Source organism: Salvelinus alpinus, chromosome 28 (genome assembly GCF_045679555.1).
Source record: "Salvelinus alpinus chromosome 28, SLU_Salpinus.1, whole genome shotgun sequence".
Classification (NCBI taxonomy): Eukaryota; Metazoa; Chordata; class Actinopteri; order Salmoniformes; family Salmonidae; genus Salvelinus; species Salvelinus alpinus.
In genome coordinates, this window is record NC_092113.1 from 15,334,178 (window position 1) to 15,910,893 (window position 576,716).

The 576,716-nt window shown below is 44.0% G+C and overlaps 17 protein-coding genes and 1 pseudogene across 50 annotated transcripts; 14 read left to right on the forward strand and 4 right to left on the reverse strand.

The window, feature by feature from the left end:
* The first annotated feature begins 18,078 nt into the window (after nucleotides 1–18,078).
* On the forward strand, nucleotides 18,079–22,571 carry LOC139557992 (olfactory receptor 5AN1). The gene is made up of 2 exons (XM_071373363.1): nucleotides 18,079–19,198; nucleotides 22,495–22,571. The coding sequence occupies exons 1-2, from the start codon at nucleotides 18,079–18,081 to the stop codon at nucleotides 22,569–22,571; spliced, it is 1,197 nt and encodes a 398-aa protein (XP_071229464.1).
* A 7,552-nt stretch (nucleotides 22,572–30,123) lies between these two features.
* LOC139557267 (phosphatidylinositol 4,5-bisphosphate 3-kinase catalytic subunit gamma isoform) lies at nucleotides 30,124–40,630 on the forward strand. Its single transcript, XM_071371830.1, has 11 exons — nucleotides 30,124–30,325; nucleotides 30,529–32,536; nucleotides 32,929–32,994; nucleotides 33,164–33,389; nucleotides 33,590–33,684; nucleotides 34,771–34,917; nucleotides 35,054–35,144; nucleotides 35,228–35,358; nucleotides 35,572–35,683; nucleotides 38,828–38,985; nucleotides 39,130–40,630. Exons 2-11 carry the CDS (start codon nucleotides 30,542–30,544, stop codon nucleotides 39,385–39,387), a joined length of 3,279 nt encoding a protein of 1,092 aa, XP_071227931.1. The 5' UTR covers nucleotides 30,124–30,325; nucleotides 30,529–30,541; the 3' UTR covers nucleotides 39,388–40,630.
* Nucleotides 40,631–46,319: 5,689 nt separating this feature from the next.
* LOC139557268 (uncharacterized) lies at nucleotides 46,320–52,716 on the forward strand. The gene is made up of 8 exons (XM_071371832.1): nucleotides 46,320–46,639; nucleotides 48,341–48,546; nucleotides 48,732–48,959; nucleotides 49,492–49,720; nucleotides 50,039–50,158; nucleotides 51,115–51,212; nucleotides 51,760–51,857; nucleotides 52,044–52,716. Exons 5-8 carry the CDS (start codon nucleotides 50,052–50,054, stop codon nucleotides 52,254–52,256), a joined length of 516 nt encoding a protein of 171 aa, XP_071227933.1. The 5' UTR covers nucleotides 46,320–46,639; nucleotides 48,341–48,546; nucleotides 48,732–48,959; nucleotides 49,492–49,720; nucleotides 50,039–50,051; the 3' UTR covers nucleotides 52,257–52,716.
* Nucleotides 52,717–69,589: 16,873 nt separating this feature from the next.
* On the forward strand, nucleotides 69,590–116,122 carry lamb2l (laminin, beta 2-like). The gene is made up of 35 exons (XM_071371833.1): nucleotides 69,590–69,760; nucleotides 70,278–70,349; nucleotides 88,522–88,691; nucleotides 91,252–91,387; nucleotides 91,574–91,647; nucleotides 91,850–92,038; nucleotides 92,159–92,222; nucleotides 92,366–92,568; nucleotides 92,920–93,040; nucleotides 94,300–94,488; nucleotides 94,684–94,863; nucleotides 94,962–95,074; nucleotides 95,222–95,301; nucleotides 95,811–95,967; nucleotides 97,986–98,126; nucleotides 98,691–98,852; nucleotides 100,787–100,908; nucleotides 102,893–103,013; nucleotides 103,287–103,479; nucleotides 104,177–104,320; nucleotides 106,182–106,413; nucleotides 106,548–106,711; nucleotides 106,826–107,050; nucleotides 107,271–107,485; nucleotides 107,576–107,672; nucleotides 108,603–108,975; nucleotides 109,187–109,371; nucleotides 109,798–110,045; nucleotides 112,023–112,238; nucleotides 112,446–112,590; nucleotides 112,691–112,898; nucleotides 113,109–113,250; nucleotides 113,334–113,510; nucleotides 114,684–114,849; nucleotides 115,193–116,122. The coding sequence occupies exons 1-35, from the start codon at nucleotides 69,715–69,717 to the stop codon at nucleotides 115,327–115,329; spliced, it is 5,607 nt and encodes a 1,868-aa protein (XP_071227934.1). The 5' UTR covers nucleotides 69,590–69,714; the 3' UTR covers nucleotides 115,330–116,122.
* Nucleotides 116,123–116,520: 398 nt separating this feature from the next.
* On the forward strand, nucleotides 116,521–163,151 carry lamb2 (laminin, beta 2 (laminin S)). The gene is made up of 34 exons (XM_071371834.1): nucleotides 116,521–117,697; nucleotides 117,925–118,005; nucleotides 137,145–137,314; nucleotides 137,452–137,587; nucleotides 140,095–140,168; nucleotides 140,953–141,141; nucleotides 141,361–141,424; nucleotides 144,116–144,315; nucleotides 144,480–144,600; nucleotides 144,753–144,941; nucleotides 145,194–145,373; nucleotides 145,567–145,679; nucleotides 146,267–146,346; nucleotides 146,444–146,579; nucleotides 146,691–146,849; nucleotides 149,253–149,380; nucleotides 149,531–149,666; nucleotides 150,213–150,405; nucleotides 150,517–150,660; nucleotides 150,923–151,154; nucleotides 151,254–151,423; nucleotides 156,528–156,752; nucleotides 156,890–157,107; nucleotides 157,304–157,400; nucleotides 158,888–159,260; nucleotides 159,412–159,596; nucleotides 159,762–160,003; nucleotides 160,135–160,338; nucleotides 160,494–160,638; nucleotides 160,827–161,034; nucleotides 161,586–161,727; nucleotides 161,819–161,995; nucleotides 162,084–162,243; nucleotides 162,501–163,151. The coding sequence occupies exons 2-34, from the start codon at nucleotides 117,975–117,977 to the stop codon at nucleotides 162,635–162,637; spliced, it is 5,358 nt and encodes a 1,785-aa protein (XP_071227935.1). The 5' UTR covers nucleotides 116,521–117,697; nucleotides 117,925–117,974; the 3' UTR covers nucleotides 162,638–163,151.
* A 339-nt stretch (nucleotides 163,152–163,490) lies between these two features.
* On the forward strand, nucleotides 163,491–196,803 carry usp19 (ubiquitin specific peptidase 19). 17 transcript variants are annotated; one of them, XM_071371846.1, is made up of 25 exons: nucleotides 163,491–163,920; nucleotides 166,729–167,029; nucleotides 174,209–174,337; nucleotides 176,146–176,282; nucleotides 176,471–177,004; nucleotides 177,124–177,460; nucleotides 177,685–177,844; nucleotides 177,946–178,017; nucleotides 178,128–178,243; nucleotides 180,648–180,835; nucleotides 181,015–181,207; nucleotides 181,373–181,506; nucleotides 181,672–181,845; nucleotides 181,954–182,064; nucleotides 182,750–182,860; nucleotides 182,966–183,208; nucleotides 183,321–183,439; nucleotides 183,609–183,752; nucleotides 189,116–189,462; nucleotides 189,613–189,723; nucleotides 189,852–190,095; nucleotides 190,302–190,454; nucleotides 191,025–191,191; nucleotides 191,846–192,021; nucleotides 195,309–196,803. In XM_071371846.1, the coding sequence occupies exons 2-25, from the start codon at nucleotides 166,873–166,875 to the stop codon at nucleotides 195,447–195,449; spliced, it is 4,398 nt and encodes a 1,465-aa protein (XP_071227947.1). In that variant the 5' UTR covers nucleotides 163,491–163,920; nucleotides 166,729–166,872; the 3' UTR covers nucleotides 195,450–196,803. The 17 variants fall into 17 exon arrangements, with proteins under 17 accessions (XP_071227947.1, XP_071227949.1, XP_071227950.1 ...); XM_071371848.1 differs by having other exon boundaries at nucleotides 189,116–189,456; nucleotides 189,879–190,095; XM_071371849.1 differs by having other exon boundaries at nucleotides 180,654–180,835; nucleotides 181,672–181,830; nucleotides 189,116–189,456; nucleotides 189,879–190,095.
* A 217-nt stretch (nucleotides 196,804–197,020) lies between these two features.
* LOC139557274 (uncharacterized) lies at nucleotides 197,021–205,154 on the forward strand. Its single transcript, XM_071371853.1, has 5 exons — nucleotides 197,021–197,685; nucleotides 197,983–198,377; nucleotides 199,861–200,021; nucleotides 202,566–202,698; nucleotides 202,838–205,154. The coding sequence occupies exons 1-5, from the start codon at nucleotides 197,370–197,372 to the stop codon at nucleotides 203,012–203,014; spliced, it is 1,182 nt and encodes a 393-aa protein (XP_071227954.1). The 5' UTR covers nucleotides 197,021–197,369; the 3' UTR covers nucleotides 203,015–205,154.
* A 7,033-nt stretch (nucleotides 205,155–212,187) lies between these two features.
* Nucleotides 212,188–371,275, forward strand: LOC139557275 (kelch domain-containing protein 8B-like). 4 transcript variants are annotated; one of them, XR_011671359.1, is made up of 8 exons: nucleotides 212,188–212,457; nucleotides 240,634–243,047; nucleotides 312,614–312,778; nucleotides 319,117–319,341; nucleotides 350,199–350,300; nucleotides 361,063–361,323; nucleotides 363,171–363,444; nucleotides 363,786–371,275. XR_011671359.1 is itself a non-coding variant. In XM_071371855.1 (6 exons), the coding sequence occupies exons 2-6, from the start codon at nucleotides 242,657–242,659 to the stop codon at nucleotides 361,257–361,259; spliced, it is 1,080 nt and encodes a 359-aa protein (XP_071227956.1). In that variant the 5' UTR covers nucleotides 212,188–212,457; nucleotides 240,634–242,656; the 3' UTR covers nucleotides 361,260–371,275. The 4 variants fall into 4 exon arrangements, 1 of the variants encoding a protein (XP_071227956.1); XR_011671358.1 differs by having other exon boundaries at nucleotides 212,188–212,462; nucleotides 361,063–363,444; XR_011671357.1 differs by having other exon boundaries at nucleotides 361,063–363,444.
* LOC139557964 (general transcription factor II-I repeat domain-containing protein 2A-like) lies at nucleotides 259,118–259,843 on the forward strand (annotated as a pseudogene).
* LOC139557993 (E3 ubiquitin-protein ligase PDZRN3-like) lies at nucleotides 369,017–398,561 on the reverse strand. The gene is made up of 6 exons (XM_071373364.1): nucleotides 398,204–398,561; nucleotides 389,145–389,386; nucleotides 388,741–388,849; nucleotides 388,313–388,408; nucleotides 386,754–388,208; nucleotides 369,017–369,373 (listed from the first exon to the last, which is right to left on the reverse strand). Exons 1-6 carry the CDS (start codon nucleotides 398,252–398,254, stop codon nucleotides 369,017–369,019), a joined length of 2,310 nt encoding a protein of 769 aa, XP_071229465.1. The 5' UTR covers nucleotides 398,255–398,561.
* A 2,817-nt stretch (nucleotides 398,562–401,378) lies between these two features.
* On the reverse strand, nucleotides 401,379–412,090 carry LOC139557276 (peptidase inhibitor 15-like). Its single transcript, XM_071371856.1, has 5 exons — nucleotides 411,662–412,090; nucleotides 404,161–404,385; nucleotides 403,274–403,383; nucleotides 402,948–403,039; nucleotides 401,379–402,669 (listed from the first exon to the last, which is right to left on the reverse strand). Exons 1-5 carry the CDS (start codon nucleotides 411,827–411,829, stop codon nucleotides 402,284–402,286), a joined length of 981 nt encoding a protein of 326 aa, XP_071227957.1. The 5' UTR covers nucleotides 411,830–412,090; the 3' UTR covers nucleotides 401,379–402,283.
* Nucleotides 412,091–424,853: 12,763 nt separating this feature from the next.
* On the forward strand, nucleotides 424,854–431,891 carry LOC139557277 (tyrosine-protein phosphatase non-receptor type 7-like). 7 transcript variants are annotated; one of them, XM_071371862.1, is made up of 12 exons: nucleotides 424,882–425,063; nucleotides 425,946–426,043; nucleotides 426,174–426,234; nucleotides 428,146–428,317; nucleotides 428,415–428,604; nucleotides 428,676–428,781; nucleotides 428,875–428,960; nucleotides 429,786–429,923; nucleotides 430,039–430,149; nucleotides 430,309–430,466; nucleotides 430,892–431,005; nucleotides 431,513–431,891. In XM_071371862.1, exons 4-12 carry the CDS (start codon nucleotides 428,208–428,210, stop codon nucleotides 431,679–431,681), a joined length of 1,182 nt encoding a protein of 393 aa, XP_071227963.1. In that variant the 5' UTR covers nucleotides 424,882–425,063; nucleotides 425,946–426,043; nucleotides 426,174–426,234; nucleotides 428,146–428,207; the 3' UTR covers nucleotides 431,682–431,891. The 7 variants fall into 7 exon arrangements, with proteins under 7 accessions (XP_071227965.1, XP_071227958.1, XP_071227960.1 ...); XM_071371857.1 differs by lacking the exons at nucleotides 425,946–426,043; nucleotides 426,174–426,234 and adding an exon at nucleotides 425,157–425,227 and having other exon boundaries at nucleotides 424,880–425,063; XM_071371859.1 differs by lacking the exons at nucleotides 425,946–426,043; nucleotides 426,174–426,234 and adding an exon at nucleotides 425,157–425,227 and having other exon boundaries at nucleotides 424,881–425,063; nucleotides 428,700–428,781.
* A 238-nt stretch (nucleotides 431,892–432,129) lies between these two features.
* Nucleotides 432,130–435,796, forward strand: LOC139557278 (ADP-ribosylation factor-like protein 8A). The gene is made up of 7 exons (XM_071371865.1): nucleotides 432,130–432,593; nucleotides 433,157–433,237; nucleotides 433,469–433,542; nucleotides 433,667–433,760; nucleotides 434,024–434,091; nucleotides 434,183–434,253; nucleotides 434,341–435,796. The coding sequence occupies exons 1-7, from the start codon at nucleotides 432,471–432,473 to the stop codon at nucleotides 434,394–434,396; spliced, it is 567 nt and encodes a 188-aa protein (XP_071227966.1). The 5' UTR covers nucleotides 432,130–432,470; the 3' UTR covers nucleotides 434,397–435,796.
* Nucleotides 435,797–440,784: 4,988 nt separating this feature from the next.
* On the reverse strand, nucleotides 440,785–444,236 carry LOC139557279 (G-protein coupled receptor 37-like 1). Its single transcript, XM_071371866.1, has 2 exons — nucleotides 443,376–444,236; nucleotides 440,785–442,533 (listed from the first exon to the last, which is right to left on the reverse strand). Exons 1-2 carry the CDS (start codon nucleotides 444,042–444,044, stop codon nucleotides 441,706–441,708), a joined length of 1,497 nt encoding a protein of 498 aa, XP_071227967.1. The 5' UTR covers nucleotides 444,045–444,236; the 3' UTR covers nucleotides 440,785–441,705.
* A 6,310-nt stretch (nucleotides 444,237–450,546) lies between these two features.
* On the forward strand, nucleotides 450,547–500,619 carry LOC139557280 (inositol 1,4,5-trisphosphate-gated calcium channel ITPR3-like). Its single transcript, XM_071371867.1, has 58 exons — nucleotides 450,547–451,013; nucleotides 464,278–464,348; nucleotides 467,047–467,168; nucleotides 467,263–467,349; nucleotides 469,017–469,175; nucleotides 470,273–470,371; nucleotides 470,726–470,809; nucleotides 470,960–471,106; nucleotides 471,260–471,355; nucleotides 471,470–471,529; nucleotides 471,629–471,768; nucleotides 471,929–472,028; nucleotides 472,106–472,266; nucleotides 472,486–472,627; nucleotides 473,181–473,342; nucleotides 473,476–473,648; nucleotides 473,733–473,852; nucleotides 473,977–474,165; nucleotides 474,336–474,587; nucleotides 474,692–474,836; nucleotides 475,006–475,150; nucleotides 479,215–479,411; nucleotides 479,553–479,673; nucleotides 479,781–479,835; nucleotides 479,927–480,092; nucleotides 480,358–480,528; nucleotides 480,633–480,707; nucleotides 482,626–482,745; nucleotides 482,860–482,982; nucleotides 483,072–483,272; nucleotides 483,539–483,790; nucleotides 483,985–484,110; nucleotides 484,190–484,315; nucleotides 484,493–484,613; nucleotides 484,783–484,964; nucleotides 485,174–485,322; nucleotides 485,630–485,738; nucleotides 487,118–487,208; nucleotides 487,280–487,455; nucleotides 489,080–489,242; nucleotides 489,445–489,635; nucleotides 489,828–490,028; nucleotides 490,193–490,303; nucleotides 490,691–490,786; nucleotides 490,949–491,050; nucleotides 491,174–491,257; nucleotides 493,292–493,402; nucleotides 493,712–493,904; nucleotides 494,018–494,137; nucleotides 494,263–494,435; nucleotides 497,297–497,461; nucleotides 497,666–497,855; nucleotides 498,233–498,334; nucleotides 498,535–498,653; nucleotides 498,832–498,997; nucleotides 499,077–499,237; nucleotides 499,412–499,573; nucleotides 499,849–500,619. Exons 1-58 carry the CDS (start codon nucleotides 450,922–450,924, stop codon nucleotides 499,972–499,974), a joined length of 8,043 nt encoding a protein of 2,680 aa, XP_071227968.1. The 5' UTR covers nucleotides 450,547–450,921; the 3' UTR covers nucleotides 499,975–500,619.
* A 732-nt stretch (nucleotides 500,620–501,351) lies between these two features.
* LOC139557281 (sorting nexin-21-like) lies at nucleotides 501,352–504,121 on the reverse strand. Of its 3 annotated transcripts, none has more exons than XM_071371868.1 (4): nucleotides 504,004–504,121; nucleotides 503,126–503,408; nucleotides 502,666–502,823; nucleotides 501,352–502,577 (listed from the first exon to the last, which is right to left on the reverse strand). In XM_071371868.1, the coding sequence occupies exons 2-4, from the start codon at nucleotides 503,394–503,396 to the stop codon at nucleotides 501,807–501,809; spliced, it is 1,200 nt and encodes a 399-aa protein (XP_071227969.1). In that variant the 5' UTR covers nucleotides 503,397–503,408; nucleotides 504,004–504,121; the 3' UTR covers nucleotides 501,352–501,806. The 3 variants fall into 3 exon arrangements, with proteins under 3 accessions (XP_071227969.1, XP_071227971.1, XP_071227970.1); XM_071371870.1 differs by having other exon boundaries at nucleotides 503,126–503,418; nucleotides 504,004–504,116; XM_071371869.1 differs by having other exon boundaries at nucleotides 503,126–503,467; nucleotides 504,004–504,101.
* A 475-nt stretch (nucleotides 504,122–504,596) lies between these two features.
* Nucleotides 504,597–524,716, forward strand: LOC139557282 (deoxyribonuclease gamma-like). Of its 4 annotated transcripts, none has more exons than XM_071371874.1 (9): nucleotides 504,597–504,817; nucleotides 506,133–506,287; nucleotides 522,160–522,260; nucleotides 522,441–522,530; nucleotides 522,859–522,971; nucleotides 523,050–523,162; nucleotides 523,317–523,474; nucleotides 523,613–523,709; nucleotides 523,864–524,716. In XM_071371874.1, the coding sequence occupies exons 2-9, from the start codon at nucleotides 506,147–506,149 to the stop codon at nucleotides 524,011–524,013; spliced, it is 963 nt and encodes a 320-aa protein (XP_071227975.1). In that variant the 5' UTR covers nucleotides 504,597–504,817; nucleotides 506,133–506,146; the 3' UTR covers nucleotides 524,014–524,716. The 4 variants fall into 4 exon arrangements, with proteins under 4 accessions (XP_071227975.1, XP_071227972.1, XP_071227974.1 ...); XM_071371871.1 differs by having other exon boundaries at nucleotides 504,604–504,890; XM_071371873.1 differs by having other exon boundaries at nucleotides 504,614–504,822.
* Nucleotides 524,717–527,521: 2,805 nt separating this feature from the next.
* On the forward strand, nucleotides 527,522–538,491 carry LOC139557283 (minor histocompatibility antigen H13-like). 4 transcript variants are annotated; one of them, XM_071371876.1, is made up of 14 exons: nucleotides 527,522–527,894; nucleotides 528,858–528,893; nucleotides 529,699–529,797; nucleotides 530,096–530,178; nucleotides 530,288–530,376; nucleotides 530,491–530,576; nucleotides 531,087–531,212; nucleotides 531,483–531,540; nucleotides 531,816–531,899; nucleotides 532,562–532,598; nucleotides 532,697–532,799; nucleotides 532,919–533,004; nucleotides 536,317–536,485; nucleotides 537,100–537,318. In XM_071371876.1, the coding sequence occupies exons 1-13, from the start codon at nucleotides 527,667–527,669 to the stop codon at nucleotides 536,456–536,458; spliced, it is 1,257 nt and encodes a 418-aa protein (XP_071227977.1). In that variant the 5' UTR covers nucleotides 527,522–527,666; the 3' UTR covers nucleotides 536,459–536,485; nucleotides 537,100–537,318. The 4 variants fall into 4 exon arrangements, with proteins under 4 accessions (XP_071227977.1, XP_071227979.1, XP_071227978.1 ...); XM_071371878.1 differs by lacking the exon at nucleotides 536,317–536,485 and having other exon boundaries at nucleotides 537,100–538,491; XM_071371877.1 differs by lacking the exon at nucleotides 528,858–528,893.
* The last annotated feature ends 38,225 nt before the right edge of the window (nucleotides 538,492–576,716 follow it).

Sequence of the window (576,716 nt, forward strand, 5' to 3'; positions counted from 1 at the left end):
ATTCTCAAATGTTCAATTTTTAGCACCTTACTTTCATTTAGCATTTCAGTCTAGAACCAATTATCCATAAACAGGACGCACAGTATTGAAAAGGTCCATGATAGATAATCAAAATCAAACAACATTATTTTATGTCTTTACATGTTTCATAAAAATATTGATTATTTCCAAGAAGTCATGAAGGAAGATGGGGCTATTTATTTGCTCCTTGAACCATTGGTTCAACAGGAACAATATGACAGAGATTTAAAACACCTCCAGGGGGAGTTGATAGTCAATCACAGCCATGTCCCACCACTCTGCCACAATACTGATTCATCCATCTTCAACAATTCCTTGTACTGACCCCCTCTGGCTGCCATGGTAAAGATCCTTCCAAAGTCATGACTAGTCACTATGGTTACCCCGTGACACGGATATAAATATGCAGGCATTCCACCTATCAATTACTCACTTTGTCACTTTCAATCACTTTGTCACCATCTTCTGTCTAGCCAGCACCACTGTCTCAGTAACGTTTGGTGACCATGGTGGCTTTGAAAAACCTAACCAACATCGAACACAACGACAACGTGAATTGAAATGCATACAGTACATATAATACTGCATGATGTTTGGTATATGGTAAATGCAACCTAATATCACTCTCATAAAAGCCAATCCAAAAAACTGAATTGAAAAAAGAGTGACTAGTGTGTGTGTGGGCCACAACAACATAATATGAGCCTTAAACATCAAAATCCATACCAGGTATCCATCAGTCCAGCTTCAGTTCCACTCCATTTCCCACAATGAAAAAATATCTGAAAATATTTTTAAAATCCGATCACATCTGTGGAAAATCAGAATGAGCGAAACAATCCTAAGACATCTGCTCATTAAAATATAATGATCTTCTTTCCCTCTTTGTTTCACCCCCTACGGACTCTTTCTACAGTATGTTGGCTGGCTCCGCTGCAACAGACAACAGACAGGTTCATGGAATTGCAGGGAAGAGTGGCTTTCTGATACATGGTTGATACACAGCTTTATGAGTACGCAATAAGTACCCCCTCATCTAGCTACTCTTTGTCTGAATATGATCCGGATTGGGCATGAAGCACTTGCTGCTTACTTCAATCCAACACAACCTCCACCTCAGTCATACCGCCTACCCCTTTCCTCCTTAAGTTCCCTCCTATCCCCCATATTTAACTTAAGGACAAGAGTAGCAGTCTCAATGACATTTATTATGGCAAGGGTTCAACTGGCAATCTTAACAGTAGATCTAACACACACACACACACACATTAGGATAGTGTTCTATGTGGAATGGGCTGGGCATGAGGCAGGGGGGATTTGTACCGTCTCCCTCACATACATGTGGGCTACCAGCTCTGTCTGTTAACCAAGCGATCAAAGTCAACAACCACCCCTCCCCACACACGCACACACAGTGCTAAATGTACAGTCCTAAATTCAGTCATAAGCTAAGGTACTCATACAAAATACATTACTACAGTTTCCACAAACAAATCCACTTGCACATTGAGATGCCTTAAAGCACATTGACACATACTTAGATGAAATTCAATTGTTATTTAGTCATATGCACAAGGTCACAGGTGTACAGTGAAACACTTAAGCTCCGATCTCCAACAGTGCAGGTGTGAATGAAACAATAATACAAAATTATAATATATACATATTTACAACTGTGTCAATGATAAATGTAAATGTCCATTAGGGTGTGGGCAGGGTAATTGTCCCATGAGGAGGGGGGGGGGGGGGCTGACTAGTGGTGGCTATTCCGCAGCCTGATGGTCTGGGGGTAGAAGCTATTGACCAGTCTGTTCATTTGAGCCATGCTCATGCTCCTGTACTACCCGCGTCTGAGCGAGGTGAACATGCCGTGACTCGGGTGGCTAAGGTCCCCGATGATCTTCTTGGCCTTCCTGTGACACCAGGTCTTGTAGGTGTCCTGGCGACCCGTCATTCAGGGCAGGTGGGGCAGAGCCCACCTGTTTTGAGACCACATTTTTAGCAGAAAAATAATTGTAAAAATAAATATTTATTGGGGCTTGCCTGTTTTGCATGTTATTTTGGCATTAATATGTGCCACATATCAGTTTGCAAACGATGTAAAAAAATAAATATATCATTGAGTTTATAAAGCCACATACAAACATGGTCTCTTTTTTTCATTCTTGAGGAAGGCAGCTCCAAAATGCAGGTGTTTCAGCCGAGCTCAGTGCTTTCTGTGGTGGTGGGGCAAGCCAGCAGAAAATACGGAGCGTTGTGCCGTGATTGGCTCAGTGTTCTGGCACTCATGGGGACACTACGTCACCGCCAAGTCTAAAGGTAGACCTCGAAAATTCTAGCTCTTGGGTGCTGCCATAGAGTTACATTACAAGTGCCCATCCAAGAAAGCTCAAGGTCATTGGCCACAGATAAAATGACGTCAAATCACGTTATATGTACAGTATCTTTGATTGGACAGATCATGTCAACATGCTACTTTCAAAATCTTAGCTAGCAGTCATCATCATGAATCAAGTCGACAATCTACTGGCAAATCCTTTTTAATCCTTGTCATATGAAGATAAATAATTATAGATAAAACGTATCGGTGATCATCGGCCATTGGACATACACATTACACAACAAGTTGGAAATCGCAAATTCAACACTGAGTGGTTTGGAAGGAATCAGTGACAGTGGCTGTGTGGTCCCAAATCTGGGATTAAGGGTCTCTTTTCCAAGTTTAAAATGATAAACATTCAACATTAGCCATGCTGTCAATGAAGCATGATTTGTGCTGCGCTCAAAACAACTGTTAACTCGGACTTGAGAACTTGACTTCAGTGAGTTGAAGACAACTGGGAAGTTGGGAATAAACGAGCTCCGGTTGGGAAAATACATTTTGAACGGTAATCCAACTCGGAATTGTAAATCCGGTCTCTTTCTAGAGCCATGACCTGAAGATCAATGATGTCATCATGATGCGACCTTGTTTTTTTTTCAGAGTTCCCAGTTGTTTTGAAAGCACCATAACACCAGAGAATGACAGACTCTGATGACAAAATTTGCCCATGAAGGACCGCTGTGCCACCTTCCTGTTCAAGTGAGCACAGGACAACATGGTGAGTCCAAAAATGTCTTGTATGCTGCTGCAAAAATTATGTAAAATGCCAGGGAGATATGTATACTGTAGCTAAGAATGTAATACTAATTGTATGTTGTGTAGTAAGATGTTAATAGCCCATGTGCCTCACCCTAATAATTTGGTCTATTTACTCCTCTTAATGTAGCCTGCTGTTCTGACTTGGTGGTACACATGTAGCCTCTAACCGGTTTTTGAGAAATGTAATCATTGAATATTGTAAGAGCTTTCATTGTCTGCTTATATGCGCCCTTTATTTATCCTACGGTTCTGACTTGGTGTACAAGGAGAAAACTGTAATGGCCCATGTTCTGAATTCTGTCGCTGTACATTTCAAAAGTGCTGAACAAATACTTATATTGACTACGTCCGTCCTAGCTCGCTCATTAATGTCTTAATCGAAATTCTGGGTTGCCTCTTATCCGCTTGTCGTCCCCTTATGCCAATTTTGTACATCTCAATTGTCATTAGAAACCACATTTGTTTAAGCAAGTCAGCCATATCAGCTATGTTTTTTTTAATGCAGTAAATGAGGCTGAATGAACTGTTTCGCTGCCAGACAAGGCTTCGCTGATACCCAGGTGTAGCAGTGGTAAGATGTTTAGACTGCTGTTTGGACAGCTTTATGTCACCGTTATAGTGCAATTAATGTATTAGTGTTGTGTTGTGTAGTGGCTTTGCTGGCAGGCATCCCACTTTTAGTTTTTTTTGCCCCACCAAGATTTACATGCTAAAATCGCCACTGCCTGGAGGGCAGGCTGTGTGCATCTAATGGTGCGTTCGGCTGAGCGTACCACCCTCTGCTTATGTGATGTATTTATTACAAATAACTCACATGGACTCACCGGTGCACAAAGATACAAACACACACTAACAGGCATCTATCACTGTATCTTTAGATGATTACAGTAACACAGAGATGACATGAAAATAGAGCTCTGGCCACTCACACCAGTGGTGGGTTTGGCGTAAAAAAACTTGGTCCTGGGGACCCCAGGGGTGCACATTTTGGTTGTTGCCCTAGCACTAAACAGATGATTCAAATAATCAAACTTGAATATGAGTTCATTATTTCAATCAGCTGTGTAGTGCTAGGGCAAAAACCAAAACGTGCAACCCTTAGGGTCCCTAGGACCAAGTTTGGGAAACGCTGAATTATACAGTGCATTCAGGAAAGTATTCAGACCCCTTGACTTTTTCCTAATTTTGTTACGTTACAGCCTTATTCTAAAATGGATTACGTTGTTTCCCCCCCCCCCCTCAATCTACACACAATACCCCACAATTACAAAGCAAAAAAATATTTTTTATAAATTGTTTTAAAATAAAACTCAAATATCAAATTTACATAAGTATTCAGACCCTTTACTCAGTACTTTGTTGAAGAACCTTTGGCAGCGATTACAGCCTGAAATCTTCTTGGGTATGACGCTACAAGCTTGGCACACCTGTATTTTGGGAGTTTCTCCCATTCTTCTCTGCAGATCATCTCAAGCTCTGTCAGGTTGGATGGGGAGCGTCATTGCACAGCTATTTTCAGGTCTCTCCAGATATGTTCAATCGGGTTCAAGTCCAGGCTCTGCCTGGGCCACCCAAAGACATTCAGAGATTTGTCCCAAAGCCACTCCTGCGTTGTCTTGGCTGTGTGCTTAGGGTCGTTGTCCTGTTGGAAGGTGAACCTTCACCCCAGTCTGAAGTCATGAGCGCTCTGGAGTAGGTTTTCATCAAGGATCTCTCTGTACTTTGCTCCTTTCGTCTTTACCTCGATCCTGACTAGTCTCCCAGTCCCTGTCGCTGAAAAACATCCCACAGAATGATGCTGCCACCACAATACTCCACCGTAGGGATGGTGCCAGGTTTCCTCCAGACGTGACACTTAGCATTCAGGCCAAATAGTTCAATCTTGGTTACATCAGACCAGAGAATCTGGTGAATGTGGCTTCCGTCTAGCCACTCTACCATAAAAGCCTGGTTGGTGGAGTGCTGCAGAGATGGTTGACCTTCTGGAAGGTTCTCCCATCTCCACAGAGGAACTCTGGAGCTCTGTCAGTGACCATCGGGTTCTTGGTCATCTCCCTGACCAAGGCCCTTCTCCCCCAATTGCTCAGTTTGGCTGGGCGGCCAGTCTGGGAAGAGTCTTGGTGGTTCCAAACTTCTTCCATTTAAGAATGATGGTCACTGTGTTCTTGGGGACCTTCAATGCTGCAGACATTTTCGGGTACCCTTCCCCAAATCTGTGCCTTGACACAATCCTGTCTCGGAGCTCTACGGACAATTCCTTCGACCTCATAGCTTCGTTTTTGCTCTGACTTGCACTGTCAACTGTGGGACCTTATATAGACAGGTGTGTGCCTTTCCAAATCATGTTCAATCAATTGAATTTACCACAGGTGGACTCCAATCAAGTTGTGGAAACATCTCAAGGATGATCAATGGAAACAGGACACACCTGAGCTCAATTTCTAGTCTCATATCAAAGGGTCTGAATACTTATGTAAGTAAGGTATTTCTGTTTTTTATTTTTAATACATTTGCTAAAATTTCTAAAAATCTGTTTTTGAATTGTCATTGTGGGGTATTGTGTGTAGATTGATGAGGAAAATGTTTTATTTAAAAACGTAGCAAAATGTGGAAAAAGTCAAGGGGTCTGAATACTTTCCAAATGTACTGTACAGGTAGCTGCCAAAATAAAGGAAACACTTGAGTAAATGAGGGATACAACGTATATATTGAAAGCAGGTGCTTCCACACAGGTGTGGTTCCTGAGTTAATTAAGCAATTAATATCCAATCATGCTTAGGTTGACCAGTTTCCCATTATTTTGGCTACCATGGCTGGAAGAGATCTCAGTGACTTTAAAAGAGAGGTCTCAAAGGAGCATTATGGGTTTAAAGGGTATGTGTGTCTCAGTCACCAGATCTCAACCCATTTGAACACTTATCGGAGATTCTGAAGCGGTGCCTGAGACTTTGTTTTCCACCACCATCAACAAAACACCAAAGTATGACATTTCTCGTGGAAGAATGGTATGTATCCCTCCAATAAAGTTCCAGACACTTATATAATCTATGTTCTGGCGGCCCAGCGCCCTTTTAAGACACTTTATTTTGGCAGGTACCTGTATATGACTGTATATTACAAAGAGAAGTCAGTTTGCACATGCCTTAAATAGGCATAATATCCTGAGAGTGACATGACATGATTCAACCACAGAGACATACACTGAGTGTACAAAACATTAGGAACACCTTCCTAATATTCAGTTGCACCCACTCAAATCGTCGGGGCATGGACTACAAGGTGTCGAAAGCATTCCACAGAGATGCTGGCCCATGTTGATTCCAATGCTTCCCACAATTGTGTCAAGTTGGCTGGATGCCCTTTGGGTGGTGGACTATTCTTGATACACACGGGAAACTGTTGTGTGTGAAGAACCCAGCAGTGTGGAAGTTCTTGACACACACAAACCGGTGCACCTGTCACTTACTACCATACCCTGTTCAAAGGCACTTAAATATTTTGTCTTGCCCATTCACTCTGGATGGCACACATACACAATCCATGTATCAAGGCTTAAAAATCTGTCTTTAACCTGTCTCCTACCCTTCATCTACACTGATTGAAGTGGATTTAACAAGTGACCTTAATAAGGAATCATAGCTTTCACCTGGATTCACCTAGTCAGTCTATGTCATGGAAAGAGCAGGTGTTCCTCATGTTTTTGACACTCATTGTATATTACAGTAAATGAAACCACTCTATTTAACCTCCTTCATTGCTTTAGTCAGAGGGTTTTGTACAGACACAGTAACAGCAGAGTCCCTAGCTGAATACATTTAGATATTTAAACAGCCTCAAAATTATAACAATAGGAATTATCACTAGCCATAGAAATAAGACAATTTGTCCAGCAATACTTTGGCTGCTTTAACACAGGCAACCCAGTTCAGATCTTTTGCTAATTACTTGGCATATTTGATACCAATCTGATCTTTTCACTAATGTGTAAAAAATAAACAACCTCATGGAATCTTATCTTTTCAGTTCAGATTTATACCACATCCATATGTGGATCTGAAACCTGATATAATTCTGATGCTCCATATGCGACCTCAGTCCAGATGGATTTTTTTTGTGGCTTTCTTTTTGGCTTTTTCCACATGTTCTGCCAGTACCAAGACAACTATCCCCAGATTTAAAGGAACAATGACAGGAAACGAGTATTGCATCTGTGTCCTACTTCAGAGACTGCATCAGTGTGAATGCGCAAATCTGATATGGGTCACATTCAAAACTGAGTGTGGACAGAAAAAAAGGATACATCAGAATTGGGTTCTTAGGGTGGCTGTGTAAACACAGCCTTAGTGGCTTGCGTAAAATTCCTTAACTTTTTACTGCAGTGGGCAAAATCAGGGTAGCACAGTGTTTCTTGGTAGCCTTAAACAAATCTACTTTGACACAAAAGTATACAACTCACACACATGGTTATGGCCTTAAAAAAATAAGACACCTGTACATGTCAGATATAGAGTTGAAATGTATTACATGTTGAGTTCACATCCCGATATTACACTTTATATACATCACAGAAGACTGAAATATTACAAAACTGCTTGACATAAACACACCAGAAACACCAGATTTTCTGCATAAAAAAATAAATAATGTTTATTAATTATGAAAAATATTAATAACATTCCACCCATGAGGCCACTAGGACATCTGACTGCAGAAAAGGGCTACTGTTGGGGCAATGATTTTAATGTGTGCGTGAAAGTGAATGTCAAATTATGAAGTCCACATATGAAGTCTTTATCTACATTTCTCTTGTGCAGTGTGGTTCACAAGTATGCAGTAAACTACTGCGTAACATGGTTAGGAAAACAAGGTCTTTGTGCACCAGGTGCAGATTCAGTGACCTGTCATCACGGACTTTGAGCTACCCAAAGTGTAACAACACACCTGTCTGTTTAGCTTCTAATCATCCAACCTACCTCGTAAATAGCAGTCGGAGTCTATCTATCTCCTCTTTCCCTCATACCAAGGAGAGGGCTCAGTTAACACATCCCCTCCTATCTATCCCCCCTCTCTCCTCCCTCTCTCCTCTCTCTCGCCTTCCTCTCTCCTTCCTCTGCTGCCTCCCTTCCTGGGACCACTGATGTCACCTCTGCTAGTCCAAGTGTCTAATCTATCCTTGACAGACGGAACCAGCTGATCCCGATGCCTTCACCCTGCCTCTTCTTCACTCTCTCTCCCCTTCCCTTAACCCCTCCCCATCCTCCTCTTTTTCTCACTCTATTCTTGGACATTTCCAAGTAAAGCAGCTGGAAGCTCGAGACCTACCACATGACGTTCCAAACTAAATAAGGCTAGTGGAGGCATGTGTACTCCTCCCCTCCGTCCCTTTCACACTTCCCAGTCCTAGGAGACGGCTTAGTGGACTGACAGCTAGTTGCCCCCCACAGGAGTCAATGTTGTATTTATAAGCAGGAGGACAAAGAGTAGGACTAGAAGAGGCAATATACTGTATCAAATCCATCATTATATTGTGTGGAGGATTTATTTTCTGTGCCTACTTTGATTAAGTGTGTTAATTAAATAAGCAGCAAACCTTATTGTTGTCATGGAGACAGCTGGGTTTCTTTGCTGTCATGACGCCCACATTGTCCATGATGAAACAATAAGGTGTAAATGCCTCTCCATCAAGTGGAAGGAAGAATCCAGTGGTTCATTTGGAATAAACATGTTTAGAAATCACAGGTCAGGTGTATTCAGGACCATTTTACAGTTGAACCCCCACTTAAAAATTTGATTTGAAGATACTTTGAGATTATTGGGGCGTGACATTTAGAGTTTGCTAACTGGGGGACATTGAATTACATTGGTTTTTGGTTAGAAAATGCTAATATCAACTGTTGGTGGCAGTGGCTAACCATAGGATGGATTGCAGTCTCTCCTTGTCCATAAGAAACAAACATGTAAATACGTATGTAATTATTTGCGGTGAACTATCCCTTTAAAATACCGTAGGACCGTAGAATATGCTGCCTAGAGGGAGCTATCCAAGAGGGTTGGCCACCCCTTTTCTATGTTTCCCAAAAACTGGGGGTTTGAATATGTTCATGCAACATTTTATTTACACAAATTAGCCAGGGGCTACAACAAAAATGTGTGCTGCCAAGGGGTACTCCAGGACTGGAGTTGGGAAAGACTGCTCAAACATAGGCAAGATCTTTTGCATTTATGCCTAACATTTCTGCCTAGCAACTTGTGCACAATACTAAAATGGCAAAACAGGATATTTCAACAGGACATTTCAATTTTGCCTATTCTCATTTTGTCTATATTCAACACTGTCCGTAAATGAACGCTGGTTTTAATGTCCAGTTGGAAACACTGTGTAAACTAGGGTTGAATGGCAGGAACCCAGTTACCGAGATTTACCACTCCCTTTTCCCGGGATAAATAACTGTGAGAAACTGGTAAATTATAATAAATTATTTATATGAACAGCATGGCGTGAAATGCAATTGTTAAACTATATGCGATGTCTAAATCTGCCTTCTCTACGGCCTCTGCATGATGAATGAGGGCGAGGACAGACAGCCTTGTGACAGGTAGGCCTAGATTTGCTGCAGCATAGTCTAATAATGTAGGAGAATATAACACATTAGATCTTGTAAAAGATAATACACTCTTTTTTTTTGTACATTCATATTTGAAATGTAAGAGAAAGGTCTTAATGTATTATTCCAGCCCAGGCACAATTTAGATTTTGGCCACTAGATGGCAGCAGTGTATGTGCAAAGTTTTAGACTGATCCAATGAACCATTGCATATCTGTTCAAAATGTTGTATCAAGACTGCCCAAATGTGCTTAATTGGTTTATTAATACATTTTCAAGTTCATAATTGTGCACTCTCCTCAAACAACAGCATGGTATTATTTCACTGTAATAGCTACTGTAAATTGGACAGTGCAGTTATATTAACAAGAACTTAAGCTTTCTGCCCATATCAGATATGTCTATGTCCTGGGATTTTTTATGTTACTTACGACCTCATGCTAATCACATTAGCCTATGTTAGCTTAACCGTCCCGCGGGGGGGGACACCGAGGTAAAAAAAAAACACTACTTGGAGTCCCATGCTCTTGGAGTCCCATGCTCTTGGAGTCCCATGCAGGAAAAGCTAGACTAGAACAGCTTGCTGGACATGATTTTTTTGCATTTCTTATACCAATAGACTATTCGAAGAGGGAAGCAAGCTCTTGTTTGCTGAATGTTATATACAACAGCCAATAGAACTCACGGGTTGTTTGAAAGAAGAGCGAACGCGCGATGGCGGTAGGCTATAGCAGTTATTTATTCAGACCCATAACCATTCAATCTTTGTGAAGTGAAAGCCTTCTGCATCTAATTCTAGTCCTATATTATTCAAGGATGTCATTAGAATGATGAAGATAATGACAACGAAAATTATTTCATTTAACTGTTGAAAGCGAGGAAGGAATGAAGCAACAAGAGAGAAAGAGGAGGTAGGCTAATAACATTAGGGGAAATATTATGAACGGTATATACTGTATGCGTCAGCCTACTACTGATTATACAAATAGGGCTTTTGTATTTCAAAATTCAAATTAAATTAGCTAGCCTATACTTGTAACTTTGTATGCCGCATGTGCTGCACCACAATTGCATGTTCTCCCTGTTTTATAATGGTTTGAAAGATGAGCATAATTCCAGTCCATATCATACAGTATAATAGAATATTGTACAGTAATACAGTTCACACTCAAAAAGATTAGCCTACTGGAGCTTGTTTCATTTATTTACCCAATAGAGCATATAGCTAGCTACATCTATGGGCTTTTATGTTTTTCTGTTGTGTTCCAATTCATCCCAAAGGTGTTCGATTGGGTTGCGGTCAAGGCTCTGTGCAGGCCAGTCAAGTTCTTCCACACCGATCCCAACAAACCATTTCTGTATGGACCTTGCTTTGTGCACGGGGGAATTGTCATGCTGAAACAGGAAACAGGAAAGGGCCTTCCCCAAACTGTTACTACAAAGTTGGAAGCACAGAATCGTCTACAATGTCATTGTATGCTGTAGCGTTAAGATTTCCCTTCACTGGAACTAAGGGGCCTAGCCCGAACAATGAAAAACAGCCCCACACCATTATTCCTCCTCCACCAAACTTTACAGTTGGCACTATGCATTGGGGCAGGTAGTGTTCTCCTGGCTTCCGCCAAACCCAGATTCGTCCATTGGACTGCCAGATTGTGAAGCATGATTCATCACTCCAGAGAACTCGTTTCCACTACTCCAGAGTCCAATGGCGGAGAGCTTTACACCACTCCAGCTGACGCTTAGCATTGCGCATGGTGATCTTAGACTTGTATGTGGCTGCTTGGCCATGGAAACCCATTTCATGAAGCTCCCGACGAACAGTTATTGTGCTGACGTTGCTTTCAGAGGCAGTTTGGAACTCGGTAGTGAGTGTTGCGACTGAGGACAAACGATTTTGTACACGCTACGCGCTTCACAATTCAACGGTCCCGTTCTGTGAGCTTGTGTGACCTACCACTTCATGGCTGAGCGGTTGTTGCTCCTAGATGTTTCCACTTCACAATAACAGCACTTACAGCTCTAGCAGGGTTGAAATTTGACGAACTGGTGACATCCTATGATGATGCCACGTTGAAAGTCACGGGTGTCCACATACTTTTGGCCTTGTAGTGTATGTTGTAAGAATTTCGATATCACAAACAGAATTGGGTTATAAGCAGTTTTAAGAGGACGTCATTTTTTCCAGAGCGCCAAAAAGTAACTTTTTCAAATTGCAGTCACATGCAGGAAATAAGTTTTGGTTTCTATATACTGTTGAAGTCGGAGGTTTACATACACTTAGGTTGGAGTCATTAAAACTCGTTTTTCTACCACTCCACAAATTTCTTGTTAACAAACTATAGTTTTGGCAAGTCGGTAAGGACATCTACTTTGTGCACGTGTAACGGATGTGAAATGGCTAGCTAGTTAGCGGGTACGCGCTAGTAGCATTTCAATCAGTTACGTCACTTGCTCTGAGACTTTAAGTAGGGTTTCCCCTTGCTGTGCAAGGGCCGCGGCTTTTGTGGAGCGATGGGTAACGACCGTGCTTCGTGGGCAACCGTTGTTGATGTGTGCAGAGGGTCCCTGGTTCGCGCCCGGGTCGGGGCGAGGGGACGGTTTAAAGTTATACTGTTACATTGATGCTGTTGACCCGGATCACTGGTTGCTGCGGAAAAGGAGGAGGTTGAAAGGGGGGTGAGTGTAACGGATGTGAAATGGCTAGCTAGTTAGCGGGTACGCGCTAGTAGCATTTCAATCAGTTACGTCACTTGCTCTGAGACTTTAAGTAGGGTTTCCCCTTGCTGTGCAAGGGCCGCGGCTTTTGTGGAGCGATGGGTAACGACCGTGCTTCGTGGGCAACCGTTGTTGATGTGTGCAGAGGGTCCCTGGTTCGCGCCCGTGTCGGGGCGAGGGGACGGTTTAAAGTTATACTGTTACACACGACACAAGTAATTTTCCCAACAATTGATTACAGACAGATTATTTCACTTATTATTCACTGTATAACAATACCAGTGGGTCAGAAGTTTACATACACTAAGTTGACTGTGCCTTTAAACAACTTGGAAAATTCCAGAAAATGATGTCATGGCTTTAGAAGCTTCTGATAGGCTAATTGACATAATTTGAGTCAATTGGAGGTGTACCTGTGGATGTATTTCAAGGCCTAGCTTCAAACCCAGTGCCTCTTTACTTGACATCATGGGAAAATTAAAAGAAATCAGCCAAGACCTCAGGGGGAAAAAATTGTAGACCTCCACAAGTCTGGTTCATCCTTGGGAGCAATTACCAAACGCCTGAAGGTACCACGTTCATCTGTACAAACAATAGTATGCAAGTATAAACACGCAGCTGTCATACCGCTCAGGGAGGAGACTTGCCTATCTCTGTTGCCTAGAGATGAACATACTTTGGTGCAAAAAGTGCAAATCAATCGCAGAACAACAGCAAAGGACCTTTGAAGATGCTGGAGGAAACAGGTACAAAAGTATCTATATCCACAGTAAAACGAGTCCTATATCAACATAACCTGAAAGGCCGCTCAGCAAGGAAGAAGCCACTGCTCAAAAACATCCATAAAAAAAGCCAGACTATGGTTTGCAACTGCACATGGGGACAAAGATCGTACTTTTTGGAGAAATGTCCTCTGGTCTGATGAAACAAAAATAGAACTGTTTGGCAATAATCACCATCGTTGTGTTTGGAGGAAAAAGGGGGAGGCTTGCTAGCTGAAGATCACCATCCCAACCGTGAAGCACGGTGGTGGCAGCATCATGTTGTGAGTGTGCTTTGCTGCAGGAGGGACTGGTGCACTTCACAAAATAGATGGCTTCATGAGAAAGGAAAAGTAGGTGGATATATTGAAGCAACATCTCAAGACATCAGTCAGAAAGTTTATGCTTGGTCGCAAATGGGTCTTACAAATGGACAATAACCCCAAGCATACTTCTAAAGTTGTGGCAAAATGGCTTAAGGTCAACAAAGTCAAGGTATTGGAGTGGCCATCACAAAGCCCTGACCTCAATCCTATAGAAAATGTGTGGGCAGAACTGAAAAAGCGTGTGCGAGCAAGGAGGCCTACAGACCTGACTCAGTTACACCAGCTCTATCAGGAGGAATGGGCCAAAATTCACCCAACTTATTGTGGGAAGCTTGTGGAAGGCTACCATAAACGCTTGGCCCAAGTTAAACAATTTAAAGGCAATGCTACCAAATACAAATTGAGTGTATGTAAACTTCTGACAAACTGGGAATGTGATGAAAGATATAAAAGCTGAAATAAATCATTCTCTATACTATTATTCTCACATTTCACATGATTAAAATTAAGTGGTGATCCTAATTGACCTAAGACAGGGAATTTTTACTAGGATTAAATGTCAGGAATTGTGAAAAACTGAGTTTAAATGTATTTGGCTAAGGTGTATGTAAACTTCTGACTTCAACTGTAGTATCAGAAAGAGCAGAATTTAAGAGATTAGCTCTATTTCAAAATATAACTTTTTCCATGAAGCACATGGCAACAGATAGCCTACAGTAACATAAAATAATGGAAATGCTATTGTGTTCTTTGAAATAATATTTTTTTTGTATTCTGATGTTACCCAAGACCTTCATAAATACAACCAAAGGTTTATTTTTCCAATAGCATATATGAAATGTATTTATTAGACTGTTGGCTCAAAGGGTGGTCCCTCAAGGCCCGGCTTTTCTAGTGTCAACCACCTAAATGTACATAATTGTAAAGCCCTTGTTATTTTGTAGCTTTCACAGTCATGTCTGAAGATTATTATTGTGGGGCTTGCGAAGCAAAATCATCGACGTAATAATAATTTTTATTATATAGTTATACTTTAGCACTCAACTCCTACACCGTTTAAGATAGAAACGCAGTTCAAACTTTACAACGTGTCGACTGGTCTGGATTGAGTAACTTGTATTTTGTTTGCCCTTCTTTTTGTCAATCTTTGTTCACTTTAATGGCATTTCCTCAACATTCTAATGAATCACTTCCAATATTCCATTCACTGTAAAATAATGCAACTTTTGACACAAATCAGCTACTTTGACTGCTTTGCAACCACTTAGACAGTCTTTGTTAACTTCTCTGCTACTCATCTGGCGTTTGAACAAAAATATATTATTCTGATAATTGTAAAGCCCAGCTGTTTTAGTAACTGCATCAACAACATTTCCTGTAACGTTTTTGCAAACAACTGCCGTTTTGACCACTCCCCCAAAAGGTCAGACAAAAAAACTACTAGGAATAGCTTCGAACAATCAATAGAACGAGCTGTTTTAGTAACCCAGAACAGGCTGTTTTCGTTACCCATCAACTGCATTACTTACCAACAACAACTGCAGATTCCAAAAAAACGACATCACATTTTGAAGTTCATTTTCCTTGCTTTGTCTAACAAAACTATCATGAATTTAGCAAATACGTTTTGTGGGTCATAGTGCAGTATTTATTTAGTTTAAAACAAAAACGTTTGTTGTTAGCTAGCATGTTTCTCACAATGGCTTTAGCAGTGTTGCCAAGGCTACTGTTGCCTAGCAACACTTAACTCGGAGGGAGAGAACATCTTCATTGCTTGACAAATTCCCATGATCTGTGAATCTGTTTTGGACCGAACAGCTAGAGCTAAGATTTCTAATGCTTCCCCGTGTAACGGTCCTGACCTGTTTTATGTTGTTTTTGTATGTGTTTAGGTCAGGGCATGTGTTTTGGGTGGGCAGTCTATGTTATCTGTTTCTATGTTGGTTTTGGTTGCCTGGTATGGCTCTTAATTAGAGGCAGGTGTTTTGCGTTCTCCTCTAATTAAGAGTCATATTTAGGTAGGGTGTTCTCACTGTTTGTTTGTGGGTGATTGTCTTCCGTGTTTGTGTATGATGTTACACCATACGGGATTGTTTCGGTTTGTTCGTGCGTTTTTGTAGTAAGTACTTGTTCGTTCGTTCTGCGTGTGTTATGTCAGTTCGTCGTACTAAGTCTGTCTATTTTCGTTTTGTTATTTTGTTAGTTTATTCAAGTATAGTTTGTTTCGTTTTGTCTTATAAATAAAATTCATCATGTATTCACAACCCGCTGCGCCTTGGCTCGATCACTACTCCACCTCTTCTTATGAAGAGAGAGAGGAACGCCGTTACACCCCGGTCTAAATGACCTGGAATAGTACAGGAAAGATTTCTAATGCTCACTAGTAGAGCTCTGCTACCCGACCCGAGCACGACGGGCCCCAACATTATACATCGGGCTAGGGTACAGGTAGGGCTCAAGTATCACTAAATTGATCACTAACATTTTGAAGCTGAGTCATTTGCTTGGGCTCTTCTGCACAGCACACTCATATCTGACTAAGATCACAACATGGTGTCAGAAGTGCTTCAACCTCGTCAAAAATATAAAGCAGGAGGGGTAACGATGCTTCGTGGGTGACTGTTGTTGATGTGTGCAGAGGGTCCCTGGTTCGCGCCCGGGTCAGGGCGAGGGGACGGACTAAAGTTAGAATGTTACATTGGTGCCGTGACCCGGATCACTGGTTGCTGCGGAAAAGGAGGAGGTCGAAAGGGGGGTGAGTGTAACCGATGTGAAATGGCTATCTAGTTAGCGGTGGTGCGCGCTAATAGCCCTTCAATCGGTGACGTCACTTGCTCTGAGACCTTGAAGTAGTGGTTCCCCTTGCTCTGCAAGGGCTGCGGCTTTTGTGGAGCGATGGGTAACGATGCTTCGTGGGTGACTGTTGTTGATGTGTGCAGAGGGTCCCTGGTTCGCGCGAGGGTACGGACTAAAGTTATACTGTTACATAAGCAATTTAAATAATTTCACTATTTGAATAATTTACCAGAAAAATATTTTTACTGAGCTATAGCAAGCCCCACAACTTTGCTAGCTTATTATGTGATTAGTGATTCATTTACATTTGTCCCTCATTTTAAGGTCAACCTTATTATGTGAACTGAACTCTCGTTTTAATATTACTACTCCTTTTGTATTTTTTATTCAAAAGAAACATCTAATAGTCAAATCATAGAGTAAAAGTAGGTGAGCTGGTTCTACTCTTTTTGGGCGTTTTGTGGTGGAAAACTGTGAGTCAAGCATAAGTCAACCGTGTTACCCATAGATAGGCTAGAAATTTAAACTTGCAAGGGAATTTATGGTTATTTAAGATTAAATCATCAACCCTGTTATGGTCAACACAATTTTTGTTTTGTTAGCAAATTAGACTACCCAAAATGCACTCTTTTTGTCACGTTCCTGACCTTATTTCCTTTGTTTAGTCTTTGTTTAGTTGGTCAGGATGTGAGCTGGGTGGGCATTCTATGTTTTGTGTTTCTATGTTGGGTTTGTTGTTTGGCCTAATATGGTTCTCAATCAGAGGCAGGTGTTTGTCATTGTCTCTGATTGGGAACCATATTAAGGTAGCCTGTTTTCACTGTTTGTTTGTGGGTGATTGTTCCTGTTCGTGCGTTCATGTGGTCTATGTTCTCTAGTTCAGGACTGTAGCTTCGTTGGTTTTCGTTTGTTTATTGTTTTGTTCGTCTTGAAGTATTCTAATAAATATGGATACATACCACGCTGCGCTTTGGTCCTCCTCTCCTTCTACTGACGAAAGCCATTACACTTTTGGTGCATTGACCCAATTGATGTGCAGGATTGCTGAAAATATAGATTTGAACTAGGCCTACAAATAAGCTAAACCCTTGATAATTATTGTGTTGAAAACGAGTCACACACAAACTTCCACGCATCATTTCGAATTGCATAGTAATAAGTAAGTAATTATATGCACACAGCTGCCGCAGATGAGATACAGCTTTTTTAGGATAGTGCATTTTCTATTTATAACCAAACGAGAATATATTCAATACAATTACTTAAGCCATTGTTAAATCAAGCAAATCCATTTGTATATAGAAGGCTAGTAGATAATGACAATGTCAATTACAAGGATGGTGATGATGATGCTGTTATAATGTATTATCAAACCCATAAAGATCAATATCATGTTGATTAAGGAGCCATCGATATAACGTCTTTACAATTTGAGTAGAAGGTGTAACTGTAGCTTATAGCTAATGAGTAATAAAAGTATACTAAATAAAATATACATTTAAACATGTAGCCTACAAGGGACTGTAGCTAAATTAGCAACAGATAACATGAATGTCTGCAACCACTGATTCTACAGGTGGATTTTGTGTAACGCACAGCCTTAGCATCCTTCTCCAGCGCGCCAGTGGGTGATCGATACAGAGAGAGAGAGAGAGAGAGAGAATAAAACAATGCGCTCAGCTAGGCCACTGCACATGAGTTCCTAAATCATGAATTCCAGTCAGGTGTTCAACCGCACCAGTCCATGCATTGCGCAACCTTTCGAGAACGGAACGGATGACAATCACATCTTCGACCTCGGTGGATGCCTCTTTTTGTCCATGATGCCATTTGATACTGAAGTAAATGTGCTGATTTGTGTGTTCTTGATGCTCACCATCCTCTCTTTGGCTCTTAACGGATTCACTTTGTTGGGACTTGGACGCTCAGAGGGCCTGTCTTGGGAGCCACGCTATGCCCTGTTGAAGAACCTGATTCTGAGTGACATTGTGCAAACCATCAATTTGGGCCCGTTTGCGACTCACTGCTTATGGCAGAGAAGGACAATGAACTTGGACACCTGGTGCCTCATCCAGTATTTCACCGGCAGCACCTGTATCTTCTGCACACTCATCACCATCACCTGCATGGCCATTGAGCGATACCTGTATGTGTGCCATGCCATCCACTACCTGTCCATCCTCACCCCACTGCGCCTTCGCCTCACTATCAGCCTCACCTGGTTCTTGTCCATCAGCGTTGGCTGCATTAACATCACCCTACTACACCTGGGGGAGGGGGGATATGGCACAGCAACCTCTGGACTCATATGTGAGCCTGACACAGTGGAACGCCACATGGGTTTCCCCAGGGCAGCGGCTATCACCCGCAAGCTGGTGGGCTTCATCATCACCCTGCTCTGCCTCCTCAGCTACGTCTTTGCCTATGTGCGGATGTACCAGGACGCCCGCAACGTTGTGGTGCCCTTCAACACGGTGAACACGCAGGCACGCAACACTGTGCTTTTCTACTGTGGTATGCTGTTCTTGCAGCTGCTCCCTATGTTCCTCAAGATCACCTCAGATGCTCTGTGGGAGCTGGAGGGCACAGGGGCCATGATGGCTCCCCTGACGACTCTCTCTGGGGCTGGGACCTCGCTGTCGGCCGGCACCCTGCACATTGCCCTCGTGGCTCTCATCCTGGTGCCTCCCTGCATCAACCCCCTCATCTATGGCCTCCGCAACTGGGAGGTGCGTCAGGCGTTGCCCAGACTCTTCTGGTGGAAGGGTGAACGCCCTGAGCTAGACATGGACAGGAATTGGGTATCCCAGATATGGCAACTGAGGAGAGGTACGATGAGGAGCATTGAAGTTGGGAGGAGAGATAAAAACCTGGGAAGGAAATGTACAATGGTTATCAATGATACATAGTAAGGACAAAGAGTACAGTAGGGACCAAAATGACCAGTTTTATAATATTATACTGACTGTTATTGGTGTATTGTTTGTGTAGTGTAAACTGAGGCACTTGATATTGTATTTTAATCATTTATTTTCATTGACAAGGTTCTCATTCTTTTGCTGTATGCTCTTTCAATATCTCATCATGAGTGGCTCTCAATAGTGGTGTAAAGTAACTAAGTCAAAATGAAGTCCTAAGTAAAATCAATTGTTGTATCTGTACTTTACTATTTCTATTTTTGACTACTTTTACTCCACTACATTCCTAAATAAAATATGTACCTTTTACTCCCATACATTTCCCTGACACCCAAAAGTTACCTTTCGATTGCTCAGGCAGGACAGCAATATGGTCCAATTCATGCACCTATCAATATAATGCGTTGTCATCCCTACTGCCCTTGATCTGGCGGACTCACTAAACACAAATACTGACTTCACAGGAGGTTGGTGGCACCTTAATTGGGGAGGATGGGATTGTGGTAATGGCTGGAGCAGAATAAGTGCAAATGTATCAAATACATGGTTTCCATGTTTTTGGTGCCATTCCATTTGCTTCGTTCCAGACAATATTATGAGCAGTACTCCCCTCAGCAGCCTCCAATGACTGACTTTGTAAATTATGTCTGAGTGTTGGAGTGTGCCACTGGCTGTCCCTAAATAAAAAAAACAAGATAATCATGCCATCTGCTTTGCTTAAATAAGGAATTTGACGTATAGCATTTACTTTTTTGTTGTTGACAGTTGAGTACTTTTTCCACCACTGAACTTAAGTACATGTCAAATCAGGTACTTTTAGACTTTAACTCTAATAGTATTTTACTGGGTACTTTCTATTAAAGTATCTTTACTTTTACTCAAGTATGACAATTGAGTACTTTTTCCACCACTGGCTCTCAGTCTTGCATTTGAAAATGTTTTCACTGTACTCAGGCAGAAAGTGAAAGAAAGATGTTGTGCCTGTGTCCCCAGATTCTGTTACCTAAGCAGTGAGGATGAGACAAAAACAGTGTGATGTGGGTACATGTTTAAAGTCATAGATGCACGTTTTGTTGTATATTTTATTTAATGTTCTGAGAGTATGATTGTTTTCATTTTATTACAGGAGCAGCTGCCTTCTTGTCCAGGTATTTCATTTATTGATTTATATTTGTGGGATTTCCTGGATAGAAACTGTCATAACATGTTCCATCAGCCTTGATACATACTCACTTGCTGTTTGTAGTTATTTTGCTCAAGTTACACAAGGTCAGGTGATTTTCAGATGATCACATCTGGATTATTCAAGTTCAACATCCAATTTCAGTTTTTTTCTTTGAATAAAATTAAACATGTTTTTAAACTAATCTGTTGGCATAAATGGGAGTACATTTTATATCTCAAATGAAATTGTCTTCAGTTGAGAGATGTTTTTACCATGACAGGTTTGTCTTTATTCTCTGTTTGTGTCCAGTTGAAGCATTCTATTTCAGTTTCATTGAAAGACAACATAATGAACCTATATTGTTTTATGCACTTCTGATTAATACACATAATCTGTGGTATAGATGAGTGTTGTCAGGGTTTATTCATCAACAGATTGTCCTGCCACATTTTCAAACATAATAATCTACTGCAGGGTTCATCAACTAGGTTTGGCATCGGTCCAAATTGTTTCTGAGCTAATAGTCGGCGGGCCAGAACATAATTAGTAATTATAATTAGCACAATGAATTGGCCTACACTACAAATGAAACAAAATGTTAAACACATCGGATTAGTACATAATAAACTCAGTGAAAATAACATAATAATTTCAATCTGAATAATGTCATAAAATCTCCATGTCTCTATTCAATTATTATCTTTGTCTATTTCTCTGTGCATTGATTGGTGGGGAAAACAGGTCTACGTAGGCTACTGTATGCTACACCATTGTTTTTAACGTCAACATTCGTTCAGAACAATTAGATTGATAGCAAGAGAAAATGTGCTCTCAAAAAGTATCAAAAGAAAGGTGGATAATGAAAATCGAAGTTTCAGGGAATTATGTACAGAGATGTGTTCACCTTACCATATTTTCCCAATGCCAAGCAAGTGTGTTTTATTTACAATGAAAATGTCGCTGTTTGCGAATAATTAAATATCAGACGTCATTATGAATCTAAACATGGAACTTTAAAAGTGGCCTCCCGCTCCAGACAGAAGCGTTAACTGCAAGCTACACACATGGCTTTTTTGGCTGACCAATTCTGTCACTTAAACGGGTTAAATCTGCAGTTATAAGGAAGAGGGAAAACAGAAGCGGACATGGTGGAAAAACTTGAGGCCTTTACTAGGAAGCTTGAGTTGTTTGATTTTCATTTGGAAGGCTATTGCACTTCAGCACAATGAAGAACGCCAGGCAGAGGGACCAGACAACTTCTCCACCAGATTTGAAGACTACAGCATGCCCAAAGATATCATTGCGTTTGTACGTGATCCTCTCAAAGTCCACCCAGGTGGATAATTATCCTCTCGTGCTAAGAAAACAATACCCTCGCTGGATGAGGCCGCAATTCAAACTGAGCTAATTGAATTCTAGACATCGAGCCATCTCAGGGGTGCACTCGGGAGTGCTGAGTCTTTGTGTGCGTTTTGGTTGGTATGCTCAGAGGAATACAGCACAAGAAAGAAACGTGCATTTTATTTCCTTACAATGTTTGGATTGATTTACGCCAGCGAGTCGTAATTTTCCTATTTGAAAGCAGTATAGATTAATGACAGGAACTTGCTTTCACATAAATCAATCGAGGATTGCCGCCTGTGCATCAAAATCACATCCATCTCACGCGACATCCACAAGATCGTGTCCGAGGGGAAATCCAACTTTTCCCGTTGAGTAACTAACTTAGTGGCCTATATGACTGTAATTATTAAATACTAACATTATTATGAATGCTTATCCAGAGATATTTAGGTCTCAAGTTGACAGTATTTTCTGTTTGTTCAGTCGTTACAGGAGCAAGCTATCCCGATACAGACATGTCACGCCCTGATCTGTTTCTCCTGTTCCTGTGATTGTCCACACCCCCTCCAGGTGTCACTTATTTCCCCCAGTGTATTTATTCCTGTGTTTCCTGTCTCTCTGTGCCAGTTTGTCTTTTATGTTTAGTCAAGTCAACCAGTGTGTTTTTCACGTACTCCTTTTCTATTCTCTTTTTATAGTTCTCCCGGTTCTGGACTACTTTCCTGCCTGCCCTGACCTTGAATCTGCCTGCCCTTCGGTACCTATTGGATTCTGATCTGGTTTTGACCTTTTTGCCTGTCCTTGACCATTCTCTTGCCTACCCCTTTGGATAAATTAACATTGTAAGACTCCTACCATCTTCATCCTGTGTCTGCATCTGGGTCTCGCCTTGATACAGACATTCAGATACAGACATCTGCTGTTTTTCTTTAAATTATTGTTTTATGTAGGAAGCTACATTTTTGGCCAGTTGCAATTGTAAATATGCCTAATAAAAAAATCCCACTTATATTAGGACATATATTTTTTTCATTGTGAAAGATGCTGTTAAGCCTCATAGCCTACCTCAGCCTGTTAAGTTATTTTATAAATGTCTAGGCTCGGAAGAAATGGACTCCAATTAAGCCCTCTTGTTATTTGTAAAGTCAAGATTATTGTTGAAATGGATTACTTGACTGATGTAGGATTTCTCCATCTGTTGCTGTGCAACACTTGCATAACAAGTTAGCTATATTTTCAGCACCAGGCGCTGTTCACCTATGGATTGCGCTGCGGTTGCAGCTGTACGTTTCAACACCACAATATGCTCCATTGCATGCTTTAATAGTCTCCTGCATTCTCTCTCCTCGTGAATTAACTCTTATGTTGCGGTTCAATTTTACGCATTTCCACCTTTTGAGTTGTCTAAAATACTATTTGGCCTCTCTTTTTCGCCATTCAATTAAATTTATTTTCCTCATTTAGGGTCATGAACCTACCTTCAAAATGTGGACACACTGATGTGTTGTGGAATGTGTGTGTAGATTTGGTATAAAAATATGTTGTGGGTCATTTTGACCCGGAGGCTTTCATGTGTATAGATATTTGCACAGGTCCAAAATAAACAAGTGTCTTTGATGTATTTTGTTTTGACTGGTTCTGGTTGCACTTTTATAATGATGTTTGTGTGAAAATCCTTCTCAGTGCGAGAGCAGCAGATCTCTGACACAAACACTCAAATGAGCTCCAAACAGATAATGCTTGTTTGTGAGAAAGGAAATATGTTTAACAAATAGTTATTAAATAGAGTTTTTGAAATGAAATGTTCTTGTATTTCTTCTTTCTAAAAGGTCTGTTAAGACAAAATAAAGTTTTGGCTGTTTTTACTTCATTCTTTACTGTGTGTGTTACTTACTGTGTGTGTGTGTGTGTTTAAACTGCGAGTCAATCTGACCCATACCACAATGGACGTAAAATTGTTTTCAGCGAAGCACAAGGGTTAAGTTCAATGTAACTTTTGCATTATTTAGGTAGGGTAACTTCCTTTTTGGGAAATCGCATTTGGGAGTTTTTGCATCTCGGTTCCGATATATTTTTTAAATGATTAGATGTATTTTTGTATGAAAAAGAATATTCATAATTCATTTGGGGGGCCAAATAATATTGCTGGTGTGCCGGATTTGTCCCGCGGGCAGCCAGAACCCTGATTTGAACCCTAATTTGCTAGATCTATTGTGGGGCCGCAGGTATGCTAGTGGTTAGAGAGTTGGGCCAATAACTGAAAGGTTGCTAGATCGAATACCCAAGCTGAAAAGGCGAAAATCTGTCGTTCTTCCCCTGAACAAGGCAGTTAACCCACTGTTCCTAGGCCGTCATTGTAAATAAGAATTTGTTCTTAACTGACTTGCCTTGTTAAATAAAGTAAAATGTTTATTATTTTCATGCAGATGAGAGTGTCAGTGGATATTGCATGATAATTGATCATTGTCTATTTACAATCACTACCCTGTTGCCTGGTAGAATTTAGGAATAATTTGATCTGCTGCTATTTTACATATGTCCTCTCTTCTTCTGCAGAGCCATTGAAACTCTCCTGGACCCCATAGTGGTACATGCCTGTTATCGCATAAACATGGACACTGCTCCACCAACAACTATGCCCAAATGCTAAAACAGTCATTCCAGCTGGACCAACTGGTTATCAACTGGAGAGATGTGATAACCTCGGGGCTAGAGAAGTGCAGTTTGAATGTCAGGGCTGAAGGGAAAAAATATGGTGGGAGTAAGCCAGAGGGTTGCTGGGTCGTTCCATGAAATGAGTGACTTTTGTGTCCCTTTAATATTTTAAGTAGAAATTGTGCGTCAATTTTGAATTTTAAAAGCCTGTTATATAAAATCAAGTTCCCTTTATTCAGATTTCCAATATGAATGAAAACTTACTAAAGTGCTGAAAATTCAGCATTTTGACATGTTGCTCTGTGCACCCTCTGTAACTTCTAGGACGATTTTAACCCACTTAACCCCAACATTTCTCCAAGTTGTTTGAATATGATGAAACGATTCCTTTTGAAATATATATGTTTTACCAAGTTATACTTCTCAAAAGGCACTAAATTGGTGGGAAGACCCTGCTGGCATCAAAATCTGAGTTGCCAGATACTGCTGTTGTGTCCTGTGCCCTAACCTACACCAGGTGCACTGTGTGTGTGTGTGTGTGTGTGTGTGTGTGTGTGTGTGTGTGTGTGTGTGTGTGTGTGTGTGTGTGTGTGTGTGTGTGTGTGTGTGTGTGTGTGTGTGTCATATGTGTGTTCAGCCTAGTCTCATAGACTAGATATAACACAGTAAACATAAATCCACAGTAAACATAAATTACGTTTGGTATGGTTACATAAGCCAGAAGATTACTTTTTGCAAAAAAACGAAAGTCGGGTGGTTGGTCGTGCTGGGTGGATGGGTGGGCATATAATGTGAACGTCTAGCAACCCAAAGGTTGCATGTTTGGCTCATCATGGACAACTTTAGCATTTTAGGTAATTAGCATGTTAGCTAACCCTTCCGCTAAACCTAACCTTAACATAAAGATGCCGACACCGACAATTATGTTATACGAATAACAGCAATAAAGCACAAGTATAATTCAAATGTATATCAACATGATCTTCTTAGTAGATTTCTATAATGTAGCATTGTAAATTAACTACAGTCAGGTCCAAAATGATTGGCAACACTGATAAAGATGAGCAAAAAAACGTAATAAAATAAATAATACAAATACTGAGCTATATTGCATGCTCAAAATTATATATATTTTTATTCTATTATTTTATACTTACACAACTATTTACAATACTCCGGCACCCTCCGCTTGCGAGATCAATGAGCCTTTTTCTAAAATGTTTCATGAGATTGAAGAATACATTGGAATTCTTAGACAATTCCTCCTTTCAGAATCTTTCCAGATTCTTGATATCCTTTGTCTGCTGATATGGACTGCCCCCTTCAATTCAAACCACAGGTTTTCAATGGGGACACTGAGTCCGGACACTGAGATGGCCATCGCAAAATGTTGATTTTGTGGTCAATTAACCTTTTCATTTTCATTAACATTCATTTCTTTGTGAATGTTGATGTGTGCTTTGGGCCAAAGAGCTCTATTTTCATGTCATCTGACCATAGCACTGGTTCCAATAGTTTCTCTCAATAAAATCTTTTTTTTCTGGCAACACTTCCAAAGAGCTTATTGGCATGGAGGTGGTGTCTAATTGTAGATTTGGAGACTTAGTGACCCGAAGATGAGACCAAGTTCTATAATTCTCCAACTTTGGCCCTTAGATTTTTCTTTGCCTCCCGAACCCCCATGCATCCAATACCAGGCAAGTTTTCCACTGTTCCAGTAATTGTTCCCATAATAGTGGTAAGTGGTATATTTGTTTTTGAGCATTTTTTTTGTACCCATTGCCTGATTTATAAAGGTCAACACCCATTTGTCTCTTTTAGTTTGTGAGTTCTTTGCCACATGTGAAAGGGATTTTACATGTGTGTTACCTCATTTTTATACCCCAGAATACAGTTCCTTAAACTGGGATTCATTTTAAAAAGTAGAATGTTAATGCAGATTTAATTTAGTTTGTTTTTATTTATAATAATCTTTAGGGGTGCCAATAATTTTGACACCTATCTTTTTGAGATTTCTTTTTTTACTTAATGGGATCCGCCCCTTTTTTAAACATTTTCGCCTAAAATGTCATACCCAAATCTAACTGCCTGTAGCTCAGGCCCTGAAGCAAGGATATGCATATTCTTGGTACCATTTGAAAGGAAACACTTTGAAGTTTATGGAAATGTGAAAGGAATGTTGTAAAATATTACACAATAGATCTGCTAAAAGATGATACAAAGAAAAGAAAAAAACGTTATTTTGTATTTTTTTTGTACCATCATCTTTGAAATGCAAGAGAAAGGCAATAATGTATTATTCCAGCCCAGGTGCAATTTAGAATTTGGCCACTAGATGCCATCAGTGTATGTGAAAAGTTTTAGACTGATCCAATGAACCATTGCATTTCTGTTTAAAATGTTGTCTCAAGACTGCCCAAATGTGCCTAATTTGTTTATTATTAATAACTTTTCATGTTCAAAATTGTGCACTCTCCTCAAACAATAGCATGGTATTCTTTCACTGTAATAGCTACTGTAAATTGGGCAGTGCAGTTAGATTAACAAGAATTTAAGCTTTCAGCCCATATCAGATATGTCTATGTCCTGGGATTTTTTCTTGTTACTTAATCACATTAGCCTACGTTAGCTCAACCGTCCCTTGGAAGGCACACCGATCCCGAATAAGTTTTAATCTCTTTCTCTGAGCAATAATTGTATTAGTATAAATATTTACTATTTACTTTTGACTCATCTTTATCAAGGTTTCCAATAATTTTGGACCTGACTGTATGTTATGAAAATGAGTGGGCTGATGGCAGGCATTACAATACAGCTTTATTGTTCATCAAAATGGAAATCGGTATTTTTTGTGTATATTGTGCGATTCCCAAAACACCATGGTCTCAGGGCATTTCGTGTTATTATGTACATAAATCCAAGACACTCCATTTAGTATAATATGTTATGTTTTGTATGGTATTTATTCATTTGGGGATGTCCATCATCCATTTTGTATGATTTATTACGAATAACAATTCGTATGACTTGTTACGAATTGCAATTTGTTCAATATGTTACGAAATTGTAATTCATACAATACATTACGAATTTCAAAAATGTACAATATGCTACAAATTCCAATTAGTTGTGGCTAAAGTTAGCTATGTGGCTAGGTGGCTAGGGGTTAAGGTTAGGAGTTAGCTAAAAGTGTACTGGCTAAACGGGCATTAAAACCTCTTAAGGAGGTTTTAATGCCGGGACGGTTGTTGCTCAATATGCGATAATGTGAATAGAAAATGTTGTATACAACAGCCAACTTTCTGGGACATAGACATGTCTTAATTGGGCAGAAAGCTTAAATTGTTGTTAATCTAACTGCAGAAAACGGCTGTTTTTTTGTTTGTATTATCTTTTACCAGATCTAATGTGTTATATTCTCCTACATAATTTCAGATTTCCACAAACTTCAAAGCGTTTCCTTTCAAATGCTATCAAAAATATGCATATCCTTGCTTCAGGTCCTGAGCTACAGGCAGTTAGATTTGGGTATGTCATTTTAGGCGTACATTTAAAAAAAAGGGTCCGATCCTTAAGAGTTTTTATTACCCGTTTACCCAGTACCAGAGCCAGCCTCTGTAGTCTCAAACTGGCTCACATAAAGCTGGCCAAACAAGACTCGGCTAACATTTGACGATGAACTAAAGACTTGCCTTGATTTAATGCCATAGTAATTTGAGAACAATGTGAGAAATGAGAGCCAAGACAAGAACAGACCCCAGGTCATTTCAGATCTGCTTCATCCGCCTATACAGTGTATAAGCCAGGGGCTGTACTGTGTTGTTACCATGGTACTCTAATTCATCTCTTGAAGCCATGAAGTAAGTTAATAGTGGATTCTCAACCATTTCCATTATCAGGATACGTTAGCAGTTGAAGTGATTACGTCAGGAGCACTATGACAACATGTAAAAAAAGATAAGATGAATACATTAGAAATCTAAATGTACATTGAGAGCTGCAATTGTTAGCTACAATGTAACCATTTGTAAGGCATTCTCACTGTGGCTGTTTTCCTTTTCATGAATTTCCTTGTACGATCAGGTAATAGTGTGGTCGCTGCTCACAGAGGGTGTTTTCACATATACTGTAGTCCTCTTTAAAATAATCAATCTCAGAATAAATAGAAGAATAATAACTGCATATTAAATAATGCTGTTATTGAAAATTGTACACCCAATGTAGGCTACTGCCCCTTTAAGAGCAAGAGTTGATGTTGCACCCTATGTTGTCATTCTCACCAAATATGTTGTCTTCTCACACTATTCAAACCCCACAATCAATCAACAGCTTATGAAGCTCTCTTAGCCTATAGATCACATATTGCAAACAAGTAATCTTGAACTAAAGCGCCACACATATTTTGGAATATCTGTTCATCCTTGACAATCACTAATCAACAACCAAAAAGAGCACATCATAATTTTCTCTCTTTTGTGGCACCAATGTGAGGGGTTACGGCAAGGTAAACGGTGTTGCAGTAGTCTAGTGTGGTGCGGGCAGAGTACGAATTACATTGAGTATACAAAATATTAAGAACACCTGCTCTTTCCATTACATAGTCTAACCAGGTGAAAGCTATGAGCCCTTATTGATGTCACTTGCTAAATCCACTTCAATCAGTGTAGATGAAGGGGAGGAGACAGGTTGAAGAAGGATTTTTAAGCCTTGAGACAATTGAGACATGGATTGTGTATGTGTGCCATTCAGCGGGTGAATGTGCAAGACAAAAGATTTAAGTGCCTTTGAACGGGGTATGGTAGTAGGTGCCAGGCGGACCGGTTTGTGTCAAGAACAGCACCGCTGCTGGGTTTTTCACGCTCAACAGTTTCCCGTGTGTATCAAGAGTGGTCCACCACCCAAACTGCATTGGAGTCAACATTGGAGTCAAAATGGGCCAGCATCCCTGTGGAATGTTTTTGACACCTTGTAGAGTCCATGCCCTGATGTATTGAGGCTGTTCTGAGGGCAGAAGAATGGGGGGGTACAACTCAATACTAGCAAGGTGTTCTTAATTCTCGGATGCTTTCTCTGGTGAGAGTGATGTGTCTTGCTTTCGGCGCACTTCTCAGTCAAATGATCAATATTTAGAGGCCTCCATAAAGTTTGACTTTTGTTGCCTTTAGAGGAGCTCATGTCTAAATTCAGGAACTTAACTCTCCCGTAATTCACACTCTGGGTACGGGAACAATGACAAGTGAATCTGAGGAGCTTTGTGTTCACATTGCCCTAAAAAAGGGAACCGGACCGTGGAATTCAAGCGAACCGAACTCGGAACAGAACTGGGACCACCTCTAGAGATGCTCTCACTTCGGTTCGCTTCAGGGGCTCTTTTGAGTGGTCTGAGTTCCTTTGGAGTGGTCACACTGCACAAAACATTAAGCGAACTGCACTGAGTTCACACAAATTGGCTGAAAGGGACCAAGTATGAAAACACTCACTAAAAAATCTTTTGCATGCCAGGATGGAAAGCACTTGAGCTATGAGTGACAACAAGCTAAACAGGTTTGCACAAATGTACAAATGCTTTGTTATTGTCTCTGTACTTTCATGCGTGCATGTTTCAATCCACAGGGACTTCACTGGTAATGCTTCCTCTGTTAGGTTACCTATCAGTTTACAGTAAACTCTTATCAGACCACAATAGAGGAACTCCTTATCAGGCCATTACAAGGATTTATTTCTCTTTGACTTGACTTATGGGTAGCAACTCTGAAAGGAATGAGGAAGTATCCAAGAATTACAGAAGGGGAAATTTTATTTAAGTACGTACACACGGAGTCAGTCATTTATTGTTGCTGTGGTAAAGGAACCAGGAAGGACAAATCTGTTCAGGTGAGATTTTTTGTAGTTTATCTGAAAGTAAAGCTTTCTATCATCAAGTAAGATGTCATTCTAATCTACAATTTCAGATGAACTGTCTCATTGAAAGGTGGGAATTATGTGTCGGCTGTTGTGTGTGTACGCCTGGGTGCGGTTAATGCACAGTATCAAAACAAGGAAAGCTTTTAATTCTAGATCATTGTTTTTCTTGTTAGTCTAGGAGATTGAATGGCGACTGAATCTAACTCTGGTCAAGGCATCAGGGAATATGCAGATTTTGCAACAGATATGTCCGGAGCCAGCTGCTCTGAGAACAGCCTGGGGTTCATCTGTGAGTTACGCCCAGGGAAGGGCATCCAGGCTGGGGAGAGGCAAGAGAAAGTCCTGGTAGTGGTGAGGCTACCAGCACAATGCAGTGTACATCAGCTACGTCTTCGTATCTGCATGCAAACTCAAGAGCTGAACTGCCATCCCGATCCATTAAGCCTGTTGGACCCTGAAAAGTTTGTACTGCTTTACCCCAAGGGAGAGGACTGGTATGAGATCTTTGACGACTGCCAGGTTCTCCGGACACTGGATGTACCATGGTCACGTGACTCCCGGGGAAGGCAGGTAGCACACATAGTGGTGTCGCCTCAGCCAGATGACACAGAGGAGAGGCAGAGCCACCACCGTACCCTGGTCAACCTGATTGGCCATGACCTGGATACAGTAGCAGAAAATAGGCTCGGCGAGCTCAGCTTCACACGCAGGAAGCTGGCTTCTCCCCGCCAGGAAGAGCTAAGAAGGCGGGATCCCAGGGCCTATGCAACAGAGCCATGGACCACCTCAGCCCCCATCCCAAAAGTCCAGGAGGAACAGCTCAGCCGAAAGATATCAGTCAACATGCATTACAATGACGTGTGCTTCAGTGTAAAGGTGGATTTTAATATATCACCTGAAGGTCTCATCAAGGTCTTCCGAAAAATCATGGTAGACCATGCTCTGGAATGTGAGTCTGGTGACATGGTTCTCAAGGTCTGTGGCAGGGAGGAGTTCCTCTCTGGAGACTTCCCTTTCTCTGACTCCCTGTGGGTACGGCAGTGTCTGAAGTCCATGCAGGCGCTCCATCTGTCTGTGGTCCCCATGGCGCAGCTTGATGAGGACACTGTGAGGGCCGAAGACTGGCCCCTTGTGGACAGCTTCACTGGGCTTTCCAGCTCCCACGAAGAGCTGGCCCTGGAGGGAAAGGATGTGGATGACATCCTCATGATTTCACTCTGGGACTGCAACCGCAAGTTCAGAGTGAAGCTCCTGGGCTTCGACATACCCCAACCCCCTGGCAAGCCTCCTCAGTTCATCCACGTGGAGGCCTCTATCCTCTACGGGAGCAAGGTGGTAACCTCTGTTTGTTCCACACCCAAGGCCTTTGCTGATGAAGTTCTGTGGAACGAGTGGTTGGAGTTTGATATCCTCCTCAGGAATCTTCCCCGTGGAGCTAAGCTGGGCCTGATCATCAATGCTTGCACCCATGATAGCGCCGCAACAAAGGAATTCAAGTCCCCATCCTCTGGTCTTAAAGCTCCAGACCACCAGAGAGGGAAGGGAAAGCTGCTGTACTTTGTGAATCTCCTTCTGATAGACCACAGGTCCGTCCTTAGCCAAGGGCCACACACCCTTCACATGTGGGCCTATCCCGAGCTGGAGGAAGATGCTTTTACCTATAAGGCGGATAAGCTCTCCTCTGCCACCAACCCAGACGTGGCAGAATCCATGGCTATCACCTTCCTCCTGGACCGCTACAGTTTCCCTGTGGTTCTCCCTCACAGCACAACCTCCCCTGGATCCTGCTCCTCGCCTGGTCAGTCTTTCCCCTCATCCTCACCCGACTCCAGCTTATCTGATAAAAGCCTGTCTCCCATCGCGAGCGACCCGTTTGCCAGATCCTCCTCGTCCCCAGTGACCACAGACAGGGCCCGTCTGAGGAGGTTCAGGGAGGAGAGTGTTCAGTATGCCTCCAACCTCCCCCAGTTCCTGCGCAGCGTAGACTGGCTAAGACCCAGCTCTGTGCAGGATGTCCACTGGCTGCTGAGTCACTGGGAACCCCCAGACCTGGATGTCTCCGTGGCCCTGGAGCTCCTCAGTGTGGACTTTGCTGATGAGAGGGTCAGGAAGCTGGCTGTCCAGAGACTGGAGAGCTTGTCTAATGATGAGATGCTGAAGTATCTGCTGCAGCTGGTGCAGGTACGTTGAATAGGGGACGAATATGGAATAGAAGGAATCATATGATTGATTTGTCCTTCTGTACATTGAAAAAAACAAGTTGAAATAAGTCTTTAATTATAGGATATCTATGGTTAACAGGTTATTTTACAGCCTGGTTATTACCTGCTATTTCTTAGAACTGGACAATTGTATTATCTCTGTTAAGTCTACATCCATTGTATTCGGTGCATGTAACTTAACATTTTATTTGATAGAATACAAGAGAGTAACAATTGTTACCAAGAAGTCACTCATTCATGTTGCTCAGCAAACATTGACATAGCACAAAGGGCAGCTTTTCACTGCACACTGGGATGCACACTGGGATGTTTGTGACCAGTATTGTGTTATTATTTCTTTCTTTTCCATAGACTCTCAAAGTGGAGCCTTACCATGACAGCTTCCTGACTAGATTCCTCATCCAAAGAGCTCTCAGAGTATGTGACCTGTGTGTGAACTTCTATGTTTTAGTTTCCAAGGAAATTATTGACTGTGATTTATTGGGGTCACGGGAGTGAACCTGTACCTTGCTATGCTTGTAATGCATAAATAACATACATTAGCTATAGTAAGATATACTTCAATTAACTTTCCTCTGGCGTACAGAGCAAGAGAATTGGCCACTTCTTCTTCTGGTACCTGCGCAGTGAGGTGGCGGGCTGCCCGTTCTTCCGTCAGCGTATGGCTGTGGTGCTAGAGGCCTACCTGCTGGGCTGTGGCCAGGCCATGCTGAGCAGTTTCATCAGCCAGGTGCAGGCTGTGGAGGCCCTACATGAGGTTGCCAGTGTGGTCAAGAGACTCTACCCTGACAAGACGGACCTCCCATCCACAGGTGGGGTTCTGGCCTGGCTCCACTGGGATGTAGAACAGAGAAAATGTCATAGAATATAAATAGAACAAATTCCATTGGGTCAGAGTGGAAGAAATATATTGCTGTGAACATTGGAATGGTCATACAGTTGCCTTTGGAGTGTTATAAAATCAAATTTGATCGAATCATATAAAGTTGGTAACAGATTGTTTGTTCCCCAGCTGCCCAGAGGCTTCAGGAGCTCCTGAGGACATGTAATCTCCCATCAGACTTCCAAGTGCCCTTTGACCCACGCATCAGAGCAGGCAGAATCCTGGTAAGGTTAATTCAGTGTCTGTATGGCAGGAAGGGACATTTTAGCCAGAATGTGTTGTTGCTGTCAGGGTCACAAAAACAACTTACTGTGATTCTAACCCCCCATGTATTTTACACTCTAACCTCAATGAGTCCTGAGGTGAAATTGAACCTGATTTATCTTCAAGGTCCTGAACAGTCATTCTGATTCCCATGTAAAATATCCTTTTGAAGTACATTTTCTCTCATGGCTAACTACCAGGAAGTTTGAAAAGACAGGCTGAGTGGGCATGGAGCTTATATTCATGAGCTCGCATTGACTGACAGCTCTTTGAAACGCCTATATCAGGAAACGTGGATATAGTGTAGTGAGCAATGTTGCAGTAAAAATATCTCAATCAAATATGGTTATTAACAAAGCAACTCAAACAACATTGAAATTGCATCAATTGTGTAAAAAAAATTATATCTCCAATTTGACATGTCTCTTGTGATGCGGTTCACAGCAGCAGTGATGGATATGTTGACATGACAACTGCGTTAAGTTTTGAACGATCCTTCCCTTCTATTTTGTTCCATGCTGGCTGAAGACCTAGCTAGCCAGTAACTAGCAAACACCAGACACAGATGAAAAGGGAAACATAAGTATCTTTGCCATAGATGAAGTGTAAACTTTTAATTATATTTGCTGACACCCTACAGTTAAATTTTGGCACCAGTAGAGTAGCTAACTAGCTATGTAAACCACGCCCCTCTGCAAACACACCTCTGATGTTGGCCTTCTCCGATGTTGGCCTTCTCCAATGTTGGCCTTCTCCGATGTTGGCCTTCTCCAATGTTGGCCTTCTCCAATGTTGCCCTTCTCTAATGTTGGCCTTCTCCGATGTTGGCCTTCTCTGATGTTGGCCTTCTCCGATGTTGGCCTTCTCTGATGTTGGCCTTCTCTGATGTTGGCCTTCTCCGATGTTGGTTCATGAAAAACATGATTTTGACTGTTCATGACCTTTAATAATTCCTGTTGTTGGTTGTCATTTCATATTATAATATGTTAAAAGTCGCTTCCCTCTGGCCAATCCCATTCCCAATCCTCCAATCCCCACAACTCTAGCTGGACAGATGCAAGGTTATGGCCTCCAAGAAGAAGCCTCTGTGGCTTGAGTTTTCCTCCATGGACTCTCCATGCCCCTCTGGTCCCCCTGTAGGCATCATCTTCAAACAGGGGGATGACCTCCGACAGGACATGCTGGTGATTCAGGTGAGTAAAGACTAGCTAAATGATCGGTGGAAAATACGATACTTAAAAAGTGATTATATGACTTAAAACGTATCTTATTTCGTTGTTAGGTAATGTTTGACTTATATTTGATTGATCATTTGTATGATGTTTCCAGACACTGGTGGTGATGGATTCTATATGGCAGGAGAAATCACTGGATCTGAATCTTGTGCCCTATGGCTGCATCTCTACAGGATACAATATAGGTCATTAACAATAGTTCAATATTCAGTCTCTAATTGAAAATGCACTGTGTCACAATCATTGATAACCACTTATCTGTTTTCAGGCATGATAGAGATTGTGAGAGATGCCGTCACCATTGCTGCCCTGCAGAGGATCCAAGGAGGCACAACAGGAGCCTTCAAGAACGATGCCCTGTTTGAGTGGCTCAAGGGGAAGTGTCCACTCCAAGAGATTGTAAATAACACATAAATATCACAATTTCTTCCCTCATTTCAATATGGATCAATAGCTATACCTCCTATCTCCACGAATTGTTTTTCAATCTTAGACATGATACAGTAGTTTATGAGAGACTGTACAGAAGTCATTTCGCTTTTCCCCAGTGACATTGTGACATTTTATGCTCATGCTTTTACAATTCCCTGAACTTCTCCCACCTAATCTCAGCACTATCAGGCTATGGAGAGGTTTGTTAACTCTTGTGCTGGATACTGCGTGGCCACGTATGTGATGGGGATAGGGGACCGCCACAATGACAACATCATGATTACAGACCAAGGTAAGAATGAGAATAGTATTATACCTTTCACTAACAGAAAAGAAGAATGGAAGACACAGCATAAAATAGTGTTATTTTGTCCCCCCAAAATTTGATGAATGCATTCTGGGTACTCGCACTCAAACCATGAAAAGGAATACAAAGGAGGCCGAGATGCAAAAATAAACGTAATTTAATACATGCTCGAAAGTATAATTAAAGGTGCTAGTGCAAAGCACCAAAAAATTCTAAACAGAAAACAGCACATATTTCAGCTTATATGGCTTCATCAGTCCGTACCAGTGCTTGTAGAGCACTGATGAAGGCATAGAAGCCTAAACATATTTATTCTCCCACGCAACGGTAACCTTCCATTGTAGCCTGAGTGCAGACCCATCACACATATGGATTGGAAAAAATAGATGCATCCATTGGTTCAATATTCTCCAGTGTTTTTATTTAGTTTTAGCAGCCCGAGAGCCTAGTCCGGTACTGGCAACCTAATTGAATCCAATGAATTGCACTATGCAGGTTTTCATTTTGACAAATAACTTCCATTAACAAGAATCCTTAACATAATTTGAAAAATGTACCAATATAAATAATTATAATGGTTCAAAATATGTACATCTGTTGTTGATTTGTCATCAACCATTTGTGTGTTGTGTGACTAATTAGTGCACCAATTAGATGTACTAACTGCAGTTAATTTTGCCAAGCTGCTCAAACATTCACAGTCGGTGTGAAGGCAACATGGTTGACTAACACAGCACTCGATATACACTGTTCAAAAAAATAAAAGGGAACACTAAAATAACACATCCTAGATCTGAATGAATGAAATATTCTTATTAAATACTTTTTTCTTTACATAGTTGAATGTGCTGATAACAAAATCACACAAAAATTATCAATGGAAATCAAATTTATCAACCCATGGAGGTCTGGATTTGGAGTCACACTCAAAATTAAAGTGGAAAATCACACTACAGGCTGATCCAACTTTGATGTAATGTCCTTAAAACAAGTCAAAATGAGGCTCAGTAGTGTGTGTGGCCTCCACGTGCCTGTATGACCTCCCTACAACGCCTGGGCATGCTCCTGATGAGGTGGCGGATGGTCTCCTGAGGGATCTCCTCCCAGACCTGGACTAAAGCATCCTCCAACTCCTGGACAGTCTGTGGTGCAACGTGGCGTTGGTGGATGGAGCGAGACATGATGTCCCAGATGTGCTCAATTGGATTCAGGTCTGGGGAACGGGCGGGCCAGTCCATAGCATCAATGCCTTCCTCTTGCAGGAACTGCTGACACACTCCAGCCACATGAGGTCTAGCATGGTCTTGCATTAGGAGGAACCCAGGGCCAACCGCACCAGCATATGGTCTCACAAGGGGTCTGAGGATCTCATCTCGGTACCTAATGGCAGTCAGGCTACCTCTGGCGAGCACATGGAGGGCTGTGCGGCCCCGCAAAGAAATGCCACCCCACACCATGACTGACCCACCGCCAAACCGGTCATGCTGGAGGATGTTGCAGGCAGCAGAACGTTCTCCACGGCGTCTCCAGACTCTGTCACGTCTGTCACATGTGCTCAGTGTGAACCTGTTTTCATCTGTGAAGAGCACAGGGCGCCAGTGGCGAATTTGCCAAACTTGGTGTTCTCTGGCAAATGCCAAACGTCCTGCACGGTGTTGGGCTGTAAGCACAACCCCCACCTGTGGACGTCGGGCCCTCATACCACCCTCATGGAGTCTGTTTCTGACCGTTTGAGCAGACACATGCACATTTGTGGCCTGCTGGAGGTCATTTTGCAGGGCTCTGGCAGTGCTCCTCCTGCTCCTCCTTGCACAAAGGCGGAGGTAGCGGTCCTGCTGCTGGGTTGTTGCCCTCCTACGGCCTCCTCCACGTCTCCTGATGTACTGGCCTGTCTCCTGGTAGCGCCTCCATGCTCTGGACACTACGCTGACAGACACAGCAAACCTTCTTGCCACAGCTCGCATTGATGTGCCATCCTGGATGAGCTGCACTACCTGAGCCACTTGTGTGGGTTGTAGACTCCGTCTCATGCTACCACTAGAGTGAAAGCACCGCCAGCATTCAAAAGTGACCAAAACATCAGCCAGGAAGCATAGGAACTGAGAAGTGGTCTGTGGTCACCACCTGCAGAACCACTCTTTTATTGGGGGTGTCTTGCTAATTGCCTATAATTTCCACCTGTTGTCTATTCCATTTGCACAACAGCATGTGAAATTTATTGTCAATCAGTGTTGCTTCCTAAGTGGACAGTTTGATTTCACAGAAGTGTGATTGACTTGGAGTTACATTGTGTTGTTTAAGTGTTCCCTTTATTTTTTTGAGCAGTGTAGGTCTTTGGTGACCTTTTCACTCATGTCAGGTTCACCTTTTCTGTATTATCTGTTTTTTGTTTGACAAAATCTAATTTGTGCACAGTGTTCAAAGATCAAAATAAAGATGAGCATTTGTATGTATTCTGAGCAGATTGAAGCATGTACATTTAGTTGTCAGTGACAACTGTTTTTTATATTAAGTTTTACATGCAGTGCCTGCAATGTAAAAATAAAATCAAGGCAAGGTCATCAGTCTCAATGAAACAGCCTGTCCCTTTTCATATCCTGTCCCTTGTGCTTCTGCATCTGTCACGCTCGGACCATAGAGAGCCCTTGGTTCTCTATGGTGTTTAAGTCAGAGCGTGACTAGGGGGGTGTTCTAGTCATTCTATTTCTATGTTGGTGGGTTGTATGGCTCCCAATTAGAGGCAGCTGGTAATCGTTGCCTCTAATTGGGGATCATATTTAGGAAGCCCTTTCTCCCACCTGTTTGTGGGATATTGTTTGTGCATGTGCTTGTTGCACCATGTATGTCATGTTTCGATATCAGTTTATTGTTTTGTTGGAAGTTTCACTGTGAATAAAAAAAATTGGAATTCAAGTCACGCTGCGCCTTGGTCCGTCCATTATCAAGAACGTGACAACATCTGCATTGCTTGCTCTTTGGGGTTTTAGGCTGGGTATCTGTAAAGCAATTTGTGACAACTACTGATGTAAAAAGCTCTTTATATAAAATACATTTTGTTGATTGATTCACTGTCCTCTTGATATGGTGAGTGGAGTGTTAAAAATGTAAAGCATGTTTCCTGCTCCAAAGGGAATCTGTTTCACATTGACTTTGGCCACATCCTGGGGAACACCAAACGGTTCCTGGGGGTTAACAGGGAGAGGGTCCCCTTTGTCCTCACTCCCGACTTCCTCTACGTCATGGGCAGGATCAAAGGTCAACCCAGTCTCTACTTCCAGAAGTTCAGGGTAAGCGGCCTATCTGAAGGTCCTCACTTTCTTTTAAATGTGAAGGCTAAATAACTGTTGGAGTTATTATTTTGTCTATCCTTGTCTTCTGAGTTTGTATGTGTGTGGTTGTCAAACGAGTGGTTATTCTCTCCCCACTTGCAGGACACATGTACCCAGGCCTACCTGTCCCTGCGCTCCCACTCTCGCCTGCTGGTGACCCTCTTCTCCCTCATGCTCTTGACGGGGATCCCTGAGCTCAGCGCTGCAGAGGACATGCGCTACCTCCGGGACGCACTGCAGGACGACAAGGGGGAGGACAACGCACGGGAACACTTCCACCAGCAGATAGCAAAGTGCGAGGAACTGGGCTGGACGGTTCAGGCCAACTGGTGGATCCACATGTTGGCTGGCATTAAGTAGAACCAACTTCCAGAACCCCATTTATGCCTGAGATTCATATGATTTTATAATTTGTTTTTAAACCCAACAGAATCAGGTGTTACACAACAGACTGGCATTGACAGGATATAGTACTCAAGTGTCAGGCCAAATTCAAATCCTGCATGAGGGAGTGTTGCTGTTGTCCACCTGTGCGATATGCTCCAGCTGATTAGAATAAATTGGTATGATAGCATGCGGACAATCTATTACTTCCTTAATGATATCTACTAAACCCAAATCATATGAACTGTATGTCCTTCATCCTTTAATAATGCTTGGGTTAAATCTCTGAATTATAATTGGCTAAGGGTATATAGATGGGTAATATAGACTGTAATTAATGTTGCACAAAGCCACATTCTTATTCATCACTGAATGCATCAAGAAAACAACAAAGGATGAATACAGGAATAAGATGTTCGGTCCATATACATGAATGCAGACTTCCGCAAGCCATATTACCCGACAGACATTAAAGATGTCGCTATGCAGACATCGCTCTGCCATTTCCTGGTTGCTAAAATTCTAATAGTTCACCTAATCTCAGTTTGTGACAAAACAAGCGAGTGTAGAGAATCATTGTACTATCTAACCCACTGTGACATACCCTTTCCCTACCACAAATATAGTATTTTTGTTCAAAACCGATAGTAAAAGACACAAACAAAACTTAGGAACGGGAAACATAAAATAGCACACACAGAACTGATCTACCGCTTCTTAGACTTGCTTATATTTATATTGAGAATGACAGATCTATAACACACATTTCTATGTGATTTTGTTTGGGTTGCCAAAAAACTTACTTTTTGAGTCTTAAAGTAAGAATTGTCTTGGCAACATGCACAGTGAGCTCTAGAAGTATTGGGACAGTGACACCTTTTTGTTGTTTTGGCAATGTACTCCAGCACTTTGGATTTGAAATGATACAATGACTATGAGGTTAAAGTGCAGACTGTCAGCTTCAGTATATCGGGGGAACTGTTTAGAAATTACAGAACTTTTTGTACATGGTCCCCCCCATTTTAGGGGACCAAATTATTGGAAAAAATTAATTTGTGTATTAAAGTAGTCTAAAGTTTAGTATTGGGTCCCGTATTCCCAGCACGCAATGATTACATCAAGCTTGTGGCTCTAAAAAGTTGTTGGGTGCATTTGCTGTTTGTTTTGGTTGTGTTTCAGATTATTTTATGCCAAATAGAAATGAATGGTAAATAATGTATTGTGTTATTTTGGAGTCACTTTTATTGTAAATAAGAATAGAATATGTTTCTGAACACTTCTACATTAATGTGGATGCTACCATGATTACGGATAGTCCTGAATTAATTGTGAATAATAATGAGGGAGAAAGTTATAGACACACAAATATCATAGCCCCCAAAAATGCCTACCTCCCCTGTTATTGTAATGGTGAGAGGTTAGCATGTCTTGGGGGTATGATATAAAATGCTAACCTCCCCTGTTATTGTAATGGTGAGAGGTTAGCATGTCTTGGGGGTATGATATAAAATGCCTACCTCCCCTGTTATTGTAATGGTGAGAGGTTAGCATGTTTTGGAGGTATGATATAAAATGCCTACCTCCCCTGTTATTGTAATGGTGAGAGGTTAGCATGTCTTGGGGGTATGATATAAAATGCCTACCTCTCCTGTTATTGTAATGGTGAGAGGTTAGCATGTCTTGGGGGTATGATATAAAATGCCTACCTCCCCTGTTATTGTAATGGTGAGAGGTTAGCATGTCTTGGGGGTATGATATAAAATGCCTACCTCCCCTGTTATTGTAATGGTGAGAGGTTAGCATGTCTTGGGGGTATGATATAAAATGCCTACCTCCCCTGTTATTGTAATGGTGAGAGGTTAGCATGTCTTGGGGGTATGATATAAAATGCCTACCTCCCCTGTTATTGTAATGGTGAGAGGTTAGCATGTCTTGGGGGTATGATATAAAATGCCTACCTCCCCTGTTATTGTAATGGTGAGAGGTTAGCTTGTCTTGGGGGTATGATATAAAATGCCTACCTCCCCTGTTATTGTAATGGTGAGAGGTTAGCTTGTCTTGGGGGTTTGATATAAAATGCCTACCTCCCCTGTTATTGTAATGGTGAGAGGTTAGCATGTCTTGGGGGTATGATATAAAATGCCTACCTCCCCTGTTATTGTAATGGTGAGAGGTTAGCATGTCTTGGGGGTATGATATAAAATGCCTACCTCCCCTGTTATTGTAATGGTGAGAGGTTAGCATGTCTTGGGGGTATGATATAAAATGCCTACCTCCCCTGTTATTGTAATGGTGAGAGGTTATCTTGTCTTGGGGGTTTGATATTTGTGTGTCTGTCTCACACAAATAACTTTCTCTCTCATTATTCAGAATTCATTCAAGACTCCGTAATCATGGTATACTGAACAAAAATATAAAAATTCAACAATTTCAAAGATTTTACTAAGTAAATATAAGGAAATAAGTCAATTGAAATAAACGAATTAGGCTCTAATCTATGGATTTCATATGACTGGGCAGCGGTGCAGCCATGGGTGGGCCTTGGAGGGCATAGGCCCACTCACTTGTGGGTGGGCCTATGCCCTGGCCTATGCCCTGGCGTGGTTACACGTGGTCTACGGTTGTGATGCCGGTTCTCTACGTACTGCCAAATTCTCTAAAACAACAATGGAGGCAGCTTATGATAGAGAAATGAACATTCAATTCTCTGGCAATGGGCTCTGGTGGACATTCCTGCAGTCAGCATGCCAATTACACGCTCCCTCAAAACTTGAGACATCTGTGGCATTGTGTTGTGTGAAAAAACTGCATATTTTAGAGTGGCCTTTTATTGCCCCCAGCACAAGGTGAACCTGTGTAATGATCATGCTGTTTAATCTGCTTGTTGATATGCCACACCTGTCAGATGGATGGATTATCTTGGCAAAGGAAAAATGTTTACTAACAGGGATGTAAACAAATTTGTGCCCAAAATTTGAGAGAGATAAGCTTTTTGTGCATATGGAACATTTCTGGGATCTTTTATTTCAGGTCATAAAACATGGGACCAACACTTTACATGTTGCATTTATATTTGTGTTCAGTGTAGAATCCACATGAATGTAGAAGTGTTTAGAAACATATTCTATTCTTATTTACAATGAAAGTGACTCCAGAATGACGCAATACATTATGTACCATTCATTTCTGACCGTGAGTGTTAGTAAGGAAAGTGACTAAAGGAAGTGAGAGAGAGTGAGATTATGCATGCATAATTTACATTTTACATTTAAGTCATTTAGCAGACGCTCTTATCCAGAGCGACTTACAAATTGGTGCATTCACCTTATGATATCCAGTGGAACAACCACTTTACAATAGTACATCTAACTCTTTTAAGGGGGGGGGGGGGTTAGAAGGATTACTTTATCCTATCCTAGGTATTCCTTAAAGAGGTGGGGTTTCAGGTGTCTCCGGAAGGTGGTGATTGACTCCGCTGACCTGGCGTCGTGAGGGAGTTTGTTCCACCATTGGGGTGCCAGAGCAGCGAACAGTTTTGACTGGGCTGAGCGGGAACTGTACTTCCTCAGAGGTAGGGAGGCGAGCAGGCCAGAGGTGGATGAACGCAGTGCCCTTGTTTGGGTGTAGGGCCTGATCAGAGCCTGAAGGTACGGAGGTGCCGTTCCCCTCACAGCTCCGTAGGCAAGCACCATGGTCTTGTAGCGGATGCGAGCTTCAACTGGAAGCCAGTGGAGAGAGCGGAGGAGCGGGGTGACGTGAGAGAACTTGGGAAAGTTGAACACCAGACGGGCTGCGGCGTTCTGGATGAGTTGTAGGGGTTTAATGGCACAGGCAGGGAGCCCAGCCAACAGCGAGTTGCAGTAATCCAGACGGGAGATGACAAGTGCCTGGATTAGGACCTGCGCCGCTTCCTGCGTGAGGCAGGGTCGTACTCTGCGAATGTTGTAGAGCATGAACCTACAGGAACGGGTCACCGCCTTGATGTTAGTTGAGAACGACAGGGTGTTGTCCAGGATCACGCCAAGGTTCTTAGCACTCTGGGAGGAGGACACAATGGAGTTGTCAACCGTGATGGCGAGATCATGGAACGGGCAGTCCTTCCCCGGGAGGAAGAGCAGCTCCGTCTTGCCGAGGTTCAGCTTGAGGTGGTGATCCGTCATCCACACTGATATGTCTGCCAGACATGCAGAGATGCGATTCACCACCTGGTTATCAGAGGGGGGAAAGGAGAAGATTAATTGTGTGTCGTCTGCATAGCAATGATAGGAGAGACCATGTGAGGATATGACAGAGCCAAGTGACTTGGTGTATAGCGAGAATAGGAGAGGGCCTAGAACAGAGCCCTGGGGGACACCAGTGGTGAGAGCACGTGGTGCGGAGACAGATTCTCGCCACGCCACCTGGTAGGAGCGACCTGTCAGGTAGGACGCAATCCAAGCGTGGACCGCGCCGGAGATGCCCAGCTCGGAGAGGGTGGAGAGGAGGATCTGATGGTTCACAGTATCAAAGGCAGCCGATAGGTCTAGAAGGATGAGAGCAGAGGAGAGAGAATTAGCTTTAGCAGTGCGGAGCGCCTCCGTGACACAGAGAAGAGCAGTCTCAGTTGAATGACTAGTCTTGAAACCTGACTGATTTGGATCAAGAAGGTCAATCTGAGAGAGATAGCAGGAGAGCTGGCCAAGGACGGCACGTTCAAGAGTTTTGGAGAGAAAAGAAAGAAGGGATACTGGTCTGTAGTTGTTGACATCGGAGGGATCGAGTGTAGGTTTTTTCAGAAGGGGTGCAACTCTCGCTCTCTTGAAGACGGAAGGGACGTAGCCAGCGGTCAAGGATGAGTTGATGAGCGAGGTGAGGTAAGGGAGAAGGTCTCCGGAAATGGTCTGGAGAAGAGAGGAGGGGATAGGGTCAAGCGGGCAGGTTGTTGGGCGGCCGGCCGTCACAAGACGCGAGATTTCATCTGGAGAGAGAGGGGAGAAAGAGGTCAAAGCACAGGGTAGGGCAGTGTGAGCAGAACCAGCGGTGTCGTTTGACTTAGCAAACGAGGATCGGATGTCGTCGACCTTCTTTTCAAAATGGTTGACGAAGTCATCCGCAGAGAGGGAGGAGGGGGGAGGAGGGGGAGGAGGATTCAGGAGGGAGGAGAAGGTGGCAAAGAGCTTCCTAGGGTTAGAGGCAGATGCTTGGAATTTAGAGTGGTAGAAATTGGCTTTAGCAGCAGAGACAGAAGAGGAGAATGTAGAGAGGAGGGAGTGAAAGGATGCCAGGTCCGCAGGGAGGCGAGTTTTCCTCCATTTCCGCTCGGCTGCCCGGAGCCCTGTTCTGTGAGCTCGCAATGAGTCGTCGAGCCACGGAGCAGGAGGGGAGTACCGAGCCGGCCTGGAGGATAGGGGACATAGAGAGTCAAAGGATGCAGAAAGGGAGGAGAGGAGGGTTGAGGAGGCAGAATCAGGAGATAGGTTGGAGAAGGTTTGAGCAGAGGGAAGAGATGATAGGATGGAAGAGGAGAGAGTAGCGGGGGAGAGAGAGCGAAGGTTGGGACGGCGCGATACCATCCGAGTAGGGGCAGTGTGGGAAGTGTTGGATGAGAGCGAGAGGGAAAAGGATACAAGGTAGTGGTCGGAGACTTGGAGGGGAGTTGCAATGAGATTAGTGGAAGAACAGCATCTAGTAAAGATGAGGTCAAGCGTATTGCCTGCCTTGTGAGTAGGGGGGGAAGGTGAGAGGGTGAGGTCAAAAGAGGAGAGGAGTGAAAAGAAGGAGGCAAAGAGGAATGAGTCAAAGGTAGACGTGGGGAGGTTAAAGTCACCCAGAACTGTGAGAGGTGAGCCATCCTCAGGAAAGGAACTTATCAGGGCGTCAAGCTCATTGATGAACTCTCCAAGGGAACCTGGAGGGCGATAAATGATAAGGATGTTAAGCTTGAAAGGGCTGGTAACTGTGACAGCATGGAATTCAAAGGAGGCGATAGACAGATGGGTCAGGGGAGAAAGAGAGAATGTCCACTTGGGAGAGATGAGGATCCCAGTGCCACCACCCCGCTGACCAGAAGCTCTCGGGGTTTGCGAGAACACGTGGGCAGACGAGGAGAGAGCAGTAGGAGTAGCAGTGTTATCATTGGTAATCCATGTTTCCGTCAGTGCCAAGAAGTCGAGGGACTGGAGGGAAGCATAGGCTGAGATGAACTCTGCCTTGTTGGCCGCAGATCGGCAGTTCCAGAGGCTGCCTGAGACCTGGAACTCCACGTGGGTCGTGCGCGCTGGTACCACCAGGTTAGAGTAGCAGCGGCCACGCGGTGTGAAGCGTTTGTATGGTCTGTGCAGAGAGGAGAGAACAGGGATAGACAGACACATAGTTGACAGGCTACAGAAGAGGCTACGCTAATGCAAAGGAGATTGGAATGACAAGTGGACTACACGTCTCGAATGTTCAGAAAGTTAAGCTTACGTTGCAAAAAATCTTATTGACTAAAATGATATAGTACTGCTGGCTGGTGAAATAGGCTAGCTAGCAGTGGCTGCGTTGTTGACTTTGTTTGAAAGTGTAGCTGGCTAGGTAACCTCGACAATTACTCTAGACTACACAATTATCTATAATAGTACATATATACAATATAGTGTGTGTGAGGGGGTCTAATCTATTTGTGTACATGTTTGTCCGTCACTTGTATGTGTAGGCCTACTATAGTGACAGGCAATATGGCAGCATGATGCAGACAGGGATTGTTTCTCAGAAACCCTCATTTTGAGAGTTAATTTAAGCTGTGTGGGTGGAGCCTCACAGAGGCTTGTGATAGTAGGACTAGGGCACTTAGGGGTACCGTGGTGTAGTGAAGGGGGCAGCATGGATCTGCCTCCTCTACTCACTCTCCTCCCTCTTTTTGATGCTCTCTTTTAACGACCCTGGTTGCTTAGCTCGCTCCTTCATCGCCTGTTTCATCCATCTATCTGTCTCCTTTGAAACAATTTCCCACAAATTCTAGTTTTTAGTTTTCCTAATCTCTTCCATGTTCTCTACTGTCCTTTTCTGTATTGTCCCTCTCGTTAAATCTCTCCTACCCCCCTTTCCTTCCCCCCCTCCCTCTCCCTTTAGTGTAGTGTTTCTGTGTCACTGTGTCAGAGCTGCTTAGTGGTTTGACTGTTACTGGCCCTGTTCTGGAGCACTGGGTGCCCCCACACCACGGGGCAAAGCTCAGACACCACCGCCACCACCCTGCCTATTGCATCAAGGGGTAAGTACATGTCTCTCTTCTAGGATATCCAGTTCTAGCGAAATATGAAAATGGGGTTGTATTTAAGTCATTGAAGTCTATGGGTGTCCATCCATGTAGAAGAGTAACAGTTTGGGCAAAAAGGACTATATCCTCTATATCCACCATAGCACATTGACAGAGTTACAGGGAGCTGTAGTTGGATATTAAAACACAGGTGCCGTTCATTAGATAGTTCTGTTTTAGGTCACCATTCAGGGGCTTTTCTCCGAACAATACCAGTGGTGTGCCAGTAAGAAATGTGTGTGAGTCACAGGGGTGGCACAGTGTGTGTTGCCATGGCATGCTGCGGCTTTGTGCAGGGTGTTGGACTCTGTACTGTGCAAGAGGTGGCTGTCTGAGAGAAACTGAAGCTGGGTGTTGTTGTTTTAGAGTTGATTGCTTTCCTTGAATCAATACTCCTCCACTGTCTTCCTTACACGGGTTTGTTTGTTTGATTATAGTCATGGCCTCTAGAGGAGTCTCACATGGTGGTTATTGTGAGAGATTAACATTAAAGGTATGATGGACAACTTCTCTGTTTGATATTATAACTATAGATATATGAGACTAATCAAAGTAACCGAGGCTGGGGTGTGGTTAGTGAAGGTCCTCTAAGGTCTCACATGGTGGTAACTGCTCCTTGTGAGAGATGGACAGGTATGATGGACAAGTTATGGAGGCCAAGTTGAAATTGATCTCCCTCCCTGTTTCACAAACGATGTTCCGTCTATAGATATATGAAACAAGGATAGAATGATGAGATTCATGGTCCAATTACTCACTTTTCTAATGTATAACAACAGCATTTGGGTGCAAATCAAATCGTTTTTAATTAATGGACATAGAGTAACCAAAGTTACTTTTTTTCTTTTGCATGATTAAATAGCACAGAACAGGATGTAGACCAATATACTGTGTATGAAGGATTAAAAAGACGAAATAACCATTATAGGCCCTGCCCGTACCATTATTTTTGACAGCATAAGAGGGAGAGATCGGTTTTGACTGAAATATCTATGGTGTGTAATTACTAGGTTGTCAGAATCTTCTCAGTTGTTTTGTTCTTGCAGCCTTCCATCTATGTGCAATTATTATGAAAAATGTAGCCTACTTTTGCGTCATTTTGTCAAATATGTGATAGCTACTGGTTAAATAACAGTAATAATCAAGTCTTGATGGTCACTTTAAACGGGGCTGTCCTAACCATATACTGTGCACAATGCTATACTAGACATGCAGGTAGCCAGGGCGTTATATATTGAGACCACCGCCCTAGCTCTCCTGCCCTCCCCCATCACAACCGGTCTTTGTCACCACGTGGAGATGAGAACGCTCCCCAGGGTGGGGCATGTTATTAGGGGGCGAGACACTGCCTGTGAATATCCATTAGGATGAGCACAGGTGAAGATTGAGAATGAAATGAGAATGAACTAGTTGAGTGATTAATCAAGACATAATTCTATTTTGTGTGAGAATAATGAGCCCCATAGATTTCTTTAGATTTTCTCCAGCCTCAGATCTCTCATTGTTGGCATCTTTCCGGGAATGAATCCTCCTTGTTCACCTACATGGATGCCCGTGGTTTATATATGTCATTACCAGAGGGAATGGAAAAGTTAATGAATATATACTGTATGTGATGGTGTGTATGTTCCTCTTCAATGTCGTGTTCTCTTGCAGGGACCCTGCTTTGAGCTGCAGCGGCCCGTGGCTAACCTGTTATGACATGGTGCAGCGTCCTCTCACCTCCCCATGACGGGGGGCTACTGCAGGGAAGGCCCCACAATCACCCTATATTTTGGAGGGAAATGCTAACTGACACCAGCCCATGGGAATGTCCACTGGAGGTACCCCCTTCACATCCTCCCGACCTCAGTCTGACCTATGTAAGTGCTCTGCAAGGGAGTGGACACAGGAGAGAGACACACAGATAGATACACAGCCACTGATAGATTAGCCAAGCCAAAATGACACTATTATATGGGCATACGTTTCTTTACCGACTATAGAGTCACATTTTTGTTTCGACTATTGCTGGCCTTTAATTTGGCCTTCTGTTTCCACTTTCCAGGGATGTGACAAATGCTGCCTGGGATCTGTGACCTTTGCCTTTTCCCAGCATGACTGATTTCCTCTGGTGTTCAGAGTGGACTGGGGTTTTCTAGCACCATTTTAAATCAGTTATGTTGATGGGGCATGGCACCTCTTAGTCAACACAGAGAGAAAGGGAGACCTCAGCCATCAAACTGTTCCAGCTATCTCCAGAATCTCATGTTATGGCAACTCTGCCTAGGGCTAGGTAGATGTTTTAATATATTTATAGAGGGGCGGAGATATGTCATTACTGGTCTAACATTTAATTGAAACGGTTACATTTAATGTCACAACAATTTTGGCATGGAGAAAATGGAGTGGATCAAAGCAGTGTTTGCATGTGAGAATCTGTATGCTAATTATGTGACAAATCTGACTAGTGGTTTCTTACTTTCTTTCTGTTTCTGAATTTGTTAAATTACGGTATTCACTGCATGTCGTGTTTTTCTTCCAATAAGCATTAGGCTTTCTGTCTTACTCAGCCTGTAATGTAAGATGACTTTCTCACCCCCTCTCTTGTCGTCTCTCACTAATGTATTTATTCTGTTACCTTTTGACTAGTGATTGGTTTGGGATTAACAGGGCGAGTTTGGGCGCGCAGTCTTGGTTAATAATTAGACTGGAACAGACTCACACACGCACATCCTGTCAGATGGAGGTCTCTCCATCTGACAGGATGTGAGACAGTGAGAGAGTGATTGAGAGTCAGGAGAGCTTTTGTATTCTCTTCCAACAAGGGGAATCAGGTGCTCCCCGCAGCCTGGCAACCATCACCTCTCTGTGGGCGTAACAACAACCCGCTGCCCCTAGAGTAACAGGGCCCTGTGGAGCTGCTGAGAGATGCAGTGTCTCTACACTGACCGCTGATGTGAAACAGAGGCGTTTCTCTGTTTCGTAAAAACAGCCCAGCAGCAAACTGCGCACACACAAAGCCCCGCACAGCAGCTTTCATCACCTAATACAGAGGTAGGTTTTACATATTAGCTATCTGTTTGAATTGGTGAGGTCCTGTCACCTCTCTATTTCATGTGATAATGAGCACAGTGTTAAATGAGGACAGAACAGCTAGGGATTTGATTGTGTAATTCTTCCTGTAGACGGGAGAGATGAGGGAGTGCATGATCTCTGATGTGTGATTACTTTGATGTTTATCTTTGTTGCTGTTACGCTGGGTATAGATTATAGACGACAGATGAGTTGGAAATGACAGAAAATAACTAATACATTCAACCAAATACAAATAATATGGTGTTGACTGAGGACTCCATCCCTGTGCCTGTTCAGCTTCCCTGTCGATATGAGCACACAGGGTATTGAGACAGATGTTCTGGGGCCCAGTCACAGCCCGTCTGAACCAAACACTGTGGCTGGAACTGAACAGGACTACTGCCTCTACCTGCACAGGTACTGGATGTTCGTGTGTTTCTTTGGGTTTAAGTAAGTGAGTGTAGATCTGTATGCTGCACATACAGTATATTGGAACCATATGCATACTGTGTGGATGTTAAATGTACCAATTATATCTGTTTACTTACAGCTAATTATTATTCTTTTTTAATTTTTTAATAATTTTTTAATAATTTATTACAAAAAACACAAGGAAGGAGTAACATTACACTATTAGAACATGAAGGACAAACAATACAGCATCAAGACACTATCAAACATGTATCAGTATTTCCGCAACAGAGCCATCCTTACGTGTGAGGGTGCGTGTGCATGATAGTGATATAAAATATATGTCATAGTTTCCTTTTTCATGATCACAATCTTGTGAAACCTGAACCCTCCAAGATCCCCCCACAGTTCCCCAATAGCTGTTCCTCAACCATTCAAGACCCCTCCCACAATCCCCCCCCCCCCCAGGAAAAAAAACAAAAAAACAATGAAATCCATTCCCCACCCCCAAGAACCCCCCAAATGCACCAACAACCAAGAGAATGAACTAAAGAGAAGAAGGGAAAAGACAGAAGAAAACAGCAAACAACAATGCAATTTTTAAAAAACATTTTTTTAAACAAAGGACATCAAGGACAACTGAAATCATAACAGCAATGCCAACTGTATATGTTTGTGTGCATGTCTGGCACTATTACATGTATGTGTGTGTAATAGTAATTATTAGTGAATTAGTGTTTATGGGTGTGAATTGTATGTCTTCTCAGGTCATTGTTTCAGAATGCATGAATTCATCTCTGTGGGTATCATACAATTTTCACAACAATCCGCTTTTATATAATGTCGGCAATATAATTGGACGGAAGTGTTTGTTTGTGTGATGCAAAGTATGGGTTGATATACTGAGGGCATGGTGTGTGTGTATGTATGTGTTTGTTTGATCAGCTGCTGTCTCTCGGTAGGCTGTTCGGGAAGGAGACAGCTGAGTACTTCCTCAACCCATCTCCTGTCCACACTTCCTCACCCACCTGGTACACACTACTGATGAAGAACATGGGAGGTAACTGTTATAATACAAAAGTACATCTTTGCTTTTAGGTGACAATGTTATATGCAAATGTACCCTTTTTTGGTGGCGCAACTGGTTGGAATGTTTCCAGAAGGCATTCAAGTGTGTTCTAACTGGAGCGGGAGGAAGTGGTACAGCCCAGCTAAGCAAGCACTGTGATTTCCACCATTTCACCTTTCTGAAAAGTCCCATTATCTAGCCTAGTGGTTCAACAGACTAATTCCCACTGCTAATGTATTTATTGCCATCTAGTGTCTTGCAGTGTGTTGTCTGTAGCTTTTCATGTGACCAGTGTGCCTCTGTGTTATGTATTTATTGTGTTGTGTAGCCAGAAGAACTAACCCTCTGAGCCTGGTTCCTCTCTAGGTTTCTTCCTAGGTTCCTGCCTTCTAGGGAGTTTTTGCTAGCCACTGTGCTTCCCTCTCTGCATTGCTTGGTCTTTGGGGTTTTAGGCTAGGGATCGTTAAAGCTCTTTGTGACAACTGCTGATGTAAAAAGGCCTTTATAAAATACATTTGATTGATTGATTGTGTGTCAGATGAGGTGAGTGCTGAGGCCCTGTGGGACAACTTGAGAGAACACTCCACCAGACGACTCAGAGACCTAGAGGAGAAGGAGGAATCTGAGTCTCTTGAGGTCAGGCTAATTATTCATTACACTAATTACAGTAATAAGTACTAATGAGTAATGGCCCTGAGCGTTTCCTGGTTAGGGTCACATTGTCAGCAAAAGTCAGGGATAAAAATGCAGAACAAAATATGTTTGAGGTTGATATTTCTCATACACAGCTATGACTTCACTTTCCTGTCCCTTTGTCCACAGTTGGTGAAAGTCTCTGTGAACCAGGATGGACAGAGAGAGCGGGGTCACCTACGGCACCTGGCAGGGGTCAGGTATATGTTCAACCTGGCCCAGCTCCACCAGGTTTACTCTGCCCATGTTCTCTCCCTCAACCATCCAGCTCTGCTCCTAGATGACCTGGAGGAGCTCGAGAGACCACATAGTTACCTACCTATCTCACAAATAAACAGGTGAAGGGAAACCTAGCATTTTTAAATAAGCATTAGCTAGTGCTATTGGTAATATAACTACTGTTTATTATACTTCCAAAAGCCTTGCTAATTGAAAATCATTTAATCAGATGTAGAGACCAATCTTGGGTCAGAGTATCATGCATCTTTTTATATTTGTGTTATTAAATGTGCTTATGCTGTGTTATTCGTATTGAAACAAAAATCCCTTTGTGTCAGTGAAATTTGAATTTGTGTGTAATGCTGGGACAAATATTCCACAAGAGGGCAGTCCCAGATTAAGAAGATGAATGTTTAGTTGAATTTATGATGGTAGTTTTCACTTTAATATGACAAGCTATACTTTCAAAATTGTATTTCTATAATTTCCACTAATAGTTTTCAACAAATAGTCATTATTTTATTTGTGAAACTGTGTATTATTTTGTGAGTTTGTAATTAAAAGTGACACGTGGCAAGTGTAATTGATTGAATCATTCAATGTCCAAAATAATAATAAGTATTATCAATCAAAATCCCCATATTGATCCTAAATGTAATCTAAGTGGATACCATAAACTGTCAGCTGAATGAAAAGAGCTATGAAGCATCTTCACTCAAGAGCATTGCTTTATACTGTATCTTTGTGTGCTTGTATGGTTGGACGTGGAAGAGTGTGTGAGTGTGATTGTGCATCCATGGCTGGAACCTGAAATATGTCAACTCAGCACTCTCCAATGACCCCTGACCTCTGTTATAGACAAATCATTGAATCCTACTACTCACTGCTCCGGTTCTCAGGGCAACGAGCCTCCTTACCAGGCTCCTGATTGGTGGTATGCAGGCCCAAAGGATAAACACACTAAACATAAACGTCTGATTGCAGCCAAACACGATCAGTATGAAAGCAAGAAGGTACTTTAGATTTCATAGTGGTTAACTTTCCCTTACCATGGCCATGCATCAATCACCTGGAAGAGTACAACTCTGTGAAATTACAGCCCGAAAACCCACAATTTGACATCCCTGAAGCGTGTGTGATGGTGTCCGTCCATCATTTATTAACTGTGCCAATACTGCCACTGACTTCATGGAAGTGTGGAATTCAGACCTATATAGCCTTGAGCCCACAAATCCTAAAAATACACTAGATAATACAAAATATAATACATTTTGCAGTCCTACGGACTACTGTATGTACGGAGCAGAGTTATGCACGTTACTCCAAAATAGCAATTTGACCCTCACTAACAAAACCAATAAATCCATTCTTTGCCCTCACCTGTCACATTAACATATTTTTACACCTAGGGTGGAGAGGAGGTATATTTATAACAATTCCTGGTCCAGCTAGCTCTAACAGCCCTCTCTACCGTGTTGGTGTTATGATGAGGGAATGTGAGGTATGCTGGGGCAGGACTTGGTTATGGATCCTTAGTTGTATTTGTCTGTGACTGGGACAACTCCAAACCCAATACAATAAATCAATACAGTCATGAACAGCAAACTACATAACAGATTTACCACACTACCCATCCCCACACAATATCACCCCCATCAGCCCTTGAACAACAGACAGCTCTCTTGTTCCTGTGCTCTGCAGAAGTCTGTTTTCTGAGGTTTATCTCCCAGTCAGATTTGGCTGGCACCAGATAATGAGCTTGTTGATGGCTTTTGTCATCATCATTCTATAAAGATGTTTATATTCCTCATAACAAAATACCCAGCTGCAGTACTTACAACAGGCTTGCATGGAGGCACTAAAAAAGCAAATACAAAATTATTTCTGACAAAGGAAATTACCCATAACCTAACTATTAAGAATTATCACGGGAAATGAACTAATGAAACACGTTTCCATTTTCATTTCTGATCCTAAATTTGTAACGAATGGGCAGATACCTGTCCTGATCAGAGTTATTGGGGAGGAGCGGGAAATTAATATTTGTAGAAAGATTACAGACAGGGAGAGGCAGATGGAAAAAGGAGCAAGTGACTATTACGGGAAATGATAATAAACTAGGTATAGGGAATTGCAATGTGTATCAAACAAACCGAGCCTTTGTCCTTCTTCGTCCAAGTTTAACTTTGATCTCCTGCACGATAAGGTAAAATTCTGTCGTCATAACGTTAGCCTATAACCTACCTGCTACCTGACTGAAAGACCTCGATGTCGGGGGTTGAACGGTGTAGTACTGTAGCCCAGTCTGTATAGCGTCGGGGTGGCGCCCATACCTAACAGAAACCTACCTTGTTTGTACAGTAGGGTAGGCCTACATATATATATATATATTAACTTTGATAAACGCTGGTTTCGACTCCTCCTCCTTTCTGTACAGTACTGGACTGCAGACCAAACTGTACACTGGACTCATATAGGTGGTCGAGGCGAGCTAGGAAGCAGAGACAGTGGATCAGAGAAAGTTGTGAACAGGTGAGAGTACTGCACATTTTTACCTTTCGTTTTAGCTGTAGAATTAAACTTCACTGCACTCTTTATTTCTCAAACACTTATCAGTCATTTATGGTAATAAATCATTGCTGTTATGCGACCGTTTATCATGACCTGTGTTTGTAGAACCCAAAGGAAGTGTACATAATAGGATAGAGTGTTCTAAGTGACATTGATTTATGGGAGGTACTGTATCCTACTCGTTATAATCAATGTAATAACTTCCATAGTTTGCATCTAGTTTTCATGCAGATGGATATTAGGTAGCTTGTAACTTAGAGCATAACACATAAAGTGATTGAGCTTGCTATGGATAATCAGATATTGACAATCAGGAGCTGCAGAGGTATCTCATCTATGGTCAAATATTGTCATCGAAAGATATGGGAGGGAGGAAGATCATAGGCCAACACTCCAGCTCCCAGTCCTAACCCCTGGTCTGTTGACTGAGATTTTAGTAAAGGGAACAAGGCAAGTTGAGATAAAAATGGAAGGAAGATTACAGTAGTTATGCAAATAATGACATTCATGAACATTCACTGAAGGATACAATTTCCCAGGAGTTTGGTCTTTCTCTATACCCATTTCTAACTTCTTCCTTATATTTGCTGTCCGGTTCACACGATACCATGTTCCTGTTTTATTACTGCTTGACACTAGAGCAGCACTGCTCTGTGCTGTGCATGGCCCTCTGCCACTCCACTGGCCACAGGGTCAGGGCGAGCAGATTACTGACACCATTTCACACATTCCACTGGGATTAGGAAGATACTCAAATGAACATTGAAAGGGGGATCTCCTGTTCAATCACAGTAAAGATTTTAGATTGATTAGGGAATCCCCAATGTATATGTAGGACTGTTCTATGACATGAGGCTTTAGCTGGAAAATAGCCCTTATAAATCCTTCTTACTTTTGTCTGTTAACTGTGACATGAGTTGGACAAAATTGACCATCACTCTTAGGTTTGTGGACCCTGCTGGCACTTATATGCAAATGTACCCAATCAATGGCACTGTTTAGATTGCCTGGCGACTCTCACTGAATTGTTCCGCAGCTCTACCGCTCGCTACAGACTTCAGTCTGAGACAGCCATCGTTGAAGTCATTTGTGGTGATGTCAAAAGGAGGGATGTTGTACAAAACAAAGTAATCAGCTATTGGATCATCTCTAACCAATCAGAATATCAAAGCCAATGACGAATTTTCAAACGCTGCTTTACCCACGTGTGTTCTGGCTCTGGTTCAACCCGGTTTCTGGTACCAATCATACGATCTAAAATGAATTTCCAGTCTAGAAATCTTCAGAGAGGTACTCAGATACAGACTCATTGCGGAGAAGCCACTAACGTTCATGGGTGTGGCGTAGCGTTTGGTTGGAGCAAGGAGTTTGGGTAGCCAGGCAACTGTTTAAACATCTGAAAGGTTTCCATGGCCTCTGTCTGTGGGCTTAGTTAGTATAAGTTTAATCAGCTCCTGGTTGGTATTTAGCCCCACTGCTGTGTGTGTCACTAACCTAAGGGGTTCAAGAGATCTGCAAGTCTTGGCCCCAAGCAGCCCTGGGAGGGCGTCAGCCTCATCTCTCATCCCAGCCCGTCAGCACCTGCTGCCTCAGCCTTTGCCCTGTTCTGCTCTGAGGAGCTAGTGTGTGGAGAGGGGCCCCTTGCAAAGCCCAAAAACACTGTATCAATATGTCTTTGATATTTGAGATTCTTTCTGGGGTTGTGATTCAAACTTAATCATGTTCCTTGACTGAAATCACCCCCTTGTTTCCTCCTGACATGGGACTTGGGACTTGTATTAGTGATTAGTCTGTCAATTACATCTGGCTTCGGTTCGGCTTACAGTGTGACTCCAGACAGCTGTTCAGCTACAATGTAAAGAGATAATTGAAGATAAGCCCCTGTCTGTCAAATAATGTAATGTACCCTTGGCAAAACCATGTGATTAAAGCTGTCTGATGGAATAATACATGACTCACAGTTGAGGCCTAGTCTGTCTTCACAGAAGATGTCATCTTAACTCTTTGATAAAGTGATCTTCAGGAAATCCATTTAATTATCAGTAAAATCACACTCACACACACACACATGCTCGCACAGACGCACGCACATGCACATCCTCTGATGATCTGAGCTGATGCTAATCTCCAGGGAAATGCCTGATTGCGTCTGAAATATATCTCACTAATAACAGGAAACCATTCAAACTTGCAGCCACACCCCTTTGTGAAGGAGCTGTCAAAATACTACGCCTGTCTCCCATGTAAGCTGTCCAAGCCGTTGTCTTCTCCTGGTAACTCTGAATAAAGACAAACTAATAGAATAATACACATATGCTCACCCTGATGTTCTGGAAATGAAGTCTCACTATATTCTCTCTTGGTGACTGAACAACTGATTTGCATTATGGCGTTGTGCATACACTTAGAATTCACCAACTTCGGTTATAATCCATTTGACAGAAAGTCAGAGGCAGTAGTCTTTAAGCTACATGTCCCTAAAGTGCCCTCAACTTCAGCCCAGACACAGAGCACATCTTTCACAATGTCTTGAATGTTTTATTATTACAAAGAGATAGGAGAATGTCCAGGTAACTGCCAAAATAAAGGAAACACTTGAGTAAATGAGGGATACAACGTATATATTGAAAGCAGGTGCTTCCACACAGGTGTGGTTTCTGAGTTATTTAAGCAATTAACATCCCATCATGCTTAGGGTCATGTATGAAAATGCTGGGCAGGCCATTATTTTGTCTACCATGGCTATGCCAGTAAAGATCAGGAAGGCCCGCACACTGTTTAAGCTCCCAATTCACTGCTTTACTGACTACGTTTCGATCCAAAACGGATCTTCGTCAGGTCAAACAGACTGAGTGCTCACTTCCCAGAATGCACACATTTCCCCTCATATGACCATTACACACATGACGCATGGTGGGTGTGGAAACCATTAAATTCACTTTTGCGCATAGTCAATCATAATTAATCCCAGAGGTACATGTGGTCATAAAGGATGATGTACGTACAAATGGGTTCAAGGTAAAACCTAGGCAACAGTAAAAAAAAAGTAACATGTTGGAAACTGTTGGAACACCCACCCATGTGACCATTACACGCAGGACGCGCGGTGGCCGTAGAAATAATTCCAGTGACCTATTTCATAAACAACTTGTGTACCTCTAATAATTTCATATCAATGAAATGGGCACATGTTACAGAATCTAATATATATGTACAAAATGACCAATTGGAGATCTAGAAGGCAGGACAATAGGATGACAATACCCCCATCCGCAGGACACGAATTGTCACGATTGTCCATGGGAGAGAAAGCAGACCAAGGCGCAGCGTGTGAGAAAAACATCTTCCCTTTTATTTAGGAGATGAATGAACGAAGCAAAACAACAAATAGACGACCGTGAAGCTATAACCGAACAAAATGCAAACATGCAACCTAGACACAGACACAGACCTAGACAATGAACAGAACTAGACAATGACCCAACAAAAACCTGATGCCTATGGCTGCCTAAAATATGGCTCCCAATCAGAGACAAATGAACGACATCTGTCTCTGATTGAGAACCACTCAGGCAACCATAGACAACCCTAGAAACATACTCAACCATAGACATACCTAGAAACATACACACAACCATAGACACAGCTAGACAACTATACTAAACATAAACCCAACTACTCTAATAAACCCCCTAAACCTTACATCCACCCTAGACACAACAAAAACCACATACATTCCCCATGTCACACCCTGACCTAACCAAAATACTTAAGAAAACAAAGAATACTAAGGCCAGGGCGTGACATAACCCCCCCCTTAAGGTGCGAACTCCGGGCGCACCAGCACAAAGTCTAGGGGAGGGTCTGGGTGGGATCCGTCCACGGCGGCGGCTCCGGCGCTGGTCGTGGTCCCCACCCCACCATAGTCTCTACCCGCCTTCGTAGCCTCCTCCAAATGGCCACCCTCCAAATTAACCCCACCGGACTAAGGGGCAGCACCAGGATAAGGGGCAGCACCGGACTAAGGGGCAGCACCAGGATAAGGGGCAGCTCCGGACTGGATGGCGGATCCTGGCTGGCTGGCGGATCCTGGCTGGCTGGCGGATCCTGGCTGGCTGGCGGATCCTGGCTGGCTGGCGGATCCTGGCTGGCTGGCGGATCCTGGCTGGATGACGGATCTGGCTGATCCGGTCTGGCGGAAGGCTCTGGCTGATCCGGTCTGGCGGAAGGCTCTGGCTGATCCGGTCTGGCGGAAGGCTCTGGCTGATCCGGTCTGGCGGAAGGCTCTGGCTGATCCGGTCTGGCGGAAGGCTCTGGCTGATCCGGTCTGGCGGAAGGCTCTGGCTCATGGCAGACGGACGGCTTTGCAGGCTCATGGCAGACGGGCGGCTTTGAAGGCTCAATACAGACGGGCAGTTCATGCGGTGCTTGGCAGACGGGCCGCTCTGACGGTGCTTGGCAGACGGGCCGCTCTGACGGTGCTTGGCAGACGGGCCGCTCTGACGGCGCTTGGCAGACGGGCCGCTCTGACGGCGCTTGGCAGACGGGCCGCTCTGACGGCGCTTGGCAGACGGGCCGCTCTGACGGCGCTTGGCAGACGGGCCGCTCTGACGGCGCTTGGCAGACGGGCCGCTCTGACGGCGCTTGGCAGACGGGCCGCTCTGACGGCGCTTGGCAGACGGGCCGCTCTGACGGCGCTTGGCAGACGGGCCGCTCTGACGGCGCTTGGCAGACGGGCCGCTCTGACGGCGCTGGGCAGACGGATGACTCAGACGGCACTGGGCAGACGGATGACTCAGACGGCACTGGGCAGACGGATGACTCAGACGGCACTGGGCAGACGGATGACTCAGACGGCACTGGGCAGACGGATGACTCAGACGGCACTGGGCAGACGGATGACTCAGACGGCACTGGGCAGACGGATGACTCAGACGGCACTGGGCAGACGGATGACTCAGACGGCACTGGGCAGACGGATGACTCAGACGGCACTGGGCAGACGGATGACTCAGACGGCACTGGGCAGACGGATGACTCAGACGGCACTGGGCAGACGGATGACTCAGACGGCACTGGGCAGACGGATGACTCAGACGGCACTGGGCAGACGGATGACTCAGACGGCACTGGGCAGACGGGCAGCTCTGACGGCACTGGGCAGACTGGCAGCTCTGACGGCTCGGGGCAGACTGGCAGCTCTGACGGCTCGGGGCAGACTGGCAGCTCTGACGGCTCGGGGCAGACTGGCAGCTCGGGGCAGACTGGCAGCTCTGGCCGGCTGAGACGCACTATAGGCCTGGTGCGTGGTGCCGGAACCGGAGGTACCGGGCTGGGTACACGCACCTGAAGGCTAGTGCGGGGAGATGAAACAGGGCATACTGGACCCTGGATAAGCACATTAGGCCTAGTGCGTGGTGCCGGCACTGGTGGTACCGGGCTGGAGACACGCATCTCAAGGCTAGTGCGGGGAGAAGGAACAGGGCATACTGGACCCTGGATAAGCACCTTAGGCCTAGTGCGTGGTGCTGGAACTGGTGGTACCGGGCTGGAGCGGAAAGGTACTACAGGAGGTGCAGGACTAGGGAGGCACACAGGAGACCTGGTTCGTGGGACTGTCATTCCCAGACGGTTAGCACGCAACTCAGGACGAGCATGGAGAACTGACTCAGGTAACATCACCTCCCGCACACGCTCTGTCGGGTGGATGTCGTGCCTCACGCACCAACACAGCAGCTTCCTCCTTTCACTCTCCTCCAAACTCCTCAATAAGTCCTTAACAGTCTCTGTATTATTTCCATTGCTCACCTCCAGTATTAGCACACTTGGCTCTGGTTCCCTCCTTTCACGCTGCTTGGTCCTTCTTGGTTGGGTCATTCTGTCACGATTGTCCATGGGAGAGAAAGCAGACCAAGGCGCAGCGTGTGAGAAAAACATCTTCCCTTTTATTTAGGAGATGAATGAACGAAGCAAAACAACAAATAGACGACCGTGAAGCTATAACCGAACAAAATGCAAACATGCAACCTAGACACAGACACAGACCTAGACAATGAACAGACCTAGACAATGACCCAACAAAAACCTGATGCCTATGGCTGCCTAAAATATGGCTCTCAATCAGAGACAAATGAACGACATCTGTCTCTGATTGAGAACCACTCAGGCAACCATAGACAACCCTAGAAACATACACTCAACCATAGACATACCTAGAAACATACACACAACCATAGACACAGCTAGACAACTATACTAAACATAAACCCAACTACTCTAATAAACCCCCTAAACCTTACATCCACCCTAGACACAACAAAAACCACATACATTCCCCATGTCACACCCTGACCTAACCAAAATACTTAAGAAAACAAAGAATACTAAGGCCAGGGCGTGACACGAATGGTCACTGAATGGCTTGATGAGCATGAAAACAATATAAACCATATGCCATGGCTGTCTCAGTCACCAGATTTCAACCCAATTGAGCACTTATGGGAGATTCTAGAGTGGTGCCTGAGACAATGTTTTCCACCACTATCAACAAAACACCAAATTATGGAATTTCTCATGGAAGAATGGTTTCACATCCCTCCAATAGAGTTCCAGACACTTGTAGAATCTATGCCAAGGTGCATCGAAGCTGTTCTGGCTCGTTTTGGCCCAACGTCCTTTTAAGACACTTTATGTTGGTGTTTCCTTTATTTTGTCAGTTACCTGTATAATGTATGACTTATTCTGTATGTGGTAGTGGTGGTCTTGATGGGCCAGGTGGGGTTAGCTCTAATGTTTCTATTTGGCTACTGTTTGGTCTTGCACTCTGGTGAGCACCTTGTAGACCTCAGGAGTGCTGGCCTGTTGGCTTAAAGAATAGTAGATGTGATATTTTACCTGCAGCGGCTTAGTTAGCTTGCATTGAGATGCTGGATCTGATACAGATCATTACCGTTAAGGGGAATGGAAGGACACAAACAAGTTGTTGTATGTCTGTCATACAGATACACTCTGTCTGCATCATTGAAGATCTGGGCCAATTAGGCTACTGGGGAGATCGCCACAGAAAGATATTTCAGATTATCCTAGATTTAAACCTGGAGATGTCTTTTCAAATCGTCGTATATCAATCGCAGCTCTAATCGTAACCCTGTTGAAGACACAACAGCAGTTGCCATGCAGACGGTATATGATTATGTCATGTAATTTGTCAGGGAAGTGGCTCCTGTGTTTCCAGTAGTGTATGTTTGAAGTTCTCAGGGGATTATAAAGTATTTGAAGTGCGGTTTTAATCATTACATAGCTATACTGATTCCTTCTGTTGGGGATGTCACTTTTGGGTGGTCTGTCTCCTTCCCAGCCGGACTGTATGGAGAGGCCTATTTGATCAGGGGGAATCTAGACAGGTTATTTGTCATAGTTTTACTTACAGTACAAAGAGTCAAAGTGCATTAAGTACAAACAGGTTAACAATGACATACAATGTGTAGGCTACTAGTTTGTTCAAGGACTCACAGCAGTATATTTGGGTTAGTGATAGATAGCAGGACTCAGGTCAGCTCTGGAAAGGGGTTTAAATGTCCTGAGGGTCATCCAGAGACTAAACACTGATCCTGATCACTCACCATTTTACTCCTTCACTGTTAAATGTTTCATTGACGTTGTTTCAGCGTTGAATTTGGACCATGTTGTTTGTGAAGGTTGCCACGCTGAGTCATGTGCCTTTATAAAGAAAGAGACTCTTCCATCATGACCTAATGTGAGTGAACAGCAACCTGATGTTGCCAAGCTCTGTCGTACTTGGCCTGCTGTCACTCCTTTTGCCTCTGCCTGTCCTTTTACTTTTGGTCTGATGGCCGCATACAGAATGGATAATCTTTGTAATTTATCGAGATGGTCAGTTAATAAGAAATAAGTCGGACTGACATAATTAGTTATTTTAAGTGTTAACCTTTCTTTGAATTATGTCGCAGTGAACATTGACTCTAAAGTGGTAAAATGTAACTTTTTGGGCGACCTGACCAAATTCACACTGAAATGTGAGTTAAAGATCTATCATTCTACTTGAAAGCAAGTCTAAGAAGCAGTAGATCTGTTCGATGTGCGCTCTTTCTATGCTTCTTGTTCTTAAGTTTAGTTTTTGCATCTTTTACTTTTGGTTTTGTACAACAGCTTCAAACAGCTGAAAAAAACATATTTTTGCTTATGGAAAATATATTTCACAGCAGTTTAGATGGTACAATGATCTTATTTTGCCACATAACTATTAGCGTTTTAACAACCAGGAAATGGCTGAGCGATTTCTGCTTAGTGCAACTTTAAAGAAATGTGTTATTGAATGGTTGCCTATGCACAGCTGTTATTGAAATGAGTTCATTATGATGTGTACATTTCATTCAGTACTGTTCTGAAGCACTATTTGTCCATGAAAATACAGCTGGTGTCAATACAAATTAATATCACTTTATTCCGTCTACATGACACATGCACACACACACACACACACACACACACACACACACACACACACACACACACACACACACACACACACACACACACACACACACACACACACACACACACACACACACACACACACACACACACACACACACACACACAGTCTTGTACAGCTAACCTTGTGGGGACATACAATTCAGTCCCATTCAAAATCCTATTTTCCCTAACCCCTAACCCTAACCCTAATCCTAACCCGTACTCTTACCCTAACCCTAACCCTAACCTTAACCCTAACCCTAACCCTAACACCTAAACTTTATCCTAACCCTAAACCTAACCCTAGCTCCTAACCCTAACCCTACAACTAACCCTAGCTCCTAACCTTAATATTTAACTTAATTCTAACCCTAACACTAATTCTAACCTTAACCCTAAACCCCCTAGAAATACCATTTGACCTTGTGGGGACTAACAAAATGTCCCCAGCTGGTCAACTTTTTGTTCGTTTACTATTCTTGTAGGGACTTCTGGTCCCCACAAGAATAGTTAAACACATCCACACACACACACACACACACACACACACACACACACACACACACACACACACACACACACACACACACACACACACACACACACACACACACACACACACACACACACACACACACACACACACACACACACACACACACACACACACACACGCAAGGCTTATCATTATTGTGTTCTAGGATATGGAAGCAAGGGATTATTTTGTCTAGTGTCCCCAGGTTACTTTATCGTTCATCTGACTTTTACTGGGGAGGCATAGCGGTGAGCACTGTTCCAATGGCATGTCTCCCTCCTGTTAAAATGTGTGTCAGTGTGTGTGTGTGTGCGCGTGCGTGCGTGTGCACTGAATATACTGAACTGAAGTATGACAGTATTACCTGGATTGGTTTTAAAGTAACTGTCCAGGGAAAATTTCACTTTTTAAAGTTCATATTCTGTTAACATACCCAAATAATGCTGTTGACTCATATTTTTGTCTAAAGCATACATTTGAGAAAAAAACACTTAGAAAAGTGGACCTCAAACAGACCTGAGGAGGACGAGCTGGCCAATCAGCGGTCTACTCGCATTAATATTTTTAATGACCGGTATACACCCACATTCTGTTGTTGGGGTACGCCCACACCATTCCAACACAGAAGAGCTGCTTTTTAACATACTTAATAAAAAATTAACAAATTGGAAGGAAAACTATTTCACTCATATTGCAATTAATTATAGGCAATATTTCATAGAAATCTGGAAAAACTGGACAGTTACTTTAAGACCCTCCAATTTTTTTCAATCAACTGTAGTCTAGGCCAGAGACCTGGACATGTTCTTGGAAGTTCAGGATAAAAGGCTAGCAGAAGGAATATAGTGTTGAGGGGGTTTTGACCTGTGTGTTCACTGTGCTTTACCGTACCACCACCACCCTTAGAATGGATGTCTTACAATACCTATTTGACGGAAGGATGAATGAGGTCATGTATTGCTCTTTTATTAAAAGTGGAGAGCTCCTCTGTGGAGCCATTTAATTGGCATTTTAATTCACAGAGAGGATGTAGTTGGCTGTGTTATCCCCTCCCCACTAGTCTGTGAACAGGTGAGCTATAGACATCTCTGTCTTGATTGGGACTCGATCGGTTTACCATTATGTTCTCAATGTCAACACACACATCCACTTTTTGGCAAAAAAACACATGCAAGATCAAGATCAGACCATAGCGACATGCTTATAAAATCGCTGTTCCTCAGGTTCTGAATCTGCTGCGGTTGCCCCGCATCGGACTCCATCTCATTGCCCTTTCATAGAAAGGGTCAAAGGTCATGTAACCACAGAGCAGTGAATGTGAGGGCGGCTTTGTTCCGTTGTGTGGTTTCTGTGGTTTGGCTGGTTGACACACAACCTTACTGCCATCTCATACAAAGGTTTAACCCAGTGGTCACCAACAGGTTGATCGCGACCGACTGGTCGATCTCCAAACTTTTCTGTAAAACACCTAATGATAAAGCCTTGCGTTCCTATATTTATTTTTATTTGTCTCATGCTGTTGGTGGTAGGTGCACCCGATTCAGCTGCCCTGCACGCCGGGTTGTGGAATTCTTCACATTTTGAAATATTTCTGAAGGTACAAACTCTGCCTTCCCTGCGGGCCCAGAGAGCAAATCAAGTGCACTATAGGCCTACCGCTGGCCAATCGGATGGCTCAAAATACCGTGTCTGCAGTAACCTAGCGGGCGTAAAAGAAAGGTTACAGCAAAGTTGATACTGTGAGATTTCAAAACTTTTAAAACTATGACTAGAGTCGACTGTCAACGAATACAGCCATGTGTTGCTGTTGTTCTCAGTGAGTTCATGTTTAAGTGCTTACTCAGCGCTGTCCGCACTTTTTATTCAACACTTTTATAAGTCATAAAAATGTGCGTTCTTCCCTACTTCCACTCGTGCTGCAACCAGCACTACAGCTGTAATGAATGAGTAGGAAAGTGTATCGATAGGCTTGCTCCGTTATTATTAGCAGAGGAATATTTCACCTTCTGTTCATAGGAGTAAAAACATGGATTTGTGCATGAGGCAGAAATAATGCGGTGCGACTACAGTTTCGCCATCAGCTGGAAGACGGTGTCCCTTTTTGCTCAGCGTCAGCAGAGGAAAGGGAGAGCGGCGGGACATTGAGAGGCGGACCCTCAGTCTGCTGCTCTAACACTCCGCTGAGACTGACCATCAGATGCGCAGGCATCCATCAGCCCAGTAAAATACAAATAAAATAAAATAATTTAAACGTATGCTCACTCAGCTGTGCCTCACAAGTAATAAAACAACTGATCTATTACCGGTGTGATCATATAGTCTACCTCAAAATGTTTATATAATTTTTTTTTTTTAAATGGTCCGAACAACAATGGATTGGCAGAGCAATTCAAGCAAAGCTAATATGCGGTGATAATGTATTGGGCCTATAGCCTAGCCTACTGCACAAACCTCATTGCTACAGAACTGTTTTTAAAAGGTTAATGTGGCATAGACTTACGTGTTTTAAGTCATATAAAAGAACAAATCTGAGCGGTAGATCTCAGCTTGCATTTGGACTCAGAAAGTGATCTTGACTCAGAAAAGGTTGGTGACCACTGCTTTAGCCCTCAACCGGCTGGCAATGGAGTTAGAAGTAGACATGAAAACAAATCTTCACTTTAACTTGATTGGTCAAATCCCCCAGCCCTCCTGCAGCAATTAACATAATTTGTATCCATTGTTTTGGGTTGCTGCAGTTCAGTGTTGTGGCACTCTGACTTTGCCCACTCAGAGGTCTGTAAGAAAACTCCAAATCAGTCACCAAAGATATGGGATAAAAGGCAGGAATTCAGTTGGTGATGGATAAATATTGCACATTTCCTGTTAGTAGAGACCTTGAAGAGTAGAAATATGAAAATAAATATTTAAAATGTAAAAAGGCTAAAAAGCAATATATATTTTAAATGTGCTCATCCAGGGGGTTGATATGTCAGTGACAAGTATGGTGAACTAATATGGTATATATATTTTTTGTGAAAAATAGGATTGAATTGTTGAAAACACACTATATTAGGCAACATAAATTGACCCATGGAGTAATTTAATCAATATTCAGAAGGGCCTTTAAGGTCGCCTATAAAAGAATGCCTATAACAGTAATTAAAAACTGCACTTTGTAATTTATTATCTAAAAATGCAGTCTGAATATGTGGGAAAGATGGTGGAAGAACCTGGATCATTTGAAATGTAAAAAAACCATTTTGATAAACATTGCACTATATAAACTAAACGTATTCATTTCAATGTAATTGAATATTCATGTTTGGATGTGCACAATTATCATAATTACTCTTTTAATGATGCTTACCTACCCATAAAAGCCATTGAAGCAGACCTAAAGTCATTGTTGTAGTATTATTGAGATGTAAGGTAATGCAAATTGCCATTCTAATATGGCATTGCTGGTATGATCCTCTTTTGACTTCTCAACAGCCTGGTAGAGCTCTGTTATTCCCCAAATAAACATAAAGTTAAAACAAATATTGGAAGTTGTTATTTGCGTTGTTAGTAATAGTAATTTAATGTTCAACATGTTTTTGAAGAAGAGACAGTTAAAGGGCTATTAGGCATGGTATATGAGAGTCCCTCCCACCTTAGGTATGGAACTGAAAGGATTTCATGTTATTGGAAACCAGTTTCTCTGACTTTGTCAGAGTTTAGTCAACTACTGTATGTCCTATTGATAGAGACATACTGTATCAACTTAAAGTTGTTGTGCCTCATTATGCTAAAGTAACACAGTTCAACCTTCAAGGTTTTGGGGTCTCTTCTTATTTCATCCAATGAAAATATAGAGCATGTTTTTATTTTCTCTCCTCATTTCAACTTCTTAGTTAGTTAAGCTGTAATTCCTATGTCATGTAGTGCACAGGGACAACCCTGTCTGCAACAGGAAGTACTTATGCCACAAACTCAGCAGGTTATTTTTCCCTGGACCGGAGGTCCTGCGTCGTCTCTCTGGTGGTCAGTTTGGATGCTCCTCTCTCCGGGGGCAGGGGGGGGGGTGTCCCTGCACCGACGGCCCAGGGACAGCCAACACAGTGCCCCAACCCCTCCCTCTCTCCTTCACTCCTTCCCTCCATCCCAACTCAACCCCCCACCCCACACACACACACAAAAAAGTGGGGCAGTGCATTCCGCCTGCCTAGAGACCATTTCCCCTTTCACACAGTGGCTCTCAGAGTGACAGCTGAATTTGAATAAGAATCGCTGTCCACACTGCGCGCACAGACACACACACACACTTTTACAGCCTCACACACACACGCACACTAAAAGTGACCCAGCCTGCAGAAAGCTTCTCATCACAGAGAGGACTGAGTTTACTTGCGTGGCTGTGTGAGTACTTAGATCTTATTTATGCTATTACTCTGTGTAGATACATCACTTTTCAGAAGTTGGACCTAACAGATGTTGTATCGGATTGATTGTCTGAACAGGTTTGATAGTGATGGGGGAATAAATCGTTACATATCGCAATATTAGTTTGGATGATATTATATCGATACTTTGACTCCAATTTGTTTTTGCTAGGTAGCGCTAGTCGGCTCTACCTGCTGTATTTCTCATCCTATAGCTTGTTCTCCATCTTTTTTTAAATAGTGAGACAATATTTTTTCAGCTCTTTTATTTCCAGGACCGATCAAAACACACTTTCTCATGGTCTCTCTTGTCTCTCTGCAGCAGACATATAGTGAGCAATATGCTTGGAACATCAAATTTCAATAAAATCGCAGTATCGAATCGCAATACATATCGTATCGGCACCTAAGTATTGTGATAATATGGTATCGTGAGGTCCCTGGTAATTCCCAGACGTAAGGTTTGAGAATTTTGTCTTTGTGAATGAACATCTGGTCTGCTAGTGTGTTGCACTTTTTTTTTTTTATTCAGAGATTTATGTTATTATATTTGTATTATGGTGAATTTGTTGTACTTTATGGTAGATGTAACTTTGTGAGATACTGAATTGGCATTCTGTGGTAGATAAGTGTGTCTGGTAAACTGGCAGGTTTCTGTGGTATGTTGTCTTGTTTCTGTGGTAAACTGGCAGGTTTCTGTGGCATGTTGTCTTATTTCTGTGGTAAACTAGCAGGTTTCTGTGGCATATTGTCTTGTTTCTGTGGTAAACTGGCAGGTTTCTGTGGCAGGTTGTCTTGTTTCTGTGGTAAACTGGTAGGTTTCTGTGGCATGTTGTCTTATTTCTGTGGTAAACTGGCAGGTTTCTGTGGCATGTTGTCTTGTTTCTGTGGTAAACTGGCAGGTTTCTGTGGCAGGTTGTCTTGTTTCTGTGGTAACCTGGCAGGTTTCTGTGGCATGTTGTCTTGTTTCTGTGGTAAACTGGCAGGCTTCTGTGGCAGGTTGTCTTGTTTCTGTGGTAACCTGGCAGGTTTCTGTGGCAGGTTGTCTTGTTTCTGTGAAAAACTGTCAGCTGTGTTAAAATCACTTCATTTGCTCTTAACTGTTCTCCCTGTGGTTGTTTTATGTTGGTGGGAAACTGTGGTAGTGACATTATGATGCAGAGCTGTCCTGTCCCAGTGTTGGACATTCTTCAGCAGAGTAGAGTGGCTGCAGTGAGGGGCCCTGATCCTCTCAAGGGTTTATACCCACATAGAGACCCACCAGCCAGCCAGCCCCCAGCCCCTCTGTCCCCAGGCTGCAGTAGGTAGGGAACCAAGCAGCGATAGGGAACTCCGCAGTGCAATAGCCACTTGTTTTCTTTCACGTTTTCCCCGCTGTAATTCTACTTGTCACTGCAGAGTTTTTTATTTTATTGGGATTGTAACATTTTTCTCTTGTTATTCTGCATTATAGAGGAGCCATGCAGGTTTGGTCATTGGCCATATGAGAACAGCAGCACGGGGAGTTAGCTATCCCTGTACAATGGATATGACATCACTGTGTGGTACCGGCATCCCTCGGCCTCACTACTAGTACATGTTAGTCTGTTACAGATGCAGATGTACAGTGTTCTGTATTGAAGGTTTGTTTGAAGGATTGCTGGTGGGATGATGTTAAAAAATATTTACCATGTTAACCCATATTGAAAAAAGTATTAGAAATTGTACTATTGTCACTTGGTAGGATGTAGTACTATTTGACAACAACTTTCATTTGTTTGAGCCAAGTCAGATTAGAATAGTTGGACATCTGTAATCTGTGTTCCCACGCACAGATCTGTAGGGAACATGCTCGGTCACATTCAGTCCTTAGAGCTGTGTTTGTGGAGACTGTGCACACACAACTCCTTTCTCTCCACAGTGTCACGACACGGTCACAGAGGCACCCCTGACCCCCTGTGGTCCAGTGGGTTAGGGTCAGCAGCACATACACACATTTCCTAATGGATTTATTGATATAAATTGTTGGGCCCTCCAGCATTTCAATGGAGGATCATTGTGTATTATGATGCAAAATTATGATATTATGACATTGAAGACCAAAAAGATCGGGTATATTTTGTCTTATTCACACATACTCTCTCCTACTCTATGTTTCAGCCTTCCGGATGGCCTTCTGTCAAAATCGACTGACATCCGCCATGGCTGCATATCTGGGCATATTTATTTTAGGTGAGTGGACGTTTCAGTTTTATCCTGCTCACTGTAAACACTGTATTACAGTAGGTCTCTAAGGTGATGTATTATCTGTCTTGGTGGCAGATGAACAACACATCTCAGACAATATAGATGTAGGATCTTAATTAGAGCCAGTTTGCTACAGCAGGACAATAATCCTGCAGCAACAGGAAATGTAAATTATTATGTGGATTATGGACATTATGGACATTTATGTAAGGGTTGGTACGTTTGTCGTAATTTCAAAGTGGAAATTGCCAACTTCAGAAGCCTTTGTTGACCTTTCCTGCAGTCAAATGACCTAGTGGCTTCATGGGTGGAATGTTATTCATATTTTTCACAATTTCATAATTATTATACATAATATTTTTCAAATCTGGTGTTTCAATGTCAAACGGTTTTGTTATTTCAGTCTTCTGTGATCTATATAAAGTGTAATATTGGGATGCAAACTCAAAATGTAATACATTTCAACTCTATATCTGACATGGTACATGTGTCTTATACACATAACCATGTGTGTGAGGTGTATACTTTTGTTTCAAAGTAGATTTGTTTAAGACTATCAAGAAACACTCAGTGTGACCCTGATTTAACCCACTTCAGTAAATGGTTCAACCTAAAATACACTACACATTTAAATGTCCCCCCCCCCCAAAAAAACAAAAAAACATGACCAAATAAACAAAATAAAAATGTTTTTCCATTGCAGGAAAGTTCTCCTGCAACAGGGTGTTCAAATTAAGATTCTACATCTGTATGTCTGTGTACTAACTCTATAGACCTTGATTCTAAACAGCCCCTCAGACATTGTGTTATTATTGGTCCTGTCAACAGACAGACATGGCTCCCCTTTCTCTCTCCTGACTCTTTTATTATCCACACTCGTGTTTTCCCTCCTCTGTCATTAACTGTTGACACACATGGCTGCGCCCTCTCTGAAGAGGTTCAATTAAGAGTATTGTATGTGAGCGCCTCTGCTTTCTACTCACCGACGAAAGGTACACACAAAAGACAGGGGAAACTGTTCACCAGAGAGAGGGGCGACTAGACTAGAGTCCTCTCATCACCCCCATCCAGAACCACAGCGCTCTGAGTACACAAATACTCTCAGTGTTGAAATACATATTGTTGATGTTTGTCACTCAGAATCAGCTGCTTACCCTGAACACCAGGATGAATGTTGTATTTCATGAGTTTATTGAGCATTGAAAATACAAATTTCCAACTCTTACTTACCTGAATCAGCTATGGGCATATTATGCCGTAGACTCCCACACTGGAGTACAACAATAGTTTGAGGCATCTGGTTTTGAAAACAGGCCTTGATGACCTTGTACTATACATAAGAGTCCCACAGGCCACAACAACTCACTGTTGTCTCCACTCCTCCAGTCACACTACACGCAAAGAAATGCTGTGTTGCTGGGTTGCAGGCATTGGGTCACTTATGGGTTGTTTTCTTTACAAAACTGCTGGGTTATTGATGCTGGGTTTTAGATGCTGGGTTATGGAGGCGTGGCTTAGTACACTTGTGTAAGCCTTTAAGATAGTCCTTTTTGGCCTCCCCGGAGAGTAAATGTCATCCCAGGTCATCTGTTCTGTGGTTATCACATGTTAAGGTTGGGTTGTTTTTAACCCAGTATTTTTTTGGAGTGTAACGTCTGAACTTACCTCGCTCAGAACCCTGTGTTTGTGGTTCTTTCAAATCAAATCAAAGACACTTTTATTTGTCACATGCGCTGAATAAAACAACTATAGACTTTAACGTGAAATGCTTACTTACGAGCCCTTTCCCATCAATGCAGTTAAAAAGTAGAAAATTAACAAATAGATAAAAAGAAAATAGGAACACAATAAAATAACAATAACAAGGCTATATACAAGGAGTACTGGTACCAAGTCAGTGTACTGGTGTACGAGGTAGTTGGGGTGATTAATTGAGGTAATATGTACATGTAGGTTTGATTAGGTGATTGATTGAAGTACTATGTACATGTAGGTGGGGGAGAAAAGCAGAACGTCTGGGTAGCCGTTTAATTAACTGTTCAACAGTCTTATGGCTTTGGGGTAGAAGCTGTTCAGAAGCCTTTTTGTCCCAGACTTGGCTCTCTGGTACCAATTACCGTGCGGTAGCACAGGGAACAGACTGACTTGGGTGGCTAGAGTCTTTGACAATTTTTAAGGCCTTCCTTTGACATTGCCTGTTATGGAGGTCCTGGATGACAGGGAGCTCGGCCTCAGTGATGTAATTGGCCGTACGCACTACCCTCTGTAGCGCCTTGCGGTCAGATGCCAGTCAGTTGCCATACCAAGCGGTGATGCAACCATTCAAGATGCTCTCGATGGTGCAGCTGTAGAACCTTTTCAGGATCTGAGGGCCCATGCCAAATCTTTTCAGCCTTCTGAGGGGGAAGAGGCATGGTTGTGCCCTCTACACAAATGTGTTGGTGTGTTTGGACCATGAAAGGTTCTTAGTGATGTGGACACCGAGGAACTTGAAGCTCTCGATCGTGTCCACTACAACCCCATCGATTCCCTGTAGGCTGTCTCATCGTTGTCGGTGATCAGGCCTTTCACTGTCGTTTCGTCAGCAAACTTAATGATGGTGTTGGAGTCGTGTGCGATCACACAGTTGTGGGTGAACAGGGAGTACAGGAGGGGGCTAAGCACGCACCCCTGAAGGGCACCCGTTTTGAGGGTCAGCGTGGCGAATGTTTTGTTGCATACCCTCACCACCTGGGGGCGGCTCATCAGAAAGTCCAGTACCCAATTGCAGAGGGAGGTGATTAATCCCAGATACTTAGTTTAGTGATGAGCTTGTAGGGCATTATGGTGTTGAACGCTGAGCTGTAGTCAATGAACAGCATTCTCACTTAGGTGTTCCTTTTGTCCAGGTGGGAAAGAGCATTGTGGAGTGCAATAGTGATTGCATCATATGTGGATCTGTTGGGACGGTATGCGAATTGGAGTGGGTCCAGGGTGTCTGGGATGATGGTGTTGATGTGAGCCATGACCAGCCTTTCAATGCATTTTAGGGCTACAGATGTGAGTGCTATAGTCTTTTAGGCAGGTTACCTTGGCGTTCTTGGGTACAGGGACTCAAGTGGTCTACTTGAAAAATGATGGTTCTTCGGAGGGCGTTGCGGGATTTCTTATAAGCGTCCAGATTTGTGTCTCACTCCTTGAAAGCTTCATTCTAGCCTTTAGCTCAGTGTGGATTTTGCCTTTAATCTATGGCTTTTGGTTAGGATATGTACGTACGGTCACTGTGGGGACTACGTCGTCGATGCACTTATTAAAGAAGCCGGAGACTAATGTGGTAAATTCCTCGCCCGTTATACCCTCCTTGCATAGTCTCTCCTACTTCCCCTTCCAACCAGTGGTTCTGTTTGAGAAATAGAAGCTTGCCAAGGTGAGCTGGCAAGCTTCTATTTCTCAAACAGAACCACTGCTTTTTTGTTGCCTCTCTCCAGCGGTGGGTTGGATAAGAATTAGATCAGACAGTTTAGCCCTGGGGTCTGGAGAATCCTATTGCACAGCACACTGAAATTAAAGTTTGAAGGATTTGATTATTTAACATATCCCATATTTATGCAGCCAAAAATCAAGGCTGGAAGGAAGGGAAAGTAGTAGAGACTAGGCAAGGAGGGTATAACAGGGAGGAGAGGAGGAGAAGGAAGACAGAGGTCAGTAATTGGTGGTTGTAAACTACATAGAGAAAAGAGAGAGCACAGCAAGGGTGTGAGAGTAAGAAAAGCTCATTAGTGTCCATATTCGAAAGAAAGGGGTGATAGAGAAAGGGAGGGCTATTAGAGCACAACTTCATTACCAGCAGTGTGAGAAAGCAGAGAAAGCCCAGTCTCTATGCTCTGCAGCAGTTGCACATACAGACTGATTCACCACTTTCCTCAAATCAATCAATCAAATTTGATTTGTCACATGCACCAAATACAAAGGGTGTAGACATAAAGATATTTCCAGGTTGCTAAAATTCCAATAGTTTGCCTAATTTCAGTTTACGTGACTAAACAAGCAAGTATAGTGTAGATAATCATTATAATCAATCTAAACCGCTGTGAAATATTTTTTCCATAACCAAAAATATTGTGTTTTCAGCAGTTTGAAGCTGGTGTACAAAACTAAAACTAAAATACGTAAAAACCGAACTTAAGACCGGGAAGCATAGAAATAGCACAAGTAGAACAGATCCAACGCTTCTTAGACTTGTTTTCAATGAGAATGACATATCTACAACTCACATTTCTATGTGAATTTGGTTGGGTCTCCCAAAACTGTGAAATGCTTGCTAATGAGCCCTTCCCAACGAAGCAGATTAATATATATATATATATATATATATATATATATACAGTGGGGAGAACAAGTATTTGATACACTGCCGATTTTGCAGGTTTTCCTACTTACAAAGCATGTAGAGGTCTGTAATTTTTATCATAGGTACACTTCAACTGTGAGAGACGGAATCTAAAACAAAAATCCTGAATATCACATTGTATGATTTTTAAGTAATTAATTAGCATTTTATTGCATGACATAAGTATTTGATCACCTACCAACCAGTAAGAATTCCGGCTCTCACAGACCTGTTCGTTTTTCTTTAAGAAGCCCTCCTGTTCTCCACTCATTACCTGTATTAACTGCACCTGTTTGAACTTGTTACCTGTATAAAAGACACCTGTCCACACACTCAATCAAACAGACTCCAACCTCTCCACAATGGCCAAGACCAGAGAGCTGTGTAAGGACATCAGGGATAAAATTGTAGACCTGCACAAGGCTGGGATGGGCTACAGGACAATAGGCAAGCAGCTTGGTGAGAAAGCAACAACTGTTGGCGCAATTATTAGAAAATGGAAGAAGTTCAAGATGACGGTCAATCACCCTCGGTCTGGGGCTCCATGCAAGATCTCACCTCGTGGGGCATCAATGATCATGAGGAAGGTGAGGGATCAGCCCAGAACTACATGGCAGGACCTGGTCAATGACCTGAAGAGAGCTGGGACCACAGTCTCAAAGAAAACCATTAGTAACACACTACGCCGTCATGGATTAAAATCCTGCAGCGCACACAAGGTCCCCCTGCTCAAGCCAGCGCATGTCCAGGCCCGTCTGAAGTTTGCCAATGACCATCTGGATGATCCAGAGGAGGAATGGGAGAAGGTCATGTGGTCTGATGAGACAAAAATAGAGCTTTTTGGTCTAAACTCCACTCGCCGTGTTTGGAGGAAGAAGAAGGATGAGTACAACCCCAAGAACACCATCCCAACCGTGAAGCACGGAGGTGGAAACATCATTCTTTGGGGATGCTTTTCTGCAAAGGGGACAGGACGACTGCACCGTATTGAGGGGAGGATGGATGGGGCCATGTATCGTGAGATCTTGGCCAACAACCTCCTTCCCTCAGTAAGAGCATTGAAGATGGGTCGTGGTTGGGTCTTCCAGCATGACAACGACCCGAAACACACAGCCATGGCAACTAAGGAGTGGCTCCGTAAGAAGCATCTCAAGGTCCTGGAGTGGCCTAGCCAGTCTCCAGACCTGAACCAAATAGAAAATTTTTGGAGGGAGCTGAAAGTCCGTATTGCCCAGCGACAGCCCCGAAACGTGAAGGATCTGGAGAAGGTCTGTATGGAGGAGTGGGCCAAAATCCCTGCTGCAGTGCGTGCAAACCTGGTCAAGAACTACAGGAAATGTATGATCTCTGTAATTGCAAACAAAAGTTTCTGTACTAAATATTAAGTTCTGCTTTTCTGATGTATCAAATACTTATGTCATGCAATAAAATGCTAATTAATTACTTAAAAATCATACAATGTGATTTTCAGGATTTTTGTTTTAGATTCCGTCTCTCACAGTTGAAGTGTACCTATGATAAAAAATTACAGACCTCTACATGCTTTGTAAGTAGGAAAACCTGCAAAATCGGCAGTGTATCAAATACTTGTTCTCCCCACTGTATATATATATATATATATATATATATATATATATATATATATATATATATATATATATAAAGAAAAATAGTAACACAAGAGGAGTAAAACACACAAAAATGGAGCTATAAACAGGTAGTACCAGTACCAGATCAATGTGCAGGTAGGTGTATGAGGTATTTGAGGTAGATACAGTATGTACATGTAGGCAGAGTAAAGTGACTAGGCATCAGGATAGATAATAATAAGAGTAAAATAAAGAGTAGCAGCAGCATATGATGAGTGTAAAAGTGTGTGTGTGTGTGTGTCTTGTGTCGGTATGCATGTGTGTATGTGTGTTTGTGTTGTTGGTATGCGTGTGTGTGTTATGTGTGTGTGTGCGTATGTGAGTGTGGGTTTTGTGTGAGAGTGTCAGTCTAGTGTGTGTGTAACTGTGTATATGGTGTGTATATATAGTCTTGTGAGTGTGCATAGGGTCAGTGCAGATAGTTTAGGTAACCATTAATGAACTATTTAGCAGCCTTATGAGTATTTAGAAGTTTTATGGCTTGGGGGTAGAAGCTGTCTTGGAGGCTAGAGCTACCGCTTCAAACAAATGGGACACAGACATGGACACATAGAAGAAATCTTGCTAGGACCTTCCTGACGGGACGGCCCCAGGTGGTGACCCTCAACACGGGGGCACCTCCAGGATGTGTGCTTAGTCCCCTCCTGTACTCCCTGCTCCAGAGACTTCTCCAAAAGGTGGAGAGGAACACCCAGAGTGTGACACAGAGTTGCACTTACTTGTATCAGATGCTGACCCCCCTCCTGTCACAGCACCACAGACTCCAGTGCCAATGACTTCCCGTGGCAGATTTGTCAAACCACCGGACAGATATGGAGAGTATGTGCAGTAGTTAACACAGCCTGCATAATGTGGCAGAATAATCCCGCTGCAGCTATGAAGGTGACAGTCAACCCAGCCCACCTTAGGCTAGATTAGTTAACATTGAAGAAACAAGGGAATGTTTAGTCGATAGAAAATTTGTTGATGTTTCATGAGTAGTTTACGACTATAGACTAGAGGTCGACCGATTATGATTTTTCAACGCTGATACCGATTATTGGAGGACAAAAAAAAAACGATACCGATTAATCGGCCAATTTCATTTTTTGTTGTTGTAATAACGACAATTACAACAATACTGAATGAACACTTATTTTAACTTAATATAATACATCAATAAAATCAATTTAGCCTTAAATAAATAATGAAGCATGTTCAATTTGGTTTAAATAATGCAAAAACAAAGTGTTGGAGAAGAAAGTAAAAGTGCAATATGTGCCATGTAAGAAATCTAACGTTTAAGTTCCTTGCTCAGAACATGAGAACATATGAAAGCTGGTGGTTCCTTTTAACATGAGTCTTCAATATTCCCAGGTAAGACGTTTTAGGTTGTAGTTATTATAGGAATTATAGAACTATTTCTCTCTATACGATTTGTATTTCATATACCTTTGACACTGTATGTTCTTATAGGCACTTTAGTATTGCCAGTGTAACAGTATAGCTTCCGTCCCTCTCCTCGCTCCTACCTGGGCTCGAACCAGGAACACATCGACAACAGCCACCCTCGAAGCAGCATTACCCATCGCTCCACAAAAGCCTGCCTCTGCAAGGGGAACAACTACTCCAAGTCTCAGAGCGAGTGACGTTTGAAACGCTATTAGCGCGCATCCCGCTAACTAGCTAGCCATTTCACATCGGTTACACAGCCTAAACTCGGAGGTTGATAGGCTTGAAGTCATAAACAGCGCAATGCTTAAAGCATTGCGAAGAGCTGCTGTCAAATCGCACGAAAGTGCTGTTTGAATGAATGCTTACGAGCCTGCTGGTGCGTACCATCGCTGAGTCAGATTGCTCTATCAAATCATAGACTTAGTTATAACATAATAACACACGGAAATGCGAGCCTTAGGTCATTAATATGGTCGAATCCGGAAACTATCATCTCGAAAACAAAACGTTTATTCTTTCAGTGAAATACGGAACCGTTCCGTATTTTATCTAATGGGTGGCATCCATAAGTCTAAATATTCCTGTTACATTGCACAACCTTCAATGTTATGTCATAATTACGTAAAATTCTGGCAAATTAGTTCGCAATGAGCCAGGCGGCCCAAACTGTTGCATATACCCTGACTCTGCGTGCAATGAATGCAAGAGAAGTGACACAATTTCACCTGGTTAATATTGCCTGCTAACCTGGATTTCTTTTAGCTAAATATGCAGGTTTAAAAATATATACTTCTGTGTATTGATTTTAAGAAAGGCATTGATGTTTATGGTTAGGTAAAGTCGTGCAACGATTGTGCTTTTTTCGCAAATGCCCTTTTGTTAAATCATCCCCCGTTTGGCGAAGTTGGCTGTCTTTGTTAGGAAGAAATAGGCTTCACACAGTTCGCAATGAGCCAGGCGGCCCAAACAGCTGCATATACCCTGACTCTGTTGCAAGAGAAGTGACACATTTTCCCTAGTTGAAAGAAATTCATGTTAGCAGGCAATATTAACTAAATATGCAGGTTGAAAAATATATACTTGTGTATTGATTTTAAGAAAGGCATTGATGGTTAGGTACACATTGGAGCAACGACAGTCCTTTTTCGCGAATGCGCACCGCATCGATTATATGCAACGCAGGACACGCTACATAAACTAGTAATATCATCAACCATGTGGAGTTAACTAGTGATTATGATTGATTGATTGTTTTTTATAAGATAAGTTTAATGCTAGCTAGCAACTTACCTTGGGTTCTTACTGCATTCGCGTCACAGGCAGGCTCCTCGTGGAGTGCAATGTAAAGCAGGTGGTTAGAGCGAAGGACTAGTTAACGGTTGCAAAATTGAATCTCCGAGCTGACAAGGTAAAAATATGTCGTTCTGCCCCTGAACAAGGCAGTTAACCCACCGTTCCTAGGCCGTCATTGAAAATAAGTGTTACGGCTCTCGTCGAAAGGAGTGGACCAAAGCGCAGCGTGGAAAGTGTTCATGATATTATTTGTCAAAAAACACTCAAACAAAATAACCAAAGTGAAAAACGAAAGCGCACAGTTCTGTAAGGCAAAGAAACTATACAGAAAACAAGATCCCACAAAACGCAAACGGAAAATGACAACTTATATATGATCTCCAATCAGAGACAACGATAGACAGCTGCCTCTGATTGAGAACCACACTCAGCCAAAACAAAGAAATAGAAAACATAGAATGCCCACCCAAATCACACCCTGACCTAACCAAATAGATAAATAAAAAGGCTCTCTAAGGTCAGGGCGTGACAATAAGAATATGTTCTTAACTGACTTGCCTAGTTAAATAAAGGTGTAAAAAAAATGTTGAGTCCAAATCGGTGTCCAAATATACCGATTTCCGGTTGTTATGAAAACCTGAAATCGGCCCTAATTAATCGGCCATTCCGATTAATCGGTCGGCCTCTACTATAGACAGCCATTCATGTAATGTGATGTTTTGACACATTTTAGAAACACACATATTGAAAGATTCAAAGAAAGTCTGATGTGATGTATTTATTGTAGCACAGGGCGCTAAACCGCAGGTGTGTATGGTGTTTCCTCCAGAGCAGCGCAGCACAGCGCAGGTTGAGTTTTATGCAGAGAAGGGATTTGTCTCTGCTTTACTGTGTTGCTGCCATTGTTCTGCTGACTGATGATCCTGCGTCTGATCTTTCACCAGTCTCTTACTACAAAAGAGGAGCCACTCCTCAGACAGCTGTTCAGGCGAGATCTGATGCAGTAATGGATCTGTATAGCTTTGCACTTGCAGCTCCACCCTTTGTTTACGTAATGGTAATTGCTATACAACACACAAAAGGTATAGGAGTTCGCTGTAAAATATAACCAGGGTTGAATGGATGGAACCTGAGAATGACAGAATTCAGGGGTTCCCTCTGTATGACAGGGTTCCACCACCATAACTTAAGATGCCAGAACAGTGAGCACTGAAAGCTTTGATGCTCTGAATGATTATTTTTTAACTTCTCTGTTCATGCAACACCACCTTATTCGGTAATCTCACAGGGTAAGATTCAGTTGAAAATCTGTTATTTAAATCCAACAGAATTTGGGGCATTTCTGGAATGTCTGGCAAATGATAGGTTACTAGCAGCAGCTCTTGTCTCTGTATGGTTGTCAGAATGGGCCTCTTCAGGGTTCATTGGTGACTGAGGTGTGTTTTGACAGAGGGGTCCGGTCCACACACACATACAGTATATGCAGCCAGTGAGCTATGAAGTGTGTTCCGGTGACTACTGTCTGTCCTCCCAGCCCAGGAGCCAGACAGCCGTTCGCCACTCCTCTTCCACCTGGGCGTCATCGTTTCTTTCCCAGGAACTCAGCTCTAATCCAGTTAAAGACAGATTACCGGGTCTTGTGATTTTCGTAAACCCTCCCTCTCCCTCCTTCCCTGGGTGGCACTGGCACAAAGTTCAGACTGCTAGGTATTCTGGGATATGTGCCCTTTTCTCCTCACTCCTCTGCAGTCAGGAATCTGGGTCATATTCTCTGTTAATGACTGTAACTGGGAAACATGTATTGCAAGTGTGTGGAAGTGTTACCTTTTACCTTCCATCTGTATCAATTGGTGCTTTGCTATGTGCTGCCCTACTGTACAATCAATACAGAACTGGATATTTTCTAGACTGTGTCCTGTTCAGTGGAGGCTGCTGAGGGGAGGAAGGCTGTATTTATTATGCCTTATTCTGTAAGGCATAATAATGGCTGGAATGGAGTTTAATGGATGGAATGGTATCAAACACATGAAAACCATGTTTTGGATACCGTTCCATTTAATCTATTCCAGCCATTATTATGAGCCGTTCTCCCCTCAGCAGCCTCCACTGGTCATGTTCAATGTTAAATTAACCATCAGTGAGAATGTGTACAAATCTTCCAATCACAGCACAGCCCCCTATAGTTATCTGACTCAATTCATGGGATTGTCTAATGATGACAGTATAGTGACTCACACACTGGGCTTTAGGGCTGGGAGGCCATTTCACTGACTGTAATATGGTGTCAAAGAAGAGAGGGACCTGAAGGGACTGGATTCAAATCCAACAGATCACTGGAGCTCTGATGCTGTATGCTGTATGCTTGACTAGTACACTTGGGCTCCCGAGTGGCGCAGCGGTTTAAGGCACTGCATCTCAGTGCTAGAGTGCTGGAGGCATCACTGGGCTGCATCACAACCGGCCGTGATCGGGAGTCCCATAGGGCGGCGCACAATTGGCCCAGCGTCGTCCGGGTTAGGGGAATGGTTTGGCCGGGGTAGGCCGTCATTGTAAAATAAGAATTTGTTCTAAACTGACTTGTCTAGTTAAATAATATGTTAAAAAGATAGGGAGTGAGGATCCAGACACAGTTTGTAGGAGCTGCTGTTATTGGATATGGGTCAACAATGACAGTTATGAGGGCAGTGGACCAACTGATGAATAGCCTATGGAGAGATGATCTCTGAGCACAGTAAACCGTGTTAGATCCAGTAGAGGAAACAGAGGTTGATAGGTCCTGGCCCTAGCAGCTCTGACAGACAATGGATTCACTGCTCAGCTCAGTGCTCCATTCCAGTGGCTGAGAAAGTGTCAGGTGGTGTGTGGATTAAGCCTTGACTCCCAGAAGAAAGACAGCTGTACTACTGAAGCCCAGTAGCGTGGAGGATCCATATGCTGTCAGCCTGACTGCCTAAGCCTGGTTCCTCTGCCCTCCCTGGTCCCCTGTCCCAGCCCGTATAGAGATAAGCACCACAGAGCATGTTGGACGGGCCCTCCACACTCCAACACACATGTTCTACCTCTGCACAGGGGCATTGTGGGAAGGGGGCGGAGTGTTTGGAACAGTCCGTGTCTGACACCTGGAATGTTTTTCTTAATAAATACACGTTTCCCCTCTCGCAGTCTCCCTGCATTTTTACTGTAGCGCCCGGTACAGAAGGGAGATGGGATGTTAGGCAAGTGTGTGTCTGCCTACGCCTTCCTTCTTCGGCATGCGTGTGTGTGTAGCTACGTGGCGGGCGGCGTACAGACACATGCTTGACCAACGCTCTAATCAGACTGAGAAACCAGCTGTTGTCAACAGCAGTTTTGAAACCTACGAAAGCCCTGTGTTTTTCTCTGCACGCTCCAATACGTTAGCATTAGGACCCGATCTAACAGTAACGTTCTCACACATGTCGTCAGGAATGATCTAAAAAGGTGTTATTTGAGACCCGTGATGTAAATGGTAGTTTTACTTTATATATGTCAATTTCATCAGTGATTTTCGTGAGCATCTGTACTGTACCTTCTCCTGAGTTAATAAAACATGAAGAGGCGTTGAGCAGAAGGGACAACAGCGTCTACACTGGTCTACTGTATATTAAACAATGGGTCCTTAGGTCAGATTTGAAATGCTCTTTGAAGTGTATGTCGTTGTTATTTTTGTCATTTTGAGGGGGGAAAGACAGATGAATGCAATAACAGAGTAGGTGAAGGCAGACCCTGGGGTGGCTTTACTAGGGCCCTCCCCAAATACACTCTTACAAAAGACATGCACACACACACACACATACATACATGCACACACATTCTCTTTGCTAGTCGGTGCAGGAGAAAACAAGGTAAAGGATATATTACAGATATCGTATCACCCACCAGAGAGGAGGGGGCTTGACATCACTGTCAAGTCTAAGAAGTCAGAGCTATTTAGAAAAATGATATGTGTGTGTTGTCTGCTAACAGAGCACCCTTTTGCAGTGGTGCCTTGTAATTATCAGCCAAAACCCAGACTAGGTGCACTGTATATTTCAACAACGGTGAGAAAATAGAAAAGTCATATGAAGGGAAGATATACCTACAACATCACATACTGTCATCATAGTGAACCATAGTGAGGTGGACAATTCAACACACTGAGATACAGAAGATTGCCCCTTCCAATGTCCAGTCATGCAACACACCGACATTGCAGCTTAGAGAAGCCATTAGGCTCTGTATCACGGTCAGAGATACAGTGGGGAGAACAAGTATTTGATACACTGCCAATTTTGCAGGTTTTCCTACTTACAAAGCATGTAGAGGTCTGTCATTTTTATCATAGGTACACTTCAACTGTGAGAGACGGAATCTAAAACAAAAATCCAGAAAATCACATTGTATGATTTTTAAGTAATTAATTTGCATTTTATTGCATGACATAAGTATTTGATCACCTACCAACCAGTAAGAATTCCGGCTCTTACAGACCTGTTAGTTTTTCTTTAAGAAGCCCTCCTGTTCTCCACTCATTACCTGTATTAACTGCACCTGTTTGAACTCGTTACCTGTATAAAAGACACCTGTCCACACACTCAATCAAACAGACTCCAACCTCTCCACAATGGCCAAGACCAGAGAGCTGTGTAAGGACATCAGGGATAAATTGTAGACCTGTACAAGGCTGGGATGGGCTACAGGACAATAGCCAAGCAGCTTGGTGAGAAGGCAACAACTGTTGGCACAATTATTAGAAAATGGAAGAAGTTCAAGATGACGGTCAATCACCCTCGGTCTGGGGCTCCATGCAAGATCTCACCTCGTGGGGCATCAATGATCATGAGGAATGTGAGGGATCAGCCCAGAACTACACGGCAGGACCTGGTCAATGACCTGAAGAGAGCTGGGACCACAGTCTCAAAGAAAACCATTAGTAACACACTACGCCGTCATGGATTAAAATCCTGCAGCGCACGCAAGGTCCCCCTGCTCAAGCCAGCGCATGTCCAGGCCCGTCTGAAGTTTGCCAATGACCATCTGGATGATCCAGAGGAGGAATGGGAGAAGGTCATGTGGTCTGATGAGACAAAAATAGAGCTTTTTGCTCTAAACTCCACTCGCCGTGTTTGGAGGAATAGAAGGATGAGTACAACCCCAAGAACACCATCCCAACCGTGAAGCATGGAGGTGGAAACATCATTCTTTGGGGATGCTTTTCTGCAAAGGGGACAGGACGACTGCACCGTATTGAGGGGAGGATGGATGGGGCCATGTATTGCGAGATCTTGACCAACAACCTCCTTCCCTCAGTAAGAGCATTGAAGATGGGTCGTGGCTGGGTCTTCCAGCATGACAACGACCCGAAACACACAGCCAGGGCAACTAAGGAGTGGCTCCGTAAGAAGCATCTCAAGGTCCTGGAGTGGCCTAGCCAGTCTCCAGACCTGAACCCAATAGAAAATCTTTGCAGGGAGCCGAAAGTCCGTATTGCCCAGCGACAGCCCCGAAACCTGAAGGATCTGGAGAAGGTCTGTATGGAGGAGTGGGCCAAAATCCCTGCTGCAGTGTGTGCAAACCTGGTCAAGAACTACAGGAAACGTATGATCTCTGTAATTGCAAACTAAGGTTTCTGTACCAAATATTCAGTTCTGCTTTTCTGATGTATCAAATACTTATGTCATGCAATAAAATGCAAATTAATTACTTAAAAATCATACAATGTGATTTTCTGGATTTTTGTTTTAGATTCCTTCTCTCACAGTTGAAGTGTACCTATGATAAAAATTACAGACCTCTACATGCTTTGTAAGTAGGAAAACCTGCAAAATTGTCAGTGTATCAAATACTTGTTCTCCCCACTGTAGCTTGTCACAGCCAGGGAGGGGTCCTAGGCATCACAGTCACTCCGACCCCCCGCTATCTTTGTCCTACATCTCTGGTGTACTTCAGGTATTCTCTGTGGGATAATGTACAGCACTCCTAAACAGACTTTTCTGTTTGCCCAGGGAGAGTCGGATATGAGCAGATATCAACATTCCAAAGGTCACACTTTGATTTAACTGCAGCTTTACTGTACCTGTACATGTGTGTGAGTAGCTGAATGCCTCGGGTTAATTAAGGCCCAGTGGCATATTGCCCTGTGTGAATGCTTTACTTCTCCTTTACTGGAATTCAGAGAATCTGCTTCAGTTAAATATTTTACTTGAACAGGGGCCAACTCATAGCACAGGTATAGGATCTTCATTTGATCACCTTGTTGCAGGAGAAGGCTTCGGAAGCTTGTAATTTCCACTTAGACATATCAGACTCAGCCCTATGTTTACTTGGTTCTCCTTAACATGCCCTAATGACTGGGTGTCTTTGGGAAATATGATATATTTCATTTCTCATGGGTAACACAGGATGTTTTTAATTCCACATCACACCTTCCACCTCCGTCGTGTCCCAACATGCTGTGTGTTTGATGTTACCTGGGCCTCTGATGTTGAAAGGGGCCCCAGCGATCTCTGTATCTCTTTCCACATCTCTAGCTGCCTCTCTATTTCTCCCGCTCTGTAGAAAGTCATCAGTCCCCCCTTTCTTTTCTCTGTCACCCCCTTCCTACCTCTTCACTCTTTCTCTCTTTGGCTTTTTTTTATTCCCCTCACTCAATCACTCTCGCTTCCTCTCTTGTTGCTCTCAACCATGATGAGAGTGGTTTTTCAGAGTCAGTAATGTGTAGACAAATTTACGTGGGTGAGAGGGACAACAGGGTGTAATACTCAGAGCCCAAATAGGGCATAATAGGGCAATTCTGCAGTGGCCCTGGCCCCTTCTGAACAGCTACCTTGAACACAAGGGTCTCCTCCAGGTGCAGAAGACAGATTATGGCAGTGCGTTAAAGATGAGGTTGCAATAACGACAACAACCACATTTATTGTCTCTATTTTAACAGCCACCATTCAGCTGTGAGGAGCCCGAAGCAGCACTAGCAGTAGTATGTCAGAGTCCAACCAGTGTCCTAGAGACAGCCTAGGGGAATCAGTGATTTATTTACCTCTCTTCAATGTTCACCTCAGATTCCTGGCTTAAGGGCAGTAAAGCAACTTGACTTGATTAGATTTCAATCCCTTTTTGACCATACACCTTTTAATTTGAACAAAACTTTCCATACATATTTGCTGATGGTAGAAGTGGTCAGAACGTTACTTTCTGGACCTGAATGCCAACACGTTTAGTATAGAGGTGCTCAAAGTTGACCCATTTTGCATACCCCACCCTACCAAAAAAGCATTCATGTCTTCATCACTGGAAAATATAAAAGGTTGAGACACAGTGTGCTCTTGAATACGGTCCACCAACCGTCAACTTAAATTGGAATGTCTCTTCTACGATTTCAATAGATTTCCTATGGAAGATTGAAATTATAATACTGATATTCCCATTAAACTGATATTCCCATTCAAGTCAACATGTGTGGACTTCCAAACATCTTTGTACCACCATTTGAAAGTAAACATTTTGTTTTTGTTCCCGTTTTAGTACATTTATCAGTAAAAACATGACACCCATCCTGTATTCAAGAGCATCTCAACCGATGGTGGGAAAAACACTCACAACTGTAGCATAGTCTAAGCTACAACATATGCGAAAATGAAGAATATCGTAGTTTACTCGTTTTTACATAATTGATGTTAAAGGTAAAACAATGATATTATTTGTATTAAAAATAACATTTGTTTCAAGAAAATGTTAAATAGTTTGTAAGCTTTAAATGGTATCAGACTTTTCCAGGGATGAAGACGTTGGATTTCTCATGGTAGGTCTCCTGACCTCAGAGTCTGGAAAGGCTGTTTTGATGTTGTCGGCATGATGCATGGATAATGAAGGGGGCTGTGCTTTTTTACTGATTGGTTCTCCTTTGTGTCTTTCTCACTCAAACACCCACATGGACAGCCGCACACGCCCGAGTGCCGCCCCTTCCAATACAACTGTTGGATTTTGAAATCCAAACAACGTGAGGTCTCAACCCCCCCAGGAAACAATTTTACATCTGAGAGAACTGATCAAAGCTCAGCCAGAAATAAGCACAACTCTGACCGAATACTGCATTTACAACGGCCTCCTGTCCAGACCAGTGCGCCAGGTCTTCCTCGCTCACCATGTGAGTCGTGTCAGCCAGGCTAAGGGTGGGGTATGCAAAAAAGGTCAACTTTGAGCATCTATATCTCCTAATTGTTTTGGCATTCAGGTCCAAAATGTGGCTTTCTGACCATTTCTACCGTGGGCAAATAAGTATAAAGTTTTGTTCAAAACAAAAGGGGTGCTTAAAAAGGGATTGAAATCAAATGGAATGACCCCTATGTAACATGATGTGATACCATTATTTACTGTCACGACTTCCGTCGAAGTCGGCTCCTCTCCTTGTTCGGGCGGCGTTCAGCGGTCGACGTCACCGGCTTTCTAGCCATCGCCGCTCCATTTTCTCGTTGTTCCATTTATTTTGTCTTGTTCCCTGCACACCTGGTTTGCATTCCCTAATCACACTGCATGTATTTATTCCTCTGTTTCCCCCCATGTCTTTGTGTGAAATTGTTTTGTTACGTGTTTTGTGTGATGCGCCAGACTGTTTTTTTCCGTGGGTATCGTATTTTGACCCATTGTATGTATTTGTCATACATTTGAATATTTGTGAGTGTTTTCGCGCTTATTGACTTTTACCTGTGGCTGGAGGATTTTGGACGCAGTTGCGTCTGTCTTTTGTGCTGTTGCCAAATAATAGTGTGCCTGATCACAACTCACAGCTCTCCTGCACCTGACTTCGTACCAGTAGCGCACAACCTTGACAATTTACATTAGTTAACTTGACACTGACTCTATCTGCCCTGTCTGTCATGACAATTACTACAGATCTGCAACGGAAAACAGTTACTGCGTTTTCATAGAGAATATGGCATCCTATTACATGTATTTTGTTACTCCCCAACTATAGTAGTAACCCAGTAACCACTGTAGAATTGTCTATGATGGAAAACAGAGATGTTTTCCTGTGATTTCCCAGTCAGGGTGGGACTGTAACGCACCTAGCGTAGCATACAGGAGTGGCTGTATGCAGAGTGAGCTCATCCTCTGGTCCTGCCTGCTGACTGAACACTGTAAACACTATGCTCTTAGTGATACAGATATCACTCCTGTGGAAAGACAATCCCATTGTCTCCAGTCACGAAGCATGAAGTCATTACCCTTAAGTTCTCTTTACAGACCGCAAATATCACATGATACCTGAGTATAACTGTGTATATGTAATTTCTTTATGTCTCCGATCTCCATAATATTGAACACTTCAATCCATATGCTTTATAAATGATATAGGAACTAATCTAGTGGTGTTTTGTATTATTTTCCTTCCTCTTCCCTGTCCTCAATCCCCCCTCAGCTCTGAGTGTTGTGGGACAGCAGCTCCCCTCCAGCCCGCATGGCTGCATGGAGGGCAGCTGTTACCCGGCAACAGGCAACCTGTTGATTGGCCGAGCCATTAATCTCAGCGCCACCTCCACTTGTGGTCTTCATGGGCCTGAACACTACTGCATAGTCAGCCACCTGCAGGTGAGAACACACACATGCACACACACCTGGACTTGAACCTAAACCTGTGTTGGAAATAAGACCCCATTATCCGTCTTACCCCACCCCACAATTGGTCATGTCTCTCAGTAGAAGTCAGGACATCCGGTGGGGTGAGTGGCTTGTCTGTTTCCATCTCTATGTGTGCCCCCCCCCCCCCCCCTTGACTTCCTAGCCTCCCAATGTCTCAATGTCCCAGGTGTACAGCGCACCCCGCCTCCCTCCCTCCCACCCCTCCCTACATCCCTCTCTCTCTCTCCCTCCATCAACTGACACATGTTGACTTGAAGCCTGCATGTATGTGTTCTGCCTTATTGTGGGCAGCAGATACGACAACACATTGTGGAGAGTTATAGGGTTACATGATTGACAGGTGGTGACTGTGGAATGGCTCAGGTGGTGACAGCCCCTCATACTGTAGCCCCAGTTGGGAACTATCATGTCAGTCAAATCACTCAACTGCTACTTCACCGGCCCACACCAAACACCCGTCTCAATCAGTTCTATTCATTCCACTGCTACTTCACCGGGCCACACCAAACACCCGTCTCAATCAGTTCTATTCATTCCACTGCTACTTCACCGGGCCACACCAAACACCCGTCTCAATCAGTTCTATTCATTCCACTGCTACTTCACCGGCCCACACCAAACACCCGTCTCAATCAGTTCTATTCATCCCACTGCTACTTCACCGGGCCACACCAAACACCCGTCTCAATCAGTTCTATTCATTCCACTGCTACTTCACCGGCCCACACCAAACACCCGTCTCAATCAGTTCTATTCATTCCACTGCTACTTCACCGGCCCACACCAAACACCCGTTTCAATCAGTTCTATTCATTCCACTGCTACTTCACCGGCCCACACCAAACACCCGTCTCAATCAGTTCTATTCATTCCACTGCTACTTCACCGGCCCACACCAAACACCCGTCTCAATCAGTTCTATTCATTCCACTGCTACTTCACCGGCCCACACCAAACACCCGTCTCAATCAGTTCTATTCATCCCACTGCTACTTCACCGGGCCACACCAAACACCCGTTTCAATCAGTTCTATTCATTCCACTGCTACTTCACCGGCCCACACCAAACACCTGTCTCTATCAGTTCTATTCATTCCACTGCTACTTCACCGGCCCACACCAAACACCCATTTCAATCAGTTCTATTCATTCCACTGCTACTTTACCGGCCCACACCAAACACCCGTCTCAATCAGTTCTATTCATTCCACTGCTACTTCACCGGCCCACACCAAACACCCGTCTCAATCAGTTCTATTCATTCCACTGCTACTTCACCGGCCCACACCAAACACCCATCTCAATCAGTTCTATTCATTCCACTGTGTTTTTCCCTCTTTTTCGGTAGTTGTACTCATTTTGTCCTGGTTTTCTTTTTATAATACCTGTAGTGGTATGTGCACAAAAAGTATGATTTAAAAAAAACATTTGCCCGGTCAATTCATTTTGTAACAAATGCAGCTACTGGTCACTTCCTGCATCTTCCTACAGTAATCTGATGATGTCAGTGTAGTGGCTGGTTCTACAGTAATCTGATGATGCCGGTGTAGTGACTGGGCCAAGTCCAGGGCTGGGGACTGATCTGCAGTAATCTTCCTATGGGCTATTTGTTGTGACTCTCCATCAGAGGGGCTCTCGTCTGGCCCCACGACCCACCTGATGGACTGGAACTAAAGCTTTAACACTAGCCCAGCTTCCACTGGATCGAGGATGGGGGAGCATGGGGGAGGATGGAGGAGCCAGTGGGCTGAGACACTCATAAGCCACCATCTTCCTGTGTCAATGAAGATCAGTCAAATCAACGTCTTAGATGAGTGCTAGTTATAATTTGAGTGTCCGCCGTGCTTGACTAATGGGAGGTCAATACGTCTAAGATGTGAGGAGAGGCAGAGAGGTTTGGCGATGGAGGATCAGTGTAAGATGGTAGCCTTAGCTTGAAGAGAGGAATGCTTTTATAAGACGAGGTCCTAAATGAGGGTGTGAAAAGGAGATTTAGGGTTTAAAGCTGGTTGGACAGTCATGTGCATGTGTTGGGGAACCCACCTACTTATACACATTTTATGCTTTCCTATTGATTTCTCCCCGCAATCCTTTCACATAAGTGTTGTTAGAGGCGTAATCTCCCTTAACAACAACCTAGTTAAGAGACCCTGCTCTGGCTTTTTTCCATGCCCCCCTCACGTCCTCTCTGCCCCCTCACTATTCACCCAATCCGCTTCACAGTAATTAAGACTATGATCCAGGGGACCATGTTACCAATGCCTGGCTCTGGTCCCGCTAGCTGCCATTGTGACTTGCAAATGAGTGGACGACCTACATTTCGAGTTTCCATAGGCAACCAGGGTTTTCCTGTTGGTGGTGTCAAACTCCTAGATACACACGTGAACCGAATGTAAGGAACATATCTATTTAAGTCAGCGTTACTGTATCACACACAAGTAAACAAATCCCAAATGGGGTCATCTGGTGTAAACATACTGTTACACCTTCTGATTATGTCTCCCTGTAGGAATTGGACAAGTGTTTTGCGTGTAACTCTCAGCGGCCTTATGACCCGTACTACCACAAAAACAGTCACCGCGTGGAGAACGTCATCCAACTCAAGGACAGCAACGAAGACCTCACATGGTGGCAGTCCGTCAACGGTGTGTGTTTGTGTGTGTGTGTCTGTGTGTGCGTGTGTGTGTGTGTATGTGTGTGTGTGTGTGTGTCTGTGTGTGTGTGTGTGTGTGTGTGTGTGTGTGTGTGTGTGTGTGTGTATGTGTGTGTGTGTCTGAGTGTCTCAGCTGTAATAAGCTCTCATTATGTTTTGTGTGATTTATTCCCTACAGGAGAGGAGGGTGTCAGTATCAGACTCAATCTGGAGGCAGAATTCCACTTCACTCACCTCATCATGAAGTTTAAGGTGAGAGTATGTGTGTGTGTGCTGCTGTCTGATGCCAGCTCAGGAATTTGTTGAGTAATATCCAATAGACAGGAATCCAAACTATCTCCAAACATATTATTAGCAATAAAACAGACGTGTAATAACTGTCACATGAATCATTCTGAGTAAGTCCCAGCCGTTCCTGAATTCTGTTCCGGCTGTTCCATCTCTCTTCCCAAAGACATTCCGACCGGCCGCCATGCTGATCGAGCGTTCGGCTGATTTTGGTCGCTCCTGGAGACCGTACCGTTATTTTGCCTACAACTGCACCAAGACGTTCCCACGCGTGCCTGCCCACGCCCTCCACTACATCAATGATGTCATCTGTGAGGAGAGATACTCTGACATCGAGCCCTCCACGAAAGGAGAGGTGAGGCCATGAAGCGAGTTAGGGACAATGATGGAGTTTCCTTCTTTAGATGAAGAAATGTGCATTTTCTGATTATCTGAGCTGTGAGATGACTCTCGTTTACTCTCTTTTCTCTTGCAGGTTATTTATAAAGTGCTCGACCCTGCCATACATGTGAAAGACCCATACAGTCTGGAGATTCAAGGTGAGACAAATACTTGGGAAATTAGATCAATTAAGAGGACAATCAGAGGACTACTGAAAGTGACCTAAAAACGATACATTTTATAGGACTCCATTAATTGACATAATGAAAGATTTGTGTAAACATCCCCTTTTATTCGGTAGAGCTGTTGCGGATCACCAACCTGCGGATCAACTTCACCAAGCTGCACACCCTGGGAGATAACCTGCTGGACCGGCGCTCTGACGTTCTGCAGAAGTACTACTACTCCCTGTATGAGCTGGTGGTGAGGGGCAGCTGCTTCTGCTACGGACACGCCTCAGAGTGTGCCCCCGTGCCAGGGGTTGATGCCAGGGACAGTGGCATGGTGGGTAGGACCGAGGCATAGAAAATATCCAGTCTCCAACTTTTTACTCTTCAGTTTGTGTCAGCTAGCCTAGCGGTTAATAGCGTTGGGCCAGTAACTGAAATGTCGCTGGTTCGAATCCCGAGCCGTCTGGGTTTAAAATCTGCCGATGTGCCCCTGAGCCAGGTACTTAACCCTAATTGCTCCTGTAAATCGGTCTGGATAAGAGCGTCTGCTAAATGACAAAAATGAAAATGTCATATGTTGTCTGTCTGTGGGAACCCTTGGTCATTGCGTATGCCGATGACTGTGATAAATGTCCAAGAGACAATGGTAGCTGTCATGTTTTCTTTTTGTGTTGTGATTGGTCAGATCCATGGGCGATGTGTGTGTAAACACAACACTGAGGGGTTAAACTGTGAACGCTGCAGAGACTTCCACAACGACCTGGCCTGGAGCCCAGCCGAGGCCAACGACCCTCACACATGCAGAGGTGAGACTAAACTTTACTCACCTGTAGTGGTAAGACGGCACACACTCACTTGGAGTGGGAGGAATCTGTGGATGTCGTCCAACCCTATAGTATATGTAGAAGTAACACTACAGTATATGTAGAAGTAACACTACAGTATATGTAGAAGTAACACTACAGTATATGTAGAAGTAACACTACAGTATATGTAGAAGTAACACTACAGTATATGTAGAAGTAACCCTACAGTATATGTAGAAGTAACACTACAGTATATGTAGAAGTAACCCTACAGTATATGTAGAAGTAACACTACAGTATATGTAGAAGTAACCCTACAGTATATGTAGAAGTAACACTACAGTATATGTAGAAGTAACCCTACAGTATATGTAGAAGTAACACTACAGTATATATAGAAGTAACACTACAGTATATGTAGAAGTAACCCTACAGTATATGTAGAAGTAACACTACAGTATATGTAGAAGTAACACTACAGTATATGTAGAAGTAACACTACAGTATATGTAGAAGTAACCCTACAGTATATGTAGAAGTAACACTACAGTATATGTAGAAGTAACACTACAGTATATGTAGAAGTAACACTACAGTATATGTAGAAGTAACACTACAGTATATGTAGAAGTAACACTACAGTATATGTAGAAGTAACACTACAGTATATGTAGAAGTAACCCTACAGTATATGTAGAAGTAACACTACAGTATATGTAGAAGTAACACTACAGTATATGTAGAAGTAACCCTACAGTATATGTAGAAGTAACACTACAGTATATGTAGAAGTAACACTACAGTATATGTAGAAGTAACACTACAGTATATGTAGAAGTAACCCTACAGTATATGTAGAAGTAACACTACAGTATATGTAGAAGTAACACTACAGTATATGTAGAAGTAACACTACAGTATATGTAGAAGTAACCCTACAGTATATGTAGAAGTAACACTACAGTATATGTAGAAGTAACACTACAGTATATGTAGAAGTAACACTACAGTATATGTAGAAGTAACCCTACAGTATATGTAGAAGTAACACTACAGTATATGTAGAAGTAACACTACAGTATATGTAGAAGTAACACTACAGTATATGTAGAAGTAACACTACAGTATATGTAGAAGTAACACTACAGTATATGTAGAAGTAACACTACAGTATATGTAGAAGTAACACTACAGTATACACAGAAACAACATGCTGCACCATTTCTGATGTTTGTGATTTTTTTTGCTTCTTTACTTAGAATGTAACTGTAACGGCCACGCCAGCCAGTGTCACTTTGACATGGCGGTGTACCTGGCCACGGGCAATGCCGGCGGTGGCGTCTGTGACCACTGTCTCCACAACACCATGGGACGCAACTGTGAGATGTGTAAACCATTTTACTACAAGGACCCCAGCAGGGACATCAGAGACCCCGCCGCTTGTACTGGTGAGCAAACCTGGAGTACAGTACTTCAATCTAATGTTCTGATGTCTGCATATCACTATCCATGTGTTTATGGTAATACAGTGTAGATGGACGACTCACTTTTGACCCATCTTGGTCTCTCTGCACACCACTCTCATCGTGTGACTGTTTCTCTGTCTCTCTCTATCGTCCTATTCACACTCTCCCTGTCCCCAGCGTGTGACTGTGATCCTGTGGGCTCCATGGAGGGAGGTGTGTGTGACAGCCACACAGACCTGGACATGGGCATGATCGCCGGGCAGTGCCGCTGTAAGCTCAACGTTAAGGCCACCCGCTGTGACTACTGCAAGGAGGGTTACTACGGCCTGGCCCACAACGACCCACAGGGCTGCCAACGTGAGTGTGTATACCTTAACCTGTGTATGCATCTCTGTGTGTGTGTGTTGCCGCAGACAGTGTAAACCATATATGTGTCTACTGTTTGTTTCTCTCAGCGTGTAACTGTGACCCTCGTGGGACCATAATCCTGGGAGCACCATGTGACCAGATCAGTGGGGACTGCTCCTGTAAGAGATACGTCACAGGCCGCTACTGCAACCAGTGTCTGGTAAGACTGGCCCTGTGCTCTTTATATACCCATCGTCCACCATCTCACACGCCGTGCCTATTCTGATGCCTCGTCTTCCATCTTGTAAGGATTGCGTTTCGGTTCTGAAGATGCGGTTGCCATGTTGTGTGTGTCCTCTCCTTTTAGCCGGAGTACTGGGGTCTCGGTAATGACCTAGCAGGCTGCCGAGCCTGTGACTGTGACTTTGGTGGAGCCTACAGCAACAGGTACGTCTGACGTTTCAGGAGAATTGCTTCTCTCTGTCTCTCTGTCTCTCTCTCTGTCTCTCTCTCTGTCTCTCTCTCTGTCTCTCTCTCTCTCTCCGTCTCTCTCTCTCTCCGTCTCTCTCTCTCTCCGTCTCTCTCTCCGTCTCTCTCTCTCTCTCCGTCTCTCTCTCTCTGTCTCTCTGTCTCTCTCTCTCTCTGTCTCTCTCTCTCTCTGTCTCTCTCTGTCTCTCTCTCTCTCTGTCTTTCTCTCTCTCTCTCTGTCTCTTTCTCTCTCTCTCTCTCTCTCTCTCTCTCTCTCTCTCTCTCACTCTCACTGTGTGTGTGTGTGTGTGTGTGTGTGATTAATGACACTGAATAGGACTTAGCACTTAGTGTGCTACAAGTCTTCATTATTAGGTGTTAAATGGAATAATCGTACGTGCCTATCTTTCTTACCGTTTCTTGACTGGTAAGTTGTGAATGAACCAGGCTATAACGTCTGTGTATACTGTATGTCTGTCTGTACACAGGTGTATGGTAGAAAATGGCCAGTGTGACTGTAGGAGGCACCTGATTGGTCGTCAGTGTTCTGACGTGCAGCCTGGGTACTTCTGTGCCCCGCTAGACTACTACAAATATGAGGCAGAGGACGCCGTTGGCCACTCACCTAGTGACCACAACCTTCCGGTAAGCATATAGAGTGCATACAGAACAACTGTACGATAGGGCACTATTGATAGATGTAAATGGAGTATAGTCTAGTGTGAATTTAGTCCTTAAAAGCATACCAGTGTTTGCTGTTCACAGCTCTCGCCTGCTTCACTGCTAAATGTACAAACCTTGAATATTATGTCCTTGCCTTGGAATATGTTAAGTCTTTATTTGTAGGAACGTTAGGAAGTGAAAGGTCTTTCTGTGGATTTGGTACTTTCTCTTGAGCTTTAAATAGTGTGTGTAAGCACCTTTCACTGATATACGATCCGACCTTGTGATTCTATATCGGGGTTTTCAGACTAAACTTTTCCAATATTTGGTCTTGGGCACAAGTTGTTAACATAAGGAGATTTCATTGTATTATTTCATATTCAAGGTCATTCGTAGTGGATTAGAAACTGTATGTCTGTGTCGGTTCTGCTAAGTCTCTGTGTGGAACACTATCTGAGGTCTGTATCTGGGTCCTGTTGTGATGTTTGACTGCGTTTAGCTGTGCCTGGCAGGTACAGGCAGAGCTAGAGAGATGGGTATCAGACCAGGAGAATGTGTCTCTGTGTGGGCAGACCCACGGCTCAGGAGTGTACACTCCTCTCTGTCCTCCAACCCATGTGAGAGTAAGATTGCTCAATCAGATTACCTGCTGCGTGTACAGACCCCCCCCTACTCACCCAGACAGTTGCTGGAACAGAACAGAACACATCAGACAGACAGACAGACAGACAGACAACGGCTGCAGGCAGCAGGCCTCTGTTATGTTATCTCATATCATACCTCCTGTCTCCTCACTTCCCCCAGGACAAGCCTCAACATACCCGACAAAAGCTCAATTTAAATAAGGAATGTGAAAGTATGAGATATATTATGTAAGAATCTGTTTGTAGAGTACAATAGAGTGCAGGACCAGGGGATTGTGGGTCATGCAGTAGCTGGACTCAGGGGTTAGTGTGTTGTCACTTTTGAAAACGTTATTTACTATAATGTGGTGTCAGGGGTGGTCATGTGGTGTCAAGGGTGGTCATGTGATAATAAACATTATTCTCTCTTGCATCACATCCCCTCTCTCTCTAGCTAACATGATACTGATTATACCTTCTGATTTCCTGGCGTCTCTTTCTCTTTTTATTGACATGGCATCAGTTCATGCTTAGCATCAGCTCTAAGCCTGGTTCCTCTCTAGGTTTCTTCCTAGATTCCTGCCTTTTAGGCAGTTTTTCCTAGCCATTGTGCTTGTGCTTCAGCATTGCTTGCTGTTTAGGCTGGGTATCTGTAAAGCACTTTGTGACAACTGCTGATGTAAAAAGGGCTTTATAAAATACATTTGATTGATTGATTGATCAGGTTTTCTCAGATTTCGTAGCGTCATTCAAACTGTACTCTTTTGAGGGCGACCTTGCATTAGATGAGGGTGGCAGCATGATGTGTATATCAGAGGTCAGATAAGCGTGTTGGCTGGCGTATGTTTTGTCTGTTAGCTACAGTAGTGGGCCTGCAGACAGAGCGGAGCGCAGTAGCTCATAGACAGACACTCAGAGCTATGACACTGGCCCAGAGCTGAAGTGACCCGGAAAAAGATCAGACGGTAGAGGAGATGCCAGCCTGTCACAGAGAGTTAGTGCTGCCTGCCACACACATACACACACACAAAGCCACAGCTCTCTGCCTCTTTCTCTCTCTCCCACACACACATCTCTTAACAGCACCAGTCCCTCACATGCACTTTCTCTTTCTTTCTCTCTTTCTCTCTCTCTCTTCTTTCTTTCTTTCTTTCTTTCTTTTTTTCTTTCTTTCTTTCTTTCTTTCTTTCTTTCTTTCTTTCTTTCTTTCTTTCTTTCTTTCTTTCTCTCTCTGTTGGAATGAATGTAAAAGTTTCCATTTAATATCCTCATGGTCACTCGTTTCAGCCTAGTCAAGGTACAGCTCCTAGCAAGGCAGGTACGCTAAGTCTATAAAGTCGGTAGTCAGTAAATCAGTTGAACTAATCCTCTCCCCAGGGCAAGGCCAGGCCCCAGGCTGAGATTGACTGTGTGGAGCACCTCAACAACCAGCTGAGGAGACACAGACGCCACAGACGCATCGCCACCACCCAGCAGCAGAGGGCAGCACTGAGACGCATCCGCCAGCTGCAGCAAACGGTAACACTCCCTGTCTGTTCCCTTCATATAAATAAATACTACTACTGACCTCTATGGTTCCCTCTGATTTCCCTTTGCCTTGAACCACGGCAAAGCGATTTCATATCGGCTGAATGATTACATTATCACATACAGAGCGATTGGGATGTTTAGGTTTTTCAGTGCAATTTAAAGAGCTCTGCTGATATATCTCAGTGAAAGTGGTCCGCACATGGTAGAGATAGTGGAGAATGTCTCCACACAGACATATTCCATAGACCAGTCAGGTGGTTATGGGGTGGGCTGTGGGCGCAGGCAACCAGGGCTTGACAGCAGGAATCTGAGTCCACCCATACAGTCCATACAGGTATGTGTTTGTTTAACCAGCTCCCTGGATAGTCTCTCTCCTCCACCACAGACTAGATTACCTGTCAAGGATGACTAAACAGGGCTGTTTTAGATGCTGTTCACTTGACTCCTCTTGTTGGCATAGTTCAGTATGCAGGCAGGAATGTACACCTGTTGACTTTGAGGGTCCAGTTAATCGTGTTTGTTCACGGGTCATCTTCTATGTGTGTGTTCCAGCCTGATGTAAGGAGTGTTCACAGGGAGAGATCTCAGGGTCACATGGTCACCTGGACTGGACCTGGTTTTGCCCGGGTCAAGGATGGCGCTGGACTGGTCTTCACAATAGACAACATCCCCCATGCCATGGAGTATGACATCATGATCCGCTATGAGCCAGAGGTACACTCTCAGAGTTCCTCCATGTCTTCCCCACAATGAACCATATACAGTGTATTCAGAAAGTATTCAGACCCCTTGAATTTTTTCACATTTTGTTACATTACAGCCATATTTTGAAATTGATTAAATTAATTGTTTTCCTCATCAATCTACACACAGTACCCCATAATGAAAAAGCGAAAAGAGGTTTTTAGAAATGCTTGCAAATGTATTACAAATAAAAAACTGAAATACCTTATTTACATAAGTATTCAGACCCTTTGCTATGAGACTCGAAATTGAGCTCAGGTGCATCCTGTTTCCATTGATCATCCTTGAGATGTTACTACAACTTGATTGGAGTCTACCTGTGGTAAATTATATAGACAATCCTGTCTATATAAGGACCCACAGTTGACAGTGTATGTCAGAGCAAAAACCAAGCCATGAGGTCGAAGGAATTGTCCGTAGAGCTCCGAGACAGGATTGTGTCGAGGCACAGATCTGGGAAGGGTACAAAAATATTTCTGCAGCATTGAAGGTCCCCAAGAAGACAGTGGCCTCCATTATTCTTGGAAGAATAATGGAAGAAGTTTGGAACCACCAAGACTCTTCCTAGAGCTGGCCACCTGGCCAAACTGAGCAATCAGGGGAGAAGGGACTTGGCCAGGGATGTGGCCATGAACCCAATGGTCAGTCTGACAAAGCTCTAGAGTTCTTATGTGGAGTTGGGAGAACATAACAGAAGGACAACCATCGCTGCAGCACTCCACCAATCAGGCCTTTATGGTAGAGTGGCCAGACCGAAGCCACTTCTCAGTAAAAGGCACATGACAGCCCACTTGGAGTTTGCCAAAAGGCACCTAAAGGACTCTCAGACCATGAGAAACCAGATTCTCTGGTCTGATGAAACCATGATTGAACTCTTTGGCCTGAATGCCAAGCGTCATGTCTGGAGGAAACCCGCATCATGCTCTGGGGATGTTTTCAGTGGCAGGGACTGGATCGAGGGAAAGATGAACAGAGCAAAGTACAGAGAGATCCTTAATGAAAACCTGCTCCAGAGCGCTCAGGACCTCAGAATGGGGCGAAGGTTCACCTTCCAACAGGACAACGACCCTAAGCAACCCGATCGAACATCTCTGGAGAAACCTAAAAATAGCTGTGCAGCGACCCATCCAACCTGACAGAGCTTGAGAGGATCTGCAGAGAAGAATGGGCGAAATTTTCCAAATACAGGTGTGCCAAGCTTGTAGCGTCATACCCAATAAGAATCGAGGCTGTAATCGCTGCCAAAGGTGTTTCAACAAAGTACTGAGTAAAGGGTCAATACTTATATAAATGTGATATTTCCGTTTTTTTATATATATACATTTAAAAAAAAACTGTTTTTGCTTTGTCATTATGGGTTAATGTGTATAGATTGATATATTTATATATATTTTTTTAATCCATTTTAGAATAAGGCTGTAACGTAACAAAATGTGGAAAAAGTGAAGGGGTCTGTATACTTTCAGAATGGCACCTTAATTCAAACCCAATGTACAATATTACAGTATGACAAGATTACACCATCTGAAATAAAATGTCTGAATGTCGTCTCCCTCATTATATGTTCTCCACATAAATAGGTAGGTATTTAGGTTTAGGTAGGGTAGTTGGAAATGATAATTGTGATTACATTTGACATTTACATTTTAGTCATTTAGCAGACGCTCTTCTCCAGAGCAACTTAGTGCATTCATCTTAAGATAGCTAGGTGGGACAATCACATATCACAGTCATAGTAATTCAAACCGTTCCTCAATAAAGCAGACATCAGCAAAGCCGGTGCTGGTAAGAAAAGACAAGGGCGAGTGTCAGTGCAGGAACAATGCAACAGTGTAACAATGGAACAGTGTAAAACAAATGCTGCTTCCTACCTTTAAAACACTGTCTGTTATGTGTGTGTGTAGTCTACTGAGGACTGGGAGACCATAGTGAGTGTTACCTCCCTGCTGCTGCCCACCAGCTCCCGCTGTGGCAACCTGCTTCCCACTGAACAGCTCTACACTGTCACCCTGCCGCACAACAGGAGGTACTACTGACACCTACAGCATGTGTGTGTACGTGTGTGTGCATGTGTGTGCGTGTGCGTGCATGTGCATGAGAGAGAGAGTTTTAGGGTGAGAGAGAGAGTTTTAGTACAGGTTTTAATTGTTGTGTATGTTTCCCATATGTGTCATTAACGTGTGCCAACCTGTATATCAGTGTGTGTGTGGTCTTTTGCTTATTACCCAGGTATAAATCTAACAGTGACTCCTATTATATTATCTAAACCTCTAGCAATGTTTACAATCCAGCTGATCATCTGGTAACTAAGGATTTCACAACATTCCTGAAGGGGTATTTTGGATATTTCACTGTTAGGATACAGAGGAGCCAATATACTGTCTCCTGTAACTTGGTTCTGGCCAAACACATGGGTGTGAGAGCACATTCTTCTGTTAAAGTAAATTGATAGTGTATTGAGATTGAGTAACCGTGAAAACGCCCAGTCTAGGTGAGAGCAAGTTCCTGTCGGTTCACTGAGTTCGTTTTACATTTATTTAGCTGAGCGCATCCTTGAGATTGCAGATGGTTACGACAAAAGCTTGCCAGAAGATAACGCATGAATGATTTGTCTGAGAAAATGTTCCCTGTGTGTATGGCTGTTCACAATGACTGTTCACCCGGGAGGGGGGCCTTACAGTGAATAGGAGAACATGTACTTGATTACAGGTAATATACAGTACACTGTTTGCTATCAGCAATAAAGATGTAGTCCTTGTTGTGTTCCGTTCCTCTGAACTTTGCTTTGGGAAATAGTCCTGCCACCACATTCCTCTGTATATGGACACGCCTGTCCTGCAGCATGCTCTTTGTCCACACTCATTCTCTCACACTCTGTCAACCATCACCATGGAGACTGGCCAGTCCAACTCTTCCTCTCCTTCTCCACCCCATCTAATAAAGACTCTGATAGTCTACCTCTCTGTTTTTACCTGCCTAGTATGGTCTGTACCCCGGCTATTCTCTGGTCAACCAACCTATACATGTTGAGAAACTTCCCTTAGAATTAACTTTAGTGTAACGAAGAGTTCTTTCCCTAGCCCGGATCTTACTGGCTCACTGGACCGTGGCTCCCCCTGCTGTTCTGCTCTATGATTGGTGCCTCAGGCAGAACCAATTAGCAAAGTGACCCAAAACACAGACAGCGAGTCAGAAGTCAGACAGGATGCCAGGGCAAAGAGGGCAAACAAGGAGGGCACTAGGCATACAGTGGCTGGTAGACTGGATCACACAGTCTTTGTTGAGAGTAGAGCGATTAAAGAGGTGGTGGGGTATAAACTCCTCCTCTTTATGAACTCAAAGACCTGTTCTCAATTATTTGTGTGCAATTAGTTTCTGTGGAATGCAGCACATCTAAAAACACACAATGGATAGGTTTTTTGTTACCACGTCTGTGTCTCCTTCTGTTGTCTGTTTACCAGTGTTGAAGAGCAGGAGGAGAAAGGCCCTCTGACAGAGACTGTTCATCTGTCTCTTTCAATCAAGGGGTCCCAGACCTCTCTGTTTCATCCTGTCACTGTCCCTACTGTATGTGTGTTTGTATAGTGTCTGTGGGTGAGTATGTGTGTTTGTATAGTGTCTATGGGTGAGTATGTGTGTTTGTATAGTGTCTGGGTGAGTGTGTGTGTCTGTATAGTGTCTGTGGGTGAGTATGTGTGTTTGTATAGTGTCTGTGGGTGAGTATGTGTGTTTGTATAGTGTCTGTGGGTGAGTATTTGTGTTTGTATAGTGTTTGTGGGCGTGAATGTGTTTTTGTATTTTGTATTTGTATTTATTATGGATCCCCATTAGCTGCTGCCAAAGTCTGTGCGTCATCTGGTGACAAGGCTAGCTTTGATTTCGTTCACTTTTATTTTTCTGCCTGTATTTCTTTTCATCTTTAAAGGGCCATACGGCTGTGTCACAACTCACACAGGAACAATGTCATATCAGAGTGTCTGCTAAGAGAATCTCTTTGTGTGACCCAACAGGTATGTCCAGATGCCCAGGCCTTTCTGCTTTGAGCCCAGTAACCGTTATGTCGTGGCCATCAGATTCCAGCGCCACGGAGTGTCCCAGAGACACCTGACCGCTTTCATCCTTGTTGATTCGGTGAGTCAGTCAGACTCTGGCGTGACAGCCCCGCATTAGATGGAGCTCATGTAAAACAGGAAGCAAAATGACCGTTTTATGTGTGTGAGGGAACAATCAGCAGTGATGTGATAATAACTATTGACCAGATACCGCAACCTAGTGGTCTGAATACAAAAGTGCACTTACGTTAAGAGTAAGACTGCAATAGGTACCAAGTTCACTTTACATTTCACCTCCTTTCACTTCTCACTCACCTTCTTTACTACCTTTCATCCCTCCATTCCTCCCCAGCTGGTGCTGATCCCCAAGTACACGGAGCTGCTTGGTTTCCAGGGTAACGACCCCGCGGCGGAGGAGCGCCGTGATGAGATGGTGCGCTACATGTGTCTGGACTCCTTCATGGCCATGCCCATGCCCATGCTGGCAGAGATGTGCACCAAGCTCATCTGCAGCATCTCTGCCATCCTGCATGATGGAGCTCTGCGTGAGTGGACACTGCACAGCCACACACTGAACCGGGGGGTCAGGGGTCAAATATCAAAGGAAAGGGAACATTAGGCAACACCTCCATTAATGCCTTCTTATCGAATAATGGGTGTCAAATACTTCTCCGGTCCAACTATTGAATCACTTTACTTACCAATCTACTATTACAAGCTGCACTATAATCAGTAACACAATGTAACCAGTGTTGGCAACAATGTTTCAGTAAGAATCGCTGTTGGCTCCTTGATTTGGTGCTAGAAGTCGCTAGATTGCGTTTTGCGACGACGTCACAGCATCAATTTGCTGCGGTCCCCGACGTAGCGTTTTCGCTTCCTCTCCCGCCACGCACCCCCCCCCCTTGAGCTTCTCTGCCTGTGTGTGTACCGTTGCTGTGACTTCTGTTGCCCAGACAGCTTCTCCCACTCAAAGTCACTAAATTCTATCAAAACCATAGAAATTCTCGGTGGCAAAACTCCTCAAAAGAAGCCTGAAAAGTTGTGCATTTGTCACTAGCCTCTTTTACCAATAAAAGTAGCTGGAGTGGCCTGAAAATTGACTAAATATAGCGACCACGTTGCTAAATTGGCAACACTGAATGTAACTCTGTTGTAACACCATTTGATATGGTCTCCGTATGCCATCACCCATGGCTTGTTTGACTAAACACTTTTCTTCTCCTCTCATGTTCCCTACAGAATGTCAGTGCGACCCCCAGGGGTCTCTCAGTGCTGAGTGTGACAGGGTCGGAGGTCAGTGTCGCTGTAAACCCAACGTGATTGGACAACGGTGTGACCAGTGTGCACCTGGCACTTACGGCTTTGGACCATATGGCTGTACTGGTGAGTGAGCACTGGCATCTTTCAGTCATGAATCATATCTTTGTTTAATATATATATATACAATGCCTTCGGAAAGTATTCAGACCATTTGACTTTTTCCACATTTTGTTACTTTACAGCCAATCTACACACAATACCACATAATGTCAAAGCAAAAACAGGTTTTTCGAAATGTTTGCTAATTTATTGAAAATAAAAAACTTAAACATCACATTTACATAAGTATTCAGACCATTTACTCAGTACTTTGTTTAAGTACCTTTGGCAGCGATTACAGCATCGAGTCTTCTTGGGTATGACGCTACAAGCTTGGCACACCTGTATTTGGGGAGTTTCTGCAGATCCTCTCAAGTTCTGTCAGGTTGGATGGGGAGCATTGCTGGACAGCTATTTTTAGCTCTCTCCAGAGATGTTCGATAGGGTTCCCACTCTGGGCTCTGGCTGGGCCACTCAGGGACATTCAGAGACTTGTCCCAAAGCCACTCCTGCGTTGTCTTGGCTGTGTGTTTAGGGTCGTTTTCCTGATGGAAGGTGAACCTTCACCCCAGTCTGAGGTCCTGAGCACCTTGGAGCAAGTTTATTCATTCATTTACTTCATTAAGGATCTCTCTGTACTTTGCTCCGTTCATCTTTCCCTCGATCCTGACTAGTCTCCCAGTCCCTGCCGCTGAAAACATCCCCACAGCATGATGCTGCCACCACCATGCTTCACCGTAGGGAGGGTGCCAGGTTTCCTCCAGACGTGACGCTTGGCATTCAGGCCAAAGAGTTCAATCGTGGTTTCATCAGACCAGAGAATCTTGCTTCTCATGGTCTGAGAGTCTTTAGGTGCCTTTTGGAAAACTGCCTTTTACTGACAGGTGTGTGCCTTTCCAAATCATGTCCAATCAATTGAATTTACCACAGGTGGACTCCAATCAAGTTGGAGAAACACCTCAAGTATGATCAATGGAAACAGGACACACCTGAGCTCAATTTCTAGTCTCATAGCAAGGGGTCTGAATACTTATGTAAATAAGGTATTTCTGTTTTTATTTGTAATATATTTGCAAACATTTCTAAAAACCTGTTTTCGCTTTTTCATTATGGGGTACTGTGTGTAGATTGAGATTTAATCCATTTTAGAATAGGGCTGTAAGGTAACAAAATGTGTAAAAAGTCAAGGGGTCTGAATACTTTCCCGAAGGCACTGTATATATATATATATATATATATATATATATATATATATATATATATACACTGAGTGTACAAAACATTATGAGTTGAATCCCCTTTTCCCTTCAGAACTGCCTCAATTTGTCAGGGCGTGGCCCCTACAAGGTATCAAAAGCATTCCACAGGGATGCTGGCCCATGTTGACTCCAATGCTTCCCACAGTTGTGTCAAGTTGGCTGGACCTCCTTTGGGTGGTGGACCGTTCTTGATACACACGGGAAACTGTTGAGCGTGTAAAACCCAGTAGCGTTGCTGTTCTTGACACAAACCGGTGCGCCTGGCACCTACTACCATACCCCGTTCAAAGGCACTTACATCTTTTGTCATTCAACCTCTGAATGGCACACATACACAATCCATGTCTCAATTGCCTCAAGGCTTAAAAATCATTGTTTAACCTGTCTCCTCCCCTTCATCTACACTGATCAAAGTGGATTTAACAAGTGACAATAAGGGATCATGTCTTTCACCTGGATTCAGCTGGTCTGTCTATGTCATGGAAAGTGCATGTTTAGTACACTCAGTGTACAGTATATACTATATATGGCATGTGCTACATCTTGTGTGTGTCAAACATTGGATAACCTCACACAACATCCAAAATACTATTTCCCCTTCTCTCTTTCTCCCTCTCCCTTCACAGCCTGTGACTGCCATTCCCAGGGCTCTCTGGGGCACCAGTGTGACCCGGTGACGGGGCAGTGCCCGTGCAGACAGGGGGCCAGTGGGCGCCAGTGTTCAGACTGCCAGCCTGGCCAGTGGGGCTTCCCCAGCTGCAGGCCATGCCAGTGTAACGGTCACACTGATGACTGCAACCCGCAGACAGGGGAGTGCCAGACCTGCAGAGACTACACTGATGGACAGTACTGTGAAAGGTGGGCAGCGGGAGTGACAGGGTAGTGTGGTTGGATCAGATAGTTGTTTGATCAGTAATAGTCCAATAGATAATAGTATGATGATGGGTAATGCACAATACTCAAATACACATGTTCTGTCCCTCCCTGCCCAGGTGTGTGAATGGTTTCTTTGGGAACCCAGTGCTGGGGTCTGGAGATCACTGTCGACCATGTCCCTGTCCTGGGAACCCAGGAAGTGGACACTCCAATGGGGACTCCTGTCACACTGACATCTCATCCAATCAGATCCTCTGCAACTGTAAACAGGGATATACAGGTGAGTCCCAATGATACAGTTTAGTTACAAAAAATGCATCCTAGCTTGGTTTATCGGCATTTCACTTATTTACCTAACCCTAACCCCTCAACTCTAACCTAACCCCTACCCTAGGCCCTCGCTGTGAACGCTGTGCCCCTGGTTACTATGGCAACACTGAGCACCCAGGCGGGCAGTGCCACACCTGCCAGTGCAGTGGCAACATCGACACCCAGGACCCAGAGTCATGTGACCCCAGGACAGGACAATGCCTGAGGTGCCTGTACAACACGGACGGCGCCTCCTGCTCCGACTGTAAACGTGGTTACTTCGGCAACGCCCTGGCCCAGGACTGCAGGCGTGAGTTACTACATGACAATAGATGGTTGAACCTCTAATGAGTTCTCTGTCTGCGTTTTCTTATGTGTGTAAGGGACTGGTCATGCCCACTGGAAACAAACAATTGGCATTTGTGATGATACGTGTCTGCAGAGCACATTCGCTCAATTATATAGTACAACCTTCTCTGCTCTGTGACTGTTGTATTGTGTCTGACATTTGTGTCTTATTCCATCTGCAGGTTGCACATGTGTAACAGCAGGTACACAGCAGTCCTACTGCACAGCCGGTCATTGCCACTGTGACAGACAGACAGGAGCATGCCCGTGTCGGGACAACGTGGTCGGCCACAACTGTGACCAGTGTGCCCCCGACTACTGGAACTATGGCACAGACAGAGGGTGTGAGCGGTGTGGCTGCCACCCTCTGCACGCTATGGGATCACATTGCAACATGGTAGGCCCTATAGTTGGGAAAGGCAGTTTTACATACTTTTGTTTCGTGTACTTGACTTTATCAGTGGTATCCCTCTCTGTCTGCCTGTAGTTTAGTGGACAGTGTCACTGTCAGCAAGGCTTTGGGGGAAGGCAGTGCACTGAGTGTGAGCAGTTCCATTGGGGAGACCCACGTGTGCAGTGTGAAGGTGATCACATGACACAGTTCAATAAGCTTTTCAAAGTATGTCTTTAATTCTATATTCTGCATTACTGCCATCTTCATATTCACTATGTATATCTTCATGTGTATCTCTCTACTCCCTCTCCATCTCTCCCCCTCTCCCTCTCTTTCCCTCTCCATCTCTCTCCCCCTCTCCATCTCTCTACTCCCTCTCCATCTCTCCCCCTCTCCATCTCTCTTTCCCTCTCCATCTCTCTACTCCCTCTCCATCTCTCTCCCCCTCTCCATCTCTCTTTCCCTCTCCATCTCTCTCCCTCTCCATCTCTCTCCCTCTCCATCTCTCTCCCCCTCTTCATCCCTCTTTCCCTCTCCATCTATCTACTCCCTCTCCATCTCTCTACTCCCTCTCCATCTCTCTCCCCCTCTTCATCCCTCTTTCCCTCTCCATCTCTCTACTCTCTCTCCATCTCTCTTTCCCTCTCCATCTCTCTCCCCCTCTCCATCTCTCTACTCCATCACTCCCCCTCTCCATTTCTCTACTCCCACTCCATCTCTCTCCCCCTCTCATCTCTCTACTCCTTCTCCATCGCTCTACGCCCTCTCCATCTCTCTCCCCCTTTCCATCTCTCCCCCTCTCCAACTCTCTACTCCCTCTCCATCTCTCTTTCCCTCTCCATCTCTCTCCCCCTCTCCATCTCTCTACTCCATCACTCCCCCTCTCCATTTCTCTACTCCCACTCCATCTCTCTCCCCCTCTCATCTCTCTACTCCTTCTCCATCGCTCTACGCCCTCTCCATCTCTCTCCCCCTTTCCATCTCTCCCCCTCTCCATCTCTCTACTCCCTCTCCATCTCCCTACATCTCTCTACTCTCTCTCCATCTCTCTCCCCCTCTCCATATCTCTCCCCCTCTCCATCTCTCTCCATCTCTCTACTCCCTCTCCCTCTTCCCTCAGAGTGTAACTGTCACCCTTTGGGCTCGGAGATGGCCCAGTGTGACCGTGTGACGGGGGTGTGTGAGTGTAGGGAGGGGGCGGTGGGGCGGCAGTGTGACGAGTGTGCCCGCGGGTTCACCGGGGTATTCCCTAAGTGTGTCCGGTGCCACCCCTGCTTTGAGCTGTGGGACGATGCAGTGTGTATGATCCGCCGGGACCTGGACCACATCCACCATGAAATCCACAAGATCCTGGAGAGCGGAGAGACGCCCGGGGTGGGAGACAAACGCATCAGCGAGCTGGAGAACAAACTGGCCCAGGTACAGGACCTGATCCAAGACGGAGACTGGGACAGACTACACCAGCTGATTGGCCAGTCCATCGATGACCTCAGGTAACAGCGTCATACTGTACTGTACTGTAGGTGGTACTAGACTGGAAGTGCTCTTTGACCTCTTGCAGTGTAGAGCAGTTCAATCCACCTATGACATACTAACAAAGTACATACATAAAACAGGATTCTGTGTGAAAATGACAATGCCCACTGACTATGGACTGAGTCATATGAGAAGTCAGAAGTCCAACACGACTATGTGGCATTCCAGAGCAGAGATAGCTCTGACTGACGGCCGTTTGATGGGTGTGGCCCGGGAGCTGAATGGGACAGCGGTGCAGGACGAGGTACTAAGGAGGAACCTGACCCAGATGGAGAGAGAACTCAGGGACCTCAACACCACTTTGATGCACCACCGCCAAAAACAGGAGAACAACATCAGCTCTGGTTTCCAAGGTAACGCCTTCCTCTAGACCCGCTCTTCTTCCCCAGTCACCAAAACAGACACATAGACACATATACACTTGACACTCACACACGTACACACAGTCTTGTACAACTAACATTGTGGAGACACACAATTCAGTCTCATTCAAAATACTATTTTCCTTAACCCCTAACCATAAACTTAACCCTTACCCCGAAAACCTAACCTTAACCCTAACCCTAGCTCCTAACCCTAAGCCTAATTCTAACCTTAACCCTATTAGTCCACTTTTTGTTTGTTTACTATTCTTATGGGGACTTCTAGTATAATTAAACACACGCATTAAGATGTAGTGCACATACAAAGGTACCCACACTGGCACACATACACATTTATTTACTCTTCAGTTAGTCTCTTTCATTCATGTCTTTCGCCTTATTCTTGTCCCGTCCCAGATCAGTTTGACAATGTGAAGAAGTACTACAGTGAGTCCCAGAAGGCTCAACAGAAGTGCAGCTCCTCAGTGTCTGGTCCTTTCAGCCCCGTGGAGGAGTCTAAAGCAACACGCGCACACACCGAGGACCTTCTGAACAAGAGGCGGGATAAGTTCCTGCGCACGGTGGTGGCCCAGAAGAAATCATTGTCAGAGCTGCAGAACAAAGCCCAGGACGTAGACAAGAAAGTCCACCACCTGAGCCACAAGGTACACTCTTAGAAAAGAAGGTGCTAACTATAGCCGTTCAAAAAATGTCCCCGAAAGGGGAACCCTCTGAATTTTTTTTTTTTGTTGGTTCAAAGTGGAACTCTTTCACTAATACAAAGTTCTACGTGGAACTCTTTCACTAATACAAAGTTCTACGTGGAACTCTTTCACTAATACAAAGTTCTACATGGAACTCTTTCACTAATACAAAGTTCTACGTGGAACTCTTTCACTTATACAAAGTTCTACGTGGAACTCTTTCACTAATACAAGGTTCTACGTGGAACTCTTTCACTAATACAAGGTTCTACGTGGAACTCTTACTAATACAATGTTCTACGTGGAACTCTTTCACTAATACAAAGTGCTACGTGGAACTCTTTCACCAATACAAAGTTCTACGTGGAACTCTTTCACTAATACAAAGTTCTACGTGGAACTCTTTCACTAATACAAAGTCTTATATGGAACTCTTTCACTAATACAAAGTTCTACGTGTATCTCTTTCACTAACACAAAGTTCTACGTGGAACTCTTTCACTAACACAAAGTTCTACGTGAAACTCTTTCACTAACACAAAGTTCTACGTGGAACTCTTTCACTAATACAAAGTTCTACGTGGAACTCTTTCACTAATACAAAGTCTTATATGGAACTCTTTCACTAATACAAAGTTCTACGTGTATCTCTTTCACTAACACAAAGTTCTACGTGGAACTCTTTCACTAACACAAAGTTCTACGTGAAACTCTTTCACTAACACAAAGTTCTACGTGGAACTCTTTCACTAATACAAAGTTCTACGTGGAACTCTTTCACTAATACAAAGTTCTACGTGGAACTCTTTCACTTATACAAAGTTCTATGTGGAACTCTTTCACTAATACAAGGTTCTACGTGGAACTCTTTCACTAATACAAGGTTCTACGTGGAACTCTTACTAATACAATGTTCTACGTGGAACTCTTTCACTAATACAAAGTTCTACGTGTATCTCTTTCACTAACACAAAGTTCTACGTGGAACTCTTTCACTAACACAAAGTTCTACGTGAAACTCTTTCACTAACACAAAGTTCTACGTGGAACTCTTTCACTAATACAAAGTTCTACGTGGAACTCTTTCACTAATACAAAGTTCTACGTGGAACTCTTTCACTAATACAAAGTTCTACGTGGAACTCTTTCATTTTTACAAAGTTCTACGTGGAACTCTTTCATTTTTACAAAGTTCTACGTGGAACTCTTTCAACACAAAAAGGTTCTAAGTATAACTTTTTTCACCACCAAAGGGTTCTTTCTACCTGAAACCAAAACTTGTTATCCTATAGGGACAAACAAATAACAAATAACTTTTTTCTAAGAGTGTAGGTGTCACGTTCGTCGTAATGAGGAGACCAAGGCGCAGCGTGATATGACTACATACTATTTTAATAAACGAATAAACACTAAACAAACTAACGTGAAGCTATTTAAACCGAGTGCTGACATGCAACTACACATAGACAATAACCCACAAAACCAAAATGGAAAATGGCATCCTAAATAGGATCCCCAATCAGAGACAACGATAAACAGCTGCCTCTGATTGGGAACCAATTCAGACTACCATAGACCTACATTACCTAGACATACAAAAAGCCCATAGATATACAACAACCCTAGACAAGACAAAAAACACACATACCCACCCTCGTCACACCCTGACCTGACCAAAAATAATACAGAAAACATAGACAACTAAGGTCAGGGCGTGACAGTAGGGGGCTGTAGGGGACAATGTAGTGGGGTCTGTATCCTAAAGGGAAGCTAGTCGCCTTTCTTAGCAGGACGGTCATCCCTGTCACATAGAGCTAACTGTCAGACCTGTCATGATTTCACTAGTGACAACTGTTACACTATCCCTGCCCTAGATATGTACCCTGTAGCTCTCTGTGTCTGACTCTGACCCTGCCTGTGTTGTTGTTTTTCTTCCAGGTATGTGGTGGCCATTCCAATGCCAGCTCCAATGGCACATGTCACGACAGCCCATGTGGGGGTGCTGGTTGTCGTGACAATGACGGTCGGCGGGTGTGTGGAGGGGACGGGTGTGACGGGACTGTTAGCGCCTCCCTACAGGGACTGAAACATGCCAATGATGTCACAGACAACCTGACTGCTGCCAGTGAGGATCTCCAGGGTATGGCTAAGAAGGTCTGTCTGCCTAAATATCTCACATGTACTATACCTCTGCATGCATGTACTGTATCTCAGTATAAGCTGAATCGCTGCGCAAAATCTGCCATTTAACTTCTCTAAAATGGGATGTATTATGTGTTTGTCAGCGCTCTTGTGAGTGTAAGCTTAGCATGTTTTGTATATGTGTTGCATATACCGTAATCCCCAGTTTTATGTTTCCAGCTCCAGGACATTGCTATGCTGACCCAGGATGTGAAAAATCAAGCCATGGACACCCTGGACAAAGCTCAGAAGAAGAAGGACTTATTTGAAAACTCCAATAAAAAACTCAAGGAATTCATTCAGAAGATCAAAGATTTCCTGACTGGTTTGTTAATGCCAGTAACCTTTCAGATAACTTCTCTCTGTGGACACGTCTTATGATATGAAATTGATCATGGTCCTTCTCCACTGTGTGTTGTGTACAGAGGAGGGTGCGGACCCAGAGAGCATAGAGAAGGTGGCTCAGCAGGTGCTGGCCATATCTCTTCCTGTCAACAGAACCACTCTGGACAGCATGGTCCAGCAGATTAAAGACAACATTAACAACCTGACAGATGTAGAGGGGGTCTTCAACCACACCTCCCAGCAACTCCACCAGGCCAAGGAGCTGCTCAACCGAGCTAAGGATGCCAAGTAAGACAGAGGGAGAAAGAGGCAAATAGAGGCCTATTAGACTTAGACGTATAGACTCCTACGTCAATGATGATGATCTTTGTCTGTTCACCAGTAGTTACTCTGTTTTTAGCCTATGTGATAGAACATGGAACATGGGACATGCACAGACAGTGTTTTCATAGAACAGCAGAGCTCTCGGTCTCACACATGTCTTGTGTGTGTTTGAAGGACACGAGCAGAAGGAGTGAAGGACACAGCCAACATGACTAAGCAGGCGTTGGATGCGTCTGAAAAGGCTATTCAGAAAGCAACCAAAGCCCTGGACCATGCTCTGAACAACCTGAACAGCACCAGGAACACCACCGCAACGGTACACTACTGTCCACAGCCACACCACAGTGTGTGTGTGTGTGTTTTTCATTCTGTTATCTATCTTGTTGTGTCCCCGTGCAGGTAGAGGAGAATCTTCAGGATCTGGAGGTCAAGCAGATGGATGCTATGATGCGACTGGCCAACCTGTCGATGGGGGTAGAGGCACTAAAAACTAAGACCAATCAGAACAGGGAGATGGCCCAAGATGCCAAGAACCAGGCCGAAAATGCCACTAATGCAGCATCGGGACTGAAGCAGGTGTGTGTGTGTGTGTGCCTGTGCATCCGTGACTGTGTACTTGCCTGCGTGCTGGCATAAGTGTGTGTTTGGATGAGTGTGTCCTGGTTGTGGTCCTCCATGCTTTTTTGTGACCAACCTTTTATTTAATTTAGTCTTTATTTTTAAAAGGGGGGCGGTTACAGGTACCAAAATAATCAAAGAAATACATACAAAGATATCCCTAAGTGTAAAACTAATTAAGACTCAATAATCCATGCTTTTGTTTAATGCTATGAAGTCCGGAAGTTGTGGGCGGAGCTAGAACGTTTACTGTCAGAAGTATTACAATGTAAACTTGTAATCCGTCTATCTGCATATTTCAAGACATGGCATATGGGGGTGTAGTGAGATACCCAATGGGCTGGACGATTATCTTCTGATAACTCATCTGGGAAAAATATATATGAAAAACGTGTAAATCAATCCGCCATCGTTAACACGATGCAAAAATCGAATGATTTACTATTGAAATAGCATGGCGACAGAGAAAAACAAATTGATACAATTTCAAGCCAAGTGACAAACAATAATGCAGACACTAGGGATGAGGTGGTGAGCCTTGCAGGTCTGGGCGGAGGAGATGTAGTCATTGTTTGTGTGTCTGTTAGTTGTTATTCGTTTGTATAAGTTTGTACCCGGACCATACTTTTTTAATGGCTAGCTTAGAATATGAGCTTTCCAAAAGTAGTTTATATATTATATAGATCAGTCCTTTCGGCAGCCCAGATAATTTATTTATAAATCCCATCATTGGAGGGTTCGGTAGTTGGGTTCCCCAAGGGACTCCATAAACCAGCATAGCTCACCTACGTTGTAAATATAGAAAAAAGGATTTGCCTGGTAATGTGTATGTGTCTTTCAAATCTTGGAATGTTCTCAACCAACCGATTTAGGAAGAGCCGAAATTTAAAGTTTGGTACGAATAGTCTTCCTGCGTCTTTCTCTATTTGTAAATGTGTTCATTTTATCGTTTACCTTGCCATATCCATTTATAAACCACACTATGAATCTTATCCCAATAGCCAGAAGGGGGAGCCATGGGAAGCATTGAACTACAGAAATTCAGCCGTGGCAATACATTCATTTTGACAATAGTTATCCATGTGGTCCTGCACGTTGACTTGTTGCTCTATGTGTCTGGTTGTGCTCCAGAGGCTGAATGAAACGGAGGATCGGTACAAGGAACTGCAGATGAAGGTGGACTCTCTGGGTGGGGCCTCGGGGGGCCTGGGGAACGTCAACCAGAGGGCCAAGGAGATCAAGAAGGAGGCTGAAGACCTGCTCACTAAGGCCAACAAGGGCATAGAAACGCTACGGAGTATGTAACGTTACTGTACTGCCCTCTGAAGCGTATGATACAGAATACATACTGAACAGGTGTAGATAGAGCAGTATGAATCCATAAAGAGTAATCATGGTTAAGAGTAGTCCATGGCCAAAGGATATCAACATAGTGTCTTTGGTTTTGTGTGCAGATGTGGTCGTAACTGGATTTTCTCTACATAGTGCACTATTTTTGACTAGGGCCCATAGGGCTCTGCTCAAAAGTAGGGCATTATATAGGGACTAGTGTGCCATTTGAGATGCAGCTAAGCTTTCCAAAGAATGTCCCTCTATTGTTGTCTTCCTATAATCTGTTCTCTGTTGTTCTGTTGTTTCAGAGCTTGAGAAGAAGTTCCGTAATAATGAGCAGAAAATGCTGGACCAGCAGAGCGAGTTAGGAGAGCTGGAGAGGAACGCCACGGAAGCACGGGAGGCCATACGAAAGCAGGTGCAGACATACAACAACTGTAACTGATCATGTGGATTGAACGATGTAGGAGAGAAAAACTGTATTCATGAAAATGTACCACTGGTGCTTCATTCCCATTCTCTCTGTCAAATTTGAAATGAATTTAATAAAAAATATTATCACAAAAAAATAAGAAATACGGCAACTGTTAGTGACGGGAGGAACACTGGGTCATGTGTACTGTACAGCTGTAGTCTGTTAGAACATAGCAGGGAGCTCCTTCTGATGTTGTGAATATGCCAGTAAAACTGGCAGTAGAACTGTCTGCACTACATAGGTCATCTGCTTCTGTTAGTAACTCCCAATCATTCATTTCATGGTTTTGACATGATGCCATCTGCACAAGTTTGTTGTGTAGCTATGTCTTGAACACGACACCTGGCTATGGACCAATTAAACATGTTTTGTGTTCCAAGGTAGATTGACTTTTGAATTAATTTAAGAAAAGAGATCAGAGAGAATGTTTTACAGAGGAATATGTTCTTTTGACCAATTAAATGCCATTTCAGGAATTATTTTTGATTTATTTTGACTACAGTACTTATATGTACAATATGACATACATATCGAAAAGGAATACGTGATACCTAGGAGTGACAGATGTTACTTTTTTGTTGTTGTAACCAAGTATGGTCTTGATTCAGAAAATACTTTTTCGTCAGCCACACATACATTACACACAAAAACAAACACACGTACGGTCGCTCACACAAACAAAACATGTTCTACACAAATTTCAGACCCATTGATGTATAATTGAAACAGACGTCTATGAAAAATAAATATACATTTGATATAATGTTGAAGTTTTTTGTTGGGCATGTTATGATATGTAGTTCAGGCACATAGATGGACAACATACTAGTGTGTAATGAGTATTACCCCTCATCCCCAGGGGGCAGCACCACTGCTTTAGATCATGTGCTCTGTCAGAAAGCCTTGATAATTACTCAGGTGTGGGAGATCAGGATTTTTGTAAGAGGAGGATTTTTCGTTGTTGAGATGAGGCCAGAAGCCTTTCGGCCAGCCTTTGTTTGTTTCATTCTTTGTGTTAGTTAACCTCATATGTTGGTTGGGGCTTTTTGTAGTTTGCTTCTCCATTGCTACGTTGTGAGAATGCATTGAGGCTTCTACCTACCTCAACTGTGTGTGTGTCTTAACGTTCAGTGTGCATTAATTGTGCGCATTGAGTGAAAATTCTCTCCCTCCCCCAGTCCTGAGAGACAGCGACGCGCGCTACAGTGTGGCCCAGGTTTAGGGGTTAAAATAAAAAGCCTGACTGTCCACAGAGAGCGTATGTAATATCACAAGTTGACGATATATCCAGAGGCATGTTTCAGGATGTGCTAACATTGTTACATACACTGTATGTTGTCTAACCAAATAGCCTAATAGAGATCTATAACATGTGTAATCATAAGATGCAATGTTGTTTTCTGTCTGAAAACACGTTCAAATCATTCAAATGCATGTAGGAATTACAACCAAATGAACAGGATTTCTCACAACCACCTGTTGTTAGGAAGGAGCATGGTCTGGTGATGGTTAACCTAACATAGTAGGCCTAACAAGACACCTGAGCGGAATCCCCACTTCCGTTTTTTTCAGGGGAAACAAGTTAGGTTGAAAATACTGTATCCCTGAAAACTGGAAACATCTGCTTTTTTTTAAAGCCAGCGAAGAGTGGGATGGTAAGTGTAGTGGGTTGTTATGTGCGCAGCATGGATTGTTCACTGAAGCAATCAAAGGGAACCTAATCCGTTCTCCCCAGAGCGCGCATTCCTGTTTCCAAGGCGCACATCTATCCTCTCTGACAGACACTAGGGTCTTCTGAAAACCGGTGGTGGACTTTACACACTACTTGAATTAACTTCACTAACTTCTTACAAGGTACAGACTCGGCAGCCAAAAGCATCTGAGTCTACTGTCATTATATGTGTATCAATCATGGCAAACGTATTATCTGAATATTAAGCCCACTTTTGATTTGATCAAAGTCACACGTTCATGCAGCATCGAGTCTAGTCAGTGATTCCCGTATTAAGAATGTTTATGTTGATCGTAGTCATAATTAATGTTAAAACCGTTTAACAGTGGATTTTGCTTTGATGTTATTACACTACAATAAGCAGTCAGAAGCGCTCTAGGGTCCATTCCTACGAAACGAGGCTCCGCTGCGGAGTTTCCGTCAAACGAGACTCGGGACAGAATTTTGGAGAGCGGTCGTCAGATATCAAATACTTTGGAGAGTGGTGGTCAGACTTCAGATAATACTGCTAACTCCGCTCAAACTCGCATCAAATGAAACAGGGGGAATCGTATGGATTCGTGTTGATTTAAAAGACAGGGGGATCAAACATACTAATATTAAAGTGTAAGTGTATTTTTTAAATCTCTCTGACATTGTTTATTATAGTTTAACTATGCTATTAAACCTACTTTCCAACCAGCAAACTTTATTTTCTAATGCCGTATCATTTTAAAAAAAAATATATATTTTTAAATAAATAAGTGCAGAATCAAAACAGCTCCGTCTTTTTTAATGATTGAGTTAACGTGTGACATTATTCATACCAGGCTATTTCTACGTAACATTTTCAGGCTGAATCTACTGTACAAGTCAAAGGGGACTGACCCATGAACATAAAACCATGCACGCGTCACTGGTAATGTTCATATGTGGTAAGTAGCCTTGTGCACAGTGCTTTGAAGGCAATGAACATATTCGTATAACAACCAACAGCTTAATGATGCAATGAATCTGTGGTTGTGTCTTTGTTGAATAGATGTGTTGTGAACTTGTGATGCAGACTTTGTACTTTACAATCACAGCAAACTGTGTGTACCTCAAGCATTCATAATTGAAACAAATGGACAGATGCTGTACATGGCTGATGGTTGGGACAAAGAGAGAGGCAGAGGGTTGTTTACTGTCTCCAGCTCTGAGACAAGATAGCCTGCTTCTTTTGGGGGATTTCCTCTCTTCTTTGGAGGTTACTTCACTGTTCACAACCAGGCAACTGTTCTTGGTGTTAAATTCCCCTCTGGACCTTCCTGGGTGGTGTTGGAGGTCCTTGGGAGGCTCTGCGCGGTGGGGAGGCTAACCATCAACTCTGTTTATGGTCCTCTTAAAACAGCCCAGCTGAATCCGCAAATAGAGACAATCCATACCCCCCTAGGACAGCATCACTCTGTGTGTGTTTGTGTGTGTGTGTGTGTGTGTGTGTGTGTGTGTGTGTGTGTGTTTATGAGGGGTGATTGGGTGGGATTGGAGGTTAATAGGGCACAACAAAGTTCTCAGAAAAATAGATTCCCTCGCATTTAGATTACATCATAATGGTACCTGATTGATTTGGTTGTGTACAGTTTTTAATCTATAGGCCCATATACCAGCTGATTCATGTTTGCCATAGGGGTTATGCAGTTTGTTGTTGCTCTTCCTAACATGTTGAAGCTTTATTTAAACCTTCAGCTGAGGACAGGTCCTTGTTAGAGGATTCTACCTATGAGTGTTGTCTACCCAGCAGCCTGTCATTATAGAGATACAGTGTGACCTCCTGGAGGTCAGGGTTCATTTCCATCCCCTCAGGTCATGGGCCAGACTAGGTTAATTGCTCTATATGAGTGGGTAAAAGGGCCGGGCTGATCACAGACAAGGCTCAGCTCTTCTCTTGCTCCTCCTCTCCTCTCCCTTTCACTTGTCTCCTCTTTTCTCCTCCTCCTCTGAAGATGCTATAGGACGAGAGGGCTGGAGATTTTAAAGAGCAGGGGGGGGGGTGTATCTATTTTCTATTGGTCATTGCTGGCAGCTGAGGCTCCTGTCTCACCCTCTAAATTTAACTGGAGGTCTTATGGGTGGGACCACTGCTGATTGACAGCCAGTGAATGACAGGCTGTGGTGAAATGGTGGTTATAATCATTGGGTCATTTGTAACACTGTAGTCTCCACCCAAACATTGTGAAAAGACTAGCAGGTGATTTTACATGTGAGCCCCTAATTTAGTGATTTGTCAAACGTTATCAGCAGCAGTGTTAAGAAAGACCCTGAACAGAGATGTTCGTTACTGTAGAGAGAAAGGAGAGAAGAAAAATAGGGTTCCAAACAGGCTGAACAAACTGTGTTTTTTCAAATAAATCTTCCTCTGAAAGGCTGTACGCTGGTGATGAGTGATTAGGCTCACATGAAAAAGGACAGAAGCTTTGCTTAAACTATAGAACTAAATCCTGTCTTACACAGCATTCTCATAGTCTCCTGGAGCACTGGTGTGTATTTTTTGTGTGCTATCGTTGCTCTCCATAGACGTGTGTGTGTGAGTGTGAGTGAGTGAGGGCGGGCGAGCAGGTGAGCGACAGGCACGGTCTGACGCCCAGGGGTGGGAGCTGTGTGATCCTGAGCCCCTCTGTGAGCAGAGACTCCGGAACTTGGTGGATTCCAGAACAATGGGCCAGTAAAAGCCAACTGCCACAACCAGAGGGAGAGAGAGAGGGAGGAGAGAGAGAGAGAGAGAGAGGGAAGGAGAGAGAGAGAGAGGGGGAAGGAGAGAGAGAGAGAGAGGGAAGGAGAGAGAGGGAGGAGAGAGAGGGAAGGAGAGAGAGAGAGAGGGGGAAGGAGAGAGAGAGAGAGAGAGGGAGGAGAAAGAGAGAGAGAGGGAAGGAGAGAGAGAGAGAGGGGGAAGGAGAGAGAGAGAGAGGGGGAAGGAGAGAGAGAGAGGGAAGGAGAGAGAGAGAGAGGGGGAAGGAGAGAGAGAGAGAGGGAGGAGAGAGAGAGAGAGAGAGAGAGGGAAGGAGAGAGAGAGAGAGAGAGGGGGAAGGAGAGAGAGGGAGGAGAGAGAGGGAATGAGAGAGAGAGAGAGAGGGAAGGAGAGAGAAAGAGAGGGGGAAGGAGAGAGAGAGAGAGAGAGAGAGGGAGGGAGGAGAGAGAGAGAGAGGGGGAAGGAGAGAGAGAGAGAGAGAGAGAGGGAAGGAGAGAGAGAGAGAGAGATAGGTTTCCCTCCCATGGGCAGGGACTTTTCTTTGTGAAAGGAGAAGGAGGAGGAGACTGGCATTGTTGGTATCCACATGTTTAATCTGACCCCAGTGTAGTTCATATACACTGAGTGTACAAAACATTAAGAACACCTTCCTAATATTGAGTTGCATCCCCTTTTCCCTCAGAACAGCTTCAAATCCACAGGGATGCTGGCCCATGTTGACTCCAATGCTTCACACACTTGTGTCAAGTTGGCTGGATGTCCAAATGTGCATGTGTCAGCATATGGTCTCACAAGGGCTCTGAGGATCTCATCTCGGTACCTAATGGCAGTCAGGCTACCTCTGGCGAGCACATGGAGGGCTGTGCGGCCCCGCAAAGAAATGCCACCCCACACAATGACTGACCCACCGCCAAACCGGTCATGCTGGAGGATGTTGCAGGCAGCAGAACGTTCTCCACGGCGTCTCCAGACTCTGTCACGTCTGTCACATGTGCTCATGTGCTCAGTGTGAACCTGCTTTCATCTGTGAAGAGCACAGGGCGCCAGTGGCGAATTTGCCAATCTTGGTGTTCTCTTGCAAATGCCAAACGTACTGCACGGTGTTGGGCTGTAAGCACAACCCCCACCTGTGGACGTCGGGCCCTCATACCACCCTCATGGAGTCTGTTTCTGACCGTTTGAGCAGACACATGCACATTTGTGGCCTGCTGGAGGTCATTTTGCAGGGCTCTGGCAGTGCTCCTCCTGCTCAAAGGCGGAGGTAGCGGTCCTGCTGCTGGGTTGTTGCCCTCCTACGGCCTCCTCCACGTCTCCTGATGTACTGGCCTGTCTCCTGGTAGCGCCTCCATGCTCTGGACACTACGCTGACAGACACAGCAAACCTTCTTGCCACAGCTCGCATTGATGTGCCATCCTGGATGAGCTGCACTACCTGAGCCACTTGTGTGGGTTGTAGACTCCGTCTCATGCTACCACTAGAGTGAGAGCACCGCCAGCATTCAAAAGTGACCAAAACATCAGCCAGGAAGCATAGGAACTGAGAAGTGGTCTGTGGTCACCACCTGCAGAATCACTCCTTTATTGGGGGTGTCTTGTTAATTGCCTATAATTTCCACCTTTTGTCTATTCCATTTGCACAACAGCATGTGAAATTTATTGTCAATCAGTGTTGCTTCCTAAGTGGACAGTTTGATTTCACAGAAGTGTGATTGACTTGGAGTTACATTGTGTTGTTTAAGTGTTCCCTTAATTTTTTTGAGCAGTGTATATATATACACACACACGACCAAAAGTATGTGGACACCTGCTCGTTGAACATCTCATTACAAAATCATGGGCATTAATATGGAGTTGGTCCCCTCTTTGCTTCTATAACAGCCTCCACTCTTCTGGGAAGGCTTTCCACTAGATGTTGGAACATTGCTGTAGGGACTTGCTTCCATTCAGTCACAAGAGCATTAATGAGGTCGGGCACTGATGTTGGGCCATTAAGGCCTGGCTCGCAGTCGGCGTTCCAAATCATCCAAAGGTGTTCGATGGGGTTGAGGTAAGGGCCCTTTGCAGGCCAGTTAAGTTCTTCCACACCGATCTCGACAAACCGTTTCTGTATGGACTTCGCTTTGTGCACGGGGCATTGTCATGCCAAACCCAGATTCATCCGTCTGACTGCCAGATGGTGAAGCGTGATTCGTCACTCCAGAGAACTCGTTTCCACTGCTCCAGAGTCCAAAGGCAGCGAGCTTTACACCACTCCAACCGACGCTTGGCATTGCACATGGTGATCTTAGATTTGTGTGCTGCCACTCGGCCATGGAAACCTATTTCATGAAGCTCCCGACGAACAGTTCTTGTGCTGACGTTGCTTCCAGGTGCAGTTTGGAACTCAGTAGTGAGTGTTTGCAACCGAGGACAGACAATTTTTATGCACTACGCACTTCAGAACCCAGCAGTTCCATTTTCTGAGCTTGTGTAGCCTACCACTTCACGGCTGAGCCGTTGTTGCTCCTAGACGTTTCCACTTCAACATAACACCACTTACAGTTGACCGGAGCAGCTCTAACAGGGCAGACATTTGATTAACTGACTTGTTGGAAAGGTGGCATCCTATGACGGTGCCATGTTGAAAGTCACTGAGCTCTTTAGTAAGGCCATTCTACTGCCAATGTTTGTCTATGGAGATTGCATGGCTATGTGCTCGATTTTATACACCTGTCAGCAACGGGTGTGGCTGAAATAGCCAAATCCACAAATTTGAAGGGGTGTCCACATACTTTTGTAAATATAGTGTGTGTATACAAACAGTTGAAGTCAGAAGTTTACATACACCTTAGGCAAATACATTTAAACTCCGTTTTTCACAATTCCTGACATTTAAGTAAAACTTCCCTGTTTTAGGTCAGCTAGGATGACCACTTTATTTTAAGAATGTGAAATGTCAGAATAATAGTAGAGAGAATGATTTATTTCAGCTTTTATTTCTTTCATCACATTCCCAGTGGGTCAGACGTTTACGTACACTCAATTAGTATTTGGTAGCATTGCCTTTCAATTGTTTAACTTGGGTCAAACGTTTCGGGTAGCCTTCCACAAGCTTCCCACAATAAGTTGGGTGAATTTTGGCCCATTCCTCCTGACAGAGCTGGTGTAACTGTGTCAAGTTTGTAGGCCTCTTTGCTCGCAAACGCTTTTTCAGTTCTGCCCACAAATTCTCTATAGGATTGAGGTCAGGGCTTTGTGATGGCCACTCCAATACCTTGACTTTGTTGTCCTTAAGCCATTTTGCCACAACTTTAGAGGTATGCTTGGGGTCATTGTCCATTTGGAAGACCCATTTGCGACCAAGCTTTAACTTCCTGACTGATGTCTTGAGATGTTGCTTCAATATATATAAATTATTTTCCATCCTCATGATACCATCTATTTTGTGAAGTGCACCAGTCCCTCCTGCAGCAAAGCATCCCCACAACATGATGCTGCCACCCCCGTGCTTCGCGGTTGGGATGGTGTTCTTCGGCTTGCAAGCCTCCCCCTTTTTCCTCCAAACATAACGATGGTCATTATCGTCAAACAGTTCTATTTTTGTTTCATCAGACCAGAGGACATTTCTCCAAGAAATACGATCTTTGTCCCGATGTGCAGTTGAAAACCGTAGTCTGGCTTTTTTATGGCGGTTTTGAAGCAGTGGCTTCTTTCTTGCTGAGCTGCCTTTCAGGTTATGTCGATATAGGACTCATTGTACTGTGGATATAGATACTTTTGTACCTGTTTCCTCCAGCATCTTCACAAGGTCCTTTGCTGTCATTCTGGGATTGATTTGCACTTTTCGCACTAAAGTACGTTCATCTCAAGGAGACAGAACGCGTCTCCTTCCTGAGCGGTATGACGGCTGTGTGGTCCCATGGTGTTTATACTTGCGTACTATTGTTTGTACAGATGAACGTGGTACCTTCAGGTGTTTGGAAATTGCTCCCAAGGATGAACCAGACTTTCTGAGGTCTTGGCTGATTTCTTTTGATTTTCCCATGATGTCAAGCAAAGAGGCACTGAGTTTGAAGGTAGGCCTTGAAATACATCCACAGGTACACCTCCAATTGACTCAAATTATGTCAATTAGCCTGTCAGAAGCTTCTAATGTCATGACATCATTTTCTGAAATTTTCCAAGCTTTTTAAAGGCACAGTCAACTTAGTGTATGTAAACTTCTGACCCACTGGAATTGTGATACAGTGAATTATAAGTGTAATAATCTGTCTTTAAACAATTGTTGGAAAAATTACTTGTGTCATGCACAATGTAGATGTCCTAGCCGACTTGCCAAAACTATAGTTTGTTAACAAGACATTTGTGGATTGGTTGAAAAACGAGTTTTAATGACTCCAACCTAAGTGTATGTAAACTTCCAACTTCAACTGTATATATATATATATACACACATTATATATCTTCTGCTGATTGCCGCTTTAAGAGTGGCCATGAAGTTCATTGCATGGTGCCTGAGGAGGATAGTCAGTCAACCAATGTCCCTCTAACATCACCCTCCCTTTCCCTACACAGTCTCCAGTCTCCACTGCCCCAGTTATAATCATAGGGACAGACGGTTGCCTCGTAAAACCACTCACCTTTAAACCCAGATGAGCTTTATGTGTGGTCGTAAAAAGACAGGTCAGTGCTCACCTGTAATTGACTGATTTAAAGATACCCCGTAGGGAGTGCTGGGTTGGCTTGCTTACTTTGGCATTACATGTGGATTTGGTTTATGTGAAATTGTGAATGTCTTCCCCTATTGGCTAAAGATGCAGTGCTTTCTGAAAGTATTCAGACCCCTTGACCTTTTCCACCTTTTGTTTGGTTACAGCCTTATTCTAAAGTTGATTAAATGACAAAGCAAAAACTGGATTTTAGAAATGTTTGCTAATTTATACAAAATTAAAAACGGAAATATCACATTTACGTAAGTATTCAGACCCTTTATTCAGTACTTTGTTGAAGCACCTTTGCCAGCTATTACAGCCTCGAGTCTTCTTGGGTATGACACTACAAGCTTGGCACACCTGTATTTGGGGAGTTTCTCCCATTCTTCTCTGCAGATCCTCTCAAGCTATGTCAGGTTGGATGGGGAGCATTGCTGCACAGATATTTTCAGGTCTCTCCAGAGATGCTCGATCGGGTTCAAGTACAGGCTCTGGCTGGGCCACTCAAAGACATTCAGAGACTTGTTCCTAAGCCACTCCTGTGTTGTCTTGGCTGTGTACTTAGGGTCGTTGCCCTGTTGGAAGGTGAACCTTCGCCCTAGTATTAGGTCCTGAGCGCTCTGGAGCAGGTTTCATCAAGGATCTCTCTGTACTTTGCTCCATTCATCTTTGCCTTGATCCTGACTAGTCTCCCAGTCCCTGCCACTGAAAAACATCCCCACAACATGATGCTGCCACCACCATGCTTAACCGTAGGGAAGATGCCAGGTTTCCTCCAAAGTGACGCTTGGCATTTAGGCCAAAGAGTTCAATCTTGGTTTCATCAAACCAGAGAATCTTTCATCTTTAGGTGCCTTTTGGTAAACTCCAAGCCCGCTGTTGTGTGCCTTTTACTGAGGAGTGGCTTCCGTCTGGCCACTCTACCATAAAGGCCTGATTGGTGGAGTGCTGCAGAGCTGGTTGGAAGTTTCTCCCATCTCCACAGAGGAACTGTAGAGCTCTGTCAGCGTGACCATGTCGTTCTTGGTCACCTCCCTGACCAAGGTCCTTCTCCTCCCCCGATTGCTCAGTTTGGCCGGGCGTCCAGCTCTAGGAAGAGTCTTGGTGGTTCCAAACTTCTTTAATTTAAGAATGATGGAGGCCACTGTGTTCTTGGGGACCTTCAAAGCTTTTGTACCCTTCACAGATCTGTGCCACGACACAATCCTGCCTCGGCGCTCTACGGACAATTCCTTCGACCTCATGGCTTGGTTTTTGCTCTGACATGCACTGTCAATTGTGGGACCTAATATAGACAGGTGTGTGCCTTTCCAAATCATGTCCAATCAATTGAATTTACCACAGGTGGACTCCAATCAAGTTGTAGAAACATCTCAAGGATGATCAATGGAAACAGGATGCACCTGAGCTCAATTTCGAGTCTCATAGCAAAGGGTCTAAATACTTTCTTAAAACCCGTTTTCGCTTTGTCATTATGGGGTATTGTGTGTAGATTGCTCTGTGTCCCACAGTCACACATTCCAATCTCAATCCTACAGACCCAGAAGCAGTGTATCTACGACAGTCATAAACTGTGGAGAAAGAGAGAGGGGTGGGCTATGATCCTCCCCCCAGGGCACATCATGATCAATTGGCCTTTTAAAATGATAAACTTGGATTAGCTAACATAACATGCCATTGGAACACAGGAGTGATGGTTGCTAATAATGGGCCTCTGTACGACCTATGTAGATATTCCATAAAGAATCTGCCATTTCCAGCTACAATAGTCATAAACAACATTAACAATGTCTACACAGTATTTCTGATATTTGATGTTATTTTAATGGACAAAAAATGTGCTTTTCTTTAAAAAACAAGGACATTTCTAAGTGACCCCAAACTTTTGAATGGTAGTGTATATATTTTTGTCACGCTCGTCATCCTCCTCGTCTGAGGAGGAGTAGTTGGAAGGATCGGAGGACCAAAATGCAGCGTGGTATGTGTTCATCATGAATTTAATAAACAGAGAACACTGAACAAACTATACAAAACAATAAACGAACAACGAAGGTGAAGCTATATAAGAAATGTGCTGACACAAGCAACTAACATAGACAATCACCCACAACCCACAATGACAAAACAGGCTACCTAAATATGGCTCCCAATCAGAGACAACGACTAACACCTGCCTCTGATTGAGAACCATATCAGGCCAAACACAGAAACAGACAAACTAGACATACAACATAGAATGCTCACTCAGATCACACCCTGACCAAACAAAACATAGAAACATACAAAGCAAACTATGGTCAGGGCGTCCATTTTAGAATAAGGAAGGTATTCTTAAACATAACAAAATGTGTAAAAAGTCAAGGGGTCTGAATACCGACACTGTATGTTCCAGTCGTCTGGAAGTGAGATCTCTTAGGTCTTCCCTGCTCCATTTCTCATCTCACTGTCTCTGGGAATACCTGGACAGAAATGGCAGGAATGGTCTGGCGTTCTGGATGGCAGACCCCTGCCTTACTCAGGTCATTCCTCTGTTTTTTTATTTTACCTTTATTTAAAAATATATATATTTTAATTTTATTTTACCCCCTTTTCTCCCCAATTTTCGTGGTATCCAATTGCTAGTAATTACTATCTTGTCTCATCGCTACAACTCCCGTACAGGCTCGGGAGAGACGAAGGTCGAAAGCCATGCGTCCTCCGAAACACAACCCAACCAAGCCGCACTGCTTCTTAACACAGCGCGCCTCCAACCCGGAAGCCAGCCGCACCAATGTGTTGGAGGAAACACCGTGCACCTGGCTCCCTTGGTTAGCGCACACTGCGCCCGGCCCGCCACAGGAGTCGCTGGTGCGCGATGAGACAAGGATATCCCTACCGGCCAAACCCTCCCTAATCCGGACGACGCTAGGTCAATTGTGCGTCGCCCCACGTACCTCCCGGTCGCGGCCGGCTGCGACAGAGCCTGGGCGCGAACCCAGAGTCTCTGGTGGCGCAGCTAGCTCTGCGATACAGTGCCCTAGACCACTGCGCCACCCAGGAGGCCCATTTTACCTTTATTTAACTAGGCAAGTTAGTTAAGAACAAATTCTTATTTTCAATGACAGCCTAGGAACAGTTGGTGAACTGCCTTGTTCAGAGGCAGAACGACAGATTTTTACTTTGTCAGCTCGGGGATTCAATCTTGCAACCTTTCGGTTACTAGTCCAACGCTCTAACCACTAGGCTACCTGCCGCATTCCTCTGCGTTCCAAGGCATAGGAAGGGCCACCTGTTCGTCTTGGTTCAACTGAAGGGGAACTAGAAATGACTTCCTACCGTCACACATATGAACGGAGTTATGTTCAGGCTCAGATGTACAGTGCGTGCGCACACACACACACACACACACACACACACACACACACACACACACACACACACACACACACACACACACACACACACACACACACACACACACACAGAACAGACTTTACCTAATCCCATAGTTATTCAAAGATTGTACAGGAAATCGATTTAAATACCAGACAGATTTACACAAAAGTCTTTGATTGTCTCCCTGATAAAATGTATCAGGAGACTGGAGTACACTTGGAGTATAACAAAATGACAAATCCCCTATGTACTTTCTAAGTAGAAACACATTTGTGTGAGTGTAATTAGCTCATGTTCACATCTGCTCGGTCTCTAGATCCAATGGAGAAGTCTACTGAATCTCCATTCGTCACTCCAGCTGGTGAGGAGGCAAACCAAGCGCAGTAATCCGTATGTAAATCAAACCCACAGCCACTTGACTGGCTGGCTGCACCCAACATCTGCTGCACATGTGTGTCTGACTGCGCCTTAGAGTTAGACTCAGCAACATGGCCAGGGGCTGGTGCCTGGGAGTAGGTCTGGGACCTGGGAGTACCATAGGGGATAAGAGATATGGCATGGGTCTGGGGCAGTCATAGGACTCTGGAGACTGGAGTCAGAGACCTGGGGCTTGTGCTTTATGTTATGTCAGGTTCTGGGAATGGAACTGGGGCAGCCAGACCATGGGCAACAGCAGTGTAGCCAGCATTGGTCTCTCATACTCACCTGTCTGGTGGTCCTCAACTTTTTCCCGAGGTGGAAGTACCAGAGTGTTTTACACCCAGCAGGAGCTGATGCTTCTCAGTGGCAGGCGTAGTTATTCTTACGGCTGGGTAAGTAACGAGGCAGGCTCTTTCAGTGCAGCACCGTGGCAACGTGAGCCACTCGGGAGTTCTGCTTTCCATCCCCGCTCAGCCAATCTTCCTGCCTGCCTATGACACCTCTCCCCTCCCCTGCGGAATCACGATCTGCAGTGAGATGATGGCGTCTGGGGGGGATGACTGCCGTCTTATCGGCTCTTAACCAACTGTGCTATTTTGTTTGTTTTTCCGCGTTGTTTGTAACTTGTTTTGTACATAATTTTGCTGCTACCGTCCCTGATGACCGAAAAGAGCTTCTGGGCATCAGAACTGCGATCACTCATCTCAAATTGGACTAAAAGTTTTTCTTCAATGAGTCGGACAGGAGGGATATACTACAGACACCCAACCAGGCCCAGATCCCCGTCATTCGCTGGAGAAGGAAGATCAGGGTGCCTTGTTAGGATCAGACGACGAGTGGCTAATCTGCCTTTGCCTTCCGTCCTGCTAGCTAACCTTCAATCACTGGAAAATAAATGGGACGAACTGAAAGCACATATATCCTACCAACGGGACATTAAAAACTGTAATATCTTATGTTTCACCGAGTCGTGCTGAACGAGGACATTAAGAACATACAGCTGGCGGGTTATACACTATCGGCAGTATAGACAGCAGCCTCTGGTAAGACACGGGGCGGGGGCATATGCATATATGTAAACAACAGCTGGTGCATGATATCTAAGGAAGTCTCAAGGTTTTGCTCACCTGAGGTAGAGTATCTCATCATCATCTGTATTTTTTGTAGCTGTCTACATACCACCACAGACTGATGCTGGCACTAAAACCACGCTCAATGAACTGTATACCGCCATAAGCAAACAGGAAAATGCTCATTCAGAGGCGGCGCTCCTAGTGGCCAGGGACATTAATGCAGGGAAACTTAAATCAGTTTTACCTCATTTCTATCAGCAAAAATTCTAGACCATGTTCAAAAATTCTAGACTACCTTTACTCCACACACAGAGATGTGTACAAAGCTCTCCCTCGCCCTCCATTTTGCAAATCTGACCATAATTCTATCCTCCTCATTCCTGCTTACATGCAGAAATTAAAGCAGGAAGCACCAGTGACTCGGTCTATAAAAAAGTGGTAATGTGAAGCAGATGCTAAACTACAGGACTGTTTTGCTAGCACAGACTGGAATATGTTCCGGGATTCTTCCGATGGCATTGAGGAGTACACCACATCAGTCACTGGCTTTATCAATAAGTGCATCGAGGACGTCGTCCCCACAGTGACCGTACGTACATACCCCAACCAGAAGCCATGGATTACAGGCAACATTCGCACTGAGCTAAAGGGTAGAGCTGTCGCTTTCAAGGAGCGGGACTCTAACCCAGAAGCGTATGAGAAATCCCGCTATGCCCTCCAATGAACCATCAAACAGGCAAAGCGTCAATACAGGACTAAGATTGAATCGTTATACACCGGCTCCGACGTACTTATAAACCGGCTCCGACGTACGTCGGATGTGGCAGGGCTTGCAAACTATTGCAGACTACAGTACAAAGGGAAGCACAGCCAAGAGCTGCCCAGTGACACGAGCCAACCAGACGAGCTAAATAACTTCTATGCTTGCTTCGAGGCAAGTAACACTGAAACATGCATGAGATCATCAGCTGTTCTGGACGACTGTGTGATCACGCTCTCCGCAGCCGATGTTAGAACTTTAAACAGTTCAACATTCACAAGGCCGCAGGGCCAGACGGATTACCAGGACGTGTACTCCGAGCATGCGCTGACCAACTGGCAAGTGTCTTCACTGACATTTTCGACCTCTCCCTGTCTGAGTCTGTAATATCAACGTTTCAAGCAGACCACCATAGTCCCTGTGCCCAAGAACACTAAGGTAACCTGCCTAAATGCCTAGCGACCTGTAGCACTCACGTCTGTAGCCATGAAATGCTTTGAAAGGCTGGTCATGGGTCACATCAACACCATTATCCCAGAAACCCTAGATCCACTCAATTTGCATACCGCACCAACAGATCCACAGATGATGCAATCTCTATTGCACTCCACACTGCCCTTTCACACCTGGACAAAAGGAACACCTATGTGAGAATGCTATTCATTGACGACAGCTCAGCGTTCAACAACATAGTTCCCTCAAAGCTCATCACTAAGCTAAGGACCCTGGGAATAAACACCTCCCTCTGCATCTGGATCCTGGACTTCCTGACGGGTCGCCTCCAGGTGGTAAGGGTAGGTAACAACACATTCGCCATGCTGATCCTCAACACGGGTGCCCCTCAGGGGTGCGTGCTCAGTTCCCTCCTGTTCTCCCTGTTCACTCATGACTGCACGGCCAGGCACGACTCCAACACCCTCATTAAGTTTGCTGATGACACAACATTGGTAGGCCTGATCACCGACAACGATGACACAGCCTATAGGGACCTGACCGTGTGGTGCCAGGACAATGACCTCTCCCTCAACATGATCAAGACAAAGTAGATGATTGTGGACTACAGGAAAAGGAGGACCAAGCACGCCCCCATTCTCATTGATGGGGTTGTAGTGGAGCAGGTTGAGAGCTTCAAGTTCCTTGGCGTCCACATCACCAACAAACTAACATGGTCCAAGCACACCAAGACAGTCATGAAGAGGGCACGACAAAACCTATTCCCCATCAGGAGACTGAAAAGATTTGGCATAGGTCCTCATCCTAAAAATGTTTTACAGCTGCACCATCGAGAGCATCCTGACGGGTTGCATCACTGCCTGGTATGTCAACTGCTCGGCCTCAGACCGCAAGGCACTACAGAGGGTAGTGCGTACGGCCCAGTACATCACTGTGGCTAAGCTTCCTGCCATCCAGGACCTCTTTACCAGGCAGTGTCAGAGGAAGGCCCAGCCACCATAGTCATAGACTGTTCTCTCTGCTATCTCACGGCAAGCGGTTCCGGAGCACCAATTCTAGGTCCAAGAGGCTTCTAAACAGCTTCTATCCCCAAGCCATAAGTCTCCTGAACAGCTAATCAAATGGCTACCCAGACTATTTGCATTGCCCCCCCCCTCCCCTTCTACGCTGTTGCTACTCTCTGTTATTATCTATGCATAGTCACTTTAATAACTCTACCTACATGTACATATTACCTCAATTACCTCAACACCAGTGCCCCTGCACATTGACTCTGTACCGGTACCCCCTGTATATAGACCCGCTATTGTTATTTACTGCTACATCTTATCTCTTACTTATTTTTAGGTTATTTCTTAAAACTGCATTGTTGGTTAAGGGCTTGTAAGTAAGCATTTCACTGTAAGGTGTATCCAGAATTCCATGCTGGAAGGGAGCAGAAGAAGGAGCAGAGAGTCACCCTTCTCTGGATGTGGGAGTAGACGGATCATTAGAAGAGACCAGAGAGAGAGAGAGAGGAGGGAAAGAAAGGAGGATAGAGCGAATGTAAACTAATTTGCATGAGGGTTTAAAAATAAAAGGCTGTTGACTTTCTCCTGCCCTGTGGAGACTAGTTTGCTCTGGGCCAGTTCTATACTTAACTGTGTTCTCAAACACACACTCACAGTCAGGTCAGGTACTGTATGCTATGCAGGGACGTTTATCTGTCTGCAGTGCTATTCTAATTCTGTTTCCTCACGTCCCATGCAAGGTGCTCCAAAAGCTCAAAATGCTGCCATCAACTATCCTAAAAGCAAGTGTTCTAGATGTACAGTAGCATAATCTCCAAATCTCTCTTTTTTTGGCGGTAAAAATCTCCCTTTAATCTTCTATGAGTGTCTGTGTATTTGTGTACTGAATGCGAGTGTGTTTGTCTTCATGATTGGTTCCAGTGTTTACTCCTAGGAAGATGCTGAGAGCAGCCTCTTTCTCGTCTCTGTTACCCAGTCAGATTGGAATGTGTTGTCTTGGTGTCACATCGCCATCCCTCCTGTCTCGTTCCTAACACAAAGCAGTGACATGTCAGGTCCCTGTTCCTCTCACTATGGGGGACAATGACTGGAGGTCTAATTTTTTACAATCCTCCACCTAAGCCTTCCTAGGAAAACAAAGTTGAGGAAAAGTAGAAGAAACAGAAGAAAGTGACTCGGTGGCAGACAGCGGTGTAACAAAGCTGACAGGCACAGCGGTGTAACAAAGCTGACAGGCACAGCGGTGTAACAAAGCTGACAGGCACAGCGGTGTAACAAAGCTGACAGGCACAGCGGTGTAACAAAGCTGACAGGCACAGCGGTGTAACAAAGCTGACAGGCACAGCGGTGTAACAAAGCTGACAGGCACAGCTGTTTAACAAAGCTGACAGGCACAGCGGTGTAACAAAGCTGACAGGCACAGCGGTGTAACAAAGCTGACAGGCACAGTGGTGTAACAAAGCTGACAGGCACAGCGGTGTAACAAAGCTGACAGGCACAGCGGTGTAACAAAGCTGACAGGCACAGCGGTGTAACAAAGCTGACAGGCACAGCGGTGTAACAACGCTGACAGGCACAGCGGTGTAACAAAGCTGACAGGCACAGCGGTGTAACAAAGCTGACAGGCACAGCGGTGTAACAAAGCTGACAGGCACAGCGGTCTAACAAAGCTGACAGGACCAGCGGTGTAACAAAGCTGACAAGCACAGCGGTCTAACAAAGCTAACAGGCACAGCGGTCTAACAAAGCTAACAGGCACTGCAGTGTAACAAAGCTGACAGGCACAGCGGTGTAACAAAGCTGACAGGCACAGCGGTGTTAATCCCATATCTCCAGAGTGTGCCAGGACAGGCAGTGGGGCTTCACATAGATGCTTATAGTACAGTACATACCACACTGACAGACAGAGAGAGAGAGAGAAAGACAGAGAAAATAGAGAGAAGATGAGAGAGAGAGACAATGGGGGGAAAAAGGGAGAGGGAGATTGAATGAAAAATCAAGAGAGAGAATCGAGAGATTGAGGGAGAGAATTGTGAGAGAGAGGGGGTAAGATAAAAGCCCTCTCTCTTTGTGTAGTGGTCCAGGCCATTACAGGGAGATTAGCCTTGGCAAGGCTGAATGCAGAACAGAGAGGATGCTGGGAGCTGTCCAATCCAAACTCATTACACTTGTTTTGGGAAGAGATGGAAATAACTATTATTTTCACATAATAAACCACATTAGTAGTGCATAGTGCAGTGGAGTTCCAGTCATAGCCCAGGGAAAAGGAGAGAATCACTCAAAATGGAACAACATGTTGACTAAGATTTATAATGAAGTTCAGTTTAGAGCACATTTAATGGATTTGATCTCCTTATTTCTGCTAAAAAGGGGAGGATGTTTCTTCTTGTTAGTATTACGTTCAACTGTTGACTTGTACAGCAGAATCTATTGTTTGTGGCTAAGCTCACTTGTGCAATCTCCTGGTATGTGGCTAGGCTAATACAACCTCTCCTGGTCTGTTGCTAGGCTAATACAACCTCTCCTGGTCTGTGGCTAGGCTAATACAACCTCTCCTGGTATGTGGCTAGGCTAATACAACCTCTCCTGGTCTGTTGCTAAGCTAATACAACCTCCCCTGGTATGTGGCTAGGCTAATACAACCTCTCCTGGTCTGTGGCTAGGCTAATACAACCTCTCCTGTTCTGTGGCTAGGCTAATACAACCTCCCCTGGTCTGTGGCTAGGCTAATACAACCTCTCCTGGTATGTGGCTAGGCTAATACAACCTCTCCTGGTCTGTGGCTAGGCTAATACAACCTCTCCTGGTCTGTGGCTAGGCTAATACAACCTCTCCTGGTCTGTGGCTAGGCTAATACAACCTCTCCTGGCTAATACAACCTCTCCTGGTATGTGGCTAGGCTAATACAACCTCTCCTGGTATGTGGCTATGGTAATACAACCTCTCCTGGTATGTGGCTAGGCTAATACAACCTCTGCTGGTATGTGGCTAGGCTAATACAACTCCTGTTCTGTGGCTAAGCAAATAAGAACCTATCCTGGTCTGTGGCTAGGCTTTATTAGCTCGGAGGTACGCCCCCCTCTCAGCTGATCAGCCTGCATTCCTCACTGCCTGTCCATGTATGGGTAAGAGGAAAGAATGGCAGAGAGTAAGAGAGAGCTGCTGAGATGAGATGGCCACACTGCTGCTTAGTCAACCACCCCTTTCTATCCTCTCTGGTTGAAATCAAACATTCCAAATATGCTCGTTATTAAAGCATCAAGTGGGAATGTAATTTGTTCAAACCAATTTCCATATGACTTACTTGACAGAAAGAGGGTGGTTAATCATCAGATAGGCTTACAGGTCCTCTTCTCACACGTGGTGCTTTGATCAAAATAACTCTCACCCTTGAAAAATAAATACTGAAATTAAATAAATACTTTCAGTTGACTGATGTTATAACTATATATAACCTGGTGAGCCAATCTTCTTGTGTTCTGGAGGGACTGTGATGTCAACTCCCTCAGCCTCTGTCCAGGGACTGGGACAGGGGTATAGGATGTCTGTGAAAGCTCTCCAACAGAGACAGACAAGACAGAGACAAGATAAAAGAGTTTAGGAGAGGCCCTGAAATTATAGTCTGTACATCAGCCCTCTCTGCCCCCCCCCCCCCCCCTTCCATCTCTGCTCTTTACAGACTATACACACACCTTTGAGTGTGTGCCAACGACCAAAATAGATATCATGTTGCTATGTCACTACAGAGGCTTTGTATTTATACATCGGCTTTCTCTCCATCTCTCCCTCTCTCTCTCCCTCTCTCTCTCCATCTCTCTACCTCTCCCTCTTCATCTCTCCCTCTCTTCCTTTTTCTTTTCATATCTCACTCTGTTTCTTATCTCTCTCTCTCTCTTCCCTCCTCTCTATATACCCCTCGTGACCGAAGACTAGCCTTTTCAGAAAAATAAGGAAAAGTTTCCTGTGCAGTTATGTCTCAGGCCATTTAGTTTGGTTTTGCTTTTTTTTAAAGCCTTGCTTATCTCTGTTCTTCTATTGTTAATTGGCTAAGTAATTGTTGAGGGCAGATTTTTGGGGTTTACAGCATAATTACACAGGCATAGCTTGATTTACCACAGAGGTTTCCTGGCAACAGGAAAGGGAACTGAGATAACATTACTACAGAATTCAGATAACATGTCCTCCGTGTTGAGGTGATATCCTTACTCAAAGAAAAGTGTTTAACATATTCCCATCATTGTCTGTGTATACAAATGCACTGTTGGCATAGGAAACATGATCAAGACATTTTCGAAGGTACAGTCATTATTATGTGTTGACTGAATGCCAAGTGTATCACTGTGGTGTGTGTGTGTGTTTTTGTGAGTGTGTGTGTTGTGTTCGGTGCCTGGCAGGGGTACCAGCGTGAGACTTGTCTGTATGCCAGGCAAACACAGGTTTCCTCGAGAGAGTGTCATGTTTTTGTTGATCGTCTCTGTGAAATCTCCTCAGGACTTTTCCTAGGACACTCACAATCCAAAGCTGTCCTAAAATTGTAATATGCAGCAGAATACAGAATGTTGATTCATCGTGTACGTATTTATTTATGTTTATGTTGCATGTTTTTGCTTCCTGTATCCATAGAGTGCCTTAGAAGCACCTGTTGTAGACAGACAGAGACAGACAGACAGACAGACAGACAGACAGACAGACAGACAGACACAGCCAGCCAGCCAGCCAGCCAGCCAGACAGACAGACAGACAGACAGACAGACAGACAGACAGACAGACAGACAGACAGAGCCTCTCAGTAAGACCCTGTCAGACCCCCTCCCTGGCCCTGCTCTTTAGACTGAGTGTCTCCCCGTCCCACTGGCGCTTCACTAGGAATATATTTCAGGATGTTGACTGGACTGCTTGACGACTGTTGGGCTATTTTCAAACACCCCACACAGTTCATCCATCGAGTCACACGCACACGAAAATGCATGCACAGACACACCCACACAAACGAACACAAAAAGACACACACAAGCTCACATGCTCACACGCACACGCACACACACACACCCATACACACATACTTTCCTGCTGTGCTGTCAGAACCTGGCCTCGTTAACCTCCTAGTTGACCTTTGGGTTCGTTTCCAGATTTAGCTGTAGGCTGTAGGGCCCCATGTCAGGTCAAGCTTTTTGGACTTCAGGAGAGAGAGGCATTGCTAACATATTCCCCCAAAAGATAATCTCTCTAAGTGTTTTTTCAACATTGTTACTCCTATTATTTAAACATTGACTGTTGAGGTGCAGGTGGGCTAGCAGCAGCTTTAGTTGGGCTCTGTTTTGGTTTCAGGATTAAACGTAGGCTTACTTCCTCTCTTGATGTCCTTTTCCTGTACTGATTAGAGTTTGTGGTAATGTCGTAGAAAGAGAGAGAGTGAGAGAGAGTGATTTGTTTTCTAAGACAGAGGAGTGATCCGTCTAGCGAAACCATCGTCTTTCTTTCTTCACTCTAAGTGACTCTGCAATAACACCGCCCAGCTGTGATGTTGTTTCCTGTCCTTAACCTCCTCTCCCTCCTCTATTCTCCAGCCCTGGCATATGCCACCGCCCGGGAGCCAGACCACGCCCACGGCTGTACCCATGGCAGCTGTTACCCGGCAACAGGAGACCTGTTGGTGGGCCGTGAGAAGAGCCTGAAGGCATCATCTACATGCGGCTCCAGGAAGAAAGACCCCTACTGCATCGTCAGTCACTTACAGGTGTGTGTGTGTGTGTGTGTGTGTGTGTGTGTGTGTGTGTGTGTGTGTGGGTCTCCCACATCCTCTCACTCCCCCTACCTCCCTCTGTCCTGAGCTTCTGTTCGACCTCTGACCTGTGTCACCTCTGACCCCTGTAGGATGAGAAGAAGTGTTTCCAGTGTGACTCTCGCCGCCCATATGATCCTGTCTACAACACCATCAGTCACCGCATTGAGAACGTCATCACCACATTCAAACCACACCGCAAGAAGTCATGGTGGCAGTCAGAGAATGGTGAGAATTGAGATTGCATTCATAGAGGTTGCAATTATATCCATGTTTAAATAGTGAACCTTTAATTTTATGAGAAGCCGTGTTAAAACAGATTTGTCCTCTATTTGTGCCACCTGCCTTCGGTTACATGACATACCCCTAACATGCAGCTGTCAGTGGTATGAACTCATACAGAATCTATATCATCCGTATTATTAGAGCCCTAATCTTGGTTACTACTATTAATAACAGGTCTGTTCAGAGACCGAGAAAGAGAGGGGGGAGTGGAAGAGGGAGAGATCATGAGTGGAGCATAAAAGGAAGCAGTAGTGAGAGGGTGAGATATGGGGGAGAGAGATGAGGCCGACGATCCTGGAAGCCACAGTGCGTCATTACAGTGAGTTCTGGTAGCTCTGTTCTGAAGGGCCTTCAAAGCCCAGAGGTCCACGGCCTCCATCACACTAAATCACCCTCTGTACTCTGTAGTAGCCTACTATACTCTGCCTGGACCAGAGCCAGACCAGCCACAGGCCCACAGCTGTTTGTATGGGGATAATAACAGTGCAGGCTGTACCCTGGCACACCAACAAAGGGAGGAACGAGAAAGAGAAGAGAGGAAAGGAGGGTGAGGAGGGAAGGGGTCAGAGGAAGAGTGGGAGCCGGAGAGAAAGAGTGAGAGGGTGTACATTGAGGGAGGGATAGAAAATTAGATTTGGAGAATGGATTTCAAGACACCAGCTGAGCAATTCTCCTTCTTCATTGTTAATACAGAGCCCACATCACTGCAAACAAAAGCCCCATTTCAGGTCTATTTCTGAGTGATTGACTACTGTGGACCAGTATAGCACTGCCTGTACTCTATGTCGAACACTGAGAGGTGGGGGACAGGAAACAGTAACTATTTTTACTCCCAGTCTCCAAGGCGTTTCTAGCAGGGCTTTAGAGTATGTGACATGGAGCACAGTGGGCTGCTTGTGCTACATGTGTGTAGACCACAGTCCCTGTGTCCCTCTGGTGTGAGGCCCCTTCCTTCACTTAGTTCCTTAAGGGCTTGGAGTGGAAGGCTAGGTTGGGTGGGTACCTTATCCACTGTTCTGTAGAGCAGCTTGGGCCAATTCTACTCTGTTTGAAGTGGTACCAAGTAGGCTACTAGAAGGATGTGCGAGTGGGTTGGTTCCGTTAGTGGAGTGTACCAGTTACTAATTACTCTCCGTTAGTAAAGCCTCACAACAGCGGTGATGGGAGAAACACAAATTAAACTATTTGCTGTGTCCCCTCCCACTCTCCAGTTCTATCTCTCTTTCCCTTCCTTTGCCCTTTCCCTCTCTTTGCTTCTCTCTCCTCCTCATTCTCCCTCTCTTTCTCTCCCTCTCCTCCATCTTGACTCCTTGGCTCTAGCACACCCTGCCTCTCCTTTCCTCTGCTTCTCCTTTCCTCTGCCTCTCCTTTCTTCTGCCACTGTTTCCTCTGCCTCCGTTTCCTTCCTGATTAGCCTTTCATTAAGGAGTGCAGGTTATGGTTCACAGCCTAGAGCACAGACTCACAGACCCAACGGCTGAAATCCAGTTAGACCTCTTACTCACCAATGTGTCTCTGTGTGTATTTACACTATGTGTGTGTCAGGTTGGTTTATGATTGTATGAATCTTCAGAAGATTTGTGAGACTCTCTCTCTGTTATTTCCAGAGACTGTTTTATTTTATTGTGTTACTTTTCCACGGGCCTGGCTCACACCACACCACAGCCTGCCTGAGCGGTAGATAGCTAGTGATGTTAATGTTGAGGTGCCAACCCGGAAGCTGTACTCTGTCATTACCTCTCTCATTCTTTCATGTGCTGAGTTATGGATTTTACCGTTGTCTTCCTGCTGTTTGTATTCACTTCAGACTACATTTGGAGATGGAGAAAGGATCCTCAAAGCACTTAGCTTTATGAGCATGTGTTTTGGGTGTTCTCAGAGATTTCCCTTTGAGCTACGTTGTGGCATGTAGACATTTCTGATGGGACTATTTACTGTGGTTATTATGTTATTTATATGCTGTAGCAGTTAAATGTTCCAACTGCTAGAAGGGGACATGCTCCCTGACATGCTCCCTGATATGCTCCCTGACATGCTCCCTGAGCATAAGGCAGAACCCCCTACACTACTATTGGAACTTAAGACTTCTTCTACCAATTCATTGTGATTAATGGACCAACTCAAGTGGTTCTTAAGGATGGATCATGCTCAGGAAGTGTGTGGGATTACCCATGTGGACGACCATCACTCCAGCCAAGAGGAGAATGCGTTTTCCTGTTCAGATGCCATTACTCAAGCCAAGAGATGGACAGGGGTTTCCCTCACAGCTGGTAGTTGAGTTATCACTGGTGAAAACATGGGTTTGCATTTCCTGTAACAGACAGATTTGATAGGTTGATTGAGTGCATACATTATAGATTTAATAGCAACAACATAAAGCTTGACATGCCCTCTCTCATCCTTTCTCTCTCTCTCCCTCTCTTCCTCCATCCCTCTTGTTTTGTCTTCAGGAAAGCCTGATGTCTTCGTTCAGCTGGACCTTGAGGCAGAATTCCATTTTACTCATCTTATCATGATCTTCAAGGTTAGACATAGAGTACTTAGTAAACCTTAGACCAGGGGTCTCCAACTTTTTCTAGCATGAGAGCTACGTAAAAAATTAAACATGTCACGAGCTACGGGTCTTTAGTGTACAAGAGAAAGTAGTGCACTGTATTTTCTGTCAATATACCTGGTAAAATAATGGTTAATAAACAACTCTAAGGGGGCCCTATAAAATCTGTTATTTTTTTCCCAAATTATGTTTTGTTTTGTTTTTCATTACAGTTATTCATAGAGAAACAGCGAAATTGGATGTTCTGAGTTGATGTCAATGCTTAAATCACATCAGAATACTTTTTTTTGTCTAATTCCCCTTTTTTCCATTTCTGTCAACCCACAAGATGGTTGTCATATCAACTGGCTACACATGGAGTGATGGACAAACGCCTGCACCACACAGACAGAAAGAGGCAATATTGCTGGAAATTAATTGGCAGATATTGTGTTAGGTTTGTCTTTTTAAGCCATTAGTGGCTAACCAGGGGTGGGATAATGTCAATGTTCAGTTGGTTAGATAGTAGCTGGGAGCTTGCGGTGTCGGGATACTTGTGAGATTTGTTTATGACAATTTGTGGTGGAACACGTGAAAATTGCATGTACTTTCAGAATTGTTTGGCGAGCTACTCATAGGTGGTAGTTCACGATCAACCTGTTGGAGACCCCTGCCTTAAACAGTGTGTCAAATCTATGCAGAATATAAAAATGTTCTGTGTCTTCAAATGAGCAACTACACACATCACATATCACACCCCTCTCCTGGCACACAGACATTTCGCCCAGCAGCCATGGTGATTGAGCGATCGGCAGATTTTGGACGTAACTGGCAGGTGTACCGTTACTTTGCCTACGACTGTGATTCGGTCTTCCCCGGGGTATCCAAGGGACCCCTACGCAAAGTAGACAACGTCATCTGTGAGTCGCGCTACTCTGACATCGAGCCGTCCACAGAGGGAGAGGTGAGTCTGATTGGCTAGGGATAAATCCCTCTTCCCTATGACCACAAAACATTGGAAAGATGTTGAAAATACTTATTTTTGGTTGAAAATACACATTTTTGTTTGAATAGACATCGAAAATGTGTATTTTCAATGTGTTGTGCTCACTAGGTTACTACAGTTGTACACATACATTAAAATGGCATTCAACCACCTGTCCTGTCCCTCTTCTTACTCTAGGCGATCTACAGGGTTCTGGACCCTGCCATCCACATTGAGGACCCCTACAGCCCCAACATTCAGAGTAAGATACACTCACCAGTCACCACAACTAGCAACCACTTCCCCCCCATGTTAAGCCAAACTCACATCGCTGACATGATACAGACACTGCCACCCTACCGTATAGTTTCAGTACAGTACAACACCTAAACAGAATGGCACATGACGGTCTGGACTCTGAAGCCTAGCGGGATGGGAAAACCAGCTGCTCTCTCTCCCCCACACAAGCTGTCCCTTCTATTTTGACTGGCATGACTTGACTGTTTCCCCAGGAGTAAGAGCAGCCTTCCCTAAGTAGTGACAGGGGAGGTTCTGTTCTTAATAAAACTAAGGTATGGATTGACCCTGACCCTTTAACTGGATGTTCCATGTTGTCCAGACAGACACTCTGAATGAGTAACTAGCACACTGCCATGCTCATTGCTGCTCTCCACTTGTTTAAGGGAACCTTAGACTATGTCACTCATTAGTGCACCCTTACGGTACATCTAATGGGAGCTCTCAAATCAAATCAAAATGTATTCGTCACATGCGCCGAATACAACATTCACCTTACAGTGAAATTCTTACTTACAAGCCCTTAACTAACATTGCAGTTTTAAGAAAAGTAAGTGTTAAGTAAAAAATAATAATTGATAAGTAAAAAAAGAACAAATAATTAAAAAACAGCAGTAAAATAACAGTAGCGAGGCTATATACAGGGGATACTGGTACAGTCAATGTGCGGGGTCACAGGTTAGTCGAGGTAATTGAGGTAATATGTACATGTAGATAGAGGTAATGTAATGAATACTCAGGGAGAAAAAGGTGTAGAGTGTAGAGGTGTAGAGATGTTTATCAAGCCTTCGCAGAAGGCAGGAATTGTGGTCACAGGCAGACAATGGTCAAACACAGGTATGCAGTCAAAAACAAACAATAACTCACAACCATATAAACAGAAAGAAGTGAACTAAATAAGGAGCTGATGAGACCAGGTGAGAAATGAACACAGGTGAAATCAATGAACAAAAATGAAAGACAGGGCTACGTTCCAGAACACAAGGTTGACTAAGAAAAGCAGAACCTTACAGGTAAAGTGACTATGCATAGATAAAGAGCTCTCACCCTATATCGGCTTTAGCTCGGGTTTGACAGAGAGACACATTTTGAGGAGGTTTAGTAATTAAAGTGCTGAAACCTGATGTGTTCCTGCTGTAAAGGAGGCAGTGGGATCTGCTAGCGTGCCACAGAATATCGACATGGAGGGAGGATGTCTGAGAGGAGGGCGTTAAAATGAAGCCTGCCTGTCAGGGGTGTATACCGTTACAGAATGCCTATGGTTTAGTTTGAGCACTTTCCCATGCAGAGCTCCTCCACAGCTAGAGAGTTTAAAGATGGATGGCTCTGTCCTGATAGAGGTAATCCTGTCAGGGAAGTTGGGGGAGCTGTTAGCAGGAGGTACATTAGTATGTTAATAATAACAATGAAATGACTTTACCAGTGGCTTGACTGATACTCATAAGAGTTGGACATGGCATGTTGTGGCCCTGGCAACAGCCTGATATTCCCCAAAGTCCTGTGGAACAGTGGGACTTATTGTTCCACTGGTTTGTGAGAAAGGGAGTGGTGTTTTGCCTGTCAAGGTCTAGAGAACAGGCATCTTCTGTGTGTGAGAACGGATACGCTCAGATAACAGAGGCCAGGAGTACTGATAGGGCCCGGATTTGAGGCTGCTCTGCCACTCTCCCCTCTCTCTCATTTTCAGTGTAGATGAATGTAACAGAGGAACTCTACACTAAACTCTTTCGATGTTCTTCTCTAACTTTAGTTGAATGAAACAATAAATCCTGCACTGTATGTGAGTCAAATGAAGGTAGGTAATGGAAGTAACCACACAAAGAATACTAAGTGTTTCGTAGGAGTACAGTGAAGGTAGCCGCCCCAAAACACCGCTTTTTCGCTTAGAGGTGTGACTTGTTCTCCATTTGTTTGTGTTGAAACACTGTGTTCAAGTGGAGAGAGAGAGTGCTGATTGATTCCACATGCTGTCTGCAGCGCATCTCTCTAGTCTGTAGGGGTAAGATGAGCCATTGGGGAAAATCAGTTTTTTTGGACCTAACTTGCTTTCCACTCTTCCATGTGGTTTCTTCCTTCACAGACTCCTTGAAGTGATGCCCTCTTCATAATAATTTTGTCAAATGATACATTTTGTGTATCGTTTCCTAGTGAACAGCTGGAACGTGACTGACAGCAGGAATGTTCTGTGCAAAGTAGCAACCTACCGCCCCTCTGTGAGAGTTTATCAAGGGTGCGTCTCAAATGGCACCCTATTCTCTTTCTAGTGCGCTACTGTTGACCAGGGCCCACAAGGCCATAAGGCTCTGGTCAAAAGTAGTGCACTACATAGGAAATAGGGTACCATTTGGGATGCAGCTCAAGTCTCCTAACAACACCCTCCATCCCCCTTTCAGTCCCCCCTTATTTTCACCCCTCCTCTCCAGCCCCCCCCCCCCCCGGCCCCGGCCCCCTTCAGCGATGTCATGCTCGGCTGTCTTTGACTTCTTCCTTTTACGGGGGAGAGTCTCTCTGCTTATGTCTGTGGTGGGGGTTAATTAATGGTGTACCAAAACCTTTCGGCTTTGAAGTATTAATTTGGATGTTCAAATAGCTTGTTGTATATCTCCTAATCTCTCTGCCCCCCTTTCCTCTCTTCTCTTCCTCTTGCATCCTGAAGACCAGCTGAAGATCACTAACCTGCGTGTGAACTTCACCAAGCTGCACACTCTGGGAGATAACCTGCTGGACTCCCGCGTGGAGATCAAGGAGAAGTACTACTATGCCATGTACGAGCTGGTCGTCCGCGGAAACTGCTTCTGCTATGGCCACGCCTCCGAGTGTGCCCCCATCGATGGGATCAAGGATGAGGAGGGCATGGTGAGTAAGGGGATACAGAACTGCCCTTAGTTGTATTGAGGAAGACTACCCTATATAGATTGCTGTGTATGAAAGCAGAGGAATTTGTGCAGAGGGGAGTAAGAATGGGAGGTTTTGTTTAGAATTCTCTGTGATTTGTGTAATTCAGCCTCCCTGTCCCCCAGGTCCATGGGAGGTGTGTCTGCAAGCACAACACGAAGGGTCTGAACTGTGAGCTGTGTGATGACTTCCATAGTGACATGCCCTGGAGACCGGCTGAGGGACGCAACACCAACGCCTGCAAGAGTGAGTGATAGTGTACCACACCATAACAAGAAACGTCTCTTAGTCCTCTCCTAACATCACTGATTATTATGAACACACCAGTCATAAGTCATGACCAAAGGAATGAGAATCTTGATTATGGTGTTAGTATCTGTACCCTTGGTCTCTCACAGAATGTAACTGTAATGGCCACTCCAACCAGTGTCACTTTGACATGGCGGTGTACCTGGCCACGGGCAATGCCGGCGGTGGCGTCTGTGACCACTGTCTCCACAACACCATGGGACGCAACTGTGAGATGTGTAAACCATTTTACTACAAGGACCTCAGTAGGGACATCAGAGACCCCGGGGTCTGTACTGGTGAGTAGAGGATGTCGACCGCTTCTCAGAACTGGGGCACAGGAACCGTGTGTGTATTTCTCACATTATCATACTGTGTATGAGTGATGGCATAGGTATGTACGTGTACAGGTTCTTTTCACGTTTGAAACCCTGGTACCACTTTATGTCCATTAGATGTGAGTGTGTGTACACGTTTTCTAGGTAGTACGTACTACTGTCTGGTTATGGTTGTTAAGTTAAACAGGATGTTTGTTGTATTCCTTCTACCAGCCTGTGACTGTGATCCTGATGGTTCCCTGAACGGGGGCATCTGTGACGGGCATGACGAGCCGTCCCTGGGCATGATCGCTGGGCAGTGCCGCTGTAAGGACCACGTGGAAGGGCATCGCTGTGACAAATGCAAGTCTGGCTTCTTTGGCCTGAGTGCAGCAAACCTCCGCGGCTGCCAACGTGAGTGGAGAGGAGCACAATCATGAATCATTCTGACAACTGATTGTAATCCAAATGACCCTCATTTTGTGTGGTTGTTATGTTAGAGATTTTGGAGCAATCTTTTGTTAATCTCTCTCAGTGCTTTGAATAAAATCATGTGCCACATTTCTGTGTTCCCATGCCCCCATAATTCCTGCTCTGTCCCCCTCAGTCTGCCAGTGTGACCCCAGGGGTACTGTGTCAGAGAGCCCAAAATGTGACCCTGTGAGCGGGGACTGCTTCTGCAAGCGACTGGTCACCGGACGCAGCTGTGACCAGTGTCTGGTAAGGCTCCAGGAGAGCCTCCCTCTTCGAACCATAACACACAGAGATTCTCTCTCTCTCTCTCTCTTTCCATTCATTCATTCATTCATACGTACATACATACATACATGCACCCTCCCGAAGAGTCATAGGTGTTTCTGAGTCATTCACATCCCCCTGTCACTCACATAACTTCCTTGCCGTGCCAGTAACAATACCCAGGAATGTAAAGCCCTGCTTGGGGTTTCATATCTAAATGTAGCCCAGGGATGTCAGGCCTCTCCGGTTGGTGTAGGTTACAGCATGCTAAAAATGGTCAGCTGTAGTCCGGACTAAGTGGATCCTAAACTCTCATAAGCTGCATAAAGGCTTGTTTTAAAGTCAAGAACAGAGAACCACTATTTTGCACCCATAACTTAAGCTCTACCAGCCTGTACTTTGATAGGCAGCATGTATCTACAGTATCTCATTTTGGAGCTAGGAACACCTGGTTGAGGTATCTGAGTAGTTACCTATGATGTAAGGTCCAGTAACCCTGGCTGATGTAGTCGGGAATGTCATCTGTCTGGTGCTAACAGCTGTCTGTCTGTCTGTCTGTCTGCCCACAGCCAGAACACTGGGCACTGAGTCACGACCTGAATGGCTGCAGAGACTGTGACTGTGATGTGGGCGGAGCCACAGATAACCAGTGAGTGGCAATGTGGCCGCGGGAAGATGTTTTGGGTTGGGGGTGCTGTCGACGGGTTACATGCTTACTGCATAGATTTCTTATGTGTCTTCCCCAGCTGCTCTATGGAGAATGGGCAGTGCCGCTGTCGTAGTCATATGATGGGCCGTCAATGTACCCAGGTGGAGTCTGGGTGGTACTTCATGGCTCTGGACCACTATACCTATGAGGCTGAGCTGGCCATATTGGGACAGGTACCTACTACTTCTTATAGATAAGACTGGGGTGGACCCTTATTTGCATTGTTTGTACTGTCTATGTTTGACTTTGTGTGAATGCTTGATGGTATTTGTGTTTGTCTCCAGGGCTGCAGTGTGGAGCAGAGGGAGCACCAGCCTGGGCGCCCTGCCACCTGGACTGGCACTGGGTTTGCCAAGGTCCCAGAGGGCAGCAGCCTGGAGTTCTCCATCAACAATATCCCCTACTCCATGGAGTACGACCTCCTCATCCGCTATGAGCCACAGGTTAGTGCCTAGTCACACACATACTAGGCTTGGGCGGTATTCAGATGTTCATATCGTCATACCGTCCTTCTCTCATACCGGGATTTACGCTGTTACCAGCATAGTACACACGGGGGCGGAAAAACGCAAGAAAAGCCCTTGGGCCTCTATTACCAGAATGCTAACAAAATTTGCACAAAACGAATAGCGAAGTCACGTATATGCAAAATGCTAACGAGCGAAAACGAACATAAATTAATTGCAAAGACAGGCGAATCCAGCTCATAAAGTTATACAAGCATAGCTAGTAGTAGTGTGGACATTTACAAGCGAAAGTGAACGAGAGAAATTGCAAATGAAAAAAGTTGTGATGCATGCTTTTCGGAAGGAAGAAAATTCCCTGTCTGTCTTAGGTCAGTTAGGATCATCACTTTATTTTAAGAATGTGAAATGTCAGAATAACAGTAGAGAGAATGATTTATTTCAGCTTTTATTTCATTCATGACATTCCAGTGGGTCAGAAGTTTACATACACTCAATTAGTATTTGGTAGCATTGCCTTTCAATTGTTTAACTTGGGTCAAACTTTTCAGGTAGCCTTCCACAAGCTTCCCACATTCAGTTGGGTGAATTTTGGCCCATTCCTTCTGACAGAGCTGGGGTAACTGAGTCAGGTTTGTATGCTTGATTGATTGAGGTCAGGGCTTTGTGATGGCCACTCCAATACCTTGACTTTGTTGTCCTTAAGCCATTTTGCCACAACTTTGGAAGTATGCTTGGGGTCATTGTCCATTTGGAAGACCCATTTGTGACCAAGCTTTAACTTCCTGACTGATGTCTTGAGATGTTGCTTCAATATATCCACATAATTTTATTTTCTCATGATGCCATCTATTTTGTGAAGTGCACCAGTCCCTCCTGCAGCAAAGCACCCCCACAACATGATGCTGCCACCCCCGTGCTTTATGGTTGGGATGGTGTTCTTCGGCTTGCAAGCCTCCCCCCTCCAAACATAACAAATGCAAACATAACGATGGTCATTATGGCCAAACAGTTGTACTTTTGTTTAATCAGACCAGAGGACATTTCTCCAAAAAGTACGATCTTTGTCCCCATGTGCAGTTGCAAACCGTAGTCTGGATTTTTTATGATGGTTTTGGAGCAGTGGCTTCTTCCTTGCTGAGCGGCCTTTCAGGTTATGTCGATATAGGACTCGTTTTACTGTGGATATGTCACGATCGTCATAATGATTGAACCAAGGCGCAGCGTGCGTAGAATTCCACGTTTAATAAATAATAAACTCACCAAACAAAACAGAAGAAAAACGAAACGTAACGTTCTGGGCTGCTCACAGGCAGCTACACAAAAAACAAGATCCCACAAACAACAGGTGGGAAAAGGCTGCCTAAATATGATCCACAATCAGAGACAACGATAGACAGCTGCCTCTGATTGGGAACCATACCAGGCCAACATAGAAAATGAAAAACTAGAATGCCCACCCTAATCACACCCTGACCTAACCAAATAGAGAAATAAAAAGGCTCTCTAAGGTCAGGGCGTGACAGGATATAGATACTTTTGTACCTGTTTCCTCCAGCATCTTAACAAGGTCCTTTGCTGTTGTTCTGGGATTGATTTGCACTTTTTGCACCAAAGTACATTCATCTCTAGGAGACAGAACGCGTCTCCTTCCTGAGCGGTTTGATGGCTGTGTGGTCCCATGGTGTTTATACTTATGTACTATTGTTTGTACAGCTGAAGGTGGTACCTTCAGGCATTTGGAAATTGCTCCCAAGGATGAACCTTGGAGGTGTGTGGAGAGTGGAGGTCTACAATTTGTTTTCGGAGGTCTTGGCTGATTTCTTTTGATTTTCCCATGATGTCAAGCAAAGAGGCACTGAGTTTGAAGGTAGGCCTTGAAATACATCCACAGGTACACCTCCAATTGACTCAAATGATGTCAATTAGCCTATCAGAAGCTTCTAAAGCCATGACATAATTTTCTTGAAATTTTCAAAGCTGTTTAAAGGCACAGTCAATTTAGTGTTTTTAAACGTCTGACCCACTGGAATTGTGATACAGTGAATTTTAAGTGAAATATTCTGTCTTTAAACAATTGTTGGAAAAATTACTTGTGTCATGCACAAAGTAGATGTCCAACCGACTTGCCAAAACCGTAGTTTGTTAACAAGAAATTTGTGGAGTGGTTGAAAAACGAGTTTTAATGACTCCAACCCAAGTGTATGTATACTTCCGACTTCAACTGCACACACACACACACACACACACACACACACACACACACACACACACACACACACACACACACACACACACACTCCCCTCTGTTTTCTGGATGTGCACAGTACAGTGTGTAACTGTATATGACTGTTATTGTGGTGTGTGTGTGTGTTGTGTAAGATGCCACGGGACTGGGGGGAGGTCCGTGTGACGATCATTCGGCCAGGGCCCATTCCCACCAGCAGCCCATGTGGAAACACCATCCCTGCAGACGACATGCTCACTGTGTCCCTGCCTGCAGGATCCAGGTGAGAAACTCACACACACCTCACCATTCAATATACAGTGCCCTTGTGTCTGGCTCAGGTGACAGTGATACACTTGCGTTACTACATGGTGGATTTTGCTTTTCCTAAAAGTTAGTATTTTCCTGTGTGTGGTGTGTGTGTTTGCTGCAGGTTTGTCGTGCTGCCTCCACCTGTATGCATGGAGAGAGGAGTGAGCTACACTCTTCGCTTTGAGTTCAGTCGCTATCTGGATGGGAACAGTATTCTCATTCTTGGTACAACCGCTGCCAACATTCTAGTGGACTCTGTGAGTATCAAGACTCCCGAATGGTGCAGCGGTCTAAGGCGCCACAACAGCCGGGGGTTCGATCCCAGGCTGTGTCACAGCTGGCCGTGACTGGGAGCCTATAGGGCGACACACAATTGGCCCACTGTTGTCTGGGTTAGGGGAAGGTTTGGCTGGGGGGGCTTTCCTTGGCTCATCGTGCTCTTGCGACTCCTTGTGGCGGCTCCTTGTGTCTTTTTTCCTCTGACACATTGGTGCAGCTAGCTTCCGGGTTAAGTGAGCAGTGTGTTATAAAGCAGCGCGGCTTGGCGGGTCATGTCTCAGAGGACACATGACTTGACCTTCGCCTCTCACTAGCCCGTTGTGGAGTTGCAGTGATGAGACAAGATTGTAACTATCAATTAAAAAAGGGCAACAATTACAAAGTAAATTATATGAAATTTAAAGGAACTTACTCAACAAATGATGCTTGTCTGCACATCTCTCTTTATCTCTCTCCCTCTCTCTCTGGCTAATTGTGTTCTTCTTATGCAATCCAGCTAATACTACTCCTTGCTTCCTCTCCAGATCTCCCTGATCCCTCGTTACTCCTCCCTGGAGATGTTCATTGGCGGTGACCCTGCCTCCATCGCTAGGAAGCAGAGCTACGAACGCTACCGCTGCCACGAGGGGGCCAAGAGCGTGACACGTCCCCAGATCAGCAACGTCTGTGCCAAGCTCATCACCAGCATGTCAGCCATCATTAACCATGGAGCCCTGCGTAAGTCATTCCAGGGGTACACATAATCACGATCTGCTATCATCAAGGATACCTGGTAATTATTTTCACAATGAAATGAAAACGTTTTCATCACGTCTTTCTTCTTCACAGCTTGCCAGTGTGACCCCCAGGGCTCAGTCAGCTCAGTGTGTGACACGCACGGAGGTCAGTGTCGCTGTAGGCCAAACGTGATTGGACTTCGCTGTGACCAGTGTGCTCCTGGGACGTACGGCTTTGGACCTGCAGGATGTAAAGGTTAGTGTCGTAATCCCAGTCAACCGCACAAAGAGTAAGGGCAAAACTCCTGGTGTTATCCTGTCGGGTACACAAATAGTTTATTCTGCAAAGGTGCATTGAACTGTACAGTCTGTCTATCCCACTTATGTGAACAGCTGTACTGGTGGCGCCCCCTGCTGCCTCATTACCTACTGACCCACTCCTCTCTTGATTTATACTTTCCAATAAATCTCTCTCTCTCTCTCTCTCTCTCTCCCTCCCTCCCTCCCTCTCTCTCTAGCATGTGAGTGCAATCTGGAAGGTGCGGTCACTCGGTCCTGTGACCAGTTGACTGGGCAGTGCCCGTGCCGCCCGGGTGCGTTTGGCCAGCGGTGCGATGGCTGCCAGGCAGGACACTGGGGCTTCCCCAACTGTAAGCGATGCCTGTGTAATGGTCATGCTGAGGAGTGCCACCAGAGGACCGGAGCCTGTCTCAACTGCAGGGACAACACTGGAGGGGACAAATGTGACAGGTTATGATTCACCACGGCGACAGTGGGGAATCTTGAATAAGAATTAAGGTAGTCAATGTAATGTTATTGACAAGCATACTGCTATTGCTGTATTTCAAGGTGTGCCAACGGTTACTACGGCAACCCAGAGTTGGGCACAGGTATGGGTAACCAATGTCGGCCCTGCCCTTGCCCAGATGGCCCAAACAGCGGACGCCACTTCGCTGCCTCCTGTTACCAGGACAACCGCAACAGACAGGTGGTCTGCAACTGTAACCAAGGATACACAGGTACAACCCACACCTCCATTTCTCCATTGAGGTGTCTTCTCTCTCTCCTTACTGTTCTTCCTCCTCTTCTTCAGCCAGGCAAGCGGACGAAGAACAGTTTGATCATGTCTGCATGAATGAGCAGATGCTTCCTAGGGTTGATGATGTACTGTGAAAGAGGATCTGTTAGTGTGATTTAACTCAGGGAAATGTCCATGGTGTGATATTCTAAGTGATTCGCCATGGTGGGAGAGAAGACACTTCTCTTGTAGAACGTTTATCCTACCAGGAAAAATGTGGAATGATAACGTGTGTTGTTTCCTCCCTTACCCAACTTGGCACAGGGGGGGTGGTTAAGCGCTCCGAGGGTTCTTTCAAGCGTGAGTAGTGATGATGGTGACCCCCCCCACCCTTCTTACCAACCCCCCCTGCCACCTGCATGGCTTCAGCACCCCACCCATCTATGGTGCTGTGCCACAGTGCACTCCTGCCTCAGAGTAGATGGAGCTCCCAAGAACTGACCAAGAATCAGTTTTGACTGATTGTATAACACAAATAACTGTGTTTGAGTTGGATGGCCGACACTGAGTCTGGGTCATCTTCTACAGTGTCTCCTGTGTATAACAACTATAATGTTATACTGGGCACGTACAGTCAGTGCTTGTTACTCCTGCTGGCTTACACAGGCACTAAGCAGCCAGACAGTCAACCAGCTGAAAACAACAGAATCTCTGCCACGCTGCATTTTGCCTTGTGATTCTCTGCCTCTGTTGCAGACACAAAAGACAGTAACAGGTATATCAGTCATAGTAGACAAGCTGAAGCTGTGAGATTACGCCTATTGTACATTCACATGCACTGTGAGCCTGTGACAGAAAGACAAACAAGCATTCTGCTTACTCTGCTTTAGACAGCTTTGCTGCAATGAGCTCAATATGATGTGCTTTACTGTAAACCTACTTACCATCAACAGCCCCTTCTATGTGTCATATCCTTTTATTCAATATATTTAGTTTGCTCCTCAAAGACACAAAGAAACAAAGAAAAAAAACCCCAAAGAAACAAAGATACTGTCACGTTCCTGACCTGTTTTCTGTTGTTTTGTATGTGTGTGATGGTCAGGGCGTGAGTTTTGGGTGGGCATTCTATGTTGTGTGTTTCTATGTTGGTTTAGGGTTGCCTGGTATGGCTCTTAATTAGAGGCAGGTGTTTTGCGTTCCTCTAATTAAGAGTCATATTTAGGTAGGTTGTTTCACTGTGTTCGTTGTGGGTGGTTGTTACCTGTCTCTGTGTTTGTGTTCTGCACCAGATAGGTCTGTATCGGTTTTGCACGTTTGTTATTTTGTAAGTTGTTTGTAGTGTTCACTTGTTCTTATAATTAAACATGTTGAGCACTGGCTACGCTGCATTTTGGTCCTCTCCTTCACCCCAGGAAGAAAACCTTTACAGAACCACCCACCAAACCAGGACCAAGCAGCGTAGCAACGGGGAGCAGCAGCGGCCCAGTACACAGGACTACTGGACACAGGAGGAATGGTCTTGGGAGATCATGGACGGAAAAGGACCCTGGGGAAGGGTTGGAGAGAATCGCCGCTCTCGGGAGGTGAAGGAGGCAGCCACAGCCCAGGAGCGGTGGATTGAGGAGGCAGCACGTAAGAGAGGCTGGAAGCCCGAGAGGCTCACCCAAAAATTTCTTGGGGGGGGGGCTAAAGGGGAGTGTGGCAAAGCCGGGTTGGATACCTGAGCCAACTCCCCGGGCTTGCCGTGGAGTAAGAGGGCGTCGTACTGGTCAGACACCGTGTTATGCGGTAAAGCGCACGGTGTCCCCAGTACGCGTGCTTAGCCCAGTGCGGGCTATTCCACCTTGCCGCACTGGGAGGGCTAGGTTGGGCATCGAGCCGAGTGCCATGAAGCCGGCCCAACGTATCTGGTCTCCAGTACGTCTCCTCGGGCCGGCGTACATGGCACCAGCCTTACAGGTGGTGTCCCCGGTTCGCCTGCATAGCCCAGTGCGGGCTATTCCACCTCGCCGCACTGGCAGGGCTACGGGGACCATTCAACCTGGTAAGGTTGGGGAGGCTCGGTGCTCAAGAGCACGTGTCCTCCTTCACGGTCCGGTATATCCGGCGCCACCTTCCCACCCCAGCTCAGTACCACCAGTGCCTACACCACGCACCAGGCTTCCAGTGCATCTCCAGAGCCCTGTTCCTCCTCCACGCACTCTCCCTATGGTGCGTGTCTCCAGCCCAGTGCCTCCAGTTCCGGCACCACGCACCAAGCCTCCTGTGCGTCTCCAGAGCCCTGTACTCACTGTTCCTTCTCCCCGCACTCGCCCTGAGGTGCGTGCCCTCAGCCCGGTACCTCCAGTTCCGGTACCACGCACCAGGCCTAGAGTGCGCCACGAGAGTCCAGTGTGCCCTGTTGTTGTTCCCCGCACTAGCCTGAAGGTGCGTGTCCTTAGCCCGGTACCTCCAGTTCCGGTACCACGCACCAGGCCTACAGTGCGTCTCAGCCGGCCAGAGTCTGCCGTCTGCCCAGCGGCGCCTGAACTGCCCGTCTGCCCAGCGGCGCCTGAACTGCCCGTCTGCCCAGCGGCGCCTGAACTGCCCGTCTGCCCAGCGGCGCCTGAACTGCCCGTCTGCCCAGCGGCGCCTGAACTGCCCGTCTGCCCAGCGGCGCCTGAACTGCCCGTCTGCCCAGCGGCGTCTGAACTGCCCGTCTGCCCTACGCCGTCTGAACTGTCCGTCTGCCATGAGCCTGCAAAGCCGCCCGTCTGCCATGAGCCTACAGAGCCGTCCGCCAGACAGGAGCCGCTAGAGCCGTCCGCCAGACAGGAGCCGCTAGAGCCTTCCGCCAGACCGGATCAGCCAGAGCCTTCCGCCAGACCGGATCAGCCAGAGCCTTCCGCCAGACCGGATCAGCCAGAGCCTTCCGCCAGACCGGATCAGCCAGAGCCTTCCGCCAGACCGGATCAGCCAGAGCCTTCCGCCAGACCGGATCAGCCAGAGCCTTCCGCCAGACCGGATCAGCCAGAGCCTTCCGCCAGACCGGATCAGCCAGAGCCTTCCGCCAGACCGGATCAGCCAGAGCCTTCCGCCAGACCGGATCAGCCAGAGCCTTCCGCCAGACCGGATCAGCCAGAGCCTTCCGCCAGACCGGATCAGCCAGAGCCTTCCGCCAGACCGGATCAGCCAGAGCCTTCCGCCAGACCGGATCAGCCAGAGCCTTCCGCCAGACCGGATCAGCCAGAGCCTTCCGCCAGACCGGATCAGCCAGAGCCTTCCGCCAGACCGGATCAGCCAGAGCCTTCCGCCAGACCGGATCAGCCAGAGCCTTCCGCCAGACCGGATCAGCCAGAGCCTTCCGCCAGACCGGATCAGCCAGAGCCTTCCGCCAGACCGGATCAGCCAGAGCCTTCCGCCAGACCGGATCAGCCAGAGCCTTCCGCCAGACCGGATCAGCCAGAGCCTTCCGCCAGACCGGATCAGCCAGAGCCTTCCGCCAGACCGGATCAGCCAGAGCCTTCCGCCAGACCGGATCAGCCAGAGCCTTCCGTCAGCCCGGACCTGCCAGAGTCCCTCAGCCCGGACCTGCCAGAGTCCCTCAGCCCGGACCTGCCAGAGTCCCTCAGCCCGGACCTGCCAGAGTCCCTCAGCCCGGACCTGCCAGAGTCCCTCAGCCAGGACCTGCCAGAGTCCCTCAGCCAGGACCTGCCGCCCCTTATCCCGGTGCTGCCCCTTATTCCGGTGCTGCCCCTTCATTTAGGTGGTTTTAGTTGGAGGGTGGTCATTGGGAGGGGGATACAGAAGCGGGGAGTGACTATGGTGGTGTGGGGACAGCGTCCGGAGCCTGAGCCACCACCGTGGTCAGATGCCCACCCAGACCCTCCTCTGGACTTTGTGCTGGTGCGCCCGGCGTTCGCACCTTGAGGGGGGGGTTCTGTCACGTTCCTGACCTGTTTTCTGTTGTTTTGTATGTGTGTGATGGTCAGGGCGTGAGTTTTGGGTGGGCATTCTATGTTGTGTGTTTCTATGTTGGTTTAGGGTTGCCTGGTATGGCTCTTAATTAGAGGCAGGTGTTTTGCGTTCCTCTAATTAAGAGTCATATTTAGGTAGGTTGTTTCACTGTGTTCGTTGTGGGTGGTTGTTACCTGTCTCTGTGTTTGTGTTCTGCACCAGATAGGTCTGTATCGGTTTTGCACGTTTGTTATTTTGTAAGTTGTTTGTAGTGTTCACTTGTTCTTATAATTAAACATGTTGAGCACTGGCTACGCTGCATTTTGGTCCTCTCCTTCACCCCAGGAAGAAAACCTTTACAGATACAATGAATCCCCTAAACACAAAATAATAGTATCACAATGCCCCTTTATCAATCAGTGAGGAAATCTTGTCCGTTAAATGAGGAAATCCTATGTTTTGTTCCACTATGGGTTAGAATACAGTACTTCCCATTTTTTTTGCCCAGCTAACGGCTGCAGGGGAAAGAGTATGCTGGAGAGACTACAAGACCAGCAGCTGTAAGTTGTCTGTCAGACCCAAAAGTCAGCCCCCTCCCACACCAGCATACTCTGCCCCCTGCAGCCGTCAGCTGGACTCAAAAATGGAAAGTACGTCTCCCTTCCTCTGAATACATCTTAAGAAGATATGGGCTCTTTGTGAGAAAAGCTAATTGTTCACGATGTCTGCCGAAAGACTGAACATAATCCACTTTGCAACAGTGTGATCACAGAGATCCTCACTAATCACTGTTAATCTCCTGGGTAACCAACTCCCTTTTAACCCAAGATATAATAGCATTGCACAATGATAAAATATCAAAACGAATTAAGTTTATAACATGATGTGTACAGTTTGAGTAACATTCTGATAACTACTTTACTGATAGTCACTGAGGTAGGTATCACACACAGCACATGACTCTCTGTCTGCAGAAGCTGTTACGCTGTAACCGTCTCACTTAAATCCACTGGAAAACAGTTTGGAAATACTTGGAAATATCAAGTAATTTTTCTCCATCACCCAGCCAATAAATATCTCAATCTCAACATGAGACATTCCACTTAACTACTCTTTCTTTTCAAAAATGTCACACCTTCTCCCTCAACCTTTTTTCCTATTGGTCACAGGTTCCCGGTGTGAGGAGTGCGCCCCTGGTTACTACGGTAACCCCTCCCAGCCAGGTGGGCGGTGCCAGCCCTGCAGGTGCAGTAACAACATTGACATGTCAGACCTGGATGCGTGTGACCGGCGGACAGGAGAGTGTGAGAAGTGTCTCTACAACACAGAGGGACCGGACTGTGGTGTGTGCAAGAGCGGTTACTATGGAGACGCCTCGCGACGCAACTGCAGAAGTGAGTCTCTGTTGACACATCCTCGTCACACACCAGAAAACTTAAGAACCATTCATTTTAGGAATGTTGCATTGAAACTGTATGTGTCGTGCACCCTAGTAAAGGTTCAATCTATTTTCTTCTGTATGCTTCCCCAGAGTGCACCTGTAGCTTCCTGGGCACAGAGCATACCCAGTGTACAGCGCGGGATGAGTGTGTCTGCCAGCGTGCCACGGGGCAGTGTCAGTGTCTACCCAACACCATCGGCCTGACATGTGACCACTGTAAGCCCAACTACTGGAACCTGGCTAGTGGGCGGGGCTGTGAGGCCTGCGGCTGTGACCCCAACAACGCTGTCAACTCGGCCTGCAACGAGGTGTGTGTGTGGTTCCATTATCAAATCTAATTTTATTGGTCACATACACATGGTTAGCAGATGTTATTGTGAGTGCAGCGAAATGATGAAAGTATAGCGAAATGATTATAGTGTAGCGAAATGCATTACGACGGTGCTTTCTGAGACAGACCTCTTCTGTGACCTCATGCTCATGTTTGACCTCCCTGTGCCCCAGTTCACTGGAAAGTGTCAGTGTCGTGATGGATTCGGTGGAAAGACCTGCACAGACTGCCAAGAGAACTACTGGGGAGACCCCAGGATCCAGTGCAGAGGTCAGCTTTAACATCATGGAACATGTTATTCATAAGTCATGGAACATGTTATTTATGAGTCATGGAACATGTTATTTATGAGTCATGGAACATGTTATTTATGAGTCATGGAACATGTTATTCATGAGTCATGGAACATGTTATTCATGAGTCATGGAACATGTTATTCATGAGTCACGGAACGTGTTACTCGTGAGTCACGGAACGTGTTATTCGTGAGTCACGGAACGTGTTATTCATGAGTCACGGAAGGTGTTATTCATGAGTCACGGAAGGTGTTATTCATGAGTCATGGAAGGTGTTATTCATGAGTCATGGAAGGTGTTATTCATGAGTCATGGAAGGTGTTATTCATGAGTCATGGAACGTGTTATTCATGAGTCATGGAATGTGTTATAAGTGTGGCATCAATATCAGCAGCAGACATACAGTGCATTTGGAAAGTATTCAGACCCCATTACTTTTTTTCACATTTGTTATGTTACAGCCTTATTCTAAAATGTGTTCAATTGTTTTTTCCCCCACATCAATCTATACACACAATACTCCATAATGACAAAGCAAAATCAGGTTTTTAGACATTTGTGCAAATTTATTCAAAATAAAAACTGGAAATATCACATTTACATAAGTATTCAGTACTTTGTTGAGGCAGCTTTGGCAGCGATTACAGCCTCGAGTCTTCTTGGGCTGTCATATGCCTTTTACTGAGGAGTGGCTTCTGTCTGGCCACTCTACTATAAAGGCGTGATTGGTGAAGTGCTGCAGAGATGGTTGTTCTTCTTGAAGGTTCTGCCATCTCCACAGAGGAACTCTGGAGCTCTATCAGAGTGACCATCGGGTTCTTGGTCACCTCCATGACCAAAGCTCTTCTCCCCTGACCCCTTGTCCGGGCGGCCAGCTCTAGGAAGAGTCTTGGTGGTTCCAAGCTTCTTCCATTTAAGAATGATGGAGGCCACTGTGTTCTTGGGGACCTTCAATGCTGCAGACATTTTTTGTTACCCTTCCCCCAAGTCTGTGCCTCGACACAATCCTGTCCCGGAGCTCTACGGACAATTCCTTCAACCTCATGGCTTGGTTTTTGCTCTGACCTGCACTGTCAACTGTGGGACCTTAAATAGATAGGTGTGTGCCTTTCCAAATTATGTCCAATCAATTGAATTTACCACAGGTGGACTCCAATTTTAAGGATGACCAATGAAAACAGGATGCACCTGAGCTCAATTTCGAGTCTCATAGCAAAGAGTATGAATACCTTATTTACATAAGTATTATTATTTTCATTTTTTAAATACATTTGCAAAACCTGTTTTCGCTTTGCCATTATGGGCTATTGTGTGTAGAATGGTGAGGAAAATGTTTTATTTAATCAATTTTAGAATAAGGCTGTAACGTAACAAAATGTGGAAAAGTCAAGGGGTCTGAATACTTTCCGAATGCATTGTATGCTAACAATCCCTCACTTTCTCTCTCTCTATCTCTCTCAGTCTGTGACTGTGACCCCCGGGGCATAGAGACATCCCAGTGTGACCAGAAGTCAGGCCACTGTGTGTGTCAGCAGGGGGTGTCGGGCGTGCGTTGTGACCAGTGTGCCCGGGGCTTCTCAGGCCAGTTCCCTAACTGCCAGCCCTGCCATCAGTGCTTTGGGGACTGGGACCGGGTGGTGCAGGACCTGGCTGTCCGAACCAAGACCCTGTCGGAGCGGGCTCAAGAGATCCAGACCACGGGCCTGACTGGAGCCTATGAGAAGGCCTTCAGAGACCTGGAGAAGAAGCTGGCACAGGCCCAGGGCATCGTCAACACCCGCAACACCACCGCAGAGGCAGTCAGCAGCCTGATGGAGCTCATTGAAGACCTCAGGTACAAGGCATACACACAGACACTGTATTATACTGTACATAACAATACACATACATAGATAGACTTTCAATCTGCATAAAGATTCACCATAAATATGCCTCTCCTTCAGTTTTGGAGTTTAACTGTAATTTCCTGTCCCTTTCTCCTGCAGGTCTCAGATAGGTGAGACAACAGACACACTGAATCATCTGGAGGGAGACCTGACCAGTGTGCAGAACAGCAACGTTGAGGCCAGTAATGAGCTCAGTGCTCTGGAGAGAGAGGCCAAACAGCTAAACCTGACCTCAGATCAGCTCCACCGTCAACTAGACATCCTCAAGAACTCCAACTTCCTGGGTGAGCAGAGACTTCGTTTCCCCCTTCCAACATAGGGTTTCTGGGATACATAGTGCCCTAATGACTGATGTTATTAATCTTTTTTTGTAGAAATACTTAAAAAATATTAGTTAAATGAAGTATTAAATGTGTTCTTATTATTATTTGGCACTCTCTTTCCTCCAGGTGCATATGACAGCATCCGCAGCTCCTATAACAAGTCCCGTGATGCAGAGCGGCGAGCCAACCAGTCAACCATCACCACGCCCAGCACTGTTAGCCAATCAGCAGACACACGCCGCAAGACAGAACGCCTCATCTCTGCCAAGAAAGATGACTTCAACCGTAAGAACGCTGCCAACAAGCGAACCCTGGGGGACCTCAATGCCAAGGCTCAGACCCTGGACATGAAGAAGATCAATGAGAAGGTGAAGCATGCATCATCTGTCTGATTGGATTAAACCCCTTAAACAGCACAAGACCAGAAGAAGAGTTCAGGCAAAGTTATAAACAAATGTAGTAATCTGATACATATTCCACCCCCACACCCTTTGATCAGGTCTGTGGGACCCCTGGCGATGCCCCCTGTGCAGAGAGCCTTTGCGGAGGAGCAGGTTGCCGTGACGATGAGGGGAACAGGCACTGCGGAGGCCTGAACTGCAACGGTGCCGTAGCGATGGCAGATAACGCCCTGGAGAGGTCCAAGCACGCAGAGAAGGAGCTGAACAAAGCCATGGGGGAGGTAGAGGAGCTCTTCCACAAGGTCAGTTACACTAAGTGTACCTAAACCAACACTGTCTTGACAGCAAATGGAGACCTGCAAAATCTATTGCAGCATGCCACTAATGCATACAACTGTATGACCTACAGCATGAGGGTACTTGATAACAGTTATCCCTGATTCTGATGGCATCTCAGGTTGCAGATGCCAAGACCAAGGCGGAGGAGGCGAAGAGTAAAGCCCAGGCAGCTCTGGACAAGGCCACCAACACCAAGAACAAGGTGGAGCGCTCCAACAATGACCTGCGAGACCTCATCAAGCAGATCCGGGACTTTCTCATGCGTGAGTTGGCTAAAGTGATAGACAATTCAGATGTTCGAGGAACAGTAAGTTCCTTGTCTACATGGGACCATAAAAGCAATTTATCTTAAACTCAGGATCATCATCATGATCAGCATCATCACTAAGTGTTAACTTCCCAATCAACATAAAAAATATCTGTGCTGATCTGAATATCCATCTCCTTGCAGAGGAGGGTGCTGATCCAGACAGCATTGAGACGGTTGCCAACCGTGTCCTGGAGCTGTCCATCCCAGCCTCACCACAGCAGATCAGACACCTGGCAGAGGAGATCAAGGACCGGGTCCGAAGCCTCTCCAACGTAGACGCCATTCTGCAACAGACACAGGACGATGTGCGCAAAGCAGAGCAGCTGCTGCGGGAGGCCAAGAAGGCCAGGTGTGTGTGTGTGCCTTGTATGTAGAGGGTTATACACTGAAGGTACAAAACATTTCCATGACAGACTGACCAGGTGAATCCAGGTGAAAGCTATGATCCCTTATTGATGTCACTTGTTAAATCCACTTCAATCAGTGTAGATGAAGGGGAGGAGACAGGTTAAAGAAGGATTTTTAAACCTTGAGACAATTGAGACATGGATTGTGTATGTGTGTCATTCAGAGAGTGAATGGGCAAGACAAAAGATTTAATTGCCTTTGAACAGGGTACGGTAGTAAGTGCTGCAACTGCAACGGTTCCACGTGTGTATCAAGAATGGTCCACCACCCAACATGGCCCAACATCCCTGTGAAATGCTTTTGACACTTTATAAAGTCCATGCCCCGACAAATTGTGCTGTTCTGGGGGCAAAAGGGGCGGGGTGCAACTCAATCTTAGGAATGTGTTCTTAATGTTTTGTACACTGTGTAGATTATAGCCGTGTCAAGTCAAAGGAAATGGTTCAGCAGAGCAAGACGCTCCTGATTCTGACATGTGTTTCCGTTATGTAGGAATCGGGCAGAGGGGGTGAAATCCACAGCAGAGACGGTAAAACAGGCACTTGAGGATGCTAAGAAGGCCCAGGCCGCAGCAGAGAAGGCCATACAGCGGGCTCGGGCTGACATTGGTGAAACGGAAGCTCGACTAGCACAGGTACTCAAGTGTGTGGACACCATCTGCATGCAGTTTGGTGTGATGAAGGGATCAAAAGATAATACATTCCTGATGTTTTCCCTGCTTTTAGATTGAGTCTGAGACCTCCAGCAGTGAACATGACCTGAATGATGCCATGGACCGCATGGGCAACCTAGGTCGGGAGATTAATGCTCTGAAGCTCAAACGTGCCCACAACAGCGTGGCAGCAGCTCGAGCTGAGGAGACAGCCACTATGGCACGGGACAAAGCCAATGAGGCCAAGCAGGTGTGTGTGTGTGTGTGTTGTTTGTTTGTGTATATTTGTGACTGTAATACCATGTCTTTTACTGATTATGCAGTCTTCTTTCTCTCAGATTTTAGATGGCGAGCTGATGGATAAGTATCACACAGTGCAGGAGTTGGTGGACACGAAAGCCAAGACCGTCCAGGAGGCGAAGAAGAAAGCAGAGCGCCTAAGAGATGAGGCCAAAGAGCTACTGAAGGACGCCCAGAACAAGCTCCAGAGACTAGCAGGTGTGTAGGAAGGACCCTTGAGGGAACTGGGCCGCCTTTGTTTTAAAGCAGCATTACTTTTGATTTTCACACGCTAACCTTGGAGAATAGCGAAGGCAACATTGCCCTCTTGTGGTTAAAAAGTGTCACTGTATTGTCTGAATTTGTCTGATTGTGGTGTACTTCGACCAGAGACCAAAATGTAGGTCTGTCAGCCAGTCCTGGTTATTCTAAGATGAAATATTAAAATATAAACTTGACATACTTTATATCCACAGAGCTAGAGAAAGACTATGAAGAGAACCAGAAAACGTTGGAGGGCAAAGCCCAGCAGTTGGACGGCCTAGAAGACAAGATGAAGGCTATCCTCAACAACATCAACAAACAGATCCAGATCTACAACACCTGTCAGTAACAGCCAGGACCTGGCTGGTCAAACCAACACTGACAGACACTATATGAAACTACTACTGTTTCACACTGCTGAGCCTGTACACTATGCACCTCGCCATGGAGGTGCCTGTCCGACTACACTGTGTAACCGTGCCTTTTTGATTGTGAGATTTCACACAACTAATATAACATTGTGTGGACACATTGTGTATTACTGTGTGACTTTCAACTGAAGGATAGAAGTGCCTCCACATGACATTTCAATTAAAATGTGTCAATGTGTGCATGCAAAATACAGACATTTGCACATGATATTTGGCCCAAAACTCAGATCACCCCCTAAAACACTGCCACATTCATAATATAAAGAATGCCCAAAAAATTACGTATGAATACATTGTTCTGGATAAACAAAAAAAATGAATAAAAGTTGTGTACCCTACCCACTGGCTGAAAGGTCACACTGACATAGTTTCTGATATCTCTCCTGGATCAATGATGGATGAATGTGCTCATTAAACCCTACTTACATTAAATGGTTTGTATTCTTTTTTTGTAATGGACAGAACTGTTTTGGGGTTACCTGAAAATAGACATTGAAAAAACATTTCCACCCTCCATTCGAGAAACTGAAATTGTGTGACTATAACACCGGAACACCATCGTTGCACATAATAAACATACATTGCATGGTGGGGAGAGAGGTATGGATCCCCTGAGGAGAAGATCTCAACAAATGTCATGTCCTATTAAATATCCCCTTATAATAACCTCCCTATAATAATCCTGTGTTACGGCGAAATGCATTTAAACGATTGTTTGCGGACCGCCATGATAGTAGAAGAAGAAGAATAATGTGTTAGAAATCGCATGCCCTGCTTGCATTGCCGCCTGTAGAACCAACCAAGAAAACCTTGATCACATGGTGAGGGTTTGGTAGCTACAGTGCTGCCTTCAGGAAGTGGCTAGTCTTCAGAGTGGATTTCGGTTTGTACTGTTTTTGTTGCTAAACAAAGTGCGAGTCATTGCGCGGGGGCCGGTAAAGTAGGTTGACGCGATTGATAGATTTGTTGTCATTTACGTCACATTTATTTGCTTTATATATTCGGTATATATAAGAAATGGGTCCTGGATAACGCGAATTTTCGAGAAACACCGGAGTACGGGGTTTCGATTGCAAGCAGGGATGAGCAGAGGCCCGCGGCTGTTTCATTAAGCTTAGCGAGGACTGAAGAAGTAACGTTACGGACTCGCCGGCATTGTGCCCAAAGACCCGGAGACCATACTCCAAATTATACACGTTTTGTAAGTAGTCCGCCACAATTGCTATTTTATTATAACAAGGCATGAGGTGATATTGTCAATATGCATTGTTTGTCTAGCTTGTCAACATAACGAACTTGAGCTGGCTAACAAACTAAAGATAGCTAACGTTAAACTGTTAGTTGAGTAACGTTAACTAGCTACGTTGGCTAGTAACGCCGTTAGCCGACTCACGTTACATTGGCAATTTAGCTATTCCTGTCATTAATGACATGAGAAATCACATGTTCACATTTTAATATTGAATTGTCTGATTATTGAACAACTTGATTTGCCAATGATCATTGACAGTCAAGTAACTTATTTTAGTATGCTAGATAGCGAACGTGATGTAGGTACAGTAGCTAGCTGACTTGCCGCAACAACATGACGCCATTACATTGAGGATAAAGAGGCTGTGGCAGAAATGTACATCAATGTGTAACGTTAACTAGGGAGCTAACTATAGCCAAATGCAATTTATAAAGTTAAATATTATAACTAGCTACTTAAAGATATTGTAGTTAGCCAGCATTGTACCAAAAAGGTAGATATTTGCTAGCCACATTTGACTAACGTTAACAATCCAGGTTGCAACAGCCAAGGCAAAACGTTGAAGATATTTAACGTTAGCTAGATTCAGCAGTTAATATCACATTGTTGGGGTGTTTAATTTGTAGCTAAATTAGACAGCCAGCACCAATCGGTTTAGCTTTCTAGTAGCTAGATAATACTAACTAATCCTGATTAATTTTTACCCATACTAGATTACGGAGACATAATTTATAGATAAAATAAAAATGAAATCAAATGTTATGTCACATGCGCCAAATACAACAGGTGTAGCCATATAATGAAATGCTTACTTCCAAGCCCTAACCAAAAATGCAGTAATAAAATAAGAATCAGCAGGAAAAAAAGTTACAAATAATTAAAGAGCAGCAGTAAAATAACAATAGCGAGGCTATATACAGGGGGCACCGGTACAATGTGCATGGGCACTGGTTAGTTGAGTAAATATGTAGGTAAAGTTATTAAAGTGACTATGCATGAGAGATGTTCTTTACCATTCGGGCCATCGGATTTTCTACCAATGCACCTTATAGGACTCGTCATTGCACTCTATACTCCTCTGTAAACTGGACATATCTGTATACCTGGCGCAAGTCCCACTGGTTGATGCTTATTTATAAAACCCTCTTAGGCCTCACTCCCCTCTGAGATACCTACGAATACCCTCATCCTCCACATACAGCACTCGTTCTGCCAGTCACATTCTGTTAAGGTCCCCAAAGCGCACACATCCCAGTTTCACTCCTCTTTTCAGTTCGCTTCAGATAGCGACTGGAACGAGCTGCAAAAAACACTAAAAATGTACCGTTTTATCTCCATTTCTACATTCAAAGACTCAATCATGGACACTTTTACTGACAGTTGTATTGTTGTCTCTACCTTTTTGCCCGTTGTGCTTTTGTCTGTGCCTAACAATGTTTGTACCATGCTGCCATGTTGTGGCGTTGTCTTAGGTCTCTCTTTATGTAGTGTTGTTCGCTTGTGATGTGTTTTGTCCCACATTTACATTTTTATTCCCAGCCTCTGTCTCCACAGGAGGTGTTTTGCCTCTTGGTAGGCTGTCATTGAAAATAAGAATTTGTTCTTAATTGACTTGCCTAGTTAAATAAAATAATGGATGCAGCGATAATGCAATCTGATCAATATACAGGAAATGTTTGGAATTAAATTGTTTAATCTGAAAGGGGTGAGGGTTCATTTTACACTTCATTTACATTTAAGTAATTTAGCAGGAGCTCATCTCCAGAGTGACTTAGCTACAGTTACTGCATTCAACTTAAAGATATTATCTGGTACTTTTGTATACTTTTTAGCCAGTAGTTCTGAAAGTAGTGCCCACGAGCCAAAAGGGGTCTGTGAAAATGGCCAACTATTGAAGATGGGCAGAAATTGCTTCTCCAATAGAAATTCACGATCACACTTGTAGGCAATGTCATGGCGACATTGGTTACCTAAGCTCATGTGCAGAAATGCGTCATTGAGTCTAATGGTCGTCTCGCGCTCTACTGTGTATGTCACCAACAAAATTTGATTTGATGTGCAGGCCGTCAAATCAAAGTTGTTTGTGACGAAAATAAAAAGGTTTAACTTGAACACATTTGGAGTAATAACATGTTCAACTACTTAAGACATTGGCTTGAATCTAGGTTGTGCCTTTTAAATTTTTAGAAAATTAACAACTAAGGAAGAATTTTGCACTTTTCTCATTGACTTCTCAACCCCCAGCTTGGTTTGTTTCGCAAGCGTTCCCGTAAGTCTCGCGATGTTGAACTTCTGGGTTTAGAAACTCTGTGCTACTACTTCACAAATATGCAGATATGTGCACCACGTCATTGCTTTCTATCTTGTGCTACTGTGTGTGTATCTTGCTAGCTGTCACTCAAATGGCAAGGGGCTAAAACTTGAATTGCTTGTGGGCTGGCCCACGTGGGGGTAAATGTAGGGAAAACGGTGGCTCATTGCTTCCATAAAACACTCTTTTAAACTAGGGATTCTGTGGCTAATTGAGGTAAGACTGTAATTCTGCTTATAGATTATGCATATATGAACTACGCATTGACACATCCAGCCCAAATCAGGAGGTTTAAAAAATATATACTTACTAGTCACCAAAGTACCGGAACATGTCTTTTAAAGGGGGTCTGAACTTGGGGCCCAACTGCATAAATGACACATTTGACTCTTATGTAGCTCTGCAACACTCATTGATAACTGTGTTGGTCTCCTGACTCTATTCAGGCCCCTTGATTCTGTTTTGGGAGAGTTCTAACTTGTTACATCGCCAAGATAGCTGGACCGGGCAGAAAGCGGCACACCTCAGAACCAGACCCCAGCAGCAGCGACACAGGCGACGGGCGTCCCGTGAGCGCTAAGTGCTTGAAGATGGCCAGCAGCACTGAATCAGGCCGGCGGAATGGGGGTCAGCGCAGCACCGATGCCAGCACCAGCAAGAAGAAGCAGAAGGACAGGGCCAACCAAGAGAGCAGGGAGGCAAAGCGAGCAGCAGCAGCAGCAGGGGACAATGCAGAGCACAAGAAAGGTTGGAGATTAGATATTTTGGGTGTGGTAAGGCAGGAGGTGTTGCTTTATTAGCAATGTGTGCAGTGTTTGCTGTGAGCAAGCCTATTTGTTGTGTTGAGCCTCAATGCAAAAACCTGACTATACAATGGGGATAACTAGTTGTGTTGAAGGGTACTTCAGGTTTACTTTGTGTCATCTATGGGGAGTACTGCTTAGTTCCCCGTTTGTCATTTCTAAAGGACTTTTTTTTTTAAATGCCTAAAACCAGATATAAAGTATGTAGAAAATATAATGCTTAATATTTTGTCGGGCGCCAGGGTAGCCTAGTGGTTAGAGTGTTGGACTAATAACCGGAAGGTTGCAAGTTCAAATCCCCAAGTACAAATCTGTCGTTCTGCCCCTGAACAAAGCAGTTCCTAGGCCGTCATTGAAAATAAGAATTTGTTCATAACTGACTTGCCTAGTTAAATAAAGGTGAAAATAAAAAGTAAGAGGTAAAAATGCTAATGCAGGAATTATCACTTTTCCCATAAAAGCAGTAAACCGCTTTCATTTTTGCACGAATGCTGCCATCAATCCACGGTTTCTGGTTGGGGAAGGTTTTAATAGTCACCGTGGGTACAACATCACCGATGCACTTGCAAATAAACTCGCTCACCGAATCAGCGTATACATCAGTTGTTGTTATCTGAGGCTATCCAGAACATATCCCAGTCCACGTGATCGAAGCAATCTTGTAGCGTGGGACCAAATTGGTCGTACCAGCGTTGAACAGACTTGAGCACGGGCGTTTCCTGTTTTAGTTTCTGTCTATAGGCTGGGAGCAACAACATGGAGTCGTGGTCAGATTTGCCGAAAGGAGGGCGACGGATGGCTTTGTATGCATCGCGGAAGTTAGAGTAGCAATGATCCAGAATGCTGCCAGCCCAGGTCGTGCATTCGATATGCTGATAAAATTTAGGGAGGGAGCCTTGTTTTCAGATTAGCCTTGTTAAAATCCCCAGCTACAATAAATGCAGCCTCAGGATATGTGGTTTCCAGTTTACATAGAGTCCAATGAAGTTATTTCAGGCCTGACAAGGTGTCTGCTTGGGGGGGTGGGGGGGATATACACTGCTGTGATTATAATCAAAGATAATGCTCTTGGTAGATAATGCGTTCGGCATTTGATTGTAAGGAACTCTAGGTCAGGTGAACAAAAGGACTTGAGTTCCTGTATGTTGTTATGATCACACCACGACTCGTTAATCATAAGGCATACACCCCCGCCCTTCTTACCAGAGAGATGTTTGTTTCTGTCGGCGCGATGCGTGAAAAAACCGGGTGGCTGTACCGACTCTGATAACGTATCCCGAGTGAGCCATGTTTCTGTGAAACAGAGAATTTTACAATCTCTGATGTGTCTCTGGAAGGCAACCCTTGCTCGGATTTTGTCTACCTTGTTGTCAAGAGACTGGACATTGGCGAGTAGTATACTCGGGAGCGGTGATAATGGTATATGTTGCTTTTATACATGATTTTTCACATCATCAGGTATGCCAAACAAAAAAATATTGATTTCAAAAGAGCAAAATTACTATTTTTAAATGCCCAGTGCCGTCAAAAACATGATTTACCTGTGTTTTATATATATTAAAACACTATGAGGTTGGAATAATACTGTGAAATTGATGAAAATGCCCTTTCAGTGTTATAGTTGTTTGAAAAGACATTGTGAATTTCAGCCTGTTTTGGTTGGATGGAGTTTTAGCCTGCCTGGTGACATTACCAGGTGGTAAATTAGTTAATAGACCAATAAGAGAGTTCTAAACCTCTCTGCCAATAACAGCTAGTTTTCAGTTTTCCCCACTCAGACAGTGCTAGCTAAATTCTTGCTTGATAAATTGCTCTTTGCCAAGCCATTTTTAAAATATATATTTTTTACAATTTTCATTAAAAACAATCACTATAAGGTACTCAATCTTGACGCTACGGATCCCGTTACCGGGATCATTTTCCTAAACAACCACTGAATTGCAGAGCGCCAAATTCGAAAATAATACTAAAAATATTTATAATCATGGAATCACAAGTGAAATATACCAAAACACAGCTTAGGTTGTTGTTAATCCACCCATCGTGTCAGATTTTGAAAATATGCTTTACAGTGAAAGCAATCCAAGCATTTGTGAGTGTATCAGTCAATGCTAGAACAGTTCGCCTTAAATTAGCTTGGTCACGAAAGTCAGAAAAGCAATAAAATTGATCGCTTACCTTTGATAATCTTCGGATGTTTGTACTCACGAGACTCCCAGTTACACAATAAATGTTCTTTTTGTTCGATAAATATTAGTTTTATAACAAAAAAACGCAATTTGGGTTGCGTGTTATGTTCAGAAAACTACAGCCTCGTTCCGGTCCTGAAAGGCAGACAAATTCCAAAAAGTATCCGTAATGTTCGTAGAAACATGTCAAACGTTTTTTATAATCAATCCTCAGGTTGTTTTTAACATGCATAATTGATAATATTTCAACCGGACGGTAACCTATTCAATAAGAGAGAAAGAAAATGTCGAGCTACCCCTCTCGCGCGCAGGAACTAATCAAAGGACACCTGACTTGTTTTGAAAAATCTCACTCATTTTTCAAAATAAAAGCCTGAAACTATGTCTAAAGCCTGGTCACAGCCAGAGGAAGCCATTGGGAAATGAATCTGGTTGATACCCCTTTTAAATGGAAGAGGGGCAGGCAATGAAACAGGGATTTAAAAATAAAAATAAAAAAGCACTTCCGGGTTGGATTTCCTCAGGTTTTCACCTGCAGAATCAGTTTTGTTATACTCACAGACAATATTTTGACTGTTTTGGAAACTTTGGAGTGTTTTCTATCCTAATCTGTAAATTATATGCACATTCTACGATCTGGGCCTGAGAAATAGTCCGTTTACCTTGGGAACGTTATGTAAAAAAACAAAAACGAAAATAAATAAAATAAAACAATCTGGCCCCTAGCGTCAAGAAGTTCAGTTTCACCCAGAAATGATTTGATATTGAGATAAAAAGTCCAATGCAGCCGTATTTAACAATTTCCACTGAACACTTTATGTAAACACTTTTACAGGTAGAACTGTGCAATTACAAAAGTTTAGTAACAATAAAACGGAGGGAGATTTTACAATTTTATATGCACAGTTTTTCCAGTAAATATATATATGTTTTATTTAACTAGGCAAATCAGTTAAGAACAAATACTTATTTACAATGACTGCCTACCCCGGCCAAACCCTAACGACGCTGGGCCAATTGTGCGCCGCCCTATGGTTCTCCCAATCACAGCCGGTTGTGATACAACCTGGAATCGAACCAGGGTCTGTAGTGACGCCTCCAGCACAGAGATGCAGTGTTTTAGACCGTACTGTGTAAATTGTTCAAAGTAGTAATTGTGCATAGAGTTGTAATGGTTTGTTAAACTTTGAAAACATCTGGGAGTTTCTTGGCATACATTTTCAAGTAAAAAAACTTTGCGTCTCAGCGTAATTCCGTTTCCGTGGAATTGCCTGTAGCTAGATAAGGCAATAGAGGAGGACACTGTGTGGGTAGGTAGAGACTCATGCTGGCCGGCCCTCTGAATTGATTGGGCTCGTGTTCTGGTTGGAGAGAGCTGACCAGAGAAGCACAGCCGCTCTTGTGACCTTGACAAGGCATGTTTCCCTGTGGCCGGCCTTACACCAGCTAGGATTACAAATCTTTAGCATTAAGCAGAGAGCAGCAACATAAACGGCCGGTGACCATGCATGAGCTCACAACATCAGCACTCACATCTTACTTTCAAACACAATACATAGGCAAAAGCTGCTGTACATTTGTTTCCTCAGCTGTGTGTCTTGTACTAGAATAAATGTTTCTTTTGTTCGATAAAGTCTCTTTATATCCAAAAACCTCAGTTTTGTTCGTGCGTTTTCTTCAGTAATCCACAGGCTCAAACGCAGTCAAAACAGGCAGACACAAAATCCAAATTGTATCCGTAAAGTTCATAGAAACATGTCAAACGATGTTTATATTCAATCCTCAGGTTGTTTTTAGCCTAAATAATCTATAATATTTCAACCGGACAATAACGTTGTCAATATAAAAGGTAAACAAGAAAGGCACTCTCTTGGTCGCGCGCATGAAAAAGCTCTGTGACACTTTAGGGTCCACTCATTGACTGCTCTTACGTCCTTATTTTTCAGAATACGAGCCTGAAACAATTTATAAAGACTGTTGACATCTAGTGGAAGGCATAGGAACTGCAATTTGAGTCCTAAGTCAATGGATACTGTAATGGCATTGAATATAAAACTACAAAACCAACAAACAAACAAAGACTTCCCGAATGGATTTTTCTCAGGATTTCGCCTGCCAAATCAGTTCTGCTATACTCACAGACACTATTTTAAAGTTTTTAAAGTTTTTTGGAAACTTTAGAGTGTTTTCTATCCAAATCTACCAGTTATATGCATATCATATCTTCTGGGCCCGAGAAGCAGGCAGTTTAATTTGGGCATGCTTTTCATCCAAAATTGCGAATGCTGCCCCCTACCCTAGAGAAGTTAAGAGTCCCGCTCCTTGAAAGCGGCAGCTCTACCCTTTAGCTCAGTGCGGATGTTGCCTGTAATCCATGGCTTCTGGTTGGGGTATGTACGTACGGTCACTGTGGGGACGACGTCATCGATGCACTTATTGATGAAGCCAGTGACTGATGTGGTGTATTCTTCAATGCCATCAGAAGTTGCGTATTATTTTGTGTATAATTGCTCCTGTCTAAATAAAATCATTCAAAATACTTCACCAGAGAGCATGATTTAGCCACAGAGGATTGTTAGCGTCTTTAAAAAAATAAATATCTGTGGATTGTTTCAAATCACAAGTGTGTTTAGGAAGTCCGCAATTTGGGTGGTGTGTGTGTGGCAAGAGGTATAGCTGATTGAGTTGTAGCTGTCCAGTGAAAAGCGTCTAAAATATGTGTGACGGTAATGTTTTGAGTATAATTTAAAATGTTGCATCAAGAAGGGGAGGTGGGTGTGTCTCCGGAATCCATGCATATGTAGTAATGTGCCCGTTTGGCAATATCTTATTTCTGATTGTATTAACTCAGCACGTATACCACTCATTTTTTTCACACAGGTCAAGTCTTTTTTTTTACATTTTCTTTTTTACATCTACTGCTCATGATAGTTGATAGTCTGATAGTCTCAGAATTTGGAAAATCTTGCCAACTCTTCTGGCCTCGATAATCACCAAGCTTCGGTGTGCCTCGTGTTGCTCAGTTGGTAGAGCATGGTACTTGCAACGCCAAGGTTGTGGGTTCGATTCCCACGGGGTACCAGTATGAAAAAAGTATGAAAATGTATGACCTCACTACTGTAAGTTGCTCTGGATAAGAGCATCTGCTAAATGACTTAAATGTAAATAGCAGAATATCATGATCTGATGATCGCACATATCCAGTGGAAATATCATAAAACAGCTTTCTGTCCTGAGCTCACTGGCGCAGGAAACTGAGGACCCGGAATAGGTTAGTTCATACAATGTTGAAAGTTTGTTCGCACCGCTTTGGGCTGGACCCTGTGATGATTTAATACAATGTTGAACTTCACTAGCAATAGCTTAAGTCAAGACCGATGGAAAGGGAGGTAGACAGGCGGAAAATGTAATTGTTTTATTTTTTATTTCAGGTTATTTTGAATTTTTTTATATGTCGGCTTTTGACTTATGTATTTTACTTAGTTGATTATGGAAGTTATAGCCTATAGGCCAATGCAGCAGTAAGCGTATCTCTGGGTTATATGCTAATTTCTTTAGCCACCAATGAATGGATCACAGTGTATCAGTGTGTTCATATGGCAGGGGCTAGTGCTTCATAACTGCCACGCAGATTGGTAGATTCGTTCTGGCTCCGGGTCTGCTGAAAGTAGCTGAATTTGTCGCTAGAATCATATACCAATAAAAGTCGCTGGAGGGGTCTAAAACTCTCTAAATATAGCCACAAAGTCGCTAAGGTGGCTACACTGCCGGAGTGGCCCCGGTATCATGGTAACCTTAAAGGGGCGTCTGAACATTTTTGTCGTCTGATATTTTGGCTAATAGACTCCGATCACAAAATATTAAATTGAGCAATATACCATAACTTTTTACTAGAAATACATTCCTTGTTTTAGAAACGTTACTAAGCCTGCTCCTCCTTTTTTTAAATGTTTTTTTTTATAGTTTGAGAAATACAATTTTGCCTGGTAAAAAAAATCTAGCTACCACTGTGGCTGGTAGACATGCCCTGATAATAAGTGACAGGCCATTCAACAATTTATAGAAAATACAAATGACACCACAGACTAGCCTATTGGTAAAGTGGGTTTGCAGTTCAAATTAGAACAAAAAATGTCAATGCTACAGTGATATCATAGTGGACCGTAGCAGGGTTTAGGGAGAGGCTGTCACATGGAATACAACCCGACTAGGAGCCCAGCTGTAGAGGGTTTGGTGTTGCCTGTGACCTTTTTATTTACAGCAGCTGTGTGTGAGAGAGCGTGAGGGAGAGAGAGGTGTGTGAGAGCCATAGAGAGGGAGAATAAACAAGGCATAGTCTGTAGTAGTGGTGAACGTGAGCACCTTGGACTGAATTGAACTCATACATGGCACATGCATGACCGACGGCACTCTAGCTTCGCTATGACGAAAGGTACAGTGTAGACTAGCCGAGTCATTGCCAATGTTTGTTGTGATTTCTGATTCCGGTTTGTTGTTGCCAGAAAGATGATTATTCTAATCTTATTTTGAGTGTTTTGACCAGCTGTCATTGGGGGGGGGGGGGGCATCTTTAAGGCTTAGTTTACTATTTAGTAGTAGGTTCCTCTTTGTCTGAGGCCTATATTGTCCAAAGAAGTTGATTCAGTGTTGTGTGCATTTCTGTAGATCTGTTTCTTGTGTAGATGCAGTATATTTAGAAGTCTTTTCTCTGATGAATAAATTACTTTGATCTTTATCTAGTGGTAATTGTAAAGGTATCGATGTAGTCTGTTCATCTGTTGTAGACTGACTTGCGTTTTGATTTGTTTACTTGCCACACAGTCACAGCACATGCTGTTCTTCTTACAGAATCTATTTTGAAGGTGCTCTCTGTGATATGCTGAGTGTACAATTATTCCTCTGACAGATTTTTCTGTCTGCTCGGTGCTGTGTAGATGTGTTTGTGGACTGGAAGCAGAATGCGAATGAGGTGACAGTGAGGCTGCGCTGTGGAGAGGGGGTTCAGAGTGTGGAGGACGTCACCACTACCTTCACTGACACAGACTGTCAGGCCTGCTTCCCAGGTGAGATAACAAGCTACACACATCTGAAACTAACTAGGCCGCCTACATGTCTTCTGCTTAAGTGTACGTGACGATTGTACATGTAAGACAGTGGCTTGCAAAAGACCCTTGGCATTTTTCATATTTTGTTGCCTTACAACCTGAAATTAAAATAGATTTTTGTGGGGATTGTATCATTTGATTTACACAACATGCCTACCACTTTGAAGATGCAAAATATTATTTATTGTGAAACAAACAAGAAATAAGACCAAAAAACAACTTAAGCATGCATAACTATTCACCCCCTCAAAGTCAATACTTTGTAGAGCCACCTTTTGCAGCAATTACAGCTGCAAGTCTCTTGGGGGTTGTCTCTAAGCTTGGCACGTCTAGCAACTGGGATTTTTGCCCATTCTTCAAAACTGCTCCAGCTCCTTCAAGTTGGATGGGTTCCGCTTGTGTACAGCAATCTTTAAGTCATACCACAGATTCTCAATTGGATTGAGGTCTGGGCTTCAAAGACATTTTAAATGTTTCCCCTTAAACCAAGTGTTGCTTTAGCAGTATGCTTAGGGTCATTGTATGCTTAGGGTCATTGTCCTGCTGGAAGGTGAACCTCCATCCCAGTCTCAAATCTGTGAAAGACTGAAACAGAATTTCCCAGTATTTAGCACCATCCATCATTCCTTAAATTCTGACCAGTTTCCCAGTCCTTGCTGATGGAAAAACATCCCCACAGAATGATTCTGCCACCACCATGGGGATGGTGTTCTCGGGGTAATGAGAGGTGTTGGCTTTGCGCCAGACATAGCATTTTCCTTGATGGCCAAAAAGCTAATTTTTGGTTTCATCTGACCAGAGTACCTTCTTCCATATGTTTGGGGAGTCTCCCACATGCCTTTTGGCGAACACCAAACGTGTTTGCTTAATTTTCTCTTGAAGCAATGGCTTTTTTCTGGCCACTACCGTAAAGCCCAGTACGGCTTAAAGCAGTCCTATGAACAGATACTCCAATCTCCGCTGTGGAGCTTTGCAGCTCCTTCAGGGTTATCTTTGGGCTCTTTGTTTCCTCTCTGATTAATGCCGTCCTTGCCTGGTCCGTGAGTTTTGGTGGTGCCATATTCTTTCCATTTAAAAAAAATAATGGCTGATGTGAGATGTTCAACGTTTCGGATATTTTTTTATAACCCAACCCTGATCTGTACTTCTCCACAACTTTGTCCCTGACCAGTTTGGAGAGCTCCTTGGTCTTCATGGTGCCACTTGCTTGGTGGTTCCCCTTGTTTAGTGGTGTTGCAGACTCTGGGGCCTTTCAGAACAGGTGTATAGATACTGAGATCACGTGACAGATCATGTGACACTTAGATTGCACACAGGTGGACTTTATTAAAATAATTATGTCACTTCTGAAGGTAATTGGTTGCACCAGACCTTATTTACGGGCTTCATAGCAAAGGGGTGAATACATATGCACCCACCACTTTTCTGTTTAAATTTGTTTCATTTTTTCATTTTTTTGTTATTTCTTTAAATTTCACTTCACCAATTTGGACTATTTTGTGTATGTCCATTACATGAAATCCAATTGACAATCCCTTTAAATTACAGGTTGTAATGCAACAAAATAGGAAAAACACGAATGGGGATGAATACTTTTGCAAGGCAGTGTACCTGTCTGCTGCGTGTGCTAAGATAGTGTTTGAATGATTTTGTTAGTGTTTTTACGTGTGTGTGTCTTTGAGCTGCGTGTGCTTGTGTGGCATTAGTCTTTCACTGTGAACGTGCAGCATTAGCACAAGTCTGATGGCCCACTGCTCTCTCTTCAGACGGGCGCCAGTGGGACTGTCACCTGCATGAGGAGATTGAGGGCTCCTGCAGCAAAGTGCAGTACAAAGAGAAGTGCGGCTTCCTGCTTTTGGTCATGCACAAGAAGATCCCCTTTCACCCCTGGCCCTCCCTTAAGGTGAGTCTGCCTGCTGCCCTCCCTGCCTCCTTCCTGTCTCCTTCCTGTCGTTTAGCTTTATGGTTCTTTCATTGAAAAGCAACAACTGCCAACCTTAAATGTGCCTATTGCCTATCCCTTGTGACGGTTTCAACACAATTTCAAAAGAAATGCGTAGGAAAAAACCATTTTGTCTCTTCTCCCTGTAGCAAACTAAAAAGGAGAAGGAGCCTGTGAATGTGCAGGCCAAGAACGGCAAAGAGCAGAAACCGCCGCCTGTGGTAAAGCCTGAGAAATCTGTCCCAGAGACGGCAGACAAGCCCAAACTGTCCACCCAGCTGCCTGCTCCGCCTGCACAGAGTGAACAGAGACGTGGTAAAGTTGAGCGAGGTGTCAAACGCACCATGAAGAACAAACCAGCAGCAGACAGACCAGAATCTGGGGTGAAGGCTGCAGAAGAGGGGCAGACCAAACCTCTCAGTAAAGGGGACCTGCCTCAGGAGCCTAGTGCCAAGCGCACTGTCCGTCCCCCCAAGGCCTCCAAGGACCCTACTTCACAGACACCCAGGGATACACACCCCAAGTCCACAGCCAATGGGAAACCGCACACCCCTACTCCCACTGACCGGGACCCCCAGACGTATACAGCTGGTGACAATCGTGCTGAGAGGCTAGGCAACGGTCATGAGTGTACAACACACGAGATAGCCGTCAGCCACACAAAGCAGGAGATGAAAGTTCAGGTGAGTCCCCATTTCTCTAGACTGTAGCATCTCACCAGGCACAGAGTACTGTGTGGGTTCAAATGTGTTTGATTATCTGCTGCTCTCGATCTGATTTGTAAAGCCCATTCTTGTTTCAGCTGGAGAAGGCCCCAGAGTCTGATTTCAAGGCTCGGGCAGGAGAGGAACGCATACCGTCAGCCACTGTGTCCAGTGCTGTGAGCAGCCACAAGGCTGAAGACTACACAAACAGAACAGAGCGGCAAGGGGAGGCTGAGAGGACCGAGTCCTCTACGGTAGTGAGAAAGTCCAAGGATGAGGCTGACCAGGCCACTCTAACACCAACCCAGCAGTCAGGATCAGGGGAGCCTGTAACTGCAACACCAAGCAAGCAGGCTGAGTTCACCAGCAGTACAGAGGAGGAGAAGAAGGACCAGTCTAAAGAGGAACCTCTGGAGATTAAGCAGCTGGAGGAAGGTCAGTAGACTGGGGTCAAAAGGCCACTGATATTTCACAAATATGATTGAAATGTCCTTTTTCTCACGTCATTAATTTGTCAGGATAGCTCTAGGCAGAAGATGACTATAGAACTGTGGTTTGTAAGTGAAATGGACAGAACAGTTGCAGTGAGGATAGACACTGCACTGAGGTTTGAGGTCCGAAGTGATCTGAAACTTAGCCTGCCTGCGGTTATCTTTTAGCAGTTCCAGAGCCAATGGTGAACCTCAATTTTGTGAAGAACGACTCGTACGAGAAAGGCACAGACCTAATGGTGGTCAACGTTTACATGAAGAGCATCTGCAGAGAGACGGCCAGGGTGATCTTCAGGGAACAGGACTTCACCCTCCTCTTCCAGACCAGGTAACTAGGTCCTTCTGACTTTTCACCTCGGTGGCCTTTGCAAACTTAATGGGATTTTAGTGGTATTTCTGGTTTACTGAATTATCTTCCCTTTCTAACAGCGATGCAATTTTCTTGCGCCTTCATGCGGACTGTGGAGTGAATACAGTTTTTAAGTGGCAAGTCAAACTCAGGTAAGACTTTGAATTTGAACTTGGTGTGTGGAGTTTCTATTGATATGTGAATTGGGCCCTTGGCACTCAATGAGATCATGACTTTCACAAGCAGTGATCCAATGTTGCAGGAACCTCATCCAGCCTGAGCAGTCTACGTACTCCTTCACCCCGTCCCGTATAGACATCACTCTGAAGAAGAGACACAGCCAGCGCTGGGGGGGCCTAGAAGCCCCCGCTACACAAGGTCTTCCTGCTGCCTGGCTTCTACTGCACACTGCAACCACTATACACACATCTATTACACTAGCTATCACACAGTTTGAAATATAGCATCCCTTATAAACATTACACACAGTTACTTCCACACACATTTATTCACTGACTTACAGTACTTTGTTGCTACAAAATTACTTCCACACAAATGTATTCACTGACTTACTTTATATCGCTGTTTTGGAAAGCACACGGATACGTTTTCAGTTGAACCAATGTTCTCGTAAACCATTAAGGCTAATCCTGATATGTCTGTAAGCATGTGAATTACGTGGGAGGGTTGATACCAGGATTTGTGTGTGGACTTTATATAGATACAGTGGGGAGAAGAAGTATTTGATACACTGCCGATTTTGCAGGTTTTCCTACTTACAAAGCATGTAGAGGTCTGTAATTTTTATCATAGGTACACTTCAACTGTGAGAGACGGAATCTAAAACAAAAATCCAGAAAATCACATTGTATGATTAAGTATTTAATTATCATTTTATTTCATGACATAAGTATTTGATACATCAGAAAAGCAGAACTTAATATTTGGTACAGAAACCTTTGTTTGCAATTATAGAGATCACACGTTTCCTGTAGTTCTTGACCAGGTTTGCACACACTGCAGCAGGGATTTTGGCCCACTCCTCCATACAGACCTTCTCCAGATCCTTCAGGTTTCGGGGCTGTCGCTGGGCAATACGGACTTTCAGCTCCCTCCAAAGATTTTCTATTGGGTTCAGGTCTGGAGACTGGCTAGGCCACTCCAGGACCTTGAGATGCTGCTTACGGAGCCACTCCTTAGTTGCCCTGGCTGTGTGTTTTGGGTCGTTGTCATGCTGGAAGACCCAGCCACGACCATCTTCAATGGTCTTACTGAGGGAAGGAGGTTGTTGCCAAGATCTCGCGATACATGGCCCCATCCATCCTCCCCTCAATACGGTGCAGTCGTCCTGTCCCCTTTGCAGAAAAGCATCCCCAAAGAATGATGTTTCCACCTCCATGCTTCACGGTTGGGATGGTGTTCTTGGGGTTGTACTCATCCTTCTTCTTCCTCCAAATACGGCGAGTGGAGTTTGGACCAAAAAGCTCTATTTTTGTCTCATCAGACCACATGACCTTCTCCCATTTCTCCTCTGGATCATCCAGATGGTCATTGGCAAACTTCAGACGGGCCTGGACATGCGCTGGCTTGAGCAGGGGGACCTTGCGTGCGCTGCAGGATTTTAATCCATGACGGCGTAGTGTATTACTAATGGTTTTCTTTGAGACTGTGGTTCCAGCTCTCTTCGGGTCATTGACCAGGTCCTGCCGTGTAGTTCTGGGCTGATCCCTCACCTTCCTCATAATCATTGATGCCCCACGAGGTGAGATCTTGCATGGAGCCCCAGACCAAGGGTGATTGACCGCCATCTTGAACTTCTTCCATTTTCTAATAATTGCGCCAACAGTTGTTGCCTTCTCACCAAGCTGCTTGCCTATTGTCCTGTAGCCCATCCCAGCCTTGTGCAGGTCTACAATTGTATCCCTGATGTCCTTATGCAGCTCTCTGGTCTTGGCCATTGTGGAGAGGTTGGAGTCTGTTTGATTGAGTGTGTGGACAGGTGTCTTTTTTATACAGGTAACGTGTTCAAACAGGTGCAGTTAATACAGGTAATGAGTGGAGAACAGGAGGGCTTCTTAAAGAAAAACTAACAGGTCTGTGAGAGACGGAATTCTTACTGGTTGGTAGGTGATCGAATACTTATGTCATGCAATAAAATGCAAATTAATTACTTAAAAATCATACAATGTGATTTTCTGGATTTTTGATTCCGTCTCTCACAGTTTAAGTGTACCTATGATAAAAATTACAGACCTCTACATGCTTTGTAAGTAGGAAAACCTGCAAAATCGGCAGTGTATCAAATACTTGTTCTCCCCACTATGTGTATATGGGTATGTGTGCCATGCGTGACTGTGTTAATTTGGGTGATGGGCAGGCGTGTGGGTGTGTACATTCAAGACAGCACTTCCAGACAGGAATCTGAGCACTGAAACTAATCCAGTAACTCAATATGTGTGCTTCAGTCCCGTCTGCTGCTCTCCCAACCCAACGGGTCTCTGGGTGTCTTAGCCTAGGCACTGCAGTGTTGCTCTATGTCCTTAACTTCTAATATCTGTTGTTGTGCTGGCACTGGTATCTTTTGATATAGTTTACAATACTAGTAGGCCTAGATGCAGTAGGTGGTACTTGTACAAGTTGCTCTTGTCTAAACACAGCAGACAATATCATTTTTGTACTTCGATGAATGAATACTCAGTTCATCGGCCGTATGCAATTGTTCTTCTCTTGGTCCTGACAGTCGTTTGTCGTTGACCACAAGCTCCATCCCCCTCTGTTTAAGGTGCAGTGGGGGGCGCCAAGGTTGCTGTGCCCTCCGGGCCGTCATCTCAGACTAGTCAGCCGGGCAGCAGCCAGCACAGCCTCCCTGCCAAGGAGGAGCCACCCCGGGCAGAAGACGGAGGCCTGGACAATGTGTCCGCCCGCACCGTCTCAGACCATGCCCCTATCAAACAGGAGCCTGCAGTCACGGTGAGTTGGACAAAGACGAAAGGGTGAGAGAACTGGCCAAAAAGGGAAACGGTTTGAAGTGATTGAGGTGGTTATTTGGAAATGAGTAGGGGGAAGGGATTTGTTTTCTTTATCACGCTATCCTTTGAGCCTTGAAGGTTGGTATTTCATCCCTTTGTTTCTCGGCCTCTCCCCCTCAGCCCAAGCCCACCTGTATGGTCCAGCCCATGACCCACGCGCCTCCTGCTGGCAGCGAGCGCAGTGTTGAGGAGGAGGAGGAGAAGGTGTGTGTGCCAGGCTTCACAGGCCTGGTCAACCTGGGCAACACATGCTTCATGAACAGCGTCATCCAGTCTCTGTCCAACACCCGAGAACTCAGGGACTACTTTCATGGTCAGTCTTCCCTACTCTTCATTCTTTTAGTTGATCACATTTTACTTTTTTATTTTTTTATTTTTTATTTTTAATACATCTCTTGTAATGTGCATATGGAGCTAGTATCTGTTGTTGTAGATTGATATTAAACAATGCACTGTGTTCTCTTCCCCCTATGTGCAGACCGGGCGTTTGAAACTGAGATCAACTGTAATAACCCATTGGGGACGGGTGGTCGGCTGGCCATCGGGTTCGCTGTGTTGCTGCGGGCTCTGTGGAAGGGTACCCACCATGCTTTCCAGCCCTCCAAGTTAAAGGTGACAATCCACACTCTTTTGAGAGTCCCATCTTTAACCCCCTCCTGTTATTTTAACCACCACACCATCATGCCTTCTACACGGATTAACACCGGCAGTATTCAGGTTAAGTACAGCCTCTCCCTTTAGTCTTCTCAACTTTATGTTTTGTATTTTATCCCCCAGGCGATCGTGGCCAGTAAGGCCAGCCAGTTCACAGGCTATGCCCAGCACGATGCCCAAGAGTTCATGGCCTTCCTCCTGGATGGTCTCCATGAGGACCTGAACCGCATCCAGAACAAGCCCTACACAGAGACGGTGGACTCAGACGGACGGCTGGACGAGGTGGGTGAAATAGAGGTTCGAGCAGCACCATTCGCATATCCACATTGATGACTGCTGTGTCACTGTTCCCTTGAGCCCAATTGTCCTGGAAAATGACATGATGGCGTGGTTGTGACGCAATAGGTGGTGGCGGAGGAGGCGTGGCAGAGGCACAAGATGAGGAACGACTCGTTCATCGTGGACCTCTTCCAGGGCCAGTACAAGTCCAAGCTTGTCTGCCCTATGTGCTCCAAGGTAAGAGACAGAGGAATTATTGCAATTCCCAAGCAACACTCGCCTGTCTGAATATATCTAGGTGTTTGTATTGAGGCTGGAGCTGGATTTCTTTTGTTTGACTGATGTATTCTAAGACTAACTCACAGGGATGATACTATAGTACCTCTGTTGCTGCGACCGTCCACTCCTGAATGTTAAGTTCATGTTTTAAGTATCCCTATACTTCTGTTATTACGGGGCTATCACTGAGTCAAGAGTGCGCCTGCGCATGAAATGAGTTGGTTGATGGACCTGGCCTTGAGTGTAATGGCTACTTGTAGTGTGTTCATATAGTATAGTGAACTTTGTTAAACTGGAACCTTGTCGTTGTGTCATTTCGAGTTAACACTGAATACATACCCTGACTGTTGTTTTAGGCATGTCTGTTCCAAAGGCACCATGATGATGCAGATAATGAGAGACTCAGGGGCCTGACTGTCAGGCTGAGATGCAGGAAAACCTAATTTAATAATAGAGGAAATGGACCCATCAGAAGCATTTACTGTGTGGATGGCTTGCTGGCTGTGTGGCAGAGTGGAACTAACTTATTTCTTCAGTGGTGCGATAGGGAGCACTAAAACTCAGTAATCTGATTCACAGTGCCATTGTTCTGACCTGTATGTTTTGTAAAGGTCAAATGTCTTTCTCCTCTCGCTATCTCAAGGTTTCCATAACCTTTGACCCCTTCCTCTACCTGCCCGTGCCCTTGCCCCAGAAGCAGAAGGTCCTCACCGTGTTCTACTTTGCTAAAGAGCCTCACAAGAAACCCATCAAGGTAAGATGAGATGTTGGTTTTGTTCGGATGGTTTCAGTTTATTTTATTTTACAGATTTATTTGATTGTTCTCTATTTACTCTGAATCTCGTACCTTGTGTGTCAGTTTCTGGTGAGTGTGAGTAAAGAGAACTCGAGCACAGCCGAGGTCCTGGAGTCAATCTCTCGGAGTGTGAGGATCAAGGCAGAGAACCTGAGACTGGCAGAGGTGGTGAAGAGTCGCTTCCACAGGATTTTCCTACCCTCCCACTCCCTGGACACGGTCTCCTCCTCAGACATGCTCTTCTGCTTCGAGGTGCTGTCTAAAGAGCTGGCCAAGGAGAGGGTGGTGGTGCTCAGAGTCCAGCAGGTAAACGGAAGCTTAAATTCCCTAGCCTTCCTATTTTAAGCCATACGGAACTATGACAGAAGTACCTAGTATCTGTGTTTAAGTCACATCTGTGTATCTGTCCCCCCTCCAGAGGCCTCAGGTCCCCAGTATCCCCATCTCGAAGTGTGCTGCTTGCCTGAAGCCTCCCCTCTCAGAGGAGGAGAAGCTGAAGCGCTGCACCCGCTGCTACCGCGTGGGCTACTGCAATCAGTGAGTCAACACACTAAATGTCAGCTGGCACTAATGTCGCGAGGCAATTGAGTTTCTCTACCAATAAAAACACAATGACACAGGATAACTATTTCACAACTATTTCCCTTTCTCTCCTAAATGATTCGTAACTCATGAAAAACCAAACTTTTTTTTCTTCACGTTTCAGGGCTTGCCAGAAAAATCACTGGTCCAACCACAAGAGTCTGTGTCACCCCAACATGGAGAACGTGGGGCTTCCTTTCCTGGTCAGCGTCCCTGAGTCCAGACTCACCTACGCCCGTCTGTCCCAGCTGCTGGAAGGATACTCAAGGTACCACTGGGATCTCCGCAATCGATGGATGATATGAATGCTGCTCTTTATAAAATCAAATATAGATGCCAATACTAGGGGTGTGACGTTTAAATGAATTTGAGGTCGTTAACGTTGAGAGAGAAAAAATCTTAACCTGGAACTGATATTTTTTTTAACATAGTTAAAATCACAGTGCAGTAAACGCAAAAATACCATTAACAGGTCCCGATTATCATCATATGTACATCATAACAAATACCTAACACAACAATGCTATACGTTAGTAGGAGAAGATATGCATCTTTCAAATGAGTTACCAGGGATCGAAAGCACGTCATCGTTGTTAATATTTGCCAGGGATAGAAAGCGATCCGCATGTCATCGTTAATAGTTGCCAGGGATAGAAAGCGCTCTGCACGTCATCGTTATTAAGTTGGAAGAATGGCAGAGAGTTAGACAGGGAAGCGACAGCAGTGAAGTTCTGTATGGCAATACATTGTAGAATAATAGTGAAGACATCAAAACTATGAAATGACACGCATGCAATCATGTAGTAACCAAAAAAGTGTTAATGCCAGGCTAATAGGGATTTTTTTCCCTTTACTCTCATCAGACTGAATCTTTACCAGTTGAAAGTATACATAAATACAATATATTATTGTATTACAAGTTTTATGCAAATGAGGCAAACTGTCCTTAAATATGCGCTAATTTGCATATTATGGGAATCTGTTTTTAGCACATTGCTTCAAGGCAGAATGCTTTTGTGATAAGACTATCAATGGTCAGGCTTTTACAGATCAGTTTATCAAAATATTGTCACGTCATGGAATTATTTAAAAAACACTTAATGTATGACTGATGCATATATTTACATTTACATTACATTTAAGTCATTTAGCAGACGCTCTTATCCAGAGCGACTTACAAATTGGTGCATTCACCTTATGATATCCAGTGGAACAACCACTTTACAATAGTGCATCTAACTCTTTTAAGGGGGGGGGGGGGTTAGAAGGATTACTTTATCCTATCCTAGGTATTCCTTAAAGAGGTGGGGTTTCAGGTGTCTCCGGAAGGTGGTGATTGACTCCGCTGACCTGGCGTCGTGAGGGAGTTTGTTCCACCATTGGGGTGCCAGAGCAGCGAACAGTTTTGACTGGGCTGAGCGGGAACTGTACTTCCTCAGAGGTAGGGAGGCGAGCAGGCCAGAGGTGGATGAACGCAGTGCCCTTGTTTGGGTGTAGGGCCTGATCAGAGCCTGAAGGTACGGGGGTGCCGTTCCCCTCACAGCTCCGTAGGCAAGCACCATGGTCTTGTAGCGGATGCGAGCTTCAACTGGAAGCCAGTGGAGAGAGCGGAGGAGCGGGGTGACGTGAGAGAACTTGGGAAAGTTGAACACCAGACGGGCTGCGGCGTTCTGGATGAGTTGTAGGGGTTTAATGGCACAGGCAGGGAGCCCAGCCAACAGCGAGTTGCAGTAATCCAGACGGGAGATGACAAGTGCCTGGATTAGGACCTGCGCCGCTTCCTGCGTGAGGCAGGGTCGTACTCTGCGAATGTTGTAGAGCATGAACCTACAGGAACGGGTCACCGCCTTGATGTTAGTTGAGAACGACAGGGTGTTGTCCAGGATCACGCCAAGGTTCTTAGCACTCTGGGAGGAGGACACAATGGAGTTGTCAACCGTGATGGCGAGATCATGGAACGGGCAGTCCTTCCCCGGGAGGAAGAGCAGCTCCGTCTTGCCGAGGTTCAGCTTGAGGTGGTGATCCGTCATCCACACTGATATGTCTGCCAGACATGCAGAGATGCGATTCACCACCTGGTTATCAGAGGGGGGAAAGGAGAAGATTAATTGTGTGTCGTCTGCATAGCAATGATAGGAGAGACCATGTGAGGATATGACAGAGCCAAGTGACTTGGTGTATAGCGAGAATAGGAGAGGGCCTAGAACAGAGCCCTGGGGGACACCAGTGGTGAGAGCACGTGGTGCGGAGACAGATTCTCGCCACGCCACCTGGTAGGAGCGACCTGTCAGGTAGGACGCAATCCAAGCGTGGGCCGCGCCGGAGATGCCCAGCTCGGAGAGGGCTGTAAATAAATAAATGTGTAAAATTTATTTACACATAAAATGACACATTAAAATCAAAACGACACAATATATATTTTTTAAAGCCTCTAAAAGTCTGCCTATAAGACCTAAGAACCTCTGTGTGGAATAATGGGAATGTACGTCCTTTGAAGACTGAGAAAAATTAATTTGTGTACCGGGAACATGTTATTTTGAGAAAATGGCCAATAAAGATAGGCGAATGCAATTAAAATGTACTTTCCATAAATATGTCACAAACTCTTATTCATATATCACTTCTAAACTGACAAATAAACATCAAATATACCTTTTGCAAATACATTGGCACGTTTAATACATTTGTTTCAAGCAATAGAGCATATGCTTTGAATACTGGTCTGTTGGGCAAATATGCCGTTTTGGGCAAATTCTCATCACTTTGCTCAATTTGTCACATACAAGGATTTTGTATGGCTGTTGAAATGTGCAGAACATTAATTAGCTATGCCTGCCCAATAAGTTGTTGCTGGTGACGCTTTACTTGCTTGACTGAGTCATGGGACCTGTGCCTACGCTTGGCACACTCCATTGAAGCAGCATCGGCTCTCACAACTCCTCTCTGATTGCTCCAGTGTCACCAAAGTGCTGTCAATGCACAATTTGTTCATCGCATTTGTTATAGCAATGACTCCCTCATTGAACGTGGCTACTGCCATACTGGCTGCTCTGTCAATGAGGGTTTTGCCCACAAAGACAGTTTTGGGGCATCGCGACCATATTACGGAGTTCAGACATTCATTTACATTCTGGTCTCCTCCGTGCTACATTCTTTTGAGGACGTTATGATTTGACATCCTATGATATACAGGTACCATTTTCTGTGCAACTTCTATAAAAAAATGGATGGATACGAAGGTTTTTGTGACAGGGTGGATATTCACCGTTTTCTATGGCTCGCTCGTACCAGCACCAATGCACACACCTATCCTGTAGTTGGAAGTGAATCCTCTCTTGTGCCAAATGCCATCAAAGGATACATTAATGTATATGATGGCATTGTCATCCTCCTTCAGCAACTCTGCTATTTTTTTAACCTTTTATTTAATGATGTAAGTCAGTTAAGAACAAATTCTTATTTACAATGACGGCCTAGAAACAGTGGGTTAACTGCCTTGTTCAGGGGCAGAACTACAGATTTGTACCTTTTCAGCTCGGGGTTTCGATCTAGCAACCTTTCGGTTACTGGCTCAAGGCTCTAACCCCTAGGCTACCTGCCGCCTGTCTGGGTCTATATCTGTGTATGCTATTCTAATTATCTTTGCAGCACTCTCCATTGACTGTAGCCCTCTCTGAATCTCTGCAACTAACATGGGGGAGAAAGTACTCGTCTGTCAACATTACAGACGTAATTGCAGGACTAAATATTAGCATATCAGCATGTATTTACTTTATGTAAAGCAAATTTCTCACTAATCACATTAGTAGGGATGCAAACTAGTCACCTTTCGGTGAAATTCGCCGTTTTGAATCCAAAATATGTGACCTACCTGATTCGTGTAGATCCCATGAGAAAAGTTTGGGGGGGGAGGGTTTGGATCACTACTGGTTGTAAGCTAATGAGTGATGAGCGTTTGGAGCAGTACTGGCTGTATCCAAGGCTCAGCCAATCGCTTACTTAACAACAGAATGCAGCGCATTCGAGTGGTTGATCTTTTTTGCCTTCCTGTGACATCGGGTGCTGCAGGTAGTTTGCCCCCGGTGATGCGTTGGGCAGACGCACCACCCTCTGCAGAACCTTGTGGTTGCGGGCAGTTGCAGTACTAGGTTGTGATACAGCCGACAGGATGCTCTCAATGGTCCATCTGTAAAAGTTGTGGGTCTTAGGGGCCAAGGTGAATTTCCTCAGCCTCCAGAGGTTAAAGAGGCGCTGTTGCGCCTTCTTTACCACACTGTCTGTGTGGGTGGACCATTTCAGATTGTCAGGGATGTGTACGCCACGGAAGCGTTCCACATTTTCCACTGCGGTCCCATCGATGTGGATAGGGGGGTGCTCCCTCTGCTGTTTTGTTGGCGTTGAGTGAGAGGTTATTTTCCTGGCACTACACTCCCAGGGCCCTCACCTCCTCCCTGTAGGCTGTCTCGTCATTGTTGGAAATCAGGCCTGCTACTTTTGTGTCGTCTGCAAACTTGACGATTGAGTGTGAGGCGTGCTTGGCCACGCAGTCATGGGTGAACAGGGAGTACAGGAGGGGGCCCCTGTGTTGAGGAGCAGTGAAGTGGAGGTGTTGTTTCCTACCTTCACCACCTGGGGGCGCCCCGGCAGGAAGTCCAGGACCCATTTGCACAGGGCGGGGTTCAGACCTTGGGCCCCAAGCTTAGAGGGTAGTATGGTGTTGAATGCTGAGCTATAGTGCATGAACAGCATTCTTACATAGGTATTCCTCTTGTCCAGATGGGATAGGGCAGTGTGATGGTGATTGCATAGGCTTTGGATCTATTGGGGCGGTATGCAAATTGAAGTGGGTCTATGGAGGTAGAGGTGATATGATCCTTAACTTGCCTCTCAAAGCACTTCATGATGACAGAAGTGAGTACTACGGGGCGATAGTCGTTTAGTTACCTTTGCTTTCTTGGGTACAGGAACAGTGGTGGACATTTTGAAGTGGGGACAGCAGACTGGGATAGGAAGAGATTGAATATGTCCGTAAACACTCCGCGGCTTACTCAAGTCGGCCACGGAGAACGACAGCCCACAGTCCTCGGGAGCGGGCCGCGTCGGTGGCCATGTGTTATCATCAAAGCGGGCAAAGAATGTGTTTAGCTTGTCCAGGAGGAAGACGTTGGAGTCCGTGACGTGGCTGGTTTTCCCTTTGTAATCCGTGGTACCGGGCTACCTTCAGACGAGTTTTGTGAGACTTTGGGGGTCCTAAAGCAAAACAACCGACATGTACGCGTTCGTTAGTCTCAGATTTCCATAGAGGTGTCTTATTAGTGTGTAGCCAAACTGTTCGGACGCTACAGACAGAGGTTGATTGTCGGTACCGTCTTCAGATGAGCCCATACAAAAACATACCTCTAGCTTAATCAGACAGATTTTGAAGGACTTTTTATTTTTTATTATGCTAATTAGATTTAAGCGGGGGCATGGAGGTCGACTCTAGGTGGTTAAATAATGCAAAAATGGCAGTTTCAACATTAACATTTTTAAATTTGTCACATCCCTAGTCAATACAACATGCTGATTTTGTCATTGTTGGACTGTCACAGATTCCTTTGTTCACACCCCTTTCCCCATCTCTCTGTGTAGGTATTCAGTGAACGTGTTCCAGCCTCCCTTCCAGTCTGGCAGAACGTCCCCAGAGGGCACCCAGTGCCGGGCTGACCTCCCCCCTCCAGCAGAGACCCCTGATGGTGTGAGGCCAGGGGATGAGGCTAGGGGCGGTGGGGCGGGAGACTCTGATCAGGAGAGCCCCTTTCTGGTCCCTGAGTCTCCATTAGAAACAGCTCAGGCTTCAGCACACCCAGCCGGAGATCCAGACGCCCTCTCCACCCGCACCACAGACTCTGGCTTCTCTGAGCCCTCCTCCTGCTCCCAGGACCCCCAGGGAGAGAAGGAGACCTCCTGTGAGAAGGCTGTCAGGCCAGAAGGTAAAGGCAAGCATAGTCTGTCATTGAGTTATCGATAATATTGTTTTAACTTCCACTTTTTCCATTAGGTTTTTCACCTGACCATAGATATCTTTCATTGTTTAATCCTGTCACTCTGTGATTTGTGACTGTATTTTCTACTGTTTGTGTGTCTAGCTGCAGTGACAGGCTACCAGCAACCATCAGAATCTGCGTCCAGCCACGCTTCTCAGTTCTACATCTCCATCCTCGACTCCAACAGCAGGGAGCAGAAACTGGAGGAAAAGGGTAAGACAAGGTCCTGATAGGTCACTATCCCGTACCCATCCTTTACCCCTAATGTAAGACAAAGCAGAAACGCATTGATCTGCTGTGTATAATTCAACATTATTCCTTTTACAATATGTATTTTTCAGTGTTTGTCATGTCTTTCCCCCCTCCAGAAGAGGCTGTTCTGGACCTCCCTGACGAATCCACCCTGGCACTAGTGTGGAAGAACAACGAGCGTCTCAAGGAGTATGTGCTGGTCCGGTCCAAGGAGCTGGACTTTAAGGAGGACCCTGGGTCGGTCAGTGAGACGGCCAGGGCTGGACACTTCACCCTGGAGCAGTGCCTTAACCTCTTCACTAGGCCTGAGGTGCTGGCACCAGAGGAGGCATGGTAGGAACAACACACACATATCAACATAGCCTTCAACATACACTAACACGCGCACATACTCAATCAAATGTAGCCCTACAGTCACATAAAGCGATGAACTAACACACGTATACATGCACAGTTAACATCGTCATTGTTCTCTTACTGATTTCGCAATTGTTTTGATGGATTACAAAGCTAACAGGAACTCTCTCGCTCTCTCTCAGGTACTGTCCAAAGTGCCAGCAGCACAGGGAAGCCTCCAAGCAGCTGCTGCTGTGGCGTCTGCCCAACGTCCTCATCATCCAGCTCAAACGCTTCTCCTTCCGCAGCTTCATTTGGAGGGACAAGATCAACGACATGGTCGATTTCCCTGTCAGGTAAAAATGACATACACAGACGTTAAAGGGTCAGTTCACCCAAATAACAAAATTACTCATTGGTTTCCTTACCCTGTAAGCAGTCTATGGACAAGGTATTACAGCAACCCATGCTTTGGTTTAGTTTTCTGGCACTGTTTCCACACGCTAACGTTTTAGCATCTGTGGCACGAATCCCATTCAAGCCGTGAGACTGCTACTAGCATTTTTTGCTCATCATGTCTAAATCATCCAAAAGTGTCTCATTGATTGTGGAGAGATTATTTGAACATGATGCATAAAAAATGCTCATATCTGTCCCATGACTTGAATGGGATTTGTGCCACAAATGCTAAAACGTTAGCATGAGGAAACAGTGCCAGGGAAACTAAACCAAAGCATGGATTGCTGTCATACCTTGTCCATAGACTGCTTACAGGGTAAGAAAACTGATATATAATTATGTAATTTGGGTGAACTATCCCTTTAATATATCACACCCTTTATACTACCCTTCACACCACTCGATGACTTGGGTTGAATTCCCTCAAATACGACAAGGTTTTCACGGCATGTTTTCTTGTTTTTCAGGAACCTGGACCTCAGTAAGTTCTGTATTGGTCAGAAGGATGACATGCAGCAGCCGCCAATCTATGACCTCTATGCTGTCATTAATCACTACGGAGGCATGATCGGAGGTCACTACACAGCCTATGCACGCCTGCCCAGTGCCCAGAACAGCCAGCGCAGTGATGTTGGTGAGTGGTTGACTGAAATAGGCTTCACATTAGTATACACTGAGAATACAACACATTCTCAGTGTATACTCAGACCAGGTGAAAGCGATGATCCCTTATTGATGTCACCTGTTAAATCCACTTAAATCAGTGTAGATGAAGGGGAGGAGACAGGTTAAAGAAGGATTTTTAAGCCTTGAGACAATTGAGACATGAAGGGGTAAGACAATGGTTAAGAGAAAAGATTGAAGTGTCTTTGAACAGGGTATGGTAGTAGGTGCCAGGCGCACCGGTTTGTGTCAAGAACTGCAGCGCTGCTGGGTTTTCCCAAGCTCAACAGTTTCTCATGTGTATCAAGAATGGTCCACCACCCAAAGGACATTCAGCCAAATTGACACAACTGTGGGAAGCATTGGAGTCAGCATGGGTCCGCATCCCTGTGGAACACCATTTAGAGTCCATGCCCTGATGAATTGAGGCTGTTCTGAGAGCAAAAGGGGGGTGCAACTCTGCTAGGAAGGTGTACCTAATGTTTGGTACTGTATACTCGGTGTATATTGTATTTCTGTCCATGGCAAACATTGGTTTACACATGTTTGTTTTTTGTTCATACTAATGTACATGGGGGGGGGGGGGAATAACTAAACTAAACTCCTCGTCCTTTCTCTCGCCCAGGCTGGCGTCTGTTTGATGACAGCACAGTGACGACAGTTGAGGAGAACCAGGTGGTGACACGCTACGCCTACGTGCTGTTCTACCGCCGCCGCAACTCCCCCGTGGAACGACCACCTCGCTTCCTAGGGCCCCTCGGGGTCGAGTCCCCCACCGCTGCAGGAGCCACCGCCAGCCAGGTGAGGGTGCCCATCTTTACCTTTCAGAGACCCCTCCCCAGGATCCATTATATGGTGGTAGTAGGAAAGCATCTTCAAGGTGTAGTGCAGCAGGAGTATATTCAATTCAACTTTCTTGAGGTATATTGTAATTTTTTCCCCAACAATTTTTATTCAATGTTCACCACTTGAGTAAGAAATGTAGTACTGTGTTAATCTTTTCCTCTTCATGGCCGGATATTTGATTGCTTGCTTGTGGTCCTTTTAGAGAAATGATCTCCGATGCCAAGGGGCTAATGTGTGTTTCTGCTTCTAAAGCTATGGATGAGAGTAAGAGGTTTGATCTAATCTCATTGCTCTCAAGGCCATTTGTTTGTTCATCAAAAGTGTTTGATACAAGACCAGCTGTTTCTAAGTTGAATAGGTGCTTGGAGAAAAAGCCGTTCACACTTACAACTTATTATCCTATGCACAATTTTGAAGTGACAGACATTGGCTTTCTCCAGACTCTTTGATCTGATCTGTATTGGCATTTAAGATGTATTGTATTCTGTCCAAATGCTGAAAAATAAGTTAATTGCCAGAATTAATAAGTTGGGGCTGTGTGTATTCACCATCAAGTCAAACCTTTGTGCAAGTGGTCTGTTCATGCCTATGAGAAAGATTGGGTGTATGGTACATTTTCTCTTGAACTCATTAGTTTATATTGGGGGTTGGAATCTGTCTAAATATGTGTGATTTAATTAATCTATTAGCTAACTCTTATGAGACACCACATTTCTGTCTTATCCATCTGTTTTCTGAAAAGCACCCCTCTCACATCGCTCTGAGCTGTCCTCATGCTGTGTATGCCATGTGAATGAGTGAGGGGCGTCTTGGTTAATTTGTCAGAAACCCAGTAATGTATTCCTTGAAAGAGCCTGGCTTGTCCTTGACCCTATGGCAGGGGTAGGCAACTCGATTCAGCTGCGGGACGATTTTTGACAAAGTGGATGGTCGGGGGGCCGGAACATAATTTACAAAGCAAATTGACTACAACTAAGCCCACAAAGAGATTGTTCTTTTCAAACAATCATTTCAATCATTGATTATGCTGAATTCCCCCCCTCCCCTTTGGGCGGCCAAAAGAAACCACCTGTTGCCGACCCCTGCCGCTGGAAGTCTGGCTGTGGTGAGGGGACTGTGCTTTAGAACCAAGCCTTTCCCAGAAGCTGACACAGGTTTCCGCCATCGCAGGCCTCTCTAATATGGCAGGAACTGGAGGAGGAAGAGGAGGGTCTTGAAGAGGGCCCCCGGGGCCTGTTCCGCACCAGCCTGGGGAGAAGAGCAGCCAGGAGGAGGGAGGAGGGGGTGGAGGGGCAGGTGCGACGGCGGCGCCAAAGGATCTCAGATTATTCCGATGATGACTGCGTGCGATATTTGGTCCTGGGCACCTTGGCTGCTCTGCTAGCGTTGTTCCTGGACCTGATCTACCCCCTGCTCTACTGAGCCAACTTGGGGCTAAGTGGCCAGTCTCACACCCCATTACATACACACCCCAATACAGATGCACATGAAAGCTTATACACTGAGAAATTAAGTCAAATTTATTGCACTTTAAATTAAATGTCTATGCCATTATTTATATATTTTTTATTGTTTTGTATTTGTAGATGGCCTATAAATCAACATTCTGTTGAACACATTGAAATTAAACAAAAGTATACACATGATATCCTTTAATCAATTCTATGCATCGTTAAAGAGAAACCGACTGAGCTGCTACTAGAATTTGTTCTTAACTGACTTGCCTAGTTAAATAAAGGTTCAATTAAACAAAATAGTTACTTTGCTCAGCATGGCTTTGCCTGGTTGACTTTTTGTTGTAGTTGTGTACTGCAGTCCATAATCTAGGCCCTTATAATCTACCCTATATTCTAGTTCAACATACCAAAACAGGTCTCAACTGTAGTCTCCCCTTTCTTTGTCTTCCTCCCAAGTCTCTCACCATGTATGTTTTTTTGTACTAAAATATGAAATGCACATTTAGACATGGATAGGCCCATCTTTTGCACTGAGATGACTTGAAGGCTACAGCGTTGTAGTCCTACTGTAATAACTGCTCACTCAGATATGTCATCCTTAACACCACCCTGGTCATTGTATGTTGGCGATATCTGCTTGCTTGTACCTTCATGACTGTACTGTAGCCTGAAGACAGTTAACATTGTGTTTTTGCCTTCTCAATGAATAGTGTTATAGACTCACTAAGCTATTAAATGCCTTCGCTTTTTCCTGTTTGTCACGTTGCTGATTATTTTAGATTTTATGTTGTTAACGGCTCTTAATTCAGCAGGTTTATTTATTTCTGCCCATTCATTTGACTTATCCCTGTCATACTTGTATTGGAACTGTTTTCTCTTTGTTTCATGAAAGCTATTTAAGCAAAAGTAACCTTTTTAATGTGCTGCTTTGCATTACACTTTTGGTGAAGTAGCTAGCTATGTCTGAGCTTTATGACTGTTTGAGAAGCAGCCTCTAAAGTGCACTAATGCCTAGCTTAGCAGGGATTTAAAGACACTAGGAAAGAGAGACTGTATGTCTCTCAATATAAGTTGCTACAACGTTTCATGATTATCGGTGCTGCTGGTATATAGACTACGCCCTGTAACAGTGTTGTAGTGATATGTTCAACTCTTAGGGATTTCACAGTGCATTCTGTCATGTCTCTCCCTTGTAGGTGGGTTTTCAGAGCTGAGTCTAGTCACTATATCTGCTTTAAATGCCCACTATGTGTCCCCAGTATGTGTATTTCATCTCATTCTTAAAATGCATCATACTGGCTGTATTTTGAAAGATGCATCTTGAAAATGTAATCGCTGACATGCAAAACATTTTGGGATTATATCAACAATGGACTAATGAAATATATACCAAAAGCTAGATTTTTCCTTTTAAGAGCGCTCTGTTGTTGGAATAGTTATATTATTTAAAAAGAAATGCATTTCCCAAGCAATTTGTTCAGGTACTTCCATCTCAATGATGCTCCAATAAACAAGCACTTAAATTGTCAATCTTATGCTGTGTTAATGAATATTATTTTTCAATCAGTTACTGTCAGGAATCTTTCAGATATTATTTCAAACATGGAAATTGTCCTGCCAGTTGGAAATGGTTATGTTTTCCCAAATGTTATTTTTGCTGCAAGGAGTGGTCAGTCTGTCAGTCCAGTGTTTTTGCTTTTGCATTGTTTACAGACAGGTCTGGTCTCCCTGTCAGGGAGCTGGTCCAGAAAAGGCATGATTGATTTACACTGGTTTATTTTACAGGCCTCTAGCCAGGCCCTCTTTGGGACAGACCTGGACCCTGAAGGACCCCCTCCGCTGACCCCAGAAGTGACCTCTGAGCTGTTTGCACACTCTGGAGAATGTGCTACTCCGTCCTACAGCAACATGGAGGAGGTGGACTAGGGCATAGCTGAGGTGCCACCGACACGGCGTTAAGTTCCAGTTGTGGAAATATTCTCCTCAGTAAAAGACACTTCAGTGCTTACTAATTAACTCGGCATCTTTAGTGTGTCCCTCACTGGTGCAATGCTAGAAATTAAAGAACTGGTTCTGTGGCCGAAAGACCAGCACATGTACCCGTCACCACAGATGCGGTGGACAGACCCACAGACTCACACATTTTCCACGTTCATCTGTATTTACACATCAACCGATCCAGACCAACTCATACTGTATATGTAGTAATATCCATGCAATGTATTTCCTTACACATACTAAGCGCACACACGCATACAAACGGCATGTTTGCACATACAACAAAAGCCTCCACACTCCTGTTGTCCTAGAGCCTCTGGGTTGCAGCCCATTGTTGGCTGATAGAATGCACCTTTGTTTGGGTATCCCCTAAAACGCCACTTTAAATGACACCTATTTATCCCATGATCATGCTTTGGCTCAGAGGTCACAAAGGGAAGTCGCCAACACCAAACTAATTTCCCCCCCAGAACAACAACCTGTTGTGAATATGAGGGGAAATGGTGAGGTGGGAGGATGGGAGATGTGTGTGTCTGTGTGTAAGCATTTGTTTTTATTTGATACTTCTCATTGAGGTATTGCCTGGTCTGATGTTTTGTAATTTCTGTTGGATTCTGTAAGCTGGGTTGAAATTGATGTAAAAGTGTGACGGTGAAGAAATTTAAGGTAGACTCAGCGGTATGACCGATGCAGAGAGTAAATGGCATAGTGTGTCAATGTCTAAAACTGAGTGACGCGTGAGGCTAACCTTCTCTGCTGTTTTGGTGCCTTGGCTACCACACTGAACAGCCTGAAGTGAACCAGTGCAGATACACCGTGTGAGAGCAAAGTGTTGCATGGGGGGGTTCCTAATAAATACAAACGTGTTGCATCTCGCTCATCTCTCTGGTGCTGCTCATTTCACCGAGTCTACCTTTTTAAAGTTTTTAACAAGTTACTGTCTTTCTGTTTACTACTTTCATACTCACCTGGATTTAGTTGCTTTCCTTTAGATTTATTTTATTTTTACTTGGTAAATTATCCAATCCTGTGGATGCAATTTTTGGCAAGATACCGGCTTGATATACACTGAAATGTGCATGTTGATACACAGTAGCCCTAGAATAGAATGCGGTTACCTCTCCTGCTACATATCTTTATTTCTGTTTGAGTGGACTGTCTTGTACACCCCTCCCTTCCTTTGTAATGGACTGCATATATAAAGTGGGGATTAATGAGAATGCTGCTGTGAATATAATAAATGGTTTAATATAAATAAAACCCTTTTTGAGAAGCGTTAAAAGGTTGTTTGTGTACACACTGATTCAGTAGTAACGTGAATGAAGTTTCCTAGTAGAGATTAGTTTGGGAACGTTTAATTTTCCACCAAATCAGCTATTTTCTTTACCCTCAGTATGTGTATGTTTTGTGAAGTTGTTGGTCCTCCAACCGGCACTGCTCCTCTAGATGGCGCTTCTTACTGTATTTACTTGCAGACGCCACACTACAGTAAGGGAAGAAGAAACGGCGTTAAAGAATGAGGAAGTAAAAAACATTTACTGGCGCTGAGTCAACGGAAAAGCCGGAGTGTGGTATTTTTATGTGACTAGTTGTACCAACTTAGACAGCTCTTTTAAATTATGTTTTGCAAAACGAACCTGTTTTGACAAGTGTAATAGCTGTCTTATAGCCATGTAGCTAGTTAGCTACAAATACAGCTACTGTTGTGGACGAAGAGGTTCGGGTTTCAGTAACTTGCCTTATTAACCCTCTGGGTATTCTCAATGACAACTTGGTTAGCTAGCCAACGTTAGTTAGTCAAAGAAAATCAGGTTTCCACAACCGATAATTCGAGAGTGGAGCCACATAATGGCATACTGCGACAAGACAGGTGATCTTCCCTCAGCTTCTCTAAACAATGAAGACAATCGTAATGGACATGACCCGTTGACAGATAAGCACCCGACTCCACACTCCAAAGGAAATGCGAACGATTGCTGTGCCACTGAAGAAGCCCGAACAGTGTCTGTCCCTCATGGGTTGTGTGTAAAGAAGAAAAAGCTTGTCCTTCACATTGACCTCAATAACACCATCTTGGTGTCTGATGCTGTGACAAGTCAAGGAACTATTGCAGCTTTGGATTACTTTATTTCCACAGTCACATGGGGACAAATGAGTAAACAAGGTAAGACCAGGTTGCAATATAAGTAACAAGCCTCTGAGGGGCCAGGCGACCTCAGTCTAAAAGGTCACTTAGTTCCTACATGTTGACAGTTTTATTTGAAGTAGTGGTCTATGAAAATGAAACAAAATATTTTTCAAGGAGCAAATGCCCCACTTACAATGTAGTGGCACACCTCTATCCTTTTTCTATAAATGACATGAAAATTCGGTAAGTGGAGTCACTACTGTGCCTACCTGCCATGGTGATGTCATTGTTGTGTGCAATTGCTTAACACCTGCTTCTTTATCTGCTGTGTAGGTAAATGGATGTGGATGAGTGACTCACCTTCCCTACTTCCACCATGTGAGGGCGCTGTCAGCTACTACTCCCAGTTTGGCCGGGTGGCAGGCTTCACCAGCTCCACTGCAGGTCGGCGATTCCGGGGCGTGCTGGATGAGCACCTGGCGATGCTGCGATGGCCGAAGGAGCTGAAGGGGGACAAGGAGCTGGCTGTGAAGGGGGAGGATGGACAGCTATACCACTGGATCTTGCCCTCCTTCTTCCAGCTACTGAAAGACCTGGTGGCAGAAGGGAGGGACTTTGCTATCCTGTTCCGCACTTTTGGCTCTGACCTTCCCCGTGTGCTGTCTGCAGTGTCCCGTGCCCTCACTCAGGGCTCCCACCCACTCTTCCCTGACCTTCCAGCACTTAAGGTAAATCAAATTGTATTTGTCACATGCGCTGAATACAACAATAGACCTTACCGTGAAATGCTTACTTACAAGCCCTTAACCAACAATGCAGTTAAGAAAATATTTACTAAACTAAAGTAAAAAAATAATGAAAAGTAACACAATAAAATAACAATAACGAGGCTATATACAGGGGATACCGTTACCGAGTCAATGTGCAGGGGTACAGGTTAGTTGAGAGAATTTGTACATGTAGGTATGGTTAAAGTGACTATGCATAATAAACAGCAAGTAGCATCAGTGTAAAAACATAGGGGTGGGGGGGTCAATGCAAATAGTCCAGGTGGCCATTTGATTAATTGTTCAGCAGTCTTATGGCTTGGGGTAGAAGCTATTAAGGAACCTTTTGGACCTAGACTTGGCACTCCGGTACCGCTTGCTGTGCGGTAGCAGAGAGTCTATATCTATGACTTGGGTGACTGGATTCTTTGACCATTTTGATGAGTGCTTTGGGTTGTGGGTGTGATGCTGGATGTGGTGTCATTAGGACAGTAGCAATAATGATTGTTGTCCTGGCATTTTACCAAGCTCTTACTCAGAGACTACCATATTAAATGGGCACATTGCTCTTATCATAATCACTACTGTTAGCTAACCTGCCAATAGCCCAGTACTTGCAATCATTACTCATTGTGGGCTGCTCTCTGTTGCAGCTTGTCATTGAGAGGGTGACACCATGTTACAGGTGGATGTGCTACTGAGAGTGAGTCATAGTCCTTTGAGAGGAATTATGTTCTTCCTCCTCTGCCTGATTTGAAGAGGTCAACCGCACTTCACAATTATAGACCCATTTTTAAACTTGGGCCATGTCTGTGTCATCTGAAAGACTCCCGTTAGTGTGTGTGTGTGCATCTGGGCTTGTGTGTGTGTTTGTGAGCTTGTGGCAGTGGGATATAGGGGTCAAAAATCTGATCTGTAAGCTTGTTCCCAGATGTTGGAACAGTGCCCTGTTCAGAAGGTCATTCACAGTGAGATGTAGGGTGGGTGGTGCGACTCTCCTGGGTATAGAGTGTGCCTGCAGTCTTCTCAGCCCCCTCAGTGTGTTCTTGTACCTGTTCGTTTACTGGAGCAGAACACATCGATTTCTGCTAGGAGGATGCTCAAAGGCTGCTACGGCACACACAGTTAGCTGCAATAAAAAAAAAAAAGAAACATCCAGATGATGACTTATTCAAACTGTCTCCTGTCAAGTACTATTTGTGTAAGAGTGTCGGCACCGAGATTGAGGGTGAAAGAAGATCATTTGATTTAGCAGGTTTGGAATTTGCATGACCTGTAAGCTTAATTGTTTCCCCTGATTCTAAAATGATAGCTGTGCTGAAGTACAGAGGATTTCCATAATTTCTGCTAGATACCTGATACCTGTGCATCTCTAATACGCTGCTGGTCAGAGAGAGTGTAACAGATGCTAAAGCCAGCTGTGTTCTTTCTGCTCCCTCCCCAGCTGAGTGTGAATGAGACGCCAGGCCAGATCCGCTGCAGTAAGAAGGGGGCGGTCCTGACCCGGGCAGAGGAGCGTCTGTCGACCCGTGACGGGGAGCGAGCCCTGTACCAGTACCTCAGCTCCGTCCAGTGCCTGGGGGGCTTCCAGGACCATTTTGACTGGTAGGTGGACTTTCTCCGAAAGACTAGTGGCTAGACTAATCACACCATTGAAGGCACTCGAGTATTGGAGGTGCCCTAGTTTTCGGGCAAGCTCATAAATCCATCTTTCAATAGGTAATTTAGTCCAAGTTTGAGTTGTAATGGAGAAGTTCTTTCTGTATTGTCCTCAGTGAAAGTTTCAGTGTCGCTGATGTAGTCAGGACTAGAGGTCGACCGATTATGATTTTTCAACGCCGATACCAATTATTGGAGGACCAAAAATAGCCGATACCGATTAATCGGCCGATTTTGTTTAAAAATGTTATTTATTTGTAATAATGACAATTACAAAAATACTGAATGAACACTTTTATTTTAACTTAATTCCCACGGAAAGTTTCCACCTCTGAATATTCCCCAAAATGTGCAACCCTTATAGTGAAGACATCAAAACTATGAACACATATGGAATTATGTGTAACTTAAAAAAGTTACACATTAAAAGATTAATCGGCTGATGTAAAAAAAATACAAAAATAAAATATTTATTTTTAATTTTTTTAATTTTAAAAATATGTTTTTGATTTATTTTTAAAAATTATTATTATACTTATATATATGTTTATTTAAAAACATTAAAAAATATATATATTATTTTTGTAAGTTAAATTATTATTTTTAAATATATTTGTAATAATGACAATTACAACAATACTGAATGAACAATGAACACTTATTTTAACTTAGTATAATACATCAATAAAATCAATTTAGCCTCAAATAAATAATGAAACATGTTCAATTTGGTTTAAATAATGCAAAAACAAAGTGTTGGAGTAGAAAGTAAAAGTGCAATATGTGCCATGTAAGAAAGCTAACATTTAAGTTCCTTGCTCAGAACATGAGAACATATGAAAGCTGGTAGTTTCTTTTAACATGAGTCTTCAATATTCCCAGGTAAGAAGTTTTAGGTTGAGGTTATTATAGGACTATTTCTCTCTATACCATTTGTATTTCATATACCTTTGACTATTGGATGTTCTTATAGGCGCTTTAGTATTGCCAGTGTAACAGTATAGCTTCCGTCCCTCTCCTCGCCCCTACCTGGGCTCGAACCAGGAACACAACGACAACAGCCACCCTCGAAGCATCGTTACCCATCGCTCCACAAAAGCCGCGGCCCTTGCAGAGCAAGGGGAACAACTACTTCAAGGTCTCAGAGCGAGTTACGTCACCGATTGAAACGCTATTAGCGCGCACCCCGCTAACTAGCTAGCCATTTCACATCGGTTACACCAGCCTAATCTCGGGAGTTGATAGGCTTGAAGTCATAAACAGCTCAATGCTTGAAGCACAGGGAAGAGCTGCTGGCAAACACACGAAAGTACTGTTTGAATGAATGCTTACGAGCCTGCTGCTGCCTACCACCGCTCAGTCAGACTGCTCTATCAAATATCAAATCATATACTTAATTATAACATAATAACACACAGAAATACGAGCCTTATGTCATTAATATGGTCAAATCCTGAAACTATCATTTTGAAAACAAAACGTTTATTCTTTCAGTGAAATACGGAACCGTTCCGTATTTTATCTAACGGGTGGCATCCATAAGTATTCCTGTTACATTGCACAACATTCAATGTTATGTCATAATTACGTAAAATTCGGACAAATTAGTTCGCAACGAGCCAGGCGGCCCAAACTGTTGCATATGCCCTGACTCTGCGTGCAATTAACGCAAGAGAAGTGACACAATTTCCCTAGTTTAATATTGCCTGCTAACCTGGATTTCTTTTAACTAAATATGCAGGTTTCAAAAACATATACCTCTGTGTATTGGTTTTAAGAAAGGCATTGATGTTTATGGTTAGGTACATTCGTGCAACGATTGTGCTTTTTTCGCAAATGTCCTTTTGTTAAGTCATCCCCCGTTTGGCGAAGTTGGTCTTCACACAGTTCGCAACGAGCCAGGCGGCCCAAACTGCTGCATATAGCCTGACTCTGTTGCACAGAACGCAAAAGAAGTGACACAATTTCCCTAGTTAAAAAATAAATTCATCTTAGCAGGCAATATTATCTAAATATGCAGGTTTAAAAATATATATATAGCGTTGATGTTTATGGTTAGGTACACATTGGTGCAACGACAGTGCTTTTTTCGCGAATGCGCTTGTTAAATAACCGTTTGGTGAAGTAGGCTATGATTCAATGATAAATTAACAGGCACCGCATCGATTATACGCAACGCAGAACAAGCTAGATAAACTAGTAATATCATCAACCATGTGTAGTTAACTAGTGATTATGTTAAGATTGATTGTTTTCATAAGATACGTTTAATGCTAGCTAGCACCTTACCGTGGCTCCTTGCTGCACTCGCATAACAGGTAGTCAGCCTGCTACGCAGTCTCCTCGTGGAGTGCAATGTAATCGGACGTGATCGGTGTTCAAAAATCCCGAATACCGATTTTTATGATAACTTGAAATCGGCCCTAATTAATCGGCCATTCCGATTAGTTGGTCGACCTCTAGTCAGGACACTGGGCTCTCTATCTGTAGGTGGGCCAGGAACACCTACTCCATCCTGGGAGGGAAACCTCTGTGGGTGGACCCCTTCGACCAGAATGTCCAGCACATCTTCATCGATGACAACATTCGACAGAATGACAAAGACACCATTGTCCACCCAAAGGTGTGTTTTTGCCTCGATTAATGTGCTTTTGGATGGTTTATGCATACTCATATGGATGTGGATTAGTTTCCCCTTGCAGATACGTTTTTTGCCTTCAATATCCTCATGTTGTTTCTGTTCTTGCTCCATGGTTCTGAAGGTGTTTCTGGACCGAGACGGCTCAGGAACCCGCACAGCCTCCACCTCAGAGCTGTATGACCTCTGTCTGGTCCAGAACGACCTGCTCAGGGCCATCTCAGACCCAGAGTACTTCACCCAGCGCATCAGCATCTGCCAGGAGAACTATGACAGGAACCTTCAGCAGGGGGCAGGCTAGAGTGGTTTGTCTGTAGCCCAGAGGTCCAGGGTGAGAAGGGGTTGGGAGAACTCAGGTCTGTAGACTGGAGGTGGAAGGTAAAAGGGAGCTCCTGTAGTTACTCCAACTCGTCCTCTAAGGTCAATATTCTCAGGGTGTGTGACACTGGCAACCAATATATTGCATATGTAGAAGGCATTATTTTGTAGTATTATTTTGCTGCTGTTTTTAAATTATAATATATATATTTTTTAAAATTGGTAATTGATATAAAGGCATTGTTTACGTGCACCAAAATTTGTTCAGAAAAGACTTGAATGGTCATACTTGAATGTTTCTAATATTACAAAGAGAGAGAGAGCTGCATGGTTGAGCAGTAAGACTAACTGTTACAACTTAAATCATACTCTAGTCTACAGACAAATTACTTTAATATTAACCACAATTAGTATTACTGTTTGACTATTTATCATGGCAAAACAATGGATGAGTTTGACCTAATATCATTTGGGTTTATGTGGTTTGGAGTTTATTTGCACTGAAAATGACTTTACTTTCTTTGGAAGCGCTCTCATGTGGGGAAAAAGTATATATCCAGGGAATGTGTGTCACGCTTTCTCTTGAAGGTTTGTCATAGTGGTGGATGAGGTGAGCGGCCCCATTACAATGTAAAGCTCTTTGGGTGTCTAGAAAAGCGCTATACACCGACTGTACAAAACATTAAGGACACCTTCCTTCGGGGCATGGACTCTACAATGTGTCATAAGTGTTCCACAGGAATGCTGGCCCATGTTGACGCCAATGCTTTCCACAGTTGTGTCAAATTGTCTGGATGTCCTTTGGGTGGTGGACCATTCTTGATACTCACGAGAAACTGTTGAGCTTGGAAAAACCCAGCAGCGTTGCAGTTCTTGGCCCAAACCGGTGCGCCTGACATCTAATACCATACACCGTTCATAGGCACTTCAATCTTTTGTCTTGCCCGTTCACCACCCTCTGAATGGCACACATACACAATCCATGTCTCAATTGTCTCGAGGCTTAAAAATCCTTCTTTAACCTAAGTTACATCAATAAGGGATCTTAGCATTCACCTGGTCAGTCTGTCATGGAAAGAGCAGGTGTCCTTAATGTTTTTTACTCGGTATATAAGTCGAATCAATGATTAGTATTAGCATATTTATTTTTAAGCTTGAAGGAAGTGTGGCGTTTGACTACTGCAAATTTAAGACACCTTTTCAAAGTAGCACATCACAATCACCAGGATGTGGGTAATTGTGGAAGATAAAGGCGTCAGCATGCTTCAGTTCGGCTAGCACCTAGCCGAACTCAGCTTGGAGAACCGAATGAGTGTGCTCGCATACTCCCTTTGCTTGAAAAAAGCGACAATAGTATGGTTTGTCCATTTTGAGACACTAGTTGTATACACTTCCTCAAACTAGTCAGAATAACTCAAAAAAACGTGTTTATGTTTTTGCCAAGGAGATCTTAGTCGTGCAGTTTTATATTTAACTGTTTGGTGCAGTATTTTTCAATTAGATTTTTTTCATGAAAACGAGTCGTCTCGTTGAATGACAAAGACTTCATTGAAGAATCCCTACTGTTGACCAATCACCGACCAAGAGGCGTAGACTTCGGCTACTGACTTTGGCTTGCCTCTAGAACATTGTTTTGTGTGTCCGAACAGCCGAAAAAACCTTAATTGAAGTCCACAACGAACAAAAACATCCCAGTGCCGTCATTATATATGCACAAACTGTTTTAGCTGGGAAGCATGCAGACGCCTTTTAAAAGCACAATCAGGCCTTTGACTGCAATTATACAAAAAGAGGCATGGGGCGTTGTTGCTAAGGCAAAGTCACATTTGATGGGAGACCGATTCAGATGCAAGATTGTCTGTTGGACCGACTGACTGTTACCTTATCATGCACTCACAAAGTCAGTCTGAATGGTTGAATCTGAATATACTTAGTGTCTTTTTGTATGTCATTGTCTTACGCCAGATAGCGTGACTAATCGTCTGCACTGAGTGTCAGTTGGGGGACGAGTAACGGGAATGCGCGATGCCACCTGACGTAAGACAATGCTTGTATGTTTCATGATGAACATTCTGAACAATCAGCTTGTGCAGTGTTCAATAAACCTCATGAGTGGAAGAAAATTTACTTTTGTATCACCTAGACACACTGTGTGTGTGTGTGTGTGTGTGTGTGTGTGTGTGTGTGTGTGTGTGTGTGTGTGTGTGTGTGTGTGTGTGTGTGTGTGTGTGTGTGTGTGTGTGTGTGTGTGTGTGTGTGTGTGTGTGTGTGTGTGTGTGTGTGAATGTACTGACCAAGTATTGATCAGAGTATTACTGTCACCTAAAAGCACTATTGATTTCCCCTCAGGCCTTTTGGATACAGTTAAGTGAACATGTAAAATCAATTAACAGCCTACACGGTGAACACGAATAATGTACCTTGGGGAACTAATCAATCAGGAATCATAAGCAGTTCAGTGTGTGTAGACTACAGGGACTTGAACAGTGAAACATAGTTCTTAGAGCATTTTAGTCTGGAAAATAGTTTAGACCGATTAGTAATGGCATTGTAATAAATAGTTAGCTCACTACATGTGACTGGACACGTGTAACCTGAAAGGAACATTATTGTGGAGTTGACTGCCTGATTACTGGAAAGAAATACTGTGGTCCTATCTCTGCAGACTCCTCAGGCTGGGCTTACCCAATCATCATCTCTCATCTCCAGCACAATATGTACAGGGTTGGCTAATGTGATGTAATGGCCATTGTTGTGTTGCCTGATTGCAGCAGCAGACACTATGTTCTTTCATTACAAGCCAAATGGGGCAGAACAGTGTGTACAGTAGGGAGACTCCCTCACTCAGAGTACACTAGAGTGTGCATGTCCAGTGTGCTCATTGTGGTTTATGGTCTGTTCACAATACTAGGTTGCATTTAACTCCTGACTCCAAGTAAAGGTCTCCAGGGAAATCATTAGATTTGAGTTGTAGCCTGTCTCAGATTGACTTTATAAATATGAAACCTAAATGGCATGATAGTCTATCACACACATTACAGTACATGTTTTCCCTTCGAAAGAATTGCCTTTCTTTTATGCTGTTTATTTTAGGCCCAAATAAAAAATGCGCAGGGGCTTATTTAGCACTAGGTTTGAAATGGTACAAATTTTGCAATTTAAAATGTTTGGAACTGACACGAGCTACCATGTGGAAGAGAATTTAGAGACACATTTCATTTGAGTGTCATTAGGTTCAAGATTAAAGTTATTGTCATGTGCAAGGACAGTAAAATGCCTTGCAAGCTCTTTCCCAACAATGCAGTAATCAGTAGTATTATAAAAAAAGTAAAGTAGGAAGAAAACACGAGAAAGTAAGCTATATACAGGATCAGTTCCAGGGTCAGTAGCTATATACAGGGCCAGTTTCAAGGTCAGTAGCTATATACAGGGTCAGTTCCAGGGTCAGTAGCTATATACAGGGCCAGTTTCAAGGTCAGCTATATACAGGGTCAGTTCCAATACCATATTTACAATGTGCAGGGATACTGGAGTGGTAGGGGTAGTTACTGTATGTATAGGGGTAGGGTGACTAGGCATCAGTATGTTTGATAAACAGAGTAGCAGCAGTATATATTATGATTGTATGTGAGTGTGTAGAGTCAGTATGAATGTCTGTGTGTGTGTGTGTGTGTGTGTGTGTGAGCAAATTAAGTGTCTTTGTGTGTGGGTGGGAGTGTGTTAGTGAGTGTGTAGGAATCTGTGAGTGCATAGAGTCAGCAAAAATAGAAGGGTTAATGCAGATAGTCTGTATCCATTTTGTTAGCTATTTAGTTAGCTACTTGGCTTGGCGATAGAAGCTGTTCAAGAGCCTGTTGGTGTTAGACTTGTTTGTTGCTCCGGTACCGCTTGCCATGCGGAAGCAGAGAGAACAGTCTATGGTTTGGGTGGCTGGAGTCTTTAACAATTTCTCAGGCCTTCCTTTCACAAAGCCTGATACAGAGGTCCTGGATGGCAGGGAGCCCCAAATGATGTACTGGGCTGTCCGTACCACCCTCTATAGCACCATGCGATCGAGGGCGGTGCAGTTGCCGTACCAAGCAGTGATGCAGCCAGTTAAGATGCTCTCAGTGGTGCAGCTGTAGAATTTATGAGGATTTGAGGGCTTATTCCAAGTCTTTTCAACCTCCTAAGGGGGAAGAGGCGCTTTGGACACCGAGGAACTTGAAGCTCTTGATCCACTCCACTGTAGCCCCGTCCATGTGGGTATGCTCACACCCCCGTTTTCTTTAGTCCACAATCAGCTCCATGGTCTTACTGGTGTTGAGGGAGAGGTTGTTGTCCTGGCACCACACTGCCATTTCACTGACCACCTCCCTGTAGGCTGTCTCATCGTCGTAGGTGATCAGGTCTACCACCGTCGTGTCATCAGCAAACTTGATGATCGTGCTGGAGTCGTGCGTGGCCACGCAGTCATGGGTGAACAGGGAGTACAGTCGGGGACTAAGCACACACCCTTGTGGGGCCCCCGTGTTGAGAGTCAGTGTGGCAGAGGTGATGTTGCCTTCCCTCACCACCTTCGGTCGGCCAGTCAGGAAGTCCAGGATCAAGTTGCAGAGGGCGGTTTTTAGTCCCAGGGTCAGAAGCTTGGTGACAAGCTTGGAGGGGACTATGGTGTTGACTGCAGATCTGTAGTCGATTTTCAGCATTCTCACATAAGTATTCCTCTTATCCAGGTGGGTGAGGGCAGTGTGGAGTGCAATTGAGATTGTGTCGTCCATGGATCTGTTGGGGCGGTGTGCAAATTGAAGTGTGTCTTGGGTAGGGTTCCTCAACTGGCTGTGGTTTTATTTGGCCCCAGGGCAATTTTTTTTCTTTCAAGTATTTACAAAAAAAGATCAGTTTTCATTGTTGGACATAAAATATTGTAAAAACACCAGGACTTCCGTTCCAAGTGATTTTAATTTTGGAAATCTGTTCCCAAGTATTCCCACGCATAATAGAGAGGTGATCGTACACTAACGTAAGCAAGGTTTGAAATGTTGTTTTAGTCAAATATCTGTTTGCTACTCTTGCGGTCAATTTGCTAATTATTTGTAATTATGTTCTGCCCCCCCAACCATCTGCTCAAGAAAAAATTGTCCCGTGGCTAAATCTAGTTGATGATCCCAGGTCTGGGATGATGGTGTTGATGTGTGCCGTAACCAGCCTTTTAAATCACTTCATGATTACAGATGTGTGCTACAGGTTGGTAGTCATTGTGGCAGGTTGCCTTGGGAGCAGGAATGATGGTGATCAGTTTGAAACATGCAGGGATTACAAACTGGGACAAGGAGAGTTTGAAAATAACCTTGAATATGCCTGCCAGCTGTTTTGCGCATGCTCTTTTTAAAAAATCTTTATTTAATGAGGCAAGTCAGTTAAGAACAAATTCTTATTTTCAATGACGGCCTAGGAACAGTGACAACAGAACAGTTAACTGCCTTGTTCAGGGACAGAACAACAGATTTTTACCTTGTCAGCTTGGGGATTCGATCTTGTAACCTTTCAGTTACTAGTCCAACGCTCTAACCACTAGGTTACCCTGCCGCCCCACTGAGAACACGCCCTGAAATACCGGCCCCACGGCCTTCCGACTGTTGACCTGATTTAAAAACCTTACTCACGGCGGCCTTGGAGAGCGAGATGTTGGGGATGTTTTTGTTGAAGCATGCATAAAATGCATTGAGTTTGTCTGGTAGGGAAGCGTCGTTGGGCAGATCAAGGCTGGGTCATCCTTTAAACCATAATGGACTGTAGCCCTTGCCGCGGGCGGTGGAGCATGTGTAATAGGATTCCATCTTGTTCCTATATTGTCCTTCTGATGGCTCTGCGGAGGTCGTAGCGGGACTTATTGTACTTGTTTGTGTCCTCAGCCATAGGTAGCCCTGGGCTTTTGACTTGGGAAGCAGCAAACATTCACAGTGAGGACAACGTCGGCGATGCATTTCCAAATTAAGCCGGTGACTGAGGTGGTTAGCTCGTCAATGCTATCGGCGGAGTCCGGGAACATATTCCAGTCAGCACTAGCAAAGCAGTCCTGTAGCATAGCCTCCGATATGGAGGACCATTTCTCTATATGGATCACGTCATGGGTACTTCCTGTTTGAGCTTCTGCTTGTAGACAGGATCAGGAGTATAGAGTCATGATCTGATTTGCTGAAGGGGGGACAAGGGAGGTCCTTGTATGCTTGCTTCTAGGTATATTAACAGTGGTCTAGGACTTTATCGCCCCTAGTGGCGGAGACATATTGATGGAAGTTTGGCCTCAGGTGTCTTAATGCTGCGGAATTCAAATCACCAGCAACAAGGAAAGAAACCTCCGGTTTTATTTATTTATTTTTAATTTAACCTTTATTTAAAGGCAAGTCAGTTAAGAACAAATGTGTTATTTACAATGACGGCCTACCCCGGCCAAACCCTAACCTGGTTGCATGGTTTCCTGCTTGTTTAGAGTCTGGTACAGTTTACATGTCAGCTTGTTGTTTTTCTTGTCCTGGGGTGGAATATTTACAGCAGTCACAATAACAGCTGAAAACTCTCTCAGGAGGTAGAAGGGTCGGCGTTTGACCATCAGGTATTCCAAGATGGGTGAACAATGGGTCGAGAGATCTACTGCGCTAGTCAGCGCACCATTTGCTGTTGATGAAGAGGCATACCCCTCCTCTTCTCGATGTACCTGAATGCAATGCCCTGTCCGCTCGGTGAATGGAGAATCCATGGGGTTGGATGGCCATGGGGGTATCTTGTCCGAAAGCCATGTTTCAGAAAAGCAAAGAATAGTTCAGTTACGAGAGTCCTGTTGATAGCAAATCTGCAATCGGAGGTCATTCATCTTATTATCAAGTGACTGATTGGCCAATAGAATGGAGGGAAGAGGTGGCTAGCTTTCCCACCAGGACACCCCTTCTCCTGCCTCTGTAATGCCTGCGTTTCCTCTTGGGTAGACAGAATTGAGGTTAGTAACTGCCGATCTGATGTTCAAAAGTTCTTGTTCGATCATAAGAAATTAATAGCAGATACAGTTCGTGCAAAAACAGTTAAGATAAACAGCAAAATAATCGCAAAATGAGAAAAGTTGGCCATACAGTACTGTTCCATCTCACACACATTCTTCTTCTGTGGGTTTACAGCGGACTACAACCCCAAAAGGTGTATTACCGCCACCAACTGGACGGGTTGAAACCAAAACAAGGTAAAAAGAAAATCCATAGGTGATAGTGAAACTCACTTAATCCACCCAAATAAAAATAGTACATCGACAAAACAAAACTCCCTCTTCTTCCTCCTTTTAAATCTCCATGTCTCCCTTCTCAGGCATTAGGGCCTGGCTTACGCCCCAGGAATCGCTCCGCCGCTTCCACAATGATTTATATCTTCCTGGACCTTCTTTCCACCTTGGCAGTGCCATTTATCACCATAGCTATAAAGGCCACAAAGTCCACCTTCTTAACCTTTAAAATGTCAGGATCCTGCTGGTGAAAGGCAACCCCTGCAGCCTGCAGTGAAGGCCTATCCACCACCATGGACTCTTCAAGTGCACCATTCACACCCTCAACCCTTTTAACAGCTGCTGCATATTATATGCTTTGGATAGCCCTGACTTTGGACACCTCATTCTCTTCCACCCTTGGGGGCGGGGGGGGGGGGGGATTCGAAAGACGTGGCTTCATGGTTCCCACCACAATTACAACAGGTCACATTTTCATCTCTTTTATAACACATGATCTTTTCCACAACTTGGACATCTCGGCTTCTCCCTTCTGCAAACACTTGAAACATGACCAAAAGCTTTACAATGATCACACTGCATTGGTCTTAGGATAAATGCTCTGACTTTGTAGTTAATATATCCTAACTGCACTTGAGTAGGGAGAGACTCCATATCAAAAAAGAAAAGAACAGATAGACTCTTCACTTTTTCTTCATGCACCACACGATTCATCCGATGTGCATGAATCACACCAGGAATATTTTTCATCTCTTCAACATCTACCTCCCATGAGACTCCAGATATAACCCCTTGAGGGGTGCCCTGTTCCTAAGAGACACACCACAACAATTCAAATTGATCAAATCGGGTGAGATGCAACACACATTTCTTCTGATCCTCAGAAGCACAAAAAATCTAAACAAGCCTGCCTCTCTTGATCCTCACAGCCTTCACTCTACTCAGCATTCTCTCCACCAGTTTGGAAATCTCATATGGATTCCTCAAGATTGGTAATTTGATCAACTGCTCCTCATGTACAGACTGTACACTCCTATAAGTGACATTCTCATCCCTGTACTCTACTTTTCTGTTTTCCTTTCTTTTGGACATTATTTCAATTCTCCTTGATTATACCGCCATTAGATTGAGTCCACTTCATCAACCGCTTCCGCCATCTTTCCAATCACACACACGGGTTGATCTGAAACATTATAAAGCCTACCCCAGTCTCCAACTCATGGTTTTAACTTCCTCAAGAGGGCAGTGGAGATGATGGATATTTTGCTATATATCTTTTCATCAATCTCATGTGAAGGTTTACTGTGTAAATGAGATGTGCAACACGGATTTCAAACTAGTAGAATTTATGATTGAAGTAGAAGTTATTGAGCATCAGAGAATCACCACAGGGAATACATTTGTTGTAGCTTATTATTATTCTAAGAATGGAAATTGCTCACTGTTGCTCTCCAAGGTTGTGTAGACATTCCAAAATGCACCCCAGGCTAAAGGAAATGACAATATGGATTGTGTTTGTGCATGTAAATGGCGACTCAATAACCTACAATGTTAGCTGACCCACGCTATAGCTCAGGTTATATACTCAGACTCAATCATTGATTGAAAGAACAATGCACGATGGTCTTTGTTATTGATTGGCTATTTCAAATAAATTATAAGGTAACACCAATCACTATGAGGAAACCACGAACTTGTGCGCATTGATGTGGAATTCCCAACCAAAAAATACGTTTAGGTGAGAATAGCCTATAAATAGCATCTGAAATATCAAACTGATCAAATCCAATTTTATTTGTCACATGCTTCGTAAACAACAGGTGTAGTTAGTGAAAAGCTTACTTAGGAGCTCTTCCCAACAATGCAGAGAGAACAATAATATAAAGAAAAGAAAAGTAAATCATGAGTAAATGTTGAAGAGGGCCAACAAATGTATTTTATATGAATTAATTAACTCGAGAGCGCCATTCAGATACTGTTGCGCACGAAGTTGGGAGGAGGGCAGAGCGAGCGATAGTGAGCCAATGGAAAGGCGCCCAAGACTTGCTCACTGTCGGCTTTGCTCAAGACTAAAACGGGAACAATATATCTGTCAGGCGCATACTGTCCTCCTTCGAGTGGAGTCCAGAGGACTCATCATCTCAGTGACTGGGTTTATATCCTTGCAGTCGAACACGGTATTGTGCGTTTTGTTAAAACTTTTGTATTTTTGTTTCCTGTCTACTTTTCTTATAGTTCGTGTTTTATTAGGTTACTTTAGTAATGGAAAATAGGTTTCAGTTGACACTCAGCTGCTATAGCCCACAGTGTAATGCATGTTTTAAATGGCTAATATATCTCTGCATTGTATGTGTGCCGCAAATAGGCTATGCTTGACTTCTGATGCGAGGGTAGGCTATAACTGCAACGTGAATGCATTATACATTTGGTGATGAGCATTGTCCACATTTCACGCGCAGACGCTTTCGACGTGTGCGTTTTTTTATTAACCGCGCCACTCTTAGGGCACTTTGACAATACAAAACTTGGGCGTATGTTTTTCATCCCTTGTGAAAAATGATCGTGGTGTGAAATACACACATCGTTGTCTGCTTTATCGAGATTTGATGGATCGTTGACCACTGGGCACACCACGTCATTTCAACTTTGATAATTGGGTAATATTTGGTTGAAACGTTGATCAATGAGACTTATATTCACCCACTCAAAAAGACAGCCAAAAGTTAGTTGAATTTACAATGTGTTATCGCTGTCATTTCAACCACCATCTAAAAGCACAACCACATTACAATGGAAAAACAATGTCTTATTTTTGGTTAAATTGTCACATATCTATCAATGTGCTTTAAACCATTTAAAAGCACAGCAAATTTCAAATAGGAATACAATGTCAGATATTTGGTATATTTATACAAAACATTACTGTATTATCACTGTTCTTGATCTAATAGCAGAACCAAATGACCTGGTTTGCAGTTGAGATTACATTAAATGTACATGGCGAAAGGTATCAATGCTGTTTGAGATTCTGCACTGATTAGGGACAGATCGAAATTTACTGGGGGGAAGGCTGGTCCAACTCAAGGTGTCATAATAAAATGCACCCCCCTCCCCAACATTACAAATATTTTCACATGACCCTCCCCATGTACTTCAAAATAAATTGCACCCCCCCCCTCATAGAATCAACGACCACAAATAACAACTTTAGTGACCCTGTGTTTATAAATGTGGATATCAACATTGCCACTTCAGCATGCTTTTGTGGCACAGTCGATGCCACGCAGGGCTACAGGCCAGAAGGTCGAGAGTTCACTGACCAGCACAGACGAGCTCACTCTCCCTGCCTGTTTCATTACACTACGATCAGCGCCGGCTGCAGACAATGATCAGCTAGAAGGAAGTCAGCTGTTCTACATGTTGATGCCATATTTAGAATTCTATAAAATATATGCAACAAGTTTTCCACCAACAGGTTTCTGGGCCAATGCACCACACAACCAATAAACAAAGCATACTGACTAAGGGCAGTATATCATGGTTTTCGTTTTCAACACCACAATAAATAGACTATGTCAATCTTGACAAACAGAAACTACATTCCTCCAAATCTTGTAGGCCTACCCAGTATCGAAGGCTTGGCTTGACAATCTCAGAATGTCATTAAACTTTTGGGTGTTTTGTAACATATGTCTCTTTCCATTCCAGTAGCTGTGAGTCTGTAAAATCAATGGGGAAGCCAAGCAGAATATATATTTTTTACAACCTATGTTGTGATAATTGCGTTGTTTGCTCTATAACCCGTTAGAAATGCATGTATTGGGCACCGTGATAGCCAATATAAGGCTGATAAGCCACAGCCTACCTCGTTTACAGACAGTTCCAAAAGACAACCGTCACACCGTGGCGAAATAAATCAACCACATACGTTTGTGTTTCATCACAGTTAAAACCGGAGAGTAACATCTGTCCTATTTAAGTCCACAAAGAAAATATTGTATGTAACAAACAGTTACATGACCCACACAGCATGGTCAAATGCAAGTTAGTTATTTGGGAAAGTTAATTTCACCACCTGTTTGTTTAAGTTGTAATGTCATTACTAAAAATGTTTCCGAAGCAGCAAGATTAAAATAGTCTATGGGAAATGTAACCACAATGCACTTCTACTTTGAGATGTTGTAGGCTAACTTTCGAGAAGCCACCAGAATACTCATGTTATCCTGTGGTATCCCCAAGATGTGCATAAAAACAGTGCACTCTAAATATATATTCAGAACCATGGAGTTACTGGAGAGCGTGGCCTACCGCTATCAGCACCAACAGTTGGACAGCACTTCTCTGGCAGAGGCAGCATCTCAACGAGCACATTCACACTGACTCATAAAAATAATATGTGCAACTTAGAAGAAATGTGGAGAATATATGCCAACAGTTCAGACTAGATAAATAGTTAAGTATTACCATCTCGAGGCGAAGTTGGAAGCAAACATGAAACAAACTGAGCTAAAACAATGAATATCGTGTTACGCATACAGAAATGGATCATCTTACAGCGAAGATGACAACACAAACATTAACTACATGCCCAGCCTAATACAATAGAAATGTTAAAACACCAAAAACAATTCAGTCCAATCAATCAGTGTGTGTGTGCGTGCAAAGAGAAAAACATGTTGACTCACCCTACTTGTAGAGGAATGCCATCATCCTCTCTTGCATGCTGGCAAATTGGTAAATGACTCTGTCATACAGTAGTCTACTCCACTGGACTTAAGTTCATGCAGCACACACGTTTCCATTTACATTTTTGAGTCTATCTTGTCCACGACTATTGCATAGGTAGGTTTTTACAGGAAAATTACCTTTCAGCTGATGTACTTGTAACATGAAATCCTTAATTTTCTGTTTCAGAGCACTGCTGTGGGTGATTTAATCTTTATCCCAGCCAGGCTCAGTAATGATCCGATCAAAAACAATGTCCAATGATCTCTGACCTTCATGCACAGCATGCACTGCTCTACTTTTGAAGTTCCTATGAGTGGCACAACCCAAAGTGGACTTGTGTTTTCTCATTGAAAAGTGTTTCTTAGCCTTCGTCAGAGATTTTAAACGAAATACTAAACCATCTTTTGATTTGTGAATGTGTCAGCACCGGGGACTCTGGATGTGGCTGCGTTACTGATGTCATGTTAATCAGGCTTTTTGATTTGAATATATGGATTGTTTTAGTTTAGTAGGCTACGCTACCTATTTAACGATTTCATTTATGGATCAAGCCTTAGCAGTCATTATGATCTCGTTCCCAATGATGAGTGCTTTAGTTTATTACAAACAATGTTTTTTTAAGTGAGAATCGGTATTGGTCTGAAGCCGGGAAAAAAAAGGAAATTCACATGAGCACAACAATGCCTATTTCACCCATGTCTACCGAGGTTTTCCAGCTCACAGCTTTGACCTACAGTAGCTATGTGGTATTTACTTCAGATTCAAATCTTCTCAAACAGCCAGTCCAGCGGTTCTGAATTTGCGATACACCGAACTGTCCACTTTTTTCTGTGCAGTAGCCTTTTGACTTGAACATTTGAAAAGTTTTGGTGTGTGTACTAGGCTATTTGATTGCATTTATATATGTTACAGCACTTTGGTTTCACTAATAATTGTGTTGAAATGGAACCAAATTATCTGTTTCTATCTTCAGCTCTTTTTTAATAGGATAGATGGGCCCTATGGGCTACGGTTTAGGTCCAATGTGATAGTATGCCTATAACCAGCCTGAGTAGGCCTATAACTCCATTCCTATTCTATTCAGAGTAAAAAAATAAATAATAATAATCAAATTGGAAATGAGCCATTATCAGGCTGGTTAATGTTACGCGTGTCTGTTGAATTTGATTAATTCCACCCCCACTCAGCCCCGCCCCACCTACTCAGCCAGTCAGGAGCTGCTACTGCATTGCGGCTGTAGCATACTGCATACGTTTTACTAAACGGTTCGTGCTAAATAGTATGCAACGATGAGTACATAGTATGCAGTTTAAGTATGTAGTACGCTAGTATGGGTATTCGGACGCGGCCATTGTTTTCTATTAACAATGTTCCTAATACATTATGTAAGCACAATCAATGCCACTCGCTGCTATTTTTACTCAGCCAATTGCAATATTTGTCAACAACAGTTACAGATTGCACCTTTACTGTAACACTGTCAGCGCATTGTGATAATTGCAATATGTTCTGTTCTGTAATGATAACCTGCTCAGACTGTCCTTATTTGCATAATTATTTCTACAGTTTGACACGCAGCTTTCCTGCCCGTCTTACATAGTAGGAGAGAAGCATTGTTGTGTCTGAGTCCCCATTGTGCTGTTAAATACCACCCTCAATCAGTCTAGTACTGGATTGCACAATGCCTGACTGTGCCACAGAATAGGACCTGTTCCTGCTGTTATGTCCCAAACTGCTTCTGTGGTAGAAAAGGAGAATCATTGTTGTGTACTTATAATCAGTGCAATCATGATGCTTTCTAAGAAAAGTTCATATTTCATAGTTCCTACAGTATATACATGTTACTCAGTAAATGCAAATGGTAAAATTGTCCAAATCAAGGAACCTTTTGCTGTATACTTTGTATTTGGAAAGCCTGTATATACAGTACCAGTCAAAAGTTTGGACACACCTACTCATTCAAGGGGTTTTCTTTATTTGTACTGTTTTCTGCATTGTAGAATAACTATGAAATAACACACATGGAATCATGTAGTAACCAAAAAGTGCTAAGCAAATCTAAATAGATTTTATATTTTATATTCTTCTAAGTAGTCACCCTTTTCCTTGATGACAGCTTTGCACACTTTTGGCATTCTCTCAACCATCTTCTCCTGGAATGCTTTTCCAACAGTCTTGAAGGAGTTCCCACATATGCTGAGCACGTGTTAGCTGCTTTTCCTTGACTCTGCGGTCCAACATCCCAAACCATCTCAACTGGGTTGATGTCGGGTGATTGTGAAGGCCAGGTCATCTGATGCCGCACTCCATCACTCTCCTTCTTGGTCAAATAGCCCTTACACAGCCTGGAGGTGTGTTGGGTCATTGTCCTGTTGAAAAACAAATGATAGTCCCACTAAGCGCAAACCAGATGTGATGGCGTATCGCTGCAGAATGCTGTGCTAGCCATGCTGGTTAAGTGTGCTTTGAATTCTAAATCAATCACGGCAATGTCACCAGCAAAGCACCCCCACGCCATCACACCTCCTCCTCCATGCTTCACGGTGGTTACGATACATGCAGAGATAATCCTTTCACGTACTCTGCGTTTCACAAAGACAGGGCGGTTAGAACCAAAAATCTCAAATTTGGACTCATCAGACCAAAGGTCAGATTTCCACCGGTCTAATGTCCATTGCTCATGTTTCTTGGCCCAAGCAAGTCTCTTCTTCCTATTGGTGTCCTTTAGTAGTGGTTTCTTTGCAGCAATTTGACCATGAAGGCCTGATTCATGCAGTCTCTTCTGAATAGTTGATGTTGAGATGTGTCTGTTACTTGAACTCTGAAGCATTTATTTGGGCTGCAATCGGAGATGCAGTTAACTCCAATGAACGTATCCTCAGCAGCAGAGGTAACTCTGGGTCTTCCTTTCCTGTGGCGGTCTTCATGAGAGCCAGTTTCATCATAGCGCTTGATGGTTTTTGCGACTGCACTTGAAGAAACTTCAAGTTCTTGAAATGTTCCGCATTGACTGGCCTTCATGTCTTAAAGTAATAATGGACTGTCATTTCTCTTTGCTTATTATTATTTTTTATTTTATTTCACTTTTATTTAACCAGGTAGGCTAGTTGAGAACAAGTTCTCATTTGCAACTGCGACCTGGCCAAGATAAAGCAAAGCAGTTCGACCCATACAACAACACAGAGTTACACATGGAATTAACAAACATACAGTCAATAATACAGTAGAAAAAGTCTATATACAGCATGTGTAAATGAGGTAGGGTAAGGGAGGCAAGGCAATAAATAGGCCATGGTCACAAAGTAATTATAATATAGCAATTAAACACTGGAATGGTAGATGTGCAGAAGATTAATGTGCAACTAGAGATACTGAGGTGCAAAGGAACAAGATAAATACAGTATGGGGATGAGGTAGTTGGATGGGTTATTTACAGATGGCTATGTACAGGTGCAGTAATCTGTGAGCTGCTCTGACAGCTGGTGCTTAAAGCTAGTGAGGGAGATGAGTCTCTAGCTTCATTGATTTTTTTGCAGTTCGTTTCAGTCATTGGCAGCAGAGAACTGTAAGGAAAGGCGGACAAAGGAAGAATTGGCTTTGGGGGAGACCAGTGAGATATACAGTACCTGCTGGAGCGCGTGCTACGGGTGGGTGCTGCTATGGTGACCAGTGAGCTGAGATAAGGCGGGGCTTTACCTAGCAGAGACTTGTAGATGACCAGTGGGTCTGGTGGGTTTGGCGACGAGTCTGAAGCGAGGGCCAGCCAACGAGAGCGTACAGGTCGCAGTGGTGGGTAGAATATGGGGCTTTGGTGACAAAACGGATGGCACTGTGTTAGACTGCATCCAATTTGTTGAGTAGAGTGTTGGAGGCTATATTGTAAATGACATCGCCGATGTCCAGGATCGGTAGGGTGGTCAGTTTTACGAGGGTGTTTGGCAGCATGAGTGAAGGATGCTTTGTTTGCGAAATAGGAAGCCAATTCTAGATTTACTTTTGGATTGGAGATGCTTAATGTGAGTCTGGAAGGAGAGTTTACAGTCTAACCAAACACCTAGGTATTTGTAGTTGTCCACAAATTCTAAGTCAGAACCGTCCAGAGTAGTGATGCTGGACGGGCGGGCAGGTGCGGGCAGCAATCGGTTGAAGAGCATGCATTTTGTTTTACTTGCATTTAAGAGCAGTTGGAGGCCACAGAAGGAGAGTTGTATGGCATTGAAACTCGTCTGGAGGTTAGTTAACACAGTGTCCAAAGAAGGGCCAGAAGTATACAGAATGGTGTCGTCTGCGTAGAGGTGGATCAGAGTATCACCAGCAGCAAGAGCAACATCATTCATGTATACAGAGAAGAGAGTTGGCCCGAGAATTGAACACTGTGGCACCCCCATAGAGACTGCCAGAGGTCCGGACAACAGGCCCTCCGATTTGACACACTGAACTCTATCAGAGAAGTAGTTGGTGAACCAGGCGAGGCAATCATTTGAGAAACCAAGGCTGTTGAGTCTGCCGATAAAAATGTGGTGATTGACAGAGTCGACAGCCTTGGCCAGGTCGATGAATACGGCTGCACAGTAATGTCTCTTATCGATGGCGGTTATGATATCGTTTAGGACCTTGACCATAGTCAGATTCTAGTAACAAAAACTGAAGACAAACGCGATCAAAACTAGTCGACCTACCTATTCTTGTGACATGTCTGTCAGCCCTCCTGCTAAGGGGGCGTTTCTTTTCTGGTGGCCTATCATAACCGAGAAAGCGCGTTGGGTATGGTTTATCCTGCGTTGGCGTCTTATCAACAAAGTGAAACGAGCAAACACAACTTTTTGGGGGTGTTTTTTAAGTAAAAAATTTTGAGCCAATTTCTTTTCGCTTCGTCGTCTTTTTGGGAGGTGATGGAAACTGTACTATCTGACAGGGACATTGTGATTTAGTTTTAAGTTTATGGTCGAAGCACTCCAATTTAAGCCAATCATGAAGTTTTGTCTGGTTGTATGTACAACCACGACAAACAGCACATGTTGTCCCCGAGCTCCGTAACATTTCATCATCTAGCGAGTGAATATCTTATTACTGCTTATCCCAGTTGGCTTCTAAAACCAGAAATACCACAGCTACTTCTGCCGGAAGTGCCACCCATAATCGTTTCCCCAGTAACCTCTCCAGGAAACTTGTGGATAGCATGACTAGACCCAGCCTCATCTACACCACCATCTATAGAATGACTAGGCCCAACCTCTGCTGCCTGCGTCTGATGGCCCCCTGCATGTTGACCTCGATATTGCGCACTGGCGCTTGTACCCTCACCTTGTCTACTGCCTTTATGTGGGCACACAAACCTCTTATGCCCCAAATCCCCACACTCAAAACACTGCAGACTATCTGTGCTAGAAAACCTTGCGTAGAGCCCCTCCCCATGTCTCACTTTAAAATGCACGTTTAACTGTTGCTCAATGTTATTCAGAAACATGAATTTTTGCCTCTGGAACTAAACAACATGCTTTACGGCATCTGCTCCTGAAAACCTGCCGACAGTACACGAAAACTACTTGCAAACTTACCAAAACGACGCAGCTTTTTCCGGATTTGAACATCCGTAATAAATGGAGGCAGATTGGCAACTACCACTCTTGTCGAAGGAATTGAAAGAGGAGAAATTGGCACCAACACATCCCTTACAAATATTCCACTAGTAATTAGCCTAACCACTAAATGTACTCTTTTCATGAACACAACCACAGCTTTGTTCGTTCTGGATGCAGAATGTATATATTCAGCTCCTACCTGTTCGCCAACCACAAGCAGAACCGCCTCCACCTACACTCCATTCTCAGGAACACACCTGAATCCATGCTGTAATGACAGCATTGTTTCCACGCTGGGCTGCAAAGCCATCGCGCACTCCACACCATTCAAACCCCCAGGTGCATCAAAGCTGAGACCGAGAGACTGCAAAACAGCTTATATCTCAAAGCCATCAGACTGTTAAATAGCCATCACTAGCACATTAGAGACTGTTGCCTATATACATAGACTTGAAATCACTGGGCACTTTAATAAATGGAACACTAGTCACTTTGATAATGTTTACATATTTTGCATTACTCATCTCATATGTTTGTAATTTATTCTATTCTACTGTATCTTAGTCTATGCAGCTCTGACATTGCTCTTCCGTATATTTATATATTCCATTCCTTTACTTATATTTGTGTGTATTGGGTATATGTTGTGACATTGTTAGATATTACTGCACTGTCGGAGCTAGAAACACAAGCATTTCGCTACACCCGTAATAACATCTGCTAAACACGTGTATGTGACCAATAAAATGTCATTTGATTTTTAGGAAACTAAAACTCCGTCCCCTTCCTCCCTAACTTTGAACAAAAATATTGGGTACCGCTGAGAGAGAGCGAGAGAGATGTACATTTTCGTACACCACATCCTTGCTAAATGGAGATGCTTAACATGTATCACAATCACTTTAACACCTGTTCGTTGAAAAATTTGGTTTCTGATTAAGTAAAAAAAATAATTCCCTAAATAGTTTTTCAATAGAGACTTTCCATTTACTCTTAATTAATGTAGTGATTAAATCTGCTAACAACATATAGAGATGTAATATAATATAGGCCATTTAGCAAATGCTTTTTTCTTCGTTAGGATAAATACATGAGTAACAGGTTTGATTATCGAGAGGAGCCCAGACCCAGGAAACATAATTAGTGGTTTGTGAGAGAGGAACAGCAGTCTCTCTCCTCTAGTGAAGCCTCTTCTTGGCTGTATGAGAGGTCTGGTGGATGGCTGTACACATCCCTCACTTAACCCTGCCACCCTGCCCTCCCTTGCTCATTGCCGGCCCTTGGTGACCCACCGGAACCCCAAACCCATCACGTTAATAACCGTGCTGTTAGAAGCCATGCTCTGATGCTTTGATGCCAATTTCAAGGATGTCAGGGGTCAGGGGCAGATACAGTGTTCAGGCTCAGTCATAGCATGGGAAACAGGTATAGTAGCTGAGATTTTGGCGTTAAACTGTGACGCATCGGTTGTAAATGCGGGCCCAATGTATTGCTTAACCAATTAAAAGGGATATCTGTGGCCAACCATGTCCTTTTTAGCAGCTGGAGGGTTTGCAACAGGAATGGTTAGATGTCCCTCCATCGTGGATACATTCCAGGCTTTCCCTGTAGGGATTTCTTTATGATCTTGTAATTTCCTGATTGAAATCCCCAAGGAATGGGGTAGTACTCCCTGTACACCCATGACTGCGTGGCCAAACATGACTCCATGCATGTTGCCAGTATGTACTAACTGGACTGAAAAATACTGTGTTTTTTTTTCAATATAACATTCCAAAAGAAAATCAGAAGACTGGATAGTAATTTGTTTTTAACGTGAAGCCATGAGAGATTCTGATGCATTTGGATAACATTCATACGGTTAGAGCAATGAAGAGCTAATCTGGAAGCCTTGTTCTGTCACGCTCGTCGTAGAGAGGAGGACCAAGGGGCAGCGTGAAATGAATACATTCTTGATTTATTTAATGAAGACGAAAATGAAGAACACTTGACAAACTAATACAAAACAATAAACGACGAACGTGAAGCTAATGAAAACTAGTGCTGACACAAACACTACACATAGACAATCACCCACAACCCACAATACAAAACAGGCTACCTAAATATGGTTCCCAATCAGAGACAACGCAAAACACCTGACTCTGATTGAGAACCATATCACGCCAAACACATAGAAATAGACAAACCAGACATACAACATAGAATGCCCACACAGATCACACCCTGACCAACCAAAACATAAAACATACAAAGCAAACTATGGTCAGGGCGTGACATGTTCTGAGCCATTTGGAGCTTTTTTATATCTTTCTTTGCTGCAGATGACCATATTACTGGACAGTACTCTAAGTGTGATAGGACCAGGGATTGAATCACCTGATTCAGTGTGCTCGATGTTACATCCTCTGAACATTTTCTTGTAACAGAAATTCCCTTACCCATCTTAATAACAATATTATCTGTGTTCTGACCATGATAAAGCTGTGTCCAACGCCTGGTAGTTTAATTTTTTTCACTTGCTCTACATGCGTGGGGCGGCAGGTAGCCTAGTGGTTAGAGCATTGGGCCAGTAACCGAAAGGTTGCTAGATCAAATCCCCGAGCGGACATGGTAAAAATCTGTCGTTCTGCTCCCACTGTTCCTAGGACATCATTGTAAATAAGAATGTGTTCTTAATAACATGTTTAGTTAAAGGTTAAATAAGTGTTATTTTCATCTACAAATTCAATTGGGGATCATCAGCAAGCATATATCTTGAACCAAATACAATACATTTAGTTTTAGAAATTTGTTCATATCAACCCACTCAGACACTGTTCTTAGTTCACTGCTACATCTGTTAGCTCATTATATTCTCATGCTGCGCTATACATTGTGGAGTCATCTTTGTTCATTACTGAAGGTAAATCATTAGTGAAGGTAGTGTAGAGAAGTGGGCCTTGGCAACTTCCTTGAGGAACACCACAGTGTATATCTTTACTTTTTGAAAAACTACCTTTAAAGAACATGTTTTGCCTTCTCCTGGATAGATAGCTTTCCATCCAGGATAGAGCTGCAGACTTAAAACCACAACATTTGAGTTTACCGAATAACAGTTCATGATCAATTAAGTCAAAAGCAGCACTGAAATCTAGCAACACTGCACCAACTAACTTCGTGTCATCCATACTCTTTAACCAAGGATCTGTCATTTGTGCTAAGGCCGTACTCGTAGAATGCCCTTCTTTGTATGCATGCTGGAAACCCGTTATCAGACATTTACATGAGAAATTATCCTTGATTTGTACAGATACATTTTTTTCCAATAATTTACTTAACACAGGCAGCAAGCTTAAAGGATGACTATTAGGACCAGTGAATGCAGATCCTTTTTAATCCTTAGGTAGTCGAATAACCTTTGACTGTTTCCAGACTTCTGGGCACAGCCCATACATCAAGCACTTATAAAAAATATGAGAGATTGGGGTAGATATTTGGTTAGCTGTATCTCTAAGCAATTTGGCGTCAAGATTATCTGGACCAGGTGACTTGCCATCCGAAAGAGACAACAGCATCCTTTCTACCTCTTCCCTTTCTACTTGATTAAATTCAAACATGCATTGCCTCTCCTTCATGATACAATCTTTTATAAGGGTATATGACATGGAGCCATCAGTTGGAATCATAGCATTCCTCAACTTGTCCACTTTGCCTGTAAAATATTCATGCATATGAATATCAATTCATACACACAAACAATCTAGGTCAAAAAGCGGAGAGGCTTTGTGCCGCGAGGTGTTGCTTTATCTTTTTTTTAAAACCAGGTTTGCTGTTTATTTGAGCAATATGCGATGGAAGTTCCATGCAATAAGGGCTCTATATAATACTGTATGCTTTCTTGAATTTGTTCTGTATGTGGGGACTGTGAAAAGACCCCTGGGGGCATGTCTGGTGGGATAAGTGTGTGTCAGAGCTGTGTGTAAATTGACTATTTAAACAATTTGGGATTTTCAACACATTGTTTCTCCTCAACTCTTAGCCAAGAGAGACATGCATGCATAGTATTTATATCAGCCCTCTGATTACAATTAATAGCAAAACATGCCGCTGTGTTCTGGGCCAGCTGCAGCATAACTAGGTCTTACCTTGCAGCACTGGACCATACGACTGGACAATAATCAAGATTAGACAAAACTAGAGCCTACAGAACTTGCTTTTTGGAGTGTGGTGTCAAAAAAGCAGAGCATCTCTTTGTTACGTCTAGACCTCTCCCCATCTTTACAACCATTGAATCTATATGTTTTGACCATGACAGTTTACAATCTAAGGTAACGCAAAGTAATTTAGTCTCAATTTGTTCAACAGCCACACCTTTCATTTCCAGATTCAGCTGAGGTCCCGCACTTAAGGAATGATTGGTACCAAATACAATGCTCTTAGTTTTAGAGATGTTCACGGCCAGTTTATTACTGGCCACCCATTCCAAAACAGACTGCAACTCTTTAAGGGTTTCAGTGACTTCATTAGCTGTGGTTGCTGATGTGTGTATGTTTGAATCATCAGCATACAGTGGGGAGAACAAGTATTTGATACACTGCCGATTTTGCAGGTTTTCCTACTTACAAAGCATGTAGAGGTCTGTAATTTTTATCATAGGTACACTTCAACTGTGAGAGACGGAATCTAAAACAAAAATCCAGAAAATCACACTGTATGATTTTTAAATAATTAATTTGCATTTTATTGCATGACATAAGTATTTGATCACCTACCAACCAGTAAGAATTCCGGCTCTCACAGACCTGTTAGTTTTTCTTTAAGAAGCCCTCCTGTTCTCCACTCATTACCTGTATTAACTGCACCTGTTTGAACTCGTTACCTGTATAAAAGACACCTGTCCACACACAATCAAACAGATTCCAACCTCTCCACAATGGCCAACACCAGAGAGCTGTGTAAGGACATCAGGGATAAAATTGTAGACCTGCACAAGGCTGGGATGGGCTACAGGACAATAGGCAAGCAGCTTGGTGAGAAGGAAACAACTGTTGGCGCAATTATTAGAAAATGGAAGAAGTTCAAGATGACGGTCAATCACCCTCGGTCTGGGGCTCCATGCAAGATTTCACCTCGTGGGGCATCAATGATCATGAGGAAGGTGAGGGATCAGCCCAGAACTACACGGCAGGACCTGGTCAATGACCTGAAGAGAGCTGGGACCACAGTCTCAAAGAAAACCATTAGTAACACACTACGCCGTCATGGATTAAAATCCTGCAGCGCACGCAAGGTCCCCCTGCTTAAGCCAGTGCATGTCCAGGCCTGTCTGAAGTTTGCCAATGACCATCTGGATGATCCAGAGGAGGAATGGGAGAAGGTAATGTGGTCTGATGAGACAAAAATAGAGCTTTTTGGTCTAACTCCACTCGCCGTGTTTGGAGGAAGAAGAAGTATGAGTACAACCCCAAGAACACCATCCCAACCGTGAAGCATGGAGGTGGAAACATCATTCTTTGGGGATGCTTTTCTGCAAAGGGGACAGGACGACTGCACCGTATTGAGGGGAGGATGGATGGGGCCATGTATCGCGAGATCTTGGCCAACAACCTCCTTCCCTCAGTAAGAGCATTGAAGATGGGTCGTGGCTGGGTCTTCCAGCATGACAACGACACGAAGCACACAGCCATGGCAACTAAGGAGTGGCTCCGTAAGAAGCATCTCAAGGTCCTGGAGTGGCCTAGCCAGTCTCCAGACCTGAACCCGATAGAAAATCTTTGGAGGGAGCTGAAAGTCCGTATTGCCCAGCGACAGCCCCGAAACCTGAAGGATCTGGAGAAGATCTGTAGGGAGGAGTGGGCCAAAATCCCTGCTGCAGTGTGTGCAAACCTAGTCAAGAACTACAGGAAACGTATGATCTCTGTAATTGCAAACAAAGGTTTCTGTACCAAATATTAAGTTCTGCTTTTCTGATGTATCAAATACTTATGTCATGCAATAAAATGCAAATTAATTACTTAAAAATCATACAATGTGATTTTCTGGATTTTTGTTTTAGATTCCGTCTCTCATAGTTGAAGTGTACCTATGATAAAAATTACAGACCTCTACATGCTTTGTAAGTAGGAAAACCTGCAAAATCGGCAGTGTATCAAATACTTGTTCTCCCCACTGTACATGGACGCATGTTTAATGCCAGTGGCATGTCATTGGTAAAAATAGAAAAGAGTAGAGGGCCTAGAGAGCTGCCCTGCGGTACACCACACTTTGCATGTTTGACATTAGAGAAGCTTCCATTAAAGGAAACTCTTTCAGTTATATTAGATAGCTCTGAATCCACGATATATGAATCCACGTTTTTTCAACAACAGGTTATGGTCAATAATATCAAAGGATGCACTGACATCTAACAGTACAGCTCCTACAATCTTCTTATTATCAATTTCTTTCAACCAATCATCAGTCATTTGTTTCAGTGCAGTACATGTTAAGTGCCCTTCTCTATAAGCATGCTGAAAGTCTGTTGTTAATTTGTTTACAGAGAAATAGCATTGTATTAGGTCAAACACAATTTTTTCCCACTGTTTGCTAAGGGCTGGTAGCAAGCTTATAGGTTTGCTGTTAGAACCAGTAAAGGCCACTTTACCACTCTTGGGTAGCAGAAATTCTTTGGCTTCTCTCCAGGCCTGAGGACAAAGACTTTCCTCTAGGCTCAGATTAAACATATGACAGATAGGAATGGCTATAGAGTCAGCTACCATCCTCAGTAGCTTTCCATCTAAGTTGTCAATGCCAGGAGGTTTGTCATTATTGATTGATAACAATCATTTTTCCACCTCTCCCACACTACCTTTACAAAATTCGAACTTGCAATGCTTTTCTTTCATTATTAGTTTTTTATGCGTGAATACAATTGCTCATGGTTCATTGTTGGAATTTCCTGCATAGGTTTGCCCACTTTGCCAATGAAATAATCATTAAAATAAATAAGCCATCTGATTCGATGAAAGACGGAGTTGAATTTGTCTTTATGCCCATAATTTAATTTAAAATGCTCCAAAGGAGGTTACTTTTTCATCATTCTTTATATCATTGACCATGGCTTCATAATAATGTAATAATAATTTCTCAATTTGCTGTAAATCAGCCAGTCAGATGTGAAGCAGACTTATTAGCCACTCCTTTTGCCCCTTCTCCTTCAGCCATACAGTTTTTCAATTACTCATCAATCCATGGAGCCTTAACAGTTCTAAGAGTCAGTTTCTTAACAGGTGCATGTCTATCAATAATTGGAAGAAGCAATTTCATAAATTCATCAAGTGCAGCGTCTGGATGCTCCTCATTAATCACATCAGACCAATAAATATTTTTAACGTCCACATAAGAGTCATAGCAAAATATGTTGTATGATCTCTTATACACTATTTTAGGCCCAGCTGTTGGAACTTTAGCTTTCCTGGATATAGCCACTATATTGTGATCACTGCATTCAATGGGTACAGATACAGCTTGAGAACAAAGCTCTACAGCATTAGTAAAAATGTGATCGATACATGTGGATGATCTTGTTCCTGTAGTGTTTGTAAACACCCTGGTAGGTTGATTAATAACCTGAACCAGATTACAGGCACTGGTTACAGTCAGAAGCTTCCTCTCGAGCGGACAGCTTGATGAAAACCAGTCAATATTTAGGTCCCCAAGAAAGTCAACCTCAATGTTTACATCACATACACTATCAAGAATTTCACACACATTATTTAGTTACTGACTGTTGGCACTTGGTGGCCAATAGCAACACCCCAAAAGAAAAGGCTTTAGATGTGCCAAGTGAACCTGCAACCACAACACTTCAGTAACACCTGACATAAGATCTTCTCTAAGCATTACAGGGGACTGGCTCTGAATATATACAGCAACACCTCCCCCATAAGCGTTTCTGTCTCTTCTTTAGGTGTTATATCCTTGTATTGCTACTGATGTACAGTTGAAGTCGGAAGTTTACATACACTTAGGTTGGAGTCATTAAAACTCATTTTTCAACCACTCCACAAATTTCTTGTTAACAAACTATAGTTTTGGCAAGTCAGTTAGGGCCTCTACTTTGTGCATGACACAAGTAATTTTTCCAACAATTGTTTAAAGACAGATTATTTCACTTATAAATCACTTGTATCACAATTCCAGTGGGTCAGAAGTTTACATAAACTAAATAGACTGTGCAAAATGGCTTAAGGACAACACAGTCAAGGTATTGGAGTGACCATCACAAAGCCCTGACCTCAATCCTATTGAAAATTTGTGGGCAGAACTGAAAAAGCGTGTGCGAGCAAGGAGGCCTACAAACCTGAATCAGTTACACCAGCTCTGTCAGGAGGAATGAGCCTAAATTCACCCAACTTATTGTGGGAATCTTGTGGAAGGCTACCCAAAACGTTTGACCCAAGTTAAACAATTGAAAGGCAATACTACCAAATACCAATTGAGTGTATGTAAACTTCTGACCCACTAGGAATTTGTTAAAATAAATAAAAGCTGAAATAAATCATTCTCTCTACTCTTATTCTGACATTTCACATTCTTTTGTGAAAAACTGAGTTTAAATGTATTTGGCTAAGGTGTATGTAAACTTCCGACTTCAACTGTATCATCACATGAATGATCTAAGTGAGTCTCGGAAATGGCTAATATATTAATGTTACCTGATGTTTGCAAGTTATTGATTTCATGAACCTTATTTCTAAGGCTGCATATTTTATTATGGGCTATTTTCAGCACTTTCCTGGGTAGCTTATCAGAGATAGACTTAATACTGAAAAGAGCAAACAAAGCAATAGAAAAAAATATACATTCAGCAGTCCATTAATCAATTGGTGTGTGTGTGTGTGTGCTGCAAGGTTGAAGATACAAACCCATAGACTTGGCCCTCTCATCCCATCCAGGCTTCTGGGAGTGAGGGTGGACAATGAGCCTGTCATTGCGGATGTAAGCAATGTCTCCACGCACTCTGGCAGCTTTCATAGCTGGGATCAGTTGTTTCCTCTTCTGGCGAACAGCTTCAGGATAGTCCTCGTTGAGGAAGATATACGTTCCTCTCAAGTTCTTGGCTCTTTCCAGAACATCTACCTTGTCCTTGAACCTCAGGAACGTGACCACTATTGGCCTGGGCCTATCACCTGGGCCGGTGTTGGGTTTTCCAGTCCTTTGGGCATGCTCCACCTCAATCTTCCTGTGCTCCAGCTTCAATTTCTCAGAGATCATTTCCCTCACTTTGTCCTCAGACACTTTGTCCTTCAGGTCTCATGTGGAGATTCTGCGATTTCATCCACAACCATGTTGTTCTGCCTTGATTGTCCCTTTAGTCTGATTTATCTGTCATTGTTATCATGGATTCACACACAGAACCGATGACCTCTCTCAATGACTTACAGATCGCTGTCATCTTGCCGTTCTCCTGTTTCAACTCGTCGAGCTGACCCTGGGAGAACTGCAAACTGTTCTTCAGGTCCTGGACCTCTCTGGTCAGATCGTCCATTCTTTTATTAGTAGAATCCACGAGTATTTGGACAAAACACTTGAAGATATTTTCTTGTTGTTGTAGCAACTGCTTGTAGGTCTCTTTTTGTTCATTTAATAATAAAAGATCCTTCACGTGTGATAGACACCACTGTCCTCAACGGTACTCCCGCCGGCTTTGATCTTTGTCATGGTAGCTAGCAACGTAGGTTAAGCTGTTACTCCTCGCAGTTTCAGACAGGGCAGGTCACGGGGAAAATTTTCAACCACAAACAGCACGGATCTAGACATCCACATACCCAGGACAATCCGCGGTCCCAGCCACAATGGCTAACCACGTCGCGGGCTGCGTTCAAGAAAACCCTGCTAGCTTGATATGCAGCTAGCTAGCAGCTAGGCTAGCTGCGACGCCAAATAGCTCCTCAGACCGGTCCTTGTTCGGCAGGATCACTGGAAAGAGACCAGCAGTCCCAGCAACTGATGCCAACTGCTTCGCGTGATCCAAACTAAGAAGCTAGCTAGCTTTCCAATACACTTTCAAACAACAAACTTTTCAAACAAAAGGTAACCAAGAACCCGATGTTCACTCTGACAGAGCTTCAGAGTTCTTCTGTGGAGATGGGAGAACCTTCCAGAAGGACAACCATCTCTTCAGCACTCCACCAATCAGGCCTTTATGGTAGAGTGGCCAGATGGAAGCCACTCCTCAGTAAAAGGCACGGCAGCCCGCTTGGAGTTTGCCAAAGGCACCTAAAGACTCTCAGACTATGAGAAACAAGATTCTCTGGTCTGATGAAACCCAGATTGAATTCTTTGGCCTGAATGCCAAGCGCCACGTCTAAAGGAACGCTGGCACCTCCCCTACGGTGAAGCATGGTGCATCATGCTTACTAGTCAGGATAGAGGCAAAGATGAACGGAGCAAAGTACAGAGAGATTCTTAATGAAAACCTACTCCAGAGCGCTCAGGGCCTCAGACTGGGGCGAAGGTTCACCTTCGAACAGGACAACGATCCTAAGCACACAGCCAAGACAAAGCAGGAGTTGCTTCAGGTGTGACGGAAAAATTATGTTTTCACCTTCTTTGTTGGCTGTGTAACAATTATTTACTTAACGAATAGTCGATATTTCTGTTTTGCTAATGCTGTGTTTTATGGTCTCCACTATAGCACCCTGCAGCTTGTCTGGGTGTTGAGGACATGGGTTCTACTAGAGATAGCTTGAAACTGACAATTGACTTGTGTTGGTGATAAAAACCTGAAAGCTAGCATTCTATTGAGAAGATGTGGTGTGTGTGACTCGAGATAGAGAGAGCCTGGAAGAGTTAAGAACATTGCCTCATTGTCTCATCTTCCTGGCATCTGGGAAACAAAGTAAAATACCATCCTGTGTAGATAACCAAGGTGGCTTATGGGAAGGTTAAAAGTGACTGACTAAGCAATCTTGGTATATAAAAACAGTGCATCGTCTGTAAAGGCTAGACTCTCAGCCTAACAGTCAGTCAAGACTGGAGGGCTGACGGTCTCGTTATTGCAATAATTAATCAATATTAAATAAAGATGATTGTTTGAAGAAATGACCAAAACCAAGTCTCTCTCAGTACTGATTTTCCACGACATGGGACAAGTCTCTAAATGTCCTTGAGTGGCCCAGCCAGAGCCTGGACTTGAACCCGATCAAAAATCTCTGGGGAGACTTGAAAATAGCTGTGCAGCGACGCTCCCCATCCAACCTGACAGAGCTTGAGAGGATCTGCGGAGAAGAATGGGAGAAACTCCCCAAATACAGGTGTGCCAAGCTTGTAGCGTCATACCCAAGAAGAGACTATGCTGTTATTGCTACCGAAGGTGCTTTAATAGAGTACTGAGTAAAGGGTCTGAATACTTATGTAAATGTGATATTTCCATTTTCTTATTATACATTTGCTAACATTTCTAAAAACCTGTTTTTGTATATGAACACTGCTGTAACGTAACAAATTGTGAAAAAAAGTCAAGGTGTCTGAATACTTTCCGAATGCACTGTACATAGAGTAATTGAACACTGGTCACTTGAATAATGTTTACATACTGTTTTACCCACTATGTACAGTCGTGGCCAAAAGTTTTGAGAATGACACATATTAATTTCCACAAAGTTTGCTGCTTCAGTGTCTTTAGATATTTTTGTCAGATGTTACTATGGAATACTGAAGTATAATTACAAGCATTTCATAAGTGTCAAAGGCTTTTATTGACAATCACATGAAGTTGATGCAAAGAGTCAATATTTGCAGTGTTGACCCTTCTTTTTCAAGACCTCTGCAAATCGCCCTGGCATGCTGTCAATTAACTTCTGGGCCACATCCTGACTGATGGCAGCCCATTATTGCATAATCAATGCTTGGAGTTTGTCAGAAATTGTGGGGTTTTGTTTGTCCACCTGCCTCTTGAGGATTGACCACAAGTTCTCAATGGGATTAAGGTCTGGGGAGTTTCCTGGCTATGGACCCAAAATATCGATGTTTGTTCCCCGAGCCACTTAGTTATCATTTTTGCCTTATGGCAAGGTGTTCCATCATGCTGGAAAAGGCATTGTTTGTCACCAAACTCTTCCTGGATGGTTGGGAGACGTTGCTCTCGGAGGATGTGTTGGTACCATTCTTTATTCATGGCTGTGTTCTTAGGCAAAATTGTGAGTGAGCCCACTCCCTTGGCTGAGAAGCAACCCCACACATGAATGGTCTCGGGATGCTTTACTGTTGCCATGACACAGGACTGATGGTAGTGCTCACCTTGTCTTCTCCGGACAAGCTTTTTTTCCGGATGCCCCAAACAATTTGAAAGGGGATTCATCAGAGAAAATGACTTTACCCCAGTCCTCAGCAGTCCAATCCCTGTATCTTTTGCAGAATATCAGTCTGTCCCTGATGTTTTTCCTGGAGAGTAGTGGCTTCTTTGCTGCCCTTCTTGACACCAGGCCATCTTCCAAAAGTCTTTGCCTCACTGTGCGTGCAGATGCACTCACACCTACCTGCTGCCATTCCTGAGCAAGCTCTGTACTGGTGGTGCCCCGATCCCGCAGCTGAATCAACTTTAGGAGACGGTCCTGGCGCTTGCTGGACTTTCTTGGGCACCCTGAAGCCTTCTTCACAACAATTGAACCGCTCTCCTTGAAGTTCTTGATGATCCGATAAATGGTTGATTTAGGTGCAATCTTACTGGCAGCAATATCCTTGCCTGTGAAGCCCTTTTTGTGCAAAGCAATGATGACGGCACATGTTTCCTTGGAGGCAACCATGATTGACAGAGGAAGAACAATGACCACCCTCCTTTTGAAGCTTCCAGTCTGTTATTCGAACTCAATCAGCATGACAGCGTGATCGCCAGCCTTGTCTACCTCAACACTCACACCTGTGTTAACGAGAGAATCTCTGACATGATGTCAGCTGGTCCTTTTGTGGCAGGGCTGAAATGCAGTGGAAATGTTTTTTGGGATTCAGTTCATTTGCATGGCAAAGAGGGACTTTGTAATTAATTGCAATTCATCTGATCACTTCATAACATTCTGGAGTATATACAAATTCCCATAATACAAACTGAGGCAGCAGACTTTGTGAAAATTAATATTTGTGTCATTCTCAAAACTTTTGGCCACGACTGTATATACTGTATTCTAGTCATGGCTCATCCTAAATAACTATTGCTATGCACACCTTTTCTATTCATATATTGTCCATACTGTCTATACCCACCATTGTATGTATATACAGTATATTTTTATTCCAGACTATGACATTGCTCATTCTGATATTTCTTAATTTCCATTTTTTTCATTTATTTTTTGGATTATGTTTGTATTGTTTTGTACTGCTTGGTATTACTGCACTGTTGGAGCTAGAAACATAAGCATTTCGCTGCACCTACAATAACATCTGCAAATCTGTGTACACGACCAATAAACTTTGATTTGATTTTAAACTGTGCATTTTACAAATACATTTTATTTGACTTGAAGCCGCTAAAAGAAGGTTTGAAGGGGCCTGTTGCAGATGGTAATTTCTGCCTTCCCGATCAGGAATGACACCCGTTTCTAAAAAGATAATCCTATAACATTACTTCTTAATTACTACACATTGCTCAGGTTTAGATGAACACACACTTATCTCAGTTGGTTTATCAGTACAATCTGTTGGGGAAATGTGTAATTGCCCTGCTGCAGATGGTGTAAGGTGTATTGTTATGCAATATCCAATGAATTGATACCCTGTAAAGAGGGGACTGAATTCTCCCATAGCATATTTTACCTCTCAAATTAGGTTTGTCAGGGCATATGCTCAACCCAGCATGATTATTAATGTTGTTAGAAAACTGCTTGCTTCATCACTTTATTTAGCTCTTTATCTCCCCTCCCCTCAGGAACTCAGGGAACTTCATTAATTAAGAGGCATACAGTGTTCCTGTGCTGCTCTTAGACAGCTTGTTGGTAGTCCCATTGGGAGCCCAGGGTTCCATTAGAAAGTGCCCCGAGAGTGAGTGAGCGAGAGGGTGAGGGGGTACGTTCTCGCCTGGGTAGTAAAAGTAGGACGTTAGTGGTGTTTGGTTAACAGCCCCAGCCCACTACACTATGGAGACAGAAGATGATTCATGCATCTATTTTGTTGACTCCCATTGCTTTTCCTATTCCATCCTTACTGTATCTCTCTGTTGGTTTCAGCTGTTTCTATATCATTCCTCCCTCTATCGCTCTCCTTTTATTCGTCCACCTCTCTCCTCTCTCTCCCTTCCTTTCTCACTCCCCTTCCTCCCTGTATCTATTTAAAGAGGACATGAGATCTAGGATATCAAGGTTCAGAAGTAGATGATCTGAATGGAATACGTCTGAGGTCCCTAGACACCCAGTCATGTCAAAAAGCTGCAGCCGAGAGAGAAAGTGCCAGTGCTGTTCTGCTTGCTCTCTGTGGAGACATTTTGATCAGTGGAAGGGAAGGTGTTTTGTCTCCGCAAGTGCCCTGTTGGCCACAGATTTAGCTGTGGTGGTATCATAGACATGACAGCTCCTATTTCCTCTCTCTCTCCCTGTCTCTCTGGCAGATACGTACGCAGTTAGCAGTGAAGTCTCAGTCCTGCACTCTATGCCATGACAACAAATATGACAAAGACGGCACAATGCAAGTGATAGGGGATCGATGAGACTTGATATAAAGTCAGTATGTAAATCTACATCTGATTAGGTGGAAGAAGGAGAGGGGTTAACTTTACAGCTTGTAGTCTGTATCATGGTTGTATTAATGGATAGTTCTCTGAAAATGGCCAAACCTGCTGATGTATCTATCACAGTTTATATTTGCTGGGGCACATGTTACATTTTCTCTCTTAGCCTCTTTTTGTGAGATTAATCTCTTGGCTGTCTCAGTGGCTCAGTAGGAAATACCTCTTGTTATCCGGAGCTGTACATACAGGACTGAGAGGAGGGCACTTTTAGAATGACCATCACTCTCTCAGCTAAGTTTGGTTCCTAACACCTAACAGCATTGCTTGCTGTTTGGGATTTTAGGCTGGGTTTCTGTATAGCACTTTGTGACATCTGCTGATGTAAAAATGGCTTAATAAATTTGATTGACTTCAGTGAAATACTGTTATATTCTGGGAAATACTGTAGATTGCTGTACAGATTTCAAACTTGACTTTACTACTGATGAGATTAAGATCATGGAGATGGTGGATGAACCCTCGTAGGTGTTATTCTGGCTCATGGGTATTTGTCAGCCGGTATGTGAGCCTATAGGGTCATGAGTCTGTTGTGTGGCTGCTGTGGTGCGAGTTATACCAGGGCCTTCAGTTCTGATTATCCAAGGCTAGATTGGGCTGTCTTCATGGTGTTGGCCAGTGGAGCGTCTGATTGGACAGTTGACCTAAGGGGTACCAGTGGCCATTTTTCCTGCTTTTTCATCAGAGTGGCAGCTGAGTCCAGTGATCAGAAATCTATTTATTTCTTTCTTCCCACCTCTTCCTCGGTTCTGATTAGGTGGAATACAGCTATGACCGGAAGTTACTTTTTTGTAGCAGGTTAGGATAATTCTTGTGGTAGTTAAGGAGAATTAGGTTCAGGTTAGGAAAAAGGTTAGGGTTAGCTAAAATGCTCTCCTAACTTGCTACGAAAAGTCACTTCCGGCCATAGCTGTAATTCCTATAGTCACAACCCTGTCCCTCTATCTCAAATTCAAATGCAAATTCACCATTCATCATATCACTCTCTTTCTCTCTCTCACTTTGTATTTAGCTCTCACATTCTTCCTCCCCCTGTACTCATTCCCTCTCTGTCTCTCTCGATATATCCCTCCTCCATTCCTCTTTCTCTCTATCTCTCTCTCTTTCTCTTGTTCACAATATACATTCGTGTGTGTATGCATGTGTGTGTGTACTGTCATACTGTAAATTATTTTTCACACGCTACTTTAATCTCAATTGAAATTCTCCATCCTCTTTGTGTGTGTCTGCTGGTTCCTCCATTTGTTAATCACTCTTTTCTTTGGGGAAGGGGCAGCCTGATCTTTGTGAAGACGCTTTGATTAGTTCTACGATGTGCTGGATCTGCCCAGACAGTTGACAGACATTATCCCACCATGGGCATCCCCATTTAGCCAAATCGACCAGAGTGGTTGTGATGGTCTCATCAGCATGTTAGTTGCCAAGCCCAGAGAACCAGAAGGCTCTTGGACATGCTGTAATACCAACTGTTAAAGTGTTTCTGACAATGTAGATAGACATTTTGTTATTTATAGAGATAACATCACATTTTTTGTCATTTCAGGGTTGACATAAAGTGTTTTTTTGCTGGCAACATTAACATTTCCTTTGATTGCAATATTTGGACCTCCTGTGAAACTGAAGAGCTACCAAGCTTGTAGGCATGCATACTCAAAGAGGATTTGAGGATCCCTTTTGAAGAACGTTATTTACCGTCTCTCCGCATTCATTTGCACTGATCAGTGGAAAATAATTTACCCCCAAATGATTTAAATATGCAACACATTTCAGTGTTCTACTACCATTCCATAATGAACTTAACCCTCATGTCCATGCGTATATTCATGCATATCTCTGTCAATGTGTGTGTAATTTTCAATTTACTGCATGTAGGCTATCATTACTATTGAGGTTTTATCTGTATATGATATATTCTGAGCTTGGTATTGCCTGTGGCTTGTTCTCTTGATACTGTTTTTTTAAGCTCTTCTTCCTCTCAGATCCTCTCTGTGCTCAGTCCCTCTGGGACACGGGGGGGGGGGGGGGCTTGTGTAAGACGACTGTCAGCAGGGACGGGAGAGGGGTGTTTGTTGCAGAGGGACAGAGGAGAACCATGATGAGGTGGTTGTAAAAAATTTTTAACCGTTTTGAGTTTTAGTCTTGAAAGGTGCCAGCTGTAGTAATTATGCAATTGTCTCTGGGTGCATTTTCTGAAGAGAAGACAGAAAAGCCCTCACAAAACCTACCCAGTATCGGTCCGCAAATACAGGACGATTAAAGGCCCAGTGCACAACTTTTTAGTTGTAAAAACTGAATGCCTTCAACTGAAATGTGTCTTCCGCATTTAACCCAACCCCTCTGAATCAGAGAGGTGTGGAGGGCTGCCTTAATCGACATCCACGGTGCCTGGGGAACAGTGGGTTAAGGGGGCACACCTCAGGGGCAGAATGACAGATTGTTACCTTGTCAGCTCGGGGATTCGATCCAGCAACCTTTCGGTTACTGTCCCAATGCTCGAACCACTAGGCTACCTGCCGCCCCTTTTGACTGGTACTGTATATACAAAAGTTTGGACATACCTACTCATTCAAGTTTTTATTAAATTTTTTACTATTTTCTAAAATTGTAGAATAATAGTGAAGACATCAAAACTATGAAATAACACAAATGGAATCATGTAGTATCCACAAAAGTGTTAAACAAATCAAAATATATTTTAGACAAGTAGCCACCCTTTTCCTTGATGACAGCTTTACACACTCTTGGCAGTCTCTCAACCAGATTCACCTGGAATGCTTTTCCAACCATCTTGAAGGAGTTCCCACATATGTTTAGCACTTGTTGGCTGCTTTTCCTTCACTCTGCGGTCCAACTCATCCCAAACCATCTCAATTGGGTTGAGGTTGGGTGATCGTGGAGGCCGGGTGATCGTGGAGGCCAGGTCATCTGATGCCGCACTCCATCACTCTCCTTGGTCAAATAGGCCTTACACAGCCTGGAGGTGTGTTGGGTCATTATCCTATTGAAAAACAGACGATAGTCCCACTAAGCCCAAACCAGATGGGATGCCGTATCGCTCCAGTATGCTGTGGTAGCATGCTGGTTAAGTGTGCCTTAAATTCTAAATAAATCACATACTGGGTCACCAGCAAAGCACCCCCACACCATCACATCACCTCCTCCATGCTTTATGGTGGGAACTACACATGAGGAGATCATCCATTCACCCACAGTGCGTCTGACAAAGACACAGCAGCTGCAACCAAAAATCTCACATTTGGACTCCAGACCAAAGGACAGCTTTCCACCAGTCTAATGTCCATTGCTCATACACACAGTCTCCTCTGAACAGTTGATGTTGAGGTGTGTTTGTCTTTATTTTTACTTTTTTCTACATTGTGAAGCTGGTTGAGAGAATGCCAAGAGTGTGCAAAGCTGTCATCAAATTAAAAGGTGGCTACTTTGAAGTATCTCAAATATAAAATATATTTTGATTTGTTTAACACTTTTTTGCTTAGTACATGATTCCATATGTGTTATTTCATAGGTTTGATGTCTTCACTTTTATTCTACAATGTAGAAAATAATAAAAATAAAGAAAATCCTTGAATGAGTAGGTGTATCCAAACCTTTTGACTGGTACTGTATATATTTATTTTTTATTTTTCAGGGGGTGCTGCAGCTGCCTCAGCACCCCTACTTTCTGGCTATGCCAAGAAGTGAAACACATCCTCCTCCTGAGGCTGCTTAGTAAGACATGTACTCCTGCTGTAGCCTACAAGAGGTTTCAAGGGCTGAGGCAACATGAAGAAAAGCACATTATTATAGCCTATACTGCTGACCAGATTCTGACTCATGATAGTAATAATAAGATATTCATAATACTGCTTCACTTAGTGATCCCCTGATTAACAAGTCACTCTGCAATTCAGATTCACATCAATTATTTTATCATTAGTTCAACATTTAACTCAATTCAAATTTACATATTGATAATATTAATCAGAACCAAAAATAATATGCGTATTTGTTTCACAATCCTGCCTATTGACTATTGTCTTTTGTGTGAATACCTAAGTTCCCTTCTAAATATGAGTCGAGTACTCCTGACAAAACCGTTCTAGTGGTAAAATATCAACTGCACGCGTGACTGAATGAGTTTGATGTGATGCTCAGGAGGGGCCCAGGGGTATGCTGGGCCTGTCGTATGGGCCCGCCGTATGGGTCGCCTCACAGCTTATTACTGTGGCATTGACATCATATGCAGCTGAGCAGCCCTGCTGGGGTCTGATGGGGTTTCAGCGGCTGGAAGTGGGACTTCTCTGGGTCTGAAGCCTGCCTCTGTCTCTAGCTATCTCTCTCCCTGTCTCTTTCTCTCCCTGTCTCTGTCTCTCTTTCACTCTCTCCCCGTTTCAGAGGGTCTCTATCTGCTGTCTGTCTGCTCAAAGAGAGAGGGGGAGTTCACAGCCGGCTCAATGAGGAAGGGAAAGAAAGGGATGAAAAGAGAGAGGGAAAGGGCGTCCGAAGATAACAAAAGGAGTATAGTCCTGAAAGGGTGAATTTACACATTAAAGACCCTCGAAAACAGTTTGGCATTTGCACATCCAAACCAATGTACCATACTCAACACGCCACAGTCTCTGGGATTCTTAATGTAATAGCTGCCATTTCTTCGGTATTCATATAAAGTACATATTCTTTTTGAAGAGTAAAATTAACATTGGTGGACTAACATATAAATAGATGTTAAGTGAGCCAGGCAGATATAAAAGGCGTAATGGTAGTGTTGTTGTCATGGTACTGATCTCAGTATCAGTGGCCTTGACTGAGCCTGCAGAGTCAAGTTCTTTGAATTCACCTATTGAGAGGAAAACACATCAAAGACAATCTATCTAGTAGGTCACACACAGCAGCTCAAAAGGTTTGTGAAAAACCCCACAGTGATATCCAGGACCCACTCCACCGGGAAATATAGTGGCACCTGAACATTGTTGCAATAAATATGTACCAACGAACGAAGTCAAGACTATTTCCCATTACTATTGTGTTTTGATGTCTTTTTCAATCTGTGAGGGGAAATTATAAAAGTGCATCTGACTGTTGTCGTCAAGGGAGTTTATTCCACTGTGGTTCGTTCTGTTGGGATTTGTTTAGCTTGATTTAATTACATGACAGGTAGTCTCACCTGAGGAGGCACTCAATTACTGGTGCTCTCTTTCTCTCTCATTCTATCTCTCTCCCTCTTTTTATCTCTCCACGGTTTACCTACAAGTTAATTGATTGTTTTTCTCTTGTTCTGTCTTGTTTGATTTACCCTCCTGCAGAAGTAAGAGCTTAGGTAAGCTCCTCCAGGACCTTTTCTGCCACAACACAACTCCCCGCTTCTCCTCCAATCACCCCTGGACTACACCTACCACTGAGGTAGAGCTTCAGGAGACTACCGGGAGAGTCAGATTCCTGCCCCTGGAATAACAACAAGTGTGCATCCTTTTACACTTTTCATCCTTAATTTCAAATCCACCTACTCTGATTACGAGGGGGGGGGACGACGACGGACGTTTGCTAGCATCTCTGGCCTCTTGGAATCGATCCTGTGGGAACTGTTCTAGTTTTGAGCCTGCATTGCTTCAGCTGACTCGGACCATCTGGTGTGTTTCTGTTGAACACTTTCAGGAACTAACACATAGATGTAGTACTCTGCTGCAGGGATACGTTGGTACATTGTAACCTAACAACAAGCCCTATCAGAAGAGGTAGAGAGGAGAGGCCCATCTGTAGTGTGCCCACTGGGCACAGATGTCAATTCAATGTCTATTCCACGTTGGTTCAACCTAATTTCATTGGAATGAAGTGGAAGCAACGTTGATTCAACCAGTGTGTGCCCAGTGGGTGGTGTGTTAGAGCTAGTGGAAGATACACCTGTGTACTTATAGGAGGCCCTGCAGAAGAAGACCTGATCCTTCCTGAACTGTAAACACACATGGTATCTCTGAGGAGATAGCTGTCCATCTTTTCTCCCTGGGTGGAGAAACCCCTTCCTGCACTCAGCCAGCGTCACACCACCGGGACTCTAACGATTGCTCTACATCTCCCCATATCTGTCTATCTCGGTCTGTTTTCTCTTTATCTTTCTTTTTCACCTGTCTACTTTACTTCACCCTCTCTCAATTTCTCTCCTCCCCATTCATTCTCTTTTTCTCCTTTTCCACAACACCCATTCCTGTCACATGCTCTCTCTGTTTTCATAATTAACAATGCTTGTGTACCAATTAGACTTTCAGTCGGTGCGACCCAAACCCTGAGAGCCCCAGTGGAAGTAGGGACCTTTGGAGTGCTGCTGGTGTGTGGATCGTGCTGTTCTAGTCCACACACCCACCCCCCCACCCCCCAGTACCCCCTGTCATTGGCCCTGGCTGTAAATGTCACGGCGGCGGCTGACTGCGGCTGAATCGTCCACAGGGTCACAGGGCTGGCTCTTTTATTTTCCACAGGCCAGGGATCTCTGTGGGAGCCTTACTGTGTCTCAGGGGAACAAAAGTTACTCCTCAGCCCCAGTTGGGCCCTGACAGCTGCCTTCTGGAATTTAGTGGTTTGGTCTAATTAGAAATATTCTGTCTCACCTCGAGAGCTTATTCCTATTATACTTGGAGGGAGTTTTCATTTAAAGACTTTGTTCGGCTTTGGTTTTTACCCTCTTCACCAGATTCAAATAACAGCTGAAGCCCAGGATAATTGCCTTTGGCTGAGAATGTGAATGCAGGTTCCTTCCAAGTTGCAGTGGATTATCATGAATTATCATTACCGTGAAGGTCACACCCTGTAGGTTTTTCTCCTTCGTTGTTTGATCCAGCTCCATCTTCCACTTGACGCTAACATTTCACAGGGATTGTGCATAAAGGCATGCACACCTTTTGCGTGTGTTCGCAAAGTTCGGAAAGTTCGGAAGCCTTCAAAAAACCTTGTTTTAGCATATTCCTCTTTAGAGAGCAGCGTACAGCTGCACAACAATCAACTGCGGGGATTTTTTTACCAAAATAAAGGCCCTTGAATGGAGTAAAAGGAGAAATAAAGGGCAGATGGCAACCCTGCTTTAAAACATCAACAAATGAATTAATACAACATTGGGTGGTAGAGGCATTTGGCAAAGTGCTGAAGTAGCCTCTCTCTCTCTCCCCCTCTCTCTTTCTCTGTCACGTTCCCTCTCTCACTTGAGACAGGGGATCAGGTAGCAGAGCAGAAAGACCGGAGGTTGATCCGCAGTGCCCCTGCTTCTCTGTTGTGTTTTTGTTTGTCCCCCCACCCGTCCGTGCATGTAATGACCCATCACCTTCGTCAGCCTCAGGAGAGATGCCTATACTCGAGATGGCAGTGAGCCTAGTCAAGTCCCTGTACTGGGAGGTGTTCCCCCCCATGTCCACGTGCAGGGTCTACTGCACCCCTGTGTTCCATGACGGCCTGCTCTATGTGCTCGGGGGCTGCAGTGAGACAGGCCTGCCTCTAGACACTGCCGAGGTGCTGGACATAGAGAGCCAGACATGGACCCAGCTACCTCCACTCCCTACAGCCCGGGCGGGGGCATCAGCGGTGGCCCTTGGGGGTCAGGTGATGGTAATGGGGGGCATGGATGGCCAGCAGAGCCCCCTGTCCTCCGTGGAGGTCTACAACCCTGACGAGGGCAAGTGGGAGAGGAAGGCCAGCCTAGGACAACCCTCCATGGGCATCACCTCATTAGAGAAAGGTAAGAGTCCACCTCATACTGTACTACTGCTGCAACAGGATAATATAATGTTGAGCTCCAACCCTCTCACTCTGCTGTTTCATAATTTAACTGTGAATCATACTGGAAAAGGCTTTCCACAGTCCTGACAAGTTCTCCCAGGAGCAGATTCTCTTTAGTTCTAATTAACTAGTGTCACTAAGACCTTTAAGACTGTTATGCATTGTGAGGAGCTTTAGATGTTTTCTCGAGCTGTGGTTTAGAAGAATACCTCATCCTGATTAAGTAAACATTTTGGATATGAAACCATTTCCCCTTTCCCTGTCATCTGAGAGTTGTCTCAAGTTATGTACAGCACCAGTCAAAGGTTTGGACACACCTACTCATTGCAGGGTTTTTCTTTATTTTTACTATTTTCTGCAATTTATAAACTTGATCTCCACTACATTATCTCACATTTCTTTTCGACTAGCATTTCATTTTCAACAGTGGAGATTTCTATATGCTATTTGTATACACCTTGCTGTCTGTCTCTCCGACATTTGCAACATTGTTTCATTATTCAAATTCGATCATAATAGTAGTAATGAACATGTCGGGAGTCGGAACGAGACAAAGGCAGCGAAATCATGAATCAGCTGGCATTATTTGTATGGATATATACAAAGAAATATAAATTTAAAAAAGGTACAACGAAATGAAGTGCATCTAGTTTGCAGTCTTTCCAGCTTCAGTTTGAAGTGATTGTGTTAGATGTGTTGTTGGCTAGATCCTCTGACCAACAGTGTCCTGACGAGTGAACACATTTATCACAGGCAAAATCATGCCTTATTAGCTCATTGTTATGGATGTATACAAATATACTGTATGTCACTAGAAAACAGCTTAAACAAATGCAAGCTACTTTGCTGTTATTCTGTCTGCACTTTTTAGCGTGACTCTATTCTCTTATTCTGGCTGCACTTTTTGACATGACTAAGTTAGCTGTAGTTGGCTCGCTAGCAAGCAAGGGATAAAAACGTTGCCAGTCAGTATGGCAATGGAACATTTAGAACTAATGACTGGGTCGCGTTCATAGATATAGAACAAAAAGACTGAATGACTGGGTCTTGTCTCTGGCAACCGAACCGATAGAACGACCAGCCGGCTTGGTTAGCAACCCTAGATTGAAAGGGGCTATTTCTATGTGAATTAATGAGGAGGCGGAACACACCTAAATTCAAACTGTTGTTAGAAAATAAAACTTATTAGCAAATAATTAGAAATTGAAACATAGCCTATAGATAATTAGCAGGCAGCGCGTGTTAACTGTCCTGTTGCGTAACGATCACATTTTGGAACAGTGAGTGCATTCTGACATCACCTGCATAAAACGACTCACGCCGTCAGAGCTCGCGTGTGAAAAGGTAAAAACATTATTGGCATTGTTGAAATCGATTTTCATAAATAGTTAGCAAGCTAATATTTAGTAGGACTGATGGTTTGACTAGCTAGCAAGTTTGTTCTCTAGGTTACCATGGCAACTAGTACAGCCATCTACTAAACTTGCAAGCAACTTCGTGACTACCTCATGAAGCTGGTTGAGAGAATGCCAAGAGTGTGCAAAGCTGTTATCAAGGCAAAGGGTGGCTACTTTGATGAATCTCAAATACAAAATATATTTTGATTTGTTAAACACTTTTTTGGTTACGACATGATTCCATGTGTTATTTCATAGTTTTGATGTCTTCACTATTATTCTACAATGTAGAAAATAGTAAAACTAAAGAAAAACCCTGTAAAGAGTAGGTGTGTCCAAACTTTTGACTGGTACTGTATGTTTATGCAGATTGAAGAGCTGCTGGAGAGAGGAGATATGGATGTTTAGCTTTATGTGCTCCTCTGCAGTTTCCTGTTGCTCTCTGTTTACATTACTACTTATCAGACGGCTGTATCACTATGACCTTTCAAGGTCATAATATAGAGTCATACTGAAGATAGGAAACAGCACAGGTAGACAAGTGACTTTGTTCAGCATAGGTGAAGTGTTGTTTCCATTGTGTTTTCTGTAGGCGGTTTCAGTTTGTTTATACACAGCTGTCTGAATGTGAACATGCTTCTACTTTAGGCCTCTGGTTTTCACAAGTATCCCTGGGTACAAGAGAGAGTGGAACTTAGTTAAAACACTCTCAGTGTACTATGAGTGGGAGCAATTATGGTTTTAAAATCTGTGAATAATCACTGGTAAAGCTTATGGAAATATACTTCTGTTACCTTTTCAGGCCTTTGTGACTGACTTCCCCCTCTTGTTTGTTTTAGTTTTAATTATTCATCACAAGTGTTTGATAGGGGTGTCACACAGCTGGCTGAGAGATGGCCTCATTCTGGAATATGTCAATTAGTCTCTGTGTGTTGGAGTGTGATGTTGACATGGGGTGTGATGTGAGAGGATGCCAATGATTTATCAGTTGAGACAGTAGACAGAGAGCATACCTGACTCCTGCTCTGTCCCAAAGCATGTCCAATATCAGCCTTGACCTACAGCTACCTTATCTTCATCCACAGACATTACATGCCGTCATGTTTAATTGGCTGTCTGGCATGATATAACATCTTGGTTACAGGTGCAAGCTAAAACATCCCGGTGTACAAATAATGAATTGTAGAGTTTTCCGTTTCAATATGCCTGCTAGCGTCTAATGCTGTTTTCACAAATCAGGCAACAAGTACCTTTGAGACAGGATATGGCAAAATTGATTATCATTGTATTCTGTAAAGTATTGAGTGTAAAGGTGAACTATGCGGAGCAGTAGCTCTGTTTCAACAGTACTCTATTTCATTTGCTAAGTCTCAGTAGTGCTCCTACTGTGCCAGGGAGGTCTGTCAGTGAGGTAGTGATGGCTTCATGTGCTGTGTGGACTGGCAGCTGTAAGCTGTGTGTGGTAAATAAGCCGGAGAGGTATACTACAAAGAAGGATTAGCCAGCTAACTCGTCTAAATATTTGTGATGATATTTTGTAGAAAGATACACTTGAAATGGGCATGGTCTAATTAATTTAACAAACGAATGACATATTTAAGTTCAGCTATGATTTTAACCATAAAATCAATAGTTATTTCTGGTTGCTTATCAAAGTTAGCTGGCTAACTCATTGATTTAGCTTTGTAATGTACCCCTCTGGTCTCTGACTTGTACTCTAAACTTCCCAACCTATCAGCTTCTCCACTGATACTTCCTGATGGCTCTCTGACAGCTGAGTGACAGTTGGCTCTGAGGCTAGCCCCTCAGCCCCTCAGCACATCACATCATGCAGAATAGACAGCTGTATTCTCACCCACCTCTTCCCCATCCCTCACTCCTCTTATCAAACTCTGTTTTTCTCTCTTTAACCATTTTCCTTCTCACTCCTTCACTCACACTCTTGGTCGTGCAGTCAACTGATCAAGCGAGCATTGCTGTTGCTTAGCAACAAGTGTGTGTGTGTGTGTATGTTTGTATTTAGATGTGTGACAGCGAGAGAGTGTGTGTGTGTTGGGGCGAAGAGCAACCCAGAGTGCACAACAGCATCGTTTTTAACCGTGGTGACACAACCCAGAGAGCACAACGGCACCTTTTTTAACCGTGGTGACACAACCCAGAGAGCACAACGGCACCTTTTTTAACCGTGGTGACACAACCCAGTGAGCACAACAGCATCGTTTTTAACCGTGGTGACAACCCAGAGAGCACAATAGCATCATTTTAAACCGTGGTGACACAATCCAGAGAGCACAATAGCATCGTTTTTAACCATGGTTGCGTCACCGTGCCAACCTTTGATTCCCTCTTCTCTTCTCTTCGGTTGCTGTTTCTGTTGGTTTTGTGAAATGGCATGCATGGCTGGGGTTAGGCCCTGCCTTCTTCTCCTATCCACCTATGAACTGGGCCTCTCCACCTCTGAACTGAATCCGTCTTCTCCTGTTTTTCCCTCCTGTTCAACCAGCTCCGTTACCACAGCCACCCATGTCTTGCCAATGGAGGTTAAAGCTTAGAGAGAGTGCTTTTAATTTCACATTTATCAGGAACAAGCCTGGTAAATTTCACTTTCTACTTAATATGTGCTTCATATCTAAGATTATTCCAAGTAGTGGCTGTAGTCTTTTGATGGGCTGTCAAGCCTTCCCTATTGGCTGGCCTGCTACTTGCCTGATTAAAAAGCAGTTTGATTGTGTTGTCATCTACTTAGGTTTTATTACAACCATGTCTCAGAACTTCCTCTGCCAATTACTTCCAAGAGCTTGGCTCGCTTAAATAGTCTTTTATGTCCTCGTTTGGTCGCATCAAGCTTCAGGTCTTGCTAGAGAATAATGTATTATGCAACATCGTTTCAGAGCAAGCAGGGTCTCTGAAATACTTTGTATGATATGCTAATAGCCAGTTTTTTGGGTTGATCTGAACACATTGAACGTTTTCATGGCTTGTTTGTATCTATATTTCACAGCTACAGTGTCACTATTATGTGAACAACAACAACATCCATACACAAAGAAGTAAGACAGGAAATGGTAGGATTTTTCTTGTAAGAAGAAATAGACAGAGATTACAGCGCTATTAGCTACCCTCCTGTCTCAATCAAATAGCAAACCCAACAGGACATGAACCCACTATGGCACTGTCCCCTGGGACACTCAACAATACAACAGAGATTGTAATTAATTAACATTTTGAAGGTCTTTATATCTTTCAGCCTGAAAACATTGTTTTATACTTACTCACAGCAGGACTTTTAAGGCATACTTAATATGCATGCACATAGTCATATATACACTGCTCAAAAAAATAAAGGGAACACTTAAACAACACAATGTAACTCCAAGTCAATCACACTTCTGTGAAATCAAACTGTCCACTTAGGAAGCAACACTGATTGACAATACATTTCACATGCTGTTGTGCAAATGGAATAGACAACAGGTGGAAATTATAGGCAATTAGCAAGACACCCCCAATAAAGGAGTGGTTCTGCAGGTGGTGACCACAGACCACTTCTCAGTTCCTATGCTTCCTGGCTGATGTTTTGGTCATTTTTGAATGCTGGCGGTGCTTTCACTCTAGTGGTAGCATGAGACGGAGTCTACAACCCACACAAGTGGCTCAGATAGTGCAGCTCATCCATGATGGCACATCAATGCGAGCTGTGGCAAGAAGGTTTGCTGTGTCAGTCAGCGTAGTGTCCAGAGCATGGAGGCGCTACCAGGAGACAGGCCAGTACATCAGGAGACGTGGAGGAGGCCGTAGGAGGGCAACAACCCAGCAGCAGGACCGCTACCTCCGCCTTTGTGCAAGGAGGAGCACTGCCAGAGCCCTGCAAAATGACCTCCAGCAGGCCACAAATGTGCATGTGTCTGCTCAAACGGTCAGAAACATGAGACTCCATGAGGGTGGTATGAGGGCCCGACGTCCACAGGTGGGGGTTGTGCTTACAGCCCAACACCGTGCAGGACGTTTGGCATTTGCCAGAGAACACCAAGATTGGCAAATTCGCCACTGGCGCCCTGTGCTCTTCACAGATGAAAGCAGGTTCACACGCACATGTGACAGACGTGACAGAGTCTGGAGACGCCGTGGAGAACGTTCTGCTGCCTGCAACATCCTCCAGCATGACCGGTTTGGCGGTGGGTCAGTCATGGTGTGGGGTGGCATTTCTTTGGGGGGCCGCACAGCCCTCCATGTGCTCGCCAGTGGTAGCCTGACTGCCATTAGGTACCGAGAGGAGATCCTCAGACCCCTTGTGAGACCATATGCTGGTGCGGTTGGCCCTGGGTTCCTCCTAATGCAAGACAATGCTAGACCTCATGTGGCTGGAGTGTGTCAGCAGTTCCTGCAAGAGGAAGGCATTGATGCTATGGACTGGCCCGCCCGTTCCCCAGACCTGAATCCAATTGAAAACAAACACACACAGACACGCACACAGCATGCATGACCCCCAGTGTGCGTCAGTGTTTTTGTCTGACCATGGGGATCAGAGGAACCTGCGCTGAATAGGAGAGCAACACAAACACAGACACACACATACAAACACACACACTCACTAACGCAGTGTACAAACGGGGGTGTTTTTCGGGCTTTCAGAAATGCCTATCTGCCTGCAGCAGTAATGGAGTCGGTTTAGGTTCTTTCACGAGTCACATCGGAGCTCATTATCCCTGTGCCCAGTAGTGTGTGTTGTGTGTGAAGCCCTCCTGCCTATCCTCTGTCCCACCGCCCACCCGCCTCCCATGTCTGATAGTCTGTCTGTACACTGTACCTTCACAGGAAAACATTAAATTTATGCTGCTGAAGCAATTTGTACTGCTATTCTGGGAAAAAACAAAGTACAGCATCCCCATGAGATGTAATTGTTTGTTGCACAGATTCTGAATGCTACTGCACTGCTTTTGAAAGCTGATCCACTGTGACTAAAAACTTGTAGAATTGCATTACTTTGGCAAATAGATAGTGCTGTGTATAGATTAGGTCAAATTTAATGAAACATGGAGACTCTCCCTTTCTCTTTTCTTTAGGGGCTGGCTGCCCCATCCTGACAAACTCTCACACACAGTAAAGTCACTCATAGTATGTTAGAAAACCCAGGGCTTTGCTGTGGCTGATGTGATGCTCAGGGAGGGAGACAATTAAATAAACCCACCACAAAGAGAAAGTTTGCTAGCTTAGTGTCTTAAGCCTGGCAGCAGACAGCAGGCTATGTAGAGTAGTTTCTCAGGCTCACTTCACTTTCCGGACAGGAAGTTTCCTTCACCCAGGGGAGAGGGGAGGGTTTTGGGATGACTATGCTGTGTTTCTGTACTGTAGAGTAGACAGCAAGAGTCTGACAGGTTGCCTTTGCCGGAGGCAGAGATACCCTATTGTCCAGGGTGGGAAGGAGTATCAAGCTGACAGATCCAGAACACACTGTATAATTACCTCCCTATTCGTCACTTTGTTGAACCTCCCAGCACACCTTCATATTCACAGTGACTTACACAACCCACTATTCCTTTCTCTAGGGATATATATTACCATTAACTGAAATCAGAGCCTAATAGGATAATGCTGACTTGCTAATAGAACATTACATTCTCATAGGCAGTTTCATCTTTAGGATTGTAGCTTCATCCTGCACTAGCTATTCCCTCCAGTCACACTTCAATCGAGTATAGGCTTAACTGAATGAACAGAGGTAGAATGCAATATGGAATTTTATGAAATAGTTGTACCATGGGGTATTGCCTCGTCTCCGTGGAATGCTCCTCGGAACCAAGTGCTGATGACACATAGCCCTTTGCTGGACAGCTGGCATCGAAACCCCCCCCAAAATAAATAAGTTACTCACCAGGGAGAAGGGACACAGCGGAGAAACGGTTGGATCTAAAGATTGAAACAATGATTATTAGATGTAAAAGAGATGCATGCGAAGAATAGAACAAAACTGCAATTCTGCTGTAATGGAAAGTATTATATGAAATTTGTATTAATGCGAGGTGCGTTGAGCGTAGGATTCAAATGTTGTTTAACGTGTAGGGTTGACATGAGACGTCTGCATGTATATCTACCCAACCATGCATGCCATAATGCAACATACAGTACCAGTCAAAAGTTTGGACACACCTACTCATTGCAGAATTTTTCTTTATTTTTACTATTTTCTGTATTGTAGAATAACACAAAACTATGAAATAACACATATGTAATCATGTAGTAACCAAATAAGTGTTAAATAAATCAAAATATATTTTGCATTTGAGATTCTTCAAATTAGCCACCCTTTGCCTTGATGACAGCTTTGCACACTCTTGGCATTCTCTCAACCAGCTTGCGTTGTGACAAGGTAGGGGTGGTGTACAGAAGATAGCCCTATTTGGTAAAAGACCAAGTCCATATTATGGCAAGAACAGCTCAAATAAGCAAAGAGAAACGACAGTCCATCATTAACTTAACCTCTACGGGATCTGTGTGTCCCCCGCGGGACGGTTGCGCTAATGTAGGCTAATGTGATTAGCATGAAGTTAAGTAAAAAAAACATTTCCCAGGACATAGACATATCTGATGTGGGCAGAAAGCTTATTGTTAATCTAACTGCACTGTCCAATTTACAGTAGCTATTACAGTGAAATAATACCATGCTATTGTTTGAGGAGAGTGCACAGTTATGAACTTGAAAATGCATTAATAAACCAATTAGGCACATTTGGGCAGTCTTGATACAACATTTTGAACAGAAATGCAATGGTTCATTGGATCAGTCTAAGACTTTGCACATACACTGATGCCATCAAGTGGCCATTTCTAAATTGCTCCTGGGCTGTAATAATACATTATGGCCTTTCTCTTGCATTTCAAAGATGATGGTACAAAAAATTAAAACACGCATGTTTTTTCTTTGTATTATCCTTTACCAGATCTAATGTGTTATATTCTCCAAAATTAATTTCACATTTCCACAAACTTCAAAGTGTTTCCTTTCAAATGGTATCAAGAATATGCATATCCTTGCTTCAGGTCCTGAGCTACAGGCAGTTAGATTTGGGTATGTCATTTTAGGTGAAAATTTAAACAAAGGGTCCGATCCTTAAGAGGTTTGACATGAATGTTAGTCAATCCGGGAAAATTTCAAGAACTTTGAAATGTTCTTCAAGTGCAGTCGCTAAACCCGTCATGCGCTATGATGAAACTGGCTCTCATGAGGACCGCCACAGGAAAGGAAGACCCAGAGTTACCTCTGCTGCAGAGGATAAATTCATTAGAGTTAACTGCACCTCAGATTGCAGCCCAAATAAATGCTTCACGGAGTTCAAGTAACAAACACATCTCAACATCAACTGTCTTCATGGTCAAATTGCTGCAAAGAAACCACTACTAAAGGACACCAATAAGAAGAAGAGACTTGCTTGGGCCAAGAAACACGAGGAATGGACATTAGACCGGTGGAAATCTGTCCTTTGGTCTGATGAGTCCAAATTTTAGTTTTTGGTTCCAACCGCCGTGTCTTTGTGAGAAGCAGAGTAGGTGAACGGATGATCTCCACATGTATGGTTCCCACCGTGAACCATGGAGGTGTGATGGTGTGGGGGTGCTTTGCTGGTGTCTGTGATTTATTTAAAATTCAAGGCTCACTTAACCAGCATGGCTACCACAGTATTCTGCAGCGATACTCCATCCCATCTGGTTGCGCTTAGTGGGACTTTAATTTGTTTTTCAACAGAACAATGACCTAAAACACAGGCTGTGTCAGGACTATTTAACCAAGAAGGAGAGTGATGGAGTGCTGCATCTGATGACCTGGCCTCCAAAATCACCCGACCTCAACCCAATTGAGATGGTTTGGGATGAGTTGGACCACAGAGTGAAGGAAAAACAGCCAACAAGTGCTCAGCATATGTGGGAACTCCTTCAAGACTGTTGGAAAAGCATTTCTCAGGAAGCTGGTTGAGAGAATTCCAAGAGTGTGCAAAGCTGTCATCAAGGAAAAGGGTGGCTATTTTGATTTGTTTAACACTTTTTTGGTTACTACATGATTCCGTATGTGTTATTTCATAGTTTTGATGTCTTCACTATTATTCTACAATGTAGAAAATAGTAAAAATAAAGAAAAACCCTGCAATGAGTAGGTGTGTCCAAACTTTTGACTGGTACTGTACGTATATAATTAACATCAAACGCTAGCTTAGCGTTGACCTCAATAGTGCATGCCGAAATGCGGGAAGATATGGGCACCTGCCAAGAGTCCCAGCCTAATGTTGATCTGCAGAGTCCCTTGCATTGTTACAATATGAGAAGGGAATGATGAGTGATTGCCACCGCTATATGCATGGGTGTAATTGGATAAGTATTATGTGAACTTTGTAAATAAAGCATGGCACGCTGGCACCAGAATCAAACATTTTCTGATGTGTTTAGACGAAATGCTACGTACAGTATGCTTATATGTAGAACCCAACCATGTATGCTGTAATGCGATTTGTATGATATAATGGGACGTTTTCTTTGCTTCAAACCCAGTCATGCATGCAGTAATACAAAGCGATAGGGACAGATTACAGATAGCGTTGAGGTGAAAGAAAACACCTTTGTGTCACTTGAGAAAGGAAGAGAAGTGAAACATATGAGGGTTGAAGAGGAGGGATGAGAAAAGAATGATGAGCAGAACAGGGTCGAGCTTGAAGATATATTAGCCTAAAGCATGAGAAAGGATTGAGTGGTAGTGCGAGCTATTATGATAGTACACCAGGAACCCGATTTAGAATGCTTAAGAATGAGGCTGTAATGATTAGGGTGAAAAGACCAGATCAGGAAAAACCTAGATCACGTGAAGGAATAAAAGTGATAGGAGTTGTGAATGCGCCATTTGAGGGAAACCATAAGAAAACAGTAAGAAGATATCCTCACCAAAACGTCAATGCAGAGAGAAACTGCCTTGTCTGGGGGCCTGGAGCATATGCTGTAGAATAGGAAGTAGCAGGTATCTTAGTATTGAGAATAAAACTGTTGTGATGGGATGAAGAGTTGTGCTGATTGAATATGAGTTGCCTGAAATGTGATTTGCCTAGTGTGCAACATGCTGTCTCTAGGCCTATGAGTTGAGGCCCGCTATAGAATTACCAATTATCCGTAATGTAAACCAATCAACTGCAGACTACTGAGCCTGAAAATCCCCTAAAGTAAATGGATGGGAAGCATCCGTACTAAAACCTGTCCTCGAGGTCCAACTGTTTAACATATTATGAGATCTTGAGATCAGACACTGTTGCAACAACCATAGTAAAGGCTATTATGAAAACTGGGTGCTAACCAAGAAATGCCAGTTTTAGCACCCATAAAAGTCATGAAAGATTCTATAGATTTGAATAGAGATTTAATTCTCTGTGAACCTACTTCTATATACTGTATCTGCATACTGCAGTTGTGTTATTGATACAAAAAGGGTCTGTCTGGTGATTTATCTGACAGGACATATAGTAGCAGTGCATTAATGATTAATAATAATAATGCATTTTGCTTGGCAGAAGACTTTCAGAACACTCAAGGACACCTTACATTAAAAGTAGGCCTACACACAGTAAAATCAAGTTTATCAATCAGTAGTGCAGTAGATGAACCTATTGTTCGATAATGTAGTCAATACTTGAACTTGATGCTTTGGAATAGGAGATAGAGATCGATCTGTCTCTTGTTTACATGCCACTAGATATTCTGGTTACAGAACAAGGTCAAGTCAGACAGGTTGGTCCTCATCTGTCACTGCCTAATGTCTAGTTCAGGCATGGGCAACATTGATGAAAGTGGGGGCCACAAAAAATCTGAGGGGCCGACTTCTCTCACAGAGGCTGATTTTATCTATTAGTGTATTCTGTATGCATTGGTTACTAATAGGCTGATCTTAGTAGGTAAGACTTGAATCAGGTGTTTCACTGCTGAGCTGGGGCAAAACATGAAATATTAAAGCTTTCCAGGAGCAGGAATGAGGATCACTGCTTTCAAGTAGAATCCATGGCTGCTTTATAAGCGACATAATAGATTGATGGCCAGCTACAGGAAGGAGCTCTGGTCCAAGAAAGTTGGATGTTTCCTATGTCCCCCGTGAGGTATTCCTTTCTCACGTGCTTGTTCTCACACTCTCTCTCCTCTTTCTCCTCTCTGCTTGAATAGATGAAGCTACAGGGCTTTATGATGTGGATGCACAGAGCATAGCCAATATCACCATCCAGTATTGCTTTCAACCAACATAGCAGCTCACAGTCACACACATACACAAACACACACACATACGCAAAACGATAAGAAGCAAATACCCCCTGGAGTTGGTGAGAATTAGTAACTAGGATATGGATGAATGTCTCATTAAGACAGCTTATTGAGATCATCTGCTGATTTAATTTGTCTCACTCTGACCAGCACCCTGCCCCTGTCACCAACCCTCCTGCCCCACTCCTCAATCCCTTTCTCTAAGCAGCAAGTCCCCCCAAAACTCACAAATGTTCATAGTGCTTGTAATTTCAACAGAATTACACTGAAAGGAAGTTCAATCCAGCATGCAGTCCAGTGTCCTGTTGGTGTCTGTTTCCTGAGTGCATGAAGATTGCAGAACACATTTGAAATGTTATTTCAAAGCTATAGTAGTTTCTCATTAGTTATGTCTGCCTCATGCTTCTGCAGAAAATAACTTTCCAAAATGTATTTTCACCCACCCATTTCAACCCCCTCTCATCTTCTCCCTCTGTGTCTCTCTCCCTCTACCCTCTACTCCTCCGAGCTGTGTTTCTCTCATTTATTTCACTTGGCTGAAGGGTGTTCGGAAGCAGAGGGAGGATTGCGGTGGGCCCTACATGGGGAAGTTTCATTAGCAATTCAGCTAATGCCTTCACTGGCACACCACTCTATCTGAAATCTACCATTAAGTGATGAGAGGCTGAAGGAGAAATGAAGATGAATCCATCCCTCTGTCACCTCTGTCCCTCCATCTATCCTTCACCTTCTCCAACTAATGTCCTCCCTGACGTCACAGACTGTATACAGATCCTCCAAGGACTTTGTCACAAAGTAATGTAGAGCCATACAATACGATACCATAGAGCAAAACTTTGTTTCTGTTTCTTTACTTTGTAATCACATAGTGACTAGGGCTTGGAATTGCCAGTGACCTTAAGATACGATAATATTACAAAACTTAGGTGTCGATACGAAATGTATTGTGATTCTCACTATTCTATATGTATTGCGATTCGATACTGCGATTTGATAGCGATTTAATGTTCCAAACATATTGCTCACTATATGTCTGCTGCAGAGAGATGAGAGAGCACAAGAAACCGAGTTTTGATCAGTCAGGGACATAAAGGATCTGAAAACATGTTGACCTACTATATTTTGCTACCATCACTAATAGTTAGCCACTTATCAAAACAAAGGCAGCTTTTCCTTTTCCTTTAGTTACTATGGCGATGTCTGTTTCTATGCAAAGCGGTTGCTAATGGAAGGTTAGTGGGGTGGGGGGGCATATGAGTAAAGCATAGAAGACATCTCAGAAGTATCACGAAGTGTATATATTTACTGGCAGTGCCAGTTATATTCAGCCTGTATTTCAGAATGTATATGTTGGAACTGGCAAGAGGGAGTGCCGAGCTGGGTTTTACTCTTGGGTCGGCAGGTAGCCTAGTGGTTAGAGCGTTGGGCCAGTAAGTGAAAGAAAGCTTCAGTGTAGTCCCTCGTGGATATATATGTTGAACCATCTTCCTGTCTTTGTGAAGTAATTCTGAGCAGCATGTTCTCTCTACAGTAAAAGTCTTTGTCCTCATTTGTTGTGAAGACAGACTTTATTTGTTCCCTTTATTTTGTTTAGACCACCGCTGAAATGGAGTAGTTAGAGTGTGTAACGGCATAGCCGAAGTTCTGCCAATTCATTGAGCTATGGCACTTTATTGTCCCAGAGGGGAAATTTTATTTGGACAATTAAAGAGTGATGCTGCTTCCACACAAATAACAACGTTTTTTTTTACTACCCCTTAGACCAGGCCTGGGCAAAGGCCGGCAGGTCGCGGTATGAGGCCCGCGACCTGATTCAATACGGCCTGCGGCATCATGCTCAGATCACATAAAGAATTTGCAATAGTAAAGTTTATTTTTTTAAATTTGTTATTCAAATTAAAAGCCCAAAGAATACTCGCCTTTGTGTAATGATTTACAGTTGAAGTCAGAAGTTTACATACACCTTAGCCAAATACATTTAAACTCAGTTTTTCACAATTCCTGACATTTAATCCTAGTAAAAATTCCCTGTCTTAGGTCAGTTAGGATCACAACTTTATTTTAAGAATGTGAAATGTCAGAATAATAGTAGAGAGAATGATTTATTTCAGCTTTTATTTCTTTCATCACAATCCCAGTGGGTCAGAAGTTTACATACACTCAATTAGTATGTGGTAGCATTGCCTTTCAATTGTTTAACTTGGGTCAAACGTTTTGGGTAGCCTTACACAAGCTTCCCACAATAAGTTGGGTGCATTTTGGCCCATTCCTCCTGGCAGAACTGGTGTAACTAAGTCAGGTTTGTAGGCCTCCTTGCTCGCACACGCTTTTTCAGTTCTGCCCACAAATTTTCAATAGGATTGAGGTCAGGGCTTTGTAATGGCCACTCCAATACCTTGACTTTATTTTTTTATTTTTTTGCCACAACTTTGGAAGTATGCTTGGGGTCATTGTCCATTTGGAAGACCCATTTGTGACCAAGCTTTAACTTCTTGACTGATGTCTTGAGATGTTGCTTCAATATATCCACATAATTTTCTTAACTCATGATGCCATCTATTTTGTGAAGTGCACCAGTCCCTCCTGCAGCAAAGCACCCCCACAACATGATGCTGCCACCCCCGTGCTTCACGGTTGGGATGGTGTTCTTCGGCTTGCAAGCCTCCCCCTTTTTCCTCCAAACAAACGATAGTCATTATGGCCAAACAGGTGTATTTTTGTTTCATCAGACCAGAGGACATTTCTCCAAAAGTACCATCTTTGTCCCCATGTGCAGTTGCAAACCGTAGTCTGGATTTTTTTTATGGCGGTTTTGGAGCAGTGGCTTCTTCTTTGCTGTGCGGCCTTTCAGGTTATGCCGATATAGGACTTGTTTTACTGTGGATATAGATACTTTTGTACCTGTTTCCTCCAGCATCTTCACAAGGTCCTTTGCTGTTGTTCTAGGATTGATTTCCACTTTTCGCACCAAAGAACGTTCATCTCTAGGAGACAGAACGCGTCTCCTTCCTGCGCAGTATGATGGCTGCGTGGTCCCATGGTGTTTATACTTGCGTATTATTGTTTGTACAGATGAACGTGGTACCTTCAGATGTTTGGAAATTGCTCCCACGGATGAACCAGACTTGTGGAGGTACAATTTTCTTTCTGAGGTCTTGGCTGATTTCTTTTGACTTTCCCATGATGTCAAGCAAAGATGCACTGAGTTTGAAGGTAGGCCTTGAAATACATCCACAGGTACACATCCAATTGACTCATGTTATGTCAATTAGCCTATCAGAAGCTTCTAAAGCTATGACATCATTTTCTGGAATTTTCCAAGTTGTTTAAAGGCACAGTCAACTTAGCGTACGTAAACTTCTGACCCACTGGAATTGTGATACAGTTAATTATAAGTGAAATAATCTGTCTGGAAACAATTGTTGGAAAAAATACTTATGTCATGCACAAAGTAGATGTCCTAACCGACTTGCCAAAACTATAGTTTGTTAACAAGAAATTTGTGGAGTGGTTGAAAAATTTGTTTGAATGACTCCAACCTAAGTGCATGTAAACTTCTGACTTCAACTGTAACTTCCACTGCTTTTGGGACATTTATTTTGAAGGCACGTATAAATAACAACTGCACGAGGACAGACAGTGACTGACAGGCTGATACACGTCACAGTTACAAATAGTAGCTAGCTAGAAATTGTGCAAAAAATAGTTTTTCAAAGGAAAGGAAAATAGACAATGAATGTTGGGTGTTCCAGCAAGAGTGGACATCGAAATATTTCTTTATTGAGGTATCAGGGAAAGCTGTGTGCTTAGTGTGCAAAGACAGCATCGCTGTCTTGAAAGAATACAACTTGTCCAAACACTTCCAGACAAAGGATGCAGAGAAATATAGGAATATGTCTTCTTTAGCAGAGGGCAAGTGCATCGAAAGAGTTTCTCAGTTTCTCAGTTGCAAAAGCACCAAGGAAATTTCACAAAACTGCATTCAGCAAATGACGGAATTGCGAGAGCTAGCTATGTACTGTCCCACAAAATTGCTGATCAATAGCAACAACAACAAAAAATAGCAAGCCATTTGCTGAGGGCGAATTCATTAAAGAATGTTTAATTGACTCTGCAGCAATACTTTGCCCCGAAAAGAAAGAGCTGTTTGAAAATGTTTCCCTGTCAATAGAAACAGATGTTGAGAACATTGCAGAGAATACGGTTGAAAGACAAGGTAAAGGATTTCACCTATTTCTCCTTGTCCCTGGATGAGAGCAGAGATGCACGCGACATGGCTCAGTTGTTGATATTCTTATGAGACATAACCCCAGACTTTGAAATTACAGAGGAGTTTGCTTCAGTGCAGTTAATGAAGAGCACAACTACAGGGAAAGATTTATTGGAGGAGGTTAATAAGTGTGTGGCAAAGCTGGGACTGAGTTTTGAAAAGTTATCCAGTGTGACCTCTGATGGGTGCCCAAACTTGACAGGAAAAAACATTGGTCTTTAGAAAAGGATACAAGATCAAGTAGCTGAGCTGAACCCAGATCAGAAAATTATTTTCCTGCTTTGCATTATTCATCAGGAGGTGCTCTGTCAATGTTTTCTGAAAATGAGCCATGTTGTGGATACAGTCACTAAAGTGGTAAACTTCATAAGAGCAAAATCTTTAAACCACAGGTAGTTTATCTCACTGTTGGAAGAGACAGAGTCAGGTCATGCAGATCTCCCCTACCACACAAACGTGAGATGGCTGAGTTTGGGGAAGGTGCTTAAAAAGGTGTGGGACCTTAAGTCGGAGATTGCTGAGTTTTTGCAAATGAAAGGAAAATATGTGGATTTCCCTGAACTGCAAGATAAAGGATGGTTGGCTGATTTTACTTTCACCGTGGACATCATGGCCCTCATGAATGAACTGAATTCCAAAGTACAAAGGAATGGCCTTTTTGCACATCAGATGTACAGCCTTGCCAAAGCCTTCAAGGGAAAATTACTCCTCCTGAACCGCCAAGTAAAAGCCAACAATCTCACCCATCTTCCGACACTACTAGTCTGTTCCTTATCAGATGACGCTGCTGCGTGCTTTGAACAGTGAGTTTTCTCGTCGTTTTGAGGATTTCAAAGTGTTGGAAAATTACATGCTGTTGGTTTCCTCTCCTTTCACCTTCAATGTGGACCTGGTCCTACTGACCTGCAACTTGAACATATCGATCTTCAGTCTGATGCAGTGATTGGAGAACTATTCAAAACAATGTCACTCACGAGGTTCCATGCATCTCTCGATGAACAACACTTTCCAAAGATTAGGAGTCATGCTCAGAAGATGTTTGTACTGTTTGGGTCAACCTATGTACAGTTGAAGTCGGAAGTTTACATACACATAGGTTGGTTTACAATAGTCATTTACAACTTTAACAATGTCTACACTGTAGTTCTGATCAATTTTATGTTATTTTAAAGGACATAAAATGTCAATTTCTAAGTGACCCCAAACTTCTGAACAGTAGTGTATGTCTGTCAACACAGTCATCCACATTATGTGTAATCCTGCAATATGATCATGGCCCGCGATGGCAAGAATATATTCAAATGTGGTCCTCCATGGAAAAAAATTGCCCAGGCCTGCCTTAGACCAATAATCTAATCTAGCACCTCCTAGTGCTGTAGAGATTATTAGTGCTCCAGTGACTAGTCAGTATTGACCAACTACTCCAGTCTAGACTCTAGTGGTTACTGACCAGCACTTCAGGGACCTTGTCCTTGGTGGACATGAGCAAGTTGATGGAATTCATCCAGAAAGAGCCCAGCCCTTCAACTCCCTGCTCTCTTTTGATCCTGACTCTGAGTAGCTGCGGTAGACATCCTCTGCTCTGATCCAAACTGTTTGATAAACTGCACACATGCTTTAATCAGGGACCAAGTCTCAGAGGCAGCAGGAGACAGGTCTGTTAACTTTATCATCCTGAGTCTGGGCTACCTACTCTTATCTCAAGTATAAAGTTTAATCTCTTGCTGAAAATCTCTTGGCTTTAGTGTTAAAAAGCAGTGGAAAAGACATTCAATCACTCCCACACCCTTCACCTGTAGATGTTGATGGGCTAATCTTTCAGTGTTCACATTTATATCAGAGCTTGTTAGCTTCATAGCTGTTCTCCACCCATTCAAACTTTAAGAGCCAAACACACATTGAGTGGTGCATCACAGGAGACTTTAGTGTTAGCCTCAGCGCTAGCTATCTAGGTGTCAGGTGTGCTCATCTCCTCCTCAGACTCATCTGCATTGCAAATGAAGGAAACCAACCCCGGAAACCTCAGGAGCAGAAGGTGCCTCGGTGGCAATCTCCGTGTCAGGAGAGGGAATGAGAAAAGTAAACAACTGGAGTGGCAGGGAAAGCTGGTTTCTGTAATTCAACAGAGAGAGGCAGGGGGGTGGCAGTGACGGGAGCCACCCACAAGCTGTCAACACCCACTGATTTTCTCCTCCTGAAGTCAAGGATGACACCCAGACACCCCAAACTATAAGCTGATTAATTTCAGAGAGGGGAGAGAATGTGTCGCTCACTGTTGGGATAGTCGGGATTATCTCTCTCTCTCACACAGCCCTCTCAGCTTCTCTTGGAGAATTGGAGAGTTGTTGCTCTCTTATGAAATCTGCTCTATTGGGTTTGGTGTGTATTGCAGTTTTTATTCTGTGTGTGTCTCAGGAAATTGCCTGTGGCTGCTCTTTCTCTGTCTGCCTCGTTTCTCTGTCTGAGGTGAGAGGATGCTCTGTTAGACTGGGAGAAAGGAGATGAGAGGAGTGACGGCATCCATGGCTGTTAGAGTCTGGAGTAGTGCTGTGAGCAGGAAGAGGAAATGTGAGACGGTTGCCGTTATGCTGTTGAAGCTGTTGAAGCTGTTGAAGCTGTTGAAGCTGTTGAAGCAGGGGCAGCCAAATTGTCAGATTGACGGGAACATTCTCATTAATGAGGTGAATTAGACAGCACTCCTGAGTCATCTGGCCCATCTCTTTCTTACTCTGTCATTCTATCTGTTGCTCTCTTTCTCAATGCTCTCTCAATTATCTCTCCCTCTCTCTTTGTTGTCCTCTTTTCTCTCTGTCCTCTCCCTACCTCCTTATTTCTCTCTTTCTCCCTTCTCCTCATCCCCTCCTTCTCCCTCCATAGGTCCTCACAGTGACATGTCATTAGTGAGCAGACAGCCCAGTGCTTTCACACCAGCTCCCACCAAACAATTTTACACCGAGGGCCCTGCCCACAGAACCCCTTCTGTGTCCTGCCGCCATCGATCCCCCACCGCCCTTGGCTCAGCACTGGCTCTACTCTAAACATATTCCCTTTCATTTCTGTTTCTGAAGCACTGTGACAGAATTACTCTACATGGCCAAAAGTATGTGGACACCTGTTTGTCGAACATCTCATTCCAAAATCATGGGCATTAATATGGAGTTGGTCCCCCATTTGCTGCTGTAACAGCCTCCACTCTCTGGGAAGGCTTTCCACTAGATGTTGAAACACTGCTGCGGGGACTTGCTTCCATTCAGCCACAACAGCATTAGTGAGGTCGGGCACCGATGTTGGGCGATTAGGCCTGGCTCCCTGTCTGCGTTCCGATTCATCCCAAAGGTGTTCGATGGGGTTGAGGTCAGGGCTCTGTGCAAGCCAGTCAAGTTCTTCCACACTGATCTCGACAAACCATTTATGTATGGACCTCGCTTTGTGCACGGGGGCATTGTCATGTTGAAACAGGAAAGGGCCTTCTCCAAACTGTTGTCACAAAGTTGGAGCATAGACTCTTGTAGAATGTCATTGTATGCTGTAGCGTTAAGATTGCCCTTCACTGGAACTAAGGGGCCTAGCCCGAACCATGAAAAACAGTCCCCCACTCATTCCCTCCTTCTCCCATGCCTTAGGGTTAGGGTTAGACTGCTTCTGCCATGCTTTATGTTTAGGGTTAGACTGCTTCTTCCATGCCTTAGGTTTAGGGTTAGGGTTAGACTGCTTCCGCTATAACTTAGGCTCTGTTCAGACTGCTTCTGCAGGTGCTCAGGATGGAGGGTAAACTTAGACCTGTTCCCCAATGAAGAGCAAGTCTACCTATTTCTCCCACCCAGAACAGCAGTACAGCAGGAGGCTGAGTACTGGACTGGCTTAGCTTCAGAAAACATCAAAGGAAGTTTGGAGGCACAGTAAAGGGACTGTTTGGTAATAATGATATCCTATTTTAAATTAAGCACTTCATTAGTGTGTTTAGGATCATTAGTGTGTTGTGTTTGTTTATGATGAGAGCTTAGAAGTTGAAGGTAAACATTATGGCCTGTTAGGCGAGAGGATGTTTGGTTAGATTCTGTCTCATACACACGCACGCATGCATGCACTCGTGCACACACACACACACACCATATTAAAGTCTTTGAACTCACAGAACGTTCCTGGGTGTGTGGTTCCAAATGATCCCCAGTGTGTAACGCTATTTGTACTGCCAGCTAATTAAGGCTATTGTACGTGATGCACATGTCTATTTATATGCCTGTAATTCTGTGTGCCGTCTTTACACTTCAGAATCCAATCTGAGATCAAATAATCCCAAAATATTATCCTGATTTATTTGAAGATGTCTTGCAGATTCTCTTCATAGATGATACACTGCATGCATCACATTTTCAGAAAGCTGAGAACAGCTGTATTGCTGCTGTCATATATGTGAATTAGAGATCTTCACTGGTCCAAAAAGTTGTTTATGACCAATAGCCGATGAGCACCGATACGTTTTATCTATAATTTCTCTTCATATGACGAGGATTGAAAAGGATTTGCCAGTAGATGTTCGACTTGATTCAGGATGATGACTGCAAGCTTGCTAGCTAAGATTTTGAAAGTATGATGTTGACAGTCCAAGGATGATGATGCAGTCCAATCAAAGCTACGGTAGATATTAGTGATTTGATGTAATTTTATCTGTGGCCAATGACCTTGAGCCTTTTTGGATGGGCACTTCTAATGTAACTCTATGGCAGCACCCAAGGGGCTTGAATTTTTGGGCTCCCCCAGTAGGTTTTGCGATAATGTAGTGTCCCCATGAGTGACAGAACATAGAGCCAATCACGGCTCAACTAGAGAACCAACCACTAGGATCAGTATTTTCCGCTGGCAGCCCCACCACCACAGAAAGCACTGAGCTAGGCTGAATCCTGCATTTTAGAGCTGCGTTACTCAAGAAAGCAAAAAAGAGGCCATGTTTGTATGCGGCTTCATTAACTCAATTAATATTTTTTTTGGGGATTGTTTGCAAACTGGTATGTGACATGCAAAACAGGCAAAAAATATATTAAAAAAAAAAATATATATATATACTTTTTGTTTAGCTAAACAGGTGGGGCTCAAAACAATTGGGGTCCAGATCGGGTCTCCGGTATTCAGGTACAGGTGGATCCGTGAAGACCTCTAATGTGAATCCATCTTAGTGACTGTGGATGAGTGTGGATCTCTTCTATTGATCCAGACAGGAAGGATCAGAGGTTAATAGGTCCCTGGCCTGTACAGTAGTAGTGTCAGAAAGCCCATGGAAGGGAGTTATTGATGAAGTTGTGACCCTGCCACCCTAACCTGTGTCTGTCTATGGTCCCTGTGGACATAGTTTTTGTATCTCAGATTGTTCTGGCAATTGTTACATATAAAGTTTATTGGGAGGAAGTATGCTTTACATGATTTTTACATTTGTATCACAAACATTTTTATTTTTTTAAATCATGATGAAAGTGGCCATTTTAAACCCTTTTTAGACCTTCTATCAGTGTAGATGAAGGGGAGGAGACAGGTTAAAATCAGATTTTTAAGCCTTAAGACAATTGAGACATGGATTGTGTATGTGTGCCATTTAGAAGGTGAATGGGCAAGACAAAAGATTTCAGCACCTTTGAACGGGGTATGGTAGTAGGTGCCAGGCGCACTGGTTTGTGTCAAGAACAGCAACGCTGCTGGGTTTTCCCACTCTCAACAGTTTCCCCATGTGTATCAAGAATGGCCCACCACCCAAAGGACATTCAGCCAACTTGACACAACTGTGGGAAGCATCGGAATAAACATGGGCCAGAATCCCTGTGGAACACTTTGACACCTTGTAGAGTCCATTCCCCGACGAATTGAGGCTGTTCTGAAGGCAAAAGGTGGTGTGCAACTCAATAGTAGGAAGGTGTTCCTAATATTTGGTATATGCCTCCTGTAAGACCCTATGATCTGTGAACAGTACTTGATACATCTTGGTGCCATTATACTCCTTATAGTGTGCTCTAAAATATAGTGTATGTATTGATTATTAAATCCACGGCAGTGATGGTTTAGTAATCAATTGAGGCTAGGAATCTAAGCACTAGGCCCATATCATTAGCCTACTGGACTTCCAAAATCGCGTTTTCATCCAGTATCAGCAATCAAATGAGCAAAGTGAAGAATAAGGTGTTGCATAATTGCTATTGTTATGAGTGTTACCTTGTTAACTTTTCATATTTGCCATGATTATTTTGTGACATGATTTAACATGGAGTAGAGATATTCAGCGGACCCTGTAATTGACTTAAAGCATGTTAAATTTTGTCTAGAGAAAACGATGCTTTTCCAACAGTAAAATACAAACCACACAAAACATTTAAGGCACATTTGGGACATGCTGCTAAATTGAGTTACTAAATGAAGCATTCATAAACTATACTGAACAAAAATATATACGCAACATGTAACAATTTCAAAGATTTTACAGAATTACAGTTCATATAAGGAAATCAGTCAATTTAAATATATTCATTCAGCCCTAATCTATGGATTTCACATGACTGGAAATGAAGATATGCATCTGCTGGTCACAGATAACTTTTTTTTTAAAGCTAGGGGCGTGAATCTGAAAACCAGTCAGTATCTGGTCTGACCACCGTTTGCCTCATGCAGCGTGACACATCTCCTTCACATAGAGTTGATCAGGCTGTTGATTGTGGAATGTTGTCCCACTCCTCTTCAACGGCTGTGAGAAGTTGCTTTATATTGGCTGGAACTGGAACATGCTGTTGTACACGTCAATCCAGAGCATCCCAAACATGCTCAATGTCTGGTTAGTATGCAGGCCATGGAAGAACTGGGACATTTTCAGCTTCCAGAAATTGTGTACAGATCCTTGCGACATGGGCCGTGCATGTGGCTGTGCAAAAGCCCCGCCTTATCTCAGCTCACTGGTCACCATAGCAACACCCACCCGTAGCACGCGCTCCAGCTGGTATATTGCACTGGTCATCCCCAAAGCCAACAATTCCTTTGGCCGCCTTTGCTTCCAGTTCTCTGTTGCCAATGACTGGAACGAATTGCAAAAATCTCTGAAGCTGGAGTCTTATATGTCCCTCTCTAAACTTAAGCATCAGCAGTCAGAGCAGCTTACCGATCACTGCACCTGTACACAGCCCATCTGTAAATAGCCCACCCAACTACCTCATCCCCATATTATTACTTACCCGCTTGCTCTTTTGCACCCCAGTATCTCTACTTGCACATCATCATCTGCACATTCATCACTCCACTATTGTAATTATTTCGCCTCTATGGCCTATTTATAGCCTACCACCCTACTCTTCTACATTTGCACACACTGTACATAGATGTTTCTATTTTTTCTTTTCTATTGTGCTATTAACTGTACATTTGTTTATGTGTAACTCTGTGTTGTTTTTGTCGTACTGCTTTGCTTTATCTTGGCCAGGTCGCAGTTGTAAATGAGAACTTGTTCTCAACTGGCCTACCTGGTTAAATAAAGGTTAAATAAAAAAAAATCTAAATTATCATGCTGAAACATGAGGTGATGGCGGCAGATGAATGGCACGAGAATGGGCCTTAGGATTTCGTCACGGTATCTCTGTGCATTCAAATTGCCATCGATAAAATACAATTGTGTTCATTGTCCGTAGCTTATGCCTGCCCATACCATAACCCCACCACCACCATGGGGCACTCGGTTCACAACATAAGCAATCCGCTCGCCCACACGACGCCCTACACGTGGTCTGCGGTTGTTTGATTTGATTTATTAGGATCCCCATTAGCTGACGTCAATGGCGAGAGCTAGTCTTACTGGGGTCCAACACATAACAAAAAATACATTACATGCAAAAGACTTTACAATTGACATACGTTTAAAAACATGAACATGTAGTGTGTGTGTGCATCTATCAGTTACACATACATGTGTCAGAGCTGCTAGGAGTACTGGGTGGAGGAGTCAAGCGCAGAGAGCAGGGATTCAAGAACGTGGATTTATTTTCCAGTAGACAAGGAAAAATGATCATGCCCTAAACACACGGGCGCATGAAAATACGAGTCCAAAACACAGGACTAAACTGTCCAGAAAAATTAATAAATCCAACAATACAATCCAACACCAAATAACAGAAAACAAGCCCGCACAAAAGCCAGCGGGCTTACTGCCCTTAAATAGCCTTCCCACAAAACTAAACTCAAAACAGGTGCACCCAATCAGCCCAAACTAACAGAAACAAAAAGAATAGAATCGATGGCAGCTAGTAGGCCGGTGACGACGACCGCCGAGCGCCACCCGAACAGGAAGAGGCACCATCCTCGGCGGGATTCGTGACAACATGTCAGTACATACACACAACAAGTAGGTCACGGGGGAGAGGCATTGTGCCGTGATTTGTTGCTTTATTGTTTTTTGAAACCAGGTTTGCTGTTCACTTGCGCTATATAAGACGGAAGGGAGTCCCATGCAGTCATAGCTCTTTATAATACTGTATGTTTCCTTGAATTTGTTCTGGACCTGGGGACTGTGAAAAGACTCCTGTTGGCATGTCTGGTGGGGTAAGTGTTTGTGTCAGTGCTGTGTATAAGTTGAATATGCAAACAATTTGGAAATTCCAACACATTGTTTCTTATAAAAACAAGAAGTGACAGTCAGTCTCTCCTCAACTCTTAGCCAAGAGAGACTGGCATGCATAGTATTAATATTAGCCCTCTGATTACAATGAAGAGCAAGATCTGCCGCTCTGTTCTGGCCAGCTGCAGCACTTGACCATATGACTGGACAATAATCAAGATACCATCAAACTAGAGCCTGCAGGACTTGACCATATGACTGGACAATAATCAAGATACCATCAAACTAGAGCCTGCAGGACTTGCTTTGTGGATTGTGGTGTCAAAAAAGCAGAGCATCTCTTTATTATGGACATAACTCTCCCCATCTTTACAACCATTGAATCTATATGTTTTGACCATGACAGTTTATAATCTAAGGTAACACCAAGTCACTTAATCTCCACAACTTGTTCAACAGCCACACCATTCATTACCATATTCAGCTGAGGTCTAGAACTTAGGGAATGATTTGTACCAAATACAATTCTCTTAGGGGATGTTCAGGACTAGTTTATTACTGGCCACCCATTTCATAACAGACTGCAACTCTTTGTTAAGGGTTTCAGTGACTTCATTAGCTGTGGTTGATGATTTATGTATGGTTGAATGATCAGCATACATGGACACACATGCTTTCTTTAATGCCAGTGGCAGGTCATTGGTAAAAAAAAATAGGCCTAGAGAGCTGCCCTGCGGTACACCATACTTTGCATGTTTGACATTAGAGAAGCTTCCATTTTTATTTATTTATTTTATTTTATTTTACCGTTATTTTACCAGGTAAGTTGACTGAGAACACGTTCTCATTTGCAGCAACGACCTGGGGAATAGTTACAGGGGAGAGGAGGGGGATGAATGAGCCAATTGTAAACTGGGGATTAATTAGGTGACCGTGATGGTTGAGGGCCAGATTGGGAATTTAGCCAGGACACCGGGGTTAACACCCCTACTCTTACGATAAGTGCCATGGGATCTTTAATGACCTCAGAGAGTCAGGACACCCGTTTTAACGTCCCATCCGAAAGACGGCACCCTACACAGAGCAGTGTCCCCAATCACTGCCCTGGGGCATTGGGATCTTTGTTTAGACCAGAGGAAAGAGTGCCTCCTACTGGCCCTCCAACACCACTTCCAGCAGCACCTGGTCTCCCATCCAGGGACTGACCAGGACCAACCCTGCTTAGCTTCAGAAGCAAGCCAGCAGTGGTATGCAGGGTGGTATGCTGCTGGCTAAAAGAAAACCATCTGAAAACCATCTGAGTTCTGTTAGATAGATAGCTCTGAATCCATGATATGGCCGAGGTTGAAAAGTCATAATGTAATGGGTGCGTGCTGATGGCAGGGAAGTCAGGCACAGGAGAACGAACTTGGTGTAAACGGAGTCGTTTAATAAGTGCTCACAAACTCCGAAAACCAACATATACAAAATAATGAAGCGTGAGTACAAAACCCGTTGCACACCAGAACATAAATAGCCTCAATACATACAACAAACAATCACGGACAAGGACATGAGGAGAAACAGAGGGTTAAATACACAACATGTAATTGATGGGATTGAAACCAGGTGTGATGGAACACAAGACAAAACCAATGGAAAATGAAAAATGGATCAGTGATGGCTGGAAGGTCGGTGACGTCGACCGCCGAACACCGCCCGAACAAGGAGAGGGACCGACTTCGGCGGAAGTCGTGACAGTACCCCCCTCCGATGCGCGGCTCCTGCGCATCGACACCGAACTCGGGGACGACCCGGAGGGCGAGGCGCAGGGCGATCCGGATGGAGACGGTGGAGCTCTCGCAGCATTGAAGGATCCAACACGTCCTCCACCGGAACCCAGCATCTCTCCTCCGGACCATACCCCTCCCAGTCCACGAGGTACTGAAGGCCCCTCGCCCGACGTCTCAAATCCAGTATGGAATGAACGGAGTATGCCGGGGCCCCCTCGATGTCCAGAGGTGGCGGAGGAACCTCCCGCACCTCAGCTTCTTGAAGCAGACCAGCCACCACCGGCTGGAGAGACACATGAAACGAGGGGTTAATACGGTAATCAGGGTGAAGCTGTAACCTGTAACACACTTCATTTATTCTCCTCAGGACTTTAAATGGCCCCACAAACCGTGGACCCAGTTTCCGGCAGGGCAGGTTTTGGGTCGAGAGCCAGACCCGGTCCCCCGGTGCGAACACCGGGGCCTCACTGCGGTGACGGTCAGCGCTCGTCTTCTGCCGCTCTTTGGCCCGTTTAAGGTACCCGTGGGCGGCCTCCCAGGTCTCCCTCGAGCGCCTCACCCATTCGTCCACCACAGGAGCCTCGGTCTGACTCTGATGCCACGGTACCAGAACCGGCTGATACCCCAACACACACTGGAAGGGCGATAGGTTAGTAGAGGAGTGGCGGAGTGAGTTCTGGGCCATCTCTGCCCATGGGATGAACGTCGCCCACTCCCCTGGCCGGTCCTGTTAATACGACCGCAGAAACCTACCCACATCCTGGTTTACTCTCTCCACCTGCCCGTTACTCTCGGGGTGAAAACCTGAGGTAAGGCTGACCGAGACCCCCAGACGCTCCATGAACGCCTTCCAAACCTTGGACCCCGATCAGAAACTATGTCCTCAGGCACCCCGTAGTGCCGGAAGACATGTGTAAACAGGGCCTCCGCAGTCTGTAGGGCCGTAGGGAGACCGGGCAAAGGGAGGAGACGACAGGACTTAGAAAACCGATCCACAACGACCAGGATCGTGGTGTTGCCCTGTGACGGAGGAAGATCGGTCAGGAAGTCCACCGACAGGTGTGACCAAGGCCGCTGTGGAACGGGAAGGGGTTGTAATTTCCCTCTGGGCAGGTGCCTAGGAGCCTTGCACTGAGCGCACACCGAGCAGGAGGAAACATAAACCCTCACGTCCTTGGCCAAAGTGGACCACCAGTACTTCGCACTAAGACATCGCACTGTCCTACCGATGCCCGGATGACCAGAGGAGGGTGATGTGTGAGCCCACCAGATCAACCTGTCGCGAACATCGAATGGAACGTACACCCGTCGAGCTGGAAACAGTGGTGGAGTAGGCTCTGAACGTGACGTAGAAAGAGAGAGAATCAAAAAGAGAAAGAGAGAATCAGAGAGAGAGAGATCATTGATCACCCTCCCTCAACACTCACACACAGTGGTTAGGATGATACACATTCATGATAACTAGCTGATGGAATAAAGAAACAGGGTTGATATTTGCAGCTTGGTTGTTTCCAACATCTACACTGAACAAAAATATAAACGCAACATGTAAAGTGTTGGTCCCATGTTTCATGAGCTGAAATAAAAGATCTCAGAAATGTTCCATATGCACAAAAAGCTTATTTCTCTCAAATATTGTGCACAAATTTGTCTACATCCCTGTTAGTGAGCATTTCTCCTTTGCCAAGATAATCCATCTACCTGACAGGTGCTGCATATCAAGAAGCTGATTAAACAGAATGATCATTACAGAGGTGCACCTTGTGCTGGGAACAATAAAAGGCCACTCTAAAATATGCAGTTTTGTAACAACTTTTAGTCCAACGTTTTATGCATGTTTTCATGTAACTCATATGATTTTACCTGCCCTCTGTACAGGTACAGTCATTGAAAATACAGTGTTCTTTTTTCTAACTCTGCATTGTGTTGTCATGAATTGGATTACATATAGGTTGTTATGACACTCAGGAGTCCAGTTATGTTTACGTTAATCTCCATGAAATATGGATACGTATGCAGGCGTGAGATGTAGGATCATACATTCTAGCTTCTTTCAAACTATCTCTCTTTCTATCTATCTCAGATGCAGATAAGCTTTATTAGCATGAATGACAAGGCCACTGTTGCTAAATCGAATGGAGATGATGACATCAACAATACAGTAAAAAATAATAATAATGGCACACTTTATTTGGACTATAAATAATGGTACACTTTATTTGGTCTATAAATAATGGTACACTTTATTTGGACTAACAGACTATATACAGACGGTCAGTAACATTTCCACTAACTATCTACTATCCATAACTCTATCCCTAACCTTAACCCTTACCCTAACCCTTATTCGAAACCTAACCGTGACCATAGCAAGCATTTGCTTATCAACAGTTTGTTGATAGTATGACCATCTGTAGAGCATCTACAGATGGACAATCCAGACTATCCAAATTAATTGTGACCGAAATAAAATAAATACATGAAAATAGTAATAATGTAATAATAATAATGTGACAATCTAAAAAGCCTTTTGCTTTGATAAGTAATAAAAAAGAAAAGAAGATGTATAGGTACAGTGAGATCATGCGGTGTATACGTGTAACAACATTGAATAGGTACAATGAGATCATGCAGTGTGTACGTGTAACAACATTGAATAGGCACAGTGAGATCATGCAGTGTATACGTGTAACAACATTGTATAGGTACAATGAGATCATGCAGTGTATACGTGTAACAACATTGAATAGGTACAGTGAGATCATGCAGTGTATACGTGTAACAACATTGAAAAGGTACAGTGAGATCATGCAGTGTATACGTGTAACAACATTGAAAAGGTACAGTGAGATCATGCAGTGTATACGTGTAACAACATTGAATAGGTACAGTGAGATCATGCAGTGTGTACGTGTAACAACCTTGTATAGGTACAATGAGATCATGCAGTGTATACGTGTAACAACATTGTATAGGTACAATGAGATCATGCAGTGTATACGTGTAACAACATTGAAAAGGTACAGTGAGATCATGCAGTGTGTACGTGTAACAACATTGAATAGGTACAATGAGATCATGCAGTGTGTACGTGTAACAACATTGGAAGGTACAATGAGATCATGCAGTGTGTACGTGTAACAACATTGGAAGGTACAATGAGATCATGCAGTGTATACATGTAACAACATTGAATAGGTACAATGAGATCATGCAGTGTGTACGTGTAACAACATTGGAAGGTACAATGAGATCATGCAGTGTATACGTGTAACAACATTGAATAGGTACAATGAGATCATGCAGTGTGTACGTGTAACAACATTGGAAGGTACAATGAGATCATGCAGTGTATACATGTAACAACATTGAATAGGTACAGTGAGATCATGCAGTGTATACGTGTAACAACATTGAAAAGGTACAGTGAGATCATGCAGTGTATACGTGTAACAACATTGAATAGGTACAATGAGATCATGCAGTGTATACGTGTAACAACATTGAATAGGTACAATGAGATCATGCAGTGTGTACGTGTAACAACATTGAAAAGGTACAGTGAGATCATGCAGTGTATACGTGTAACAACATTGGAAGGTACAATGAGATCATGCAGTGTATACGTGTAACAACATTGAATAGGTACAATGAGATCATGCAGTGTGTACGTGTAACAACATTGAAAAGGTACAGTGAGATCATGCAGTGTATACGTGTAACAACATTGAATAGGTACAATGAGATCATGCGGTGTATACGTGTAACAACATTGTATAGGTACAATGAGATCATGCAGTGTATACGTGTAACAACATTGTATAGGTACAATGAGATCATGCAGTGTATACGTGTAACAACATTGAATAGGTACAGTGAGATCATGCAGTGTGTACGTGTAACAACATTGTATAGGTACAGTGAGATCATGCGGTGTGTACGTGTAACAACATTGTATAGGTACAGTGAGATCATGAATAGGTACAATGAGATAAAATTATGTCATCTATGGAATGTAGGTGAGCATGCAGGTGTCAGTTGTGTGTGTGCAATCGCGTGTGTGCGTGTTTGCACACACGCAAGCACACACACCAACTTGTGCACATGGTTTTTCGTACAGTACATATGTGTGTGTGTACAGTACATATGTGTGTGTGTACAGTACATATGGGTGTGTGTACAGTACATATGGGTGTGTGTACAGTACAAATGGGAGTGTGTACAGTACATATGGGAGTGTGTGGATAAGTGTATGAGTGTATTATATGTTGTTTGATGTATTATTTGATGTGTATTTAGAGTGCATACATGAGGTGTTGTGTGTATGTACAGGAATGAAATTAGTAAAATAACTCAATAAGGAAACAAATCGAAAAGAGAACATGACAAAACATAACGAAACAAAACAAAAACACTAACAACTGCAATGTCTATCCTATTGTTCTCTGGTTGTGGCACAAGGTGACTTCTACTCCTCTCTAAGCAGTATGAGCACTTTATGTACAGCCAAGAGTTTTCTGACATTGTAATCTATGGGTGTTTTTTCGGGCCACCTAAGTACAAACAGTATTAAAACATTAAACAATAATAATAAACATATTCGGGATGAAAAAACTATTTCAGTGTAAACTTAACTGAGTAAAAATCATATATAAAGTATATATACCTATACATTTTTTGCATAATATAATATTTGATAACTAACAATCACCAAAATAAAAGCGAGACAGTCAGGGAGAATTGAAAATTCCAAAAAGAATGACTTTAGCAGTATTGATTTTGTTATTATGTTTGAGCGTAAGAACTATGCATTAGCCATGTCAAAATTCATAGAAATTGAGAAAATTAGCTTTAAAACGAAACCATTTTTTCTCAGCTCCAAAGCAGATTATGTAGAATTTCTGGAAATTAGCTTTAAAACTGAAAACTGTCTCTCAGCTCCATGGAGAAAATGTTTGAATTGCAGGAAATTGGCTTAAAATGTCAAAATGCTGATATACAGTTTATTTAATACAGTCTCTACCTTTATTATTCAACAACCTGCAACAACCAATTGTCAATGTAGGAGGATAGATTTCACTCCAAACTGCTTACACACATGAATACCCTCTACAGTCGGTCAGGCAATTTACATAAATATAGGTTACAGCTACATACTCACTTTCACACAAATGGAGACACAACCGTTCCACATTCACACAAACACAGATCCTCTAACATGCAGCTGTATGGTTTCTTGAGTGGAGTCAACCCCTCTCTCCTTTCATTATGCTATATTTAGTGTGTCTGTAATTGGTGAACAGAGCCCAGTTTGCTAAGGCATCAGTGTCACTGTTAAAGGTTGGAAGGCGGAAGCACAGCCATAATGAGGCACAGTGGTGTAACATATTCGGTTTGATATACTGTATAGTGTACCCAACCCTATCCTACTACCCACACCCAATCAATTAGCTGTAGCCGCATCGTTCTCCCTACACCAGTCTCGTCTCTGAGTGGCATGGCTGTAGAATAAAAGATTGTGGAAGCCATTTCCCATGTTTCACACTCATACAGAAGAATCACAGACCATATGGTGCCTTTTAGAGCCCTGGTACAGAGAGGAGAGAGGGAGAGAGAGAAAGACGGTAGAATGAGTGAGAGGGACAGAGAGAGATACAGTTGAATGAGAGAGGGGGAGAAGAGATAGAGAGGAAGAGAGAATAGAGGGTTCTAGAAAGTGAAAAGAGTTGCATTAATGAGGGGATTCTCAATTTCTCAGAGTTATTCTGTCATTGAGGCGTTACTCAGGTCAAGGCTCAGTGATTCTAGCTCCACATGCACACAGCTATCATATTAGATGGCACAGTGTCTACTCTCTGGGCTGCAGCTGATGCCAACTAGCTGTAGTTTTAATAAAGCTGAGCTGTGTCCAGGCGTGTAGAAAAGGTCATCTATAATGACACCCCCATCGCTTCTCCCAGCAAAGTAATGTGCGGACTGATGTTGTGTTGTTACCTCTTCGCCCCTCACCTGGGAAAGGCCTGGTCACACTGGTAGAAAAGTCCATATATTGATGTTTTAAACTTGAACACATTTTTGCCCGCAACCTCCCCACCTCTGGAGTGTGTGTCTGTCTGTAACAAGGGCCCTCTTTACCTCCCAGTGGGCAGTGTTATCTTGGCTCTGTGTGGCCTCTCACCTCCCAGCTCTCCTCTCAGCCCTTGTGTAGCAGCTCATCCACCCTCTCCCTGAAGGACAGACACATTTTCAGGACTTGGCACTGGCCCAAGGTGAGATCCTGACCTTTCTAAGCTGTGTCGGGTCCTTGCCACAGATCTCACTTCAGTTCAGTCCTCTCAGCTGTTCCAGGGCCTTCTAGATACATCCATTAGAGTAAGGTTATGGGGTGTCCTGGCTTTAGGCTGTCTTACTAAGGTTAAGGGGTGTCCTGGCTTTAGGCTGTCTTTCCAAGGTTATGGGGTATCCTGGTTTCATCTTTAGCACACACCGGCCCATAATGACGTCATTACTCTGTCTGGACACCCTGCCTGGCCAACAAGCTCTCAACGTCTCACTGCAGAATTAGACGTTCATCCACGTTCTCCAAGCATCACATTTCGAAGTTGCTATAAGGTTTATGTTTAGGCAATCATTCCGAATCGTTAAGTAAGGATTAAGGTTTGGAATAGGGTTAAAACAAAAACAAAAAACAGTGTCCACAACACACAACCATCAAAAGGTTGCGGGATCGATCCCATGACTCTGGGTCAAAGGTTGTGTGTTCGATTCCAGTTGGGGTGTCCTGGTTTTCGAGCTGGTCACGGGTGCACCTCAGCCACGCTCAAGGTACTAAACGATATCATAACCGCCATCGATAAAAGACAGTACTGTGCAGCCGTCTTCATCGACCTGGCCAAGGCTTTCGACTCTGTCAATCACCGTATTCTTATTAACAGACTCAACAGCCTTGGTTTCTCAAATGACTGCCTCGCCTGGTTCACGAACTACTTCTCAGACAGAGTTCAGTGTGTCAAATCGGATGGCCTGTTGTCCGGACCTCTAGCAGTCTCTATGGGGGTACCACAGGGTTCAATTCTCTTTTCTCTGTATATATCAACAATGTCGCTCTTGCTGCGGGTGATTCCCTGATCCACCTCTACGCAGATGACACCATTCTGTATACAGAATGTCCCTTCTTTGGACACTGTGTTAACTAACCTCCAACAAAGCTTCAATGCCATACAACACTCCTTCCGTGGCCTCAAACTGCTCTTAAACGCTACTAAAACTAAACGCATGCTTTTCAACCGTTCGCTGGCCGCACCTGCCCGACTAGCATCACTACTCTGGACGGTTCTGACTTAGAATATGTGGACAACTACAAATACCTAGGTGTCTTGCTAGACTGTAAACTCTCCTTCCAGACTCATATTAAACATCTCCAATCCAAAATTAAATCTAGAATCGTCTTCCTATTTCGCAACAAAGCCTCCTTCACTCACGCTCCAATCCTTCACTCACTCAATTGACATAACTTGAGTCAATTGGAGGTGTACCTGTGGATGTATTTCAAGGCCTACCTTCAAACTCAGTGCCTCTTTGCTTGACATCATGGGGAAATCAAAAGAAATCAGTCAAGACTTCAGAAAAACAATTGTAGACCTCCACAAGTCTGGTTCATCCTTGGGAGCAATTTCCAAATGCATGAAGGTACCACGTTCATCTGTACAAACAATAGTACACAATTATAAACACCATGGGACCACGCAGCCGTCATACCGCTCAGGAAGGAGACGCGTTCTGTCTCCTAGAGATTAACGTACTTTGGTGCGAAAAGTGCAAATCAATCCCAGAACAACAGCAAAGGACTTGGATTAAATGTCAGGAATTGTGAAAAACTGAGTTGAAATGTATTTGGCTAAGGTGTATGTAAACTTCCGACTTCAACTGTAGACATCCAATTTCAACGTCAGTCTTGAATGATCTCCCTGGTTTCAATGCAGCTGCTGAGGAAATAACAGTATTGTCTATTACCTATTATCTACGACAAAACATTTTCCTAGACAAATGTGACTTTGTGTGTGTGTGTAATTTGTCTATGTTTATGTGTCTATTTAGAACACGGATGAGTCCGTACTGTATCCTACTGTACCTGGTGGTATTTTGGCTGTGTGTAGCATCAGGTTTGTGTGTGTTTCTGTCTTTCCCCCTCTCTCCATTCTCTCCTCTTTTCCCGCTGTCTTTAGTTCTGTCTCCTCCACTCGCAATAAAAAATAAAACCACCATGTCCTTAGAAACACTTAAGGAGACAAAAGGCTTCAAATTGGCTGCCTGCTGCTCAGATGAAACCAAAGAGCGGGAGATGTTCCGCTCTCTCTCTGTCTGGGAGGAGGAGAATAGTGTCCACGGAGACAAAGCACCTGCAAATCCACTCAGCTTTCAGAATGACAGAGACCTGCATGCCAGAAGCCCCCAAAACACTTTCACCTCTTAACATTAATTTGCTTTGGTTGCTGCTCATATACTTTTTTATCTGTTTCAAGTGTTCTTTCTCCTGTCAGGTCGATCAAAAGGATATATCTGTGGGTGGTGACTTTCATCAGGCTTTATGTGTTCCCTTTTTTTGTCATCTGTAATAAATGTCTGTCTATACCTGGTAAAGCTGTACATCAGTTTGTGTGGGTAGAAAGAGAGCTTGTGTAACAAAATAACAGTTGCAATCAAGTAGAAAGATCTATCAGTGGCCCAATGGGGGTTGTCAGGTGTTTTACGAACAATGCAACTGGCAACGTCAGCCAATTATTGCACAACAGTTTACCCAATCCATTCCATTTCCTCTCCTGTCCAACCCACCCCACCAAATGCTGTCTGCAGGATGCCGCAAGATGCAGGGGAAATGCAATGTGTTTTCCTCTCTCTCCTCTGTGAATCCCTTCCATCTGCCTCGTTCCGCTACATCAGAGTTCTATTATCTCTACAATATCAGCTAACGATTCCATCAAGCCTGCGATTAGCACCAGCCCTCAAAGTAAACACATGGCTGCCTGTGGAACGCTGGTTCCTGGCTCCGGCTAGGGAGCCTGGGGAGATGGCGGGTGAAACCAGCAGAACGGCCATGCTCCTGACTCTGGCTGCCTAGGAGTTAGAGGCCAGGACACTCAGCATATCCTAAGGGAGGCTCCCAAGGGAGACAGTCACACAATCTGGGACATAAGGCACAGATACATCTCCTAGGCCCGGGAAGGAGTGCAACCTAATGCAAGAGGAGCTGTTCCCCTGTAATCTCTGATGGTCTTGTTGTCTCTCTGTCTATTTGTACACTACATTTATGTCTGCCGGAGACTGGTGTCTGTCAGAGACTGGTGTCTGTGGAGGTGATGACAAAAGGATCTGGCACAGTGATGACGCTTTGTGTGATGACAAACAGCCAGATGCATGGTCGTTCGCTCACCTGCACACACATACACACACATACACACACATACACACACACACACACACACACACACAGCATGGAGCCTTCATTGGTTGTTAAAAATAATAACTTTTCAACTAATTCTTGAGACACTTACAGTACCTTTCGTGCAAAGGCAAAGCTGTGAGCTGTTGTTTTTGGCATAATTTCTGTGTCTGCTTGAGGGGTTTGTTCAGTCAGTGATAAATCAGAAGAGAATGATGTGATGGGGCTGTGTTTTCATAGTGTGTGAAGTGAAGGCTCTTCTAACCTCTCTCTGATTAACCCAGATCTGTCACCACCGAGCCTAGCTGACAGCTTTACAAGCTACCTTATTTCAGCTGATGTCCTCGCGAGACCAGGGAACAGTGTGTAGGCAGTAGAGTGTGTGTGTGTGTGTTTCTATCTGCAGATCCATGCATGTGTACGTGCACCTATGTTAGAGTGTTTATGCAGTCAAATGTGTGTATGTGGTTTGAAGTGTATTCAGCACATTTGTTTTTATTTGTGTATCCAATAATGTGTGTGTACAGTGTGTGCGCTTGGGTGGTGTGTGTTGTTGTTGGTCCACTCTGCTGCTTTAGCCTCTGCTGTGTATCAGCAGCCTGTCACTTCAGGTTTCTGTTCCTACTCTTGTGTTTGACAAACAAGCCCACACAATCTCTCAGCCAGCCTGTCTCGCTCCACCTCATCCTTGCCCCCGTCCTGCCTGGAGCAGAACTGTTTCTCTCCATAGTGCTCTCTCTCTCTCACATACACACACACTTTTCTCAAGATGCTCATTTCAGTTTCAGGAGAATCACATTAGCACTTATGTTGATAGAGAATTCATCAAGAGAGTGGTGGAAAAAAAGCAACAAGAGCCCTTAATGAGAAACAAATAATTAGTAAATGCTTCCTCTGAGATGTAGCACTCTGTTGTTCTAGAGAGGCTTCCAAACTGTGTCTCCTTTTCAAACATTCACCATCATTACTGCTGCTAATTGTCAGTTTAATGGTTACTTATACGTAATTTGATTTGTGTGTATAACCTGGTAGACAGGCTGGGGAAGTCTGATTATACTGGACCAGTTTTAGTCTTACAAAGAAGCCTTTCCAAGGCTATCACTGTAGACATATCCATCATATCCATACAGGAGCCAAATGTCCAGCATCTGTGACAGAGTATCATGCTCTTCTGTATCTCTCTCCTCCACTCGTTGCACCCAGTTACCTATTCAATTGAAGAAAATGACCCACAAGATAAAATATCCTATTTTTCATTCTCTTTATTCTCGTCATTTTAATTCAGTCTGTTGTCAAACCATAGGATTTTTAAGCTCCTACGTTCTTGGGAGGCTCAGATGTCATTCCCTTTCAGCTTCCCTCTGACAATGAGGATACTATGAGGTGAGACTAGGCTGCTGTTGTGGGTCAAGAGGACAGTAAATAGGGAGAGGGAGAGAAAGAGAGGGAGGGAGACAAACAGACAAAACGGGACTTCAGTGATGGAGAGAGGACATTCACTATAACCTCTCACTTTGAATAAGACTTACAGCAGAGAGAGGAAGTAGACATAGAAGCAGAGAAAATATCCCAGGGATGTACCACCCCGTGGGTTCAGTGTTAGGCGTAGTTAATTGTGATATTATTTGATTCATTATTTTCCTCAGACAGCTAGGCATTGAAATGCCAGTGGAGGCCTAGTGATTGCATTATGCACCTGGGTGACAGGGAGGGGTGAGGAAAGGTCAGTAAGTGAAATTGAACGACTGTGATGCTCTGCGTTCTAATTTAGTGGTTCTAACGAGAGACTGATCATTAAAGAAAGAACATCATCATGGGTTTGTTTATGCAGCCCAGCCTTGTTATTTTACAGCCAACATAACAAAGACTGTCCATCTCAGTAGCAATTAAAGAGATGAGAGAGAGTGTATGGAGAGAGAGCAAGAGACGCGGACCAACACAATGAGCTAGGATGTAGGTTCTTGTATCCCAGATCAAACAGGCTAGGATGATCTAGTCTAGACGAGTCAACATACTGTACTGTAAAGGTGTGTAAGTAAGATGTTTACAGTGTTGCCCTCTGTAATGACATTTCATGGTATCAAAAGGAGAGGTGTCCCAGAAAACCCCTGCAAAGTCACCCAGTAAATATCTCTCTGTTCACCTCCTATCATTCCCCTCAGATCTCATATCAACAGGGTTTGGACTCATTTTCTATGGTGGCTGTTTGTGTCTGTGTGTACAGTATTTGTGCAGGGAGTTTTCTGCTATTGTAATCCTTGGACAGGCCGCCTAAACGTTTCTCCGGGTCGCCAAAGTCCAAATAGTGTTAAAAAAAGAAAATAATAACAATAGTATTTTTGGAAATACATTTTAAATTACTATATAAAATATGTAGAAAAGATAATAATACATTACATGACCAAAAAGTATGTGGACACCTTCTGGTTGAAAATCGAATTCCAAAATCACAGGCATTAATATGGAGTTGGTCCCCCCTTTGCTGCTATAACAGCCTCCCCTCTTCTGGTAAAGCTTTCCGCTAGATGTTGGAAAATTGCTGCAGGTCCTTGCTTCCGTTCAGCCACAAGAGCATTGGTGAAGTCGGATGCTGATGTTGGGCTATTAGGCCTGGCTCACAGTCGGCTTTCCAATTCATCCTAAAGGTGTTTGATGGGGTTGAGGTCAGGGCTCTGTGCAGGCCAGACAAGTTCTTCCACACCGATCTCGACAAACCATTTCTGTATGGACCTCGCTTTGTGCATGGCGGCGTTGTCATGCTGAAACAGGAAAGGGCCTTCCCCAAACTGTTGCCTCAAAGTTGGAAGCACAGAATTGTCTAGAATGTCATTGTATGCTGTAGCGTTTAGATTTTCCTTCCCTGGAACTAAGGGGCCTAGCCAAAACCATGAAGAAATGCCCTAGACCATTATTCCTCCTCCAACAAACTTTACAGTCGGCACTATGCATTCGGGCAGGTAGCGTTCGCCTGGATCCGCCAAACCCAGATTCGTCCTTCGGACTGCCAGATGGTGAAGCGGGATTCATCACTCCAAAGAACGTGTTTCCACTGCTCCAGAGTCCAATGGCGGCGAGCTTTACACCACTCCAGCTGATGCTTGGCATTGCGCATGGTGATCTAAGGCTTGTGTGCGCGGCTGCTCAGCATTGGAAACCCATTTCATGAAGCTCCTGACGAACAGTTATTGTACTGACGTTGCTTCCAGAAGCAGTTTGGAACTCGGTAGTGAGTCCCGTTCTGTGAGCTTGTGTGGCCTACCACTTTGCCGCTGACATGCTGACCACACCGCTCGCGTTACGTGTGCAAGAATTGCAAAATAAATGTACACATACATGTTATTCAATCATTTCATCCAAACTGGCTCACAGTCAGCTTTCCAATTCATCCTAAAGGTGTTTGATGGGTTTGAGGTCAGGGCTCTGTGCAGGCCAGTCAAATTCTGACTAGAACTTTAGTTCTGAATAGAACTTTGTTCTATTTTTGACGCTGCAAGTCCTGCCTCTCCCATCTCCTCATTGGTTTTCTCCTCATTGGAGCATATGCCCACATGGGTGATTTAAAGAGGAACTGAGGTCCAATCTCCAGTCCAGTTGGTGGTGGTAATGCACCTTAAAGTTGTTTACCAACCACCATATAAAGTCCACAGAAGAAGAAGAAGAAGATAGATGGAGGACAGATTACACACATTTACTAGGTTTCCCCTTTTATCTGTGGATTAATTGTCGGAGTAAAGATCACTTTTGTGTGACTCAAAACATCCAGAAGATCCCAAAAAAAAGGACCTTGAGCATTTCAGGTAAAATAACCCAATGTTTATATCCCAGGACAAATGAACTAGCAACAGCAAGATAGCTAGCTAAATGGCCTGTCCCCAAATGAATATAGTTGGTTCAGAGTTCGTTTTGATATTTCAACCTGCGTGTCCAGATCACGTCTGGTGTGGATGGACAAAATCAACATGTGCGCGTTGGCGCACATGCACGTGTGCCCGGTCTAGTCAGCATGTGAGCCATTGTTTTTCCTAGACATTTCCACTTCACAATAACAACACTTACAGTTGACTGGAGCAGCTCTAGCGGGGCAGAAATTTGTTGAACTGACTTGTTGAAAAGGTGACATCCTATGACAGTGCTACGTTGAAAGTCACTGAGTTGTTCAGTAAGGCAATTATATTGCCAATGTTTGTCTATGGAGATTGCATGGCTGTGAGCTCGATGTTATACACCTGTCAGCAACGGGTGGGGCTGAAATAGCCAAAGCCACGAATTTGAAGGGGTGTGCACATTCTTTTGTATACACCAAAGTAAAAGCTAGACAGTGAGGGAGAATTGAAAATTCCAAAAACAATGAATTTAGCATTATTGATTTTGATGTCATTTTTTAGCAAAAGATCACATCATATGCCATGGCAAAATGCATAGAATTACAGGAAATTCACTTTAAAACTGCAACATTTTCTCTGAGCGCCATGGAAAAATACAGTTGAAGTCGGAAGTTTACATACACCTTAGCCAAATAGATTTAAACTCAGTTTATCACAATTCCTGAAATTAAATCCAAGTAAAAATTCCCTGTCTTAGGTCAGTTAGGATCACCACTTTATTTTAAGAATGTGAAATGTCAGAGTAATAGTAGAGAGAATGATTTATTTCAGCTTTTATTTCTTTCATCACATTCCCAATGGGTCAGAAGTTTACATACACTCAATTAGTATTTGGTAATATTCCTTTTAAATTGTTTAACTTGGGTCAAACGTTTTGGGTAGCCTTCCACAAGCTTCCCACAATAAGTTGGGTGCATTTTGGCCCATTCCTCCTGACAGAACTGGTGTAACTGAGTCAGGTTTGTAGGCCTCCTTACTCGCACACGCTTTTTCAGTTCTGCCCACAAATTTTCTATAGGATTGAGGTCAGGGCTTTGTGGTGGCCAGTCCAATACCTTGACTTTGTTGTCCTTAAGCCATTTTGCCACAACTTTGGAGGTATGCTTGGGGTCATTGTCAATTTGAAAGACCCATTTGTGACCAAGCTTTAACTTCCTGACTGATGTCTTGAGATTTACATTTACATTTACATTTAAGTCATTTAGCAGACGCTCTTACCCAGAGCGACTTACAAATTGGTGCATTCACCTTATGATATCCAGTGGAACAACCACTTTACAATAGTGCATCTAACTCTTTTAAGGGGGGGGGGGTTAGAAGGATTACTTTATCCTATCCTAGGTATTCCTTAAAGAGGTGGGGTTTCAGGTGTCTCCGGAAGGTGGTGATTGACTCCGCTGACCTGGCGTCGTGAGGGAGTTTGTTCCACCATTGGGGTGCCAGAGCAGCGAACAGTTTTGACTGGGCTGAGCGGGAACTGTACTTCCTCAGAGGTAGGGAGGCGAGCAGGCCAGAGGTGGATGAACGCAGTGCCCTTGTTTGGGTGTAGGGCCTGATCAGAGCCTGAAGGTACGGAGGTGCCGTTCCCCTCACAGCTCCGTAGGCAAGCACCATGGTCTTGTAGCGGATGCGAGCTTCAACTGGAAGCCAGTGGAGAGAGCGGAGGAGCGGGGTGACGTGAGAGAACTTGGGAAAGTTGAACACCAGACGGGCTGCGGCGTTCTGGATGAGTTGTAGGGGTTTAATGGCACAGGCAGGGAGCCCAGCCAACAGCGAGTTGCAGTAATCCAGACGGGAGATGACAAGTGCCTGGATTAGGACCTGCGCCGCTTCCTGCGTGAGGCAGGGTCGTACTCTGCGAATGTTGTAGAGCATGAACCTACAGGAACGGGTCACCGCCTTGATGTTAGTTGAGAACGACAGGGTGTTGTCCAGGATCACGCCAAGGTTCTTAGCACTCTGGGAGGAGGACACAATGGAGTTGTCAACCGTGATGGCGAGATCATGGAACGGGCAGTCCTTCCCCGGGAGGAAGAGCAGCTCCGTCTTGCCGAGGTTCAGCTTGAGGTGGTGATCCGTCATCCACACTGATATGTCTGCCAGACATGCAGAGATGCGATTCACCACCTGGTTATCAGAGGGGGGAAAGGAGAAGATTAATTGTGTGTCGTCTGCATAGCAATGATAGGAGAGACCATGTGAGGATATGACAGAGCCAAGTGACTTGGTGTATAGCGAGAATAGGAGAGGGCCTAGAACAGAGCCCTGGGGGACACCAGTGGTGAGAGCACGTGGTGCGGAGACAGATTCTCGCCACGCCACCTGGTAGGAGCGACCTGTCAGGTAGGACGCAATCCAAGCGTGGGCCGCGCCGGAGATGCCCAGCTCGGAGAGGGTGGAGAGGAGGATCTGATGGTTCACAGTATCAAAGGCAGCCGATAGGTCTAGAAGGATGAGAGCAGAGGAGAGAGAGTTAGCTTTAGCAGTGCGGAGCGCCTCCGTGACACAGAGAAGAGCAGTCTCAGTTGAATGACTAGTCTTGAAACCTGACTGATTTGGATCAAGAAGGTCATTCTGAGAGAGATAGCAGGAGAGCTGGCCAAGGACGGCACGTTCAAGAGTTTTGGAGAGAAAAGAAAGAAGGGATACTGGTCTGTAGTTGTTGACATCGGAGGGATCGAGTGTAGGTTTTTTCAGAAGGGGTGCAACTCTCGCTCTCTTGAAGACGGAAGGGACGTAGCCAGCGGTCAAGGATGAGTTGATGAGCGAGGTGAGGTAAGGGAGAAGGTCTCCGGAAATGGTCTGGAGAAGAGAGGAGGGGATAGGGTCAAGCGGGCAGGTTGTTGGGCGGCCGGCCGTCACAAGACGCGAGATTTCATCTGGAGAGAGAGGGGAGAAAGAGGTCAAAGCACAGGGTAGGGCAGTGTGAGCAGAACCAGCGGTGTCGTTTGACTTAGCAAACGAGGATCGGATGTCGTCGACCTTCTTTTCAAAATGGTTGACGAAGTCATCAGCAGAGAGGGAGGAGGGGGAGGAGGATTCAGGAGGGAGGAGAAGGTGGCAAAGAGCTTCCTAGGGTTAGAGGCAGATGCTTGGAATTTAGAGTGGTAGAAATTGGCTTTAGCAGCAGAGACAGAAGAGGAGAATGTAGAGAGGAGGGAGTGAAAGGATGCCAGGTCCGCAGGGAGGCGAGTTTTCCTCCATTTCCGCTCGGCTGCCCGGAGCCCTGTTCTGTGAGCTCGCAATGAGTCGTCGAGCCACGGAGCAGGAGGGGAGGACCGAGCCGGCCTGGAGGATAGGGGACATAGAGAGTCAAAGGATGCAGAAAGGGAGGAGAGGAGGGTTGAGGAGGCAGAATCAGGAGATAGGTTGGAGAAGGTTTGAGCAGAGGGAAGAGATGATAGGATGGAAGAGGAGAGAGTAGCGGGGGAGAGAGAGCAAAGGTTGGGACGGCGCGATACCATCTGAGTAGGGGCAGTGTGGGAAGTGTTGGATGAGAGCGAGAGGGAAAAGGATACAAGGTAGTGGTCGGAGACTTGGAGGGGAGTTGCAATGAGATTAGTGGAAGAACAGCATCTAGTAAAGATGAGGTCAAGCGTATTGCCTGCCTTGTGAGTAGGGGGGGAAGGTGAGAGGGTGAGGTCAAAAGAGGAGAGGAGTGGAAAGAAGGAGGCAGAGAGGAATGAGTCAAAGGTAGACGTGGGGAGGTTAAAGTCACCCAGAACTGTGAGAGGTGAGCCATCCTCAGGAAAGGAACTTATCAGGGCGTCAAGCTCATTGATGAACTCTCCAAGGGAACCTGGAGGGCGATAAATGATAAGGATGTTAAGCTTGAAAGGGCTGGTAACTGTGACAGCATGGAATTCAAAGGAGGCGATAGACAGATGGGTCAGGGGAGAAAGAGAGAATGTCCACTTGGGAGAGATGAGGATCCCAGTGCCACCACCCCGCTGACCAGAAGCTCTCGGGGTGTGCGAGAACACGTGGGCAGACGAGGAGAGAGCAGTAGGAGTAGCAGTGTTATCAGTGGTAATCCATGTTTCCGTCAGTGCCAAGAAGTCGAGGGACTGGAGGGAAGCATAGGCTGAGATGAACTCTGCCTTGTTGGCCGCAGATCGGCAGTTCCAGAGGCTGCCTGAGACCTGGAACTCCACGTGGGTCGTGCGCGCTGGGACCACCAGGTTAGAGTAGCAGCGGCCACGCGGTGTGAAGCGTTTGTATGGTCTGTGCAGAGAGGAGAGAACAGGGATAGACAGACACATAGTTGACAGGCTACAGAAGAGGCTACGCTAATGCAAAGGAGATTGGAATGACAAGTGGACTACACGTCTCGAATGTTCAGAAAGTTAAGCTTACGTTGCAAAAAATCTTATTGACTAAAATGATATAGTACTGCTGGCTGGTGAAATAGGCTAGCTAGCAGTGGCTGCGTTGTTGACTTTGTTTGAAAGTGTAGCTGGCTAGGTAACCTCTAACTGGCTAGGTAACCTCGACAATTACTCTAGACTACACAATTATCTTGGATACAAAGACGGCTATGTAGCCAGCTAAGATCAAACAAATCAAACTGTTGTACTGTAATGAAATGAAATGTAATACTACCTGTAATACTACCTGTGGAGCAAAGCGGAATGCAACTACTCGCTCCAAACCAAACCGGAAGTGCGTATCGTAGAGGGAGAGGCAATAGAAGTGTTGTTTCTTGTATTATTGTCTTTTGTGTCTTTAGAGGACTGCTTCACCTTAATGTCCCCTTTCCCTTTTCTTCTGTCCTTATTTTGTCCCACTTTGTCCCTTCTTTGTCCCTTCTTCTCTTCTGCCAACTAGACACTCCTTGTTAGCTAGCTAGCTTCTTTCAGGAATGTCCCTAGCAACTGCCTAGCAACAGGAGATGTTGCTTCAATATATCCACATAATTTTCCTTCCTCGTGTTGCCATCTATTTTGTGAAGTGCACCAGTCCCTCCTCCAGCAAAGCACCCCCACAACATGATGCTGCCACCCCCGTGCTTCACGGTTGGGATGGTGTTCTTCGGCTTGCAAGCCTCCCCCTTTTTCCTCCAAACATAACGATGTTCATTATGGCCAAACAGTTATTTTTTTGTTTCATCAGTCCAGAGGACATTTCTCCAAAAAGTACGATCTTTGTCCCCATGTGCAGTTGCAAACCGTAGTCTGGCTTTTTCTATGGCGGTTTTGGAGCAGTGGCTTCTTCCTTGCTGAGCGGCCTTTCAGGTTATGTCGATATAGGACTCGTTTTACTGTGGATATAGATACTTTGTACCTGTTTCCTCCAGCATCTTCACAAGGTCCTTTGCTGTTGTTCTGGGATTGATTTGCACTTTACGTACAAAATACCTTCATCTCTAGGACACAGAACGCGTCTCCTTCCTGAGCGGTATGACGGCTGTGTGGTCCCATGGTGTTTATACTTGCATACTATTGTTTGTACAGATGAACGTGGTACCTTCAGGCATTTGGAAATTTCTCCAAAGGATGAACCAGGCTTGTGGAGGTCTACAATTGTTTTTCTGAGGTCTTGGCTGATTTCTTTTGATTTTCCCATGATGTCGAGCAAAGAGGCACTGAGTTTGAAGGTAGGCCTTGAAATACATCCACAGGTACACCCCCAATTGACTCAAGTTATGTCAATTAGCCTATCAGAAGTTTCTAAAGTCATTACATAATTTTCTGGAATTTTCCAAGCATTTTAAAGGCACAGTCAACTTAGTGTATGTAAACTTCTGACCCACTGGATTTGTGATACAGTGAATTATAAGTGAAATAATCTGACTGTAAACAATTGTTGGAAAAATTACTTGTCATGCACAAAGTGGATGTCCTAACCGACTTGCCAAAACTATAGTTTGTGAACAAGAAATTTGTGAAGTGGTTGAAAAACGAGTTTTAATGACTCCAGCCTAAGTGTATGTAAACTTCTGACTTCAACTGTATGTAAAATTGCAGGAAATTAGCTTTCAACTGCTATATTTTCTGTCAGCTGCAGGCAAAATGTGTCATTGTAGGAAATGAGCTTTACAATGGCAAGAATTCATCTCACCTCCACGGAGAAATGTGTAGAATGACAGGAATTTGAGTTAAAAAGGCAACACCACCTGTAAAATGTTTGATTTTTCTTCTGCAGCTAACAGGTCGACTGCGCCCATTGCCACGCCCCTCTGCCACGCCCCTCTGCCATGCCCACCTCCTAAGCCTCTTTTTGATCCAGAAAAAAACTGATGTGTGTGTGTGCTTGCCTGTGTGAGGCAATCTTATGTGATCAATTTCATCCTCAAGGTCGTTTACAAAATAAGGATTTGACAGAGTAATTGAGCATCCATCCATTCTATACTGAACAAAAATATGAACACAACATGCAACAATTTCAAAGATTTTAGTTACAGTTCACATAAGGAAATCAGTCAATCAAAATAAATAAATTAGTGCCTAATTTTTGTTCAGTGTTTAAAGGGGCCATTGTAATGGGCATTGACTGTCTGTGTGCCAACCACAGCAGCCCATTCACTTTCCGACAGCCTCAGTCTTCAAACTCTCATTGACTTTTGTATTTATGTTGAACTGTCTGAATACATTTCCAACCCCCTTCTATCCATTCCATACATATCTTGAGAGCTAATAAAGGGTGTAGATATTGATTGCTTCTCAGAGGACAGAGCAGTGTGCCCTTTAAATGGCACAGCGGGAATCAGCCCTCAATCCATCAGCGGTCCGACAAAGAATAGGCCAGAGCAGGGAAGAGTTTTACTCTAGTCAGCCGCCTGCGTATCATTATCACCAGCTTATTAAACATCACTCTCTCTGTGTGTGTGTGTGTGTGTGTGTGTGTGTGTGTGTGTGTGTGTGTGTGTGTGTGTGTGTGTGTGTGTGTGTGTGTGTGTGTGTGTGTGTGTGTGTGTGTGTGTGTGTGTGTGTGTGTAAGCTACAGAGGGTGCTGTCTCACTCTTAGCCCAACACACCTCGAGTATCATCCTTCAGAATCACCAAATACGTTTGCATGTGCAGGAATTTCCTACTGGGCTTCACACTGGTTGAATCAACGTTGTTTCCCCTCTACTATTATTCCCACATTTCACATTCTTAAAATTAAGTGGTGATCCTAACTGACCTAAGACAGGGAATTTTTACTCTGATTAAATGTCAGGAATTGGGAAAAACGGAGTTTAAATGTATTTGGCTAAGGTGTATGTAAACTTCCGACTTCAACTGTACACTTATTATCTTCGACATAAAAATCATACAGTGTAGGCTAGGTTTGCATCAATTAGCTCATTCAGTGCAGTGCGCACCGGAGGGTGGCTCTGTCACTTTTCACAGAATGGGGCTGATTTAGTAAAGTCTTGGAATATCACATAATGATTACGTAGGTTTCTACATAACAGAACCAAATGTTATAGCTTCGTTAGTTACACCAAAAAAACGCTTATTTTATTATGACATTTTAGGATGTTTTTTTGAAAGCTCCCCAAAAATGTCATGTAGTCTCCACTGTCCCGCAAATGTCCCGCAAAATCATCCTGTTGTCCTGCATGTGGTCACCCTAATCCTTGTTCGGCAGGAATTGTTGCACTTTTTCGCCTTGTTAGTCTCTCTCTCTCTCTCTCTCTCAGGTGATATTTAAAGGAGAAGTGTATCCAAAATCCAGAAGCTCCCAAGTCATTAAAACTAGTGGAGTTTGCCCTCTCTCTTCTTGTAGTGCTTGTAACAATAATGCTAGTACGAACTCGAACCCAGGTGCAAAGAAACCCAGCAAGCAGAGGTAAGGGTAAATCCAGAACTTTTATTTAGTCTTAACAGAAACAAGGCAACCGCACAAGAGCACACTAATTAAACATGAGACCTAAGCAAAGATACAGGCCATCTGAGGAACCTAAATAACAAGGCAACTAGGTGAACAGAGAAGGTAATTAAACACAGGTGAATCCAATAAGTAATACTCAGGGTAACCTGGAAACTAGAAAACAGGGTAAGGGTGCCCTCCAGCAGTAACCTAAGGAAACAACAATCAAATAACACAGATATTGTGACAGGACCCCCCCCCCCTCAAGGAACAGCTCCTGACGTTCCACCAGGGGTAGCTGAACTGCGACGGAAATCCCGAATGAGTCCGGGGTCCAGAATGTGCCGAGCTGGAACCCAGGATCGCTCCTCAGGACCGTAACCTTCCCAGTCCACGAGATACTGAGTCCCATGCTGGAACTGGCGACTGGAGAGTATGCGTCGCACAGTATAGGCTGGCTGGTGGAGGCTGGGTGACTGGAACCAGAGGACTGAACACCACAGGCTTGAGTCTGAAGATGTGGAAGGTGGGATGAACCCTCATGGACCGGGAAAGACGAAGACGATAGGCCACTGGATTAATGCGGCGCAGAACCTTGAATGGCCCAACATACTGGGGTGCCAACTTCCTTGATTCCACACGCAGAGGCAGATCCCTAGTAGACAACCAGACCATCTAGCCTGGATGCAGGAGAAGATTCGAACGGCGATGATGGTTGGCCTGTCATTGAACCCGAGCTGAGGACCGCTGACCGATCCCTCCTCCAGGTCCGGTGGCAATGAGAGATGAGACGTTGAGTGGATGGAACCGACACTTCAATCTTCTGATCTGGAAACAGAGGAGGCTGGTATCTGTACAAAACCTGAAATGGTGACAGGCCGTTGGAGGAACACTGGAGAGTGTTGTGTGCGTACTCCACCCAGGGAAGATGCTGACTCCAAGTGGCAGGGTTGGCGAACACACAGCACCGTAAGGCGGTCTCCAGATCCAGATTCACCCGCTCCGTTTGATCATTGGACTGAGGGTGATTGCCCAAGGACAAACTGGTTGATGACCCCAGAAGAGTATAGAACGCCCTCCAGAATCTGGAGGCAAACTGGGGGCCTCGGTCGGAAACGATGTCCAGAGGAAGTCAGTGAAGGCGGAAAACATGCTGAATAAGTAGCTGAGCAGTCTCACGGGTAGATGGAAGCTTAGGCAGCGGAATGAAATGTGTCGCCTTGGAAAAGTGGTCCACAATGACCAGGGTGACATTGTGGTCCTCTGAGGATTGAAGACCCATGATGAAATCCATAAAGAGATGAGACCAGGGTCGAGAAGGTGTTGGCAGCGGATGAAGAAGCCCCAGAGGCTGCTGACGAGCAGTCTTGTTTCCAGGTGCATGTCGGACAGGCAGCCACAAAGGTCCGAGTGTCCACCTTCGCCGAGGGCCACCAAAACCACCTCCTCAGAAACTCTAGTGTTCGCTGCCCTCCCGGATGGACCGTGCCTCAAGAAGAACAAAAAGTATGTTAGATGGACAGCCATCAGGAACTGCCTACCTACATTGGACCTCCCTCACTACAGTCTCTTTACTCCAGGACAATGGCGCAAGGATGAGCGACCTGGCGATGATAGATCCAAGCAGCCGATCCTCACTGGAGCTGGGGAACTGACGAGAAAGGGCATCCGGCTTCACGTTCTTAGACCCCAGACGGTAAGATAACGTGAATCTGAACCGAGTGAAGAAAAGAGCCCAACGAGCCTGTCGGGACAGAGGCGTTTAGCCTCCTGGATGTAGGCCAGGTTCTTGTATTCAGTCCAGACCGTAAAGGGATGTTCTGAACCCTCCAACCAGTGCCGCAACTCCTCCAAAGCCAGTTTGACTGCAAGAAGCTCCAATTGCCGAAATCATAGTTCCTCTCTGCTGGAGTGGGACGCCTGGAGAAGAAGGCATAGGGATGAAGCTTTTTGTCTGTAACTGAGCGCTGAGACAGAGCCGCACCCACGCCAACGTCAGAGGCATCCACCTCTACCACGAAGGGAAGAGAAGAATCCGCATGAACTAGAATGGGTGCAGACGAAAACCGATGTTTCAGGTCCTAGAACACCTTCTCAGCAGCAGGGGTCCAGGTTACATGCCCAGCTGAACCCTTGGTGAGCGCTGTCAATGGCGCAGCCACCGAACTAAAGTATCTCACAAATCTCCAGTAGAAATGAGCAAAACCCCCAAAACGCTGGACTTGCTTGACTGTGCTGGGCCGCGGCCAGTTGACCTTTTGGGAGTCCATCCGTACACAGCCCTGAGACACAATGTAACCCAAGAAGGAGATCTGAGGAATGTGAAACTCACACTTTTCAGCCTTCACAAAGAAGTGGTGAGAGAGGAGTCTTTTGAAGAACATGTTGGATGTGTTCAAACATAGACCTGGAGAAGATGAGGATATCATCCAGGTACACAAACACGAACTGGTGAAGGAAGTCGCACAGCACGGCCTGGAAAAAGGCTGGAGCATTTGTAAGTCCAAGCGGCATGACACGGTACTCATAATGTCCATTTGGTGTGTTGAATGCTGTCTTCCACTTGTCTCCCTGTCTGATGCGCACCAGATTGTACGTGTTCCATAAATAAAATGTTCAGAAATACGTAGCTCCCTGGAGTCTCTCAGAGGCTGACGACAAAAGAGGAAGAGGGTAATGGTTCTTGATGGTAATGTTATTTAAACCCCGGTAATCGATACAGGGACGTAATCCCCCACCCCTCTTTTCAACAAAGAAAAATACCCGCTCCCGCAGGTGAAGTGGACGGCCGAATAAAACCAGCCGCCAGCTTCTCCTTATTTTTTAAATATTTTTTTTCTCCCCTTTTTCTCCCCAATTTCGTGGTATCCAATTGTTAGTAGTTACTGTATTGTCTCATCACTACAACTCCCGTACGGGCTCGGGAGAGACGAAGGTCGAGAGCCATGTGTCCTCCGAAACACAACCCAACCAAGCCGCACTGCTTCTTAACACAGCGCGCATCCAACCCGGAAGCCAGCCGCACCAATGTGTCGGAGGAAACACCGTACACCTAGCGACCTGGTCAGCGCGCACTGCGCCCGGCCCGCCACAGGAGTCGTAGTGCGTGATGAGACAAGGATACCCCTACCGGCCAAACCCTCCCTAACCCGGACGACGCTAGGCCAATTGTGCATCGCCCCATGGACCTCCCGGTCGCGGCCGGCTGCGACAGAGCCTGGGCTCGAACCCAGAGTCTCTGGTGGCACAGCTAGCACTGCGATGCAGTGCCTTAGACCACTGCGCCACCCGGGAGGCCAGATTCTCCTTAGTATAACTGTTCATGGCTGCGGTCTCTGGACCTGAGAGCAGGTTGATGGCACAATCGTAGGACCTGTGAGGGGGCAGTTCACTGGCCCTTCATTTGCTGAAGACCTGACCCAGATCCCAGTAATCCCGAGGTACGCGGGAAAGATCAGGCTTGTCATCCCCAGCCGGGGTAACAGGAGAACCGGAAGCCTCCAGACAAGCAGGGCCGGAAAGATGTGGAGAGAGTTGCTGGCATGTGGACTGGCATGAAGGATTCCATCCCAGAACTCTTCCCGATGGCCAGTCAATTTGAGGATTATGGTTTGAAAGCCACGGATGTCCAAGAACCAGGGGAAGCTCCGGAGAGTCCACCAAATGTAACTGGATAAACTCCACATCATAATCCAGAACTCATAGCTGAATAGGCATGGTGAGTTGCTTCACCTTCCCAGACCTTTTGGATGGTTGACCATCCAGCACAGTGACCGACAACGGAATGTCCAGCTTAGTGAGAGACAGCACCTGTTGGCGAGCTAATGTGCGATCCAGAAAACAGCCGGTAGCCTATGAAAGCAGGAATGTCCAACTGCTCATTGTCCCTCCGCAGGTTGGCCGAAAGCAAGGTGCATACCATGTCGGTAGCTGGAGACTGTGTCTGACTCGCCAGTATTCTCCCTTCTACTCACGAGTCATCCCGTTTCCCGTCAGCTTGGGACAGGAGGCACAGAAATGTCCAGACTGTCCACAGTAAAGACAACGTTGCTCGTTAATCCTGCGCCTTCTCTCCGGAGCGGAAAGTCTTGTGCGTCCCAATTGCATCGGCTCCTCTGAAGGATACGAAGGCGAATCAGAGCCAAATTGAGAACTCTGACGGGGTACAGGACAAGCAGATGCAGAATAAGGCAGTGCAACAAACGAAGAATCGACACCCTCAGCGGAACCCGGAACACTGGAAACAACTCGGAACCCCTCCGTCCTCTCACAACGACGTTCCCGAAGCCAGTTGTCAATCCGGATGGCCAGAACGATAAGCTCATCCAGAGTGTCAAGGTTGTCCTGGAAAGCCAGTTCATCCTTGATAACCTCGCTGAGTATGTTCAGAAAGGCTGAGTGAACTGCCTCTGTATTCCAATCGCTCTCAGCGGCGAGCGTCTTAATGTCAATGGTGTAATCAGCTATGCTCTGGCTGCCCTGCCGAAGCGCAATGAGTCTTTGAGCAGCGTTCCTGCCACTGATGGGGTGATCAAAAACCCTCTTCATCTCCTGGGTGAAGTTTTGCCAATTAAAACAAATGTCTGATTTCTACTCCCATATGGTCGTGGCCCAGGCCAGAGCCCGTCCTGAGAGCAAGGAGATGACGTGGCTGTGCTGTACTGAAACAGCTGCAAAAACTAGTCGTGCTGTTGCTGGATGCAGGCCTCGCTCTGCTCCGTTGCCAGTGAATTCATGATTCAGAAATCTGCGAAGTATGGACAAATTCATTGTTTTATTGAAAATGTACAGCTGAATGAGCTATTTTTGTCAAATGTACTATCAGTTTTGAGTCAGGAAATGTGTACTTTTCCTCCTAAAATATTTGCGATTATTTTAAATAATGATTTTATGTAGCCGACTGCCACAGCAGCAGAGATGGGTAATAACTGAGCATTACACATTAGTTATACAAAGTAAACAGCAAACTACTGTATGGGTGCGTGTTGGTGGCAGAGAAGTCAGGCGCAGGAGAACGAACTTGGTATAAACGGAGTCGTTTAATAAAAGTTAACAAAACTCCAAAAACCGAAATATATAAAATAATCAAAGTGGGTACAAAACCCGTCGCGCACCAACACATAACTTGCGCAAACATACAATCAAACAATCACCGACAAGGACATGAGGGGAAACAGTGGGTTAAATACGCAACATGTAATTGATGGGATATGAACCAGGTGTGATGGAAGACAAGACAAAACCAATTAAAAATTAAAAATGGATCAGTGATGGCAAGAAGATCGTTGACGTCGACCGCCGAATACCGCTCGAACAAGGAGAGGGGCCGACTTCGGCGGAAGTCGTGACAGTACCCCCCCCTGACGTGCAGCTCCAGCAGCGCATCGACACCGACCTCGGGGACGACCCGGAGGGCGACGTGCAGGGCGATCCGGATGGAGACGGTGGAACTCTCGCAGCATAGAAGGATCCAACACGTCCTCCACCAGAACCCAGCATCTCTCCTCCGGACCATACCCCTCCCAGTCCACGAGGTACTGGACGTCTCGAATCAAGTATGGAACGAACAGAGTACACCGGGGCCCCCTCAATGTCCAGAGGGGGCGGAGGAACCTCCCGCACCTCAGACTCCTGGAGTGGGCCAGCCACCACCGGCCTGAGGAGAGACACATGGAACGAGGGGTTAATGTGGTAATCGGGGGGAAGCTGTGACCTATAACATACCTCGTTCACTCTCCTCAGGACTTTAAATGGCCCCACAAACCGCGGACCCAGCTTCCGACAGGGCAGGCGAACACCGGGGCCTCGCTGCGGTGACGGTCTGCGCACCGCAGGAGCCTCGGTCTGACTCTGATGCCAAGGAGCCAGAACCGGCTGATACCACAATACACACTGGAAGGGAGAGAGGTTAGTTGAGGACTGGCGGAGCGAGTTCTGGGCCATCTCTGCCCAGGGCACGAATGCTGCCCACTCTCCCGGCCGGTCCTGGCAATAAGACCTAAGAAACCTAACCACATCCTGGTTAACTCTCTCCACCTGCCCGTTACTCTCGGGGTGAAAACCTGAGGTAAGGTTGACCGAGACCCCCGGACGTTCCATGAACACCCTCCAGACCCTTGACGTGAACTGGTGACCCCGATCAGACACTATAACCTCAGGCACCCCGTAGTGCTGGAAGATGTGAGTAAACAGGGCCTCCGCAGTCTGTAGGGCCGTAGGGAGACCGGGCAAAGGGAGGAGACGACAGGACTTAGAAAAACCACGGCCGTTGTGGAACAGGTAAGGGTTACCTCTGGGCTTACCTCTGGGCAGGTGCGTAGGAGCCTTGCACTGGGCTCACACCGAGCAGGAGGAAACATAAACCCTCACATCCTTAGCCAAAGTGGGCCAGCAGTACTTCCCACTAAGACAGCGCACCGTTCGGCCGATCCCAGGATGACCAGAGGAGGGTGACGTGTGGGCCCAATAGATCAGCCGGTCGCGGACAGCAGACGGAATGATCAGACGCCCAGCTGGACACTGAGGGGGAGTGGGCTCTGCATGTGACACCCGTTCAATGTCCGCTTCCAGCTCCCACACTACCGGCGCCACTAAACAAGAGTCGGGGAGTATGGGAGAGGGATCCATGGGCCGCTCCTCTGTGTCATACAGCCGGGACAATGCGTCTGCCTTAACGTTCTGGGAGCCTGGTCTATAGGAAAGGGTAAACACAAAACGGGTGAAAAACATGGCCCACATTGCCTGGCGAGGGTTCAGTCTCCTCGCCGCCCAGATGTACTACAGATTGCGGTGGTCAGTCCAGATGAGAAAAGGGTGTCTAGCCCCCTCAAGCCAATGTCTCCACACCTTCAAGGCCTTGACGACAGCCAACAACTCCCGGTCCCCCACGTCATAGTTTCGCTCCGCCGGGCTGAGCTTAATCGAGAAGAAGGCACAAGGGCGGAGTTTCGGTGGCGTACCCGAGCGCTGAGAGAGCACAGCTCCTATCCCAGCCTAGGACGCGTTCACCTCCACTATGAACGCCAAAGAGGGATCCGGATGGGCCAGCACGGGAGCCGAGGTAAACAAAGCCCTCAGGTGACCAAAAGCCCAGTACGCCTCAGCAGTCCACTGCAAACGCACCGGACCCCCCTTCAGCAGTGAACTAATGGGAGCCGCTACCTGACCAAAACCCTGGATAAACCTCTGGTAGTAGTTGGAAAACCCTAAAAATCGCTGCACCTCCTTAACTGTGGTGGGAGTCGGCCAATTACGGCTGCAAATCCGGTCACTCTCCATCTCCATCCCTGATGTGGAAATGCGATACCCTAGGAAGGAGACGGACTGTTGGAAGAACAAGCATTTCTCAGCCTTGACGTACAGGTCATGCTCCAACAGGCGACCAAGCACTCTGCGCACCAGGGACACATGCTCGGTGCGTGTAGCGGAGTATATCAAAATGTCATCAATATACACCACTACACCCTGAAAATCTCATCTACAAAAGCTTGGAAGACTGATGGCGCCTTCATCAACCCGTACGGCATGACGAGGTACTCATAGTGCCCTGAGGTGGTACTGAAAGCCGTCTTCCACTCGTCTCCCTCTCGGATACGCACCAGGTTGTAAGCGCTTCTGAGATCTAGTTTGGTGAAGAAGCGCGCCCCGCGCATTGACTCTATCGCTGTGGCTATGAGCGGTAGCGGGTAACTGTACCTCACCGTGATCTGATTTTGACCCCGGTAGTCAATACATGGACGCAGACCTCCCTCCTTCACAAAAAAGAAACTCGAGGAGACGGGTGAAGTGGAGGACCGAATGTACCCCTGACGCAGGGATTCGGAGACATATGTTTCCATAGCCTCCGTCTCCGCCTGTGAGAGAGAATACCCGTGACTCCTGGGAAGTGCAGCGTCTACCAGGAGATCTATCGCACAATCGCCCCATCGATGAGGTGGTAATTGAGTCGCCTTCTTTTTTAGAGAAGGCGATAGCCAAATCGGCATATTCAGGGGGAATGTGCACGGTGGAGACCTGGTCTGGACTCTCCACCGTAGTAGCACCAACGGAAACCCCTAAACACCTATCTGAACACTCTCACGACCACCCCGTGAGAGCCCTCTGTGGCCAAGAAACAGTGGGGTTATGGCAAGCTAACCAGGGTAGGCCCAGCACCACGGGAAACGCAGGAGAGTCAATAAGGAAGAGACTAATTCTCTCCTTATGACCCCCCTGCATCACCATGCCCAAAGGAGCGGTTCCCCAAAGGAACGGGGAAAGGCACATCCACGGGAAAATGGGGATCCCTAAACTATGGGCTAAATGTTTATCAATGAAATTCCCAGCCGCGCCTGAATCGACGAGCGCCTTATGCTGGGAATGCGGGGAAAACTCAGGAAAAGTGACAGAAACAAACATATGTGCAGACTCTGGGTGAGGATGGTGCCAGCTCACCTGGGGTGACGCCAGAGCGCCCTGCCTGCTGCCTTGATTCCCAGAGGAACCCACCAGGCATCGACCGGCAGTGTGACCTTTAATAAAAATGAACAAAACTCCAAAAACCAAAATATATATAATAATCAAGGTGGGTACAAAACCCGTCGCTCACCAACACATAACTTGCACAAACATACAATCAAACAATCACAGACAAGGACATGATGGGAAACAGACATGTAATTGATGGGATATGAACCAGGTGTGATGGAAGACAAGACAAAACCAATGGAAAATGAAAAATGGATCAGTGATGGCTAGAAGATCGGTGACGTCGACCGCCGAACACCGCTCTAACAAGGAGAGGGCCCGACTTTGGTGGAAGTCGTGACAACTACAAATATGTCTAATGACGAAATTCTCACAAGTGATGAAGAAACTACTGGACGGGTGCCGATGGTGTTGTCGAACCATATTTATTTGAGCCTGATGAATAATTGAGCTTCAGATGGCCGCTGCCGCTCTAGCCACCGAAGATGCAAAACAGCAGCTGGACCACAGCCCCAACCCATCCCCAGGATCAACACAGACTGGTGGTGCAGTTGTGGCCACTGGCTCCAATGCCGACAGATGAGGAACTCTGGTCTCCTGGATTTTTTTAAACGTATTCCAAGGATGAATCAGAGATGCAACCCTGTTCCAGCTGGGCCTATCCAAAGAGTACTATAAGTAGCTAAGCTTCACTTTATTGAATGATAACGTATTATAAACCTCTATGAGCGGAATCATTAGTGGGTTTTTGTTTTCGCTTTAGCCCAACTGTATCTTTTAATATCCTTCGGTTTTCTGTCCCCATCATTTCTGATTGTATATCTTGTTCTTGTGCATCGTCGCTGAAGGGCTGTCTATACACACGCAGTGCTGCTAGGTTGGCTGAAGAAGTATTTAAAGTGCTTTCATGTATTCATGCCCCTTCACTTTTTCCATATTTTGTTGTGTTACAGCCTGAATTTACAATGTATTAAATTCAATGGCCTGCACTCAATACCCCATAATGTCAAAGTGGAATTATGTTTTTCAAAATGTTTAGAAATGTATAAAAAATGAACAACTGAAATGTCTTGAGTCAATAAGTATTCAACCCCTTTGTTATGGCACACCTAAATAAGTTAAACATTTGCTTAACAAGTCACATAATAAGTTGCATGGACTCACTCTATATGAAATAATAGTGTTTAACATGATTTTTGAATGACTATAGTACCTCATCTTCATACCCCACACATACAATTATCTGTAAGGTCCCTTAAACAGAGATACAACCACAAACACCAGGGAGGTTTTCCAATGCTTTGCAAAAGAAGGGCAGACATTGAATATCCCTCTGAGCATGGTGAAATTATTAATTACACTTTGGATGGTGTATCAATATACCCAGTCACTGCAACGATAAAGGCGTCCTTCCTAACTCAGTTCCCGGAGAGGAAGAAAACCGAGGCCAATGGTGAATTTAAAACAGTTACAGTGTTTCATGGCTGTGAAAGGAGAAAACTGAGGACTAATCAACAACATTGAAGTTACTCTACAATACTCCACAATTGACAGAGCAAAAAGAATGAAGCCTGTAGAGAATACAAATATTCCAAAACATGCATCCTGTTTGCTTTACACTAAAGTAATACTGCAAGAAATGTGGCAAAGTAAACAACTTTTTGTTCTGAATACAATGTGTTATGTTTGGGGCAAATCCACCACATTACTGAGTACCACTCTCCATATTTTCAAGCATAGTGGTGGCTGCATCATGTTATGGATATGCTTGTAATCGTTAAGGACTGGGGAGTTTTTCAGGATAAAATAAAGGAAGGAAAACCTGGTTGTCTCCTTTCCAACAGACACTGGGAGATTAATTCACCTTTCAGCAGGACAGTGACCTAAAACACAAGGCCAGATCTACACTGGAGTTGCTTACGAAGAAGACAGTGAATGTTCCTGACTGGCCGAGTTAGAGTTTTGACCATTTTCAGGTCTATGGCAAGACCTGACAATTGTTGTCTAGCAATGATCAACAACCAATTTGACAGAGCTTGAAGAATTAAAAAAATAATAATGGGAAAATGTTGCACAATCCAGGTGTGGAAAGCTCTTAGAGACTTACCCAGAAAAACTCATAGCTGGAATCGCTGCCAAAGATGCTTCTACAAAGTATTGACTCATGGGTGTAAATACTTATGTAAATTATATATCTCTTTGTTGAATTTTCAATCATTTTGAAAACATTTCTATAAAGATGTATGTAGATGGTCGAGGCTGAAAGGTCTCCCCCACGAGGGCGCACATATACAGTTGTTACCCATCTCCGCAGCTGTGGCAGTCGGCTAAATATAATAATGGTAAATGTTTGAGGTGGAAAAGTACACATTTCCTGACACAAAAACGATTGTACATTTGACAAAAATAGCTGATTCAGCTGTACACTTTCAATAAACGTTAAATTTGTCCACACTTTGTGAATTCACTGGCAATGGAGCAGAGCAAGGCCTGCATCCAGCAACATCACAAGTCACGTGACCCAAATCACTTGGGAGTTTCTGGATTGGGGTATACTTCTCCTTTAATAAGAGCTGCAGAGCCGATGCTCCAGTTGGCATGAGAGATGTTGGAAGAGCGTAACCGCTGTTTAGCTCTCCCTCTTTACATTTTTGAATACAAAGCCTTTTATTTTGTCTCCCTATTTGGTATGCTCCATTTTTAGCTCCAAATTACAAGTTGGTGTGGGGTTTTATTTTGGTTTGCCTTTTCTGGGGAAAATTTAGTGGGCACTTATGGTGGGTGTCTTTTAGGACTCAGATTCTTGTTGCTAGTCAACTTTCAGTGGACACCCCCATGAGTGTCTTTGAGAACCCCTCCTAAAACTCCACCTGTTTTGTTCTGGTTGTCCGTGGCTTATTTGTTTGTTCCCTATTTCTGTTGAGTGATGAGGGAACATAACACTACTTAGAACCTAAAAGGGTTTTTCTGCTGTCCCCATAGGATAACCCTTTGAATAACCCTTTTTGGTTCCAGGTAGTGTAACGGCTTTCGTCGTTGGAAGGAGAGGAGGACCAAAGCACGAACACGAACAAAACAATAAACAAAACGAAACCAACGACGCTACAGTCTTGAACGAGAGAACATAAAACACATGAACGCACGAACAGGAACAATCACCCACAAACAAACAGTGAGAAACAGCCTACCTTAATATGGTTCCCAATCAGAGACAATGACAAACACCTGCCTCTGATTGAGAACTGGCGGCTGGCGGCTCTGGCAGCTCCTGGCTGGCTGGCGGGCGGCTCTGGCAGATCCTGTCTGGCGGGCGGCTCTCGCAGATCCTGTCTGGCGGGCGGCTCTGGCAGATCCTGTCTGGCGGGCGGCTCTGGCAGACCCTACTGGCGGGCGGCTCCTGTCTGGCGGGCGGCTCTGGCGGCTCCTGTCTGGCGGGCGGCTCTGGCGGCTCCTGTCTGGCGGGCGGCTCTGGCGGCTCCTGTCTGGCGGGCGGCTCTGGCGGCTCCTGTCTGGCGGGCGGCTCTGGCGGCTCCTGTCTGGCGGGCGGCTCTGGCGGCTCCTGACTGACGGACGGCTCTAGCGGCTCCTGACTGACGGACGGCTCTAGCGGCTCCTGACTGACGGACGGCTCTAGCGGCTCCTGACTGACGGACGGCTCTAGCGGCTCCTAACTGACGGACGGCTCTAGCGGCTCCTGACTGACGGACGGCTCTGAAGGCTCAGGACAGACGGGCAGCTCAGATGGCGCTGGGCAGACGGACAGCACAGGCGGCGCTGGGCAGACGGACAGCTCAGACGGCGCTGGGCAGACGGGCAGTGCAGGCGGCGCTGGGCAGACGAACAACGCAGGCGGCTCTGGGCAGACGGGTAGATCAGTCGGCGCTGGGCAGACGGATAGCGCAGACGGCGCTGGGCAGACGGCAGACTCTGGCCGGCTGAGGCGCACAGTAGGCCTGGTGCGTGGTGCCGGAACTGGTGGTACCGGGCTAAGGACACGCACCTCAAGGCTAGTGCGGGGAGCAGCAACAGGGCTCTGGAGACGCACTGGAAGCCTGGTGCGTGGTGTAGGCACTGGTGGTACTGGGCTGGGGCGAGGAGGTGGCGCCGGGTATACCGGACCGTGAAGGCGTACAGGAGCTCTTAAGCACTGAGCCTGCCCCACCTTACCTGGTTTAATGCTCCCCGTAGCCAGGCCAGTGCGGCGAGGTGGAATAGCCCGCACTGGGCTGTGCTGGCGAACCGGGGACACCATGCATAAGGCTGGTGCCATGTACACCGGCCCGAGGAGACGTACTGGAGGCCAGATACGTTGAGCCGGCTTCATGGCACCTGGCTCGATGCCCACTCTAGCCCGGCCGATACGTGGAGCTGGAATGTACCGCACCGGGCTAAGCACACGTACAGGAGACACCGTGCGCTCTTCCGCATAACACGGTGTCTGCCCGTACTCTCGCTCTCCACGGTAAGCACGGGGAGTTGGCGCAGGTCTCCTACGTGACTTCGCCACACTCCCTTTTAGCCCCCTCCCAATACATTTTTGGGGCTGCTTCACAGGCTTCCGTACCTTGATAACGTCTCCGTTCCTCCATTCTCCTGTATCCCTCCTCGCACTGTTCCAACGAATCCCAGGCGGGCTCCGGCACTCTCTCTGGATCGATCGACCAGTGCTCTATTTCCTCCCAGGTTGTATAGCCCAGATCCTTCTCCCAAGTACACGAGTCCTGCGTAATGGGCCGCTGCTGCTGCTGTCGCTGCTGCCCATTCCCACGCTGCTTGGTCCGATTATGGTGGGTGATTCTGTAACGGCTTTCGTCGTTGGAAGGAGAGGAGGACCAAAGCGCAGCGTGGTACGTTTCCATATTTATTGGAACCCTTACTTTAACACGAACAAAACAATAAACAAAACGAAACCAATGACGCTACAGTCTTGAACGAGAGAACATAAAACACATGAACGCACGAACAGGAACAATCACCCACAAACAAACAGTGAAAACAGGCTACCTTAATATGGTTCCCAATCAGAGACAATGACAAACACCTGCCTCTGATTGAGAACCATATTAGGCCAAACAATAAACCCAACATAGAAACACAAAACATAGAATGCCCACCCAGCTCACGTCCTGACCAACTAAACAAAGACTAAACAAAGGAAATAAGGTCAGGAACGTGACAGGTAGAACCTTTTTGAGTTCCATATACTGTAGAACCATTTACAAAGAGGGTTCTACATGGAACCCAAAAGAGTTCTTCCTGCAACCAAAAAGGGTTATTTTAATGGAGACAGCCAAAGAACCCTTTTGGGAACCCTTTTTTTCTAAGGGAGTACAGACAACATACAGGTACAGTATGTAGAAGAATATATTACACAAATCCACATGCAGTAAGTTCACAATGTACTGTACGCTGTAAGCTAAGAACTACAAGCTTCCTCTGTCTAGCTCTGTCTACCTATAACTCTCTATAGCCCTGTCAGTGTCTCCTCACCTAACTCGTGCCAAATACTTCTCTCTAGCTGTCATTATATACTGTACCATACAGTATGTACCCTTTTATGTGCTCTTCTCTGTACCTTCCACTGAACATCACGTAAGGTACTGTGTTTACTTCACTAAACTTCTTAAAGCTCCAGTGCAGCTGTTTTTATCTCAATATTAAGTCATTTCTGCGTAACAATTAAATACCTTACTGTGATTGTTTTCTATTAAAATGGTAAAAAATAAACAAAAATTGCTTTTTAGCAAAGAGCAATTTCCCAAGCAAGAATGTTGCTAGGACTGTCTGGGAGTGGTCTGAGTGGAGAGGGACAACCTGAAAACTGGCTGTTATTGTCAGAGAGGTTTTGGACTCTCTTTCTTATTGGTCTGTTAAAGTTGCTATATGTAACTTTTTGGGCGACTGACCAATTCACATAGAAATGTCAGTTATATCATTGAAAGCATGTCTAAGAAGCGGTAGATCTGTTCTATGTGCATTATTTATATGCTTCCCGTTCTTAGATTAGTTCTAGTGTCTTTTACTTTCATTTTTGCACACCAGCTTCAAACTGCTGAAAATACAATATTCAAAAAATATATATATTCAAGAAAATAAAACTCAAAGTCAATCTTAAATTAATCATTCTTTATTATCAGCGCACTGGAGGGTTCCAATCAACTCAATGCAAAGTACACATCAATCAATCAGTCAAATTTATTTATAAAGCACTTTTCACATCAGCAGATGTCACAAAGTGCTATCCAGAAACCCAGCCTAAACCCCAAACAGGCTAGGAAAATCTCCCTAGAAAGGCATTAACTTCGGAAGACACCTACAGAGGAACCAGGCTCTGAGCGGTGGCCAGTCCTCTTCTGGCTGTGCCAGGTGTAGATTATAAGATTACATGGCAATTTAAGGCCAGATTGTTCTTCAATGTGTTCAAACGTTCATAGATGACCAGCAGGGTCAAATAATTATCAGTGGTTTTAGATGATGCAACAGGTCAGTACCTCAGGAGTAAATTTCAGTTGGCTTTTCATAGCTGACCATTCAGAGGTTGAGACAGCAAGTGCGGTAGAGAGACAGTCGAAAACAGCAGGTCCGGGACAAGGTAGCACGCCCCGTGAACAGGTCAGGGTTCCCTAGCCGCAGGCAGTTGAAACTGGAGCAGCAGCACGACCAGGTGGACTGTGGACAGCCAGGAGTCATCAGGCCAGTTAGTCCTGAGGCATGATCCTAGGGCTCAGGTCCTCTGGGAGGGAGAAAGGGAGAGAGAATTAGAGGGAGCATACTTAAATTCACACAGAATACCAGATAAGACAGGAGATAACAGACTGACCCTAGCCCCCCGGCACATAGACTATTGCTGTATAGATACTGGAGACTGAGACCGATGGGTTGGGGGACACTGTGACCCCGTCTGACAATAACCCCGGACAGGGCCAACAAGGCAGGATATAACCCCACCCACTTTGCCAAAGCACAGCCCCCACACCACTAGAGGGATATCAACAGATTACAAACTTACTACCCTGAGACAAGGCTGGGGATATCCCACGGAGATCTCCTCCACAGCACGAGCCCGAGGGAGCGCAAAACGGGAGGGGAAGATCACGTCTGTGACTCAACCCACTCAAGTGACACACCCCTCCTAGGGACGGCATGGAAGAGCACTGGTATGCCAGTGATTCAGCCCCCGTAATAGGGTCAGAGGCAGAGAATCCCAGTGGAGAGAGGGGGACCGGCCAGGCAGAGACAGCAAGGGCGGTTCGTCGCTCCAGTGCTTTGCCGTTCACCTTCACACCCCTGGGCCAGACTACACTCAATCATAGGACCTACTGAAGAGATGAGTCTTCAGTAATGACTTAAAGGTCGAGACCGAGTCTACGTCTCTCACATGAATAGGCAGACCATTCCATAAAGATGGAGCTCTATAGGAGAAAGCCCTGCCTCCAGCTGTTTGCTTAGCAATTCTATGGACAATAAGATGGCCTGCGTCTTGTGACCGTAGAGTACGTGTAGGTGTGTACGGCAGGACCAAATCGGAGAGATAGGTAGGAGCAAGCCCATGTAATGCTTTGTAAGTTAGCAGTAAAACATTGAAATCAGCCCTAGCCTTAACAGGATTCCAATGTAGAGAGGCTAGCACTGTCGATCAGGAGCTCTTTCGGGGCAGTCCCGTTATATTATATTATAATTTGCATGATTTAGCTTATTCATCATTCACCGTGGAAAGGCCAAAGCTCCATCCCACCAAAACAGACTGAAACATCCACTTAAAGGGCATTATTCCAACCTCTTAGTGTGGAAATATGTTTTTGACTGCACTGGGCCCTTAAAGAGATTAACGGGATCTTAAGCACTTAGAAATTCAGAACATATTGTACAAATTGGAATTCGTAACATATCATACGAATTGCAAGATAAAATTACAAATAAATTAAAGTCAGTTAAAGATGAATCATTTTGGGGAATCATTTTGGCTCGTGAGCGCTGATTTCAAAACTACTGGCTGAAATTATACAAAACCTTCATAACAGATCTTTAACTGTCTTTAGGCTCTCGCCTATCATCTTCACTAGATATCACCCTTCTTTGTACTCCCTGCAACTCTTTCTCTCATCTCTTATTTAGATTGTCCCTCAATCTCGCCGCTGTGTGTCTTTCCTCCTTTGTAATTCCTTAAATCTCCCAGAGTGTTTGTTCCTGTCTTGTGTTCCATGACTATGGTGCATAGCTCTCAGTCTGGTTACCTGTCAGCCCTGTACAGGCACCGTGTGACAACGATGGCCTCTGTGTCTTTTTCACATAACAACCAAACTTCAAAAGATTGTGGGTGTGTGTGTGTGTGTGTGTGTGTGTGTGTGTGTGTGTGTGTGTGTGTGTGTGTGTGTGTGTGTGTGTGTGTGTGTGTGTGTGTGTGTGTGTGTGTGTGTGTGTGTGTGTGTGTGTGTGTGTGTGTGTGTGTGTGTGTGTGTGTGTGTGTGTGTATGCATGTGTGCGTGTTTATGTGGGTGTGTGTGGAGGCAAAGTGAGAGGATGTGAGATGAAGAGAGCAGTTGCTGGATGAGCAACGGGTGGTCAGTTAATAAGACTGTTCTCCTTTTGGAGAAACAGGATGTGCTTCGTGCAGGGTTGATGTGTTTCTGTGTCGACTGGGTATACAGTACATCACATTTTCTGCTGTGTGTGTTTGTGACTTTATCTTATGCTTTGTTCATGTGAATAAAGCTGTTGATTATTTGTATCTGTTAGAAAACGACTTTCCATATCTAATTTCCTGTTATTGTTGTTGCGTCTTGCCCCTCTGTGACTGCACAGAGCTGTGTGGGCTCTCTGCTCTGTGTTGGTAACGGTGATTCTTCTGTTCATCTTTAATTGGTGTGTCACACTGGTCATGGGTCATGATGTAAGTTATTATCGTCCACCAGTCAGCACCACCTGCACAAGCTCCATGTGCTCCACCCCATAAATGTCTACTGGGTGGCGGTTGCCATGGCGTCTCCCTGGGAGACGGGCATAGATCAGAGCAGAGTTACCTTAATTAGAGGAGACTGCGTGTGATTGTGCGGTGGAACCTCAGGGCGGCGAGCCGGTAGGAGGTGGATGCTCCAGGGGCCCAGAGCGGAAGCTGGGACCCCCCTCTTCCTCCCCCTCCCTACCTCTCCCTGTTACCCTGCAGGGAGTGATACATTGTATTTCTCTCCTCGGTATCTGACAGGGATGTTCAGTGGCATTAAGGCAGACATCTGTTTGGGTTTGGCTCCATCTCTCGCTAGTCTCTTTTTCCCTCCCTTTTAATCTGTCTGGCAACCGCAGCGTTTCAGCAGGATGGCCATGTTTGCTTAGCTTGTGTTTTTCTTTCTCCAGTTCTTTTTTTTCTAATATTCTAATGTCACTACCACAGCCAGTAAACATATGCTGATTAGTTTTATATGCACAGAGAAAAACAACAGATAACCACAGGTGATTACTGATGTTTTGTTATTAACACCCAAGGGGTACGTTTAGCTTTTTCAATGTTATTAGAATGAACTTGCAAGGATGGAGAATGTTATATCATTAGTTTTGTGTTCATGTATTGTTTACAGTGAGTGTAGAGGATATGTGTAGAGTCTCATAGCCTGCAGAACTCCAAGCCCTCCAGAAATATTATAACATTTAACATTTACATAACCAAAGCATCCCTATCTGTGACAATCTAATGTGGAGGATTATAATGAGTGAAACTCAGGAATGTCATTGAACAATTTAGACTGCTGTGATAGTGGTTCCCACAGGTCTTTTTGAATGGCTGTTTGATATTTGCTTGTTTATAGGTTGTCATTTCATTCATTCATTCAGGGGATAGGCCTATCAAAGCCTATTTAAAGAGGTTTTGGTGGTGAAAGCTCAAAATGGGAATGCAGTTACTCAAAAGTATTGACTGTCATTTTCTTTGTTCTTTTCTGAATTAGTTTATCCACAGATACTTTCATACCCATTCATTCACACACACACGCACACATACACACATTCCCATTCCCATGGTTATGGTTATGCATCATATCTGTAAGTAGTCATTGATTTAGTTGTTCCTCTGTTTGAATGTGCTGAACACCCTGGCTAGATGTAACATGTTAATGAGTGGTGTGTGGGCGGGCCGGGGAGAGAGGGTTCTCTCCTCTGCATCTCAGATAATCTCAGATAATCACAGGTCTGTGTGTGTGTGAGAGGGGCTCTGCTCTGTTCCCTCTGAGAAGTGAGGGGCCATTATGACCTGTGATTTTAACAGGGAGCAGGCCACGGTGCTCACTGAGAGGAGGCCCTCCATACAAGGGCAGAGTGGAGCAGAGAGGGGGTGGGTGGAGCAGAGATGGGGTGAGTGGAGCAGAGATGGGGGTGAATGGAGCAGAGAGGGGGGTGAGTGTAGCAGAGATGGGGGTGAGTGGAGCAGAGAGGGGGGTGAGTGGTGCAGAGAGGGGGTGAGTGGTGCCGAGGGGGAGGGGGAGTGGTGCAGAGAGGGGAGGGTGGGTGCAGCAGAGAGGGGGGGGTGAGTGGAGCAGAGGGGAGGGTGAGTGGAGCAGAGGGGGGGGGGGGGGGGGGTGAGTGGAGCAGAGAGAAGGTGAGTGGTGCAGAGAGAAGGTGAGTGGAGCAGAGAGAAGGTGAGTGGTGCAGAGAGAAGGTGAGTGGTGCAGAGAGAAGGTGAGTGGTGCAGAGAGAAGGTGAGTGGTGCAGAGAGAAGGTGAGTGGTGCAGAGAGAAGGTGAGGGTGGACACAGATAGAAGGAGATGAGTAGGGAATAAAGGGATATTGTAGGAGACCTGGAAGAGGAGGCGGCAGTTGGTTTTGGAATTATTTTTGTAATCTGGTACTGTCAAATCAGTGATGGTCTTTAATAAACAAGCAGGGATGCATTCAGATTGACTTCCTCAGCACTTATTCTTTGTCATCTCTCTGCCAGGCCTATTCTCCACGTATCTCTCCTTTTTAGTTTGCTTTGCCAGTGTCTTTTCTCTCCTTTCTGGCTTATCCTCCTTCATGCTCTCCTCTCTCATTCTTCTCCCTCGTTTCTCTGTGTATGTGTGTGTGTGTGTGTGTTTGTCTGTGTGTGTGTTTGGCACTGAGTCATGTTCTGATCAGTAAGCAGGTCAAAACCTCTGTCAGACTCTGTGCAGCAGGCTACAGGGACACGGGGGTATCTGTACATGATAGGGAAAAGAGGAAGAACTGTTTTTGTATTCCGAGCTCTAGCTCTCTGTCTGAAAGTGTTCCAGTAAATCCTCCTGCTTCTCTGGATTAGTGCAATGCTGCGGTCGCAAATCTGACTGCTAATAGAGTGCTAACCCTCCTCTCCTCTCCCCAACCCTCCTCTCTTCTCCTCGCCTCTCCCCAACCCTCCTCTACTCTCCTCTCCTCTCCTCTCCCCAACCCTCCTCTCCTCTCCCCAACACTCTTCTCCTCGCCTCTCCCCAACCCTGCTCTCCTCGCCTCTTGCCAACCCTCCTCTCCTCTCCCCAACCCTACCCTCCTCTCCCCAACCCTCCTCTCCTCTCCCCAACACTCTTCTCCTCGCCTCTCCCCAACCCTGCTCTCCTCGCCTCTTGCCAACCCTCCTCTCCTCTCCCCAACCCAACCCTCCTCTCCCCAACCCTCTCCTCTCCTCGCCTCTCCCCAACCCTCCTCTCCTCGCCTTTCCCCAACCCTCTCCTTTCCCCAACCCTCCTCGCCTCTCCCCAACCCTCCTCGCCTCTCCCCAACCCTCCTCTCCTCTCCTCGCCTCGCCCCAACCCTCCTCCTCGCCTCTCCAACCCTCCCTCTCCTCGCCTCTCCCCAACCCTCTTCTCCTCTCCTCTCCTCGCCTCTCCCCAACCCTCCCTCTCCTCGCCTCTCCCCAACCCTCCTCTCCTCTCCTCACCTCTCCCCAACCCTCCTCTCCTCGCCTCTCCCCAACCCTCCTCTCCTCCCCTCACCTCTCCCCAACCCTCCTCTCCTCACCTCTCCCCAACCCTGCTCTCCTCGCCTCTTGTCAACCCTCCTCTCCTCTCCACAACCCAACCCAACCCTCCTCTCCCCAACCCTCCTCTCCTCTTCTCGCCTCTCCCCAACCCTCCTCTCCTCGCCTTTCCCCAACCCTCTCCTTTCCCCAACCCTCCTCGCCTCTCCCCAACCCTCCTCGCCTCTCCCCAACCCTCCTCTCCTCGCCTCGTCTCTCCCCAACCCTCCTCTCCTCGCCTCGCCTCTCCCCAACCCTCCTTTCCTCTCCTCGCCTCTCCCCAACCCTCCTCGCCTCTCCAACCCTCCTCTCCTCGCCTCTCCCCAACCCTCTTCTCCTCTCCTCGCCTCTCCCCAACCCTCCCTCTCCTCGCCTCTCCCCAACCCTCCTCTCCTCTCCTCACCTCTCCCCAACCCTCCTCTCCTCTCCTCGCCCCAACCCTCCTCTCCTCGCCTCTCCCCAACCCTCCTCTCCTCTCCTCACCTCACCTCTCCCCAACCCTCCTCTCCTCGCCTCTCCCCAACCCTCCTCTCCTCGCCTCTCCCCAACCCTCCCTCTCCTCGCCTCTCCCCAACCCTCCTCGCCTCACCTCTCCCCAACCCTCCTCTCCTCCCCTCACCTCTCCCCAACCCTCCTCACCTCTCCCCAACCCTCCTCTCCTCTCCTCACTTCTCCCCAACCCTCCTCACCTCTCCCCAACCCTCCTCTCCTCGCCTCTCCCCAACCCTCCTCTCCTCTCCTCACCTCTCCCCAACCCTCCTCTCCTCGCCTCTCCCCAACCCTCCCTCTCCTCGCCTCTCCCCAACCCTCCTCTCCTCTCCTCACCTCTCCCCAACCCTCCTCACCTCTCCCCAACCCTCCTCTCCTCTCCTCACTTCTCCCCAACCCTCCTCTCCTCTCCCCAACCCTCCTCTCCTCGCCTCTCCCCAACCCTCCTCTCCTCTCCTCTTTCCCCTTGACCTTTCCAACCCCTCCCTCTACTCTGCCTTCTAGCAATCCACCCATCTATCCATCCATATAGTAATCAATCCAGCCATCCATCCATCGTTCCATCTATTTCCAGACCCTGCAGGGAGTGATACATTGTATTTCTCTCCTCGGTATCTGACAGGGATGTTCAGTGGCATTAAGGCAGACATCTGTTTGGGTTTGGCTCCATCTCTCGCTAGTCTCTTTTTCCCTCCCTTTTAATCTGTCTGGCAACCGCAGCGTTTCAGCAGGATGGCCATGTTTGCTTAGCTTGTGTTTTTCTTTCTCCAGTTCTTTTTTTTCTAATATTCTAATGTCACTGCAGCAGAGATATTTACATTTCTCCTTGAAACTTCAGGCAGGGTTATCTGTATTTTTAAATCAGGCCCATGGATTGTGTTTACATGTGAATCATTACTTTAAAAAAGAGATGCAGAGGATCATAACACACATCATAATCAAGAATAGGGGCACAGCATGACAGCAAGGTTAGTGTCAGAGACCAAAGTGCATTTTTGTTTGGTTGGTTGAGTTGGTTCTTTACTTTTATTCTTTTAACTCTCTGGATAGTGGAATTGTGAACTGATGAAATTACGCCCACTCTTTAGTTCAACATGGGAAATATTTAACTCTCTCCCTTTATCTATCCCCATCTCTCCTTCTCGCACTCCCTCCCTCTCTCCCCCTTCCTTCTCCCCCTCCCTCTCCTCTGTCAGATGGGAAGGTATATGCGCTGGGAGGGATGGCAGCTGACACGACGCCCCAGGCTCTGGTGAGGGTTTATGAGCCGGAGAAGGACCAATGGCAGCCCCTGACCTCTATGCCCACGCCCCGCTATGGAGCCGCCTCCTTCCTGAGAGGCAACAAGATCTACGTGCTGGGTAGGCCTCTCCCCCATCCCCCCACACCCCCATCCCTTCCCCTTCTGTCCAGTCACATCCCAGGGGAATGGCAGTATCATCGCCTCTGACCACTCAGAAGACAGCATGCAGAGAGACGTCAAAAGAGAGGTTGGCGGTGGACCACAGTTAGATTGTTGGCCTGTAGTTAAATGGCAGCCTGCGGGACATGTTTCAGAACATAGTGTCCTCCATGCCAAACAGGCTCAAGCACCGGCCAACACTGGCCCCTCTCTCTCTCTCCCCCAACTGTGTGTTACTCTGCTCAGATCTGACCTACAGTACGGCCACACACTCCACATGTACACGCTGTTGTACCACACACACATTTAAATATGCACGTTTCTAATTGACCATGAGGATCAGAGGAACCTGTGCTGAATAGGAGAGCAACACTCTCTCACACAAACAAACACACACAGACACACACACACTCTTGCTCAGACGTCTGGGAAGGGTCGGGCCCATCGGCCTCTCATGCTCTACAGAACTTTCTGAGTCTTGACTCACTCTGTGAGAGTTCCAAAAACAGGCAGGGAGTGAGGGACAGACAGAAAGAAAACAGACAGGGAGTGAGGGCCAGACAGAAAGAAAACAGACAGGGAGTGAGGGACAGACAGAAAGAAAACAGACAGGGAGTGAGGGACAGACAGAAAGAAAACAGGCAGGGAGTGAGGGACAGACAGAAAGAAAACAGACAGGGAGTGAGGGACAGACAGAAAGAAAACAGACAGGGAGTGAGGGAAAGCTGTAGATCTGTTCTCTGAGTCTCTGAGCAAACATGATTGATCTGATTTCAAATAGGTCATGAGAACAGATTAAACAGATAGGTAATTATTCACGTTCATTCACTGGTACCAGCACTGCAGCTGTGGACAACAGTCCTAGTTTTAGAATACTTTTTAACGTGTAGGAGTAGAGACATCTACATGTATGTCTGTGTAGGAGGGAAAACATTTTAAACTTCTTATGAATATTCATAAGTGATCTCCATTCCCAGCAAAAGAGTATAACCACATTCTCCTCTCCATGGCTGGTACATCTATCTGATGTTACTGTGTTACTGCCTGTCTGTCTGTCTGGCTGGATGGTACATCTATCTGGTGTTACTGTGTTACCGCCTGTCTGTCTGTCTGGCTGGATGGTACATCTATCTGGTGTTACTGTGTTACCGCCTGTCTGTCTGTCTGGCTGGATGGTACATCTATCTGGTGTTACTGCCTGTCTGTCTGTCTGGCTGGATGGTACATCTATCTGGTGTTACTGTGTTACTGCCTGTCTGTCTGTCTGGCTGGATGGTACATCTATCTGGTGTTACTGTGTTACTGCCTGTCTGGCTGGCTGGCTGGATGGTACATCTATCTGGTGTTACTGTGTTACCGCCTGTCTGTCTGTCTGGCTGGATGGTACATCTATCTGGTGTTACTGTGTTACTGCCTGTCTGTCTGTCTGGCTGGATGGTACATCTATCTGGTGTTACTGTGTTACTGCCTGTCTGTCTGTCTGGCTGGATGGTACATCTATCTGGTGTTACTGTGTTACTGCCTGTCTGTCTGTCTGGCTGGATGGTACATCTATCTGGTGTTACTGTGTTACTGCCTGTCTGTCTGTCTGGCTGGATGGTACATCTATCTGGTGTTACTGTGTTACCGCCTGTTTGTCTGTCTGGCTGGATGGTACATCTATCTGGTGTTACTGTGTTACTGCCTGTCTAGCTGGCTGGTATATCTATCTGGTGTTACTGTGTTACTACCTGCCTGTCTCTCTGTCTGTCTGGCTGGTATACCTATCTGTTGTTACTCTCTGTCTGCCTGTCTGTCTGGTATATCTATCTGCTATTACTACCTGTCTGTCTGTCTGGCTGGTACATCTATCTGGTGTTACTGTGTTACTGCCTGCTTGTCTGTCTGTCTGTCTCTCTGTCTGTCTGTCTGGCTGGCTGGCTGTCTGGCTGGTATATCTATCTGGTATTACTGCCCGTCTGTCTGTCTGGTTGGAACATCTATCTGGTGTTACTGTGTTACTGCCTGCTTGTCTGTCTGTCTGTCTGTCTGTCTGTCTGTCTGTCTGTCTGTCTGTCTGTCTGTCTGTCTGTCTGTCTGTCTGTCTGCCTGTCTGCCTGCCTGTCTGCCTGCCTGCCTGCCTGCCTGCCTGCCTGTCTGTCTGCCTGTCTGTCTGTCTGTCTGTCTGTCTGTCTGTCTGTCTGTCTGTCTGTCTTTCTTTCTTTCTTTCTTTCTTTCTTTCTTTCTTTCTTTCTTTCTTTCTTTCTTTCTTTCTTTCTTTCTTTCTTTCTTTCTTTCTTGCTGGTACGTCTATCTGGTGTTACTGTTTGGCTGGCTGGCTGGTACCTCTATCTGGTGTTACTGTGTTACTGCCTGCTGGAATCCAGTCTCTAGACACATAGATGAATGGCCGCTGCTTGCTAGCTAGCAGGCGTATGATGCAGATTCATATTACAGGGAGCAATGAGGGCGGAGGGGAATTATTTGATTGATGTTGTTTATCAGTGACTGCAGTCCAAACACTTAAAAGACACACCCTATCCCCTCTGCCCTCAAATTAAGTGGACACTTCTGATGACGTATCATTACGTCTGACGAGTTGACACTTGAGAGGGAGGAAGGAATTATTTTTAAATGGACCACCCTTGGCTGGAAATTCGTCACTCGTTCATCCCACGATGATTGTGTATTCAGCCACCGGTAGCTTGTGGGTGCTTTATATGCGCTAACAAAGAAACAAAGAACAATCTTCTGAAATTCGTCAATCTATTCTTGTTCTGAGAAATGAAGGCTATTCCATGTGAGAAATTGCCAAGAAACTGAAGATATCGTACAACGCTGTGTACTACTCCCTTCACAGAACAGCGCAACCTGTCGCTAAACAGAATAGAAAGAGGAGTGGGTGGCCCCGATGCACAACTGAGCAAGAGAATAAGTACATTAGAGTGTCATGTTTGAGAAACAGATGCCTCATAAGTCCTCAACTGGCAGATAGATATACCCGCAAAACACCAGTCTCAATGTCAATAGTGAAGAGGCAACTCCGAGATGCTGGCCTTCTGGGCAGATTTGTAAAGAAAAAGCCATATCTCAGACTGGCCAATAAAAAGAAAAGATTAAGATGGGCAAAAGAACACAGACACAGGACAAAGGAACTCTGCCCTGAAGAATGCTATTCATTGACTACAGCTCAGCGTTCAACACCATAGTGCCCTCAAAGCTCATCAATAAGCTAATGACCCTGGGACTAAACACCTCTCTCTGCAACTGGATCCTGGACTTCCTGACGGGCCGCCCCCAGGTAGTAAGGGTGGGTAACAACACATCCGCATGCGGATGCTCAACCCAGGATCCCCTCAGGGGTGCGTGCTCAGTCCCGTCCTGTACTTCCTGTTCACTCATGACTGTACGGCCAGGCTTGACTCCAACACCATCATTAAGTGGGCACGACAAAACCTATTCCCCCTCAGGAGACTGAAAAGATTTGGCATGGGTCCTCAGATCCTCAAAAGGTTCTACAGCTGCACCATCAAGAGTATCCTGACTGGTTGCATCACTGCCTGGTATGGCAACTGCTCGGCCTCCGACCGCAAGGCACTACAGAGCGTAGTGCGAACGGCCCAGGACATCACCGAGGCCAAGCTTCCTGACATCCAGAAAAGCCCTAAAAATTGTCAAAGACTCCATCCACCCTAGTCATAGACTGTTCTCTCTGCTACCACAGGGCAAGCTGTACCGGAGCGCCAAGTCTAGGTCCAAGAAGCTTCTAAACAGCTTCTACCCCCAAGCCATAAGACTCCTGAACATCTAATCAAATGGCTACCCAGACTATTTGCACCCCCCCCCCCCCTCTTTTACACCGCTGCTATTCTCTGTTTTCATCTATGCATAGTCATTTTAATAACTCCACCTACATGTACATACTACCTCAACTAACCGGTGCCCCTGCACATTGACTCTGTTTCCGTACCCTCCTATATATAGTCTCGCTATTGTTATTTTACTGCTGGTCTTTAATTACTTGTTACTTTTATTTATTTTTCTTATCCGTATTTTTTTAAACTGCATTGTTGGTTAGGGGCTCGTAAGTAAGCATTTCACCTTAAGGTCTACGCTGGTTGCATTCAGCTTTTCACTGTAAGGTCTACACCTGTTGTATTCGACGCATGTGACTAATAAGATTTGATTTGAGGGTAAGTGGATGAGGTTCTTCCCATCAATTTCACCCTACTGAAGTGTGGGAGAAGGATCCTGTGTTCACAATGTATAGTGTACTCTAGCTACATGTTGATGCCCTTTTCATGTATATAGTACCCTTTTCAGTGCACTCCATAAACTCAATGATTTAATGTGAAACAAACACGTTACTGTACAAGCAAAATAAGATTGGTGCTGAAATTGTAGTATGCTGACTACCTTATATGGGTAGAACTGTCATAAAGTGGCATTGGTTTCTAGAATGATTTTGCTTGCATATGAGACTGTGTTTCAGGCTGCCAGACTGTTAGTTCTCACCCGGCCCAGTGTGTATAAGGTTCAGTTCAATATGGCGGTCTGTCATCAAAGCTGTCTGAGTGGGTGTGTATGTGAATACTGCCCATCTTGACTGTGAGAAGCTTTTCGGAGCCCCTCCATACACTCTCTCTGAGAACATCTTGTACATCAGCTGCTACTCTGAGTGGTGTACAGCCCGGAATGTGTAGCTATTCTTCGCTCCTATCTTGTCTTTTATTCTCTCTCTCTGTCTACTGATGGAGGACCGCAGGGCTGCCAGACAGGGCTGCCAGACAGTGCTGGCTGGCGTGGGCTAACAGGCTCAGCCTGCAGAGCAGACCCATACTTTTGGACTGCAGTGTGACAACCAGGGATCTGAACTGAAGACGTGTAGTAAATGGGACATTTTCCACAGAGCATTTCCCAGACTCCCATGTTTCAGCTTCCTGAGTAGGAGAGGGGCCGGGGCTGTTCATTAGCCTTATGCTAATCACATTGTTATACTATTACAATATAACAACCACACCCCTGTACAATATAGTACATGCACCTACTGTAAATCGATTAAATGTATACAATTAGAAAAATGAAGCAGTGCTCCTCATCTAATGTCCCTCTACTCTGTGTTATGTATAATTGAACAGGCTCATTGGACTACAGTAGGATGTGTCTGTTTACTCCCTTTGATTTGTTTTCTTTGGATGAATAATAATGTCGTATCTAACTGAATACACAGACCGTGACATGTGATGTCCATGAATAAAACCAGATGAATATTACTTGAAGTACACCATGTCAGGCTTTGTGTCTGTGTCAGCAATCAGTGTGTGATCACAGTGGGAATACTGTCAGCAGGTCCAGGCTGATCAAACCTCTGACACTGACATGCTGTAGTGCAAACTGTCTACTCAAACACGGATAGAAACTTTAGCCCAAGTCCAATAGGATCCACACCTTTCTCACTACCTGCAGGTCCAACAGCATAGCACAGTGACTGACACAGTGTATGATCTTCACTACACACACTGCCAGCCAGACCCAAAGTGGAATACCCATCACTACACACACTGCCAGCCAGACCCAAAGTGGAATACTCATCACAAGACACACTGCCAGCCAGACCCAAAGTGGAATACTCATCACTACACACACTGCCAGCCAGACCCAAAGTGGAATACTCATCACAAGACACACTGCCAGCCAGACCCAAAGTGGAATACTCATCACTACACACACTGCCAGCCAGACCCAAAGTGGAATACTCATCACTATACACACTGCCAGCGAGACCCAAAGTGGAATACTCATCACTACACACACTGCCAGCCAGACCCAAAGTGGAATACTCATCACTACACACACTGCCAGCCAGACCCAAAGTGGAATACTCATCACTACACACACTGCCAGCCAGACCCAAAGTGGAATACTCATCGCTCCACACACTGCCAGCCAGACCCAAAGTGGAATACTCATCGCTACACACACTGCCAGCCAGACCCAAAGTGGAATACTCATCACTACACACACTCTCTCTCTCTTATATTTGAGAACACATCCCAGGATATTTGGCTGCTCCGATCAGATATGGAATCAGCTAATGAAGGTTAACCATTTCCTACCATCCATTTAGTGACAACGTTTTTTTCTTTTTCTTTTGTTATTATTATTAATTTTTTATAACTGTTTCTCCCTCGCTCTCACATCTCGTCCCTCCCACCTATTCTGACCCTTCATCTCTCTCCTCTCTCATTCCTTCTCTCTCATGCCCTGCTGCCCACTCCTTCTGACCCTCTCTCCTTTCTCTCCACTCCTCCCTGGCAGGTGGGCGTCAGGGCAAGCTTCCTGTCACAGCCTTCGAGGCCTTTGACCTGGAAATGAAGAGTTGGACGCGTTACCCCTGCATCCCCAGCCGCCGGGCCTTCGCCTGCTGTGCTGCCACCGAGCGGGGCTTCTTCAGCCTGGGAGGGCTCCAGCAGCCTGGCCCCCACAACTTCTACTCCAGACCACACTTCGTCAGCACAGTGGAGGAGTACGACCCAGAACAGGGTGAGTCAATTCAGAGTTTACACAGACACATACTTACAGGGGCTCCAGTCACAGAATTAAAGAAAACAATATATATTGTTAATTTCTATTGTATCTTGGGGCTCCAGTACTCTAGTTCAATCAGCCAGACTTGCAAGATGAACTTATTTGGCTCAGCATGCTGTCACGCCCTATACAGTTGAAGTCGGAAGTTTGCATACACTTAGGTTGGAGTCATTAAAACTTGTTTTTCAACCAGTCCACAAATTTCTTGTTAACCAACTATAGCTTTGGCAAGTAATTTTTGACAAGTAATTTTTCCAACAATTGTTTACAGACAGATTATTTCACTTATAATTCACTGTATCACAATTCCAGTGGGTCAGAAGTTTACATACACTAAGTTGACTGTGCCTTTAAACAGCTTGGAAAATTCCAGAAAATGATGTCATGGTTTTAGAAGCTTCTGATAGGCTGATAGACATCATTTGAGTCAATTGGAGGTGTACCTGTGGATGTATTTCAAGAACTACCTTCAAACTCAGTGCCTCTTTGCTTGACATCATGGGAAAATGTTAAAGGAATTTTAATTCCTATGTTTATCAACCAATTCAATTAAAACACTGTCCATACATAAGAATTTGTAAGATACCTATTAGCATAAAATGGACAGAAACCAGTCTCAAAATCAATCAATCAATAGCGTTTATTCTCGAAAGTACTGAATCATAGTACAATTTACATCAGGTTATATAATAAAGATGATGTCATAAGTTTTAATGTCCATCCTCCTCTAGAATACAATGGCAATACAGTTCACAGCCTCATTACGTTGTCTGCCACCTGTTAAACTATCTGCAACCAACCCAAGTTCTCTCCCCTCCCTGGGTAGAGACAGAATGTCCTGTAAGGAACACAGCATTCCAGCCTGTCTGAAGATAACTCCATTCTTTCTAATAAGGAACACATTATATTCAGCATTATGATTATAATAAGTTTCATTCATACAGTAACATCTAAGTCAAATGTATACATATTTTAGTCATTAAACACAAAAATCCCGTAACAGAAAATCAAAAGAAATCAGCCAAGACCTCAGAAAAAAAATTATAGACCTTCACAAGTCTGGTTCATTCCAAATGCCTGAAGGTGCTACGTTCATCTGTACAAGCAATAGTACACAAGTATAAACACCATGGGACCACACAGCCGTCATACCACTCAGGAAGGACACGCGTTCTGTCTCCTAGAGTATAATGTACTTTGGTGCGAAGAGTGCAAATCAATCCCAGAACAACAGCAAAGGACTTTGTGAAGATGCTGGAGGAAACAGGTACAAAAGTATCTATATCCACAGTAAAACGAGTCCTACATCAACATAACCTGAAAGGCCGCTCAGCAAGGAAGAAGCCACTGCTCCAAAACCGCCATAAAAAAGCAAGACTACGGTTTGCAACTGCACATGGGGACAAAGGGGCAACTGCATATTGGGACAAAGGTTCGAGGTTTGCAAGCCGAAGAACACCATCCCAACTGTTAAGCACGGGGGTGGCAGCATCATGTTGTGGGGGTGCTTTGCTGCAGGAGGGACTGGTGCACTTCACAAAATAGATGGCATCATGGGCGAGGAAAAGTATGTGGATATACTGAAGCAGCATCTCAAGACATCAGTCAGGAAGTTAAAGCTTGGTCGCAAATGGGTCTTCCAAATGGACAATGACACCAAGCATACTTCCAAAGTTGTGGCAAAATGGCTTAAGGACAACAAAGTCAAGGTATTGGAGTGGACATCACACAGCCCTGACCTCAGTCCTATACAAAATTTGTGGGCAGAACTAAAAAAGCGTGTGCGAGCAAGGAGGCCTACAAACCTGACTCAGTTACACCAGCCCTGTCAGGAGGAATGGGCCAAAATTCACCCAACTTATTGTGGGACGCTTGTGGAAGGCTACCCGAAACGTTTGACCCAAGTTAAACAATTTAAAGGCAATGCTACCAAATACGAATTGAGTGTATGCAAACTTCTGACCCACTGGGAATGTGATGAAAGAAATAAAAGCTGAAATAAATCATTCTCTCTACTATTATTCTGACATTTCACATTCTTAAAATAAACTGGTGATCCTAACTGACCTATGACAGGGACTTTTTACTGGGATTAAATGTCAGGAATTGTGAAAAACTGAGTTTAAATGTATTTGGCTAAGGTGTATGTACTTCCGACGTCAACTGTATATGCTACCCATACATGCGTAATATCAACCTCAGTCATATAAACTCAACTCAACCCTTATCTACTGTTACACACTCAACTTACTCTCCTAACACATCCACCAAGAAAACACTTCTGTATCTTTCCACTACTTTTGAAAGCATATCCCTGCTTGAGGCCAGGCAAGGTGGGTTGGGGTGTTACTGAGTCACAGAGCCATCGAATAGGGTCTTGATCACACATGTTTTCCTACTGCAGCAGCTTACTGGTACACTGAGACAGATATTCCAGAACTGTGCTGTGTATGATTCACCTTCCACTTCTGGATTAAGCCCAGCGTGTGTGTCTGTGTCTGTGTGCGTGTGCGAGGGGAATCTTATTCTCTGTCCATATTAACATTTTATATTATACTCCCTGCTGTGCATTTCCGGTCCTGATATAAGGCATACTGTATAACCTTTGCAGTTGCTGAAATTAAAAGCCAGATGGGTTTAGTTTAATTTGGCTTTTGAAGATATGGATTTATTCTGAAGAACAAAGCATCCCAAGGTTTTCACGGTGAAAAGGTGCACTCCTGTGTGTGTGTGTCATCCCGTGTGTGTCCTTTATGGGTGAGCGATTTTGTGGTTAGTGTGCTCTGTCTCCCTCTCAATTCCTTTCCATTCATTGCATCCCTGCTAGGACCCAGGGGTAAACTCAAGGCATGGTGGCCAGGCAATCGCCTCAGACAGATAATAGAATAGCAGCACAAAAACAGGCCCAGTCAACGAAGTGCATTTATATTCAATCTCCCTCTGCCTCGTAGGATAGTCATGAAATTCCATCTTAGAAGTGTCTGTTCCGATGCAGTGAATAGTAGAAAGAGAAAATTGTTGTAAAGAAATAGAACTGGTGGATTTTTAAACGCTTCCTACTGGTGTCAATGCACAGTGTTCTGCCATTGTTACACATTTCATGGAGTTTCTCTTTTGTAGGAGAATGCATGAAGATATAGTCTGGCTAACACCTAACTCAAAGTCCTCCTGACTTCAGAGTCTGGAAAGGCTGTTTTGATGTTGTCGGTATGATGCATGGATAATGAAGGGGGCTGTGCTTTTACTGGTTGGTTCTCTTTTGTGTCTTTCTCACACAAACACCCACATGGACAGCCACACACAGCCCTGAGCGCTGCCCCCTTCCATTATAACTGTTGGATTTTCAAATCGCTCAGAAATTGAGCGGATGCATTGATTGGTTCTCTCAAAAGTTACTTTTGAGAGAACCAATCGATACAACTTTTGAGAGAACCAATCAATGCGTCCGCTCGATTTCTGAGCGAATACTGCATTTACAATAGCCTCCTGTCCAGACCAGTGTGTCTCAGCTCTCCCTGCGCTGTGAGTCACGTGAGTTGCGTCAGCCAGGCTATGAAAGATAGGCCTGTCGTGAAGAAAATTCCATTGTACTGTGCTGCAATGTAATATATTTGAGTCTAATACATTAGGGCTGATTACATGAAGCAGGAGGGTTATGCAGGTTGTAACCGGTTCATTTTTACATCCTCAAATGTTTTAATCAAGACAATTTGCATGTAAATGTCCCATCATGAAAATGAATGGCTGCACAAGGCAGAACAGCATGTCCAGTTAATGGAACATAGTGTGCCCCCTCTGTGTGGGTTGTGTGCGTGTGCGTGTGTGTAAGAGAGCTGGAGAGAGAGCGAGGTGGCCATAATTCCATTGTCACCTCACCTATTACTGTGCAGCCTGGAGATAATACAGTATGTTTTATGTACAGTATGTTTTATATACTGTATGTTTTATGTACAGTTTGTTTTGTGTACAGTAATCACCAGCACACAGTTTACAGGCCATATCCTCAATTACACATCTCTTATCTGCCCATTTACAACTGTGTATCACTGAGCTGAGGAAACCTGTGGGTGTGTTGGTGGGTGACAGCATGTGTGACTATGAGCCTAATAGGGTGTCTGTGCAGAAGAAGGGACAGACAGAGGGACTAGTCCCACCACTCTGGCTCTTACCATACACCTTCTTGACTACACAGTGTTTACCTCAATCAATACTGGCTATCGACCATGTGCTTAAACTGAGTATTCATGTCTTTATAATTTCACTGTTGAACGGAATATTTGACTTACTCTTTCAGTTGAAATTACTTTTGGAGAAAACCTTTTAGTTTCCATCAAACCGAACCATGAATTGAAGGCAGGGACGTGTGAGATGCCACTCAGCCATATGAAGGAGCAGCCATGCCTGGGAAACATGCCACTCAGCCATACGAAGGAGCAGCCATGCCTGGGAAACATGCCACTCAGCCATACGAAGGAGCAGCCATGCCTGGGAAACATGCTACTCAGCCATAAAAAGGAGCAGCCATGCCTGGGAAACATGCCACTTAGCCATACGAAGGAACAGCCATGCCTGGGAAACATGCCACTTAGCCATAAAAAGGAGCAGCCATGCCTGGGAAACATGCCACTTAGCCATACGGAGGAACAGCCATGCCTGGGAAACATGCCACTCAGCCATACGAAGGAGCAGTCATGCCTGGGAAACATTCCACTTAGCCGCATGAAGGAGCCTGGGAAACATTCCACTTAGCCGCATGAAGGAGCCTGGGAAACATTCCACTTAGCCGCATGAAGGAGCCTGGGAAACATGCCACTCAGCCATATGAAGGAGCAGCCATGCCTGGGAAACATGCTACTCAGCCATATGAAGGGGATCCAATTGACCCGGTGCTCTATAGCTATTATTATGCATGCATTTGAATTCCCATCCCAGTCTCACGTTAAGTACTGCACATCTGCTTAATGTTAATGGCTGAATTATCATCTTGAGTTCCCATGGAGGAGCTATTATTGAAGACTCAATATTAAGATCCTTCCCTCTTAAGCACCCCCCCAGACGCCATGTTAAAAGCCATTATGGCGGTTGGTTTGTAGAGGGCCGCGGGTGGAGAGTGAGTTTTTATCCTCTGGCTGCCTCTCTGGTTAATAGTTCCTCTGAGAATGATGGCACATCCTCACTACATTTACATTTTACATTTAAGTCATTTAGCAGACGCTCTTATCCAGAGCGACTTACAAATTGGTGCATTCACCTTATGATATCCAGTGGAACAACCACTTTACAATAGTGCATCTAACTCTTTTAAGGGGGGGGGTTAGAAGGATTACTTTATCCTATCCTAGGTATTCCTTAAAGAGGTGGGGTTTCAGGTGTCTCCGGAAGGTGGTGATTGACTCCGCTGACCTGGCGTCGTGAGGGAGTTTGTTCCACCATTGGGGTGCCAGAGCAGCGAACAGTTTTGACTGGGCTGAGCGGGAACTGTACTTCCTCAGAGGTAGGGAGGCGAGCAGGCCAGAGGTGGATGAACGCAGTGCCCTTGTTTGGGTGTAGGGCCTGATCAGAGCCTGAAGGTACGGAGGTGCCGTTCCCCTCACAGCTCCGTAGGCAAGCACCATGGTCTTGTAGCGGATGCGAGCTTCAACTGGAAGCCAGTGGAGAGAGCGGAGGAGCGGGGTGACGTGAGAGAACTTAGGAAAGTTGAACACCAGACGGGCTGCGGCGTTCTGGATGAGTTGTAGGGGTTTAATGGCACAGGCAGGGAGCCCAGCCAACAGCGAGTTGCAGTAATCCAGACGGGAGATGACAAGTGCCTGGATTAGGACCTGCGCCGCTTCCTGCGTGAGGCAGGGTCGTACTCTGCGAATGTTGTAGAGCATGAACCTACAGGAACGGGTCACCGCCTTGATGTTAGTTGAGAACGACAGGGTGTTGTCCAGGATCACGCCAAGGTTCTTAGCACTCTGGGAGGAGGACACAATGGAGTTGTCAACCGTGATGGCGAGATCATGGAACGGGCAGTCCTTCCCCGGGAGGAAGAGCAGCTCCGTCTTGCCGAGGTTCAGCTTGAGGTGGTGATCCGTCATCCACACTGATATGTCTGCCAGACATGCAGAGATGCGATTCACCACCTGGTTATCAGAGGGGGGAAAGGAGAAGATTAATTGTGTGTCGTCTGCATAGCAATGATAGGAGAGACCATGTGAGGATATGACAGAGCCAAGTGACTTGGTGTATAGCGAGAATAGGAGAGGGCCTAGAACAGAGCCCTGGGGGACACCAGTGGTGAGAGCACGTGGTGCGGAGACAGATTCTCGCCACGCCACCTGGTAGGAGCGACCTGTCAGGTAGGACGCAATCCAAGCGTGGGCCGCGCCGGAGATGCCCAGCTCGGAGAGGGTGGAGAGGAGGATCTGATGGTTCACAGTATCAAAGGCAGCCGATAGGTCTAGAAGGATGAGAGCAGAGGAGAGAGAGTTAGCTTTAGCAGTGCGGAGCGCCTCCGTGACACAGAGAAGAGCAGTCTCAGTTGAATGACTAGTCTTGAAACCTGACTGATTTGGATCAAGAAGGTCATTCTGAGAGAGATAGCAGGAGAGCTGGCCAAGGACGGCACGTTCAAGAGTTTTGGAGAGAAAAGAAAGAAGGGATACTGGTCTGTAGTTGTTGACATCGGAGGGATCGAGTGTAGGTTTTTTCAGAAGGGGTGCAACTCTCGCTCTCTTGAAGACGGAAGGGACGTAGCCAGCGGTCAAGGATGAGTTGATGAGCGAGGTGAGGTAAGGGAGAAGGTCTCCGGAAATGGTCTGGAGAAGAGAGGAGGGGATAAGGTCAAGCGGGCAGGTTGTTGGGCGGCCGGCCGTCACAAGACGCGAGATTTCATCTGGAGAGAGAGGGGAGAAAGAGGTCAAAGCACAGGGTAGGGCAGTGTGAGCAGAACCAGCGGTGTCGTTTGACTTAGCAAACGAGGATCGGATGTCGTCGACCTTCTTTTCAAAATGGTTGACGAAGTCATCAGCAGAGAGGGAGGAGGGGGGAGGAGGGGGAGGAGGATTCAGGAGGGAGGAGAAGGTGGCAAAGAGCTTCCTAGGGTTAGAGGCAGATGCTTGGAATTTAGAGTGGTAGAAATTGGCTTTAGCAGCAGAGACAGAAGAGGAGAATGTAGAGAGGAGGGAGTGAAAGGATGCCAGGTCCGCAGGGAGGCGAGTTTTCCTCCATTTCCGCTCGGCTGCCCGGAGCCCTGTTCTGTGAGCTCGCAATGAGTCGTCGAGCCACGGAGCAGGAGGGGAGGACCGAGCCGGCCTGGAGGATAGGGGACATAGAGAGTCAAAGGATGCAGAAAGGGAGGAGAGGAGGGTTGAGGAGGCAGAATCAGGAGATAGGTTGGAGAAGGTTTGAGCAGAGGGAAGAGATGATAGGATGGAAGAGGAGAGAGTAGCGGGGGAGAGAGAGCGAAGGTTGGGACGGCGCGATACCATCTGAGTAGGGGCAGTGTGGGAAGTGTTGGATGAGAGCGAGAGGGAAAAGGATACAAGGTAGTGGTCGGAGACTTGGAGGGGAGTTGCAATGAGATTAGTGGAAGAACAGCATCTAGTAAAGATGAGGTCAAGCGTATTGCCTGCCTTGTGAGTAGGGGGGGAAGGTGAGAGGGTGAGGTCAAAAGAGGAGAGGAGTGGAAAGAAGGAGGCAGAGAGGAATGAGTCAAAGGTAGACGTGGGGAGGTTAAAGTCACCCAGAACTGTGAGAGGTGAGCCATCCTCAGGAAAGGAACTTATCAGGGCGTCAAGCTCATTGATGAACTCTCCAAGGGAACCTGGAGGGCGATAAATGATAAGGATGTTAAGCTTGAAAGGGCTGGTAACTGTGACAGCATGGAATTCAAAGGAGGCGATAGACAGATGGGTCAGGGGAGAAAGAGAGAATGTCCACTTGGGAGAGATGAGGATCCCAGTGCCACCACCCCGCTGACCAGAAGCTCTCGGGGTGTGCGAGAACACGTGGGCAGACGAGGAGAGAGCAGTAGGAGTAGCAGTGTTATCAGTGGTAATCCATGTTTCCGTCAGTGCCAAGAAGTCGAGGGACTGGAGGGAAGCATAGGCTGAGATGAACTCTGCCTTGTTGGCCGCAGATCGGCAGTTCCAGAGGCTGCCTGAGACCTGGAACTCCACGTGGGTCGTGCGCGCTGGGACCACCAGGTTAGAGTAGCAGCGGCCACGCGGTGTGAAGCGTTTGTATGGTCTGTGCAGAGAGGAGAGAACAGGGATAGACAGACACATAGTTGACAGGCTACAGAAGAGGCTACGCTAATGCAAAGGAGATTGGAATGACAAGTGGACTACACGTCTCGAATGTTCAGAAAGTTAAGCTTACGTTGCAAAAAATCTTATTGACTAAAATGATATAGTACTGCTGGCTGGTGAAATAGGCTAGCTAGCAGTGGCTGCGTTGTTGACTTTGTTTGAAAGTGTAGCTGGCTAGGTAACCTCTAACTGGCTAGGTAACCTCGACAATTACTCTAGACTACACAATTATCTTGGATACAAAGACGGCTATGTAGCCAGCTAAGATCAAACAAATCAAACTGTTGTACTGTAATGAAATGAAATGTAATACTACCTGTAATACTACCTGTGGAGCAAAGCGGAATGCAACTACTCGCTCCAAACCAAACCGGAAGTGCGTATCGTAGAGGGAGAGGCAATAGAAGTGTTGTTTCTTGTATTATTGTCTTTTGTGTCTTTAGAGGACTGCTTCACCTTAATGTCCCCTTTCCCTTTTCTTCTGTCCTTATTTTGTCCCACTTTGTCCCTTCTTTGTCCCTTCTTCTCTTCTGCCAACTAGACACTCCTTGTTAGCTAGCTAGCTTCTTTCAGGAATGTCCCTAGCAACTGCCTAGCAACAGGTAAACAACTTAGCTAGCTAAGAAAACAGTATAATTTTATGAAAAATTGTTACTTTTTCAAAAGCCTTTCTTCTTTGTTTGCTGCTTGTTTGGTCTCCTATTCAGTTTGCAGTTTTCTTTTGATTTTTTTTCGATGTACTTTACTCTAAAAAAACATTTAAATTTCAATATTTGTAGGAGCTCATCTTTTCAGCTGCTGCTGCACTAAAACATTGAACATTCCCCATTTTGTTTGTGACTGTGTTAGTGATGTTAACCTTGCAACTATAGGGGGTGCTGTTCCGCATTAGCATTTTTTGGTCTCCAAATTAAACTGCCTCGTGCTCAATTCTTGATCGTACAATATGCATATTATTGTTATTATTGGATAGAAAACACTTTCTAGTTTCTATAGCCGTTGGAATGTTGTCTCTGAGTGGTACAGAACTACTTCTACAGCACTTTTCCTGACAGGGAGTCAGATTTCAGAATTTTTTACCCCTGATCTGGGGTCGGTTTTAAGGTGCCAGTAGATGCTATGGAGAAACCGACACTGCCTACGTCTTCCTCTGGGTGTCAGTACGTCATCACGCTTTGAATGGAGTCGATTGCACAATCAGAGCCACTATAAAACAAGAAGACGTGGAAGTACAGTCTTTTCCCTTCGCGCGTTTTACGCAAGATGAACATCGGACTTGCCTCTTTCCAAATGGTTGTTTAGACAGTGATATTTCTCCGGTCATGTTTTTAGTCGTTATAGTTGTTAAAAACATCATAATGTAGTTAATTTGAACCGTTTTATAGCAATTTATATCCGTTTAGTGCGATTTTGAGGAATTTCTTTGTCGTGCACTTTGAAGCTTTGGTCACGTTTCGGGGTCTCGGTCGATGTTAGTGGACATTTCGAAGGACAGAGAACATCTATCGACCAAAAGAAGATTAGACCCAAGAAAGGATACATTGCCCAAGAATCTGATGGAAAATCACCTCATAGTAAGAAATATTTAATATGATAAATTGTTGTTCTGTCGAAATATTTTAAACGCATAATCCGCCATTTTGTTTGTTATCGCTTCACTTGGCGAACCCTGTATTGCACAGTAAGGATAATTATAGAAAGGTAAATCAGCGGTTGCATTAAGAACTAATTTGTCTTTCGATTCCTGTCAACCCTGTATTTTTTAGTCAAGTATATGATTAGCTTTCGATTAAACTAGATCACTCTGAAAGATGACGTCCGACATTTTGAGGCTTGATTTCATACTATTTTCATTGTGTAACCACGGTTTTGTATGGCTAAATATGCACATTTTCGAACAAACTGTATATGTATGTTGTAAAATGATGTTACAGGAGTGTCATCGGAAGAATTCTGAGAAGGTTAGTGAAAAAATTAATATATTTTGGCGATGATTACGTTATAGCTCTCTTTGGCCTGAATCGATGCTCTGGTAACGTTTGCACATGTGGTATGCTAACTTATCGATTTATTGTGTTTTCGCTGTAAAACGCTTAGAAAATCTGAAATATTGTCTGGAATCACAAGATCTGTGTCTTTCCATTGCTATGCTTTGTCTATTCTTATGAAATGTTTTATGATGAGTAAATTCGTCATACACGTTGCTCTCTATAGTAATTCTAGTCGTGTTGTGATGGTCGGTGCAATTGTAAACTGTGATTTCTACCTGAAATATGCACTTTTTTCTAACAAAACCTATCCTATACCATAAATATGTTATCAGACTGTCATCTGATGAGGTTTTTTATTGGTTATTGGCTATCAATATCTTAGTTTAGCCGAATTGGTGATAGCTACTGGTGGAGAGAAAAAATGGTGGACAAAGAAATTGTGTATTTTGCTAACGTGTTTAGCTAATAGATTTACATATTTTGTCTTCCCTGTAAAACATTTTAAAAATCTGAAATGGTGGCTTTATTCACAAGATCTGTATCTTTCATCTGGTGTCTTGGACTTGTGATTTAATGATATTTAGATGCTACTATCTACTTGTGAAGCTATGCTAGCTATGCTAATCAGTGTGTGGGGGGGTGGGGGGTGATCCCGGACCCGGGGTAGAGGCTCATGAAAGGTTAAAATGCCCTGTTTTCAGTCATATTCTGCCATAGTTGACGTGTTTTCCACCATTTCACCTGCAGCAGTTAAGCGTGTCAATTGAATGTGTGAGGAATGTGTGTAGAATACGGATCGGCTAATTGTGCAATTATAGGTCCCTCCCACCAATTTGAGTTGATTGAATACAGGTGTATATGTGTTTGGGGGAGAAAGCCAGTTGTCACGATCGTCAAAGGTAGAGAGTGAGGACCAAGGCGCAGCGCGTGAAAAGAACATCTTCTTTTATTTAGAAGAGGAAAAACACGAAGACGAACACTATACACAAACTAACCAAAATAACAAACGACCGTGAAGCTATAAACGTAGTGCAAACAAAAAGCAACAAACGTTCAACATAGACAATTACCCACAAATACATGATGCCTATGGCCACCTTAAATATGGCTCCCAATCAGAGACAAATGAAAAACATCTGTCTCTGATTGAGAACCACTCAGGCAACCATAGACATAACTAGACACATACACTCAACCATAGACTTCCCTAGAAACATTCACTCAACACAAACCCATACACTCTAACAAATCCCCCTAGACACTACAACCACCCAAGACAAGACAAAAACACAAACATACCCCATGTCACACCCTGACCTAACTAAAATAATAAAGAAAACAAAGAATACTAAGGCCAGGGCGTGACAGTACCCCCCCCAAAAGGTGCGGACTCCGACCGCAAAACCTGACAAATAAAGGGAGGGTCTGGGGTGGGCCTTAATATGGCGGCGGCTCGGGTGCGGGACGTGGCCCCCACTCCACCATTGTCAATATCCGCTTCAGTGTCTCTGGTAGATCCTGGCTGGCTGGCGGCTTCGGAAGATCCTGGCTGGCTGGCGACTCTGGCTGCTCATGGCTGGCTGGCGACTCTGGCTGCTCATGGCTGGCTGGCGACTCTGGCTGCTCATGGCTGGCTGGCGACTCTGGCTGCTCATGGCTGGCTGGCGACTCTGGCTGCTCATGGCTGGCTGGCGACTCTGGCTGCTCATGGCTGGCTGGCGACTCTGGCTGCTCATGGCTGGCTGGCGACTCTGGCTGCTCATGGCTGGCTGGCGACTCTGGCTGCTCATGGCTGGCTGGCGACTCTGGCTGCTCATGGCTGGCTGGCGACTCTGGCTGCTCATGGCTGGCTGGCGACTCTGGCTGCTCATGGCTGGCTGGCTGCTCTGGCTGCTCATGGCTGGCTGGCTGCTCATGGCTGGCTGGCGGCTCTGGCTGCTCATGGCTGGCTGGCGGCTCTGGCTGCTCATGGCTGGCTGGCGGCTCTGGCTGCTCATGGCTGGCTGGCGGCTCTGGCTGCTCATGGCTGGCTGGCGGCTCTGGCTGCTCATGGCTGGCTGGCGGCTCTGGCTGCTCATGGCTGGCTGGCGGCTCTGGCTGCTCATGGCTGGCTGGCGGCTCTGGCTGCTCATGGCTGGCTGGCGGCTCTGGCTGCTCATGGCTGGCTGGCGGCTCTGGCTGCTCATGTCTGGTTGGCGGCTCTGGCTGTTCATGTCTGGTTGGCGGCTCTGGCAGATCCTGTCTGGTTGGCGGCTCTGGCAGATCCTGTCTGGTTGGCGGCTCTGGCAGATCCTGTCTGGTTGGCGGCTCTGGCAGATCCTGTCTGGTTGGCGGCTCTGGCAGATCCTGTCTGGTTGGCGGCTCTGGCAGATCCTGACTGACGAACGGCTCTAGCGGCTCCTGACTGACGAACGGCTCTGACGGCTCGGGACAGACGGGCGGCTCTAATGGCTCTGTGCAGACGGATGGCTCAGATGGCGCTGGGTAGACGGATGACTCAGATGGCGCTGGGTAGACGGATGGCTCAGATGGCGCTGGGTAGACGGATGGCTCAGATGGCGCTGGGTAGACGGATGGCTCAGATGGCACTGGGTAGACGGGCAGCTCTGGCCGGATGAGGCGCACTGTAGGCCTGGTGCGTGGTGCCGGAACTGGAGGTACCGGGCTAAGGACACGCACCTTCAGGCTAGTGCGGGGAGAAGGAACAGGGCATACTGGACCCTGGAGACGCACATTAGGCCTAGTGCGTGGTGCCGGAACTGGTGGTACCGGGCTGGGGACACGCATCTCAGGGCTAGTGCGGGGAGCAGCAACAGGACGCACAGGACTCTGGAAACGCACAGGAGGCTTGGTGCGTGGTGTAGGCACTGGTGGTAATGGGCTGGAGACACGCACCACAGCGCTAGTGCGTGGAGGAGGAACTGGGCTCTGGAGACGCACTGGAAGCCTGGTGCGTGGTGTAGGCACTGGTGGTACTGGGCTGGAGCGGGGAGGTGGCGCCGGAAATACCGGACCGTGCAGGCGTACTGGCTCCCTTGAGCACTGAGCCTGCCCAACCTTACCTGGTTGTATGCTCCCCGTCGCCCGACCAGTGCGGGTAGGTGGAATAACCCGCACCGGCCTATGTAGGCGAACCGGGGACACCATACGTAAGGCTGGTGCCATGTAAGCCGGCCCGAGGAGACGCACTGGTGGCCAGATGCGTTGGGCCGGCTTCATGACATCCGGCTCAACGCTCAATCTAGCCCGGCCGATACGTGGAGCTGGAATGTACCGAACCGGGCTATGCACGTGTACAGGAGACACCATGCGCTCTACTGCGTAACACGGTGTCTGCCCGTACTCTCGCTCTCCACGGTAAGTACAGGGAGTATGCGCAGGTCTCCTACCTGACTTCGCCACACTCCCTTTAAGCCACCCCCCAAGAAATTTTTGGGTTGTACTCACGGGCTTCCAGCCTTGCCTCCGTGCTGCCTCCTCATATCGCCTCCTCTCGGCTTTAGCTGCCTCCAGCTCTTCACGAGGGAGGCGATATTCTCCCGGTTGTGCCCAAGGTCCCTTACCATCCAGTATCTCCTCCCATGTCCATGAATCCTGTGTAGGTGGTTCCTGTTGCCGCTTGACACGCCGCTTGGTCCTAGATTGGTGGGTAATTCTGTCACGATCGTCAAAGGTAGAGAGTGAGGACCAAGGCGCAGCGCGTGAAAAGAACATCTTCTTTTATTTAGAAGAGGAAAAACACGAAGACGAACACTATACACAAACTAACCAAAATAACAAACGACCGTGAAGCTATAAACGTAGTGCAAACAAAAAGCAACAAACGTTCAACATAGACAATTACCCACAAATACATGATGCCTATGGCCACCTTAAATATGGCTCCCAATCAGAGACAAATGAAAAACATCTGTCTCTGATTGAGAACCACTCAGGCAACCATAGACATAACTAGACACATACACTCAACCATAGACTTCCCTAGAAACATTCACTCAACACAAACCCATACACTCTAACAAATCCCCCTAGACACTACAACCACCCAAGACAAGACAAAAACACAAACATACCCCATGTCACACCCTGACCTAACTAAAATAATAAAGAAAACAAAGAATACTAAGGCCAGGGCGTGACACCAGTTGGAAGATGGGGGAGGGTCTTTTAGAAGTTAGTAGGGCTCTTTTTTATTTTCTCAGGAGTACTGAGTTAGGGAGGAGGATTTAGTAATGTGGAGCTAATGTTGTGAACCGTGATTGACCACCCACTCCAGCACAGTAGGTGGCGGCATGCACCTTAAACGTTTGTTTGCCGACCGCCACTATATCATGGAAAGGACCTGGCGATAGTGGACGACTGTAGGTCGAGTATAGGGCATAGCATTTCCCTCGATGAGGCAAAAAAGAGATTTAGACTTGAAAAGTAGGACATTTTCAGAACAAGTCGGTAATTAGTTAAAGGGGGAGGATTGGAGGGAACGAGAGATGAGGTTGAAAAGACTGAGGGAGGCAGAGGATGGGTGTGAATCTGTTGAAGGGAGCAGGAGCTCCATGTGATGCAATTTGGGGAAAGACCTTTATCTTGCTTTACGCTTAGGTACTGGGCACCATTGGAGGGAGTGATTTCTGGGGTAGCGTTAAGTGTGGAGGTGGAGCAGTTGCAGTTGAAGATTCCTGGTGTTTGTGACGCCCGCCGTTTGGTGCGACGCAGACGCAGCGTCCGGTACGAGAGAGGCAGGTTGAGGTGGCCAGGGTCAGAGTAGTGCAGAAGGTGTCGTATGCTGAGGTAGTGAAGAAGGTAGAGGAGGGATGAAGGGTGAGGGATTCTGAGAGGATCCCTGTGAATAGTAGTTCTGTGACAGAACAGAGGGATTGGCTAATGAGTGATATGTTTCATTAAGGTTGGCTTTTTAGCATTCATAGCAATGGTTATCAACTGTACTGCAGAGATGGAACGTAAATCACAGAAAATAGATGTTGTGGTGGCAGCTGCAGAGAACTTCTTGGGGGTAGGAGATTTGACTTCAGAAGAGTGACAGGGTGTGTTGAGTGGTAGTGTCCCGTCCTCTCAGGTCGTCGGCCTGGGGTTGGATCAGAGAGGGTTAAAGTAGTGGAATAAGGTTTTAATGAGTATAGGGTTAGTTGGTAGGGTAATTAAAAAATATATATATTTTATTTTTCCCGGTTCCCTTTTTATATCACAGTGTAATGGATCTATACTATAGTTCAGTTGGGGGTGGTAATGCAATATATAGGATGCCAACTGCTGTTAAATAAGAAGGCGTTAGTTGGAAGCAAGGATAGAGGAAAGCATCTTTGCTAGATTTTATGATATTTTAATTGTTGTTCCAGCATTTTAGCTCTTAGCCTGATTTTAACCTGTATTTATCTATTTATTGACACATTCAAAATGTTGAGGAACTGTTTCTGACTTCAAGAAACCTTATGTGCATGAGGTAACGGCCGACTTCATCACACTTCCCTTTCACTCTGCTGTTATCGGGGAGAGGTACTGACAAACTTTAATGGCTACTGGCTAATTGATCAATCAATAACTTTTACCAGAGCAGCTGAATACACTGTACACCCTCTATCCCACTCAATATCATGCCCTATCTGGGTCTGTTACTTTCTGTGTTTGTCTCTACCACCTTTAACACACTTCCTTCCCTCCTCTCTCACTGAAAGCCAGCTGTTAATGTGATTAGTTTAGGTTATGGTGCTTAGGGCAGAGTAGGGGGATGAGAGTAGGCCTTTGGTGCAAACAGGGCTTAGAGGCCTACACAAATCGTACTATGTCCCTGGTGAGTCTACACTTCTGTTTGTGTGGGGGCTGCTTGGGGGGGGGGGGGGGGCTTATGGGATGCGATGGAGGGAGGGGTTGATCTACATAGATTCTATGTTCTAGAGCTTAGAAAATAGGATGTTCTGTTGTATACTGGCTGCCTTTTGAGGTGGTACATGATCATGATCAAACACTAGTTTCTAACCTCCGCATTCCCCACTAGTTTGATTCGGCAAAAAGCCTCCAGTTAAGAAAAGGTTTATCTGAAATATAAAGAGATTAGATCTGGGCAGAAGTCATCACTAAATCAAAATGGAGCTAGTCTCTATGCCTCTGTCAATCAGACAATGAACCAGTCTCCCTCCTATCAATCAAAGGTTCGTCACAGTTACCGTTTACTCTCAAGTTCAATTGGTGGTGCATGATGGGGTAGCGCCACCCTCAGACAGAGCTGTTTCCTAGAGACGACCTGTCAATCAAAGTCCCACCTCTAAGGGATGGAGAGGAACCTCTTTGATTTTCCAACAGAAAACACCCTAATGTCAACAGGGACCTTCTTACCCCTTCTCAAACTGACTTCACCTTTCTTTCTTTCTCGACTACTGTGTGTTTGTAGTGTATAAAGGCCTGCAAAGAACATAACTTGAATCCAAAACCTCAGTCCCATTCCATAGCCTTCCATTTCTCCCTTCCATCTGTTGCTACTGATACAGTATTCACAGCATGATGCCCATTCACCGATAATACAGAGAAGCAGATTACACACTAATGAACTGAAATGAATTATGGGACGTGAAAATAATAAACAGAAAAATGTCTCTGAAGCTGACATTTTCACTGGAAAAAATCAATGCTTGTTATTCAGCTTTCAGTCTCATGGTTAACTCCCAATGGTGATAATGAGATTATAATCATAAGAACATATTTTAAATAGAACGTGAGAGTTGTTCTGTGGAAATTCCTCGAGGTAGTTTAGGGCGGAATTATATTTCAATTAAAATGATTAACTAGGCTCCTTGTGCGTCTTGATATTGATAATTATGTTGATACATGTTTAACAAGTCATTTGACTGCTTTAATGAAAAATCCTGTGATTAAAAGTAAATGACTCGAGTAACCTGCATTGCCGCAGATATGTTGGACGCTGCATCCAAACAGGGTAAATACTCCCTGCAGCATGGATTTCCTTCCGCCATAATGATAATAGAACCGATGGCCTTATTTATATTCAAACAGAGCATTGCACTGCTAGTCAAATGTTTCTATGACTGAAGCAAGTAGGGGGGAGTGAAAGAACAGTGATGTGTGTAGACTACAGAAGCATTATCTAGGGGTCAGAAATCATGTTCCGTACAGCTAAATCCAATGGCCTCCTAAAGGAAATTGGGCAGTATACAGCAGTTTGAATTACTGTAGCTAGGTATGCATCCTGTACTATATTCTAGGAGCCCACAGCAGTTTGACTGAGATGAGTCAACAGCAGCAGGTTCTGGCTGGCACTGTCTCATTTAGCTAACGTTAACATTCACTACAGCAATCACAGTGCTTCACCAGACCAGACCAGGGCCTGTATCCACAAAGCTGATCTAGGATCTGTTCATGTGATATTATAAATGAAGATTTAAAAGGTAGAACTGCTCCTAGTTCAGCACTTCTACTCTGAGATGCTTTGTGGCTACGGGCTCAGACCAGTCATTCTCTGGTTCCTTCTACATCTTCTCTCTTCATCTGTAGAGACGTGATGGATCCAACCAAGAGAAGGTCAAGGTTGTAGACAGAGGTCTGTCAACATCCTCCATTCTCCAGCACTCCACTAATAAAATACACTGAATACAAATTATAAACACAACATGCAACAATTTCAAAGATTTTACTGAGTTACAGTTCATATAAGCAAATCAGTCAATTTAAATACATTTATCAGGTCTTAATCTATGGATTTCACATGACTGAGAATACAGGTAGGAAGGTGTGACCACCATTTGTGTGTGACCACCAATGGTGTGACCACCATTTGCCTCATGCAGCGCAACACATCTCCTTCACATAGAGTTGATCAGGCTGTTGATTGTGGCCTGTGGAATGTTGTCCCAATTCTCTTATTGGCTGTGCGAAGTTGCTGTATATTGGTGGAAACTGGAACACGCTGTCGTACATGTCGATCCAGAGTGTCCCAAACATGCTCAATGGGTGACATGTCTGGTGAGTAGAGTATGCAGGCCATGGAAGAAATGGGACATTTTAAGCTTCCAGGAATTGTGTACAGGTCCTTGCAACTTGGGGCCGTGCGTTATCATGCTGAAACATGAGGTGATGGTGGTGGATGAATGGCACGACAATGGGCCTCAGGATCTCATCACGGTATCGCTGTGCATTAAAATTGACATTGATAAAATACAATTGTGTTCATTGTCCTTAGCTTATGCCTGCCCATACCATAATCCGACCGCCACCATGGGGCACTCTGTTCACAATGTTGACATCAGGAAACCACTCGCCCACACAACGCCATACACACGGTCTGCCATCTGCCCGGTACAATTGAAACCGGGATTCATCCGTGAAGAGCACATTTCTCCAGTGTGCCAGCTGCCTTCAAAGATGATCATTTGCCCACTGAAGTCGTTTACGACGCCAAACTGCAGTCAGGTCAAGACCCTGGTGAGTACGACGAGCATGCAGATGAGCTTCCTTGATACGGTTTCTGACAGTTTGTGCAGAAATTCTTCGGTTGTGCAAACCCACAGTTTCATCAGCTGTCCAGGTGGCTGGTCTCACATGATACCGCAGGTGAAGAAGCCGGATGTAGAGGTCCTGGGCTGGCGTGGTTACACGTGGTCTGCGGTTGCGAGGCCGATTGGACGTACTGCTAAATTCTCTAAAACAACGTTGGAGGCAGCTTGTGGTTGAGAAATGAACATTCAATTCTCTGGCAACAGCTCTGGTGGACATTCCTGCAGTCAGCATGCCAATTGCACGCTCCCTCAAAACTTGAGACATCTGTGGCATTGTGTTGTATGACAAAACTGCACATTTTAGAGTGGCCTTTTATTTTCCCCAGCACAAGGTGCACCTGTGTAATGATCATGCTGTTTAATCTGCTTGTTGATATGCCACACCTGTCAGCTGGATGGATTATCTTGGCAATGGAGAAATGCTCACTAACAGGGATGTAAACAACACGAAATTTGAAATAAATATGTTTTTTGTGCGTAAAGCTAGGACACTTCTAGTAGTCTATCTCTCGTATTAAACTACCTATTTGTCTTAATTTTTGTCTGTAGAATCAGCCAGCGAGGCAGATTTGATATGGTTTCTCTGGGGCTCAGGGTAATGAACAGGGACTGTACAGTAGATTATGGGGTGTGTTTCCCGGGCTGAGGCCAGCTGTAAGTAAGCTTCCTGTGGGTTTTATTCCTACGCTACCTCCCTAGCGCGTGTGACTGTGCCTTATTTCACTATTCAGCCCAGTGACAAAGCACTGCAGAATCAAACAACAGGCCTCATTTCCAAGTCTAATTGCCTGTATTAGAGTTGATCATGTCCACTGACAGACTGTGGGAGTGTAACCTAGTGTGTTTGGATATCTGTTTTCACCGCTGTTTATTTAGATATTATGCCACGGCTGTCCCTGTAATAGTACTGTTCATACACAACTTGTGTTCCCTTTGTGCTGTATTCAACCACTGACACACTCTTTGTATTGTAAAAGCATGTTACGGTTGTGTCCAATGATGCCATCAAAAATACATTCACATTTTGTCAGTAACACCTCGCCGCTCTCTCACCACTCCACTGATGCCACCCCTCTTAGCCATCTCCTCCTCTCTTCATCTGTCAAACAATTCTCCTTCTCTTTACCTTTCCTCTCACTTAAAACCCCATGAACTTGAATCCCTCTGCCGGTCTGCCTGCCTGCCTGCCGGCCGGTAAAGTGGAAGAGGGTGATTTCACTTTATAGAACAGTTCAGGACCTTGTCTCACCTCCACCGCATTTCTCACAGCACGAGAGGGACAACACAGCACAGCCACACACATCTATTATGCAGCCACACTCATACAGTACATCTACTACACAGCCTCACACATACAGTACATCTACTACACTGCCACACTCATACAGTACATCTACTACACAGCCACACACATACAGTACATCTACTACACAGCCACACTCATACAGTACATCTACTACACAGCCACACTCATACGGTATATCTACTACACAGCCACACACATACAGTACATCTACTACACAGCCACACTCATACAGTACATCTACTACACAGCCACACACATACAGTACATCTACTACACAGCCACACTCATACAGTACATCTACTACACAGCCACACTCATACGGTATATCTACTACACAGCCACACACATACAGTACATCTACTACACAGCCACACTCATACAGTACATCTACTACACAGCCACACTCATACAGTACATCTACTACACAGCCACACACATACAGTACATCTACTACACAGCCACACACATACAGTACATCTACTACACAGCCACACTCATACAGTACATCTACTACACAGCCACACACATACAGTACATCTACTACACAGCCACACTCATACAGTACATCTACTACACAGCCACACACATACAGTACATCTACTACACAGCCACACACATACAGTACATCTACTACACAGCGACACTCATACAGTACATCTACTACACAGCCACACACATACAGTACATCTACTACACAGCCACACTCATACAGTACATCTACTACACAGCCACACACATACAGTACATCTACTACACAGCCACACTCATACAGTACATCTACTACACAGCCACACTCATACAGTACATCTACTACACAGCCACACACATACAGTACATCTACTACACAGCCACACTCATACAGTACATCTACTACACAGCCACACACATACAGTACATCTACTACACAGCCACACTCATACAGTACATCTACTACACAGCCACACACATACAGTACATCTACTACACAGCCACACTCATACAGTACATCTACTACACAGCCACACTCATACAGTACATCTACTACACAGCCACACACATACAGTACATCTACTACACAGCCACACACATACAGTACATCTACTACACAGCCACACTCATACAGTACATCTACTACACAGCCACACACATACAGTACATCTACTACACAGCCACACTCATACAGTACATCTACTACACAGCCACACACATACAGTACATCTACTACACAGCCACACACATACAGTACATCTACTACACAGCGACACTCATACAGTACATCTACTACACAGCCACACACATACAGTACATCTACTACACAGCCACACACATACAGTACATCTACTACACAGCCACACTCATACGGTACATCTACTACACAGCCACACACATACAGTACATCTACTACACAGCCACACACATACAGTACATCTACTACACAGCCACACACATACAGTACATCTACTACACAGCCACACTCATACAGTACATCTATTACACAGCCACACTCATACAGTATATCTACTACACAGCCACACTCATACAGTACATCTACTACACAGCCACACTCATACAGTATATATACTACACAGCCACACACATACAGTACATCTACTACACAGCCACACTCATACAGTACATCTACTACACAGCCACACACATACAGTACATCTACTACACAGCCACACTCATACAGTACATCTACTACACAGCCACACACATACAGTACATCTACTACACAGCCACACACATACAGTACATCTACTACACAGCCACACTCATACAGTACATCTATTACACAGCCACACTCATACAGTACATCTACTACACAGCCACACTCATACAGTATATATACTACACAGCCACACACATACAGTACATCTACTACACAGCCACACATACAGTACATATACTACACAGGCACACACACAGTCGGAAGCTAAGCGTGGCAGCGTGTGAAAATGGCATGTGGAGTGGGCTTCTATACAGTCCCTTTCGCCTCATGAGACCTGTGGATTATCGCATTGATCTTTGTAATTAATCTCAGAACGCAATTAATCAAACCTGAGACCCTGGTTTTGTGTGTGTGTGTGTGTGTGTGTGTGTGTGTGTGTGTGTGTGTGTGTGTGTGTGTGTGTGTGTGTGTGTGTGTGTGTGTGTGTGTGTGTGTGTGTGTGTGTGTGTGTGTGTGTGTGTGTGTGAGTGGACCTGATTAACAGGCTATATTTATCCATCATGCGTATCGGAGGGAGGACCTGAGATTCAAACATGACACAGACAGACAGACTGTAAAGATCTATGTGTATTTTTAATGAGGGCATGGCTGTACTGTATGTCATCATGAATACACTCCTGTCAGTCAGTCGATGGAGCAGACAATCTGGAGAATGGATGGCACAAAGGAGACCAACGTGGACCTCAATGCCATATCGCCCACCGTATGTCAAAAAGTACTGTTCTGCTCAGTAATAGGCTTCATTTTCACATATCGAACAAGATAGGGATCCTTTTCCCATAATTCCTCTGACAGCACATTCTGCTCCTCCAGAGACTCAGTGAATGGGACCACATGGAGGGATTGCATTTACTAGGCTATATATGTTCCTTTCCACTCCCGGCCGCTTGATGTCATTGGAAATGTAGTGGAGAGGAATATTGCATCCTCCCGTTGGGGAGATGTCAGGGTATGTGGCAGGAGATGCTGCGGTGGGTGAGAGAGAGAGAGGTAGGCTGTGGGTTATTGAGCGAGGTGATTGGAGTCAGAAGTGGTAGTGTGTGAAAGAGAGAGAGGATTGATTCTGGGCTTTAAATAAACACACGGCTTCTCTACTCCAGCTGGGACACTGTTCTCTGCCTGGCCCACCTGTCAGTCAACACACTGTGTGTGTGTGTGTGTGTGTGTGTGTGTGTGTGTGTGTGTGTGTGTGTGTGTGTGTGTGTGTGTGTGTGTGTGTGTGTGTGTGTGTGTGTGTGTGTGTGTGTGTGTGTGTGTGTGTATATATATATATATATAAGGCAACAACACACCAGAAACAAATTCTCAGGGCTTAAGATTGTCAAACCAACAAGGAGCCTGTACTTGATTGAATTAGAACCTCAAACCATCAATGTGTGTCAGTAAGTTTTAAACAGAGACAGAGTCCACTGGCAGATTGTTCCAGTATGTCATTGCTGTAGCTATCATCCTATACATCATAACAGTAGAGGAGCAGTAGAGCTGCAGACAAATCTTCTAAGAGAGCCCTGGGCACAGAAACACTGTGTGGGAGAAGAAATGGCCATTTATCCTCAGAGAGCAGGGGAAGTTGTGCCTGCTTCCTAAACTGCCTCACTTTTTCCCCTCTGGCTATTTTTACATGTTATGTTGCCTCCATTTGCCTGTGCTGAAAAACCAATCTGTTCCAATAAGCTTATCTGTTATTGAGCCGCTGGCCGCTCTGCTTCTCCCCCTCTGGGGCGGAAATTGCTCTGGCCACTCTGTGACTGCCCTCTTCCATTACACTGTACAGCCAGCTTGCCTGCTGTGTGTGTGTGTGTGTGTGTCTGTGTGTGTGTGTGGGTGTGCATGTGCGTGCGTGCGTGCGCACTAGAGACGTGATGGATCCAACCAAGAGAAGGTCAAGGTTGTAGATAGAGGTGTGCATTACCGGTCAAAAGTTTTAGAACACCTGCAAATTCAACGTTTTTTCTTTATTTTTACTATTTTCTACATTGTAAAATAATAGTGAAGACATCAAAACAATGAAATAACACATATGGAATCATGTACTAACCAAAAAAGTGTTAAACACTTCAGATAGCCAACCTTTGCCTTGATGACAGCTTTGCACACTCTTGGCATTCTCTCAACCAGCTTCATGAGGTAGTCACCTGGAATGCATTTCAATTAACAGGTTTGCCTTGTTAATTTGTGGCATTTCTTTCCTTCTCAATAAGTTTGAGCCAATCAGTTGTGTTGTGACAAGGTAGGGGTGGTATACAGAAGATAGCCCTATTTGGTATAAGACCAAGTCCATATTATGGCAAGAACAGCTCAAATAAGCAAAGAGAAACAACAGTCCATCATTACTTGAAGACATGAAGGTCAGTCAATGCGGAAAATGTCAAGAGCTCTGAAAGTTTCTTCAAGTGCAGTCGCAAAATCCATTAAGCGCTATGATGAAACTGGCGCTCATGAGAACCGCTACAGAAATGGAAGACCCAGAGTTGCCTCTGCTGCAGAGGATAAGTTCATTAGAGTTACCAGCCTCAGAAATTGCAGCCCAAATTAAATTCTTCACAGAGTTCAAGTAACAGATACATCTCAACATCAACTGTTCAGAGGAGACTGTGTGAATCAGTCATTCATGGTCGAATTGCTGCAAAGAAACCACTAATAAAAGACACCTATAAGAAGAAGAGACTTACTTGGGCCAAGAAACACGAGCAATGGACATTAGACTGGTGGAAATTTGTCCTTTTGTCTAGAGTACAAATTGGAGATTTTTGGTTCCAACCGCCGTGTCTTTGTGAGATGCGGTGTGGGTGAACAGATCATCTCCACATGTGTATTTCCCACCGTAAAGCATGGAGGAGGTGGTGTTATGGTGTGGGGGTGCTTTGCTGGTGACACTGTCTGTGATTTATTTAGAATTCAAGGCGCACTTAACCAGCATGGTGACCACAGCATTCTGCAGTGATACACCATCCCATCTGGTTTGGGCTTAGTGGGACTATCATTTGTTTTTCAACAGGACGATGACCCAACACCGCCAGGCTGTGTAGGGTCTATTTTAGCAAGAAGGAGAGTGATGGAGTGCTGCATCAGATCTCCTGGCCTCCACAATCCCCAGACGCTCAACCAAATTGAGATGGTTTGGGATGAGTCGGACCGCAGAGTGAAGGAAAAGCAGCCAACAAGTGCTCAGCATATGTGGGAACTCCTTCAAGACTATTGGAAAAGCATTCCAGGTGAAGCTGGTTGAGAGAATGCCAAGAGTGTGCAAAGCTGTCATCAAGGCAAAGGGTGGCTATTTGAAGAATCTCGAATATAAAATATTTTTTGATTTGTTTAACACTTTCTTGGTTACTACATGATTCCATATGTGTTATTTTCAGTTTCATGTCTTCACTACTATTCTACAATGTAGAAAATAGTAAAAAAGAAAGAAAAACCCTTGAATGAGTAGGTGTTCTAAAACTTTTGACCGGTAGTGTATATATACGTGTGTGTGTTCGTGCGTGTGTCTTTCTCTGCATGTGGCAATTTCTCCCTCCCTAAAAAACACTGAGTGTACATAACATTAGGAACACCTGCTCTTTCCATGACATAGACAGGTGTCCACATACTTTTGGTGATGTATTGTAGACTGTCCAGGTGAAGCTATGATCCCTTATTGATGTCACTTGTTAAATCCACTTCAATCAGTGTAGATGAAGGGGAGGAGACAGGTTAAAGAAGGATTTTAAAGACTTGAGACAATTGAGACATGGATTGTATATGTGTGCCATTCAGAGGGTGAATGGGAAAGACAAAGATTTAAGTGCCTTTGAACAGGGTATGGTAGTAGGTGCCAGGCACACCGGTTTGAGTGTGTCAGGAACTGCAACGCTGCTGGGTTTTTCACGCTCAGCAGTTTCCCGTGTGTATCAAGAATGGTCCACCACATAAAGGACATCCATCCAACTTGACACAACTGTGGGAAGCTTTGGAGTCAACATGGGCCAGCCTCCCGGTGGAATGTTTTCGACACGTTGTAGAGTCCATGCCCCAACGAACTGAGGGTGTTCTGAGGGGAGGGAAACGGGGTGCAACTCAATATTAGGAAGGTGTTCCTAAAGTTTTGTACACTCAGTGCATATTTCTCCTTCTCCCTTCCTCTCTCATCAACGCGACCCATGCTCTCTCTCTTGTTATCTACCCCCTTATTCCTACCCTCCTCGCTCCCTACCTTAGTATCATCCTTTATTGACCTCCTAGTTGTTTTCTTGCCTACTCCTCCAAGTGCTGAAGGCTCATTAAGAGTGTTCAATTCGTTTTGGAGAACGCAACTTAGCAACAACAGTGTCTGTTCTAAGCTCACAGGGTGTGCTTTGGAGCAATGGCTTTATAGGGAAAGAATCTGAACTGTACATTCTGGGATATAATAAATAATAACATTAGTGACACATTTTCTTTCTGTCCATTATTCCAAATCCAGTGTTTTTGTTTAATTATATCACTTTTTTTAATGACAGTTATGATTGGGCTGCATACACTCTGGTAACAGTCATTTGAGTTGTCTGGACCTTGGAGTGTTCTGGTCTCTCACATACAGAGAGCTTGATTTGTCACATAGAGAGGTGTTGGGTTTTCTCTTTGCCTCCTATTGTGAGCTGCTGAGCTATCAGGGAAAGTTCAGGGGTTGCCTGAGGTCACAGACTTTGCTGCTGTGACTAAACCACTGAAGTAAATGGTGTCTCATCTCAAATCAAATCAAATCAAATTTTATTAGTCACATACACATGGTTAGCAGATGTTAATGCGAGTGTAGCGAAATGCTTGTGCTTCTAGTTCCGACAATGCAGTAATAACCAACAAGTAATCTAACCTAACAATTCCACAACTACTACCTTATACACACACACAAGTGTAAAGGGATAAAGAATATGTACATAAAGATATATGAATGAGTGGTGGTACAGAACGGCATGGCAAGATGCAGTAGATGGTATAGAGTACGGTATATACATATGAGATGAGTACTGTAGGGTATGTAAACATAAAGTGGCATAGTTTAAAGTGGCTAGTGGTACATGTATTACATAAAGATGGCAAGATGCAGTAGATGATATAGAGTACAGTATATACATATGAGATGGGTAATGTAGGGTATGTAAACATTATATTAAGTGGCATTGTTTAAAGTGGCTAGTGGTACATTTTTACATAATTTCCATCAATTCCCATTTTTAAAGTGGCTGGAGTTGAGTCAGTATGTTGGCAGCGGCCGCTAAATGTTAGTGGTGGCTGTTTAACAGTCTGATGGCCTTGAGATAGAAGCTGTTTTTCAGTCTCTCGGTCCCTGCTTTGATGCACCTGTACTGACCTCGCCTTCTGGATGATAGCGGGGTGAACAGGCAGTGGCTTGGGTGGTTGTTGTCCTTGATGATCTTTATGGCCTTCCTGTGACATCGGGTGGTGTAGGTGTCCTGGAGGGCAGGTAGTTTGCCCCCGGTGATGCGTTCTGCAGACCTCACTACCCTCTGGAGAGCCTTACGGTTGTGGGCGGAGCAGTTGCCGTACCAGGCGGTGATACAGCCCGACAGGATGCTCTCGATTGTGCATCTGTAGAAGTTTGTGAGTGCTTTTGGTGACAAGCCGAATTTCTTCAGCCTCCTGAGGTTGAAGAGGCGCTGCTGCGCCTTCTTCACAACGCTGTCTGTGTGGGTGGACCAATTCAGTTTGTCCGTGATGTGTACACCGAGGAACTTAAAACTTTCCACCTTCTCCACTACTGACCCGTCGATGTGGATAGGGGGGTGCTCCCTCTGCTGTTTCCTGAAGTCCACAATCATCTCCTTTGTTTTGTTGACGTTGAGTGTGAGGTTATTTTCCTGACACCACACTCCGAGGGCCCTCACCTCCTCCCTGTAGGCCGTCTCGTCGTTGTTGGTAATCAAGCCTACCACTGTAGTGTCATCCGCAAACTTGATGATTGAGTTGGAGGCGTGCATGGCCACGCAGTCGTGGGTGAACAGGGAGTACAGGAGAGGGCTCAGAACGCACCCTTGTGGGGCCCCAGTGTTGAGGATCAGCGGGGTGGAGATGTTGTTACCTACCCTCACCACCTGGGGGCGGCCCGTCAGGAAGTCCAGGACCCAGTTGCACAGGGCGGGGTCGAGACCCAGGGTCTCGAGCTTGATGACGAGTTTGGAGGGTACTATGGTGTTAAATGCTGAGCTGTAATCGATGAACAGCATTCTCACATGGGTATTCCTCTTGTCCAGATGGGTTAGGGCAGTGTGCAGTGTGGTTGCGATTGCGTCGTCTGTGGACCTATTGGGTCGGTAAGCAAATTGGAGTGGGTCTAGGGTGTCCGGTAGGGTGGAGGTGATATGGTCCTTGACTAGTCTCTCAAAGCACTTCATGATGACGGAAGTGAGTGCTACGGGGCGGTAGTCGTTTAGCTCAGTTACCTTAGCTTTCTTGGGAACAGGAACAATGGTGGCCGTCTTGAAGCATGTGGGAACAGCAGACTGGGATAAGGATTGATTGAATATGTCCGTAAACACACCAGCCAGCTGGTCTGCGCATGCTCTGAGGACGCGGCTGGGAATGCCGTCTGGGCCCGCAGCCTTGCGAGGGTTAACACGTTTAAATGTTTTACTCACCTCGGCTGCAGTGAAGGAGAGCCCGCAGGTTTTGGTAGGGGGCCGTGTCAGTGGCACTGTATTGTCCTCAAAGCGGGCAAAAAAGTTCTTTAGCCTGTCTGGGAGCAAGACATCCTGGTCCGCGACGGGGCTGGTTTTCTTTTTGTAATCCGTGATTGACTGTAGACCCTGCCACATACCTCTTGTGTCTGAGCTGTTGAATTGCGACTCGATTTTGTCTCTGTACTGGGACTTAGCCTGTTTGATTGCCTTGCGGAGAGAATAGCTACACTGTTTGTATTCGGTCATGCTTCCGGTCACCTTGCCCTGGTTAAAAGCAGTGGTTCGCGCTTTCAGTTTCACGCGAATGCTGCCGTCAATCCACGGTTTCTGGTTTGGGAATGTTTTAATCGTTGCTGTGGGTACGACATCGTCAATGCACTTCCTAATGAACTCGCTCACCGAATCAGCATATTCGTCAATATTGTTGTTGGACGCAATGCGGAACATATTCCAATCCGCGTGATCGAAGCAGTCTTGAAGCGTGGATTCAGATTGGTCGGACCAGCGTTGAACAGACCTGAGCGCGGGAGCTTGTTGTTTGAGTTTCTGTTTGTAGGCTGGAATCAACAAAATGGAGTCGTGGTCAGCTTTTCCGAAAGGGGGGCGGGGGAGGGCCTTATATGCGTCGTGGAAATTAGTATAACAATGATCTAGGGTTTTTCCAGCCCTGGTAGCACAATCGATATGCTGATAGAATTTAGGGAGTTTTGTTTTTAGATTAGCCTTGTTAAAATCCCCAGCTACGATGAATGCAGCCTCAGGGTGTGTGGTTTCCAGTTTACAAAGAGTCAGATAAAGTTCGTTCAGGGCCATCGATGTGTCTGCTTGGGGGGGAATATATACGGCTGTGATTATGATTGAAGAGAATTCCCTTGGTAGATAATGCGGTCGACATTTGATTGTGAGGAGTTCTAGATCAGGTGAACAGAATGACTTGAGTTCCTGTGTGTTGTTATGATGATCACACCACGTCTCGTTAATCATAAGGCATACCCCCCCGCCCCTCTTCTTACCGGAAAGATGTTTGTTTCTGTCGGCGCGATGCATGAAGAAACCAGCTGGCTGCACCGACTCCGTTAGCGTCTCTTGAGTTAGCCATGTTTCCGTGAAGCAGAGCACGTTGCAATCCCTGATGTCTCTCTGGAATGCTACCCGTGCTCGGATTTCGTCAACCTTATTGTCAAGAGACTGGACATTGGCGAGTAGTATGCTAGGGAGTGGAGCGCGATGTGCCCGTCTCCGAAGCCTGACCACGAGACCGCCTCGTTTGCCCCTTTTTCGGCGTCGCACAGGGTCGCCGGCTGGGATCAGATCCATTGTATTGGGTGGAAGGCAAAACACTGGATCCGTTTCGGGAAAGTCATATTCCTGGTAGGAACGATGATGAGTTGACGTTAATCGTATATTCAGTAGTTCCTCCCGACTGTATGTAATGAAACCTAAGATTACCTGGGGTACCGATGTAAGAAATAACACATAAAAAAACAAAATACTGCATATTTTCCAAGGAACGCGAAGCGAGGCGGCCATCTCTTTTCGGCGCCGGAAGTATGAACAGTTCCTCTACCTGAACAGTGCTGTCCTCTCCCGGACTGGACAGACCTGGCACGGAGAGAAGATGGAGCGCTTGAAGTCAGGCTTTTAGCCGTGCAGGAGAGAGGAGAAAAAGGGAGGGTGGAGAGGGAATGAGGGCACGCTGTCCCAAATTTAGAAAATGTAATCTGCTGTGGGGCAGACATGTCGCCAGACGCAGCCAGAGCAGAGTGCACCTGGGATGGCCTCTTTGCGCTGAGTGATTCATGGAGCTCTCCCAGGCTTAGCAAAGGCAGCCTCCCTATCTATAGTATCGTTCGTCTTCATCTACATTATCTACCTGAAAGAGAGGGAGAGATCAGAGAGGGGGGAGATAAAATGGGGCAGAGAGTGAGAAATGGAGAGAACGAGGATAGAGAGAGATGAAAGGAAGAGGGAGAGCTAGACAGGGGCAGAGTGAGGAAAGATTCTGGGGCAAATAGAGAGAGAGGGTATGGCCGTGTCAGGGAATGATGGAAACACTGAGGTGGTGAGTAAGACCCAGGCAGAGTCGAGGGCAAGGAGAGAGGGTTAGAGAGGAGAGAAAGACATACAACAGATACAGATTTAGAGTAGCGGTGCTGTTTTCCCCCTCACTGTAAATAGGTCAACCATCTGTGTTGTATTAGACATTTATGTTGGATACATGTAGTTAATGATGTTTGGAAAGGGATTTTGGAATATTTATGTCAAACAGTGTTTGATGTTACAGTCTCCTCTCTGACCTTTGCCCTCTGACCCCTGTGTGTTGCAGGTATCTGGATCAAACCAACCCGAACCTCCAGGATGAGGGTTAAGAGAGCAGACTTTGTGGCCGGATGTCTCGGTGGAAGGGTCATCGTTGCTGGTGGACTAGGTGAGCACTTTACTGCCCAAATAGATGCTTGGGTTCCAAAATAACCCAGAACCAATAAACTACTTGACCCTGACAAATAACAACACCACTTACAGCACTAACAACAACAACAAGGTCAGGTCCTAACACTAAAACAACCTCAAGGTCTAGTTCATGTGAACAAACAAAACACCTGCGCATTAATCTTAGTAACACAGTGTGACAGTCACACCATGAGAAGTAATCATGTTAATTTAGGCAAATGAAGTTCCCATTGCTTTCTAATTTTCCCCTTGATTGAATTGCATCATAAATATACTGTGAAAAAACAATGAATCATGTTTAGAATAAGTAATCAGAGGGTTAGGGTTTCCTCCACTGCATGATTGTAAGCAGTTTACATTTATAGCCGTGGCTCAGTAGGATATAAAGCAGTGTTTACCTCATAATGAGACATTGTGGGAATGTATTCTATTCTCTGTCTTTGTACACATTCTGTGTAATTTGGTTAATTTATTTGTTCATTTGGGTCTCCATGTCACAGCTTAAGGAGACAATGAAGCGAGCTTAGAATCTGTCATAAGAACTGCTCCCACTGTCTCTGTGCAAGAGATAGGGAAGGAGAGAGGGAGAGAGGGAGGGACATTGAGTTTGAGTGAGAGATGTAGAGAGAGGACAGACACAGGGAAGAGAGGATGCAGAGAGAGAGAATACAGTTTGAGCAAGGGGGGCGGGGCTGGTACAGAGAGACGAGAGGAGAGTACGAATTAGGAAATGTTACACTCAGAAATGTCAACAGAGTCTGGGCATGATCATTTTAATCCAAGAAGGATATTTTTGGATTCTGATTCACGTATGTTATATGGCATATTTCCCTTCCTCTGACTTTTGTCAAAAGCTGGTAAATGAGGGATCTGCTCTTAGTTTAACAGCCAGCTGGGAGAATTGTCTCTGTCTTTTGAGGCTGAATGAAGCACCTATTTATTATTCATAGTGTTGGATGTGTGGAAGCCAAAGGGCTGCTTTTCAGGGTGACATCAGATTGCCATTGAAAAGCTGGAGCCTCCTCCTCAAACTCACTCTATCTCTGTATTCTCTCTTCATCTGTCTCCCAAACATTTCTGAGTATCTTCACTTTTTCTCTCCCACTGTCTTTTTTCTCTCAAATATTTTAATTTCTCTCTCGACCTCCCCTCTCTCGACCTCCCCTCACTTATCACATATAGAAGACACATTGATATATGTATGAATATTATGATTCGAGAATATTTGAATTAACTTTGAAGAGATGGCTGTGTGAAGGTGGATGATATTCAATTATGTGCACAGCCCAATAGAATGTCACTCATGTATACACACACACACACACAAACACACACACACACACACACACACACACACACACACACACACACACACACACACACACACACACACACACACACACACACACACACACACACACACACACACACACACACACACACACACACACACACACACACACATCCTAACAAATCCTAAGAGGTCTAATGATTTAAATGTCTTTTGGTCATTTCAGGGATTGGCTTATTTCAGGTGTGATATTTAGTCACCGAAGCTTAACCCTCTTTAGCTGCTTTTAGGTCGGTGACTTCACATTTCTTTGTGCCGTTGTCCAGTTCTGTCCTAAAATCTATTGCAGGCAAGTGGTCAGCAGTAGCTGTGGTGTGCCTAATCCCCTTCTGCTAGAACCCCCATTATGACACTAACCTACACTGCTGAGGCCAATCCAATTAGGGTGGTAGGTAGCCTAGCGATTATGAGTGTTGGGCCAGCAACTGAAAGGTTGCTGGTTTGAATCCCCGAACCGACTAGGTGAAAAATATGTCGATATGCCCTTGAGCAAGGCACTTAACCCTAATTGCTCCTGTAAGTCACTGGATAAGAGCGTCTGCTAGAAGACTTAAATGAAAACTTTTTTCAAAATGATCTTGGTCCATTTGACACAGAACATGTGGTCAAATCCAATTTAGTAAAAACATCCCCCTCGGGAAGACAAACTTCTAGTAGCAGAGAGGGGGAGATATAGGTTAGATGTTAGAGAGGGAGCTGGGTTGTGGGTTGATAAGAAGCGTTGGGAAGCTGGGCTGGAAATCAAAAGCGTGACAGGAAGCTTTGAGCGCCGAGAAGAGTGGAGTGGAGGAGCGGTTCTTCCTGCACAGCGCTATGGCGGAGTGTGTTCCTGTGAAGATAAAAAAGGAGCAGGTCTGAGCAGTACTCTGATTACCATGAAAAGACGATTCAGCTCGGCACTTTGTTCTCCCCAGAAATTATGATAACAACAGTAGCCTAACCCCCACTGACCAGTCCATATCATCTGCAGCTCATTGAGTGTCTCCATGGAAACCAGAAAAACTTAGCAGCAGCTGGTGGCGTGTAATGACACGGATAGGAGCACAAATCCTGAGGCTTTGACCGACCCTCCTAAAGATATGAGATATTGCTTTGTGTGTGGTGGAGGGAGAATAAGATGTGTGATTGTGGAGGATATACAGTAAGTATAACAAACATTGAGAACAACTGCTTTTTCCATGACATAGACTGACCAGATGAAAGCTATGATCCCTTATTAATGTCACTAGTTGAAAAAGTAGGTAGATGAAAATATTAATTGATTGGTTGGCTGATAGGATAAGATACACTGAACATGTGAAAGTTGTGAACGGTTCAAGAATTACAATTATTGTTGGTTGGTATTATATGCAAATTTATGCACATTTAAGTAGCTACAGTGGCAAGAAAAAGTATGTGAACCCTTTGTAAATACCTGGATTTCTGCATAAATTGGTCATCATTTTTCTTCATCTAGGCCACAACAATAGACAAACACAGTCTGCTTAAACTAATAACACACAAACAATTATACGTTTCATGATTTTATTGAACACACCATGTAAACATTCACAGCGGAGGGTGGATAAAGTATGCGAACCCTTGGATGTAATAACTGGTTGACCCTCCTTTGGCAGCAATAACCTCAACCAAACACTTTCTGTAGTTGCAGATCAGACCTGCACAACGGTCAGGAGGAATTTTGGACCATTCCTCTTTATAAAACTGTTTCAGTTCAGCAATATTCTTGGGGTCTCTGGTGTGAACTGCACTGTTGAGGTCATGCCACAGCATCTCAATCGGGTTGAGGTCAGGACTCTGACTGGGCCACTCCAGAAGGCATATTTTCTTCTGTTGAAGCCAATCTATTGTTGATTTACTTCTGTGTTTTGGCTCGTTGTCCTGTTGCATCACCCAACTTCTGTTGAGCTTCAATTGGCGGACAGATAGCCTGACATTCTCCTGAAAAATGTCTTGATAAACTTGGGAATTAATTTTTTTGTCGATGATAGAGAGCTGTCCAGGCCCTGAGGCATCAAAGCAGCCCCAAACCATGATACTCTCTCCACCATACTTTGCAGTTGGGTTGAGGTTTTGATGTTGGTGTGCTGTGTGCTGTGTGCTGTGTACATCTTCAAACTAAGGGCAACCATGGCATCCGATAGGAGATGCATCCATCCATGATGTATATGGGTAAGATAGTCTAGCAAGCTACATTTTCAGATATTACACGTTTCTAATTTTGACATGAAGTCTTTTCCTTTCAAGTTAACGTGTACTGTTAGCTAGCTAGCTAATGTTAACTGGCTGGCTCGCTAGCTAACGTTACATGTTTAATCTTATTCGTATCTCAGAACCATTTTCTTGGCTAGCTATAGCCTAATGTTAGCTAGCTAACATTGAACCTGGTTGGATAGCTGGTTGGATAGCAGATTCATGCAGGGTAGTAACGTCATGAGTAGGGATTATGGTTTATTGTGTACCTAGCTAGCGTTGTGAGGTCAGAACGTTCGGATCAACCCTACTCATTGGCCAGTGTGCGCTCTGTGAGCGAAACGCTCTGAATTTACAAACGGACAATCTGACAGCACAGTTGCAGAAACCAACGCTCTGGAAAAGAAAACAGCCTAACCAGCTTTGCTAGGGCGAGTAATGTTCAGTGAGATGTTCTCTCATTTGTGTTTGGAAGTAGCTAGCAAGTTAACTTGGGTGCTTGATTGCTGTTAGTACAGAACGCCCGGATGGTTCTCCTCACAGTATTCCCATTTGCATTGGTAGCATGTTGCACCTTGCCATTTTCTACATTCTCCTCAGGTTGGTCCTTCTTAGCCTCCTCAGGTAGCTTGTCTCCTTGTCTACTGCCAAAGTTACACAGAAGCGGCACTGCGATAATGATTGTCAGTGTAGTGTCCATCTTCGTGCAGAGCCCCTCCTTTTGGTAGGGGAATCATTTTTTTCACACTCCAAAAACTCTCTCTATTAGACCTCTTGCCAGGATATGAGAGGTGTTGTATGCTCTCTCTTCTGTGTCTGCAGGTTTAAAAGGGGAGTCATAAGGTACCCACGACAGGCATATCCAGGCATATATTTGTCACCTACTAGACCTCCCTTTGCAGCATTGCACACAGACGACTATTGTCAAAGATTCTGCTGTCATGGGTGGATCCTGGCCATCTAGCTACGATGTTGGTGAGCTGACGTTTGTCATAACAGACAGCCTGCACGTTGATGGAGCAGTAACCTTTCCGATTACGGAATAGTTCTCCATTCCAGGGTTGGGATTAGGAATGTGTGCATAGTCTATTGCCCCTAGTACACCTGGGAATCTAGCTCTCCTGTAAAATCCAGTTGCTGTTTCCTCTGTAGGCTTGAACCTTATGTACTGATTCTTCAGACTGGCAATAGCACTGGACAATAGCACTGGACACTCTGACTACAATCCTGCAGACGGTTGACTTGTGGAGTCCAAAAAGGTCCCCATCCACCATCTGGAAACATCCAGTTGCGTAGAACCATTGAGCAATAGGCTTAAAATGAATCTAGGTTTAAAGTGAAAACTAATTTTAGATGAGAGGAAGGATTTAATTTAACTAGGATTAATTTAAAACTAGGTTTAAAATTGGGTCCAACAAGATTAATAGATAAACCTTGATTTAGCCCAGTTTAAGAGTTAATTCATCTTGGTGCAACCCACCCTTAGAGTTTAATTCGGGAGATGGTAACTCTTTAAAGAACCGCTCTCGTGGTGCCCCAGATCCTAATTAGTTAATTGTTACATTATTAATATAATTGGGTGACAATTAAACAGTCTATTAGATAAATAACAGTCTTCAGATGAATGTTAAAGTCAAGTCACGACAGTGTTGTTAAACAAAGCAAGGAAAGTGAACTTCAAAACATGATGTAGTTTTATTGGAATTTGCTGTTGTTGGAAAGTAATGAATCTGCTAGCTTCTGACAAGACTTACTGCATCTTTAACCCTTTGACATATACCAACAAACGGGTGTGATTATTCTACAGTGGCCCCTGCAGCGCACGTTCAAACCGGTGTGATTAGAACACTTATTTAGAATGTCCAGTTTCAATTGACGCAACTGTCAGCGTTTGAGCTGGCCACTGTTATTTTCACAGAAACATTTTGCACAAACACAGTCCTTACAAAGTTATGTCCTGAATGTGACCAGTGTATTTTGGGATGCAGTGTTCAGACATTCATAGAAGTAGAGACAACATAACACAATCATCCAAACCGGAAAATATAGGCTACATTTGTCCTAGCGCTAACTGAGGAAAGACTGACGTAACACAAGCAGTCATATTTAGCTAACTCTTGGCTGACAGAAACCACAATATGAATTAGCTAATAGAAATTACTATTTACAATTCATCACATCACGGGTGAGCTCACCATTTATCAAAATAATTGAGTTAATCAGACAATGGGTAATTTGTGCACGTTTGGTCTGTTTGCGGTATGCATGTTGAAAGGGGTGTGTCGTCTACGATCATTCACTTCATTCACTTTCGGAAGTTTACTCGAAAGATGAGTGAAACGTCATTCACTTAATTAAGTTATAACATCTTTGGTCTGACAGTTGACAGTTGTTTACATGACACCCATAATGCATTGTATAATGTCAGCAACATGGTGCCACACATAGCTAGCACATGACTGAGCATTAGCTCATCATAATCAGTACAACCTTAAAAAAAAAGTATTTTACACACATCATACACATCATTACAATCTTTGCAAGAATTAGAATGCATGATTTGTCACCAGAACTTGAAAACGTGAATAAAACAGTGAATACACAATGCTCCATACATACATACGATATGCTACAGTAGAAACAACCACACGGTTTACAGAAAATAAGGGACTGATTGGAACGCACACATGTCCAAAGTTATTGTTTGTAAGGAAAACAACAATGAAGGCAATGCGAGCGCCAGCCAGAAAATGTGCCGGAGTTCGTGCTAGACTGCGCAAATGTCTGCATACTTGATCTGGGGAAACACTGGAGAGGTGCTTGTCTGGTTCAATCAAGCCTCAAGTTGTCCTCAACAGTGAAATGGTCTACTTCTATGTGAATTAATGAGGAGGCGGAACACACATGGTGAAAAGGTTAATGAAAGCAGTTGATGGGTTACTAAAACAGCTCTACCTCTTGATTGGTAGAAGCTATTCCTGTTCTGTTTTCAGATTTGAAAATTAGAGGAGGATTTCATATGCTCTAAGTTTTTGTCTGACTTGTTGGGGGTAGTGGTCAAAATGGCAGTTGTTTTTAAAAAGTTACAGAAAATTTTGTTGATGTGGTTACTAAACCAGCTGTAACGTTGGATCAGTAACAGATCATTCTGAGGTCCTGAGGCCCATTGTTGTGTTGAATAGAATATGAAGTAATTAAGCATACTATCTATATAGAGGGTCAGTTCCAGTACCATATTTACCATGTGCAGGGATACTGGAGTGATAGAGGTAGATATGTATAGGGGTAAGGTGACTAGGCATCAGGATATATGATAAACGGAGTAGCAGCAGCGTATATGATGATTGTATGTGAGTGGGTGTGTGTGTTTAGTCAGTATAAATGTATGTGCATATTACTGCATGTGTGTGAGAGCAAATGATGGACTGAGTGTTTGTATGTGTTGGTGTATCAGTGTGCGTAGTGTGTAGGGCCTTGTGAGTGTGCGTAGAGACATTGCAAAAATAAGAATAAATATAAAAGAGCAACTCCCACCTAATGAAGCCTTAATACTTGGCAGAAGCACCTTTGGCAGCATTTATAGCTGTAAATCCTTAGAAATAAGGACAACATCCATTAATTCACCAGTTTATTAGGTACAGGAAATAAGGACAACATCCATTAATTCACCAGTTTATTAGGTACAGGCATCGGACCCCCCTTTGTCTCCAGAACAGCCTGAATTCTCCGGGGCATGGACACATTACTTAATTGGTATCAAGGGATCTAATGTGTGCCAGAAAAACATTGACACCAGACAGGATGGGGCCAAATCCTGACTCTGCCATCAGCATGACGCAATAGGAATCGGGATTCGTCTGATCAGGCAATGTTTTTCCACTCTTCAATCATCAAGTGTTTGTGCTCACGTGCCCACGCCCACTGGATGGCTTTTTCTTGTTTTTAGCTGTTTTTAGTAGTGATCGTCTGCTGCAATAGCCCATCCGTGACAAGGACCGATGAGTTGTGCATTCTGGGATGCCGTTCTGCACACCACTGTTGTACTGCACACCACTGTTGTACTGCACCGTTATTTGCCTGTTTGTGGCCTGCCTGATAGCTTGCACGATTCTTGCCATTCTCCTTAGACTTCTCATCAACAAGCAGTTTTTGTCCACAGGAGTGCATGTCGCACCATTCTCTGTAAACCCTAGACACTGTAATGCGTGAAAATCCCAGGAAAGAGGTCGGCCGTTTCTGAGATACTGGAATCGGCACGCCTGGCACGGTCATACGCATCTCAAAGTCACTTAGATCACTTGTTTTGCCCATTCTAACGTTCAATCGAACAGTAACTGAATGCCTCGATTCCTGTCTGCTTGCTTTATATAGCAAGCCACGGCCACGTGACTCACTGTCTGTAGGAGCGAACCATTTTCCTGAACAGGGTAAATAAACTGGCCATTGATTTTGTCAAAATTGCTGAAGCTAAGTAAATTCAAATCAAACTATTTGTCACATGCGCCGAATACAACAGGTGTAGACATTACCGTGAAATGATTACTTACAAGCCCTTAACAAACAATGCAGTTCAAGAAAGAGTAAAGAAATTCTTAACCAAATAAACTAAAGTAAAAAATAATAAAAAGTAACACAATAAAATAACAATAACGAGGCTATATACATGGGGTACCGGTGCCAAGTCAATGTGCGGAGGTACAGATTAGTCGAGGTAATTTGTACATGTAGGTAGGGGTAAAGTGACTATGCATAGATAATTTTGGTTAGGAATCATTCATTTGGCCTTTCTAGGGAGTTTTTCCTAGCCATCGTGCTTCTACACCTGCATTGCTTGCTGTTTGGGGTTTTAGGCTGGGTGTCTGTACAGCACTTCGAGATATTAGCTGATGTACGAAGGGCTATATAAAATAAACTTGATTTGATTTGATTTGATGGACAGCAATGTTCAAACCGTGTCCCTGATATTCAGGCAGATTTAAATTAAGGACTGAGATTGGACTTCTCAGGAACACTCACCTCTTGGAAAGACATTCTGGTGTGTCTTTGGCATTAACATGTATGTAATTGTCCCGCTGAAAAATAAAACTCTATCCCAGGGTTAAGTATTTAGAAGACTGATATTTTCCTCTAACTTTTAAGCTGGGCTTTTCTCTTTTCTTATTTATTTTGACCCTGACAAACTCCCTGTCCATTTCAGTGACAAGCATACCCATAACATGATGCTGCCACCACAATACTTGAAAATACAGAGTTTCACAACATTGCATTCACTCCACATTACTGGCCTGTAGGAAAAAGTGAAAAGAAGAAAGCCTGCATTAAATCTATTTAAAATTGTCCATTATGTTTACAACATGGCCCATGCAAAATATTGCAAGACAATATAGCAAATAAATGCACTTTTTGGCTTAAAATAAAAACTTTAGATTTTGGTCAAATCAAATACAATACATCACATAGTGAAATGCTCTGTATTTCCAAGTAATGTGGTGGCAGTGACTGGGGATATGAAAGGAGCCAAGCCCAGGAAAACCTGCCTGGGTTTTCTGAATACCTAACCCGGTGTAGAGGTTTATTTTCAGTGGGACAATTACACAACTGTTCATGTCAAAGACACACCAGAATGGAGTGGTCCTGAGGGGTCCAGTGTCAGTCCTGACAAAAATCTGCTTGAAAAATAAGAGACAATGTTTGAATATTGATGTCCATCAATACTTCCCAACCAAATTTACTGAGCGTGAGCAATTTTGACAAAAACAATGGAGATATGTTGCCCTAAGAGTCAAAAGTATTTACAGCTGTAATTGCTGCCAAAGGTGCTTCCACCAAATATTAACTCTGGGGTGTGAAGACATATGCAATCAAGACATCTTTGTTTTTAATTCTTTATTCATTTAGAAAATGTTATGTACTTTTTCTTTCACTGATAGTGGAGAAGGCTGTATAGATCTGTAGGGGGAAATTCTAATGTAATCCCATTTTAGATGACATTTTAAGGCATTGAAATGTGACAACTGTTCAAGGGGTGTGTAGATTTTCACTAGGCACTGTATATGTGCTTTGTTTTTGAGTTAATTTCAAGTTTTAATTTGCTTCTTACAATCTCCCCTAGTGCATTTAAATGTTTTTTACAGACTACAGTATACTCTCCCAGCCATCTGGATGGATGCAACATGCTGCATAATTCCACCTGTGGCTCAGAGACTGAGAGGCAGATCCCATTGATAAACTAGACAGACAGACCCCCCAGTTCAAGACGACAACACAGCTATCCCCCGGGGCCCTAGTCTTAGACACGTTTGTCTTATCATCAATTTCTGTCTTATCATTGAGTATATAACCTTACTGGAGGGTGGAATTAAAAATGCCTTTATTTAGAATAGCACTTACATGCCTATTGCTATCTTTTTTAGTTTTTGTGTGTAATTTCAGGAAGTATGTTTGTGTGTGCTCATGTGTTACAGAGTGAAATAGGTTGAGTGTGTTTCACATTGTTCAATAGTAGGTAGTATAGTTGTGTTAGTTTGATCATGTGTGTATGTCAGAGGACCCGGCTCCACATGTTTGACTTCCTTCCATGTATCCCATTCCAACCATTACAATGAAACGGTTCTCCTATAGCTCCTCCTCTGGTGTAAAGTGCATGCTCACGTGTGTGTGTGTGTGTGTGTGTGTGTGTGTGTGTGTGTGTGTGTGTGTGTGTGTGTGTGTGTGTGTGTGTGTGTGTGTGTGTGTGTGTGTGTGTGTGTGTGTGTGTGTGTGTGTGTGTGTGTGTGTGTGTGTGAGAGAGAGAGATGAACAGGTCTGCCTGTCTCCTGTGGTGTGTGTGCGTCAATGTGACATTTGGGGGGGGGGTGCAGCAGTCCCGGCCCCAGACAGGTCAGAGTGATGGAGTAGCTTGGAGGCGAGCCACACTAATGATGTGGCTGTGAGGGGGATACACACCGGACATGCCTTTGTGCTCCTCTATTACGCCAGGCACTGACTAACACAGAGCTATTTGTGAAGCTTCAATCCTGTGTTCTACTGCTCTCTCTATAATGTTAGCTCAACTGTAAAATATTGACGGTCACATTTTCATGTTAAGAAGGGAATAGCTGTTCTTTTTCAGGGAAGATCCATCTGTGTCCTAATTTTAGGGGGCAAACTATTTGTAAATTGGTGTTCATGATCTCATCGGTGTGTGTGTATCCAGGTAACCAGCCGTCGCCCTTGTCGTCGGTGGAGAGCTACAATCCTGTGAAGCGGAGTTGGGAGTACGCTGCCCCCATGCCCAGTCCCCGCTGCTCCTGTTCACCCCTGCAGACACCCAACATGCTGTTTCTCATCGGGGGCGTGGCCCAGGGACCCAGCAACGCCGTGGAGGCTCTCTGTCTCAGAGAGACTGTGTGACACACACACACACGTACACAGAGACAGACGAAGGACTCAATGCAAGCAAATTCAATGTGTGCAGGTGATAGACACTCATACAGATTTTGTTTTTGCCTTTGGACCTTGCAGTTGGTGGGCAGGATCAAGGACAGTGACCCTGACACCTGTTTCTTTCAATGGAGAAACAAATACTTTTCTACATTTTAGAGACATAAGAGGAGTCAAATAAATAAGCAAAAAACAACACCACAGAAACACATACACACACTACACAAAAGACGCCTTTGAACAGCACAGCATTTTTCTGGAAAAAACAGGGTACTTTTCTGGAAACTAAAGGAACTTCGGGCCATATCTGTTTCACTACAACAGTCAGGCTGCAGTGGCTTGTTTAGACACTTTTCTATCATCTTAAAAAAGTAGAGTTTAGGATATAACATTGGGGTATTTGTCTGTGTTTTGGTACCTTCACAGCCAGGCGTGTGTGAATATAGCACTGCTATACACGTGGAGTTAAAATCCCACACACCATGAATACCACCTCTAGAATGGCCAGGCCCATCCCTGCACTGTAGCATCCAGAGACAAGAGTGCTTTGGCACAAAGCAACATTTCCCTTTTTTAGAGAAAAATATATATATTTTACCTCAAGAGCTTTGCAATGAACAACATATGAAAGGCAAAGGAACTGAAGGCAGGACAAAGTGCATGCTCAGAAAGTGTATTTATTTCAGATAATCCTTAGGTGGCGGCTTAAAAAAAGAGAGAACAAAAGAGAGGGAAATTGGAAGTGTGTTTGTAAATGGAAACGTCACCGCTAAACAATATTTGGGGAGTTTTTCCAGTCTCCCTACATAATTATGAGTGATAAGAGGTGTTTCAGACATAGTTATGAGTGATGAGAGGTGTTTCAGACATAGTTATGAGTGATGAGAGGTGTTTCAGACATAGTTATGAGTGATGAGAGGTGTTTCAGACATAATTATGAGTGATGAGAGGTGTTTCAGACATAATTATGAGTGATGAGAGGTGTTTCAGACATAATTATGAGTGATGAGAGGTGTTTCAGACATAATTATGAGTGATGAGAGGTGTTTCAGACATAATTATGAGTGATGAGAGGTGTTTCAGACATAATTATGAGTGATGAGAGGTGTTTCAGACATAATTATGAGTGATGAGAGGTGTTTCAGACATAATTATGAGTGATGAGAGGTGTTTCAGACATAGTTATGAGTGATGAGAGGTGTTTCAGACATAATTATGAGTGATGAGAGGTGTTTCAGACATAGTTATGAGTGATGAGAGGTGTTTCAGACATAATTATGAGTGATGAGAGGTGTTTCAGACATAATTATGAGTGATGAGAGGTGTTTCAGACATAATTATGAGTGATGAGAGGTGTTTCAGACATAATTATGAGTGATGAGAGGTGTTTCAGACATAATTATGCACCATAGCAGTATTTTTTTATTTTCACCCCGGGAGAGTTCAACCAATGACATAATTGTTTGATTGAGCCTGCTGTCTGATCTAAAAATGAATGGAGTCATGTTTTGTAGCAATTATTGTGGCCTTTGTGTTTTGCCAATTACATATACATGCTAGCAGAGAGTAGATATGGTTGGCCTTGTTCAATAGAGCCATTGGACTTGTCTCAACGATGTTCCTATCTGCCACGACATCGCAGGATACCTAGGTTGACAAATTTTCCCTGGCTTTGTAAAGACTACAGCCTGACAGGAGCCCTACTTTGCTTTTCAAAATGGCGTCGGTACTAGTTTCTACACGTTAATGGGAGCTATGTTACCGTGCACTGTCTATACAAGATGGCAAAATAATTACAATGGCTGCTTCTGATAATTCCTCTTTCCAAGAAGAGCTGGACGACTAAACAGTTTTTTGATGTTCTTTTACATACTAACATAGGGATACAACGATGGGGAGCCACGGTCAGACTCCGACTGGTGGTACCTATGCGGGTGCTGTCCAGCCATGCCAACAAAAGAGGAACGTCTGTGCTCAACAAATTCTCTTGCTGGAGGCGGTCACTGCAGACCCCATGGATCATGTGTATGTGACAGACCATTGAAGTTGACTCACATATGGATTTTGGTGTGCGCGAGACGTTCTTCAGAACCTTCAAGATCAACTGGCGGAGGCAGCCTAGACCAGCTGGACCAGGAGGGCAAATGACAAACAAGTAAGTTATTTTGCTGTTGGTAGCTAGCTAAGTTCTCTTTTCACATGAGACAGTATTTTTCACTACAGTATAATTTTGTGATCGATTCGACCATAACAGGGCTTGCTAATACCACAAGCCAAGTTAAGCTAACTAGCTCTGTTTGCTATACCCAAAATGTACTGTAGCCTAATGTAGCTCGCTAGATAGCTAACGTTCGCTAGCTAGCCTCAGTAGCTAACTAGCTAATGTGCGCCTGTGTGATGTGAAATATTCTGCATCGTGCTGCTACAGTAGGAATACAGACAGTACACAACAATTGCCCATGAAAGTCTAATAGTGTTTTTGTCATTCTCTTACAGACAATACTTCATGGTGGCCTACAGATTATTTTGGGAGTTTGTTCTACATGGGAGAAGCTAGGCACCGAATCCCCTTGTCTGCATGTGTTGTTGGAGCCATATTAGCAATGTATCCCTCACACAGTGGACAGTATGTTAGATACAAATAAGTTGATGACTCAAGAGGAGAGTGTAAGGTCCATAACAACAATCTCCCCTTGTATCAAAGTGACTCTGTACACCTCACTGCACCCCCCAAACAGGCCATATGCAATATTCACATTGTAGAACTGTAGTATTTATTATAGGTGTTAGTAGTATATTTTTCTTCTACTGTATAAATGTCATACAGTACATTGCCATAACTGTTCCTGCATACTGCTGTGTAAACTCACCTTGGTCTCCAGAGCAAATAAACTATGTCTGGAATAGAAGCCATGTCTACTTATTTGCCACATTGACAGACTATTCTATTATTTTATTAAAACATGTTTAATTCTAAAGAAATGAAAGTTGAAATGATGCAGCAACTCCCTGCATCATTTGTTTTAGTAGTAAGATTGTAGCTAGTTACTTCCAAATACATTTAATGAATATCACAATGAATTGATCCAGAAGTCAACACTTTATTGGTTTCTGATGCAGCTGGAATCATTTAGTCACTTGTCAGTACTCATGGAAAAAAGATTATATAAAACATTTGATCAAACTCCATTATATACATAAACTCAGCAAAAAAAGAAACGTCCCTTTTTCAGGACCCTGTCTTTCAAAGATAATTCGTTAAAATCAGAATAACTTCACAGATCTTCATTGTAAAGGGTTTAAACACTGTTTCCCATGCTTGTTCAATGAAGCATAAACAATGAATGAACATGCACCTGTGGAACGGTCGATAAGACACTAACAGCTTACAGACGGTAGGCAATTAAGGTCACAGTTATGAACACTAAAGAGGCCTTTCTACTGACTCTGAAAAACACCAAAAGAATGATGCCCAGGGTCCCTGCTCATCTGTGTGAACGTGCCTTAGGCATACTGCAAGGAGGCATGAAGACTGCAGATGTGGCCGGGGCAATAAATTGCAATGTCCGTACTGCGCCTAAGACAGCGCTACAGGGAGACAGGACGGACAGCTGATCATCCTCGCAGTGGCAGACCACGTGTAACAACACCTGCACAGGATCGGTACATCTGAACATCACAACTACGGGACAGGTACAGGATGGCGGCAGGTAGCCTAGTGGTTAGAGTGTTGGGCCAGTAACCGAAAGGTTGCTAGATCGAATCCCCGAGCTGACAAGGTAAAAATCTGTTGTTCTGCCCCTGAACAAGGCAGTTAACCCACTGTTCCTAGGCCTTCATTGTAAATAAGAATTTGTTCTTAACTGACTTGCCTAGTTAAAGGTTAAATAAAAAAATGGCAACAACAACTGCCCAAGTTATTGCAGGAACGCACAATCCCTCCATCAGTGCTCAGACTGTCCGCAATTGGCTAAGAGAGGCTGGATTGAAGCCCGTTGTAAGGCAGGGCACAAACCCAGACAGGACTGGCAAAAAGTGCTCTTCACTGACGAGTCGCGGTTTTGTCTCACCAGGGATGATGGTCGAATGTGCGTTTATCGTCGAAGGAATGAGCGTTACTCTGGAGCGGGATCGATTTGGAGGTAGAGGGTCCGTCATGGTCTGGGGCGGTGTGTCACAGCATCATTGGACTGAGCTTGTTGTCATTGCAGGCAATCTCAACGCTGTGCATTACAGAGAAGACATCCTCCTCCCTCATGTGGTACCCTTCCTGCAGGCTCATCCTGACATGACCCTCCAGTATGACAATGCCACCAGCCATACTGCACATTCTGTGCATGATGTCCTGCAAGACAGGAATGTCAGTGTTCTACCATGGCCAGCGAAGAGCCCGGATCTCAATCCCATTGAGCACGTCTGGGACCTGTTGGATCGGAGGGTGAGGGCTAGGGCCATTCCCCTCAGAAATGTCCGGTAACTTGCAGGTGCCTTGGTGGAAGAGTGGGGTAACATCACACAGCAAGAACTGGCAAATCTGATGCAGTCCATGAGGAGGAGATGCACTGCAGTACTTATTGCACCAGATACTGACTGTTACTTTTGATTTTGACCCCCTTTTGTTCAGGGACACATTATTCCATTTCTGTTAGTCACATGTCTGTGGAACTTGTTCAGTTTATGTCTCAGTTGTTGAATCTTGTCATGTTCATACACATATTTACACATGTTAAGTTGCTGAAAATAAACGCAGTTGTTAGTGAGAGGACGTTTCTTTTTTTGCTGAGTTTATCTACTGAGCTAGCAATAGCTATACCACAATGCAGTTGTGAGCATACTAGGCATTCTATATTATACTACAACGTCACTCAAATTGAATATGGATGTTGTGTTGGTTGAATATTCCAGGCAGGGTCCTGAATGTTCTTAATCTGGTAAACCTTGTCTTGTGTTGGGCAATGGCAGCTGGTCTGGCAGAACTTCATGAGCTCTTGCCAGACCTGTGCAGTCTTTTCCTCTTCCGAGTCAGATGAAGTTGAGCTTAAGCATGTTCACGGCTGAAAGCTCTCATCCAATGGGTCTACAGGATCTGTACTACTAAAGCTGGTGTCAAGATCATCAGCAGCAGGATGAGTCTTTAGAACACACACTAGTCAGTGATTAGCCAACATTTTACTACTTTGTCCCCATCAATACACACTCGAACAAGTATGTCAATAGATAATGCATACTAACTGTCACACACAATACACACCCCCAACAGACACCAGTCAGTCACCCACACCATCCCCTCCTTACTAATAACTCAGTTTTTCTCCAATTTAGACTTCAGGTTTTGCATAAACAATCAACTAAGTCTCCATAATACAGAGAAAAGTTGTAGCCTACTTCTAAACAAACCAACTATGACAACTAGACACAGACCATGATAATCCCAAGCTCCAGTTGTTTTTTTTGCTCTTGGAGTCATGGAAGGAAAAGGTGACTTACACTAGTACCTGGTGCTGAGCTTGATGTTGATGCCGCTGCATAAGTTCAACGGGAACACAAAGGCTAGTCATGTTAGCCTCTGTGGTAGTTAGCTTGCTAATGTAACCTAACGTTAGCTTGCAAAGTTACAAATCACATCGCCATATAACGTAAACTCACCCCATTCCGTACAAATGTGTGCAACCGCATCATTCAAACGAGGCTACAAAGGAAACTAATGGGACTGTAGCGACTGTGTTGACTTCAAAATCGGGGGTGTGAACTAGGTTTCTATTCAAGGGTTGATCGACATGGTAATGGCTCTATAGTATTGGAGAAAAGTTTAAAAAACGGACCCTCCGTTACATCGTGACGTGTCATGTCGTAACGTACAGCACGCATAAAGCAACTATTTCTGCCTTACAATCTCTCTCCACCAGGTGTAGCGATTCTCTCATCGTTTAAAAACAAGAAATGGACAGTGACGGGGGTAAGGGGGGGATGCCTAGTCATTTTTTGCATCATCATTGCATGCGATCATCATTCTCAAAGCCGCTGTTTACTTCTAAGATCACTTTAGCACCGCCCTAAAAACCCAATTCAAATTTGACACAACCCTTCAAATAGGTATGTAATGACACATTATATAAACTCTTTATAGTATTTTATTTACATTTTTAGAGGCGATAAGGTGATAAGTTGGACAGATCGAGTGAAAAAAAGCAATTTTCCACACAACATCTCTCCTTCTCACTATCACTCATTAGTTTCGCTTCCCCACCCGCCATTTTTAAAAAGACCCGAAGGGGCTCATTGCCTGCTTCAATTATGCAGAAACGGGCAGCTTTTAGGTCATGTAATTGATTCTGTTGGAAAGGGGAGAAATTGTGCTTTACAATGGTATTGACATTACAGTTGATCTGGAAGTATTACGTTTTTGGGGCGCTAAAATAAGGGCAATTGTACGGACCAAGGCGATGTACGAGTGAGTTTACATTACGTAGCAGCTGGCTAATTACATTGATTTGCTTTGTGATATCTAGCCAGCATATTATGAAAACTAGCTAGAATTTGGTTTAGATAAACTAATGTAGTTCGCTAGCTAGTTAGCTAGCTACTGTAGATAAGTTAGCTATGTTACCTCTGCTTGACTTCTTTAGTAAGGTAACCAATGAAATGTTACCCCATCATCCTGTTCTTGCTTGTAGTTTGCACATCCAGGTACTGAGCACCACACCATGACAGAACTTTACAGTTGTTGTCGACACGAAAATAAAAATAAATAGTTATTCTGAAGCTGATGTTCTATGACCGAGTGGCTTGTCCAGTGAGTAACATTAGCTACCTGCTGACACCCATTCTCAACTGGATCCACCTCGACAGGGGTGGTAGTACGTTCTGATATGAATTCGCTATGAATTCTGGATATTGTGGTTTGCTTACAACCAGGAAATGTAGATGGCCTGTTTCTTCCGGTGAGATGCAGAAACACTCGCTTTTGCATGTAGTGAGGAAGTAAACATTTTTTATGACACATTAACATATACATTTTATTTGATTTATTTAACCTTTATTTAACTAGGCAAGTCAGTTAAGAACAAATTCTTATTTACAATGACGGCCTACCCCAGCCAAACCCGGACGGCGCTGGGCTAATTGTGCGCCGCCCTACGGGACTCCCAATGGACATATACAGTGAAAGAGCAGTGATAAAATGTCCCTTTAATAGAAAGACCGTGCTGCATTTTCCTGAGCCCTCCTGTAAAAATACCTTCCTTGTTCAGCCTTGCCTTCTCAAGGACCAGATAAGAAATAGAGAGAGCAGGAGTGGTTTTAGAGCTAGTATTAGAGGACAGAGGGTGGAGTTCACATTTGCTTGTCCTAAAAATATATTTTTAGTATGTATTTTATTGATACGAGTTTTTTCCTTTCCTTGGCCACCTATGTACAACCCCACATTTTCTGGATCATGAGTTTTTACTTTATTTAGGATGTCGTCCTAACCTAAGCTGGCCCAACTGTCTCCTACACCTGTTCAGGCTGTGGCTTCTGCTCTCTCTGGTTGTCTTATTGACTTTTATTTATTCAGGGTAACACAATTGAGACCAGGGTCTCTTTACCAATGATGCCCTGAATACAACATGTTTCTCACCAACAGGAACAAAAATTAACATTACAATAAAATAATCACCTGGTTCATGACTTTATTCATTATTGTGTTTATCAGCTTCTCCTGTTGCGCAGACCTTTGATGTGCTAAATTACAGGCTGGAGGGCTGGGGCTGTGGCTGGTAAGGAGAGCTGGGGCCGTGGCTGGTAAGGAGGGTTGTGGCTGGTAAGGAGGGCTGGGGCTGTGGCTGTGGCTGGTAAGGAGGGCTGTGGCTGTGGTTGGTAAGGAGGGCTGTAGCTGGTAAGGAGAGCTGGGGCTGTGGCTGGTAAGGAGGGCTGTGGCTGGTAAGGAGAGCTGGGGCTGTGGCTGGTAAGGAGGGCTGTGGCTGGTAAGGAGGGCTGGGGCTGTGGCTGGTAAGGAGGGTTGTGGCTGGTGAGGAGGGCTGGGGCTGTGGCTGGTAAGGAGAGCTGGGGCTGTGGCTGGTAAGGTAGGCCCGGTCTGTGACTGGCTAGAAGGGCTGGGGCTGTGGCTAGTTAGGGGGTGACTCAGCAGGGTTAGTGGCACAACCATAAAATTATGAATATAACACATATATGTATATACGTACGTAAATAGATTTTCATCAGTGGAGAGAATGCTGTATTCATTAGCAGTTTGTAGGGGGGGTCTCCTCTGTAGAAAATAAACCCTGGTTTCTAAGCTCTTGAGTACAGTTCAGTTTAGACAGTGCTCACACACCCTGAAGGCATTCTATGGGGCTTCTCTGTCGTTCTGAATATCATTTCCGAGGTAAAATCAATTTTCAGATGTGCTCCACTGGCGCTGACGAGACATATGACTCAACAGTGTAAACTGCTGTTTACTCTAGTTCTGTACTGTAATCTCATCGCTGCTGGTTTTATAAACATAGTACAGTGTTGTAGAGCGTTCAGTACATTTACTTTTCCCATTTGCTTTCTTTGTAGTACTGATCTCCTTAAACAGTCTATTAGACTCAGTCAGGTTTTATAACATGTCTCTCTGCCTTCTCTTCATGGGATAAAATAGTGTATGATGAGTCCATACACTACATATTTCCGAACATACTTACATTTGATTGATGGAAATCATTTCAGAACTGTGTCTTATTTTCACCATCAAAGCCTCTGTTTTTGTGCGGTTCACTATGACCATGCGGTGTCCAGGCAACAGTCACTGTGTCACACCCGTGAGTAGCATTACTGTGTTATAGTGAGTCAAGTATTGTTGCTTTTCCTTCCAAAAGAAATGAGTATTTAAATAATTTATGTTATCTCTGTTGTTTTATCCCCACAGTGCTTCTCCTACAGGTGTTTATTTGTGTTGTGTGGGTTGAGCTGTACAGAGTCAGGTTTGTGGTGGTGTTGCCCTGTCGTGTTGACACAGGCCTGTTATCTCTCTATGATGCTGTGCTGTGACGTGTTTCCATGGTGCGTAACCACGGTGATGGTGTTAGCTGATGATCTCTGACTGTATCAAGTGCACTGTGTGTCTGTGTGTCTTGACTCCTGTCTCAACGAGGGAGGCTACGGTATGTGTCTGAATATCACAGAGGGGTTCAATGGAACGAAAGCCTGTCACAATTCTTTTAATGTCAGGTTGTTGTTTGAAGCCATAAAGCCAGATAAGTTTGCTTTGGTTAAGATACACTAATTATGTCACAGCACATCCACATCTGGAGAAGGAGATTCCTATACATGGTACAGTATGGATGAGGAGAGGAACAGCCGTGCCAATATGATATGTTGCTGAACCTCAGTCAATTCTCCTGATAACCAATACAAATCATCTGAGTCCAAATAGGACACTCCCATGACTTATCTGTTGTGTGTGGCATCTTTCATGTTCTAACTGACAATCAGCAGGAACTGTTTTACTCCTATAACGTGAGGTGAGGTGATCATCAGCCCAAACAATTAATTTGATTAGGTTATATTTCAACAGAGAAATATTGATATCCAGACCTCTTAATAACTCAGCTTTGGTACTGACCAGCCAGAAGAGAGGAGCCAGTTAGTCAGCCCTCTAACAGACCTGATAACGTCCCCCAGATGATGCCTGGTGACTGGGCAGCATCATGTTCTGTAGCACCAGAAACGGAATGAGGAAACAAGTTTACTAATGGCCTGATTTGTGGATCAATGTGCAGAAGAGAGCGCCAGGCGTTTTGAAAGTGCTCTGGTCTGACAGAGAGATGCCTGGATGGAATCCTGTGGTTGTTTCTGATTGTGTTCACTTGTACAGTTAAACATTGTAAAAGTAATGTGATACAGTACACAGGCAGAGTTGTGGCAGTGACTCCAGTACAGTAGTTCAGTGCCTATAAATGTGAGGTAGTGCCTCGAATATATGAATTCTAAAATAAAATATTTTGACTTAATGTCTGATTCCATTGGTTGTGTGTGCCATTATTTCTGTCAGTCGTTTTCTCTTACTTTCACATGCAGGCAGCAACCAGGTGCCTCATCTGCAGTGTGTAGTTCAATGTCTGGTTAGCAGAGGTGTATCAAAATGTGGGAACATTTGACCTTGTTCATTATAGATGAGCCAGGCGGTACAAAACAATTCAAACGTTACTCAAGGTTTCTGCTCCTATGGTGAGAATGGAAGTGGTTGCCTTCCTGTTATAATGATGTTAATGTATGGCTCCACAGTCCACTAGTTTTCTAAATGATTTTTCTTATTTTTACCATTTCACTGTAAATGGTATGTCATCCGCACTGAGTGTCATCATATTCAACGGAACAGTGTGTAACGTAGAATTCCAAATACTGAATTATGACAGGGAAGTATTGTATGTTTCTACTGTGGTACTCTGTTTAGCAGGAGTTTAGCCCATGTAAATAATCTGTAGCCAATGTCCCTGTTTCCAGCTACACAGTTTCTTCATTGTACATCATAATATCAATGAATAAAACCCAAAACGTTGTCTTTAATGTGATGCCTCTTGGCAGTGAACTTGGTAGGGGAAACTCCCATGAAGTCAAGGGCCAATTAGGCTCCCTACCCAGAATACTCATGGTCCACACAAACAGCAACACAGTCGTGAAGAGGGCACAACACTGCCTCTTCCCCCTCAGGAGGCTGAAAAGACTTGGCATGAGTCCTCAGATCCTCAAAAAGTTCTACAGCTGCACCATTGAGAGCATCTTGACTGGCTACATCACTGCTTGGAATGGCAACTGCTTGGCATCCAACTGCAAGGCGCTACAGAGGATAGCGCGTACAACCCAGTACGTCACTGGTGCCGAGCTCCCTGTAAACAAGGACCTCTATACCAGGCGGTGTCAGAGGAAGGCCCTACAACTTTTCAAAGACTCCAGATATCTACCCCCAAGCTTTAAGACTGCTAAATAGCTTGTTACTGTTTATTATCTGTCCCTACCTATATGTACATATTTACCTCAATTACCTTGTACCCATGCATGTCGACTCAGTACAGGTACCCTGTGTATATAACCAAGTTATTGTTGCTCATTGTCTATTTATTCCTTGTGTTATTACTTAAATTATTTAGACTAGTTCTCAATTTGTTTTATCTCTGCATTGTTGGGAAGGGCCCGTAAGTAAGTATTTCACTGCTAGTCTGCACCTGTTTTTTAAGACGCATGTGACAAATACAATTTGATTGATTTGATTTGATTTTGAATGCCTAGCCCTGAACTCTGCTCTTAGTTAATTGAGAGGTAATGCGTTCAGGTTCACCAACCAGAACCCAGGGAGAAGCAGGGTTTGATGAGCTTGTTTCAAAAACCCATTGTGGCTATTTGAATATAACCCAGATACACATATTGAACTAAATGGTTTTCTCTTCTCATCTTGTGGCTTTCCCTGGCCTCTACAGTATATGCATTCATAGATGTGTCATGCCCCAATAACTGCTTCCTTACCTATGCATATTTTCTGCTTCTTTTTCCGATTCTGTTTTCTTGATAGTTCATTTTATATTATTGTCAATATTCATGCATACATCATTGGGTTTGTTTTGTTTGGGACGGTTTTGATTATTCCTGGAGTTCTGGGTTTGTTGCTGCACTTTGGTTCTTTGTGAGGCATACAGTAATAAACTACTACATCTCTAGATGCTTTTATAGTTTATTTCATGGTTGTAAATGAGGTTATTCAAAAATGTATACGTTTAGAGCTAAGGTCAACATCCTATCACAATACTCAGGGCTTTACTTATGTATTCATCAAAATATCAAGGTTGTCTTTTGTTTTTGGAGGTAATTTAAAAATCGAATCTCTGAGATCTAGTTCTGTCTGGATGGTAGAATCATTCATTAGGGACATCAGAAGGAGAAACTGTGTAAGGTACAGTACACCGTTCAATTCATCACTTATTTACCAGCCAAACTTGATTAGAGCGCTGAGCCTTTGACAGGAGCCCAGAGGGATTCTATAAAAGCCTCTGAAACACTATCTGCACTAATTGAGTTTAAGGGTGAGGCAATTAAAACGATGAACACTATTCATGCACTATAGATAAACAAGAGGAAACATTTTAGTATCAGTAGTGCATGTTCTCGAAGGAACTACTCAGACCGGTTGTAAGTGTCCGCAGACAAATAGTGAAAGATGGACGTCATTACATCCTCATAAGAGGTAATGATAATGAGAACATAATATCTCCTCTGCATCTTCCCAAGATGATTCAATCATTTTCTGATACATACGATCATACAACAGGATGATACACCTCTTCAACGATGCACACTACTGCTGGATATCTTGTTTGTCTTAATTCTTCCTAAGCAGTAGAAAAAGAACATGAAGTTGTGACTGGAGAACTTGTGAACACAGACAATAGAATGAATTCCACCACCACTGAGTATTATTCTTAGTCCACATCCCACACTAACATCAAACGCTAACATCTATTTGTTGGCTTGTTTCTTATCGTATTACAAGACAAAGACCACTGTTAGTAAGGCTTGAGTGACGTGGGTAAATATGTGAATGTACTGTATGCACACGAAGATGAATACCCTGCTGCACTCACACCCACCCATGCATTCTCACATGCACATGCACGCACACACAAACACACACATACAGTTGAGTTATAGGCTACATGCTAAGTCTAGATCTGAGGAGTGCATAAAAGCTTTTCCAGCTGAGAACATGGCGATGATGACTAACTAACACAGGAGCAGAGTCGTTCATTTATAGACTCAGCTGCTGCTGCTGCTGCCTTCCACTGCTCTGCCTGGCTGCCTCACCATCCATTAGGAAATTGGGAGCTAAGCTAAAACTTCACAAACTCAATTAGCTCTCTCTCTCTTTCTGATCTCTCTCTCTCTCTTTCTAATCTCTCTCTCCAAATCTTCAGTAAAATGAGATACTCATTAAGGCCTACCTCTCCGTCAGTTTCTTTCATAGTTTGTCAGAGGATAGAGAGAATCACATAACTTAACTCATACTACATCAACCTTCTATATGCTACGCAATTAACCCGGTAACCCTAGAATAGTAATACAATGCACCTACAGCTATATCACTAACCGTTAACCCTACAATGGTATTACAATGTACCTACAACTATAACACTAACCGTTAATCCTACAATGGTATTACAATGTACCTACAGCTATAACACTAACCGTTAACCCTACAATGGTATTACAATGTACCTACAACTATAACACTAACCGTTAACCCTACAATGGTATTACAATGTACCTACAACTATAACACTAACCGTTAATCCTACAATGGTATTACAATGTACCTACAGCTATAAAACTAACCGTTAACCCAACAATGGTATTACAATGTACCTACAGCTGTAACACTAACCGTTAATCCTACAATGGTATTACAATGTACCTACAGCTATAACACTAACCGTTAACCCTACAATGGTATTACAATGTACCTACAGCTATAAAACTAACCGTTAACCCAACAATGGTATTACAATGTACCTACAGCTATACAACGAACCGTTAATCCTACAATGGTATTACAATGTACCTACAGCTATAAAACTAACCGTTAATCCTACAATGGTATTACAATGTACCTACAGCTATAAAACTAACCGTTAACCCTACAATGGTATTACAATGTACCTACAGCTATAAAACTAACCGTTAATCCTACAATGGTATTACAATGTACCTACAGCTATAAAACTAACAGTTAACCCTACAATGGTATTACAATGTACCTACAGCTATAAAACTAACCGTTAACCCAACAATGGTATTACAATGTACCTACAGCTATAAAACTAACCGTTAACCCTACAATGGTATTACAATGTACCTACAGCTATAACACTAACCGTTAACCCTACAATGCTATTACAATGTACCTACAGCTATAAAACTAACCGTTAACCCAACAATGGTATTACAATGTACCTACAGCTATAAAACTAACCGTTAAACCAACAATGGTATTACAATGTACCTACAGCTATAACACTAACCGTTAACCCTACAATGCTATTACAATGTACCTACACCTATAACACTAACCGTTAATCCTACAATGGTATTACAATGTACCTACAGCTATAACACTAACCGTTAACCCAACAATGGTATTACAATGTACCTACAGCTATAACACTAACCGTTAACCCAACAATGGTATTACAATGTACCTACAGCTATAACACTAACCGTTAACCCTACAATGCTATTACAATGTACCTACACCTATAACACTAACCGTTAATCCTACAATGGTATTACAATGTACCTACAGCTATAACACTAACCGTTAACCCTACAATGCTATTACAATGTACCTACACCTATAACACTAACCGTTAATCCTACAATGGTATTACAATGTACCTACAGCTATAACACTAACCGTTAACCCAACAATGGTATTACAATGTACCTACAGCTATAACACTAACCGTTAACCCAACAATGGTATTACAATGTACCTACAGCTATAAAACTAACCGTTAACCCTACAATGGTATTACAATGTACCTACAGCTATAACACTAACCGTTAACCCAACAATGGTATTACAATGTACCTACAGCTATAACACTAACCGTTAACCCAACAATGGTATTACAATGTACCTACAGCTATAACACTAACCGTTAACCCAACAATGGTATTACAATGTACCTACAGCTATAACACTAACCGTTAACCCAACAATGGTATTACAATGTACCTACAGCTATAAAACTAACCGTTAACCCTACAATGCTATTACAATGTACCTACAGCTATAAAACTAACCGTTAACCCTACAATGGTATTACAATGTACCTACAGCTGTAACACTAACCGTTAACCCAACAATGGTATTACAATGTACCTACAGCTATAAAACTAACCGTTAACCCTACAATGGTATTACAATGTACCTACAGCTATAACACTAACCGTTAACCCAACAATGGTATTACAATGTACCTACAGCTATAAAACTAACCGTTAACCCTACAATGGTATTACAATGTACCTACAGCTATAACACTAACCGTTAACCCAACAATGGTATTACAATGTACCTACAGCTATAACACTAACCGTTAACCCTACAATGGTATTACAATGTACCTACAGCTATAAAACTAACCGTTAACCCTACAATGCTATTACAATGTACCTACAGCTATAAAACTAACCGTTAACCCTACAATGGTATTACAATGTACCTACAGCTGTAACACTAACCGTTAACCCAACAATGGTATTACAATGCACCTACAGCTATAACACTAACCGTTAACCCTACAATGGTATTACAATGTACCTACAGCTATAACACTAACCGTTAACCCAATAATGGTATTACAATGTACCTACAGCTATAAAACTAACCGTTAACCCTACAATGGTATTACAATGTACCTACAGCTATAACACTAACCGTTAACCCAACAATGGTATTACAATGTACCTACAGCTATAACACTAACCGTTAACCCAACAATGGTATTACAATGTACCTACAGCTATAACACTAACCGTTAACCCAACAATGGTATTACAATGTACCTACAGCTATAACACTAACCGTTAACCCAACAATGGTATTACAATGTACCTACAGCTATAAAACTAACCGTTAACCCAACAATGGTATTACAATGCACCTACAGCTATAACACTAACCGTTAACCCTAAAATGGTATTACAATGTACCTACAGCTGTAACACTAACCGTTAACCCAACAATGGTATTACAATGTACCTACAGCTATAACACTAACCGTTAACCCAACAATGGTATTACAATGTACCTACAGCTATAACACTAACCGTTAACCCTACAATGCTATTACAATGTACCTACACCTATAACACTAACCGTTAATCCTACAATGGTATTACAATGTACCTACAGCTATAACACTAACCGTTAACCCTACAATGCTATTACAATGTACCTACACCTATAACACTAACCGTTAATCCTACAATGGTATTACAATGTACCTACAGCTATAACACTAACCGTTAACCCAACAATGGTATTACAATGTACCTACAGCTATAACACTAACCGTTAACCCAACAATGGTATTACAATGTACCTACAGCTATAAAACTAACCGTTAACCCTACAATGGTATTACAATGTACCTACAGCTATAACACTAACCGTTAACCCAACAATGGTATTACAATGTACCTACAGCTATAACACTAACCGTTAACCCAACAATGGTATTACAATGTACCTACAGCTATAACACTAACCGTTAACCCAACAATGGTATTACAATGTACCTACAGCTATAACACTAACCGTTAACCCAACAATGGTATTACAATGTACCTACAGCTATAAAACTAACCGTTAACCCTACAATGCTATTACAATGTACCTACAGCTATAAAACTAACCGTTAACCCTACAATGGTATTACAATGTACCTACAGCTGTAACACTAACCGTTAACCCAACAATGGTATTACAATGTACCTACAGCTATAAAACTAACCGTTAACCCTACAATGGTATTACAATGTACCTACAGCTATAACACTAACCGTTAACCCAACAATGGTATTACAATGTACCTACAGCTATAAAACTAACCGTTAACCCTACAATGGTATTACAATGTACCTACAGCTATAAAACTAACCGTTAACCCTACAATGGTATTACAATGTACCTACAGCTGTAACACTAACCGTTAACCCAACAATGGTATTACAATGTACCTACAGCTATAAATCTAACCGTTAACCCTACAATGGTATTACAATGTACCTACAGCTGTAACACTAACCGTTAACCCAACAATGGTATTACAATGTACCTACAGCTATAACACTAACCGTTAACCCAACAATGGTATTACAATGTACCTACAGCTATAACACTAACCGTTAACCCAACAATGGTATTACAATGTACCTACAGCTATAACACTAACCGTTAACCCAACAATGGTATTACAATGTACCTACAGCTATAACACTAACCGTTAACCCAACAATGGTATTACAATGTACCTACAGCTATAAAACTAACCGTTAACCCAACAATGGTATTACAATGCACCTACAGCTATAACACTAACCGTTAACCCAACAATGGTATTACAATGTACCTACAGCTATAACACTAACCGTTAACCCAACAATGGTATTACAATGTACCTACAGCTATAACACTAACCGTTAACCCTACAATGGTATTACAATGTACCTACAGCTATAACACTAACCGTTAACCCAACAATGGTATTACAATGTACCTACAGCTATAACACTAACCGTTAACCCAACAATGGTATTACAATGTACCTACAGCTATAACACTAACCGTTAACCCAACAATGGTATTACAATGTACCTACAGCTATAACACTAACCGTTAACCCAACAATGGTATTACAATGTACCTACAGCTATAAAACTAACCGTTAACCCTACAATGCTATTACAATGTACCTACAGCTATAAAACTAACCGTTAACCCTACAATGGTATTACAATGTACCTACAGCTGTAACACTAACCGTTAACCCAACAATGGTATTACAATGTACCTACAGCTATAAAACTAACCGTTAACCCTACAATGGTATTACAATGTACCTACAGCTATAACACTAACCGTTAACCCAACAATGGTATTACAATGTACCTACAGCTATAAAACTAACCGTTAACCCTACAATGGTATTACAATGTACCTACAGCTATAACACTAACCGTTAACCCAACAATGGTATTACAATGTACCTACAGCTATAACACTAACCGTTAACCCTACAATGGTATTACAATGTACCTACAGCTATAAAACTAACCGTTAACCCTACAATGCTATTACAATGTACCTACAGCTATAAAACTAACCGTTAACCCAACAATGGTATTACAATGTACCTACAGCTGTAACACTAACCGTTAACCCAACAATGGTATTACAATGCACCTACAGCTATAACACTAACCGTTAACCCTACAATGGTATTACAATGTACCTACATCTATAACACTAACCGTTAACCCAACAATGGTATTACAATGTACCTACAGCTATAAAACTAACCGTTAACCCTACAATGGTATTACAATGCACCTACAGCTATAACACTAACCGTTAACCCAACAATGGTATTACAATGTACCTACAGCTATAAAACTAACCGTTAACCCTACAATGGTATTACAATGTACCTACAGCTATAACACTAACCGTTAACCCAACAATGGTATTACAATGTACCTACAGCTATAAAACTAACCGTTAACCCTACAATGGTATTACAATGTACCTACAGCTATAACACTAACCGTTAACCCAACAATGGTATTACAATGTACCTACAGCTATAACACTAACCGTTAACCCTACAATGGTATTACAATGTACCTACAGCTATAAAACTAACCGTTAACCCTACAATGCTATTACAATGTACCTACAGCTATAAAACTAACCGTTAACCCTACAATGGTATTACAATGTACCTACAGCTGTAACACTAACCGTTAACCCAACAATGGTATTACAATGCACCTACAGCTATAACACTAACCGTTAACCCTACAATGGTATTACAATGTACCTACAGCTATAACACTAACCGTTAACCCAATAATAGTATTACAATGTACCTACAGCTATAAAACTAACCGTTAACCCTACAATGGTATTACAATGTACCTACAGCTATAGCACTAACCGTTAACCCAACAATGGTATTACAATGTACCTACAGCTATAACACTAACCGTTAACCCAACAATGGTATTACAATGTACCTACAGCTATAACACTAACCGTTAACCCAACAATGGTATTACAATGTACCTACAGCTATAACACTAACCGTTAACCCAACAATGGTATTACAATGTACCTACAGCTATAAAACTAACCGTTAACCCAACAATGGTATTACAATGCACCTACAGCTATAACACTAACCGTTAACCCTAAAATGGTATTACAATGTACCTACAGCTGTAACACTAACCGTTAACCCAACAATGGTATTACAATGTACCTACAGCTATAACACTAACCGTTAACCCAACAATGGTATTACAATGTACCTACAGCTATAACACTAACCGTTAACCCTACAATGCTATTACAATGTACCTACACCTATAACACTAACCGTTAATCCTACAATGGTATTGCAATGTACCTACAGCTATAACACTAACCGTTAACCCTACAATGCTATTACAATGTACCTACACCTATAACACTAACCGTTAATCCTACAATGGTATTACAATGTACCTACAGCTATAACACTAACCGTTAACCCAACAATGGTATTACAATGTACCTACAGCTATAACACTAACCGTTAACCCAACAATGGTATTACAATGTACCTACAGCTATAAAACTAACCGTTAACCCTACAATGGTATTACAATGTACCTACAGCTATAACACTAACCGTTAACCCAACAATGGTATTACAATGTACCTACAGCTATAACACTAACCGTTAACCCAACAATGGTATTACAATGTACCTACAGCTATAACACTAACCGTTAACCCAACAATGGTATTACAATGTACCTACAGCTATAACACTAACCGTTAACCCAACAATGGTATTACAATGTACCTACAGCTATAAAACTAACCGTTAACCCTACAATGCTATTACAATGTACCTACAGCTATAAAACTAACCGTTAACCCTACAATGGTATTACAATGTACCTACAGCTGTAACACTAACCGTTAACCCAACAATGGTATTACAATGTACCTACAGCTATAAAACTAACCGTTAACCCTACAATGGTATTACAATGTACCTACAGCTATAACACTAACCGTTAACCCAACAATGGTATTACAATGTACCTACAGCTATAAAACTAACCGTTAACCCTACAATGGTATTACAATGTACCTACAGCTATAACACTAACCGTTAACCCAACAATGGTATTACAATGTACCTACAGCTATAACACTAACCGTTAACCCTACAATGGTATTACAATGTACCTACAGCTATAAAACTAACCGTTAACCCTACAATGCTATTACAATGTACCTACAGCTATAAAACTAACCGTTAACCCTACAATGGTATTACAATGTACCTACAGCTGTAACACTAACCGTTAACCCAACAATGGTATTACAATGCACCTACAGCTATAACACTAACCGTTAACCCTACAATGGTATTACAATGTACCTACAGCTATAACACTAACCGTTAACCCAACAATGGTATTACAATGTACCTACAGCTATAAAACTAACCGTTAACCCTACAATGGTATTACAATGTACCTACAGCTATAACACTAACCGTTAACCCAACAATGGTATTACAATGTGCCTACAGCTATAACACTAACCGTTAACCCAACAATGGTATTACAATGTACCTACAGCTATAACACTAACCGTTAACCCAACAATGGTATTACAATGTACCTACAGCTATAACACTAACCGTTAACCCAACAATGGTATTACAATGTACCTACAGCTATAAAACTAACCGTTAACCCTACAATGCTATTACAATGTACCTACAGCTATAAAACTAACCGTTAACCCTACAATGGTATTACAATGTACCTACAGCTGTAACACTAACCGTTAACCCAACAATGGTATTACAATGTACCTACAGCTATAACACTAACCGTTAACCCAACAATGGTATTACAATGTACCTACAGCTATAAAACTAACCGTTAACCCTACAATGGTATTACAATGTACCTACAGCTGTAACACTAACCGTTAACCCAACAATGGTATTACAATGTACCTACAGCTATAAAACTAACCGTTAACCCTACAATGGTATTACAATGTACCTACAGCTATAACACTAACCGTTAACCCAACAATGGTATTACAATGTACCTACAGCTATAAAACTAACCGTTAACCCTACAATGGTATTACAATGTACCTACAGCTATAACACTAACCGTTAACCCAACAATGGTATTACAATGTACCTACAGCTATAACACTAACCGTTAACCCTACAATGGTATTACAATGTACCTACAGCTATAAAACTAACCGTTAACCCTACAATGCTATTACAATGTACCTACAGCTATAAAACTAACCGTTAACCCTACAATGGTATTACAATGTACCTACAGCTGTAACACTAACCGTTAACCCAACAATGGTATTACAATGCACCTACAGCTATAACACTAACCGTTAACCCTACAATGGTATTACAATGTACCTACAGCTATAACACTAACCGTTAACCCAATAATGGTATTACAATGTACCTACAGCTATAAAACTAACCGTTAACCCTACAATGGTATTACAATGTACCTACAGCTATAACACTAACCGTTAACCCAACAATGGTATTACAATGTACCTACAGCTATAACACTAACCGTTAACCCTACAATGCTATTACAATGTACCTACAGCTATAAAACTAACCGTTAACCCTACAATGGTATTACAATGTACCTACAGCTGTAACACTAACCGTTAACCCAACAATGGTATTACAATGTACCTACAGCTATAAAACTAACCGTTAACCCTACAATGGTATTACAATGTACCTACAGCTATAACACTAACCGTTAACCCAACAATGGTATTACAATGTACCTACAGCTATAAAACTAACCGTTAACCCTACAATGGTATTACAATGTACCTACAGCTATAACACTAACCGTTAACCCAACAATGGTATTACAATGTACCTACAGCTATAACACTAACCGTTAACCCTACAATGGTATTACAATGTACCTACAGCTATAAAACTAACCGTTAACCCTACAATGCTATTACAATGTACCTACAGCTATAAAACTAACCGTTAACCCTACAATGGTATTACAATGTACCTACAGCTGTAACACTAACCGTTAACCCTACAATGGTATTACAATGTACCTACAGCTGTAACACTAACCGTTAACCCAACAATGGTATTACAATGCACCTACAGCTATAACACTAACCGTTAACCCTACAATGGTATTACAATGTACCTACAGCTATAACACTAACCGTTAACCCAACAATGGTATTACAATGTACCTACAGCTATAAAACTAACCGTTAACCCTACAATGGTATTACAATGTACCTACAATTATAACACTAACCGTTAACCCAACAATGGTATTACAATGTACCTACAGCTATAACACTAACCGTTAACCCAACAATGGTATTACAATGTACCTACAGCTATAACACTAACCGTTAACCCAACAATGGTATTACAATGTACCTACAGCTATAACACTAACCGTTAACCCAACAATGGTATTACAATGTACCTACAGCTATAAAACTAACCGTTAACCCTACAATGCTATTACAATGTACCTACAGCTATAAAACTAACCGTTAACCCTACAATGGTATTACAATGTACCTACAGCTGTAACACTAACCGTTAACCCAACAATGGTATTACAATGCACCTACAGCTATAACACTAACCGTTAACCCTACAATGGTATTACAATGTACCTACAGCTGTAATCCTAACTGCAATCCTGACCCTAACCATAGAATGGTATCACAATGTTCCTACAGCTGTCATGCTAACAGCAATCCTGACCCTAAAATTGTATAACAATATACCTATAGCTGTAATGCTAACTGTAACCCTGACCCTAACCCTAATCTTGCAATATATCTTAACCTAACCTCAGCTGTTATCCATAACCCTGCAGAGTTGTGGTTGATAGTTTGAGCATCTACAGACCATCGATAGATGCTCTATCCAAATAAAGTGGGACCCTGGATTAGATGCTAAATCAAATACAACAATAAATGCATCAATTGTTTTTACATACAAAACATATTCAATTTGTGAAGACGTTCATTTAACCTAGTATTTATCAAGACTGTATGAAATGGGCTCCTGAGCAGAGCAGCGGTCTAAGGCACTGCATCTCAGTGCTAGAGGTGTCACTACAGACACCCTGGTTCAAATCCAGGCTGTATTCACAACCAGCCGTGATTGGGGGTCCCATAGGGCGGCACACAATTGGCCCAGCGTTGTCTGGGTTTGGCCGGTGTAGGCCGGCATTGTAAATAAGAATTTGTTCTTAACTGACTTGCCTGGTTAAATAAAGGTTAAATAAAAATGGATGAGCTGTGCGTTTAATACAAAATAGTTGTCTGTGTCTGCCACCTACTGGTACAAATTTGTGGAGCAGGCTGTTCAATGATGTCACTCAATAATGTGAAGGAAAATAGACCATGTTTGGATAGAAGGAGTTGGCCATAGTTTCAACTCTCATTCCAAAGGAAATTAGTATTCAGTTGCTTTAGAAATATACTTTTTCACTCTGAAATGAAATTTGCCAGTTTACCGTATTTCTATTTGGTACAGAGTATAATGTATGAATGTAATAGAGTATGAATGTAATTGCCTGACGGGACACACAAATAATTGGGGGTTAGTACACTGAAGATTATTAATAGATTATTTTTGTCACCATGTGTCATTTGAAATCCATGGCCCTTTGGCAGTTTATAATAAGTGGGACAGTAACATTTGGGTTTGGGAAATAAGGATGGTATTTAAAGGTCCAATGCTGCCATTTGTATCTCAATATAAATGTTCTGGGTAAAAATGCAATACCTGTGAATGTTTTCAACTAAAATGGTAAAAAATAAATAAAATAGCTTCTTAGCAAGCAAGAATTTAGCTAGGACTGTCTGGTATTGGGCTGGGTGGGCAGGGGAAAACTGAAAACTAGAGAGGTTTGGCAGAGAGGTTTGGAACTCTCTTTCTTATTGGTCTATTAACGAATTTACTGCCTGATAATGTCACCAGGCAGGCCAAAACTCCATCCCACCAAAACAGGCTGAAATCTTTTTAAACAGCTTACACTAAAAAGGAAATTAACATAATGTTCACAATTTCACAGTATTATTCCAACCTCATGGTGTGGGAAATATATATAAAACACAGCAAAATCACACTTTTGACTGCACTGGGTCTTTAATTTGTAGTTTAGAATGAAAATGAAAGTCAGGAGATTAGATGCATTTCAGCATTTTTATTTGAGCACTCAAAAGAAAGTATTCATCACAACCATGTTATGTGTCCATCGCAGCCATAGATTTATCTTTAAGACTACGACCAGGGCTTGGACACACAGGGCTTATCCACATGACAAATGGAAACCGTTATGAGATCATATTCCAGGCTAGAACGTGCATTTGATACCATTTGATAATTGTTAACACGATTTGATCATATTTTGTGTCTGCAAATGAACAACTCTCAATTGGTTTTATGTGAAGAGAGTTCTACATTTTGTTTTATGTCATGCAACACTAATCAGAGGTGTTCTGGACCACAACGTCAAGCTATCATCAAAACTGAAACCATAAGTAACTCTTGTCTGAAATGTTGTGACACCACTTAGACAGCACTCACAAATGTCTGACTGACAAAGAGTGGTGTCAGGGGGAAATCAGCCCTGTGAATCCAAGCCCAGTTAGAGGTGACATTGTGACATGTGAAATAGTGCTGTCATGTCCAGTTGCCAGGTTTGTGTTGAGGATAGTCTACATGCTGGGAATAAAGGTACGTTGTCCTCTTATTCAACACAGGCTGTAAAAAGAGGTGAAACGAGCATCAGAATGTTTCATGACCACACACAATGACTGTGCAACTTATCATGAGGTGAATATTACACATGATATGACCGTAGACACACTTTATTGGGGGGGGGGGGGGGTGCATCTTGAAAGAGCCAACAGTTCACAGTGCATTTCTCATGTGAGTGAGATGGGACTCTTGTCCATGTGCAGTAGATATACAGTGCAACACATCATTTACTACCTGAGGTTTCATACAAAATATAAAGTCTGTATCACTACAATTATGTGGTTTCAAACAGAGGTCACATTGAGCTAGCCAAATGTGATGCTATGATATGAAATGATTTCCAATACATGTTTTGTTGATTGAATTACAGTGATATGGTTATATCCACTCTTTGGGCAAACAAGCAAATTCGATTGTATTTAACTGTAAAAGGTGTATATTGATGAAAGGAGTCACCACCATTAAAACGCTGCTGTATCTTCTGTGCAGTAGCTAACCCAAAACCCACGTAGCTAGCTTTAAAGTAGCCGGTGAATACTACCATTTAGATTGCTTAATACTGCCATTGGTCGAGTCTGTTAGACAACTACTGCTCTAGGTTTGTGTTCAGGAACATGAGTGGAGAACAAGAGATAGTCAAACTATAGTCATATCACTGACCCTCTTCACAATCAGTAGCACAAACACACGCAGGCACACACACAAGCACACACATACGTACAAACACACGCACACACACACACGCACACCTTATCTTAATGTGTCATTATACAGTAGTGACAGACAACAGAGGGCTGTGACCGAGGATGTTGTCCCCCTGCCCCACCCTTGTCCCATGGGTCAGCAGCTCCTCCACTGTGGTCCAGTCATCCAGCAGTTTATGGTTCCTCAGACGGCTCTGCTTCCTGTGGCTGAGCTCCAGCACTGTGCTGCAGCCTCCTCCAGGACCCCCTGCACCCCCAAGGCCCCCAGCAACCCCTGTACCTCCAGCCCCATTCTCCCCTGCCCCCTCAGCCCCACGGTTCAGCTTCCTCTGCCTCTGCTCCCGGGCCCACGCCAGGTGGCGCCGGCGCTCCGTCCTGTTCCAGTAGCGGCCTGCCCAGGCCTCCCCGCGGGCCTCCTCGTCCGTGGTGACCTCACTGCGCTCGTCAGCCAGCCGGGAGGCCCGTGCCTTCAGGAGCTGGTTCCTCACCGCCCGGGGATTCCCAGAGAGACCCTTCCTGGAGCGGGCAGAGGGCCCATCCAGCGTGCTATAGAGGGGACCGCAGGGACAGTCTGCTTGGGGCCAGTCCCCACCAATGTGAGGATGTCCCAGTGTCGCAAACTGACGCCAGTCTGCTGGCTCCTTCCCAGGCTGTTTCTTTGAGGGACTCTTGGAAAGACCCTGTTTCTCACTGTTATATTCCTCAATGGCCATACTGCTTCTGTGGTCATCCACACATCCTTGCCAGGTGCCTTCCACATGGTCACTCAGTGGACATCTCCTCTTCTCACTGATGTCTGTGTTGAACCCCCTGTTGTATTGTCCTGTGCCAGAGTTCTCAGTGGGCACGGCTAAGTGGTTTGGGCTGCTGGGCGGTTGTCGGTTTACGTGCCTGTATTTCCCTGTGGCAGTGTTCCCAGCGGGCAGGGCTGGGTGGCTGGCCCGTCTCCTGTCTGATAAGTCATGCACCGTGTGGCTGCGGCTGGGAAGGTCCTCAGAAGAGTGCTTGTTCAGCATCAATGCTCTCCTCTGGCAGGGTTCTGTACGGCAGCTGGAGGCAGCAACCCTAGGAGCAAACCCGGTGCCATGCCTGCTCAGCTGGGGGCTCCTGGCTTTGCGGAACTGAATGGAGCTACTACCCATGGTGCACTGGTGGGTCATGGCTGTGTGAACTCCGTCTGCGGCTCTGCCAGCCTGGGGGTCACAGGTCAGGGTCTCAGGGATGGACTCTAGGTCCCAGCGAGACTTTGATCTCTGTTCCCGGGGCACGACGCGACTCCGGTAGTTGTGGATCCTCCCATCTATAATATTCTGGAAGTGGCGGAACTCCCCTGTGCTGACGCTGTGGAAGCCAGAGTCACTGAGCTCTGATGAAAGGAGGGACTCAGAGGAGGGAGAGCTTCCCCGGCTGGTGTTTCCTGGAGGAGAGGACATAGGGGCCTCTACCCCCTCCTCTGTCTCTGGGTCAGACAGGTCCCCCTGGTGGAGGCTGCCATCGGTGCAGCCCAGGCCACTGTCAAGCTCGTGGAGGGGTAGGTAATTCAGAGGCCTGTCCAGCCAGTGGCCCTCATATTCACTCTGAAATAGAGGATGGAAGAAACATTGGTTGTTATACTTGTGAATGTCTATGACCACGTGTTCAAATAGACTCATTTTTTCTATCTTTTTATTTCTTACAGTACCTGGCTCAGGAAGCTGCTAGGCTCATCATTATCAGTGTTACAGCAGCCAATCAGACAGTTCCTGTTATTGGGCTGGTTATTCATCATCTCTGGATCCTATCAGTATAGGTGAACATAAGGAGTGGATACACAAGTCTTAGATATCAATGGGATGTACAAAATCTAGGCTAGACTCATAAACAGATGTAGGATCTTAATTTGATCACCCTTTTAGAGGAGAATGTAGAACTTGTCTATTTGAGGTATAAAAATACTTCTGAAGTTTGTCATTTCCACTTAGAAATGGTAGACTTGATTCTCCCTTACAAATTTTTTTACCAACCCCGACAAACATGTCCATTCATTATAATCCACATAATAATTCACATTTCCCATTGCTGCAGGATTATTTTCCTGCTGTAGCAAACCGGCTCAAATTAATAACTCACATCATCATACTCTATCCTGTTAATGTCCTCCAGATTGTAGGCAACACTGGGGAGGTATCCATTGGCTGCATAGAGTTCTGGTGGAAGGGTCATGTGATCATAGTAAGGTCTGTGGAGAATGAGGTCATCACATGAAAACATGGCTGTTTCACACCGTAGGCATTTTAAGCGTAAGTGACTATGTTTACACATTAGACTGGTTCAAGTCAGTGGTTCCATTCAATTCTAACACCACTTCTGTATACATCTCACGGCTATACTCTAAATGACATAACCCAGAGCCTCAAACATGGGACATCACTGGTTCAATATAACTGGGTCACTAATCTGCCATTATACTTGCATACACAAGCAAATAAAGAGACAGAGAACAAGTAGAGAGGCCCAAACCTAGCAGCACATACCCAGAAGCGTAGGCACCGAGGCCAGGTCCGGCCCCCTCCACCCCCCCTAGGGCCCTCAGAGCCTCCCAGGATTGCTGCTCCGTCTGGGTGCCACAGTCAGACACTGGGTACTGGGAGTGATGACGCCTTCTTCCTCGCCGGTGCCTCCCCTCAATCTGCGTAGTGACTGGCTGCTCATAGCCGTCCCCCCGGAACTGCAATGTCTCTCGGTGGCTGAGATGGGACAGGTCACGCCCTTTGACCTGGGAGACATATGAACATGCAAGGTCAGATGTAGAGGAAGTGAGGTAGTTGAGTTTTGCTGGTTCACTGATATGCTCTGTTTCATGCCATCTGATATCTTATGTCTGTTTTGTCTTTTGTTAGACACAAGGACATCACAGGACCGGGATAGCACAGTTGATTTAATGTACAGTATATGTGTGGGCCATGTCCCATCGAACAAAAGCACTCTGATGTAAAGAATAATAGAGCATCAACACCTCAATAAAGATCATGTTTGGAAGTGGCAGACAGTACTGTAAGCAAACATTAGCTTCTTGTTATTATAATGCGTGAAGTCTCATGGGTCTAGAAATGTAGGCCAGCTGAGCTGGACTGATTCTCGCCATGGATTCTGGGCCGTGCTTTCTGGCTCATCTGAAAAGCTTTGTGCTCAACAAAACCCTAGAGATGCAAGTCAGGAAGATCTTTTCCACCGCACTGCACTCTAGGGCTGTCCCCGGCTTTAAAAAATCTGGGTGGACCGAGAGTCATCTGCTCTTTTGACCAATCGATTGTTTGACATTTTAAAACGCATATTTTTCAATATATAGACACATCTTAAGTGTTTAAATCATATCAACTATATCAACTGATGCTTTAAGCACTGTTTCGCTTTTATGATCTGTTTGATGAAATAGTTAAGACACACAAAGAACTAGAGAGAGTACGACCACAATTGATTTGATTGTGCAGGGCCGGGCTCAGACTTGATGTGCTGGGTTAAAAAAAATCACAGCCAGTGTCTGTGTGACTAGTACCCGTTGTCTCTCTCTCCTCCCTGCTGCAGTGACCACCACCAAACATCAACAGTGTTTATCACGCTGTCCATGTAGCTGAAGATGCAACATAATTACAGCCATTTCTGACTGAAAAGTTATGTTACCGAAATCCTTCACTTCTTAAAACTTCTTATGGCTGGGGGCAGTATTGAGTAGCTTGGATGAATAAGGTGCCCAGAGGTGCCCAGAGTAAACGGCCTGCTACTCAGTCCCAGTTGCTAATATATGCATATTATTAGTGTATTTGGATAGAAAACACTCTGAAGTGTCTAAAACTGTTTGAATGATGTCTGTGAGTATAACAGAACTCATATGGCAGGCAAAAACCTGAGACAAAATCCAACCAGGAAGTGGGAAATCTGAGGTTGGTCGTTTTTCAACTCATTCCCTATTGAAGATACAGTGGGATATGGGTCATGTTGCACTTCCCAAGGCTTCCACTAGATGTCAACAGTCTATAGAACCTTGTTTGATGCTTCTAGTGTGAAGTGGGGCCGAATGAGAGGGGAATGAGTCAGAGGTCTGGCAGAATGCTTTGAGCTCGTTCACGTGAGAGCGAGCTCTGTTCCATTTGCTTTTCTGAAGACAAAGGAATTCTCCGGTTGGAACATTATTGAAGATTTATGTTAAAAACATCCTAAAGATTGATTCTATACATCGTTTGACATGTTTCTACGGACTGTAAATGGAACTTTTTGACATTTCGTCTGCTCCTAGTGAACGCGCTTCGTGACTTTGGATTTGTTTACAAAACGTGCTAACAAAAGTAGCTATTTGGACATAAATGATGGACATTATCGAACAAAACAAACATTTATTGTGGAACTGGGATTCCTGGGAGTGCATTCTGATGAAGATCATCAAAGGTAAGTGTATGTTTATAATGTTATTTCTGACTTCTTTTGACTGCGCAATATGGCAGATATCTTTTTGTCTTGATTGGGCTCTGAGCGCCGTACTCAGATTTTTGCATGGTTTGCTTTTTCCGTAAAGCTGTTTTGAAATCTGACACAGCGGTTGCATTAAGGAGAAGTGGATCTAAAATCCCATGTATAACACTTGTATCTTTGATCAACGTTTATTATGAGTATTTCTGGAAATTGATGTGGCTCTCTGCAAAATCACTGGATGTTTTTGGAACTACTGAACATAACGCGCCAATGTATACTGAGATTTTTTGATACAAATATGAACTTTACCGAACAAAACATACATGTATTGTGTAACATGAAGTCCTATGAGTGTCATCTGATGAAGATCATCAAAGGTTAGTGATTAATTTTATCTCTATTTCTGCTTTTTGTGACTCCTGTCTTTGGCTGGAAAAATGGCTGTGTTTTTCTGTGACTTGGCGGTGACCTAACATAATCGTTTGTGGGGCTTTCGCTGTAAAGCCTTTTTGAAATCGGACACTGTGGTGGGATTAACAACAAGATTACCTTTAAAATGGTATAAGATACTTGTATGTTTGAGGAATTTTAATTATGAGATTTCTGTTGTTTGAATTTGGCGCCCTGCACTTTCACTGGCTGTTGTCATATCGATCCCATTAACGGGATCTCAGCCATAAGAAGTTTAAGGAAAAAACATTCCCTATTCCCTCAACCGTTGCTCTGTTTATGTGACACATGTGTGCATCGGAAGCAAGTGACCAATAGGGCCTGACCTACAGCATATCATAATCACATCAATAAAATGGTTATAACAATCTCAGAACACCGTAACACATGTGACAGCAAAATGGATGCAAAGGACGTGACAAATGAACTTGACACGGGAATGTTTACTGGTTGCTCAGGAGGTAAAGGGGAAGTCAGATGTGTGGAATACATTTGACTAGTTGTGGAAAATACTGGAGATCAATAAATAAAATTAAAATAAGAAGCAAGCACTGCGTGTAACGTTCGTCATTAGAATGAGACCAAGGTGCAGCGTGGTTGGCGTACATTTTCCTTTAATTTTAAAATGTTCCACCAAAAAACAACTCAACGAACGTAAAGCTAGTAGTGCAAACACATGCAACACAAAAAGACAAGATCCCACAACAGAAAGTGGGAAAAAGGCTGCCTAAGTATGATTCCCAATCAGAGACAACGATAGACAGCTCCTCTGATTGGGAACCATACTCGGCCAAAAACAAAGAAATAGACAACATAGAATGCTCACCCCAAATCACACCCTGACCTAACCAAATAGAGAAATAAAACGGCTCTCTAAGGTCAGGGTGTGATACTGCGTGTATATTATGTGTGCCAAACAGGTGCTGTTAGATTACAATATAATTTTCCTGACCGTTTGGAAGAATGTAAACAAAACAAAATAAATTATAAACGTACCAGAGAGTCTGCTGTAATGTGTTTTGTAAAGCCTTTATTACACCAAAGACTAAAAACAGTCACATTCATTCCTGAATACAATTTCCGAAATGGAACGGCTTATTTATTGCTTATGCTAATTATTCAAGGGTCGCATTGTGATGTTTTCGAATCATGAATGACTTGTATACAGTGTGATGACATTACTAAGTTAATGATTGATTGATACAGTAGCCTATATAAGTATTGAAATATAGGCCAAAGTAAGTTACGGTATCAAGACTAAACAGGATGCGCTCCTAGGCCTACAGCTCAATGGTGGTTACACAAGGATTATATATAAGATTACTAATGATAATGACGTTACTTATTATTATAATGATGATCATAATAATAATAGTAATACTAACAATAAGAAGTGTCACGACTCCCACCGAAGGTGGCTCCTCTTCCTGTTCGGGCGGCGCTCGGCGGTCGTTGTCACCGGTCTACTAGCTGCCACCGATCCCCTTTTCCTTTTCTGTTAGTTTTGTGTTATTGGTTACACCTGTTTCTTGTTTGGGTTTTGGTTAGGGCTATTTGTGCGGGCTTGTTCCTCTGTTCGTTTTGTGGATATGCATTTTCCTTATTTTCTCCGGACTGTTTGGGTCCTGTTTTTGGGCCGGTCATTTGTATGCGCCTGGTGTTTTTGGCGTGACTGTTTCTGTCACCGGAATAAATACGATTGTCCTAAACCCTCTGCTCTCTGCGCCTGACTCCGCACCCACTACTCCTAGAAGTCGTAACAAGAAGGAGATCAAAAAAAAGGAAGATCAATGTTATTACTATAAATATAATTTTGGAACAGTGTAAACAACACAAAATAAGTTATAAACAATACCAGAGGCTGTTCTAACGAGAGAAAAAAAGTGTAAATCCTTTATTACAGCAAAGTAAAGATAAAAAATAGCCGAATTTGTGAAATCGTTTATCCAACATGTTGTGATTGGGTGAGGCTTGGTGCTCACGGAATCAGTAGGCTACTAAACAAACACTCAAACAGGCAACAGAAGTAGTATCTGTCTTATTTCTGTAGATATGCAGTACCAATCAAAATTTTGGACACACCTACTCATTTACAGTGGCTTGCGAAAGTATTCACCCCCTTGGCATTTTTCCAATTTTGTTGCATTACGATCTGGAATTAAAATAGATTTTTGGGGGGTTTGTATCATTTCACTTACACAACATGCCTACCACTTTGAAGATGCAAAATATTTTTGATTGTGGAACAAATAAGAAATAAGACAAAAAAACAGAAAGCTTGAGCACGCAAAATATTACTTTGTAGAGCCACCTTTTGCAGCAATTACAGCTGCAAGTCTCTTGGGGGTATGTCCCTATAAACTTGGCACATCTAGTCACTGGGATTTTTGCCCATTCTTCAAGGCAAAACTGCTCCAGCTCCTTCAAGTTGGATGGGTTCCGCTGGTGTACAGCAATCTTTAAGTCATACCACAGATTATCAATTGGATTGAGGTCTAGGCTTTGACTAGGCCATTCCAAGATATTTAAATGTTTCCCCTTAAACTACTCAAGTGTTGCTTTAGCAGTATGCTTAGGGTCATTGTCCAGTTTCCCTCAAGAATTTCCCTGTATTTAGTGCCATCCATTCCTTAAATTCTGACCAGTTTCCCAGTCCCTGCCGATAAAAAATATCCCCACAGCATGATGCTGCCACCACCATGCTTCACTGTGGGGATGGTGTTCTCGGAGGGATAAGAGGTGTTGGGTTTGCGCCAGACATAGTGTTTTCTTTGATGGCCAAAAAACACATATGGAATCATGTAGTAACCAAAAAAGTGTTAAACAATTCAAAATATATATTTTTTATATATTTTCTTCAAAGTAGCCACCCTTTGCCTTGATGACAGCTTTGCACACTCTTGGCATTCTCTCAACCAGCTTCACCTAGAATGCTTTTCAAACAGTCTTGAAGGAGTTCATACATCTGCTGAGCACTTGTTGGCTGCTTTTCCTTCACTCTGCGGTCCAACTCATCCCAAACCATCTCAATTTGGTTGAAGTCGGGGGATTGTGGAGGCCAGGTGATCTGATGCAGCACTCCATCACTCTCCTTCTTGGTCAGATGGTCCTTACACAGTCTGGAAGTGTGTTGGGTCATTGTCCTGTTGTAAACAAATGATAGTCCCACTAAGCGCAACCAGATGGGATGGCGTATCGCTGCAGAATGCTGTGTTAGCCATGCTGGTTAAGTGTGCCTTGAATTCTAAATAGATCACTGACAGTGTCACCAGCAAAGCACCCCCACACCATCACACCTCCTCCTCCATGGTTCACGGTGGGAACCACACATGCGTCTTACAAAGACACGGCAGCTGGAACCAAAAATCTCAAATTTGGACTCATCAGACCAAAGGACAGATGTCCACCGATCGAATGTCCATTGCTCGTGTTTCTTGGCCCAAGCAAGTCTCTTCTTCTTATTGGTGTCCTTTAGTAGTGGTTTCTTTGCAGCAATTCGACCATGAAGGCCTGATTCACGTAGTCTCCTCTGAACAGTTGATGTTGAGATGTATCTGTTACTTGAACTCTGTGAAGCATTTATTTGGGCTGCAATTTCTGAGGCTGGTAACTCTAATGAATCTTATCCTCTACATCAGAGGTAACGCTGGGTCTTCCTTTCCTGTGGTGGTCCTCATGAGAGCCAGTTTCAACATAACGCTTGAAGTTTTTTGTGACTGCACTTGAAGAAACAGTTCTTGAAATTTTCCGCATTGACTGAACTTCATGTCTTTAAGTAATGATGGACTGTCGTTTCACTTTACTTAATTGAGCTGTTCTTGCCATAACATGAACTTGGTCTTTTACCAAATAGGGCTATCTTCTGTATACCACCCCTACCTACTTTCTCCCGAGTGGCGCAGCGGTCTAAGGCATTTCATCTCAGTGCAAGAGGCATCACTAGAGTCCCTGGTTCGAATCCAGGCTGTATCACATCCGGCTGTGATTGAGAGTCCCATAGGGCGGCGCACAATTGGCCCAGGTTTGGCTGGGGTAGGCCGTCATTGTAAATAATAATTTGTTCTTAACTGACTTGCCTAGTTCAATAAAGGTAAAAACATTTTTTTTTTAAATAATTACCTTGTCACATCACAGCTGATTGGCTCAAACGCATTAAGAAGGAATTCAATTCCACAAATGCATTCCAGGTGACTACCTCATGAAGCTGGTTGAGAGAACGTCAAGTGTGTGCATCTAGGCAAAGGGTGGCTACTTTGAAGAATCTCAAATATAAAATATATTTCTATTTGTTGAACACTTTTTTGGTTACTACATGATTCCATATGTGTTATTTCATGGTTTTGATGTCTTCACTATTATTCTACAATGTAGAAAATTGTAAAAATAAAGAAAAACCCTTGAATGAGTAGGTGTGTCCAAACTTTTGACTGGTACTGTACATGGATGTTTTTTAAAGCCAGGCACATTTAACAGCTAGTATATTGATTATAGACCTAAATAAATGGGGTTTCCTCTCTTCTCACTTTTCTTAGACAATAAAGCAAAGGCTTTTTTCTCGTCTCCTCATTCTGCTGCTGCCATTGTTCTCAACACCAATATGCTGTTTAACTGCTATTATTCACATACAGTGCATTCGGAAAGTATTCAGATCCCTTTACTTTTTCCACATTTTGTTACTTTTAGGCCTTATTCTAAAATAGACTAAAATAAATGTTTTTCTCATCAATCTACACACAATACCCCATAATGACGAAGCAAAAACAGGTTTTTAGAAATGTTTCCAAATGTATAATTAAAAAAAAACTGAAATATCACATTTACTTAAGTATTAAATTAAGACCCTTTACTCAGTGCTTTGTTGAAGCACCTTTGGCAGTGATTACAGCCTCGAGTCTTCTTGGATATGAAGCTACAAGCTTGGCACACCTGTATTTGGGGAGTTTCTCCTATTCTTCTCTGCAGATCCTCTAGCTCTGTCAGGTTGGATGGGGAGCGTCGCTGAAACTGCCATTACAACACACCATGCCATGTTTCAGAACACCTTAAATCTGTCTAAATACCATCACAACCATGTGTTTCAATACTCCAGCAAAGTTAAGGTTTTGTGTCCTTTAAGGTGGTGGCAGTTCAGTTGCCACTAGTTTAGAGCACTTCATTTTAACAGTGTAAGCTTTCGGTTTGAATCATTTATTGCCACTGGGACACGCCGGTGTATCTGCTAAGCTGCTTGCTGTACACTGTACTGCATGATGGTACACATGGATTGGATTGTGGGTTTACTAACGCGTTGGTTTGTTTGTTGACTATAACATTAATACGGTGACGATGTAGGCTGTGTAACAGTTACCGGTCATGGTATGAAGGTTTGGCTTTGAGTAGTTTTTGCACCTGGTCACAGACAGCTGTTGTGTTCTGCACTGAAGTCCACAAGTGAAGGGAAAAGGTTAGAGGAGGAGAGCAAAAAGGAATTATACAACTAGCAAAGTGATGATGCTGTATGTGGCTGCTTTGGAAGTGAACTGTGTGTGCGGGTGATTCGGGGTGTATTCATTCCGCTGATTCTGTTGCAAAACGTTTCTTAAACGGAACGAAGCGGGGAGGGACCTACCTGATTTTGTCCAATAGAAACTCTTGTTTCAGTTGAAAAACGGAATGTTTTGCAACTGTTTGGACTAATGATTACACCCAAGATCAGCTAGATCCAGGCAATAGTGTGCATGGCCGTATTGAATGTGTCACTATCTGTCACCTTGATTACTCCAAATTGTCTCTTGACCTGTGCACCCACATTATAAACGTTCAATTGTAGGCTAAGTTGAAGCAACCTCATGATGGGTATAGGACAAATTTGAGTATCATATAGTTGCTTAAACCTATCGATGATACATTGAGCTGGGTGAATGGAATATAAATGACAGTCATCCAATATGCTGTAATAGAAATAAGGTTCAAGGCAGGCAGCCAGGTTGAGCAGCCATAGCTATTGCTAACAGTAGTTACTCCATTGACAATGGAGACATACACTCTATCAGGTCACCCATGAACACATTCACCCTCTGGTCACCAACGAGCAATCTTCTCTTAATGCACAGTATACAATTCTTTTGATGCATTACAATGCACAGTATCTGGACCATGGCTGCTGAATGTCCAGAGGCTGCTTGGGGCAAATAGAGATAGACAGCGTGTTGGTGAATAGTCGGCCTGTCTAGAGGCATCTACATGGCTTCCTGTGAGACCAGAGCAGGTCACCACAGCCACCATCAGTCCCTGTTAGCTACGCTTGAACACACACAGAAACTGCAGTAGTGGCTCTTAGACTGTTCTCTTCATGGAATATTTTTGCCAACACAAATACGGTATGCATGCTAAAGACCCTCAGTTATGCAAACACACTCAAACGAACGCACATGAGGTCATACCATAAATGTGTGCGTGACCACACAAACACGCACGCACACACACACACACACACACACACACACACACACACACACACACTGTCTGCCCCGAGTCTTCAGATTACGTAGCCTGCGTATGCTGACTTTTCTGTGTGAAGGAAGACATGATGGTAACAGTATAGGCTGCTTTGTCTATAAGCACACAAATCCCAAAACAAAGGCACAGGTTGAACGCACTCATGTAAACACACACACACACAACCACCCTTACTTACCCCATTCCCATTGTCAGCCCACTGTCCCTGTCCAGAGAGCCGACAGCCCATGTCTGTGTCACTCTGGTGGAGGTCTGGCCGATCCACTTACAGCAGTGGAGGGGGAGAAAGGAGGAGGGAATGCCAGCTCGAAGGTAAGAGGAAGGTAGACAAGCCAGCTCGGAGGTATGAAGGATGAAACCAGTGCAGCAGTGCATCAATCCAATCTGTGCCAGAGTCCAGGGAAGAGGAAAGGCCGGCAGAAATGCCCCCCCCCCTCCTCAAATGATAGAGAATGTGAGCCTTGTCAGTGCGTGGATTCTGCAGTGCTGGAGAATAGAACGCTGCTGTTACTCGCTTCACTTCTCTCTCATCCTCTCTCAGAGTCAGCCTCTGAGGCTCCACCCACGAACAGACCCTCTGCTCATGCATATTCAGCATCTGTCAACACCAATGAACCAATCCCAGAGCCAGAATGAGAGAGGGAGGGAGGCCTGTGGATGGTATTGGTTCAAAGGATCAGCAGTCAAACATTCATTCATTTATTCAGTCTTCCCCACAGTGTTTATCACCATTTGTACTTGATGAAAATGAAATGGTCTTTCCCTTTTTAAACCCCCTCCTCCCCAAACGAAGGTACAGTATGTTGGTAATTGCATGGCAGAGATTACTCCCATATCAATGTGATATTTTGCATTATGTTTATATTTGCCATTTTAATGATAGAAGCTAAGTGTGTCAGTAAACAAATACAGTATCTCATTATTATGCTTAAATATTCAAGTAGCTAACCCTTGGCAAGCACTCTTACCAGCTGTGGTATTATTGAATGCTGGGGAATTGGTTTAGTTATGGAACATTGTTGTAGTGGCATAAGGTGTCCAGAAGGAGAGGGAATTTTGCAAGAAACACTAATGCTGGTTAATGAGCTTTCATTCTAAACTCTAGGGAGAGAAAGGCATAAACACACATCCACCAGCACACATTCCTTCACATCACCTACAGCACCCGATGTCACAGGAAGGCCAAAAAGATCATCAAGGACAACAACCACCCGAGCCACTGCTTGTTCACCCTGCTATCATCCAGAAGGCGAGGTCAGTACAGGTGCATCAAAGCTGGGACCAAGAGACTGAAAAACAGCTTATATCTCAAGGCCATCAGACTGTTAAATAGCCATCACTAGCACATTAGAGGCTGCTGCCCCATATACATAGACTTGAAATCACTGGGCACTTTAATAATGGAGCACTAGTCACTTTTATAATGTTTACATATTTTGCATTACTCATCTCATATGTATATACTGTATTATATTATACTCTACTGTATCTTAGTCTATGCCGCTCTGACATTGCTCGTCCACATATTTATATATTCTTAATTCCCTTCCTTTACTTACATTTGTGTGTATTGTTGTGTATTGTTAGATATTACTGCACTGTTGGAGCTAGGAACACAAGCATTTCGCTACACCCGCAATAACATCTGCTAAACACGTGTATGTGACCAATAACATTTGATTTGATGATTTTGATTTGATCACCCGTCTAAAGCACTGACACAGTCATACTCACAGAGGATGAGTCAACCCCCAGCAGAGGCAAACAATCTCCGTCTCTATCTGCACCGCACAGTTACTGTCATGTCAGTCACTCTGTCAGCACACCAGACAATTTGGCGCTCAAAAGCATGGATTTGCTATTCACTTTGTGTGTGTGAGCTGTGTCTTTGGGATCAAGTCCAGGGTTCTGGTTTGCCTGCTTGCATTCTCACATGAATCCAGTGTCTCCAGGTTCCAAGAATATCCCCTTCACCAATAATTTCCTCTTCTAGATGTTCAGTCCGTTATTATGAAGGATGACGAGAGTGGAATAGATCAGTTAGAGGTAGCCTAGAAATCCTGAGAACAGAGAGCGCTTCAGAGGAGAGGCAATAAAAGGAAAAATTTAAAACAGGAGAGAGAGAGAGAGAGAGAGAGAGAGAGAGAGAGAGAGAGAGAGAGAGAGAGAGAGAGAGAGAGAGAGAGAGAGAGAGCACACTAGTTCATGTCATCTTCAATCACGTCCCCACGGAGTGCCAGCCTCCCAGCTTCTCCTCCCGGTCCCAGCTAGCCTGCAGGTGGTGTCCTGCTGTCCCCTCTCACCATGCCTGACTTTGCCTGTTGTTTCGGTCACTGGGCTCTCTGCATCCACTATTTGTGTCTGTCTGTATTGATATGTCTAGCTATATTTCATATGTAAATGTTGGCATTGTGGTGTGCAATGGTGCAGTCAGTGTTCTAGTATTAGCCACTGTAACCCACCGGGAGTCTCTCTGTCTGTCTTTGAATCTCATTCATTAAAGACTCTGTGCACACAGCCATTAATACAGTACAGACATGCACTTTAACAGCTGACAGGGTTGGTTAACTGCTGACGTCAGCACTCGGAGAAACCAAAAAATGTCACATCGAATCATCTAAGGAGGACATGCATTTAACGAGCCCGTGATGTAACGTGACATTTCAATGCCTAGGAGAGTTTTTTTTTAAATCCAGTCTCTTAAAAATCTATCTAAAATACCAAGCCAGGGAGCGAGAAAGTCCTTCAGTTCTGGGTACCTTATAAGTGGAGCCCGGGCCCCCCTCGACTAATTCTCATTTCTCTGTGAACGCTGTGGAGGCCTGAGTGTCTCAATGCACCTCCAGAAATAGCCTCACAGAGAAGTGGTAAATTAATATTTCAGTTGTGCTGCTGACTGTAAGCCAGGCCAGGCTGAGACAGATGTGTTTGGATTCTTTATATTTTTCTCCCCAGGTGTTAACCTTTTGTTAACAGGGCTTTGCACTTTCTCACCAACCACTTTATCCCTTCCTTTGCATAGGCCAACTATGTTTATCTGCTGTTTTTTCTCTCCACTTCGTTATATATTTATTTTACATGCAACACACCTAACTGATGAAAATGGTTAAAAGGAGAGTGAGAATGATAAAACATTACAGAAAGAAAGGACTATAGGAAGACACAAAGCATATTCTGATGCAGAATAACCTTTGAACTCACATTTTTATGGCCCTAAAAGAGGTCATTTTGATGAGGAGCTCGTCTGCTCATCAGGCTGCTGGTTTCTGTTCTTTGTGGTAGTGAGAAACATGTATTCACAGTCCAGAGGAAGGTACAGTATATGACACATGGAAGTGTTGAGACCCGACAAGTAGAACAAACAATATTTATTACACTCTATATACAGACATTTACAGAAATATTCAATATTGACAATAGTTATGCTCCTTTAGGCTTAGGAATCCCATTCATGTTTATAGAGGATGTGCCTTGCTTTAAAAGGTAGTTGCTGTTAGATTGGTCACAGGTCGTAACTGTTTTTATACAACTGTTATATTACATTGTTAACTACTGTATGTTCTATGCTTATTGCTAAGAAGGCATATGGCAAACTACCAACTGTAATTATTTGCCAGCAAATAATAGCTAAATAACCATCAAATTAGCTACTTTGGTTTATTTAATATAAATCCATGCTGTATACATAATTATAAACTGGGTGGTTCGAGCACTGAATGCTGATTGACTGACACTCGTGGTATATCAGAACGTATACCACAGGTATGACAAAACATTTATTTTTACTGCTCTAATTACGTGGGTAACCAGTTTATAATAGCAATAAGGCACCTCAGAGGTTTGTGGTATATGGCCAATATACCACGGCTAAGGGCTGTATCCAGGCATTCCGCTTTGCGTCGTGCGTAAGAACAGCCCTTAGCCGTGGTATATTTTCTATATACCTCCCCGTGCCTTTTTGCTTAATTATAAACTGGGTGGTTCGAGCACTGAATGCTGATTGGCTGACAGCCGTGGTATATCAGACCAATATATATGACCAATATATATATATGACCAATATACCCCGGCTAAGGGCTGTATCCAGGCACTCTGCGATGCATACGAACAGCCCTTAGCTGTGGTATATTGGACATATACCACACCCCCTCAGCCCTTATTGCTTAATTATATCACAATGTAATTCAGCTTCCAGCAATGTCCAGTTCAGCTCCAGATAGTGCGTGTGTGTGTGATACCTTTTCCCTCATGCACTCCCTCACAATCCCAGTGACAGTAAAGGCATCAAGCTAGTAACCAGAAGTAGGGAAGTAGAAACACTTCCTGCGTTGGCTGGAGGTTGTTCTCTAGTACTGTCCTTCTCCCTCTCTGTAGCTCTTTCCTCCCCCTCCCACTTCTCCTCCTCCTCCTCATCCCCAGGCTCTGTGCCTGTCTCCTCTCTGTCAGCCATGGTTGGCTCAGGGGCTGATGAGTAGTCTGGTTGTGTCCTCGGTGGTGATGGCGGTGTGTCCTCGGTGGCTGTGGCTATGGTGGTGGCTGTGGCTGTGGCTTTGTGTGTGGAGGGCTCATCAGTGCCTGGGAGAGAGCTGTACATTGTCTCCTTCTCTACATCAGGCTCCTCTGTAGGCTCATGGGCATCAGGCACTGTGGGAAACAATAATGAGAAATCTATACCTTCGAAACTGATTACAGGGTCCCTAGCCCAAAGCAACAAATCAATCTTCACAAAGAGGGAATACCATGATCAACCACAATTGGCTCGACACTTAGGTCAGGTTGGAGAGGATGAGATTTGACATCTGTGTGTTTTCCAAGACACTGGAGGTAGATAGTGAGGTAAAATACATTTGCGGGACAGGAGAGGGGGCAGGCAGGCGGAGTTGCGGGCAGAGTTGTGTGATTGACATGTGCTGAGTTCCTACCACAGAGGTTCTGGTCACATCGCGGCAGGTTGTCTGGACACTTGGAGCACCATTCACCTTCCTCATAGGGTTTCTCATCATTAAAGTTACCTCTGAAATGCAAATGGTAACACAGGTCAGTGGTCACTCTGTCAGGGCTGTTAGTCAGGGACCAACCCTAACCCTAACCCCAGAATGGTATTACAATGTCTCTACAGGTGTAATGCTAACCCTAACACAATCAGTGAAATGCAATGGTAAGGATTCATTATGTTAACTGAATGTCTAAGTCTAGAAATAGGAGATGAATGTGGAATTTAGTCCATGTTCTCTGGTAACATACTTACGCTGGGTAATAATTGCAGACTAGGAAGGTGGCTTTCTCAAAGGACAGCCCCTCCATGGTGTCACAGCGATGAACAGCACAGCCCACAGAGTGAGAGTCCGCCCACACCATCTGAAACATCCCCAGCAGTCTCACCATCATCAACATCATCATCACCACCACCACCATCATCACCATCATCACCATCACCACTATCACCACCATCATCACCATCGTCATCACCATCATCATCATCATCATCACCACCAGCATCATCACCACCATCATCATCATCATCACCACCATCATCACCATCACCACCACCATCATCATCATCATCATCACTATCCTCATCATCACCATCATCATCATCATCATCACCACCACCATCATCATCATCATCACCACCACCATCACCACCATCATCATCATCACCACCATCACCACCATCATCATCATCATCATCACCACCATCATCATCATCATCACCACCATCATCATCATCATCACCACCATCATCACCATCACCACCACCATCACCACCACTATCATCATCATCACCACCACCATCACCACCATCACCACCACCATCATCATCATCACCACCACCACCACCATCATCATCATCATCATCACCACCATCACCATCATCATCATCATCATCATCATCACCATCACCACCATCATCATCACCACCATTATCACCATCCTTACCATCATCATCTCCATCTCCATCATCACCATCACCATCACTATCCTCATCATCATCATCATCATCACCCACTATCACAGGGGTTATACACACAGGAGTAAAGACAAAGGAATATTCAACCTGTCACAGTTGTAATACTGTGTTATAAGAAGTGTATTCTACAAATACAGTAACTATTATCTCCCTGTGTCACTCACCTGAGTGTAGTGTCCACACATCTTGTCATCCTGGCAGCTGTTGTTGTTGTAGTCGTAGTCTAGGTGCTCCAGGAACCACTTCTCCATGGCAATGTTGGGGTCAAAGAGTCCGTTGGACACAAACAGGTTCTCTCCCATGTTCAGCTCCTCTAGATCCGGGTTGTGCTCCCATATACACTTCACAGCATAGCCCTCAGCTATGATCTTCAGCTTCTCATCCCATTTCTGAAGGCGAAAAAGAGACAAACCATCATATTACTGTAGACTACCAATAATCTGCTTGACTGCTACCTGTAATCTGTACAGATGTAGTGCTGCAGACTGAACGACAGAGGGAGACATTAACCAACATTGAGGATCAAAACAGAACTCTGTACATAGCTTGCTATGCAACTCTATTATATTAGTGTTTCAATTGTGTACAACTTCAAACTACTTCAAATTAATCATTCTGTTCAGCATATCCACCACATTGCAAGTAAGTTTGATCCTAATATCACATGTCCTATTACTCTGATTCTAAAGAGGGAAAAATGAATTTTTGCAAGTGGCATTCTAAAACCAATAGCTATGGTCCTTGCTCTACCCCTATCTAAATACCAAACGTTCAGGGTTGATATAGATAGCACAGCACTGGCAGATTGTAATACAAGAGGTATGCTTATGAAAACATTGGTGGAGTTTGGAGATAAGACACTATTGCTAATGGTTTTGAATTTAGCTATTTCTTTATTTGATGTATATTTGCTGTATTTATTTGATGTATGTGCCAATTTATACTACCCTAATAATTTAACAATTCCTGACCCGGGCCACCCGCCAGTCGACATTGGTATTTCCTTCTAATACTGCCTGCAGCAAGAGGAATTTCCTTCTCCGCTATTGAAATGTTAATACTGCAAACCGATAAGGGATGGTTTGTTATGTTAACATTGGAGGAAGACAATGACTATCTTTGTCTAAAAGGATCCTCTTTAACTTTAGACATAAACCATACTGTACATTACATTAGTCACACCTTTAACTTTAGACATAAACCATACTGTACATTACATTAGTCACACCAACATTCCCATGTAAACCACATACTCCTTTTTATGATCCTTCCTTATTAAATCAAACCTTTACTAAGGAACCTTTCAGTAATACGGGTATTAGTGGTTGAGGAATGTGGGCTTATCCCACATAGTTTCAGTGTCATGACTTCCGCCGAAGTTGGTCCCTCTCCTTGTTCGGGCGGCGTTCGGCGGTCGAAGTCACCGACCTTCTAGCCATCGCTGATCCTCTTTTAATTTTCCTTTGGTTTTGTCTTCTCTTGTATCACACCTGGTTCCAATCCCATCAATTACATGTTGTGTATTTAACCCTCTGTTCCCCCTCATGTCCTTGTCGGTGATTGTTTATTGTAAGTGCTTGTGCACGTCTGTCCTGGTGTGCATCGGGTTATGTACCCATTATTTGATTGTTCTGTTTTCCGGTGTTTTTTTTTATTATTAAACTGCGCCGTTGGAAACACAGTTTTTGTTCTCCTGCGTCTGACTTCTCTGTTGCCAGTACGCACTTCTTACAGAATCACCAACCCGACTATGGAGTCAGCAGGAGCAGGTACCCCGGGTATAAGGGTGTCCGCCATCGTCTCGTCCTCACCGGGAAAGCCCTGGAGTGGGCCAACGCCGTGTGGAGAGAGGGAGATGCGACATTGGACCAGTTTGAGGAGTTCACCTGCCATTTCCGGGCAGTCTTCGACCACCCGCCCGAGGGTAGAGCGGCGGGTGAGCGCTTCTTCCATCTGAGGCAGGAGACGAGGAGCGCCCAGGAGTTCGCCCTGGAGTTTAGGACCCTGGCTGCCGGCGCGGGATGGAACGACAGGGCCCTGATCGACCATTACCGCTGCAGGCCAACTCCGAGGACGTCCGTCGGGAGTTGGCCTGCAGAGACACCACCCTCACGTTCGACCAGCTGGTGGACCTGTCCATCCGGCTGGACAACCTGCTGGCTACCCGTGGACGTTCTGATCAGGGTCTGGTGATTCCATCCTCCCGCACCCCCTCTCCGATACCCATGGAGTTGGGAGGGGCGGTGCGCAGGGAGACCGGAGGGGGTTCCAGCTCGTGCACCATCTGTGGCCGCAGAGGTCATACTGCCGGTCGGTGCCGGGTGGGTTCCTCTGGGGATCGAGGCAGCAGGCAGGGCGCTCTGGTGTCACCCCAGGTGAGCCGGCACCATTCTCACCCAGAGCCCTCTGTTGCACATATGTTTGTGTATGCCACTTTCCCTGAGTTTTCCCTGCATTCCCAGCATACGGCGCTCGTCAATTTAGGCGCGGCTGGGAATTTTATTGATAGAGTGTTAGCCTATAGTTTAGGGATTCCCATTGTTCCCGTGGCTGTGCCTTTCCCCGTTCACGCCTTAGATAGTCGACCATTAGGGTCAGGGTTGATTAGGGAGGTCACTGCTCCTTTGGGCATGGTGATGCAGGGGGGTCACAAGGAGAGAATGAGTCTCTTCCTTATTGACTCTCCTGCGTTTCCCGTGGTGCTGGGCCTACCCTGGTTAGCTTGTCATAACCCCACTGTTTCTTTGCCACAGAGGGCTCTCACGGGGTGGTCGTGAGAGTGCTCAGATAGGTGTTTAGGGGTTTCCGTTGGTGCTACTACGGTGGAGAGTCCAGACCAGGTCTCCACCGTGCGCATTCCCCCTGAATATGTCGATTTGGCTCTCGACGCAATTACCACCTCATCGACGGGGCGATTGTGCGATAAATCTTCAGGTAGACGCTGCACTTCCCAGGAGTCACGTATACTCCCCTCTCACAGGCGGAGACGGAAGCTATGGAAACATATGTCTCCGAATCCCTGCGTCAGGGGTACATTCGGTCCTCCACTTCACCCGCCTCCTCGAGTTTCTTTTTTGTGAAGGAGGGAGGTCTGCGCCCGTGTATTGACTATCGGGGTCTGAATCAGATCACTGTGAGGTACAGTTACCCGCTACCGCTCATAGCCACAGCGATAGAATCAATGCACGGGGCGCGCTTCTTCACCAAACTAGATCTCAGGAGCGCTTACAACCTGGTGCGTATCCGGGAGGGAGACGAGAGGAAGACGGCTTTCAGTACCACCTCAGGGCACTATGAGTACCTCGTCATGCCGTACGGGTTGATGAATGCGCCATCAGTCTTCCAATCCTTTGTGGATGAGATTTTCAGGGACCTGCACGGGCAGGGTGTGGTGGTGTATATTGATGACATTTTGATATACTCCGCTACACGCGCTGAGCATGTGTCCCTAGTGCGCAGGGTGCTTGGTCGACTGTTGGAGCATGACCTGTACGTCAACGCTGAGAAATGCCTGTTCTTCCAACAGTCCGTCTCCTTCCTAGGGTATTGCATTTCCACCTCAGGGGTGGAGATGGAGAGTGACCGCATTTCAGCCGTGCGTAATCGGCCGACTCCCACCACCGTAAAGGAGGTGCAGCGGTTCTTAGGGTTTGCCAACTACTACCAGAGGTTTATCCGGGCTTTTGGTCACCTGAGGGCTCTGTTTACCTCGGCTCCCGTGCTGGCCAATCCGGATCCCTCTTTGGCGTTCATAGTGGAGGTGGACACGTCCGAGGCTGGGATAGGAGCTGTGCTTTCTCAGTGCTTGGGTACGCCACCTAAGCTCCGCCCCTGTGTCTTCTTCTTGAAGAAGCTCAGCCCGGCGGAGCGAAGCTATGACGTGGGGGACCGGGAGCTGTTGGCTGTCGTCAAGGCCTTGAAGGCGTGGAGACATTGGCTTGAGGGGGCTAGACACCCTTTTCTCATCTGGACTGATCACCGCAATCTGGAGTACATCCAGGCGGCGAGGAGACTGAACCCTCACCAGGCAAGGTGGGCCATGTTTTTCACCCGTTTTGTGTTCACCCTTTCCTACAGACCAGGCTCCCAGAACGTTAAGGCAGACGCATTGTCCCAGCTGTATGACACAGAGGAGCGGGGCATGGATCCCACTCCCATACTCCCCGCCTCCTGCCTGGTGGCGCCGGTAGTGTGGGAGCTGGACACGGACATTGAGCAGGCGTTACGTGCAGAGCCCGCTCCCATCCAGTGTCCCGCTGGGCGTCTGTACTTCCCATCTGCTGTTCGTGACCGGTTGATCTATTGGGCCCACACGTCACCCTCCTCTGGTCATCCTGGGATCGGTCGGACAGTGCGCTGTAGGAGCGGGAGGTACTGGTGGCCTACCTTGGCTAAGGATGTGAGGGTTTATATTTCCTCCTGCTCGGTGTGCGCCCAGTGTAAGGCTCCGAGGCACCTACCCAGAGGTAAGCTACATCCCTTACCCGTTCCACAGCGGCCTTGGTCGCACCTGTCGGTGGATTTTCTGACTGATCTTCCACTCTCACAGGGTAACACCGCGATCCTGGTCGTTGTGGATCATTTCTCTAAGTCCTGTCGTCTCCTCCCTCTGCCCTGTCTCCCTACGGCCCTACAGACTGCGGAGGCCTTGTTTACACACGTCTTCCGGCACTACGGGGTGCCTGAGGATATAATGTCTGATCGGGGTCCCCAGTTCAGGTCTAGGGTCTGGAAGGCGTTCATGGAACATCTGGGGGTCTCGATCAGTCTTACTTCAGGGTTTCACCCCGAGAGTAATGGGCAGGTGGAGAGAGTGAACCAGGATGTGGGTAGGTTTCTGCGGTCCTATTGCCAGGACCGGCCGGGGGAGTGGGCTGCGTTCGTGTCCTGGGCCGAGATGGCACAGAACTCGCTCCGCCACTCTTCCACTAACCTCTCTCCCTTCCAGTGCGTACTGGGGTACCAGCCGGTTCTGGCGCCTTGGCATCAGGGTCAGACCGAGGTTCCTGCGGAGGACGACTGGTTCAGGCGCGCGGATGAGACATGGGAAGCCGTCCGTGTCCACTTTCAGCAGGCCGTGACGCGCAAAAAGAGGAATGCAGATCGCCACCGCAGTGAGACCCCGGTGTTCGCACGTCTGGCTCTCGACCCGAAACCTGCCCCTCCGCCTGCCCTGCCGGAAGCTGGGTCCGCGCTTTGTGGGGCCATTTAAAGTCCTGAGGAGAGTGAACGAGGTTTGTTATAGGTTACAGCCTCCACCTGATTACCGTATTAAACCCTCGTTCCATATGTCTCTCCTCAGGCCGGTGGTGGCTGGCCCGCTCCAGGATTCTGAGGTGAGGGAGGTTCCTCCGCCCCCTCTGGACATCGGGGGGGCCCCGGTGTACTCCGTTCGGTCCATACTGGATTCGAGGCGAGGGGCCTTCAGTATCTCGTGAAGTGGGAGGGGTACGGCCCGGAGGAGAGGTGCTGGGTTCCGGTCGAGGACGTGTTGGACCTATCTATGCTGCAGGATCGCCCTGCACCTCACCCTCTGGGTCGTCCCCGAGGCCGGTGTCGACCCGCTGCTGGAGCTGCGCGTCAGGGGGGAGGGTTACTCCTCTGTTCAAATCAAATCAAATGTATTTATATAGCCCTTCTTACATCAGCTGATATCTCAAAGTGCTGTAAAGAAACCCAGCCTAAAACCCCAAAAAGCAAGCAATGCAGGTGTAGAAGCACGGATGGTAGGAAAAACTCCCTAGAAAGGCCAAAACCTGTCCTTGTCGGTGATTGTGCTTGTGCACGTCTGTCCTGGTGTGCGTCGGGTTATGTAACCATTATTTGATTGTTCTGTTTTTCAGTGTTTTTTTTGTTGTTATTAAACTGCGCCATTTGGAAACACAGTTTTTGCTCTCCTGCGTCTGACTTCTCTGCCGCCAGTACGCACTCCTTACATTCAGTTCAATTCCTATACAAGTATTGTAATGAGCAAGAGGATGAGATGGCACTTGACAGATAAGGCTTGATCTTGATTTAGCTCGCCAAATGTTATGGTGGTAATTGGTTTTAAGAGATGCAGTATTGTACGAACGCGTATTGTCTTTGTATCATGACCTGTCCAGACAGAGACATCCAGTGTGGAGTCATGTGAAGTTCAGTTTATTTGTCCAGTCACCCCATGACTCTAAACAAACAGAGGTCTTGTGTTGGAGGCCGGGGATACTAGTTGAAATTCCACAGCATCTTGCATCCTAGCCTCAGGACATCAGATCTCCTCCTCTCTGTTCTTGGGCAAACAGAGCTGTACATCTTTGTCATGCTTCAGCCAGAGAAAACAAAGGCGTCCCCCTGACCATCTGGTCAGCATTAGATGCTGTGTCCAGTACACAGAAAATCAAGGACATTCCACATGGGGTGTGACTCCGCAGATGAAACCTGACTCAATCAATTGATCACCAAGTAGTGACGTAGAAAGCTGTGATATATGAGTCAATGACATATGGCTATGTTTTGAAACAATCCATTAAAATTTCATTGAATCTTCCAAAAAAAATACAAATAAAAAGTTACATTAATTTCTTATTTCAAATAGGTATGTTCTGTTTCTTCTTGTATAGTCCACATGATCTGTCTTTCTCCAGGTAATTGATTACTGTGATGTTTGACGGACATTCCTGTCCCAGGACATCTAATAAACTGTCATTCACAGGTAAGGATGAAGCAGTGCTTAACAGGAAGTTACTGTTGGAATGTTGCGGTTTTGTTGGTCATGATGACTCATGATTCCACTCAACTGCAATTAATGCTTTAATGCTATGAATTAATGATATGAACCCATTCATGGAAATGGCCTCGGTGGTGCGTTCATCTTAACACAGAGACAGGCAGAGACCTATTCCTGGGACTGTCAGATAGCAACTTTAGCATTCACATCCCACAGTGTGCACACTCACACACACACTCACTTACTCTCATGCATTGCATAACCCTGGACTCAACTCTGAACATCCACTCACTCAGTCATGGTGGGGTGAATCAACACAGAAATGCACTGAGGCACAGACAGGCTCTATCAGCAAAGTCATTAACTTAACTCTGGATGTCGACAAAAGTTTTGTCTTGGGATTACTTTTATAATTGATATGCTGATTTAAACATGGTGCAGCGCTGTTTTTGTCAACTTTATGGGGTGGTAATATGTATTAGGTATGATGCATCTTCTGCAGCACTATGGTAAATGTTCTGCACAACAAGCTTTTTGTCATTTATGAAATGCTGATATCATGTCAAAAAAATGGCCATGACACTATAGATACAGGCAGAGTTCAGTTTTGATGCAAGACCATTTTAAAGCTGAATACTAACGGATATTTTAAGTTACAGAAGCACCCATTTCATGTACAATACTGAACAACTGGCAGCATTGCACAAACATAAATATCAATCAAAAATCCCCACACCAGAAGAAACCTATGTATCTACTACATCCACCTGAGATCAATTCTAATACATATTAACCTCATGAGAACAACGAGTACTACTAACCACACCAGGTGATGGCAGTCAAAACAGGGGTAAACTCCATCAATCCCACCAGCCATACAGTAGTATCCCAATATCCAAGAAGCTCCTCACCACAAAGGGTTAACCTCCTATCCGTCCCCCCAGTCATGCTGCCCTTACCACTTTCTGCATGTAGGTGGAATTGGGCACCACCTGGCCACGGTAGCTGTTGTGCAGCTCCACGAGGGTCTCTGTGTCGTCCTCGCTCAGCTGGCAGGAGGCTGGACACAGGGTGACAATGACATAGAATCCCACCACGCCAGCCCAGAGAAGTGTCCCCCTCAGCATGTCTAGGCAGTAAAGTCCTCTCTTTCTCTCTCTCAAGGGTCACTTCAGATGTCTGCCGGTATCAGAGGGTGTTGCTGTATGTGAATGTGTGTTTCCAGTGTGTAGATGTGTGTTCTGTGAGTACGTGTATGTGTGTGTGAAAATCTTTCTTTTGGTCAATGTACTTGTGTGTGTATAGTGTGTGCTTCAGCTGCTCTGTCTCTTCTCCTCTTGGATCTCAGGCTGGAGATATTAAGAGGGAGTGACTCCACCCTGCTCTCCACAGGAGAACACCCACACCACCCTCACCCTCACTAGGTCACATTACACGCTGCTCTCTGACTGGTACGCACCGACACCACTTGAAAACAATCGGCCTATTCTTACGAATCTGGTGTGATTTCAGGCTGGACACAGACACAGATCGAGATACGTTGAGATACAGATACGGTTCATATCTCTGACTCACACGCAGTTGGCCTTCACTCTGTGCTCTCAACACTGAGTCAGGACACAGATTTCCCCATAGTGCACCTGACAGGAAAGATCTTAAATCCAAACATGGGAAGAGTGAGCAGCATCAGGCAGTTGACCTATGTTGTGTTGTATCTCACCCCAGTGTCATATTTACTTTCATTCTCCTTCCGTTACAGCTCTTCATAACAGAGGAATTTCCATAGCTGATAAAGAATGTCATGTGATCCTATGCATTGGGTTGGGTGGGATGTGATTCACTTGGCACATGCACATCTCTGTACCATCAACATTTGGTAGCTACCAGACTCTTTTCTGCAATCCACCTCAATGTGGTCATTCAGATTTTAATTTTAATTTCCAGGAATGCATTCCTTATGCCAATCAAATTAAAGAAATGCTTATTAATATTAGGGACACATTCCTAAATCCTGAATTGCAATGGGATTTCATGATTTCAGTTATGACAAGTGTAACAAACAAAGCACTCTCCCCAGTCCATAACTCATATAATCCTGCTGGAATCGGGGAATGTCCCATTGCTCACAGCAGGGTGTTTTTACATGGGGCCTTTATAAGGTTCAGGGCAGTACATTCAGCACACTGAGACCCTTCATACATTATCTCAATACTACTTCATGAAAGCATACCCAGTATGAGTCTATGAGAGACAGGGGTCTGCACTGCAGAAAAACAACAGATTTGAGCATGTGATGTTTGCTGTCATTCATTCTAGTGGTTAACATTCCGTTCATGAATTACATATGCGGTAGGTATCAGTCATATTGGAGTGTTCACAGGAAAGGTTTGTTTCATTTTTTTGCGTCACTAGAGCCATAGAGGGTGTGGACCTCTAAGCTCCTTCAAACTTCATTAGACCAGAGAAGTGGGGCCAAGTCCCTCACATACACATAGCAACCAAACACTCCAGCTGCCCATGGTCAGTAGCTCGGTATGCACAGGTCTGCAGAATGAACTGAAAGCTGAGACCTGATAAGCTGATCCTGAACCCTCCCAAAAGCCCTTCTTCCAGAATGTGCTCCGTGACTGTAATGCCACAGGGAGCACAAGTATTAGAGCTGTTCTGAGAAACCTTGCCTGAGAGAAAAGCTTTCAAAACAACTACGACTTACTTACAGGAAATGTACAATATTACTACCAGCTGAGAAGAGGATTGCATCATTTCATGACATTAACCTCCACAGAAAGGATCTCTCCGCAATGTGCTGTACCTCAAATACACACCCTGGTATTCATCCCTCTCTATCCAATGGGTTTATGTTCTTTAGCAACTTAATGGACGTAGGAGTTTTTTTCACACATTAAGTAGATTCATGCGCAGGCAGTAAGGGAGTAATTTATGAGGACTTGTCCTTGGATCCGCCCTAGCTGTCCTGCCATAGTGGAAGAGCCATTTCTCCCTGGCTAAATAAGAGCAGAAACCACAACTCGTTAATCAGAGCCACATCTGAATGAATCCAAATCAGATACATTCCTTTTTCAGTGATGGAACACAACAACAACATGTCACGAACTCGCACTTAGCTTGCCTTTCTCTGTCATAATCTTTCCTGTTATCTTTCATCAAAGGATGATTTGACTAGGCCTTTCTGAATCCTGGTTGTTTCTTATCAGCTGCTGTTTTTCTAGGACACAGCTTTCTTGGTTGCAGATGCAGTTTGATATGGAAAGTACATACCACTACAACTCTTGAATGAGCACTAGCAGCTTCACTTTGTCTTAATTCAAGAACACCACGTTCTGTGAGTTTATCCCAGCCTACTATCTCAGAGGTCTTAGCAAAGTGATGAATGGACAAGACAACAACATAAAGGCATTAGGCATTCCCTCAACCTGTCCGGGGGTGTTTCAGATGTTCACCGTAGATGTATCCCTAGTCTTCCAGCATCATACCCGCCTTGGTCTTGACTGGATTCAGCAGGCCTATGACAGGCTTCAGATGGCCAGAGGAGAGCTCTGGAGATCCACACTTTTCAGGATTCTAGAGCCTAGTGCTGAAGTCATGGTGAGCTATGGTACAGGTAAACATACCCCAGGGCTGCCTGTGCCCCTTTGGCCTGACCCAAGCTGTAGTGTCTTAGCTCTTACAGAACATAACACAAGCCATGGTTGAGCTTGAGCAAGAAGATTAAGTCCAATCTCAGATTATTTTCCAAGAGCTTGTTGATATTGAACAAAACTCAGTATGTTTGATTGTTCTACCTTTCTTTCTCTCTTTCTCTCTTTCTTTTTTTCTTTCTCTCTCTCGGAGGACCTGAGCCCTAGGACCATGCCTCAGGACTACCTGCCCTGATGACTCCTTGCTGTCCCCAGTCCACCCGGCCGTGCTATTGCTCCAGTTTCAACTGTTCTGCCTGCGGCTATGGAACCCTGACCTGTTCACCGGACGTGCTACTTTGTCCCAGAACTGCTACCTGTCCCAGAACTGCTGTTTTCAACTCTCTAGAGACAGCAGTAGCGGTAGAGATACTCTGAATGATCGGCTATGAAAAGCCAACTGACATTTACTTCTGAGGTGCTGACCTGTTGCACCCTCGACATCCACTGTGTTTATTATTATTTGACCCTGCTGGTCATCTATGAACATTTGAACATCTTGGCCATGTTCTGTTATAATCTCCACCCGGCACAGCCAGAAGAGGACTGGCCAACCCTCATAGCCTGGTTCCTCTCTAGGTTTCTTCCTAGGTTCTGGCCTTTCTAGGGAGTTTTTCCTAGCCACCGTGCTTCTACACCTGCATTGATTGCTGTTTGGGGTTTTAGGCTGGGTTTCTGTACAGCACTTTGAGATATCAGCTGATGTAAGAAGGGCTTTATAAATACATTTGATTTGATTGTTATGAATGGGGTCAAATGAACGATTCTTTCAAAGTGACACAGAGGCTAGTTTTACATGTCCAAGTGTGAGTAAACATTCTGAATGACAGTGTTTACATGGGTGGAGATAATTATGATTTTATTGTCCATTACAAAAACTTAAAATCATACAACTGTAACGGCTGTCGTCCTCTTCTTCCTCTGAAGAGGTGTAGCAAGGATCGGACCAATACGCAGCGTGGTAGGTGTCTGTGTTTTAATAGGGAAAACTGAACATGAACACAAATACAAAAACAATAAACGTGAACAAACCGAAACAGTCCCTTGTGGCACAAACACTGGCACAGGAAACAATCACCTACAAAATACCCAAAGAACATGGCTGCCTAAATATGGTTCCCAATCAGAGACAACGATAAACACCTGCCTCTAATTGAGAACCAATCTAGGCAACCATAGACTTACATAAACACCTAGAATGAACACAACCCCATAAATCTACAAAAAACACCTAGACAGAACAAACACCCTAGACGAGACAAAAACACACAAACCACCCTCGTCACACCCTGACCTAACCAAAATATTTAAAGAAACCAAAGAATACTCAGGTCAGGGCGTGACAATACCCCCCCCCCCCCCCCCACAAAGGTGCGGACTCCGGCCGGAAAAACCTAATCTAAAGGGGTGGGCCTCATTCATGGCGGCGGCTCGGGTGCGGGACGTAGACCCCACTCTACCATAGTCATTGCCCTCTTCAAGGGCCTCTTCAGAGGGACAACCCTCGCCTCCGACCTAGGGTCTAAGATCCTAATTAAAGGCCCCACTCCGAACAGAGGGGCAGCTCCGGACTGAGGGGCATCAACTTTAGCATGGTAACCAATGTTTTATTTATTTCACCTTTATTTAACGAGGTAGGCCAGTTGAGAACAAGTTCTCATTTACAACTGCGACCTGGCCAAGATAAAGCAAAGCAGTGCGACAAAAACAACACATGGGATAAACAATCATACAGTCAATAACACAATAGAAAAATATGTATACAGTGTGTGCAAATGAAGTAAGGAGGTAAGGCAATAAATAGGCCAATAGTGGCAAAGTAATTACAATTTAGCAATTAACACTGTAGTTATAGATGTGCAGATGAGGATGTGCAAGTAGAAATACTGGTGTGCAAAAGAGCAGAAAAACAAAAACAAATATGGGGATGAGGTAGGTAGTTGGATGGGCTATTTACAGATGGGCTGTGTACAGGCTGTGTACAGCTGCAGTGATCGGTAAGTTGCTCTGACAGCTGACGCTTAAAGTTAGTGAAGGAGATACAGGTAGAGATAACCTCTATCCTCTATCCGCCCCCCCAGTGTCACGATCGTCTATGGGTGAGAGAGAGGACCAAGGCGCAGCGTGTGCAAAATACATTCTTTTATTTAGAGAAGGGAAAAACACGAAACGAACACTGAATACAAACTAAACAAAACAACAAACGACCGTGAAGCTAACGACGTAAGTGCATAGACAAGCAACAAACGTTCAACATAGACAATTACCCACAAAACCCAAATGCCTATGGCTGCCTTAAATATGGCTCTCAATCAGAGACAATAAACCACAGCTGCCTCTAATTGAGAACCAATCTAGGCAGCCATAGACATACAAACACCTAGACAAGACACTGACCCATTAAACGTACAAACCCCTAGACAAACCAAAACACATACATTCCCCATGTCACACCCTGACCTAACTAAAATAATAATGAAAACAAAGATAACTAAGGCCAGGGTGTGACAGTACCCCCCCCCCCAAAGGTGCGGACTCCGACCGCACAACCTGACATTGAAGGGGAGGGTCCGGGGTGGGCCTTATTATGGCGGCGGCTCGGGTGCGGGACGTGGCCCCCACTCCACCATTGTCAATACCCGCTTTGGTGGCTCTGGTAGATCCTGGCTGACTGGCGGCTTTGGAAGATCCTGGCTGGCTGGCGACTCTGGCTGCTCATGGCTGGCTGGCGACTCTGGCTGCTCATGGCTGGCTGGCGACTCTGGCTGCTCATGGCTGGCTGGCGACTCTGGCTGCTCATGGCTGGCTGGCGACATGGCTGGCTGGCGACTCTGGCTGCTCATGGCTGGCTGGCGACTCTGGCTGCTCATGGCTGGCTGGCGACTCTGGCTGCTCATGGCTGGCTGGCGACTCTGGCTGCTCATGGCTGGCTGGCGACTCTGGCTGATCCCGTCTGGCTGGCGACTCTGGCTGCTCATGGCTGGCGGACGGCTCGGGCTGATCCTGTCTGGCGGACGGCTCGGGCTGATCCTGTCTGGCGGACGGCTCGGGCTGATCCTGTCTGGCGGACGGCTCGGGCTGATCCTGTCTGGCGGACGGCTCGGGCTGATCCTGTCTGGCGGACGGCTCTGGCTGATCCTGTCTGGTGGACGGCTCTGGCTGATCCTGTCTGGCGGACGGCTCTGGCTGATCCTGTCTGGCGGATGGCTCTAGCGGCTCGGGACAGACGGGCAGCTCTGACGGCTCGGGACAGACGGGCAGCTCTGACGGTGCTTGGCAGACGGGCAGCTCAGACGGTGCTTGGCAGACGGGCAGCTCAGACGGTGCTTGGCAGACGGGCAGCTCAGACGGTGCTTGGCAGACGGGTAAGTACAGGGAGTAGGCGCAGGTCTCGTACCTGACTTCGCCACACTCCCTTTTAGCCTCCCCCCCCAATACATTTTTGGGTTGTACTCGCGGGCTTCCAGCCTTGCTTCCGTGCTGCCTCCTCATATCGCCTCCTCTCGGCTTTAGCTGCCTCCAGCTCTTCACGAGGGAGGCGATATTCTCCCGGTTGTGCCCAAGGTCCCTTTCCATCCAATATCTCCTCCCATGTCCATGAATCCTTTATGCGCAGCTCCCGTTGCTGCTTTACACGCTGCTTGGTCCGATTCAGGTGGGTAATTCTGTCACGATCGTCTATGGGTGAGAGAGAGGACCAAGGCGCAGCGTGTGCAAAATACATTCTCTTTTATTTAGAGAAGGGAAAAACACGAAACGAACACTGAATACAAACTAAACAAAACAACAAACGACCGTGAAGCTAACGACGTAAGTGCATAGACAAGCAACAAACGTTCAACATAGACAATTACCCACAAAACCCAAATGCCTATGGCTGCCTTAAATATGGCTCTCAATCAGAGACAATAAACCACAGCTGCCTCTAATTGAGAACCAATCTAGGCAGCCATAGACATACAAACACCTAGACAAGACACTGACCCATTAAACGTACAAACCCCTAGACAAACCAAAACACATACATTCCCCATGTCACACCCTGACCTAACTAAAATAATAATGAAAACAAAGATAACTAAGGCCAGGGTGTGACACCCAGTCATGCTGCCCTTACCACTTTCTGCATGTAGGTGGAATTGGGCACCACCTGGCCACGGTAGCTGTTGTGCAGCTCCACGAGGGTCTCTGTGTCGTCCTCGCTCAGCTGGCAGGAGGCTGGACACAGGGTAACGATGACATAGAAACCCACCAGGCCAGCCCAGAGAAGTGTCCCCCTCAGCATGTCTAGGCAGTAAAGTCCTCTCTTTCTCTCTCTCAAGGGTCACTTCAAAGTCTCCAACTTCAGTGATTTTTGCATTTCGTTCCAGTCATTGGCAGCAGAGAATTGGAAGGAAAGGCGGCCAAATGAGGTGTTGGCTTTGGAGATGACCAGTGAAATATACCTGCTGGAGCGCGTGCTACGGGTGGGTGTTGCTATGGTGACCAGTGAGCTGAGATAAGGCGGAGCTTAACCTAGCAAAGACTTATAGATAACCTGGAGTCAGTGGGTTTGGCAACGAGTATGTAGCGAGGACCAGCCAACGAGCGCATACAGGTCGCATTGGTGGGTAGTATATAGGGCTTTGGTGACAAAACGGATGGCACTGTGATAGACTGTATCCAATTTGTGGAGTAGAGTGTTGGAGGCTATTTTGTAAATGACATCATTGACATCATTAACTTTGGATTGGAGATGCTTAATGTGAGTCTGGAAGGAGAGTTTACAGTCTAGCCAGACACCTAGGTATTTATAGTTGTCCACATATTCTAAGTCGGAACCATCCAGAGTAGTGATGCTAGTCGGGCGGACGTGGGCAGCGATCGGTTGAAGAACATGCATTTCGTTTTACTAGCATTTAAGAGCAGTTGGAGGCCACGGAAGGAGTGTTGTATGGCGCTGAAGCTCATTTGGAGGTTTGTTAACACAGTGTCCAAAGAAGGGTCAGATGTATATAGAATTGTGTCGTCTGTGTAGAGGTGGATCAAAGAATCACCCGCAGCAAGAGCGACATCATTGATATATACAGAGAAAAGAGTCGGCCCGAGAACTGAACCCTGTGGCACCCCCATAGAGACTGCCATGAGCGCAGACGCACTCTTTTTGGAAGTGTTCCATCCTGCTTATCATATTGTAGCGATCCTCGTCCTATGAGACACATAACAATTCCCACCAAGTGAGTTATTCCTATTGGTGCGATGAATAGGGTGTTTGCTTTTCCCCCCACCGACCTGGGTTCACTGCTGTGCGCTGCAATATCATCACCTTAGAGAGACATGAGATGTATTTTGCAATTAGACACTAAGAGGTTCAGTAAACCCTTCATACTGCGTTCTTTATTACAGTATGAATTAAAGTAAACGGCCATTCGAGTCTTACAGGTGTTAGCCCTGGAAACTATGGTGATTCCTGACTGCTTCAATTCTGTATGTCTGTGTATGCAGCATGGAGCTTCTGGAGGTCTGGTCCTGGACTCTGCTGCTGTCCTCTCTGTTCTCTGGCCTGGCTGTTGCCTTGGCGACCATGGTGCAGGAGTACAGGCAGATTTTGGGGTGGAGTGTCTACTTGCTACAGCTGAGTATGACTTCAGCTCTGGGCTCTAATTCCCTGTGTTCAGCCCCTTAGGACTCCTCCCAAAACTCCCCTCCCCATGCATCTGGAACCTTTAACATCACAGGCCCTCAGTGCAGAAGGATGCGTGCTGTAGAGAAGCAGGGTTCTGGGAGGAGCCTTTTCTGTTCAATTTGATGAAAAATAAGTTCCCAAAAACAAGTTAAATGAACATCTTATGCCTTGTGATCAGCGAAGACATAGAAATTGTGTTCCATAACCTATTTTGTTTCTAAACGTTTGACTTCTATACAACTGCTACTCATCATCAAGTACATGCAAGTATGCATGTGTAACCCTAGAAAAAGTTGGATATTTCTTACATTAAAAATTTAATAAAATCCAATCAATGCACCAAACTTTTTCCAGGCCTAGAATTTCAGTATGGCTTATTCTCTGGACCATCTCAGGCAGGGACTTGTATCCTTGGGGATATTACACAATTTGTTTTCTGATGGAAATTCTGCAACCACTGCACGGTGCTCAGAAATTCTGAACAGGAAATTACTTCTCAAAGAGACATTTGTTGTTTGTTTTTTCAATGATTATTTGGAGTGAAGAACACTTCAGAACCCCTAGAAGCATCAGCACCCTTCTCTCTGATTGGAGACATGCACCGACTATACTCTATGATGTGTACCTCAACTGAAAATCGAAAATAAAGCATTGCCAAATCAAAAGCATTAGTCGTTTTCCAGGCAAGACAATTGCAACATAAAATGACTCAACTGACATCCGCTGGACAACTATAATTCAAACCAAACAAAACAAGCACTCTCGGAAGAGCAACTGATGACATTCTACTGTCTGTTGGTTGCCAAATCTAATCTTTATTTGATTCATATTTACATAACCTCACTTTCTATTAGATTTGTCTTATTGACGGTAGTGTGGAACAGGTTATGAATATAGTATTGTGAAAACTAAGCAGAAAACAATGAGAGATTCAGACATGCAGTGCCACCTGCTGTTGATTACATTTACATTACATTTTAGTCAGATCCAGAGTGACTTACAGTTAGTGCATTCATCTTAAGGTAGCTAGGTGAGACAACCACATATCACAGCCATAATAAGTACATTTTTCTTCAATAAAGCAAAGTCAGTGTCAGTAAGAAGTAAAACAATTGCGAGTGTTAGTAAGAAAGGCAAGGATGTTCTTTTTTTCTGGTAATGAATCCTTGTGGGCTACAATATTACTGTTATCCAACATACAGTACATTACGTGGATCTAATTCAATGTTTTTCATTCTACAAAATATTATGTTTTTAAGTCTAACACATTGTAGTTGTACTATTTCAACTATTTGCAGAGTTGTGTGTAAGAATGTTTCAAAGGTTAGAACAGTGTGTGCTCTTAGCGTGTGACTTACTGTAGTCATCATTGGGAAATAAAAATACAAGCAAAACATCTGCATCACATTCAGTGTTGCTGCCTGGCCTGTGTGGGTGGAAGGTCCGGAGAGGACCCATATCCTCATCATGACTGATAAACAATGCAATGGCCATGGACCTCCATTCAACTGTACAGAGCTAAATATTTAAGAGATAAACATGTACTTTTACACTATGGTGTTTATGTTAACATTGATGGTATGGATGACTAATATTGCTGAGTCTGACTAAAACAGTCTGTTAACAGCAGAAAGTGATGTATGGCCATGACAGGAAGTGGCTTGCTCAAACTCTCACTACCGGATTCAGGCCTGTTGACCAGCCTCCCACCCACGTAGCAACCACCACAAGCCTTACACATCAGGGATCTCTGTACAAGTGATGCATAGATCTTATGTTATAATTAAGCATTATCACAGAGCACATTCACCCTCACTAAGTTTCATGTGATTTACTGGGCACATATTTGGCTCAACTTGTACCTCCAATATGAATATCTCTAACGTGTTACTATGACCTTCCTTCACTATGGTCTTCCATAACCTTACTGTTATACTCTCATTTTCCTTTACCTTGGTATTTATTTCCAGCTTGTCGCTGGAAATGCCCTCAATCCACGGCGGTAAAACAACATCAAGTAATAGGAAAGGACCAAACATTTCTGCAGTGAGATGGCTGATGTTTGTGTTACAGTTTTTTCCAACTGCTTACACACATTTTCAAAACTGTCTCCTTTTTTCAAAACTCTACACACAATTCCCAAAACTTCACACACAAAATGCAAAATGCCTCACATCTCCTTCAAAATGTAACACTGCATTCAAAATGCCATAAACACATGTCAGAATGAAGCATTTGCATCAAATGGCGAACACTGCTTTCATAATAGTACATTTTTGGATATACCATGTAAACACTGTTGTTCTAAATCTAAAGCTCTTTGGTCTTTCATAGGCTTATATCTACATTTCAATACAATGTTCTACAGTGAAAGTCATCTGCTGAGAGGGGTAACAAGTACACTGTAAACACCAATGCAATGTAGAAACAGAAAATATTAATTAGGCCAAACATTACTGTTGTATACAGTAGCATACAACAAAACCATAAACATATGTAAACCAAAACTATATTCTTTAGAATACAGTAAAGAACACAATTGTGTGTGTGGGGTCCCGGGGGGGCAGTCCAGGAATTGGTAGGGGGGGGGGGGGGGCAGTCACCAGTGCTAAGCTACGCTTCATCTCTTCTCCGGCCTGGGTCTGGCCACAATACTTCGTCCACATCACAAGATACATTTTCTCTTGCCAAACGTCGAGGGAAGTATCTCCTAGCATGGCGTATCCAACCTTGGACAGAGGCAACCTCTATGTCCCCATATGCGTCCTCCATTGCCTGGAGAAGCGGCATGCGGGCATAGGGTTGGCGATCATACACTTTCCAGCGCCAGGCTGAGAAGAATTCCTCTATGGGATTTAGAAAAGGTGAATATGGGGGTAGCTACAAAACTACAAATTGTGGATGGGTGGCAAACCAGTTTTGGACCAGAACAGCCCGGTGAAAACTAACATTGTCCCATAAAACCACAAATCTAGCAGGCTCCTGATCTGGATAAGGGACAAGCATTGTGTAAATTGCATCCAGGAAAGTGAGCATATGGCCGGTGTTGCACGGACCCAGTGTGGCATTGTGATGGAGGACCCCGTTTTGAGTGATGGCAGCACACATAGTTATATTACCCCCACGTTGTCCAGGGACATTGGTAATTGCACTCTGTCCTATTACATTTCTTCCGCAGCGCCTGGTTTTGGTGAGGTTGAAGCCAACCTCATCCACATAAATAAATTCATGGCGAATTACATGGGCATCCAGCTCCAATACTCTCTGTAACAGACAAAAGGATATACAGATGAGTAAATATGGTATGTCTGAAGTACTGGAAGTAGTGTTGCATACATACCTCTACAAAGTCATGTCACATATTCTTGACCGTTCAAGAATGCAATGCAATGCAGTGCAGTAAATGGATGGCTTAGAGTTACAAATGTTTATGCAATACTATGCAGTCATACGTATTTTACAGTACATTACTGTAATGCTAAAATAGTCATTAGATAGTTGCATACCTGTTCTCATTTCTGAAGGTTCGAATTATGGACACCACTGTAAATCGACTCAAGTTGGTTAAACCGTGGTCAAACCGTGGTTGATCACATGATCAACAAGTGTTGCCCTAATCTCATCAGAGATGGCTCTCCTTCCTTCTCTTCTTTGCCCTCGTCGTCTTCTTCCTCTTCCTCTTCCTCTCCCTTCTACTCCTTTTGCTCTCTGTCCATTGTTGGCATCCATTGTTCAAAACAGGTAATCTGACCTTTGACCTATTTATAGGCCTATACTACAGTAAAGCAGTGATTGGTTAGTGATCAGTTAAGCTATTAGTGTTTGCACATGTGAGGAGTGTGTGTGTGACCTGGTGAATAAGTGTAGCATTTTGATTGGTTGGGTTTGGAAAAGGAAAGCAAGTCACTTCCTGTTAGATTTTTGTGTTTTAGGTAGAGAATTGTGTGAAGTGTTTTGAAAAAAGTGTTTTATGCAATTGACAACTGAGTCAAAGGCTGAGAAATAGCTTATGGTTTTGGATATTTAGTGTGTAGTTTTGCACTTTGAGTGAGAGGTTTCAAAAATCGTGTGACATGAAAAGATTTTGTGTGTAAGCAGTTGGAAAAAACTGTAAATCAACATTGTTGTTATAGATCAGATCGCTATTGTGAAAGATAATGTGTTCTCAATGACTTACCTGTTTATAAATAAAGGCTAAAGAAATAATTAAAATAACACTGTTATTCAATTTGTCGCCCAGCGGTTTCCATCACATCAATGCTCATTTCCACTACAGTTTCATAAACAACATCTGGCAGTTCGCCCACAGTGACTGTTATTCACTTTTGCACTGTCAAGACACTGTGATGAAATTATAAAATGCTTGCAATATGGCTCTCACATTTGACATATTATCCACTCAATGGTTGTATTGCTGTAACTGTGCATACTGGTCCATTGTTTGCATGTTGTAGCTCTAGAGAAAATAATAGTCAACTTAAAATTCAGATTTGAGGTTAGTGCGCTCTCCTTCCAAGTTACACAGAAGCCGGTGGCACTGAGTCTGCAGGGGTGAATATCAGCCTTGATTATCTATGTGTGTGTGTGTGTGTGTGTGTGTGTGTGTGTGTGTGTGTGTGTGTGTGTGTGTGTGTGTGTGTGTGTGTGTGTGTGTGTGTGTGTGTGTGTGTGTGTGTGTGTGTGTGTGTGTGTCTGTGGTGTGCATGTGTCTGTGGTGTGCGTGTGCGTTTGTGTGTGTGCGCACGCATGCGTGCGTGTGGAACTGAGAGTCTGAGAGAGTGAGTGGGTGAGTAGAGAGGAAGCGTGGAGAGGTAGAAGAAGTAAACGAACAAAACAGTGCTCTCATCAGCTTCCCTAAAGCCAAGGAGCCCAGTGTTAAGACTGCCTGTGTCTGTAATGGCTTATCTGGACTGAGGCCCTGGTCATCACACAGCCACATAGTACTCACGGACAGAGGAGATTCTGAGGGCCAACTTTGATTGGCAGTCCCTTGCACTGGTGAGTTACCTTCCAGGCCTTTCTCATTCAGTGCGATAGCGACAATCACAAGCCAGAGTAAAGGCCTAAGTATACTGTACTGTTTGGTTGCAGGTGGACTACAGATTGTTTCCCCCCATCATCATGTTAATGTCACCTTTTAGCCGAGAACATGGAAGACTCTGGTCAGTCTGATGCTGTATGTCAGCCCATACAGATGAACTGATGCATACTTTCAGCTCTTCCATCATTGCAGTACAGCTTACGGTTATGTTCTGAGCTTCCTTACTGTATTATTTGTTGTGCTATAAGTAATAATCATATCATTGACCACATCACCTCCTCATCATTTAGTATTCCAATGGTCACTGAAGTGTTTAGTTCCTTAAAAACGCTTTTGAGCTGAAATCAAATCAAATTTTAAAGCTATTTATGTATCTGAGAGTATATCTCTGTCTATTGTTTTTTTTAAACATAATTTACTTGTCTGATACAATGCAGCTTCAAGGACTTCATCAGCAAATCCAATACACTATGTGCAAACATTTATGCAAAACAGAATGTTAGTATGATGAATAAATCATGGGCAGCTATTGACATGCACATTTGCGCCAGCCTTGAGCCTGGAGTCATTGAGGAATGACTACTGATTCACCTATTCCCAAAGCAGCTCAGCTTCACAATATTCTCTCTGCCTCTCTTTCCTCCAGGAACTTCTCAGTGATTTTTCAGCCACTCTCACATTTAGACATGCACCTGAAGCCAAAGAGGCTAGCTACTAACATACTGAGGCACTGTGTCAAAAAGATTGCGCGTCTGTTCTTGCTCACTCTCTATTTCTCACTGTCTCTATCTCTCTCTCCCCCTCTCTCTATCTTTCTGTTTCTCTCTCTCACTTTCCAGTTATTACTTGTTTCTTCTTGCCCTGGTTGGTTCATGTCAACGGCAGATATTTAATTTGGCTTTGGATTATTCTGACACATCGGCAACCCAGGATTCAGGTATGGATAGATCCAGTTTTGCGTCAATTTGGCAACAAGCGATGGGAAAGAAATGATGATCTGAAACAGAAATTGTTAGTCAATGGTGTTTTTCTACTGAGTGTCATGTGTTGTGAATGTCATTTCTCAGTTTTAGGGGATGTGAGATATTTCATTAGCTGTTGTACTTTTGACAAGAAGAGCTGATAAGGGTAAATATTTCATCTGAATTGAATTGCTATTGTGGTGTGTTGGTATAATAAGGAATAATGTGATATAGCAATAAACTTACAATACAGTTGTGATCAAAATAGAATAGTTCATTACAAGATCCATGGAGATTTTGGATGTTAAAATTGTGTGTGATTTATGCCCGTTTTGAGGTCTGGGTAGACTAGTTGAACAGAGAGAAGGGAAAAAAACATGGCTGAGTATGTTGGTCACAGAATTAGTGAGGTGGGCAGTTAAGGTCAACAGGTCAATTCACTAGCTGTCTTTAATACTCTCTCTCTCCCTATCCCTCTCTAGTATTGGGGAAGCTACTCTGAAAAGATAGTTTACCAAGCTACCAATTACTTCACACTGACAGAAGTTAAGCTACACTAGAGCTACCCCTACGAAAAATACAGTTACTTTACTAAAGTTACTGTGAAAAAGTAGTTCACTACATCCAAACTACTTTGTGAAAAATTATCAAATGTAAATCTGAAATGTCATAGACCAGGGTTCCCCAACTGGCGGCCCGCGGGCAATTTTATTTGGGCCCCCCAAGTAAAAAAAAGTAAGCAAGGTTTGAAATTTGTTTACGTGGAGTGGAAAAGGGGAACAAAAGAGCAGACTCAGATGAGGAGACTGGGATAAAATAACCAAGGTATTTATTAAAACACAAGGGGGAGATCAGGGGAAGCTCGGGCGGGTTGCTGGAAACCAGGTGTGGAGGCTGAGGCTGGAGCGAGAGGGGTTGAGACAGGGTAAGCAGGTCCAGAGGGGTATCGAAAGGAGTAGTAGAGTGGGGAATCCAGGACAGAGTAGCAGGATGACGAAACGTGGGACTGGAGACAGGGACCAGAGTCAGAGTGAGCAGAACTGTAGCGGAGAGGAAAACAGCGCCAGGCAAGGAAAACAGGCACAACAGGATAACTGGATCTGAATAGTAACAAAGGGCTAGCAACATAGACTGACTAAGCAGAGATTACGATCTGACAGCGTGGAAGTGGCAGGGCTGAGTATTAGTAGAGGTCTTGATTATGGAACAGGTTGCAGCTGGTGGAGATCTGCTCTGACTCCAGCACACCTGTCTCCACCCACACAATCACACACACACACACACACACACACACACACACACACACACACACACACACACACACACACACACACACACACACACACACACACACACACACACACACACACACACACACACACACACACACACAGAGAGAGAGGGAAAGAGCACTGAGGGAGGCGGCAGATCAAGGCGACACAGGATGAGCATTAGAGGGTGTTGCAGGAGCAGATGTGACATAATTATTATATTTTAGTCAATTATTATATCGGTTTGGGCTTCTTGCGGGTCAATTTGCGGTCAACAAATTATTAGTAATTATGTTCCAGCCCACTCAGGCAAAAATCGGCCTGTGGCTGAATCTAGTTGATGATCCCTGTCATAGACTATAAATTGCAAGAACAGATCACTTTAGCCTATTAAACACGAAAACAATATTTCAAGTGACCATTAGGCAGGTCTGATGCTGGAAATGATTGGCTCCTTCAGCCAAAAAAAGTAGTGTGTACTTCCAGTAGTTACTGTAGCTACAACACTACATGGCAAAAAAAAGTTATACTGAAAAGACTACCTAGATTCGAATTTAGTTCAGCTACCACCAAGCTAATGCAAAATATAGTTAAATTACTAGTTGAACTACATGTAGTTCACTATTCTCTCTCTCTCTCTCTCTCTCTCTCTCTCTCTCTCTCTCTCTCTCTCTCTCTCTCTCTCTCTCTCTCTCTCTCTCTCTCTCTCTCTCTCTCTCTCTCTCTCTCTCTCTCTCTCTCTCTCTCTCTCTCTCTCTCTCTCTCTCTCCTTCTTCTCTCTCCTTCTCTCCTCCTCCTCTGAGCAGATGTCAGTAGAGTATGGTTGTATGGTATCCTTCTAAACCTCCCAGTCATTCCACACACCACCATGAATGAGTCAGTAGAATCCCCATCATCATCACAACCTGTGGACCAGGAACAGTCATTCCCCTGCCCTGCTGCCACAGCTCCTCGCAAACCAGTCCAGCTCCAGGAGAGGTAGAGAGACATCCATGATAATAAACAGTACTGTCATTATATTTATTGAACCGAGTTCCTGACCTTTTGTCCTCTCTGTGGTTCCATACATCCTCAGACGGGGCTCCAATGTGTCCCTGGTGCTGGACGTGAGCAGTCTCAGCCTGGGTGCGGTGGAGCCCTTGTGCTCCATCTCCACCCCCAGAGAGACCCTCCTCCACCTGCTGAGGACCTCAACATGCCCTCTGACCCCCTCTCAGCTGCAGGAGGCATCTGACGAGACCAGCAGGCTGAACTCAGAGTACCAGGTTAATATCTACAGTAACTGTACGTGCAGAGATTGACTGCATGTAGGATCAAGTGTAATTTGTACCCTTAGCCTGTCCATTCTTTCCAACAGAAGATTCCTCCAAACTTCGTCAACCCTGCAGAGCTGGACATTCCAGGACGCGCTTTAAAAGACAGATACAAGACCATACTGCCAAGTGAGTGCCTAAGTCATATGTGACGAAATAGTTGATAAATGCTGAAACACACTGGCACCCAGGCAATGTAAACACTATAATCATGTTAACCAGATCCCGAGACCCGTGTGTGTCTGAGAAACCCTGCAGCAGAGGAAGGGGGTGATACTGAGAGATACATCAATGCAAACTACATAAAGGTTAGAATCATGCATTATTACAACCACTGTCTTTATTTATACATTTTTGACACAACTGTGTCATGCGAACTTAAAGTAAGAGTAATACAAAAGGTGAGGAGAAAGTCAAGAACACACACTGCACAGTGTATGTTAAAGCGGCAATCAGCAGTTGAAACTATAACAAAGCGTATTCGCCACCACTGTTTTGCAAAAAAGCTGAGGGATGGGGCTGGAGAAATGTAACCATTCTCCAATTCATAGACAGAGCTATGGATGCAAGTACTGACCATCCATGAGATAAAAATTATAGTTTTAATCAAGTTTTGAGGCTATACAGTGTATGTGTACATTTACTTTGTTTACAAACATTGGAGTAAAACAAGCGTATACTTTGGGTGCTATCTAGAACTTAAAAGGGTTCTTCGGCTGTCCCGATAGGAGAACACTTTGAAGAACCATTTCTGGTGCCGGGTACTGTAGAACACTTTTGGTTCCATGCATAACCTTTTCCTCGGCGAGTTCTACATGGAACCCAAAAGGGTTCTACCTGGAACCAAAAAGGGTTATCCTATGGGGACAGCGGAAGAACCCTTTTGGACCCTTTTTTCTAAGAGTGTACCACAGTTGAACTAAGCTCATAAGTTATATTCTTCAAAGATCAATCCTACATATCACTCATTTATCAGTCCAAAAATGGATGCAGCAACTGTAGCTTGCCCCTTTAATGATTTAAAGAGTGATACGGTTGGTTTACGTGGGCGTATCATGTCAACCAAGGAAACCCACAGGAAGTCAAAGTGGAAACGAACGACACAGCCTCAACTCTTGCTGTCTCCCACGCAGGGTTACAACAGTGCACCCAGTGCCTACATCGCCACCCAGGGCCCCATGCTCAACACCGTGCATGACTTCTGGGAGATGGTGTGGCAGGAGGGATCCACCACCATTGTCATGATCACCAAGCTAAAGGAGAAGAACGAGGTGACAGGGATATGTCAATTTTATCCCACCTCCATAGCTTTCATCAATGGTTTCCGTTGACAGACATATTGATGTTTACGTCTACAGTATACAAAAAGTGTTTCCTGTTTTTCAGAAGTGCGAGCTTTACTGGCCAGAGAAGGACGGCAGCTATGGCAGATTTGAGGTCAGAGTGTCCATTGTGAAAGAATGTGATGGCTACACCATTCGAGATATGATTATACAGGTGAGATAGTAGGTTATTATCATCCCTAAAGTGTGAAGTAATGCCAGTCAAAGCGCTGGGTTAAACCAGTTTTAAAAATTCCGAACTTCTGAATGAATGATTGAATGAATGAAAGAATGAATGAACCAAATAATTCACTAACAACAATGTGTCTGACAGGTGGGCTCAGAGAACAGGCAGGTGAGACACTACTGGTACTCCACATGGCCAGACCACCAGACCCCAGACTGCACTGGGCCCCTGCTCAGACTGGTGGTGGATGTGGATGAACACAGGCAGTCCATACCCAGCCCAGGACCCACCATCGTCCACTGCAGGTCCCACTAGCACACCCCTTAACACGGGTTCTCATTAGCTATCAATATAATACATGTGAAAGAACAAACAGTGACATATGATAGAATGTCCTTGAGAAGAAAAATAGCCCTAGGCTACTTGAACGGATCTCACTTCAAGAGGATTTATACGTTATGACACCTTAGGGAGGCTCCCTTCACATACCATGTCAGCCAGAATTAGGCTCCGAAATGATTTATGGTGAATGGCTTGAATTCACTTACTGACGGCAAAGGTGAATGCTATGGAATTCCATTTGTGTTGTGATATACAGTATAGTGTACATGTGGACTGTGAATTTCTGGCAGATACTGTATCAGAAAGACTGAAGTATAAATACATTGTATGACAGAAGTTTGAATGTAACATCTCTATTTGACATGATCTCATGGGCTCTGTCTTGCAGTGCAGGGATTGGGAGAACAGGTTGTTTCATCGCCAGCAGCATTGGATGCCTACAGCTGCAACACACTAGTAAGGCTGACGTGCTTGGGATCGTCTGTAAGCTACGCCTCGACAGGTACTAGCCACTACACACTTTGGCCATCCGCCCTGCTTTTGGTAGTAACCTGTTGCCTAGTCACCTTACCCCTATACATGTCTACCTCCATCACTCCACTATCCCTGCACATGTAAATATGGTATTGAAACAAATGTTTTAAATATTTCCTGTATACAGTATGCTTGCTTACTTACTTAATTGCGTATTTCATATTTATTATTCTTATTTCTCGTGTTTTTTCTTTATTTCTAGTAATACACTGTTATTGACTATTGCATTGTTGGGCTTTGAGTTAGCAAGAAAGGCATTTCACTGTACTTGTGCATGTGACATTAAATCTTGAAACTAAAGGGACAAGCAAATTTAAACCAAACTCTGTTACTTATTATGTAAACTATCAAGTGAGCACCTTGGTTCAAACACAGCATTTTATATTTATATTGAGTTCTGAAAAAAAGTGTGTAGTTTGGGGATGCTGCCCTAAAGGATGCTGCTCCCTCACTCTCTCCGCCTCTGTGTTTTTAGGGGTGGTATGATCCAGACCAGTGAGCAGTACCAGTTCCTGTACCTCACCCTGGCTCAATACAGTAGGCAGCTGGGGAACACAGACAGTGGCTCAGAGAGCCCTGTCCCTATCCAGACCATTAGAACTACGGGGACATGCGGTGACAGAGAAAGCCCAGCTAAAACTTGATATTTCCGCATGGGGGAATAAGCTCCTGGAACTCTGCTCACACACTGTGGCCATCTCATCCTCTTGACTGTGACATTGATTGTGGCATTTTGATGGGCATGTGATGTGGTACTCACCACACCATGCAGTTTGAATTTTATTGAAAGTCATTAGTATTAATATTGTCCATATTTGCTACCATGATAATAAAAACAAGTATTATGCATAATGTCCTTGGCTCTAATTAGACCTAATTGCAGTTCACTTGACATGCTGAAGAATAAATACATATAGTAGATAAATACATGTATTATTATTTTATTATTTTCCAAGTTCCAGGTTTATTTCATCATTGATCAATACATGGTGATATGTAAAACAGAAAATAAATACACAAGAGCTACGGTAATGTTCCTTCTCTCCAGCAGAGGGCAAGTCTCGTGAAACCAGAGCCTCATTTGCGCTGAGTACCCTCTTTTTCGAGCACTCCTCTCACTGCGTGATTCTGAAACCCCACTCAATGAGGAAGGACAACCCTTATTGGAAAATACAGACAGGGAGGAAAGGGGCATAGTAAACAAGGCAGATAATTGAAAAATACCTCAAATAATATAGCCAACACGTGCGCGCAAAACAGATTATTTAGCGAGTATTCATTATAGGCACGCTATTCGTTCTGTATGTAGTAACGTTACTGTGTTGTCACTGCAAGCTAGATAGCGCTAGCTAGGGAACTTGTAACTAACGTTAGCTAGCTGGCTAGCAAGCCCCCTTTCCCAGTAGTAGCAGTGCTATCACAACGCTCCCAAAATGATCGCATTGATCAACAAGCTCCTTGACTGGTTTAAAGCACTATTTTGGAAGGAGGAGATGGAGTTGACTTTGGTGGGACTACAGTATTCGGGAAAGACAACCTTCGTGAACGTGATTGCGGTACGGTCAATCATTTATTATTGTCTTTTGATCTGCTGATGTGTCCTTGTTGTTGAACAGATCGAGATGTCTGCTCGTGCTCCACCAATGCAAGCGCTTGCTAGCTCAGCAGTTAGATAACGTTAGCTTGCTTCTGTTGTTATATCCATTTTATATAACGTTAGCTAGCTACGTCTCGATGACATATTATAAATATCGGCTTTAGCGAGGAAGCTAACGTGTGTCGTTGCTGACATGTACGGGCGCCGATGATGACCTAGCTAGCTCTGTTAGCTTAACGACAGCATGCACATGAGGCATGGAGTAGTGCCACCACACCGTGACCCATGGAAACGGACAATACTCGCCTATCATCATCCCCCATCACACACGTGTATGTTCTGACAGTTCACTTGTGCACAGTGCATTCAATCGTATTTCTTAAGTCCCTTTTATGAAATGACTAGGGTCAGTTTTATGAGCGTATTTCACAATTTAAGTCCTAGGAATATTACAAACAGTACTTGCCAGATGATTTAATATAACTTAATCTGTAACTCATCTCTATTCTTAACCCCTTGCAGTCAGGCCAGTTCAGTGAAGACATGATTCCCACAGTGGGCTTCAACATGAGGAAAATCACCAAGGGAAACGTCACCATTAAGGTCAGTACTCTGCCAGGTCAGAGGACAGGGGTCAGGCCACTTAATGGTCATACTTTATTCATCACTTGGTTGCTCCAGCAAGAGGAGAGTTAAGTATTTAGGGGGATCTTGGATGGGCTCTTAGATTGACTGTGACTCACTGAAGCTATTGTATTAACTGTGAAAGGTTCTAAACTGAATAGCTTCACAGTATCAAGGCTGTATTGATGTTTTGATCCCTTGCTTTTCTAGCTGTGGGATATCGGCGGTCAGCCTCGATTCAGGAGTATGTGGGAGCGATACTGCCGAGGAGTCAGTGCCATTGTGTGAGTAACAGCATTGACTCAGTCATGCCCCCTACCCCTTGTGGTGGGGGTGGTCAATTATATTGGTCGCCCATTTCAAATAAGGATATTTATTCAACCTTTTTGAAACCATATAATTTTAAAGGTACATGGTTGATGCAGCAGACCCAGAGAAAATCGAGGCCTCTAAGAATGAACTACACAACTTGTTGGACAAGCCCCAGCTCCAGGGTATTCCTGTGAGTACCCCATACAGAGCTTGCTAATCTAATAGCTACAGTAGTAGGCCTAATTGCTTCAATTTCCTCGTTGTGGTCCTCTAGCTCAGTTGGTAGAGCATGGCGCTTGCAATGCAGGATAGTGGGTTGGATTCCTGGGACCACCCATACGTGACATGTATGCACTCATGACTAAGTAGCTTTGGATAAAAGCATCTGCTAAATGGCCTATATTCATATTACTTTGACTTTGTCCAACTCTCCATATTGTTTCCCCCTCACAGGTTCTTGTCTTGGGGAACAAGAGAGATCTTCCTGGGTCGCTTGATGAGAAAGAGCTGATTGAGAGGATGTAAGCACCAGCTGTGTGTGTGTGTGTGTGTGTGGGGGGGGGGGGGGGGGGTGAGAATGAGTGATACTCATGGCTCTTCTGTGATCCACAGGAACCTCTCAGCCATCCAGGACAGAGAAATCTGCTGTTACTCTATCTCTTGCAAGGAAAAGGACAACATTGGTCAGTATCTGACGACTTTATGACTTATTATTTCCAGTTTTCTTATTTTTTTCATGGCATTTTAAACTTCTGTTATTTTACCTCCAGATATAACACTACAGTGGCTGATCCAGCACTCCAGAACCAAGCGGAGCACTTCATGAGAACCTCATCTCACGGTCACAGCCCTGAGACCGCCCCACAGGCCTGCACAGGTCCCTTACACCCTGTCCTCTATCCTCCCAAGCTTGTCCATTCTCCCCCTATTTTCTTTGGATGGCCCTCTCTTGCCAAGACTCCTTGCCTGATTCCACTCTCCTGAAGAGAGCCTGGAAACGTTTTTACTTGCACTGTTAATTTTCTTTTTTGTAATATAATAATTATTGTAGTGACATATGACCTCTGATGGATAAAGTGGTACTTAGCTGCCCTGAAAAAGAAAAAATATATAATTGTGTTCATATTTCATACTTCATCATCTCTGTTGAGGTTTATATTCAACTGATCCGGAGACAGGGCGGAGTACTGTACTGTACGTAACCTCTGATCCCAATAGGTAGAAAAGACTATGGAGTCTGAACACTGCATCAATTTACAGCCCCAAAGTCAAGTTTAGAACGCTGATATCAAATCTCAAACAATATAAGTCTCAGACCATAGTCTTATCACTTCCCAATGACGGTGCCCAACTGAAATGGTACTGTACATGTATGTACCTTTTTTGAAGGGGGATCATTACACCATTTGATTCAAATACTTGGAGTGTGTACAAGTATCTCCGTTTCTCATTTTTTTAAAGGCTAATGGTAGGTGTTGTTAAAGAGTACCCTTGATGTAATCTCTATTGTCAATATATATCTATATATACATTTGCGTTATATGTGGTCATCTCTGTTTGTTGCATTGACACCCTTCTGTTACTTTAGAAACAGCAGACAGGGTTTCTTTAAACTAAGCATCCTGGCCGTTTTACATTTTCATAGGCCATGTCTATGGTCAAGCATTATCTGCAACACATGGTGTAGAAACAAAATATATATTTATTGATTTTTGCATATTCTTTCCCCTTTCTTACCATTAATTTATGTAATAGCTCATTTCTACCCAGTAATGTACAGATACTGCTCGGCCAGTTTTTGTCTCATCACGAGTCATGAATAACCCATTATAAAATGTAAAATCTGTTATTCTGTGACTGTTGATAAAGAAGTCCACTAGATAAATTGAGATTCTACAGGTGCCAGCCATATGAGCTAACGATGAAGGCTTCTATCTAATTTTGTATAAACTAAACATACATGTCTATGAATTATTCTGCTTCCTACATTGCCAAAATTACCTAAGTCATTTTTGATTATTGACAACCGCAGCAAAATATCTTTACTTATTTGTTTGCATGCTTGGGCATAAGTATTTGTGGGACCTTTGAGAATTAACTATAAATGGTTATTTTTTATGGCAAATAATAGTAAATACTGTATCTGTTTTAACCTGTTTGTACATTGTTTCAATTAAGTTGATGACTGTATGATACTAACTAAAAACAATGGTGAAAACAACTTTATACATGGTCTGCAGAATTCATATGGTTATTGTTGCTGAACAACAGAATCTCACTAGCTTTGGGTTGTTGGGATGATGGTTGGTGCTTTACCTGTGATGTTGTCTGTTTGTTTCATGTGTATGAAGGAGTCAATGTGGGAGAAAGTTCTCAGTAAAGGTCCATGCCACGGCACTCGTCACAACATGAGGAAAAGGTTGTCACTTCAGTCAATGAGGAAAATAGCAGTGACACCGCCAACTTTTACCTCTTACTATATATAAACTATATATAAAAAAAAAAAGAAACGTCCCTTTTTCAGGACCCTGTCTTTCAAAGATAATTCGTAAATTATCACAGATCTTCATTGTAAAGGGTTTTAACACTGTTTCCCATGCGTGTTCAATGAACCGTAAGCAATTAATTAACATGCACCTGTGGAACGGTCATTAAGACACTAACAGCTTACAGACGGTAGGCAATTAAGGTCAGTTATGAAAACTTAGGACACTAAAGAGGCTTTTCTACTTTCAGAGTCTGCTGACTCTGAAAAACACCAAAAGAAAGATGCCCAGGGTCCCTGCTCATCTGTGTGAACATGCCCTAGGCATGCTGCAAGGGGGCATGAGGACTGCAGATGTGACCAGGGCAATTAATTGCAATGTCCGTACTGTGAGACGCACGCCTAAAACAGTGCTCTTCACTAAATGAGTCGCGGTTTTGTCTCACCGGGGGTGATGGTCGGATTCGCGTTTATCGTCAAAGGAATGGGCGTTACACCGAGGCCTGTACTCTGGAGCGGGATCGATTTGGAGGTGGAGGGTCCGTCATGATTTGGGGCGGTGTGTCACAGCATCATCGGACTTAGCTTGTTGTCATTGCAGGCAATTTCAACGCTGTGCGTTACAGGGAAGACATCCTCCTCCCTCATGTGGTACCCTTCCTGCAGGCTCATCCTGACATGACCCTCCAGCATGACAATGCCACCAGCCATACTGCTCATTCTGTGCATGATTTCCTGCAAGAAAGGAATGTCAGTGTTCTGCCATGGTCAGCGAAGAGCCCGGATCTCAATCCCATTGAGCACGTCTGGGACCTGTTGGATCGGAGGGTGAGGGCTAGGGCCATTCCCCCCAGAATGGTCTGGGAACTTGCAAGTGCCTTGGTGGAAGAGTGGGGTAACATCTCACAGCAAGAACTGGCACATCTGGTGCAGTCCATGAGGAGGAGATGCACTGCAGTACTTAATGCAGTACTAATGCAGCTTAATGCAGATACCGATTGTTACTTTTGATTTTGACCCCCCCTTTGTTCAGGGACACATTATTCCATTTCTGTTAGTCACATGTCTTTGGAACTTGTTCAGTTTATGTCTCAGTTGTTGAATCTTGTTACGTTCATACAAATATTTACACATGTTAAGTTTGCTGAAAATAAACGCAGTTGACAGTGAGAGGACGTTTCTTTTTTTGCTGAGTTTATATGTATGTATGTGTGTGTGTGTGTAAAGGACTTCCTCAAGGGAAGATCCAAGCCTACCTACATTAAGCAAATCTTGTGAACAGCAGGGGGCAGTAGTTTCCCAGTCACAGGTCCTTTCTGGGTGATTAAGAGTAGACTAAGGCAGTCAAACCCTCAAAACTAGTCTGAACGCATACATGGTCTACATTTGTATGTGTGTGGTTTAAACCACTTCAGATCTGGTTTCTATAGCGTTATAATGAGTATTCTGAGGGACATTTTCTAATGATAGAAGGTTGTGCATTAGAAAGGACGTTTGGCAGGATTCATGGTTAATGACCTCAGGGCTGTCACTGAGATGATCCACTTCTGCAGTATTTAGCCTAGCAGCATGGTGAGCAGGCTACTATGTTGCATCATATTGTTCTGTCTGTTGCACACAATGCTGCCCTGTGGGAAACTAATACCACTGACTGGAACTTTTACTTTCAAATAATAGATTTTAGAGATCTGTTGTTACTGTGTACTTTTTCTCTGTGTATTTAACTATGCAAAAATTGCCATTTTAGATTTAGTCAAACGCTGGTATGGAAGAGGGATTTGTAAACTAAGAACTCTACACCTAAAACAGCAGGTAGGCTCTAACGTGCAAGGTCACAGCAGGTAGGCTCTAACGTGCTTACACGACACAATTAAGGGGATTTCTTTCAACCCCCACAACACAATCTTTCTCACTCCCTTTCGCAGAACTGATTTTCAACAAGTGTGTGAAGCCTTTGTGTATGGCAAATCTCACCTCAATCCAAATAAGTTGGATTGAGGTGTTTTGGAGGGCTTCCCAATCACCCAGACCCCAAAGAGGGGAGTAATTGTGGGTACCAGAGAGGTGCTATGGAAGTGGTGATCTCAGAATGGCCAGACTAAAGCTGAAAATAAGTTACTTCCCTCTCTACTCTCCTCTGGGTTTAACCACCATTGGCCATGAATACAAACGAGTTGTGACAAGTTCTGTTTTTGTCTCTCCTTGGCATCACAGCACACTATAATGAGGCTGACCAGGACTTCCTGTCCAGAAAGAACAAGGTGGTCCGGTGGCTATAGAAGCCTGGGGTCCGGAGCGGGCCGGTGTGTGTGTGTGTGTGGCCGTTCGTGCTCAGGATCTACGCCAATCTCTCTGATTCAGATGAGTTTGTGTTTCTCGGGAAGGGCCAAGGCTCTCTGTCAGGCCTCTGCCATGACAACAGGGGTGAATGGTTCTGAGAGCTCCCCCCCACCCTCGTCAGTATTCCCACAGAACAAAACAAACACTGTTCCCGCATCAGGGGGAGGTGAGGCAGCTCTGTGTTCATAAGTGGGGACATTCAGGGCATATTAGTCTGCGTTCACTGAGCCAACCCAAAGAGGACATGCAGCATGAGAGCGAGACACACTCTCTCTCCTCTCTCACTCAATGACACAGGCATACATACAGAATTGCCTCTCACCATACAAAAAACATTCACATGCAGTCACACATTCACACGGAGAGTGTCTGAGACAGCCATGAGAGCCATTCACAGTCTGAAAACAATCAAGCTCTCTCATATACACCTTTTAAACCAAGACATTTTGTTACCAACTTTAGCATGCCGCCAACGTTTTTTTATATCTGAAAGGTATTGCCGGCAACAAAGCCTGTATGTTTATTTCTGCCAACCGAGCTAGTCATGATTGTGGTGATATGTTTAAAAGTCTTGCCAACTCAGTTTAAATGTCCCCTATCATCTTACCTGCTTTGGCACATATTAAATCATGGTAATTGTATTGTTGCTCTCCGACATCAACTTGTCATTGTCATTATGAAAAAGCATAATCATAGTCTGCATGCAGCAGCCTGGTCAAAATAGCAACGTTACCTGCTCTATTTTTGCAACAAAGGTCAAAGTTGAATTTCTCTTTCTCAATTGCCACCTCAGTAATGGCTATATTAGGGCTTGGTGACATGATCATTTTCTGATGGATAGGCTAGGTTCAATCAGAGATCACCACCACAATGAAACTCAAGAAAACCTGATTGGAAAGCATATCAAAAGATCACCTGTAAGCCAATAGGGCCTACCAATAACCAATGGTGATTGACTTAGAAGTCAGTGGGAATCTACAGAGACAGTCCGGTTCCTTAAAATATGCACTGATTGAAGGGGTTAGACAGAGGAGGGTATTTTTTCGGGGGGTTGACCTCTTTAGAGTTTCTCTCTCTGGGTCTTGGAGCCTGTTCAGAGGCTGTCAGTGCCTGGGCAGATGACTGTGTGTGTGTGTGTGAGAGAGAGAGAGAGAGAGAGAGAGAGAGAGAGAGGTGCTGGAGCCTCATTAGCAGTGAGCACAGAGCTCTTCAGCTCCCCTGGCCACTAATGACTGCACAGTTAACAGTCCCCTCTCTGTTTCCTTAATGAAGCCACCAACACAAATCAACAGACAGCCCCTGCCACAACATCCAACGCCAGTCCACTAATATACAAGGACTGAGGGAGAGGGACGGTTTATGAAGCACTACAACAGGTGAATAAATAGAATGAGTCATCCAGGATGAAAAGTTGAATGTACATGATGACATAGCGAGCTGGCATCACAAGCAGAAATAGGATAGAAGGTATCAACATAGATCAGATCATATGCACATGTACAAAGCAGAGATCTTGGCTCATTTGATTGAAAAGTACATGACTGAATGCTTTATGAAACTATTTCAGTTTTCCCCTGCATTGTCAGATTACTGAAAACATGAAATGTTAAGCAAGAAGTCATTGTGGAGAAATCATTGGTATTATATTTGTGGAACACCAAAGACAAGTGTGCAGAAATGTAAATGGACCTATTTTCTGGAACTGCCAGGGTGTGTTATTTGTGTGCTTGTAATACTGTAATTCTTATTTCATAGGATTTATGGTATGTTGCCTGTAAAAACAATTGGGTAATGTTTATATGATCCCCTTTCAAACAGCCCCATTTTACCTCTTTCTTGTCGGGATTCACCTTTTATATAGCCATTACTTAGGTGGCAATTGAGAAAGAGAAATTCAACTTTGACCTTAGCTCTTGTCCGTCTCCGTTTTAAAAAAGTGAAATAAAACAAAGTAGAAACATTTCTATATCATTTATTTTCCTTCTAACCTTCACCACAACATGAGAGAACATGCAGCAGCACCCCATGTTGATTTGGACAGTTAAAACCCCCTGTTTCCGGGGGAACCAGGCAGGGTGAGAAAATGGTGGAAAGCCTGCCCGGCTTTGGCCAGTCTGCAATACACGTGAATTTTGGGACGGTAACCTGGCAACTCAACTGTAGTAACAGGGCATTGATATTCAGAGTGTAGGGTTCCATTGGCCCCTGGAGAACAAGGATACCCTTATGCAAGCAGCTCTGCTGCTGTCCAAAGCCTGAATCAGTGAGAGGAAAAATATGCTCCAGCTCAGGGGGAGGACCCCATTATTGAGTTTCAGAGGGTCAATGGGATGCTCAGTCAAGCACTAATCACCCAACATCCCTCTAGGAGAAAAATGACAAGTGCTGATAAATTATAAACCTTTATTGGATAAATTAACAACACTACAGCCGGCGGATTTACATCTCAGAACCATTTTTTCTCTTATTCACAAAATGAGGTGACTTCTCTCTTGACCTTCTTATAACCGGTTGATAACCTTGACCTCTGTACAGAGACTTTTCATGATTATCTCGTCAAATATTTATTATTCACAGCACTTTGATGGAAATGACTATGTCTTAACCATCCCTCTTGATTATTAATAAAACTCAAAGTAATAATGTATACAATGGCACGGGATGGCTAAAGATGAATTAGCTCCATCTGGGGGGGGGGGGGGGGGCATGAAGAAAATTCTATGGCACACTTGTCTGTGTTGGCTAGTGAGCGAACACACATTGTTTAACAGATATGTAAATAGGCTGTGACATCAAAAATAATTATCTCAGTGCCCCACACTCTGAGGCTCCAAGGGAATGTTAGTTAGTCAAACCTATCATAATAATCTAACATAATACTCAGTTTATCTTGATCTAAAAATCCGTAGGATGAAATCATTGGGGTGACACTTCTACAAAGATATTAAATGGAGCTCTTCTCCTAATCTGCACTTAGTCAGTCTTAACTTCCTGTAAAACGAACCACCTTAAAACTGGATGGGGTGTGGTCTCTATTTGGAGAGAACATCAAAAGGAGAGACATTACAGACTTTAAAGGTACAGAGAAGGTGGCACTGAAAATGGTCCCAGTCCTCTGACTAATAACACTGAAAACAAAGGCGTGTCCATGGAGAGATCCAGCATCTGATCCCTGTGTGGTGGGACTGGGGAGGAAAGGGGGTGAGGTTGAGGTTGGAATGTCCACTGCTGAAAGGTGAGTTGTTTTGTTACCACATCTAATCAGGTTAGGTGATAGGATGGAAAGAAAAGGCAGGCAGGAGAAGCCAGTTCAGCTGGACCCGCTGATTGACAGGATGGTGGAGCTGTCCTTGGCTTTGTCAAAGAAGATGGAGGATGTGCTCTTGAGTTTGGCCTCAGTGCCAGGGGAAGAGGAACTGCCGGGTTGGCACTCCTCACAGCAGCAGCAGCAGCAGTCCATGAAGGCCTGGCCCAGGGACTTACAGAGGCACAGCAGCAGCACTGGCGTCACCGACGACTTGAAGAACAAGAAGAACTGGTTGATGAGGGCCAGCAGGGTGGCGGTGTTGTCAGAGATGGGCATGGCGGTGTAGGCCAGAACGATGTTGCACACGTTCTCCGGTAGGGCGCAGATGCCGTAAACCACAGCCAGGGCCATCACGGTGCAGTTGAGCTGGCGCTCCACCTGTTGGTTGTGTTGTATCTTCTGCTTCTTGGAGGGGGAGCGCTCCTCCAGACGCTCAGGGATGCTGTCATGGGACACGTGGCAGGTGGCCAGCTGGCACAGCAGGGTGAAGACCACGGGCAGGCAGAAGTAGCAGCCAAAGTACCACCACATGCGGCACTCGTGGTAGTTGATGACCAGGGCGTAGATGGACTCGGGAAGGTTGGAGGTGGGGTTCATGGTGCAGGAGTCCATCAAGGCCCCTGTGGCTGGAGACACGGCCTGACTGAGCTGCCATAGGAGCAGCTCTGGGGCCGCCAGCACCATGGAACCAACCCAGATGACCAGCAGCTTGGCCAGGACGGACTGACAGCGCTCCACCCGACGGGTCTTGGGCTGGGAGCTAGTGGTAGCATTAAAGCGGTCGATACCCAGGGCACACAGGCTGAAGGAAGTCACCCCTAGGGAAGTCACCTAGAGGGATAAATGGAGTTAAACTTGTTAGCTATGCTAGAATTTTCATGGTGTGCTGTTGCTTCTGCAAAATCCTTACTGCAGATGCTTCTTTCATATGACAGTTATGATCTTTTGACCTACAAATGTGGGTGGAATGAGGGAAACGTTTTCACACCTTGCACACACCATTTATTAACACAGCATGGTTTTATAGCAGAATGTCACTGGAACTAGAAATATCCCATTAAGACTATGAACCCATCACTCATAAATTACCCGTCTGAGAGAACAAATCAAAGGGAGGATCACTGGCCATTTCAATTAGACAACAGTTTCAACATGGAAGCAGTCTTTCCAACCTGTTACATTAGCTGTAGAGATTTCAAATTATGAGTTTAAATTGTAGTTTGACAAGATAAAATTGTACACAAAATGCATGGCTTACTTACAACTATGTAATTTGTTGTTAATTAGCAAACAATAATCAGTTAATAAACTTTGGATTACCATAAAATTGTACTATAAATATTACATTGGTAAAAGTTTTAAACATTTACAACATTTTACATTTCAAAATACTATGTGGCCCATAAACATTATTCAACCCATACGTTTATTTTACTGGCTGATTTGCAACAATGTCATAAATCAGAGTAAATATATCATAATGACATAGTCAAAAGCACAATAAAATAAATGGAGGGTTGTTTTAGGCAACAACAGGTACTAAACTTGTCCTTGGGGATCATAGCCATGTTCATTAATCATTTTCATACAAGGCCACAGTGATTCCACCATGGGAGGGGTGAGGGGTGTGATGATGGTGGGGGGGGGGGGGGGGCTAAGGGAATCAAACCCACCTCCATATATGGTACCACTCTGCATGAGATGTCCCCCAGCAGCCTCTTATTGGTGAGCTCATTGAAGACCACCACAGGTAAACAGAAGCAGAGCACCAGGAAATCCCAGAAAGCCAAGCTGGCCAGGATGTAGTTCCAAGCACTCCTCATGTAGTAGTTGTGCCAGACGATGCACATCACAGCAAGGTTCCCTATAATCCCCACAGCGAACACCACCAGAGACAGGAACATGACTGCGTAGGCAGTGTAGGAGCTGTCAGTCACTGGGTACAGAGGGTTGTGGATGTGGGTGATGCCCCGCTCTGTGGTGCTGGTATTGCCCTGGTCCCCATCTGTGTTGGCCCCAGTGGCTCCAGTGTCTAGGGTTGAGTTAGAGTACTGGGTGGCTCTGGGTGTGGTGAAGAATTCATTCTCATAATACTGTGAGAAGGTAGACTGAGGTTCACCTGCGTCTGTGTCCATGATCTCTGCGCCCCGCGGCGCTCTCTTGTGCTGCTTGTCAAATTGCAGTTGTTTTACATCCTCATCACCATAACCATGGCTTTGAATGACTTGAATGTCGAGATTTGACATTTCCTTTTCAACAGATGCACTGTTTGTCTGTGGAACATTTTTTGCATCGGAAGCCCACACAGTCAATAGTATCACCAATGAAATAAAGGGAATCATCGTGAGATGAGTAGCCTGAAAAGTAGATTTTCTTTAAATTCCAAAACTTGCCAGGTTTGATCACTGCAGGAGACGTGGTAAAAATGAGGCCCCTCAGCAGAAGTTAATTTAGGAGAAGAGAAGAAGGTGCCAATCCGTGGAGAGATGCTGAAGCTTGGGGAACTCTCTCTCTGCGTCCTGTGGCTGCAGTCCTATAGGAGCATCTGTGAGTCTGTTAACAAGTACACTGTCTGCTCAGACATGGGTAGCTGGTCCCTTTGGAAAGGGATAGACAACAGTCGAACCCCATCTGTTTTTCTCTGTGGACCCCCAAAAGTGCCCTCTGCTGGTCAAAATACTTGGACATATCAGTTGCAGTTTCATGTTTTTCATGTAGGGGGCAGTATCTACATAAAAAGTACATCAATCCCCAATTCCTATCTATTCCCATTCATTTCAATATCACTTTGTGGTGGAATCCCTCAGAGAATAAAATGTCATGCAAACAAAGACACTGGCATAACATCAATAAGGACAAATGCAGAAAGCTTTATTGGATGTGTTGTATCTCTATAACCAGATCTGTTGTGTTGTCCAAAGGTGCCATATATTTTGGTAGTATAGGAAGTGTGTCCTGTTTCCAAATCCACATGAACAGTTCAGCTCCCCCTACTATACCTACAACAGTATCAACAGGAAATGCCCATAGAAAAGGTGGAGATATTTACTTAATCTACAATCAATTGGAATGTGGGTTAGGGGTTAAGATTAGGGTTAGGGGTTAAGGTTAGGTTAGAGGTTGAGGTTATGGTTAGGGTCAGAGATACTGTATATAATGATGCGATGGTCTTGTGTCCGCCCTAACAATGGGAGGCGTTGTCCCAAAGGCGGAAAGACAGGCCACTTGTTCTTGATCTGCTTAATAACCAGACCAATATAAGCAGACCAGGTGGGGATTCTTCTTATTATTCTCGTGTGGACAGATTTTGACGGGGGTAGACCCTCTAGCTTCACCTCTTCCTCTCTGTTAGGGGATGGGTTAGCTAACATGCTAAGTAGTTGTAATGTTGCTAATTAGCTAAAATGCTAAAATTGTCCATGATGTGATTCAAACACGCAACCTTTGAGCTGCTAGACATTAAACGTTATATTCCCACCCATCCTTCCCGTAACCTTCTGTCTTATGTAACATTAGCAAAAGTAACACATCATACTAATTGGAGGGACATACATTTACATTTACTATGTTACTTCTTTGAGGACAGGCTGCACATTCCCACTGCCCTCAATGCTTGAATTATTTTCTAAATACTTGAAGCAGGATGGTCATTCCCTGTTTGTAAAGTGGGAGGTGATGGGATGAGTCTTCATCGCTCTGTAAATAAATGGGTGAGCAGGTTACACAGTAAAGGTGACTTCCTAAGACTCAGATACTGTATGTTTCTAGTGTCCTTTGAAGCGGAGAGCATATTTTACAGTCGACAAAGTACAAACACCATTCATGAAGCGGGGTATGGAACTCGCTGTCAAGGCCAAAATGTTACCTAGTAGGCTATAATTGTCTCTTCTGTTCCAAATTGACAAAAATATGTTGGTATTTTCACTCTTACACCTGTGTTGGCCGATATATTTTATAAGGTAGTTTCTCTTGTACCTATATATGGTGGTCATTGACTGCGGATGCAGGGGCAAGACTGAGGCTTTTTCATGGGTCATCTGTGGCAAGGACCCCAGAGAGGCTAAGTTTTGGGGTCAGAGTGAAATGCGTAATGCTATGCCCTAATGAGGCAGTCAGCGTGTCTCCCCAGCAGGAGAGGCCTTTTATGGTTGCTGTGCCAATAGAGAACGAAGAACATGGTCACTGCAGGGCAGACATATCTATGCACAAGAAAAATCTAAAAAAATAACTGTTCAGCTTTGGATATAAAGAGACGGCCTGGCTTAACTGTGCTATGTAAAATAAACTTACCAAAATTCAAAGGATTTAAAACGTATCAAAATTCTGAATCTGTAGCACTGATGATCAGGGCTCAAGTCAGTTACATACATAAACACAGATCTAGTTTATTTTCTTTTGTTTCATAGTCAAAGCCCTCATACATCTATAGCTTTGAATGCAGTGCATCAAACCACAATAGCAAAAGTTAACTCCCAGGTGTAATAATAATGACATTGTGTAGAAAACAATGGGTCTCACTTTTGAGTGACCCAAACATTCCCAAGTCGCTGACTTCAGGTGAACAATCAGCTAGTTCCTTCCTTTTCTAACATTGGTTGTTTTAACAGTCAACTGCCCCCCTGTAACCTCTCTCTCTCTCTCTCTCTCTCTCTCTCTCTCTCTCTCTCTCTCTCTCTCTCTCTCTCTCTCTCTCTCTCTCTCTCTCTCTCTCTCTCTCTCTCTCTCTCTCTCTCTCTCTCTCTCTCTCTCTCTCTCTCTCTCTCTCTCTCTCTCTCTCTCTCTCTCTCTCTCTCTCTCTCTCTCTCTCTCTCTCTCTCTCATTAGCTGATGTAATGGATGACGGTCTCCTTGGGAGACACTACATTTCAGAAGTATCTAATGACTATTTGATATGGCTGAAACTACTACAATAGCTTACTGTGCTGACTGAGTAAACATGAGCGAAGCCTAAAGCGAAGCCTAAATCAAATCTCTTTCGATCTCTCAACTGATCTCTCTACTTGGAGCATTTCAAAACAGATTCAGATATGCTAGAGCAATGAAGATAATAATCCTTGCAGCATGCTACTTAATTTTGGGGGAACTAACAAAACCTTTGTTGCACTTAGTTGGAATGGAGTGGATCGTAATGGTGCATTTGGTTACAAGAAAGTGAATGTTACATGCTTGACGAAGCTTAAAGTGTCTGTGTGTTACTTGTAAAGGAGAAGGTGGGGTCTCTCCAACCATCACTGGAGGTAGCCTACTAAAGGAGGTATTAATCAAAATGAGAGTGAGACAGAATGTTCCCCAGTGGACCTCTATGGGCCTCACACTCGTTCATTGGGCCTTTCTCTCCATCACTATGGAGACAAGACTGAGGAACCTTGAAATGCAAATGGTTACCATGGACACATTCACATGAGCCAAGGAATATAATCAAATTCACTGCCTGGTGTACAGGTATGGCCCAGCCGGGGACATGAATGTTAAGGGAGTTAAAAGCAGTCAGTCAGTCAGTTACAATGGTCTTTCAATGCCAGCGCTAACCAGGGGAATCATGGAGAAAATAGAGGGTCTTCTGGCTGTCATTACAGTTTGGAAAATGTTCCTGGTGGAGAAAGCAAATCAAAAGGATCCCACATTTTTGTGACATGGCTTAACTGCCACGTGAAATCAATATTTCATGAAAAATTGAGAAGGGAAGAACTGCATGTTTATATAGTTGTATTTTTGGGAATACTGCAAGAAATGTACTTTAGATAAGGTTGGAAAACTATTGCTGTGATAAGTTAACTGGCACATTGTTAGAAATGTCATTTTCTCAAACACTGACCTTTTGAATGGCCAGATGAGATCTCAACCGATTAGAGCTTCCCCCTAGAAAACCATGAAAGAGAGGCTATATTTGGATTGAATAGGCCTACATATTGTGGTGTGTAAGGAAAGCAACAAGACGTCTCTTACAACAGCTTGGCTCAGCCTCAGACTGTATCACGCCTTGACTGCGACAGGAAGTCCAGGCCGAAGGCTGAGCATGATTTGCCAGTCACTACATGAGTTGTCAACAATCAACACAAGCCCAGAAGCTGTAACGTGTTTGCTACATCAGCCTAAATGCTGTTCAATACTTTATCATGCTTTTACTAAAGCAAACCATGAAGATGTAGTAACCGAGAACCCTAGACGGTAAAGTATGGTAAGAAAGTGACATCTGAAATAGTAAACATCCAACAGAGTATGACAATAGGTTGAGATTCAGATTAAAATACAGGATAAATTTAAATAATTACAGTTAATCAGGATTAGTCCTGCTGAAAAAACCTACACTCGATCCCTCCGATGTCAACAACTACAGACCAGTATCCCTTCTTTCTTTTCTCTCCAAAACTCTCGAACGTGCCGTCCTTGGCCAGCTCTCCCGCTATCTCTCTCAGAATGACCTTCTTGATCCAAATCAGTCAGGTTTCAAGACTAGTCATTCAACTGAGACTGCTCTTCTCTGTATCACGGAGGCGCTCCGCACTGCTAAAGCTAACTCTCTCTCCTCTGCTCTCATCCTCCTAGACCTATCGGCTGCCTTCGATACTGTGAACCATCAGATCCTCCTCTCCACCCTCTCCGAGTTGGGCATCTCCGGCGCGGCCCACGCTTGGATTGCGTCCTACCTGACAGGTCGCTCCTACCAGGTGGCGTGGCGAGAATCTGTCTCCTCACCACGTGCTCTCACCACTGGTGTCCCCCAGGGCTCTGTTCTAGGCCCTCTCCTATTCTCGCTATACACCAAGTCACTTGGCTCTGTCATAACCTCACATGGTCTCTCCTATCATTGCTATGCAGACGACACACAATTAATCTTCTCCTTTCCCCCTTCTGATGACCAGGTGGCGAATCGCATCTCTGCATGTCTGGCAGACATATCAGTGTGGATGACGGACCACCACCTCAAGCTGAACCTCGGCAAGACGGAGCTGCTCTTCCTCCCGGGGAAGGACTGCCCGTTCCATGATCTCGCCATCACGGTTGACAACTCCATTGTGTCCTCCTCCCAGAGCGCTAAGAACCTTGGCGTGATCCTGGACAACACCCTGTCGTTCTCAACTAACATCAAGGCGGTGGCCCGTTCCTGTAGGTTCATGCTCTACAACATCCGCAGAGTACGACCCTGCCTCACACAGGAAGCGGCGCAGGTCCTAATCCAGGCACTTGTCATCTCCCGTCTGGATTACTGCAACTCGCTGTTGGCTGGGCTCCCTGCCTGTGCCATTAAACCCCTACAACTCATCCAGAACGCCGCAGCCCGTCTGGTGTTCAACCTTCCCAAGTTCTCTCACGTCACCCCGCTCCTCCGCTCTCTCCACTGGCTTCCAGTTGAAGCTCGCATCCGCTACAAGACCATGGTGCTTGCCTACGGAGCTGTGAGGGGAACGGCACCTCAGTACCTTCAGGCTCTGATCAGGCCCTACACCCAAACAAGGGCACTGCGTTCATCCACCTCTGGCCTGCTCGCCTCCCTACCACTGAGGAAGTACAGTTCCCGCTCAGCCCAGTCAAAACTGTTCGCTGCTCTGGCACCCCAATGGTGGAACAAACTCCCTCACGACGCCAGGACAGCGGAGTCAATCACCACCTTCCGGAGACACCTGAAACCCCACCTCTTCAAGGAATACCTAGGATAGGATAAAGTAATCCTTCTGAGCCCCCCCCCCCCCCTTAAAAGATTTAGATGCACTATTGTAAAGTGGTTGTTCCACTGGATGTCATAAGGTGAATGCACCAATTTGTAAGTCGCTCTGGATAAGAGCGTCTGCTAAATGACTTAAATGTAAATGTAAATGTAGTCACCGTAGGCTGTATAAAAGTGAAAAGAAAAGGGAAATGTCTGAATCTCACTACATCACTCTCTCATAGACAGTAGCCTAGTACAGCAGTGATCTTTTGATCTTAAAGGGATACTTCAGGATTGAAGCCCTGTATCTTTTTCCTCTGAGTCAGATGCTAAATAGCATTAGCGCTGTTGCTAAATAGTGTTAGCACAATGACTGGAAGTCTATGGTAACTGCTAGCATACTTCCAGTCATGCGCTAATGCTAGTTTTGTGCTTCTACCATGTTGTGCTGTTGCCATGTTGTGTTTCTATCATGTTGTTGTCTTGTTGCGTTGCTACCATGTGGTGTTGTCATGTTTTGCTGCCTTGCTATGTTGTTGTCTTAGGTCTCTCTTTATGTAGTGTTGTGTTGTCTCTCTTGTCTTGATGTGTGTTTTGTCCTATATTGTTATTAAATGTTTTTATTTTAAATCCCAGCTCCCGTACTCCCAGGGAGCCTTTTGCCTTTTGGTAGGCTGTCATTGTAAATACGAATTTGTTCTTAACTGACTTGCCAAGTTAAATAAAGGTTAAATAAAATAAAAATAAAAACGTTCGTGGTGGCTTGCGAAACTACCTCTTAACATTCCTTCATACTGGATGCAGTGACATACAAATTGTATCCACGAGTTCATCTGACTCTGGGGAAGAAGATAAAGGGCTTTACTTCATTGCCATTGCTGTTCATAGGAAACTCAATCAACTAAATGTAAAATATATCTCATAATTATGGTTTATTCGTTTATATGGTTTAAATGATGGTTTATTGACAGTATTTACATCATTTGACTGATAATGGCTCTATATGACCACGTAGGCCTAATCATGTTCACTGAATAAAAACGTGAATGTTGACTCTGACACCCTTGCACCCTACATCATTTTACCAATTCTCAGTGCATTATTGTATGTAGGAAAGAGAGGGTATGAAGGGGTGTGTGGATCTTTCTCGTGTTCTTTCTAATCTACACTGTCAGAACAGGCTACTGCTGCTCACTAGAGGATTTATCATCATCACACACTTCCTGGTTCTAATGCTTTCTGTCTTCAGGTGCAGTGACAACATGAGGACTTCGCTGACACATTTTGACTTTCTCTGCTTTCATTTATATTGGGCTATCATTGCTCATTTTCGGGTTTAAACTTTATTTAATAGAACATAGAAAACTATTATTTGAATGAACTACATTGTCCTCCTCGATGCATTACAACAAAGTCTAAAGTAGTTCGAATGTGGGTTCTTAGCCCTCCGGGGGAAGAGCGACATTAGATACGCGTAGCAATCCAAGAAGTTGTTGCAGTCAAGTAGAGAAGACAGAAGGGGACAAAGTTTGTATTTCAGTTGATCATTTTCAAGGAGAAAGACACCGAAGATGTCGGATTCAATGTCCAGCTTTTTGCACATTGGGGACATCGTTTCCCTTTACGCAGAGGGCTCTGTCAATGGTTTTATAAGTACACTTGGGTAAGTATTTGCATGTCCCTACAAATACTACCTATTTTGACAGATGATAATATACATGTACCTTCATGTCAACATACCGTTAGCTACTCCGTCCGTTGTCCTTACTCTGACTTCGAGACTCATATCCCCTTCATACACAGAGCAAAGTCTACTAATTTGCCATTTTTTTTTATACCAGCATTGTCGTATATCTGAAAAGGGCAGGGTGTAAATAATATGGTAAATTAAAAGCCAACTATAGAGCTAGTACCTAAAATACAGCTATCGGGTCTGTGTGAATGGTTCTCAGCTTTTTTTGCAGGTAAATTCATTAACACTTCCAAAGTTTAACACATCCCTAATTATTTGAAATGTAAACAGTCCCCATGGTTTAACAACACCCCAATTGCCAGTTACACACTGATATGTGTAAATGGGTATGCCTTCAAGAAAGTGTTAAATAAGGGACTGTTTGACACAGAGGCTACAATCTCGCTGAGAGAGATTTGATTTAGGCTTTGCTCATGTTTACTCAGTCAGAACAGTAAGCTATTGTAACATTTGCAGCCATATCAAATAGTCATTAGATACTTCTGAGATGTAGTGTCTCAAGGAGACCCTCATTTATTTCATCAGCTAATGACAAAATAACTTATACCCAGTCTCAATATGGCAAAAGTGGGCCGTGGAGTCTCAGTTCCACAGTATTAATAGTGGGTGACCGTGATCTCTAGATAGTCATGCATACCCATATGCAAACATCTGTTCTCTAGTAAAATTGTGTTCAGAGAGCTCATTGTTGAGCTGTATTTCACAATGCAATACACTAGAGTATCTCAATTATGAGCACAGTTGCACTATATTGTTGTTGATGAATACGGTTGTTACACCTGCTTTTGTGTATGCCTAAAATAGTGCTGCATTTCCTCAATAGTTAGAGACTTGTAAAGGTTGAAAAAATATCTTCGACCCTATTGGTTTAACACTGATCTTTCTCTGTCAGTGAAAGGTGTGAAAACACAGGTGCACTATTAACAACTTTGTCTCTAGACAGCTAAATACACTGAGTGTACAACACATTAGGAACACCTTCCTGAAATTGAGTTGAACCCCCCTTTGCCCTCAAAACAGCCTCAATTCATCAGGGCATGGACTCCACAGGGTGCCAAGCATTCCACAGGGATGCTGGCCCATGTTGACTCCAATGCTTCCCACAGTTGTGTCAAGTTGGCTGGATGTTATTTGGGTGGTGGACCATTATTGATACACACAGGAAACTGTTGAGCGTGAGAAACCCAATAGCTTTGCAGTTCCTAATGTTTCGTACGCTCAGTGTATTTTTCCCTGACAGTGGTATATGTTGTTGTTTATGTTTACGTAAAGGCTACACTGCAGCCCACCTCTCCCCGTCCCACCCCTACTTGATCGTTTGCCTAAATGAAAATACTGCAGTAGGGATTATGGCAGGAAAAGGAAATGATGCCAGTGTGTCCTTTGTAGATTTCCAACGGAGTGGTGCTCATGTCACATGGGACTTAATAGCTCTCTATTCATAGTGCTTCCTGTGGTTTCCCCAGTTGCTGCTGGAGCAGTAGCAGCTTTGTATGTGGTCTGGTGCCCTGTGTGCCCTCCTGGCTGTGACCGCCGCACCCAACCCTGTCCAGTCAGGCTCAGCAACTAATACAGTTCTAGGTCTTGGCCTTTGATGCCTGTTCAAATGGCTTCTTGAGGAGTCACCTCTTAGCCACACTTAGTTCATTCACTTCATACTGTTCAAAGTAGGCTACAAGTGTCTGGCTGAGTCATATTTGTAACAATATGTAGTCAATGTTTAACTTAGATTTATCATCTGTGGGGACAATGGTTTCCTTCTAATGGAATGATGGTGAAATGGTGTGGCTCAATTAAAAAATAAATCAGATCCTAGCCCTAGTTTGCATGAATTTAAATACTGGGAGTGACTGCTCTCACTTGTCTTTCGAGGACACACATTTGACTGTCTAACAACAGGCTGCTTATTAGATATCTGTAGCTCGGCTAAAGCTGCTTTAAGTGTGGTTTACTGCACAACACATTATGCCTGTTAGGGCAGGGAAATCAAGAGCTTGGGACTATAAGGGGGGGGGGGGTGTGTAGGAGTAGTGGTGGCGGCTATTCAGCATGATAAATGTCTGTTGGGGTGGGGCGTAGCTGACTAGTGGTGCCTATTCAGCAGCCTGATGGTCTGGGGGGTAGAAGCTATTGGCCAGTCTGTTAGTTTTAGCCATGATGCTCCTGTACTGAGTGATGGAAGCGGGGAGAACCGAGCTTTATGGTGAGTATAGAGGGCACTATGGTATTGAAGGCCGATCTATAGTCGATGAACAACATCCTCACACATTCCTCTTGTCCAGGTGGGTGAGGGCAGTGTGCAGTGCAATGGCGACTGCGTCGTTCGTGAACCTGTCGCAGCAGTTGGCGAATTTGGAAAGGGTCACGTGTGTCGAGGAGGGAGGAGGTCTTTGAATAGCCTCTCGAAGCACTTCATGATGACAGAAGGGAGTGCTACGGGTCGGTAGTCATCCAGTTCAGTTACTTTCCCTTTCTTGGGCACGGGGATGATACTGGACATCTTGAAGCAGGTGGGGATAACGGCCTGAGCTAGAGAGAGAACATTTCAGAAACCACAACAGCTAGCTGGTCTGCACATGCTCTGAGGGCATGGCTAGAGATGCCGTCTGGTCCGGCAGCCTTGCAAGGGTTAACACGTTTGAATGACTTGCATATGTCCTCCGTGGAGACCGCAAGCACTTAGCCCTCGTTGTCCTCAGGGGCTCTCCTCGGCAGCTCAGTCGTTTTGCTCGAAGCATGAGAATAAGGTGTCCGCGATGTGACTGGCTTTCTTTTTGTAAGTCGTGATCGTTGAAGCCCTTGCCAGATACGCCTCATATCGGACCTGCTTAATTGCTTTTCAACTTGTCTCGCCATCTTGATCAATCTGCGTAGGTCGTATTTGTACTGTTTAATGATACAATTGTCTCGGGTCACCTTGACTTGCTTATAAGTTGCATCTCTCGCCTTCAATCCACGGTTTTTGATTCGGATAAGTTTTGAAAGACACCATCGGTATCACGTCATCCATGCGTTTCTTTATGAATATGGTGACTGAGTAGGCGTATTCATTGATGTTATCCTCAGAGGCAACCCAAAACATATTCCTGTTCACGTGATCAAAACAATCTTGGAGCATGGATTCTGATTGGTCAGACCAGTGTTGGTCAGACCTGACCACCGGAACTTTCCTCTTAAGTCTTTGTTTGTAGGCGGGGAGGAGGAAAATGGAGTTATAGTCAGATTTGCCGAAAGGAGGACGGGAGATGGCCTTATAACCTTTTTCCTTAGGGTGCTTTTTAGTCAAATCCAATCAAATCAAATTATATTTGTCACAAACAACAGGTCTAGACCTTACAGTGAAATGCTTAATTACGAGCCCTTAACCAACAATGCAGTTTAAGAAAAATAAATGTTAAGTAAAAATAGATAAGTAAAAAATAAAATAACAAATAATTAAAGAGCAGCAGTAAAATAACAGTTGTGAGGCTATATACAGGGGGTACCGGTACAGAGTCAATGTGCGGGGGCACAGGTTAGTCGAGGTAATTGAGGTAATATGTATATGTAGGTAGAGTTAAAGGCACCTTCTGTAGTGCCTTGTGGTCGGGTGCCGAGCAGTTGCCATACCAGGCAGTGATGCAACCAGTCAGGATGCTCTCAATGGTGCAGCTGTAGATCTTTTTGAGGATCTGAGGACCCATGCCAAATTTTTCAGTCTCCTGAGGGGGAATAGGTTTTGTCGTGTCCTTTTCACGACTGTCTTGGTGTGTTTGGACCTTGATAGTTTGTTGGTGATGTGGACACCCAAGGAACATGAAGCTCTCAACCTGCTCCACTACAGCCCCGTTGATAAGAAATGGTGGTATGCTTGGTCCTCCTTTTCCTGCAGTCCACAATCATCTCCTTTGTCTTGATCACGTTGAGGGAGAGGTTATTATCCTGGCACCACACGGCCAGGTCTCTGACCTCCCTATAGGCTGTCTCATTGTTGTCGGTGATCAGGCCTACCACCGTTGTGTCGTCTGCAAACTTAATGATGGTGTTGGAGTCGTGCCTGGCCATGCAGTCATGGGTGAACAGGGAGTACAGGAGGGGACTGAGCATGTACCCACGAGGGGCCTCCGTGTCGAGGATCAGCGTGGCAGATGTGTTGTTACCTACCCTTACCACCTGGGGGCGGCCCGTCAGGCAGACAAGGATCCAGTTGCAGAGGGCGATGTTTAGTCCCAGGGTCCTTAGCTTAGTGATGAGCTTTGAGGGTACTACGGTGTTGAACGCTGAGCTGTAGTCAATGAATAGCATTCTCACATAGGTGTTCCTTTTGTCCAGGGGAGAAAGGGTAGTGTTGAGTGCAATAGAGATTGCATCATCTGTGGATCTGTTGGGGCGGTATGCAAATTGGAGTGGGTCTAGGGTTTCTGGGATAATGGTGTTGATGTGAGCCATGACCAGCCTTTCTTAAGCACTTCATGGCTTCAGTTATTATTTAGTGTTTTATCCTCTTATGTTTGTTGTGTAGTAAATATTAAAAATGTTATTTGTTTTTCATCGTTTTTTCCTGTGAAGCACATCACATTGTATTCCATGTCTGAAATGTGCTGTATAAATAAAGCTTGATTTAATAAATAAAGCTTGATTAGACATGTAGCAGTGGTCCAGCGTAGAATCTCTGCGGGTTGGACAGTCAATGTGTTAATAGATATTCGGGAGCACTGTTCTCAAATTACTTTGGTTAAAGTCCCCCGAGACAATGAACCGTGTACCAATAAAGATCTTTGAGAGCATTTTTGGTATCGCTTGGGGCGGGATGTACACAGCCGTGGCGATAATCCCTGAGAATGTAAAAAGAGCGACATTTGATGACCAAGTATTCCAAGCAGAAGCTCGTAACTTGCTGTACGTTTCCCCCGTTGCAACACTTATTATTGGTCATAAAACAGAGCCCTCCGCCTTTTTTCTTGCAAGAAAGAGCCCTCTTCCTATCCACTCAATGAACTGTAAAACCCACTGGTTGTACATCATCCGTTTTGATATCGGAGGAAAGCCAGGTTTCAGAAAAACAGAATATGTTGAAGAGTCTGATGTCCCTCTGGAAGGAGATCCTCACTCTGAGTTTGTCAAGTTTATTCACTAATGATTGAACATTGGCGAGTAGTATGCTCGGTAATGGAAGATTGGTCACCCGGCGTCTCAATCTCACTAAGCCCCCCCCTCCCCTCCACGGCTGCCTCTACGTCTTTGTTGGGAGTCCTACTCCCTAGTAGGACTCCCAACCAACCCGGCGCCTCACTGAAGAAGCTAGACCATTGTTCCGCCGTCTCTGTACCTAGTGATTCATATATTCCAATAGTTCTACCCGGGTGTTTGAAGTAAAGCACGAAACAAATTGGGTAAGAAAATTTTAGAAAAACAGTAGAAAAAACAGTTGAAAAAGTAGAAACCTGTAGGAGCTCAAGGTGAGGCGCCATCCATCGGCGCCATCTATGCGCCACCACGATACTTAGGTACTGATACGATATGTATTGCGATTTGATATTGCGATTTGATGTTCCAAATATATTGCTATGTCTGCTGTAGAGGGACAAAAGAGAGCCATGAGAAAACGAGTTTTGATCAGTCATGGAAATAAAAGTTCTGAAAACAAATTGGCTCACTTTTTAAAAAGAAGATGGAGAACAAGATATGATGGGAAAATACTGGAGTTTTGGTGCAGGTAAGGCCAACTAGTGCAAAAAAATATTGCGTTATATTGTCAAAAATAATATCCCTATGCAACTATATCGATCCCCCCATCACTAATGTCTGTAGTAACAAAAGAAGGATAAATGAGTTATTTTGATACCATCTGTGTCTATGCTTCTTGAGTAAAATACACATGTGAGAACAGTGCAGATCTCTGTGTTATGAATTAAATAATCAGGGACCTGACACCGGTTTCAAAGGTGTCATAGCCTGCTCTCTTCCTGTGACATCTGACAGCTGTGCTGCATTCAATCACACATAAGAGATGCTTTGGTAAAGCGCTGCCACCCATTGATGGTAACCTAGTCAAACAGCACACCACTGATGGTATTCACACCACAATTTAAATATATAAAAATATCTTGCAAACATGTTTTTTTTGTACGTTGAGTCTCATGTTCAATTGCAATTTGAAGTATTTGTTTAGGCCTAATTGATTTGAACCAGCTGTTTTGTACATATATCGCTTTTTTGTTGATGTGGTCATATAAGCCCTCTTGGGTTTCCAACCTCACCTGCACACTTTTTTTACCTTGTTTTTATCTGTACTGTTTTGTCTTTCACTTGTCTTCTTTTGTGTGAATTAATTAAATTACCCTAAAGTGGCTCTAAAAAAAATCTGTTGTTTTTAAAAAATACCTAAATTCCTGAGGTTGAGTGATTCATGTGCAGTGCAAATGACTAGGGGAACAAAAAACTATTCATTACCAGGTGGAACACTACAGACTCTAGCCAAAGTAATGAGCCCATAATAGGTAGACAACACCCCTACCTGGCTGCTAGGTAACGCTCATTGATTATGTGGAGGGGATAAAGGGTCATTAATTGGAGACAACCCTCTGCACGCTAACATGATTATACAGACAGATGGTAAAGATGTAGGATTAGCTTGGCCTTTCAGACAGGCTCTTTTAAAAGCATGAACCCTTTTTGCATATTTTCACAGCATTGTATGGGCCTGTCCTGCCTTCTGTGTGTCATCTACAGTCATGGAACTACCACTTATAATAGGCTATACAGTAGATTACCAGAAATGGGTCGATTCCACGTCAACAGGAGCAGGAATATTTTTGGTGTCTCAGATTGTTCTGGCAATTTTCACGTAAAAACTTAATTGCGAGGAAATGCTTTTTACATTTTTACAAACCATTTTTGAGAAAATCATGATGAAAGTGACCAGTTTAGGCCCGTTTTAGACAGTGTACAAAACAATAGGAACACCGTCCTACTATTGAGTTGCACCCCCTTTTGCCCTCAGAACAGCCTCAATTTGTCAGGAAATGGGCTCGACATAGTGCCGAAACCGTTCCACAGGGATGCTGGCCCATGTTGACTCCAGTGCTTCCCACAGTTGTCAAGTTGTCTGGATGTCCTTTGGGTGGTGGACCATTCTTGATACACACAGGAAACTGTTGAGTGTGAAAACCCAGCATTGTTGCAGTTCTTGACACACTCAAACCGGTGTGCCTGACACCTACTACCGTACCCCGTTAAAAAAGGCACTTAAATCTTTTATCTTGCCCATTCACCCTCTGAATGGCACACATACATAATCAATGTCTCAAGTAGAGGTCGACCGATTAATCAGCATGGCCAATTAATTAGGGCCGATTTCAAGTTTTCATAGCGATCAGTAATCGTAATTTTTGGACGCCGATTATGGACGATTACATTGCACTCCACGAGGAAACTGCGTGGCAGGCTGACTAAGACTGAGTGCAGCAAGGAGCCAAGGAAAGTTGCTAGCTAGCATTAAACTTATCTTATAAAAAACAATCAATCTTAACATAATCACTAGTTAACTACACATGGTTGATGATATTACTAGTTTATCTAGCTTATCCTGCTTTGCATATAATCAATGCAGTGCCTGTTAATTTATCATCGAATCACAGCCTACTTCGCCAAATGGGTGATGATTTAACAAGCGCATTCGTGAAAAAAAGCACTGTCGTTGCACCAATGTGTACCTAACCATAAACATCAATGCCTTTCTTAAAATCAATGCACAAGTATATATTTTTAAACCTGCATATTTAGTTAATATTGCCTGCTAACATGAATTTATTTTAACTAGGGAAATTGTGTCTCTTCTCTTGCGTTTTGTGCAAGCAGAGTTAGGGTATATGCAGCAGTTTGGGCCGTCTGACTCGTTGCGAACTGTGTGAAGACCATTTCTTTCTAACAAAGACCGTAATTAAATTGCCAGAATTGTACATAATTATGACATTACATTGAAGGTTGTGCAATGTAACAGCAATATTTAGACTTAGGGATGCCACCTGTTAGATAAATTACGGAACGGTTCCGTATTTTACTGAAATAATAAATGTTTTGTTTTCGAAATTATAGTTTCCGGATTTGACCATATTAATGACCAAAGGCTCATATTTCTGTGTGTTTATTATATTATAATTAAGTCTATGATTTGATATTTGATAGAGCAGTCTGACTGAGCGGTGGTAGGCAGCAGCAGGCTCGTAAGCATTCATTCAAACAACACTTTCCTGCGTTTGCCAGCAGTTCTTCGCTGTGCTTCAAGCATTGCGCTGTTTATGACTTCAAGCCTATCAACTCCCGAGATTAGGCTGGCAATACTTCAGTGCCTATAAGAACATCCAATAGTCAAAGGTATATGAAATACAAATGGTATAGAGAGAAATAGTCCTATAATTCCTATAATAACTACAACCTAAAACCTCTAAACTGGGAATTTTGAAGGCTTATGTTAAAAGGAACCACCAGCTTTCATATGTTCTCATGTTCTGAGCAAGGAACTTAAACGTTAGCTTTTTACATGGCACATATTGCACTTTTACTTTCTTCTCCAACACTGTTTTTGCATTATTTAAACCAAATTGAACATGTTTCATTATTTATGAGACTAAATAGATTTTATATATGTATTATATTAAGTTAAAATAAGTGTTCATTCAGTATTGTTGTAATTGTCATTATTACATATATATATATATATATATATATATATATATATATATATATATATATATATATATATAAATAAATTGGCCAATTAATCGGTATCAGCTTGTTTTGGTCCTCCAATAATCGGTATCGGCATTGGAAAATCATAATCGGTCGACCTCTAGTCTCAAGGCTTAAAAATCTTTCTTTAACCTGTCTTCTCTTCATATACGCTGATTGACATCAATAAGGGATACTAGCTTTCACCTGGTCAGTCTAGGTCATGGAAAGAGCAGGTGTTCCTAATGTTTTGTACGCTCAGTGTATGCCTCCCGTAAGACCCTATGATCTGTGAACCGTACATGATACGGACAACATCTTGGTATCAAAGCATCTTGGTATCAAAACATCTTGGTATCAAAGTTTATTTGTCACGTGCGCCGAATACAACAGGTGTAGACCTTACAGTGAAATGCTTACTTACAGGCTCTAACCAATAGTGCGAAAAAAAGGTGTGTATGTGTGTGTGTGTGTGTGTGTAGGTAAGTAAAGAAATAAAACAACAGTAAAAAGACATTTGAAAATAAGAGTAGTAAGGCTATATACAGACACCGGTTAGTCAGGCATATTGAGGTAGTATGTACATGTAGGTATGGTTAAAGTGATTATGCATATATGATGAACAGAGAGTAGCAGGCGGGTGGTGGGACACAATGCAGATGGTCCAGTTAGCCAATGTGCGGGAGCACTGGTTGGTCGGGCCAATTGAGGTAACCATTTTGTCCAAGACTTGGCACTCCGGTACCGCTTGCCATGCGGTAGTAGAGAGAACAGTCTATGACTGGGGTGGGTGGGGTCTTTGACAATTTTTAAGGTCTTCCTCTGACACAGCCTGGTGTAGAGGTCCTGGATGGCAGGCAGCTTAGCACCAGTGATGTACTGGGCCGTTTGCACTACCCTCTGAACTGCCTTGCGGTCGGAGGCCGAGCAATTGCCGTACCAGGCAGTGATGCAACCAGTCAGGATGGTCATTATACTACTTATAGTGTGCTCTAAAATATGGTGCTCTAAATAATGTCTTGATTCTGAAATACAAATGTTCTCATTCATTCAATATTAAAAATATCATTATTAATATCTCAAAACTATCTGTTTTGATTTAGTTAGTTTTAAGATTGGAACAATATTTTCTAAAAGCACATCACATTTCCAGAGTGGGCTTTCTGCTAATTCTGTGTGGGCTCTCTGATAATTCATACTAAAGGTATGATCCATTTTTATGAGCACCACCATCACAGTGAATGGGAAAATGGATTCAAACCAAACTCCCACTGCTGGTGACTTGCTGAATGTGCAATCCTAAAGGAGGGCTCTGATTGGTTAATGACCTATAATGTACATTTCTATGTATAACATTGTCATATCATTAAAGTACCAGAGATCCCACTGTGGAAATTTGACATGTTTGAAGAGTAACGTTATATTGTTCCAAGGCATATGTCTAAAAATAAGCGAAATCAAAAAGGGTACTTTTTGTAATTTTAATGTTGAATAAATGAATGTGAACATGTGTATTTCAGGATTTAGACATACTCTTTTATCATGTACAGTTCACAGATCATAGGGTCTTACAGTAGGCATGTATAGGTCTAAAAGGGGCCTAAAATTGCACCAAAAATTGTTTGTGATACACATTTAAAAATCATGTTAAACGTCCTTCATCCCAATTAACTTACTATGTGAGAATTTTAAGAAGAATCTGAGATAACTAAAATATTTTCAGCTGGCGTGAAATCGAGTAGTATTCATACCCCTTGACTTATTCCACATTTTGTTCTTACAGCCTGAATTCAAAATTGATTTTTAAAAAATATGATCACCCATCTACACACAATACCCCATAATGACAAAGTGAAAACATGTTAGCAAATGTATTGATAATGAAATACAGAAATATCTCATTTACTTAAGTATTCACACCCTTGAGTCAATACATGTTAGAATCACCTTTGGCAACTGTGAGTCTTTCTAGGTAAGTCTCTAAGAGCTTTGCACACCTGGATTGTACAAAAATTGCACATTATTCTTAAAAAATTCTTCAGCTCTGCCAAGTTGGTTGTTGATCATTGCTAGACAGCCATTTTCAAGTCTTGCCATAGTCAAAACTTTAACTAGGCCATTCAGGAACATTCAATGTCATCTTGCTAAGCAACTCCAGTTAATATTTGGCGTTGTGTTTTAAGTTATTGTCCTGCTGAAAGGTGAATTTGTCTCCCAGTGTCTGTTGGAAAGCAGACTGAACTAGGTTTTCCTCTAGGATTTTGCCAGTGCTTAGCTCTATTCCATTTATTTTTATCCTAAAAAAAAACTCTCTAGTCCTTGCCGATGACAAGCATACCCATAACATGATGCAGCCACCACCATGTTTGAAAATGTGGGTAGTGGTACTCGCTGATGTGTTGTGTTGGATTTGCCCCAAACATAACATTTTGTATTCCGGATATAAATGTCATTTCTTTACCACATTGTTTTGCACTTTTACCTTAGTGCCTTATTGCAAACAGGATGTATGTTTTGGAAAATATTTTATTCTTTACAGGCTTCCTTTTCACTCTGTCATTTATTTTTACCCATCTACCAATAGGTGCCCTTCTTTGCAAGGCATTGGAAAACCTCCCTGGTCTTTGTGGTTGAATCTATGTTTGAAATTCATTGCTTGGCTGAGGGACCTTACAGATATGATTAAAAAGCCTCTTATCCTAAAAAGAAACTCCCTAGTCCTTGCCAATGACAAGCATACCCATAACATGATGCAACCACGACTATGCTTGAAAATATGAAGAGTGGTACTCGGTGATGTGTTGGATTTGCCCCAAACATAACGCTTTGTATTCAGAACATAAAGTTTATTTCTTAGACAACTTTTTTGCAGTTTTCTTTAGTGCCTTACTGCAAACAGGATGCATGTTTTGTAATATTTTTATTCTGTGAAAGGCTTCCTTCTTTTCACTCTGTCATTAAGGTTAATATTGTGAAGTAACTATAATGTTGTTGATCCATCCTCAGTTTTCTCCTACCACAGCCATTCAACTCTGTAACTGTTTTAAAGTCACCATTGGACTCATGGTGAAATCCCTGAGCGGCTTCCTAACTCTCCGGCAACCGAGTTAGGAAGGACGCCTGTATCTTTGTAGTGACTGGGTGTGTTGATATACCATCCAAAGTGTAATTAATAACTTTGTCATGCTTAAAGGAATGTTGAATGTGATTTAAAAATCTATATATATCTACCAATAGGTGCACTTCTTTGCAAGGCATTGGAAAATCTCCTTGTGGTTGAATCTGTTTGAAATTCACTGCTCAGCTGAGGGACCTTAAAGATAATTGTAAATGTGGGCACAGATGAGGTAGTCATAAAACAAATAATGTTAAACACCATTATTGCACAGAGAGTGAGTCCATGCAACTTATGTCACATTTTTACTCCTGTCCTCATTTAGCCTTGCCATAACAAAGGGGTTCAATACTTATTGACTCAAGACATTTCAGCTTTTCCTTTTTTATTAATTTGTAAGTATTTCAAAAACATAATTCCACTTTGACATTATTGGGTATTGTGTGTAAGCCAGTGACACAAAATCTAAATGTAATAAATGTTTTATTCAGGCTGTAACACAACAAAGTGTGGAAAAAGTGAAGGGGTCTGAAGGCACTGTTTGTTCCATAGATAAAAATAATTCCAACGAGACCATTTGAGACAAATAGATCTATTTTTTTCTGTGTATATTAAATCAACATGTTTATGCTATTCACTCTGCACTCTGTTCATGTAGAGTTTAAGGATCTGATGATCTTTATTACAATACAACACTATGTCACTGACACTCACAGTGGCTCATAATAAATAGCTGCTTAAGTCAGACCATAATGAGACATGGAGCAAATCCAAGTGGAAATCAATGTAGATGGTTTCTGCATGAGGGAATTAGTGTCATGGTATTTGTTCTGCCATATCGGTGTTTCTCCTATATTCATTTAGCAGTGGTGGGCCGCCGCTGCTAAATTGTTGCCACCGCTGCAAAAAAGTGTGATGTGATCTTTTTCATTTGTATATATTTCTGCTGAGATGTGCTTTAAAAAAGGAAAGTCATTGGCTCAATTACTAGAAGTCTGTAGGAACAGCTAGCATGTCATTGCGCTAACGGTAGTAGCAATGTCCCACCCTTGCCACCACTGCTGAAAACAAACTCTAGGGGAAACACTGCATATGTTGCCATATGTATACCAGGAGTATTCAAATCGTACCCTACGAGGTCCGGTTTCTGTTCTACCTGCTATTTCATTGTACCCACCTGGTGTCCCTGGTCTAATTCAGTCCTTGATTAGAGGGGTAGTATGAAACAAAGCAATGGAATTGGCTTCAAGGTCCAGATTTGAATTTGAGGGCTGTATACAAACACTGCAGTACAATTATTTGTCTGTAAATGTTGATATATGATCTGCATTGTGTTGTTTTTCTCCCTAGGTTGGTGGATGACCGATGTGTGGTAGAACCAGCTGCAGGGGACCTGGACTATCCCCCCAAGAAGTTCAGAGGTTAGATGAGTATTAAATGATTTATTTATGCCTACAACGTAAAGTGTATGCGGGTGCTTGTGTGTGTGTCTTTGTCAGTGGCATGTATGTGTGTGCGTGCATGTATACTTCCCTGTGTGTTTGTGAGTGATTTCCCATGCTATGCATGTTATTGTGTGTCTGTTTTATGCCTCTGTCTGTCAATGACTGTGACATATGGGGAATGTACTGTTCTCTGCCCACTCTGCCTGATATTGGCACCAGAGAGAACAGACTCCAAGTCAGAGAGCAGCCAAACACCCAGAACATTTTCCACTGGCTGGCCTCTGAAGGGGGCTGGAACCCGCACTTTCCTCTCATCCATCCCTCGAGTAACACACATTCAGAGCATTTCTGATCAAAGGTTCATTTGATATCCTGCTCTTGGATCTTAGTTTAAACAGAAATGTTGACGATCTACATACAGTCTAATGAAAAAGTAAGTTCACTCCCTAGAAAGTTGTATTGTTTTGTAAATATTTGGACAGATGGATATGTAATCATCGCTTCAACACTATTGACAGATAAAGGTAACCTACTTTAACAAATGAAACTGAAAGATCATACTTTGCAATCATTCATTCATCAAAATCAACAGAAATGCAATTCTATAGTGCGGGGAAAAATAAGTACACACCTAGCTTCAATAGCTGGTGTTGCCCCCTTTGGCTTAAATAACTTAATGTAGCTGTTTCTTGTAACTGTCTATCAGGCTCTTATATTGACTGGGATAAAAAAAAAATCCCACTCTTCTTTACAGTACTGCCTCAACTGTGTAATGTTTGAGGGATTTATTGTATGCACTGCCCGTTTCAAGTCCCCCCACAGCATTTTGACACGATTGAGATCTTGGCTTTGACTCGGCCATTCCATAATCCTCCATTTCTTCTTTTTGAGCCATTCTGTTGTAGCTTTGCTTGCGTGTTCTGGATCATTGTCCTGTTGCAAGATCCATGTTCGGTTCAGCTTCAGCTTTTTGACAGATGGCCTCACATTCTCCTCAACAATTCTCTGGTACAATATGGAATTCACGGTTGACTAAATGATGGCAAGTTGGCCAGGCCCTCAGGCAGCAAAGCAGCCCCAAACCATAATGCCACCGCCTCCATGCTTTACGGTTGGTATGAGGTTCTTCTGTTCAAAGGCAGTGTTTCGTTTTCGCCGAAGATGGCGTCTGGCATTGCGGGCAAACAACTCCACCTTTGTCTCATCTGTCCAGAGCACGTTGTTCCAGTAGTTTTGGTCTTTACCCAGGTGTTGTCTGGGAAACGTCGGTCTTGTCTTCATATTGTTTTTGAGAGCAGAGGCTTCTTCCTTCCTGACCTCCCACGTAGGCCAACTTCGTGCAGTCTCTTTCCAACAGTTGATTCATGTACTTTGACATTGATTGTGGCAAGAGAGGCCTGTAGATCCCTTGATGTTACCCTGGGGTTCTTAGAGACTTCTATGTCCTAGGTAGATTGCCAGTGGTCTGGAATTTTCTCCATTTGTAGATGATCCGTCGGACATTGGAACAATGCACTTCGAATTGCTTGGAAGTGGATTTGTAACCGCTCCCAGACTCACAGGCATCAATAATTCTTCTTCTGAGGGCCTCGGATAGGTATTTTGATCTTTGCATGATGTGTTACCATTCACCCATATGGTTAATAACAAACCATAATGGAAGGCTAGACCCTCCCAAGGTACTCTATAATGATTTCCTAATCATTTGCACCTGTTTTGGTGTACCTGATCCTAAGTTTAGCCATTTTAGGTGATGGTAGGGGTGTACTTTTTTTTCTGCATAAGGAAATAGCATTTTTGTTTATTTTAATTGCATAACATTTTCAAATTATTTTTTTGTGTCATTTGTTAAATTGGTTTACCTTTATCAATGAATGTGGTTGGAATTCAGCTCAAATATCCATGTGTCCAAATATGTCCAAAAAAATAACACTTTCCAAAGGGTGTACTTACATTTACAGTCATGTGAAAAAGTATTTTGACCCATAAGTCTCAACAACTGTGTCATAGTCTAATTACACTCTAATTGTTTCCCATGTAATGGTTTTATATGAATAGTATTGTCAGCTGTTTGCATGATTTCCCTATATAAAGATTTATCCTGCCACACATTGACTGTACCAAAGAAGCAATTTCAATATTTGCAGAAGGATGAGTGACATTGACATTTTTAAAGATGTTTGCCATTTTGGTGGCTGTAGAAGCTTCCTGTCAGGCCTGTGTGGCAGATAACAACTACTGTACTGTACTCACAAGGCACACAGACAGCCAGCTGATAAAGCCCTTCATCTCCAGTATTAGGCTCCTTTAAAAACAGGATATCCCTCTGAGGATAGGAAGTAAAATATTGACCAGACGCCCAGATCCACTCTCCCCTATGGTGGGTGTGGAGCAAGTTACTAACCGCTTTTTAACATTAACATTATGCTTTTTATGTGGAAGCGATATATACTTGCTCAGACAGTGACCCAGCACATCTTTACTATAAAAAAAGTAGATGTTTGGTATAATGGCAGCCATCTTGGGATAGTAATCAATCTGCGATAAGTTCACCACTAGCTCTCCCCCCCATAATACAGGTATTTAAGTTTGAAACCAAAACAGCTATTACATTGAATACTCACCAGTCCCCTGAATAGCAGTCTTGACCCTTGAACCCACTCTCTTGTCTCAGACTGCCTCTTCAAAGTGTGTCCCATGAACCGTTACTCTGCACAGAAACAGTTCTGGAAAGCCAAGCAGGCCAAGCACGAGAAGGACAAGATCGCTGATGTTGTGCTACTTCAGAAACTACAGGTAAAAGATACTACCAAGGATCATACCACTTGGTTAGATGCAGTACACTGGACTAACACTGAAACTGATGTAACCTTGTCCTTGTTCTCCACAGCATGCCTCTAACCTGGAGCAGAAACAGAATGAGACCGAAAACAAGAAAGTCCACGGAGATGTAGTAAAATATGGCACTGTCATTCAGGTAAGGTTTGAGTTCCCAGCAGCACTGTTTAGGTAAGCAGACCCTCAGGTGTTCAACAGCTTACGCTTCTCCCTACTCTGGTGAATGGAATTACTGTAACTCTGTTGTGATGTCATGGGATTAGGCCACTGTCAATGAATGGCTGGTCTTGTACCCGAGGGGAAGCTTGAGCACCCCGGCACATTCTGAGTGTGAAGGGTCTGCAGAGCACAAAACAGAATGGGTCTGGTAAAGTATTGAGGTTTGAGCACACCTGCACAGTATCAATCAGGGATGGTTCCCAGAACATCTGTGTTTTAATACATTAAGTATGCAGCATCACTCACTAAGGGGAGTTATTGACCCCGAGTTACAGGGATTGGTGTGATAGTCAGTCAGGTGATTCACAATCAAATCTTCCTCATCATGACTCTTAAAACGGGTCCATAACGGCTTGTTTCTGTATGTCACTCCGGTATGGAAACCTAGACAGTCAGTGTGTCAGGTTGTCATTACCATTGCCAGGTGAAGTCAGATTTTCCTCTAGGTGTGTTCATATTCAAAAGAGATCCTAAGTGTTGAGAGAGAAGACTGCACAGGTTTTCCAGTAATACCTGCCGCTGGGCATTTCACATGAAATGCCTATGTAGCATAGCCTAGATTACTGCATATATAGCACTAGTCTGTGTTAAACCAAGAACAATAATATTTGTCTGAACTTGAATGATAACATATTTGAGAGTTTTGTTAATTTCATAGATATGCTACAGTTGATAGTCATCATCAGGTCTCTAGCCCCTGTTTTCATCACCGAAGGCGCAATAAAGAAAATAGGTTTAATGATTCACAGGAAAATGCACAGAACCGTGTTCAATATCGCATGAGAAATGGATGTATTGACTGAGGTCTAGGGGCCAGGATTCCCACTCACTGGACCTGCACCTGGTCAATATTGACTCTGAAGCCTTATCTTCACACAAACATAAAGGGCTGTGCACTTACAGAAACATGGGACATAAAGTTAAGGGTTAATGTTAAGAGCCCTCTCTTATCTGGGCAGACATTATAGGTGTGGTTCCTTGTGACTGTGTAGTGTGGCGTTCCTCCTGATTCGGACAGGCTGAGGTGGGAGACGGAGGGGAGGGTTTGTAGACAAAGTGGGTGTCGCGCTCTCTCAGGAGATCAATAGCTGTAATCTGTTAATGGCTGTGCAAGTGCACACATCACACCAATGACAAGCATACAATACAGTACAACTCATCTAGTGACGTCACTTTATCTTCCAGGAAGTAAGTCTTACTGCATAGCTTCCCCAGGTCTCTCCCACTCCTTTATTCTCCTTCATATCCTCTTAGCATAAGCTTTAGTGAAAGAAAGATATGCTATTTCCCATTCACTCTCTCCCATTGAAATGAGAGAAATGCACTGTCTGTAGAACATACTAATCTCTGAATGACAACAGCAGGGTGATCCTGTCTGTTGATACATGGTTTTAGTACTATTCATCTTGGTCATTCAGCCGTTCTTAAGTGGTTCCCTTTCTGGCTGGCTGGTTCCCATTCCTGAATGGGATAGTGAGCTATTCTAGCTTCCATCATAACAGCACAGTATCACAGACACAATATGAAAGTGAGCGAGGTTTAACAGTGGCCTGTTTTTCTGCGTGTGTGATCTGCCCTGGCTGACAGCTGCTGCATATGAAGAGTAATAAATACCTGACTGTGAATAAGCGTCTGCCTGCCCTGCTGGAGAAGAATGCCATGCGCGTCACCCTGGACGGGACGGGGAATGAGGGCTCCTGGATGTTCATCCAACCCTTCTGGAAGCTACGGGCCAACGGAGACAATGTAACTTACCTAACTCGTATTACTGCACAGACTCAACTGACATGCGCAGTTGCGTTCAATCACATACACACAGGGGTGGGAAAAGTACTCAATTGTCATACTTGAGTAAAAGTAAAGTTACCTTAATAGAAAATGACTCAAGTAAAAGTGAGTCACCCAGTAAAATACTATTTGAGTAAAGGTCTAAAAGTATTTGGTTTAATATACTTAAGTATAAAATGTAAATGGAGTTGCTCAAATGTAACTTAAGTATCAAACGTAAAAGTATAAATCATTTCATATTCCTTATATTAAGCAAACCAGACGGCACAATTATTTATTTTTATTGATGGATAGCCAGGGCTACACTCCACCACTCAGACATCATTTACAAACCAAGCATGTGTATTTAGTGAGTCCGCCAGATCAGAGGCAGCAGGGATGACCAGGGATGTTCTCTTGATAAGTGTGTGAATTAGATCATTTTCCTGTCCTGATAAGCATTCAAAATGTAGAGTACTTTTGGGTGTCAGGGAAAATGTATGGAATAAAAAGTACATTATTTTCTTTAGGAATGTAGTGAAGTAAAAGTTGGCAGAAATATAAATAGTAAAATAAAGTACAGATACCCCAAACAACGACTTAAGTAAAAATACTTTAAAGTACTACTTAAGTACTTAACACCACTGCATACACACATTCACTAACACATGCAAACTTACAAATCTCAGACAATCTATAGGGGCAATCTGCAGTTGCTATATCCATAATTTGTTTTACTTATAAATTAATGATATTTACCCTTTGATTCTTGAAGAACATAACTTATAAATGCCTCATGAGCTTACTTCAACTGTCGTATATTATCAGAACCCAAAATATAAGCTTAAATCAACTCCAATGTTTGTAAACAATGTAAATATAAACAAACACTATATAGCCTCAAAACATGGTTAAATCTATAAGTTTGATATCATGGATGGTCAATCCATGCATCCATTGCACATTTCTCAAACCCCATCCCTCAGCTGGGGACAAGGCATTATTGTTTCAACTGCTTATTGCAACTTGAATTCTTGTGGAATTGTTGTTGTGCTTATTTCTGTGTTCTTCTGCAGGTAGTGGTAGGAGATAAGGTGATCCTGAACCCAGTGAATGCAGGCCAGCCCCTACATGCCAGTAACTATGAGCTCTCTGACCACACTGGATGCAAAGAGGTAAGAGAGTCATACCCACACTCTATGATTAATCCATGACTGAATCTGTCTGGGAGAGTGAGGCTTCTGACTGTGTTACTTCCCAATTGCGAAGAACCAACGGTTGTTACTGCCAGCAATGATGATAAGCCCCACCTATTCCTACAATTTGTCTTCTTAAAATCTGATTTTAACCCTAACCTTAACCACACTGCTAATCTTATGGCTAACCCTAACCTTAAATTAAGACCAAAAAGCTTCATTTTTGTTTTCGTACACTTTGACGATATGGCGAGTTTTGACTTAGCAGCTTACCCATCTAGTGGGAACAGGTGTGCTATGCTGAAGCTGACGTATAGGTGTGTCCCCCTGCAGGTTAACTCTGTGAACTGCAACACTAGCTGGAAAATCAACCTGTTCATGATGTTCAGTGACCACAAGGATGAAGTCTTGAAAGGAGTAAGTCTCCTTTAACATTCGTGTGTATATTACTGTCACTATTTGTATCATTGTAATTGATTCTTCTTCACTTTCCAACCCTAACACAATAATAGCATTCTAACCTCAAGCTTTAGATGATTTGATATCTCTGCTGGTGTGTCTGGTCAGGGGGATGTAGTGCGGTTGTTCCATGCGGAGCAGGAGAAGTTCCTGACCTGTGATGAGTACAAGGTCAAGCTGCATGTGTTCCTCCGTACCACCCTGCGCCAGTCTGCTACCTCTGCCACCAGCTCCAATGCCCTGTGGGAAGTGGAGGTTGGTACACGCACGGGCACCCAAGCCCACGCACACACACTTACTTGCCGTTTTTGAATCCTAGTACAGTTTTGATATGCTCTGTTGTACAGCAGCTAAATGGCCTAAGGTATGACGATTGATGTTTGTTTTGATGGTGTGATGTGTTCCAAGGTGGTGCATCATGATCCATGTCGAGGAGGGGCCGGACACTGGAACAGTCTGTATCGCTTTAAACACCTTGCCACAGGGAACTATCTTGCCGCTGAGGTAACATGATCAAGTATTGGACCATGGATATTGGTCACCACGGTGCTCTGGTTATCACACGGGCAGTATTGATGCAGAGTCATTTTAGAGTACATGTGTTTGTGGTTGCTTTAGGAAAATCCGGGTTATAAAGGTGACAGCGTTGAAATCCAGACTTCGGCGAGTGAAGATACGGTACGCATCCTTTTTTTTTGGACCTCCCTTCTGTCTAGTTAATCTAACACATGACAGTCAATGTGCTAAACTCTAACCCTTGACCCCTGCCCTCTGTAGCTGGACAGTAGAGGAAAACTAAAGATGTTGGGTGAGAGGATAAAGTACAAGCTGGTGGCTGTGCCTCATGGGAATGACATTGCCTCCTTGTTTGAGCTAGACCCCACCACTCTGCAGAAAACAGACTCCTTTGTGCCAAGGTACTGTACTGTACCACTTCAACTCACTATCGGCCTCAACCCATCTGCACAGTCTGTACAATACAGTATATACAACTGTATATAGCTATTTATAAAGAAGCAAAGACTTGACCTACAGTATGTTTCACTGGCTTTCTATTGTAAACTTTCTTCTTCTCAGGAATTCATACGTGCGTCTCAGACACCTATGCACCAACACATGGATCCAGAGTACCAACGTGCCCATAGATATCGACGAGGAGAGACCCATCCGGCTCATGGTAAGAACCATGTCACTTGATTTACTGTGACACTGAGTTCATTCGGACTCAGTATTTCTGTTATATCCTTGTTTCAGCTGGGCACCTGCCCTACCAAGGAGGATAAGGAGGCATTTGCCATAGTGTCCGTGCCAGTGATGGAGATCCGGGATCTGGACTTTGCCAATGATGCCAGTTTCATGTTGAGCACAATAGTGGACAGGTTCAATGAGGGCTTTATCAGTCCCAATGACAGAAGGTAAAGTATATGCAGAAAAGGCCCCAAATGAATCTATGAAATCAAACTACTTCTAATAAACCTAACTTTTCCCCTGTGAGCTCTATGTTATACTTGATTAAAGCCAGCTGTTTTACAGCTTATACTGTAATCCAGTCAATGGCATAGTTCCCTGGCCAGACCCAATGTGCCAGACCAGTAACAGCTGTGTCCGACCGTGTCCTGTGTTTGACCCTGCAGATTTGCCATTAAGCTGCTGGAGGACCTGGTGTTCTTTGTGGTGGACACGCCCAACAGCGGCCAGGTCGTCCTGGATGTGGCGATGACCAAGGCCAACCGCGAGAGACAGAAACTCATGAGGGAACAAAACATCCTCAAACAGGTCAGAAGACCCACTTTAAACATCTGGGTTGCATTAGACCAGGGATGGGCAACTTTGAAAACGGAAATCATCATGGGGCGTAGAGAAAATGTTGCCATTTTATAAAAAAATGTCATGCAATTGTACTCATTTTGACATGGGGCGGAGAGAAAAAATTTCAGTTTTACAGCTAATTTCCTGCAATTCTACACATTTTGCCATAGGGTGAAGGCAAACAGTTTTTTATATGATAACTGATGATCAATGGGCCCCAACCCGGTCGGTAATTCAACCTTGCTTACTACAAGTTTAGATAGCTGGCCTCAAGACTAACTTACTAATAAATAAATAAATTGCTGGCATGGGCTAATTGAGTGACTGCTGATGCACAGGCAAATTTCAAAATTGTGCTTTGTGTATTCTATTATTCCAACTGAGTTCCACCCCGAAAAGAAAATAGCCAGCGGGTCTGCATTAGACTGATGATGACATATAGGGTCATCATTTCTTGTCATTATATCCATATTGTCACATGTTCCCTTGAATAGTTCTCTATTCTTTTGTCCCTTCAAAGATCTTCGGGATCTTGAAGGCCCCTTTCAAAGATAAAGGGACAGAGGGCCCATTGCTGCGATTGGAGGAGCTGTCAGACCAGAAGAATTCCCCCTACCAGTACATGTTCCGTCTCTGTTATCGGGTACTGCGACACTCACAGGAAGACTACCGCAAGAACCAGGTAGACCACATTGTCTCACATACTTTTTTCCTTCCATATTCCTGTCCCTCTGTCATTTATCCAAACTGAATTATTGATCCCTGGGCCTTCTTTACTTCCAAGACACATTAGTCTCACTCTTTTGCCCCATCAGGAGCACATAGCCAAGCAGTTCGGGGTGATGCAGTCTCAGATTGGCTATGACATCCTGGCTGAGGACACCATCACTGCTCTGCTGCACAACAACCGCAAGCTGCTGGAGAAACACATCACCAAGACGGAGGTGGAGACCTTTGTTAGCCTGGTCCGCAAGAACAGGGAACCCAGGTGAGGAGAGTGACCCCCTGACTAAATAATACCCATGTACATTCAAAACTGTTGTATCTCAAACATGGGCCTGCTTCCCCTCAGGTTTCTGGACTACCTGTCAGATCTGTGTGTGTCCAACAACGTGGCCATTCCTGTCACTCAGGAGCTGATCTGTAAGTGTGTGCTGGATCCCAAGAACCAAGACATCCTCATAAAGACTGAGTGAGTGGCACTTCTTTTTTACTAAACTGCACACATCCACACACTTACCTAAACATGCGATGGCCTCTGTATGTGTGTGTGTGTATGCATGATTGAATGTGTGTGCCTATGTTTGTCCATGTAGACGACGTGTGCCCAAAGAGATTCCCAATGCCACTGAATACATGGGCATGGAGGAGTATGCTGACGATGATGAGGTGTGGCTAGTCTGGACTGACAAGACGAATGAGAAGCAAGAGAAGGGCATCAGACAGCTAGCTCAGGAGGCCAGACAGGGGAACGCTCATGACGAGAACGTGCTCACATACTACAGGTGTTTACTCCTCACTGATGTCACATCAGTATCCTTCTCATTTCCTAGACATGGGAATGTCGTGCACAAGTCCTCGTTTAAAAAGGAAGTTCTACTGATCTGAAATATTCAAACCACGATGACGCTTTGTCTATGCTTCATTGTCGAACATTTCTCTTTTTTTATGGTAGGTACCAGCTGAAGCTGTATGCACGAATGTGTCTGGACCGCCAGTACCTGGCCATAGATGAGATCTCCAAGCAGCTGGATGTGGAGCTCATCTTCCTGTGCATGATGGACGAGACACTGCCCTTTGACCTGCGCGCCTCTTTCTGCAGACTGATGCTGCATGCGCACGTCGACCGAGACCCCCAGGAGCTGGTCACGCCCGTCAAGTTCGCCCGTCTCTGGACAGAGATCCCCACCTCCATCACAATTAAAGAGTATGACTTCAAACAGTTTTCCCAGATATGGTTTTACGCATAATGTCATTGCATTCTAACTGCTTGTTGTATTCCTATACTTCTATATCTCTTCCCTTTCTCAGTTATGACTCCAACATGGATGACTCGCGAGACAATAAGAAGAACAAGTTTGCCAACACCATGGTGTTCATGGAGGAGTACCTCAACAACGTCCTCAATGATGACTTGCCTTTCGCTGACAAGGAAAAGAACAAACTGACCTATGAGGTATCAATTCTCTCTTTTCTCATTCCTATTTCTACTTAGAATACTGTGAATACCTCCAGAACGCTGCTGCCTATATTTGGTATTGAGACAAGAACTCTCTGGCTCTCTACCACTTGGCCCGGAGAAGTCCCGATAGCATGATAACTGCTAGAATGTTTTGTCCCCTCAGGTGGTGAGCCTGGCCAGACACCTCATCTACTTTGGCTTCTACAGTTTCTTTGAGCTGCTGAGGTTGACACGGACCCTTCTGGGAATCATCGACTGCATCCCTAACCCTTCACTCATCAACCCCATGTTCCAGGACGATGGCAGTGGTAAGAGAATGAGAAACACCTCTACTCTGCATTTAACCTTATTATGAGAGAACTACCACACAGCACCATTTTATAGAACAAATCAGCACAACAGGCGTTCAGATTCAGGTTTCCTCATGATTTTCACCATTGTTCCGGAGTTCCAAATTAAGCAGCAGCAGCTGAAAAGATGAGCTCCTACAAATATTGAAATTTAAATGTTTTTTTAGAGTAAAGTACATCGAAAAAAATCAAAAGAAAACTGCAAACTGAATAGGAGACCAAACAAGCAGCTAACAAAGAAGAAAGGCTTTTGAAAAAGTAACAATTTTTCATAAAATTATACCGTTTTCTTAGCTAGCTAAGTTGTTTACCTGTTGCTAGGCAGTTGCTAGGGACATTCCTGGAAGAAGCTAGCTAGCTAACAAGGAGTGTCTAGTTGGCAGAAGGGACAAAGAAGGGACAAAGTGGGACAAAATAAGGACAGAAGAAAAGGGAAAGGGGACATTAAGGTGAAGCAGTCCTCTAAAGACACAAAAGACAATAATACAAGAAACAACACTTCTATTGCCTCTCCCTCTACGATACGCACTTCCGGGTTGGAGCGAGTAGTTGCATTCCGCTTCGCTCCACAGGTAGTATTACATTTCATTTCATTACAGTACAACAGTTTGATTTGTTTGATCTTAGCTGGCTACATAGCCGTCTTTGTATCCAAGATAATTGTGTAGTCTAGAGTAATTGTCGAGGTTACCTAGCCAGCTACACTTTCAAACAAAGTCAACAACGCAGCCACTGCTAGCTAGCCTATTTCACCAGCCAGCAGTACTATATCATTTTAGTCAATAAGATTTTTTGCAACGTAAGCTTAACTTTCTGAACATTCGAGACGTGTAGTCCACTTGTCATTCCAATCTCCTTTGCATTAGCGTAGCCTCTTCTGTAGCCTGTCAACTATGTGTCTGTCTATCCCTGTTCTCTCCTCTCTGCACAGACCATACAAACGCTTCACACCGCGTGGCCGCTGCTACTCTAACCTGGTGGTCCCAGCGCGCACGACCCACGTGGAGTTCCAGGTCTCAGGCAGCCTCTGGAACTGCCGATCTGCGGCCAACAAGGCAGAGTTCATCTCAGCCTATGCTTCCCTCCAGTCCCTCGACTTCTTGGCACTGACGGAAACATGGATTACCAATGATAACACTGCTACTCCTACTGCTCTCTCCTCGTCTGCCCACGTGTTCTCGCACACCCCGAGAGCTTCTGGTCAGCGGGGTGGTGGCACTGGGATCCTCATCTCTCCCAAGTGGACATTTTCTCTTTCTTCCCTGACCCATCTGTCTATCGCCTCCTTTGAATTCCATGCTGTCACAGTTACCAGCCCTTTCAAGCTTAACATCCTTATCATTTATCGCCCTCCAGGTTCCCTTGGAGAGTTCATCAATGAGCTTGACGCCCTGATAAGTTCCTTTCCTGAGGATGGCTCACCTCTCACAGTTCTGGGTGACTTTAACCTCCCCACGTCTACCTTTGACTCATTCCTCTCTGCCTCCTTCTTTCCACTCCTCTCCTCTTTTGACCTCACCCTCTCACCTTCCCCCCCTACTCACAAGGCAGGCAATACGCTTGACCTCATCTTTACTAGATGCTGTTCTTCCACTAATCTCATTGCAACTCCCCTCCAAGTCTCCGACCACTACCTTGTATCCTTTTCCCTCTCGCTCTCATCCAACACTTCCCACACTGCCCCTACTCGGATGGTATCGCGCCGTCCCAACCTTCGCTCTCTCTCCCCCGCTACTCTCTCCTCTTCCATCCTATCATCTCTTCCCTCTGCTCAAACCTTCTCCAACCTATCTCCTGATTCTGCCTCCTCAACCCTCCTCTCCTCCCTTTCTGCATCCTTTGACTCTCTATGTCCCCTATCCTCCAGGCCGGCTCGGTCCTCCCCTCCTGCTCCGTGGCTCGACGACTCATTGCGAGCTCACAGAACAGGGCTCCGGGCAGCCGAGCGGAAATGGAGGAAAACTCGCCTCCCTGCGGACCTGGCATCCTTTCACTCCCTCCTCTCTACATTCTCCTCTTCTGTCTCTGCTGCTAAAGCCAATTTCTACCACTCTAAATTCCAAGCATCTGCCTCTAACCCTAGGAAGCTCTTTGCCACCTTCTCCTCCCTCCTGAATCCTCCTCCCCCTCCTCCCCCCTCCTCCCTCTCTGCGGATGACTTCGTCAACCATTTTGAAAAGAAGGTCGACGACATCCGATCCTCGTTTGCTTAGTCAAACGACACCGCTGGTTCTGCTCACACTGCCCTACCCTGTGCTTTGACCTCTTTCTCCCCTCTCTCTCCAGATGAAATCTCGCGTCTTGTGACGGCCGGCCGCCCAACAACCTGCCCGCTTGACCCTATCCCCTCCTCTCTTCTCCAGACCATTTCCGGAGACCTTCTCCCTTACCTCACCTCGCTCATCAACTCATCCTTGACCGCTGGCTACGTCCCTTCCGTCTTCAAGAGAGCGAGAGTTGCACCCCTTCTGAAAAAACCTACACTCGATCCCTCCGATGTCAATAACTACAGACCAGTATCCCTTCTTTCTTTTCTCTCCAAAACTCTTGAACGTGCCGTCCTTGGCCAGCTCTCCTGCTATCTCTCTCAGAATGACCTTCTTGATCCAAATCAGTCAGGTTTCAAGACTAGTCATTCAACTGAGACTGCTCTTCTCTGTGTCACGGAGGCGCTCCGCACTGCTAAAGCTAACTCTCTCTCCTCTGCTCTCATCCTTCTAGACCTATCGGCTGCCTTTGATACTGTGAACCATCAGATCCTCCTCTCCACCCTCTCCGAGCTGGGCATCTCCGGCAAGGTCCACGCTTGGATTGCGTCCTACCTGACAGGTCGCTCCTACCAGGTGGCGTGGCGAGAATCTGTCTCCGCACCATGTGCTCTCACCACTGGTGTCCCCCAGGGCTCTGTTCTAGGCCCTCTCCTATTCTCGCTATACACCAAGTCACTTGGCTCTGTCATATCCTCACATGGTCTCTCCTATCATTGCTATGCAGACGACACACAATTAATCTTCTCCTTTCCCCCCTCTGATAACCAGGTGGTGAATCGCATCTCTGCATGTCTGGCAGACATATCAGTGTGGATGACGGATCACCACCTCAAGCTGAACCTCGGCAAGACGGAGCTGCTCTTCCTCCCGGGGAAGGACTGCCCGTTCCATGATCTCGCCATCACGGTTGACAACTCCATTGTGTCCTCCTCCCAGAGTGCTAAGAACCTTGGCGTGATCCTGGACAACACCCTGTCGTTCTCAACTAACATCAAGGCGGTGACCCGTTCCTGTAGGTTCATGCTCTACAACATTCGCAGAGTACGACCCTGCCTCACGCAGGAAGCGGCGCAGGTCCTAATCCAGGCACTTGTCATCTCCCGTCTGGATTACTGCAACTCGCTGTTGGCTGGGCTCCCAGCCTGTGCCATTAAACCCCTACAACTCATCCAGAACGCCGCAGCCCGTCTGGTGTTCAACTTTCCCAAGTTCTCTCACGTCACCCCGCTCCTCCGCTCTCTCCACTGGCTTCCAGTTGAAGCTCGCATCCGCTACAAGACCATGGTGCTTGCCTACGGAGCTGTGAGGGGAACGGCACCTCCGTACCTTCAGGCTCTGATCAGGCCCTACACCCAAACAAGGGCACTGCGTTCATCCACCTCTGGCCTGCTCGCCTCCCTACCTCTGAGGAAGTACAGTTCCCGCTCAGCCCAGTCAAAACTGTTCGCTGCTCTGGCACCCCAATGGTGGAACAAACTCCCTCACGACGCCAGGTCAGCGGAGTCAATCACCACCTTCCGGAGACACCTGAAACCCCACCTCTTTAAGGAATACCTAGGATAGGATAAAGTAATCCTTCTAACCCCCCCCCCCCCTTAAAAGAGTTAGATGCACTATTGTAAAGTGGTTGTTCCACTGGATATCATAAGGTGAATGCACCAATTTGTAAGTCGCTCTGGATAAGAGCGTCTGCTAAATGACTTAAATATAATGTAAATGTAGTAATGATGCCACTCCCACTCTGTCTGTTAGGGAAGAACATGAAGCGGTCCATCCATGGTGTTGGCCAGATGATGTCCACCATGGTACTGAGCAGGAAACAGTCTATGTTTGGCGGTCCAGGCCGGAGTGCTTCCAACACAGAGGGCCAGAACCGCAGTAAGGACAGCATCGACAAACAGGACGTCACTGTCATGGACACCAAGCTGAAAATACTGGAAATCCTGCAGGTTAGAGCTCACTAGAACCCAGCACGTCTCATGAAATGATACAGACATGGCACTGTTGAGTTTTACGCTTGTGAAAAATTAGAGCCGTTCAAGTATCCCTTTTATGCTAAGTGCTGTTCTTTATCTCTTGTTGATATGCAGTTTATCCTGAATGTCCGCCTGGACTATCGGCTCTCCTTCCTGCTTTCTGTCTTCAAGAAAGAGTTTGTTGATGTTTATCCCATGGCAGATGCCGATGCTACTACATCAATGGAGCAAGCAGGTAGTGCAGTGCCCATTTGAGGGACCCATTGCTCTCCACTAACCATGCCTTATACAGTATTCATCTCTCCATCTAAATACATAACATTCTTAACTCTCTTTCAACAGCCACCATCAACCTGCAGCACATAGGAGAGCAGGCGGAGGCCATGTTTGGTGTGGGGTAGGTTCAGTACAGCACTGTAGACCCGTACCAGCATATGTTATGATTTTGCCCCAGTGTGTTGTTATGATAACCTGTGTCCTCCTGTCAGGAAGGGGAACAGTATTCTGGAGGTGGATGATGAGGGAGGTCGTATGTTCCTGAGGGTGCTGATCCATCTCTCCATGCACGACTACCCTCCTCTGGTCTCTGGAGCTCTACAGCTGCTCTTCAAACACTTCAGCCAGAGACAGGAGGTGCTGCACACATTCAAACAGGTAAGGAGACACAACTATCTGCAATCACTGATGGTAAACAAAGGTGTGGCCAGTAATGACCTGCACTCCAACTTGGTACCGTCAATAATGACCTGCACTCCAACTTGGTACCGTCAATAATGACCTGCACTCCAACTTGGTACCGTATCTGCTATTCCCTTTCTTATACAGTATCTATATATATATTATTTATATCTATGTTATTTTCTGGTCTCTCAATCACCGTCTCTCTGACACACTCTCTCTGTCTCCATGTTGTCCTCAGGTCCAGTTGCTGATCTCGGGCCAGGATGTTGATAACTACAAGCTGATAAAAAGCGACCTTGACCGTCTCCGCACCATGGTGGAGAAGTCTGAGCTCTGGGTGGACAAGAAGAGCAGCTCTGGAGGAGGGGAGGGGAAGAAAGACAAGAAGGACAAAAAAGAGAATGTAGAGGTGAGGGCGAGATACGTCTTCTCCATCTATGATAAGAAAGTGTGTAATAACATGTAGTAGCTACAAACTACTTCTCACTAATTGTACTTCTGATTTCCTTTTAGATGTCCTCAGAGGTTGCGACCCCCAAAAAAGAGAAGTCGGATAAGAGCAATGAGAACTACCAGAAAGTTAAAGATGTGTGTTTTGGTGTCCATGTCACTTTTTCCTTTATCCTGCTAGCATGTCCCATAGTCACTGTTTATTTATATATATATATATTGACAGTTGAAGTCGGAAGTTTACATACACTTAGGTTGGAGTCATTAAAACTCGTTTTTCAACCACTCCACACATTTCTTGTTAACAAACTATAGTTTTGGCAAGTCGGTTAGGACATCTACTTTGTGCATGACACAAGTAATTTTTCCAACAATTGTTTACAGACAGATTATTTCACTTATAATTCATTGGATCACAATTCCAGTGGGTCAGAAGTTTACATACACTAAGTTGACTGTGCCTTTAAGCAGCTTGGAAAATTCCAGAAAATTATGTCAAGGCTCTAGAAGCTTCTGATAGGCTAATTGACATCATTTGAGTCAATTGGAGGTATACCTGTGTATGTATTTCAAGGCCTACCTTCAAAATCAGTGCTTCTTTGCTTGACATCATGGGAAAATCAAAAGAAATCAGCCAAGACCTCAGAAAAAAAAATTGTAGACCTCCACAAGTCTGGTTCATTCTTGGGAGCAATTTCCAAATGCCTAAAGGTACCACGTTCACCTGTACAAACAATAGTACGCAAGTATAAACACCATGGGACCACGCAGCTATCATACCGCTCAGGAAGGAGACGCGTTCTGTCTCCTAGAGATGAATGTACTTTGGTGCAAAAAGTGCAAATCAATCCCAGAACAACAGCAAATAACCTTGTGAAGATGCTGGAGGAAACGGGTACAAAAGTATCTATATCCACAGTAAAACGAGTCCTATATTGACATAACCTGAAAGGCCGCTCAGCAAGGAAGAAGCCACTGTTCCAAAACAGCCGTAAAAAAGCCAGACTACGGTTTGCAACTGCACATGGGGACAAAGATTGTACTTTTTGGAGAAATGTCCTCTGGTCTGATGAAACAAAAATATAACTGTTTGGCCATAATGACCATCGTTATGTTTGGAGGAAAAAGGGGGAGGCTTGCAAGACGAAGAACACCATCCCAACCGTGAAGCTCGAGGGTGGCGGCAGCATAATTTTGTGGGGGTGCTTTGCTGCAAGAGGGACTTATACACTTCACAAAATAGATGGCATCTTGAGGAAGGAAAATGATGTGGATATATTGAAGCAACATCTCAAGACATCAGTCAGGGAGTTAAAGCTTGGTCGCAAATGGGTCTTCCAAATGGACAATGACCCCAAGCATACTTCCGAATTTGTGGCAAAATGGCTTAAGGACAACACAGTCAAGGTATTGGAGTGGCCATCACAAAGCCCTGACCTCAATCCCATAGAAAATTTGTGTGCAGAACTGAAAAAGCGTGTGCGAGCAAGGAGGCCTACAAACCTGAATCAGTTACACCAGCTCTGTCAGGAGGAATGGGCCAAAATTCACCCAACTTATTGTGGGAAGCTTGTGGAGGCCTACCTGAAATGTTTGACCCATGTTAAACCATTTAAAGGCAATGCTACCAAATACTAATTGAGTGTATGTAAACTTCTGACCCACTGAGAATGTGATGAAAGAAATGAAAGCTGAAATAAATCATTCTCTCTACTATTATTCTGACATTTCACATTCTTAAATTAAGGTGGTGACTGACCTAAGACAGGGAATTTTTATTAGGATTAAATGTCAGGAATTGTGAAAAACTGAGTTTAAATGTATTTGGCTAAGGTGTATGTAAACCTCTGACTTCAACTATATATATATGTATATATATATATATATATATATATATGTGTGTGTGTGTGTGTATATTATTCCAGATCCTCTACTCTTCCTGGGGTCCAATTATTAGACACAACTCTACCATAACATATGTACAATAGAAATTCAATAATACTACACTGTTGAGTAGTGTTTGGCCGTATTTCTGAAGACATTCTCTTTACCCCAGATCTTGGAGCGTCTGAATAAGATGTGCAGCTCGGGTGTGTGGAAGAAACAGCAGAGACTCCTGAAGAACATGGGAGCCCATAAAGTGATGCTAGACCTGCTGCAGGTGTCATACGATCAGGTGAGGGATGTACGTGAGCTGTGCCTTACCCCCACTCTGACAACCAAACACATAGTATTGGACTAACGTTACCTCGCTGTCTCGCTCTCTCTCACGCACTTTCCTGGTTCTCAGCATGACACCAAGATGCAGGGGATCATCAAGTGCACTCACCTGTTCCTGCAGAAGTTCTGCATGGGGAACCTGGAGAACCAGATGCTCCTCCATAAGAACCTCAGTCTCTTTCTCAACCCAGGAGTGAGTGAATTCACACACTGCTTTTATTGCCTTTACTACTTGCATCCGTCCTGTTTTCATCAGGCATAATTATGTCCCCCCCCCCGCAGCTCATGGAGGCAGAGACAGTGCAGCACATCTTCTGCAATAACTACCAGCTGTGTACAGAGATCAGTGAGAACGTGCTGCAGCACTTCATCCACTGCCTGGCCACTCACGGACGCCATGTCCAGTACCTCAACTTCCTGCACACCATCATCAAGGCCGAGGGCAAGTACGTGAAGAAGTGCCAGGACATGATCATGACTGAGGTAAGACAACCTCCCACGCAACTTGCTTTTAACTTTTTTCATTGGTATGGAATCCTCGAAAAGTTGTAAATAAGGCTGCAGTTTAAATATTTATAAAATCTTAGCGAAACATCTAGTCTGTCTTACAATCAAATATTTGTGTGAAAACCAGATGAGTAATTGAAAAATAACAGATGAACCACCTCCAAGCACTCACAAGCCACATGAATCATATCAGCAATGATGTAATTGTTTATCCCACACGGTGTGCTTGCTTTCCCCTCTAGTTAACCAACGCCGGTGAGGATGTGGTGGTGTTTTATAATGACAAGGCATCATTTGCCACCATGCTGGAGCTGATGGCAGAGTCCAGGGAGGGGGTTCAGGAGCACAGCCCCCTGCGCTACCACATCTCTCTGGTGGAGCTGCTATCGGCCTGCGCTGAGGGCAAGAACGTTTACACAGAGATCAAATGTACCTCACTGCTGCCCCTAGAGGACGTGGTGAGAGTGGTCACACACGAGGACTGCATCACAGAGGTATGTCTGAAATGGAGCAAGTATACAATTAGTTAGTAGCCTACGTCGTCCTCAGTTCGAAAAACCACAGCAGCATGCAATGATATGCAGACATACAACTGCAAAGGTAATGGAAACCTTTATCATTACAAAATGTACAGAGGCCTGAGCCAGCTGTGTGTGTGTGTGTTCATGTTTACCCTTGTGGTCCTCAGGTGAAGGTTGCCTACGTGAACTTTGTGAACCACTGCTACGTAGATACAGAGGTAGAGATGAAGGAGATTTACACCAGCAATCACATCTGGAAACTGTTTGAGGACTTCACTGTGGACATGGCCAGGGTAAGTCTCACTCCCCAATCAGTGGGACCTCTCTCACCCACAAGTTTCATCATCTCTAACCTCTCTCTTTTCCCTCTAGGTGTGTAACAAGAGAGAGAAGCGTCTGACTGACCCTATCCTGGAGAAGTACATCATCAACGTGGTGTTTGATACCATCAATGCCTTCTTCAGCTCCCCCTTCTCTGAAAACAGCACCTCTCTACAGGTCAGTCAGCTCTGATGCTACTGCCTACTCCGAGGCTTTGATATAACGTTTACTGTAATGCACTGTTTAGTAGAGTGTGTGTTTTTGTTTGTATTGTGTCTGACAGTATTTGTGTAGTCATTTAACATGTCATGAATTCACGTCATGTGATTCTCCTTCCTCTGTGCTTGTAACCAGACCCACCACACCATAGTAACACAGCTGCTCCAGTCTAGCATGCGTCTGCTGGACTGTCCCTGGCTGCAGCAGCAACACAGAGGCCTGGTAGAGACCTGCATCCGCACCCTGGCTATGACAGGTAAAACAGGCCTACTGCAGGGCCCAGAGGTGGGCTACATTTAGAGCCACACAGGGTCAAACTAGGGTTGTGTTCCTTTGTGAATAGGACTTTAGATTTTTCGACATGGTTTGAGTGGGCGTACCTTTTGAACTCAATGATGACTTTCCCCAATCTTGTGTGTTTGCAGCGAAGAACCGCTCAATTTCCCTGCCTCTGGACCTGGAGTCTCAGATCACCACCATGCTGAGCAGCAGTGCTCCCAACTCTCTGTCCCGCTCCAACCCCAACTACAAGAGCTCCACCCGCTCCAGCCGCCCCTCCGCCCCCAACAACCCCTGGGACTACAAGAACATAATCGAGAAGCTGCAGGTTCGACCCTTAAAACTACCCATTAATTACCCTGCTGCCTTCTCCCCTATCCTCTATCCATCACTTTATTCAGCCATACATAGCCACAACCGAATTACACATCATTCCTTGGCCTCTGTCTCTTTCTGGTTTGTTCCCTGTTCTTGAGGGTTTGGTGTTTGACACAGTGGGTATATTCCCTGTCCCTCTATCTATGCTGTGATGTTCAGGACATCATCAACACCCTGGAGGAGCGTCTGAAGCCGCTGGTGAACGCAGAGCTGTCTGTTCTGGTGGACGTCCTGCATCAGCCTGAACTCCTCTTTCTGGAGGGGACGGACGCACGGCAACGCTGCGAATCAGGAGGCTTCATCTCCAAGTAAGGGTCTGCATCTGAAATGGCACCCTGTTCTCTACGTAGTGCACTACTTTGGACCAAAGTCCTAAAGGAGGCCCTGGTCAAACGTAGTGCACTATATAGGGAATCGGGTGCCATTTTGAACTCAATGATATGTCACTATGGTGTGGGGGCTGTGTGTGTGTGGGGATGATAGTGTTTATTTACCAACACAGTCACTGGGATTTACACATACAAATATTTACTCATGCAAACTCACTGCAAAGTGCAATAAAGAGCATTTTTGGCATGGTATGGATGAGGTCTAACACTGTCTTTGTGAACCCAGACTGATTCAGCACACTAAAGCCCTGATGAGCTCAGAGGAGAAGCTCTGTATCAAGGTTCTGAGGACCCTACAGGAGATGCTCATACGCACACTGGACTTTGACGAGAAGGTAAAGACTTATGACCAGTCAGTGTAGGTCTTGGAGATCAACCAATAGAATATCTGAGTGTATTTAAAGGCCCAGTGCAGTCAAAAACTTTAATTTCTTTAATATACTGAACAAAAATATGAGCGCGACAATTTCAATGATTTTACTGAGTTACAGTTCATATAAGGAAATCAGTCAATTTAAATAAATGAATTAGGTCCTAATCTATGGATTTCACATGACTGGGCAGGGGTGCACCGAGGCCCTCCCACTTGGGAGCCATGCCCAGCCAATCACAGTGAGTTTTTTCCCCACAAAGGGGCTTTATTACAGACATAAATACTCCTCAGTTTCATCAGCTGTCCTTGTGGCTGGTCTCAGACGATCCCACAGGTAAAGAAGCCGGATGTGGAGGTCCTGGGCTGGCTTGGTTACACGTGGTCTGCGGTTGTGAGGCCGGTTGGATGTACTGACAAATTCCTTAAAATGACGTTGGAGGTGGCTTATGGTAGAGAAATGAACAATAATTCTCTGGCAAAAGATCTAGTGGACATTTCTGCAGTCAGCATGCCAATTGCATGCGCCCTTAAAACTTGAGACATTTGTGGCATTGTATTGTGTGACAAAACTGCACGTTATAGAGTGGCCTTTTGTCCCCAGTACAAGGTTCACCTATGTAATGAGCACACTGTCTAATCAGCCTCTTGATATGCCCCACCTGTCAGGTGGATGGATTATCTTGGCAAAGGAGAAATGTTCACGAACAGGGATGTAAGCAAATTTGTGCACAAAATTTGAGAGAAATACGATTTTTGTGTGTATAGAAAAATTCTGCGATCTTTTATTTCAGCTCATGAAACATCGGCCCAGAACTACATGTTGCGTTTATATTTGTGTTCAGTATATATATTTCCACACCTAGTTGGAATAATACTGTGACATTGTGAAAATTATGATGATGCTCTTTTAGTATAAGAGCTTTTTGAAAAGACCGCCTGAAATGTCTGCCTGTTTTGGTGAGATGGAGTTTTGTCCTGCCTGGTGACATCAATAGACCAATAAGAAAGAGAGTTCCAAACATCTCTGCCAATAACAGCTAGGTTTCAGTTTCCCCCTTCCCACTCAGACCACTCCCAGACAATTCTATGAAAATGATTGCTTGAAAAATTGCTCTTTGCTAAGAAGCTATTTGTTTTCAATTGAAATGGTAAAAATGGAACAATCACTGTAAGGCACTTAATTGTTACCCGGAAATGATTTGATATTGAGATCAAAAGGCTGCATTGGAACTTTAATAGAGGTTTTATGAAGGTGCTTATTGAGGTACTATTTGGGTAAGAAACTATCCAGTGTGCGTATGCTAACCATGTCTCTGTGTGACTGAATGCCTCTCCAATCAGGGCATTGCACTGAGGAAGGTGCTGCTACAGAACTACCTCTTCACCAACAAGAAGAACAGCAAGGGAGATCTGGTTGAACTTGGAGCAACAGGTTTGTTTATATTAGGCTTATAACATGATCGTTGCTGATTGTGTATATATTTACCGTGTGTTAATGTGTAGGTGCTGAGCAGGAGAGAGTCTGGGCGGCTGTAGTTGCAGTCCAGTGTCGCCTGGACAGGGAGGGTGGCACAAAGCTCTTTACTGACCTCGTCATGAGCACCAAGAACGACAAGATCTTCCAGGAGAGCATCCAGCTGGCCATATGTCTGCTGGAGGGGGGCAACACGGAGATCCAGGTTAGATGTAACACATATAGCCTGCTGTACGGAGCAGGTGCATGGTGATTCTGTCGCAATAGGGGATTTTGCTATAAGACCATTGAGGTACTCCCCGTCGAGAGTGACACAATTCGTCTCACTCAAGTTCTTATGTCACCCGGCTAACAGGTGACTCACAGGTCCGCCGGACTGACCTGGTTAGGTATCCTGCCCTGTATTCGGAGATTAGCCTTATTGTGGTGCCGTTAGGCGTTTTGTCGGGATCTTGGATAATATTAATCAGACTTAGAGAACCTTCTCATTTTACCTTCACTTTCCCTTTGTATGCTCCTATATCTAGACTCACGCAAGCTATGGCTTAGTTACGATTTATAGCCTATGTCCGTCGACTAACACTACTTGAATATTAATATAGAGGATACTTGTTACAGTAAAATTAGTATTCTGTCCAAACCATTATATGGTCTTTTGTGTAGAAACCAGGCTTATTTCCCTATATGTGGGAGTGTCAGAGGCGTTTTCTCCCACAGGGCTTTAGACCGAGCTTCTACTTTTTATTCAATGTTTGCAAAGCACACTGTTATACACGTCATTACAGTTTCTATACGTCTTTTCCAATGAACCATCAATAATCATCAAAACATAGCGTAGGTCGACCTGGTTGGTTCCCAGAGAGTATGTTCTTCAACTCACAATTGCTCTACCGGTTTAGCCAATCACGTCAGTATCTGTTCCTCCTGCTAGAAGTTGTACCATGACCTTTTTATTTTTTTGTATATTTCTTCTGATTAGTAACGAGACTGCTATCGTAGATCAAGACCCTGTGTAACACCACTGAGAGTGTACGGTGTGCTTGACTCAGTAGGTCTCGCCTAAAAACCAGCGGTCAAAAGGTACAATTGTTCTAGAGTATGAAATTCAGACATGTATCTGTTTCTCCTACTAGAAGTCGCACTATGATTTACTAATTAGTGAAGAGACGGTTCGAGAGCAACACCCTTCATAACACCAACTACGCCCTTCATCCACTCCAATTTGGTGGATATATTCAGCGCGAGGGGTGTATGGGGTAGTCGACTCCGTATGTCTCATTCATAAATCTGAAGTCAAAAGATACAATTGTTCTAGAGTATGAAAGCCAGATATTACCTTTTAGGTTGATGATAGTTTGAAGTATCACGAGTTCAGTGATAAGTCAAGTCGCACTATCACACCTTTTTTTGGAAAGCATGCTTCTTATAGACTCTGGGGGACCAAGTCAGCCTCAACACTCGGTTTACATTTCTATTCTTGTCAGCGAATGCGGCAAGCTGTCTCTGTGAATAAATTATCAGCGACTATGCCTATGCGTTCTCTAAGTTTAAACCTTCCATCAATTTAACCCAAACAATCTCTACTGTTGGTCTGACTTCCTCCTGGTTGATTGATGGCTCGCCTTCTGCCTCTGCTGGGGGTGGTGATTGGATGCAAGATATCCTATCCAACCAGTCGTTTGTCCCCCACCCAAGTGGCAGAACCAGTGATGAAGATGTGGGCTGATCCAGTACGGGAGGTGTCATCAGAGCCTTTTTTTGTGTTTCCGCGTCAATTCTGTCCTTATAATAATGCACTGATCCTCTTCCTTTCTGTGGATTTCCTTCAGAACTCCTTCTACAAGCTGATGATGGGGGACAACAAGTCTGAGAAGTTCTTCAAGGTCCTCCACGACCGGATGAAGAACGCCCAGATGGACATCAAGGCCAACGTATCAGTCAGCGTGGGGGAGATGAGTAACAAAGCCAATGACAACAAAGACCTGGAGACCAGTGAGCGGAACACTACTCTGATCTTAGATAGTCAAATGCAGGTTTAGATTGTAGTGATTGTAAAAGATAATGATGGTAATTTATGAAAAACAATGATTCTGTGTCAATGACTACATAAGTCTATGGTACGGATATTGTTGGTGTGTTTGAACTGTCACTTCACTCTATTCATGGTGCCCTCCCTGGTATTTGTTCCTGACAGGCTCTGGTGGGTTGGTTCTACCTGCGACTACTCTGCCTCTCTTGGCCCCCTCCATCGCCCAGGTCACTGCCCTGGCTTCGGAACCTGAGCAGAAGGAAGTGGAGACCGAGATGGGCCCTGCAATCATCATTATGAAACCCATTCTGCGCTTCCTCCAGCTGCTCTGTGAGAACCACAACCAGGATCTGCAGGTGAGAGGAAGAACAAGCACCACTTGTACAGCTGATACTGCTAATACTGCTCTCTGCTGAGGTCTAAACAGACTGATGTCATTATATAGAAACTCCCCTGTGAGGTAGCTAGTAGATAGGGGTGATAAAACTGTTCTGTTCTGTTTGACCTATTGACCCTACAATACTGTTGTCTGACCATCCTTCTCCCAGAACTTCCTTCGCTGCCAGAACAACAAGACCAACTACAACCTGGTATGTGAGACGCTGCAGTTCCTGGACATCATGTGTGGCAGCACCACGGGAGGCCTGGGTCTGTTGGGCCTCTACATCAACGAGAGCAACGTGAGCCTCATCACCCAGACCCTGGAGACGCTCACAGAGTACTGCCAGGGCCCCTGCCAGGAGAACCAGGTCAGATAGCCACACACAGAGTGCTACGGAAATTATTACTTTAAACAGAAACTTTGATAATACCGGCAGGAATGAAGTTTATTCAAAGTTCCGTTAGGTTTCAGACAAATAACACAGGGTTGTTTTGTCAAAATGATAATAACTTTCTAGGTGTGTTTTTGTAGACTTGTATAGTGACCCATGAGTCGAATGGCATCGACATCATCACAGCCCTCATACTGAATGACATCAGTCCTCTGTGTCGTTACCGCATGGAGATGGTGCTGCAGCTCAAGGTTCACTTACTGTTCTCTTTTACAGATTTTTGTGTCCTCACTCACTCGTCTGTGTCCTCACTCACTCGTCTGTGTCCTCACTCACTCGTCTGTGCTCTCACTCACTCGTCTGTGTCCTCACTCACTCGTCTGTGTCCTCACTCACTCGTCTGTGTCCTCACTCACTCGTCTGTGTCCTCACTCACTCGTCTGTGTCCTCACTCACTCGTCTGTGTCCTCACTCACTCGTCTGTGTCCTCACTCACTCGTCTGTGTCCTCACTCACTCGTCTGTGTCCTCACTCACTCGTCTGTGTCCTCACTCACTCGTCTGTGTCCTCACTCACTCGTCTGTGTCGTCCCTCTGAAATTATATAGTCGGTGACGGTGTTGTGTCTCCTGTTTCCAGGACAACGCCTCCAAGCTGCTACTGGCTCTGATGGAAAGTCGCCATGACAACGAGAATGCAGAGAGGATACTGTTCAACCTTCGACCTCGGGAACTGGTCAGAGCAAATACTCATTTCTATTTCTTCTCTCTCTCTCAGAAAAAATCTCCTCATTCTTTTTTATACTAACTAGCCTCTAAAACGGCAACTGTATACACATATCAAGTTGCAGCACACTACAGAATACACCAGTCAACATTAGTATCACACTGTCCCCAGGTGAAGGTGATAAAGAAAGCCTACCAGCAGGAGAGTGAGTGTGAAGGTGGAGAGGTGTCACCTCAAGAGGTCGGCCACAACATCTACATCCTGGCACTTCAGGTAACGCTCCCATTTAGAATAATAGAGTATATATATGCACTCCTATAATAACGTAATAAGGTCATGTTAGAGAATAATGCTTTCACATGTTATGCTTATGATTGTGGGCCATGTTTTGGTCAGCTGGCGAGGCACAATAAGATCCTGCTCAATCTGCTGAAACCTGCAAAGAGGACCAAGGAGGGAGAGGAGGGCATATCCTCTATGGTGAGTGTCTTTCTCTCTCTCAATTTCAATTCAATTTCAATTGAAGGGGATTTATTGGCATGGGAAACACATGTTTACATTGCCAAAGCAAGTGAAATAGATAATAAACAAAAGTGAAATAAACAATTTAAAAAATGAACAGTAACTCTCTCTGATTCAGAGAGGTTGGGTTAAATGTCCCTTTCTCTCTGTCAGCTGTTGCATTCATTTGATCACTTTTGTATTTTCATTCCCTTCTGGGCAGAATTCTTTGCAGCCTTTCTAATATGTGTTTATTTGAAGTCAGGATATTTGTTCAAGGCAAGCTTCAGCATATCTGGTCTTCTCATTAGAAGAGGAAGTTGCCTCACTCTGTACTTCTGTGCTGCAGCTGCTCGCATTCATGGCAGCAGTGACTCACTGCAAACTTTGTTTAACAATGGATTTTAGCGTTACATGGGGATATTTTCATATCTGTGCTTTGTTTGCATGCCTGAAAATGGTTCAACATAAAGCGAGACTAAAAAGTATTATAAAACTGGTTGTTTGGATCCTGGATGTTGATTGTTTGATATGCGGGTTATTGTGGTACAACCCTGTAAAATACCATGATGTGTTAATGTCGTAAATCCACTGTCCTGCAGCCCAAGCAGGAAATTCATAAACTTCATCTCCCTCGGGGAAAAAAACATCTACACATTTACTTTTCCATGCTACTGTTTGGTTTGCAACAGTTGGGCGTTGTAAAAACCTACATGTCTGGCTCTATGACCTGTGCAACAATGTATCAAATTCCATTTAATTCATTAACCAGCCTATGTAGGCCTATTGGATATGTATAAACCTCTAAAAGTCTAAGCCTTGGGGTGGGGGTTCTACTAAGCTAACATATGGAATTGTTTTAAGATGGTCATACCATGGATCATTTAGTGTTTGATTTAGAATTTTAGGACCTCCTGTAGGTTTAAAAAAAGATGTACAACATTTTTTGGGGATAAAATATTGCATTTGGGTACTATAGTACTATAAAACACATTTGAATAACACATTCATAAATGGAAAAACAGACAGTCAATAATATCATAAGGAATAAGGTTTGTCCTATATCTAGGAGTGTCTGTCCTATATCTAGGAGATGTAAGAAAGCTCAGGAAATATTTGTGTATTTTGGACACACATACAGTGGGGAGAACAAGTATTTGATACACTGCCGATTTTGCAGGTTTTCCTACTTACAAAGCATGTAGAGGTCTGTAATTTTTATCATAGGTACACTTAAACTGTGAGAGACGGAATGTAAGACAAAAATCCAGAAAATCACATTGTATGATTTTTAAGTAAATAATTTGCATTTTATTGCATGACATAAGTATTTGATCACCTACCAACCAGTAAGAATTCCGGCTCTCACAGACCTCAAACAAACACTGGCTGTCACCAACCAGCGCCAGGACCATGGACAGTCCTTTCACTCGTGGGCCATCAACAGAAACGTCACTATTAACATCACCAACTAACTTTGGACTCGCCAACCATAATTAGTTGTTGCCTATGTTGGATAGTTAATAAATCATTATCATTTAATCTCCGCTAGCTAGCTACATACCAATGATTTGTTTAGCATAGCAATGTCGAATGAATAGAATTCATAGTTTTAACGACTGGGTCAAAACATGACAAAATAACTAACCAACCTGCTTGGGTAGCAATTTTAGAATGCAAAAACAAATTTACTCATTAAAATAATGTTTTTAATGAAAAAATGTCTTTCATATTTTTATAAATATTTTGGTAACCATTTTATAAAAGCAATAAGGCCCTAGAAACCAGGGATTATTGTGTAATAACTCCCTCCTAAAAACTGCTCCTGGCCCGAAGCAAACAGAGTTATCACACGATAATCCCCGGGTTCTCATGTTTTATTGCTTAAGTTTATCATTTGTGGAGGTTGAATTGAAACAAGCTGAATGGGAAAAGCTAGGTTGCTCAGATCCACTGATAATGCTCTTTAGTATTATTGTTGTTGTTAATGTTTATCCTGTTGACTTCCTGCAGTTGAACCTGAACAATCGGCCGCTCTCTCAAATGTTGAAATCTACCGTGCCGGTAGAGAGTGAGGAGCAGGACCCACTGGAGTTCTATGACCAGCACACTTCACAGATAGAGGTCTCTACCCTTCTCCCTCAACTCACCCGTACTACAGTAGTCGATCTTTCTAATTGTAAATAGTTCAACTGAAGTGCCCATTGCAAAATGTATTGAATGATAATAATATAACAACAATAAAAAATAATGAATGTCATTTAGCAGATGCTTTTATCCAAAGCGACTCAGTCATGCATGCATACATTTTATGTACAGCTGGTCATGGGAATCAAACTCATTATCCTGGCATTGCAAGCACCATGCTCTACTAACTGAGCTACAGAGGACCAAAAGACCCCTGTCCTAACTTGTCCCTTCTCGTCCGGTCAGATTGTGCGTGAGGACCGCAGCATGGAGCAGATCGTGTTTCCCATTCATCCCATCTGTGAGTTCCTGACGGAGGAGTCCAAGTTCCGTGTGTTCAACACCACCGAGCAGGACGAGCAGGGCAGCAAGGTCACACACTTTTTCCAGCAGGCCTCCTTCCTCCACAACGAGATGGAGTGGCAGAAGAAGCTCCGCAGTAAGCCAGGCTCAGCTGATCCAGTAGATATTTTCTACTGGCCTCAACGTTTCCTCTCTATATCATGCTGTTTGATGATAGAAGAAGACTGAAGAGTGTTGTTTGTGTTTCAGGTATGCCGGTGCTGTTTTGGTTCTCTCGCAGGATGAGCACCTGGGGCAGCATCTCCTTTAACCTGGCCGTCTTCATCAACCTCATCATCGCTTTCTTCTACCCCTACGACTCAGGCCAAGGTGTGTGTGTGTGTGTGTGCCCGTAGTCATTATCCTGTGTACTTATTGAAGACCATAATTATGAGAAACTGAGACATATAAATGTTTTATATATTGATGATCCCAATGTGATTGCTGTCCTCCAGGTGCGATAGATGACTCGATGCTGTCAATGCTGTTCTGGGGTTTCCTGGGTCTGTCTGTCATGGGCATGTTTTCAAAACGATACGGCCTCAGGCCCTTCACTGTGGCCCTCATACTGCGCTCCATATACTGCTTCGGCATCGGCCCCACTCTCATCCTACTGGGCACCCTCAATGTAAGCTTCACTTATGAGTGAATTCTAACTTCCACTTGAGTCATGCATCACAACCCTTTACCACACCTTGATGATAAGATGAATATCATCAGGGTTGGGGAGTAACGGTATAAGGGATTACAAAAAAACGGACAACTAATCCGTTACCAGCAAAAATATTGTAATCAGATTACAGATAATTACTTTGAGGATTACTTTTAAATTCAGAAAGGATGTTTGCGGAAAAAAATCTTTGACCCTTTTCTGTTTTCTGAATGACATTCAAATCAGCATTGAAAAAAAGGCGCAAGTTTAAGTTTGTTCCACCTGAGCGAGTCAGAGAACACTATGATGACACACCAAACGTGTTTGATGGATCGCTGGAATAGAGCAGGAATAGGCTTTTGTAGGCTACAGTTCAAGCTATGTCTTCCAATGGTGCAACTGCTGTCGGCATCCAAAGACTATCCAACTTGAATAAACGTTGAATAACCTTATTATTGATATCTACATAGCTCATTGATGTGAATCACACTGCTGCTCTCTCATTTAGCTATTTGTGCCTTGCGGATTGTGGTTGTTGTGGATGGCTGTTCAGAAATCTAAATGTGTATTTGAACCCAATAATGGTTGATTTGAAGAAGTTTAAGCTGCCTATCAATCATTGTTTTTGAAACTAGTGGACAGCCAGTGAAAAATGCGCTCTTGCAACAGCTGCATAGTGCGGATCCCAGCCTATGGAATAAAAGTGGGGCTTTTATTGCTCAATCTAAATCATGCTGATAAAAAAAATCAATCCATAGACCTAATGGACACATGTTCAAACTTGCACATTTTTGATAGATTTATAGGGGTAATCTGTAGTTGCTACATCAATTTTTGGACATATAAATTATATATATTGATGTAAAGATGTAATTTAATCGTATTATTATTATTATGTAGTAGTAGTAGAAAGCGATGGGTTAGAAGCCTACATAACCAACCCAACAACGTAAAATGTAACATCCATATTTAGTCAGCCACCCAGTATTTAGTCAGCCACCAATTTTGCAAGTTCTCCCACTTAAAAAGATGAGAGAGGCCTGTAATTTTCATCATAGGTACACTTCAACTATGACAGACAAAATGAGAAAAAAAATCCAGAAAATCACATTGTAGGATTTTTAATGAATTTATTTGCAAATTATGGTGGAAAATAAGTATTTGGTCAAAAACAAAAGTTTCTCAATACTTTGTTTTATACCCTTTGTTGGCAATGACAGAGGTCAAACGTTTTCTGTAAGTCTCCACAAGGTTTTCACACACTGTTGCTGGCCCATTCCTCCATGCAGATCTCCTCTAGAGCAGTGATGTTTTGGGGCTGTTGCTGGGCAACACGGACTTTCAACTCCCTTCAAAGATTTTCTATGGGGTTGAGACCTGGAGACTGGCTAGGCCACTCCAGGACCTTGAAATGCTTCTTACGAAGCCACTCCTTCGTTGCCCGGGCGGTGTGTTTGGGATCATTGTCATGCTGAAAGACCCAGCCACGTTTCATATTCAATGCCCTTGCTGATGGAAGGAGGTTTTCACTCAAAATCTCACGATACATGGCCCCATTCATTCTTTCCTTTACACGGATCAGTCGTCCTGGTCCCTTTGCAGAAAAACAGCCCCAAAGCATGATGTTTGCACCCCATGCTTCACAGTAGGTATGGTGTTCTTTGGATGCAACTCAGCATTCTTTGTCTTCCAAACACGACGAGTTGAGTTTTTACCAAAAAGTTATATTTTGGTTTCATCTGACCATATGACATTCTCCCAATCTTCTTCTGGATCATCCAAATGCTCTCTAGCAAACTTCAGACGGGCCTGGACATGTACTGGCTTAAGCAGGGGGACACGTCTGGCACTGCAGGATTTGAGTCCCTGGCGGCGTAGTGTGTTACTGATGGTAGGCTTTGTTACTTTGGTCCCAGCACTCTGCAGGTCATTCACTAGGTCCCCCCGTGTGGTTCTGGGATTTTTGCTCACTGTTCTTGTGATCATTTTGACCCCACGGGGTGAGATCTTGCGTGGAGCCCCAGATCGAGGGAGATTATCAGTGGTCTTGTATGTCTTCCATTTCCTAATAATTGCTCCCACAGTTGATTTCTTCAAACCAAGCTGCTTACCTATTGCAGATTCAGTCTTCCCAGTTTGGTGCAGGTCTACAATTTTGTTTCTGGTGTCCTTTGACAGCTCTTTGGTCTTGGCCATAGTGGAGTTTGGAGTGTGACTGTTTGAGGTTGTGGACAGGTGTCTTTTATACTGATAACAAGTTCAAACAGGTGCCATTAATACAGGTAATGAGTGGAGGACAGAGGAGCCTCTTAAAGAAGAAGTTACAGGTCTGTGAGAGCCAGATATCTTGCTTGTTTGTAGGTGACCAAATACTTATTTTCCACCATAATTTGCAAATAAATTCATTAAAAATCCTACAATGTGAATTTCTGGATTTTTTTTCTCGTTTTGTCTGTCATAGTTGAAGTGTACCTATGATGAAAATTACAGGCCTCTCTCATCTTTTTAAGTGGGAGAACTTGCACAATTGGTGGCTGACTAAATACATTTTTGCCCCACTGTATTGCCAGCTATGTAAACTTTAACATTGATTTATCCTGCAATAGATGTTGTTTCATTGGTAACATACATTTTTGTCTTTTTCTAATGCCTCTTAAGGGGAAAGTAATCAAAAAGTAACAGAATGTAATCAGATTACGTTACTGATTTTGGGTAATCCAAATGTTACATTACTGATTACAATATCGGATTACATTTAGAAAGTAACATACCCAACCCTGAATATCATCTATGAAAGTATGGTGATCCCGTGACTGTTCATCTGTTCCACTCCACAGCTGATAAATAAGATAGTGTTTGTGGTGAGCTTTGTGGGCAACAATGGGACATTTATCATGGGCTACCGTGCGATGGTGATGGACGTGGAGTTCCTGTATCACCTGGCCTACGTTCTGACCAGCACCCTGGGGCTCTGTGTCCACGAGCTCTTCTACAGCTTCCTGGTGGGTAACCCTCATGACTCACAAATATATATGTTGTTAATAATATTACTGGCATTAAGTACCAATCACCTGGCAATAAATTCCTTGGCATGCACACACATCTAAATACACGTACACAGACCCGTACATACAGTAGATAACTCTGGCAGGATTTCCCTACTGTATGTCTACTCTAAAAGCATGGTACCTTTGTTCTGTGTGCAGCTGTTTGATCTGATCTACCGAGAGGAGACCCTGTTCAACGTGATAAAGAGTGTGACCCGGAATGGGCGCTCCATCCTGCTCACTGCCCTGCTAGCCCTCATCCTGGTCTACCTGTTCTCCATTGTGGGCTTCCTCTGCCTCAAGAACGACTTCATCATGGAGGTGGACCCTCTGCCTCAGATCGACTCAGGTACTGGACCATCAGAGACTCAAATAGCCTCTACTAGTAGTCAGCGTATGGAAGGTACAATAAGACATGGTCAATCAAACCTGTATGGTCGGTGTATGGCAGGGCTCTCCAACCCTGTTCCTGGAGAGATACCCTCCTGTAGGTTTTCAGCTCAACCCCAGGTGTAACTAACCTGATTCAGCTTATGAACCAGATAATTATTAGAATCAGGTGTGCTAGATTAGGGTTGGAGCTAAAACCTACAGGACATTAGCTCTCCAGGAACAGAGAGAGCCCTGGTGTATGGTATAGGGTTGCGCTGTATGGTATAGGGTTGCGCTGTATGGTATAGGGTTGCGCTGTATGGTATAGGGTGGTGATTGAGTTCTCTTCTACAGGAGGACATGGCAATGAGGAGGCATCCAAGGACATCCTGAACTCCTGCAGTGGAGATGGAGTCAGCTGCACTGCCGAGACAGGATTCCCTGCTGAACCTGATGGTTAATCTCTACTTATTAAATCCTCTATTGCTGCTTTGATTCTTAAGTCACCCTCATCATGTGACAGGTTTGGATAGGAAATAAAGGTTAAATAAGAAAAATATTTAGTTTGGATGGGTGTCAGATGATGAATTGTCAAATATCATGTACTTGGAGTCTGGTGTGAGGGGTACATAGATAAACAATTCACGTTTTTGCAGAGGAGAACAATTCGGAGCGGGCCTGTGACACTCTGCTCATGTGCATTGTCACCGTGCTGAACCACGGGCTGAGGAACGGTGGAGGGGTGGGAGACGTGCTACGAAAGCCCTCCAAAAACGTAACAAAGAAGACACAACACGCACTCTTGCTATACTTACTATCCATCTCATACACAATCAGTATCACATGTCAAAGAGCACAAATGTTCCACAAACCAACATAATATTTACTGTACATTGTATTATGACCGAACATTTGAAAACGTGTCATTAACAACGTCATTGCATACCCTGCAGGAGCCACTGTTCCCAGCCCGCGTCATCTACGATCTCCTCTTCTACTTCATTGTCATCATCATCGTACTCAACTTGATCTTTGGTGTCATCATCGACACCTTCGCTGACTTGCGTAGTGAGAAACAGAAGAAAGAGGAGGTCCTCAAGACCACCTGCTTCATCTGTGGTAAGAAATGGAGATTTGACTGTTATATTGGCTCATTTTATGCATTCTGGACATTCAAGCTGAAACTCTCTCCCTGCAGGTCTGGAGAGGGACAAGTTTGACAATAAAACGGTGTCTTTTGAGGAGCACATAAAGTTGGAGCACAACATCTGGAACTACCTGTATTTCATCGTGCTTGTTCGCGAGAAGAACAAAACTGACTACACAGGTCCAGAGAGTTATGTGGCCCTCATGATAAAGGTAAAGTAACCGGCTTTGATTCTAGTTTCATTGGAGGCACACCCACCTCTAGACTATTTCTCACTGAAACCATTTTACAACGTCTCGTTGTTGTAAGTAGCATTAGATACCTTTGTCTCTGGGGTCATCTATTGCTAGGAGAAGCATTACCACTGACTCTACATGTCTCCTCAGAGTAAGAACCTGGACTGGTTCCCCCGCATGCAGGCCATGTCCCTGGTGGTGACGGATGGAGACGGGGAGCAGAATGAAATGAGGAACCTGCAGGACAGACTGACGTCCACTATGAACGTGGTCAGCCAACTCACAGGACAACTAACAGAGCTCAAAGAACAGGTCAAGGCCAAACAGAGCTTGCCAGTGCATACACAATATTTGGTTCTGGTTGCCCAGATAACACAGCACAATACATGTATTCACAGGATATCTTATCCAGGGCAAGTCACATGACCTGTATAATGATGATGACGACGACCTATTTGGGAGAAAAAACAAACTAAGTCTGGTGTACAATTAGGTGAACTGATGTCCTCATAATATAGGCTAGTGTTTCCAGCAGGATGACCCTGGCCTGGCTGACATAGTGTGTTGTTGCACTGTTTCCTGTGTAGATGACAGAGCAGAGGAAGAGGAGGCAGAGGATGGGCTTCGTGGATGTCCAGTCAGGAGGAGCTGGTGCAGCTAGTGTAACCCCCAGTACTGCTGGAGGAAACCACCAGATGTTCAACAAACCCTGATGTCCCGTCTTACCGCCATAGACTGGAAGAGTCCGCCGAGCCTATCCATCCATCATGTGTTAAACATAGTGGCGATGTTCTTAGTTGTGACTGATGCTGAGTGGACTGAGTTACTGCTGTTGGGTTCTTTGTAAATCAATGTTTTTCTTCAAGGGCCCCTTCAGTACTTCCAGTAGTCTGAAGCAATAGAGGAATATCTCAAGTCCTCTCCCCTCATCTCCTTCTCAAAGCCCTTTGGATGAGAAAGCCAGAGGTCCCGTCCCTCTTCCAATGGGTTTTGAGAAGGAGACGACTATGGAATTGAGATCTTCCCCATGTTCTTGGTCCATGGGTGTTTGTCCTCACAGCTATCTATTAATGGCATTTGCACTGTTGCTGTGACAGACGTACCTCAGATGAGGAAATTATGGAAAATTGATTCCTGCCAAGCAGGAAGCAACATGTCCATCCTTTATATGAATGTATGTATATACACTGATTAATACAGTAGGCACATGAGTACCACAATGTTTGAAGCATGCATGTGATTTGGTTTGGAACTTGTCACAGGGCCATTGGACTGGTTAGAGAAGTGTCTCCATTGCACTGTGAGTGCTTGCATTGAGAAATTGTTCTGACAGGCCTCAGTAAAATATTTGATTTTAACTGTTGGTGTTTTAATTTCTTCACATGTCAGATCTTCCAAATGAAAAATTAAGTCAACTTTTTTGGGAGATAGATTTATTAAACAAAATACATATTCCAATCATTTTAGTATACAAAGAAACAGAGTGAAATGTTAAGGCTAGAGTTCAAAGGTGCAAGGCAGGCACTTTCAGAGAAAGATGTAACATTGTTGCAAGTGTTTAATCTACGCTATTGAGAAAATTCTTAGGTTAGTTTGAAATCGTCACTCAAGCATATAGACTAGCCTATTTCACAGTGCAACAAAAGGTTTACCTCCCTGCTCTATCACAGGATTGTAGGTCTGCTTTGAAATAACGTCATTAGTGATACAAGACCTATTTCAGTTACTGCCTGCAGTATGGCAAAAATACATAGTCTAAAACACACACTTCCAGCGGTGCATTCAGATTCTTATTTGGCTCCTCCCTATGCTCACACTCCCTCATATGAAAGAAAACCAACCTGAATTATTTTCCCTTATGTAAGTCTATATTGACATTAAAGTGACAAATCTAGATCTGGTACAGAGGCTGCATAATACTATAGCAATATAAACAAATTAGTTAAGAATGATTACAATTCCTTGCTAACAAGTAGGAGTGTTGTCAATAGCTGTCAGACATTGGTTTTTCTTTCATGTGTAAACAAGAAAATAATATCTACCTCACAGGTAGAAAATTATTACTTTAACTTGTGCAAAGTTTGTCCTTAAAAATGCATGTTCTATCCTTTTGTCATCCTAAAGTTATTCATCCACTTAAATCTCAAGAATGTGAATGGCATAATTTAAAAGGTTTTAAAAAGCAGGAATATTTTAGAAATAGTGACCTATTATTTGCTGTTAAAACTGTTTTGGAAAAATACGTTTAATAAAAAATTATTTCCAAGCAGCTGTATCAAATATAATGTGGATAAAAATGACTTACATGTCTACAATTTACAAGGTAAAACAATCAAGCAAATAATTTGAACTTTATATACAATAACATGCGATTGTTTTCTGCTATTTGTGCATGACTTGGTAGGTTGAGTGTATTCAAATTAGAATGTCTAACAGTTCAGACAGTGCTGTGGGAAATACATGTCAAGAGACCAAAGACCAAATCCCTCATTACTAGGTTACATGAAATTCTTTCCTCATAACTATGAGCACCATTATCTTTGGGTTAAGTGGCCTTCTCCCTTTTGAGCTTGGCCTTAGTGTCTCCCTCGCTCTCCACCAGGGCCTCCTTCATCAGGTACTCCTTCAGGCTGGGCTGGTTCCCTATATCAGCCCCAGAGTCCTGGATCTCCTGAAGCAGCACTTCCCACTGCCGCTTATCCTTAGAGATCTTCCATGACAGTCTGACGTTGGTCTGGAGAAGAGGAATGAGCAGTGGGTGAAAGTGGTGCTGCTGCAAGGCCTCCGGTGAGGGGGCCAGGTCCCTCAGGGCTCGGTCACAGTGCTCCTGGGCCTCCCCCAGCTGCTCCAGCTCCTGGAAGCAGGTCACCAGGGCCAACAGGGTGAAGAGCCAGTGGGTGCCCAGCTGGTGATGGGGCTGCTGCTTTCCCTGCTGCTCACAGCCTAGCTTCTCCTGGAGCCTCAGGCCATTGAGCAGAGGGCCCAGGGCCTCCTGGTAACGGCCCACACGCATCAGCATCTGGCCAGCCTTCAGGTCACCCAGGTAGAAGAACTCCAGGAAGGTGGGCGAGCGCTGCAGCTCAGCCAACGAGTGCATGTGGGTCAGGTACTGCTCAAACGCTCGGCTCCGCTTGGCGATGGTCTCAGCCACAAAGTTTTTACGCAGCTTCTTGCGGGGGAAACCGACACGCTCCATGTTGTCCCTGTGACGACGGCGAAGGCAGCTGTGCAGGCGCTTAAAGTCAGTGTATCGCCGGGTGATGGCGGCGGGGGTTTCATCAAACATCCCAGACTGGATCAAATGGATGGTGTAGAGCTGAGGAGGAGGAGGTACACCATCAACAAGATGACACACACAGGCTTAGCCAGGCAATAGACATTTGTCTCTGCTGTTTCACACGTACCACATACTTGGATGAGCTCTCTTGCACCACACTGGCATCAGTCACTTCAAACACCAGCTTCTGAGGAACACTGTGGAATCTTAAGCTCCTCCAGCTATCCTGCAGCTGACGTGTGAGCAGGGATGAGCCTCCAGGAGACGGGCCCACTGGGCTGGTGTCTGAGGAACAAAGGCAGATACACGTCAGCTCAGCTAAGACAGCCCTCAACCCACTCATCTAAAACTGAGAAAGCTCACGTTTGCACATAGACTGAAAAACCTGAAGTGAAACTTGCGGTTTCAAGAAAGCAGAATACAGTGGAATGAATGCTATTCTTATTCTGGTCAGATAGTTTCAGTTGACTAATAGGACAGTACATTAATGTTTATACAAAGACATATCACAGTGCTGGATAAGTGTATCCCACCATCTATCTGCCTGCTATATGGGAGATCATTGTTGTGAATTATGTCTACAATACCTGTGCTGCTGAATCCATCCTCTATGGACTCTCCAAGGTAGTCTGAGTCACTGTCTGGTCCTGAGGCCTCACCTGGGTCTTCGGATTCCAGGGCGCTCTCCCCATCGAAGCAGAGTGTTCCCCCAAGCCGCTCTGAGACACACTCTGTATCGTCCTCTAACTCAGAACTCTCTGGGAAGCTTTCCTCTGTTACATCAATTGGCTCCTTAGAGACTACTTCTCCTTCTTTGAACAGTGTCCGTCGCAGTCTGTCCATGAGCTTAGAAGCCATCCCAGCAGACCACTAGGAAATACTTTCAGTAAGTTCATTTGATGTCAGATAGAGTTCTTGTAGGTTGTACACTATATGTGGGTGTACAGCAAGTCAGCTTATAATAGTCAATAATCACAATCATTATTTCGTATGGCAATGTGTAAAATCGGTCAACTCTGACAAGCTAACGTTACTACTGTTACACCAACTAAAATGTTTGGATGGAAACATTGCAGCACATCAATAATGCAAATGTTCCAGTAAGACAACTGAGTAGAGGGCGGGGTCTAAATAAAGAACATAGCAAATGTTATAGTTAGTTAGCTAACGTTAGCTCTTCTTTGAATATTGTCTTTGCCTTTTAAACAGACATTCATGCAATATGGAGAAACAAGCGTTCCAGCGTGTAAAAGTATTCAGCGAAACAAAACAAGCTAACTAACTAGGATTAGCAGACAAGCTAGTTACGAATACAAAATAGGGTAACTACAGCTAACTACAGTAGCTAGCTAGTCAAATTAGCTTGATCAGCTAGCTAGCTACGGATAACAACGTACTTTAATTTATTTGGCTAAACCTAGCGGGCAAGCTTCAATTCATAGCTAAAGTCGCAAATCTCACTCACTGTTATAATGGATCCGTAAAGCTCCCTTAGCTATTTCATCAGCATTATGCAGTTTCTGAGTCTGCCCCAAATTTATTTAGGACAGTCTGTCCAAATAGTGTGTGATTGCGTCCCAGAATTCGGGGCGTTCCTGCATGTGGGCATTCCTGCATCAGGAACGCCCCCGTAATTATGACTGGGGTGCGCTCGTAATTTCACTTCGGTGTTTTCCTATATGGCTGGACGTAGCCAGCAAGCTAGCCAACATTAGCCAGTGAGTTTGGGTGCTTTACTGTCTGAGCGATCGGATTAACCCTTCTCCTTTATTTAAGTAAACCGGGAACTGTGACGATGATTAAACATATTTGAAAAGTGGTCATGACTGATTCAGACCTGTGTAGTTTGTTGACTCTCACCTCTCTGTTACCCCTGAGAGACCTTTAAAAAATATATAATTTACTCCTACAAGTAGATTCCAGCTTTATGCAAACAAAAAGAGTAGGCTGGACATATCTGACAGGAAGATGTGTTGAAGGTGTGGTGAAACCCATAGAGAATGATAGAGGCCTCTGGTGGCCAAAAGGTTAAAAGCATGGGCAGTGCCATTGAGGGCTTCCACCATTTCCAACTTAATTTACTGATCCCTCCTGGCGACCCTGTTGGAGTCATGTTTTGAAGAAGAAAATTGACTTCTTCAAAATGGAGATTACTTCAACTGTCCATGTTGTCACAGACTCTATAATGGCACATATACCAAGATGAGTCCTCTATCTATCTCTGTGGGTGAAAACGGATTACCCAATCTTCACCTAGTGACAGCCATTGGGGAGTTTGGGTAAGGTGTGTAAAGATTAGCCTAATATAACACCTTGGTGTGCCTGGAATTGATCAAATTCTCATCAAAGGAGGTAGGCTAATGATTCTCTCTGTTTCTGTTAAAATATTTCATCTTCACCTTGCTCACCAGAAGCTTCTAAATGTATGTCTGATTTAATGCCTTTGTGTATTGTACAAACACTATCATTGAGACGATTGCTCTTTTTGAGTCTGCATTTGACTCTGTAGGCTTTTGAGTCTCAGCTGTATGCTGTGGTTAGTCAATTTTCCTCTGGTGGGATTGTTTAAAGAAACAATTCTTGAATTGATCAGACCTATATCTAAATTTAATCAGGGCCATGTTGGGTGTGTTTGATTTGGTAAACACTTCCGTCTAACCTTGGAACACAAAGATCATAGTGGGACTCTAGTTTGTTGAATCCAAGCTTCTGTTGTTTTCAACTTTAACAATGACTTCCCAAATGCAGAAACAGTCTGGAGTGGAATTCTACCACCAGTATACTGCGTCAGGGCTGGGCTAGGGCTTACTAAGGAAGCAGGACAGCTGGTTGGATTGGTGTGCTCCCTCTCCATTGTTCAACAGCACTGTCAAATGTGACTGAACACGCAAGGACACAGTTTCTCTATCCAACAGGTCAAATTCAAACTGATTGTATCACTATTATGCAATCACTGTCAATGGTGGAGCACAGCAATGAACTGTTTGCTTCTCTAACAAAGACTAGTTAATACAGTGCTGGAGGCGTCACTACAGACCCTGGTTCGATCCCAGGCTGTATCACAACCGGCCGTGATTGGGAGTACCAAAGGGTGGCGCACAATTGGCCCAGCGTCGTTAGGGTTTGTCCGGGGTAGGACGGCATTGTAAATAAGAATTTGTTCTTAACTGACTTGCCTATTTAAAATAATACATTGCTTGAGTGAAGCTTAATGTGAGGATTGTGAAAGATTTACCTTTTGAACAACTCATTCAGTTTGACATTCACTCACTGCCCTGGAGTTGACAAACAGATTGATAATGCAGGACACAGCTCCAAATGACTAACCGACATTCAAGAAAAACTAGTTTAGGGTTTATATTGCAGAGCTGTTTACACACAACTGTGTCGCTTTGCTGAATGAAATCCTGGACTCATTCATCTCTTCGCAGGGTGCCACAACTGTTACTTAGCAGCTATTACATTAGGAGTGTTTTTTTTTAACAGAAAAGTAATGAACCGTGATCTGAGTGATTACCATTTTAATGACTCACAATGTAGAGTAAAAAATGAATATGTCGATGCCCAGTAATTTCACATCTTTTCTATTAACAGCAAGCAGCTCAGTCATGAGTTGGCCCTCTCCTCTCCTCCTCCTTCTCATTGGTATTTATGGACCATGTTCAGGCTTCAAGATATGTGCCTTCAACATCCAGAACTTCGATGCCACCAAATCAGCCAACTACAGAGTGATGCACACTCTGACCAAGGTGACTCTTGTTGTCTTTTCAGAATAATACAGGGTTACAAGAAGAGAATTGTTACTTTTAGTGAAGAGTGGCTCAAAGGAGAAACTAATATTTTGTATAATTTCAGCCAGTAGCTTTGAAAACTGGTGCTCACACGCCAAAACGGGTCCCCACGAAAATGTTGCACAATTTAGTATGATCTGTTATGTACTGCAATGTTTTCTATTTGCAATTTATATGATATGTTACGAATTCCAATTCATACAATATGTTACGAATTTGTAGCTAAGTGTTTAAGATCCGTGACAGCATCTTTAACATACTGTTGTGTAAATCAGTCTCAAATTCATCTTAAAACCACTTAAATGTAGGGTCTCCTAAATAGAGGACCTTCGTATTCAATGTCGTCTAAAATGAGAACGGTAGCCTCTTGGATCTTGGCTTTCCATCCGTACTATACAATCTTTGGTGCGGCTAGTACCATATATGGGCATACGGCCATAATGGATAAGGTCACACCCTATATACACTTGAACAACGTTGATATGTGGTGGAAGCGAAGATTCCAAAGATGATACATACGGATGTTATTTTGTCGGCCTGTGACCTACCATTATCGAGTCAAGAAGTTCATTTTATACTTCGTTTTCACTAAACAACAAACATCTTACAAGGTAAGCTTCAATTTGGCCTGTATTTGAGCTAGGTTCTTACGAACAAAAGGTGTGGTTAGACTGGGGAGCGGTTAAAGTGAAATATGGACGTTCGTGTAGCCAATAAGGTAAGCTTTATAGCTATTTTGAGTAATGCGGCCCATTACTACCCATTTTGAAAGGACACACTCCAGAGCGAATCATAATATTTTGAACGGATTCTTTCATCGCTTTGGCATAAAAATGGCTTATCAGGAATGTAAAAAGAAAGCGAAAAACCAAGCAAACTACCCAACAGGGGAGTAAAAAGATGACAAAAGCCAGGTATACCGAGAAAGAGGCTTTGGAGGAAATTGTTAATGAGTCAAACAGAGTCTGGGAGCGACCTTGACCAAGATGACTCTGGCAGAGAAATATTTACTGTAAGGATTGGATTCAGTTTTAGTTCTGTATGTAAATTATTTTGCATAGCGTTCTATATATAGTATGTATTTCAGTGGAGGCTGCTGAGGGGATAATGGCTCATAATAATGTCTGGAATGTAGCAAATGGAATGGCATCAAACACCTGGAAACCATGTGTTTGATGTATTTGATACCATTCCACTGTCTACTCCAGTCATTACCTGTTCTCTCCAATTAATGTGCCACCAACCTCCTGTGATGCATTTAGTACTTTTTATATAGTTGTGGTCTGCTTCTATTTGTTTTGTATTTACAGTATAGTGGTGTCCTGTGTATCATTCCAAAGTAGTTACATGTTGTATTTATTTCACACTAGTTTACTGGTGTACATTGGATATATTTTGTGTAACTTTGGACAGGCCACCAAATTCTCACGGCCATTGTTAAAAAAACAAAAACATTATTGAATATTAAAACATACAATGTACTTGCAGTGAAGCCACTCAACATTTACATTACCTTAAGTCATTTAACAGACTCCCATCCAGAGCAACCCACAGAAGCAACCAGGGTCAAAGCCCTGCTCAAGGGCACGTCGACAGATCTCCCACAAGGTCAATTGGCAGCTTCATTAAATAGCACCCGCAAAACACCAGTCTCAACGTCAACAGTGAAGAGGCGACTCCGGGATGCTGGCCTTCTCGGCAAAGTTGCAAAGAAAACGCCATATCTCAGACTGGCCAATAAAAATAAAAGATTAAGATGGGCAAAAGAACACAGACACTGGACAGAGGAACTCTGCCTAGAAGGCCAGCATCCCGGAGACTGGTGTTTTGCAGGTACAGTTTAATGAAGCTTCCAGTTGAGGATTTGTGAGGCATCTGTTTCTCAAACTAGAAACTAATGTACTTGTCCTCTTGCTCAGTTGTGCACCGGGGCCTCCCACTCCTCTTTCTATTCTGGTTAGAGCCAGTTTGCGCTGTTCTGTGAAGGGAGTAGTACACAGTGTTGTACGAGATCTTCAGTTCCTTGGCAATTTCTCGCATGGAATAGCCTTCATTTCTCAGAACAAGAATAGACTGACGAGTTTCAGAAGAAAGTTCTTTGTTTCTGGCAATTTTGAGCCTGTAATCGAACCCACAATTGTTGATGCTCCAGATATTCAACTAGTCTAAAGAAGGCCAGTTTTATTGCTTCTTTAATCAGAACAACAGTTTTCTGCTGTGCTAACATAATTGCAAAGGGTTTTCTAATGATCAATTAGCCTTTTAAAATTATAAACTTGGATTAGCTGTTTCCAGCTACAATAGTCATTTATGACATTAACAATGTCTACACTGTATTTCTGATCAATTTGATGTTATTTTAATGGACAGTCTTTTCTTTTTTGTTCTTTAAAAAACAAGGACATTTAAGTGACCCCAAACTTTTAAACGGTACTGAATATCTTTCATCTATGCTGTGATGTTTAACCAACAATTGGAATCTATTGAATAGAATCCACAGATTGAGAGTTGAAGATAAATACTTTTACTAAGAGTATAGTAATTGGCTGACCAGGTCTCTCCAGATCTCCCAACAATGCTAATTTTAGGGTCAATTTTAGATTAATGTTCTGCTTTTTCAGCCATTCCTAAGCCTGAGACCAGAAACAGGCTACCTGAGGGCAATGCCAAAACAAATGGTCTTATTGATTCTGTATCCACACAACAAAATCTGCAGGGCTGCAATGATTGTATACCCCAAATATTCAACATTTTGTTGGTGGCAAGAATTCTGTACAATCATTTTAGCTGAAAGGCATGAAGTCTTGAATCTTGCGTCGTTTTATATCAACTCATACACCCTGTGCCATGGAATCGGTACATCAACTATTTTGCAATCTGTATGGCACAGCTGTCAACCTCCTGGTCCTCAAATGAAACTGGTATACTTTCCTATTTATGCTATTTTTATTCCTCCGCCAGTTTTGATCCTTTATATTGGGCAGACACCAGTTCCCTACCTCCTCCCGCTGCCACCTGCCTCCTCCATTTTTGGGGTAATTCTGTAATTAATTGCTTGTAATCTTGGATTGAGCATACAATTCTGATGCCATGAAATACAATTCCTATTTACAATTTACATTTAAAAACAATACCCTTTTCAAGCATTCAGCCATAATATTTATATTTTCAGGGCGATTGTCACGTTCCTGACCTTAATTCCTTTGTTCTGTATTGTTTAGTTGGTCAGGACGTGAGCTGGGTGGGCATTCTATTTTATGTGTTTCTATGTTGGGTTCATTGGCAACTAGCCTGATATGGTTCTCAATCAGGGGCAGGTGTTTTACGTTTCCTCTGATTGAGAACCATATTACATTTACATTTAAGTCATTTAGCAGACGCTCTTATCCAGAGCGACTTATTAAGGTAGGCTGTTTGTTTGTGGGTGATTGTTGTCGTGTCTGTGTTTGTTCGCCACACGGTACTGTTTTCGTTCGTTTGTTCACGTCGTTTATTTGTTTTGTATTTTTGTCAAGTGTTTTTCGTCTTCGTTTATATTAATTAAAAGTATGTATTCAAACCACGCTGCGCTTTGGTCCGATCCTTGCTCCTCAGACGAGGAGGAAGACGAGCGTTACAGGGATGAAATTGAAATTGTAACCAGCTCTGCAATGCTTGTCTGAAAAAATAGATGCTTTGAAAAAGGTTTCATTTTCAAATAATTGAAAATGAGACATGGCAATCTGAACAGGCAAAAAGGAAGTTTTTAAACCATTGATGAGCTTTTCTTAGTAATCTACATGAGAACCGTTTTAGGGTTCAAGTAAAACTTTTGCATAAGTGAAGCTTTTAGAGGTTCAGTGCTTTTATATTTAATAATCTCAACCCACCCAGTTCATATTCATTATATAGATAAGATAAAGCGTGCCTGTCTGGTTTAGCATCCTAGAAAAAGCTATTAAGCATCCTAGAAAAAAGTGATAAAGCTAAATATTTTTTGCTCAAATGATTTGAAAAACGAATCATCAGGAGTAGGTATTGCCTTAAGTGAGTAAACTGAGATATGACTATGGAGTTAATCAGTGTACTTTTTCCATAAAATGACAGGTTTTTACCTCTCCATGGTTGCAGGATCTTGTCTATTTTTACTAGTTTTCTATTGAAATTCATTGTGGACAGTTCATTTATATCTTTTGTGATATTAATACCAAGTATGTCTACTTCACCGTCAGCCCATTTTTTAGGTAAACTGCAGGGTAATGTGAAAGTTATATTTTTAAAGATCCAATACGTAATATTGAACACTTATCATAATTAGGTTTTAGTCCAGAAAAGTTATCTAGACCTTCAATGATACATTGGACACCCTTGTTTTTAATCTTTGGATTTATTAATACTCTGTTATTTGATCTTATTTTAATAGCTAGCATTTCGATGGCCATAACGAATATACACTGCTCAAAAAAATAAAGGGAACACTTAAACAACACAATGTAACTCCAAGTCAATCACACTTCTGGGAAATCAAACTGTCCACTTAGGAAGCAACACTGATTGACAATAAATTTCACATGCTGTTGTGCAAATGGAATAGACAAAAGGTGGAAATTATAGGCAATTAGCAAGACACCCCCAAAAAAGGAGTGATTCTGCAGGTGGTGACCACAGACCACTTCTCAGTTCCTATGCTTCCTGGGTGATGTTTTGGTCACTTTTGAATGCTGGCGGTGCTCTCACTCTAGTGGTAGCATGAGACGGAGTCTACAACCCACACAAGTGGCTCAGGTAGTGCAGTTCATCCAGGATGGCACATCAATGCGAGCTGTGGCAAAAAGGTTTGCTGTGTCTGTCAGCGTAGTGTCCAGAGCATGGAGGCGCTACCAGGAGACAGGCCAGTACATCAGGAGACGTGGAGGAGGCCGTAGGAGGGCAACAACCCAGCAGCAGGACCGCTACCTCCGCCTTTGTGCAAGGAGGTGCACTGCCAGCGCCCTGCAAAATGACCTCCAGCAGGCCACAAATGTGCATGTGTCTGCTCAAACGGTCAGAAACAGACTCCATGAGGGTGGTATGAGGGCCCGACGTCCACAGGTGGGGGTTGTGCTTACAGCCCAACACCGTGCAGGACGTTTGGCATTTGCCAGAGAACACCAAGATTGGCAAATTCGCCACTGGAGCCCTGTGCTCTTCACAGATGAAAGCAGGTTCACACTGAGCACATGAGCACATGTGACAGACGTGACAGAGTCTGGAGACGACGTGGAGAACGTTCTGCTGCCTGCAACATCCTCCAGCATGACCGGTTTGGCGATGGGTCAGTCATGGTGTGGGGTGGCATTTCTTTGTGGGGCCGCACAGCCCTCCATGTGCTCGCCAGAGGTAGCCTGACTGCCATTAGGTACCGAGATGAGATCCTCAGACCCCTTGTGAGACCATATGCTGACACATGCACATTTGTGGCCTGCTGGAGGTCATTTTGCAGGGCTCTGGCAGTGCACCTCCTTGCACAAAGGCGGAGGTAGCGGTCCTGCTGCTGGGTTGTTGCCCTCCTACGGCCTCCTCCACGTCTCCTGATGTACTGGCCTGTCTCCTGGTAGCGCCTCCATGCTCTGGACACTACGCTGACAGACACAGCAAACCTTTTTGCCACAGCTCGCATTGATGTGCCATCCTGGATGAACTGCACTACCTGAGCCACTTGTGTGGGTTGTAGACTCCGTCTAATGCTACCACTAGAGTGAGAGCACCGCCAGCATTCAGAAGTGACCAAAACATCACCCAGGAAGCATAGGAACTGAGATGTGGTCTGTGGTCACCACCTGCAGAATCACTCCTTTTTTGGGGGTGTCTTGCTAATTGCCTATAATTTCCACCTTTTGTCTATTCCATTTGCACAACAGCATGTGAAATTTATTGTCAATCAGTGTTGCTTCCTAAGTGGACAGTTTGATTTCCCAGAAGTGTGATTGACTTGGAGTTACATTGTGTTGTTTAAGTGTTCCCTTTATTTTTTTGAGCAGTGTATATGGTGACAGCGGACGCCCTTATTTGACTTCTTTTGACGATTCAAAACTCTCTGAGAAGTAGCCGCTATTTACTATTTTACACCTCGAGTTGCTATACATTACTTTTACCCATTTTGTAAGACACTCCATGCATTTATAAATAAAATCCAGTCTTTATCAAAGGCCTTTTCAATATCCGCTATAAATACCAGGCCTGGTTTCTTAGATGTTTCATCATGTTCTATTATTTCTAGTAGTTGTTGAATATTATCTCCAATGTATCGTCCATGTAAAAAACGTGTCTGATCAGGATGAACAATACCTGGTAAAACCTTTTTTAATTCTGAGTGCTATGCATTTCGCTAGTAAACTCAGCAAAAAGGTTAGCCTACGTTAGCTCAACCGTCCCGCTGGTGGGACATCGATCCCATAGAGGCTATGTACTTAGGGCAGAAGCATCTAAGGTGCAGGGTTGAGAAACCGGCTAGTGACGGACTAAGTTCAGGGCAGGGTACTGGCTAGTGATGGCTATTTAACAGTCTGATAGACATGGAATCACTGATCACTTTAATAATGTTTACATACTGTTTTACTAATTTCGTGTGTGAAAGAGCTTACGATTACTGAGTTACAGTTCATATAAGGAAGTCAGTCATTTGAAACGAATTCATTAGGTCCTTATCTATGGATTTCACTTGACTGGGCAGGGGCGCAGCCAGGGGTGGGCATTGTCCCACCCAGTTGGGAGTCAGGCCCAGCCAATCAGAATTAGTTTTTCCCCCCACAAAAGGGCATTATTACAGACAGAAATACTCCTCAGTTTCATCAGATGTCCAGGTGGTTGGTCTCAGACGATCCCGCAGGTGAAGAAGCCGGGTGTGGAGTTCCTAGGCTGGTGTGATTAGACGTGGTCTGCGGTTGTGAGGTTGGTTGGACGTACTGCCAAATTCTCTAAAATGACATTGGAGGCAGCTTATGGTAGAGAAATTAACATTCAATTCTCTGGCAACAGATCTGATGAACATTCTTGCTGTCAGCATACCAATTGTACACTCCCTCAACTTGAGACATCTGTGGCATTGTGTTGTGACAAAACTGTACATTATAGAGTGGCATTTTATTGTCCCCAGCACAAAGTGCACCTGTGTAATGATCATGCTGTTTAGCTCACATTGTTGTGAATTGTTAGATATTACTGCACTTTGGAGCTAGGAACACAAACATTTCGCTACACCCGTAATAACATCTGCTAAATATGTGTATGTGACCAATAAAATGTGATTTGAGGAGTTGAATTACCCCATTCGGACACTTTGGAGAGATTAAAAGATTGTATCTTGACACCTCCACACTGAGAGAGGTTGGTATTGTGGAAATTGTGTTTTTTTAGCTACCAATAACTTTCAGGCTTATTCAATGTGTAATAGCAGTGGAATTACCTTATTTACATACTTTGGAGCAGTTGAGGGAACAGTTGGCGATGTCCCTTGACCACACCTGACACCCCTTACTAAAACATCTGTGAAGTTCTAGCTTTTGTCTATTAATCCCGTTTTTACCCAGACGTTTTTTTACTTGTTGTGGAAGGCATCTGTTTCCAGCACTATTCATCAATAATTGACTTATAGCTTGTCCATTTTAAAGATGACAAAAAAAAATAACATGGTTGGTTTGTGTGTTTGATTCTATGTGAGCTAATCTATGGTCTGACCATTTCCTTATCTCCCAGGTGTTTTTTCCCCAATGATGCCAAGTTGATGCATGTCCTTATCATATAACTGCTCATTAAAAGCCGTTACTTTTGGGTATTTCTATATAGGCGGAAATCTACATTTTTGCCATTTACATTTTTTAAACTTACTGCAAGCTCTTTGCAGACGCAAGATTCAGCGTGTTGCAATGTCGTTTTTCGTCACAAAAGGGGGGGCTCCTTGGAATACGCTTAGACATACTTTTTTACTACCTGAAAATGTCGACATGTTGCATAATTTCTTCTGCAGCCATGGTGTCAGTGTTGTCGCTTGGTTCCTTGATCTGATCTATAGGCTATTCATCAAATTAGTCTATTTTGCATTGATAACCAAATATAATTTCAGCAACTGTTCAAACAGTAAACCAAACCACAAGAATCCACCCAAAAAGGTATTTTGTTTCGAAGTAATAACTAGTGATTTACATGCTATTGTGAAATGGTATAATTAAGTGATAATGCCAGAGAAGCCGGTGTCTTGGAGGATATATTGGCACGGTTCGTCTTGGGCTGGCAAACCGTGCCAATATATCCTCCAAGCACTGGCTTTGAGGACTTTATCACTTTTATACAACGGGTTACCAACATAATCAAATAATGATGTACATATTTTCATGAATATAAGGATGAATAAATTCTTGAAAATATTTCAACTTTCCACAAGATAGTCCTGACACATCTGGTCGTTCGTTCTATCGGTTCGGTTGCCAGAGAAGCGACAGTCGTTCTGTATCTATGGGCGCGACCCAGTCATTCGTTCTAAATGTTCTATTGCCATACAGGCTGGCAACATTCTTATCCCTTAGTCACGTCAAACAGTGAAGCCAGAATAACAACAAAGTAATTGCATTTGTTTAAGCTGTTTTCTAGTGGCATTTATTTGGATACATCTATAACAATGAGCTAATGAGGTGTGATTTCACCTGGCATAGAACATGTGCTCTGTCTGAAGGAAACCGTTGTTCAGGAGCTAGCCAACAACACAGCTAACACGGAAGCTGGAAAGACTGCAAACTAGCTGCACTTCGTTTCGTTTGACCTGTTTTCTATTTATATTTCTTTGTATTTGTTTGCAAATGTATTACAACAACAAAAAAACTATCACATTTACATAAGTATTCAGACCCTTTACTCACTACTTTTGTTGGAGCACCTTTGGCAGCGATTACAGCCTCGAGTCTTCTTGGGTATGACCCTACAAGCTTGGCATACCTGTATTTGGGGAGATTCTTCTCTGTAGATCCTCTCAAGCTCAGTCAGGTTGGATGGGGAGCATCGCTGCGCAGCTATTTTCAGGTCTCTCCAAAGATGTTCAAGTCCGGGCTCTGGCTGGGCCACTCAAGGACTTTCAGAGACTTGTCCCAAAGCTACTCCTGTGTTGTCTTGGCTGTGTGCTTAGGGTCATTGTCCTGTTGGAAGGTGAACCTTCACCCCAGTCTGAGAACCTGCTTCAGAGCGCTCAGGTTTTCATCAAGGATCTCTGTACTTTGCTCCATTAATCTTTGCCTCAATCATGACTAGTCTCTCAGTCCCTGTCGCTGAAAAACACCCCCACAGCATGATGTTGCCACCACCATGCTTCACGTAGGGATGGTGCCAGGGCCCTTAATTATCAATGTTATGTAGAAAAACTTCTAAATTAACTCGTAAGAAGAACATTTTGAATGTTCGTATTTATCAATTGCTTGTACGCTTGATTTACACACACCTGTAATTATTTTGCCTTGATAAATCCGACACATTCTAAAACACTGTGCTAGTGCACTTGAAGTCTCATTTAGATAAAGAACTGCCCTAAATGACCATTTATGGTCACAAACCTTCCCCCAAACCTTCCCTTTTAAAGAAATGTCACTAATGTCTGTCCGCCAATATGGAGAAATCATAATCGGACGCAGAAATATAACTTTTGATCACCGAAGTGGAAGTCAAACAAGCCATACTTTGAGCCCTCAGCAATGGCTTGTCAAATAAGATTGAAATAAATATTGCTTGGGAGCAGGTTAGAGCTGTGGTAAATTCTGCCTCATCTGAGTGCAGAACAGTTAATGAAATTAAAAAGAAATGGTTTGATTTGAAAACATGCAACAACAACTAAAATAATGATCCACAAAAGGGATAAGTGAAACAGGAGGAGGGCAGAGTGACTCTTCACTGTCTGCTATGGACCAGTGCATTTGGAGCATAATTGGAGAGACCTCAGTGTCTGGCATCATTTGTGAAGGTGATACTGAGGACCCTACTAGACCCTAAAGGAATACCAGACCAACCAACTGATGGTAAGTCGAAATTTATTTTCGCAACCATATTCAGACATGGACCACATCTAAATATTTTTTCTTGACAATAAATATAACAAAACATGAAATCTTCACAGAAGGGTGTCCTCTTTGGCGAGCGCTTCAGCTGCGCCATATGACGCAGTCCTGAAATCAACAAGAGGAGATCAACACATCAATTATTGGACTCAAACAGCAGCTGGAGGATGTATGCAACGGCCTAAGAGGGAGAAAAACAATCTTTGAAAGAACTTGTTGACTGTGTCAAACATGTGAGCCAAATTCTGGTGCAATGTAAATGTGTTTTCCTTGTCGATTTGATTACAATATTTGGAAGAACAGATACCTAAAACCGTTGTCCTCAGTGCCAGGGCTATGGGTGGTGGGAAACACTCCGCCAGGCATGGGCTCATCGGGTCTGGGTGGATCATTAAGTGGAATGCCATTTTTAATTTTTTTTGCAATGTTGTGGAGCACACTGCAAGCCTTGACAATGTAGCAAACCTAAAAAGGAATGTGCACATTGTATTACATTCATGTAATGGCATTTGAAGGAATGTCATTTCATAGGCAAACCTTGCTAGGCTAGTATACCACTGCTTTTAATCAGGGCAAGGTGACCGGAAACATGACCGAATACAAACAGTGTAGCTATTCCCTCCAAGGCAATCAAACAAGCTAAGCGTCAGTATAGAGACAAAGTAGAGTCGCAATTCAACGGCTCAGACACAAGAGGTATGTGGCAGGGTCTACAGTCAATCACGGACTACAAAAAACCAGCCCCGTCGCGGACCACGATGTCTTGCTCCGACAGACTAAACAACTTCTTTGCTCGCTTTGAGGACAATACAGTGCCACTGACACGGCCCGCTACCCAAACCTGCGGGCTCTCCTTCACTGCAGCCAACGTGAGTAAAACATTTAAACGTGTTAACCCTCGCAAGGCTGCAGGCCCAGACAGCATCCCCAGCCGCGTCCTCAGAGCATCCGCAGACCAGCTGGCTGGTATGTTTACGGACATATTCAATCAATCCTTATCCCAGTCTGCTGTTCGCACGTGCTTCAAGAGGGCCACCATTGTTCCCAAGAAAACTGAGCTAAATGACTACCGCCCCATAGAACTCACTTCCGTCATCATGAAGTGCTTTGAGAGACTAGTCAAGGACCATATCACCGCCACCCTACCTGACACCCTAGACCCACTCCAATTTGCTTACCGCCCCAATAGGTCCACAGACGACGCAATTGCAATCACACTGCCCTAACCCATCTGGACAAGAGGAATACCTACAGTGGGGAGAACAAGTATGTGATACACTGCCGATTTTTGCAGGTTTTCCTACTTACAAAGCATGTAGAGGTCTGTAATTTTTTTTTAATCATAGGTACACTTCAACTGTGAGAGACGGAATCTAAAACAAAAATCCAGAAAATCACATTGTATGATTTTTAAGTAATTAATTTGCATTTTCTGTGCAACTGGGTCCTGGACTTCCTGACGGGCCGCCCCCAGGTGGTGAGGGTAGGTAACAACATCTCCACCCCACTGATCCGCAACACTGGGGCCCCACAAGGGTGCGTTCTCAGCCCTCTCCTGTACTCCCTGTTCACCAAAGACTGCGTGGCCATGCACGCCTCCAACTCAATCATCAAGTTTGCACACGACACTACAGTGGTAGGCTTGATTACCAAGTGTCAGGAAAATAACCTCACACTCAATGTCAACAAAACAGAGGAGCTGATCGTGGACTTCAGGAAACAGCAGAGGGAGCAGCCCCCTATCCACATCGACGGGACAGTAGTGAAGAGGGTGGAAAGTTTTATGTTCCTCGGCGTACACATCACGGACAAACTGAAATGGTCCACCCACACAGACAGCGTGGTGAAGAAGGCGCAGCAGCGCTTCTTCAACCTCAGGAGGCTGAAGAAATTCGGCTCGTCACCAAAAACATTCACAAACTTTTACAGATACACAATCGAGAACATCCTGTCGGGCTATATCACCGCCTGGTACGGCAACTGCTCTTCCCATAACCGTAAGGCTCTCCAGAGGGTAGTATGGTCTGCACAACGCATCACCGGGGGCAAACTACCTGCCCTCCAGGACACCTACACCACCTGATGTCACAGGAAGGCCAAAAAGATCATCAAGGACAACAACCACCCGAGCCACTGCCTGTTCACCTCACTATCATCCAGAAGGCGAGGTTAGTACAGGTGCATCAAAGCGGGGACCGAGAGACTGAAAAACAGCTTCTATCTCAAGGCTATCAGACTGTTAAACAGCCATCACTAACATTGAGTGGCTGCTGCCAACATACTGACTCAACTCTAGCCACTTTAATAATGAAAGATTGATGTAATAAATGTATCACTAGCCACTTTAAACAATGCCACGTTGTATAATGTTTACATACCCTACATTACGCATCTCATATGTATATACTGTACTCTATACCATCTACTGCATCTTGCCTATGCCGTTCGCCCAACACTCATTCATATATTTTTATGTACATATTCTTATTCATTCCTTTACACTTGTGTGTGTGTATAAGGTAGTTGTTGTGAAATTGTTAGGTTAGATTACTTGTTAGATATTACTGCATGGTCGGAACTAGAAGCACAAGCATTTCGTTACACTCGCATTAACATTTGCTAACCATGTGTATGTGACAAATAAAATTTGATTTGATAATGCAGTGTGCCTCCTGTCCCAGACAAGTACAGCCAACGCCCTTTCAGCAGGCCTATGGTGTGCTCCACTGTTCTTGTGCATGCGTGGGCTTGGTTGTACCTTGCCTCTTGTTGGTTTGAGAGGGGAGTCATCAGCCATGTTTTTAATGGGTAGCCCCAGTCTCCTGCAGTTATGAACACAACATTCAGATATTGTTTCCCAGTAGAGGTCTAACATGGTAAATAAAGCCATCCATCCTCAACAGCTCCTTCCTGGAGGTTTAGGCTGAATGAACTGTTCTGCACAATGAATGAATCATGTGTCCCACCTGGCCACTACATTCAACAAAGCCAAATGTGAATCACAGATGACCTGCACATTGACAAAATGGAAACTTTTTCTGTTGATGAAGTTGAATTTGTTCAATGATGGAGCTTTAATTGCGATGTGGGTGCAGTCAATTACTCCAATGACATTGAGAAATCCAGCTATGGTATGGAAATCCCTTTTCACTCTGGCCTGTTGCACAGCAGTGTATGGAAACTGTATGTATTGTGGGGTCAATGAAATAATGCCATGAAGGACTGCAGGCAATATTCATCTCATGGTTAGTTGTGAAATGCCAGACCGATCCGCAATCTCCCGTTGGAATGTTCCTGTGGCCAAAAATCCCAGGGTGGAGAGGACTTGGGTATGCACTGGGGTGCAATTGGTGCATTTCATCTCCATTTCTAATACTGGACAGAGTTGGTTGCAGAGATGCAATAAAATATGCCTTGGAAAACAAAATCTAATAATAAGCAAAGCGTCGCCGTCAGAAAAATCTGCACGCTCATTGAAAACACGCTCCCTGCGTAATGCAGCTTGTGCCAGATCCTCCAGCAATGCAAGATTTGCCATTTTGGACAAGTCACAATGCCTCAGTGTTGCCTTTTTAAAATATTATTTAACTGGTTAAACTAAATTGCCTCCAACCTTACGTTCCACTCTCTTTCTAATTGACTTTATTATTAAATGGTTTCATGTTTATGAATTCGATAGCACCCTGAGAACTATTAGTAGCTTAAGTGTCTGTAAAATAAATATATTAATAAACGAATGTATTCATATTTTTTCTTCATAGTTTCTGATTTTCATTAGCAGTTTGACTTTTCTACCACAAGGTGCTATGCGTACACACGGTCAGAGGTGTGCTTAAATTTACCCACATTCTCAAGTATAAGTACAAATGGATAAATCCCACACTTTGCTTAAAAATGATTGCACGCATGGTTTATGAACATTTCTGTTCGTACGCAACATTGATAAATGAGGGCTCAGGTTTCCTCCAGACGTGAAGCGTGGCATTCAGGCCAAAGAGTTCAATCTTGGTTTCATCAGACCAGAGAATCTTGTTTATCATGGTCTGATAGTCCTTAAGGTGCCTTTTGGTAAACTCCAAGCAGGCTGTCGTGCATTTTACTGAGGAGTGGCTTCCGTCTGGCCACTCTACCATAAAGGCCTGATTTGGTGGAGTGCTGCAGAAATGGTGGTTCTTCAATCTCCACAGAGGAACTCTAGAGCTCTGCCAGAGTCATCTCCCTGACCAAGGCCCATCTCCCCAGATTGCACAGTTTGGCTGGGCGGCCAGCTCTAGGAAGAGTCTTGGTGGTTCCAAACTTCTTCCATTTAAGAATGATGGAGGCCACTGTGTTCTTGGGGACCTTCAATGCTGCAGACATTTTTTTTGTACCCTTCCCCAGATCTGTGCCTCGACACAATCCTGTCTCGGGGCTCTACGGACAGTTCTTTCGACCTCATGGCTTGGTTTTTTGCTCTGACATGCACTGTCAACTGTGGGATCGGTGTGTGCCTTTCCAAATCATGTCCAATCAATTGAATTTACCACAGGTGGACTCCAAGTTGTAGAAACATCTCAAGGATGATCAATGCAAACAGGATGCACCTGAGCTCAATTTCGAGTCATAGCAAAGGGTCTGAATATTTGAGGAATTTCAGTTTTCTTTATTTTAAATACATTGGCAAGTATTTCTAAACCTGTTTTCGCATTGTCATGATGGGGTATTGTGTGTAGATTGAGGGGAAACAATGTAATCCATTTTAGAATATGGTGTAACAAAATGTGGAAAAAGTCAAGGGGTCTGAATACTTTCCAAATGCACTGTATATCGATAACGCTGATTCATGATTTCGACTGGCTGAGAAAAGCTGCCTGTCAGTCTCATCCCGTCTTCTGACACGTTCATTACTATGCAACAGCTAGATCTACAGCTAGATCAGCTAGATCTAATTTGAATATTGAAACAATGTTGCAAATGTCGGAGAGACAGACTATTGTTATTTTAAAGATGTCTAAATGCTTTTTATAGTGGAGATCTAGTTCATAAATTGCCTGGCTAGGCTGATGAGACCGTGGATTGCGCAGTCCGGTGGAACAGAATAAACAGGCATTTTAACGACATAGCCCTTTGCTATGGCTTTAGCAGGCGATAACTTGTGGAATAGATACCGGTTGGAATGCGGTTTTAACCAATCAGCATTCAGGATTCGACCAAGCGGTTGTATTACGTGCTGTAGACAACTAGCTAGCCATGTGCTTTTATTTCTTCTCATGACCAATGAGAACATGCCATTTTATTTTTTATCTGATATGGAAATTAATATACCAGCAGCAGGTCACTCGGATGTTTATTTTAGGTTACACTGGCAAGTATACAAATATTTGCCAGGGAATATTTTTTTTCTTTATAAATATGATTATTTCACATGATAATGTGAGAAGCTAGAAAGGCTAACGTTACTGTAGCTAGCTTGCTATATTTTTAGCCAGGCTAAAGCCAACTAGCTAGGTTGCCAGATAGCTGCTACTACCAGCAAGGGAAGGCGACTCTTCCTTGCTTTCACAAAATGAGAAGACAAAAATAACTACTTTGCTATCGCCCCCTTGTGAATGGGACCGGCGAGGATATCATGTTACCAAAAAGGTGTCCACTACTCCAAAAATCCCACTTCACCTGCATGCATGTAGATCAACAGAGTGAAGCTTGTAGTAACCTTTTAGTCCACAGATATATAATCTAGGTATTTTTCAGTGATTGTTAGACATTCCTGTTCTGACCTTGTTGGTTGGTTGTCCACAGGTTGTGTCTCGCTGTGACATCTGTCTCCTTCAGGAGGTAAAAGACCTACAGGGCAAAGCCACCAAAGCTCTGTTGGGGAGACTCAACAGATACAGTACTAGGTACAGTAGAATCTATATACTGTAACAAGTATCTAATACTCTACCTGTAAAGTGTATTGAGGCTTTTGTTAAATGCACTTGAAATAAATTGATTTGAGTTATAAAGAAATTCTTTATTTATGCTAGACTTTTTTTTCACTTAATTTATGGACTCCGACCCCTTTGTTCATTCTGTATTAGATATGATGACCGCTATCACTATAAATATGTTGCCAGTGGAGGTCTGGGGCGGACACCTGAAGACCAGGAGCAGTATGTCTATCTGTACCGGTAAGGGACACCTTTATTTTTACATTATATATTTGAATCCCGAGCTGACTAGGTGAAGGATCTGTCGATGGGCCCTTGAGCAAGGGACATATCCAGATCGATTTACAGGAGCAATTAGTGTTGTGTCTGCTAAATGACTAAAATTTGTATATATTTCAGAGCTCTTACATCACATTAATTTACAAATGCAATTCTCATGACGTAAACTTGCAGTCATTTAAAACCTCCTAAATATACTGCCTCCCCTGTCCTACTCTTTAACTATCTGTCACCCTGCTTTAACTTTAAGCCCAAGTGAATGATGCTATAACTAAACGCCTCTCCACAGGAATGAGACTGTAGAGTTGACAGATCGGTACCAGTACGCTGACAAAAAGGAGGGGGGTGTGGATGCTTTCTCCAGAGACCCCTTTGTTGTTCGATTCCAAGCCAAGGAAACAGGTTGGTTCTTTTTAAGTTCATGAGAATTGAAATTCAATGTGTATTGTTTTTGATAACTAATGATCTTCCTCTGAACAGTGATAGGAGACTTTGCTCTGATCCCACTGCACACTACGGCCTCTGATGCAATCAAGGAGATTGACAAGCTCTATGATGTCTTTGAGGAAATAAAAAGGAAGTGGAATACTGAGGTGAGACATGACAAGACTGGGAGAACAATTTCAACTACCTGTTGGTGTTTTTGTTTGGTTAGAGTAAGATGAATTCAGTTACTGTTTTATCTGTCATGCTATATTATCCACATATCTAACTTACACCAATGTAATGCCACTCTGTGTCCTATAGAAAGTGATGTTCCTTGGAGCCTTCAATGCTGGTTGTGGGCACATAACAAGGCAGGACAAGGCAAACATCAGACTGTTCTCAAACCCTGGATTCTTCTGGTTGATCGGGGATAAGGTGGACACCACAGTTGGAGACCTCACCAGCTGTGCCTATGACAGGTGGGTGGAAATTAGAAAATGAGCTACACTGAAATTATACATTATTTGAATGAGGGATTTTTTTGATTATAGACAATCTGATTATAGACACACATATTACTATTCAGCTCTATTGACTTGACACTTAGTTTTTCTTAGGATTGTGGTACACGGACAGCCCTTCCTAAAGGCCATCAAACCTTATTCAGCTCGGGTCTTCAACATCGCCAAGGAGTATAAACTCTCAAAGGAAATGGTAATACTCTTTTCAAACAATATTTTATCATGCGTTTTAGCATTTCAAGCCCCAGGAAAAGCTGCACCATGCCAGAAATGCCAAAGTTATCTTTATATATTTTTCTTCTGTCATAGATATCATGACACATAATAAACTCAGTTCGTCATTTCAGGTTCTGGAAGTGAGTGACCACTTCCCTGTGGAAGTGGAGCTGAAGACTAAATCGTCGGGGCAGCTTCAAGCTCAGGTTCAGCCTCTCCTAATCGCTGTCTCTGTCATCACCTACGTCCTGCACATCTTACCTTCGACCAGTGTGGTGTGAGGAGGACTGAGGGCCTTCTCTGGAGTATGAACCATAGCAATATAATTCATTCTATGGTATTTACATCTAAAACTTCCACGAGCAGCTGGTCCTCTCATGCAGGGGTTCACAAACCTCTCTTCGGGGACTCCTAGACGCTTCAGAATTTTGTTGTAGCCCTGAACTAGCTAACCTGATTAATCTAATCAAGGTCTTGATGATTAGTTGACAAGTTTAATCAGGTGTGCTAGCTCTGGAATAGATCCACTGCTCTAATGCACAGTGATGATTACATCTTTGGTTGGTCCCCTTGAGATTGCATGAAAATTTAAGACATTAAGAGGCAGCAACATTATCACTACATGAGTTAGTTGATGGCAAAATGTCCCTCATCTCCTTTTCCCCAACATATCTATGAATTTGCTCTGGTGACGGGTTACTGATCCCCATTTGCTCTGACATCCTGTTTCAGGTATTTGACTCATATCTTGAATGGAAGGCTACAGTTTCCTGAAGCCCCCACTTCTGTCAATAATCTTTGCTTTTAATAACAGAGAAATAAATATTATACTTTGTAAATGCATAGTTGTAAATATTTCAAGTTACATTTTATAGGTTAAGACATTCTATAATAATGTGGTTTCAACATTGTCACTAAGTGTGTTTAAAATGTTCCATGCCTGTACTGTATATATTATTTGAATAAAACATGTATTGAAAACTATGTAGACTATAATTTACCTAGCTAGGACACTTTTCGAAATGGGATTAGGATGCCTCTGAATTGATTTCTATCAATGAAATAAAATAATGTATCAGCAAGTTAAAGAGATCTCCAGAGAATGATGGCCTTATACATATTTTCAGGAGGATATTGTTGAATTTCTATTTGTCTTTAAGGAAGCAATTTATATAGGGGTCCTGCCTGTATCTATGACACAAGGCCTCATTTCTGTAATCCCCAAACTAAACAAGGATCCTATAATGTTAAAAATTGGAGACAAATCACATGAATGAACAATGATGGAAAGCTACTTGCATCTATCTTTGCAGAAAGACTTAAAGGTCTTGACCAAATCATTGCTGATACCCAGTCTATGTACTCTTGTATATTTCTGTTTTTGTACTTGTTTTATTCATAAATATATATATACAGTTGAAGTCAGAAGTTCACACTTACGCTTAGCCAAATACATTTAAATGCAGTTTTTCACAATTCCTGACATTTAATCCTAGTAAAAATTCCCTGTTTTAGGTCAGTTAGGATCACAACTTTATTTTAAGAATGTGAAATGTCAGAATAATATTAGAGAATTATTTATTTCAGCTTTTATTTCTTTCATCAAATTCCCAGTGGGTCAGAAGTTTACATAAACTCAATTATTATTTGGTAGCATTTCCTTTAAATTGTTTAACTTGGGTCAAACGTGTCAGGTAGCCTTCCACAAGCTTCCCACAAAAAGTTGGGTGAATTTTGGCCCATTCCTCCTGACAGAGCTGGTATAACTGAGTCAGGTCTATAGGCCTCCTTGCTCACACATGCTTTTTCAGTTCTGCCCACAAATGTTCTATAGGGTTGAGGTCAGGGCCTTGTGATGGCCACTCCAATACCTTGACTGTATTGTCCTTAAGCCATTTTGCCACAACTTTGAAAGTATGCTTGGGGTCATTGTCTATTTGGAAGACCCATTTGCGACCAAGCTTTAACTTCCTGACTGATGTCTTGAGATGTTGCTTCAATATATCCACATAATTGTCCTTCATGATGCCATCTATTTTGTGAAGTTAACCAGTCCTTCCTGTAGCAAAGCACCCCCACAACATGATGCTGCCACCCTCGTGCTTCACGGTTGGGATGGTGTTCTTCAGCTTGCAAACTTCCCCCTTTTTCCTCCAAACATAACAATGGTCATTATGGCCAAACAGTTCTATTTTTGTTTCATCAGACCAGAGGACATTTCTCCAAAAAGTATGATCTTTGTCCCCATGTGCAGTTGCAAACCGTAGTCTGGCTTTTTTATGGCGGTTTTGGAGCAGTGGCTTCTTCCTTGCTGAGCGGCCTTTCAGGTTATGTCGATTTAGGACTCGTTTTACTGTGGATATAGATACTTTTGTACCTGTTTCCTCCAACATCTTCACATGGTCCTTTGCTGTTGTTCTGGGATTTATTTGCACTTTTCGCACCAAAATTCGTTCATCTCTAGGAGACAGAACGCATCTCCTTCCTGAGCGGTATGACGGCTGCGTGGTCCCATGGTGTTTATACTTGCGTACTATTGTTTGTACAGATGAACGTGGTACCTTCAGGCATTTGGACATTTCTCCCAAGGATGAAGCAGACTTGTGGATGTCTAAAAAATAAAAATAAAAAAAATTCTGAGGTCTTGGCTGATTTCTTTGGATTTTCCCATGACGTCAAGCAAAGAGGCACTGAGTTTGAATGTAGGCCTTGAAATACATCCACAGCTACACCTCCAATTAACTCAAATGATGTCAATTAGCCTATCAGAACCTTCTAAAGCCATGACATCATTTCTGGAGCTTTCCAAGCTGTTTAAAGGCACAGTCAACTTAGTGTATGTTAACTTCTTACCCAATGGAATTGTGATACAGTGAATTATAAGTGAAATAATCTGTCCGCAAACAATTGTTGGAAAAATTACTTGTGTCGTGCACAAAGTAGATGTCCTAACCGACTTGCCAAAACTATAGTTTGTTAACAAGACATTTGTGGAGTGGTTGAACAATTTGTTTTAATGCTCCAACCTAAGTGTATGTAAACTTCTGACTTCAACTGTATATAAAAAAAGAAAGGTATTTGCTCCAAAACAACCATCCATACCACTAGGTGGTGTTAAGTACTGGTTTGAAACAATATATTGACAGCAAGTGAACCAACAAGGAAGAGAATGGTACACCACAGGGGGAGCATGGTTAGTCCTCTGTTGTTCTCAATCATGATCAATGATGTTTACTCTCAGGTACAGTATTACAGATCATCTGGCTGTATATACAGCGGAGCTGATGGCCATACTGTTGGGCCTTGCAGTGGGTGGAGGAAGTCAAGCCAGACAGAGTAGTTAATTGCACGGATTCATGTGCAGTGTTGATGAGTCTCCAGTCCTTTAGGTCAAGTAGCAGACACGATCTGCTTGATGAGGTGCTACAAACCCATGGCAGGATTAGACAGATGGGTATACCGATAAGATTTACTTGGGTCCCAGCCCATGTGGGGGTGGAGGGGAACGAGGCAATTGATGTACTGGCTAAACAAGCAGCAGTATCCGAGGGAAAGAGAGAGGCTGAGATTTAGTATGAGGGAGAAGGGGATACAGGAAATTAGTTTAAAGAGTATATTGAGTAGAACGTCATTAGATATAGTCTCAAAAAAATATATATTTTTTAAGAGCAACGGTGCTGGCCGATAGGATTTTGTTTCTCCCTGTCTCTGGCCCACACTCCACTACAGTAAGCGGCGGTAATGCACCATAACGTTGGATGCCAACCGCCGATAAACCCCACCGAAGAACAAGAACAAGGAAGAGGTGTTTCAATTGGCAAAGAGATAGGGAACGTGGCCTTAGCAAAAGAGAACAACCTTAAATGAGAAACGACCAGTATTCATAGATCGAAAACAGCTTACACGTCTCCTTTGGGTTGGACAACTTGCAAACATGGCGGATGTTGATCAAGGATCGGTCTTACCCAGCGAAACTTCACCTCTCATTCTGGATGGCCTGAATTCTACTGACTCAAATGGTACCGACGCTGTCAACGCGACTGTGGCCAAGTTTGTGGCGACACCGGAGGGAACGGCACTGGCATATGGCAGCCTTGTTTTTATGGCTCTGTTGCCCATTTTCTTCGGTGCACTGCGGTCAGTCAACTGTGGCAAAAGCAAGGTAACGTTAACATTATTGCAATGTACAAGTAGCTAGCTAACTAACAGTAACTAGGTAGTTTACGCAGCTAACAGTGGGAAGCGCTAAACTGTTGGATCCTGTTGTTGGGCCATAAACAAAGGATGCAACGACCCTCATTCAGTGTCAAGTGTCTCGCACACTAGTCTCATGCAGCACTAGCCAGATGTCACTCACATTACACAGTCAGTGTTTCTGTTCCATATCCAGACAAGTCTGATGTAGCTAGCCAGTTAGCTAGGCATGGCTAACAACAGTAATGAATGACTGGCGGGCTTTGACTGGGGCTGTCATGAACCATATGTTACCCCATTTGCCTGATCATTTGCTTGCTTAATTTACTAGTTAGATTATTTTGTTTTTGTTGAGTGGTCAATGTTATTTTTAATCATGACGTTTAGCTAGCTGGCATGATGTTGTTCATTCATTTCAGCCAGGTTGTCACTGCCAAGTCTTTAGCAGGTGATGGAGAGACGTGTGCAAGTGTTTAGGCGACTTTTATTTGTTTTGACATGAGTGGAGACGTTTAGGTAAACCCATTGCGTATCAGTTAATTTCTAGCCACGCCCTAGCCTATTATTTTATCTGAAGCCCTTCTGACACTTGCTTAATGTATAGTAGGAATATGCAAATCAGTTTCATTTTCACAACTACACGTGTGATACAGCCATCACTATTGGTATTCTAGTCAGTAGGTGGAGGGAAAGGGATGATGATGCATGACTTGGTTATCTGTTGACATGACTGATAACAGGCTTTTTGAGTGGCGTGAAATTAATTAACTTTTCTGGTGGTTGTGAACTAACTGGTACCCTGCTGCAGTCCTTCCTGTGTGGTTGGTTGCTGCCTCAGCTAGAATCTTCCCTGGTGCTTAATATAGATTACCTACTATATGTTTACTGCATACCCAGCTTATGACTTTCTGAACACTTATTTCATCCTTAGGTTGCTGGAGAAAATGGTTGCGATTATGAGTACAGAGTGAGTATTAGAACTGATACTCAGAACACGCACTGTCAGTCGACAGTATTTTTATTTAAACATATTTTTCCTCATACTGACACCTCATTGTTCGTGGCAATCTTGAAGATGCTTCATGACAGTGTGTCGCTATGTGTGTATGTCTCCCATTTGTGTGTAAAATCATTTTGGTTATTAGGCACCAAGTGTCAAGGTTTGGGCCTCGGCATAGTCCTGCTTTGCGCCCAATCAATGAGGATGTGGGTCCTGTCGTGTACAGGCCAAGTCCCCTTGACCAGAATCACACTGAACAGGTTGTGTGAACTTTGAAAGGGTTCAAGGACGGTGCTATAGAAGAAACTGACACTGAAGGTGATATGTTAAAGGCTTCTATCTAGTATCAACTGGAGATGTGGTCTTTAGAATGAATCGCTTGTTCGTTGCAGTCCTGTCTTGTTACTTGCTACTCATCGCACCACAATGACCCATTTTAATTATATTCCCTGTGCAGATTAGCTAATTTCATTCAGATAGGTCACATGTTCGTGTCCCACTAGACATAAACCTAACTACTTATTTTGTGAAGAACTAGAAATAGTCTGCGATGAGATGAGGCACTAAAAGTTGTGACTGTGATTTAGTAAGAGACAGGTTGATATTGATATGGTCTAGTGCTTGTACTTCTAGTGCTTTCTCTCTGAAGAGGAACTTTGGCAATGTGCTTTGAGAATGTTCATGCTTTTGTGTGTTTTTTAAGGTACTTAGGAAGTGTGTGTGTTTTGTATGCATTCTTGTCCACTCAACCCTTGTTTCTGTCTCTTCCCAGAACTCCTCAGACATGCCAGAGACCATCACAGGCAGGGACGCTGCACGGTTCCCCATAATCGCCAGCTGCACCCTCTTCGGCCTCTACCTCTTCTTCAAAGTGAGCATCATCACTCGCAACACTTCCTATGCTTTGTCCTGAATCATTTTCTGCATTATTACATTTGAATAAGCTACTGCTTTCCCCTCCAATCTCCCACATATCTCTGTACCTCTGCTTTACCGTACTGTATCTGTGTTACTCATTGCTTGCACCCCATGCTCACATCATGCATGCTGTCCTTATTGATTCACTTTTTTCAGCTCCCTGATCAGAGACTAGTGGTGTTATACTCTGTTAAAGGTGGAGAAGGGTGGAATTCATAATACTAAATGATTTTGCCTCGTTTCAATCATAGATTTTCTCACAAGAGTACATCAACTTGCTGCTGTCAATGTATTTCTTTGTCCTGGGGATTTTGGCACTGTCTCATACAATGAGGTGAGAGGCTTGATTTGTTTCATATCACTTTATTAATTAAGATCTCCTTTCACGTTAGATGACTTGGATTATATAGCCTGTCTCAACATAATTTCTGCCTCTTGATTAGTCCCTTCATGAACAGGATCTTCCCTGCTAACATTCCCATCAAGCAGTACCAGTTGCTCTTCACTCAGGGCTCAGGAGAGACCAAAGAAGGTAAGGATGAAATGGAATGAAAGCTAGAAACAGTAATATGGTAAATAGCCTGTAAAAGCATGTATGTTTTATGAATAGCTGGATGTTTGTCACTGATGACCCTCCCTCCCACAGAAATAGTCAACTATGAGTTTGACACCAAGGACATGATCTGCCTGGTCATCAGCACTGTGGTTGGGGTCTGGTACATCCTCAAGAAGGTCAGTTGAAGTTACACTACAGCGTGTTAAAATAGTGTCATTTTTAGTTTTTTTATGGCATGGCGATTTAGTTTGGGGTGTAGAGGATGACGGTGTTACACTGGGTTTTCGTCAACAATGAATTCGTCGGGAGAAGTTCCGACCCCATTCGTTTTCAACGAGGGCACGCAGAGAAATGTGCGGGGGATTGTGGGAAGATGAGCGGCGAGAACCCTGCAACAGGAGCGCTAGAAAAAGTTGAGCTATACTTTATGCAAATGTGAAGCGTTGGAGCGACGCGTTGTCAAGAGACGTTGCCTCTGGTCAAAACCCAATGTTACAGTTCGTCCGAGATGATAAAACGTTGAAGACACCAAATGGTCAGGCGTACTAACAGAGCTGTAATTGGCTGCAGAAAATTTCCTCAGTGTTTCTTTCAATGCTCTCTATGGTTGGGTTAATCTGCGTTTGTCTTCTGTTTGGGTGTTGTGGATGTTTTTGTTCGATAATGTGTTCGTTGGTTCTTCTCAGCACTGGATTGCCAACAACCTCTTTGGCCTGGCGTTCGCCCTGAATGGGGTGGAGCTTCTGCACCTAAACAATGTCAGTACTGGCTGCATCCTGCTGGGGGGGCTGTTTGTGTATGACGTCTTCTGGGTAAGTCTGCCAAATAACCCCAACCACTGCACTACTAGGCTACACACCAGAGGGGTATACTACATAGGAGGATCAATGAGCCAGCTAACTTTGATAAGAAAGCTAAATGTAGATTGTTTTTGGTTGTGAGTTTGAAAAAAATATATATATATTTTGGCAAGTTAGCTGCCTAACTTATTGATCCTGCTGTGTAGTATACCCCTTAGGCCCTGCCAAAATGTTAAGCTTGGAGAATTGATTCACTTGAATAAACAACCGTTATCCCTGTAGGTGTTTGGCACCAATGTCATGGTTACCGTGGCCAAGTCGTTCGAGGCACCCATTAAGTGTGAGTAAAGGAACCTTTTTATTGTAAAATATCAATGCAATCAATATTTATAGACAGTATTTAATGTGTAACCTTACTTTAATGGGTGCTATGTAAATGTATTTTGTTAGTCTCACAGACAGTTAAGTATATGGCTGTCTGAAAAGCAGCATCTATCACCCCAGTCACTGTGGAGCAACTACTGTCATTGTGTGTGTGCTCTGCTTTTGGATCACATCTGACACATGGTGACCATAGTTATTTCTTCCTCTTTCTCCCTCTTCTCTCGATCTCAGTGGTGTTTCCCCAGGACCTGTTCCAGAAGGGTCTAGGTGCCAATCAATTTGCCATGCTGGGTCTTGGAGATATTGTCATTCCAGGCAAGTCAACATTCCCCTCACTCAGCAGTAGCTTCTAATTCTATGTACATATTGGCTTGTGACATCCACTTGAGGGCAATACTCCGGCATGACATCCACCTCCACTCTAACACCTCGCGCTGAAGCTTATTTTTCTTCTGAAGGCGTCCGCATGCTTCCCATCCGAAACAGTTGTGCATATATTATGACATTTTGTGACGTCATCGTCTTCGGTAAGGTTTTTTTTCTCGGTTGTTGCACCGAAATGTCTAAATGAATGACAACTCAAATCTATCTTAGATTAGACAAACTACCTCGACTAACCTGTACTCCTGCATTTTGACTTGGTACTGGTACCCCCCCCCCCCCTGTATATATTTTCTTAAGTCTTTTTCTTGAACTGCATTGTTGGTTAAGGGCTTGTAAGTAAGCATTTCACGGTAAGGTCTACACGTTTGAATAACATTTGATTTGAATTCAGACTATTTTGAGGAAGTGCGTACTGGCTATAACATTTCAAAATGGACAAACAGTACTATTGCTGCTTTTTTTCGTTTTTCAAGTTAAGGTCTTTTAAGGGAGTATGCGAGCACACTCCATTTCACCTAGCCGAACTGAAGCATGCTGACACCTTAAGAGCACTGGCCCCTCTGTTAATGTGAATATTGCATTTATTTTTCCAGGGATCTTCATTGCTTTACTCCTCCGCTTTGATGTCAGGTGAGCACTAACTCTTCTCCTTCCAGATCCTCGCTCTCCCTGCCCAGTCTAGTTGTTTCCAGCTGTTTAATGTTCTCTCTGTACCCTGCCCCCTCCAGTCTGAAGAAGAACACCAGGACCTACTTCTACACCAGTTTCCTGGCCTACATCTTTGGCCTGGGTATGACCATCTGGGTCATGCACACCTTCAAACATGCCCAGGTGAGTGAGGCACAGACTACCAGTTCACACTCGTGACATGCAGTTGAAAGCGTTACCTTTATGTCGAGACTTGGCTGCTACTGACCGGTTGACTTGTCTCACTCTCTCTTCCTTCCCAGCCTGCCTTGCTGTACCTGGTCCCAGCCTGTATTGGATTTCCGGTGGTTGTAGCGCTGTTGAAAGGAGAACTGACAGAGATGTTCAGGTAATAATATAATACCTTCCCTGTTTCCAGCATGGCATTTCTTAATCAGTTCTGAGCTCATCACCAGTGGTATTGAACATTTATCCTGTTCCACCATGCAGCACCAGATAGTAGGCTTGGGTGGTATACCATATACCTACAGTGCATTCGGAAAGTCAGACCACTTAACTTTTTCAAAATTTTGTTACGTTACAGCCTTATTCTAAAATTGATTTCTTTCCTCATCAAATCTACACACAATACCCCATAATGACAAAGCAAAAAATGTTTTCACATTTATTTAAAAAAAAATGGAAATATGACATTTACATAAGTATCCAGACCTTTTTACTCAGTACTTTGTTGAAGCACCTTTGGCAGTGATTACAGACTCAAGTCTTCTTGGGTATGATGCTACAAGCTTGGCACACTTGTATTTGGGGAGTTTCTTGTATTATTCTCTGTAGATCCTCTCAAGCTCTGTCAGGTTGGATGGCGATCGTTGCTGCACAGATATTTTCAGGTCTCTCCAGTTGTTCGATCAGGTTCAAATCCGGTCATTGGCTGGGCTACTCAAGGACATTCAGAGACTTGTCCCAAAGCTACTCCTGTGTTGTCTTGGCTGTGTGCTTAGGGTCATTGTCCTGTTGGAAGGTGAACCTTTGCCCCAGTCTGAGAGTTCTGGAGCAGGTTTCAAGGATGGCGTGCTGCAGAGATGGTTGGCCTTCTGGAAGGTCCTCCCATCTCCACAGAGGAACTCTGGAGCTTTGTCAAAGTGACCATCGGGTTCTTGGTCACCTCCCTGAGGCCATTCTCCCCCTATTGCTCAGTTTGGCCGGGCGGCCAGATCTAGGAAGAGTTAAAAAAAAAAGATGGCCACTGTGTTCTTCAGGACCTCCAGTGCTGCAGAAATGTTTTGGTACCCTTCCCCAGATCTGTGCCTCAACACAATCCAGTCTCCGAGCTCTACGGATAATTCCTTCGATCTCATGGCTTGGTTTTTGCTCTGACATGCACTGTCAACTGTGGCACCTTATATAGACAGGTGTGTGCCTTTCCAAATCATGTCCAATCAATTGAATTTACCACAGGTGGACACCAATCCAGTTGTAGAGACTTCTCAAGGATGATCAATGGAAACAGGATGCGCTGGAGCTCAATTTCAAGTCTCATAGCAAAGGGTCTGAATACTTATGTAAATAAGGTATTTGGTTTTTTTATGATACATTTGCAACATTCTAAACACCTTTTTTTTCCTCCGCTTTGTCATTGTGGGTTATTGTGTGTCGATTGATGAAGGGGGAAAACATTTATTTTAGTCTATTTTAGAATAAGGCTGTAACGTAACAAAATGTGGAAAAAGAGAAGGGATCTGAATACTTTCCAAATGCACTGTCTACCAGGGAACGTGATGCTTTTCCTATACCGCTATACCGTTGAAACTATTTATTTGAATTTGTTCAATACGTTGTAATATTTGTAGCTATTTTTAAAGTAAATACCTGCAGTCAACTTGTGCTGTTTGGCTGGCAGCCACACAAGTAAAGGAGTTTTTAATGAAAAAGAAACGATGCCTGGCCATCATATTTCTGTTTAGGCCGATCATAAAGAATGTAGCCCGCTACATTTCCTAATATTTTGCGGGATGTAAACAATTGGCTGGTTACATTGCGAAAAAGTACTGGAGATAAGTTGCTACACATCAGTCCGAGCACTGTCTGCTGATAGAATGCCCGTTTGTGAATTCTCATCTGAGTTCAGAAGTGCAACTGAAGCACAAAATGAGTCTGATGCCGAGCAGAAATTACAATACGAAGCATTTTACAACTGCGTTTTTCCAAACGCAGCAAGATATTTCTTATGCATTTTTATCTTTTTTTTTTCTGCATGGAAAAACGCAGAATTCTGCATTAATACGACACCTAGTTTCACCTGCTATCTAAGTATGTGGCTGAATTAATAAGGTGATGGGGCATTATATTGTGTTAGCTTTCTGCCGTGTTTGAGAAGTCAAAACCTTTTGGATGAGTTATTTATACATCTGCCATCTTGATTTCCTTGCGTTTTTTTCCTCCTCTCTATTCTGGGCCTATCTGCTCCTCCCCCCTCTTCTCTGAGCAGGCAAGCCCTTTGCCCTAACAACTCCAGACTCCACACAGACAGTGTGTAGACATGTGGATAGAGAGCCAGTACTGTTCTTCCTTGAGACAAACATTTGTCAAAACGCTTGTAAATGTCCTAACTCACCAAATATTACATTCTGTAGCTCCTACCTGTATATGTATAACTTTATGATCAGGATTCCCTGTCTTTACATTTAACTTTTGTTTGCGCTCGTTTGCACATTTACCTAGCAACCTCCATGGAAATTCGACATTACGTGTTCTAATTTTGTTAGCGTTCTGGTAATAGACGCCCAATTTATTTGTCATTTTTTTGGGTGCCCCCTTGTTTACTATACCGGTAATACCGTAAATCCCAGGGTGAGAGGACGGTATGACAATCTGGATACCGCTCAACCCTACCAAATAGTGCTATTGGTGTCTTTAATCTTGACATTTGTGCCTACAAGATTAAGTAGATCTTCACTCATCATATAAACCTTTATAAACCTTTTCCACCTATTGCTCTCCCCTCCTCCAGACTCAATGTTTATTGACATGATAACAATGATTTAGATATCATTCTCCCACCTAGTGCTGCTTGTAGTATTACGTGTGAACGGCTCTCATGCACTACTCATCCATGCATAGACTACTGGGTCAGGGTCAGGCCTTGGTCCCCCTAGACTGTAATCTCAGCACTGTGACTTGGGCTGTGGAGGCTCTGACTGCTACTAGCCATAATAACAGCAGAGGTTAGACACCCAGCTGGGACAAGCACCTGCACAGCGGCTGGCCTGGGCAGGGAGGTAGAGGAAACATTCCCCAAACCTCTCCTGACAGAAATGCCGCCTCGCTTGTTATTCGCCATGGTAAAAACAAAGCCATGACCTTGGGGTGGCACGAAGCATGTGGAGAGAGGGTAAGAGACCTGGGTGTCAGCTGGCTGTGCCAAGGCTTGGTGCCAACTGCTAACCTTCCTGGTCATCGTACTTTGACTGGTTCACATCTGTCACACTGTTGGCGTTTCTGACATAGACACACTTTATATTCACTCATTCTTTGTTCACTACTGTGTTCAGTCTTGCAAAGCACTTCATCTCTTCATTTTCAGCACCTTTGTAGAGCTATGAATTCACTTTGGCATACTAGTCTTTTCTCTCTCTACTGTGTTTCTCTGCTGTAACAACTCACTGGCCATCCTGCTCCTCTTCCTCTTCTTCCTGCTCAGCTATGAGTCCTCAGAGGAGGTGTTGCCACACACACCCCGGCTCACACACTACCCCACCGTGTCAGGCTCTCCCGCCAGCCTGGCTAACTCAATGCAGAGCTCCTCCTCGCCACGCCGGCGACGCAACAACCCACCTATGTAGTGACCAGATCACCTCTCACCCGGGCAGGTACGCCCCATGTCTCCCCCACCCTGCCCTGACATCACCCTGCCCTGACATGACTCTGTCATCAACCCTGGCTTGCCTGGCGTTCAGTATCCTTCCCTCTGTTTCTCTCTCCTGCTCTGACCCTCAACACCAGAGCTCTGTGGACGGACCTCTGGCACTGGCAGATGCAATCTCTCTCCTTTGACGAAATGTCAATATCAGGCTTTTCCTGAGAGTGGCCTAGGTCCAGGGAATGGTTCAACTCATTTTAGTGAACCTGGGCCTATCTGGCCCAAACCCAACCTTTTTTTGTTGTTGTTGTTCTGAAGCATTGCTCATAAGTTACTTTGGCTGAGTATGATTCAGATGCCCCACTAGTCATGTCCAGTCATTCTCCAGGGCTGCAGCTCACCCACATCTTTTTGTTGTGTTTGTTGGAGTCCCGGGCCAGCATTGGATTCATCACTCCCATTGGTGTATTTATTTGGTATCAACATAAAACACTTTCATGTTTGTTTTCAGTAATCATACAGTTGTGTGCAGTGAATTGTGAAATCCCCAAGTTGCTATTAGTCATCATTTGTCTCCTTTAATTGAAAACATTTTCTTTCTATTCTTTTCTCCCACTCTGACAGGTACGAGGAAGTCTCTCCGGAAGATGCTGCAGCGAAAGAAGAGGCCACAGAGGCTGAGAAAAAAGATAAATGACGACAACGTTTCCACGAGCTCGTCCATCACTGGCTGCCACCACATTTCACATCAGCCCACCTCTCTACACATCCTGGGAGGGTGTTCATGTGCCGTGCCGTACATGGAAAGGGCTGATTTATTAAATAACTGTTTTGACATTGGGATATTTTGTAGTTCAAAAGTGGTTTGTTACACAAATTGTACAACAGCTTATCCGGTGTCTGTTTCTTCTATATTTTTTAGTTATTTTATTTCATTTGAAAGGCCAGAATTTTAAAATGGAATAAGTGTTGTTGTTTTGGGGGGGTTCTGAGATATCACAGGAAGCTGATTTTTTTTAATTTTATTGTCAGAAACATTTTACTCTCCCAGCCTGATTTATTTGTAATGATTGTCTAGTTTGATCTCTGTGCCAAGTCCATTCTTGGTTTTGATATACAAATGCCTTTGTCATAGAGAATGTGAAGTATAATAGGATGGTGTTAGGGACGCGGGAGATGAGTTTACGATTGTCATACACGCTTTACATGGAAGTTAACCTTTGACATGGAACTCGACCGTTGGTATCTATATGAATGGCACCTGGCTTCTCTGGTCTGGAAGTCTTTGGCTTCAACAAAGACATCTAACTATGTACTACTGTACTAGTCTCAATGTATAATTGTGCCAATTTAGTAATGTGTGTAATTACATGGTACCTGACATGTTGGTCAGTATAGTGGTAATAATAGCTCAGAGTTCAGATCATAGCATTAAGAAGTAACTGAACTTGGGCAATCGATCACATTTTGATATTTTTATGCACATTTGCTATGACACTACTATTTACGTGAGTCATACTCTGTCATATCAAATCAGAGAAGTCTGTTATATGGAAACTATATTTAGTATTGTAGTTAGAGGTCCCATGCAGTGACTGAAATGTACCTGCAGGTGGAGACAGTGTCAAAAGAACCATGTCTCAGAGAGGAGACCAAAGGAACAAATAATTCCTCTTCTTGCTTTAGGTTGTAACTGCTTTGCTTTAATAATGTATTTTCTTTCTGGCCTTTTGCAGTTTGGAGCAGTGCGTTTCAGGTTCAAAAAGACAGGGGAGAAGCTTTTTCATTTTAGGGCTTTAAGATTGAGCAGTTTTGTAGAAATGTGTTTTGTTAAAGATCATGTCCACACTCTGCCTGGTGAAGTTCAGTAACCCTATCATTTTAAAGAAATTTACGTTTTCTCTTTTTTTCTCCTATTGTACTTGTGCAAGTCAAAGTTTATGAGCCTGTGTTCAGGAGCCGATATCTATTTTGTTTGCAATAAATGTGGGCGTATATCACCGTAGAGAACCATAACCAATGTGTTGGTCTTTTTCTTTAACCTAGTTGTACTGATGTTGACACACCCACACCTGGCATATTGTGGTTAATTAACTGGTGATTATAAATACTATTTATAATCAATACTATAATCAGGACCTAATACCTAAGCTGTCAGTGAAACAAACCAGTTTACTGCATTCTCATCTGCAGGAGAGGCAGAGTGTAGTACACATCTGATGGAAAAGTCATACAGAGTCATACAGGTTCCGGTGTTGCTCAAGGAACTCCAGCACCTGAAGCTCTGCCTGTGTCTTTGAGTCTCTGTTCCGTCCACAGTACACAGCTGCTGAGTGACCGGTGAAGGACGACTAGAGGACTGGCTGATTAGCTGGGGAACAAGCCTCTCAACTGTCATTCTGAGCTGAGAGGAACTACCTGCAGTCTGTCTGCCAAACCTGTTAGTCTGAGAAGGACTGGAACAGACCATCAACATAAGAATGATCAGACGTTAAACAAACCACATTTGGTCAAGGTGACAGTCTAGATTTCAGACATTGTGCTCCACTGAACTTGAACGTGACCTATACATAGACTTGTTTTTTTGTTAGCACAGGACAGTGCTGTTTGGGTGGTAAAACTGCTGCAGCACCTGTTCAAACTCCTCTCATGGCCATCCATAGTTCAGGTGAAAGCAGACAGACTGGCAGACTGGTCAAGAGATATGCAGATAGACAAACAAGCTGACAGGTATCTGGTGACTTGGATAGTGAGGAGGTGTAAAGGAATTACCAGGATGTCCCTCCTAGAGCAGTGTTAGAGGATAAGTGGTCTCAAGGGATCGCGTGATTGATTGTAGATTGCAAAGATGCCACAAGGGGGTGTAGTAGTTCACTTCAACTGAACAGTGATCTCAACGAGCATTGTTGGGGAACACTGAGGAGAGAGGTTTGGGAGAGATAGAAAACAGAGGAGGAAATGTCTCAGCAAGACCCCGGATTCATCCCTCTGCTTCAATGTGTTACACCCCTATCCTGGAGACCCTTTGCAGTCTGTACTGTTAACATTGGACAGCGACATTAGGAACGTTGCCCAGGGCCCCTTGTGGTTAAGATGCGCAGGAAACAAATATGAAGTTGTTGTGTATGTGTCTTTGTGACTCATCTAAAAACAGGTGACACTGCTGCTAGTTCTGCCTATGCTAAGGGTGATGATGTCATTGATTGGGGAGGGTGCTCTGCTGAAAGTGTTTTTCTTCGCTCATACAGGAGTAATAAAGGCCTAGTGTACTAATTTGGTGATAAAAAAAAACATTTTTTAGATAAATATTTTTTTTATTGTGATTTATCAGGGGGTGCTGCACCACCCTCAGCACCCCCCACTTCCATGGCTATGCATACAACTAATACTACTTTAAACTTGGTGACAGACTGGCTACTTGAGTGGAGACAGTCTGGCAGCCAGGTGATACTGACAGAGAGAGAGATGAAGAGTCTGAGGAAAAAACCTATTGTCTCCTCTCTCACACGTCCAGCCGTTTGCTACTAAAACATGACAACTATATCTGACATTCATCACCTTGGTGTCTGTGAGGGGGAAGTTCTTTAGGAATCACAATGACCTCTGTGGACAGACAAGACAACTGGAATTAGCATATTACCTGTAGATAGGAAATGTGGATGTGTTATCATCGTTGAGCACACAATAAACACTTTATAACACAGCCTCTTTCTCCCACCTCAGGAAGATTACTGGATCCTGAAGACATACAGTAGACTCTCATTGATAGAAGATGAGTTCAAATGTCTTATCACACTTGCCCATGAAAAGATAATGGTTTTGACCCTTCGGCCAGGTTGACTTCTTTTAGACCATGTTATATAGCCAGTTAGATTAGCCTTCCTTCAGTTAATATCTGACTGGTCTGGGGGGGGACTTCCTCTGGTGTTCATGGGTCTCTGCCCTGCTGTGTTTGCTTAGTCCCGGGATGCAACTCAGTTCCCAGCATTCACTCTGCACCAGTTCACAGTGTCATGACAACAGGCAAACCATGCCCCTTGGGCCGGTGGCGCTACGGTGAGACTGATGCCACTACAGAGAGGTAAAGAAGAGCCAACAGGCCTGAACGTTGTGGCCAGGGGACATGATCTAAGAACAAAAACTTACAAATACACATACACACTTAGCTAGAGAGACATGTAACACTAGCTAGCTGTGGTCTTGTGGTAGGCCCTTAGCAACAATCAGTGGTGGAAAAAGTACCCAATTGTGATACTTGAGTCAAATTAAAGATACCATAATAGTAAATTACTCAAGTAAAAGTGAAAGTCATCTAGTAAAATACTACTTGAGCAAAAGCCTAAAAGTATTTTCTTTTAAATAAACTTAAGTCTCAAAAGTAAAAGTAAAAGTATAAATCGTTTCAAATTCCTTATATTAAACAAACCAATATTTTATTTACAGATAGCCAGGGGCACACTCCAACACTCAGACATCATTTATAAATGAAGCATGTGTGTTTAGTGAGTCCGCCAGATCAGAGGCAGTAGGGATGACCAGGGATGTTCTCTTGATAAGTGTGTGAATTGGACCATTTTCCTGTCCTGCTAAGCATTCAAAATGTAACAAATACTTTTGGGTATCAGGGGAATTTATTTTCATCAGGAATGTAGTGAAGTAAAAGTAGTCAAAAATATAAATAGTAAAGTACAGATACCCCAAAAAACTACTTAAGTAGTACTTTAAAGTATTTTTTGGCAACAATGCACTATACCTGTGTGTGTGTGTGTGTGTGTGTTTGTGTGTGTGTATGTGTGTGTGTGTGTGTGGGGGGGGGGGGGGGGGTAGTTGAATGGTAGAATAATGCAGGCAGGATAGAGGGATGTTAATAGAGGGGGGTTGGGTTTCAAAGCTGGAACATCTGCAGATCTCTTTCTCTTTCTTCCTTTTTTCTTTCTTCTTGTCTTGCTGTATCTTCTCCTCTTAGGGGCTCTGTAGTGGAGCTGTTTCCAGGCAGTCTTTGCTGCCCCGTCCCCCCCGTCCCCCATGCAGGTGTGCTTCTGGGGGGGCCCACTGGGAGGGAGAGGGACCATACCCTCTGGCCGTGTCATGCCCCCTGAAACAAGCCCATGTATTAGCCCCAGCCCGTCGTCAGGGTGTTGCCTAGTGACTTGGTCTCTCCCTCTCTTGACAACCTCATTTTTATCTGTTCTGATCCCGCCCCCCACCGGCACCGCCCCACCCTCTACCCCTCTGCTGCTAGCTGACCATTGAGACTGGTGGAGTCACATAGGGGAGGTCTATCACCCCCTCAAGTGTTAACGCTATAGTCAATATGTATGCAGCGCTGTGTTGCTCTTTTTTCTCAACATTTTACTTTACAGTTACTGGCTATGTTCAACATTCATCAGTTGTCCCGAAAAATAATCATTTGTGTTTTTAATCTCTAATTTATAGTCCCACATCTGGTGCGTTCAGTAAGAAAAAATAACAAACTCATACAATGCTTTTGAACAGTCTGTGCTCAGTTTTTACAGCTGTGGACTGGAGTGAGCCTGGTATGATAGAGGAGAAAAACAGAATGTCAAATCCACCTCACTGTGATGACTTATGTATCAGAGCAGCCTGGCAATACATAACCACATCATCTTTAAGACCCCTGTCTCCAAAACCACTGTATTAACTTGATCAAAACCAGCTGCTACTGAAACGTGTGTGTGGCAGACTGAAGCCTTGTTTATACCTGGTGCTAACATGTGTCATTTGTCCTGATTTTATCTGCGTTCTGATTGTACTCGGTAGCCTAGTGGTTAGAGTGTTGGACTTGTAACTGCAAGGTTGCAAGATCGAATCCCCCAGTAAAAATCTGTCGTTCTGCCCCTGAACAAGGCAGCTAACCCACTGTTCCTAGGCTGTCTTTGAAAATAAGAAATTGTTCTTAACTGATTTTCCTAGTTACATAAAGGTTAAAGAAATAGCCGTTGCAGTAGTAAAATGTCTCTTATCCGTCCACTGTGTAAGCATTGTGACCAGATATCCTGGTGCCTCCCTGTATGCAGGGGTATTCAACAATTACCCTACGAGGTCCGGAGCCTGATGGTTTTCGATTCTACCGGATAATTAATTACACACACCTGGTGACCCAGGTCTACACCAGTCCCTGATTAGAGGGGAACAATGAAAAATGCAATGGAACTGGCTTTGAGGTCCAGAGTTGAGTTTGAGAACTCTAGACAGCACCACTTCACGTTGGCCACACGACAGTGACAGATACAGACACAGGGGCCATGCGTCAGCTGACATCCTCCCAGACCTGGCCTAATGCTGTCTCCTGCCTTAGAGCAGATCAGACCAGACTCAGGCCTGGACACTAATCTCCTGTCTGTGTGATGAGTTGGTTCCGATGGTTCACAGAGTGTTCTGCCATGCAGCCTGAAGAGGTCCATCCAGACCAGGCTGGGTTACATCATGGCTTCCTGTGGAATCTCCTCCAGCCAGGAGAGAGAGAGAGGACACGAGTTACCCTGTTAATCAGTCAACTGGAGAGAGGGAGAGGGAGGGGGAAGATGCATGGTGAAGAAAGGGAGAGGAGAATAGATAGTGGAGGGGGTATTGGGAAAGAGGAAGGGAGAGAGGGGTGAACGGAGAACCAACCATGTGAAATACTTAATTCCGAAGTTCCAACATGTCTCTTTTTCTCACGGAATCGCAAAGAAATCTCCACAGAAACGGGAGCAGAGGCACAACAACTCCTTCTCCCCTGCACCCCCACTGTCAAGCACACACCCCGTCCACTCTCTCTCTCTTTCACTCTCTTACAGGAAATCCTATGATGTAATTGGTGCACATTCACCTCTTTATGTCTTGTGACCCAATTCTGTTTACCAAAATTTGTCCTCTTAGTCAAGGGGATTAGCCAAAGAGAGCCTTTGAGAGGCCAGAAGCTTCCGTTTCATTTGACCATAGCCAAAACAGAAACTAAGGATGGGAAACAGAGAGAGAGAGAGAGAGAGAGAGAGAGAGAGAGAGAGAGAGAGAGAGAGAGAGAGAGAGAGAGAGAGAGAGAGAGAGAGAGAGAGAGAGAGAGTGAGAGACGTTATAAGTACGAAGAGGGGAGTAAAGTGAAAGAAGGGAAGCATAATTGAGAATGCAGAGAGGAAGCTGAATGGATAGATGTCCCACATTGTACATGGATCATCATAATCCATCTTTATTCCTAGCCCTCATCATAGTGTGTTCCTCTAGTAATCATTCTTACTCCTTCTCTTTGTCAGTCTTGGCTCAGTAACACTGAACATCAGTAATGAAGAGCACTCTAATCTTTCCAACTGCCTCTACACGACCCCTAATGTCAGGGCCTAGGTCCACTCAACATCGGATTTTATGCATGTCAATAGTGAATGTGTTTCTCCTTGTTTTCTTTTCTGTTCTACATTGTATCTCATAGCTTTGTTAGGGGGGGGGGGGAGATACCAATTGTATAATTGTCTCATCAAGGTAGTGATTTGAACTGATAATCTGAGAGATTAAGACCACATTGGTCTTGTTTTTGCTAGTAGATCATGTAATTCAGAGGCATAAAAAAGAAAAGAAAAGTTGAACACAGCAAGAGAACATGAGAACATAATGATTGTTGATGGGTGAGAGAGATTTGCTGAATGCACCACTTCTGACATTATATAATAGACTATACTCTACTCATTTACAGGCCTCCTGGGCCATATACAGCGCTCCTCACTGAGTTCCCTGAATTCCTATCGGACCTTGTAGTCATAACTGATAATATTCAAATTTTTGGTGATTTTTATATTCACATGGAAAAGTCCACAGACCCACTCCAAAAGGCTTTCGGAGCCATCATTGACTCAGTGGGTCTTGTCCAACATGTCTCTGGACCTACTCACTGTCACAGTCATACTCTGGACCTAGTTTTGTCCCATGGAATAAATGTTGTGGATCTTAATGTTTTTCCTCATAATCCTGGACTATCGGACCACCATTTTATTACGTTTGCAATCGCAACAAATAATCTGCTCAGACCCCAACCAAGGAGCATCAAAAGTCGTGCTATAAATTCTCAGACAACCCAAAGATTCCTTGATGCCCTTCCAGACTCCCTCTGCCTACCCAAGGACGTCAGAGGACAAAAATCAGTTAACCACCTAACTGAGGAACTCAATTTAACCTTGTGCAATACCCTAGATGCAGTTGCACCCCTAAAAACTAAAAACATTTGTCATAAGAAACTAGCTCCCTGGTATACAGAAAATACCCGAGCTCTGAAGCAAGCTTCCAGAAAATTGAAACGGAAATGGCGCCACACCAAACTGGAAGTCTTCCGACTAGCTTGGAAAGACAGTACCGTGCAGTATCGAAGAGCCCTCACTGCTGCTCGATCATCCTATTTTTCCAATTTAATTGAGGAAAATAAGAACAATCCGAAATTTCTTTTTGATACTGTCGCAAAACTAACTAAAAAGCAGCATTCCCCAAGAGAGGATGGCTTTTCACTTCAGCAGTAATACATTCATGAACTTCTTTGAGGAAAAGATCATGATCATTAGAAAGCAAATTACGGACTCCTCTTTAAATCTGCATATTCCTCCAAAGCTCAGTTGTCCTGAGTCTGCACAACTCTGCCAGGACCAAGGATCAAGAGAGACACTCAAGTGTTTTAGTACTATATCTCTTGACACAATGATGAAAATAATCATGGCCTCTAAACCTTCAAGCTGCATACTGGACCCTATTCCAACTAAACTACTGAAAGAGCTGCTTCCTGTGCTTGGCCCTCCTATGTTGAACATAATAAATCCACCGGATGTGTACCAAACTCTCTAAAAGTGGCAGTAATAAAGCCTCTCTTGAAAAAGCCAAACCTTGACCCAGAAAATATAAAAAACTATCGGCCTATATCGAATCTCCCATTCCTCTCAAACATTTTAGAAAAAGTTGTTGCGCAGCAACTCACTGCCTTCCTGAAGACAAACAATATATACGAAATGCTTCAGTCTGGTTTTAGACCCCATCATAGCACTGAGACTGCACTTGTGAAGGTGATAAATGACCTTTTAATGGCGTCAGACCGAGGCTCTACATCTGTCCTCGTGCTCCTAGACCTTAGTGCTGCTTTTGATACCATCGATCACCACATTCTTTTGGAGAGATTGGAAACCCAAATTGGACTACACGGACAAGTTCTGGCCTGGTTTAGATCTTATCTGTCGGAAAGATATCAGTTTGTCTGTGTGAATGGTTTGTCCTCTGACAAATCAACTGGAAAGCCCCCCGACACATAAACTAATGCAGCATAAATACTGGAGGCTGAGACAGGAGGGGTCAGGAGACACTGTGGCCCCATCCGATGATACCCCCGGACAGGGCCAAACGGGAAGGATATAACCCCACCCACTTTACCAAGGCACAGCCCCCACACCACTAGAGGGATATCTTCAACCACCAACTTACCATCCTGAGACAAGGCCGAGTATAGCCCACAAAGATCTCCGCCACGGCACAACCCAAGGGGGGGCGCCAACCCAGACAGGAAGATCACATCAGTGACTCAACCCACTCAAGTGACGCACCCCTCCTAGGGACGGCATGAAGGTCATAGGACCTACTGAAGAGATGAGTCTTCAATAAAGACTTAAAGGTTGAGACAGAGTCTGCGTCTCTCACATGGGTAGGCAGACCATTCCATAAAAATGGAGATCTATAGGAGAAAGCCCTGCCTCCAGCTGTTTGCTTAGAAATTCTAGGGACAATTAGGAGGCTTGCGTCTTGTGACCGTAGCGTACGTGTAGGTATGTACGGCAGGACCAACTCGGAAAGATAGGTAGGAGCAAACCCATGTAACGCTTTGTAGGTTAACAGTAAAACCTTGAAATCAGCCCTTGCCTTAACAGGAAGCCAGTGGAGGGAGGCTAGCACTGGAGTAATATGATCAAAGTTTTGGGTTCTAGTCAGGATTCTAGCAGCCGTATTTAGCACTAACTGAAGTTTATTTAGTGCTTTATCCGGGTAGCCGGAAAGTAGAGCATTGCAGTAGTCTAACCTAGAAGCAACAAATGCATGGATTAATTTTTCTGCATCATTTTTGGACAGAACATTTCTGATTTTTGCAATGTTACGTAGATGGAAAAAAGCTGTCCTTGAAACAGTCTTGATATGTTCGTCAAAAGAGAGATCAGGGTCCAGAGTAACGCCGAGGTCCTTCACAGTTTTATTTGAGACGACTTTACAACCATCAAGATTAATTGTCAGATTTAACATAAGATCTCTTTGTTTCTTGGGACCTAGAACAAGCATCTCTGTTTTGTCCGAGTTTAAAAGTAGAACGTTTTCAGCCATCCACTTCCTTATGTCTGAAACACAGGCTTCTAGCGAGGGCAATTTTGGGGCTAATGATCGGCTATGAAAAGCCAACTGACATTTACTCCTGAGGTGCTGACTTGTTGCACCCTCGACAACTACTGTGATTATTATTATTTGACCATGCTGGTCATTTATGAACATTTTAACATCTTGGCCATGTTCTGTTATAATCTCCATCCGGAGATAGCCTGGTTCCTCTCTAGGTTTCTTCCTAGGTTTTGGCCTCTCTAGGGAGTTTTTCCTAGCCACCGTGCTTCTACACCTGCATTGCTTGCTGTTTGGGGTTTTAGGCTGGGTTTCTGTACAACACTTTGAGATATCAGCTGATGTAAGAAGGGCTATATAAATTGATTTGATTTGATTTGATATTTCCAATAATTCCCTGAGAACTACTCGGGGCACAGATATGTGATTTAGTTAGAAATCAGGCTTAGAGAGAAAGAAAAGACAGCGGTGGGTAGCGGTAGAAGGAGTGGGAAGGGCAGTGTTACAACCTGAGAAGTAGGAAAACAGTAAAGTGGTCATATACTATGGTCACAGCAGGCCACCACATTTAAGGGGCTGAAATATTAGATGGGTCATCAATTACTGGACATTTTCACGGTGCAAAGAGTAGGCTTACCTGTCTGCACCAGTCACCAAGAATATATCCAAAGAGTTAAACCGACAGCCCTCTCTCCACATGGGTGTCCACATTGGGCTGGATTTTCCATTATTTCATTGAAAAGCTGTTGTTATTCAACAGTAGCCCCGTATATGACCTAGAGAGAGTAAACCATAAAATATTGTTTAAAATAGTGGGCTACATTTTCCATACCAACGGTGACACAGCAGGACACAGCATTACATTGAGTGTGATGGATTTAATGGACCTAAATGATATTATTGCAACTTTAAGTGAACAACTTACTACCTTGTCAAGAGGTTTGGACCTCTTGGTGTAACGGTTAAGGCGTTGGCTTGACAGTCGCTGAACCCATGTTGGAGTTCCGGTCGGGGCTACTACAATATTCTATCAGTACTGACAGACCCTGTCTACCTGATTTAGCAACAAGCTTTCAGCAACTTATTTCTTTGTCGTTATACCTGTCTTTGTCCTCCTCCCTCTCATATCTCTCACTGAGACATACAGTGCCTTTACAAAGTATTCATACCCCTTGACTTTTTCCACATTTTGTTGTGTTTACAATAGTGGAACATTTTGAATTTGTGTCACTGATCTACACACAATTTCCCATAATGTCAAAGTGGAATTATGTTTTTAGATGTTATTTTTTACAAATTAATAAAAAATGAACATCCGAAATGTCAAAAAGTATTCAACCCCTTTGTTATGACAAGCCCAAATATCTTCAGGAGTAGAAATGTGCTTAACAAGTCAGATAATAAGTTGCATGGACTCACTCTGTGTGCAATAATGGTGTTAAACATGATTTTTGAATGACTACCTCATCTCTGTACCCCACACATACAATTATCTGTAAGTTCCCTCAGTCGAGCACTGAATTCCAAGCACAGATTCAACGACAAAGACCAGGGAGGTTATCCATGCAAAGAAGGGCACCTATTGGTACATGGGTAAAAAAATAATTAAAACAGACATTGAATATCCTTTTGAGGATGGTGAAGTTATTAATTACACTTTGTATCAATACACCCAGTCACAACAAAGCTACAGGCGTCCTTCCTACCTCAGTTGCCGGAGAGGAAGGAAACCGATCAGGGATTTCACCATGAGGCCAATATGACTTCAAAACAGTTAGAGTTTAATGGCTGTGATAGGAGAACACTGAGGATGGATTAACAACATTGTAGTTACTCCACAATACTACTTAAATTAAAGCGTGAAAATAAGGATGCCTGTACAGAATAAAAATATTCCAAAACATGCATCCTGAAAACAAAGCATTATATTTGGGGGAAATCCAACACAACATATCACTGAGCGTCACGCTTCAATCCTCCTGAGAACGGAATTGTTTTGGGGGGATTTACTTTTCTTTCTTTTTACATAACATATGTTTTTGGGGTGGGAAAAAAACATGTTAAGAAATATTGTTATTTATCTTGTATTGTAAGTGCAAAATTGTCCTCTGTAGGGATTATTAGGACGTACATCTGAAAAAATGTACATTACAGTCAATGGGTACAGTAGGTTAAAAACATAGTTGCGGCATCCAGATGTCCACTACAGAGGACATTTCTTGGTAAGCTCTTATTTAGCTCTTATTTACTGTGAAAAAATATTACACAGTCCTGACAACTCACTCAACATTTCCTGAGATATTCACTAACTAGAAACAATTTGAATATCAAACTGATTAATTACACACACTACTTTTCAAATTCCCATAAAATGTGCTAATTTTGACAGCAGCCATGTTTTTATGAACCAGAATTATAAAGTTGTCAGGGGCAGACCCCACACGTGATATCATTGAAAAGGCCAAAATGTTCTCTCAAAGGTACAACATGACTTAATACAGATACAGACCACAAACTGATGTTCTCTAGGGAGTGGTGGGGTAGCCTAGTGGTTAGAGCGTTGGGCCAGTAACTGAAAGGTTGTTAGATCAAATCCCTAAGCAGACAAGGTAAAAAAAAAAAACTGTTGTTATTCTCTTGAGCAAGGCTGTTCCTAGGCTGTCATTGTAAATAAGTATTTGTTCCTAACTGACTTGCCTAGTTAAATAAAAAGTGGACTTCAATGAATTGCTGGCTCTCACGAGGATATTTCCAAGCATGAGGGTGGCTGCATCATGTTATGGGTATGCTTGCCATTGGCAAGGACTATAGAGTATTTTTAGGATAAAAATAACAGGAATAGAGCTAAGCACAGGCAAAGTCCTTGAATATTTTTTAAAATAAAATAATGGGGAAATATTGTACAATCCAGGTGTGCAAAGCTGGAGAGTTACCCAGAACGACTCACAGCTGTAATCGCTGCCAAGGTGATTATAACATGTATTGACTCAGGTGGTTATATATTAGTGTTTTATTTTCCATTAATAAAAATATTCATTCAAATTTTTCTTCCACTTTGACATTACAGAGTATTTTGTGCAGATCTTTGACAAAAATGATAATTAAATCCATTTTTTACCACTTTATAACACAACAAAATGTGGAAAAGGTGAAGGGGTGTATCACTCTGTCTCATCCCTTTTTTTGTTCCCATATTTGTCCATGTCTTTGTATCTATCCTGTCTCTTCACACCTCTCTCTCTCTCTCTTTCTCTCTCTCGCTGTCTCTCTTTCACACACATGGGAAAGATTATCAAAGCATTTATTTTCATTTCCACTGTTTCCCTTCTCGCTCTCTTTCACGGACAATCAATCATAAACTGATGCTTGCTGCTCCTCATCCTGCACCAAACCCTCACCCCTGGTCTATCTCTCTCTCTCTCAGCCCAGAGAGAGAGAGAGATAGAGAGAGAGAAAGAAAGAGACAGAGACAGAGACAGAAAACTAGAAAGAGAGAGAGAGAGCACAAGGTCTCCGCACTCCCAGTGGGCTAAACGGTGGGGGAAACCTAAGTGCAGTCAGTTTAGCGTTTCTTAAACATTTACTCTACGACTTAGGAGAGCCCTCCCAGTGAAATAAGAGGGAGGAGACACAGAGAGATAGGGCAGCCAGCAACAGCCAGAGGCGACCCAACAAGACAACACAGAGCAGCTCCACAGGCTGTGTGTTTATCCTGCCGGCCCAGTAGTACGACTCTGCTGCTGTACATTTAAGGCTGCTACTGCAGTAGTTAGGCTCCTACTAGAGTGTGCTACTGTACTCTTGTGTTATTTGTCAGGACTAATTAGGCCTGTAGTGCCCAGAGAACCAGGCCCTGCTTTCATACCGGAGGGAGAAGCCAGGTCTGACAGGGTGTTAATCCCCTTCCTCCATCCGCCTCCAACCGAGAGGCATCGGTGTGGCTCGTTCAGGGAAATCACAGTTGACAGGCCCTGGAACTCCCTACAATGGGAAAATGAGGCAATCAGTGGAGCGAGCCCTAACAGAGCTCAGGGTCCAGGCAGACGAGAGAGAGAGAGAGAGAGAGAGAGAGAGAGAGAGAGAGAGAGAGAGAGAGAGAGAGAGAGAGAGAGAGAGAGAGAGAGAGAGAGAGAGAGAGAGAGAGAGAGAGAGAGAGAGAGAGAGAGAGAGAGAGAGACTCTCTCCTCAGCCGGTACAGGTACACAACCTCTGGTCTTAAATGGACCAAGCCAGAACATATCACGTAAAAGAGGTCACACTGAAGAGATGTTTCCCCTCCACTCACAGCTCTCCTTCAAATGGACCCATTTTGGTGTGAAGTGGGTGAATGCAGGGGACAGAAATAAAAAGTAAAAGATCAATTGATCAATCTTGTTTCATGGACTTGCCAACGTAAAACCATACTTTGAATCTCTCATGATCTGTAATGGCTCACCCGGATCGCAAACAGAGTTTGATATCAAAAGCAGATCTCTTTAATCATCTACTTTACTCTCAAAGTGGAGTTGGAGTATACTGTAGCTATGGCTTAAACTGACAAACTACAGCTATATGACAAATTGTGTGTGTGTGTGTGTGTGTGTGTGTGTGTGTGTGTGTGTGTGTGTGTGTGTGTGTGTGTGTGTGTGTGTGTGTGTGTGTGTGTGTGTGTGTGTGTGTGTGTGTGTGTGTGTGTGTGTGTGTGTGTGTGTGTGTGTGTTTTTTTTTCCAGGGTTTGGCCCTTCTAGTACTTGGAGCGAGGCTTCATATAGAGCTATTCTTCAGATATTATTTTCCCGTCTAATGTGGACACTAAAACTGGCGCCAGCCTTCCTTGGAAAAAGAATTGCCCTAAACGTACAACATGTGTTTTCTATGACTTCTAGTCATTTTCCCAGTTAGCTTGTCCTTCATTGAGGAGGGAGAAGAGGGGCGGGTCAAAGAGGGCCACTTTAATTTCAATTAAACACAACCAGCTATGCAAACACTGGACACCAGTGCCCGGGCCGAGCCGGAGAGCTTGGGCCTGCCATAGAGCCAGTAAGTCTAGACTCCAGATGTGCGCTGCTGGCCCCTTGTACTTCTCTGGAAATATCGCCAGTACATGTCATCAAATCACTGCTAAATTACAAGGGAAAGGATCCCGCAGGATAGGGAGCGCAGCGGCCACAAAAATCCTGGGCCCAGGCCCCCAACACACTGCCTGTCGACAGTCGGACGCTGGCTACTCCGCAGAGAAGAGAGCAGGGAGAGCTGATGACAGTGGGATGGAGGGAGGGAGGGAGGGAGGGAGGGAGGGAGCGAGGGAGGGAGGGAGGGAGGGAGGGAGGTGGAGCGAGAGGGATGCTGCAGTGAGTTAACTGGCCTGGTGTGAGCTATTCAAATTCCTAGATTTCCCATCCCCTTTTCCCCTCCACATCTCTTCTGGTCTCTTCTGGATTAAGTGCTGTACGCCGTTCCTTCTTTGTTTTACTCAGCATCATGTGTGACACACATTGTGTCTTTGTGTGACTGAGTGTAAGATGAAGGAAGGGAGATGGAAAGACATACTTGTGGTTAGTCTCTATTATGAGTGGTGTTTCAACCTTTAAACACTAATACCTCCACCCTGACTCACACACAGTCCGTAGTGAGGTGTAAAACAGCGGTGGGTTTATGTGACTTCACGGCAGCTGGTAGCTTATGCACTTGCGTGACGGAGACAGTGGATCATGGGAAGGTGGTCTCTTGGAGAGAGTGCTCTCCAATATTAAGCGGCACACCACAGCACTATAGCACTTCTAGCAGTGACACCATTCTAACCTGGGCCTTTGGTCTATCATAACACCAGGGTCCATAGCTGGCGTCTCTTTGCACCTGAGACAAGATTCATTGTTGGTTCTAACATATTTTGTCTCTTCAGTATTCTGAGAGGGTTTTGTCCATCTGTCCGTCCATCTGTCTGTTTGTTTCCTGAGACATTGCTTTGTCTTGGAAACATCTGCCTCTGAGAGAGGCCTGATGGGAGAGCATGGACGCCCCACGCGTCCTGCTCAGAAAGCTGCTGAGTCGACTCTAACACTCCCTCTCCTTGAAGCGTTCCCAGTCCTGAGTCTCTGCCTTTCGGATGATTGTTGCTTTATTGCGTCTCTCCCACTCTCTTACAAACACACATGGACACGTGCACCCATACACGCACGCACATACACACACACCACCACACACTTTGAGGATAATGAGTTCCCTCGCTTATCTGCCTTTCTCATGTAGGAGTGTGTGAGAGATTAAATTCCCCAACAAGGGCTTTAGATGCAGGTAGGAGTTGGACAGAGGTATCTCAGCTCGAGGACATCTTGCCAGTCAATTTAGTCTTTATTCACTATCTATCTCTACAGTTGTAATGCTTTGGGGTCATAACAAGGCAGAGAGGGGCCATAGAGACAGGGTAGGGTCTGTCCATCCTTGGAAGTTTGGCTGGCTGGGCTGGGTAACTAGCAGACTGGCTGACGGCTGTGTCTGACCTCAGCCCTGGCCTTGTGACCCGGCCCAGCGTGTGACCCCAAAGCACTACAACTGTAGAGACAGATAGTGAATGAAGACTAAATTGACTGGCAAGATGTCCTCGAGCTGAGATACCTCTGTCAGGAACATTGTTTACGATTTGCTGGTATTACTGAGGGCTTCTTTTGCTTCTTTTGTCCAACAGAGACACAGATGACCCCTTGTTTTGCGGTGGGACAGAAATAAAAAGTAAAAGATCAATTGATCAATCTTGTTTCATGGACTTGCCAACGTAAAACCATACTTTGAATCTCTCATGATCTGTAATGGCTCACCCGGATCGCAAACAGAGTTTGATATCAAAAGCAGATCTCTTTAATCATCTACTTTACTCTCAAAGTGGAGTTGGAGTATACTGTAGCTATGGCTTAAACTGACAAACTACAGCTATATGACAAATTGTGTGTGTGTGTGTGTGTGTGTGTGTGTGTGTGTGTGTGTGTGTGTGTGTGTGTGTGTGTGTGTGTGTGTGTGTGTGTGTGTGTGTGTGTGTGTGTGTGTGTGTGTGTGTGTGTGTGTGTGTGTGTGTGTGTGTGTGTGTGTGTGTAGATCCCAGAGGGGGAATGTGCACACAGGTGAGTAGTGTTGTTGTCTGTTCTGCTGGCTCTGAGTGATAAACATCCACATCCACCCGTTTGCAGTATTGTCTCATCCCCTACTGAAATCACTGTCAATATTTGAGATGGGCGGTGGTATGGAACATCCTCTCCATGTGACCAGCATCTGTTTCATGGATATCTAAACACTTAACCTTTGTTTTTGTTTGTCAAAGTGCATGGGCGTGAGTGGGAGAGGTTGTTTACGTTGTGTGTGTGTGCGTGCGTGCGTGCGTGCGTGCGTGTGTGCGTGTGTGTGTGTGTGTGTGTGTGTGTGTGTGCGTGCGTGCGTGTGTGTGTGCGTGCGTGCGTGCGTGCGTGCGTGCGTGCGTGCGTGCGTGTGTGTGTGCGTGTGTGTGTGTGTGTGTGTGTGTGTGTGTGTGTGTGTGTGTGTGTGTGTGTGTGTGTGTGTGTGTGTGTGTGTGTGTGTGTGTGTGTGTGTGTGTGTGTGCGCGTCTGCTGTTGTTCCCGTCCGCGTTTATTCTGTAACTGAGCTGATGTCTGTATTTTATTACATAACGCGTGAATGCTCACCTATCAGCAAAGACGTGGAAAAGTCTACATAGCAGAAGTCTTAAAACCTTCCAGCGTTTTGAAATCCCAGGGCATTTATTAACAGCACAAGGGTCTTCTGCCGCATTCCCCCGCACTCTCCTGTCTTGGCAGATCTCTACCCCTACACCTGGGGGTGTTACAACTGTTTACAGCTGTATACCGCTGTTAGGAGACATCATTATCTTACTCTAAAGAGAGAAATGCACCCATTATTACCTGTTCTGGAAACGTTGAGCAGATATGGTGTCTTGGTGTTTACTGGGAGTATATGTAACGTATGTTTAAGTTTCATAATTACAGTCGTTTTTTGTTGTTGTCATATGAGAAACATTTGTCCGATACAGTTTGATTAGGCTGCGCTCTGAGAAGGGAATTTGGAGATCTTTCCAGTGTGCCCTACAGTTCATTAAAAGCATGTGTGTAGGGCTTTGCTTATTGAGAGATGGTCTAAACCATACAGCCATTGTTCCACTTTTCTGAAACATGATATTGCTCAGTAGTTAGTCTTGCTGTGAAGCTAGTTACCAGTAATCTAGCCGGGACGAAGTACTAGTTGTTGTTGTTAACAGTCTCCCCTTGGGTGTCCCCCTCCCTCAGCTCTCTCTTTCTCTCTCTCACACACACACACACACACACACACACACACACACACACACACACACACACACACACACACACACACACACACACACACACACACACACACACACACACACACACACACACACACACACACACACACACACACACACACACACACACACACACACAAACACAAACACGCGCACACACTCACACTCACTTCCCGCTTGGCACTCCGGATGGCTGCACATCAGAGAGGGAGAGGAGACAGGGGAGCAGGGAGCAGGCCCCCCACACCTGGGCATGTTTGCGTAGGAAGTGAGGGCGGGAGGGCGGGCAGGGCTTCATGCAGCCTGACGACTGGCTCCACAAAGTCTGGCCAGCTGTGCTCAGAGCCGGGAGCCTAGCCTGTGTGTGTATGTGGGGCCACACAGCTGGGGAAGGCATGTTCCCAGAGAAGGAATAAAGAGAGAGAGGGAGGAGGGAGGGGGGAGCAAGGGGAAAAAACTGAAAAAAAATGAGAACTGAGGGTGAACTTTTTTAAGACCATAGGCATTTTTGTCTTTTTCACCCGTTCCATTCCCATTTTCTCTCTCCCTCTCCCTCTCTCTCCATCTCTTTCTCTCTCTCTCGGTCTGTCCTCACAGTAAAATATTTAGATATGAGATTTGACTCAGGAATTTATTGTTTTATTTTGAGATTATTTCTGTCTCTGGCCATTTCTTCAGAGGATTATCTTTATGCTTGTGTTTCAGAATTAGAATGAATGACAAATATATTATTTATGGAAAAATATGTTTAGAATAATACATACATTTCTATAACACTTTTAATTTAACCAAAGATTTTCCTTTTTAATGTTGCTCCATTTTAAAATTGTAAACAATGTTGTCCATCCTTGTCCTGTCTCTTCACAGTGGCCTGTGTGACACACTCACGTCCCCTCACAAAACTACTAATCTGGGTCACGCATCCATCAAATGAGAGGAGCTGAAAAACAAGAGAAGGGAAAGACCACAGCTTGTTGCCGCTGGTCACCTCTCTGTTCTGCTGCTGTCGGAATGTGGGGGCAGGCTGGTGGCACAGGAAGTTGATTGTGTGAAGGGACAAGCCATCTGCCTGTCCCCTCCTGTTCCCTCATCACTCATCACTGTGACCCACAGTGGCGAGGGGACACAGTCTGACGTCACTGTCAGTTTGGAGACCATGGTTTGGTGTCACACACGTAGATCATACAGAGGGTGATCCGGCCTGAGAGAGACCTGGTCAGAGGCTTCCCCAAAGTGGGGGGCATCTAGCTGGGGAAAATCAGGGGGCTTTGGTGTCTGGGGGACAGGAAGAGGCCACGTTGTTCATGTCATGATCATATTGCTTTAGAGCCACAACAACCCTCTCAGCTCTGTTTGAACAGGCTACCAGTCACTTTGAAACAAATCTAAACAGGTTAACAAACAAGTTCCATTATAGGTTTGACTCCAATCGTTTTCTGAAGTTTCTAAGGATGGGACACATTCACCTCATCCTTATTATCTTATTACAGTTCCTCTCATTTAAACTTTCCTCCCACAAGAGGTATAAGCAGAGCTTTGAGAGGAGGTATGATCATGTGTATGAGAGAGATAGAGAGAGAGAGAGAGAGAGAGAGAGAGAGAGAGAGAGAGAGAGAGAGAGAGACAGAGACAGAGACAGAGAGAGACAGAGACAGAGACAGAGACAGAGACAGAGACAGAGACAGAGACAGAGACAGAGACAGAGACAGAGAGACAGACACAGAACAGACATTGTGCTAGGTGATTACGCTTATGTCTCCAGCCCATTTGAAGAGGAGTTTCCCACAGTGAGGAGCTCCGGCCGGGATGTCGGCCCTTAATCTCTCTGGCCTGTCCCACAGACAGCAGACCCTTGTCTCTGTGGACAGGAAGGCCTGTGGTCCCCCGCCGCCAGCAGATGGACCCCACAGAGGAAGCATGAGGGTAAACGCTCAGGAGGACAGCATACTGTATGTCCTACCAGGAGCTGAGGGAGACATGGAGGACAGCATACTGTATGTCCTACCAGGAGCTGAGGGAGAACATTCAGGAGGAGAGCATACTGTATGTCCTACCAGGAGCTGAGGGGAAACATTCAGGAGTACAGCATACTGTATGTCCTACCAGGAGCTGAGGGAGAACATTCAGGAGGAGAGCATACTGTATGTCCTACCAGGAGCTGAGGGGAAACATTCAGGAGGACAGCATACTGTATGTCCTACCAGGAGCTGAGGGAGAACATTCAGGAGGAGAGCATACTGTATGTCCTACCAGGAGCTGAGGGGAAACATTCAGGAGGAGAGCATACTGTATGTCCTACCAGGAGCTGAAGGGAAACATTCAGGAGTACAGCATACTGTATGTCCTACCAGGAGCTGAGGGAGAACATTCAGGAGGAGAGCATACTGTATGTCCTACCAGGAGCTGAGGGGAAACATTCAGGAGGAGAGCATACTGTATGTCCTACCAGTGGACAATGTTGTGGCTCAGAGGGAGAGGTTAGAGGGAGAAGTTAGAGGGGGAGGTTAGAGGGAGAGATAGAGGGAGAGCTTAGAGGGGAAGATAGAGGGGAAGATAGAGGGGAAGATAGAGGGAGAGGTTAGAGGGAGAGATAGAGGGAGAGGTTAGAGGGGGAGGTTAGAGGGGGAGATAGAGAGAAAGGTTAGAGGGGGAGATAGAGGGAGAGATTAGAGGGGGAGATTAGAGGGCGAGATAGAGGGAGAGATAGAGGGAGAGGTTAGAGGGGGAGATAGAGGGAGAGGTTAGAGGGGGAGATAGAGGGAGAGATAGAGGGAGAGGTTAGAGGGAGAGATAGAGGGAGAGATTAGAGGGGGAGATTAGAGGGCGAGATAGAGGGAGAGTTTAGAGGTGGAGATAGAGGGAGAGGTTAGAGGGGGATAGAGGGAGAGGTTAGAGGGGGAGATAGAGGGAGAAGTTAGAGGGGGAGATAGAGGGAGAGGTTATAGGGGGAGATAGAGGGAGAGATAGAGGGAGAGGTTAGAGGGGGAGGTTAGAGGGGGGATAGAGGGAGAGGTTAGAGGGATAGATAGAGGGAGAGATAGAGGGAGAGGTTAGAGGGGGAGATAGAGCTGGAGGGAGAGGTTAGAGGGGGATATAGAGGGAGAGATAGAGGGAGAGATAGAGGGAGAGATAGAGGGAGAGGTTAGAGAGGGGATAGAGGGAGAGGTTAGAGCATGGGTGTCAAACTCTGGCCCGCGGGCCAAATTTGGCCCGTGGGGTAATTATATTTGGCCCGCGAGACAATACCAAATTACTACTAGAGCTGGCCCGCCGGTATTATACAGCGCATTCACCGCTAATACTACGAATCCCATAATGCTCTGCTGTTGTTTTCGCGCGCCAATCAGGACAGGACCCAGAAACGCCCTCTCCTCTGTGACAGTAGTCATAGCAACATAGACGCTACAACTGTCAGCGCGCTATCCCTTCCCAAAAATGGCGAAAAGAAAGGCAGAAAACAGGAGCTTTCTGGACAAGTGGGAGGCAGAATATCTGTTTACATATGTAAAAGACAAACCTGTTTGTCTTGTTTGTGGAGTCAACGTGGCTGTAAGTAAGGAGTACAACATTAGACGACACTATGAAACGAAACACCATGACAAATACAAGGACATGGACATGACTCAAAGGAGCCAGAAAGTAGAGGAGATGAAAAGAAGTTTGGTTTCACAACAGAATATGTTCAAAAAAGCCACATCACAAAGTGAGGCTGCTGTAAAGGCTAGTTATATAGTGGCAGCAGAGATCGCAAAATCAGCCCGGCCCTTTAATGAGGGAGAGTTCGTGAAAAAGTGCATGATGAAAGTTTGTGACCTCGTATGCCCAGAGAAAAAGCAAGCATTTTCAAACGTGAGCCTGAGCAGGAACACAGTAGCTGATCGCACATGTGATCTTGCCACCAATCTGTATGACCAGCTGAATCTGGAAAAAGTTTATTTTGGTATTTAAATCATAAGGCTGCAAATAGAAAAGAGGCATACGATTTTTATTTAAATTTTATTTATTTAATAAATGAATGCCATTGATGTGTTTTTTCATTTGAAATTCGATTTTGCATGTCTCCACTATTAAATTATATATTGTATGGTAATAAGCGATGCTTGTTCCATATTCAATGTTAAAGCAAAACTTGTTTTGGGTCCATATTAAAAGGTTCATTTGTTCAATGTTGGCCCGCAACTTTGTTCAGGTTTTACATTTTGGCCCACTGGGTATTTGAGTTTGACACCCCTGGGTTAGAGGGAGAGATAGAGATAGAGGGAGAGGTTAGAGGGGGATATAGAGGGAGAGATAGAGGGAGAGATAGAGGGAGAGATAGAGGGAGAGGTTAGAGAGGGGATAGGGGAGAGGTTAGAGGGAGAGATAGAGATAGAGGGAGAGGTTAGAGGGGGATATAGAGGGAGAGATAGAGGGGGAGATAGAGGGAGAGGTTAGAGGGGGGATAGAGGGAGAGGTTAGAGGGGAGATAGAGGGAGAAGTTAGAGGGGGAGATAGAGGGAGAGGTTAGAGGGGGAGATAGAGGGAGAGATTAGAGGGAGAGATAGAGGGAGAGATAGAGGGAGAGATAGCGGGAGAGGTTAGAGGGGGAGATAGAGGGAGAGGTTAGAGGGAGAGGTTAGAGGGGGAGATAGAGGGAGAGGTTAGAGGGAGAGATAGAGGGAGAGGTTAGAGGGAGAGGTTAGAGGGGGAGATAGAGGGATAGATAGAGAGAAAGGTTAGAGGGGGAGATAGAGGGAGAGATTAGAGGGGGAGATAGAGGGCGAGATAGAGGGAGAGATAGAGGGAGAGGTTAGAGGGGGAGATAGAGGGAGAGGTTAGAGGGGGAGATAGAGGGAGAGGTAGAGGGAGAGGTTAGAGGGGGAGATAGAGGGGGAGCTTAGAGGGGGAGATAGAGGGAGAGATAGAGGGAGAGGTTAGAGGGGGAGATAGAGGGAGAGCTTAGAGGGGGAGATTAGAGGGCGAGATAGAGGGAGAGTTTAGAGGTGGAGATAGAGGTGGAGATAGAGGGAGAGGTTAGAGGGGGGATAGAGGGAGAGGTTAGAGGGGGAGATAGAGGGAGAGATAGAGAGAAAGGTTAGAGGGGGAGATAGAGGGAGAGATTAGAGGGGGAGATTAGAGTGCGAGATACAGGGAGAGATAGAGGGAGAGGTTAGAGGGGGAGATAGAGGGAGAGGTTAGAGGGGGAGATAGAGGGAGAGATAGAGGGAGAGGTTAGAGGGGGAGATAGAGGGAGAGCTTAGAGGGGGAGATTAGAGGGCGAGATAGAGGGAGAGTTTAGAGGTGGAGATAGAGGTGGAGATAGAGGGAGAGGTTAGAAGGGGATATAGAGGAAGAGGTTAGAGGGAGAGAGAGAGATAGAGATAGAGGGAGAGGTTAGAGGGGGATATAGAGGGAGAGATAGAGGGGGAGATAGAGGGAGAGGTTAGAGGGGGGATAGAGGGAGAGGTTAGAGGGGAGATAGAGGGAGAAGTTAGAGGGGGAGATAGAGGGAGAGGTTAGAGGGGAAATAGAGGGAGAGGTTAGAGGGAGAGATAGAGGGAGAGATAGAAGGAGAGATAGAGGGAGAGGTTAGAGGGGGAGATAGAGGGAGAGGTTAGAGGGAGAGGTTAGAGGGGGAGATAGAGGGAGAGGTTAGAGGGGGAGATAGAGGGCAGGGTTAGAGGGGGAGATAGAGGGCAGGGTTAGAAGGGGAGATAGAGGAAGAGGTTAGAGGGAGAGATAGAGGAAGATGTTAGAGGGAGAGATGGAGGGAGAGGTTAAAGGGGGAGATAGAGAGAGAAGTTAGAGGGGGAGATAGAAAGAGAAGTTAGAGGGGGAGATAGAGGGAGAGGTTAGAGGGGGAGATAGGGGGGTGGTGGAGGGGGAGGGGGAGATAGAGAGAGAGAGAAGTTAGAGGGGGAGATAGAGGGGGAGATAGATAGAGGGGGAGATAGAGGGGGAGGTTAGAGGGGGAGGTTAGAGAGTTTAGAGGGGGAGGTAGAGGGGGAGATAGAGAGAGAGGTTAGAGGGGGAGATAGAGGGGGAGATAGAGGGAGGCATGTGTGCTGAAACAGTTAGTAAGCAGCATATCCCAGAGTATCTTGGAGTATACAGGAGTATCCCGGAGTATACAGGAGTATACAGTGGCTTGCGAAAGTATTCACCCCCCTTGGTATTGTTCCTATTTTATTGCCTTACAATCTGTAATTAAAATAGATTTTTGGGGGGTTTGTATCATTTGATTTACACAACAGGCCTACCACTTTGAAGATGCTAAATATTGTTTTTGTGAAACAAACAAGATAAAAATAAAAATAAATGAAAACTTGAGCGCGCATAACTGTCCCCCCCCCAAAGTCAATACTTTGTAGAGCCACCTTTTGCAGCATTTACAGATGCAAGTCTCTTGGGGTAGGTCTCTATATGCTTGGCACATCTAGCCACTGGGATTTTTGCCCATTCTTCAAGGCAAAACTGCTCCAGCTCCTTCAAGTTGGATGGGTTCCGCTGGTGTACAGCAATCTTTAAGTCATACCACAGATTCTCAATTGGATTGAGGTCTGGGCTTTGACTAGGCCATTCAAAGGCATTTAAATGTTTCCCCTTAAACCACTAGAGTATTGCTTTAGCAGTATGCTTAGGGTCATTGTCCTGCTGGAAGGTGAACCTCCGGCCCAGTCTCAAATCTCTGGAAGACTGAAACAGTTTTCCCTCAAGAATTTCTCTGTATTTAGCGCCATCCATCATTCCTTCAATTCTGACCAGTTTTCCAGTCCCTGCCGATGAAAAACTTCACTGTGGGGATAGTGTTCTCGGGGTGATGAGAGGTATTGGGTTTGTGCCAGATATAGCATTTTTCTTGATGGCCAAGATGCTCTATTGTAGTCTCATCTGACCAGAGTACCTTCTTCTATATGTTTGGGGAGTCTCCCACAAGCCTTTTGGCGAACACCAAACGTGTTTGCTTATTTTTCTTTTTAAGCAATGGCTTTTTTCTGGCCACTCTTCCGTAAAGCCCAGCTCTGTGGAGTGTACGGCTTAAAGTGGTCCTATGAACAGATACTCCAATCTCCGCTGTGGAGCTTTGCAGCTCCTTCAGGGTTATCTTTGGTCTCTTTGTTGCTTCTCTGATTAATGCCCTCCTTCTCTGATTAATGTCCCTGACCTGTTTGGCGAGCTCCTTGGTCTTCCACTTGCTTGGTGGTGCCCGTTTCTTAGTGGTGTTGCAGACTCTGGGGCCTTTCAGAACAGGTGTATATATACTGAGATCATGTGACAGATCATGTGACACTTAGATTGCACACAGGTGGACTTTATTTAACTAATTATGTGACTTCTGAAGGTAATTGGTTGCACCAGATCTTATTTAGGGGATTCATAGCAAAGGGGTGAATACATACTGTATGCACGCACCACTTTTCAATTTTGTAGAATTATTTTCAACAAGTAATTTTTTTAACTTCACTTCACCAATTTGGACTATTTTGTGTATGTCCATTACATGAAATCCAAATAAAAATCAATTTAAATTACAGGTTGTAATGCAACAAAATAGGAAAAATGCCAAGGGGGATGAATACTTTTGCAAGGCACTGTACAGGACATGCACAGGAGCACACACAATCACCCACGTGACCTCTCACTGGTCTGGGGAGGAGAATGCTCTGAACACACTTCTAGTAGGCCTATGTGTTTAACAGGTGTGTGTATGTTTTACACATCCAATCCATTCCAATCCAATGAATCATCAATGTGTATGGGATCGCATCAGTGTCGTCTGTCTGTGCTCTTGTTAGTTACAGTTATATCCCATTTCCCCTGACCCTGCTGTCTGTCTGCCTGCCTGTCTGTCTCACCACCCTGACCCTGCTGTCTGTCTGCCTGTCTGTCTGTCTCTCCACCCTGACCCTTCTGTCTGTCTGCCTGCCTGTCTGTCTCTCCACACTGACCCTGCTGTCTGTCTGCCTGTCTGTTTCTCCACACTGAGCCTGCTGTCTGTCTGTCTGCCTGCCTGTCTGTCTCGCCACCCTGACCCTGCTGTCCGTCTGCCTGTCTGTTTCTCCATACCGACCCTGCTGTCTGTCTGCCTGTCTGTCTCTCCACTCTGACCCTGCTGCCTGTCTGTCTCTCCACTCTGACCCTGCTGTCTGTCTGCCTGTCTGTCTCTCCACACTGACCCTGCTTTCTGTCTGTCTGCCTGTCTGTCTCTCCACTCTGACCCTGCTGTCTGTCTGCCTGTCTGTCTCTCCACTCTGACCTTGCTGTCTGTCTGCCTGTCTGTCTCTCCGCCCTGACATTGCTGTCTGTCTGCCTGTCTATCTCTCCACACTGGCCCTGCTGTCTGTCTGCTTGTCTGACTCTCCACACTGACCCTGCTGTCTGTCTTCCTGTCTGTCTGCCTGTCTTTCCCCACTGACCCTACTGTCTGTCTGCCTGTCTGTCTGCTTGGATCTCATTAGTGTGCGGGCAGAAGAGCAGTGTCCTTTAGGTAAGCTAACCCCCCCTGGGAGACATGCGAGAACCAACACTGAATACCATAGAATACCTGTGTTAGCTTCTCTTCTTTTCTAGTGAGTTCCTAGCTATCTATCATGTTTAGATACAGGTAAATGCCAAAATAATGGAAACACTTGAGTAAATGAGGGATACAAAGTATATTGGAAGCAGGTGCTTCCACACAGGTGTGGTTCCTGAGTTAATTAAGCATTTAACTTGTATAAAAATACATTTGACTTTAAAAGAGGGGTCTCCCTATTAACCTTTTACTGCAGTGGGCTAAATCAGGGTCACACAGAGTGTTTCTTGGTAGTCTTAAACAAATCTACTTTGAAACAAAAGTTTACACCTCACACACATGGTTATGGGCTTTAAAAAAGAAGACACCTGTACCATGTCAGATATAGAGTTGAAATGCATATTTTCCACCCCAATATTAAACTTTCTATACATCACAAAAGACTGAAATATAACAAAACTTTTTGACATAGAAACACCGGATTTTCGTCGTATAATTTTTTACAATTTATTCATTATAAAATGATGAAAAATATTAATATTCCACCCATGAACCCTAAGAGGGTGCTTTTGGTCGTTGACTGCAGGAAAGGGCTACGACCCTTTATTTTGGTGTTTCGTTTATTCTGGCAGTTACCTGTAGATACTGTATACAGGTAGATTACTACCAGTCATTCTAACCTGACCTAACTCCATGAATTAGTGCAACAACTCCTCCGTACAAAAGAGGATACTGTAGCTTTACTCTCAAGACATCACCCTGGGCAAAGGAAATTCAGTACACTGTTGTCTGAAGACTTGCTCCTTTAAATAGGGCTTTTCATTGAGTTGTGTGACAAATGACCTTTTAATGGCACTACACAGTTTCATAAAACAGAAACATCTAATCCCGGCACTGCGTTTGTTTCCCATAGCCGTTCCAGAAGGCAGACTTTTTTTAACCAGCCCTAGTAAGAAAAAAAAAACTAGCCATGTAATTTGCAATGGAGTGGAAGTATAAATAAGAAAGAGAGGTTGGGAAAAGAAGAGGATAAAAACAACTGACAAAGAAAGGGAATATATTTTCGCTCCCCAGTGCTGGCTGCGGTGGCAGCTGCCCACAGGAAGTGGACTCCGGTCTCCAGGAAGAGGGCTCTTGAAGGCCTAATCAGCAGGGCGCGGCAGGATGTCACACACAACGGGAGGAAGTGAGGGCCGGCTGCCCGGCTCCAGTCGGTCTGGGGTGGGACACAGGGGGCACGGGCCAGCGGCGGTGCAAGGAGAAGCTCCCCTCCGACTCAGGGTGGCCCTGTCCCCAGGGGAAGGTCTCTACAACCCCCAACAGCAGCTTTTGCAACCCCCATGGTTGCTGCCCCCCCCCCTCAGTCCAGCTGTGGGTCATTACCTAGCGCCTCTCGTTAAAGTTGGTTGGCACTCAGGCCCGGCACTGTGTCGCCACCGTTGTGTTTGCGTGGCTCTCTGATGTGCCACAGACAGCCCAAACCCCGCTCAGCCCAAACCCAGCTCAGCTCAGCACAAGCTCTGCCCAGCCTCCTTGACAAATACGGCCCACACATTTCCCATGGGCTTCCCTGTTTACTCACTCACATGGCACATGCCTCATATCACCCACAGTGCTTTGTGGTGCTGCGGTCAGGGAGCTGATGCCACTGAGGCAACCAAACAAAGCTGTCAGCCTGTGTCAACTAGCTACAGTACTCAACATCATGACTGAATATTATGGTTATCATGCATACTCATCAAAATCAAATATTAGACAGTGAATTATGTAAAGGAAAATAAACAACACTTTGTCCAGAATAATATAATGTAAGGCCTTATAATCTCAAATATATGACTTGTCCCACCAACTGTCAGATTTGATTGCTGATGTTCTTGTGGGAGAGGATGAGGTCCTCTGGGCCAGGTGTGGGTTCCTCTGTGGGGTCATGTGGGGGCTGGGAGCTGGGCTGTCCTTGGTGACTCCCTCCCTCCCTCTCATTCCTCTCCCTCTCTCCTTGGGTCTAATCTCTTCAGAGCCCCACAGCTGGGTCATAACGGAAGGATCATGATGAGGCCTCTCCGCAGGCCCTGTAATGGTTATCTGTGTTTTAATGCACCTCACTGACTCACCATAGCCACTTCACACACAAGCGCTCACATAAAACCCTTGTACATCCACACTGAACAATGCCCAAATACCCTTACACAAAACCTTTTCACCGTGTCAACGTTTAAAATGTTGTGGTACCAAGTCACCATCTTAGCACACAATTAATGACACTCATGGGGGTGCGACGACTATAGAGTTAAACATATAGAAAAGATAATATCTCCTAGACAGCCTGTTGAAATGTACAGAGGTAAGGGGAGGAGGTACTTGGAAGAGGTGTTACTGGGACATTGACAGATCACTGCTGTGCAGTTAGGAGGTATTTACCTAAAGCGACAGGAAGCACACAAACACCTAACACGTCCATAGAGTCCCATCAAGAAGGAAGTAGTCTCCTCACCCCCCACCCCTCCTGACCCCCTCCTTTTCTTATCTCTTCTTCCATGGCTGTGGGAAATGTAGGTTAATGGGGAATTCTACATACATAGACCTACTGGTGGGTGGACTTGTAGTGAGTGGCTTGGATAAATAAAGGACATTTTTGTCATTGGCACCAGATGGCTATGCTTCAGCCTGCACACCTTTTCTGCAATAGTAAGGCCTGTGGTCAGGCAGGCACTAGCAGGCCTTTCCCTCTCCGCTGTGCCTTGGTTACTGGCTCTCCAGGCTCATTTGCTGTATTGTAAAGGACCGGCAGAGGCCCCCAGCATCCTCCAAGGGCCCCGGGAATGCTTTCACTCCACAGCACAATGAGGGTAGTTTAGGTCCACAACTTTCCCAGCATTGTCATGCTAAGAGCTGCTCGGAAGAAGAAAAACGCCCATTAGCATTTGAAGGAGTTCTCAACATCTGAGAGAGAAGGAGTTCAGAGACAGAAACACACAAAAAGGAAGGAGCTGGGTCTCTCTTTCTCTGTCTCTTCTTTCTTTCACTCCCTCAGACTTGCTATCTCTTTCACTCACACTCATTCTTTCCCCCTTCTTATCTTTCTCTCTCACCCCTTGTCTGTTTCCTTTTTGTTGTGAAGGCTTTGCCATCTGTTGAAAGCTCTGCATTGGGTCCAGAGAAGGAGGGAAATAGACAAATAAGTGTTTTTTAAAGGTAAAATTGAAGTGTTAAACTTGATTGATTTTCAATTGTTCCCAGCTGCACCCCTGATAACTATAGAAATGTATCATTAAATTAATTGGTTAATTATTGATTATTTAACTAATTAATCATTCAAATATTGAAGAATTAAGCCACCTACATGAATGTTAACAGTGACAGCAATGAACAGCCAGTAAAACACAAACGTTCATGTATACTCTGAGTGTGAGCTACAAACAGTACATAGACTGTTCACATACATTCAGATTTTTTACATACATGCATGTATACATCCCCACAGCATATCATTCTAAGGTAAAGGGCCAGATAAATAACTCATGCAACCTGTTTGCACAACCCCAAACAGGCCCAGATAGTCTTACCCAACGACAACAATCATCAGCCATACATTAGGATGGATTTGCTCCACAGAGACCATTCCCCAGATCCATGTCATTTATCTTGGCTGCGCTGAGCAGAGGAGAATGAAAAGAAGACATTTGTCCAGGCCTCTCACATCACATGCAGCTTTATTACAGCCAGAGCCACAGCATGGAGGGGGATTAGGTAGAGTTCATGTCAGCCACTGGCAGTAGCAGACCAGTGAAGTGAAATCCCTGCTATTATAGTTTGTTATTCATATGTTTTTTGTTGAACGTGTATTATTGAGTCACAGTCACCAGAATTTGTTGTTGTGAACTCTTAGAAGTAAAGGAGCATCGAAGAGCCTTTTGGGGTTTAAAAGATTGCCACTGTCGGGGAACATTTTCAGGTCTGAAAAGGTACTTTGTGGAACCCCTACGTAAACCTTTTTGTGTTGGGAGGGGTTAAAGGTTGAGTACGTAAGATTTTTCTATTATATGTAAATAGTTTATGATTAGTGAATGCCATTATGTAGTTATTTTGTTGGATACTTCTCTCTATTAGCTTAAATCTTCACAAATCTTCAAAAACATTTTAGCTGTCACACTAGCTGTTCGGTCCGAACAGATTCACAAATCATGTGAATTTGTTGCGCTCTGCAGACGCTGTCTACCTCAGAGGCATATGTTGCTAGGCAACCCCCCTGCACTTGCCTGGGAAAGCCTACTCCCTCGGTGGCTAAAGACAGTGTGAGAAACAAACATTTGTGCTATGAAACTAAATAAATACTGTATTTTGACCCACAAAAGTTATTTGCTAGATTCAAGATAGTGCTGTTAGACAATGTAAGGAAAGTGAAATTCAAAACATAATGTCATTTTATTGGGATTTGCAGCTGTTGTTAGTAAGTAATTCATCTTCTGGCGTCTGATATAACTGACTACATCTTTAAATGCTTTACCTTTTCTTAATAATACATTGTAGCGGCGGACACCTATCAGAAGATTGGAGGTGTGGCTTATTGGAGGCGTGGCTTTCAGATGGTTATTTTTGGCCACCCGTGAGAGTAAATGTAATTCCTTTTCATCATTGCAAATTTTGATTTCTTTGAATATTTATGCATATTATAATATAATATTAATAAGATTAAGATTATGCATAGATTACATGATATAGTGGTAACTATTCCAGCATTGGGATTTGGCTCTTGTGGAAATCATACACCTCTGTAAACCTAATTTAAGCTACACAATTGTCCGTGTTTAACTTTAACATGTGATGACAATTCAACAGAACAGATGAACAGGTATGACATTTACTCACACAGGTGGCCAAAAACAACAATAGGGAAACATTACAAAATGCAACATTGAGCTTCACTAACCACTTTTCCATTTACAGTTGTTATGCGGGCAAAGTCATATCGTTTAAAAATAAATCACAAAAGCTGTGATGGAAACAGGAAGTTCCGGTAGAATTTTATAAATGCTGACAGATAATTTGTTTGTTCGACAAGGTGGGATCTTTTTGTTGGTAAAATTAATTATGCGAGAAATGGTGGTGGAAACACCTTTATGCGCAAGTATTGATATAATAAGCGTCAAATTGAAGTACACTTGGACTCAAGCGATGATATGGTGTGTGGTCTTCCAAGTACCACTCACTACCACAAACTATGCAGTTTATTAGGCAACAGATGAAATAAGTTATGAGGAACTTCACAAGGTGGTGAAAGTGCACGGTGATCTTGATGCTCCTTTCCAATAAATAATGAGGGTCTTATTCTGGTGACATGATGATCGATGCTTGACTGCGTTTGACAAATAAAAATATTCTCGCTTTTATCTATAATAATCTCATCATGTAGACTAGCCTAGACCAGAGGAGGCACATTTGCTATTTAACGCAACAGTTGTTGTGACAAAACTATTGGTAGAGTTGAAAATGCAATAGAAACATATTGAACTTCAGATATTTTTTCGGTACATGAAAACTTAAGCGAAAAAGTAAATTTTGTGCGCATTACATCATCACACACTTATTTTTATCCACAACAAATCTATTTGGTGGAAACACACCACTGGTGGGGAAATGCTCATACTTTCTTTATGCGGATTCAAGAATATTCACATGAAAATCTGGAGTCATTTGGATGGAAACCTAGCTAATGGTAGGAAAAATGTGTGGTAAAAGAAATTTGATTAAAATCACATCAAAATGGATCAAAAACATTTACATGTGAAGAGAAATATTACATAATGGTATATACATCTGACATTAAGTCCTAATTTGTCTGGAATTGTCACGCCTTCTCCCTCCCTCCTGCCCAGCACTACGCACTCCTGCCACCATCATTACGCACACCTGATTCCCTCGTCGCGCGCATCAGCGATTCATTGGACTCACCTGGACTCAATCACCTGCTTTCATTTCCTCCCCTATATTTGTCTGTTCCCGAAGTTGTTCCCCGCTTCAGCATTATTGCCGTCATGTCGTTTTGTTCCCCCTGTTCTGACGCTGTTCCTGTTCTGTCACTTGTCCGTTCATTAAATGTTCACTCCCTGTACCTGCTTCCCATTTCCAATGTCGGTTCTTACAGAAATAGCCAAATTGATCAATTCGACCGATCCACATTTGAGTGTTTTGCTAGGATCAACTATTTTGTGGGTTTCTATGCATGAAGAACATCCAACTTACTTTTAGTAATATTTGGTGGTCCTTTCTGGCTTCTTTGCCATGGTCTTCAATGACAGTATACTGACCTCATAAACCACACATTAAATGTTTTTTAATTTTTTCTGTTTTGTTATTTTGATGGGTAGAGGGTTGTGTTTGGTTGTCCATATTGGCAGAAATTGGAAGGAAAACAATCTCTCTAACTTGTCTATCAATATATGAATGGCTCAGAATGTTTGTTTCTCAGTTAATTTCTACATAATATTTAAAGTTATGTACTTGCATGGATGACTTACAACATATGCTTGTGTAGAGGACCAATGTGGTCTCAGACAAATGGTGTCACGACTTCTGCCGAAATTGGTCCCTCTCCTTGTTCGGGCGGCGTTCGGCGGTCGACGTCACCGGCTTTCTAGTCACCACCGATCCATGTTTCATTTTCGTTTTGTTTTGTCTTCATTATACACACCTGGTTTCCATTCCATAATCAATGTTCCTTATTTAACCCTCTGGCTTCCCTTTCTGTCTTGTGCGTGATTGTCGTTGTCATGTGGTTTTGTTATTTTGTGCTCTTGATATTTGTGTTTTTCCTTGTTGGAACATTGCTTAATTTTTGAGTATATTCTCAGATTATCGGCCTGTTAGGGACATTACAACAGCCAACCACAGGTTTAACGACTGGAGAGAGACCTGAGCTCTAGAGTATTGCTTCATCACAGGTGACTGAGGGGGAAATGTGTAATGTCCCAAAAATGTCCTGAATTCAACAGTGGCTGGACGTGTTCCTATTGGAGAGGACATAATGTAAGGTAGATTTTGAGAGTGCTGAGGCAAATCCTTTAAAATTGTTGTAATGACTATGCCCATGCAGAGCCAGGAGATGGGATGACTAATCCTAGCACCTGCTTCACACTGGAGGCTGTTCTGCACTGTAAGGACAAAAGATAGGAGGGGGGGGGGGGGGGGGGGGCCTGTTCCAAGGACGGACGGAAACATCGAGCAAAACAATGACAGCAGTGACAGCTAAACATGTGGACCTGATCTGCAGCTGCGAGTTTCTCTGTGTCTGTGTCTGTGTGTGTGTGTCTGTGTGTGTCTGTGTGTGTCTGTGTGTGTCTGTGTGTGTGTGTGTGTGTGTGTGTGTGTGTGTGTGTGTGTGTGTGTGTGTGTGTGTGTGTGTGTGTGTGTGTGTGTGTGTGTGTGTGTGTGTGTGCGTGTGTGTGCGTATTCGTGCCTGCTGAACAAACATAAAGATCGTTCACACTTAAACAGATATCATATGCCAACAGGTGTTATGTACAGTACAGTATGCAGAACTATGCAAACTACATGTGTTACTGACTCCTCCTGAAGGGTCATCAATCCAGACAAGAAACCTGAGTTAACCTGACAGAGAGAGCAGACTGTCCCCATGAGGAATGCCACGTTACCCTGACCACTGTACCCACATGTCCCAGGTGCCTCTCGTTTCTGGTAATGCAGCTCACATCTGGTAGTCAAAGAACCATTTGGAGGATAGCTCAGTGGGATCTGACGAGTCTTTCTGAGTAATGACATAACAGGAGGCTTGCAGTATAATGTGAAAACTAGCCTCTTTGTCTTCGTCCCACTTCAAATCAAATCACTGTGGCACTTGAACTCATATGGTGGACGGAGGTCAGCTGATGTCTCCAGATAAGCCCGGAGGTTGATATACACTAAACGCTGCCTATGTAAAGAGAGGAAGGCACTGGTACAGGGGTTAGGACTACTTAGAATTTCTGGTTGTAAACCCAAATAATGAACAGGAAGCCTGTATAGCAATATGGGACAGTTGAAAGTGCCTATTGTAGCCATACTGGTTAAAAGGTTTTGTACTGGTTCGCAGCTGGCTTGCGACATAGCTGGGAAGCCCCAAATGTTCCAGTAATTAAGAGTCAGATGAAAGTAGGTTTATGTGTATTCTGTTGAGTTTGTTTTCAGCATTGGTCAATGAGAGTAATGCTCATAACTCACTGCATGTGCTTTGCCATATCTTTTGGGTTCCAAAAAGTTTTTTAGTAAGTACATAAAGGCCAAAACAAAACATTTCTATATTTATGAGCAAGCCAGCATGAGGCTTTGTATGACAGAGAATGTTGGCCTTCATACAGTGTGATGTTGGGTCATTAGTATTCTGGTTCACCATAGTACAACCTGCAAGGACACCCATAACATCATGGAGTAGTGCCTGTCTGCAGCAGAGATAACCAGATATATCCAATGAAATGTCCTCTGAGCTGATTAACACAAAGTCATCACCACCAGATGTTGTTGCATTTCTACTCTCATTTGCCTGTTGCCTTGTCTCTCTGTCCTTTTACGAAACAACACCTGGCTCTGTTCATCGTTGGCTGGTGTTGTGTGCCTCAAGGCCCCAGGTCGCTACTCAAGCCAGGGATCTCCTCTCCTCTCTTCTCTTCTTTTACCAGGTATGTTGACTGAGAACACATTCTCATTTACAGCAACGACCTGGGGATTAGTTACAGGGGAGAGAAAGGGGGATGAATGAGCTAATTGGAAGCTGGGGATTATTAAGTGGCCATGATGGTATGAGGGCCAGATTCCAAATTTAGTCAGGACACAAGGCCATGGGATCTTTAGTGTCCACAGAGAGTCAGGACACCCGTTTAACATCCCATCCGAAAGACAGCATCCTACACAGGGCAATGTCCCCAATCACTGACATCGGGAATTTCAACCCAAAAAATTGGACTAGAGGAAAGAGTGCCTCCTACGGGGCCCTCCAACACCACTTTCAGCAGCATCTGGTCTCCCATCCAGGGACCGACCAGGACCAACCCTACTTAGCTTCAGAGGCAAGCCAACAGTGGGATGCAGGGTGGTATACTCCGCTCTTCTCCCCTCCTCTTCTCTTCTCTCCTCTCGCCTCCTCTCCTCTCTGCTCGTCAGCCAGGAGCTATAACCCTCCACAGTTAACGTCACTAAGGGCCTCTGGGCTGCTCTAGGGCTGGCTGATCAACAATGCATTATGCAGAGAGCCATTGGGCAGCTGTGTTCAGCTGTGCTCTTATTAATAGTCCAAGGGAGAGAGTGAGGCCCACGCATGAAAGAAAGGACTCACTCTATTTTCAGGCAGTGTGGCAGCATGTACTGTACGACCTCTGTCTGATTCTTGAAGCGTCTTGGACATCCTGTCAAAGCTCTTGCTCAACGTTGCCAAAAGCACATGTAGCCAACCATAGCATAAGCAGCATGTGATGTCATGATAGCTTCTCAGGCTATTCTTAGGTTTGACTGAACAATGCATAATAGCAGCAGAGAGTACAGATGTAGGATCTTAATTTGAGCCCGTTTGCTACAGCAGGAAAATAATCCTGCAGCAACAGGAAATGTGAATTATTATGTGGATTATAGTTAATGGAAATTTTTGTCAGGGTTGATACATTTTTCGTAAGGGAAAATCAACTCTGAAATTTCAAAGTGTAAACTACAAACTTCAGAAGCCTTTTTTAACCTCAAATACACTACAAATGTTAAATGTTAAAATTGACAATGAAACCCTGTTTAAAGTATCCTTATTTTTAAATGAAGCCATCCAGAGTTGGCTACAGTTCCAATGTTATCCTACAGAAGAGGCAGAACATGTATTACAGCAAATAATACGGCTAAACTCCAATATAATGATAGAGGATAAACAAATTCTCTTGGAGAGAATGTACAAGGAAGGTATAATGTTTATGAATGACATTGTAAACAACGACAGTAGTATTATGTCACATAAGCAATTCATCATAGTGTATGGAGATGTACGCTCAACGCAAAATTATAACTAACTCATGGCAGCTCTGCCACAAAAATGGAACAGGCAATTACTTAAAAGAAAAATGAATGAATTAGTTTGTCTGCCACCAATTAAAAATCAGAAATGGCTTAAAATGACCAATAGAAATCGTCAAGTGTATCAGTTTCACTTACGGTCAAGAGAGTTAAAAACAATGCCTCAAACAATTGAAGATAGTTGGGAACAGATGTCTCAATATCATGGCATCAGGTTTATGAGTTGATATACAAAACAACAATTGACGTGTCAATTCGTTCTACTCAATTTAAGCTATTATATAAAATTCTCACCACAAAAATGAGGTGCAGTATGCAGTATTGAACAGTCAGCCCTGTGCAGACTATGCCATGCGGAAACAGAATCAGAAGAACATCTCTCAGTCGTTTTTAGTTTTTTTTCTCGTTTTTACAGGGGGTAGATCAGCTTTGATACTGCTGATAGATTGTAGCTTCCATCAATGTAATTATTTGTATCATTTCCAATCACCCATATATTTTTGGGTTATATAAACTCAGCAAAAAATATATATAATAAATAAACGTCCTCTCACTGTAAACTGCATTTATTTTCAGCAAACTTAACATGTGCAAATATTTGTATGAACATAACAAGATTCAACAACTGAGACATAAACTGAACAAATTCCACAGACATGTGACTAACAGAAATGGAATAATGTTCCCCTGAACAAAGGGGGGGTCAAAATCAAAAGTAACAGTCAGTATCTGGTGTGGCCACCAGTTGCATTAAGTACTGCAGTGCATCTCCTCCTCATGGTCGGCACAAGATTGTCCAGTTCTTGCTGTGAGATGTTACCCCACTCTTCCACCAAGGCACTTGCAAGTTCCCAGACATTTCTGGGGGGAATGGCCCTAGCCCTCACCCTCCGATCCAACAGGTCCCAGACGTGCTCAATGGGATTGAGATCCGGGCTCTTCGTTGGCCATGGTAGAACACTAACATTCCTGTCTTGCAGGAAATCACACACAGAACGAGCAGTATGACTGGTGGCATTGTCATGCTGGAGGGTCATGTTAGGGTGAGCCTGCAGGAAGGGTACCACATGAGGGAGAAGGATGTCTTCCCTGTAACGCACAGCATTGAGATTGCCTGCAATGACAACAAGCGCAGTCCGATGATGCTGTGACACACCGCCCCAGACCATGATGGACCCTCCACCTCCAAATCGATCCCGCTCCAGAGTACAGGCCTCGGTGTAACGACCATTCCTTTGATGATAAACGCGAATCCGACCATCACCACTGGTGAGACAAAACCGTGACTCGTCAGTGAAGAGCACTTTTTGCCAGTCCTGTCTGGTCCAGCGCCGGTGGGTTTGTGCCCATAGGCAACGTTGTTGCCGGTGATGTCTGGTGAGGACCTGCCTTACAACAGGCCTACAAGCCCTCAGTCCAGCCTCTCTCAGCCTATTGCGGACAGTCTGTGCACTGATGGAGGGATTGTGCGTTCCTGGTGTAACTCGGGCAGTTGTTGTTGCCATCCTGTACCTGTCCCGCAGGTGTGATGTTCGGATGTACTGATCCTGTGCAGGTGTTGTTACACGTGGTCTGCCACTGCGAGGATGATCAGCTGTCCGTCCTGTCTCCCTGTAGCGCTGTCTTAGGCGTCTCGCAGTACGGACATTGCAATTTATTGCCCTGGCCACATCTGCAGTCCTCATGCCTCCTTGCGGCATGCCTAAAGCACATTCACGCAAATGAGCAGGGACCCTTGGCATCTTTTTTTGTGTGTTTTTCAGAGTCAGTAGAAATGCCTCTTTAGTGTCCTAAGTTTTCATAACTGCGACCTTAATTGCCTACCGTCTGTAAGCTGTCTTAACGACCGTTCCACACACCATTGTTTATGGTTCATTGAACAAGCATGGGAAACAGTGTTTAAACCCTTTACAATGAAGATCTGTGTAGTTATTTGGATTTTTACGAATTATCTTTGGAAGACAGTGTCCTGAAAAGGGATGTTTCTTTTTTTGCCGAGTTTATATATATATTTAGATATTTTCCTTTATTATTTTCTCCTAACTCTACCATCCCTCCCCTAATTGAAATAAACTAATGGGCAACAATACTTTGGCTTCTACTTCCAGCTTATACAATCTATATACATTTTACAGACACAGTATATTTTACATTAGTTATCTTGTTTTTTAAATATATTTTTAGTCCAATCTCTTTTGGTACTGTCCATCGGTGGCTTGTTTTTGGAGTCAAGTCCAGGAATGGTTGATATGTCATAATATACAGTAAACTGTATTGTTGGGGGAGTTGAAGGACCACCCACAGTCAGTCAATAGGAAATATCATTGTGCTCTTGGGTAAAATGTTCATTTTTGGGGCAATTTCGTCAGAAATGTTGCAGATGGCAAGTCCTTAGTGAGACACCATGGTAGAATGGAACGGTAGAATTATGATTTACTGGGAAAAATAGGTTGATCTGTGGCTGTCTGAAGGTTGGAATTAATGAGAGTTAGAATAAATACATACACACACAGTATAAATGTTTTAGGTTCTCCAATCAGGGGCTATGTTGTGCGTATTGTGTTTAGTTATGTACGTTGTGTGTTTTGGTTTCAGGCTGTGAGCGGTGTGTCTGCTGGTCCTGCTACTTATGGGTGCGCTTGTTTCCATGCCTGCCCTGGCATCGGGAGAGGCTTGGTCCTTCCCGCCCTTGGAAAATCTCTTTGGACCAGGGGTGGGGGCTTCACCCTGCCGGCGTATCGGGGAGGGTGGGGGTGGGGGCGGAAGCACCCACTGATGGGAGCGGTCATTCGTATTGTCTTTGTATTGTATAGTATTGTTGTTTTTATACAAATAATAGATTAAACAAAGATCCTACACCTGTATGTTATGGCAACAGAATTACCATAGATCTTTACACCAAACATTACAACCGATGACTGTGCATCTGTGTGTGTGTGTGTGTGTGTGTGTGTGTGTGTGTGTGTGTGTGTGTGTGTGTGTGTGTGTGTGTGTGTGTGTGTGTGTGTGTGTGTGTGTGTGTGTGTGTGTGTGTGTGTGTGTGTGTGTGTGTGTGTGTGTGTGTGT

Bases quoted from the DNA above. Each gene is read 5' to 3' on its own strand.
- LOC139557992 (XM_071373363.1), top strand. From the start codon at position 18,079: ATGAATTCCAGTCAGGTGTTCAACCGCACCAGTCCATGCATTGCGCAA. The intron at 19,199-22,494 runs GTACGATGAGGA...CTCTTTTTATAG, and splicing joins GATATGGCAACTGAGGAGAG to TTCTCCCGGTTCTGGACTAC.
- LOC139557267 (XM_071371830.1), top strand. From the start codon at position 30,542: ATGGCGACTGAATCTAACTCTGGTCAAGGCATCAGGGAATATGCAGAT. The intron at 35,145-35,227 runs GTCATTAACAAT...ATCTGTTTTCAG, and splicing joins CTCTACAGGATACAATATAG to GCATGATAGAGATTGTGAGA. The intron at 38,986-39,129 runs GTAAGCGGCCTA...CCCCACTTGCAG, and splicing joins TCTACTTCCAGAAGTTCAGG to GACACATGTACCCAGGCCTA.
- LOC139557268 (XM_071371832.1), top strand. From the start codon at position 50,052: ATGAGCACACAGGGTATTGAGACAGATGTTCTGGGGCCCAGTCACAGC. The intron at 50,159-51,114 runs GTACTGGATGTT...GTCTCTCGGTAG, and splicing joins TACTGCCTCTACCTGCACAG to GCTGTTCGGGAAGGAGACAG. The intron at 51,858-52,043 runs GTCAGGCTAATT...CTTTGTCCACAG, and splicing joins AGGAATCTGAGTCTCTTGAG to TTGGTGAAAGTCTCTGTGAA.
- lamb2l (XM_071371833.1), top strand. From the start codon at position 69,715: ATGTTAGTCTGTTACAGATGCAGATGTACAGTGTTCTGTATTGAAG. The intron at 98,127-98,690 runs GTAACACTCCCT...TGTGTGTTCCAG, and splicing joins TCCGCCAGCTGCAGCAAACG to CCTGATGTAAGGAGTGTTCA. The intron at 106,414-106,547 runs GTGGGCAGCGGG...CTCCCTGCCCAG, and splicing joins GATGGACAGTACTGTGAAAG to GTGTGTGAATGGTTTCTTTG.
- lamb2 (XM_071371834.1), top strand. From the start codon at position 117,975: ATGCACGCGTCACTGGTAATGTTCATATGTG. The intron at 137,588-140,094 runs GTGAGAATTGAG...TTTTGTCTTCAG, and splicing joins ATGGTGGCAGTCAGAGAATG to GAAAGCCTGATGTCTTCGTT. The intron at 161,035-161,585 runs GTGTGTGTGTGT...TCCGTTATGTAG, and splicing joins CGGGAGGCCAAGAAGGCCAG to GAATCGGGCAGAGGGGGTGA.
- usp19 (XM_071371836.1), top strand. From the start codon at position 166,873: ATGGCCAGCAGCACTGAATCAGGCCGGCGGAATGGGGGTCAGCGCAGC. The intron at 180,836-181,014 runs GTGAGTTGGACA...TCTCCCCCTCAG, and splicing joins AACAGGAGCCTGCAGTCACG to CCCAAGCCCACCTGTATGGT. The intron at 183,440-183,608 runs GTGAGTCAACAC...TTCACGTTTCAG, and splicing joins CGCGTGGGCTACTGCAATCA to GGCTTGCCAGAAAAATCACT.
- LOC139557274 (XM_071371853.1), top strand. From the start codon at position 197,370: ATGGCATACTGCGACAAGACAGGTGATCTTCCCTCAGCTTCTCTAAAC. The intron at 200,022-202,565 runs GTAGGTGGACTT...CTCTATCTGTAG, and splicing joins TTCCAGGACCATTTTGACTG to GTGGGCCAGGAACACCTACT. The intron at 202,699-202,837 runs GTGTGTTTTTGC...ATGGTTCTGAAG, and splicing joins ACACCATTGTCCACCCAAAG to GTGTTTCTGGACCGAGACGG.
- LOC139557275 (XM_071371855.1), top strand. From the start codon at position 242,657: ATGCCTATACTCGAGATGGCAGTGAGCCTAGTCAAGTCCCTGTACTGG. The intron at 312,779-319,116 runs GTAGGCCTCTCC...CCTCCCTGGCAG, and splicing joins CAACAAGATCTACGTGCTGG to GTGGGCGTCAGGGCAAGCTT. The intron at 319,342-350,198 runs GTGAGTCAATTC...TGTGTGTTGCAG, and splicing joins GGAGTACGACCCAGAACAGG to GTATCTGGATCAAACCAACC.
- LOC139557993 (XM_071373364.1), bottom strand. From the start codon at position 398,254: ATGGGCTGTCGGCTCTCTGGACAGGGACAGTGGGCTGACAATGGGAAT. The intron at 388,850-389,144 runs GTATGTGCTGCT...CATTCTCCACAG, and splicing joins CTCGGTGCCTACGCTTCTGG to ACCTTACTATGATCACATGA. The intron at 388,409-388,740 runs GTGAGTTATTAA...CTATACTGATAG, and splicing joins ACAGGATAGAGTATGATGAT to GATCCAGAGATGATGAATAA.
- LOC139557276 (XM_071371856.1), bottom strand. From the start codon at position 411,829: ATGCTGAGGGGGACACTTCTCTGGGCTGGCGTGGTGGGATTCTATGTC. The intron at 403,384-404,160 runs GTGAGTGACACA...GGGATGTTTCAG, and splicing joins TGTGTGGACACTACACTCAG to ATGGTGTGGGCGGACTCTCA. The intron at 403,040-403,273 runs GTAAGTATGTTA...TTTGCATTTCAG, and splicing joins GTCTGCAATTATTACCCAGC to AGGTAACTTTAATGATGAGA.
- LOC139557277 (XM_071371857.1), top strand. The intron at 428,605-428,675 runs GTTAATATCTAC...TTGTACCCTTAG, and splicing joins GGCTGAACTCAGAGTACCAG to CCTGTCCATTCTTTCCAACA. The intron at 430,150-430,308 runs GTGAGATAGTAG...TGTGTCTGACAG, and splicing joins TTCGAGATATGATTATACAG to GTGGGCTCAGAGAACAGGCA.
- LOC139557278 (XM_071371865.1), top strand. From the start codon at position 432,471: ATGATCGCATTGATCAACAAGCTCCTTGACTGGTTTAAAGCACTATTT. The intron at 433,238-433,468 runs GTCAGTACTCTG...TTGCTTTTCTAG, and splicing joins AGGGAAACGTCACCATTAAG to CTGTGGGATATCGGCGGTCA. The intron at 434,092-434,182 runs GTAAGCACCAGC...TGTGATCCACAG, and splicing joins AAAGAGCTGATTGAGAGGAT to GAACCTCTCAGCCATCCAGG.
- LOC139557279 (XM_071371866.1), bottom strand. From the start codon at position 444,044: ATGATTCCCTTTATTTCATTGGTGATACTATTGACTGTGTGGGCTTCC. The intron at 442,534-443,375 runs GTGGGTTTGATT...TTATCCCTCTAG, and splicing joins GAGTGGTACCATATATGGAG to GTGACTTCCCTAGGGGTGAC.
- LOC139557280 (XM_071371867.1), top strand. From the start codon at position 450,922: ATGTCGGATTCAATGTCCAGCTTTTTGCACATTGGGGACATCGTTTCC. The intron at 472,628-473,180 runs GTCAGAAGACCC...GTCCCTTCAAAG, and splicing joins AACAAAACATCCTCAAACAG to ATCTTCGGGATCTTGAAGGC. The intron at 493,403-493,711 runs GTCTCTACCCTT...TCGTCCGGTCAG, and splicing joins AGCACACTTCACAGATAGAG to ATTGTGCGTGAGGACCGCAG.
- LOC139557281 (XM_071371868.1), bottom strand. From the start codon at position 503,396: ATGGCTTCTAAGCTCATGGACAGACTGCGACGGACACTGTTCAAAGAA. The intron at 502,824-503,125 runs GTATTGTAGACA...TTTGTTCCTCAG, and splicing joins GGATGGATTCAGCAGCACAG to ACACCAGCCCAGTGGGCCCG. The intron at 502,578-502,665 runs GTACGTGTGAAA...CCTCCTCCTCAG, and splicing joins AGAGCTCATCCAAGTATGTG to CTCTACACCATCCATTTGAT.
- LOC139557282 (XM_071371874.1), top strand. From the start codon at position 506,147: ATGAGTTGGCCCTCTCCTCTCCTCCTCCTTCTCATTGGTATTTATGGA. The intron at 522,261-522,440 runs GTACAGTAGAAT...ATTCTGTATTAG, and splicing joins CTCAACAGATACAGTACTAG to ATATGATGACCGCTATCACT. The intron at 522,531-522,858 runs GTAAGGGACACC...GCCTCTCCACAG, and splicing joins CAGTATGTCTATCTGTACCG to GAATGAGACTGTAGAGTTGA.
- LOC139557283 (XM_071371876.1), top strand. From the start codon at position 527,667: ATGGCGGATGTTGATCAAGGATCGGTCTTACCCAGCGAAACTTCACCT. The intron at 529,798-530,095 runs GTGAGCATCATC...TTTCAATCATAG, and splicing joins GCCTCTACCTCTTCTTCAAA to ATTTTCTCACAAGAGTACAT. The intron at 530,179-530,287 runs GTGAGAGGCTTG...CCTCTTGATTAG, and splicing joins GCACTGTCTCATACAATGAG to TCCCTTCATGAACAGGATCT.